General features: G+C 35.3%; 1 non-coding gene across 1 annotated transcript; it reads right to left on the bottom strand.

The window, feature by feature from the left end:
• Window positions 1–184,794: 184,794 nt before the first annotated feature.
• On the bottom strand, window positions 184,795–184,856 carry LOC137220310 (U7 small nuclear RNA). The gene has a single exon (XR_010941614.1). It is a non-coding gene; the product is annotated as a U7 small nuclear RNA (small nuclear RNA).
• Window positions 184,857–576,716: the final 391,860 nt, after the last annotated feature.

Below are 576,716 nucleotides of genomic sequence, written 5' to 3'. Positions count from 1 at the left end.
AAAGAAGAATGGAGCTGGAGGAATTATGCTCCCTGACTTCACGCTATACTACAAAGCTACAGTCATCAAAACAATATGATACTGGCACAAAAACAGAAATAGATCAGTGGAACAGGATAGAAAGCCCAGAAATAAACCCACACACCTATGGTCAATTAATCTATGACAAAGGAGGCAAGAGTATACAATGGAAGAAAGCCAGTCTCTTCAATAAATGGTGCTGGGAAAACTGGACAGTTACATGTAAAAAAAAAATGACCTTAGAACATTCTTTGACACCATACATAAAAATAAACTCAATATGGATTAAAGAACTAAATATAAGACCAGATACTGTAAAACACTTAGAGGAAAATATAGGCAGAACACCCTCTCACATAAATCACAATGATAGATTTTATGACAAGGGTCCCCATCCTCCAGGCCACAGTCTGTGGCCTGTTAGGAACTAGACCACACAGCAGGAAGTGAGCAGCAAAGCTTCATCTGCCTCCCCATTGCTCACATTACTGCCTGAACAATCCACCACCCAACTCTGGTCTGTGGAAAAATTGTCTTCCATGTTACCAGTCCCTGGTGCCAAAAAGCATTGGGGACCACTGTTTTATGAGCCATGTCCTAGTGTAATGGAAGTAAAAATGAGAATAAATAAATGGGACCAAATTAAACTCAAAAGCTTTCAAATAGAAAAGGAAATCATAAACAAAATGAAGAGACAACCCACAGAATGGGAGAAAATATTTGCAAATGATGTGAATGACAAGGGATTTGTCTCCAAAATTTACAAACAGCTCATGTAGCTCAATGTTAAAGAAACAAACAACCCAATCAAACAATGGGCAGATGACCTAAATAGACATTGCTCTAAAGAATACATACAAATGGCCAAGAGTCACATGAAAATATGCTCAACATCGCTAATTATTAGAGAAATGCAAATCAAAACTACAATGGGATATCACCTCACACCTGTCAGAATGGTCATCATCAAAAAAATCTATGAATAATAAATGCTAGAGAGGGTGTGGAGAAAAGGGAACCCTCCTACACTGTTGGTAGGAATGTAAATTGTTACAGCCACTATGGAGAACAGTATGGAGGTTCCTTAAAAATAGAGCTACCATATGATCCAGTAATAAAACATGGTTAGAAAGGAAACATGCACCCCAATGTTCTTTGCAGCACTATTTACAATAGCCAAGACATGGAAGCAATCTAAATGTCCATCGACAGATGAGTGGATAAAGAATATGTGGTACATATACACAATGGAATATCACTCAGCTGTTAAAAAGAATGAAATAATGCCATTTGCAGCAACATGGATGGACCTGGAGATTATCATACTAAGTGAAGTAAGTCACACAGAGAAAGACAAATATATGATATCGCTTATATATGAACCTAAAAAAAATTTATACAAATGAACTTATTTATAAAACAGAAAGAGACTCACAGACTTAGAGAAGGAAATTATGGTTACCAACAGGGAAGGATTGCGGGGAAGGATAGATTGGGATTTTGGGATTGACATATGCACTGTTATATTTAAAATAGATAACCAATGTGGACATATTATATGGCACAGGAAACTCAGCTCAATATTCTGTAACAAGCTAAATGGGAAAAGAATTTGAAAAAGAATAGATATCATGTGTATGTATAATCACCTTGTTGTACACCTGAAACTACATTGTTAATCAACTATACTCCAATACAAAATTAATATTTTAAAAAATAAGTGATGTTATCAATAGTTCTGCTGACATATATAACTCAGCATCTCCCTATGAACACAGTCACTAATTTTACCCTACAGTATGCTTGGAAGATACTTGATCAGAATTAGTGTTTATATCATACTTTTCTACTTACTGTGCCTTTGAAAATTATTTGATCCTCAAAATATAATCACATTACAGATGAAGAATTTGAAGCTTATAGTATCACAGTGACATTCCTATACAAACATAGGTAGAAGATAACAGAATGAAGGCTCATTTCCCATGTCCACTTATTTTGAGTTGCATATTTTTTAACTACCCTATGACTCCTACCCTACATTCAGGTTAGTAGATTGTGTATACCAAAGTACGTGGCGTTTCCCAGACTCCACCCCAGAGCTATTAAACCAAAATCTCCTGGATGGAATACTAGAAACTATATTTATTCTAACAGCCCCCAAGTGAGTCTTTCCCAGTTTGAGAATCAGAGCTTAACCTATATGCCCTAAGAGTCATAAAAGCATAATAGGACAGACAACTGGTATTCTTAGCATCTCGAAGCATCCTGTACCTTAGGCTAATATGCTATAAAAGAGTAATATTTTGTTCCTCTTTTAAAAAAATAAGTTGACAAAACAATTTTAGAACATCTAGAAGTTTAGTTATTTCATACCTCAATTATCATACAATTTCATAAAGCTGTATTGTTTAGACAATTACTTTCCTTAGACACATTCTTATTACAGTAGTAGATTATCTCTTAAAAATTTCTGATAGTTATAGTCAAGAAGAAGTGTTATCTTTGCAGATGTGGAAGTTACCTTAAACCTTCTTCACTAAGACTGGAAGACACTTTCTAGCTGACCCACTCCTTGCCCACAGAATCTATGTAGTTTTATTTTTAAATTTTTACAAAGAACTTATGAAATGGGACACTATAAAAATAATGTCAAGTTGTTTTCTTTTAAAACACAGCCCTTTTTTTCATTGCATAGGTTTTGTGACATTAACATCTGCTCATAGTTTCTATATTTCAAATGCATCTATTGATAGTATAATTCTAAGGCATTAAAAGATAAATATATCCATTTGTTTAAAAATAGAAGCAAGTCTCTTCAGTGTAATTATTTGTTGAAGATGCAATTTTTTTATATCTTCAAGATAATAAGTGAGTACTTAAGTGTAAGTGATTTTTGCCTTCTGGACACAAAAGAATAATATAAGAAATAATGAAGACCAGGAAAAATATAATTTTCTGTGAAAAAATTTATAATATATATGCACTACAGAAATGTCTCCCCTCATATCACAGCAAAATTACATATAAATTAAAAATGTAAGATAGTAATTATCAGAAAGACGCATTAGAGATTCAATAGAGTCTATGTGCTAATATTAGCACTTGGATGTTATAAGATGTACATTTATAGACTTCAGAAAAAAAGTCAGAAACACCATAATGAACTCATTACTCTATACAATATTGCATGTCCTATAGCAGGAAAGAACATTTTAATAAAAGTTTTTAAGATTTAAAATTGCATATAAATGATAATTATTTTCATGGTCACGCTAATCAAGACTAGATTAGCATAGTCATTAGGGTAAAATGTGGCCGGAACAGAAAATTATTCTAAAAGTCATCACATGAACCTATGTACTTTTTTCTTTTCTCTTAGTTCTTGCCATCTCCCAGGTGAAGGATTGTGCTAATTGCATCCTGGAGATCATTTATTCCCAAAGTCTGAGCGTTACTTGTGGGTCTTTTTTTTCTTTTGACCCCACGTACCTCATTTTTAGCAGGGCTAGAAAGATAATAGGAAGGCTTTTCCAAAGTTAGAATCAATGATAGATATAATAAGTTTCAGGAGAGATGGTGTATCATGTATGAAGACCATTTTACTGCCTTATGATAGTTCTCTGGTCTTTAAAAAGAACTCCGTAAATAAAAATATGCAACATTTTGGTTCAGAGATAAACGGTCCTTTAATGATCTGTGATGTTGGGCAAAAGACACATGATTTTGAAGCTTTCTTCTGATTCTGGAAAACTGTGATTCTATGGCTTATTCTTAAACTGTACAAGTAACCCCAGGACATCTCTCAGAGGAAAGCTTTGAGAGTAGGACTGTCCAATAAGATCTTCCAAAAGAGACTAAGATTTTGAAACAGAATGAACAGCCTCTTGGGCCCATACTGACTTTTATAAAATAGAAGTCTCCGTTTGTGATTGCATATCCGTTTCTTCGGACATGAAGCATATTCCACTAGCTAGAATAGTTATAGAATAATCAACTGTTCCTTTACTCCTTCTTCCATCACTCACCCTCCTTCACTTCCTTCTCCTTTCCATCCTTCTTCTCTTTCTTTAATTTCAGTCAGCAGCTATCATTCTGCTTTTTTTAAATTTAATATGTTATTAGAATATATCTTGGGATTTCACAGTATATTTTAAAGTTAATCCTTCACTGAAAAAGAGCATGAATTCTTTCTTAAATGCGGATATAATTTAAAACTGTCCTGTCTCCAGATCCTTAGGTCATTGCTCCTAGTACATGGTCAGTTACTGACATATAGCATTCAATTAAGAAGGCACAGAGCACTTGCCCATAAGACCCAATGTTATTCGTTACTAGGCTGGATGTCAAAGTGAAACTGCCTAATTCACTTTGATATACTGTGCAGCCTGCTTTGGCTATGATAAGCTCTTCTTGATTCTGATGCCTGTTTCTGGCAAATGCCAGACCTACAGGCTTGTGTTTACCTGGCATTTGATCTATTTTCTTCAAAACTGTAGATTTTCCAATCATACTAGGCCAGTGAGAGCTTTGAAAAACTTCTTGGCAGCACTTGCCTATCTCATATTTTGACTTCTTTCATGTTACTAGATGTTTTTGATCCATGCTTGGGATTTATCAGTTTAATTAATCTAACCTCAACAGTAGCATCCATGCTAACTGAAATGATTTCTAACAATGTTTTGTTGATCCCTGTAATTGCAGGATGAGAATAAAGATGCTGTAACATACGGCAGCATTCCTTATCTATGAGGGTTTCATTTTGAGTTTGAGATGGCCCCTCCAACATCTCCTTCCCACTTCAGTTTTAATTGGAGCTGTATTTTACCCCTCTGATAAGGTCAGTTTTACATTTTCCCTCCTTGACAAAGCTATGTTTAAGAGGTTCAGAAAAATCATTCTCTGTCGTTATGGACTGCTGCAGGGTACAGTTTTACCTTTTAAACCATATTATGAGGCTCGTAATGCTTGAAACTGACAAGGTGTGGCTGAACTTGATCCAAGGGAGTCACCCTTTGAAGTTCAGGTGACCTTGTAATTAAGGTGGACAGGCTCACAGACCAAAATGTCCTTGGTGACAGATGCATTTTTCCATATAATACTATGCTATTATGATGTGATACAGTACTGAAGCTCAGGAAACCATCATAACGGTCCCCTTAAAAGCTTCATGCCTTTTGTTTTCTATGCAAGACTTCCAATTATTTAGGCAAGAAAATAAATTTCTCCATGTTTTTTTCCCCCTTTTTCAATAAAAAACTGACCTTCCTTTTGTGTGACTGGCTTGATGTTACTGTAGTGCTTGAAAATATCACGACTTCCTTTCTAAAGAAAAGGTCAATTACTCACAACATCCTCCTTTCTTTAAAATGTCTTTCAGACTACGTTTGTTTATACAGCGAAAAGTCAAGTGGAGATTCAGTTTACCTGGTTTATTGAATTGATATTCAGACAGCAAAAAAAGATAATTCATAACCTAAACTTGCTTATTTTTATTAACTTCGTTTGTTAACTAGCATATATTTATTTGTTTGTTTATTCACGTATTCTTTTACTATTAACATCAATTTTGGGAACTGATCACAAACTATCTTTTAGTCTTTGTCTTTTTCCACTTATGTATCAAGTCTCTGTACATGTGTGGGTATGTTTCTGAGTTAGCTATTTTTTAGCAGCATAATTGTTATCACTGTGCTGGCACTGCAATTTATAATAGCTTTATAATAAACCTTCATAGTTTATACAGAAAGATCCTCCACACTGTCCTTCTTTAGCAGTACCTTGTCTATTCTTGATCTTTTGCTCTTCAATATAAATATTAAAACCAACATACCAAGTTCCTCAAAACTTCTGTTAGGATATCAATTGGTATTATATTTAGTGTGATTGGTATTATATTTTGGAATAATTGAGATATCTATAATATTGAGTTTTTTCATCAATGATGATGTCATGGTTATTCATCTATTTAGGTATTCTTTTAAAATTTTATCTAATTAAAATTTTTTCTCTGTAATGATCTTATATATTTTATATTATTCCTCAGTAACTTATTGTAACTATTAAAAATGATATCTTTATATGGTGATATTTGTTCTATTATTGTATATTGTAATATTTTATTTAGGATTTGGCATCTATAAATGAAATTGGCTTGTAATTTTCCCCTTCTAAAATTATTCTGATTATGTTAACTTTATAACATAAATATTAACATAACAAAAAATATTATGTTAACTTTATAAAATGAAGAAAAGTTTCTTTTTTTCTATTCTTTGGAAAAATTTGTTTATATCAGACTTGTCAGTTCCTTGAATGTTTGGTCAAAATTGCATGTAAAACTGTGTGTGGTAAATTTTCAATGACTATGTCAAGTTCTTTAATTATTATAGATCTCTTCAATTTCTTCTTGAGCCAGGTTTGGGAAGTTATAGTCTTCTAGGTTATTTCTATTTTCTTAAAGTTTCAAATTTACTCTCTGTTTATATTTATTAAGGACATGGCCACACTCATTGTAAACTTGAAGTAAAAGTACAACACATGTACCTAGGTATGGCACGGCAATCAATCCAATTACATGGTAGTAAGTCAGTCCTTAAGCCCTGACTTGGCTATTCCTCCAACCTAATGGTATAAAAGGCAGCTGATTTCTGGATTGGGCTTCTCACACTTGGTGGGCTTCTTATTCACTTCAGGTGAATTGGTCATATTCTGGAGGAATTAGCATAGGTGAGCTGCATCTACTCGTATCTTTATCTCTCTTTCGCACTCTGTTAATGTGGTAATAAAATAAAGGCAACTTGATATAGCTATGAGTTTTCATTCTCATCAGTGTTCATACCTGGAAATAAAAATTGTAGTTTGCCTAAAGTCAATATTATTCTCTTATTACCATATATTTTTTCTCAATCTGTTGGTATTTATTTCTCTTTTCCCTTTTCCCCTGTCTACCAATATTCGTAGAGATTTGACTGTTTTAACAAAACTTTAAGAAACTATATTCTGGCTTTGTTGATTCACTTTTGTGTAGCTTCACTTCCAACTTCATTATTTTCTGCTTATTTTTTTATTATTTTTGTTCTACTCCTTTGGAATTCTTTTGTATTCATTTTCTAACTTCTTAAAATCTTACCAAATTATCTTCAGCCTTTCTTTTTTTTTCCTAATATAAATGTTTTAGATATTAAATTCCCCTCTAAGGATTACATTGATTGTGTGGCCAAGTTTTAATATTTTATTATTATTAGGTTCTAAGTAGTTTTGATTTCTCTTCTGTGATTTAGAGGTCATTAAAATTTAATTACTAAATTTCCCAAGGTTCTATTTTATCTGCTTGTTATTAATTTTTAAGGTAATTGCATGTGGTCATAGAAAATGTTCTGTATGAAAACAATTTTAAAAATTTATTTCAACTTTCTTTAAGGTTTAATACATGGTGTATGTGTGCACGTGTGTGTGTACAGCAGTATTTCAGTCATTTTCAGGCATTCTTTATCAGGAGGAATTTCTTATATTTTTAGATCATTACTATTTCTGTAAACTACCCTCCAAATTTAACTGTTAATACAGGACATCAAAATTTAATGGAAATATGACTTATTTTTTGCTTAAAATTATTTAGGGCTATAAATTCTTTTAGTGATGAAAAAAAGAAAGAAAATTAAAAATTACATCTGGACATTGACTCAGTAAATTTGAACTGAGAATTATTGGGTTTTTTTAATATTAATAACTCAATCTCATCCTTTAACACTGAAAAATATAAGGAAGAAAAAAATTTGCAAGAGAAGGGTAAAATCTGTAGGTAAGTGACAGAGAACAGAACTTTCACTAATATTAGACAACAAGAGATGTTTATGGAAGGTAAAGAACATGTTTCTTAGTTGCCAAGGCAAAAAAACAGAACTTGAAAGAAACGTTAAAAATTCCAAACTTCTAAAAAATATGTACAATAATATGGAGTTCTAATTATGAAACCGCTAGGTGGCATTTTGCAGGGCCCTGAGGACCTCCAGTCCTTTATGTCTTAGTACAGTAAGAATTCAGTTTTCTTGTCCCTACAGGGTCAAGCCAGGACTGTCATGGCACTATGGAAAAATTATTTCAGGTCTCATACAATATGGGTCTTTCACTTTGAAATGCCACCTTTCCATAAATTATTGTTTTTATGTGTGCAGAGAGCATGTCCTAGGGGTCATTAACTTATTGAGCTCACTGGGCAGAATGTGGGTCTCATGCCACCATTTTTTTATTGTTTGGGGGCATGTCTCATGTTTCTGTTGCACGGTTTTGTTGTTAAGCAAGCCTGATGGTTTTGTGGTTAAGCAAACCTGCTTTCTTGAGTGATCATTAAGTTACAGGGGTCTCCCATATTTTTTTCTTTACTTACAATCCTCTAGTGGGATTAACTATTTAATCACTGACTTTGTCCCTTTACTCTGTCCCTATAAATTATACATTTTGTTATCAATGAGTTTTATCAAATGTAGAAAAAAGTGAAAAGCACTCTGAGCATAGTCTAAGAGGTAGATTTACTCACCATTCTGTATCTCTTCCTTCTTTCTCCCTTGCTTTTGCTCATCTTCATCAGGTAACTCATACAGTGTAGTTCTATAAGATTAAACAAATGATTCTTTTGCTTCTAATTGAATATTTTTTCATGAGTGGTTTACACAGGGTTCATTCATGACCCTGAGGCAAGTAGTAGATTGGAAACAGCAGAGGCTCATCTAACAGTTCAATGCTAAGTAGCTTGGGACTTTTCCCAACAACCATGTACTCTGACTGATTCCTAATTATTCCACATTTTCAGCATTTTTAGATAACCAAATGAAATATGAACCAATGAAATATGAACCAAATGAAATATGAACCAATCCATCAAGTCTCAAATAATACCAAAAAAAACAAAAAACAAAAAAAGCAAAAAAGGAACTTACATACAAAAACATGGGTTATAAGCTGGGTGTCAGTACCAGAATGTTTCAGCTCTCCTGATTGGAGAAATACTTATTTTGGGCTTCCAGGAGAGGCATTGTCTTGTAAAGCTCCCAGTAGAAGACAGACCAAAGAGAGAATTCCAGTCATAAATTCTTAACAATGGAAAGTTGGTTCTGCTGACCAACTTCAGGAGCCTCATTGAATAGTTATTGTTTATATGTTACTTAAATGTATCAGGTAGTGAGTACTTTACGCTCATTTCATTACTTTACATTTCATTTAATCTTTAAAACAGCCATTAGGTAGGCACTATTATCTTCTCCATTTTATGATGAGAAAACTGAGGCGTAACAAAGAAAGGGGTTTTCAAGGTCACTCAGCTTGTATGTGATGAAGACAAGACTCTGACCAAGGCGTCTTCCTGGTCTTGGGTTAGACAATAAGAACAATTCCTACCATGCTTGATATAGATTTTTCCTCTGAAATTCACAGGTTATCCATTTAGGTTCAGCTTCCTGAAAACACAAATTCTACTTAAGACTCCAAATCTCTCAGTGGTAATTATCAGTCACACCAGTGTTAACTCTCACTTATGGAAGACAGTTAGTGAGGCAGGGGAGGGAAAAGTTTCTTCTACTCTCTTATGGTCCCTGGGTGGGTCTGAAAATTAAACTGACAAAGACAGATTAGCAGAGTAGAAACATACACATTTAGTTAAGTTTTACATGACACAGGAGGTAAAATAAACAAACACAAAAAATGAAGACCGGAAGAAGTTGTTAAAACTGAATGTTTTCATGCTGGTTTTGATGAAGAGCAGATAGCTGTGGAGAAATACGACAGTCAAGAAGTATGAGGTAAGTGTAGTAAACTGGAAAAAACTTAGGAAGACCTGTTTGTTTGAATCCTTCTCCATGTCCCTTCGTCTTCAGAGATAAAGATGCTCTTTTCCTCTGGGTGTAGGAAGGCACCTTTCACATGAGGGTTTTATGACCTGTTTCAGGGAAGAAGGGCAGGGGGAAGGTTACTCTGAGTGACTTTTCTGCTTCTGCTGTTTTCTCAAACTCTTTCAGCTTACAATATTCAGTATACCAAGTGCCATCTCTTGGGATAGCACGCTCTGAACCCCATCAGGGACATAAAATAAAATGAAAATAAAATTGCCTATTTTTTCTTGAAAATATAAAAATTTACAAAGGGGAAAATATGTATATAAATTTGACTTTAAATGAGAGAAACTTAATTTGTAGTGAGATGTATTGTTTTTTAAATGTTGATTAGGTCCTCAGTATTTTCTTTAAATCCTTCCGCAAGACTTGTTCTTTGACACAGCCATGACTGATCTGTTCTCTAAACTTCATCCTCTCTTTGCAAATTGGTGTTAATAGCAACTAGTGAGCAAGCTTTCAATAACTGTCCCTGGAAATCAAAGCCATTCAACCTAGAAAAACTCCATCTGGAAAAAAGGACCATAACTAGCGCTCGTTGATAGTAAGTTGGCTGTCAGAACTGACATTCTATATATCCACACGGAAGCTCTATAATGCTTGATAGAAAATCACAGGAATAGCTATCTACTCGCTTGCTATTAGATATAAAATGCAAAATATCTACTATCTTAGGAAAAATAGTTCTATTGTCACCTATTTGATGAATTAGTTGTTAATATATCTGTAAAGGCTTTTAAAAGGTATATATATATCTATCCATATATTATATATATACATATTACATATATAATTGTTAATATATTTGTAAAGCCTTTTTAAAAGGGGATATAGACATATGTAGAGATATATATATATATATATATATATATATATATATCTACACACACAACATCTCAAAAGGTGTTCTGTTCTTTTTAATGGTTTCTGACTTCCCAGTACTCTCTTTCAAAACATACCTAGCTCTACCTGACTCTCATATATTTATTATTCTAAGCTTTGAAAGTTGAAGGAAAAAAAGGCCAACTGCAGTTTAAGTACACATGGCACAAGCACTTGTAGAAAATCTGTGGTTGCTTGGCAACCAGAGGGTGCCTATTTGGAGAGTTCAGAGAAGCGCGCAATGAGACTTTAGGATGGATGAAGGGCAGCGGGAGACACTGAGTTGACTGAAACGATTCGGAACATGGAGACAATATTCAAATAACATACATCACTGTATGTAATTATTCCTAAACAGAATGTTGCTGCTCAGCTCACCTCTGTAGATATAAGAACCAGAGGGCTTCAGAGACCTAATAGAATCTTAATTTTTGAATTTTACTTCTATGAATATGCCTCATGCAGTCAGGGTTGTGGTAACAATACTGAAATAGCACGTTAATGACCAGAGTAGTTATCATTGCCTCCTTGGTCACTTGATATGTTAGTCAAAAAGATTAGATTTTTGAAAGTCTCACCATCCTTAATAAAGATCAGCAATCATTAAAAATTAACCACATGCTGATTTAATCAACATATAGCTTTGTTAATTACTAGTTCTTTCTTCATGTCCATCTGTTTTTAAGATTTTAGTGAACCTGTGCCAGATGTTCATGTAAATATAATAAGCTGGTTGCCATGTAAATATAACATTTTCAAGTGTGTTGTGTAACAAACAGCCTTTCAATCTATGCATACTATTGTCTGTGTTTTGTCTTCAGTGGCTTAAATACAAAACTGATAACTTTGTTAAAAGCCCCATTAGGCACAGTTTCTATTTGAAGCTGTGTGTCTCTGTGTGTGTGTCTATGTGTGTGTATGTTTGTTTGCATTGGTTGCTTTTTAGTTATTATATATTGTGCTAGGTGTTCAGACCCTTTTAAGATGTAGCAAAGCATTTGCAGAGTGTTCTGGATATGTCAGCATAAAAGTGAGATAGAACTATTTATTCCATTCTCACTTAGTTCAATAGTGTAATAAAATAACTGCCAAATTCACAGTAAATATGATCCATTTATCTTAAATGGCAAAATTGTGAAGTGATTCATGTATGTAGATGCTTCAGTTTTGGGACTCTCAAGACCATCCCAGCCTCCATGCTATCCGGAAAACTCACTTGATGAATTGGAGGCCAGACACAGGTATTTTCACATTTTTACATAAGGGATTGCTCAAATTGATCAAACTGAAGGATGATGAAAATGGTCAGTAGAAAGATTGTAAGAATCAAATAAGGGCAAATTTGGGCTTTTTGAAGAAGAAAGTGCATTTTAAAATACTGCCCTGTACAAGAAGCTTAAAATATTGCTTCAGTAGCAGTTTAATAGCAATCAAAATGTTTGAACCCAGGTGGTTATGGATATAGCAATCAAGAGGAATCTAAATCACAATGTAACATTGAAAAGGAAATGAATTTAAAGAAGTTCAGATCAAAGGCAAATTGTAAAACAAGTATTAATCCCCAAGACTGTTCACATTTTACCTGAATTTAAGAGGTCAGTAAATTAAATTCACTAACAAAGTTTAGTGGCAGAATATTATCTGTATAGCCAAGAAAAAAAAAAAAGAAAAAAAAAAACCTGTGGTGTTTTTTTTAAAAAAGAAAACCAGTTTGAATAAAGTAAAAAAATCAATTTTAAAGGAAAATAAGGTATACTGTGTAAGAAGAGGAAGCTGTCCCTTTGTGACTTCACAGGAGGGAACAAAGCAGATCTCACTGAGATTCTAACCAGTATCTCTAAAGCAAACTATAAATCAGAATGCTCAGAATGAGAATTTGATAACAGAGACTTAGGAAGAGAGGGTGAAAACTCCTTAATAAATATGTATGTACATAGTTTTCATCATTTTATTGGATCTTCATTTACTTTGCATTTAAATTTTTTTTTTTTTTTTTTTTTTGCGGTACACGGACCTCTCACCGCTGTGGCCTCTCCTGTTGTGGAGCACAGGCTCCGGACGTGCAGGCTCAGTGGCCATGGCCCACGGGCCCAGCCGCTCTGCGGCATGTGGGATCCTCCCAGACCGGGGCATGAACCTGTGTCCCCCTCATCAGCAGGCAGATTCCCAACCACTGTGCCACCAGGGAAGCCCTCATTTAATTTTTAAATGAGTAATATAGTTACATGGTTCTAAGCATATATGAAAAGATACGTAGTATCAATTTGCCCACCACATTTCTCTTTTTATCTCATCTGCTCAGTTCCCAGCAGCTCTTTCCATGTTACCACTGTTCTTGGGTTCCTTAAGTATCTTTCCATAGTTTTGTGGTGCGTGTAATAAACAAATTTGAGTATTTATTTCCTATGGCCCCCCAAAATACCCTGGATCCTGAGAAGAGAAACATTTCCTGCCATATCAATAAACAAAGGATGTCACAGTCATCAAGGATTGCAGCCCTCCAACGGGAGCCAAGGAAACTCAGGGCTGAAAAGAATACCTGCCATCTAGCAGCCATCAGACTGCAGCCACGCCCTGTGGTGAGCCCTGAGGAAACTCAGGATGTGTCAGGATACTGGCCCCAGATAGCTGAGGTGCATATCAAAGGAATGATTTCAGTGAGCCCAGACTCTTGCATCCTCCCATACATAGAAAAGTACTAAATTCCTTAACTTGAGATATGTTTTTCTTTAATTGACAATAACCTTTGACGTTCCTGACTACCTGTCCTTTGTTGCAAAACTCCTATATATCCTGGCTTCTCCCCTCACCTCCTCAGAGCAGTTTCTCAGAGTTATCTGTAACACTGTCTCCCGGGCTGCAGTTCTCATTTTGCCCCAAATAAAACTTTATTCACAGTTCTCACAGTTGTGCATATGTTTTTTTAAGTCAACAGTTATGGCGGCCACGAAGAAGGGACCCACATTGGACTTCTCACCTTCGCCTGAACTCTACAAGGAACCGGAGCCTTGGTACCAGCAGAGGCTGCTTGCACCCATCCGCCTCCTCGGAGAGTCCAGACGAATTTGGGTAAGTCTTTCCTAGTTCTCAGTTATGATCATGAGTTTTATTTGGCGGTGTAGCAGGTACCCACCTCCTCCCAGTTGAAAGATACCAGGGAAATACCCACCCAGTGGACAGATACTGGTGTTGGGGGGGGGGGCTTGATTGAAAGATACCAGGGAAATACCCATCCAGTCGAAAGCTAGTGGGGTGGGGGGCCTGATTGAAGGATACTAGGGTTTGCTCAGTTGCAGGAGACTGAGTGGTCTTGGCTGAGTGGTTAGGTAAGAGGCTGACCTAACGCTTTTCCTCAATCCAACTGGCTTAATAGAATTTGTCAGGATAAAAGTGAAGATATTACGTGAGAGAGTTGCCCCGAAGAAAAGGAACAAGACTCCTCCCAGCCAGTTATGGCTTTCTCTGGCGACTGAGAAACTTATGGGAGTGGTAGAGGCAGTCCTCACACCGTGCAGTGGTCTCATAGGGAAAGCCACTCATTAAAACACTTGCTCGTCCAGGGGTCGTGGATAAGAATTGGCCATTCAGCGATCCAAGCACCCGCCATGGTCTTAGACCACCGAAGGGAGAAACTGAGCCACATAAGAGGGCTGAAACGACTCTGGGGTGACTCCTAGAGGGGTTAAGCTCACAAGCAATAATACCACACAATTTCACTAGTAAATTTCATCCCTGACAAATTCTACTTAAAATGAGAGATAGAATCTCTCAAACACAAAAACGAGGGGCATCAGAAAACCGACCTTCGACTAACACCCAAGCCAGATTCATATAAAACACGTACGGAGCTCATACTTACAAGTACCTAGTTAACTGGGGAGATTATAAAGGAGAACTCAACCTAAATGGCCAAATTGGGGTTCTTCGATATTCCCAAAATTGCTATTTTTGTGTGCACAATTAGAAAAAAAAAGAAAAAAAAAGCCGTCCATTAAGATCAAACAGACTGAATGGAATGCTTACTTTAATTGCTATCTAGAAGCTTCTAAAAGAAGAAATGATAGAGTAAATTTTTGAAACTATGTCAGAACTAAAAAAGGGTGCTAGCACTCTGTCTCTGAATCTGTCTCTCCCTCTGCTCCTCCCACGAATCCTTTTCTATCAGAAGTGCCTGGCCCAGGCGCTCTTCTCTCCAACTCTTCTACCCCCTGCTGTTCCCTCTTTCCCAGTATAGGAGGATAAAAAAAAAATCAGAAGTGATTATAGCTCCCTTTAAGAAGAAATCTATTACAGGGAGAGGTGAACCGTCCTCGGTGCTTACTTACACACCCAAGACCCAAGCAGAACTTAGAGCCTTGGCTAAATTTCCCGATCCGAGTCAGGATCCGTTGGGACTAAGAAATTTGAGTTAACCATCCAGACCTACAAGCCTCTATATCAATTAGTATTTACTTAATTGGAAATTAAAGGAAATCTCACCCTAAAAACGAGGAGGCTCTTTGTATTGCGTACGCGGTTAAGTTAAGGTTGAAAAGCTGGCTTGATAAAAATATCTTTTCAGAATTCTGACTTTAAACAAAGCCCTTCTAGGGGGAAACTTGCATTTCTCTTCCTGTGTCTTTGAGATGTAAATGTTCTACCTGATCTTCCTAGGACGTTCTGTGTGAACACGTATGTGTTTTGGAAACTTGGCCTCTGCCATGCTATTTCTTGAGAGTAAACTCTCCGGATTTTACTAAGGTGACATCCTCCCCGGCACGCTTATGGGGAAGCCTCTTGCGTCTTACTGGTTTGAATCACTATTAACATGTATTTTATTAATGGCCAAATGATGGATCCTTTTAAACTGGAGAAACTAACAAATTGGTGAATCTAGAGCACTCTCATAAATAGCTGTTTTATTGGTACCTATAAAACAAAAATCAAACTGAAGAAAAAAATAGAAAGGATAGATATATCTAATGGTTAACCTAAGAACTTCTTTAGTGTAAAACAAGAAAAGCTGGATTGGGAAGCTTCATTTGTGGTCTTTGCTTCTCCTCAATGGGTCTTAACAGATGCTAATAAAGCTTAGAATAATTAATGTTAACAGGAAAAATCCTGTAAGGGAAGTCTAGATGCTATTTCCAACAAGGTAGAAATTTTAAAGGAATTCTCTCAAATGAATAAAGAAACCTTTAGATGGTTATTTAAAATGGGATAAATCAAATGGACATTTATGTGATTAAAACACAAGGTTTTGATATTACTACACTACCTAAGGTTAAATGGGCCAAAAGGGACCCCCTACTGGTCCCTCATTAAAAGCCAAATAAGTCTGTTCTATTTACCCCAGTTTTAAAATATACATTTAAGGGGCTAGAAAAAAAATTTACACTGAGATACCTGACCAACAATTATTTGGGGCAACAATTAGAACAAAGGGCCTGAGTTCCTCAGCTCAACCCCACTCTGGGGATCCCAGAGCTTTTTATATAAAAATTGATAAAATGGACAAGGAACAAAAAGAAGAACTTCTAGAACTCCTCCTGTAAGATAAAAGCTTGTTGATTAGATCCTAATAAAAGCTAAAGTTAAAGGTATACAAGTTGACAGAATTGAGATGAAAGTGTATAAAATGAGTATATTTAAATGGGTTTTCTATAAGGTGGTGACATCTCTTTTGTTTAATTATATCGTGGGATAGGCATGTTTCACTGGTAAATACTTCCCCTGCGTGGTATTATAAGACAAGGCATATAGATTGCCCCTCAGAAAATATTAAACATACTAAGGAAAAGCAATAGGTTTACCTGAGCCATACAAATAAGTAAAAACTGGGATCTAACATTCAATGGCTAATACAAATAAATATAGTGATTTTGCTCTGAGCTTAACTTGTGAACTCAAAATGAAGGTCTTTGCTGAATGCCTAATACAAACCTTTGAAGGCATAATAAACTCTACAGTTCTAGAATATAGAACTCGTAAAATAAGTTTCAGTTTAGTTAGAACTCTTGTCACTGATAAAATCTTTTAGTATTATTTAGGTGGCAGACCTGTTCTTTGGGGAACTAAAAAACCACTGTCTTCTGAAAATCTCTACGAACCAGAATGTAAATACGGACCACAAGGGCCCAAGACTGAGCCTAATTAGCTCAACCAAACAAGACCTGAAACCAAGGGAAAAAAGTGGCAGTTTTAAAATTCACACCGCTGAAAATGCTGCCTCAGCCAAACTTTACAAATAGTAAAAAGTCTTAGTCATCTGAGCAAGCAACTTTAATGTATTCCAACTGTTTGTTAACTAATAATTTTGTATTGTAATACCTGATTCATAACTAAGTTTCTAAGTAAAGCCATGAGATCTCTAGTTTTGCCTGTTTATATGTCTGTGTACGCATTATACATGCGATATCTCTACCTCTGAAAAGTATTATCAAAACTGAATTTATAAAGAGCTCTATTCAATTTAAAAGTAAGTGCTTACAAATTAAATATAAAAGAAACCAGCCAAAATGACTTTCAGGTTCACCTGAACTGGGAAATAAAATATTCAATATTAAGTTGATACCTAGTATTAAAGTGTGTTTGTTGATCTAATTAATATAGACTTGTCTTCAGAGTCATCAATATTAAGTATAATACTTTATTGTACCTAGGTTTAATAAAAGTCAAATAAGACCTTATTATATCTGTTGCAAGGAAAATAACTTGATATGATGAGACTTTAAATGTAAAAGAGATAAGAACTTTTGGGTAAACTCTTTAAAAATAAGTATATTTTAGAAATCTCTACTTAAGGTGATCTTCACAGATATTTGGTAACTCAAAGTTCTAGAATTGTGCTAGTTTAAGTAATGGAAGTTTACTGAGTAGATAATTTCCAAAAAATTAAGATACTGAGACATTATTTACTAAATAGAGAAACTAAAGGTATTTAGGACTATTAATGAAAATGTCTGATGCCACCCTGAGATGTTCTCTAAAAGAAAACAAATGTTTTTAGAAATTATCACTGATATTTATGTTCACCAAGCTACAAAATGCTAATGTAAAAAACAGTTCATAATTGCTTACTTCTTAATTTTCACTAGAAATCAAGGTTTTTAAGAGTTGAGGATCCAAATTTAAACATGTAATTAAAGCCAATAGAAATAATATGGAAACATATCAGTGTACAGAAGGAAAGTAGAATGTGTGTTTCAGTAAAGAAGATATGAAGAATGGAATTACATTTTATTGAGGGAAAAGAAAGAAAGTATGTCTTAGAACTGGTTGGTTTATTTGCGTGGCAAAAAGAAGGGACTGGAACTAAAATTAACTTGTAAGGAAACAAGTCAGTTTTGTTAGCTAGACTAGGAGAATATTTCCTCATTTTTGTGATTGCATAATTCTCTTTTGATCCTGTGTGGTGACATGGTCACAGGGTGCTCTCACTGGTGCCTTACTCCATCACACCCAGCGGCCTTGTCTGATGACAGTGCTGTTTAACATGGTTTCTGTCCAGGGAAGTCCCCCTGAAATGTATTTTAAAATATGTAACTATTGGAATGTTAGATAATTTTATTTGTTTCTAATTATCATGTTCCAGTCTATAATTCGGATATTCCTGCAAGCTCCAACATGTCCACCCACACCATGGATTTTATACTTTCTTGGACTGATGACCTTCTCTGACATTGTCTCTTTTCTCCAGTTCTTACCATATTTGTGTTGGTCTGATATGTGTAGTGAACATCTTATAATATATCTAGTGACCCTGTGTTTCTGACTCTATCCTTAAAGTTATAATTGTGATGTCAGAAACACGTCGGACTTTATTTCCTGATGCATTTTTGAGTGGTTGCATTTACCCTGTACTTCTTATTTCCAGACAATTCCACATGAGAAATAGGCACCATGAAGATATATGAAGCAGATTGTGTGAGTTTCTGTGCCGTTAAGTGATCCATATTTGTTGTTTTTTTTAAATTGTTTTGCCACTTTGGTTAAATGAATAAGTATTGTTTCACAGTGACCTATGATCCTGTTGCATTTTAAAAACTTTTTGATATTTTTAACAAACTTCTCAAAATCTAACTAAATTTGTTTTGGAAATTTATATGAAATCCCTAACATCTCATATGTCTTGATATACTGTCATAATTCTAGTTATTCTAAAATGCTATATGTCACAGAAACATCCAAGTTTCCTACTAATTGCATTATACTCAAATCTTTAACCATGCTATTTTAAGTTTTGTCCTGATGCTTTTACAAAATGAAGATTTTCAAGAAGACTCATAAAAAGAACTTTTTAAACAAAGATAAGTTTCTGATGGCCTGAACTATGTAACACTGAACTATGTAACAAATGACGGGAAACCTGATTACTTTATCCAAATCAACAGGAATCAATTACATGGGACTGAATTAACTGATGAATATGATTTATAACTTTATTACTTTGGGAAATATACTAGCTTTAATCTTTGTTTTTCAGAAAAACCTTTTCTCTTATGCTATGACCTACAAGTTGATAAAGTATACACTTGTAAATAAAGATAAACATTTATCTTTTTTGTTCTACCTGATCCTACCAGAATTTGGCTTCTCCAGGTGGCTCTCCTATGGACTTGATGGTTTATTGCAACTAGATTATAACTAGTTATACTAATTGTTTTAATTTGTTCTTTGTTTCCAAATTGTTTATGATTGTATCTACTCTCTGCATTATGACTTTGTCAATATTACTAGCTGCATTACTTACCCTGTCTATTTTATAAGATCGTTGTCTCTTACAGCACTCAGTGATAGTAACCAGGCTACTAGCCTACTGAATTCTTAGGTCTCTATGATGAAAAAGCAGTGCTACAAAACCACATGGTCCTTGACATCCTTACCGCATCTCAGGGAGGTACCTGTGCCACAATTCAAACTGAATGCTGTGTTTTCATATCTGGTGAATCTTCTAATATAACACGTTTAATTAACCATATGAAAAATCAGATTTTTTCCTTAAGTGACCCACTCCCAAGTCTTGATGACCTCTTAGAAAAATGGTTTGGCGTGGGAAGCTCTTGGCTTAAACATTTACTTATAACTCTATTAATGTTATTAGCTATATTATTTGTATTTTGCCTGTTTTACAAGATTATTGTTTCTTGTATTACTAAATGTATGACTGAGCCTCCAACAAAAATAATGATGACTAGGCAACTTGAAGCAGTTGATCAAATATACAGTTCTGTATGCAATCAACAATTGTAATAGTGCAACTCTAGATATGGGAAGATGCAACTAGGGAAAACATTTCCTGGATCAGATTAGATTAGTAAAACAGAGGATCCAGAGAATCTTTAATTATCAACAGGGCCTAATCCGAAAATTAGCACCTGGAGTGGCATATCAACAGGAACTTTTGTCTGATCTGGGATGAGCCTCCCAGCACTGTGGGACAAAATTGGCCATGAAATGTTTACCAAATATTGGTCGCATTCCTGACCAAGAGGAGGATATCTGAGAAATGAAATATTTTCTGCCATATCAATAAACAAAGGATGTCACATTCATCAACAATTGCAGCCTTCCAACATGAGCCTAGCCAAGGAAACTCAGGGCTGAAAAGAATACCTGCCATCTAGCAGCCATGAGGCTGCAGCTGGTGAGCCCTGAGGAAACTCAGGATGTGTCAGGATACTGGCCCCAGATGGCTGAGGTGCATATCACAGGAATGATTTCAGTGAGCCAAGACTCTTGCATCTTCCCATACATAGAAAAGCGCTCAATTCCTTAACTTGAGATATCTGGTTTTCTTTAACAATAATATTTTGACGTTCCTGACTACCTGTCCTTTGTTGCAAAACTCCTATATATCCTGGCTTCTCCCCTCACCTCCTCAGAACGGTTTCTCAGAGCTATCTGAAATGCTATCCCCTGGGCTGCAGTCCTCATTTTGCCCCCCAAAAAACTTTACTCACAGCTCTCACGTTGTGCATATATTCTTTTTAAGTCAACAATCCCATGAGTGTATCATTTTACACAGCCAGGCCAAAGGGACTTTGAAGATAGAGCTAAAACTGTAAACTTTAAAATAGGGAGAGTATCCTGGATTATTCTGATGGGCTCAGTATAATTACATGAGCCCTTAGAAACAGAAAGAGGCAGAAGAGCTGTCAGAGAGATGTAACCCCGGAAGAAGAGGCAACAGAGAGAAAGTTGAAGCATGACAGGGACTTGAACTGTCGTTGCTAGCATTGATTATGGAGGAAATGGACTCTGAATCTAGTAATCCAACGGCCTCCAGAATCTGGGAATGGCTCTCAGATGACAACCAGCAAAGAAACAGTCCTATAAATGCAAGGAACTGAATTCTGCCAACAACTTGAATAAGCAAGAAAATGTTTTCATCTAGAGCCTCCAGAGAGGAACAGCCTGCTGACACCGTGATTCTAACCTGTGTCAGATTCGACCTACAACACTATAAGAAAATAAATGTGTGTTGTGTTAAACTGCTAAATTTGTGTTAATTTGTTATAGCACCAATAGAAAACTAAGGCATCCCCCTTTCTTGCACAAATATACCATACTATAAATACTGATCCCGACCTTGCTTTTTTCACTTAAAAATATATCTTGGAGATCTTCCCATATCGGCACATAGACAGCATCCTCATTCTCTATATTTTTTTCTTATCTTACAGCTTCACAGAATGTCATTTTTGGTATCAATCTTACTTTATTTAACTAGCTATCTATTGATGGATATTTATGCAGTTTCCAAGCTTTTGCTTTACAGGTAATGTTGCAAAATCAGCATGTGTGTGTAGGATATCCATAAAGTAAATTTCCAGAGGTGAAATTAGTCAGAGAGAACTCATGTTTACAATTTTGATACATATTCAAATATTACCCTCCATAGAGGCTGTGCCAATTTGGACTTTCACCAATGATGTATAAAAGTGCTAGTTATAAAATTTAGATAATTTTGCCCATATCAAAAATGAATAATGCTCCCTCATGCATTTTAATATGAACTTCTCACAATGAGTGAAATAACACCAAATTTATTCTGGTTTGAGTGATCAATTATATGGTCATTCTAATTTTTGGTGCAATCTTTACATTCTCTACCATGTTCTTCACTTTTCCTCTCTATTTCCTTGTAGCTTTTGGAAGGTCACTGCTGATTTTGGTAGTCCTTGTGGTTACTCTGTAATATATGGATTTATACATCTTCCAGTTTCATGGAAAATGGAAGTTGCAATGTTTTGTTTGGTTCTATTTTGTTTGTGATCTTATTGCTTTCACAACATTTTCAGGAGAAAGGGAAAGATGCTACTTCTCAATTGTGGTAGGCGTCTCAGATAGTACCCACTGATCCCTGCCTCATATTCATGCTCTTGTGGAATGCCCTCCTCTTGAGCACGGGCTAGACTTTACTGACTTGCTTCTAATAAAAGAACACTGCAAAACTGATGGGTTGTCACTTCCAAGATTATATTATAAAATATCATGGCTCAGTCTTGAGCTTTCTCTTTCTCTCTCACTCTCAACTTGATCATTCACTTTTGGGAAGCCAAGAAGTGCTTTATTGTGAAGTAGCACTATGAGAGTCCCACATGAGTGGGCTTGGAAATTGATCTTCTGAGTCTTGCCCATAGCCATGAGAGTGAGCTTGGAAGCAGATCTTTCCCCATTCAAGCCTTAAGATGGAATGCAGCCCTGGTTTGAATACTTAATTACAGCTTCCTGAGAGACTCTAAGCCAGAATTATCCAGCTGCACTGTTACTGAATTGCTGACCTATAGAAACTGTAACATAATAAATGTTCCTGGATTTAAGCTGCTAAATTTTAGGCTAATTTGTTATAAACCAATAGATAACATAAATCAATGCATTTCATATAGCTAATATCCAATTTACCATTATAGAGACCAAGAATAAATTCTAATATGGCTCTAAACTAAAAATGAAAGAAGAAAACATGCAAAACATTACAGAGAAAGAAGCTGCAGTAACTTTATTCTCTCAACTTAAATTTCAGCATTATTTACAAATTACCCAAACACACTAAAAAACTTTTTAAATTGTACAAATCTCTAATACATTTTATAAGAAATGTCATGTCACCAAATTTTGTTAATAAAAATTCCAATTTAGGAAAATTAATGGAGGGGAGAATGATAGGTGTGCATATGCATTATTATTTTCTTTTCATTTTGTATTTGAGGACATTCTTTGTTTATGACAGCTCAGGTGAATGAATTTAGATAGAAAGTCATTTTTTTCTATGTTCATGACCAGAAAATCCTAAGAGCAAACTTAAAGATATGATGTATCTACCCAACATAAATTATGATATATCAAGTTTCCAGTCTCTTAATTGAGATCATAGCTTGGCGAGAGGAGTTACAATTAATTTTTTAAACGTGAATTCTTTGAGTATGTGACATAACAATTCAGAATTTAAATCAGTGTCTACTACTAGGAATAAGCAGAGGTCTAACATGGTACCAAACCAGACAAACAGCCATTTTCAAGTTTTAAAATATATTATTGGTTACACTATAATATTTCTTCTATCATCATAACTATGGTGAAATTAGTTTTCTCTGGGCAACCAAGAAACATTTATTTCCAGTGCCTCTAATTCCTTACCATTAGCTGTAATACTTGGAAGAAATGATCATACTTTTTAAAATAAACTGTTTAACTTTAGAATAATTCTAGATTTACAGAAAAATTGTGAGGATAGTACAGAGTCTCCATATACCCCACACTAGTTTACCTTATTATTAACATCTAACATTACTATGGTACCATTGTAATGATGCACAAATGTTGAAACAAGACTGTTAAAACTGTCACAGGTATGACGGTTTCTCAGACTCAGCTCACTTTTTTAAGACTTTGACAGATTTGAAGAGTATAGGCCAGTTATACTGTAGGATGTTCCTCAACTGAGATTTGCCTGATGTTTTTCTCATGATCATACAGGTGTTGTATTTTCTTGGCCAAAAGACAACAGAGGTAAAATACCATTTTCATCACAAGGAGAACATACTATTACCATAACTTTTCACCACTGATGTTGACCTTGATCACCAGGCTGAGGTAGTGTTTATCAGGTTTCTTCACTGTACACTTACTCTCCCAACCCCCCATACTGCACTCTTTCAAGGGAAGTCACTATGTATAGTTCATGATTAAGGAGTGGGGAGTTAGTTAGGTTTGACTTCCTTGAGGGCAGGGGATCTACATAAATAATTTGGGATTCTTCTGCACAGATTTGTCTCCTATCTCCCATTTATTTATTCAATAATCTGCTGAACTTATGAATACTTATTCCATGAAGTGTTCAGTATTTATGCTCTTTATATTCTGGCACAGAATCTAGGACCTCAATAAAATTATATGCAGTTGAAATACTGTGTTCTTCCTTTCCATCTTATTTATTAGCCATCTCTACTTGACTCATTAAAGAAGACGCCAGGGCATAATCTTCAGGATAGAGTTTATATGTATATATATACACATACACACACATGCATACATATATTTATTTATTTCACTTTTCCTTATATATTAAAATGACTTGCAGTTGTGGTTTATAAGACTTTTCTTTCCAAAGTTCTTAATAAGAAATAGGACACAGTATAAGTCCTTGCCTTACTCTGTAGCTAAGGATAGTGCTTTTAATCTAGTGGCCAATTAAAAATTATTTCCAAATGATTACCATAACTTTTGGGGAAGTGCTATAAATAAAAACGAAGTATTGTCCTATTTACACTCTTGGACTAAGGACACCTAGATTTTTGAGAGCCAAGATGGAAGTAGAGCATCCTAGGAGTCTGAATGAACTCATAATGCCCTTAAGGGGTTTTAGAGATGAAGTTGACAGGGAACAATAAAGGGTCCTGTAAGAGAGGTTTAGAATGGAGAGTGGGGAGGTGAATTTAAGTAGCTCATCTTTGTGTTATGGTATCATTCTATAATGCATGTAAAGTACTTCACCCCCACTCAGTTCAAATCTAGACAAATTTTAAATTCCTTTCCCTTTTGATTACTTTCTTTAAAACCCTTTTCATTTATTCCTGACAACCATCCCTTAAACAACTGGATATCTTAATTAATAAAAACAATAAGAACAGGAAGGCAGGTCCAAGATAGCGGTGTAGAAAGACCCTGAACTCACTTCCTCCCATGGACACACCAAATCTACAACTACATATAGAGCAATTCCTCCTGAAGAAGAACTGAGGAGTGATTGAACCTCTTCTGTACAAAAAATGACAGAGGGACACATAGAGATGAACAGGAGAGACCAAGACACTGTATTGACAGGAACTCCACCTCCAAAGCAGCGACCCACATTACAGAGAGATAACAATGAGGGGCTCCTGTACAGACTCGCCTTCCCTGGGACACAGTGAAAAAACAGTAGGTTAAAGGGCAACAACATTATACATGAAGTAAATCTGTTTACTATAACACTAGAAGGTTTGGCAAACTGGTGGGAAACTTCTAGAACCCTCAGAATTGTAAGTGCCAAAGAATGCCATTTTTTGAGCTCTCCCTCTACCTTGCTAGTGCTGGCAGGAACACAGTCCAGATGCTATAGCCAGCCTACAAGACTGCCCAGTTGCACCTCAGAGACCTAGCCCACACTGGCTTCAGCCACCCCTTCCCAAGGTGTCCCTAGCCCCCTATCCATGCCCACCTCAGCTCCAACTGTCCCACCAGGTGGTGCTGGTGCAGAGCACTCCAGGACACCTCAGGCTAAGCCTGTTCCATCTCTAGTTATACCACCAGAGTGGCCTTGGGTAGCACCCAATCTGGCTCCAGCCATTCAACTAGGGTGGTCCCAGCCCCACACCCAAGACTGTCCCAACTCCAGCCATCCTACCAGGGAGACCTGGGCAAGGAGCAACCTGGGACACCCCTGGATCATGCCTACTTGAGCTCCGTCTAGCCTGCCAAAGCTGCCTGGCACAGAGAGTTTACACAGGGGACCCTCCTATACAAGGCCACACCCTTAAGACTAGGGGAGGTAACTGTTTCATGTGATTCATGGAAATAAACACAGTAAGTCAGAATGAGAAAGCAGAGAAATGTGTTCCACCAAAAGAGCAAGAGAAAACCACAGCAAAAACCTTAATGAAGTGGAGATAAGTAATTTACCTGATGAAGGGTTCAAAGTAATGGTCATAAATACTTGGAAAAGAATAGAAGAGCAAAGTGAGAAATTCAACACAGAGTTAGAAAATATAAGAAATAACCAATCAGAGCTGAAGAATACAATAACTGAAATAAAAACACACAGCAGATTAGATGATATGGAAAAATGAATAAGCTATCTGGAAGGCAGAATAGTGGAAATCACCCAATCAGAACAATATAAAGAAAAAAGAACTTTCAAAAATGAGAATAGTTTTAAGGGACCTCTGAGACAGCATCAAGTATATTAACACTTACATTATAGTTATACCAGAAGGAGAAGAGAGTGAGAAAGGGGCAGAAAAGTTATTTGAAGGAATAATAGCTGAAAACTTTTCCTAACCTGGTGAAGGAAACAGACATTCAGGTCCAGGAATCACAGAGTCCCAAATAAGATGAACACAAAGATATGTATCAAAATATATCATAATTAAGATGGCAAAAATTAAAGATAATTTTAAAGGCAAAAGACAACTAGTCATGTACGAGGGCATCACTATAAAGATATGAGCTGATTTTTCAGCAAAATCTTTGCATGTAAGAAGGAGTAGCATAATATATTTAAAGTATTGAAATAAAAAAATTTACTACCAAGAATACTGTACCTGGCAAGGTTATCATTCAGAATTGAAGGAAAGATAGAATTTCCCAGACAAGCAAACACCAAAGGAGCTCATCACCACTAATATGGCCTTATAAGAAATTTTAAAGAGTCTTCTTTAAGCAGAAAAAAAAGTGCCACAGCTAGAAATAAGAATGTATAAGAAAGTTCAGGGAGAAATTCAAATTCAAAACAATCTTGAAAAGAACAAAATTGGAGGATTCACATTTCCTGACTTAGAAATTTACTACAAAGTTACAGTAATCAAGACTGTGGTACTGGTGTAAAGACAAACATATATAGATCAATGGAATGGAATTGGGAGTCCAGAAATAAACCCTCACATTTACAGTCAGTTGATTTTCAACAAGGGTACCAAAATAATTCAACGGAGAAAAGATAGTCTTTTCAACAAATGTTGCTGAGACAACTAGATACCCACATGCCAAAGAATGATGCTGAACCACAACCTCACATTGTTTACAAAAATTAATTCCAAATGGATCAAAAAACCTAAATGTAAGAGCTAAAACTACAAAATTCTTAGAAGAAAACACAGGTTTAAACCTTAGTTATGTTGAATTAGGCCATGCTTTCTTAGGTATGACACTAAAAGCACAAACAACAAAGAAAAAAGATAAATTGGACTTAAAATCAAAACTTTTGTACTTCAAAGAATACTATCAAAAAAGAGAAATGACAGCCCACAGAATGAGAGAAAATAGTTTCAAATCATGTATGATAAGGTGCTTGTATCTAGAAAATATAAAGAAAACTTACAACTCAAGAGTAAAAAGACAACTCAATTTTAAAATGAGCAAAGTATGTGAACAGAAATTTCTCTAAAGAAGATATACAAATGGCCAGTAAGAACATGAAAAGATGCTCAACATCATTAGCCATTAAGGAAATGCAAATCAAACCCACAATGAAATACCATCTCATACCCACTGGGCTGGCTATAATAAAAAAAAGACAGATAATAACAAATGTTGGTGAAGATGTGGAGAAATTGGAGCCCTCATACACTGCTTGTGAGTTTGTAAAATGGTGTAGTTGCCTTGGAGAATAGGCTGGCAGTTCCTCAATTAGTTAAACATAATGTTACCATATGACCCAGAAGTTACTCTCAAGAGAAATGAAAATATATCCACACATAAAATTTTACACTGATGTTCATAGTAGCATTATTCATTAGCTGCAAGTAGAAACAATTATGAATGAAAAAATAACATGTTATATATCCACACAATGTAATATTATTCATCAGTAAAAAAGAATGAAGTACTGATATATGCTACAACATAGATGAACCTTGAAAACACAATGTTAAGTGAAAGAAGCCAGACACAAAAGACCACGTACTGTATAATTACATTTATATTAAATGTCCAGAATAAGCAAATCTATAGAGAAAAAAATAGACTGGTGGCTGCCTATGGCTGGTTGGGGTGAAATGGGGAATGACTGCTAATCGGTATGGGGTTTCTTTTTGGGTGATGAAATATTCTAAAGTTGATTGTGGTGATGACTGTGTGATGACTACATAATTTTGAATAGGCTAAATACCACTGAATTGTACACTTTAAATGAGTAAATTGTATGATGTGAACTATATCTCATTAAAGCTGTTCAAAAATCATAAAAAACCACAATTTTAGCACATAAATGAGACAAATATAAATATTTAGTCATAAATAATATTTCATACATCAAATGACTATGCATGTAAAAAGTGTTCCAAACAAATCATTCCTTTAAAAAAAAAGACATAAAATGTGACATAAAAAACACAAAACATGGAACAGGGAGAAAAATGTAGTAGTTTTAGAACACGTTTGAACTTAAGTGACTATCACCTTGATATACATGAACCTTGAATTAACCACAAATCAAAAATCTATAATAGATCCACAAAAAATAAAGAGAAAGGAAGCCAAACAACATTAAAGAAAATCATCAAACCACAAGGTAAGAGACTAAGAAGAACAGAGAAGTACTACAAAAAACAACCAGAAAACAATTTTAAAAATGGCAATTAAGTGTGTACATATCAATAATAATTTTAAATGTAAATAGAATGCTCCAATCAAAAGACATAGGATGGCTGAATGGATTAAAATACAAGACCTGTCTATATGCTACTACAAAGGACAATTCAGTTCTAAATAAACACAGACTGAAAGTTAAAAGGTGGAAAAAAATATTTCATGAATATGGAAACTAAAAGAAAGCTGGGTAGTAATACTTATATCAGACAAAATAGACTTTACAACAGACTGTAACAAAAGACAAGGCCATTGAGTAATGATAAAGGAGTCAGTCCAAGAAGAGGATATAACATTTGTAAATATTTATGCATCCAACATAGGAACATCTAAATATATTAAGCAAATATTAACAGATGTGAAGAAACTGACAGTAACATAATAATATTAGGGACATTAATAACCCATTTGTCAATGGAGAGATCATCTAGACAGAAAAACAATATGGAAACATTGGCCTTAAGTGACACATTTGACCAGGTAATCTTAATACACATATATGGAACATTCCATCCAAAAGTTGCAGAATACATATTCTTTTCAAGTGCACATGTAACATTCTCCAGGATAGATCACTTGTTAATCCACAAAACAAGTCTAAATAAATTTAATAAGATTAAAATCATATCAAGCATCTTTTTCTATCACAACAATATGAAACTAGAAACCAAGTACAAGAAAAAAACCTAGAAAAAACACAAACATGTGGAGACTAAACAACACACTATTAAACAACCAATGGGTCAATGAAGAAATAAAAGAAGAAATAAAATTCCTGGAGCAAATGAAAATGGAAGCACAACATTTAATTTTATGGAGTGCGGCAAAAACTGTTCTAGAAGGGAAGTTCTTAGCAAAATAAACCTACCTCAAGAAATAAGAAAATCTCAAATAAACAATCCAACTTTACACCTAAAGGAATGAGACAAAGAAGAAAGAATAAAACCAAAAGTTATAAAATAAAGAAAATAATAAAGATTAGAGTGGAAATAAGTGAAGTAGAAATTTTAAAAAGCAATTGAAAACATCAATGAAACTAAGAGCTTGTTCTTTGAAAAGATAAACAAGATTGATCACCTTTAGCCAGATATATTGAGAAAAAAAAAGAGAGCATCCAAATTAATAAAATCAGAAATGAGAGAGGAAAAATTCCAACCAATACCACAGAATGCAAACTATCATGAGAGTACTACCAACTACTATAAACCAAAACACTGGCCAACCTAGAAGAAATGGACAAATTCTTAGAATCATACAACTTGCTAAACCTGAATCAGGAAGAAATGGAAAATCTGAACAGACTGATTATCAGTAATAAATTCAATCACTAATTAATAAACTCCCAACCAGTAAAAGTCTAGGACAAGACAGCTTCATGGGTGAACTCTACCAAACATTTAAAGAAAATTTAATACCAGTCCTTCTCAAACTATTCCAAAATACCAACAAGGAAGAATGTTTCCAAATTCATTTTACAAGTCCAGCATTAACCTGATATCAAAACCAGAAAAAGCCACTACAAGAAAAGAAAATAACAGGTTAATATCCTTGATGAATATAGATGCAAAAATCCTCAAAAAATATTAACAAATCAAATTCAACAATAGGAGCTTACACCATGATCAAATTGAATTTATGACAGGGATTCAAGATGGCTTAACATGTACAAATGAATCAGTGTGATACACCACATTAACAAAAGGAAGAATAAAAATTATATGATTGTCTCAACAAATGCAGAAAAACGTTTAATGAAATTTAACATCAGTTTATGATAGAAACTGTCAACAAAGTGGACAGAGAGGAAACATACCCAACATAATAAAGGCCATAAGTGGCAAACCTAACATCATACTCAACAGTGAAAAACTTAAAATAGCTTTTCCTCTAAGATCTGGAACAAGACAAGGATGCCCACTCTTGCCACTTTCATTCAACATAGTATTGGAAGTATTAGACACAGCAATCAGATGAGAAAATGAAATGAAAAGGCATCCAAACTGGATGAAAACAAGTAAAACTGTCACTACTTGCACAAGACATGATCTATATATACAAAACCCTAAAGACTCCACAAAAAAAACTGTTAGAACTAATAAATGAATTCAGTAAAGTTGAAGGATACCAAATTAGTATACAGAAATTGGATGTGTTTCGATATACAAATAACAAACTTATCAGAAAGATAATTTAAGAAAACAATCTCATTTATACTTGCATCAAAAAGAATAAAATACTTAGGAATAAATTTAATCAAGGAAGTGAAAACCTATACTCTGAAAACTATAAGAGAATGATAAAAGAAATTGAAAACGCTAAAAATAAATAGAAAGAAAATCCATGCTAAGGGAATGGAAGAATTAATCCTGTTAAGATGTACTTATTACACAAAGTAATCTACAGATTCCCTACAATCCCTATCAAAGTACCCTAGGCATGTTTTACAGAAGTAGAGCAAACAATTCTATAATTTGTATGGAAGCACAAAACCCACCAAATAGCCAAAGAAGAAGAACAAAGCTGGAGGTATCAAGATTTCTGATTTCAAGCTATATTACAAAGCCACACTAATCAAAACAGTATGGTACTGGCACAAAAACAGACACACAAATTAATGGAACACAATAGAGATCCCAGAAATAAATTCATGTTTATGTGGTCAATTAATCTAAGACAAAGTAAACAGGAATATAAAATGGAAAGACAGCCTTTTCAATAAATAATGTTGGGAAAACTGGAAAGCTACATATAAAAGAATGAAACTAGACCACTTTCTCACAACATATATAAAAATAACAACACAACATATACAACAAATATAAAAATAACTCAAAATGTATTAACGACTTAAATGTAAGACCTGAAACCATAAAAATCCTAGAAGAAAATGTAGGCATTATGCTTTTGACAATGATCTTAGCAATATATATATATATATATATATATATATATATATATATATATATATATATATATTGATCTGTCTCCTCAGACAAGGGAAACAAAAGCAAATATAAACAAGAGACATCAAGCTAAAATGCTTTTGTACAGCAAAAATGAAAAGGTAGTCTACTGAATGGGCAAAGATATTTTCAAAAGATATATTTGATAAGGGATAATACCCAATATACATATAGGACACATACAACTCAATATTAAAAAAAATCTAATTAAATAATGGGTGGAGGATCTGAATAAACATTTTTCTAAAGACTTCCACAAGGCCACAGGTACATGACAAGATGCTTAACATCACTAATCATCAGGGAACTGCAAATCAAAACCATAATGATATATCATCTCACACCTGTCAGAATGGCTATCATCAAAAAGACAACAAATAACAAGTGTTGCTGAGGATGTGGAGAAAAGGGAACTCTGTGCACTGTTAGTGGAACTGTAAGTTTCTGCAGCCACTATGGAAAACAGTGGGGAGGTTCCCCCAAAATTAAGAATAAAACTTCTGTATGATTCAGCAGCTCAATTCTGGGTATTTATCTGAAGAAAACCAAAACACTAATTTGAAAATGTATCTGCTCCCCAATGTTCATTGCATAATTATTTGCAATAACAAAGATATGAAAGCAACCCAAATATCCATCAGTAGATGAATGCATAAAAAGTTATGGTATATATGTACAATCAAATATTACTCAACAATAAAAAATAATGAAATCTTGACATTTGCAACAACACAAATGAACCTAGAAGGCATTATGCTAAGTGAAATAAGTCAGAAAGAGAAAGATAATACCATATAATTTCTCTTGTATATGGAACCTAAATGAAGGAAGAAACAAAACAAAAGACTCATAGATACAGAGAACATGACTGGTGGGTGCCAGAAGGGAAAGACATGGAGGGGATGGGCAAAATGGGTAAAGAGGATAAGAGGAACAAACTTCCAATCATAATATAAGCCATATGATATAATGTACAACATAGGGATTATAGTCAATAATATAAAATTATAATAACTTTGTATGGTGACAAATGATAGCTAACTTTATGGTAATAATTTCATAATGTATAAAAATATTGAATCAATGTGTTATACACCTGAATCTAGTATAATATTGTTAAGTCAATTATACTTCAATAAAAGCATGAACAATAAAACAAAAAAGGACAATAAGAAAATTAAAAATAACAAAAGAGTGCCTTAAAAAGAGATCAGGGTTGGGAATTCCCTGGTGGTCCAGAGGTTAGGACTCCACGCTTTCACTGCTGAGATCTGGGGTTTGATCTCTGGTTGGGGAATGAAGATCCCGCAAGCCACTCAGTGTGGGAAAAAAAAAAAAAAGTACCAGGGTTAAGAAAAAAAAAACTTTAGGATGCTGCAGTTAGGCAAGATCAGGACCTTGCCCTGAAGCCAGATGGCGATGCACACCCCTTTTCCTGGACTGAGGAGCTGTCGTTTGTGGTGGGTTCATGTTCGTGTGGAGGTAACTGGGGGCCACACTGTTCGATACCACAGAGGGAATTAAGATGACGGAGTAGAAGGATGTGGAGTTCATCTCTCTCCACGGATGCATTAGGAATACACCTATAGATGCAACAATTCTCACAGAACACTGGCTGAACACTAGCAGAAGACCTTAGACACCAGAAAAGACTATAAAGATCCCTGCATAACTGGGTAGGATAAAAAAAGAAGGGAGAAGGAGGAGAGGAAGTGGAACAGGACCTGCACCCAGGGGTGGGGGAGCTGAAGCAGAGGAGAGATTCTCGAATTCGGGGAAACCCGTCTCTGATGGGGAAATCTATTGGAACAGAAGGGAAGCATTTGAGGCTGTTGGAAGAGGATGAAGCGGCTGATCTGTGGCAGATGGGACAGGGCGAGAAATACACAGACAGTCCGTACCGTGGCCCTCTGTGCTCCATACTGGGATGTGTGTTCACAGGTGTGCAAGGGGTCTAGGAGCTGGAGCATGGGGATTGGAGAACAGGCCCAGAGTGAGAACTGCTGTTGGCTGTGGGGAGACATATTAAGGAGACTGCGGGGTGGGGGTGGAAATCAGCAGCAGGGAATGCCTGTGGAGGAAGATGAGACTGCCATGGAAGCAGAGTACTACTGCTGAGTTACAAGCAGATGAAGGAGTCACTATTGTAGCCTCTCTCTCCCCACACGCTGGCACCTGCTGATGGACAATAAAAGAAGCCCTCTCAGGGCTGGCTCTCTCATGCCTGCTTCAGGGTGTCAGGAAAAGCCCGGATAGGGCTTGCCCTCACATTCCTTATGCCAGATGACAGAAAAGGCCCTCACTAGGGTCATATCTCTTGCGCCTGTGGCTGCCAGCTTTCCTGTGTATTTGGTGCCACTGGGGCTCCTGCGATCCAAGCAGTCACCACCTCTGTGCCCTGTCCTTACTCGGGCAGACCTGAAAGCTCCAAAGCAGCCTCAGGACCAGACTCCTGTGGGTGGACCACATGCAGATGTGGGGATAAAACCAAAGCTGAACCCCAGGAACAGGGCGACTAAAGAAGATAGAAAATCTTTCCAACAGCTGTATAAGCTGCAGATTACATCCCTGCAGTCAGCTAGGTAGACCCTGTGTTTATGGAATATCTAAGTAGACAATGAGTGTTCCCACAAATGAAAACAGTCTAGCTCTGGCAGCTGTGGACATTGGGGTCAAGCACACACAGGAATTGGGCCAAATAAAGTCTGAGTGGTCCCCACGGGGCCCACAGCAGGTACAGAGACCAACCCAGAGGCAGAAGAGAGCCTCTTAGGGAGGCGGAGGTTGGCTGTGGCTCACAGCTTGTGCAAGGACACTTATAGCTGAGATCCCAGGGAAACATAATTATTACTATTAATTTTATTATGTTTTGATTCATTCTGTTGTTGATTCTGGCTTTCTTTTTTCCTTTCTTTTTGTTTGTTTCTTGTCTTAGTATTTTTCTTTTTTTTTTTTTTAGTCTTGGGATCTTCATGTTTTATAACATATTTTTTATATACTTCTATTTTTAATTTGCTTTTATGTTGTTCTTTTCCCTTATTTTTTTCTTCTGTCTTTCATATATTTTTTATTTGCTTTTTATGTTTCCATTTTTACTTTGTTTTTCTGTTGTCCTGTATTTTTTTTCTTTTTATTATTATTTTTATCAGTTTGTTCTGTTTCCTTGTTTTATTCTTCAGTTGGCACACTGATTTGGTTTAGTTTTTAGGTTTGTGTTTTTGTTAGCTTTGATCCAAATTGGTTTCAATTTTGAGTTCTTCTATTTGGTTGTTCTCTTGCTTTTTGTTTTATTTGGTTCTGTTTTTGTTTCTTTTCCATGTATGTGTTTCCATTTCTGTTTGTTTGATTTTGTTTTTTAGCATTTGTCTGGGGTTTTGTCTTATTTTTTTTCTTTAATATATTTTCTATTTTATTTTTTATATTTCTGTTTCTATGGTGCATTTCTGTTGTTCTGTCTTCTTTTTCCTTTGTTTTATTTTTTATCATTTTTGTTTGTTTGTTTCTTTGCTTCCTTCTTCAGTTGGCACTCTGCTTTGGTTTTGTTTTGTGATTTTCTGTTTTTGTCAGTTTTCTTTTTAATTGTTTGATTTCATTCTTGGGTTCTTTTGTTTGTCTTGCTGTTCTCTTGCTTTTTGATGTTTGGTTCTGTTTTTGTTTTTTTGTGTGTGCATGTCTCTTTGTTTCTATTTGATTTTACTTTTTACCATTTTTGGGAGGTTTTGTTAGTCTTTTTTATAAAATCCCCTTTATTGTGGAATGAGCAACTTTTGGAGTCTTGGTCCCTCCACAAGAAGTCATGTCGGAGGCTCTGGGGTGGGAGCAATGAGTCCAGGACACTGGACCACTAAGAATTCCCAGCCCCAGGGAAAATTAATCACCAAGAGCTCTCACGGAGACCTCTATCTGAATCCAAGAGCCATCTCCACGCAACTGCCAGCAACGCCCAGGGCTGGATGCCTCACACCAAACAACAAACAAAACAGGAACACAAACCCACCCACCACACACAGACTACCTAAAATCATACTAAGCTCACAGACACCCCAAAACATACCATCTGACATGGCCCTGCTCATCAGAAATAAAAGACTCAGCTCCACCTACCAGAACACAGGCACCAGTCCCTCCCATTAGGAAGCCTATGCAAGCCACTGGACTAACCTCACCACCGGGGGCAGACAACAGAAGCAAAAGGAAATATGACCCTGCAGCCTTGGGAAAGGAGACCTCAAATACTGTAATCAGACAAAATGAGAGGACACAGAAATATCTTGCAGGCAAAGGAGCAAGATAAAAACCCACAAGACCAAATAAATGATGAGGAAATAGGAAAACTACCTGTAAAAGAATTCAGAGTAATGATAGTAAAGATGACCCAAAATCTCGGAAACAGACAAAATACAAGAAACATTTAACAAGGACAGAGAAGAACTAAAGAGGAAACAAATAGTAATGAACAATGCAATAACTGAAATTAAAAATACTCTAGAAGGAATCAATAGCAGAATAACTGAGGCAAGAGAATGGATAAGTGAGCTGGAAGACAGAATGGTGGAAATAACTGTGACAGAGCAGAATAAAGAAAAAGAATGAAAAGAATGGAGGACAGGCTCAGAGACCTCTGGGACAACATTAAGTGTACCACCATTTGAATTATAGAAAAAGCAAAAAAAAAAAAGAAAGGGTCTGAGAAAATATCTGAAGAGATTATAGTTGAAAACTTCCCCAATATGGGAAAGGAAATAGTCAATCAAGTCCAGGAAGCCCAGAGAGTCCCATACAGGATAAACACAAGGAGAAACATGCAGAGACACATATTAATCAAACTACTGAAAATTAAACACACAAAAAAATATTAAAAGCAAGGGAAAATCAACAAATAACATACAAGGGAATCCCCATAAGGTTAACAGCTGATCTTTCAGAAGAAACTCTACAGCCCAGAAGGGAGTTGCACGATCTATTTAAGGTGATGAAAGGGAAAAACCTACAACCAAGATTACTCTACCCAGCAAAGATCTCATTCCGATTCGATGGAGAAATCAAAAGCTTTACAGACAAGCAAAAGTTAAGAGAATTCAGCACCACCAAACCAGCTTTACAACAAATGATAAAGGAACTTCTCTAGGTAGGAAACACAAGAAAAGACCTACAAAAACAAACCCAAAACAATTAAGAAAATGGATTAAATGCTCCAAACAAAAGACACAGACTGGCTGAATGGATACAAAAACAAGACCTGTATAGATGCTGTCTACAAGAGACCCACTTCAGCCCTAAGGACACATACAGACTGAATGTGAGGAGATGGAAAAAGATATTCCATGCAAATGAAAATCAAAAGAAAGCTAGAGTATCAGACAAAATAGACTTTAAAATAAAAACTATTACAAGAGACAAGAAAAGACACTACATAATGATCAAGTGGTCAATCCAAGAAGAAGATATAACAATTGTAAATATTGATGCACCCAGCATAGGAGCACCTCAATACATAAGGCAAATGTTAACAACCATAAAAGGGGAAATCAACAGTAACACAATAATAGTAGGGGACTTTAACACCCCACTTAAATGAATGGACAGATCATCCCAACAGAAAATAAATAAGGAAACACAAGCTTTAAATGACACATTAGAGCAGATAGACTTAATTGATATTTATAGGACATTCCATCCCAAAACAACAGAATATACTTTATTCTCAAGTGCACATGGAACATTCTCCAGGACAGATCACAGCTTGAGTCAAAACTCAAGCTACGGTAAATTTAAGAAAATAGAAATCATATCAAGCAAGCATCTTTTCTGACCACAATGCTATGAGACTAGAAAGCAATTACAGGAAAAAAAGTGTAAAAAATACAAACACATGAAGGCTACACAATACACTACTAAGCAAACAAGACATCAGTAAAAAAATCAAAGAGAAAGTGGAAAAATACCTGGAAACAAATGACAATGAAAATACAATGACCCAAAACCTGTCAGATGAAGCAAAAGCAGTTCTAAAAGGGAAGTTTATAGTAATACAATCCTACCTCAAGAAACAAGAAAAATCTCAAATAAACCACCTAACATCATAAAGAATTAAAGAAAGAAGAATGAAAAAAACCCAAAGTTAGCAGAAGGAAAGAAATCATAAAGACCAGATCAGAAATAAATGAAAAAGCAATGAAGTAAACAATAGCAAAAATCAGTAAAACTAAGAGCTGGTTCTTTTTTTTTTTTTTTTTTTTTTTTTTTTTTTGTGGTACGTGGGCCTCTCACTGTTGTGGCCTCTCCCATTGCAGAGCACAGGCTCTGGACGTGCAGGTTCAGAGGCCATGGCTCACAGGCCCAGCTGCTCCGCAGCATGTGGGATCCTCCCGGACCGGGGCACAAACACATGTCCCCTGCATCGGCAGGCGGACTCTCAACCACTGCACCACCAGGGAAGCCCCAAGAGCTGGTTCTTTGAGAAGATAAACAAAATCGATACCATTAGCCAGACTAATCAGGAAAAAAAAGGGAGAAGACACAAGTCAACAGAATTATAAATGAAAGTAGAAATCACAACTGACACTGCAGAAATACAGGATTATAAGAGACTACTACAAACAACTATATGCCGATAAAATGGACAATCACTAAGAAATGAACAAATTCTTGGAAAGGTACAATTTTCCAAGACTGAACCAGGAAGAATTAGAAAATATGAACAAAACTATCATAAGAAATTGAAACTGTAATTAAAAATCTTCCAGCAAACAAAAGGCTAGGACCAGATGGCTTCACAGGCGAATTCTATCAAACAATTAGAAGAGCTAACACTGATCCTTCTCAAACTCTTCCAAAAAATTGCAGAGGGAGGAACACTTCCAAACTCATTCTATGAGGCCATCATCACCCTGATACAAAAACCAGACAAAGGTGTCACAAAATAAGAAAATTACTGGCAATATCACTGATGAACACAGACGCAAAAATCCCCAACAAAATGCTAGCAAACAGAATCCAACAACACATTCAAAGGATCATACACCATGATCAGATGGGGTTTATCCCAGTAATGCAAAGATACTTCAATATATGCAAATCAGTCAATGCGATACACCATAGTAATGAACTGAAAGATAAAAACCATATAATTCCAATAGATGTAGAAAAAGGTTTTGACAAAATATAACAATGATTTATGATAAAAACTCTCCAGAAAGTGTACATAGAGGGAACCTACCTCAACATAATAAAAGCCATATATGACAAACCCACAGCCAACATCATTCTCAATGGTGAAAAACTGAAACCGTTTCCTCTAAGATCAAGAATGAGAGTAGGGTGCCCACTCTGATGACTATTATTCAACATAGTTTTGGAAGTTTTACCACAGCAATCAGAGAAGAAAAAGAAATAAAAGTAATACAAATTGGAAAAGAAGAAGTAAAACTGTCCCTGTTTGCAGATGACATGATACTATACATAGAAAATTCTAAAGATGGCACCAGAAAACTACTAGAGCTAACCAATGAATTTGGTAAAGTAGCAGGATACAAAATTAATGCACAGAAATTTCTTGCATTCCTATACACTAGCAATGAAAAATCACAGAGAAATTAAGGAAACACTACCAATTACCATTGCAACAAAAAGAATAAAATACCTAGGAATAAACCTACCTAAGGAGGCAAAAGACCTGTATGCAGAAAGCTATAAGAAACTGATGAAAGAAATCAAAGACAATACAAACAGATGGAGAGGTATACCATGTTCTTGGGTTGGAATAATCAGCATTGTGAAAATGAGTATACTAACCAAAGAAATCTACATTTTCAGTGCAATCCCTATCAAATTACCAGTGGCATTTTTCACAGAACTATAACAAGAAATTCTACAATTAGTATGGAAACACAAAAGACCCTGAATAGCCAAAGCAATCTTGAGAAAGAAAAATGGAGCTAAAGGAATGAAGCGCTGTGACTTCAGACTATACTACAAAGCTACAGTAATCAAGACAGTATGGTAATGGCACAAAAACAGAAATATAGGTGAATGGAACAGGATAGAAACCCCAGAGATAAACCCATGCACATATGGTCACCTTATCTTTGACAAAGGAGTCAAGAATATACCATGGAGAAAAGACAGTCTCTTCACTAAGTGGTGCTGGGAAAACTGAACAGCTACATATAAAAGAATGAAATTAGAACACTCCCTAACACCATACACAAAAATAAACTCAAAGTTGATCAAAGACCTAAAGGTAAGGCCGGACACTATAAAACTCTTAGAGGAGAACGTAGGCAGAACACTCTATGACATAAATCACAGCAAGATCCTTTTTGACCCACCTCCTACAAAAATGGAAATAAAAACAGACAAATGGGACCTAATGAAACTTAAAAGCTTTTGCACAGAAAAGGAAACCATAAATAATATGAAAAGATAACCTTCAGAATGGGAGAAAATATTTGTAGATGAAGAAACTGACAAAGATTAATCTCCAAAATATAACAGCAGCTCATGCAGCCCAATAACCAAAAAACAACAACCCAATCCAAAAATGGGCAAAAGACCTAAATAGACATTTCTTCAAAGAAGATATACAGATTGCCAACAAACATATGAAAAGGTGCTCAATATCACTAATCATTAGAGAAATGCAAATCAAAACCACAATGAGGTATCACCTCACACCAGTCAGAACAGCCATCATCAAAAAATCTAAAACAATAAGTGCTGAAGAGGGTGTGGAGAAAAGGGAACCCTCCTGCACTGTTGGCAGGAATGTAAATTGATACAGCTTCACTATGGAGAACAGTATGGAGGTTCCTTAAAAGACCAAAAATAAAACTACCATATGACCCAGCAATTCAACTACTGAGCATATACCCTGAGAAAACCATCATTCATAAAGATACTTGTACCACAGTGTTCAGTGGAGCACTATTTACAATAGCCAGGACATGGAAACAACCTAAGTGTCCATCATCAGATGAATGGATAAAGATGTGGTACATTTATACAATGGGATATTACTCAACTATAAAAAGAAACAAAATTGAGTTATTTGTAGTGAGGTGGATGGACCTAGAGTCTGTCATACAGAGTGAAGTAAGTCCAAAAGAGAAAAACAAATACTGTATGCTAACACATATATATGGAATCTAAGAAAAAAAATGGTTCTGTAAATCTAGGGGCAGGGCAGGAATAAAGTTGCAGACGTAGAGAACGGACTTGAGGACATGGGGGTGGGGAAGGGGAAACTGGGATGAAGTAAGAGTAGCAATGATGTATATACACTACCAAATGTAAAATGGATGGCTAGTGGAAAGCTTCTGCATAGCACAGGGAGATCAGCTCGATGCTTTGTGACTGCGTAGAGGGGTGGGATAGGGAGGGTGGAAGGGAGGCTCAAGAGGGAGGGGACATGGGGATATATGTATACATATAGCTGATTCACTTTGTTGTACAGCAGAAACTAACACAACATTGCAAAGCAATTATACTACAATAAGGATGTAAAAAAAAATAAAGATACAAACTATGATTTGGAGTATTGTCAACCAAAAGAAATATAATGTATTTTAAATGACTATAAAAGTATCCACATGCTAATCTTGGCATAAGACCTTGAATGATATATTTCAGAAAATTTGTGATTTGTTTTATAAAAATAGATGTTAATGTGTCAAGGAGAGAAAACTTTAATAGAGGAGGTCATGCTGGTTAATTTTTCTCAAGTTTTTTTACAAAACAGTTATAGTATATAATTCTACAAATTCTACACATATTTTCATTGAAGTATTTGCTTAATAAACTATGCCAAACTATCTTGATGGTAGAACAAGCATAGCAGAGAGATACTGGATTGTAGTGATGGCATTGCTTTCAATAGGAAGAAAGTGGTTTATTTTATGGAATCAAGTAAAAGTGAAATACTGAGGTCTCTGGAACTTAACATCTTTGATGTAAAGGGATAGAGCACCAAAAATTGAAAAACTTACTGACCTTATGTTAGTTTTTAAAAAAATATCTGATTTGAGATTGTTGTTTTAACTTGCACCACTTCTCATACCAAATAAGAGTGTTTTCTTTTCCCTCCTAACACTAAATACATCTGTCTTTTCTAACATCTTCAATTCTCTGATGCCTGCTGGGTGTCAAACAATTGAATTCAATTCTGATAAATTCTGCCTGGAGTTAGAATCAGATCCCATAACTTACAGACTCAGTGCTATAAGACTGCCCCCACTTCAGATTTCAATTACAAGTACTAGGCCACCTGTGCTTCTGATTGATGGATTATAGATTGGGGGTTCCCCCATCACTCCCCTCAGGTTAGATAATTCACTAGAGTGACTCAAAGAACTCAGAAAAACACTCTTACATCTTCTGATTTATTATAAGTATACAACTCAGCAACAGCAAAATAGCAGAGATGCATAGAAAGGTATGGGGGCGTGTATTGGCATACAAAGCTTCCATGCCCCTTCCAGGAGAAGCACCCTCCCAGCACCTCAATGTGTGTACCTGTCAGCCCCATCTCACAAGCCTGGAGGCAGGGAGGTGGAGTTGAAAGTTCCAAACTTCTAATCAAGGCTTGGTCTTTTTGGTGACCAGGCTCCATCCTGAAGCAATTTAGGGGCACTGTCAAGAGTTACATCATTTAAACAAAAGAGAACAAAGACACTCATCACCTTTATCACTCATGGAATTCCCAGGGTCTTAAAAATTCTGTGCCAGGAACCAGGGTCAAAGACCAAATATATTCCTATGATACCACAGATGGTTTTAAGCATTTTTAATTGAATTACATGAGAAAATATCAGAAGTCTATTTCTCTGCCTTGTTTTCATATTTAGAATCTTATATTTTCTTGATGTTTTTCTCCTTTTAGGGAGAAATGTTTGCATAATTACCTCTTATCTAACTACTTAGAGCATACACATTTTCAAAAAATTGATTCTATTCCACTTAAGTTGAGTTGAGCTGGCCAGACATGAAGCAGCAATCTAGTAAACAAATGGATGTCTATTTCTGGTCACGTTCATAGTAAACACAGAGATCAATTTTTGTTTTTTATTTTCAAAGTTTATGCTTTAAGAAAGGTGTGCTTTGGGGCTTCCCTGGTGGCGCAGTGGTTGAGAGTCCGCCTGCTGATGCAGGGGACATGGGTTCGTGCCCCAGTCTGGGAAGATCCCACATGCCGCGGAGCAGCTAGGCCCGTGAGCCATGGCTGCTGAGCCTGCGCGTCCGGAGCCTGTGCTCTGCAATGGGAGAGGCCACAACAGTGAGAGGTCTGCGTACCGCAAAAAAAAAAAAAAAAAAGGTGTGCTTTGGGTGAGATGTGCCGTCTATAGAACTTGGAAGCAACCCTAAATTAGTCAGATTGCTGTGTGTCACAGCAGAGCATGACAAGCTCACATGGGTAAAGCAGGCCAACCTGTTTACATGGTATGAAAACAGAGTTGAAACCAAGAATTATTCTTTTAAAATTCAATTAATCATATTGCAATCCTTGAAAAGAAATTTATTTAACCTTACCTAACTTGTTGTAAGAACATAACCTGCTGTACCAAGGTCTACAGCCTCTTTCCAGCTGCTTGATAATTTATGAACAAGCACTATAAGGAAACTTACACAAATCAGTGAACAAGTTAGGGAGATTTCAACACCCTGGAAAGGAACTTGCAAGTATAAGTATATGAGTTGACATTAGGCTCAGATCACTTTAAAATGATGAATGTCATGAATTTTACTTGCTTCTAGAAATGTTAAAGCAGGCCTGCTTGAAGTACTGTGTCCTATGTAAGCAAATTTTAATATTTGAATATCCATGTGTGGCATTTGTATTTATCCAAAATGAGTTAAGCTAGGATTTATTTAGCAGTTTTGGAGGACTTATAAGTATTCCTGAAACACCCATCTTAAGGAAGCTATGAACTCCAGGAACTCTTGAAGCCGCAGAAGTAATCTGTGGGAACTTAGTTATAATAAAAAAATATGACTGCCACACCTATTCAGAGGTAAATACTGTCATTCTATTTAAGGTGAGGAATGCCTTATGTCTTTACAGATCTGTATTTTCGTTACCATTTGTCAAAACTGGCGTTGCATATGCAATTTAAGTCTTACCCAACCGTAAGAAATGACCAGTAGCCAATTCCAATGGCTATAGTTGACCTTTCATGCTCTTTGCCAGTTATAATTACTCCTGAATGTGATGCTCATTCTATGCTTTCATGGTAGAGAATAAAACTTAAAATAGGGCTTCCCTGGTGGTGCAGTGGTTGAGAGTCTGCCTGCCGAGGCAGGGGACACGGGTTCGTGCCCCGGTCCGGGAAGATCCCACATGCCGTGGAGCAGCTGGGCCCGTGAGCCATGGCCGCTGAGCCTGCGCGTCCGGAGCCTGTGCTCCGCAACGGGAGAGGCCACAACAGTGAGAGGCCCGCGTACCGCAAAAAAACAAAAACAAAACCAAAATAACTTAGAATAATGTTGCCTAGGGGTCAAAAACTGGTGACTAAATGAGATTTATCTCTTGGAATAGTGTTTAATACAGTTTTTAATTTGAATACTTTTTCAAAGTTCATGCCCTCTTCAATTCCTAATAGTGTCCACTGTTCTGAATCCTAGATTTACATTTTCTGTCTGGCACCTGAAATTATTTGATTTTGCTCTTCCTTCATTAGACATATGGAAACCAAAGCTTATGTGATGTTTATAATAATCACCAATTAAAATAATACATGCACAGCTTTCAGGGTTTCTCTACCCTGATTTAGCAAAGATTATTATGGGGGTATGTCTGTATTTAACAGTTGTGTACAAAGGTACATCTTTAGAAAGTCTGACAGATGCCAAAGGAAGTGAAATATGGATTCTCTCTCTTATACTTTTCCTCCTTGACTTCAACTTTATTTCCATTTGTTTGTGTAGACAAAGTTTTTATATTTGGGCTAGAGGAAGATGTATCAATGAAAGCTGAATGCAAATTAGTATCCTGGATTTGCTTTTGTAGTTCTTAGGCTTCTCTCCCTCACTTGTCAGTATGTACTAAGGTGCAGACTAGATGTGCTAAATTTTTTAAAAGACAGGATCATTCACTGTCATTTACCATTAACTTTCAACTTCTATCAATAGGATGATAAATATTTGGTATTTCCAATTATATATTTATTTGTGCTTTTAGTGAAGTAAGAGGGACACTGAGGTCAGCTTCAATCATAGCCATTTTAGCAATGGTAAATTATCTGGAATTGAAATATTAAATACTAATCATAGATAATAGAGGATTTTATCTGAAGCAGGCTTCTTTGATTATCTATATATAGCTGTATCTTAACATTATCTAGGAATCTGGGCTTGCTTTTTATTAACATTTATTCTGAATAAATTCTTCTCTCAAATGTGAATGTTGAGCACCAGCAAAGATTTTTTTTTTTTTTTTTTTTTTTTGCTGTCACATTGAGATGAAGCCTACTGTGATGAATTATTAGGACAATGAAAATTAAGCAAGAGTGAAGGCTGTAATTTGAGAAGGAAATAAATCTGCAACTTGCAGAAAGAATAGTAGCTTGGAAGATTTATTCTCTCTTTTAAAGTTGCCTGTCACAATATGGTAACGCTAGGCATCAGGATTTGAAAGATGGTTTCAAAATCTCCTTATTGACAACATTGCTAAGTGGCCAACTTTTCGTGTGTCACTGTGGGGGGCCTTTGTGCCTATCTTTTATCTTTGCCATGATTTGTTGGAGACATTCATAGTAATTACTAACTGAGAAGGTAGGCTGCTTTGCAAAGCATATAACTATACAGTTAAGTCAGAACAGTGAAATAAACTCTAGGCACAAATTATTGTAAGCTGGTGTTGGCATTTGGAGCAATGACAGGCAATGATAAGGAAGAAATTACAGGCTCCCCATAATGGGGCACTTGGTCCACTATTCTTTACCTCCATGTCCTATAAAATGAACTATTTTACAGTTTATACTCATATCTTAGATTGGAGTTAAGATAGTAATACCCAGTAACATGTAAAATTTCAAAATGCAATGAAGTGAACACAAATATGCATGTTTTAGTCAATACTTCTCTGCTTATTTTGGTTTTCTGACATAGAATTTCTGCCATACATTTTACTGTGGAAAATATAAATCAGTTATGATACTAAGTCTCAGCCTCTGTATCGATGGAAGAGGAAAACACTAAAATTTATGGGTAACTACTAAAATCTCAATAACATACAAACAATTAGTTGTAACATAGGTATTATTATCCCCATTTTGTGGATGAGAAAACACAGGCCTTGAGACATTAGGTAATATGAGAAAAGTCTTGCAACTAGTAAAAGATATTGTCATAATTTGAACCCAAGCTCGTCTAATTTTTCTTCTAATGCTATATATCGTTCTGCCATCCAATCAAATAAACATCTATTTTGGGAATTTATGGGCATCAGGATGCCTAAGTTCAAATGCTAGCCCCTTCATATGGGCATGTTTCTAAGCCTTTCTGAGCCTAATTTTTCTCCTATTATAGGCCATAGGTAGGGGTACAGATAGTTCATCCAGTGTAACAGAGGGGCATGCAGAGGGTAAAATCAAGGTTATTTGGTAAATTTGGGGGAGTAGCAAGTACAAAATCTCAGTGAAATATGAAGCCAGCTCATCTGTTGAGAATAATAGACCCGGGTAGCTCAGTGTGGCTCTATGGCTCCACTAGTGATTCATCATAACAGTGATTTAAAATGAAGGAGCTCAGTGCAGAGGACTGTTTTTCTGCAGCCACTTCCACCTGCTCAGAAACAGGGGTAGAAAATGAGAATAGCTGGGTTTAATCAAGGTTGAGATTTAGCCCACCTTGTAAGATGGAGTGAGTTGAGGATGTAAGCAAGGGAGAAATACAATGATGAATCATAGAACCTAAACAGAATGGGGAGGGAAATGCAAACATGCAGCGTGTGTGTGTGTGTGTGTGTGTGTGTGTGTGTGTGTGTGTGTGTGTGTTGGGGGGAGCAAGTTGAATAAGTGGTAGTGTCAGTAATTGAAGATTTCACTGGTGTCTAAGAAATGTTGGAGTAGGGGACAGAGGAGTGAGTAGAAGAACACCATCTACTGTGATTTTGTATCTGCATTCCAGGAAAAAAAAAATTTGTTTCAGAGCTTTTGTGTCCCTTTTAGGCAATCTCAAATAAAAGGAAAGTTCATTAGCAAATATTTATTAAGCACCCATATTCATAAATAGTACCTCAGAATTCATTTACTGCTGGGAGTAATTGTGAAGCTAGGGAGGAATATATTTTAATAATAAGAGCAAAACAAGTATTTTAATCTCTTTCTGTGCATTTCATGCAGAACATTAAGAATTAAATTAATTCAGCCAATGTTTACTAAGGTGTTATGCTTGACCTAAATGATTTTACAATCTAGTGGGGAAGGAAAATATGTTCCAGAATTATCATAACAGAATGCATGAAGTGACAGGTGTCAAAATTTAAGTATAAACACAATGCTAGGGAGCCCCAAGGAAGGTGTGATTAATTCCTGCTTGTAGTGACTGAGGATTTCAGGGGGAACTACAATTTTAGCTATATTTTGAAGAATGAGCAGCATCTATAAAGGTCAGATAGGGATGCAAGAAAAGAGGGTATTTGGAAAATATTCTAGGCTGAGTAGAGATGAAAGCCAAAGACAAACGTTATAGGTTACATTCAAGAACTAGCAAATAGGATCTGTGTTTGGACCATAGTTACGTTTGGAAGAAGAGTAAGATTGTAAAGCAGTGCCTGGGACATAGATTATTACTTAATATATACACTCCTGAAAGAGGAGAGATATGGCTAACATAAAAGGTAAGATTTTTGCATCACTGAAGCAATGTGATAATGTTCTTTTCTTAAGGAAAATGTACACTGGGCATTTTGAGTCACTGAAATTAGAAAGCCTTGTTTTCACATAAACATGGGTATAACTCAGTGGCAGACTGTATTTTTTTTGCTGTAAAGCTCTCACTACATCCTACTCTTGGTTGATAATTTTGGAGAATGTTGTGAGAAATCCAAGATGCCTACTAAAACCATAGGTGGCTTTAAGAAACTATGATCAACTGTTTCAACAATTATCAATCATTGAAGTCCTTGTGAATTTGCTATGAATGAACAAAGTAGTCTTTGAATCTTTTTCTTGTAAACATGAACAATATAAATGTAATTATAAATGTCTATATATTAATTTCAGAAATCTTTAGCATCTGTCAAAAGTAGCTAATATTTTAATATCTAATACTTTTAAGCTATGAAAAAATACATGATATTCTTGATTTTATTCTAAAGATCTTTATGTATGTAATGATATTTATCATGCTTGTAAAACGTATTCTTACGATTTTTAATTTGGTGACTTATTACAGTTTTAATTAGGAAGTACATCAAATTGTGTGACTGTGATTTATAATTATGGGAATATAGCTAGAAATAAGATCTTCAGGTTTATCCAATAAAATAAATGTACCATTGATTCCATTAATACATATTTTGAATTCCTCACTAATATTAACTTAGAACAGTTGCAGAATAATTTTTCACTGAAAGTATACAAAGCATTTGACCCTCAGTAAATCTCAGTAAGGAGAATAACTAAGAGTATTTTCATTGTTTTCATAGTGGGACTGAGGCCTTAAAGATTCAGAATGTTAATATTTGCATTGGTGTTTGCTCTTGAAAAGTTCTCTGCAGCCCAATAATATTTTCACCTTCTGATGTAAAACTAAATATATGGATATCTGTTCTTTCTGGTTTTTCTAGTTGTCCTATAGTTTTCAGAATTACTAAGAGTGCACAAAGGGAATTAATACATAGAGCTTATAACTTCTTTTGCCTCCAGAGGCTGTTTCCCTTGATAAAAGTATTTGGCATATATTTAGAGGAGAAAACTAGTGATATGGAAGTCAAAGATTATGTCCTCTAGTAATATGCTGTGATGTGTTACTGCATGTTTTCAGTCTAGACGAATCAACTGAATACACACACACACACAAACACACACACACACACACACATATATATATAATATTGGCTGAAATTACAGTATACTAAACTCCTGCTTTCATTCTCTTATGTGGCTATTAAAAAATTATTTTTTCCCTGAGTCAGAGCTTTTATATTTGTCCCACCCTGTCCTCTGTACTGAACAATTCCAGCTGAGGAAGAATTGTGATTTTATTAGTCCCACATGGAGACATTCTCTCCAGGGAATACCTTGTTCTTTGTGACGTGTATTATTGTAGAGTAATCCTCTTTTGACTTTGCCAATAGTGAGTGCCCATTCTAGTGGTTAAAACCCAACCACTCTCTTGAACTAAGCCAAATGGAAACAGATACAGAGAACTGAAAGAAGATACAACAGTAAAATCAAAGTATTTATACAGTTTTACTCTCCTTTGGTTAAAGTTTCCCAGAAACCTATTTATATGAGAGAGACTAAATTACTGGAATTAATGCTGAGATCTGCTGAGTGATTTTACCTAAGAACTTTAAGCCCTTAAGTGATTATAATTTTCATACCTGTGGAAAAAATAAATTACCAGCTACAAAATTCTCTTTTTATATATATGACCAGATATAAATATTTATAATATAATTTATATATAATTTATACTATTTTTATTTGTATAATTTTATATGTATACATGTTATAATTATCCACACACACAAATATACATATAATGTAATGATGGGAGTGACATCTCATCACCTTTGCCATATTTTACTGGTTGGAAGTGAGTTGTGAGTCATGAGTCATAGTCCCATCCATACTCAAACGGGGCAAATTATTTAAAGGCATGGGCCATTGGGATCACCCTAGGGCTGTCTGGATTACCACATGTTCCTGTAAGAGTAAAGCACAGCTGTTAAGATATTCTTCCATACTTTCATCCTTTTCTATTCCTCAGGGGTTTTTTTAAAGACAATTTATTATTTCTATTTCATCTGAATATTCCTGAAGGCTTTGCCTTTTGTACAAGACATTAAGAAAATTAAGAGCGATGTCGGTGCTCCTACCTTTATCTCAATGTTCTGAATAATTTATTTCCAAAGTGTAAGTTATTCAAGTTCATTTGTATATGGTTGTTTGTGTAAAATATTGAAAAAACAAATGGTATTTCAGCACAAAATCATTCAAGAGCATTGAAATAAATGTTAAAGAGGGATTGAAATAAATGTTAAAGAGGGATTGAGGATAATGAGCACTCTGACCATGGAAATTTTAGCTGTTTATGTTTTGCCTTAGTAACACAAGAAAATAAGTTTTATTCCAAAAGTTTATGCTCAGAATTTTCACTTCTCTCCTCTTCTCTCCTCTTCTTCATTCTTTCTATTTCTCTTATTTATATTATTATATAATTGAAAAGAACAAATCTGAGAGATTGCTGCTTTATTTCTAACTCTACTACTACTACTGTTAATGTCTTTATATGCATTTGTTTTATATTCTTCATCTATAAGATGAGAAAGTTAGTTGAACTAAGATACTGCTGTAAAGAAACATGTACTGACAGGGAGGATCAAGATGGTGAAGCAGGAGGATGTGGAGCTCACTTCTCCCCACAAAACATCAAAAATAAACCTACACATGGAAAAATTCTCATGGAAAACCAACTGTAAACTGTTTGAGTGGTGCATAGTTTCACTGTGATCACACGGGCCTCGCTTGCTTTGGCTGTCACCTCTTTTGGGGCAGAGCATGCACTCAAGAAATGGAGCCTTATCAAACCCAACCCTCAGGGCTTCTACTCCAACAACTGGGGTTGTGATAGCCACAGAACAGAGAGGTGTTCCCACCCAACTTCTAGAACAGGTTCTGGACACCACAATACCAATCACACCCCCTATCAAGAGGATAACAGCCAGCACACTCTGAGGAAAGATGTGGTACACATCCATACCAAAAACAGCCCTCACACCAAAAATATTGGACTCACACATCTACACAGGGATGCTTCACATAAAAACATCTGATCAAGACCACAGTAGGTAACAGTTTCTCCTAAATTCATAGAGACAGAGAAAGTTAAGTAAAATGAAAAAGCAGAGGAACTACTCCCAGTTAAAAGAACAAGAAAACTCCCAAATAATGAAAGAGAGCTCACCAGTCCTTTGGATCCCAAGTGTGAAAAGGAGATAATAAAAATGCTATAGGAATTAAGAAAGATTATCAATAGAAATGCAGATCACTCTAACAAGAAACTAGAAGCTACAAAGATGAACCAATCAAAATTAGAAAATTGCCAAGATAAAAACCAATCTAGAAGCAATGAACAGCAGATTAAATAATGCAGAATAAATGATAAGAAAGGTAGAATGATGGAAACCACCCAATCAGAACAGCAGACAGAAAGAAATGAAAGCACCATATGAGACCTATGGGATAATACAAAGCATACTGATCTACGCATAATAGAGGTTCCAGAAGGAGAAGGAAAGAAAAGGGGATCAAAAATGTATTTGAGGGCTTCCCTGGTGGTGCAGTGATTGAGAGTCTGCCTGCCGATGCAGGGGACATGGGTTCGTGCCCCGGTCCGGGAAGATCCCACATGCCACGGAGTGGCTGGGCCCATGAGCCATGGCTGCTGAGCCTGCGTGTCTGGAGCCTGTGCTCCGCAATGGGAGAGGCCACAATGGTGAGAGGCCTGTGTACCGCAAAAGACAAACAAACAAAAAATGTATGTGAAGAAATTATGGCTAAAAACTCCCCAACTGAAAGAAGGAGACAGATATCCAAGTACAGGAAGCACAGAGGGTCTCAAACAAGATGAACCTAAACAGACCCACAACAAGACATATCATAATTAAAATGGCAAAAGTTAAAGAGATAATTCTAATGGCAACAAGAGAAAAACAAAAGAGTCAATTACAAGGGAACCACTTAAAGGCTATCAACTGATCTCTCTGCAGAAACTTTGCAGGCCAGAAGGGAGTGGCATGAAGTCCTGAAGGGAAAGACCTGAAACCTAGGATAGACAACCTAGCAAGACTATCATTTAGAAAAGAAGGAGAGATGAAGAATTTCTCACACAAGCAAAAACTAAAAGAATACAGCAATACTAAACCTACCCCCAAAAAAATCTTAAAAGGTACTGTTTAAATAGAAAGGAAAAATCTATAGGAAAGGGAAAATCACAATAGGAAAGGCAGATATATAAAAGAATTGAAGATCACTTAAATAAGCCAGTATATAGATTAAAAAACAATAAGAACTTTTGTAAAAGTGATTACAATCTCAATTAATAGGAAAAGGATAAACATGGAGATGTAAAATAGGACACCAAAATCACAAAATATAGGGAAGGGGAGTAAAAAATGTAGATCTTTTAGAATGTTTTCAAACTTGTATTACTATCAGTTTAAAGCAAGTAGATATAGTTAATGGTGAACACTCTGGAAAACCAGGGTAAACACAAATCAAAGATAATAGATTCACAAAAAACAAAAGAAATGAATCCAAGCATAACACAAAAGAAAACCGTCAAACCACAAAAGTAAAAACAAAAAGAAGAAATAACAAAGAAGAACTATAAAATCAACTGGAAAACAAGATTTAAAATGGCAATAAATACATTAATATCAAAATTACTTTAAAAGTCAATGGACTAAATGCTCTGATCAAAACACAGAATGGCAGATTGGATTAAAAAAATCTAAGAAACTACCATATGCTGCCTACAAGAGACTTCACGGTGAAAGACACAGATAGAAAGTGAGGGAATGGAGAAAGATATGTCATGCAAATGGAAATGACAAGAAAGGGAGGGTAGCAATACTCATATCAAACAAAATAGACTTTAAAATAGTCAGTAAGGAAAGACAAAGACAGACATTATATAATAAAGGGATCAATACAAGAAGAGGACATTACAGTCATTAAAATATATGCACCCATTACAGGAGCACATAAATATATAAAACAAATACTAACATACATAAAGGGAGAAACTGACAGGAATACAATACTAGTAGGAGACTTTTACACCCCTCTGACATCAATGGACAGATCTTCCAGACAGAAAATTAATAAGGCAACAGTGGCCCTTAATGACACAATAGACCAGTTAAACTTAATTGATATTTACAGGACATTACATCCAAAAAAAACCAGAATACATATTCTTGTCAAGCGCACGTGGAACAGTTTCTAAGGTTGACCACAGACTAGAACACAAAATAAGCCTCAACAAATTCAAGAGGATGGAAATCATTTTAATCATTTGTTCTGACTGCAGTGGTCTGAAACTAGAAATCAACTAGAGAAAGAAAAAAGGGAAAATAACACATGGAGACTAAACAACATGCTACTAAAAGACAAATGGGTCAATGACGAAATCAGAAAATATCTCAAGACAAATGACAATAAAAACACAACCTTACAAAAATCTATGGAATACAGCAAAATCACTTCTAAGGGGGAAGTTCACAGTGATACAGGTCTTCCTCAAGAAAAAAACAAACAAACAAAATCTGAAACAACCTAACCTACCACCTAAAAGAGCTAAAAAAAAAGAACAATCAAAACTCAAAGTCAACAGAAGGAAATAATAAAGATTAAAGAGGATATAAGTAAAATAGAGATCAATAAGACAATAGAAAAGATCAATAAAACAAAGAGCTAGTTCTTTGAAAGATAAACATAATCGACAAACCTCTAGCCATGCTCATCAAGAAGAGAGAGGATCCAAATAAACAATAAGAAATGAAAGAGGAGTTTATTTTTGTGTATGGTGTTAGGGAGTGTTCTAATTTCATTCTTTTACATGTAGCTGTCAAGGTTTCCCAGCACCACTTATTGAAGACACTGTCTTTTCTCTATTGTATACTCTTGCCTCCTTTGTCATATATTAGTGGACCATAGGTGCATGGGTTTATCTCTGGGCTTTCTATCCTGTTCTATTGATCTATATTTCTGTTTCTGTGCCAGTACCATACTGTCTTGATTACTGTAGCTTTGTAGTATAGTCTGAAGTCAGGGAGCCTGATTCCTCCAGCTCCATTTTTCTTTCTCAAGATTGCTTTGGCTATTTGGGGTCTTTTCTGTCTCCATACAAATTTTAAGATTTTTTTTGTTCCAGTTCTGTGAAAAATGCCATTGGTAATTTGATAGGGATTGCACTGAATCTGTAGATTGCTTTGGGTAGTATAGTCACAATATATTCACAATACTGATTCTTCCAATCAAAGAACATTGTATATCTCTCTATCTATTTGTGTCATCTTTGATTTCTTTCATCAGTTTCTTATAACTTTCTGCATACAGGTTTTTGCCTCCTCAGGCAGGTTTATTCCTGGGTATTTTATTCTATTTGTTGCAATTGTGAGTGGGATAATTTCCTTAATTTCTCTTTCTGATCTTTTGTTGTTAGTGTATAGGAATGCAAGAGATTTCTGTGCATTAATTTTGTATACTGAGACTTTACTAAATTTGTTGATTAGCTCTAGTAGTTTTCTGGTAGTATCGTTAGGATTTTCTATATATAGTATCATGTCATCTGCAAACAGAGACAGTTTTACTTCTTCTTTTCCAATTTGTGTTTCTTTAATTTCTTTTTCTTCTCTGATTTTTGTGGCTAGGACTTCCAAAACTATGTTGAATAACAGTGGTGAGAGTGGGCACCCTACCCTTGTTCCTGATCTTAGAGGAAATGCTTTCAGTTTCTCACCATTGAGAATGATGTTTGCTGTGGGTTTGTCTTATATGGCCTTTATTATATTGAGGTATGTTCCCTCTATGCCCACTTTCTGGAGAGTTTTTATCATAAATGGGTGTTGAACTCTGTCAAAAACTTTTTCTGAATCAATTATCATACGGTTTTTATTCTTCAGTGTGTTAATATAGTGTATCACATTGATTGATTTGCATACATTGAAGAATCCTTGCATCCCTGGGATAAATCCCACTTGATCACGGTGTATGAATCTTTTAATGTGTTGTTGGATTCTGTTAGCTAATATTTTGTTGAGGAATTTGACATCTATATTCATCAGTGATATTAATGTGTCATTTTCTTTTCTTGTGATATCTCTGTCTGGTTTTGGTATCAGGGTGATGGTGGCCTCATAGAATGAGCTTGGGAGTGTTCCTTCCTCTGTAATTTTTTGGAAGAATTTGAGAAGGATGGGTGATAGCTCTTCTCTAAATGTCTGATAGAATTCACCTGTGAAGCCATCTGGCCCTGGAGTTTTGTTTGTTGGAAGATTTTTAATCACAGTTTCAATTTCATTACACATGATTTGTCTGTTTATATTTTCTATTTCTTCCTGGTTCAGTCTTGTAAGATAATACCTTTCTAAGAATTGGTCCATTTCTTCCAGGTTGTTCATTTTATTGGCATATAGTTGATTGGAGTAATCTCTCATGATGCTTTGCATTTCTGTGGTGTCCATTGTACCTTCTCCTTTTTCATTTCTAATTTTATTGATTTGAGTCTTCTCTCTCTTTTTCTTGATCAGTCTGGCTAAAGGTTTATCAATTTTGTTTATTTTCTCAAAGAATGAGCTTTTTGTTATTGATCATTGCTATTGTTTTCTTTGTTTCTATTTCATTTATTTCTCTCCGGTCTTTATGTTTTAAATGGATTAAAGACATAATGTAAGACCAGACACTATAAAACTCTTAGAGGAAAACATAGAACACTCTTTGACATAAATCACAGCAAGATCTTTTTTGACCCACCTCCTAGAGTAATGAAAAAACAAACAAACAAACAAATGGGACCTAATGAAATTTGAGGGCTTTTGCACAGCAAAGGAAACCATAAATAAGATGAAAAGACAACCCTCACAATGGGAGAAAATATTTTCAAACAAAGCAACAGACAAGAGATTAATCTCCAAAACATACAAGCAGGTCATGCAGCCCAATATCAAAAAAACAAACAACCCAATCCAAAAATGGGCAGAAGGCCTAAATAGACATTTCTCCAAAGAAGGCATACAGATGGCCAAGAGGCACATGAAAAAATGCTCAATATCACTAATTATTAGAGAAATGCAAATCAAAACTACAATGAGGTATCATCTCACACTGGTCAGAATGACCATCATCAAAAAATCTACAAACAATAAATGCTGGAGAGGGTGTGGAGAAAAGGGAACCCTCTTGCACTGTTGGAAGGAATGTAAATTCATATAGCCACTATGGAGAATGACATGGAGGTTCCTTTAAAAACTAGAAATAGAATTATTGTATAACCCAGCCATCACACTACCAGGCATGTACCCTGAGAAAACCATAATTCAAAAAGACACATGCACCCCAATGTTCTTTGCAGTACTATTTACAATAGCCAGGTCATGGAAGCAATCTAAATGCCCATTAGCAGATGAATGGATAAAGAAGATGCGGTACATATATACAATGGAATATTGCTCATCCATAAAAAGGAATGAAATTGGGTCATTTATAGAGACATGGATGGACCTAGAGATTGTCATAGAGAGTGAAGTAAGTTAGAAAGAGAAAAACAAATATCGAATATTAAAGAATATATGAGGAATCTAGAAAAATGATACAGATGAACCTGTTTGCAAGGCAGAAAGAGAGACACAGATGTAGAGAACAGACGTATGGACACCAAGGGGGGAAAAGGGGAGTGGATGAATTGGGAGATTGGGATTGACATATATACACCAATATGTATAAAATAGATAACTAATGAGAACCTGCTGTATAGCACAGGGATCTCTACTCAGTGCTCTGTGGTGACCTAAATGGGAAGGAAATAAAAAAAAAGAGGGGATATATGTCTACATATAGTTGATTCATTTCGTTGTATAGTGGAAACTAACACAACATTGTAAAACTACTATAACCCAATTTAAAAAAAAAACAAATGAAAGAGGAGAAATAACAACTGATACCACTGAAATTCAAAAAATCATAAGAGAATACTATGAAGAGTTATATGCCGACAAATTGGACAACCAAGAAGAAATGAATACATTTCTAGAAACATACAGCCTGCCAAAATTGAGTCAAGAAGAAACAGATAATTTGAACAGAACTATCACTAGAAGTTAAATATAATGTGTAATTAAACAAAAAATCTCCTTGGAAACAAAAGTCCAGGACCAAATAGCTTCACTGGGGAATTCTACCAAACATACAAAGAATAACTTATATCTATCCTTCTCACACTATTTCAAAAGATTGAAGAGGAGGGAATACCCAAATTCATTCTATGAAGCCACCATTACCCTGATACCAAAAGCAGACAAAGACACTACAGAAAAATAAAATTACAAGCCAATATCTTTGATGAATATAGATGCAAAAATCCTCAACAAAATATTAGATAACTGACTCCAATAATACATGAAAATAATCATATACCATGATCAAGGTGGATTCATTCCAGTGTTTCACAAATGGTTCAATATATGCAAACAATCAATGTGAGTGATTAACAAAAGTAAAGACAAAAACCACATGATCATCTCAGTAGATACAGGGAAAGCATTTGATAAAACTTAACATCCATTCATGATAAAAACTCTCACCAAAGTGGTTATAGAGGGAACATATCTCCACAGAATAAAACCATTTAATACAAATCCACAGCCAACATACTATTCAATGGTAAATAGCTGATAGCCTCTCCTATAATTCAGGAGCAAGACAAGGATGGCCACTCTTACCTCTTCTATTCAACGTTTTATTGGGAATCCTAGCCACAGCAACAAGACAAGGAAAATAATTAAAAGTATTCAAATTGGAAGGGAAGAGATAAAACTATCACAGTTTGCCAATGACATGATGCTCTCTATACAGAGAACTCCACACAAAAACTATTAGAACTAATAAATTAATTCAGCAAGGTAGCAGGGTACAAGATTAATATACAGAAATCTGTTGTATTTCTTTACACTAACAATGAAATATCAGAAAGTTAAAAAAGGAAATCTCACTTAAAATCACATCAAAAAAATAAAATATCCAGGAATAAACTTAGCTGAGGAGGTGAAAGACCTATACAATGAAAACTATAAAACACTGATAAAGGAAACTGAAGATGATTCAAAGAAATAGAAAGATATCCCATGCTCTTGGATTGAAAGAATTAATATTGTTAGAATGGCCATACTACCTAAAGCAATCTACAGATTTAATACAATCTCAATCAAAATACCCATAACATTTTTCACAGAACTAGAATAATACTAAAATTTATATGGAACCATAAAAGACCCAGAATTGCCAAAGGAATCCTGGGGAAAAACTACAAAGCTAGAGGCTTTACCATTCCAGACCTCTGATAATACTAAAAAGCTACAGTAATCAAAACAGCATGATGTTGACAAAGAAATAGACACATACGTCAATAGCACAGAATAGAGAGCCCAGAAATTAAACCCATACACCTATGGTCACTTAATTTACAAACAAAGGAGGCAAGAATATACAATGGAGAAGATACAGTCTCTTCAACAAGTGGTGTTGGGAAACCTGGACAGCTACATGCAAATCAATTAAATTAGAATACTCCCTCACACCATATACAAAAATAAAAATTGTTTAAAGACCTAAATATAAGACATGACCCCATAATACTCCTAGAAGAGAATATAGGCAAAACATTCTCAAACATAAATTATAGTAATATTTTCTTAGATCAGTCTCCCAAGGCAAATAAATAAAAGCAAAAATAAGCAAATGGGACTGAATCAAACTTAAAAGCTTTAGCACATTGAAGGAAACCATAAATAAAATGAAAAAGACAACTTATGGAATGGGAGAAAATATTTGCAATTGATGGGACTGAAAATGGGTTAACATCCGAAACATAAAATCAGCTTATACAACTCAATACTAAAAAATAAACCTGATCAAACAATGGGCAGAAGACCTAAATAAATGTTTAATAAAGACATGTAAATCGCCAACAGGAACATAAAAATTTGCTCAACATCACTAATTTTTGAGAGAAATACAAATCAAAATTACAATGAGGTATCCTTTCACACTTGTCAGAATGGCTATCATCAAAAAGTCCACAAATAATAAATGCTGGAGAGGGTGTGGAGAAAAGGCAACCCTCCTACACTGTTGGTGGGAGTGTAAATTGGTGCAGCCACTGTGAAAAACAGTATGGAGTTTCCTTAAAGAAGTAGAAATAGAGCTACCATATGATCCAGCAATCTCACTCCTGGGCATATATCTGGAAAAGATGAAAACTCTAATTTGAAGAGATAAATGCACCCCAATGTTCATAGCACCACTTTTTACAATAGCCAAGACATGGAAGCAATCTAAGTGTCCATCAACAAATGATTGGTTTAAGAAGAAGTGATATATGTATATATACAATGGATCATTACTCACCCATAAAAAAGAATGAAATATTGACACTTGCAGCAATATGGATGTACCTAGAGAATATTGTACTAATTGAAGTCAAACAGAGAAAGACAAATATTATATAATACCATTTAGGTGTGGAATCTAAAATGTGATACAAATGAACTTATTTACAAAACAGAAACAGACTCACAGACATAGAAAACAAACTTATGGTTACCAAAGGGGAAAGGGGAGGAGGGAGAAATTAGGAGAATGAGGTTAACAGATACAAACTACTATACATAAAATAGATAAGCAACAATATACTGTATAGCACAGAGAAGAATATTCAATATCTTATAATAAACTATAATGAAAAATAATCTGAAAATTATAAATATATAACTGGGAGAAAAAGAAACATACTGAAAGGGGTGACCCAGCTGCTTCAGGTAGCATCTTACAGGTGTGTCATTTGTTAATCACAATAAAATGTGTGTTTTAATCTCACAGAGTTTATCACTAATAAACTGACTAAGGCTACCTATACTCACTTAAGAATGCCAACAGATTCACCTGACACTTAAGCAATATCTGACTGATCAAAACTCTGCTGATTAACTTCTGGTGTGTAAATATATTCAGTTAGTTTGAAAGAGTCAGAGTTAAAAAAGAATGAGCTAGTGTGAAGGTCTCTTTTCATCAGCTTAGGGAAGCTTGATGTAGCAACTGTCCATAGGCCAGGGGTATAGTCACCATGTATTAGGGTTGGATTGACACCAGCTGATCCTTATCTTTCGGCATCCACTTTTTATCCTCCAGGTAGACGACAGCCCTTCGGTTAGAATGTCATATTAATTACGTATTAAATTGTTATATTGTATAAACATTTTGTTTTGTTTTGAGAAACACCCCATTCTTCCTTGGATTCAGAAGACACACTCTGTATATCATGATATGTATCACTGTAATGTAATGTACTCAGAACATATATAGTTTCATAGCTTCAGGCTTTTCTAAAAAAGGCTGATTTGACTTTTGATCATTTCAATTGTTGAAAAGAGGGAGCTTTTACCTGAGTTTGCTTCCAAACTTTTAAAATACTGTCTCCCTTATATGTGTCCTCGACTTCTTATTCTGAAAAGGGTATGATTCACTTTACGAATCACACTAGTCTGATTTGGTGAGAGTTCAGACTCAGTAGGTAACATGTACAGTGAATCCCATTTTACACATTTTGGTGTGTATTACATTTTCTGTCTGTTACAGAGGACATAATATAGGTAAGATCAGGGTTCAGTGTCTTTGTTTATTTTTAAGTCTTTATTATAATAATCACAAAATACTGTTCTTTAAATGCTGCTTCATATTTATAAAAAGTTTTGCATGTATTATCTCATTTGATTCCAATAGCACTCTGGTAATGAAAGCATGGATTATTATTTGTGGTTTATGGACAAAACCATTACCCGAGACAAGTTTAGCAACTTATAAAAACTAATATTTTGTGAATGCTTACTATGTTTCAGACATTACGCTAAGTATTTTATAAGCATAACATACTTTATCACACATATCCCCCTAATCTATGAAATCAGTTCTCATTTCATGGGTGAGGAAACTGAGGTTTAGGGAAATTAAATGGCATAACCAGGGTCACATGGATATGACTGGCAGAGCTGGGATGGAAGCCCATTCATCTGACTCCAGAGAGCATGCTCTCCTGGACACTGTGTTTCCTGATGGTCAGTAAGCAGGGATCCTATGACTCAAACCAATACTTTTAGTGAATCTGTGCCCTATATTGATTTTAAAGTATGGTCTTCATTAAGAAAAACTCTCAACAAACTTTTTGTGAAAAGAAACTTGACATTTCTTTTAACAGTCATATAAGCCCCTTTTGAACTCTGTCATTTAAAGCTATGTCTTCAGTTGGGAACAATGTGCTATTTCCTTATGCCTCATTTTACTCCTGGCCAGTGTTCCCTTATTAGTGAGAAGATGGACATATGATTCAGCAGTAAGAGTACTCTGCTAGGAGTAAACTGTTGGCCTCTGGGAATGGCAATAACCGTAGCATTGCTTAGTATACTCAAAAAATTTTGGGGCTTCCCTGGTGGCGCAGTGGTTGAGAGTCCGCCTGCCGATGCAGGGGACACGGGTTCGTGCCCCGGTCCGGGAGGATCCCACGTGCCGCGGAGCGGCTGGGCCCGCAAGACATGGCCGCTGGGCCTGCGTGTCTGGAGCCTGTGCTCCGCAGCGGGAGAGGCCATAACGGTGAGAGGCCCGCGTACAGAAAAAAAAAAAAAAAAAAAAAAAAACAGAAATCTCAATTAAATAGAGTTGGGAGACAAGCAGGGGGAGCTTCCATACCCTGTGACAACAGCAGTCCAATGACAAGCAGAAAGTCTCCTCTTCTTTCCTGGCAAGAACTCAGCCAATGAAAAGCCATGGACTCTTTGCTAACTACAGCCCTTCCTACATCCTTTTCCCCTCCATTAAAGCCTTCTCCTTCCGTTGCCTGGGAGGCCTTGCATGAATCTCACCATGGTTGCAGACACCAAATTGTGATTCTCTGCTGATCCTGAATAAACTCATCTTTGCCAGAGAAATATCTGGCAGTTTCAGGTCAACATTTTGGTGGCCTATATGGGGACCAGAGGAGACCCCTGATGACTCTGGAGCTGATGAGCAACCAGGTGCAATACTCAGAACTGAGTCCACTGTGGTTCACTGCTTTTCTCACTGATCCTAGGGTTTGAACGCACATCTTTCTCCTGGATCTGAGTTCATGCCCTCTTTGTGTTTGAAGCTTTCCAGGCTTTATTCGGGATCTATTTAAAGGTTTTGTTTTTCTAGTTAAGGCCTTGTTCTGTATGTGAGTACTCGTTTGGCACTTCAGTCTTATCCTGAGATCAGACTGTTTCAATGAAAGCTGGCTGAAAATGTCTTCAGCTCACTTCCTTCAGGAAGGTGCTGCTTCAAATAAAACTGCCAGTTTTTCAGCCTTTGGCCTGTTCCTTTGAAAAATCTATTGTCTGGAAACTGGCTGAAAAAAACAAACAAAAAAAAATGGTTTCAGCCTGGCTTCTCCAGGACCAAATAGTCTTCTTAGAACTGGCTGAGATTGGCTTGCAAGCTGTTTGAAAATTGTTGTTTGCTCTAGAGGAAAACCCCCTAGTAAATGGGATCCCAGTTATCTAAGATTTTGAGGGATCCCCCCCGACACAGAGACTCTGGCCAGTTTTATGTTTAAAAACCTTGTCCTTCCTCACGGGCATTTCTAACCTAAATGGACCAACTTGACCAAAGGCAATTTAGAATATCAATAGCCATTATGGGGAACTTCTGAAATCCTCAAACTTCATTTTCTTCTAACTGAATTGGACTGTAATAGCACAAAAATTTCCAGAACTGATTGGAAAGCTTATTTTGATTGGTATTTTGAGACTTCCCAATATTATCAGGAGTCTAAAATTTCCTCTCTGCAAAATAAGAAATTAAGACTGAGGTCAACAAACAATTAAAGAAAGAAAATGGCTCTTGAAGCCTCAGGCTCTACTTCATTGGCTTCTTTGTCTCAGCCTCTGTCTTCAGTTCCACCTTCTTCCTTTTCTTCTGTAACTCCTATGCCTCCACTATACCCTCAAATCCCCCAAACAAATTCTCGCTCCAAACTTCCCTTTTCTCTGCTACTCTTCCCGCTCCCTTTTCCTCTGAACTTATCAGGATCTGTCCCTTTAAAATTAAGCATCTGAGGATCCAGAAACTAAACCCTTAATTTCTTATTTTCCCTGGACTAAAGCTGAATTGCATGCCACAAAGATTTTCCCAAGGTAATTCCTCACAGATTTGCTGAGGAATTTAATATAGTCATTCAAACTTATCAACCTGATTTCTCTGCCTCTTATCAGCTAGTCCATATGCTTGTTGAAGTCCAGGACAAGCACTGGATAAAAACTTCACAACTGGGAAACTCCTGAAAAGGTCTCTAGAACTACAATTTGGAGACCAGTTCACTAACTTATATGATCAGACTTGGGCAATCACTAGGCGACTTTATGGAGTAATTCCTAGGGCTTTTCCAAAGCCTGCTGATTGGAACAAAATTCAAGCTTGCACACAAAAAAAATCTGATGAACTTCTTCATGATTATTATAATCCAATTCAGAATGTTTTTAAAGGAAATTCTGGTCTTCTTTCAGATGTTGATTCCACCCAGGTTGCTCTTAACTCTATGTTTATTAATAGGTTGAACCAGGATCTTTCCCTTCTAGTAAAAAGGACTAGAATGGAATGGGAAACTATGTCTCCTTCAGATTTAGTTAATCTGGCAAACCAGCTCTCTCACACTCTAGATGAGTTACCTAAAAGGAAGACAGCCATAATTCTTAATCTTCAAATCCAGCAAATGAAGGCTCCAAAACCAAAACAAACCCTCCTAGTTTCTGCTGTTATTGAAAAAAAACAGGACAGTGGACAAGAGACTGTTACAAATTTAAGCACTTTGGTTACCTTCCTACCTCTAACCAGCCTTTCCAACATCCTTCCAATTCTCAAAGAGTTCTGAGGATCTATGGTTGGGGGTGGGGAGGGTGTCTTCCCAATCCTCCCTCTTAATCAGCTTGGAGAAACATTTCTCCAGATTGGGGATGAATCTCTTCCAGTTCTGACATCAGAGCCACATTCTTGGTGCTCAACCCCACTACTGTAAAGCAGCCAGCCCCTGCCTTGGAGTACTAAAACAGTTCATAGAGTGGTGATCTCTAGTGATCTTCAAGAGGGTCTTTTCTCTGAACCTATTTCCCTTTGTTTAGACCCTTTGAGAGATACACACCCTTTTCTCCTCTACCTATATCCATTTAGTAGCACAAGACTTCTTAGAGAAGTATCATGCCAGTTTCTTTCTCCCAGAAGGGGGAAAGCATTCTAGAATTTGACAGTAGTAGTCAAACTAACCAACCAGGTGAATTACATAATTCTTTGACATCTTTTAGTTGCTTCATCTCTGAAAGTACTAGAGCAGATTCTGGAAACACTGATCATTTCCCTATTGAATCAGCTATCACCTTCCCTACGGGAAAAATCTTCAACTGATTTTTGCAAAATGTACAGAGCATTGTCTGTCAAGATTCAAATAGATCCCTCAAAGCCTCTTCCCTGAATGAATGCCCTATAAGTAAAGAAGGTTTTCAAGGCATAAAACTCATAATAGAAGATTACAAGGCTCAAGGCCTCATTATTCCTGTACTATCCCCTGTATAACACTCCCATTTCACCAGTGAGAAAACCTAAGGGCAGAGGGTAAAGATTTGTCCAGGAGCCCTGAGCAATAAACAACATTGTTATCCCTCAACACCCTGTAGCTCCTAACCCTCATACATTACTAAATTCCATTCTCGCTGGAAGTAAATTCTTTACTATAATTGACTTATGTGAGGCATTCTTTAGTAATCGAGTTGATCTAGCCAATACATTTCTGCCTTCACTTGGGGAGAAAAACCCTAATTCACCTGAATAGTAATGACTCAGGGTTATACTGTGAGTCCTTCTTATTTCTTACAAATCCTGAAGACTGATCTGGATGACAAAGTCCCCCAGAGGTTCTACTTTGTTGCATTACAGGGAAAATTTGCTTCTTTGCTCTCCTTCTCAAGCCTCTCAAGAAGACGGTATTCACTTGCTAATGCTTTCAACCTTAAAGGGACATAAGTTTGCCAAAGAAAAATTGCAGTTTGCTCAAACCCATGTTTAATATTTAGGGCATCTGTTATTGGAACAAGGGCTACACCTAGATCCAGATAGGCTTCATGGTGTCCTAAATTTCCCAAAACCCCAAACTGAGCTCCAACTGTGAGGTCTTCTCAGGCTAGTTGGTTATTGTTGAAATTGGATTCCAAATTTCTCTCTTATGGCCAAACCTCTATGTGTTTTACTCAACAATAACAACCCTGACACAATTTTATTGAAAGAACCTGAAAACATAGTCTTCTGGGCCTTAAAGAAAGAATTTGATGAACCCACCTGCCCTTGGACATCCCAATAATCAGATTTCCTTTTTCCTTTTGGTATATGAAAAGGAAGGGAATGCCCTTAGTATTCACCCAGAAACATGGGAACCACCGTGGTTGCATATGGTATTATAGCCAGCAACTGCATTCTGTGGCATAGGTATTACTCCTTCCCCCTGCCTTACCATAGAGTCATTATAGCCATTGCCATTTCAGTTAGGACCACTGAGAAAATCATTGTGGGATCCCCTTTAAATATTTTTGTTCCCCATGCAGAAGAATCTCTCCTAAATTCTCATTATACTCAACATTTCTCAGCCAGCCCTGCCTCACCTCCTATGAAGTCCTTTTTTTAAAAATAAGTTGTCACTCACATAACTCTTTTATATTGTAATCACCTTAACCCAGCTACTCTTCTCGCCTCCATCAGTGATGAAGTCCCTTACTACTGCTTAACACTGAAGGACCACGTCCTGTCTCCTCCTGCTGATCTACAAAAAATTCCATTGGATAATGTTGACTTCTCATGGTTCATTGATGGTTCTTATTTAAAAGATGACAATGGCAAATATTGTACTGGGTATGCTATTGCAACTCTTTTTGGTGTTGCTGAGGCAGCATCTTTACCTATGGCTACTTCAGCCCAACAGGCTGAAATATATGGTATTAAACACACATGTACTTTAACCAAGGATTGCCAATATTTATACTGATAGTAGATATGCTTTCAGAGCAGCACATGATTTTGGAGTGTTGTGGAAGCAATGTGTCTTCCTTACTTCCAGCAGAAATAAAATTTAAAAATGGCCTTATGTTTGGGAATTATTGAATACAACACTTTTGCCTGTTGTTTTAGCTATTAAGATTCTGAGGCATTCTAAACTCGACTCTCTGGAAGCTAAGGGAAATTACTCTGCTGATATTTCTGCAAAAAAAGTGCTGTCCTTAAAGGGACCAATAGCAACCAAACCACTTTTATGGTGCAATGGGATATTTCTACAAATGATAATTTAGAAAAACTGGCTAGAGAGACCAAATGATTAGCCTCAGAAAAAGAAAATCAGGATTGGCAATTCAACAGTTGTTGGCCTGATAAAACGAAAAAGCTCTGGTTTGGACCAAATAACAACACAGTCCTACTAAAATTCCCATTGCTCACTACTGTATATGCACTAAATCATCAGTCTACTGACAAAATGATAGCCTTCATGAACCAATATCGGTGGAGGAACATTAACAAGGCTGCAATAAGTGTCCACCTCACTTGTCCCACTCGTTTAAATTACAATGCAGGGAAGTCTGTTCGTAGTGCTTTCAGACATTTTAAACTGCCGAATGGACCATTCGAGTTCTGGCAAATGAATTTCATACAACTTCCTCTGTGTAATGGATATAAATATGTTTTAGTCACTGTCTATGTTTTCACACTGGACTGAAGCCTTTCCTTGCAGACAGACTATTGCCTCTTCTGTGACTAAGGTCCTTTTGGAAAAGATTATCCTCTATCTGGAGAACTCTTCTCAAACTTTGAGGAACCCATTTTACTAGGCCAGCTGCTTCAACAAGTTTGTTTGACCGATTTTACAACACTTTCACTGTGCTGACCACCCTCAACCCTCTGGTATAGTCAAATCAACTTAGCAGCATTATTAAGACTCAATTGGCAAATTTGTAGAGGCTCTCTAAATCCCTTGGCTAAAAGCATTGCCATTGGTCTTTCTAAATCTCAGATCCACTCTCTTTTGGAACTCAAACTCCCACCCTTTGAGATAGTCACAGGATTCCCAATGACTTGGTTCCTGCTTCTTTTGACCTACAACTAGAAAAGGAGAGATACTCCAATACTGCAAAGGCCCAATTTTTTCTACTAAAAATAACCATGTTTTGGCAGAACAATCTTTTCACAGTGCACTCTTGGGAGACAAAGGCCTTAAGCATCACACTTAGCAACTTGGATATTTTGTCTATTGGAAAAGACACCTTTAGTAAAGCTCTCTTCAACCTCGATGGAAAGGCCACTATCAAGTACTACTAACCACTAACCAGTGCTTGTGCTGCCAGACTCCAAGGAATAGACTCTTGGACTCATGTGACACAGCTAAAGAAGACACTGGACTCTGACTGGAACTGCACATCATTTGGTGACCTGAAAGTTAAGATTTCCCAGAATTGAAGCAGATGACACCTGATGAAACAGATTTTCAAAGATATCTGGACCAGGCCAGTTGGAATTTTGTTTTCAAACCTTTGATGATGGTAGAACCCTTCAGATGATCTTCAGCATCTGATTTGATAATATATGTACATTAGATAAAAAGTGCCTACAAGTTCTCCCTCCTAACACTCCTTGTTACTTGAATGTGACCCTCATAGTTTTCAATCTGTGTACTTTCGCTCTGATGTGAGACATTATACCCAGGAAAGATCCTTTCTAACAGTGAGGGACAAAAAGCCACTGAAACTGGAAAACCTGACTCTTGATCAGTGATGCTTTCAGAGAAAGATTTTGATCAAAAGGGAAAAATTTAAAAATAAGTAAACAGAAACCTCAAACAAATTTGGGAGACTAGAAGGGATAATAGCAGAGCCCAACAAGAAAAACTGCTCTTCTTTCCTGGCAAGGACTCAGCAAATGAAAAGCCATGGACTTTTTTTTTTTTTTTTTTTTTAGCTATATCCCTCTCAACTTCCTCTCTATGAAAGTATTCTCCTTCCCCTTGCCTTTTGGGGCTGCACACAGTTGCAAATCCCTAATTGCAATTCTCTGCTGATCCTGAATAAACTCATCTTTGCTGGAAAATATCTGGCTTTCTATTAGTTTCAGGTCAACATTCTTACTAAGGAATTAGTGAAATTGTTTATCCCCCCACCCCCATTTTTGTCCAAGACGATTTTTTGACTCCAGTTCAGACTATGTTTCTTAAATTATCCAGGTTTAAATTTTTTCTACCTGTCTAACTTGCACAGAATTATATAGTGGACATTTGTTGGTTTGCATGTTCAACATGTATCCCTCCTCCTATAGATGAGTACAGTGATTTTGCTTTGGGGGACTTATCCCATTGAATATGATACAATGAAACTATTTATAAAAGGGACTTCCCTTCTCCAGGGCAATGACCCATGATTTAAGATCAACAAACTGGATTCTGTCTTTCTAAAATTTGATTCCTAAGCTGAGAATCACAAAGAAAAGATATGGTTGGAGCTGATTGGTCCTGTTGGTAGTGGCCCAAAGAGACTTCTCACTAGTTCTTGACTCCAGATTCCTATAGCTGCTGTTCCTGAACTATCTGAACTATTTTTTTAAAAAAATTATTTCCTTTAATTCTATGTTCTACCCCATATCCTCTAAATACCTTTAGCAAGCACTGATTTCAGTTCCCTGCCAAAGATTCTAGCTGATATAAGAATACAATTTAACTGTTCACACACATTTTACCTACAATTGGTTAGGGGACAAGTGTACCTAACAGAATTGTCTTTTCTTTTATGTCTTTCTGTCCCTGTCTCACTGTCTCACTGTTCTGTTTTTGTTCTGTCCCTACTTCTGTTTTTGGAAAGAAGGGTATATCAAACTGTCCTTGGGCTTGTGTTTAAACTAATTCTTACACTGAACAGAAAGAATAGATACAATTTATTTTCTGTTAATTATCTTGCCTTACAACTCATCCAGGCTGATTTTCTACTTGTTTCTCTCCTGTAGCTGTGTAGGTTCCAAAATACTTAGCACAGTACTAGTCGAGCCGCCTTAATTGTTCATTAACTCTCAATCACTTTGAGAGTTCTGATAAATTATTAAGGTATTTAAGCCAAGCCTAAAGACAATAAAGAGTTCTCTAAAGAGGTGGCAGAGTTGACTGTGTGACCTTAAACTGTTAGATGCTTTTAGCACCTGAGGCCATTTTATTCTTGTTAGACAAATAGCATTAGATGGAAATATGAGCTTACAACTATAGCAGGGTCCTGCACAGACTGTCCAAATATAGTACACTGAAATGATGAGATTCTACTCAGAAAAAATGAGATATTGATGTACTGAATAATGTAAAAAATAGTTCTTTTTATGAAAATATGTCAGTTTATCATTACATCAGAGATCAAAAGAGAAAGCTTCCAATTGCACACCGAGTGCTAGAACATAAGTGGAAAGGGTATAGAAATGACTATTATTAAAACATTTCCTATTAGCCATAGTCACTTACCCAGAAAGCCTCAGCAGTCTTAGGCTAACACTTGAGCATGAATAACATGGATTTAAGCTTATATATATATACACACACACGCAATGATTTCCATGAGTGTGCTTGAATAGTTATTATTTAAACAGTCTAATGTTAATACTCTAAACCTCAGGAATTGCCATATCTTCTCCACGAACTCCAAAATTTACCTTATCATTGGTATATCAGGTAATAAAGGTAATGACACTACTTTTGTTTCTGGGTGTTCTTTACACATTTGGAGAATTAGGGCAGAAAATTATGTTTTAGAAACACATTTCTTTAATACAGCTTTATTACAGAAGAGCTCTTTGTTCTGATGTGAGATGCATGGGCTTTCTTTGTGTTTTCCTATTTTAAATCATTATTGTATTCTCTGGAAAGGTGAATACTAAGTAATCTCTAGTTGGCTGAATTTCTGAATCCCTCTAGCACCTTGCAGAAAAATCCTCTTACATTCAGAATTAAATGTAACAAGTTATCAGGAAGGTAAAGTCAGTACTATAACCATAATTCTTAGACACACACAGAGTACTTGTTATACAAGGAAACAGCATAAAATAATAGACAAAAGTAAATCTCCTAAAATAAGGCCAAAATAATTCTGAAGGAGGTGGGGTGTGACTAAAGTTTTCTGAAAAATAAAAATAATAAGTAATTTTATTCTAATTTAGTAAAATCTAGGCTACAATTAAAATGAGTAATTCTTAAAATGTAGACTTGCTTAACAATTGTTTTGTTTTTTACATTTAGACAAAACAGTTGTGTGATATTACCATAATATATTAAATTCAACTTCGATGTTTGCAGCAGCATCTTAAAAAGGATCAATTTTACAAAATATACTAGAGTGTCATAATCTTTTCCAAAAGCCACTTTTTATGCCTTGAAACTCAAAGCATTATTGTTTGAAGGACCTTGTTGATTTTCTCTTCAATTGTTTACTGGTTTAAATCAGCCTGATTTCCATGTCAGGGGCTTTGCCTGTGATTCCAGCAGTTGCTCCAAGATCCTTTACACCACTGTTATAAAATTTTCTTTTTGTAATATTTGGAATTTTGCATATATTTGTGACTTATACTTAAGTGTTTTGCATTTTTACAATGAACCAGGAGATAAAGTTAACCTGAAATAAGCCTTGTGCTAATGTTCAGAAGAATAAATGGCTGAATGTTTTTCCTTCCTGTGGAACTAGAAACTGTAGAAACTCAGGTAATAAATAGACAATACTCTACTTAATACATTGAAAAGTCACTAAGGACTTAATTTGGAACTACCTTGAATTATTGATTGACGCTTGAAATTGGTCAAAAGAATTAACAGATCATGAACTGAAGCTTCTAACCATTCTTTGCCATCGTCGATAAATCTCAGTATTAGTAAAAGCACAAATATCTAGAATAGACTTACCACACTGTGGAACTTAAAAATGAAATAGCAAAATTCTTTCTAATTTCTGCTTCTGACTTCCAGTAGTATCTCTACTGTATGATTTTTCTTTGGATACCCCAGCTGTCACTGATGACCTCTGGCTGTAGTACCTCATGATCTGGCTTTTCACTCTGTGGATTTTTATGCCATGGACGGATTTCTAACTACTACTTGAGTAGGATGAAAGAAGAAAATAAATGAGTAATCTTTCAAAATGTGTGACACAGTTCAGAAACAATAGCTTCCCTTTATATTGGTTTTTGGCAAATCTTACGTCTAGTAATAACCACTAAACAGTCCACTTGAGTGCTGGAGGAAAGAATGATTTATCTTATACTTTCAATATTAGTGGTCAGCTACACAATTAATTCTATTATGCATTTAGTTCAATAGCTATACTGAATTTTTGCTTAATTGGAGCTTTGTGTCTGAAATGTTAGGTAGTCATTTAGGTGGTATATAAATCCTAATGAAAAAGACTGGAGAATGGGGTGAGTGTTAAATGTCCATGATGTTGCCATGACTTTTTTTTCTTCCCTAGAAAGGACAATATCTTTTTCTTTTTTCCTCATTCCACCCAAATTCACCATAAAGTCTACCTTCTTCATTTTCCCTTCTCCTTTCTGCATTCTCCCTTTCTATCATCTGCTCCCCTCTCTGTCTCCTTTACATTTGAATGCCTATTTCTTCAGTTATTATTGTTATGTTAATGATCATCAATACTCTCTCCAGAGCTGAGCCAAGTATGAATTAGTCACATGTAGTAAGGTCTAACACTACCAGGCACTGTGCTAAGTATTTTGACATTACTCCTTCTAAAAACCATAGGACATGGGTACTATAATTATAGTCCTGATTTTGTATCAATATATGAGAAATTGAGGCACAGAGAACTAGATCATAAAGCTGGTAAGTGGCAGCACTAGAATCTGAACACAGGCAACTTGGCTGCAGGGTATAAAACATTAATGAGTATGCTGTGGAGTCTTTCATAGAATAACGGAAAAAATTACTTTTCCCAAAGATCATGCAATTTAACAAAGCATTTTATCAGATGGGAGCACAGTCTTGGAAAATGTCACTTCCCATAAATTTAGAAGATTAGGAAAGATTGTCAATGGCTTTCCTGGCTTCCTTTGCTCATTGAGAATAGCAGCAAAGGTGTTTATATTTATTTATTTATTTAATATTCAGAATCTATATAAACTCTATGGGAATCATCAAACTAGTCATCTCATTTATGCAGACAAAAAGTACAGCTGAGAAATCTAAATGTGTATTTAAATGTAGTGAAAATTATTATTTTTTCCCTAAGTAAGCCTTCCATTATTCTTCTGGAATTTCTCAAATCTTTGTCATGGCTCTTTTGTTAGTAAGACTTTCCTGAGTTATTCATTGACAGATGCAAAACTGCTTTGCCAAGTTAAAAATAAAATCTGTATTTTGAAAGATACTTATTTGTTAAACATGAGATGATTTATTTAGTTGCCTGTTTATAACAGTTCTACAGAGATGTAACTTTAGGAATATATTTTTATCTGAAATTGCTATTAAGAGTTCATTATATTTCTCAATGTTTAGGATTTTGTTCTTTCATTCTTATAATATTCTCTGCAATTAAACACTGATGAAATGAACTCACTTTTTACTTTTTTGTTTTCTTCTCCCTATATCCTTTATTATCAACGTCCTTCATAATTCTCCACTGTCACCTAGATGATCAAATGAAAATTATCTATTAAACACCAATTAAGAGCTCAAAACAGCAGTTATACCCTTCAATCTAGTGTTCACCTAGCTCTATAGTACTGCTATATCTTTCCTGACTCACCCCGTTTCCTATTTCTTCTGAAATAAGTCATCTTACTATCGTATTCATTATTACCTTCTCAGGGCTTACTTACATGGGAAGAGCAAAAAGAAATTTAGAAGTAGTTATTCAATATAGGTTGATTGTGAATGAACAAATTAATGAATGAAATGCTCAGCTGTTGGCCTCACTGCTTTCTACAAAGGCATTTATCCTTTAAAAAGTCATTTTTGTTTGTTTAAGCTACTTCCAAGACTTCTTTCCTATTGCTCTCTCATTCTTCAGGTTGTAGCTTGAATGGTCTTTTCAGAGTATAATATATGCAAATTGAGCATGTTTAATAGTTACTACTAAAATATTAGTTCATTTTGTTCATTTTCTAGATTTAAAAATTTTCAGATATAACAATTAGTATAATGATGACATTCTTGAGAGAGCATCATATATTTTATATAAGTAAAAACAGATTAGAGACTAAGAAGATTTAGTTCAATGTCTGTCTCTGTGGCAGGCTCAGAGGTCTATACAACTGTAAATAGTGTATAGAAACTCAAAAATAGCTAAAACTTCCTTATCACATGTCCTTGTCAAGATTTAGAGTAGTTTTCACAAAATACATTTGTGTTTGTTTAGAAAATGCATTCCTGGATAAACTACATCAAACTGAAATTTAGGGAAGGTTTGGCCCTGAAGCAGAGTCTGAGCAATCCCAGCCTTCTCTGGGCTCTACTTACTCTCAAAGGCAGCCAACACAGTATAGGCAGATGGCTTCCTGGATGCTGCTGGGGAAGGGAATAGGGGTCAGCAGGTTCAAGATGGTGGTATAATTATTTTATCTGTCTGTTTTGAGTCACTGATCTTAGCTGGTCAGATCTGAGGTGATCAGTGACTCTACACTGTACTATGTGTGTATATTAAGATTTGTTGAGCCAGTCCGTGTTCTGGAACATTCTGAGTATCTAGGCCATCGTTGTAACCATAATGGTTAACTCTTTGGGGCTTCAATAGTCTGAGACTGTCAGTGTGTCTTTGCTAACTGTGTGTCTATACACAGAGTATGATTGGATTTGCTTCTCTATCTGTAAAGGTTATTAGCCTGGACAGTCTTTCTGGATTAATTGGATTATTGACCATACCAAAATTTCCCTTACATTCTTCTGAATACCTGGCTGAAATCCTGCTCTTCCGGTTAGGATAACCATGGCTTAGGTAGAGACAGAGGCCTTCATGCATGAGAAACTCAGGCAGTTTTCATGTTGGATCAAAGCTTCTGGGCTTCTGGTCTACCCTCCTGCAGAGACACTTGACCTTTTCAATTAGCCCTTCCAGAAATGCAGTAGGGGGCAATCAGACCCTCATCCATCTAACTCCTCAACCTAAGGTTGGGGGCAGGAAACAGGTCAAATTAAAAGTGAAATCACAGCATGTCTCAGGGTAACTGTGTGGTAGTGTCACTGGCAAAGCCCATTGACGATTCCTAGAAAATAAAAATGAAATCTGGGTAATAAAATAAAGTCTAATTAAAAAAAAAATTCCTTTGTGCTTAGTTTAGTTTCATTTGCTCATAGGGTGCTGTGTGTAGAGGCCTTACACCTGGCACTTCAGACCAGAGTTCCTAGTACAAAATGGCTGTACCTGACACTTCCATGTGCAGAGATGCTGCACACAACACCTCAATTCAAGATGGTGGCAGTGGGCTGTGTGTAGAGACAGTGTGTCCTGCACTTCTAACTGGAGCCCTGAATAGCACAGTTATGCCTGAACTGCAAGAACTCCATGCCCTTCCCTGCTGACAAGAACCCTATAAAGCAGCCCTACCAATGGCCTGTTGGGGAGAGCATATACTCTAGAGTGTGAGCTTGCACCTCTCCATTGCTTCTGAACCAAATGTGGTCTTGTTCTATAGCCTTGAATGACATTGGGCAGGGGGACCCTTGCTGGGGCCCAACTTGAAAGGGTAGGTAACAAATTTCAGTGACTCAGATGAGCTGGACCATGCACCTATCCACTAGGCTCCAGGATCACCCCACTCCAGTGGGAGGAAGGTGAAGGCTTTGGGAGGTTTCAGTGAGGATGACTGACTCTGATCTTTGAGTTCACTCTGATGGGGTAGAATGACAGCAGCCTTCAAATGAGTTCAGAGCAACTCTGCCCAGCAACTGCATACTGTTGTGTGGTGCACACAGAGTATAGTTCCCAGAGTAATCTGGACTGAATTGTCTTGAGGGGATCATACTATGGCATTGTTGGGGACCTGAAACTAAAACTCATGCAGCATGTCTGCCTGCTGTCTCTGGCTAGCCTTCCCGTGGTACCAGGTGCTGGGGGACAGTGGGGACCTATGGACAAGAGGGAGCCATAGCAGTCTTGCCTACTGTGTCGCCAGCAGTGCTATCCTCTTGACCCCTGTACCAGGCAGTAGTGGCTGAACCAGGGATTTTTACCCTCCTTGCTGACCTCTGGGGTGAACAGTAGTATTCTCCATAGTCACTTTTGGTTTGGTAAAGGAAAGTGGCCAGCCTTGTGAGCCGAGGCAAGACCAGGAAAAGGTCCAGGTAATGAGGACCGCCTGACAAAGTGGAATGATGATGTTCCATCCGAGTTCAGGAAATGCACAGGGGATGCCCGAGTGCAAAATTGTCCCAAGGTAAGTACATGATCGCTGACCTGACCTCTTCAGGTTGGCACTAGTTTCTCTGAAGTGGGCTGAGGAACCCTGTGAACTGCTTGCAAGACCAGGAATACAATCATCAGATGATCAGGAAGCCCTGTGAGCTGCTGGTAAGAACAGGAAACACCCACCACTGGACCTCTCCTCCCTCCTCTGCTTGTGAGGGTGACCTTGAGTGATTCTTTATCAGTGGAGGTTCCATGGGCTCTCCTCCTGGTATCAGCACAGAATACCAGCTGCCCCAGTGATCTGGTGAGTACACTATGGGAATCCCTCATGATTTTAGTTGTCACCCAGTGGAAAGTCTAAAAACTCCTCCCTTTCAGCCAAAAGGAGGAAAGAGAAGACCCCGGCCTCAGACAGCTGTGCCACCCCCTAATGGCCCAAGTTGGTCAGGAACTAACGTGGCCAAGCTGCTCTGGCCCAGAGGTAGCCCCGTCGAAACTCCTGTGGGAAATTTTGACCGAGAAGAGACTAATTATCTTAGGCACAGACTGTACCAATTCAAGGGGGACCCCAGTTATATCAGAGTCCACACCATTTGGATGCCTCCTCTTTTGGTCTTTCAAGGAATCCATTAACAGTTTGGTGCTGGTTCCAAATTTCCCAAACCAGACAGATAAAGAGAACAAAGACAATGCAGGTCATGCTATTTGTAGACTGGGGAATCAAGCAGTCCCAGATAACAAGCCCAACTGGGACCACAGAGACAATGGAGAAGGGGATGGAAAGCAGAGGCTGACCCGTTATAAAAATATGATCCTAAAGGGAATCCAGGCAGCAGGAAATAAACCTGTCAATTGGAATATGAAATCAATCAGGAGCCAATGGAAAACCCTTCGGCATTCTTCGAGTGCCTCAGGGAATGTCTCTGAATCTATACTTCCAATGACCCTGAGTCACTGGAAGGTAGTACAATCCTGATGAGTATTTTATTTCCCAAAGTGCCCCCCACATTAGGAATAAACTTCAGAAACTGGAAATAGATCGAGATACCCCAAGCTCTCGCCTGGTAGAAGTTGCCTACTGGGTTTTTAATAACTCAGATATAGAGGAGGGAAATTCAGAGGATGAAAGGGCCTGGAGCCCTTTCAAGCCCACCTACTGGCTGTTGCCCTCCAACGTCAACTGATTGGTATGAGAACCTGGACTAACTGCTCACGGAGATTCTCAACTCTGGTGAGTCCATCCTCCACTGAGAGATAGCAAGCCAGGAAAATTAGAACCCAATCTGTGTGCCATATGTAAAAAAGTGGGACACAGGAAGAGAGAATGTCATTGTCACCCCTGAAGGGGGGATGGAAGTGGCAGATCCTGACCACTACCCTCGAAGGAATATGGTCCAAGTAGATGAAGAACAATAGGGCCAAAAGTGTCCTAAACTGGCACTCCAATTGACCCACAAGGAGCTCCAGCTGACATTGGACATAGGGGGAAAGCCTGTCAAATTCTTAGCTGACTCTGGTGCCGCTTACTGAATTATGAACACTAGATCACAAGAATTGTAAAATTATGGGAGTATCAGGGAAAATCCAAGAATGGGCATTCACAGAGCCATTAGAACGTAAATTGGATGAACACACACTCACCCATTCCTTCCTGTATGTCCCCAAATGCTCTATAACCTGCTAGAAAGAGATATAAATTGGAGGCTACTATCCACCTAAAGGGAGAAAAACTGGAGAGTAGCGTCCCCTTAGACAAAGGGCACAATACAATAATGTTAATGTCTGGGGACAAACCTCCTCAGATAGAGCAAGTCAGTCTCCCTGGAGTAAATCCCGAGGTCTGAGCCCAGGGATAGGTAGCAAGAGCTGTAGGAGCCAATCCCTTGATAATCCATCTAAAACCCGGACATTCATGGTCCAATAGAACACAGTACCGTCTCCATCAGGAGGCCTTACTGGGCAGCCTTATTGGGCACATTGCCCCTGTTATACAGTGCCTAATTGACTAGGGCCTTGTTAGAACATGCCAATCAGCCTGTAATATCCCCATTCTCCCTGTAAAGAAACCCAGTGGGGAATACTGGATGGTACAGGACCTCAGGGCAGTCGAGGAAGCCACCTGAGATATACATCCAGTATTCCATAATCCTTACACCCTGCTGGCCACACTACCATCCACAGGACCTGGTATTCTGTATTAGATTTAAAAGATGCCTTCCTCTGTATTCCATTAGCCCCAGAGTCACAGGAAAGTTTTGCTCTTAGGTGGTAGGACCCAAACACGCAACAAAAGCAACAATACTGGTGGACAGTCCTGCCCCAAGGGTACAAAAATTCCACCACCATCTTTGGGGAAACTTTAGCTAAAGATCTAAAAGATTCACATCTGGAGGAGGGAACCCTCCTCCAGTACACAGACAACATTCTGATCACCAGCCCTAACTTAGAAGGCTTCTGACTAAAATACTGTAACCACCCTGAACCACCTAACTGATAAAGGATATAAGGTACCCAAGAAGAAGACACAAATATCACAAACTAGGGTGACTTACCTACTCTTCATTCTCACAGGCCAGAGAAGCCTACCCCAGGAAAGTAAAAAAGCCCTTTTCAGCCTTGCCCTTCCTAAAAACAGAAGACAGCTTAGGGGGTTCCTTGGGATGGCTGGGTTTTGCTGCATCTAGATCCCTAACCCTGATCTAATAGCTAGGCCACTATATGAAAAGTTGAAAGGAAAGGATGATTAGCCTTTTGAATGGAATTCAGAATGCAAAGGGGCCTTTTAAGAATTGAAAAAGCAGTTACTCCAGGCCTTTGCCCTGCCCTCCCAGATTTAGCTGAACTGTTTGACCTTTACATTCATGAGAGAAGGGAAACCACCCTTGGGGTATTAGCTCAAAAACTAGGACCCCTTACTCAGGTACTTATTTATTTCTCTAACACTTAGATCAAACCACTAAAGGATGGTCTCCTTGCAGTTACTACATCCTTGCTAAAGGAGGCTGAAAAGTTAACATTTGGTCAGCCAATCACTGTGTGGTTCAGGCTTTATTAAGTTCTAAGGGAACAGAATGACTATCCCCCAGAAGGTCGATTAAAATTCAGATTTTGCTTTTAGACAACCCAGTGGTTACCATAAAAACCTGTCACACACTAAATCCTGCTGCCCACAGAAATGGGGCCCCCTGGAGCATGATTGTATAGAAATCATAGACTCCATCTAGTCTAGTTGACCCGACCTAGGAAGAAAGCCTCTCCCAAAGGCAGAAGAGGAACGGCTCACATATGGCAGCAGTTTTATCAGAGAGGGAAAAAAGCTGGTGGGATACATAGTGACCTCCCAGACCTAAGTCACAGAGGCGCAAAGCCTACCCCTGGGAAGTCTGCCCAAGAGGCAGAGCTGATAACCCTCACCTGAGCCTTAGAACTTGGGACAGGGAAGATATTAAATGTTTACACAGATTCCTGGTATGCATATGCCATTCTACAGGCACTTAGGGCTATTTGGAAGGAAAGAGGTGTGTTTACTGCAGAGAGTAAACAGGTGAAACATGGATTGAGTATATTGAAGCCCTTAGAAACAGTACAGCTTCCAAAAAAGGTGGCAGTGATTCATTGTAGGGGTCACCAAAAGGGGGATGCAGAGGTAATAAAGGGAAAAAACAAGGTGGATGCAACTGCCAAAAGAACAGCCTTAGAACGAGTAGCTTGGCAACTACCCCTCATACCTCCAAGGCCAGATCCATCCAATTATTCCCCAACCTACACAAAGGAAGAAATAGACAAAGCCTGAAAATGGGGCTGCAGTAGAGACCTAGGAGGCCACCTGTGGCTAGTTAATGAATATGGGCAATAATTCTTTCCCCAACCGCAGCTTGTCAAGCCATCAGTGAGGCTCATCAAGAAACTCACTACAGGAGGGAAGCCCTATATAACTGGGTTGAGGTCATGGTAATTCCTGGCATGAAAAATATAATCAGTCAGGTCGTTGAGATATGCCCCATACACACAATGAACAACTCCAACACCAGACCCCTCAGAGGTCACCAGATAAGACCCATTCAGACCAGAGGGACATATCCTGGCCAAAATTGATTTTCCTGTCCTGCCGAGAGTACTGGGTAATTTCAGGTATCTCTTGATGTTAGTAGACACATTTTCTGGATAGAAGCATCATTCCCTGCTAGAACGGAAACAGCAGCTGAAGTGGCTAAGGTGTTACTAAAATAAATAATACCAAGGTTTGGGCTCCCAGGATCCTTACAAAGTGATAATGGTCCAGCATTTGTATCTCAGGTGACAAATGGGATAACAAGTGCCCTGGGCATAAAATGAAACTTGCACTCAGCCTGGGATCCCAATTGTCAGGGAAAGTAGAGAGATCCTATCAGACCTTGAAATAGGCTTTAGCCAAGCTATGTCAGCAAATTCAAGAAAATTGGATTAAGTTGCTTCCATTGCCTTCCTCCACGTAAATTTAGCCACAAGGGGTAAGTTAAAGTTAAGTGCACTTGAACTCAGGTATAGTAGACCCATTCCTCATGCCCAAGAGAAGGGACACCTTAACCCCCTTGAAATGGAACAACTCAAGTATGCCCTCGAGATAGGAGAAACCTTGAAAGCTCTCACTGAATATGGTAACCAGGTGCTGCCTGCATCCGCTGACCTGGCCCTCCACCCCTTTCAGCCAGGAGACTGGGTGAACTAAAAACTTGGAAAACCAGCAAGATCAGCTCACTCCTAAGTGGAATGGGCCCCACTTGGTAATCCTAACCACCCAGTGTGCATTGAAGTTGCAGGGATGACTCTGTAGGCACATCACACTCAAATGAAGAGGACCCTGAGCCCCAACCTCCAGAGAGACAACCTGGGGCAATGGACCCCCTTGACTACTCCTGTGAATCCTTCTCTGACCTGAAGCTTCTCTTCTGGAAAACAACAAAAGTGTGACCAGGGAGATTCAGGCCGCGGCAGTGAGCCTCAACATCAGGGCACACTTTTGCCTACAGAAGACCTAGATACCTTAATTTTCAGGAAAAAATTGACATGTGACCATTATTCTCTTTTAATATTTATGCCATGCATCTTAAATTGTCTGGTACCCTTTGTCTCCTAAAAGTTAGACAAATGGTTGTTGCTCAGGGCAAACAGGGCTAAGGTCTGGGGACAATCAAACACATCTATAGACAGCTAGGAAGTACCGCTCCTCAACCTGGGTTTTGACGACGCCTCAAATCAGCAGGAAATAGTTACAAAAGACAGACCTGCGCACCTCAGCACCCCTCGAGAATTAGGAGCAGGACAGATGACAGAGGAGGGATTTGTTACCAGCAAAGCCCATTAACAATTCCCAGGAAATAAAATTAGAATCTGGGTAATAAAATAAAGTCTGACCTTTTTTGTTTTCTTTCCCTTTGTGCTGGGTCTAGCTTCATTTGCCTGTAGGGTACAGAGGCCTAGCACCCCACACTTCAGACCAGAGCTCCTAGTGCAAAACGGAGGCACCCGACTCTTCAATTCAAGATGGTGGTGGCAGGCTGTGTGTAGACGCTGTGCCGGGCACTGTGATCGAGAGCAAAAGCTGTGAGCAGCACGGCTACACCAAACCTGGGAGAACTCCTCCCCGTCCCTGCTGACTAGAACCTTATAAAGCAGCCCCACCACAGCTGTGCCTAAGGGGCATGGACTCCACCCCCTCCCTGCTGACAAGACCCTATAAGGCAGACCTGCTCATGGCCTTTCAGAGAGAGCTTGTACTCTTGAGTGCAAACTTGTACCTTTCCATTCTTTGATCAAAGAATACAGTTTCCTTTACTTCTGAACCAAACTTGGCCTTGTTCTGTTGGCTCAAAGGACACCAGGCAGAAGGATCTTTGCTGAGGCCTCACTCAAAAGAGTCGATAACAGTAGGGCCTCCCTTCATCCTTCGCAACGCCCCCTTTCCCATCTCTGACTCTGTGGCAATCATATCTACAGGTGTGCTCCTCTTGCTTTTGTGATCCCAGCATAAACCCTCTTCTACCCTCCTGCTCTTGATAATGAAGCTGATGTGAGTAAATAGGACCTATTAGATACAAATAGCTTGGAAACTGGAGACAGTTAACCTTGGTTTTAATCTCTGCATTTTACTGCCTAATTGACCTAGTGCAAAGAATATAAAATATCTTAAGCTGAGTTTGTTTGTTTCCTGTAAGATGGGGAGAGTAGAAGTTCTGGGTAAATTATAGTTTAGGTGCCCCTGAGTTCCCCTGCATTCTTATGTATCTTTATGGTGCTAAGCGTCTGGCAGCAAGGCTTAAGAGGCAGGTAATTCTAGTGAGTCCATTCTGTCTTGTTGCTGAAAGTAAGAGCTGGCTTGAGAGTTTATGTCCTCGTGAAAGAAGATAGCATCCAAGAATCCTGGGAGTGAGCATTGGTACATAGAAGATTCTACAGATAGCTTGGTCTACAGAGATCTCAAATTATCTGGGATGGTGATGGGAGGTTGAATTTAATGTGTTTGTGTCATTATGGTACATGAAGAACTAAGAACAAACCGCAAAGATGGGCTGGGTTCAGTTTTCCTCTGAGTTTGGGGGGCTGGGTGGAACTGAGAGATTTCTGCTTGGCGACAACTGGAGACTGATATCCTGATGCCTTAGACCTGTCAGCTCCAAGGGTAGAGACATCTGCACTTTCATAATTCACTGGAGACCACTTACTTATGGTATCCCAGAAGCTGGACTGGAGCTCTAATATGCAGATAAATAAAAATAACATATATTCTAACAAGACCCATTAGTCAGAGGGAAAATAAGAAGAATAGGCAAAATAGATGGCCTTTAATGATGTGAACTGCTATAGAAGGAACATGAAAATGTGAATCAAATTTTTTAAATGATAATTATGAAAGCATATAGGGAGATTGAAGCAGCAGTCACTAAATATTCATGAACTTCACTATTTAACCAGTTCTGCCCAGTGGATCATAAACAGGACTGATATTTGTCATTCCTAGGCTAAGGTAAAAAAGAGCTAGTGAACCACTTTCATCTTTTCCTGCCACAGTGACCTTGGAAACCATTTGTTCCAGATGACAACCCTATAAAATAGATTACCATACCTATATTGAGTTGCAACACATGTGATAAAAAACAAAAATCCCCCAAACTTCTACTGTATTAAGCCATTGAGATTTCTGTGTTTGTCTAATACCATGCATAAACTAGTGCTACCCTGGCAAATGTTGACATTTCTTTGCATTTGGGCGGTGTTACTATGCAGTCTATTCTCTCTCTCCAAGTCACTTGAGCACCAGGTAACCAAATATGTACATGATCAAGGGACTTTAAGATTTAGGATAATATGCAGGTTCTTTTGCTCTGAAAGGAAAATTTTAAAGCATTGTTTCTCAAACTTTAATGTGTATATGAAATAACTAAGGACCTTGTTAACATCCAGATTCTGATTTAATACATCTGAGTACTCTAGAGATTCTGCATTTCTAGCAACATCCCAGTGATGCTAATGCTGCTGATCAATGGGCAACACCTTGAGTAGCAAAGTTTTGAGAGGCGTATGGAAAGGTGCTCTCACCTGACCTCTCAAAAGCTTGACAAATAGTTAAGACTTTCTGCTGCTATAAGTCTTCAGGTGGAAAGGCTTGGGCTGGTTCCACTGAAATTGATCTGCGTCTGATTAGCCTCATTGTGGAGGCAATCAATCAACTTCTTTTTCTCATATTCTTCTCTCTCCTTTCTTTTTTTCCCCCAGCAGCTTTAGTAGTTGGGAAAATTTGAGAGCATAATGGAGTACAGTCTGACTGAGCTGGGAGCAGAGCATGCCACTCATCTTGCCCTGCCCACCTATTGGTCTTAAGGTACCAGAGGTACATACTTCTTGAGTATGAAGTTCTCCAGGACAATGCCATTGAATTGAATATTTGACCTGAGGTATAACTGATGTAGATTTTACTAATTCCAGGAGCCTATTCCAATATATTCAGCTGTTCAGCTAGTCAATGAAGTATCGTTAGCTCTGTGAGTATGAATGGCCACAATGTCTGGGAAAATTAGACACTCTATCAGTTGTCACCATTTCCTAGCCCTGAAGAGTCACCATTGCTGCAGCAATGTCATTGTGTGTCCCATTTAATACTTAGCTTACTCTTCTCCAGTGGAAGCCATTTCATTCCTAAAACACATCCTGATTTGGGGAAATTTGTCATTTTTTAAAACAGGCAAAACAACTTTCCCTACCACCTATTCAAAACTTAGTGTTAAGTCCAGAATTAGGGAAACAGGGACATTTTTCTGCTAGACTTAATCAAGACTAAGTATGGTGTACATCTTTATTTTGGCTAGGCGAAAATTCAAATTGGTTAGATCCATAGTCTGAAACAGGAGGGCAAAAAATCACTTTAAGTCTTTGTTATAGGGAATTACACAGAAATTAACATTGTGAAAAAAACTCTAAAAAGGAAGCATTCACACTCTTTGCCTTTCTGAAAAACAATTTCCCCTGTCATCTTGTATTTTCTCAAGGATTTTTAAGCACTTTGATGTATTTTTGCAAACTTAGACTCATGAAAGTCAACTTTTATTCACCAAATCACCAGTGACTTCTGGGAGCTCAATTCACCTTTACACAGTAACTTTCTCTCAGGTAATGGCTATTGTTTTAAATCAGTTAGCTCCAATTCTAGGGTTTTTATTGTCTGCGATGTTGTCATGTGGTACATGAAAATTTTTAATGATCCTAAAAATTGACCCATATATGTGCCAGGTATAAATTTTCAGTCACCATATCTGAGTTCAAGAAATGTTGCATTGGTTTAATTCTTCTAAATCAAGTTAAATCTTACTGCGAAATTCCACCTGTTAGAATGGTGAGAATTTAAAACTGATTTGTGGTTGTCCTTCCTTCTCCCTAGAATTATGTAAGAAGCAAGACGACGTAAGTTGACCAGAAAATGGGGGAAAAATCATTAGTTTTCAGTTCCTCATGTTGTTTCTGAGATGCATGCTTTCTATTTCTCTAAGGAGAAAATGTAAAAATGTCCATGCCAATCTTGGATGTGGACATTCTTGTGGAATTTGGAGACTTAGTACAGCCACTACCAAGAAATTTCTCTCTGAAGTTACATATCCTTTTCAAAGTTCTCTGAGGAATGTTGCTGGTAAACTTTATGTAGGAGTTATGACCCTTGAAAAACATATTTTCTTTCTAGACTTGGGTAATCTTAAGCATCAGCAGCTTCTGTCTCTATCTTACTAAGTAGTTGCCTTTATCTCACTTCTTTCTCATTCAAACAGGAGAAAAGTTAAGAAAGGTGAAAGATGATGGGATATGGTGCAAAAATGGAGGGATTGGTTTTTATAGGAGTCTGGTGCTACATATGGTCTCAGGTGAGAAGGCAGAGTAAATAAGGGAGGATGCTTGTAGGTGGATGCTGTGGTGTACGCATCTGGAAGAACTTTTCTTATTGCTTAAATTTCTTAGTGAAATTGGAAACAAAATCCTTATCTGAGAGTGAAAATGGGAGAGGTATTATTGGAGGATAGAAAAGAAGGTTCTACATAGTCATTTTAAAGAATGCAGAGTAACTGAATTAGCAATATACGGAATATTTCCCTGGCAGCACTGTGGTTTGTGACCATGTGTTCAAAATGAGATTGGTCATTGCAGTGCTATCTTTTACCTTTTTACATTCAAATTCAGAGAAGGAGAGCTAAGAAGCCAGAGAGCTGGATACAGTGTTCAGAGTATGATGGAGAGAGGAACAAGTGACTCAAGGGAGTAATTTTGATAATTGATCATGAAATTTAAGGATACAGTGAAAAGTGTTAGGATTAGTAAATTCAAGGGGATAAAGGATAGTTGGAGTCATGATATTAGAGAGTGTGACCTGGGCAAAAAGGGATGATGGTCAGAATATGATGTGTAACATTGATATATGGAGGGTTGCAATTACTGGTAATAATAAGATTCAGGAATGATAATAGTTTTTAGCTAGGAAAAACTGTGAGCAGAATTAATGATCTAGTGCTATATTGTCTAATATGGTAGCCATTAATGACAGATGGCTATTTCAAATTAAAATTGCATTCATTACAATTAGATAAAATTACACCTACTGCCCAGATTTTGTTCCTAAATATCATTCTCTATTAAAAGGAACTAGAGTTCCTTAAAAACTGTCTGGTTCTAGGGTTGGGGCAGGAAAAACAAAACAAGGTGAAACAAAATGAGCTTTATCAACCAAAATTTCAGAAATAGAGACCTGATTGAAATAAGAGGGTGTTTATTTGGGGTTTGTTAGAACTGCAGTCCAGGAGACATATATTCAAGAAGCACTTGAATTGTGTTCTGCTGGACTACAACGCGGTGGAGGCTCATAAAGGCAAACAGTAAGGATACAGTTAATTACATGAAGTATGGTTGGAGCTGGCAAGAAGTAAAGGTGCTTATTAAGTAGGGATTGGTTGGGCTCAGAAATGTGTATATAGTTACAGGGGGAAAACTTGAGACCATAAGGTTGCAGTTGGCAGGTGTTGTTCTGAATATGGCTGGGCTGGTAGTGTCTTTGGTTCTGGTATAGTTCAAAGAAAGTTCAAGTTCCCAGCGGTGCAGAGACCCGTTTGAGACCAGATCCTCAATGGCCACCTAACTCCATTTTTGTATGCCTGAACTCTATTACTACATAATAATTTCAATCTGTCATTAGTCTAGAACATATTGTGGTTCCAGAAAGTAAGAAAGTGCCCTCTATCTCTCTTTTCCTCTCTTTCTCTCTCTTTCACACACACACACACACACACACACACACACACAGATAGAATATGTCAAAAGGACGTACAAGCTAACTTGAAAAAAGCTCCTTCTGACCAAAGCTAGAAAAATGTAAACAACAAATTAAATAATAATATAGTATAAAAAGAAATAAAATAAATATCCATGAGTCCATATTGTTATAGATAAGTGATTGAATAAATGAATGGATGAATGAATAAATGTGAAGGACAAATCTTTCTTACAGAAGAATTACAGTTAATAAATGTGAAAGGAATAAGGAAATTTAAAAATCACCATTAGTATACCATAGTAATAACTATTGCAGGAAAGAATCACTGATGAATACTAAATTTAGTAGGTGAAACTTTAAGGAGAAACAGGGTAGTTGCATACTCTGAATGTATCACTCACCTCCCCAAATTTATTAATTACTATGGTGGTTTTAACATATGTTCGCAAATTCTTTGATAGTATTCTCTCCAGGAGGTAGGACTTAATTCTCCTCCCTTTGTATTTGGGCTGTATTCTAACACAGAGAGTATGGAAAGGTAAATATAGTAACTTTGCAATGGAGAAAACTGACAGGCACCTCCTTAGCTATGTGATCAGTAATGACATACGTTCCTTTATATGATGAGATGAGGAGGGCATACCACCTCTGTGATAATTTTCCCCCAAATTCATACTCACAATACAATTATGAAAAACATCATACAAATAAATATTGAGTAACCCTCCACAAAATATCTTACCAGTTCTCTTTAAAAGTACCACGGTCATGAAGGACAAGGACATGTAAGAAATCACCGACTGGAGGCATAGTGATTAAATGGAATATGGTATCCTGGATGAATCCTGGAATAGATAAAGGTCATTAGTGAAGAAACTAGTGAAATCCAAGTAAAGACTATACTTTAATTAGTAGTATTTAACCACTACTTAACATCTTAGTTTTGATCAGTGTGTTGTAGTTAACATTAGGGGAAGCCGGCTGAAGGTACTTAGAAATTCTGTGTACCGTCTTTGCAACTCTTCTGTAAAACTAAACTTATTTCAAAATAAAAAATTTATAAAATTATATATAAGAAGAAATTCACCTCTTCTGTTGTACTAGCAACCTTTCAAGTGCTCCACAGCCATATGTGTTTAGCAGCTACTGTACTGAAAAATGCAAATATAGAACATTTCAATAGGTGCAGACAGTTCTATTGCACAAAGCTGCCCAAAAAAGAGGACAGGAAAAGATAAAAAGAAAAAGAAAAAGAAGCTATCCACAATGAATCACAGACACAGATAAAGATGGAAAATACAGAAGAGAAAATCTTACAACAAACAACAAACAAGATCTAGCATAGGTTGGGAGTTCCAGCTGAGAAGAGAGAAAAACTGAATCTATAATCAAAGATACAATGGCTAAGAAATTCCCAGAACTGATTATAGAATTAGGAAACCCAAAGAATTCCTCGCAGAGAGAGTAGACTGAAATCCACATCCATCCACATAACAGTGAAAGTTCAGAATGACAAAGACAAAGAAAAACATCTAAAATGCAGTTAGAGAGCTTCCCTGGTGGCACAGTTGTTGAGAGTCTGCCTGCCGATGCAGGGGACACGGGTTCGTGCCCTGGTCTGGGATGATCCCACATGCCGTGGAGCAGCTGGGCCTGTGAGCCATGGCCACTGAGCCTGTGCGTCCAGAGCCTGTGCTCCGCAGTGGGAGAGGCCACAACAGTGAGAGGCTCACATAACGCAAAAAGCAAAACAAAACAAAATAAAATGCAGTTAGAAGAAAAGAACAATCAACAGATTATTCCACATCAACAAGGAAACCAGAAGCTAGTGGAAAAATATACTTCACACAGTGAAAGAAAATACATATATCCTTAAAAGTCAACAACCAGCAAAAGTATTCAACAAGAATGAAGGCAAAATAAAGACATTTTTAGAATAACAAAAGCAAGAGTTTATCACCAGCATACCCCAACTGGTAACTCCAATGGGGAACTCGAAAATGTGTTTTTCAGTCAGAAGGAAAATTACTCCAGATGGAAAGCTGAAAGAAAGAAAGAAAAGGGAAGGGGAGGGGAGGGGAGGAGAGGAGAGGAGGGGAGGGGAGGGGAGGGGAGGGGAGTGGAGTGGAGGGGAGGGGAGAGGAGTGGAGAGGAGAGGAGAGGAGAGGAGAGGAAAGAAAGAAGGAAAACTAAGGGAGGGAGGGAGGAAGGAAGGAATAAAATGGCAAAAATGGGGACTTCCCTGGCAGTCCAGAGGTTAAGACTCCATGCTTCCACTGCAGGGGGCGTGGGTTTGATCCCTGGTTGAGGAACTAAGATTCCACATGCCATGTGGTTCGGCCAAAGAAAACCCCCCAAAACAAAACAACAATAATAAAAAAGGTAAATATGTGGGTTAAACTGAATGAATGTTGACTGCACAGCGATAGGTACAGTGCCTTTTAGGGTTTAATACATATAGAAAAATAAAATACATAACAGTAAAAGAGCATAAGATGAAAAGGAAATAAGTGGGGTTAAAGAGATATATATTTCTTGAATAGTCAGGGAGAAGCAAAAAAAAAAAAAAAAAAAAACGAAACTACCAATCAATTCCAAATTTTTAAAAGTCAAGGATACATATTGTAGTTTCTGAGGCAATCATGAAAAGATCTTATAGAAGAAAAAAAAAGAAAACAAATTTCAGGAAGTTTGAAAGAAGAAAATAAAGGAAAATGAATACAGAACAGGTGAGATAAAGAGTAAATACATGGTCAGATGCTTATTTATACTAAAATATTATTACATTCCATGTAGATGGACAAACTTTCAGTTAAAGATTGTCAGACCTTTAAAAAGCACAATCAGTTGTATATATATATGTATATATTAATCTCTCTCTCTATATATATATTTTAACAAGAGACACATTAAAAATATAGGATTCCCTAATGTTGAGAGAAAAGATATATACCATGCAAAAACTAATCAAGATAAAGCTGGTTCTTATGTTAGATAAAAAAGCTTTAAGGCAAAAAGCATTATTTAATAAAAGTTGGATCAAATCATAATGGTAGTAGACTCGATTAATCAGGAAGAGGTAACTATTCTAAATTTCAAAGTACATAGAGCAAAAATTGACAGATCCACAGGAGGAAGTAGACAAATCCACAATCACAGCATGAGATATATATATTTTTAAACATCTCTTTCAGTAGTTGATTGACCAGTAGATAAAAAATAAAGATATAGAAATTTGAACAACGGAATTAACACATTTGCTCTAGTGGATAGTTAGAGAATACTCACCCAACATCTGTGGAATATACAACCTATTGAAGCACGTGTGGAACATTTTTTTAAATGACCATATAGAAGTCCATTAAACAAATATCAACACATCTCCAAAGATTAAATTCATACAGAATATGTTCTATGCTAGAAATAAATAACAAAAAGATATCTAGAAAATTCCTAAATGTTGGAGAACTAAAAGCTATATTTCAGATATTAAAAAAATACATTTTGACCTAGATCATTCTTACTTTTAGTTATATATATTTTGAGTTACAGATGAAGAAAATAATGTTTATAGTATTAAAAAATAAGTTAATAAATATTATTCATTATAATTCAGTTAATTAATTATATAATCACTTCTTATTCCAGTGTGGCAGTATACTTTAAAGAGGATTTTGCTTAATCAGCCAGAGTCCATCTTTATAGAATTATTATTAAATTTATATTTAATAGTCATTAGCAAGTTCTGAGGCATACTGGTTTGTTATGGCTTTTACATTGATTAGGAAACACTGACCTGGCATCTCTAAATGGGTAAAGCATAATCAAATTTTAGGAGTGAAAGAAAGTTCAAATGTCTGTGCATGCATGTATTTATGTGTGTATGTATTTAAGGATGACCTCAGAATTCCTAAGATTTATAGTTTAAACTACCAGAATTTTGTATTTAAAAAGTTCTAATAAACTTCTAAAACATATTTAAATTTCTTTTTATCCTTCAAACTTCTGAGATTCATAGCTTAGTATGTAATTTTATTAAACTTAATATTCATATATTTTTGGGGGCCAACAATTTTTTTTTTACTTCTATGATTCGGCAGCATTTTAATCATTATGTTTTGGCATAATCTTAGATTGCATCATATAAATTTACAATATTTGTAGGTAAAATGATATATTTGGAATTTTATATGGTTTAACATAAATGACAGTGACTTGTAATTAATTGTGAGTCTCAGCTCCTTCTGTTAGTCCGTAATCTCTTCAGAACAGCTATCCTTATCTTCACATTTGAAATCACAGCATCAAGCCCCATATCTGATCAGAACCAACTATAAAAAGTTAAAACTTGAAATTCTATGATTATAGTTTTTTCTTTGATAGGGAAAAAGTTGGACTGTAAAATGATGAAGAAATAGAAAGCAGAATGGATACTTTCTGAATTAAAGCTATTAGAGCCTATTCCTACTTTATGTGAATCTCCTAGTTACAGCCCTTATAATCTTTGCCCCACATTTATTGTGCTTCATTGGGAATTTATTTTTTATCTCATGCAACTTTCATTAGAAATAATTTAAAGTGCATATATCACTAAGCATGTAAAACAAACAAGTACGAACATACTATTGCTTTTTTAACCACTTAAATATTTTATTTTTAAATTGTACACTGAGTTAATTTAGAATGGCATCACAATGACAGAATCTATTTATTTTTTCTAAATGAAAACAGATTTTTCTCTGGCTACATCTCAGAGAGAACTTTCCTAACAAGATAACATTGAAAGACTCACAAATTTATAGGTCATTTAAGAGGTTGCCAAAAAAATTTAGCTGAAAAAACTGTACACTCTAGGTAAAGTGTTGTTTGCTATAGCAAATGAAAAATACCAATTTTTCCTTATCACAGCCCATTCATAAATATATTAGTTTTTTTCTTTTTTAAGAAAAATGATATTCACATTATTTCTATAATTTTAGATTGTATCTAAATGGATCAAGTTATTTATGTCCTTGTCAAAATAATTTAATTTTATTGATTTCTGGAAAATTAAAGCAGAAATGTTGATCAACTCAACTTTGTCTTGTCAGTCCTTTTAATTTATTAACTCATAAACTTTAAGCTGCATTTCACTGTGGTTGATCAGTTTGAATATTATTGAAGATAAGTAATGAAAACTTCTTTTAATTTCATATTTAATGATGACAGAGTAAATGATTTGAGGATGGAAATACCTGACCTAGGAATGGATGCAGAATGTTCAAAGAGGCTGGAGATATGAGTGTATTAAAATGTCAGAAGAGAATATTCAGTTTATAGGAAGACAAAAGGTGATTTTTAAAGAGGCAATTAAATCACTTCCTGCTTAAAAACACTAATGTATATTTTATCTTTATAATATATCCATTTAAAATATAGTTTCTCTCATCATCAAAGTCTCTCTTTTACTTATTTATACAGCTTTATTTCTAGAAAATATTGTTAGAAAATAAATACAACCTGCCAATAAGCTTATTTATTCATCTTGATCTCTCTAAAAGATAATGTAAAATAAAATATGCTAGGACTCACATACATGATGTAAGGTATATATAATTTTGCTACTGTTTTCAGAGCATAAATTTATTTATGTAAAACAGCAAGTGCATTATTTAGGACATCACTGCCAGTTAACACTTCTTAGTTTCCTTTCCTTTTGGGTTCAATAGATCTGAGCTTAATTAACTTTACACAGAAAGTGCAGTTACATGAGCATAGACATTACCTATAAAGTTTTTCACATATGAATGATTCTGCCTCAGATTATAAGGTATTGAAATATCATTGATATGGTCAGTCATGCTAAATAAACTAATGCATATTTTATTTTCTATGTTAGATTCTTTAGGCATTATTGCTTTGTCATATTAGACCTGAAGAATTGTGAAAAATAGAAACATGTTTTCCAATTTGGAAAACTTGGGTTCTGTATCATTCTAAGGGCTCAGTGTCTAACTGATAACTTGGCTTTGGTAAGTGAAACCTGAGATATTCCTTATTCTATATTGTTAACTGTTCCAGAGGCAGCAACTCCTGCATCTGTGGCCACCCTCATGGATCATAGGATTTAATATGACTCAGAACAAGACTAGAGTTCAGGGATTTATGATGACCTTTCTATTTGAAAGTTGATAAGGAAAGAAGGTGTATTTAACCTAAGTTGCACATACCTTGGGAAATGTTTAACTTTTCTAAGTTGGGGAGAACAGAAGAAAAAATGAAATCTGAACAGTTAATTCCCCTGCATCAAGTATACTTTCTAACGTGCACAGGTATCACTGTGTGGTCTAGTTTAAGTAGACTTAGCACGTCTATTTTTGGCCATCCTTCGGGTCTTGTTTTTACTTTTTGGTACCAACCAACATTTCTCGGTCCAAGGTCCTGGCGATTCTCCTTGGTACTTGGTATATAATTTCTATTGAACCTCTGTTTTTGGCCAAGAATTTCTCATTCTTCAACAGCCCTTTTCAATAGCGTTAAATGTCTCCTGCCATCTCAGGGATTTCTTACACAGGCAGGGGGCGTGGATTAGAGGTACCTTTAATTTTGTCAGGGAAGGAATAGCGTGGTCTATGAATTTGGAAGGAGTTAGGAATCTAGTTATAATAATCAACTTCCTATTTTATCCTCTCTTTACAAAGACCAAGTACTGATCTTATCAATTCCTTTTCTTTGCAAATCTGGAGTTTAATCTTAAATATGAGCACAAAAACTTGGACTCAGATCTCGGTTTTCCTTATGCTGACCATATGCTTTTTTTTTTTTTTTAACATCTTTATTGGAGTATAATTGCTTTACAGTGTTGTGTTAGTTTCTGCTGTATAACAAAATGAATCAGCTATACATATATATATATATCCCCATATCTCTTCCCTCTTGCATCTCCCTCCCTCCCACCCTCCCTATCTGACCCCTCTAGGTGGTCACAAATCACCGAGCTGATCTCCCTGTGCTATGCAGCTGCTTTCCACTAGCTATCTATTTTACATTTGGTAGTGTGTGACCATATGTTTTTTTACACAATTTTCTTGTCCTGTTTTCCATATCCTTATATGTTGTTGATCTGTGGGGAAATCGGTTACTTTCTGTCCTTTGGAATAACTACTTTCCCACATCACTATGTGGTATATGTCAACTTTTGCTTTTGATGAACTGTTCTGCTTTCACATTGAACTTTCCCAGCTGCTGGCTTTCTCTATTCCCCAGGATCTCTTTCCTGGGGGATTCTAATTCATCCTAAAGAGTGAGAAAGTTATTGGAACCTTCCCTGAGTCTGTATTAAAATAAGACATTGTTTCTAGAAGAATGCAGTATTTTGTAATTAGTGCCTTGATAAATTACTTCCTAAGTCAAAACACTGCAAAGTTAAATAAAACACAATAATGTGATCTTTAATGTGCTCTGCAAAATGCTGCAACATAATCTATTTTCAGTTTCCACTATTTTTAAAGGTGCTTTTTTTAAATTAAGCCTTTAGTTTTTAGAGCAGTTTAAGGATCACAGCAAAATGTAAGGAAAACACAGAGATTTCCGATATATCTCTGCTTACACACACATGGCCTCCCCCATCATCAATATCCAACACCAGAGTGGTATATTTGTTAAAAATCAATGAACCTTCATAGATACTTCATTATAACCCAAAGTCTATAATTTATATTAGGGTTCACTCTTGGTGTTGTACATTTTATGAGTTTGGACAAATGTAAAATGTCATGTAACCATCATTAAGTTATCATACAGAGTATTTTCACAGCTCTAAAAATCCTCTGTGCTCTGACTATTCATGCCTGCTCCCCCAACGTCTGGCAACCACTGATCTTTTTACTGTGTCTACAGTTATGCCTTTCCAGAATGTCACATAGTTAGACTCATACAGCATGTAGCCTTTTCAGCTTGGCTTCTCTCACTTAGCAATATGCATTTAAGTTTCCTCCATGTCTTTTCATAGATTGATAGTTCATTTCTTTCTAGCACTGAATAATATTCCATTGTCTGGATATACCACAGTTTATCCATTCACCTACTGAAGGATATTAGTTGCTTCCAAGTGTTGCAATTGTGAATAAAGCTATGTGTCATATAGTCCTATGGTTAAGTCTCAGTTTTTTAGTGAGCCTTGCTTGGAATGTGAACTTCACAAGAGTTTTTTTTTTCTCCACTCTTAGGTGGGACAAGGTGGGTAGAGTGGGCTGCATTTGGGTTTTTTCTTTCCCCTGTGTGGAAGGATAGAGCTGGCTATGGTTAATTATTTCCTTTCCTCTAAGTAAGGTAGGCTCTGATGATACCCCAGAAGGTTAGGATCTGGTTAACTCATTTCCGGAGAAGGCAGGCTCTGTTAAGTAGAATGGAGTGCTCTGGTGCATTTCAAAATGGTTACTTTTCTCCTCCCTCTGCCTGAAGCAGGATGGAATTTTTCTTAGATACAGTATTTACTTTGAGAAACTGGAGGTAAATTTCCCAATATTGTGGGACCCCTTTATGACTGGCTTTCTCTGGAATTTTTAGCTCTCAGAGTTGTCCGCACTGAGTCTTGAACAATTTGTTAATTACAGTTCAGTTTTTCCTACCCCATCACTGGTTCCCGTGGTTATTTCTGCTCATGAGTCTCTGGGAAACTGTGACGCGCAGGCTCAGCGGCCATAGGTCATGGGCCCAGCCGCTCCGCGGCAAGTGGGATCTTCCCGGACCGGGGCACGAACCCGCGTCCCCTGCATCGGCAGGCGGACTCTCAACCACTGCGCCACCAGGGAAGCCCTGTAACTCTCTTTATTCAACTGTCTGTCTCTCTATAATCTTGGGGTCAGCATTTCCCACTGAGTCCTACCTTCTCTTACACATTCAAGAAGAATTGTTGATCTTTCAGTCTGTTTAGCTCTTTACTTGTTAGGATGGAGTGGGAACTCCAAGCTCCTTATATGCAGTACTGGAAAACTCATCACCATTGTATTTTATGTCCCCTAAACTCTGTACACTATCAAATGTAAAATAGATAGCTAGTGGGAAGCAGCTGCATTGCACAGGGAGATCAGCTCGGTGCTTTAGAGGGGTGAGATAGGGAGGGTAGGAGGGAGATGCAAGAAGGAGGGGATATGTATACATAGAGCTGGTTCACTTTGTTATACAGCAGAAACTAACACAATATTAGAAAGCAATTATACTCCAATAAAGATGTTAAAATAAAATAAAATAAAATAAACCTCTGTATACTCTAATGACTTTATGTGGTATATTCTTTCTTTATATCCTTTTCCTAATCAGTACATGTTCAAACACAAGCAATCACTCAAGGTCTAATTCAAATGATACTTTCTCCTTAAATTTTTTAAATCAAAAATTTTCTTGATCCTGTAATTTGACAAGGTACTTTCTCACCTATAAATTCTAATAAGAATGGCAAATATAACTCTCTGAATTATAATTATTCATGTACACAGTTGAGCCCCTGCTAGTAAATAATCTATATGTAATTCATCAAAATATCCTCCAACTCACTGTACAGAGTAGGTACTCACCACAATGCTTTCAATATAAGCCTGATGGAATCTACATCAGGCTTCACCTTGTGCCTTGTCCAGAACCACTTCGATTAAAAAATATGTTGACATCAAAAGATTTATAATTTTTTACAAATAAACTTTAAATTTTATAATAATTTTTAATTCACAGAAAAGTTTCAAAGATTATACAGAAAATTTCTGTATAAGCTCAACCCAGTTTCAGTTTACATTACTGTTCTGTATTTGTCACACCTAAGAACCCAACATTAGTGTATTACCATGAATTAAGCTTCAGACTTTGTTTAGATTTCACGAATTCTTTCATTTACATCCTTTTGCTGTTCCAGTGTTGGATGAAGGATAATTTGGAATTTTGAGTTTCCGTTGAAACAGGAGGTAACATAGCAAGCTCATCAGGAATATTATGGCTTCAAGCCTGGGAAACATGAGGAAGAAAAGTTGGGTCAGCAATATAGCATATTTAGTCTTCTTGGTTTCTACAGATAGCTTACTTGTCCAATAGGGTGTTGAAACCCTAATAGTAAAGCAATTTTCACTTTATTTTTTGGACTGTGACTCTTCCCTATTCTCCTGCATATGAAGCTTGAGAACTTTGTGTTTTCCTGTCAGGGTACCATAGCTCCTTTAATTTATATTTTTTAAAATTTAGACCAAAAAAGAAAAAACAGATACAATATTTTTTTTATTCAGCACCTACTAAATACTGAGCACTGTGTTAGCCACTCAGATCAAGTTTAAATCTCTGTCCACACCACATGGTGTGCAAGAAACATGGTATGTCTTCAGCTCCTACAAATTAACAGCATGTTGCTTCTGAGTCTGCATTCAGTTGAATTGGCATGGAATTCTAAAACTGTCATTCAAATGCTTCCTCCTTCTGCTCCTAGAATTGTGTCAAAGTTCTGGGAGCTTGCAGACTGTTAGGCCTTTGATCATCACTCATGTGTCTCACTGGTTAACTCTGAGCATCCATTGTCTCTGATTACCTGGCTCTTTCAGACCTAGGGTCTCTCTACTACTTTTCTGCAATGAGTAGGTCAGATGAATCTTTTGTAATGCTGGGTACCCATGAGGTGTATGGGTTTGTTTCCTAAGAAAAGCCACATAGCCTTTTTCTCAGGATATTGCAACCCCCTGAGTTTATCCAGGACTCACAGATCTCTCTCCAATTGCAGCCCAGGGTAACAGTTTTATTGTTTAGTTGAGAGAAAGTTTTCCTCTGGCTTACAGTTTTCCAAGGTCCCTTTTTTCCCCCTCCTCTCGGTTATCCAAGTCCTAGTTCTTAAAAATCCTTAAGAATTACTTACTGCTGCCCCCCACTCCCTGTCCTGCACATCACATACGTCCCCTAGAAAACAAAGCAGCACTCCTGTTGCCCGCTTGAGCAGGGAGCAGTTGATAAATATATTCAAAACAGTACAATGAAGTAGGTAATTTCTCTCATTTTACAAATGACAAAACTGATGAAAAACCTAATATTCTTACCCATTAAATAAATGACATAATGAAAATGGGTAGTCGCAGAAAATCGAGTCACAGAGGGTCAACATACAAAATTATTAGATAAATTAAATTAGACTATGCTTGAAATAATGGATGATATCACATGCAACATACATACTTTAACACTTAAATTTTAGAGAAAAATGAGTTTCCAAAGCACGGGGCTGCAGACTACATTTGATTTTGGAATTCTGTGCAGAACACATGCCTTCACTTGAACAGAATGTGGTAACAGATGCCTTTACTTACTTATAGTGGGAATTGAGAACTTTGATTCATAAATACAAGGCTACTTGCCAGTATACCTAATGAGATTTCATAGTCTCCCACTCTGACACTTGTAGTATCAGACTGTATCATCTTGTGTTATTACCTTGCACATCATGAACCACATATCCACTAAGCTGGGAGTGAGGATATAAGTGAGTGTGTCAGTGGTCATTTCCTTCATAAAACAAAAGTGAAAAGGGTATATATGTATATATATATATATATATATATGTGCATATATATAGTTTTATTGATAAATGAGAAGCAGACAATACAGGTACAGTTAAGGACTGAACTTAGACTCATGTCACAGAAAGGTAAATCAATTTTTAAGTTTAGTTATTGATAACTGTAAATACCATAATTCTTACCTCTGGTAATATTTTAGATCCAAAGCCATCTGCCTCCATTTCAATTATGAGTACTTACAAAGGAATTGGAATTAGTTTGGCTTTTCTCAGAAGCATTAAACTGTATTGGCTAAACACTTTATTTTTGAATTTGTGCACATTTACTCAGATTTGGGCAGACATTTACCTTTGTAAGCCAAAACACAATGAGTTAAAAAAAAAAAGATGATGGAGGAGAAATATTTTGTTATGAAAGGTAGCATTGTTTTTAAACTTCAGGAATTTTCATGAAATTAAAGGTAAGCATTCAAGTTCTGTAGATACAAAATAAAAGTTATTCTTATATAATCATTTCAATCTATTTTTATAAAGATGATTTCTTAGAGCAGTTTTACATTCCCAGAAAAACTGAGAAATTGGAAAATGACCTATATACTCCTTGTCCCCACACGTGCATAGCCTTCTTCATTATCAACCTCCTACATCAGAGTGGTACATATGTTACAATTGATAAACCTACTTTGACAAATCATTATCATCCAAAGTCCATAGTTTATATTACGGTTCACTCTTTCACTCTTACTGTTATATATTCTATAGGTTTGGATAAAATTATAGTGACATATATCCACCATTATAGTATCATACACAGTATTTTCCATTTCTTAAAAAAATTTTTTTTGGCTTAATCCTGATTTCAGCCATCATCTGACTCTGAAATTCACAATATTAAATTATTTTAAAAATCAAATCAAGACATAGTTATGATCCATATGCTATTTCAAAAATAAATTTATTAATTTTTATGGATACTAATTTCATTGTGTAGATTTACGCTAAATTATCCTATAATAGGTTTTCCATATTATTTTTGTTTATTATTTATTTTACTTGATTCCTTAAAAAAGATATGAAGTTACTAAAATAATGTAAGTTTTGGTAAGAATGTCAATGTAGACATTTCAATTTTAATTCTAGTTGTGGAAAGGAATGAAGCAAACTAGAGTTAGGTTTAGGATTAGTGTCAGGACTAAAGTTAGGGATTTTTCAGTTGTTTTAGTTTCAGTATGCTCTGATTTTATCTCTGACCTTCCTGCCATCCAAAGCAGTAAACTAAAAATTCTTATCTGAAGAAAAAAAACATATCTTTTCTGTTTCATTGTGCACAACATTTAGTTTGGAAGTAAAAATATTTTAATTTAGAAAAAACAGAGGTTTTCTCATTGGCATATTAGACGAGACATGGAATAGATAATGCTCACTACAGTAATTATACAAAGAATCAAAAGCATGCCTCATGTAGTAAAGTTTACCATTAATAAATAATGAAGATAGATCTGTATAGGGTACAAGGAAATGTGGAGCTTACTGGAATGGAACAGCTGGGGTAAAGTTGGAGTGTTCTATGTTTACACTTAGGATTTACACTTAAGTATGAACAGTTCTTTCAATTTTGCTATAACGCTTCAAGTGAGGTAAACCTAAAAGAAAAACAATGGTGCAAGAAAACTGATTAGTTCAAAACAGTAAATTGCAGCTCTTTAGTAGTCAAGTATAAAGATCAGTGACAGTTACGGTAAGGACAGGGGGGCCAAAGGAAGGAAATTATATTAATAATATTTTTGATTATGCAAATACAAATGTGTATCAACATGTAGTAATGGCCAATGAGGTGTATTTCCACTCCCAGCATTAAAGGAGTAAGCAAATATGAATAGTGCCATATGAAATTGCCAATATTCAATCATTTTTTACCTACTAAAATAGAAATTTCATATGAGTCAAATGAATAATTCAGCACATGTGGTTGGGAGAAAGTTATCAGAATCACAGTAGGGAAAATGTATAGGACAAAGCTGGTGGTGATGCCAGAATGAAGAGAAATGCTGGAGGAAGATATGTATAGAAAAAAGAACAATGAAGCATATTAGCTGAATTCTTTGGGATTCCTTCAGAGATGATTCTGATTTAGTCAGACTGGGTATGTGTCTAATTTCATTGTTTAATCTTAGACCAAATGTTAATGAACAGTTCTGTGACACACGATTTTATACGTATATATAGTTTCTGGATCACAGGGAAAATGTTCCCCCTCCCCAGGAGTACAGTAATGCATGATGTATATTTGAACAAGTAAGAAAAAAAATATATATATATATATGTGACATGCGTATGGAAGCCTTGTTTGTAAACACAAATGAAACTATGGAACTGAACTAATTGACGTGGAAAGGTTTCCCAATAAAAAAATGCAAAATAGTGTAAAGCATTACATAGAACATTGTATCATTTATCCAAGAAAGAGATAAATAAGTGGATATACTCAGAGAAGATTTACTTTTGGAAAGATACATAAGAATCTCTGTGGTTACACTTGGAGAATGAGTGAGAGATCAAGCTGAGAAAGGCTTTTACTTTTCATCTTATGTTATACTTTTACAGTTAATATTTTTTGCCATATACAGGTTTACTTTTGAAGTGGAATATAAACTTAATTTTTTAGAAAATCTAATAATATGTTGCATTTAAAATTATGTATGAATACACAAAGAACTACATACATGGCAACATCTTAAGTTGTATTGGAGAAATTGTCCATACATATTATGAAACGTTATTGTGAATATTGATGCAGTTACAGCAAGATTATGTCTTAGAATATTTTTATCAAAAATAATAGGTATTTCTCCTAAATATAGATGTGAATATTGGGAAGACAGTGATCTTGGCTGGTCAGCCAAACCCCACAGAAACAATGTAATGACAAAATAACTGGGACTTTCACAGATTAGAAGAGGGTTTAGCTATGAAAATGTTGATCCAGATCCAAAACAACTCTAGCAATTGAGTGATATGCATTGTCTGCTCAGTAGCTGAAATGTAATAATTTCTATTGGCCATTATTGAGATTTATCTACTTACTCCATTACAGAGAATATATGATTGATTTGGGTAATCCTGCTATTAGTAACCATCTTATAGGCCTTTGTATAACATGTAATTTGACATCTTCCCTTCCTCCTCTCCTCCCACCTGTGGTACAAAGTAGTGCCAGGTGGACAGATCACATGACACCAGACCAGCCTGGAGGCACATATTAAAGAACTTTGCAGAAAGGGTTTGTGGGCTTCCCAAGTTCTATGTCTTGATTGTCTATGAAGTATAATCAGGAAAAAATAAAAATTTTCCTGTCTTTGAAGGCCTTCAATGAGTGAAAACCTGACAGTTCTTAATATTTAGTACTGATTATTTGTTCTATGAATTTTGAATGCTGGATCAATGTTTTCCTATGTTCAGAACATATATAAGCAATCTACTTGCTAAAGCTACCAGACTCTATTTTTTTTGTAAAAATGTGGTTATTATGTAATATTTATATATATACATATAGGTATAAGAATTTTATATCTATGTATATAGATAAAAAATAAATGATTATGTAATGATTTATATATATATGAACTTTATATGTAAGTTATGAAGTATAATAATGAAAACAGACATGCTTCTAACTTTCTACTTAAGGCATAGATCAAACCAATATTGTTTTAGCTCCTTATACATTCTTCCTACAATGCATCTCCTTCATTCACAGAGATAATTCTTATTCTGAATTTTTAGCTTATCATACTCTTGCTTATAGATTTTAATCTCATAAATAGGATATCATTAAATAATATATTTTTCAACATTGGCAGTTTTTAAACTTCATCAAAATGATATCACAATATGTGAAGCCTCTTGTAAGTTGCTTTTTATGAACTCAACTTACCACCCTCAAAACTTCATCCATGTTGATGCTGGAACCTATAGCTCATTGATTCTTCATCTACATGGACTACTTTATTGTATGAACCTATCCCAAATTATCCACTCAATTTCCTTTTGAAAGGTATTTGGATTGATTCTAGAATTTTGCTATTTTGAATAATACTATTAAAAACATTCTAGTGATTGTCTACTAATTCAAAATTCAAAAATTTCTCCAGAGTATATGTATAGAAAAGGAATCATTGCTTACAGCATATGTCATAATAAGAAATTATGTCAAATGTTTTTAAAAGTTGTTTAAGGTTTCCCTGGTGGCGCAGTGGTTGGGAGTCCGCCTGGCGATGCAGGGGACACGGGTTCATGCCCTGGTCCGGGAAGATCCCACATGCCGCGGAGAGGCTGGGCCTGTGAGCCATGGCCGCTGAGCCTGCGTGTCTGGAGCCTGTGCTCTGCAACGGGAGAGGCCACAACAGTGAGAGTCCCGCGTACGGCATAAAAAAAAAAAAAAAAAAAAAAAAAGTTGTTTAAATAAATTACACTCTTACCGGCAGTGTTCCCCTTTCTCCATTCTTATAGATACTTGATTTTGTCAAAATTGTTTACCGATCTGCTAAGTATAAAAAGTATCTCATTGCAGTCTTAACATTCATTTTCATGTTTCTCACAAGGTCCTTTTTAAGACTTTTATTGTCCATTAATGTTTCCTTTTATGGTAAATACCTACTTAGGTATTTTCTCTACTTCAGTTGTATTATTTATCATTTTGATGAGTCCTTTATGTATAAAAGATAATAATACTTTACCAAGTTTTGCCTGGTATAAGTACCTCTTCCCAATCTTTGACTTATCTTTTTATGAATAAACGTTAATGCAGTGCTGTTAAAAAATAAGTTGTTCCAATGAAACACCAACCTCTCTGAAGTTGCAATATATCTCTCCATTTGATTTGTGCTATTACATTTTGCATTTTAGATTCTGATTATTGTGCTATTTTTGGATTCATTTGCTTATGATATCATGAGAGTAAGGTAATTCAAAATTTGATTACTAATATAAGCAGCAAAAATTAAAGATTTTCATTAAAGTGGATCTAGTTTTTGTTTGTTTGTTTTTACTTTAGGGTCATGGATAAATATTTTAGACTATAGTGGTTTGGAAGGAATATGTTTTTGTTTATGAATCATTTAATATAGCATTAAAAAATAAATGCTTATCATTATCTTGTTTATATGCACTTTATCACAACTATCAAACCATTTCCACATATTATTTGTAAAATAAAATGGTTTCTGTTATCTGTGGGAATCAACATGTCTATCATTACTATTTAGTGAGCAAAAAAGCAACAGAATTATGCCAAATAGAAATAGTATATCAGTTCATCACCATATGTGATTAAAATAAAAAGTCACCCTGAAAATATCCCATAAACTGATCAAAATATATGTTTACAAGAAAGTGCAAAAGACAGTTTCTCCTCATTGCATAAAATAGGGAAATGAGTATGGTTTTTTAGAGGACGCATTAAAAAATGATATGATATTAAGGGTAAATACATATCTCTATGGAGAGGACAGTAAGGTTTGGTGGGAAAGAGTAGGAAAGTACTTTAAAAATCAATTCATGATGTTTCCCGCAAGTTGAATGTCTGAGAACCCACAAGGCTAGGACAGTTGAAAAATGGCAAATACATTCTTTGAAGCTATGTTCATTCCCTTCACTGCTGAAAAATAGCACAGCAATAGCTTCTTAAGGCTAGTGCTGGCAGAGATGCCCAGCAATGCCTTTGTTTCTTAAGCCTGGAGAAGGGTGCTAGAGGTAGGAATAATCTCCTCTGAGCAATTATGTTGGCCAAAAATGAGTGGCAAACAAAGGCAGCTAGATAGGAAAACAAAAACACAGGACCTTAGCATAACAATACAATCTAACAACCATGAGAACATGTCACTAAAATTGCAAGTTTGCTTCCAAATAAATACAATAAGTGAACACTAAAAGACCATACAATTGTCCCTCAGAATCCCCAGGGGATTTGTTCCAGTATCCCTGCAGATACTGAAATCTGCAGATGCTCAAGTCCCTTATATAAAATGGTGTCGGATTTATATATAACCTATGCACATCCTCCCATATACTTTAAATCATCTCTAGAATACTTATAATACCTAATACAATGTAAATGCTATGTAAATAGTTGTTATACTGTATTGTTTAGGGAATAATGACAAAAAAAAAAGGTCTGTATGTGTTTAGTACAGATGCAAGGATCTCATAGGCCTAATTATACAGTACACGTCAGCAACAATGTAATGCTTTTTTTTTCTTTCAACACCTACAGTTTGCTTTCCTTTAATGATTTGGAAGAGAAATACATGGAATAAAACATGGAATATTTTTATAATATTCATTATATATATTATATATTTATAATTATAAATATTATATATTTATAATATTCATTATCTCTGTCTCTCTCTCACACGCACACACGCGCACACACACACACACACACACACACACACACACATACACACATGCACCGTTAACACCAAAACCCTGGTTCTTCTCTCTTGACAACCCTCAGACGATGGCAAATGATGACTGTCGTATGCTGCCTACAGTGATGATCTGGAGAGGTGGCGAGGTGTGTGGCACTAAATGTAAGTGTGAGACACCAGGCTAACCTGAACCTTCTGACAGGATGTCAGAGAGATCATCTATGTTGGGGACTGGGTTTTGATTGCAGCCATTGATGCTTCGGAGGAGGATCAGTAATACTAATGTCAGGATCTGCAGAGTTTGAGGGCTGAAGATCTTCAAGGTTGAAGGTCGAGGCTTCACAATTGCAGGTGCATTAGTGAGAAACATTGTTATAAGAAGCTCTTTATTCTTTTTCTTTGCATCCTTAAACACATCTTGCAGTGATTGTAGGCATGTTGTTATTCCTTGGGTGACACAGAAGCTTCCTGTCATAGAAGGATCATACTCAAAGATCATGTCCTTTAACTCTTGCACTTATTTAAAAACTGCTGAAAAATTTTCAAGTGTCCACATTGATGGCCCTGCCTCCCCTAAATCTTCACTATCATAATCATCATCATCTGCAGAGGACTTCAGCAGATATTCAAGTTCCTCATTAGGAAGGGTTCCTCTATACTCTTCTATGTGTTCCTCAACATTGTCCTTGATCATGTCAGAGAAACCTTCCTCAGCAACTTCCCTTGCAACCTTCAAGATATTCTTGACTTCTGTATCAATAGTGGGGAAGTTCCTGAAATCAATGACCATCTCACTCCGTAAGGCTTCCAACATGCATTGACTGTCTTGGGCCTGAGGGCCTCTATAGGCTATGCAATAATCAAATTGTAACTACAATTGTGAAGTTCTTTCATAAACCCATGATGCTGCAGCCAAAGTTAGCATCAAGGGCAGCACAAATCCTCCTGAAGATAAGGTGAGTATAAGTTGTCTTAATGTACTTGATGATGCCTTGATCAAGTGGCTGCAGTGTGACAGTGTTAGGAAGCAGGAACATCATTTCCATGTTCTTTTCAGTGAAACCGAGAGATTGGGAATGGGCAGGAACATTGCCAATTATGAGGAGAACCTTGAATGTCAGTCCCTTTTCTTTAATATATTTCTTCACTTCAGGAATGACATACTGATGGAACCATTCTAAGAACAAGGTGATCATCACCCAAGCCTTCTAGTTGTGCTTCCAGAACACAGACAGGCAATTTTTGATTTTGTTCTTAAGGGTCTGGGAATTGTTTGCTCGGCAGAGAGGCCTGGACTGATCATGTGACCTGCTGTGTTCACACACAGCAACAGAGTAAAGCAACATTTCCAGGCCTTGAACTCTGAGGTTGGCTTGGCACTCTTATGAATGTGCAATTTGTACATCTTCTTCTGGAGCAAGCCCATTTCATTACAGTTGAAGACTTGTTCTAGAAGGTAGCCTTTCTCTTCTGTGAGTTTCTTGAGATCTTCTGGGAACACTGGTGCTGCCTCAGCATCAGTCAATGACCACTCCCCTGTGATCTTTAAATTCTTGAGGCTGTAAGGCTTTGCATAGCTAGCCAGCTATCCTTTACAGTACTAGCCTTAAATTCTTTCCTCTGGCTCTCCTCAGCCTTCTCACAACATTGCTCATAGTGCTTTATCATGCATAATTTTGCCATCGACAAGGATATGCTTCTGTGACATGTCCTCTAGCCACACTTTGAATGCTTTCTTAGTCTTTGCAAGCACTTTATCATGAACCAGAAACCATTTTTGACATTCTAGGGGAAGTACTAACACTTCCGTGTGTTTCAGCTTCCTTCTGCTTTATTGCGCAAATGCTCAATGCATTCTTACCTCACAGCCTACTTTGGCAAGATGCGTGCCACTTCCCAAAAGACCTGAGATTTTTATTCTCTAGTCAGGACATAGCACTTTACTGTCCCTCTTAGCCTTTGAGGGATTGCTTTGTTCAGTTCATTGCTTTTTAGGATTCATTTTTTTTTCACAGAAACAAAGGGTACACCCAACACAAGTAGCTCAAATAGCGAATGCTGGAGAGAGACTGAGAATCTGTGGAATGGTAGGAGGCTACAGGCAGGGCACGCCTACCTGTCACATCATTCACATGGACTCATAGTGCTCAACATACAGCAAATTCAAGTTTAGCTTTTTGGAACTTTCTGGAATTTTTTCAAATATTTTTAAATATAAAAATATGGTTGAATTCATAGATACAGAAGGCCAATTGTTACTTTTGCTGGTAAAAATACTCCTCTTCATAACTCAGCAGACCTGGATGCTGAACAAATTTTTCAACAAATGTGTGTAGAAAGAAAACAAATTTAAGCTTTCTCTGCTTCCCCCAGGTGGTTGATGGCAAGGGACTGTCTCATCAGGTTGGGTAAAAGTGGGCAGCAGGAATTCAAAAGTGGTGAGCAGGAGGGTGGTCTGGGTATATTGTATGGAGATGTGTTTTAATGCTTTCTCTGACGATTTTGCAGGGAAGCCTCCTCTCATTCTAGGTCCTTTAAGGACAGCCCCACGTTCCTGTGAGTGCTGTTCTTTTTGATCTATTCTGTATGTTCCCAGCCACTGAGTAAAATCCTTATTGAAACTGGACTTATCATTAACAATCAGATACCAACGCTCAAATTGAGATTTGTGAGAAATCTGTCTTACCTCAGGCATGCAGTTCCTGATACCAAGACACTAATGCCTTCTAGACTCCATATGAGTTTTCCAGCCCTCTTTAGAAAATGTTTGTTTTCTAAATCTTATTCAACAGCTCTGAGTCAGTTTGTTTTCCAAACTTATTATCCCTAACTTCTACCTTCTTTATGAATAAATAATTATAGCTAACAGAGCACTTGCTAATTTTTTGATACTGTCCAAAATACTTTGCATATATTGACTCATGTAATCCTACCAAAAAACCTATTGACAGTCCTTATTGGTGGTTTATTCAAAATAATCTATGTTCATTCCTTTATTTATTTCTTATATCCTCCCTTCATTCATTTATTTAACAAGAATTTACTGAGAATTTTTTATATGCTAAGTGTGTGTGTGATGCTAACATGTATCAGTGACCAAGAGGACCTGATAGCTTCCTTTGGGGAATTTTAGTCTAACTAAAGTCCTGGCATGTCTCACCTGTGTGTGGCAGTATTTCATCAAGTTATGTATGATAGATTGGTGTTGTTTTACCTATTTGAATCATAAACGGCAAAGAATTGTGTATATATACGTATGGGGAAAAGTCTGGGCCAAGCAGAACTCAAGAAGTTTCCCAGGTACAAGACTTCTGAAATCTATTTTCTTGTAGATTGACTGTACTGGGACTCTCTCGAGTAATGACAACCTCAACATATCAACACCCCCTTGATTAAACCAAAATTAAACAAAATCTTATTCATCTAAACATCTCACTCTATGTCCCATATTTCTTTCTATTTTTCAATCAAAATCCAACCCTTTTCTGTTCCCTTCTTTGTGCTGTTATCCTCAATGCATTTGGGTTCCTTTCATTTTTATCTTGCTATTCTTTTAATAGTGCTTTTTCTCCCAGTGCAAAACCATTGAGTTTCTTGGTGGATATTTCCATTGCATACTATTTTAGAGTTTTCTTCATATGCCTATTCTTCTCCCTCAAGTGGTCTTATATGCATTTGATTAAAGTCCCTTCCCTTTGGGGGAATCAACTGACCTAACAGCTTTGTCCTTTACCACTCCCCTCTGTTTATAAACCTGTTCTAAAAGTGTTAGTGTTTTAACTTGATCCCAGTTTTAAAATTCCAAATTTAGTGTCCTTGGGCAAAGTGTAAACTTTCCTCCTTATCAGAAGTTTATACTAGAAGTGAACTGAAAATTTATCACGTTAACATAATATATACATGTAAAATATCTAAAGAAATCTTAGAGTGCATGCACAGACATCAATGAAATGGAGAAAAACAGGGAAACTTGCAGAGGCTTGAACATTTCTTGTGTATAAAAAGAATAATTACTATACTTTTATCTCTCCAGATAAGAGGTAATAAAGAGTGAACTTGAACATTATTTTAGAAAATGTGGTTTGCCTTTGTTTTTATCTTTAAGTACATTGTTACCATCGGGGGTTTTCAGAAACTTCCCCAGAGTGCAAAAAATTATAGATTAAATGGCAACATAATAAATCACAATTGATTCATATGGATTCCTTGCTCCTCAGCACTGTGTGCTTAACAGGGAATGTTCTGCCAAGACGAAAATATGTCTAGAATTGCAGCTGTGCATCTCTGCACTGAACTGCTCTGTCTCTTTGTGTACAAGCCCTTTTGAAATAGGGCCTATGCTTCACCACCCTTTAAGTGTGATCTCATGCTAATTTAAATGCAAGTGAACTGGCAATCTCTGTATTAAATTCCTGTTTAAAACATGAACAAATTTTAAAATTGAGCAAAATAGGAGTATGGAAGTTTACATTTGAAAAGCAAAGTCAAAGTACATGACAAAATGAGTCATAGAACTTTTGCATCATTTTGTAATAATTATACCACCGTAAATTCATAGAATGCTTTTGTCTGGTAAACTCAAAGTGCCCTACATCTATTCATTCATTTCTGTAAAAATAGTTTCTGTTTATTTATTTGATTATATTACCTTAGCATTAGAGAAGGGAAATAACAGGGTATGTCGAGAGTAATTGGTTAGAAAGTGAGATTATTAAATAAAGAGATTTTGACTTATTTATTCACAATACATAGTTAAGTTTTTAGCATTATTAAGTGCTTAAAACTATTTATTTTGTTAAAGAAGATATTTTGAAAAACTATTACTATAAAACTTTACATGGTTTAGTAGAAAGAATATGCATTTTTTGATGCTAGACAGAACTGGGTTTGAACCTTAATCTGACTGCTTATTATGTCTTAGTTGGATTATTTCAACTCTCTGACCTCTAATTTACTTATCTGTAAAGTGAAGGAGTACTTGCTTAGGATGTTTTTGAAGATTACATTAAACAATACAAGGAAAGATCCTAGCTCATTTCCTCATGTAGCAAAGTCACTACTATTTCTTACTGTGAAAATATGCCATTGATTTCAAAATAATAGTCAGCTTCTTTTGCCCAAATATGCTTTGCTCAATTCTTTATGTTACCCTCATTTTGAGATTATTTTATCTCATTCTCAGTAATGTCGGGCTGCTATTTGAGGCACCATAGTCTCCATTTTCCTTCCAGAGATTTGAAACAACTGAGAATTAAGACAAAGCATCAGACTGAGGTAGAATGAGTTATCACTCTTATTACTGATATAACATAAGTTGGGGAACATAAGATACTGTGAGAAAGTAATGAATTGTACCAGTCACAGACTTTTAGTGTGGTGGTGGTGGTGGTGGTGGTGGTGGTGTGTGTGTGTGTGTGTGTGTGTGCGCTCACGTGCGTGTAGGATGTGGTGGTGAGACTCTGAATAGTCTTGCTCCAAGAAGTTTAAGGGAAGTGCTGAGCTAATCATTCTTATTACATAGTCCACCAAATCAGAGCTTGCTTATATTATTGTGTGTATGTTGATGTACTGTCCTCCTTTGTATACCCATTTGTCTTCCTTTTGAGATTCTTTAGGTCAGGAAATCTATTTTACCTTTTATATTTCTGGGACTTACCAACAACTGATAGGAATTGGGAACTCAGCATTTTTCAGTGAAATGAGTAAGTGAATGTTGAGAATTCTAATTGAAAATCAACAGTCCTCTCTCCTGTGAATTCAGGTAGCATATATAATTTATACTTCTTATCCTGTTATTAGCAATGGTTTGCATTGATTTAGCAGTTTAAAATACACTTATTCTTGTCTCTTAATGAGAGCAGCTGCTCTTAAGCACAAAAAAAACATTTCAAACACAACACCATTTGCTACAGTACTAAGTACAGAAAATAGAGCTCAGCATATTCAACATTTGAATGAAAATACACATTCATTTTTTAAAAAAAATGAGAATAGCTTTATAATTTTCTGATTTCAAAGTAGTTTTCTCATCTAGAGATAATGTGATGTTATCATTTTTCCCAGGTTTCTATTCTGTGCAACACACACACACAGGAACACACATATGTGTATGTGTGAATGCATGCATAACTATCACAAAATATAAAATTATGTGACATGTAGTCTTTTGAAACCCCTATTTTCTATTAGTTATGCATCATTAATGTATTTTGATGTCAATATATGTAATTAAGCCATACGATTTATTTTTTTTAATTAATTTTATTGAAGTATATTTGATTTACAAGCCATATAATTTCTAATGGCTGTAGAGTATAATAGTATGAACATTAACAATTTTTGATTTTGAAATTTTATAAATAAAAAATAATGATTCATTGATACTCAAATTTTTATATTTACTAGACATTTGTAATTACTTTATGTGAATTGGCTGCTTATATATCTTTTGCCCATTTGTCAGCTGGTATTTCTATTTCCAAAATAAATTTATAAGAACTTTTTACATAATGGGTTCATTAAACCTGTGTCTTCAACATATATTCCAAATATTTCCCCAGGTCTCATTTGTCTTTGCAAAATGTAATAGATTGGATTATGCCAACTTTCCCAACATAAAATTTTCAATAGCTCATCATTGCTCTAGGCATACAGATTTATACTTTAAAGCATGACCATCTCCTTGGCCCTAGTTCTCACTGCACATATTTCAGGCTTCAGTATTTCAACTGTAGCTTCTCTGACTTTGACTAATCAGTCACTGCTCTTCCATTGGATTTCTGCTTTTGTCTTTTTGCCATTCTCTTTGCTGTTGTGGATATATATTTTTATTATTCTTTTATATCATCATAAAATTGTCACGCTACAGGGAGGAAATCATTCTCTTCTTTAGAGTCAGAAGCCTATAATATATTTTGAAAAGTGTTTTAACAGAGATATAAGGAACATATGACTCAAGAACATGTGAGATCTTATGACATTTCTCTTTTTTTTTCCTTAGTGTAGGTTAAGGATAAAATCATTTATCATACTTATAATGTTTGAGCATCTACTATGTGACAAGGGATTTAAAGGTAAAAAGACATGATCCTTGTTCTCAAAATTTCAATGTCAAGAGAGGAAGGATGTTACCGCCATTTAAGTAACAAAGGGAGGTGGTAGAATTTGGTTTATCTTTAAATATACATAAGATTTCAATGGTGAAATTAGAAGGAAAGGGTATTTCAAGTTGAAGCATCATCAGCAACAGCAAAAAGAATGAGAATCAAGGAGTCTGTTGCCTGGTACAAAGGGATTCAATTATCTATCATCTCTTTTTTTTTTTCTTTTTTTGCGATATGCGGGCCTCTCACTGTTGTGGCCTCTCCCGTTGCGGAGCACAGGCTCCAGACGTTCAGGCTCGGTGGCCATGGCTCACGGGCCCAGCCGCTCCGCGGCATGTGGGATCTTCCCGGACCGGGGCACGAACCCGCGTCCCCTGCATCGGCAGGCGGACTCTCAACCACTGCGCCACCAGGGAAACCCTATCATCTCTTTTTATCATGTAGCTATTAACTCTTTCTTTTTTTTTTCTTTTTTGCCTTAAGTAGCAGGATGAATTTGGACCAAATGATATGGTATACATTTTAATACTTTATAGGAACAATCACAATTTGTATGGCTTCAGATGAATGCAGTTATTATAAGGATATACACATTCCAAAGTACAGAACATGGTCTGCTGGCTTTGAGGTGTCATGATCAACACTTAGTGCCATGCCAGTGACTTGGGTCTCAACCTCATGAAGGTACCGACTGAACCAGCTGCAATAAGAAGGTTGCATCACTTACAAGATTCTTTTTTTTTTTTTTAATTTTTGGCTGCTTTGGGTCTTCATTGCTGCGCATGGGCTTTTCTCTAGTTGCGGCGAGCGGGGGCTACTCTTCATTGTGGTGCGCCGGCTTCTCATTGCGTTGGCTTCTCTTGCTGCTGAGCACCGGCTCTAGGTGCGGGCTTCAGTAGTGGTGGCATGTGGGCTCCGTAGTTGTGGCTCATGGGCTCTAGAGCGCAGGCTCAGTAGTTGTGGCTCACGGGCTTAGTTGTTCCATGGCATGTGGGATCTTCCCAGACCAGGGCTCGAACCCGTGTCCCCTGCATTGGCAGGCGGATTCTCAACCACTGCGTCACCAGGGAAGTCCCTACGAGATTCTTAAAGTGAACATATTTTATAAATGCTGCCTTTGTTATTTATTATATACACGAAAGAAATTTTTAAAAATCTGCTACTTAAAAACAAAAACCTTTGAGTACTTCAAAATGATTTCCACTAGGATATTTTTCTTAAAAAGGGAAATGAATACTGTGACCCCCCTGTAGATTCTAACATAGTATTGTAGAAAAGATATATTTAAACTACCATTTCTTCCCACCTGTGAATTTCCTGATCAGTTATTTCATTTCTCTATTATAATTGCATGACAGAACAAACACAAATTAATGCTACTGGGCCCCCATGGAATCCATTTTGAAGTGTTTATATGCACTACTGAACTAAAAAAAAATAAGGTAGCAAATGCCCCTATCAAAGTAGTGGCAATGCATTGCTCTGTTTCTGTGAGCACACACATAGTGAAAGTGCTTGTCAGTCATGGAAAAGCTTGGACTTCAAAGAGAGAGCTATAAGCCGCGTCTGAAACTACAGATCCAAATAGTACAGCTGGAGAACAAGTGTTTGACGCTTAAAAATATTGTGCCTCTAGGACTAATTATGCTTTTGCAAACTTAGTAAAACATTGCTGTTTATTTCAACTTCGGCTGTACAAGATCTCCCTCAAATGAATGGTAGCTATTCTGAAGCCTGCACATAAACATCTATTTTGTGGAGAAACTGGCAATTAAGGACTTGTAATGAATTCTAGTCTTTTTCAATCTCTTTAAAAGAACACTATCAAATCAAAGAAAACAAGATATGAAGGATTCTTTAAAAATCTGCCCTGTCTTTTTCTGATGACTTAAGATACCAGGAAAATAACTTATTTTTCTATGTTTGTACATTTATATATTTATTTCTTGTTACAAATCCAAAATAAGTTATAATTCATGATTCCTCAGCAGGACTTCACATATAATTTTAAAAATTTAAAGCTCTTTAAGACTACTCTGGGTAGGTGCAATTCAAGATATATTTCCTTGATGCTGTAACTACATGATAGAGATACGTTTTATAGGTTCATTGGTTTTAAGATTACTTTAAATCCTTTACAGTATTCACGGCATATCATAAGAGTGTGTGAAGATATTTCATAAATACTGAATTTATTTTATTATATATAAGTATAAACTCATAAGTATAAACTATATGTCTATGGTTATTAGGAACATAGCAGATGATACAACCTTGTCAAGATTATAGATCTGCTATTTCCCTGTGATAAACTGGGCCAAAGTCAAAGAATATATAATTACTTGGATTTTAATTTTCATATTTTATAAGTAACAAAAATCATAGCCTAATATACACAGTAAAAAGAGTAATATTTTAGACCGATGGCTACTTGATAATTACATCAAAAGTTTTACTTCTAGAGGGCCAGATATTTCAGAGATGTAGACCTTTATGATGATACTGAAACCAGTCCTATAAAATCCTTACTTCCTACATGGAGTGAATGTGCTGGGAAAGGTCAGACTGCTCCCTTGGTCTCCAATGGTGTTCTCCGCATGGATTGCACATGGTGGAGGATCTTTTATGTACTGCAACTGTTGGTGCATTTTGATATTCTGAGTCATAAAGAATTCATAGAGCAAAGAAAAGCAAATGATTACAAAACTAGGAAGGGCTAAAGCCTAAGTATTGCCTCATGCTAGATTCTTCTGCTTTGAATTTCATGGGCGTTTTAAGTTGACTTGGAATGCCATGCAAGTTTCAAGGCAATTATTTGGACTTCATCTGCATCAACTCATGTCCACAGTACTTCTCTTTCTATAAAAAAAAAAAACAAAAAATGAATAAAACAATAAAAGGAAAATATTTATCTCTTGTAGAAAGCAACACTAACAACAACACAACAAACACATGCTGCCTATGTAAGTGCCAACAGTGGAATCACTGCATATAGACAGTGTGTTATTATTAGTGACTACATTAAACTTTCTATATTTGTCTAAGATATCAATGAATTAATGACATTATACTCTGTTCTTCTTACATAAATAAGACACTGGTATTTGTGTTATTTTTCCCATTTGTCATGGTTAAACTCTTAGAAGCTATAGGTTTAATTTATAAGATAACTTTGTTCTCTAACCCATAAAATAGGAGATGGTAGGAATGATTAAATGTCATTTTGAAAATCAGTGTCCTATTACCTGTCACATAGTAAATACTCCATAAATGTTTGTTGAATCCCAAATATGGTTACTTTTGGTATATTTTCAATACTGATAGTCTCTTATCCCATCTCAGCTTTTAGCACTTGGAAGTGATAGCATTCATGCATTAATGAAATAAATATAATGGCTAACAAAATAACACTTAAAAAATTATTTTGCTGGTAGAATTAAGGTTCTGCTGTAATTTAGTGGATGTTAAGATTGTTCCTAGGAGGACCTTCAAGATGGCGGAGGAGTAAGACATGGAGATCAACTTCCTCCCCACAAAAACATCAAAAATACATCTACGTGTGGAACAACTCCTATAGAACACCTACTGAACGCTGGCAGAAGACCTCAGAACTCCCAAAAGGCAAGAAGTTCCCCACGTACCCGGGTAGGGCAATAGAAAAAAGAAAAAGCAGAGACAAAAGAATAGGGATGGGACCTGCACCTCTGGGAGGGAGCTGTGAAGGAGGAAGAGTTTCCATGCATTAGGAATCCCCTTCACTGGCAGAGGTCGGGGGGAACCTTTGGAGCCATGGAAGAAATCGCAGCAACAGGGATACAGAGGGCAAAGTGGAGAGATTCCTGCACAGAGGATCAGTGCCGACCAGCACTCACCAGCCTGAGAGGCTTGCCTGCTCACCCACTGGGGAAGGTGGGGGCAGGGAGCTGAGGCTTGGGCTTCGGAGTTTAGATCCCAGGGAGAGGACTGGGGTTGGCTGCATGAACACAGCCTGAAGGGGGCTAGTGTGCCACAGCTAACCAGGAGGGAGACCGGGAAAAGGTCTGGAATTGCCTAAGAGGCAAGAGACCATTGTTTCTGGGTGTGCAAGGAGAGGAGATTCAGAACACCGCCTAAATGAGCTTCAGGGATGGGCGCGAGAAGCAGCTATCAGTGTGGACAACAGAGAAGGGCATGAAATGCTAATGCTGCTGCTGCAACCACCAAGAAGCCTGTGTGCAAGCACAGGCCACTATCCACACCTCCCCTCCTAGGAGCCTGTGCAGCCTGCCAAAGCCAGGGTCTCATGATCCAGGGGCAACTTCGAGAGAACACGTGGCAGGCCTTAGGCTGTTGCAACTTCACGTTGGCCTCTGCCAGTGCAGGCTCTGGCATTCCATACCCCTCCCTCCCCCCAGCCTGAGTGAGCCAGAGCCCCCTAATCAGCTGCTTCTTTAACTCCCTCCTGTCTGGGCGAAGAACAGACGCCAGAGGGCAACTTACATGCAGAGGTGGGGCCAAATACGAAGCTGAACTCCAGGAGCTGTGCAAACAAAGAGAAAGGAAAATTTCTCCATGCAGCCTCAGGAGCAGCAGATTAAATCTCCACAATCAACTTGATGTACCCTGCATCTGTGGGATACCTGAATAGACAACAAATCACCCCAAAATTGAGGCAGTGGACTTTGAGAGCAACTGTAGACTTGGGGTTTGCTGTATGTGACTGACAAGTTTCTGATTTTTATGTTTATCTTAGTATAGATTTTAGCACTTGTTATCATTGGTGGATGTGTTTATTGGTTTGGTTGCTTTCTTCTTTTTTTTTTTTTTTACTTTTTTTTATTTTGTTAATATTTAAAAAAATATTTTAATAACATTATTTATTTTACTTTTTTCTTTCTTTATTTATTTTTCTCCCTTTTCTTCTGAGCCATGTGGCTGAAAGGGTCTTGGTACGCTGGCCAGATGTCAGGCCTGAGCCTTTGAGGTGGCGAGCCAAGTTCAGGACATTGGACAACTTGAGACCTCCTGGCCCAATGTAATATCTATTGGTGAGAGCTCCCCACAGATCTCCATCTCAATACTAAGAACCAGCTCCACTCAACAACCAGCAGTCTCCAGTGTTGGACACCCAGTGCCAAACAACTAGCAAGACAAGAACACAAACCCATCCATTAGAAGAGAGGCTGCCTAAAATCATAATACACCCCAAACACACCACTGGACGTTGTCCTGCCCACCAGAAAGACAAGATCCAGCCTCATCCACCAGAACACAGGCATAAGTTCCCTCCAGCATGAAGCCTAAACAACTCACTGAACCAACCTTACCCACTGGGGGAAGACAACAAAAACAACAGGAACTATGAACCCGCAGCCTGCGAAAAGGAGAACCCAAACACAGTAAGTTAAGCAAAATGAGAAGACAGAGAAGTACAAGGCAGATGAAGGAGAAAAACAAAAACCCACCAGACCAAATAAATGAAGAAGTAGGCAGTCTACCTGAAAAAGAATTCAGAGTAATGATAGTAAAGATGATCCAAAATCTTGGAAATAGAATGGAGAAAATACAAAAAAAGTTTAACAAGGACCTAGAAGAACTAAAGAGCAAACAAACAATGATGAACAATCAAATAAATCAAATTAAAAAAATTCTCTAGAAGGAATCAATAGCAGAATAACTGAGGCAGAAGAACAGATAAGTGACCTGGAAAATAAAATAGTGGAAATAACTACCGCAGAGCACAATAAAGAAAAAAGAATGAAAAGAATTGAGGAGAGTATCAGAGAACACTGGGAAAACATTAAATGCACCAACATTCGAATTATAGGGGTCCCAGAAGAAGAAGAGAAAAAGAAAGGGACTGAGAAAACATTTGAAGAGATTATAGTTGAAAACTTCCCTAATATGGGAAAAGAAATAGTCAATCAAGTCCTGGAAGTGCAGAGAGTCCCATGCAGGAAAAATCCAAGGAGAAACACTCCAAGGCACATATTAATCAAACTATCAAAAATTAAATATAAAGGAAAAATGTTAAAAGCAACAAGGGAAAAGCAAAACATAACATACAAGGGAATCCCCATAAGGTTAACAGCTGATCTTTCAGCTGAAACTCTGCAAGCCAGAAAGGAGTGGCAGGATATATTTAGAGTTATGAAAGGGAAAAACCTACAACCAAGATTACTCTACCCAGCAAGGATCTCATTCAGATACAATGGAGAAATTAAAACCTTTAAAGACAAGCAAAAGTTAAGAGATTTCAGCACCACAAAATCAGCTTTACAACAAATGCTAAAAGACTGTGTCCAGATCTCTTCTTTTAAAGACCATTGAGATGCTTGCAGATCCTATGGTCAGAGCATTCTTTACTGCAATAGTCCCTTTCCTCCAGTCACAATAATCCTTTAAAATAAGGTCTCCTCTTACCTATGTCCAGCCTTGTTTTTGTTTGACATTTCCTTTTGGCCTATTATGTGTTCAGCAGTGGGCCAATCTAGTAGGAGTTAAGCAAGTAAGTAGCCAATTACAGCTAGTAATGACAATATTATACAGGACCTGCTACATAATTTTTGGGACCCAGTGCACAATGAAAATGCAGGATGCCATGTTCAAAAGAGTAGGGGAAAAGTGCTATTAAAGGTGTGAAAATATGATTCCCTTTTCTTCCATGGACACTTCCAACTTGTTCTGGGGTCTTTTATATTTTTTATTTAATGTCATTCTAAATAAAGAAAAAAATTGAAAATTAAAAAAAAAGGCAGGAAACACAAGAGAAGAAAAAGACCTATATAACAAACCCAAAACAACTAAGAAAATAGTAATAGGAACATACATACCTATGATTACATTAAGTGTAAATGGATTAAATGCTCCAACTAAAAGACATAGACTGGCTGAATGGATACAAAAACAAGACTCATATATATGCTGTCTACAAGAGGTCCACTTCAGACCACTTCAGGGACACATACAGACTGAAAATGAGGGGATGGAAAAAGATATTCCATGCAAATGGAAATCAAAAGAAAGCTGGAGTAGCAGTTCTCATATCAGACAAAATAGACTTTAAAATAAAGACTATTACAAGAGACAAGGAAAGCCACTACATAATGATCAAGGAATCAATCCAAGAAGAAGCTATAACAACTGTAAATATTTATGCACCCAACATAGGAGCATCTCAATATATAAGGCAAATGCTAACAGACATAAAAAGGGAAATTGACAAAACACAATCATAGTAGGGGACTTTAACCCCACTTTTACCAATGGAGAGATCATCCAAACTGAAAATAAGGAAATACAAGCTTTAAATGGCACATTGAACATGATGGACTTAATTGTTATTTATAGGACATTTCATCCAAAAACAACAGAATACACTTTCTTCTCAAGTACTCATGGAACATTCTCGAGGATACATCATATCTTGGGTCACAAATCAAGCCTTGGTAAATTTAAGAAAATTGAAATCATATCAAGTATCTTTTCTAAGCACAAAGCTATTAGACTAGATATCAATTACAGGAAAAAAAACTGTAAAAAATACAAATACATGGAGGCTAAACAATACACTACTAAATAACCAAGAGATTACTGAAGAAATCAAAGAGGAAATCGATAAATACCTAGAACCAAATGACAATGAAAACACAATGACCAAAAACCTACAGGATTCAGCAAAAGCAGTTCTATGAGGGAAGTTTATAACAATACAATCTTACCACAAGAAACAAGAAAAATTCAAATAAACAAGCTAAACTTAAACCTAAAGCAGTTAGAGAAAGAAGAACAAAAAAACTTGAAAGTTAGCAGAAGGGAAGAAAACAGATCAGAAATAAATGAAAAAGAAATGAAGGAAATGATAGCAAAGATCAATAAAACTAAAAGCTTGTTCTTTGAGAAGATAAACAAAGTTGATAAACCATTAGCCAGACTCATCAAGAAAAAAAGGGAGAAGACTCAGATCAACAGAATTGGATATGAAAAAGGAGAAGTAACAACTGACACTGTAGAAATACAAAGGATCATGAGAGATTACTACAAGCAACTCTATGCCAATAAAATGGACAACCTGGAAGAAATGGACAAATTCTTAGAAAAGCATAACCTCCGAGGTTGAACCAGGAAGAAATAGAAAATATAAACATAAAAATCACAAACATCAAAATTGAAACTGTGATTAAAATTTTTCCAACAAAACTCAGGACCAGATGGCTTTACAGGTGAATTCTATCAAACATTTAGAGAAGGGCTAACACCTATCCTTCTCAAACTCTTCCAAAATATAGCAGAGGGAGGAACACTCCCAAACTCATTCTACAAGGCACCATCACCCTTATACCAAAACCACACAAAGATGTCACAAAAAAAGAAAACTACAGGCCAACATCACTGATGAACACAGATACAAAAATCCTCAACAAAATACTAGCAAACAGAATCCAACAGCACGTTAAAAGGATCATAAACCATGATCAAGTGGGGTTTATCCCACTATTGCAAGGATTTTTCAATATACACAAATCAATCAATGTGATACACCATATTAACAAATTGAAGGATAAAAACCATAAGATAATCTCAGTAGATGCAGAAAAAGCTTTCAACAAACTTCAACACCCATTTATGATAAACACCCTCCAGAGAGTAGGCATAGAGTGAACTTACCTCAACATAATAAAGGCCATATATGACAAAACCACAGCCAACATCGTTCTCAATGGTGAAACACTGAAAACATTTCCACTAAGATTAGGAACAAGAGAAGGTTGCCCACTCTCATCACTATTATTCAGCATTCAGAAGAAAAAGAAATACAAGGAATCCAAATGAGAAAAGAAGTAAAGCTGTCACTGTTTGCAGATGACATGACACTATACAAAGAGAATCCTAAAGATGCTACCAGAAAACTACTAGAGATAATCAATGAATTTGGTAAAGTAGCAGGATACAAAATTAATGCACAGAAATCTCTTACATTCCTATACATGAATGATTAAAATGTGAAAGAGAAATTAAGAAAACACTCCCATTTACCATTGCAACAAAAAGAATAAAATACCTAGGAATAAACCTACCTATGGAGACAAAAGACCTGTATGCAGAAAACTATAAAACACTGATGAAAGAAATTAAAGATGATACAAACAGATGGAGAGATATACCATGTTCTTGGATTGGAAGAATCAACATTGTGAAAATGACTCTACTACCCAAAGCAATCTACAGATTCAATGCAATCTCTATCACACTACCAATGGTATTTTCACAGAAGTAGAACAAAAAATTTCACAATTTGTATGGAAACACAAAAGACCCCGAATAGCCAAAGCAATCTGGAGAAAGAAAAATGGAGCTGGAGGAATCAGTTTCCCTGACTTAAGACTATACTACAAAGCTAGAGTAATCAGGACAGTATGGTACTGGCATGAAAACAGAAATATAGACCAATGGAACAGGATAGAAATCCCAGAAATAAACCCACACACATATGGTCACCTTATCTTTGATAAAGGAGGCAGGAATGTACAGTGGAGAAAGGACAGCCTCTTCAATAAGTGGTGCTGGGAAAACTGGACAGCTACATGTAAAAGAATGAAGTTAGAACACTCCCTAACACAATAGACAAACATAAACTCAAAATGGATTAAAGACCTAAATGTAAGGTCAGACACTATAAATCTGTTAGAGGAAAACATAGGCAGAACACTCTACGACATAAATTACAGGAAGATCCTTTTTGACCCACATCCTAGAGAAATGGAAATAAAAACAAAAATAAACAAATGGGACCTAATGAAACTTAAAAGCTTTTGCACAGCAAAGGAAACTATAAACAAGACGAAAAGGCAACCCTCAGAATGGGAGAAAATATTTGCAAATGAAGCAACTGACAAAGGATTAATCTCCATAATATACAAGAAACTCATGCAGCTCAATATCTAAAAAACAAACCACCCAATCCAAAAATGGGCAGAAGACCTAAATTGACATTTCACCAAAGAAGGTATACAGATTGCCAACAAACACATGAAAAGGTGCTCAACATCACTAATCATTAGAGAAATTCAAATTAAAACTACAATGAGGTATCACTTCACACTGGTCAGAATGGCCATCATCAAAAAGTGTACGAACAATAAATGCTGGAGTGGGTGTGGAGAAAAGGGAACCCTCTTGCACTGTTGGTGGGAATGTAAATTGATACAGCCACTATGGAGAACAGTATGGAGGTTCCTTAAAAAAATAAAAATAGAACTACCGTATGACCCAGGAATTCCACTACTGGGCATATGCCCTGAGAAAACCATAATTCAAAAAGAGTCACGTACCACAATGTTCATTGCAGTACTCTTTACAATAGCCAGGAAATGGAAGCAACCTAAGTGTCCATCGACAGATGAATGGATAAAGAAGATGTGACATATATATATATATATATATATATATATATATATATATATACATACAATGGAATATTACTCAGCCATAAAAAGAAATGAAATTGAGTTTTTTGTAGTGAGGTGGATGGACCTAGAGTGTGTCATACAGTGTGAAGTAAGTCAGAAAAAGAAACACCTATACCGTATGCTAACACATATATATGGACTCTCAAAAAAAAAAGAAAGTTCTGAAGAACCTAGGGGCAAGACAGGAATAAAGACACAGACGTAGATAATACATTTGAGGACATGAGGGTGGGGAAGGGGAAGCAGGTCGAAGTGAGAGAGTGGCATGGACATATATACACTACTAAATGTAAAATAGATAGCTAGTGGGAAGCAACCACAAAGCACAGGGAGATCAGCTCCGTGTTTTGTGATGACCTAGAGGGGTGGGATAGGGAGTGTGGGAGGGAGAGACAAGAAGGAGTGTATATGGTGATATATATATATATATATATACATGTAACTGATTCACTTAGTTATACAGCAGAAAGTAACACACCATTGTAAAGCAATTATACTCCAATAAAGGTGTTAAAAAAAAAAGTTTGTTTCTAGTAGAAGCAGACGAGGTAAGTACATGTACTATGACATTTGAGGATTAACAGAAACCAAGTTTACTCACTCTCCTTTGAAACAGTTTTCTTTATTGTAGCACTTACCTTACTGCAATTATGTCCTCATTCTTTGTGTTTCCAAAAAGTACTCTCTAGGTCATGGTGTATTTTCCAGTTATGTTTATCTCTGTTTTGCTAGAACATATTTTAGCATCTGGCACATAAGAGCCACTACATAAATTTCTGTTAGAGGTGTTTACTACTGATTGTAGCTCAGGCCAAGCAATATTCTGAGGTGGTAAAAGAAATAATCCATTGGTACTAATTGAGATGGCGGACAGAGGAAAAAGTTTCATGGAATATTTTCATGTGAGCTAGTCCTAGGGAAAGGTAGTCCAGGCTGAGGAAATTAAAGGAAAAAGAGAAGACAGCTCAACTGAGAATACACGAAGGGAGAGTGATGAAAAGGGAATAAAAGGGTGTCAAAGATAAGTGTCACTTCCTCCACAGTTGTGCCAGGAGCCAGCCTGACTGATGAGCCTTTTCTTGAGTGGGCTGCCAGTATATTAGCGCCAGTCCTCGGGTTTGAGGAGTTCCATGTTCTAACTTCCTTTTTTCAACACCCCTCAAAGGGCATCCCTTTTCTATTACGGCCTCTGTGAAGGCTGGCAAGTGAGGGAAGGAACTGTGATGGAAAGAGCACAAACAAATCCAGGGAACACATCAAACTGAGCACAGAGATCTGGTCATGAGTGACGTGGTTGACAGGGTCAAACCTGAAGAGGCGGCTGGCTATGAAAGCGGGTGTTAGATCATGAATTGTCTTTGAACAAGTTAAAGATATATTTATGCCAGAAGATTATAGTGGAAATAAGTGTTGGGTTCTGAGCAGTAAATTACTAGGGACATAAGAGACAGAAATATGCCAATGAATTTGAGTAAAATTTGTGTAGGCAGTGCTTTAACAGAAAATTATTTATTTGAACTTCTGAAAGCCCTGTACCCATATTTCATTGAATCTCCTCCTGAAGAAGCTCTGTTACATCTATATATTATAGTCCCTAGTAGCAATCTGACCTTTAGCAAGAAACTAACCTAGTGGTAAGCTGGAGACTAGTACTAGATTGCAAGAGCTGATTGCTTAATTTTCAAGAACTTTGCAAGGCAATTGTTAAACACAGCCATTATTAAAAATTAAATGACAACATTAAAATGAAGTACCTTGTATTAAAAACAAAGGTAATTATTATTTTAAAATTATGCACTACACATGGTTGTTTCAGTAATATTCATAAAAATTACGTATATAGTATATATATGTGTATGTGTGTGTGTATATATATATGTGTATGTGTGTGTGTATATATATACAATATATACACACAAAATATTTTTTTAGAGAGGTGGATGTTGATTGTTAACTATTTACCAGCATGCCACTGAACTAAGTCCTATAAATTTTAGTCTCTGATAAATTTATAAAAGTAATGTTGCATACCTTTTAGGGTTATTGAAAAAGAAATTGGAATAATGCAATACTTAGTAAATGGTAGATGTTATCATGATCACTTATTATTATTTTGTAAAACAATATCTTAGTTTTTTGATAAATACATGTAGCTAACTCTTAAGTGTGTAATATTTTAAATATTTAAGCTACATGATTAGTTTTCTAATCAGAAATTATGTTTTTGCATATCTATTAAGAAGAGCTATTGGTACCATTAGGAATCGTGTCTGAAGATTCTCTCTAGAAAAGACAGGTTTTGAGAGTTGCAGCCTATTAAAGAGTTGCTAAGGCAACCATTGCTTGCTAATGATGTAGTGACAGAAAAGAAAAGGTAATTTGAGGAACAATGCTTCTCAAAATTCAGAGGAGAAATACAGCTGAACAAAACCCCCCATTGTAAAAAATGGCCAGGGACAGTTTCTTTCTTGAATTAGTTAACTGAGGGAGAAATTAGATGGTGTTCAGCAAGATGGAGAGACATAGAGGCCAGGACACGGTTTGACCATTTTTAAAATCTCATTGCCTTGATTGCTTATCGTTAGTTTCTCATGATTTTAAAAGTGATGGAATTAGAGACTCACCATAATAATATTAAGTCTAGATCCTGGCATTTTGATAATGATATTAAAGTACCTATTGTCATGTGGTTGCAGTGTACCTCAATGATCAGTTTATTTCTTTTAAGTCAATTAATGTCTTAGAGGGTGGATTTGAAAATCTAAATTGGTAAACTGACAATAGCAAATGTCACATATTCAAGTAATATGGCACCCTCAAAGGCTTTATTCAGTTTACTTCCTTCTGCATTTTATCAATATAACAGAATGATGAATTAATTTGAAAGTTCAGTTGAAACCTTTAGTAAGAATAGGTATTAAATACAGTAACACTTTTCATATATAATTACTTTAAATCCTTCATTAATCTGATGAGTTAGGTAATATTACCACTCTACTAATGATATGACTGAAGTGTCTAGAAGGTAAATCCTACAAAGTGGTAAATGCCAAACCCAAATTTTATTTTAAGCCAATCATAATCTTAAACTTAGATTTTTTATCATTGTATTAAATATTAACGGTTATTCATAGATACAGATTTAAAACAATTTGGTCTTACCATTTTAGGACCAGTTTTATATTATTTTGCTATGCTAGATTTTTTAGCTTTTTAGATCTCTCCCTATATATTGTTTTGTTGACAGAAAAAAATCTCATTATCCAATTTGGATATGGTTAAAAGAGCCATTGCTTTTCATTAAACACAATTATATTAATTTTGACTGTTTACCTCCTACAAATTATCTTGCAAACAAGTAGGAAACAGAAAATCATATGCAGATACTAAGATTTAGATCAAACAGATATACTCCATAAAAATTCCTTAATTGGCAGGGTTGCATCTGGATACGCTGGACACAAAAATGAGCAACAGAAAAGACTTCTATTTATGAATTTGACAGTATCACGTTATGATTTGACACGGACACGGATTGAAGTTGCAAAGAGCATTGAAGCAACAGCTGCAAACAATGCTTAATACATCTTTAAATCAAATCTAGAAAATAATCACCCCAGAGGAAGAAACTTAAAATACTTAAGTAACAGATTGACAATTTAAGACTTCATTTTATCCAGCCTTTATCTTTTCTGTCTTGTTGGCTGTTTATTCTACATTTAATCCTCTCTGAGTCATAATCTTCACATATTATATTTGCAAGTTTGCAATTGCCAAGCTATGTATCTTTTCACAATAAAACTTTTTATAGAAAAACTCTTTAAAAATATATGCACACATAAATGATCAATGTGAAAAATCCATGCTCCTTTGTCATTTCATCAAAAACAAGTAGGAATTAATGGGTACAATGATATCAGTGTTCTTTGGGACTGTTTAAATTAGAAAGATGCTTAAAGGGCAAAGGAAAAAAATTGATTCAAAAAATCCTAATTCCCTGAGACTTCACTGAATAATGAGCTCTAACTAGGCATGGAAATTTGCTCACATATTATGCAGCTAATTTAGGAGAGAATGAAGAATGTACTGTTGTAAAAGACACACATTATTTCCTCTGGAAAAGCTTTAAACAGTTTGCAAAGTCAAATTTAAAATGTTTTTAATTGCAGTCCTTTATTGTTGCCATGTAAAAGTGTGGTTGAAGTCTGTTGAGCAGATTGGATCTTAGAGGAAATGAATGCTAGTTAATATGAAAGGGATCTTTGAACTCACATTTTTAATGCATATATTTCCTCAGTAAATTCTTTGTCTATGGTTGTAAGACAACCTCTTGTAAATGAGTTTGTGCTTCTTCTGTTCCTATCTTATTACATATCAAATAGACATAGACAAATAGTCCCAATGGAAAGTCACCCAACATAGTATTGCTGCCTATTTGTTTTTTGATTTCTGAATACTTATACTATCTCTCAAAATTACCATCCTGCTCACTCATGCAAAACATTAATAGTCACATTTTCTATGTAAGTTTCACATAATAGTAATTAAGTTTCATGTTTCTTCAGGAAGCACACTTTTTCAACATTTTTACTAAGTCAGCATTTTATTTGTATTCAATTTATTTGAAAAGAAGAAGTATGGATCTGTTAGTTAACCAGGGTCTTTGGTTTACATTGTGCAATTTAAAAGCTCTGAACTCTTTCATCTGTGGTGTACAGGGCTCTCCATCTATGTCAAATCCCTGCAAACCGTCTCTGCATTTCTTAGGGATAATCTCCTTTTCAGAAATAAAACATACAAGCCTAATCCATATCACTCAAAAATACATGCACACTCTACCATAAGGCAGAATGTTGCTTTATATCACTTAAATTTGCTAAATTTTGGAGCTGCAATTTAAAAGTTCTTTGGCGTTTCATTAAGTTTTGCAATTTACGTTTGGAGTTTAAACAATTTAGGTGAAGTCATGACATCAAACTTGACACTTAGAATTTATTTTCCCTGCTCATATAGATTTTCCAAGGGAATACTTTATGTATTTGTTTGTTTATGCAACCATATTACTTGTTTTACCAAAATGTGGCACAAATACAGTCAAGTAAATTCTCCCACCTGAAAAATTTGCTATCACAGGCCTTTATTTTCAAAATGTCTAGTGTCTTCATTTTGAGATTCCCCCCTCCCCTTTCCTTTGTTACAGTTTATTGTTGAAAAAGTCTAGATTCAAATCCAGATCTCTTTACTTCAGGTCTTGTTTTCTTTCTGTTATGTCAGTTTTAATTTCCTGGAAACCAGAATGAAGATCTTTGATTCGAAGTACATCAAGATGGAGAGGTGGCATATGCTTTCTCATATACAACATTAGGACTTTAAATCTCTCTTCTTTTGGGAGTTCCTACTTATTATCTGAGCTCTTGTTCCAACTCCTTAAGTATCTACTGAATATCTCCATCAGAATATTTCACAGGAATTTCCAAGTCAGTAAATATATCTCAAACCATACTTAAAATCTTTACTTCTAACCAATTTTTCTCTCAAATTCCCTAACTGGTTAAATGCTCTCACCATTTAAACAGCCACTCAAATAACACATCCTTTTGAGTGTGTCATGTCCCTGGGTTCACATGTCTGATGACTTTTCACATCTGTAGTTATAACTAAAGGTATGTCACTATCATTCCATCCTTCTCCCTTTTCCTGTTGCAAATAATTCAAGCCCTAATCATTTTTCATCTGAAATTCTACCATAATGCTCCACTGTCCACATAACACAATTTAACCTCCACACTGTTGTCAGAATAGCTTACAAAAGACATCTGTGACCAATTTTCTTTTTTTAAAAAAACTCTTGCTCATTCTCTATAACCTATAGAGTGAAGTTCCAGCTCTTTAGCACAATATTCATTTGAGTATATTAGATGCTATAAGTCCTTTACCATAGCCATAGACTTAACCATTTCAGGGTACTCTGCCTGCTAAAATTGGTTTCTCTGTGGCTAAGAAATTTTCCTCTGGTACAATAAAAGGCAGCTTTGCTGGTACATGCAGCAGGTTGCTATAGCTGGAGAACTAACACTCTTGGGAATAGCCTTCAAATAATGACACTTGGGAGCTGGTGAATTAAAACTACAAATCTCACCCATACTTTGGGTGGAATAATTCTGAGGTGAGTGTTTTATGCCGTTTCCCAGTTTCTCCATGAGACTAAGCTCCAGCCACCCTTACTCTATTGTGGTGGCTAGACTAATAGTGAAAATTCATTGACTGCATTCCTTTCCCTGAATCATTTCCCCACTCCTCTACTGGTGCTCCTTCCACGTAAACTACTTGCGTTCAAATTCTTGTCCCAGAATCTGATTCTGGAGGACACATATTATGAAAAATGTCTCTCATAGTGAGCATTACAAGTTCATTCTTGGCCACTTTTATGCATTTACCCACACTCTAGTTTAATCAGAACTACTATACTCTTCCCAAAGTGAAACTTACACTGCCAATCTGTGCATATTCATTCATAAATTCCCTTCTTTCTCTAAGGTCTTACTCGTCTCTTGTTTTGGAAGACCTGTCAATCTTTCAGGGCCTAGTAATAATGCATCCTTTCTTTGAAGTTTTTTACAAATCCTCACACAAAACCATTTTTTTCTTCTCTGCTTCTCTAGTAAGTTATTAGAACTTCATTACTCATCACAGTTAATTGTGTCTGCATCCTGCTCCTCCTGGACTCTTTCTGAGCTCCTTGATGGAATGTTAAATTAAAATTATGAACTTATTTTCCCATAAAGCATTATGACAAACGATTATATTCTAAAGCAGGAATTTAAGAGAAAATATGATGTGCTTATTACCACCTTCTACCTTCTCTAGCCCATGTGTATTAGTCTGCTTGAGCTGCCATAACAAAGTACCATAGACTGAGTGAATTAAACAATAGAAATTTAATTTCTCACAGTTCTGGAGGATGAAAGTCTGAGATCAGGATACCATCATGGTCAAGTTCTGGTAAGGACTCTCTTCCTGGCTTGCTGTATGGTCAAGCCATTCAGGAAGGCTGTTCTCTTGCTCATTGTACATTCCCTACTCAATCAGGCCCTGCTTCACTCACATGGCCCTGCTTCACTCACATGGCTATCCAATTCTCTTAATTATAGGGCTTACTTAGTAACCGCCTATGTACTTGTCTCATACCAGCTGCTGGTTTCCCTGGTAACTGATGAGCCAACCTGAGATCAATTCCCCCTATAAATAATTGCCTCCTTTTCCTCCCAGTAGTGAAGACTGCTGCCATGTCCTGCCTTCTATCTGCCACATATGGTGGTGTGTTGCTCCAGGACCTTGCTTCAGATGTATAAGTTTCCCTGTCACGTAAGCCACTGGTGTCTCTGTCACTGTCTCTGGGCTCTTTCTTCAGTCTCAAGGCTGGGCAACTACAAGGCTTGCAGGCCTGCAGGGTGCAGTACAACACTTGCAGATGGTTTGCTTCTCTCTGTGTCTCACATGGTAGAGTGAAAATTAGCAAGCTTTCACATATCTCTCCTTATAAGGACAATAACCTCATCATAGGGGTCCCACCCTCATGACCTCATCTAACCCTAAGTACCTTTCAAAGTCCCTACCTCCAAAGACTATCACATTAGGGATTGTGGCTTCAACATATGAATTTTGGGGAGCTATAAATATTGAGTCTATAACAACATGACAGACCATTGAAAGACTCAGACAACTTTTCTTGTTGAACCTGGATGGATATGAGGTTGGTAATTTTTCTCTACATAGAAATTCTGTCAATGCATATCAGGGAGTCCATGTACAACTCTGTAAACTGTGCCATTTACAACTCCAGTGGTGCTATTTACATTCACTTGGAATATGAGTGAAGGTTTCTGGAGTTAAGTGAGCCTTAGGCTTTCTCATTCCCTCCCCTACTCCTTCTATGTCTCTTCACAGGCAATCTATACTCTCCTGAACACATACTCTTCAAGACTTGTATAATAGTATATGAGTCTGTATACTCAAATAGATAAATACTATTTTTGAAATTACGCCTTATTTACTCAATTAAACCAGATTATTTACCCATTTCAAATTTTGTTTTGTTTTCTTTTTTAATAACTCCATGATAGTACAGGCTGTTACTGTGCCTTATTTTATTCAGCAATTGATGGTTATTTATTTGGTTTCTAGTTTTGTCCCCACAATCAATGCTTCAGTAAATATATTTCTATCTATATCCTTACTTGGTTTTTGTTTCTTTGGGATATATTCACAGAAATAGAATTGCTAGGTTGAAAGGTATGTCTACCTATAACTTTATGGAAGTTAAAAGACTTCTTCCCCAAAAGGCAAAATAATTCATTTTTCTACCCTCAATGTATGAGAGAATCCCTTTCCCTACATCTCTGCCATCTGTAAATCTTAAAGCTCTTTTCAAATTTTTTTGCCAGCCTAATGAGAATAAAATAATTTCTCATTGCTCATTTAATTTTTGTTTTCATGACTACTAGTGAATTTGAACATCTTTTCATAGTTCTTTTAATGATTTGGATTTACTCTGGTATGAAATGTCTATTCATATCTTTTACCCATTGTTTTCTCTTGGATTATTTTTCTTTATTTCTGGTCATTTAGTATTATAAATATAATCCTTTGTTTATCATCTGAATTAACAAATATTTTTATATACCCAGTTTATTTCTGTTTCTGGTATCTTTCATAAAATATAACGTTTTTAAATCTTCATATTATCATATGTCTGTATTTTATGGATTCTTTATTTTCAATGTTGATTAAGCAAGTATACTATATCCATTCATTTATTCTTTTTCATTTGCTCTAATTCAATTGGAATTGTTTCTGTATTGGATAAGAAAATGATCTATTTAGATTTTCTTCTAGATGGAACATCTATTGTGACAATTCCATTTATTAACTGTTTCACGCTTTCCCCATGTATTGAATTAGCTTTGTCAATACTAAATTCTTATATACAGATATCTCAATATATATATTTCTATTTAATTAATTTTAATATTTTATTAATTCATTATTATTTCCTTGACTTATTCAGTTTTTCCCCTTAATTCCCTAAAAAGAAGGATACTGAATTCATTAATTTTTGTTCTTCTTTAGTAATCATAGCAACTAAGATTATACTTTTATCCTCTAAATGTTGCCTTTGTTTTGTCCTTGGATTTGTTTATAAAGTATTGTCCTTTTCATTTCTTAATAGATGGCTTAGAATTTCCATTTCAATTTTCTCTTTGATTTAAGCATTACCTAAGAACTGTTTATTAATTTTTATAGTTGATGGATTTTTTGCAATAAAAATTTTTTTTTAAGAGGTTGGGGGTAGGAGTTTAGTTTATTTATTTATTTTTGCTGTGTTGGGTCTTCGTTTCTGTGCGAGGGCTTTCTCTAGTTGTGGCAAGCGGGGTCCACTCTTCATCGCGGTGCATGGGTCTCTCATTATTGCGGCCTCTCATTGAGGAGTACAGGCTCCAGACGCGCAGGCTCAGTAGTTGTGGCTCACGGGCCTAGTTGCGCTGCGGCATGTGGGATCCTCCCAGACCAGGGCTCGAACCCATGTCCCCTGCATTAGCAGGCAGATTCTCAACCACTGTGCCACCAGGGAAGCCCACAATAAAAATTATTTTTACTTTTATTGGTTTAACATTAGAAAAAGTAGTCTTAGAAATCTCTACATTTTTACTAACAATGGATTTTCTTAAACTGTGTATCACATTACTCTTCTTTATCCTACTTACTATTTTCAAATTTAAATTTCACCTTGTCTGTTATTAATATTGCCAATCCTGCTTCTTTTATATAGTATGTGTATACTATCTCTTTACCTTTCTTTATTTTCAATATGTATCAATTAGCCATTCATACAAACCACCCCAAAGCTTATTGGCAAATCACCCTGAAGTTAGTGTCTTAAAATATAACAACTATATATTCTTGTTAATGATACAACTAAGTAGTTCTCCTACATTGGCTGAGCTATTCATGTGTCTGCTCTGTGCTGCATGCTGAGTGGGTAGTTCTCCTGAACTCTTATGGGCTTTCTTAAATGTTTGGGAGTTAGGTGGCTGTCGTTTCATCTAGAATGGCCTCAGATGGAAAACTGGGCTTTTCTCATGTGGTCTCTTACCCTCCAGCACGCTAGACTGGACTTAATCTTATGACAATGCCAGGGTTCCCAGAGGTAGGTCAGAAACATGCAAGATTGGTACATTGTCATTTCTGTCAAATTCAATATGCCAAAGCAAGTTTTAAGAACAGCAGGATTCAAGGGGTCAGATAATAGACTCTACTTCTCGGTGGGAAGAGCTGCGAAGTTATATGGAAAAGAGCATGGACATTAGCATCCTTAGAGAAATGGGACCATTTTTACAGTAATCTGTCATTAAGTTATCACTTTGTTTTTTAAGTGTCTTTATTATAAAGAGTACTTATCTTTTTTAGTTTTTAATCCAATTTGATATAATCAATTTTTAAACTAATTTTACATCTTTGGCAATTCCTCAATTTTGGTGGTTTGATCAAACTATTTTTAGTTTTTTTTTCTCTTATTTAAAAGTCATACTACAATTTTTCTTTTTGTTAGTGACACTTTTGCTTCTCTATTCTTTTAATTGAAAATATAACTCTTTACTAAAATTTGCAAATGTAGCATCAATCATTTCCTCTTCTGAGATGCATAGTTTTTCCCACCACGATGTTATAATCCTCCACTCTGCCCTCAATTAAGAGAAGATTAATGAGAATAATTTTACTTCTTTCTTTTCTTCCCTTTCTTTTCTCCTCTGTCCAATTGAATGTATGAGCTGTTGTCCATCCTGTGGTTAAGAATTCTTTGAAATTTTTCTTATAGCAGTGCTTCCATTTTCTTGTCACATTTGACTCACATTAAAAAAAAAATGATTATATCAGGTTGGCATAGTTCAAATTATGCCTTGCACAAGTCCAAGAAGTACACTTACTTCACGTTCATCCTGTATATGTATAGTTATTTCATCAATTTTATGCCATATGTTTGAAAAAGGGGGCACCAATCACAGTGCCATACAGACTAGGGTCAGTGTTGGGAACAGTGCAGTCAAGTAATTAGTGCAACCAGCCTCAGGTGGCATGGTTATTGAGGGACTCGACCACTCCAAGTACTGAGATATACTGAAAGTATGAGGAGAGAGAATGTGTGAAATCATTTTGTAGGATAATGGACAAGTGAATGGATAGTTCGCAGAAGAGATAGCCCAGTTGAAATTAGGAGTTGTAAATTTAAAATGAGATCAATCAGAATGGTCCTGATTTTTCTTTTTCTTTTTTCTTCTGGCTTATTTTAGCTGCCCAAGAGCAGGGCAGGAGTGAAAAGAGAGATCAAATCAGAGCTGAGATTTTCCAGGGTAGAACAAAGAATGAGAGAGAGGCAAAGGACTTGAAGGTATTTGCAAACAAGTGATTAAAATGAACGGACATGACAAACATATTAAAATGGCCATGGGTAAAACTGACAGTAGAATGTTGCATAAATATTTAAATAAAATATGAAGTTTGGGAAAAATTATACAGCCCTTCATATCTATGGATTTAACCAACTGCAGATCAAAAATATATTTTTTTAAATTCCAGAAAGTTCCAAATATCACAACTAGAATTTGACTTGTGCTAGCACCTACTTATATAGTATTTACATTGTATTAGGTATTGTAAGTAATCTAGAAATGATTTAAATTATACAGGAGGATGAACACATGTTATGTGCAAATACTATGCCATTTTATATAAGGGACTTGAGCATGCACAGATTTTGGTATCCATGGTGGTCCTGGAATTGGTTCCCTGCAGATACTGGGGGATGACTGTACTTACTGAAATTGCTTAGCCTGTATCCCCAAACCAACAAAGATATATATTTACTTTAATGGAATGAAAGGTAGTTGTGGGAAAGTTTGAGAAACATTGTATAAGAAAACATTTTTTAAACTATAACTATTGATGGAAATTTAAGTTATTATTATTACTATATGTGACCTTAATAATAATTCAGATTATATGACTTCAAATCTGATCAATTTCAGTGTGTGTGTATGAACATTTTGAGCTAGTAAAAATTAGGAAATATTTTTATAGCTATGAACGTTTGTCACAGAGCAAATATTAGTCAAGGTGTTTCGCTGTTACTAATAAGAAAGTAAGATGCTAATAAAAAATGACAATTGAGATAGGTCTACACTTTAAAATGATGATTATATAGACAAGAAAAATGTTAAATATAGCTATCAATTTTTTCAGCCCATAATTTGAAAACATAATACGTTTTTCCCTTAGAAGATTCTACAGATTTTTAATAGATTTATTTTTTGCTTTGGAAATGGCTTTACAAAGCAAAATTTAAAATATTACATGTATAATTCTTATGTCATAAATAGATACAGTTTGCAATATATTCTGAATTTGTTTCAATTAAATGGAGTCTTACAGTACAGACTTATTCAATGACTACTTGTCCTTGGCTTATGTTCTTTTTCATCATCTGACATTTATAAGGAAAGATGTTGTCTAAAAAAAAATTTGGTTTTCATCATACTAGAAAGGTCTTTTTCTGTTTTTAAGCTTTTTTCAAACACTTAGTGTATTCAACAGAGCTGATTGCTACAAATATTTTATCAACTTAAAATACTAACAGAAATTTAGAAAAATAATTGTGAATCTTAGATAAATGACTAGGAAACACTACCATTTTATGGACATTAATCATTGTGTAATTAACCCATCACTAATATTTAAATAGGGCCTTACAAGTAATTTGATACCAGATCACATTACTGACTTAATAAAGTGCACATTGATACTAGGTATAGGACCACAGTTTATTCCTATAGAAAGTGTTGAAAATGAGATAAGTAGATAAATGATATAAGGTATCCTGCTTTATGCTGAAAAGTTGTCTTTTTGCCATTTAAGGACTTCATACAGTAGCTAGATTTTTTTCTTTCTTCTATAAAGATGATTTTTAAATTCCAAAGAAGTTAAAATTATTAAGTACTATTTCAGGTTTTAATAAATATTTTCTAAAATAGATCCAATTAAAAAGATGTATTCACTATATTTGATAAATAATCATATTCTTAGGATAAGATTCTTCCCACATGCTAAATTCCAAATTATCTTTCTTATAACTTTGGGGAAAAAACAGCTTGTATGTAATTTTGGAAAAATTTACTTTTAAAATTATATTTTATTGTGCTCTGTGCCATTCAGTCAAAAGAAAATGTAAAGAAAGTAGAATGAAGGCAGAACAGAAGTACAGTTGAAGCTTAAAATACACACATACATACATACATATATATATAGTTATACCTTTAGTAGTGGTTTAATCATCAACATATCTAGAATGATAAATTAGTGAAATGATTGTAGAAGGTAATAAAACAGGCTTTCTCATTTTTCTTTTATTTTTATGCACAAGATTACTTATAGAAATTTTGGTACAATGTACATTGAAAAAACATGTAAAATATTGACATTTCTAACAAATAGCATTAAAGTGTCTTAATAAAGTCTCATTTATAAAATGTTAAGTGTGTGTCTGGGGTCATTCTTCTACATACATTAACAAGCATTGCTTCATTCCATTTAATTCCAGAGATTCCTTACAAAGGCAGTCATTCTGCCTTTAATTGCCTTTTTTTTTAGACCAATAGCCACTTTTGATAGTCACTACTCCTTCTGAATCTTAACACTAAAACAACCAACCTAATTCTGACACTTTTTTTTTAACTTCTAAGGTGTGCGTCTGAACTACTATACCATAACAATAACAATAATAGCAACAATGACAACAATAACAGTCAACAAATGCAAAATTTGTCTGGATCTCATTTGATCCTCACAACATTCTTGTAACAAAATGTCATTATGCCCGTTTTACAGATGAAGAAATTTGATTTAGATAGTTTCAATAATCTTCCAAAGGTGCTCAGCAGTTACAGAGTAGAGTGGGAAGTTGTATTTGTCTGTTTCATCAGAGCTGATGTTCACATTTTTGTACACATTTTAACAAATTTTCTCCCCCAGCTTAGCCAGTGGCATATGCATGAATGGGCACAATGTGGTGAATGGTGAATAGGGAATGTCTGGACAGATTCTCATTATTAGGGATTTTAATAGGAAATAAAGAAGGAACAGAGCTCTTAGTGAGCATAAGCTAAAAGATCATGAGATTGAAAATCCCGAAGGACCATAATGACTGTGAGTTAGCAGAAGAAACAAGGAGGCCATTGAATCTAAGAAATAGAAACAAAAAGACTTCAAGTAGAGGATAAAAATGCAGAATAATGGGGATAAAGTGGAAAAAATCATGCAAAGAGTAACCAAAAGTTCAGACAGAAGTAGGGAACTTGTTAAGAAATTTTATTTTTAGAGTGATAGAGAAGTCTCCTGTTGTTCTAACCTAATGGACCTGAAAAGATGATAATTTTGAGAAACAGTGACCCCAGGGCAAGTTTAGACAGTGCAAACTCTATTGTATGATGGGTGGGGGACAACATTTAGTGTCATGTCAAATGGGTTTCTTGATGAAGTAAATAGGGCCACTTCTCCTGGTATCATTCAAACTTCAGGAACAACTACATGAAAATGCCAATAAAATTAGGCTACTCTTTCAGAAAATGTTTCATCATTGCTGTATTGCTTTTATTCATAGTTAATGCTCTTACCTAATATATTTTCTTTGTTATTGTATTAAATTTATACAAAGTATATGAACATATATTTACAATCTAAACAATAATAGTAATAAAATAATTATCTGCATAAAGGTTTGCAAACTAGTCTCTTATCTTTTCAATTTTTTTGTATCAATAGTTATTTTCCCCTGTAATTTTTAATTTTAATAATGAATTCTAATTTCTTTTGTTTGTGTTTTTTCATTTTTCCTTAATTAAAATAGCAAGTGGTTTATCTATTTTGTTGATATTTTTAAGGGCCAGGATTTTGATTTATTAACGTGATTTTTTCACCTTGTTTTCTACATTTATTCTTGTTTTATCCTTCTATGTACTTTTGATTAACTATATTAGCTTCAAGCTTCTTGACTTGAAAATGTCGACAATTATTTGTCATTCTTTAATATCTATTGATATAGATGTTAGGGCTATGAATTTCCCTCTATTCACTGTTTAAATGCATTTGATAAATTCTGATATGTAGTGTTTCACTCATTACTATTTTTAGATTTTCTATAATTTCTGTTTGCATTTATCCTTTCACCAAAAAATTGTTTAATAGAAGATCTCTACACTTCCAGGGGAAGAGATCTGTTTTAGAGGGGAGAGGTGGGAGTAGATATTTTTAATTTTCAGTTTTATTGAACTATAATCATAAAGATTGTTTATAATATTTCTACTTTAAGGTTGGTCATTTTTTTGTAGATGTGCCAGGTGCACTTGAGAAGAAAGTACATTTCTTATTATCTGGGTGTAGAATATGTTTGCATCTGTCTACTTATTTTTTGTCCACTTACCTTATATTGAGACTGGTGTGTTAAAGTCTCCTGTTATTATTGTCTTTCTATCTATTTTCCTTGCTATTTCTTCTTAGTTTTGTTTTATATAGATGATTTTATCATAGATAATCATAACTATTATATTTTCATCGTAGAATGTAACTTTTAATGTTGTAAAGTATCCTTCTTTGACTCATTCAATGCGTTTTGGCAAGACCCTACTTTGTTAGATATCAGGATTCCAACCCTCACTTTCTAAGTTCCATTTGCCCAGTGAATCTTTGTCTTTCCTTTATTTTTAGCCTTCTTGTATCATTATATTTTATTTATTTATTTATTTTTGGCTGTGTTGGGTGTTTGTTGCTGCACGTTGGCTTTCTCTAGTTGTCACGAGTGGGGGCTGATCTTCATTGCAGTGGCAGGTTTCTCATTTCAGTGGCTTCTCTTGTTGTAGAGCACGAGCTTTAGGCATGTGGGCTTCAGTAATTGTGGCACGCAGGCTCAGTAGTTGTGGCTCGCAGGCTTAATTGCTCTGTGGCATATGGGATCTTCCAGGACCAGGGATTGAACCCATGTCCCCTGCGTTAGCAGGTGGTTTCTTAACCACTGTGCCACCAGTGAAGCCCCGAATCATTATATTGTATTTTATTTATTTATTTACTTATTTTTATCACCTTTATTGGAGTATAATTGCCTAACAATGTTGTGTTAGTTTCTGCTGTATAACAAAATGAATCAGCTATACGTATACATATTTCCCCAAATCCCCTCCCTCTTGAGTTTTCCTCCCTATCTCACCCCTTTAGGAGGTCACAAAGCACGGAGCTGATCTCCCTGTGCTATGCAGCTGCTTCCCACTAACTACCTATTTTACATTTGGTAGTGTATATATGTCAATGCCACTATTTTAAATGGATCATTTATACAGAGCATAGAATTGGGTTTTACTTTATTAGACAATTTGAAATTATGTTTGGTATCAATTCTGTCATATTATCTTGTATATATTGTATTTGTTATATTTATGTATTTATTTCTCTATTTTGTTTGTCTACTTTGCTTTTTCAATTTATTTTACTGTTTAGGAAAATTTTATACACAGTGGTTACTTTCATATTAATACTTTTGTGTTAGTTGTAATACAAAAAAAGTTGTAAATGGAATTCTTTGACCCCCCATCAATTTCTTATTCAAGAATCTATGCTCTTCACACTTATGGTCAATTAATCTACACCAAATGAGGCAAGAATATACAATGGAGGAAAAACAGTCCCTTCAATAAGTGGTGCTGGGAAAACTGGACAGCTACATATGAAATAATGAATTTAGAACATTTTCTTACGCCATATACGCAAATACACTCAAAATGGATTAAAGACCAAAATGTAAGATGGGAAAACATAAAACTCTTAGAAAAAAACATAGGCAAAACACTCTTTTACAAATCATAGCAATATTTTTTTCAATCTGTCTCCTAAATAAAAGGAAATAAAAGCAAAAATAAACAAATGAGATCTAATTAGACTTAAAAGTGTTTGTACAGCAAGAGGAATCATTGACAAAATGAAAAGATAACCTACTGAATTGGAGAAAATATTTGATAATAATATGACCAATAAGGGGTTAATATCCGAAATATATAAACAGCACATACAACTCAACATCATAAAAACAAATAATCTGATTAAAAATGGGCAGAATATCTGAATAGACATTTTTCCAAGGAAGACATACAGATGGCCAACAGGCACATGAAAAGGTGCTCAACATCATTAACTGTCAGAGAAATACAAATTCATACCACAATGAGGTATCACCTCACATCTGTCAGAATGACTATCATCAAAAAGACCACAAATAACAAATGTTGGCAAGGAAATAGAGAAAAGGGAAATCTCTTATGCTTTTGGTGGGAATGTAAATCAGTGCAGCCACTGTGGAACTACTGGTGATTTCTCAAAAAATTAAAAATGGAACTTCCATATGACCCAGCAATTCCACTCCTGGGTATGTGTATGTGTGTGTGTGTATATACATATATATATATATATATGTATATACACACACACACACACACACATATGTATGTGTGTGTGTGTGTGTGTATAAACATATCTGAAAAAAACAAAAACACTAATTTGAAAAGATACGTACAACCTTATATTCATATCAGCATTATTTACACTTAATATATGGAAGGAACCTAAGTATCCATCAACAGATGAATGGATAAAATTATGTGGTATATATACACAATGGAATACTACTCAGCCATAAAAAAGAATGAAATTTTGCTATTTTCAATAACATGAATGAACTTGAAGGATATTATGCTAAGTGAAATAAGTCTGGCAGAGCAAGACAAATATTGCATGTACTGCATGATATCACTTATATGTGGAATCTAAAAAAGAAAACAAACTAGTGAATATAACAAAAAGGAAACAGACTCACAGATATAGAGAACAAACTAGTGTTATCAGTGGGGGGGGGGGCAAGATAGGGGTAGGAGATTCAGAGGTACAAACTCTTATGCATAAAATAAATAAGCTATAAGGATATATTATACAACACAGGGAATAAAGCCAATATTTTACAATAACTATAAATGGAGTATAACTTGAAAAATTGTGAACCACTATGGTGTACACCCTGTAACTTATATAATATTATACATCAATTATGTCTCAAAACAAAAGAATCTATGATCTTATTCAACTTTCCCCTTTTTCTCTTTCTTCTCTTTTTTAAAAATTTGAACTCTTTTTACTTCATCAAGTCACGTAGTGTTTGCATATTATATTTTAATCCAAACTCTAACATTGTGCAGCCACTGTGGAAAACAGTATCGTGGTTTCTCAAAAAATTAAAAGGCTGGTTTAGTCTTCTAATTAGCCATGTGAAGAACTCACCATTAGTACTACTGAAAAAGTTTTTCCAGGCACCATTTTGTTGGATAAAACTCATCTTTTGGTATAGGAGGAAAGAATAAGGACCACAGGCCTTATCTGGCCTGCTTCCTTTTTTGTAAATGAAGTTTAATCAGAACACAGTCATGATGATTTCCTTATGTATTGTCTATGGCTATTTTTGTACCACATACACAGAGTTGAATACTTGTGATAGTAAATTGACCTCAAAGCCTAAAATATTTACCATCTAGCACTTCGCAGAAAAACTTTTCCTAATCTATGCTCTAGCAGATTCTTCAGGAAGGACATGTGTCTACAGTGTTCCCTGAGTTCTGGCACCCTTCAACACTGTTTTTCCTATTGCCTGGAGACTTGAAAAAGAGCTTAACCAGTTTGCATAGTTTTAGTTAAATTTTTTTGAAATTGCTTCTCTGCTGTTGCCTTGTACATTTCTTTTGAGAAATTTAATACCAGTGGAATTATTTTGCCTTTATAAGTTTCATTTTTTTGTTTGTAGAACTTTTTCTTTATCTTCAATAGTTTTACTAGGATACATATTACAGCTGATTATTTTGGATCAACTTTTGCCAATGTGTAAGTTCAGGTATTCTGTTTCTTGAAAGTTTTCTTAAAATGTAGTTTTGGGCTTCCCTGGTGGTGCAGTGGTTGAGAGTCCGCCTGCCAACGCAGGGGATACGGGTTCATGCCCCAGTCTGGGAAGATCCCACATGCTGCGGAGCAGCTAAGCCCATGAGCCATGGCCGCTGAGCCTGTGCGTCTGGAGCCTGTGCTCCGCAATGGGAGAGGCCACAACAGTGAGAGGCCCATGTACCGCCAAAAAAAAAAAAAAAAAAAATGTAGTTTTAATGATTAGTTCTGTTACATTGTTTTTATTTTATTCTTTAGGGATATAATTATATAAAAATTATATATATATATGGTATATATATATATATATAAAATTTATCTCCTTTGCTTGTTTTCCATTTCAGCCATTTTCTACTGCTTTTTTAAAAAATATATCTTTATTGGAGTATAATTGCTTCACAATACCATGTTAGTTTCTGTTGTACAACAAAGTGAATCAGCCATATGCATACATATGTCCCCATAAGCCCTCCCTTTTGAGCCTCCCTCCCATCCTCTCTATTCCACCCCTCTAGGTCATTGCAAAACACTGAGCTGATCTCCCTGTGCTATGCTGCTGTTTCCCACTAGCTAACTATTTTACATTCAGTAGTTTATATATGTCGATGCTACTCTCACTTCACCCTAGCTTTTTAGTTCTTGCTTACCTTATTTGATTTCTTATTTATTTATTTTTAAACCAGTTTATTGTGATATAATTGACATACAAAAAGAAGTACATATTTAATGTATACAGCTTAATGAGTTTGGAGAGAAGTATATACCTATGAAAGCATCAGTGTAATCTATGCAATAAGCATATCCATCCACTCCAAAAGTTTCCTCCCATTCTCTTTATTTATTATTATTTTTTTGTTTGTGTATTTGATAAGAACACTTAACATAAGATCTATTCCCTTAGCAAATTTTTAAGTATTTAAAACAGTGTTATTTACTATAGGCACTATGCTATTATAGATAGCATATGTATAATAGATCTCTAGGACTTACTCATCTTGTATAACAGAAACTTTGTACCCTTTAACTACTACCTCCCTTTTCTCCCCTCATTTACTTAAAATTTTAATTATTTATTTTATTAATCATTTATTTTATTGACTAATTATCTTCAGTCTTTTCTTGATTTCTTCTTTGGCCTTTATTAACTTTTGGTTTAAATCTATTCTCCTTTTGGTGCCTTATGACTTAGTCTGCATTTGTAAGATAATTGTGTCTTTTTGTTATATTTCTTTACTGAATTTGACTTGTTTTATTTTTTCCAAGTTTTATTTTTCATTTTTGTTCCTGGTATTTTATTTTCAGGCTTAAAGTGCTTCTTATATCTAAATGATTGCTTGAGGACATTTGATTCAGCTTGAGGTTTTGGCTCTTCCAGTTTTCTTCAAATTTGTGGTTTTTTGGGAGAAAAACTTTTTGTTAGCAGGGAAGTTTTTACACGTGTTTTCTGTTTTTTTGCATTTGTTTTGTATGAATATGGCCTTTTTTTTTTCTTATTTCCTGTAATGGGTTTTTAGTTTGAGAGCTACCACCACCTCTCCCCACCCCTGTGTAGTTTTGATTTGTGGATGGTGATGGTTTTGTGACATGGTCCAGGAAAAAAGTCGATGAATCTTGTTTCTTTTTCATTTCTATATGATTTCATTTCCTTTCTTCCCTTTTTGTGACTTATATTCTCCATATATCTACCTCTTTTCCAGAAGCAATGTGTCTTCAAGGCTACCATTTCTGGTTCTACACACCTTTAAGTTCTTTTTCTGTAACCAAGTCTTGACTTGTGTTCAGTACTTTGTCATTCATTCCAATTTCTCTTTCAGGAGGTGATTTAATCTATGCTTTGTTTAATTTTCCATTCCTCTGAGCTCTTTTTCATGGACTCTCTTAAGCATCCCTCCTCACCCATCCTCCATCCCCAGAGGCAGTGAGATTTCTATTTATAGGCAATTTGAAATTTGAGATGTATTCTGTTAGTAATGCTAAAAATGTACAATCTGTATGGTTCAATTTGCTCTCATTGTTGATTTTAAGTTTTTATTTTGTATTGTTTCAAGACAGGAAGGGGGTAGGGCACAACCTTTAAAAGAATGTCAGCCATTGAGGACATGACATGAACTGGTTAGAACCAACTATGTCCAAGATGGTGGGTGATTGATTTCCACTTGACATTAAGCCTCAGTACACACTCATTGTAACACATCAGCTTGCTAAATGACACACTCACAGGTGCCATGACAGTTCCAAGGAGGACCATAAAAGGTCAAAAGTGGTCAGTGGCCCAATTACTGGAAACCCTTACCCCTCCCCCAAAATACCTGGAATAATCCTCCCCCAAAATAGCTGGAATAATAGTTGGTAATTTCATTAGCCTATGAAATTACCCACCCTTATAAAAACTGACAACCCCTGGGGTTTCTCGCCTTCCAAGTTGGCCCACACTCTGTCCATGGAGTGTGTAACTCCCTGAATAAACTTTCTTTCTCTCTTTACTATGGCTTGCTCTTGAATTCTTTCCTGCGTAAAGCCAAGAACCCACACTTGGCGGCTGTACCAGGGACTTGCCTGAGACCTAGGACATGAGCATCTTCTCATGCTCCACTTTTTTTTCCTGCAACAGTTTTTGAGGCAGTCAGAGTGAATAGAAATTTATTTATTTTCATTTTTCTCCACATCCTGAAGTGTCAGTCTTAAGAAAGCGTTTTTATTATGGATGAATTTTAAATTTTAAGGCTTTTCACCCTTTAGCATCTATTAGAATGATCATATGGCTTTATTTTTTAATTTGTTAATTTACTGTTAAACTCTTTAATTGTGTTTTACAATTAACAGTTTTATATCTTTCTAGGAATTCCATATAGTTCTTAATAAAATTGTCTAGTTCTTTACTACTTTTCATGCTTATCTTATAATTTTGTAACCTACCAAACATACTTATTTTATATTGTATCTGATAATTTCAATACCCCATTGAAACTGATATGCAACTTTTGTCCTTTTTTTTCTTGTGCTATGCTTCTGTGTGTGTGTATGTGTGTGTATGTGTGTTTAAAAAATAATTTTCCTTGAAACTTCATTTGTGGGAATTCTTTGACATGCGTTGGGGAGAAAAAATTTCCCTCTTACCCTCTTGCTCCTTTTGGGTGGTTGAATAATTAAAATGACATAACACAGATTAACAGGAGAAAAATAAACTTAATTACATATGTACAGGGAATCCATGTAACATGAGAGGTTCCAAAAACAGTCAGGTAAAATGAGATATATACGTCATCCTTAATTAACTAAGGAGAAGGGAATAGGTGTCTGGGACTTCAAAGGGAAGAAAGAAAATTCACAGGAATATGAAAAAGCAAATGTTTGATAAACAAATGTTTGCTGGGCTATATAGGAACAATGAGACACAGAGAGGAATTGTAAAAAACAGACCTACCTGGATTCCTCCCTGTCTATTACACCTAGTTCATGTTATACTGTAGTTATCTACAGTGATAGCTCTCTTCCTGGAACAGGTCCTCTATCTAAATCCTTTTAGGCAGGTAAAGGGCAGGTCAAAGTTTCTTCCTGAGTCTTTTGGGTCTTCATTGTTTTCAGCTCAAAATAATCAGTATATACCTTGGGGTGGCCTGTCCTGAACCTCATTACTTGATATGAATAGGGTTTCTCCCAGAGAAAATATGTCTCCGTTTCCTCTCATTTTTCTGGGGAAACTATCAATCGTAGATTTATTTAAATTAAAATTTCACACTGAGGTCCTTTTGATTACTAAGATAAAGAATATTCTGCAAAAAAATGAAATGAGGGCATAAACTTGGAAAGAAAAGTATAACACTGAAACTACCTTTTTCCTTGAAGATATTTGCTACAAGACAAACTTGATCTCTAGTTTACACAATATTACAAGACTGGGCTTTTTAAGAAGACAAAGCCCAGAAACTTGCCAAGGAAGGAAATTTAATATGGCATATCCATGTAAGGTTATAATCCCTGGTGCAAGAGTGAACTAGAAACAACTCCCACATAGGGGACTGACAGGACAACTGGCTAGTTTATAGCCTAACTGAACAAAGAAAAACTCTCATCATTGCTACATGAAATCTGAAATTCATTGCTAACAAGAGTTTTTAGCTGAAATTCCCATTTTGGGGGAAACATTTAGGGTGTTTATTAAAAAGGCAGATCTGCTGAATCAGATGAGATCCATGATTATTAATTTTAATAAACTCTTCTAGAAATTTCATTGAAGTTTGAGAGTCATTTCTGTTTGGACTATTTTGTATCAAAATACTATGACATAGTCTGTGCAGAAATGGATTCCTCTGTGTAGGTGATTATATGTTAATAATAAATTTAAGATAATAAAACTTTCCTATTTTATACTTCACAATTCCCATCATATATTTGAGATCTAAAATATACACATTTACTTCAAGTCAAGAACACAAATTATTTTACTCCAGTTACTACTTGAGCTAAAGCAATTTAGAGTCTAAAGAACAGTAATAAATTAGCAATACCTTCAGAACACTGCCATTGAATCTAATCATTTTTCCTCCTTATGTTACCTTGCTCAAGACTCAGATCTCCAAAAAGAAGATCTAAGTGGTTTATTGTGATTTGTGTGCCCCTCCTTGAAAAAGAGAAGGCAGTGGGGTGTAATGAACAAAGTTTGATTGATAATCACAATAGAAAAACATGAAAATAAAGGCATAGTTCTCCAGTGAGTACTGAAGAGGGAGAACAAATAATGGTTAGGCATAAATAATAGATGGGCAATACGATGATTTACTCTTAAGCAAAGTCAATGTTTTAGGAATGTATGACTTTGCATTGAATAAACCTGGCACCTGAGAATATATGTCAGATTATATCCTATCCTGAACTAACCCAAAAGATTGGATTGTCAAATCAGATTCACAGAAATCAGAGAAATTACTGAGTATCAAACTCTAATAATAATGTCAAGGATACCAGCAATCAAGAGGCTAGAAGAAGCATGCATGGAGTCATCCTAGAGATTGAGGGCTACTCCCAGGCACTTCAATACATGCTCTCTGGCTCAGAGTTAGTAAATTCTCCAAGTTAGGTCCTCATGTTATTAGTCAAATAGCAGGAAGTGTTTAGTCTTAATAACGCAACCTAGATGACATTTTCCAGGGAGCCACAACTTATGAATACATTGATTCTAAGTTTATTTACTATAAGCAGTGGACATCTGGGGTTTCCTAAGAACATTTTTTACATAAGTACACTTTCCTAGTACATACAATTAGTCCATTTGCACAGAGGTCCAGTTATGATATTAAGAGGAAGATAAATTAAGTCACCTACTGTTATAGACTGAATATTTGTATCCTTCTGAAATTCATATATTGAAGCCCTGATCCTCAGTGTGTTGGTATTTGTAGATGTGACCTTCAGGAGGTGAATAGGTTTAGATGAGGTCATGAGGTTGGGATCCCCTTTGATAGGAATTGTGTACTTATAGGAAGAGGAAGAAAACCAGAATATCCTTTGTTTTTCCTATGTGAGGACACAGTGAGAAGACGGCTGTCCATAAGCCATGAAGAGAGTCTCATCAGGAACTGAATCTACCAGCACATTGACCTTGGACTTCCTGGCTTCCAGAAGTGTGAGAAATAAATGTCTGTTGTTTAAGCCATTTAGTCCATGGTATTTTGTTATAGCACCTGGAGCTGACTAATATGTCTGCCTTCTTTTCTTTATCTTGGTGGTGCTCCTTTGGCAAAGGGGAAGAAATTACCTACAAGTCAGATCTTTTAAGTCCTTCTTCCCATTTCTCAAACAGCTTTTGAAAATAAGTAAATAAGACATGTAGAGATCTACTTTTTAATAATAATTCTCACAACCCTTAAATTATATCTTTGTTTAGATTGCCCTTCTGCCACATGGCACCTTGATTTATTTACTACAATTATTGAAATGTTACCTTTTTAGTGAAACCTTTATATCCTACTTTATGTAAAATTGTAAACCCCCAGTTCCTCCATAGCTCCCTTTCCTGTTTTATTTTTTTTCAAAGTATTCATATCATCATTTAGCTTACTACCTATTTTACTAATTTTTTTCTTCTTTCTCTTCTCTAACTCTACCACTAGGCTGTAAATTCCATGAGAACCAATTTTTTTTTAAATACTATTGTAAATCTAGTGCCTGGGCCATGGTTGGGACTCAAAAATTACTTGTTGAATACAATGAATTAAATAAATCTCTTTAAAATCTATTTATTCTTTAATTTTCTGAAAGTAGGTATAAGATGAACATTACATTAAGCTTTAATTATTAATGTTTGTCAGCATTTTAGAGAAATTTGCTTCCAGCTACTGTTTTCTAATAGGCAGAACATACTCCATTTTAAACACTATTACAAAGGAAACTAAAACTTTGAAGACTTAGTTCATATATTTGGAATATGTAGTTCTGCATCAGCCAAGACCATCAGGGTCTTTTCCTCTCCTTTTGTACTAACACAAAATTGCATGAAATCACATGTTTAAACTGCCTAGTCCAGGATCTGGATAACAGTGGAATAAAAAAGAGTTTAGTTCTTTTTGACCATTTCCAGGTCCTTATTTAACTAGTTGTACCATTTTCCAATTTCCATCCAGAATAAGAAATAATTGGATTGAATTTAGATGATGGTTAATTTTATGTGTCAACTTGACTGGGCTAAGAGATGCCCAGATAGCTGGTAAAACACTATTTCTCAGTGTGTCTGTGAGGGTGTTTCTGGAAGAGATAAGCATTTGAATCAGTAGACTGAGTGAAGAAGATTACCCCTCACCAATATAGGCAGGCATCATCCAAACCTTTGAGGACTAAATAGGAGAAAAAGGTGAAGGGAGAATTGTCTCTTTCTTGTCTTGAGCTGGGACATCTATTTTCTGCCCTCAGAGATTGGACCTCTTGGTTCTTGGGCCTTACACCTCTGAGACTCATACCAGTGCTACCCAACCCCTCTTCTCAGACCTTCGGACTCAGACTGAATTATAACACGAGCTTTCCTGGCTCTCCAGCTTGCAGACAGACTGTGGGACTTCTTGACCTCTATAAACATGTTAGCCAATGGCTATAATAAATCTACTTTATATGTCTCCTTCGGGTTCTGTTTTCCTAAAGAACCCTGAGTAGTACAATTAATAAACATCATCAGTCTTATATTTAGATGTTAATGCAATGTTTCAAACTGTGGTTTAACTGACTATGAACTTTATTTACTGAGATGGAAGGAAACCAATATAAAAAAAGGCATAGGCTAGAATAGAATAAAATAGAAAATACTGCACATTTAAGAATAATCGAAGTTTTGAGAAATGGTTATTTCAGATGTGTGCATATTGTGTGCACACAGGGTTGCTTGTAAAATGCGTTCTGTTCTATGGTTGCAGTATAGAAAGTGTAAAGAACACTGGCTTAGTACTGATTAATCAATGCATAGACTACATTTAAATCTTTCTCTTTTTAAGTGTGGTTATTATTATTGAAGACTACCCTTTGCGTTTTTAACTGCTGAGCCCCACAGTGCATTCTAAGGTGCAAACAAGCTTCCTAGGAATCTTTGTTTCCCTTGGTGTAGACCATAGAAGCACAGATGGCATTCTTTGCCTTAATATAATTTGCCTCACTTTCTCAGACTCAAAGTTTTTCTTCAGACTTGATTACTAATAAATCACAAACCTGCTAGTTCCATTCTGTCTCTGAAACTATTCATATGTGCCAGTAGTGCTAATTATGAACAGTAAACAATATTATCACACAAATTCATGATAACATACGTACAATGTTTTCAAAACCACAATTCCTGTTCCTAACTCCCTTTGCAACAATAAAAAGCAGCTGTTTTGGAATTTTCCTTGAGAGTCAACAATCCCACCCCTGCTCAAAACTGAAAGCATAGTAATGGAAACAGAATAGAATATATAGTTATTATCCAATCTCAAGAGGGCAATTAAGGTTTCTAAGAACACTCAGAATTAATGATATTGAATTTCAAGAATTTTCAACTATGTCTATCACTGGACATTTTTTCATAATGATATTTATATCTGAAGCAAACTAGCCCTTGATGTTAGTCTCTTAATAGTTCATTATAAAAATAAATAGACTTGCACAAGAATCAAAAATTCTTCAGGTTTGATAAGCTCTGAAGTGGGAAATATTATAGTGCACGTATATTCTTGGAAGGTCAGAAATTTCTGTGAAAAACATTAAGTTAATAGTTGATTTTGATTTCAAGCTCTTTTTTTTTGTGATAAAATCTGATACCTGTGGTTTAGATTCTATAGTAATTTGAGTAACTGTTTAGTAGCTACTTGGATATCAAAGTGATGATGTATTGTGGGAAACAGATTTATGTTACATTTAAATAAATAGAAGAACAGAAGATTACTCTGACGTCCAAATGCTCTGTGAATGTGATTAACTTATGTTGGAAGCTAAGTGTTTGATTTTTTAAAAATCAACTTTATTAAGGTTTATTTTACTTGCAATAAAATGTTTTATTTTAAGGATATCATTGATGAATTTAATTAAATGCAAACACCCTTGAGAGCACTACCTCAATCAAGGTATAGTATCTTTCCATCACCCCTGAAAGTTCCCTCGTGTGTCTTTTTTTCATGGGCCCAGCCGCTCCACGGTACGTGGGATCTTTCCGGACCGGAGCATGAACCCGTGTCCCCTGCATCAGCAAGCAGACTCTCAACCACTGCACCACCAGAGAAGCCCTCCCTCGTGTGTCTTAATCACCCTCACTTCTGGCTGGAGGCCACCACTGATTTACTTTCTATCCCTATAGATCAGTTTTGCCTCTTCTATAATTTCATACAATTGGAATCGTACAGTAGGACTCTTTTGTGTCTGGTTTCTTTTGCTTGGTTTGTTTCTGAGATGCATTTATGTTGTTGAATGTAACCAGTAGTTTGTTCTTTTTTTACTGTTGAGTGGTGTTCAGTTGTGTGTATAAACTGCAATCAGTTAATCCATCTATCTTCTGAGAGGCAGTTTCATTGTTTCCATTTTGGGGTTTTTATGATATTTACTTATAAATTTTTGTGTAGACATACATTTTTATTTCTGTCAGGTAAACAGAGTTATAGTTCTAGATGATATTAAGTATATGCTTAAATTTATAATAAATTGCCAAAATAATTTCCAAAGTGCTTGTACTATTTTACTAGCAAATATTGAACACTTTAATTGTTCCATAGGCTCATAAATATTTTACATGGCTACCTGTTTTAATTTTGTCATTCTAGTGGATGTGTGTTGCTATGTCACTGTGGATATAATTTGCATTTTTCTGAATGCTAGTGATGTTAAGCATTTATTCATATCTTCATTGATTATTTACATATATTCTTTTGTTAATTTTTTATTCATGTTACTATTTCACTTTTAAATTTAGTTATTTTTCTTATTATTGTGAGTTATTTGTATATCCTATATTATATACAAATTTTTTGTCATGTTGCAAATATTTTCCCCCAGTCAGTGACCTGATTTTTAAGTTTTAAATGTGTCTTTGGAAGATCAGATGTTTTTAATATTGATAAGGTCCAACTTATCAATTTTTTCTTTTACAATTTGTGATTTTGGTGACATTAAAAAGAGATTAGCCTAGCCCAAGTTTGAAAAGATTTTCCCCTTTGTTCCTCTACAGAAGTATTGTAGTTTTATATTAATATTTATGTCCATAATCTATTTTGAGTTAATTTTTGTGATGGGTGAGATCATAATAAAGGCTTATTTTTTCCAAATAGGAGTCTAGTTTTCCAGAATTATTTTCATTACCTTAGAATCTTGATTAACAATCAATTGACTAGAAATGTGTAGGTCTATTTCTGGGTTCTAGACTTTAACACTGATTTTGGAGTTCTCGACTTTAACACTGGTGTGTGATCATCATTATGCAACACTTCACTGCCTTAATTACTGTAGATTTAAAGTAAATTGTTAAATAGTGTTACTATTCCATCTTTTTTTCTTCTTTTTCAAAATTATTTCAGTTATCCCATGTTCTTTTTATTCTCATTTAAATTATAGAATAAATTAATCACTTTCAATTAACAAAGTCTGCTGAGATCTTGATTAGAATTCATTAAATTTATGTATCAATTTAGAAAGACATGAATGAAAGACTTGTGAACTTGAATGTTGGTAGCTTCAAATTAGACACAACCCAAATTCTTGTCAATAAACAAACCATACCATATCTATACAATGGAATACTATTCAGCAGTAATAGAAAGTGAACTGCTGATGTAAATCATACTTATCTCTCTCATTTTATGCTGAACTAAAGAAGCCAGACAACAGAAAGTACCTACTGGATTATTGCATCTACATAATGTTCAGGAATATAATAAAACTAATCATAACGATAGAAATCAGAGTATTGGTTGCCAGTTTTGGGGGAACCGAATGGAAAGAGGCACAGAAAAGTTTCTGGAGTGAGAGGCAAGTTTCTTGATCTGACTGAGGGTTACACAGGACTCTTCATCTGTCAGTATTCATTGAGGTGTGTACTTAAGGTTTGTGTACTTTTTTGTGTGTAAAAAAGTCAATCTTTCCAATGACTTTCATGGTCCTACACAATCTAGCCTCATTTTATGCTTCACTCCCTAATACTTACCTGTATGTTTATTACATCCCAGACACACAGGCCTCTATGGTTTTTATTGAATGTTCAAGTGTGATCAGGCCTTAGAATGTTTTTTATTATTATTACTTTTTTACTTATTCTTTTTCTTTTTTTAAAGATATTCGCTTGGACTGCTCTCATGTCTCCTTCAGGTCTTTGCACAAATACCATCTTCTCAGTGATGACTTCCATAACAATACCATTTAAAATTGCTACCTCTCTCCTCCTTCATTCTTTCCTTCTTTTCTTCTTTATTTTCCTCCAAATCACTTATCAAAATCTGACATTTCATAAATTTTCTATATTTGTTTATATCAAACTAAGCCTCATGAAAGCAGGGACTTTTGTCTTTTTTCTTTTCTCCAGTGCCTAGAATAGTGCCTGATATATATTAGGATCTGATCCATCAATCCTCCCAAACTGGTATAACTGGATATACCAGGGATCCATTGATCCTCTCAAGTTCTTTTCTCTTTCTCTGAAATACTTCAAATATCTAGTTTTGAGCCTCTTTAGGGTACTGTAGGACACACAGATTTATTACTTGGCTGCAGCTTCCTTGTTATATGCTCTAAGATCCAGTGTTTTTTCCCAAGTTTTAATTCAGAAATTCTTTGTGTTTTATTTTCTAATTGTTTGAAAAGTACCATCCTCCTTTCATTTGTTGTTATTACTTTTTTTCTCCATTTATCATGAATTCACTGGAGTCTCAGATGAAACACATGATACCCATGTATGTTTGATCCATCATTTTACACTAAAAGTCTTTTTTAATCAGTTAGAAACCAGTCTGAGGCTAGTCCTTTACAATAATGAAGTCCAAGCAATACTCAGTATCACTTCCCTTTACTCTCCTTTCAGTTAGAAGAATGATTTTGTCATATGCTCAAACTAAAATATGTATGAAAGGAAGTTGTTATTTTGCATGACAATGTTTTGCAAAACTTAAACAATTTTATTTTGGAATAATCTAATCACAGTACTAAACTCTTTGTGTTCTCAATCCAGCAGAGTATTGACCTCTGATTTTTTTCACCTGGTCACACAGCAGAGAATGAGCAGTCTGAATTTGGGATAAATCTATAGCTGTTGATGATTAAGGAATTCTTGGAGATACAGGAAAACTGATGAAAAATTCTGACTATAATTATCATTGAATATCTTCATTTTGATCATACCCTGTTCTGATAAACGAAATGAAGTTTTGTTTTGTTTAGTGGCAAGAATTGAGTTTTTTTTGTTTTGAACACACAAAAGAATGGTAAAGTGGTCCATGAAATCTTAGACGGGAGACTATGTCTTGCAATAGAGATCTTTCAAGTGGGCCATTTACTGGCATAGAAGTTTATTAAGCAATGGGTCAGATTACTTTGATGGGTAAGTCTTCTGAGGAATAGGAGAGATCTCTAACCCCTGTCAAATGCTAGCATCTGAGAGATTTCTGCAAGTGCAGATTGGGCCATTAAAAAACTAGCATCTGAGAGATTTCTGCAAGTGCATGTTGGGCCATTGAAAAACATTATTTACAGGAAGTTATATGGGCTGTTTATATACCTGTTTTAGCTAATGCACCATTAATTTTGCCATCTTTGACCTCAAAATAAGTGGACTTGATTTCAAATCCTGGCTTTATCCTTTATGAGCTTGTGACTGCAGGCAGGATACATCAATATATAGCGTCTTAATTAACTGATGTGTAAAATCATAAGGTATTATTTCAAGGGTAAGTGGTAACTTTTTAAGTGATATGAGGCATGTAAAACAATTATTTGTCACAAAATAAATGTTTTATAAATTATAACATTATTATCATCATTATAATTTCAACAACTGCATCTCACTACATGGATGTAATTGTACTCATTTTATATTAGGTATCTTTTTTTTGCAGAGGAGAGGAGTTTTCCTCTATGCTCCATTTTTTTGGTCCAGGTCAGTGGCTGAAGAAAACTCATAGCTAATCTCTTCAAAAGGAACATGCCAGTTTCAAGTAGGTTATAGCTCTGGGATGTATCTATTTTTCTATACATTGTGATTTCTTTTCCTTTACTTTTCAGGTATCTTTAGGAAGCAAAAATCATGTTCATATTTCTAGTATGAGTGAGTTGACAGGAACAAAGCATTTAGCAAAATAGCATAAAAGGCAAGTTTGCAGCAGCCTAGAATAAGAAAGAGATCAATGCCCCAAAGCATTCTGTAATATATTCTGAGTGATAGAAAATATACTCCCTTTCTGCCAGCTCTGAGAAATCTTGGCACACATGTAAAACCAGCTATACAATGGCAAATGAGTAAGGAATTGTCAACTGTATTTGTACTCTGGGTGGTTCCCATAAACATGCCTGCAGTAGCCATCTCATAAGAGTGTCTTTTCAGAGCATCAGGGAACAAACATGGATAGACAATGCCCAAACCACACATCAAACTGTGGAAGTAAAGTCATCCTCTCTTTCATAGAATAAAGAAGTGGACTGATTAAAAAAGAAAGTTTCAGTATCCTATTCACCAATGCTAAATCCCTGCTTTTACAGAATAGAACTCTCTAAAAGTCTAGTCCCCAAATACTGAATTAAACACTCAAACACTCAGAATTAAAACAAAGAACAAGAAACAAACATAATCTTCAACATGCTCAAAATAGCACTAGCAGAGTATGTTTGCTTTAGTTCAACAAAAGGAGATCAGCATTTTATAACTTAAAAAAAATCATCACAGGGCTTCCCTGGTGGCACAGTGGTTGGGGGTCCATCTGCCGATGCAGGGGACGCGGGTTTGTGCCCCGGTCCAGGAGGATCCCACATGCCGTGGAGCGGCTGGGCCCGTGGGCCATGGCTGCTGGGCCTGCGTGTCTAGAGCCTGTGCTCCACAGTGGGAGAGGCTGCAGTGGTGGGAGGCCTGCGTACCGCAAAAAAAAAAAAAAAAACATCACAGAAACACAAAACCTAGAAATGCAAAGTTTTTTAAAAAAATAATAGACTATTTTTAGCAGTTTTATGTTTATGGAATAACTGAGCAAAAAGGACAGAGTTTTTATTCTCTCCATAGTTTCATATTTTCCAGAATATCATCTAATGGAATTATATGGTATGTAACATTTTCAGATTGGCTTCTTTCACTTAGCATTATGTATTTTTAACATTTCTCTATTATCTTTTCATTGCTTAAGAGCTGATTTCTTTTTATTTTTGAATAACATTTTGTCATATCAATGTACCACATTTTGTTTCTTCATTCACTTATTGGAAGACATGTTAATTGCCTCCGAAGTTTAGTAATTATAAATAAAGATTCTATAATATTCAGGTACAAATCTTTTGTGTGAAAATCAGCTTTCACCTTATTTGGTTAAATGCCAAGGAGCATGATTGCTGGATCTTATGGTAAGAGTATGTTTAACTTTATATGAAACTACCAAACTGTCTTCCAAAGTGGCTATGCTAGTTTGCATTCCCTTTAGCAGTGAATAAGAGTTCTGTTGCTCTGTATCCTCAGTAGCATTTGGCATTGTCTGTGTTTCGGATTTTGACCATTCTAAGTGTATAGTAATGTCTCTTTGTTGTTTTAATTTGCTATTTCTAATAGCATGTGATATTTATCATTTTTTCACATGCTTATTTCCTACCTGCATATCCTCTTTGGTGAGGTGTCTTTTCAGATTTTTGCCCTTTTCTAAATTGGGTTTTTGCTTTATTATTGTTAAGCTTTAAGATATCACTTCTTGCTTACTCGGTCTATACAAGAGACCCAGAATAGAGAACATAATATTGAAGAAGATGAACAAAGACTTACAATAAAGCTAAAATAATCGACCGTGTAGTATTGCTTTGGCAAAAGTAGAAACAGACTACTTCTGTCATTGTCTTATAGTAGACTGTCAATTGAACAGATAAACCTACTGCAAAGCAAATGGCATATGGACTTCTGATAAGCATATAAAAAGCATATCATGGAAAGTTTCTCTCAGAGACAGGTAAAACTGGATAAGAAGCTGTAGAAGCTTCAGGAATTGCAAGTCTCAGCTGCAAGCACTCTATGCTGACCCCCTGGTGGGATATGAGAGCTGTAGAGGATTAGTTATCTCCATTATCCAAGGTCTCATCTAGATCTTATGCATATTTTGTTAGATTTAATTTAAATGGTGTCTTGGTTTTAATTTCAAATTCCAATTGTTCATTTCTTGTGTATAAGAAATAAGTTGACTTTTGTGTATTAATCTTGTATCTGGCAGCCTAACTATAATTGTTTATTAGTTATCAGTTTGTTGTTGTTGTTTTTAACTCTGTGATTTTCTACATAAATAATGATGTCATCTGAGAACAAAGATAGTTTTATTTTCCCCTTCCTAATCTGTTGACCTGTTATTTCATTTTCTTGTCTTATTACATTAATTAAGGCTTTCAGTACAATTTTGAATAAGAATGGTAGAGGGATCATCTTTACTTTGTTCTTAAACTTAGTGGTAAAGCATCTATTTTCTTACCATCAAATATGATGTTAGCTGTAGATTTTTTGAAGGTGTGAGTTTTAGTAGATTGTATCTTTCAAGGAATTGGTCAATTAAATTATGTTATCAAATTTGGGAGCAAAGAGTTGTTCATATTATTCCTTTAATATTCTTTTAATGACCAGTTATCATCCTGTTAATGTCCATTTAGTATAGACATAATATAAATCTTACTAAAATGGAATTTCTAGCCTCTTCTTTCTCTGAGAAGATGAAGAACTTGGCTTTTTAAAAATTCATGTGTTGTGAGGCACCCAGAGTGTAGGTTATATTTTAAGCTGATGTCATTGGAAGAGGAAGTTGGTACAGGCATAGGCTTTGAGTTTTGAAGCATGTCAGTATTTTCTACATTCCAAATAAAGTTGAATAAAGAAGACTATGGAAGTAAACCCTAAAATTAAATACAAAGGTGAACAAATTAACTCTACATGAAATTAATGAACATAAACAAGTAAAATGCTTTTCTCAAGAAAATGTTGAATACTTTGTGTGAAACTATTGATGTATTAATGCAAACTAAAATCAAAAAGAATTTCAAAGTCATCCTGACCTTAACTTAGTAAGTTTTCTTTTGGATATAGTAAGCTTCTTGTATATTTATTTGCCATTTTCATCAATTTTTGAAAGTTTTTAGTCACTAGCATTTCAAACATTTTCTGCCCTGTTTTCTCTTTTGTCTCCTCCTGGTACTAAGATGTATATTTAGAAAACTTGGTAATCCTCACAGTATTATAAGGTTCTGTTCATTTTCCTTCAACTTTATTTTCTTTATTCTGCTTGTGTAATTTCTATTGCTCTACTTTCAAATTCACAGATTTTCTTCTGCCATTTCCAACCTGCTCTGAGACCAATCAAGTGGATTTCTTACTTCAATAATTATTATTTTCAGTTGTAGGATTTCCATTTGTTTCTTATTTATAACATTTACTTCTCTGCTGAGATTCTTTATCTCATTTATTATGCAAATATTTTATGTCTTTTGAAATATCTATAACAATTCTTTTTAAAGTTTTTTTTGATAATTCCAACATCTAGTTCATTTCAGTGTCAGTTCCAGCCCCCCTCCCACCAACTTTATTGAGGTATAATTGACAAATAGAGTTGCATATATATGAGGTATACAACATGATGGTTTTATATCTATACATAATGAAATGATTGCCACAATCAAGCTAATTAACACACCCATCACTGCACATAGTTACCTTTTTTTTTGTGGTGAGAACACTAAAACCTACTCTCTTAAAAATTTGGAGTATATAATATTTAATGTAAAAATATATAACAGTGTTATTAACTATAGTCACCATGCTGTACATTAGATTCCCAGAAATTATTCATCTTATAACTACAAGTCTGTACTCTTTAACCATCATATTTCCCTTTCCTATTCCCCTAACTCCTGCCAACCACCATTGTACTTTCTGTCTCTTCAAGTTTTACTTTTTACTAAACTATTTTATTATCCTCACTTGCATTTTGATATGACGGTATGATTCATTCTATCTAATGGTGTATGAGTAGAAATGATGTGTGCTATTTCCATCAGGCCCTATAATAACCTCCCTTTTTAAAAAAATCTTCTGATTATTTTCTCAATTTATGGTTGAATGCATAGAACTCTGAAAACCTAGAGTTGAATATATCTACAGAGTGGATGGATTCTGAGGAGGATCCAAATAAAAGGCTTTTCACCAATCAGAAGAATCCATATATTTTTATTATGTGAATAAGAATTAAACTGTTATTGAGATAAGCCATAGATATTATGGGATTAATTTTTGAAGAGCTAGCATTACTCTGATACTGGAATTAATACACATATTATTTCCAGATAAAATATGTCAAAGTAAGTGAGAAAGTCAAGAAAGAGGAAGAAAGGGGAATCATAAAGGAGGGGTCCTTTTTAAGATAGACAACAAAGGACAGCAAAGTTGTGGGATGAGTTAAATGTATATATGCTTCTTGTTTTTTTCAAAATATTTATAACAATTAGAAATTGTTTTATGTATTTTTCTCCATTCAACCATGGCGAAATCTCCAAGGAGTCACAGAATTATTGTCACAAAAGAGAGTACGCAACACTTAGTTAAATAAATCACTAAATGTTAAGTTCCACTAAGTCATATTTATCTCTGTAATATTTCTTGAACCTATATTCTCTTTATATTCACTGACATTATTTTTTCAGCTTAGTCACTCAATACTTTTAGCCACAAATTCTGAATAGGGCTTCCACCTCCCACTTTTTCTTTCTCTCTAGTACCCATCTGCTTTTTTTTTTGCAGTACGCGGGCCTCTCACTGTTGGGCCCTCTCCCGTTGCAGAGCACAGGCTCCAGACGTGCAGGTTCAGCAGCCGTGGCTCACGGGCCTAGCGGCTCCGTGGCATGTGGGATCTTCCTGGACCAGGGTGCGAACCCGTGTACCCTGCATCAGCAGGCGGACTCTCAACCACTGCGCTACCAGGGAAGCCCTACCCAACTGCTTTGAGAGTGATATTTCTAAAACTCAGTATGATTTTAGCTGCTCTCCTGCTTAACTTTTAATATGTCATCATTGGCCATAACCTCAAGTCTAAGTTCCATACTAGGTCATTAAGTGTTCTTTTTCTTCCCTATCCACTCATACTTCTCTTTGGAAACACATCTCATACTGTATGCTCTAGGCATAGTTAACTATTTTCAGATAACTGAATGTATCATGCTTTCTCACCACTGAAGCACACTTCACTTTTTTCTTTACTTTGCCCTTAAAGCGTCTCTTCGTTTTTCATTTGTGATATGAGGCACTTCTGACAAACATAGATCACAGAGCTTGAAAATGTAAGTTTCACCTATAAATAAAGGAATAGAGATCAAAAGGTATTAAGTTAGCCCAAATCATAAAGTTCGTTAGGGGAAGATCTATGAATATACCAGATCTTCTGATTGCAAGCTTTATTCTCATTCTAGAATAAAAAAAACAAAACATAACAAAACAGCTTCGTATAAAATCTTCGGTTCTTTATAGTTGATTGTTGTGATTTTGTGCAAATATTTCTAAATTATTCTAAGTCTCAGATTTCTGTAAAATGGAATGCATATAACACCTATGTTACAAAGTTGTTGTGAAGGTTAGATGAAATAATTATACAAAAAATTTTGTTCTAACTTCAAGAGGCTAGAAATATGATAGCAGAAATATCTTTTACAAATCTTTATAAATTTCAAAAGATTTCAAAATTCTGACTTGATAGTTTTAAGAAGGAAGAATTTAAATATTATTTACTGAGGCCATGCCATATGTCCTAAAATAGATTGATTAAATTTAAGTATCACAACAGCACTTTGAGAAAAGCATCATCATTTTCCCTGGGTAATGTAGCATCCAGAATCTCCCCATCTGCTTGGAATGTTGTCCAGAAATAAACCTCATGGCTTCCAGACTCCTTGGGGCACTGCCTCAGCTGAACGGAGTTACTTCACCCAAGGTCACAAGCTCTTCACTGCTCATATCCAACTACTTACTTCACACAGGTCACAAGCTCTTCACTGCTCATATCCAACTACTTCTCAGTTTGGGATTATAAAGAGCTATGCCTCTCAACCCAACTCCATATAACTCTGAAGCATCACCCTATCTTCAGAATCCACTGTAGGGTTAGTTGAGGTGTCTGTTGATATATTACAGCTTAATTTCTTTTTCTGCCCACTCCTGCTTCTTCCCTTTCCTTTCACACATATTGGTGCCAAGAGCAGTCATGAATAAACCTCCTTCATGGTTATAGCTGTCTTGGAGTCTGCTTCTTTGTAACAGCCATGACTCAGATAAGAAAAGTGAAAACATCCTAGAAGATGCAAAATGCGTCACATATTCTCCAAAACCAAGCCTCCTAGTGGTATCCTTTTCTTCTACCCTTTCTGACAATAGTTCCATGGGGCTTCCCAGTCACTACTATAAAGTAACAAATTCTGAGTATATCATGTGATTCACCACTCAGAGAATTGTAGCTCTCTGAATTTAAACCTTTGCTTATGCTCTGTAATTTTTGACACATGCTCACTCCTTTTCTGTGCATCATTATTTGCAAGTATAAGGTTGGATGCTGTCCTAAACCCCAATTTTGGTCACAATCTATCAGAGAGCAGTATTTTTTTCTACTCTCTTAGGGCTAGGACAGAGTCTTTAAAGACAAAACTGGAAGATTTTCAGCTATATTCAAAGATAGCCTTATATGATACCTGTTTTGTTCCTAGGTATCATTTTTCTCCCATATTTTTTTGTCATTTTTTCTTTTTCTTTGTTCTCCCTCCTCCCCCTTGTTTCCACTCCTATGAGCATCTAATCAAATCAGTTTTGTTGACTTTTTAAAGTGTATCTATATCTCCTTTTGCTATAAAATCCTTTTGGTCATTTGCTGCACATTCCCACCCACACTGTCTAATATCTGGTAATGCATCTTCAATGCATGGCCAATAAATATAAATGGATGTACGTTTGAACAAGTTCTGTGGTGATAGAACATTACTCAAAAAAAAATATTCAAAGGATCAGACTAAGTTAATTGCAGGTAAGAGTGTATCATTAGGGGTACAAAGTCATTTGCCCTGCTAGTATAGTATAATAAATGATAGAAAAATCATCCAGCCAGAGGTTCTCTTTATTCCCCATAAAACATTCTTAAATTGTCCTTCAACCAGAACTAATGTAAATAATAAAAAATGCAGTGGCAATGAAGTTGGCAACTGTATCTTAATGAATGTGTACTGGGGCAAAAATATGCTTAATTGACAGCCCTGGAAACACAAGCACCATTGCTCTAGGAACAGATACAGCGTAAAATATTCTTTTACAAGATTCTCTTATTGCGTCCCTCTGGACAGGCTGGTTTTGACATATGAAAAGGCAATTAAATCTGTTTAACTTGTGCATGGCTGAGAACAAGGCATATGCTGAGTCCCCATAAAGACAGGCATTAGGTTTGCTTTGTTTTCTCTTAGTTTTTAAAGCTTTTTAAAAAAATTCTTTCACAGCAATGGAATCTCTGAACTGAGGTATTGGTTTTTCTAAAGGTGTCACTCAACCAAAGAATGTTTCTCAGTTCTGCAAGAAAATTTAAAGTCCTCTTATTGATGGAATAAGTTAGAATATAAGGAAAGTGGTTTCACCCATTTAAATTGGCATAATAGTCTTAGCCTCAAAAATCACAACCACTCTATTTCTCCCCAAAGTTTCTGTGACAAGTCATCTGGTTTGTAGTCCAGACAGGCAGGTGGCTGCTAGAGTGCAAGTCAAATCTTCATTTCTCCAGGAGACGGAAACGAAGTCAAGGGAGTAGGTGTTAAATGGAAGAATTATTCAGCACACTGACCAGGAAGAGGATTTGGGAAGTTATTATGAAGGAATCATTGAAACTATCAGTTCAGTGCAGAGTGGTAGAAAAGGAAAGTAAACAAGATAGTAGGTGATGTTAGTATCAAAAGAAAAAAGAATGACCAGTTATTATTCCTTTATATTGCCGTTGTTTATCCCCTCTATAGTAATCTCATAGATCTGTGATTCTGCGTTGCAGAAAAATAAAATTATTACCATGGGGCAGACAGGTAATATAATGTCTACTGCCAAAATGACTATACCCTATAAGGTTTTGAGAGGAACAAGACAGGTTTTCTTGACAGATGGGAGTCAATTAGAAAAATAGAATAATAATAATAGCTAAGATTATTTATTGTGTCCACACATTAGAAAATACCTTGGCACATGGAGTGGTAAAATATACTGATAAAATTAATCATACAACATCTAAAAAAGATCAACATTATAGGCCCATTTTGGAGATGAGAAAACAGGCTCAAAATGATTAAGTAGCTTAACAAAGTCACAGAGATAGTAATTTCCATCAGCAAATTTTGAGATTTATTTTTTCAATGACTTATAAATCTTATACATAGAGAAAATTGAATAGATATAAATATAAAGAAATATGTATAGATATAGGTATATGTCTAACAGGACTATAATATAGCTATCAAGCCATTATTTTCGTTGCAAGAAGAACTTATGCTTTTTATTCCTTGGAAAAATGGCTGAGACATTAGAGACAAAATGAATACCATATGATCTCACTTATATGTGGAACCAAAAAAAAAAAAGAAAGCTTTCAAAGACTCTTGGGTCTTGTCAAAAGAATCTAGGAGTCAGTTTAAAGAGATCTTACTAGAAAAAAATATAAGAAAATTTACGTATTAAAAAAACCCCTAATACAATGGATTCAAATGCATCAAATATGTTTAAATCCATGATTATATAACAATAACAATATGAAAAAAGAAAACTAATGTATCACTTTGGGAGGATTCTAGTGAAATTGGTCATTTTTTTGAAAACTAGTCAATAAAATGAAAGAATTGATCATTTATTCTGCCTTTTCTATACAATCTCCTTCCCTGAACAGTCCATTAGCTGATGAGAGAAGTTTCTATTAAGAAGTTTTCCAGTTAATAAATTGATGGTGGAATAATAGAATTGAAATATCACCATTTTGCAATGCTTAATGAACTGAAAGATCTAGGCATTGATCATCAACAATGTCTAACATTTCATAAAGAGAGATATCCAGGCATCATGAACCTTTTACTGGAGGGACACAAAGCTCTGTGAAAACCATCTTATCAAAAATTTTTGAACTTAAATGTGATCACACCTCTAGATTCAACTACCAGGAAATACTAATAACAGTAGAATCACCTACACTGTGGGGATACAATTAGCAAATCCCAGTCTTTCGGAAATTCTACAGGAAAAATGAGGTAATTTTTTTACTATAGAACTTACAAGGAAAAATAAGAGATTGATAAATATTAAAGCTAAAGGTTTAAAAAGGCTTAAAATTAATTGTAATATGTTAACCTCATTTGTACTTGAAACTATCCATGCCCATCTATCCATACCCACACACTTTCTTACCCACATGCATATGTGTGCATATGTATGTATTATATAACTATATCTATAAATATATTATCTCTATGTGTGTGTATATGTAGTAGAGTGATATATCACTATATTTATCTATCATCTCTCCATCTAGAGATTGAGAAAGGGAGAGAGGAGACAGAGAGGACAAGAAGAAAAAAACAAAAAGTGTGGCATTTATGAGATAATTGGATTTGAAAAGGGGATTGGCTATATAATGATATTCAGGGATTATTATTCCAGATTTTTAGGATTGGTAATGGTGTTTTGATTATGTTTAAAAGTCATTATCAAATAGATAGCTGATAGATAGCTGATAGATAGATAGATAGATAGTAGATAGACTGGAGAATTCATGGATTAAATAATATGATATCTGGGAAGTGGGAGAGTAGATGGACTTTGTAGTTGTTCTTATCTGGGGTGATTTTGTCCCCCAGTGGATGTAAGGCACAGTCTGTAGGTATTTATGATTGTCATGACCAGGGGCCAGGGACTACTGGCATCTAGAGGCGGAGGCCAGGGATCCTACCGAACATGCTAAAAGGTACAGGATAGTCTGCCTCCCTCCCACACACACATAAAGTATTATTTGGTCTAAACTTTCAATACTACCAAGGTCGAGAAACCACTGATTTTAGATAAAAACTTTTGTTTACTTTTGTATATGCTTAAACTCTAACATAATAAAATGTAAAATAAATGCAAATAAAAGGAGGGAATTTGGGGAGGTTTAATTGTGTCCGATAATGATGATTGAGAAGATGTTCACATATGACCAATAGTTTACCCTACAGAAGAACTCAGTCACAGAAATGTGCCAGTTATGGAATCAATTTAAGATGATATACTAATCAAACTGTAAAAAAAATGTTTTTATTCCTAGGAAAAGATTCAAATCCCCCAAAATATTTTTTAGGCTAGAGAATTTTGACTAAAATAGGAGAAGTAAGGGACCCTATGATAAGTAAACCTAATAAATGAAAATCTGAAATTTAAAATGAAATGTTTTAAGGAGTGATGATTCATTTAATAAAATATGTTTTTAAGAAGGATTCACTGTACAATTTATTTAAATAAAGCTCTCTTCTGCATTAATTTGAATTGATTTACACATATTTGACTAAGATGCAAATTTTCTGGAACTTGCATAGAGTGTGAATAAAGTGTGACAAAAACACTAGGTTTATAATGTGCTCAGTTATGTGCTTAAAAAGTTCAATAAGAAAATGCTTGAACACCTTTAAGAAAATTCTCTAGTTAGAAGATGCTTTATAGTTGAGTCTGTAATACTTTTCATTTACTTATTTATTTATTTATTTATTTATTATTTTGGCCATGCTGCAGCTTATAGGATCTCAGTTCCCTGACCAGGGATGGAACTTGGACCACTGCAGTGAAAGCACTGAATCCTAACCACCGGACCACCAGGGAACTCCCGAGTCTATAATATTTTAAAATGCAAAATTTAGTCAATTAAATTTCTTCTAGGTTAATGAAAAGCTCAGGAAATAGAAGTAACCTAGAAAATTTATTGAGACAGGAGCAGTAAAAAAAAAAAAAAAAAAAAAAAAAAAAAATCAACATTTACTTATTTGCCAGTGTCTTAGGGGAGAAGAAGGTGGCATGATCCACGTTTCTCTATTTTGGTCTGATAAAGAGTGATATGAATGAGAAAAAGGGTGGTTCCTACCTTTTTCCTAAAAGGAACTTTGCCATACTACTGTTTTTTAAGAGTTTTAATGGGTAGAGGGAGATCGCCATGCCAACACTGACTATTAGAATTGCTTTGGTTAGACTTTGCTGTAATAAAATACATAATTCAGCAAAATTAACCACAACCAAGTCTTAGGACAGTATCTTAGGATGCCATGCTATCAGTGAACTCCGTAAATGAAAGTTATTTATCCAGCTAACAAATATTTACTGAGCACTTCTATGTGTCAGGAACAGTTTGTCTTTTCACAACTTATAGTGAAAGAGAGGGAAAATAAACCATTAAAAAACACTAAATGTCAGATAGTGATAATTTTTCTTATGAATATTAAGCTATTAAGACAAATAATCAGTAAAAGGAAATAGGAAGTCACTAAGGATGTTATTTATGATAGGTTGTTAAGGGAATGCCTATCTTAGGAATTGATATTTCAGTTATGAGAGGAAATAGCCATGGAAGGGATGAAGTTTCAGGCAGATGGCAAGAGTGAAGCCCTGAAGTAGCAGTTTCCTTGGTGTGCACTAAGAGAGGAAAGAGGCCTGTGTGGCCAGAGCGCCAGGAGATGGAAGTGGAAATAAAGAGGCTGAGAAATATCCAGGGTTTGAGGATTTATTCTAAGTGTTGTGGGAGCCCTTAAAGGTTTGAGAGCAGGAGAGCAGCATAATCTGATTTGGATTTAAAAGTTCATCTCCCTGTAAGGGATGTACTTTAATGAGGCAAGATTAAGAGCTCCATGCAGTAATCCAAGGAAGATAGGATGGTGCCCTGGATCAGTACGGTAGCAATGGTAGTATCAAGAAATGTTGATTCAGGATATATTTTGAAGGTTAATACGTTAGTATTTGCTTATGGATTGAATAATATGGTAGGAAGAAAAGAATAAAGGAAGACTCTATGTTTTTTGGCCTGACTACCTGAGGGAATAGTGGAATTTGTTGAGGAAAACTGAGAAAGCCTTAAGATGGAGGAAAACAGTTCTGTTTTGGAGCAGAAAAAGTGTGAGATGCCTATAGTTTATGATGTGGAAATGTGAGAAGGCAATGGGATATATGAGTATACAGTTCAAGATAACGATCCAGAGTAGAGATATAAACTTAGGAGTCTTCAGACTATAAATAGTATTTTTAAAAATGGGATTGGGGGCTTCCCTGGTGGCGCAGTGGTTGGGAGTCCGTCTGCCGATGCAGGGGACACGGGTTCGTGCCCCGGTCCGGGAAGATCCCACATGCCGCGGAGCAGCTGGGCCTGTGAGCCATGGCCGCTGAGTCTGCGAGTGCGGAGCCTGTGCTCCGCAACGGGAGAGGCCACAACAGTGAGAGGCCCGTGTACCGTAAAAAATAAATAAATAAATAAAATGGGATTGGATGAGTTTACCTAGGTATATGAGTGTAGATAGAAAAAAGAAGAGGTGACAAAACTGAAACATGATTAGAAGGTTGTCAGAGGAGCAGGAGATGCCAGTGATATTAAGAATATTTGCTCTTGAAGGAAAAATAAAGCCAGGAGTCTGTTGTGTCCTACAAGTCAAGTGATGAAAATATTTTAAAAAGGAAGAAACAGTTCCATCACTTGCATCTGGTATTTCCAGGTGAGATGAGGTGAGACCATCAGATTAAGGATTATGGAAGACATTGGTCATCAACACAAAGTAGTTTTAATGGAGTTATGGAATCACCTCCATTTGGATTGAACTGAATTGGTTTCAAGAAAAAAAAAAAAGTGCAGTAGAAAGAGAGAAAAAGAATGGGTATTCCTTTCTCCAGCAACTTTTTTTGTGGCATGCTGCATATGCTAAATAAATAGAGCTAAACCAATGTATAAAATACAAAATATAAAAAATAGAACATTCTATGAGTTTATATAAAAGGAATTCTTTTAAAAAATAAAGTGAGGAATCTTAAGAAATAGGTGAATATCAAAATTGCTTTTTATTTCCTTGATTATGCTATCATTCAGAAATAAGTGTTTTATGAACACAACTGTTAGTATAATTGTTATTGGGCTAGGTGTCAAGTTTTCCTATAGCTTTGGAAAAATTCTGTAGGGAAACTAACAAAGGTAACTTCAGTCAGTGCCACTTCACTTAGACTATTTGCCATTGGCGCGCCTATCACAAAGAGGTGCTATATTGTTATTTTACTCTTGCCAGGATAAAATAAAGTGTAAATTAAAATATACCTCATCTTTAGAACTTACTCTGAAAACATTACTAATTTTGTTTGTTACTCCTTACTTCAGTCCAAAATAGGTAAAAAATACACATAGGTGTTAGAACAAATGATTCTAAAAGGGCAGCCTGCCTTGGGAAAGATTTCAATGACAAAGCCCTAAGGCAAGATACCAAATGACTTTAAGATGTTGATATCTTCCTTCAACACTTTAAAGGACTGGACTTCAAGGAAGAAGTGAAGACATTTTATCAGTACTTTTATTTTATTACAGAGCTAGATACCATGCAGGCATGTGTGTGGACCTGAGTGATCCAATGCGTGATATTTTCCAGATTCTCTATTCTCCAGATAACTCTATTACACAGTTAATTGATAAACAGCTAAAAAGAAGCCCTGAAGCAGTTGCTCAATGGAGAGTCATGTTACCTCATTTTCTAACACTGTTGCCTGCCTTTGCCACCCCTGGATGAAGGTCAGTTTCTGGCTTGGCTTCTTTTTGCCCCAACTCAATGAGACCTTTAGCAGTGAAAGAGTCCAGGCCAAACATAAACATCCCTGAAGAGACTCCGGCTTCTCCCACCATTCTGGCCTTAGATAAAGGATCATACTGTAGAACATGGGGCCCGACTTCCCTAGTAGCTTTCTGGGATGTCTAGTTGATATTACCTGGAGTTAATATACGTGTGGTCAATTGTGGGCCACTGAGAAACAGGAGACAAAATCAAGAAGCCTGAAGATAAATCCTTCTCCTTTCTTTCCCTTGGCAACTTTTGCAAAGCCCCAAGGCTCCCATGTTCCATATGACCATATCACAGGTAGCTCTCCTACATGTTCCATATGACCATATCACAGGTAGCTTGGAAATGCATACCTTTATTTGATTTATCTTCTTCCCTCCCTTACCCTTGCTGCCCTGGGATTACACCTCCTAATAAATTCTTAGCCTGTAACATAATATCAGATTCTATTTAGTAAGAAATCTGTATTAATACAGAGGCCTTGACAGAGAGGTGAAAATTGGTTTGGCCACACTTGAACAAATGTAAACATTATTTTATTAGGGTAAATTTTTCTCATTGTCAAAGATTTAAAAAATGGAGTAAGGACATTTCATATTATTTTTATTTAAGAAAATATTTATCAGAAGGACCTAGAGATTATCATACTAAGTGAAGTAAGCCAGAGAGAGAAAGATAAATATCATATGATATCACTTATACGTGGAGTCTAAAAAAAAGTGATACAAGTGAAATTGTATTGGAAACAGAAATAGACCCACAGACATAGAAACCAAACTATGGTTACCAAAGGGGAAAGTGGGGGGGGGGGGTGAAAAATTAGGAGTTTGGGATTAACATGTACACACTACTATATATAAAATAGATAAGCAGCAAGAACCTATGCACAGAGAACTCTGTTCAATATTCTGTAATAATCTAAATGGGAAAAGAATCTGAAAAATGTATATATATGTATAACTGAATCACTTTGCTGTATACCTGAAACTAACACAACACTGTAAACCAACTATACTTCAAAGGTCTATGGAGAGAATAATCCACCTTCTTGGGGAAATCACATATTGATGGGGCCATTTGGTAGGGTGAGGAGTTATGACTACAATAACATAAAAATTCTAGATGATGGGAAGGGGCAGTGAAATCACACATCTTCCCCCAACTCTACAAAACTGTGTAGTAAGTAGTGATAGGGTGACAGTAAGGGGCATTTGAACATGCACAGGGGGCAGCTGTCAACCTTAGAAGACACACAGTCTCTGCCTCTAACATAGAGGCAAAGCCATTGGCTTCAGTAAAAGGGTCTGGAGGTGGGTGATTGATCTGAATTCATTATGATCTCTTCCTATAGATTTAAAGGTTATTCAACAGTAGTAGGTAGTAAGCTGGAGAGTCAACCAGAAAGTAGACTGCGTTGGTGAACTTCTGCTTGGCCTTCCAGATCTACTCTTTAGCTTTCTCTGACCTGCTCTGTGCCACAGGAGACATATCTGTAAGAACTACCTGGATGACCTTCTTTGCTCTCTTTCTGGATTCTAGCTCTACTTAGCCACTCCGAAGCACTGACTGGAGACTGAAGGAAGGGAGAGGAGTGAGTAAACCCACTCCCTGTGGACACACTGAGTAGGCTGAATCCTTTGGTGAAAGTCACACAGACTTCTCCTCACATCTCTCTCTCCAAGTTCTGGTAAGCTTACCTTCTTGGTGCCCCACTGTTATATCACCAGGGTACTGCACTAGTCCTACTTTGTGGTTATGACCACTACTTTTGTAAATACTGCATCTTTATTAAGTCCTTCACAAATTACTTATTTTGAGTGTGCCATCTATCTTCTGGGACACTGACTGATACACAAAATTATGAGAGAAGATACTGGCCTCTTCTTTACAATGTGCATTTTCTCTCCCTCTGTTACTTTTGCAAAACTTACACCAAAGTAGAAGAGTTGCTTTTCCCAATAAACTATTTAGCAAACCTTATTTTTTCTCCCTACATATAAAATGGGTTACTAATGACAGTCAGCAGCAGAAAGATATTGCTCCTCCCATCAAGAATGTTGGATGTGGCAGTCCAGAAGATGATTCAGAAATGCCTTCCAAAAGAAGTATATAAGTACTCTATTTTTATAAAATTTGAGTATTCTAATTTCATTAAACAAGAAATTAGCTAAAACTAGGAACAATTTACATAGTTTAAGTTGTATTATAAAGTGGAAGTACATTCACTGAAAGCAATAATATGGGTTTGCCTGAATCTAACCAAGTCATTGTTCCTATTACAATTTCACTCAGGTTCCTTGGAGGCGGCACTTGTCTACATCAAGGACCATAAGCAAGAGAGCTGCAACAGTGCCCTGGACATGAACAGGAATTTAGTAAAAATTCAGAACTAACTAAAGAATAGGGTATGCATTTGTGGGTGATGTGAGGTATGACTAGAGTTAGATAATAATCTAGAGAATTAGCCAGAAGTTGATCATGAAACACTGTATTATCCATAGTAAGGACTTTATGTTTCAGACAATGGGAAGCCACTGAAAGATTTTAGTCAGAAGAAAGTGGCATTACCTTGCTTGTTAAGCTATGCCAGATCTAATTCCTGGGACTGCACAATGAAGGACCACCACCAAATATATACATTTATTAATTTGTTCTTTCACCAACTGGTCTTCATTTTCTGCATCAAATTTGCATCTATGTATGGGCAGAGAATTTGATATGCAGGGTCCACATATTTCGATTCAGCAAGATTTTGGAAGTTGATTTAAAAAATGCAACAGCATCTTCCTTGTTAATGAAAAAGTCATGTAAGAAAGTGTCTTTTTAATGAAAACAATAAAAGATGTCACATGCAAAGTTTGCATTAATTTTGATGATAAAAGATAAGACTTGAAAGAAATGTCTTCCATGTTAGAAGATTAACAACTTTTATCTCAAATTCGTGATTGAGCAGAAAGGCTCTGGAGCCAGGCTTTCTGGATTCACACTTGGCTCTGCCCCTTACTGTCTGTGTATTTGTGGGCCAGTTATTGATCCTCTTAGGGTCTTAGTCTTCAATTCAGATAAGAAAGGATAATAATATACCTATATTATAATAGGTGGGGATAACATGAATTAATACATATACAATACTTGACACAATGCCCAGAAGCAGTTTAACAAATATTAGTAAAGGCTAATGAGTAGAACTTCCTCCTCTTGACCTTGGTCACATGTTTTTTTCTTCTTCTGCCTTTATGGATACTCATTTAGTGGAGATGAAAATCAGAAGAATTTGAAGAGATGTGAAGACCATACCCTGAGGTACAAACATACTCAAGGTTATTATTGTTAATGTCTTACTATAGCAGGATTAAGAGGATTCTCAGGATTTAAATTTTGAAAAACATAAAAACTGGCTGGGGGGGCATGGCTAAAAGGACCTCATGTCTTAGGTCAGCCTTAGAACTAATGGAGAACAAGGATCTTCAGGTTTCTTCCTAAATTGTCATCTCAGATTCCTAGAAGAGTTTCCAGGACAGAGCTGTGTAGAGAAACAATATTGTGTATTTTTACGGAATATGCCTTCTGTTGTATTTCTTGGAAAACTGACTGTGGCATAACTGTTAAAATAAGGTGAGGAACTGGTCAGAATGGCCATCATTAAAAAATCTACAAACAATAATTGCTGGAGAGGGTGTGGAGAAAAGGGAACCTTCTTGCACTGTTGGTGGGAATGTAAATTGATACAGCACTATGGAGAACAGTATGGAGGTTCCTTAAAAAACTAAAAATAGAACTACCATATGACCCAGCAATCCCACTACTGGGCATATACACTGAGAAAACCATAACTCAAAAAGCGTCATGTACCACAATGTTCATTGCAGCTCTATTTACAATAGCCAGGACATGGAAGCAACCTAAGTGTCCATCAACAGACGAATGGATAAAGAAGATGTGGCACATATATACAATGGAATATTACTCAGTCATAAAAAGAAACGAAATTGAGGTATTTGTAGTGAGGTGGATGGACTTAGGGTCTGTCATACAGAGTGAAGTAAGTGAGAAAGAGAAAAACAAATACTGTATGCAAACACATATATATGGAATCTAAAAAAAAAAAAAATGGGCATGAATAACCTAGGGGCAAGACAGGAATAAAGTCATAGACCTACTAGAGAATGGACTTGAGGACACGGGGAGGGGGAAGAGTAAGCTGGGACAAAGTGCAAGAGTAGCATGGACATATATACACTACCAAATGTAAAATAGATAGCTAGTGGGAAGCAGCCGCATAGCACAGGTAGATCAGCTAGGTGCTTTGTGACCACCTAGAGGGTTGGGATAGGGAGGGTGGGAGGGAGGGAGATGCAAGAGGGAAGAAATATGGGGATATAGGTATATGTATAACTGATTCACTTTGTTATAAAGCAGAAACTAACACACCATTGTAAAGCAATTATACTCCAATAAAGATGTTAAAAAAAAAAAAAAAGGTGAGGAATCTCAGTACAAACTATTAGTTCTTTGTGAGTAAACATAATGTTCCCGGGGCGTTGCTGGTGGTCTTCTCCTCATGTCCCTCACATTCCTTATTAGAGAAGCTGAGATTTCTAAGTACCTGGGACCTTTTCCTGAAACTTCTAATATTTACTCTAGGAAAGGGCAGGTTCTCTCAGCATGCCACAATCTGAACACAAAAGATTGTTATTTTATCTTCTGGGCAGAGAGAATGAATAACGAGAAGGTGACTGTGGGGTGTACCAGGCTGGTCTATGAAGAGATGAAAATGTTTCTCTCAAGAGGTTCCAGAGCTTCACTTGAGTTCTCCCACCCGAAGGGGAAAATGCCAATAAATTTAAACCAACATTAAAGTAGCATAAGATTTTTGTGATGATCTCATTATTCAGTATAGATGGAACAAAAAAGAAAACCAATAATCCTGAGAGAAGTAATATCTTTAGTTGTACTGAAAGGTGAGCTGTGTGTCATTAAATATCAATAGATACAGCTGAGAAGATAAAAATAGATTTACCTTTACATTAGCAGAGCAGAGACTAAAAAACACTAATGAAAAAGAGCTGCCTGCTCCAGCCAGTGACTGCACAATGCCATACAAAGTCCAGAGCCAGACAAGCTGCCTTGACAAAATCGCTGACACTGTTAGGCTTGCCAGTGGAGTCTTTTCTTTACATCTAACCTTTAACAGTATGAAAGCATTTACATTCTGTCCTCCCTAAGTTACTCTCTCCACACTGTCTCCTCACAATGTGAGCTGTCTCTTTTAGTTTTCTTTCATTTAACTTAAGATATATATATGAGCATTGCCAAGGGAGATATTTTCCAGTTCTTATTATTTTCCTGAGCAAAGAGGAATTCTCTGGGTCAAGGAAAGTAGTTTCGTACAGTAGAGTCCACCAGTTAAATGTCATGCTTCAGTTCTCAGATGTCAGCTTTCCAGGAACTTGTCATTCTCAGCTATCCTTCCTCCCTCATACCTTTTTCTTTTTCCTCCCTGGTCTCTGTGTTTCTCTCACTTTCCCTTCCTCCTCACCTCCCTTCCCAAGAAGAAAGACTGGAGTCTGATATTTTTCCGTGACTCTGTAAGCAGTGCGGGGCACATGTTGCACGCTACATACATGTGAACAGATGGTCAGGTGGACAGAACATATTGACCCATGATTTACTGAGATAAAAGAAAAGACAAAAATAAAATCATGAGGTTGAGGCACAAGATATTGGCTTTGTCTACCAAAGTAAATATTTCTTACAATAGCATAGTGAATCTTTAACTAAACACCAGAGGTTTTAAAATATTACAAAGATTTCCTAAAGTCTTTGTGTGGTATTCTTGCTATAATTTACACAGCATACACGTTTGTGCATTCAACTAAGTGTAGATGCCTACCTTGGATAAAAGAACATGGAACTTTGGTGGGGTGGTAGATGGAGAGAAAAAGTGATGACTTGATGTCCCATTTATATAAGTAAACCTGAGAAGAATATACAGAATAAAAACTCTTCTCCATTCCACTCCCCAAACTAGAAAAGTTGAATAATTTAAAGATTAAGTACAAATGCACTTAGAGAAATATTTTAGGGGTCAAAAATCTTTATCTGTGATTATTATCTTAGGTCCAGTTACTTAGAAATAGGGTCTGTGGCAGAAACCCTTGTGAAAGTGACTCATTGAAGGAAAAACCTGAGTGATAAGGCAGGGGAAGAAGCTATGCAGAAATGTGCATTTCAGGAGAAATACAACCCAGGCCTGACCTTACTGGGAGTTCTGGCACATGAATTACACCAGACAAAGGTCCTGGGTTGTTATGTTATGTTCTCCATAAGTCAGCCATGGGCTACTGGTGGCCCTTGGGAGGGACTGGGGCAAATCTTCCAGGAACCTCCCTGTAAGGTAGTTCCCATTAGCCAAGGATGAGCCTCCAGGGAAGAGTGTAGGTTTGAACCATTAGTAACCAACACTGAAAAAGCTGAGGCATTAACCAGACCTGCAAAGGTGATCTGGGTGGGCATCAACAGCGTTCGCTTTAGGAACATTTTCCAATTTAGTTTAACCCAACAATTACTGGACATTTGATATGTTCAAGAAATAAGCATAGTGATTCAGAGATTAATAAAAAATATATAATTTCTAGCTTCAAGGAGATCCTAGTCTAGTAAATGAGACACATAGGTACTCAAGTATCCAACTATGAACTGGATTTTCTCCAGATCTTATTTGTTAGTAGATGAAATAGGTCAAGTTAACATTAAGAGTCAAAATTGCTCTGGCTTATGTGGTCTCTCCATAGTCTGATCTAGGTCTGTTCTGAATGGTGTCAAGGGGTGAGTCACAAAGAAGTGAGATTCACTTTTCTTGCCTATCCTTGCTTGAAAGGGTATTTCATCAAATCTCATGGCTTTGAAACCCATCTGATGACTCCCATATCTATATTTCAATTTGAACATCTCTCTTTAACTCTAGAGTCAAATATCCAACTGCCTATTCTATATCTCCTTCTTGGATATCTAATAGGCACCTAAAACTTAACAAGTCCAAAGCAAAACCCATCATAGATTCATCCTTAATTACTCTCTTTTTGTAATACTTGCATCAGCAAACTATGTCCACTCAACCTCTGATATATTTAGAATCAGGGCACTTCTTTCACTTCCAAGGCTATCATCTTGGTCTAAGTGATATCAGCTATCAGCCTGTTCCTGGATTATGGCTAGACTACTAAATGGTTCCTAACTTATTGGTCTGAACCCACCTCTTCCTGACCTGGCTCCCCCACCCCCAACCCCACATATAGTTCCTTGTCACCACAGCAGCCAAAACATAAACTGTATCATATCAGTCCTCTGCTTTCACCATTTCACTTGAAGGAAAAACCAGTGTCTTACAATAGCATATACAACACTCTATGACTCGGTACAATTAGAATATCTGCCAGAATGGGCCATAAAGAATTCTTTGAAAAGTATTCTTTGGAATTTTTTTGTAAGTTAGTCTCTAAGTCATTCTGCAAGTTGCAGCTCAGAAAATGAACAAGTGCTAGAGTAGAAACCTGACAGTTATGGGCCTATGGACTTGTATTTAAAATTATGGGAGTGATTATGATTACCTTTGTAGAAAAATAAGGCAGAAGACAAGAGGTTTGGCACAGAATTCTGAGAAGCTTCAACTTTTCATGGTCATGTGAAGGTTGGAAGGACTAGCTTGGGAGACAGAGAGTAGATGCTAGGGACCAAGGAAAGTAGTCAAGAAGAGTGTAATGTCAGGAAAGCTATGGGTTATATAGAAAAATGGGACATATTCTCTAATCTCAAGAAGCTAGTATTCGACTCTTATCTGTGAACTAATTCAATGACTGAATTTCTTATTTTTTACACTGGTTGTATTCTATAATAATTGACATTTTAAATATAGTAATAAAAGCTAGACTATTACTTCTCCATATGTTCTGTGGTAATTACAAGGTCAAGTATTTGCATTAAAAATAATAACGTTACACATTGAATGTCTTATCACATTGGACATCTATCTCAGCAGTTTTTACTTCCAGGCTTTTTCATGGCCATTTCTGTGAGAAATGCTTTGAACATGCTTAGTTATTTGGCATTTATGCCTATTTGCAAATACTTTTGATAGTCTTAGCATTCTTACATTTTCTATTTAGGGAGGAAAAAATGATCACAATATTTAACCTATATAACTTCTGATTTCTTGACCATTGAATTACAGATTTTTCCAGTTTTCACAATGTAAGAAATCTTAGGAAATTTTCTATATACTTTAAGGTATAAATGAATGAACACTGGAATTTGACTAAGATCTTTAAAATAGAGTTAATTTTATATATCTCACATAGTTGTAATGAAAATTAAAAGAGAATGTATTACAGTATATTTGGTAAAGGATAAAATATTGTATAAGTATAAATTATCCATTCCTCAAATAGATATTGTAATGCATGTTACGTAGAGTACCCTCTGATGAGCAAAGGGGTATCCAAGGATAAATATGACTAAATCTCTTTCCTCAAGATGTTTTCATTCTAGTATTGGAAGACCAGAGTAACTTTAACATAAGTAGGAATACACTAAATTCAAAACTCAGATGGCAAACTCCTTAAAGATGGGGACCTCTTCATGTACACTATGATTTCCTCAGTGCTCAGAAATGGTACTTGCCATATAGAATGCATTCAATGCTTATTGAATAAATTGATGAATATAAATAAATAATAGAGGACTCAAAAGAAATAACAGATGAAAGCAGGTTGTAATAAAGCCGTATTCAAATGTAAATAAAAGACAGTATTATGAATTTTCAAAGGAAAGAAAAATGACTTCTGAATAAGGAGAAATAATTAAGCTCCATGGAGAAATGGTATTTGACTAGACTTTATAGACTGGGGAAAATTTGAAACTACGCATTTGAAAAGGTAGTCATGCTGTGGCAAAAAGGTAATTTGATTAAAAGTTAAGGCATTTAAAATTAGTCATATTGTATAATTAGAAAAATAACATTGACTAAGTATTGACTAAATAGGAGCTCTCACTCCCACTGGAAAACCTATTAAGAAAAAGGCCGTAAACTATGGAGAAATGTTTGCTATTTGTCATCGTGTAAATAACTATCACATTGACTGAAATGTTTAAAGACCTAAATATTTTTCCACAGTTGCAGCCACCCGGTGAGTTGCTAACAGTTAGACAAAGGCAACCTTAAGGAAACATATTTATCACTACACCCCATGCAGTTCTAGCCATAAAGAGTTCAACTCCAAAATGGATATTCCCCTTGAGCTGTAAAATTTTGTTTCAGAAAAAAACTCCCTAGGGGAATTAAACTTCCCTTTTTAAAAACTGATTTGAGTTTTACAGTTATTCAATTATGCTGTGGTTCAATAAACTTTTATTAAACCTATGTGTACCTAACACAAGTCCAGGCACTGTGGGGATAAACAAGATAAGTTTTTATATTATTATAACAGACGCTTAAAATATAAACATTGCATCTACACTTGATGACAGAGAAACTCAGAGGGACAGTTTCTAATTATTTATACAGAAGATATGAAAATTTTCTTTATTACATCCATTTTGACTCCAGTGCTAGAAATATACATAAGTGGCAATTAAACACAAAATTATGACCTGCATCACAATCCATTTACTTTAAAGATAAATGAGGTAGGAGGTATAATTGTACTATACTCAGATCTAGCAATAATCTTCATTGCTTTTCCAGGTTTCACCAAGAAAACTTCTTATAAAATTTTATTTAACGTATAAGCTTATTGTAGAAAAAGTGAAAACTACAGATGACTATAAATCATAAGATAAATTACCACGGGTCCAATTTCACAAAAACAACACTGTTACTATCTCGTCAGATTTTCTCTTAGTTAAGTTTAGCATTTAACCTATTTGAAAAATGGAAATAAGAAAATATACTAGCTTTGTTTTCAATATTTCTTTTTTGCATGGTATAAAGATAAAGGTGAAGCCCTTCCTCACAAGCTCTAGTTCATCTTCAGAAGTCACACCCCTCCACCCCCCACCTTTATAGACGGTTATAGCATTCCTGCCTTTTCCCTGGATTTACCCATCTCTCTCTCCTTCTCATTTTCTGGTCAGGGAACTAAGATCCCACATGCTGTGCAGCGTGGCCTCCCCCAAAAATAAAAGGCTTCTGACATAAAAAAATATTCCTATCAGGCTTGACGTTCCAAGGGTTTAGAGATTATCTCCTAGAAGCAAAGTTTACATTCTTTACTATACAATATCTCATTCTACTCTGTGATTGATTCTTCTCTTCCATATGTTATGACCCAGAAAAATTACTCATCTATAATTGTGAAAACTAGTTATCTAACCAATGTGCAACATGTCTAGTGATAGTAAACTACCTCTAAGGTAGATCCATTTCATTTTTGGGAAAATGTATTATTATTTATATTGAGACTTCATCTAACATATGATGCACATTCTTTTATTAATATCTACCACAGAACTTTGCATGTAATGATTGTTAATTAAAATTATGCTAAATGAATAAGAGCACATATTATATTTTTGCTGTACCATGAACCAAAGTAGAATTTCACATATGACTGCAACTAGACATACATAACAACAGGTGAGATAAAAAGAGATGGCCACTGAAATCAGCAAATGAGGAATGCAAGAGCTTCTCTTATTAAGAAGAGAGAGAGAAATCTTCACAGAAGTAGGATATTTTCCTGGTAGGTGCGTATCACAGCTTATATGAACAGCATACTATAAAACGTGTTCCATTGATAGAAAAGTAATAAATCCAGAGTAAGTCAAGCAAAATAAGATTGTGTGATCTCATGATGTCTTCAAGGCAGAGAAGGATATATGATGGATAGCTGACCTTTCAAATATAAGGGAAAGAGAATGTACTTCTTCTTATTGGTATTTTGGTCTATGATTAAGCTTACTGAATTTTTTTTTTTCTCTGTAAACCCAATACATAGAGGATAAAATTGAGATTGTAAAAACCATCTTTAGCTTAACTAATACATTCACCTCTAACCACAGGCCGGTTGAAAAGCTATAAAGTATTTTGAGCATTGAGATGGTAAGCTTGTCATCAGGCTGCCACAATGCACTTCATTCTCCATATTAGTTCACTTAGTAGATTCAATACTGAAGCTAAGCAGTACATCTACAAAATACTTGCAGAAAGTTACCAATATTAAACTGATTCCTTGTTTTTGAGTTTTCCTCATTTCCATTGTCTTTCAGAAGTTAATTTTTCTCCAAACTTTTAATGTCCTGGAATCTTAGGAATTTTCATGTTTTATTACATTGTCATTTGAGTGAGAGGGTAATTTGGAGCTCAGGCTAAATCAAATCTAAGTGATGATCATATATATCCCACAATTATTTCATCCCCTTATACAACTAAAGAATTATAAACCTACCTGTCCCATGTAAGAGACATATGAATTAGATGGATTATAATCAAGACAAATTTCATGTAGATTAGACATGGATGGTTATATTTATCTGCTTTAACAACCTATGATTTTTAATCATTAATCAATTTAATAGACTATGATCTATTTTATTATTTTTTGTGGCCTCTGTACACAGCTTTAGAGATTAGGTATGATTAAATAAATGGATCATATCTTATGTTACAGATTGACTAAACTAGTTTGTCAGTGCTCTGGATCTCAAAATAAAGCAGGGGTTTAAATTATTTAGTGATTTTGATCCATGTGTATTGACTAAACACAGCTTATGGTCATGACAGGGAAGAACAGTTAATATAATAATGAATTGCATTTAAAAATATGTATTCATTTATTTTAAAAAAATCAAAGATATTTTGTACTTTTTTCATTTTTTTACTGTGGTAAAATATATATAACAAAGTATACAAGCTTAACTCTTTTTAAGTGTATAGTTCAGTAGTATTAAGTACATTCATGTTGTTGTACAACCTCACCATACTTGATCTCCAGAACTCTTCATTTTTCACCACTGAAACTCGATACCCATTAAAAATTAACTCCCCATTCTCCTCTCCCCCCAGCCTGTGGCAACCACCATTCTACTCTCTGTCTGTATGATTCTGACTATTCTAGCTACTTCATATAAGTGGAATCATACAGTATTTGTCTTTTTAGGGCTGGCTTATCTCACTTAGCATAATGTTCCTCAAGATTCATTCATGTTGTAACATATGTTAGAATTTCCTTCACTTTTTTAAAAGTCTGCATAATATTCCTTTGCTTGTATATACCACATTTTACTTACCCATTCTTATGTGGATGGACACTTGTGTTGCTTTCACATTTTATCTATTGTGAAAGATGCTGCTATGAACTTGGGTATATAAATATGTCTTCAAGATTCTGCTTTGAATCTCTTGGATATGTATCCAGAAATGTAATTGCTGGGACATATGGTAATCCTTTTATAATTTTTTGAGGATCACCATATTGTTTTCCACAGTGGCTGTGCCAGTTTACATTCCTACCAGCAATGCACAAGGGTTCTAATTTCTCCATATCCTCACCAAAACTTGTTATTTTCACTTTCTGTTAGTAGTCATCCTAACAGGTGTGTTGCAGTTCATGTAGGCAGTTTAAAAAAAAAATTTTGCGTATGATGTAAAAACAACTCTTTCTTTACTCAACTTCCCCAAATTTCACTTCCTAGAAGAAATTTCTGTCAATATTTATCAAAAAATTTTTTGAATTTTTGCAGTCATGATTTTTCAGTTAGATATCTTTGCTTCCTACAATGAAATAGGAGGATTTGTTTTTTTCCCTATTACAGACACACACACACACACACACACACACACACACACACACACTATATCTTTACTCTTTTTCCAATTAAGTTTATATCCTCAATTTTGTTTACAGCAATAGGTAAAGTTTACATTATTAATACTATGTAAATATTTTCACAGCTGAGTCAGGTAACAGACTAGGATTTTATGTGGCCCCCCCTATCCTCAGGTTCTGCACCTGCAGATATAGAGGGCTGACTAAGAGACCTGAGCATCCGTGGATTTTAGTTTGTGCTAAAACTAAACCAGTCCCCTGTGGACTTGGAGGGACCACTGTATTTTATTTCTCATGCAAACTTTTGATTTCCTTGGAATTAATAACTGGGCCATTTTTGTTTTTTTAATTTCATTAGAATTTATTCTAATTCATTCTCAAACTCTTGCAGAAACATAAATCTCTAAGAAAAATTTCCTGAGTGCCTGCTAGATTGCTAGGGACTGCTCTGAGAATCTGCGATATAACAGATATAACAGTATCCCATAAAAAGCTCCCTGACCATTTGGAGCTTACTTTCTGGCTGGTGAGACAGATAATAAACAATATTATAATAAATAAATGTACTACCAATAATGTTAGAAGGGCTGGAAGCTATGGGGGAAAAAAAAGTAAGTACAGTGGGTAGAATGCAGTTTTCATCATTAACAGGGAGTTGGGACAGACCTCCTTGGAAAGGCAACTTTTGAGAAGACATTAAAGGAGTACGGGCTTGGAAGTAGTGTAGTAAGGAAGCATGCCTGGCATGTTGGAGAGACGTATGTAGCAAGAACTGAGGGAGTGAGGAGGTGAGAGGTAGGAGATGAAGTTAGGAAATGGGGCCCACTTAAGACTTTGTGTTTTATTCTGAGGGAAAGAAGTTTTTAGTGCTTGAGCAGAGAAGTGATAATCTGACCTTTGTTTTAAAATGATCTTCTTGGCTGCTGTGTTGAGAATAATGGGTACTATTTGGAGGGGAGGGCAGAGGAGGAAAGGGTAGAACAGGAAGAAGAGTTAAGAGGCAGTTACAAGGAGTCAGGTGAGATTCTTTGTGGTTCTGTGGCTCACACACATCAGGAACTCTAGGGGTTTTGTGTTTTTCTTTAACCATTATTGCCAGCATTCCTGGCCTTCATTCAGCAGTCTGAATGGATTGCTTAATATATGCGTTCTTACTAGAATCTCTGTTCACCATCATCAGCAGGATGCCCTTTGCCTGCAATGGACGTTCTGGTTTACTATCCAAAATCTTCCTCTTCCTTGATGACTGCTTCATTTCAGTGAAGCAAATATTTTAGTAGGCTTTTGAGAGAGGGGGCAAGGAAAGTCATTTTTTAAGTCCTTGAAAGTCTGAAAATGTTTTTATTGCAGTCTCACATTCGATAGCTACCTTGACTGAGTAAATAATTCTAAGTTGAAAATTAACTCCCTTTAGAATTTTGAAGAAATTATTCATTTGCCTTCTGACTTCCAATGTTGAATTTTTATATCATAACAATGGGACCTTGGTTTGACTCTTTTTCCCCCTCTTCCTCCATACAGTACTTTTCAAGACTGGAAACAAATGTTTAATCTCTGGGACATCTTCTAGTATTATTTATCTTTAATAATTCCCATCTCTATGTTTTCCCATTTCTTTCTGTTTGGAACTTCTATTACTTAGATATTTGACCTCCTCTACCTTTGTAATATTTTTCTTCCTATTTTATAACTATTTATTTGTTTCATATTTTGAGAAATCTCCTCAACTTTCTTTCTAGTCCTTCAATTGAATTTTTCCTTTTTCCTATTATATCATGTTAATTTCTAAGAATTTCCTTTCTCTGAATATTCCTCTTCCATTATATCCTATGTATTACCAGGTCCTTTACACTGCCCTGAAATCACACTAGATACATTGTAATCCATTCACTTTTTCTCATAGATGATGAATGAATTCTTCAATCCCTTATACAAATTTCCAAGATGCTCTCATGCTCATGCTCAGCTGAAGACTTTGTTTCCTTTTTCACTGAGGATAATTTTTTTTTAATTTAAAGATTTTTACAAACTCATACTTAGCACCACATTTACTCAGATACGACAATCTGATCCCATCTGTTTCGCCTCTCATCTGTGCTATGGATGAATTACCCATGCTTCTATCAAAGACTCCAATATTCTCTCACATACTCAAAGATACCATTCTGGCAATTTTCCAGTCTTTTGCCTATATCAACTTTTCATTCTCTACAGGATTATTATTATCAATGTATTATCACACTATAATTTATCCCATCTTAAAATCTCTGGCTTGACCCTACTTTCTCCTCCACCTGACTGCTCATTTTCCCTGCCTTTACAGAAAAACATCTTGGAAAAATTGTCTACACTCATTGCTCCATTTTCCCTTGTCTCATTCTCCCTTAAACCCATGCAAATTTGGTCTTTATTGCTAATAGGTCACTTTGTGCACTTGTTACCACTGCTCTTGTCAATGGCCTACTTTTTGATAATCTCAATGGTCAGTAATTAGTATATTTTAATATTCAATATTAATTATCTTATTTATGGTCTGCCTTGCCCACCAAAATGTAAATTCCATGAGGGAAGAATACTGGTCTATTATGTTCACTGACTTAGAAGAATACTTGTCATCATCTTTCAGTTAATATTTGTTAAAATGATTGCATACAGTACCTTCTCTTATATCTCTGTGGACATTAATCATAAATTTTGGAAATTTTATTCTTATCCCTGCCTTGTTTCATTTTTTTCTAAGCTGTTTACATTTTTTAAAATTAATTAATTAATTAATTAATTAATTTTTGGCTGCCTTGAGTCTTTGTTGCTGCATATGGGCTTTCTCTAATTGTGGAGAACGGGGGCTTCTCTTGTTGCAGAGCAAGGACTCTAGGTGCGTGGGCCTCAGTAGATGTGGCACATAGGCTCAGTAGTTGTGGCTCATGGGATCTAGAGTGCAGGCTCAGTAGTTGTGGTGCACAGGCTTAGTTGCTCCACAGCATGTGGGATCTTCCCAGACTAGGGTTCGAACCTGTGTCCCCTGCATTGGCAGATGGATTCTTAACTACTGTGCCACCAGGGAAGCCCAAAGCTCTTTACCTATTATTTTACTAATTGTTAATTAATTAATTTGTTTATTTATCCATTTGTTTATTGCCTTTTGTGTGGAATTTTTTTTTTCAAAAGTTTCATGATCCCTGATTCTCAATTGGATACAATTAAGAGGCAAATTACTAAAAATCTTACTGGCTTGGAAATGTCCAAATGTTACCAAGTAGCTCTATTTAGACCATTCCTCCCACAGCAAAATCATAGAGAAACTGGAGAGACATTTACATTTGACAGAAAAGAAAGGCTTTGAGTGAAGCAGTTCTCACATTCTTACTGTATTTTTTCTTTTTCTTTTTCTTTTTTCTGGTTGAGCTCTGATCTATGCATGCATAAAAAGGACTCCAAGCAGCCCAGGAAAGGTTAAAATAGGTAAACAGAGACCAAGTTTGTAATATGAGTCTGTCTAAGTTAATTGTATTATAAAAGAAAACAACAACAACAACAACAACATTACTCAGAGGAATAGAAAAGAATCCAGAGCTTCTTCAACACAACATTCACCATGTCCAGGACTTAATCACAAAATTACTAGATTTATTAAGAAATAATAAATACAACCAATCTTCCAAACAAAAGGTAATCAATAAAGACCAACCACTAGATGGCAAATCTAAGAGAAAAGCACTTTAAAGAAGCTATTATTATTGCATTCAGTGTTATAAAGCAAAGCATACTTAAAATCAAGGAACAAATATGAAATCTCTATAGAAACTATAAAGAAACTATAAAGAAGATTCAATTTGAAATTCCACAATTGAAAAGTAAATGAAATAAAAAATACCTGGATAGGCTTAACAGAAGAAATATAAATTAAATAATCTAATTTGAAGAACACAGAGGAAAAGTATTGACCCCATAAATGAATAGAGCATAAAGTATCTGGTAATATCAAAATTTCTAATATATAAGCATTTGAAGCCCCAGAATCAGAGGAAGGAAAAAAGGAACAGAAAAACTATTTGAAAAAACAATTGCCAAAAATTTCCCAAATTTAGTAAAGGTCATAGATTTATAGATTCAAAAGGTCACTGGCTCTAAAGCATAATAAATACAAAGTAAATTACATGTTAGTCAAAGAAAGACAATCAAAGAAAAAGACAAAATCTTGAAAGCAGAGGAAAAGCATACATTAGAATAGGGGACAACAATTTCAAAGCCATGTATTTCTTGTCAGAATCAATGGAAGTCAAGGTAGTGGAACTGATCTTGACAGTGGAACATCTTGAGGGCTAAAAGAAAAAAAAAGTCTATATTTGAAGATAATATTCTTTAACTGTAAAAGCATAATAAGGCATATTTAAATAAACAAAACCTAAGAAAATGAATTTCCAGCAAACTTGCATTAAAAGGGAATTATTGGGCTTCCCTGGTGGCGCAGTGGTTGGGAGTCCGCCTGCCGATGCAGGGGACGCGGGTTCGTGCCCCGGTCCGGGAGGATCCCACGTGCCGCGCAGCGGCTGGGCCCGTGAGCCATGGCCGCTGAGCGTGCGCGTCCGGAGCCTGTGCTCCGCGGCGGGAGAGGCCGCAGCAGTGAGAGGCCCGCGTATCGCAAAAAAAAAAAAAAAAAAAAGGGAATTATTTTATCTAAAAGAATATGATTCCAGATGGAAGTACATACCTTCAGAAAGGAATGAAGTGCTCTAGAAATTATAATTATGGGTATAAAATTATATTTATGAATTTAAAATTATATTTATACTTATAAAATATTTTTCTTAATTTAAAATACATATGACTGTTTAAATAAAGTATATAACTTATATTAAGCAGTTTAAAACATATGTAGATATAAATGAAAACTATAGCATAAATGATGTGGGGAGTGGTAAATGGAACTGTTTGTGAAATTCTTGCAATTTGCATTAAGCAGTGAAATATCAACTCAAGTAGACTGTGAAAAGTTGTATGTTGTAACCCTAGAGCAAACACTAAAGAAAAAATAATGCAAAATGTTTTAACAAAAAAGCCAATAGATAAATTATAATGAAATTCTTTGTTTGTTTTTTTTTTTTAGGAAGTTTTCTGGTGGGAACCGGAAAACCTGCTAGACAAACTCTACAAGAGCCATAACACTTATAATGAAATTCTTAAAAAAAAAAAAAAAGTTATTTATCTTAAAAGAAGACAGGAAAAGAGGAAAAAGTACAGAAGGGGAAAACAGGCAACAAATAATAAACATAAATACAATCATATCACTAATTCCATTAAATGTAAATAGAATAAAAGACAGATATTGACAGAATAAATAAAAATCTAATGGAAAGCTCAGTTTATATGGGCTGGACTCCTTGATTTGTGGGATTCATTACAAAGTGAAATGGCTGTAGGTCTTTACTTTTTTCTTGGGTCCTTATTTTCCTAGGTAAGAACCATCTTTCATCTATATTAGAGGTAGAATGCTAACTTACTGTTTTTTGAATGAGGTCTAATGGTCTCATTATTCAGTAGGTATTCTTTTACTTAATTCTGCTGTTTTCAATATTGCATCTCTCCATCAACTGAGTCTGTTGTTGTCCTTGGTTCCACATTGTCTCTGAAAGAATCTCTTCAAATAGTAAACCTCTGATCTTCTGGAAGAATAGGTGTGGGTATAATGTTCAGCCGGCCAATTTGAAAAATGACTATCTTGAATAGGCTTATCTTTTTTAGAGATAAAGGACATAAAGACATATTTGAGTAATACAGATAGTAGTCTTAATAATAATGCTATGAAATGAGAAGCAACCCTTTTAGGAAAGGGCCAGTGGAAGAAATTTCTGACTTCGTATTGCCATGTGGTGAGACTTTATGTATGATAAACCTCCTAGAACTCCTCAACACTCTCAGCTCATTCCTCTCCCCACTTCTGCAGGGTGGTCTAATTGTTAAACTTGAAGAAAAGGACATGTTCACTTCATTCCTCCCATTTTTTTCTCTTTCAAGACCTCTGAATCTGCAATGTGGGTGTATTTGATTTGTTTCCTTTCATGCAGGCAACATAAGGACAGCTTTGGTCTTAGAGGACAGCTTTGGTCTTAGGGGTATCTGTGTTATCTGTGCCACTGTGTGTAACTGCGTTAATTAAGACGGGGGTGATGGTTGCAGATCTAGAGCCATAGTCTCCAAATAGCTTTAGCAATATAGAAAAGATGGTAATTTCTTCTCCATCTGTCTATATTTGGGTCTTAGCTCTCAAGCTGTTTTGATTAAGAAGGGAAAAAATACTATGTATTGTCCCTTAAAATCCCAACAGGAAACACTCTGTGTCTGCCTCTGAAATGTAAATAATATTATAGTTTATTAATTTGCTGCTTGTTCTAATCAGGCTATTTTTGAAATAGTCATTGTATTAGCAAAACATAAATTGTCATTTTTCTGAGGTGTATCTTATTTACTTATTTTGTATTTATAAAAATACCTGTAAATGGGATATCACTACACTTTTAGTAAAATGACTAAAATTAAGAAGACTGATAATGTCAAGAAATGACATGAGGATGGTGTAAGTGAAATTTTTATATGTTGGTGGTGGGAGCATAAATTGGCAAAACTACTTGGGAAAATTGCCTTCCAATACTTAAAACAGTGAATCATATGTTTATCCTATGGCCCAGAAATTACACTGCCAGACTTATTTCCGGTGCATTTGTCCACCATAAACATGTACAAGAACATTCAAGACTACTTTTTTCTTAGTAGCCGTAAATAAATGGCAAATAACAAATGTCCAATGCCAGCAAAATTGACAAAGTATAGTATATTAATAAAATGGAACACTATGGAGCAATGAAATGAATAAATTACCACCACATGTAACAACAAGGTGAATCTCATAGACATTATACTGAACAAAAGAGACCACATATAAAAGAGTACATATCATATAATTCGATTTGTAGGAGGTTCTAGAATAAGAAAAACTAATCTATTGTAAAAGAAGTCAGTACAGTAGCTTCCTTAGCAGGTGAGTAAGTAATGAGTAGGATACCAGGATACCAGGAAACATTTTGAGGTACTAGAAATATTCTGAGTCTTGATCAAGATAATGATTACTTTAATTTATGCTATACCTCAAAAAATGTCAACATTTTATATATTCATTAAAAAATTATCTTTAAAAACTTGATTCCTAAAAGACAATTAAATGTAGCAAACACAATCATATTTTAATATTTTGATGACCAGATAAAAATTCATATTCTCATAGGTATTCACAACACAAAGATAATAAATATTTATTTATTAAGACTTAATGGATAAACTTGACTTTCAACAATTATTATTTATATTCTACCAATAGTAACAATAATTTCTCAAATCTGAAATTTGATGAGTCAATTTTTTTTTTTTTTTTTTTTTTGCGGTATGCTGGCCTCTCACTGCTATGGCCTCTCCCCTTGTGGAGCACCGTCTCCGGACGTGCAGGCTCAGCGGCCATGGGGTACGGGCCCAGCCTCTCCGCGGCACGTGGGATCCTCGAACGGATCCCCACACGGGATCCACGAACCCGTGTCCCCTGCATCGGCAGGCGGACTCTCAACCACTGCACCACCAGGGAAGCCCGATAAGTTAATATTTAATTAGGAAGTTATATTGTAATTGCCCTTTTCTAAGGACCAAGAAGCATTATTTCTACAGAATTACTTAACTATAGAAGTTAGTGTAAAAACAGTGTAATGAAAAATTTATTTAATCAGCTCTCTTTTAATCATTATTTTAGCCATAGCACGTGCACTTGGTATTAGGTATTAACATAAGCTTATATATGAGAGGGAAATTAGTTTATTGGTTTAATAATTATATACTAATATCTATTATATGCAGTTGAATTATAATCATATGTCTCAAGCTTGCCACATCATGCCTTAGTTCAAAATGATATCACTATAGCCCTTATATGAGAGACAAAGAGAATGTGTAGCTGTTTCCATTTATAACAAACAAGACTAATTCCATCAAATTGTCAGTTGTTATGCAACTTCATTAAAATCTGCCATCATCAATTGTTTGTAATCTACTTAGAGTTTGGTTTTGTCTCAAATTCTTATATAAAACTTTTAGCCATGTCTCATAAATTAATAATTTGAAAACTAGAGGCTTTTTCATTTATCTTTTGTTTGATAGGCCAGGCAGTAAAACCAAAGGAACTGTTACTGAATGAGGCAAAGTCTTCAACTTTGTGAAAAGACATGGCTAGATTAATACTTAGTTCTCTTATTAATCATTTTATTTAGGCTTTTGAATCTAAGGGCTTATAGAATTTAAGAAAATGCAGTCTTCGTGACATTAGTTGATGATAAGAATACCATGTCTTTTTTTTTTTTAAGAAATATACTTACTTAGCCTTTTTCTAACATCTGAAAAAAATAGATTCATCATTTCTTGTGTTTAAAAAAAATGGAAAATTGAATTATCTGGTTAGATTATCATGCCCCTGCACTTTAGAAAAAATGCAACAAGTGTTCCATTTCATGGCAATCATTTCATAAACATGGCTAAACTTTCATTCTCTGTGAAGAAAAAAAAAATATCTGAAATATCTACTACCCTTCTTGGCCATCTGTCAAACTCTCGTTCATACACTTTAGCTTAAAAATTAACTACCAGATGAAAACTTCCCTGATACTGCGAAAAACATTGAAATACCAGTTCTTCTGTTCTCCCATACCCTTTGTATGTACCTGTCATCATATTTTATAGTAATTTAAAGTGTCATCTCTTTAATATGTCTCTGAACTCCTAGAAGTTAGAGACTGAATATATATATTTAGTACCTGGCACATAATAAGTGATAAAAAAGTGTTTTTTTGAAATAAAGATTGACACATAAATGAGGGAAGATGCTAGAGAAATTCACATCAAAGGAGAGGTTTTTTTTTATTCTTATGGTGTTCCTTAGATACAACTTTCCTGTTAATAACTGATTAATTTTTAAGTGTAATGAATATTGCCTTTAAGGTCTCTGAATTTTCTAGACATCTTTATTAGTTTGGTAAGCTAACTTCTCTCAGAAGCAAGCCTCAGATTAGAGTGCTTAACACAATAAATTTTATTTCTTTGTTCATATAAATTCCAATTCCGATGTTCCCATTAGGTACTTTTACAGGGTGACCCTATTCCATGTGGTGTCTCTCACAAATTCAGTCTCCATGCAGCTTATGAATTTGCTAGCTGTAAAATAAGGTTTCTAAATGTGTTGAAAAGGGAAAAAGAGCTCCTCTTCCATTTTCTTTCTGGCTAATGTCTCAGCCAGGAACTGACACATATCAATTCTTCTCATGTTTCATTGGCTAGAATTAGTTGCTTGGCACTATCTAGATACAAAGGGCTGGGAGATATTTCCAGGTACGTCTTATACTATAGAGATTATGGATATTGGTGGTCCATTAGCCCTCTGTGTCACACAAGTGAACTGGCTTAAATACCTGTAAATAGTAGTTATTATCCTGAAGCTAGGATCTGGCTATTGAAGAGAATTTGAACCCACCAAAAATGCAACTGTAGATGACTAAAGAAGAGGCATAATTAACTATGGATTGAATAAACTATTCCTTCCAAAAGTGTTCTCTTTAATTTGGATAGGACTTTAAAATTTATAATAGACCACTTAATAGATCTAGAAAATCCACAATTATGTCTGGTTCCCGGAATTTTATTGTTGTTTTAGAGGAAATATGTTTTAAGTCATGGTCCAGTATAAAAACTATAGGTTTTATTTAAAGTTTAGAAAATTAGTACAAGACATTGGAATTTTGTCTTGCCCTTAATCCAAGACAAAGTGTCTGTGAAAAGCTGATTTCATCTGCAACTGCTCCTCACATGTGATTTCTGTTCTTCTGTGACAAATGTGCTAACAATTCTGGCTCAGTTATAATCAAATACGAGTCTGAGTGTTTTGTTTTTGAACCCAAACATGCACCGACACAGTGTCTAGAGTCTAAGAGAACTAATCCATATTATTATTTTTGCCAAATAATTTATTGATTGATGTCTACATGTCAAGAAATTACAAGGCACTAGACGTTTGCAAAATCTCTGTTAGATGAAATTATATGAGGCTATTTCCTGTAGGATATACCAAAGACCCCTTTTATATGCTAATATTAATCTTTCTTACTACCACTATGTTTGCCTACCACTACAGTTTGAATATATGATAACCATTTTATTTCTTCACTTGACAGATGTTTACGGTGTATTTGTTTCATGTGCTAATCTTAGTACCAGGTATGAAGAATACAAAGATTAATAAAACTTTTTGTAAATTTCCAAGATGTAGTGCTTCCCAAAATTAATTGACACAGTCCCTTTTTAAAAAACCTGTTTTAACTTACCAGCACTTCAAGGAGCATTAGTATTACTCAGAACACACTTTAGGGAATATCACCTTTATATATAATGCAACAGATACAATTGAAGGAATCTTATCCTATATAATAAGATAAGAATGGGTTTCAGAATGTGATACAATTGACTTTGGATTCTCCCTTTGCCATGTTATATCTGCCTAATTTAAAGTGAATTTCCTAATCTCTCTGGACATCATATTCCCAAACCATAAAATAAATTGTTGTTACAATTAGTTAAGGAACATGTAAGAATAATTGTGCAGAACACAAAGTACAGCGGTTCCTTAATAAATGTTAATTTAACTATTTTCATTTCAACTTTTACTTTTTTTCAAATCAAAATAGGAAAGGTTTAAAGACTCTTAAGTCTTGATGTCAGTCACTAGATTACAGACATCTCTAGCTCTCAAGGTACAAAAACATATACCTGTGTCCACCCAGTAAGAACAGTAGGTCACTGGGAAGACATGAACATGTACCTTTGATGCTTCACAATATGAATTATAAGGAAGCAGCCTTCCTAAGTTGTCAAAAACATTTCCATCACTTTCACATATCATTCCAAAAGCTTAATAATGTAAAGGAACATTGTAGGTTACTTCCTGAGAAAATTGCCTGTACCTTGGAACAGTGGAAAATATCATGTTCAGAGATCATACATAATATTTTGTTTACTTAGCCCAACAGTAGAACAATTTACTGGGGAGAAAAATATTGGTTGAATATTCAGTTTTGCATCTTAGAAAAATAATAGCTGGTGAAGTGATGTTTTTTTTTTCCATCTATCCTATATTTCATCTTCTTATTCATACATTCTTCCACTTATTCAATAAATATTTGTTGAGTATCTATTGTTTTCTGGAAATTTTACTAGGCATTAGGAGTCAGTAATAAGCAAAAATATGTATGGTTCTCACCCTTGTGGAACTTAAATTTATTCTACCAAATTTAACTAATAGTGATATCTAACATCGTTGATCTTAATTCTTATAGCAATTCTATAAGATAGGCACTATTATTATCTCCATTTTATGAGTCTACTGAAGTATAAAGGGGTTATGATGAGGTCACAGAGTTACCAAGTGCTGGAACCCAGGCAGTTTGATTCTAGAGTCCTCATGCTTAAGCACCATGATACATTGCAGCTACTGTAGTGGCTTTCATCTGTACAAAGAGACATCAATACAGGGCTCAATGAAAGCAACCTGGAGATTTTTAATCTTATCTGGTAGATGTATATTAACCAATTATTGATGATGATAAATATTTGGGTGAACAGATTTTTTAAAATTCAAGTAATAATAAAGAGTCCTATTTTTAAAGAGCCATCTAATAGAAATATGACAGTGCACTTTTATAGGGTACTGAGTTTTAGGCTTTATGGGCTTTGCTTCAAAGTTAGGAGTATGAATTTCAAGAAATAAACTCATATAAAATAGTTGTAGTTTTACTACGTTAAATATGTTGGGTTGCTCTGTTTCACTTAGCTCCAACTGTGACATTATATTTTCAAAACCATTGCTGTGCCATCATTTTTTACTATCCCCTCTAAAGTTCCTAGAAGTTGATATGTTTCCAATATGACAGATGCAGTAAAATGACTATTTTAGGAGAAAACTATTATAAATACATAGAAAGATGGGCAGTTTATTTTGTATTTTATTTGCTACTTCATACAGGTTCTAACACTAGTGTACATGATATGATTGGTTATTTTCAAGGACAGAGAAAATATTCTCTATTTAATGGGTTTGATTTTTTTACTTCTTTCAATTCCATTGTTTTAACAAAAAAAATTGTATATTTTAGAAAATAAATATACTTCAAGAAACAATTCTTGCTTTCAGAAATGTATTATTTATTTTGAGACTCAAATAATAATAACATAAATCATTACTCTATTGCCAGCATGGAAAACGTTAAAGTCTGATTTACATTTATTTTCATAAAGCTTCCTCCCCTCCCTTTTATGTTTTCAATAACTACTTGTGGAACTCTAAGATGTAATCAAGGGAATTGAAGATAGCATTGAAATATTATTAGATATACAAAAAAATTTTCACCATTCTGAAATTGATAGTTTAACCCTTCCTAATAAATACTCTATTTTTGCCATGTATTTTACCAAACATTTTTTTTGTTGTTGTTTCCATGAAGTAGAACATCACTGTAATAAAATTTCTGGAATTTTTACTCATTGTCACAAAAAATAAGAATAGAGACAACAAAAGCCAAACATGTCTCCTAGTGTATAATTGTCATAGGATTATTTTTCCTTTCTTGACTAAATATTCCAGGGTACTGGTAAGAGAAGATTTGGCATTTCACAGTCAATATTTTATTTTCTGTGTAGATAAACTGTAAATATTAAATTGACTCCAGACAAACATTTATTTGGCCTTTTGGTATTATTTTAATAAATACAGAATATTTTTCTTCAATTTATTTTGCATAGTGTCAGGGAGGAAGAAATTTTCCTCCACACTTCTAGGTTCTTCTGGCTGGTCCAAGAATTAAATTGGCATGAGACAGATTAGCAAGAAAAAATTAAACAAAAAATTAAAAACATTATAAACATGGGAGAGACCCAAGAAAATTGAGTAACTTGTCAAAATGGCTGAAACCCTCACCTTAAATATCATTTTCAGCTAAAGACAAAAGAAGATGTTGGGATTAGTGGTTTGGGACCTCAAAAGGGAGGAAGGCAATAGACATTGAGATGGAAAAGCAAATACTTTGTAAACAAATGTTTTCTGGGCCATGCAGAGACAGTGGGACACAGAGAAAAATTTTAACAAACAGACTTTACTAGGTTCCTCCCTGTCTATACACCTAATTTGTACAGTAGTTACAAATGGTGATAGCTCCCTTCCTGCAACAGGTCTTATCAAAATTCCTTAGGCAGTTAGGGGGAAGGTCAAAGTTTCTTCCTGAGTCTTTTGGACCTTGATTGTTTTCAGTTTGAAATAATCTACCTACCAAAGACACATTTTGAGGTGACAAATTTTGTGCCCTACAATAACATAAATATATTTTATTTAACTTACATGGAGCATTTACAAGTCTTGTAGCCTCTTTCTGTCTTGGTTTGCTTAACTTGAAAAAGGGAAGGTAATGCCTAAATTTTATATGTTAATAATTAAAAATAGTTTGAGGAAAGTGCCTGGAATATAGTAGGCACTCAATAAATAGTAGCTAAATTTAAAATGCCAAAAGTTCTTTGAGTCAGATTTTAGTGAAAAATTATATATATCATAATGGATTCTTAAGACACATGTGGCAATAATTTTTATCCTACTGGATATCCATAGTTATTTAGTTAATTGTGCCCAAATTGCTTTCCCAAGTACATCCTCAGTACTCTTTGAGCTGTTTTTTCTATGAGTATTTAGTCACCATCAAATGATGGTGGTGAGTCTTAATGGCTTAATGGCTTTTAACTTAACTTTGGCAGTTAAGAAGTTTTGTTCTTCCTTTCTTCTTTTCTATTATTCATTTACTTGTTCATTCATTCATCTCATTTTTTCATCCACTCACTCATACTACCTTCACTTAATAAAACTTTACTGAGAAACAGTTATGTACAATAAAAAATGTTAATGTTGTCCTGCCGTTGAAGAGCTCATAGAGAACTCAAATTCCTTTTGGCTTTTATTCAGCAAACATTTATTGGGTGCAAATCTTGTGTCAGGCTCTTTTTAATTTAATTTAATTTAATTTTTTATTGAAGTATAGTTGCTTTACAATGTTGTGTCAGTTTCTGCTATACAACGAAGTGAATCAGCTATATGTATGCATATATCCTCTCCCTCTTGGACCTACCTCCCACCCCACCCATCCCACCCATCTATGTCATCATGGAGCACCGAGTTGAGCTCCCTGTACTATACAGCAGGTTCCCACTAGCTATCTATTTTACACATGGTAGTGTATTTATGTCATACCTAATCTCCCACTGTGTCTACACATCGGTTCTCTAAGTGTTGTGAACATAGGTGAGGAAGAAGAAAAGTACCCTCCTTTCTTGGAGCTTATATTGTCATAGGAAAAAAAAAACAGGTATATAGAATAAATAGAATATAATTTTATACTAGCACTAATACAGTATATAAAAGGCAGCATAGGGGACATAGTTAACTTAACTGAGCAAAACCTTTCCTCATGATCAGAGCTACATACCTTACAGAATCCATTTTTGTAAGCTGTATTTTTTCAATGTCTCTGCTTTGATGGTACTGTTTGCCATTGTCCTGCTGTGCTTTAGTTTGTCCCAAAGCTAAATTGTCCAGGAATCATAATCGATTTTTACCTTCAGCTAATTAATACTCCTCTAATGTAGTTTGTTTTCCCAGTTTGGGAAATGAGAGCAAATATCTCTCTGGTCTTTTGCCTTCCTTCATACTATTAAACGAAAATGGAAACTGGGGCCTTTCTTCTGCTTCCTCTTTGTCCACTTGAGTGTATCTCTAGTGAAGAGAACTTCTCAGTCAGAATCAGATACTTGTACAGTAAAAGAGCTGCTGAATGCCTAAGGCATGTCTGAGCAAGCTTTACTGCCCTATTTATAAGACAACAGGGGGGCTTTGCTTAGAAAACCCAGCTTCTTCTGGGAGCCCACAGGCAAGTCGGTTACCAGGCAACAACAGATTTCTTATGAAAACCAAATATAAAAGCCTACATCATTAATTAAACAGACAAGGATACAGTCTTCCCATAGTTACTAACCTGAAAGCAATGAAGTTATGCATCTAATATGTATGAATCACCATTTTGGTTTTACAAAGATGCTCTTATTTTAGTCATATACCGTAGGTAACTGCTGTGAGGATAAGAAGAAAAGAAGGTCACTTATCGGTTAGAGCAGGTGAATCATTTTTATCTATCAGAAATGAGATTACAGCCAGGAGGTTTATATGTAAATTTCAGGAAAGGTGCGTACATTGATGCTGTCAGTTTAGCTTAAGCAGTGCCATTTCAGTCTTAAGGCGATAGAAAAAGGATAGACAGAAAATAAGCATGTTACGGTAGGCCCTAAGGAAGCGAAAGCAGAAGAAACAAAATAAATTACAGTGTCCAAAGTCTTATTAAGCAGATCATTGTCAGTATTTAGATCCCCAAAATTAAATCAGAGGGAGATATACAACTGAGCAGCTCTTTATCAGAACCATAATGTGGTGATTACCTCTGTAAATGTTAGTCAGAAGCTAGCTGCTCGCTGTTCTACTCTTAAGCTCTACTAGGCCTCGACAAGTAAGTGGGACAGATACAGAAAGGAAGAAACACCCAGAACCTTACATTACTTCTACCAAGAGATGAGTGGTAGGTACAGGGAGGTAGGAAGACCCAGGGCTAAACTTGCTCCCAGGGATAAGAATAAGCTGTTTGCAGGCAGATGTTAGTCTGTCAATCTCAGAGGATATGAACTGGCTTGAATATCTCAGAGCATTTTGGTGGGAGCTGACTCTCTGCTCTCATTAATAATTCCTATAATTGGCTAAATTTTGAGGTCAGAGAAGTTTGTTGTCCTCTGATAGGTAGGTAAGTGTCCAATAAATCCCCCAAAATGTTGATTTTGAAAGATGTAGTTATATTTTTAAATTAATTTTAGTGATATTCTCTTTTCAAGTGGATAAGACTATGACGTGCTTGAAGGAGAGAATATAGTCGACCACTCCTTGTGTTTTTTGTTTGTTTTTTAAATTCACATGATGGATTGTTGTTTTACTCATGAACTTGACAGGCAGACTGAATCATATACCCAACCATATACCCTTCTCCACATACCCAACATTGAACAAATGTTGACTGAAATTTTCGTCTCTGAAGCAATTGTTAATAAGAAAATGGTTATGAATATATGTCATTTTTTTAGGGACAACTATATTCTTACTCCCTAGTTTGGATTTTCCAAGTTGGGGAAAAGGCCTATAATAAGTCATATAGCTTGAGTATTATAAGCAACTGCCACCCTGAATACTTGAGTAATTCTTCCAGAATACAGTCATAATCTGCACCCAGTGTGATGTCAAATGCTTGTCTGTCAGGGACAAGAGAAAAGCCAGATTCTGCTCTGGGAAGTGTCTCTGGTGATAAGACTGGAAAATACAATGATAAGAGTTGAACTGACATTACTACAAATTTCTTTGAAAAGTTGAACAGTTCAATGTCTTTTTGTGGTTAGATTCAAGTTATGCTTCTCCAGTGGATATACTACAAAAGCTTTGTTGTGACCTGTTTAGGGTGACACATTCAGATGCAAATGTGGCAAAATAAAAAACTGATTAATTGGAATACATGGCACGTGAAATTTCCCTTTACTATTTTAAAAACTTTTCAGTAAGTTCAATATTATTTCAAAATAAAAGTTAAAAAATAATTATGATTGACTTTTGGACATATTTCAGAATAAATTCCCAGTGGTATTTTTTTTTTTTTTTTTGCGGTACGCGGGCCTCTCACTGTTGTGGCCTCTCCCATTGTGGAGCACAGGCTCCGGAGGCGCAAGCCCAGCGGCCGTGGCTCACGGGGCCCAGCCGCTCCACGGCATGTGGGATCCTCCCTGACCGGGGCACGAACCCACGTCCCCTAGAATTGGCAGGCGGACTCCCAACCACTGCGCCACCAGGGAAGCCCCCCAGCGGTATCCTTATTAGAGAAGCTTGAAATATGTTTTTGAGACTATTAAAACTACTGAGGTGGTCATTTTGTGTGTGTGTGCTGCTGTATTGTTTGTCTATTTTTCTTTATGTCTTCATGTTTGTCTTAAACATGATCATGTGCGTGATTAATTCTGATTATTTTAACTGTAAATATCTAGTATTAATGACTACATTATTGACAAGTTCTAATTCTGATCCACCTTTTGTAATGTTTTGCTTTAATTTAAAAGATACATAAGGTAGGTATTTAGTGATTGCTTACTAGATCCAGATTTTTGCTAGTGTTTTCATTTGTATTATCTAATTTAATCTTTCTAATAACACAATGATTTCAGTGGTATTGTCTCAATATTTTAAATGAAGAAAACGGCTTTCAGTACATATTTTTTTCAGGGTCAAGCAATTCTAGTAAATGAGTCAACACTGGAATCCAAAGCTATCTGACTTAAAATCAATGGTCTTTCAGTACAGTTTCATCTCAGGATTAAATTTCTTACTTACAATTTTTAATTTTAATACATATGCTATATGCTCTATGTCAAAAATAAGTATGACTGTGATAAGGGAACATATCACAAAAAGAGGTTTTCAATTTCATTTTAAATAAACGTTTCTGAAGTGCCTAAGTTGTGTAGAGCAATATATTGAGTACCAATTAATCAGCAAATTAATAGTCAGATCTTTTCTATCTTCACCACATGTTTTTAATTCACAAATTGACTAGATCATTAAAATACATGTTCAGACTTGTACTTGGCATGATTAATACACATCCTATGTTTCATTTTCTATGGTTCTAGCATGGTGTTTCCCAACAGGAATGAGAAGGGGAAATATACATAAATACCACCACTCATTGCCTCTCCCACCTCACACTTACCTCTTAGGGTACAACAGAATCTGGACATGATTTAGAAATTGACTGTATATTTTTTAAAAAGCTTCTCATATAAATCTTGACAAATACCCTACAAAATTCTCCCATAATCACATTTTGTAGTTTAGGAATAAAGCTATATTCTGAGAATATTATATTACAATTCAAGAGGGCAAATCAGAGAAAGCATTTATGCTCTTGTGACGTTGTTTACTACTTTTGGCTTTGATCTAGTCTACATAAAAACCTAAGATTCTTCAAAAGAAATTGTGTGTTGTTCATTAATATACTTTATTTATAACAACAAATACCAGTCAGGCAAATTAGGATGTCCAGAGTCATCTCTCTCCCCTCTTAACATTCATATCCATTCTATAACCAATTTTCACTTCTGCTTTGAAATTATTAAATAATATATCCTCTCCTTTCAATTCTCATGACTATGCTCTAGTTCAGGCTATATACTTGGATTGTTGCAGTAGAACAAATTGTCATCTCCAAATACAAATTTGTGTGTATGGATTTATGTGTGTCCACCAAAACCTGCAGAGTTCCTCTGTCTCATCTAAGATCAAATTTAACCTCCTGACCCCTGTGGGGATTTTTTCAGCCTTATATCCATTTATAGCTTTCTCTGGAGCATTCATATATGCTATACTTATTGCCTTGGGATGCAAAACCTCTATTCTAAAATGTTTTTATTATCATATTTCCCAGGCACAAATACTCTTTCATATTTCTAGATTCGGCTTCAAATCTTTTCAAAAAGTTATGTTCAGTTATAAACTGTTTAGCAGAATGCCTGATATTTAATAAGAGCTTGCAACAGCTGCCATATATTATTTTATTTTTAATGAGTGATTATCTGGATATCAGAAGATTATTTTTAAATTATCATTTCTCATTGTCTATTTTTGTAAAGCTATCCTGTCCTTTCTCTTTGGTTAAGAGGAATAGGGAAACTTTCTAAATTAAAAAAAAAAGTGTTTTATTTAGAAATAATTATATAGAATTTATTTAGCATTGAACATATAGCATAGGACAAAGACAGAGGAATGGTTTCTATCTGATGTTTTGAGTAAACAATTTTAAATCCATTACTTGTCTTTCCATGATTAACAAATTAGAAAACACATCATTTTATATTAATTTATGAAAAAGCTTGCATTGCCAAGTCTCAAACATCGAATAGTTAACTTTGCTTATGCTTATTTTTTTCCTTTTTATTCCTTTTTTATTCCTTTTATTATTATTAATTTTTATTGTTTTTTCTTATTCCTTTTCACAATGTTCAAGTCACTGAATAAAATAGCACACCTAGGATAAACAACTCATGACTTAAAATCATCAAATGTATAAATAATAAAAGAAGATAAAGGAAAGGGTACCAAAGCCGTCTTTTTCATGCATATACTTCTTATTAAAGCATATATCAAAAAAAAAAAACTGTACAAGAGCCCATAAAAAGACATACATACACCACTTTTTCATAAAAAACATCTCCTTTCAATACAGATAATAGTTTTAGAGTTAAATTCTCCAGAGCAGAGTAGCCCATTTAAAAATGTTGACAAAACCTATTATATACAGTTTACTTTCTTCAGAAACTAAATTTTCAAAATAACAGTAGAAGAAACAACCCACCATTCTGTTTTAAGATGCCAGTTGTTTCCACCCCTCATATACCTGGTGGAGTTTGGGAGATTAGGAATATAATTTATTATTGATTAAGAAGCTAGATTATTTCAGGAGAGAATAGAGGATTCAGGAATACTACTAAGACTCAAATAAAAATTACTTACTCATGTGTACCTTCCAAGGAATGCAATTTTACACGCAGTATCTATTACAATGCCAAGAAGAAAGATGGTCTATTTTATGGGGAAAAAAAGAACATTGTTCCAGACCATGAGACTATAGACTTTCTTCTTGGGGGGTGAGCTGAGTAAGAATAGGTAAGTGGCTTTTCCAAGAACAAGTAGCTCATTACAACAAAGAAAGGAAGGGCTGGACCTAGGTCTTCTAAATGACGGTGCAGGACTCTCTTTACACCAGTTTATTTACCATAGCTATCTTCAAGTAGAAATAATTAAAGTGTAAGTGTAATTTCTATTAACATAAAATGTTACAGTCCATATTCACATTAATTTTTTATATTACTTAGACATTGATTAATCTCTAAGCCTAGTCAACTACCTCAAAAATAAGGTGCAAGGCTCTTAACTGAGAGAAAACAGGACATCTGTTTTACTAATATTGACAAAGTGGTCACAAAATTTTAACTCCCATACCCCATTGATGATGAGTCTGGAGTATTGTCTTTTCTATGAAGGAAAGCCCATTGCTATTGCAAAGACTATTTAGAATGGGTGACATAGTACTGGCAAGTGCTTTATTCCACTTAAATGACTTGTATTAAACTCAGTGTATATAAAGAGGCAAAAGATCCAGAATAGCCAACACAATAATGAAGGAGGACAAAGACACTACCCAGCATCGACTTGCTATAAATCTACAGTAATCAAGACTGTATGATATTGGTGAAAGAACAGACAAGTAGATCAATGGAACAGAATAAGAAGCCCAGAAACAGACACACATAAATATAGTCAAGTGATGTTTGACAAAGGAGCAAAGACAATACAATAGCAGAAAGACGTTCTTTTCAACAAATGGTGCTGGAAAAACTGGACATCCACATGCAAAAAAGAAAAAAAATAAATCTAAGCACAGATCTTACACCCTTAACAAAAATTAATTCAAAATGGATCATAGGCTTAAATGTAAAATGCAAAAGTATAAAATTTCTAGAAGACAACAGGAGAAAATCTACATGACCTTGGATATGGTGATAACATTTTAGATAGAACACCAAAGACGTGGTCCATGAAAGAAATAATTGATAAGCTAGATTTCCTTAAAATTAAAAACTTGTGTTCTGTGAAAGAGAGTGAGAAGTGACAAACTGGGAGAAAATCTTTGCAAAAGATATATTTAACAAGGGACTGCTACCCAAAATATATAAAATCTCTTAAAACAGCAATAAGAAAACAAACAACTTAATTTAAAAATGGGCCAAAGACCTTAAACAAACACCTCATTAAAGAAGAAATACAGATGGCAAACAGGCATATGAAAAAGTCCTCCACATGGTGTGTCATCAGGGAAATGAAAATTAAAGCAAGATACCACTACCTATTTACTAGAATGACCAAAATCCAAAACACTTACAACATCAAATGCTGAGCAGGACGTAGAGCAAAAGGACCTCCTATTCATTGCTGGTTGGAATGCAAAATAGTACAGGCTAAACAAAAGTTTGGCCAATTCTTACAAAACGAAACATGATTTTACCTTATGTTCTAGGAATTACACTCCTTAGTATTTATCCAAATTAGTTAAAAGTTATATCCACACAAGGACTTGCACATGATGTTTTTACAGGAGTTTTATTCATAATTGCCAAAACTTGGAAGTAACCAAGATGTCCTTCAGTTGGTGAATGGATCAATAAACTGTGATAACCCAGACAATGGAATATTATTTTGTGCTAAAAAGAAATGAGCTATAAAGTCATGAAAAGACATGGAGGAAACTTAACTATACATTAATAAGTGAAAGAAACCAATCTGAAAATGCTATATATTGTATGATTCTAACTATGTGACATTCTGGAAAAGGCAAAACTATGGAGACAGGAAAAAATATCAATCTCGGGTTTGGGGAGGGGAGAGGGGTATAAATAGGCAGAGCACAGGGGATTTTAAGGGCAATGAGAATACTCTGTATGATACCAGAATGATAGATACATGTCATTACACATTTGTCAAAACCCATAGAATGTACAACAACAAGAGTGAATGCTGTTGTAAACTATGGACTTTGGGTGATAATAATGAATCAGCTTAGGTTCATTGACTATAAAAAGGTGTACCACTTTGGTCCATGAAACTGATAGCAGGGAGGCTGTGTGAGTGTGGGTGCAAGGGGTATATGGGAACTCTGTACTTCCTGCTCAATTTTGCTGTGAAACTAAAGCTGTTCTAAAAATTAAAAACATACATTGAACTCCTGCTATGTGCCAGGCACTGTTATTGGCCTTGGAGTGTAAAGATGTATTAAGCACATGATAGTGATAGAGATAGATAATTAAACAGATACTTTCAACATAATTTTTTGAGTGATAAGATAGTTGTACACATAAAGCCCAGAAAAGGGAAGATAACTAAGCAGAGAAATCTTCTTGGAGGAGAATTTGCTTTCTGCTTGAGCTAAAGTTTTAGAACTGTGTGATATAGCACAATAGTATAGAATTTTCACTAATAGAAAAATGGAAGATTGTTTCCATTTATAAGTTTAGTAAAAATACTCTTTCAATATCTCAAGTTTATATAAGGTAGACTGGGAGTGTCATTGCTGAAAATATTTTTTAATACCCATGAAAAAAATTCCAAAATACTGCATATTTGGAATAAATGTTCAGAGGGTAAACATTTAGTATTACCCTATTATATTTTAGAGTTATAAAAAATTACCAACAAATGAATTATTTTCTCACTTGTATATTTCCCTGTATTGTTTTGCATCAGTCAAATCATGAAAGGAATGTATTGGCTTATATAGCTAAAAAGTCTAGAGATAAATGAGTTTAAATAGGGCTGGATACAAGGCTCAGGGAAGGTAATTAAAATCTTGTCTATCTCTATTCTTTGATTTGGCTTTACTCTGTATTGTCTTCATTCTCAGGCTCCATGTGGTACTTAAATGACTGCCAAGAGCTCTAAGACAATTGTGCCTTGTGTTCACATCAAATGGAAAAGAGAATGTAGTTCCTGCTCAGGACCAAGGATTATTTATTTGTATCTAGGTAGACTTAACATCCATCCCAGAACCAATCACCGGGCCAGCAAGAAAAAGTTATTCTAATTAATATGACCTGGGTAAAATGCCCCACTCCTGGAGTCAGGGAATAGAAATCAAATTAAATTTTAAAGAGAGAGAGTAGAAAAGGCAAGATTCCACACAGAAAATTCATTATGCTGAAGAAAGGAGTTAGATGCCTGACAGCCAAAAAACTTCAAATGTCCATGAGGTATAAACTACGCACTAAGCCTCAGTAGTCAATATCCCATCTTTTCTCAGGTAATAGAACCTCTGAATATCAGCCATACATATAATCCCCTGGGTGTAGACAGTATCTCCTAGTCTCTCTTGAAGCTATATGAGTTACTCTGAGCCTAGGGAGTAAGAGCAGATGTTATGTTTGAAACTTCTGGGTAATCTCTTTAAAATGGTTACTCTGAACTCTGCCTTTAACCCATTCTATAAACAGTGAAAAGGCAGTGGTTTATTGGCAACATTGGAAGTGTCAGGGAGGGGAAAATTTCCTCCTATCCCGCTTGGTTCTTTTGGCTAGTAAATAATTAAATTCATACAAGACAGATTAACAGAAAAAAACAATTTTGTACATATGGCAGTCTCATAGATATAAGACCCAAAAAAGTGATGAGAGCAGGCAGCTTTTTTACCTTTTAGACAAAGAAACAATAAATTTGTGAAGACTGACAAGAGAGATAAGTTTGGGCTTGCGGTAGTAAATTAGTAACAAGGTTTGTTTATACAGCCTTCTTGGTTTTAAATTCTCTATCTCTGGTGATAAGGATGCCTCTCTACTTCCTAGTATAGGGAGAGGACCTTTCATATGGGAGATTTATTTCCTGCTTTCAGGGTGGTCAGAGTGTTTTTCTTGCACCAGTTATTTCTTAAGTAACTTTAATTCAAAGTAATCAGTTTGCCCATGTGACATATTTGGGGGTGGTCCCCTAAGCCCCATCAGAGGCCAAGCCTAGAACCAACTACTCCTTCAGTACTACAGGAAAAATCCCTAATATCTTGAAGGAAAAAGTGTATATCTGCGTGTTTCCAAATAACTAGTTTATTTTTTATTTACCACCTTCATTTTAATACATTAATATTATAGTTACTTAGAGTTATGCTGGGATCAGCAATGTGGTTTGTCTAGAGAAAGAAAGACTTTTTTCAATTCTATGCATATTACTCTAAAATTACTCACGATATTCTAAAAATATTTCTTTTAATAGATAAAATATACACTTAATAGGAAATAAATGATTCCGAATTGGACACTTGCCCAAAGCAATAAATGAATTCTACATTCAGCATTGTTTAGGTTCATGTCTATTTTATTGATGACATAATGACATACAGCAACACTTCTCTGGCCACATAAATTGTCTTTAGACCTGTCCCTGAGGAGAAAGTTATTAGTATCTGTCAAGTGTGCCATCAAAATTATCACAAAATAAGCAGATATATTCTACTTCAGGAGGGATTGTTTTAAACACAAAGTATGATTAATTTTGACACAAACCATATTATGGCTCTAATTAAGTGTCCTGGTGGGTTAGTCTATGTTGAGAAGATTTCCTTACCCTTAATGACAAGTATAAATGAGAAGAGTTGCTCATTCAAACAGATGTGAAGGCTTCCAAGGAAGCCCATTTTCTTGCAGAAAATCATAACATTCAGAGCAGCAAAAATTAAATGGGGTTAAAAAAAATCCTTTTTAAATTAAGTGCAAATTGTCAATATACTCAAATTGCTATTGTTTCATAGGTCAGTTGGTCAAATGGTTTGATTTCGTAATACTTCTCCCAGATGCTTATCCTTTCACACATCTCTCGTTATACTGTAAGTTTGTGCTAAAATAAGTATGCACAGTCCAGGACTGAGAAATTCCATAATATCCAGGCCCTCAGAACTTAAAGACCATAAAATAATGCATTTTTATAATAATTTAAAAAACAAAGTCACAGACTTTGCAAAGCTAGTTGATTTCCTGGAAGCTTATTAGCTAGCAATTATTTATAATTTAATCTAATTTCAAACATATTTCTGAGCATTTTTTTTTTTTTTTTTGTACAGGGGAGGTAGCCACGTGAAGAGAGAGGAGGGACTGGAGTTATGCTGCCACAAACCAAGGAACACCAGGGGGTTACCAGGAACTGGGGGAGGTGAGGACGGCTACTCCCTGAGCGACTTCAGGGGGATCGTGGCCCTGCCAACATCTTGATTTCAGACTTCTAGCCTCCAGAACCATGAGACAATACATTTCTGTTTAGCCCTGGTTTGTGGGTACTTTGTTCTGGCAGTCCTAGGAAACTAATAACCCTCCCCTCTTCTCCTCTCCCCTCTCGTCCTTCCTCCTCTTTTCCCTTCTTTTCTCTTTTCTTCCCTAATCCCTGGATAACAACATCCACCCCATGACTTCCATTATCACCTATATTCTGACAACTCTCAGGTCTCCTGAACTCCAAAACCAAATTTCTAATTTCCTATTTATCTTCTTCATCTGCGTGTTCTGCCGATATTTGAAAGTCAACACATTTAAAACGGGACTCATATTTGCTCTTTATTCTATGTTCTTGTGGCAGGTTGTATTTTCCTAAGATGACTGCACAATGTATCTCACTGTGACAGCGTAATGTGACATTGTAACTCTGTTCATCCAGAGTTGAGGGTCTCTGTTCCCTCCCTGAACCTGGGTGGACCTTTGTGACAACCTTGACCAGTGAAGTGACTAGTAGCAGAAGTGACTTCATGTAACTTCTAAGGCCAAGTCATAAAAATTCCATTCACTTCCACCTGTTTTTTTTTTTCCTTTTCTTTTTTTTTTTTTTACATCTTTATTGGAGTATAATTGCTTTACAATTGTGTTTTAGATTCTGCTTTATAACAAAGTGAATCAGTTATACATATACATATGTTCCTATATCTCTTCCTTCTTGAGTCTCCCTCCCTCCCGCCCGCCATATCCCATCCCTCCAGGCGGTCACAAAGCAAGAGCTGATCTCCCTGTGCTATGCGGCTGCTTCCCACTAGCTATCTACCCTACATTTGGTAGTGTATATATGTCCACGCCTTTCCCGTGCTTTGTCACAGCTTACCCTTCCCCCTTCCCATATCCTCAAGTCCATTCTGCAGAAGGTCTGTGTCTTTATCCCTGTCTTACTCCTAGGTTCTTCATGACATTTTTTTTCTTAAATTCCATATATATGTGTTAGCATATGGTATTTGTCTTTCTCTTCCTCACTTACTTCACTCTGTATGACAGAGTCTAGGTCTATCCACCTCATTACAAATAGTTCAATTTCGTTTCTTTTTATGGCTGAGTAATATTCCATTGTATATATGTGTCACATCTTCTTTATCCATTCATCTGGTGATGGACACTTAGGATGTTTCCATCCCTGGGCTATTGTAAATAGAGCTGCAATGAATATTTTGGTACATGACTCTTTTTGAATTATGGTTTTCTCAGGGTATATGACCAGTAGAGGGATTGCTGGGTCATATGGTAGTTCTATTTGTAGTTTTTAAGGAACTTCCATACTGTTCTCCACAGTGGCTGTATCAATTTACATTCACACCAACAGTGCAAGAAGGTTCCCTTTTCTCCACACTCTCTCCAGCATTTATTGTTTCTAGATTTTTTGATCATGGCCATTCTGACTGGTGTGAGATGATATTTCATTGTAGTTTTGATGTGCATTTCTCTAATGGTTAATGATGTTGAGCATTCTTTCATGTGTTTGTTGGCAGTCTGTATATCTTCTTTGGAGAAATGTCTATTGAGGTTTTCTGCCCATTTTTGGATTGGGTTATTTGTTTTTTTGTTATTGAGCTGCATGAGCTGCTTATAAATTTTGGAGATTAATCCTTTGTCAGTTGCTTCATTTGCAAATATTTTCTCCCATTCTGAGGGTTGTCTTTTGGTCTTGTTTATGGTTTCCTTTGCTAAGCAAAAGCTTTGAAGTTTCATTAGGTCTCATTTGTTTATTTTTATTTCCATTTCTCTAGGAGGTGGGTCAAAAGGATCCTGCTGTGATTTATGTCATAGAGTGTTCTGCCTATGTTTTCCTCTAAGAGTTTGATAGTTTCTGGCCTTACAATTAGGTCTTTAATCCATTTTGAGCTTATTTTTGTGTATGGTGTTAGGGAGTGATCTAATCTCATACATTTACATGTACATGTCCAGTTTTCCCAGCACCACTTATTGAAGAGGCTGTCCTTTCTCCACTGTACATTCCTGCCTCTTTTATCAAAGATAAGGTGACCATATGTGCGTGGGTTTATCTCTGCGCTTTCTATCCAGTTCCATTGATCTATCTTTCTGTTTTTGTGCCAGTACCATACTGTCTTGATTACTGTAGCTTTGTAGTATAGTCTGAAGTCAGGGAGCCTGATTCCTCCACCTCCGTTTTTCGTTCTCAAGATTGTTTTGGCTATTCGGGGTCTTTTGTGTTTCCATACAAATTGTGAAATTTTTTGCTCTAGTTCTGTGAAAAATGCCAGTGGTAGTTTGATAGGGATTGCATTGAATCTGTAGATTGCTTTGGGTAGTAGAGTCATTTTCACAATGTTGATTCTTCCAATCCAAGAACATGGTATATATTTCCATCAATTTCTATCATCTTTAATTTCTATCATCAGTGTCTTATAATTTTCTGCATACAGGTCTTTTGTCTCTTTCAGTAGGTTTATTCCTAGATATTTTATTCTTTTTGTTGCAATGGTAAATGGGAGTGTTTTCTTGATTTCACTTTCAGATTTTTCATCATTAGTGTATAGGAATGCCAGAGATTTCTGTGCATTAATTTTGTATCCTGCAACTTTACCAAACTCATTGATTAGCTCTAGGAGTTTTCAGGTAGCATCTTTAGGATTCTCGATGTATAGTATCATGTCATCTGCAAAGAGTGACAACCTTACTTCTTTTCTGATTTGGTTTCCTTTTATTTCCTTTTCTTCTCTGATTGCTGTGGCTAAGACTTCCAAAACTATGTTGAATAAGAGTGGTGAGAGTGGGCAACCTTGTCTTGTTCCTGATCTTAGTGGAAATGGTTTCAATTTTTAACCATTTAGGATGATGTTTGCTGTGGGTTTGTCATATATGGCCTTTATTATGTTGAGGAAAATTCCCTCTATGCCTACTTTCTGCAGGGTTTTTATCATAAATGGGTGTTGAATTTTGTTGAAAGCTTTCTCTGCATCTATTGAGAAGATCACATGGTTTTTCTCCTTCAATTTGTTAATATGGTGTATCACGTTGATTGATTTGTGTATATTGAAGAATCCTTGCATTCCTGGAATAAACCCCACTTGATCATGGTGTATGATCCTTTTAATGTGCTGTTGGATTCTGTTTGCTAATATTTTGTTGAGGATTTTTGCATCTATGTTCAACAGCGATATTGGCCTGTAGTTTTCTTTCTTTGTGAAATCCTTGTCTGGTTTTTGTATCAGCGTGATGGTGGCCTCATAGAAGGAGTTTGGGAGTGTTCCTCCCTCTGCTATATTTTGGAAGAGTTTGAGAAGGATAGGTGTTAGCTCTTCTCTAAATGTTTGATAGAATTCCCCTGTGAAGCCATCTGGTCCTGGGCTTCTGTTTGTTGGAAGATTTTTAATCACAGTTTCAATTTCAGTGCTTGTGATTGTCTGTTCATATTTTCTATTTCTTCCTGATTCAGTCTTGGCAGGTTGTGCATTTCTAAGAATTTGTCCATTTCTTCCAAGTTGTCCATTTTATTGGCATAGAGTTGCTTGTAGTAATCTCTCATGATCCTTTGTATTTCTGCAGTGTCAGTTGCTACTTCTCCTTTTTCATTTCTAATTGTATCGATTTGAGTGTTCTCCATTTTTTTGTTGATGAGTCTGGCTAATGGTTTATCTATTTTGTTTATCTTCTCAAAGAACCAGCTTTTAGTTTTATTGATCTTTGCTATCGTTTCCTTCCTATCTTTTTCCTTTATTTCTGATCTGATTTTTATGATCTTTCCTTCCGCTAACTTTGGGGTTTTTTTGTTCCTCTTTCTCTTATTGCTTTACGTGCAAGGTTAGGTTGTTTATTCAAGATGTTTCCTGTTTCTTAAGGTAGGATTGTATTGCTATAAACTTCCCTCTTAGAACTGCTTTTGCTGCATCCCATAGATTTTGGGTCATCATGTCTCCATTGTCATTTGTTTCAAGGGATTTATTTATTTCCTCTTTGATTTTTTCAGTGATCACTTCGTTATTAAGTAGTGTATTGTTTAGCTTCCATGTGTTTGTATTTTTTACAGGTCATATCCTGTAATTGATATCTAGTCTCATAGTGTTGGGGTCGGAAAAGATACTTGAAACAATTTCAATTTTCTTAAATTTACCAAGGCTTGATTTGTGACCCAAGATATGATCTATCCAAGAGAATTTTGCATGAGCACTTGAGAAAAATGTGTATTCTGTTGTTTCTGGATGGAATGTCCTATAAATATCAATTAAGTCCATCTTGTTTAATGTATCATTTAAAGCTTGTGTTTCCTTATTTATTTTCATGTTGGATGATCTGTCCATTGTTGAAAGTGGGGTGTTAAAGTCCCCTACTATGAATGTGTTACTGTTGATTTCCCCTTTTTATGCATTTCTTTTTTTTTTTTTTTCTTTTTTTTTTTGCGGTACGTTGGCCTCTCAGTGCTGTGGCCTCTCCCATTAAGGAGCACAGGCTCTGGACGCGCAGGCTCAGTGGCCATGGCTCACGGGCCCAGCTGCTTCACGCCATGTGGGATCTTCCAGGACCGGGACATGAACCCATGTCCCCTGCATCAGCAGGCAGACTCTCAACCACTGTGCCACCAGGGAAGCCCTCGATTTCCCCTTTTATGGCTGTTAGTATTTGCCTTATGTATTGAGGTGCTCCTATGTTGGGTGCATAAATATTTACAATTGTTATATCTTCTTCTTGGTTCGATCCCTTGATCATTATGTAGTGTCCTTCTTTGTCTCTTCTAATAGTTTTTATTTTAAAGTCTATTTTGTCTGATATGAGATTTGCTACTCCAGCTTTCTTTTGGTTTCCATTTGCATGAAATATCTTTTTCCATCCCTTCACTTTCAGTTTGTATGTGTCTGTAGGTCTGAATTGGGTCTCTTGTAGACAGCAAATATATGGGTCTTGTTTTTGTATCCATTCAGCCAATCTGTGTCTTTTGGTGGGAGCATTTAGTCCATTTACATTTGAGGTAATTGTCGATATGTATGTCCCTATTCCCATTTTCTTAATTGTTTTGGGTTGTTATTGTAGGTCTTTTCCTTCTCTTGTGTTTCTTGTCTAGAGAAGTTCCTTTAGCATTTGTTGTAAAGATGATTTGGTGGTGCTGAACTCTCTCAGCTTTTGCTTGTCTCTAAAGGTTTTAATTTCTCCATAAAATCTGAATGAGATCCTCGCTGGGTAGAGTAATCTTGGTTGCAGGTTTTTCTCCTTCATCACTTTAAATATGTCCTGCCAGTCCCTTCTGGCTTGCAGAGTTTCTGCTGAGAGATCAGCTGTTAACCTTATGGGGATTCCCTTGTGTGTTATTTGTTGTTTTTCCCTTGCTGCTTTTAATATGTTTTCTTTGTATTTAATTTTTGACAGTTTGATTTATATGTGTCTTGGCATATTTCTCCTTGGATTTATCCTGTATGGGACTCTCTGTGCTTCCTGGACTTGATTAACTATTTCCTTTCCCATATTAGGGAAGTTTTCAACTATAATCTCTTCAAATATTTTCTCAGTCCCTTTCTTTTTCTCTTCTTCTGGAACCCCGATAATTCGAACGTAGGTGTGTTTAATGTTGTCCCAGAGGTCTCTGAGATGGTCCTGAGTTCTTTTCATTCTTTTTTCTTTATTCTGCTCTGCAGTTGTTATTTCCAGTATTTTATCTTCCAGGTAACTTATCTGTTCTTCTGCCTTAGTTATTCTGCTATTGATCCCATCTAGAGTATTTTTTATTTCATTTATTGTGTTGTTCATCATTGTTTGTTTCATCTTTAGTTCTTCTAGGTCCCTGTTAAATGTTTCTTGCATTTTGTCTATTCTATTTCCAAGATTTTGGATCATCTTTACTATCATTATTCTGAATTCTTTTTCAGGTAGACTGCCTATTTCCTCTTCATTTGTTAGGTCTGGTGGGTTTTTATCTTGCTCCTTCATCTGCTCTGTGTTTTTCTGTCTTCGCATTTTGCTTATCTTACTGTGTTTGGGGTCTCCTTTTTGCAGGCAGCAGGTTTTTAGTTCCTGTTGCTTTTGGTGTCTATCCCCAGTGGCTAAGGTTGTTTCAGTGGGTTGTGTAGGCGTCCTCGTGGAAGGGACTAGTGCCTGTGTTCTGGTGGATGAGGCTGGATCTTGTCTTTTTGGTGGGCAGGTCCACATCTGGAGGTGTGTTTTGGGGTGTCTGTGGACTTATTATGATTTTATGCAGCCTCTCTGCTAATTGGTGGTGTTGTGTTCCTGTCTTGCTAGTTGTTTGGCATAGGATGTCCAGCACTGTAGCTTGCTGGTTGTTCAGTGAAGCTGGGTGCTGGTGTTAAGATGGAGATCTCTGGGAGATTTTTGCCATTTGATATTATGTGGAGCTGGGAGGCCTCTTGTGGACCAGTGTCCTGAAGTTGGCTCTCTCACCTCAGAGGCACAGCACTGACTCCTGGCTGCAACACCAAGAGCCTTTCATCCACACGTCTCAGAATAAAAGGGAGAAAAATTAGAAAGAAAGAGGTAGTAGAAGTAGAAAGAAAGAAAGAAAGAAAGAAAGGAGGGAGGGAGGGAGGAAGGAAGGAAGGAGGGAAGGAAGGAAAAAAGAAAGAAAGAAGGTAATGTAAAATAAAATAAAGTAAGATAAAATATAATAAAGTTATTAAAATAAAAAAAATTATTAGGAGAAAAAAAAGAAACTAAATTAAACAACAACAACAACAACAACAACAAAAAACGGACGGATAGAACCCTAGGACAAATGGTGGAAGCAAAGCTATACAGGCAAAATCTCACACAGAGGCATACACGTACACACTCACAAAAAGAGGAAAAGGGGAAAAAATCATAAATCTTGCTCTCAGAGTCCACCTCCTCAATTTGGGATGATTCGTTGTTTAAAGGAGGGAAAGAAGGAAAGAAAGCAAGAAAGAAGATAAAGTAAAATAAAATAAGGTTATTAAAAAAATAATAATTATTAAGAAAAAAAATTAAACAAACAAAAAAGAACGGACGGATAGAACCCTAGGACAAATGGTGGAAGCAAAGCTATACAGACGAAATCACACACAGAAGCATTCACATACACACTCACAAAAAGAGGAAAAAGGGAATAAATCTTGCTCTCAAAGTCCACCTTCTTAATTTGGGATGTTTCGTTGTCTATTCATGTATTCCACAGATGTAAGGTACATCAAGTTGATTGTGGCGCTTTAATCCGCTGCTTCTGAGTCTTCTGGGAGAGATTTCCCTTTCTCTTCTTTGTTCTCACAGCTCACAGGGGCTCAGCTTTGGATTTGTCCCCGTCTCTGCGTGTAGGTCGCTGGAGGGCATCTGTTCTTCGCTCAGACAGGACGGGGTTAAAGAAGCCGCTGATTCCGGGGCTCTGGCTCACTCAGGCCGGGGAGAGGGAGGGGCACGGAGTGTGGGGCTAGCCTGCGGCAGCAGAGGCTGGCGTGACATTGCACCAGCTTGAAGCGTGCCGTGTGTTCACCCGGGGGAGTTGTCCCTGGATCCCGGGACCCTGGCAGTGGCGGGCTGCACAGGCTCCCCGGAAGGGTGGTGTGAATAGTGACCTGTGCTCGCACACAGGCTTCTTGGTGGCGGCAGCAGCAGCCTTAGCGTCTCCTGCCTGTCTCTGGGGTCCGTGCTTTTAGCTGCGGCTCGCACCCGTCTCTGGAGCTCCTTTAAGCAGCGCTCTTAATCCCCTCTCCTAGTGCACCAGGAAACAAAGAGGGAAGAAAAAGTCTCTTGCCTCTTCGGCAGGTCCAGACTTTTCCCCGGAATCCCTCCCGGCTAGCCGTGGTGCACTAAGCCCCTGCAGGATGTGTTCACGCCGCCAACGCCAGTCCTCTTCTGGCGGTCCGACCCAAGCCCGAACCTCAGCTCCCAGCCCCGCCCGCCCCGGCGGGGGAACAGACAAGCCTCTCGGGCTGGTGAGTGCTGGTCGGCCCTGATCATCTGTGTGGGAATCTCTCCGCTTTTCCCTCCTCACCCCTGTTGCTGTGCTCTCCTCCGCGGCTCCGAAGCTTCCCCCCTCTGCCACCCGCAGTCTCCGCCCGCGAAGGGGCTTCCTAGTGTATGGAAACCTTTCCTCCTTCACAGCTCCCTCCCACTGGTGGAGGTCCCGTCCCTATCCTTTTGTCTCTGTTTATTCTTTTTTCTTTTGCCCTACCCAGGTACGTGGGGAGTTTCTTGCCTTTTGGGAGGTCTGAGGTCTTCTGCCAGCGTTCAGTAGGTGTTCTGTAGGAGTTGTTCCACGTGTAGATGCATTTCTGATGTATCTGTGGGGAGGAAGGTGATCTCCGCGTCTTAGTCTTCTGCCATCTTCCCGGAAGCCTCAACCAAGTATTCTGAGAATTTTAAACGTATTAACTCAATGAATTCTCCCAACAACTCCATAAAAATAGTAATATAGTACCTCCATTTTACAGATAAAGAAACTGAAGCATATAAAGTTTACAAAACTTGTTCAAAGTCAGGCAGCTAATAAGTGACAGGGGTAGCTTTCATACCCAAGTAGTGTGATTTCATACCTTATACTCTACTCTTGTTCAAGGAGATAAAATCTATTGTATGGAAAATATCTATGTTTGAAAGAAAAGGTGTTGAGGAACTTTAAAAAATGTGTATGTTCATATATATATATATATATATATATATATATATATATATGAATGATGATAACAAGCATATACGTAATGGTTACCATAGTTCTAACACCTGCTTATTTGGTCTTTAATAAGCCCAAGTCTTATAGTGGTACTTTTTCCAGACGGCTTACTAGGTCTGACCCTGAGTTTGTGGACACTGAAATCCTAAATTTTGATACTTTTAATGCACAGTGGAAAAGAGAGATTGAGATGGAAAGTGGGTGGATGCCTGGGAAGTGTTATAGATGCCTGCAGCTAGAATAAAGCAAGAATATAGCAACGGACTCTGGTTTGCTCTGGGAATGGGAGCCTTAACAGCAACAGAAGAGTTAGTGAGCAGAAGAAGTGGTGTTGGAAGCTACTCTCAATGTGGTCCTCTCATTTCTAAAGTGATTTTTAATAGGTTGTCTATGTCTATTTAGTACGTTGTTGCTCACTGGATGTGGTCTATTACCCATACTTCATTCATAAATATTAAAACAAAGTTTGAAGACATTCTTGCTTTCTCTTCATGCTGTTTTGCTCTTCTGTTCTCCCCATTTACATAACCTATATTCCAATTACCTGCTGGAATTTTACATCCTTGTGTTGCTCCTTTGCTTAGCCTACTGAAAAAAATAAGCAGCTTTAACTCAGTTAATATTAGTGAGCTTAGGGTGTGCCATATTTGTTTTCCAGATTTAGATACTTTTCACTGTACAGGGAAGATACTGTAACCTTTTATCCTGAGGCTCTGTCTGTATGAAGCAAGGCAACAGTAAATTGATTCTTTCAAAAACTGGTTAATTTAAGAAAGATAATACCTGCCATATAATTTTAGACTGAGTTTGCTTAAGCTTTTTCCACTTCATGCCAGTGGGCAGACTCTGTAGCTTTATAAATTCAGAAATATTAACAACATTCATTAAATGTTATTAATGAACATTATTATATAATGTTCATTATATAATAATTAAATAATATATTTAATTAATTTAATATATGTATTAATATATTGATTAAATGATATTTATTAGTGGTTTGCAATTTATCAGATACCATATTATGCTGAGATACGTTTCCCTTAAGGAGGTCCCAGGTTAATAGGAAATAAAGGTAATGCTCACTAGAATTTGTTTAGAGTGCATGTGCCATGCAAACTGCTGGGGACTTTACATGCATTATTTCATTTGGTCCTCTTAGCGAGGAAAAAATAATTTCCTCTACCCTTCCAGGTGCTTTTGGTTAGTTTAGTAATTAAATTGACATAAGAAAGATTAAAAGGAGAAAATCAGATTTTAATTGTGTATGTACAATATACACATTTATGTGTATATTGTACATTTATGCCTTTTAGTCAAAGATATAATAAATTTGTGAAGAACTGACAAGACAAATAAACTTAGGCTTGGGTACTAATTAGTGAAGAAATTTAGCAGAGTTTATTTACATAGTTTTCTCAACCCTGAATTCCCTATCTCTGGGAATAAGGTTGCCTCTCTACCTCCTCATGCAGAAAGGGTACCTTTCACATAAGAGACTTATTTCTTGCTTTCAGGGGGACAAAGGAGTGTCAGAGTGTCATTCTTGCACCAGCTTTTTCTCAAGTAACTTTAATTCAAAATAATCAATATGTGGCATATTTATGGGCAGCCTGCTTTAAACCCCATCTGTCCTCACAACAATTCTAGAGTTTGGGTATTATAATTAAAGATGGCTGACATCTATCTTGTGCCTCCCTGTGCATGCATGTAACTCCTGAATGAAAAATTGAGTCTTTTTTCCTCCAACCCCTTGAATCTGCCCTCATTTGTGACTGCTCTGCCAGTTCCAAGTCTAGCCTCTAAGAGCCTTGGCAGGTTTTGCTCCCTGCCTCTGGGAGACTTGAACACCATGTAAGCAGTCCAGGCTACACTACTGGAGATAGAAGCTGCTGGAGGGGTGTGTGGAACCAGACATGTGCAGGAAGAGGTCAACTTGGAATCCTGCTCAGTCTAGCCTTCAAATGATTCCAGTTTATTCCAGCCATTATCTAACCACAATCTCAGAAGAGACCCAAACAAGAACCATGCTACTGAGCCAGTCAATTCCCAGACTATAAGAGATAAATTATTTGAAAACCACTAAGTTTTGGATTGGTGGGCTACTTCATGGTAGATAACTGGGACCCACAGTTACTAACAGAAACTCCTCTCATAGGACTTTAAACTGTCACACGTCATCATTAAAAGTTTTGCATGCCCCCCCATTTATATTTAATTTGTGTCATAAGCAGTATTTTAGGGGATAAATGCAACAGCCCTCTATATACACTCCTCAGCCCTTAGAATTTATCTTCAGTGAAGCAGTTAGAGTAGTGTTTTTAAAACATAACTTTCCGCTGAAAGCCCTACAATTGCTCCCCTTTTGACTCAAAGTGAAGGTTCGTCTTTACCACACTCTTCCTCTTGTCATTCTCACATATTCCTCTTTACCTTCCTCATGCTGTTTCAGCCACTCTGACCTTGCTCTTCCTTGATCCCACCAGGTTCCTGACGTAGAGCCTCTGACTGACTGCTGCTTGTACCAGGAAAGCTTTGCCTGTGTATCACCGTGGCTGTCTCCCTCACCTTCTTCAATGGGGTCTATCTACCCTAATCACTGTGTTACACACCACTGCCATCCTTTACCCGGATCTGCATTTTCTTTGTGTCAAAGCAATTATGGCATTGTAAAATACTATATGTAATGATGTATTTATGTGTCATATGCTTGTTTTCCCCCTCTCTTTTCCAATATTACCACCATGAGGACAGGGATATTTTTGATTATCCCTCTACCTTAGGTACCTTAAAGATGCCTGATTCATATGATGCACTTGGTTATATTTGTCAAATGAAGGGCTAAATGAGTGGTTCAAGGGGAAAGTATGGATGATTTAAAGTGCTGTTTAAAATAAAAAATAAAAAGTCACCTAATAGAATGATGTCATCAGCTTTAAACTTCTCCTAAACAAATCAATGTACCCAAAGCTTTTCTAAATTTTACAAGAAGTAAAGATAGAATAAGTTGAATCTTCACTTAATCTTTGTGATAGCCTGCCAAATAGTTTGCAATCAAATATTTGGGTATATTGCATATTATATTCTGTATGTTCATCATAAAATATAATGAAACCGTCAATCTGAAATACAATGTTAAACATTTACATCTATTTTATGACACTTGAAATATTTTTAGTAATTGAAGATTATAAATATTGTATATTTGTATTTTTATCATACATTGCTGGCCATTTCTCTGGTTTATTTTATGATTACTAATCAGAAAGTAATTCCTTGCTCCTGATAGATTGGTTATAAAGTATGGGAGAAAAGAGAGTAATCCTGGGTGAACCCCAGGTTTTTGGCCAGAGCAACTGGGCAGATGAAATGGCCATCAGCTAAAATGCAGAAAAGCTATGGATGGGGAAATTTGAGGAGGTGGGTCATTAGGAACTTTGGGATATACTGATTTTGATATATCTACTTAACATCTAAATTTATCTATTCAGACACTCCTGTTGCAGCGTCTAAATTCCTGAAGTCATCATTAGAAAAGCTAGCTGTGGATTGCTGGCAAATGCTGTTTGCAAAACTGTTTATCTTTTTTTTACTTCTAATATGGGAAGACAAATATCAACCTTATAGGTTTGTTGTGAGGATTAAATATGCTATGAATATTAATAAAGTATTCTATGCAAGGTACTTCACAAAGTACCTTGTGTAGAATAATATGTTAGTTTTTATTACATCATATGTAAAATGGACTTCTCCTAATAATTAAGTTATTTCCTCATTATTCCAAAGTGCAGAGAATGGTAATTTTAACTAGATGTGATAATAAAATATCAGATGTCTTTGTTCAAGTGCATATACTCTAATAATTTTAGATAGCACAGACATATTAAATCACAAACCAAGGAGACTCAAATGAGGATCATTTCCTTTATGCACGCATAAGCATTTCTTTCACCTTTCCAAAGCTTAGGAATGAGAGATAACTTTAGAAATTTGTGGAAAAATGGAAAGATTTAGGTCTGGTCACATACTGATCACACACTTCTAGAAAACACAGTGTAAGGAATGGCCTTCTCTCGTTATGGGGACCTAGTAATTGTGCAGACTTTTCTTCCATAACTTCTGTGAATACAAATGAAGTGTTCAGGTGAAATTTCCATAATAGGTAACTGCAGCTATCTTACCATGAACTTGACTTTTTTTTTGCATAACTACACATTGCAAATTCCTTCAGTGCATAATATATATAAACTGGTAGATTTTATAATTTAGGTTTTGAAACGGCTTTCGACTAATTTCATCTAAAAACTGTCCTGACGGGCTTCCCTGGTGGCGCAGTGGTTGAGGGTGCGCCTGCCGATGCAGGGGACATGGGTTCGTGCCCCGGTCCGGGAAGATCCCACATGCCGCGGAGCGCATGGGCCTGTGAGCCATGGCCGCTGAGCCTGCGCGTCCGGAGCCTGTGCTCCACAGCGGGAGAGGCCACAACAGTGAGAGGCCCGCATACCGCAAAAAACGAAAACAAAAACAAAAAAACAACAAAGAAAAAAACTGTCCTGACACATTAAAAGTAAATTTGTTTCATTTTTCTTCCCGTTGGTTGCTGCAGAACAGATGAATACTTTCAAATGATGGAGAATGCCAGTGCTTTTAAATTTTATACTTAGAAAACTAATTTTTTTGTGTCCAAATGTAGTATTACTATAAGGTAGAAGTCACAAATATATTTTTAGCAAAATATGGACAATGTGTTCTAAATATTTGCTTTACCTCAACTCCAAGTATGTAACGGAGTCTGTAAGACTGCTCACTTAGTCAAAGAGTAAAAGTTAAAGAAAATTTGTTGCTCTGTTAATTTCTCTAATTCAAGAGGAAAACCAACCTACTATGTTAATTATTTGCATTTGGGGCACAATATTCTACTTGCCCATTACAGTATCCCCTCTTATCAGTATTTGTCCATTCGCTGCATTGATAGCCAAGATAAGGGCCCATGACATAGGCTTAGGACAATCTGAAATCCTGTACAGGAGTTTTGGCTTGGAGTGACAGATGTGGGTATGAAGGAGTGGTTAGGATTCACGTGTGTCATGGTGGTGGTATGCTGATACCACATGAGCTGAAGCAGACTGTGGTGTCAGTAACAGCTGGTGGTGATATTAGAACCTTGGCTATATTGTTCTTACATCCAGAAAAAAATTAGAATAAAAGCAAATAAGCAGAATAATTTTATGTAAGAATAAGTACTCTAAACAGAATTAAGTGATAAAAAGCCATGTGTATGTGATGGGAGTGTGATTTAAATAGAATGGTCAAAGAATAATTCCCTGAGAAAGTGTCTTTTGAGGTGATATTTGAATCACAAGATGATACAAGCCATGAGAATAATTTGGGGTCAAGTGAATCAGATGGAAGATATGCCAAGTGCAAAGAGTCTAAGAAGGAAATGAGGTTGGTGTGATCCAGAGAAGAAAAAAAAGACCAATGCATAGTAAGAGTGAAGCTGAATGGCATGAAATAAGTTTTACTTGCTGTATAGTGTAAGAAAAATTATTGTATTAACAACAGTCATCAGAATTGTTCCTAAAGAAAAGAAAATTCTCTTGATCTATTAAAATATCCATCAATCTTCTTGGAAAGGTTAGGTTAGAAGTTGAGAGTATATTTGGAGGAAGGCAAAGAAGAAACGACCAAAAATCTCGTCATGAGGAATAAACGTAAATTTGGAAGAAAAGGGAATAATAATAATATTATTATTATCATTATTAGTTTATTAGGGCATAATTGACATACAACATATTAATTTCAGGTGTAGGACATAATCATTTGATATTTGCATATATTGCAAAATGGTCACCACTAATCATTTATTATTAAAGAAATTCTACTAAACTGTAGAGTCCAGAATCAGAAGGATAGAGCGTTGAATGGGGCTATTTGCTTTCACCTAACCATTACATCTTAGTTTCCATTAAAATTCTACTACATACAGCTGCCTGTGTGGGCATGGAGATAAGAAAAACAGCTGTAGGATATAAAATGGAGACTAAGAATTCCACAAAAGCCAGAAATGGAAGTGAGGTAGAGTAAGGAAACACTGGCATTCACAGAAATCTTAGTTCCAGAAAATCTTGCAGATACCTTAAGAAGCAGGGGGGCGAAAAGACTCTCTCTGCTATTACACAATCTCCCCCTCCACCCCCATAAAATACCTCCTTTTATCCTAGAAACAATGAGAATTAAACTTTGTAAAATCAGACCCTCCCTACACTGATGATGTATTGGTATTGGCCAATCATTGACGATGACTGCTATTGGCATAGTTCACATGGGGCAATCCTAAAACAAACAAACAAACAAAAAGCTCTCCAAATCAAATTGAAGATCAGAAAAACATATTAAAAGGAATAATCTTGAAGAGATACTAAAGCCCTGTGAAATTACATGAGAATCAAAATTGCTGAGAACTCTGTTTACATATCTTTGCATTCGGGTGACTGCTAAAGATAAAATCAACTTTATGGTTATAAAAAATAATATCATTGCATGCACTGGCCTCTGGATAAAAAAAAAAAATACAGAGTCAAGACTTGACTGGTATTTTTCATGAAAATGAATATATTGGTTCCTAATCTTAAAATCAGTTTGCTTGTTCTTAGGAGGTGGGAGCAGATAAAAACAAAGCTGTCAACTCCACACTATGTTGAAGATGACATCTGCAAATTCAGGTTTCATTCTTCCATTGTCTGTCACTTTAATCGTTCATATTTGTAGCTGTTTGAGAGGATGCTTTATTCCCATCCTTTTCCTGGGGGCAGAGAAATGGAACTGTCTATTCATTTAGTCCACTTAGAAAAACCCCAAACCATGTATTCTGAGATACTGAGCCTATCTTTTTGGAGTTGCAGCTGTTTTCTAGCACCGGTTCTTTTATCCTTCCAAGAAGGAAAAGAAATGGCTTTATTTATTGCTTAGACAAAATGAATCTTCTTGAATTTGCTGCAATTAGATTTCTAAAATTGAATGCATTGAACTTGTATCACTATGGGGTTAAGAAATAATAAGGCATGTGTTTGATTACGGAAAAGGCTTTTTTTCCCCATATCTCATATATTTAAAATTTATTCAAGAATCATCATTATTATTTTCATCACTTTCATTCCCATTTGGTATTCCAGACACTGTAAGGTCAGCACAGTGGTTGTGGAGAGACTGTACTGTGCTCCCTGGGACCTGGCCATATTGTCTTGATTTCTCTGTTTTTAGTATGGAGCAAGTTGTGGATAGAAATATCCAATAAATGCTGTGGTGATTTCAAAATGTATGAAGAACAAAAAAAATATTATACAGATGTTGTAGACAGATTTGTGACTTAATAGAGGGAAAGGCTATAGAACTGATTATAGAATTACCAAGAAGTCAGAGGCATTAGGTAAGCATCTGCATATATAATAAGGGGAACAATGGCAAACTGTCTTGCAGGCTCATTGGCTTCAGGAACTCTATGTGACAAAGTTATATCATATTTCTTGTGTCCTTGACATTCTTAGGACAGAAGATTGACAGGAAGAGTATGAAGGGATTTAAAGCAAACTTGTTGGGTGTGGGTAGCATGAGAGCACCCTTTCATTCGCTCCCGAAAAGAGGTGGCTTACAATTTACTAAACAATCATGAATATTTCACTGTAATCTTATATTCCCTGACTATCAATTCATTCATTTATTCATTCATTCATTCATTCATATTAAATGTTCACTACTAGCAGAACATCTAAGAAAGAGCAGAAATTACCAGAAGAAGCAAACATTGTAAGGAAAAGTACCATGCCAATGTAATTAAGAATATGAAACACGGTTATTTTTCATAATCAACATCCTAAGTGGCTTCTAATGTTAGAAGAATTAGATATTAAAAATCATTAATTAACAATTTTGTTGAATAATTGCTAAATGCCACTCTAACCAGTGTACTTGAACAGATTGAATTCAGTAAAGATATAAGTGTGAAATGTTTTTATGTTTTGCCAATCAATGCTTTCATCCATATACTGCCAGACCTGTCTTTCTAGGCCATTAATGATACCTCAGGCAGATCTCATAGCTTCCCAGTCATTTTTAGTCATGTTTACTTTACTCTGGTTGGAAACTTCAATCTTATATACAGTTTAGTGGTAACTTCATCCCATTCCCCAGACCAGCCCAGGTTTCCACTTGCGGGACTGGATGTAGTAAGCTAGTAAGAAAGCCTCAGTGAAGAAAATTTTCAGGGCTTCCAGCAAGGGTGAGCTTGCACTGCTGTGCAAAACACTTGAGACTAGGTACCTTCATGGACCACTGAACCCCAGTAATTAGTAGGAGTTTCTTCACCTCTCTTCTGTTATCATGGGAAGTGAGCTATGACTTTAGCTTTTCTCCCTTCCCTCTGGGCTCTTTTGCCCTCTGGTGCTTTGGGATGTGCTTCATCAGAGCTGTTTTTGTCCTCAGTTTGTTTTGCTGACATCTCCCAGACCTCTTTATAGCAAGCAACCAAATCCTCTGGGACACATGTGTGAGCTCTTTAAAATTTCGGGGGTCTCTGTACAACGTCTCAACTCAATGTCTTCAAGAGCCCACCCCAGTCAATCCACTCCACTTTCTCTAGCTGCCATGGTCTTCTTTTTCAGGGGTGAAGTATTGACAAGATGGCTGAGTACTTTGCATGGTGTTTACTTGATGCATGTGAAACTCATGTGTCCATGTCATGCCAAACTGTGGGAGTGCAAGCTTCTCCACTGAGGACTCCCTCCATCCACCTCCATATTATCTGCATTCTCATCTACCATTATTTATATAAATACAAAAGGTAGATCAGAGAGGATGCTACATAATCACACCTTTATTCAGTGTTTGAGATACCAGTCTTGCCATCTTATAGTCAACAGTCTTTATATGGAATTCTCCTGGAGCTCCCTTCACTTGGTTTGGCACTTCCCCACTGGACTGAAAATTTCCCCTGATCGCTTGTCCTCATGCATTTATATAGCCTAGGGGTTAGATAGGGTCTGGGATGATGGTTGGGGTAATGTAGCCACACAAGACTTGAAACAATTTTCTTCCCAGCTTTAAGTTCAGGTAGCCATTTGCAGAACAACACAAAAAGTGCCACAGAACTTTCAAGGGTTTCAAAAAATAGTTTGTGTTATTTCTATAATTAATCCAGCAGATAAAGTAAGTAAGACCATATTTGGCTCTATGCAGAGGTAGTGTAAAGTGTTAATCATACGGATGCTGTGTCAGAAATTTCTGTTGGAAGAATTCCTTTGCGTTCACAAACTTTCTCCTTAACCTCTTGACCCAATATATACCCACTCTGACATAGTTTGCCAAGAGTGAGATTATGGGAGGTCACAGGTCACAGCCAAGGTTTTCCTTTGGTGGACATCAAAGTTAAACATGAAGAAATTCACAAGTAATAAGCTAGCAGCAAAATTTGCCCTGGAAGAAGGCAGCACAACATCTTTATTTTTACCATTATTTCTTCATTTATCAAATAGTTACTGAGCACTTACTTTGTGTCATGCACTGAGACACAACATTTATTTCGGGATATACATTTTCTACCCTCATGGAACAACATAAAACATATGTGTAGTCATAGTCTAAGGTTTTAAGTGCTATGGTAAAAATATGTTTCAATGAATTCCATGTTACAAAATTACTGTAAAAAGACAAAGAAGGACTTGAAGGTGGGGGCAGAAACATGGAGGCATTTGTGTGTTTGAGCAAGGGAGCAAGATGATTGTGTTTATGTTCTGCCATTTATAATTTGGAGAGCAATATGAAGGATGGGCAAGATGAGGTTTGAGAGTGAAATAAAAATCAGTTGGGAGGTTATGGCAAAGATTTGTTTTTTAAACTCTTAGCATACCCCAAGGTAGTACTTTACTAACATATGGTTTTGGAGATATCAAGGTATAAGACAGGATTCCTAACATGAAGGAGCCTGTACTCTTATGGTAAATAAGACCTGCGCGTGTGTGTGTCTGTGTGTGTGTGTGCCTGTAAAGGAAATAGATGTCAAATGAAATGATTGACAATTTCTGGCTACTTAGCTGCATGGCCTGTAAATTCTTAATGTCATAGTGAGCTATGGGGAACAGTAGTTCTGGAGTATTTTCTACTTATTTTCATTCACTTAGCACTGAATTACATTTTTCCATCCATTATATGGCAGAAATAGTGTGAGGTAATACAATATAATAAATTATATTATATTGTGTATTTAAATTATAATTAAAAATTCAATATAGTGTCTAGAATAAATTAATATAAATTAAAATGCCCTATTTGGGGACTTAAATTTTGCCTCACTCTATTGCCCTGAGGAAACAAACCACTTAACCTCAACCTTGGTTTCCTCAAACTTAGAGCTTACAATAATTTACTTACCTCATAAGAGTGTGAGGATTAATTAGTTAATGTTTATAAAGTGCTTTAAAGTGGAAGGAGCTGAATAAGTAGTGCTATTAATAGTACAGCCACTTAATTTGATTTTAGTGTTTGAGAACAATGCATGTCTAATTCAGCAGTTGCTACATACCCATGGTTGCTATGCCTTTAGAATGAATTCATCATACGTTCTTGATTTCTGAAAGAATAGTACCTTATAAAGCAACTACTATAATACTAAAATAATATGTCAAATATAATTTCAGAAGACTACTGGTTACATGGACCTAGAGACATGGAACTAAAGCCCAGAGAGCCTTCATTTAACAAAAATTGCATGGAGGATGGAAAGCATGGTACACAATTTCTACGTAAATGATAGCTAGCATTTATTCAGCTCTTGCCTCTTTGCAAGCACAGTTCTAACTGCCTTATATAGATTATCTCATGTAATCCTGACAACAACCCTATAAGGTAGGTACTCTATTTATTCCATTTTACATGTGGGGTATTGAGTTAAGTAATGATCTAAAATTCAAAGCTGTTTATTGATAGAGACAGGATTTAATCAAAGTCTGACATCTTTGTGGTTAACTATTGAGGTTGATTGCCTCCTAAGAATGAACATAGAAATTTAAAGAACTTTATGGTTAGTCACATGCCCCAAACCCCCATAACAGGAATCTTATAGTTCCCCACTGTGGTGTCTCTTCATGTCCACATTTACCAGTAGAGCCTCTGTATTTATGACTATCTCTTTCATCTTTAAGCATTGACCTCATTTCTCTCTCTTAAGGTAACTACAAACAGGTTGTAGAGACTCAGGTACCTTGATAATGTAGGGATTAACCTACCACTAAGGTTCATAGTAGAGACTCCACACACTATGGCCAGACTTTAATACTTCTATGCCATCTCCTACCTTCTACACATCTGCCTTCTGTGCTCTATTTTGGGTTAGTGTATGGATTTACGAATTCAGTTTTCACTAACTCCAAGACCCTTCCAACTTCTCTCTCTGAGTCCTTTAATTCAACGTCTTTGCTCTCTGGTAGTACTACATTTATTGTTTATCACCTCTTCTTCATCCAAAGTCTTGACCTCCTAATTTTCCAACCCAACAATTTCTGGTGTATTAAAAGTAATCAGTAAATATTTTCAGAAGTGAACAAAATTCTGTCTAGGAAACTTGACAACAACTCACAACTGCTTCCCTGGAGGAGTCACCTTCATGATCTCAACTAAGAACTTTAAGGGCTCTTTCCCTAATCCATCCAAAAGTACTTATGAAGAAGGGTCCAAGAATCGTGACTAACCATGCTTATGGGATCATTGTCACTCTACTAGATGAAAGTAACTCATTTAATTTGTAATGGAGTACTTTCAAGGCAGTAGCCGGAACTCTGAGGAGGGAATTTCAGATACCTCTATCTTTGGGATCCATGAGATTGGCATGTGACCATGGCCAACTGCAGAAACCAAGAGAATATATCCTAAATATATATAACAGATTTTTTTCAAATTAGAGACTGAAGTGATGATTTATTAAAAATATGCAAAGAATATTATGTAACATATAATTAAACTAGATGACATCTACTCCCTTCTAGTTTTAAAATTCTATGATTCTGTTTTCTATTGTTATAACAATGTTAAGCCCATACACATTTCAGGATTGCTTAATAGCTTAGGGTCATTGTGCCATGTGTTTTGTCATCCTTTAGATATGCTGTAAAACATTGATGTGGTAGTTATGTATTGCTCATTAACAACTTGTGGTAGACAAATGACATGTGAACTGAAGTGTTGTAAGCCTCTTAACTAGAGCACTTTCATATTTTACAGTGAAGGAAACCAGTGACAACAGAGCTTAAAATATCTATTTCAGGTTTTACAGTTATGACAATAGTACATTACAATTAGCAACAAAGTCGCTTACCACCATAATCACACATTTCTTTTCCTGTGTGCCTTTACCCTTTTTTACATCACCATCCTCTTCATAAAACAGCTCAAATGACTTATATGCAGATTTGCCACATAACGTTACAGGATGCTAGAACTGGAAGGGAACCTAAGGGTACTTTAATTTTACAGATGAGGAAATTGAAGATGAAATTTACACCAGTTTGAGCCCAGATGCCAGAATCTGAGTCCAGTGATCTTTCACCACACCATCAAAGTAGTATTCTGGAGGAGAAAACTCAAACGTTTGAAAAAAATCTGATTTTATTAATGTTATAAAATGCAGTCGGTGTCTCGGTCTGCTAGAGTGTGTTTTTTAAGAGCTGCTGATCATGCTGCCTCATTTGGCTATATGATAACCAAACAGACAATTACAAAATAGGAAGCTAGAAAGTATCTTAAAGTAGAGTATGCCATGGCTTTGTACATTCTACATAAAGAAACCCAATGAGTAACTAACAGAAAACAAATATAGGCCAGAAGACTTAAAGCTAAAATTCACCTTTCTTCATTCTCACTGCTAAATACTTCTGGCAAGATAAGGAGTACAGGCTCATCTTTAGATTATATGAATTCCATTAAAAAGCTAATAATCACAGACATGCTTTAAACAATGAATTAGACAAGCATTTTAGACAAAAAATGCATAAGCTTTTTTCACTCACTTTCACAGATATCGAGTCATTAAAAATTCCAGCATCATACTTGATGGTTGATATTGCAATTTCTTGATTTTGTAATAATCTTTGTAACTTGATAATGAATCTTTTGCATGTTCTATATGTAACCTTGTCTTTTGAATGCTAATATAAATGTTTCCATCCCATTATTATCATTACCCTGCATTATGGGAGAATTTGCCTTGTAGATTGTTGTTTCCCATGTCCATTTCAATGAAGGTCTGTCAATGAACTTGGAATCAGGTGTTTATGTCTATCAGCTCACTGTCAAAGAGAAAATGCTAGGGGAAATGTAAAAGCACCGGCTGAAGAATTTGGCTAAGGTCACTTAGTTTTGTGTGCTACAAGCAGCTTACCAAAAAACCTACAATTTCCTTTGGGAGTATGCTTGCTTAGAGTAGCTCACCTTCACATTTTCTCCTTCTTTTTCTGAAGATTTACATTTAAGTATTTTTCCTTCCTGTTTTGTAGAAGTCACTCTCTGAATTAGGAAATGACTGATGAAGCCTTCATCACTGACTCTCTTTTGTCCTGCTGAGAGCATTTCTCTATTGCTCCCTTCTTCTGACCCTGTTATACTCTTCTTTTAAAAGTAGCTGTCATTTTTTTTTGATAGGGAGGGTGGGAGGGAGGCTCAAGAGGGAGGGGATAAGGGGATATATGTATGCACATGGCTGATTCACTTTGTTGTACAACAGAAACTAACACAGCATTGTGAAGCAATTATACTCCAATAAAGATGTATCAAAACAAAACAAAAAACAAACAGAAAAACAAACAAACAAACAAAAAGTAGCTGTCATTTCTAATCATCTCATTGTATTTGGGATAATATTATGCAAAAAATTACATTGGTTGAAGTAATGCAGCTCCAGGTGGGCTGTCAATTTGGGACGATTATCAGAATGGTAGCTTTATCTATAGACTATATTATCATTATGATTTATTGGCTGCTTATATAAAGGTTAAAAAATACACTGGAAAGATGAAAGAAGGTTTTCCCAGGGGATTTACAATTTATATCATATAAAAGGGCTAGATGCTAACTATTTGATGTTGTATTTTTATTTTTCCTGGCTTCTGTTGCGTACCATCCCAAGAAACTTTCTTCTAATGGGTGTCTTTAGGTGTGCGGAAAGGAAAGTAAAGATTATGCCTTCTGTTTATGCATGCTGATTGAACTTTAAGAATCAGAAGTCAGGACCTTTAAATAAATTATGTAACAGTACAACAACTGACAAATATTATCAATGGCCATAGCTGCCCAAGCGATGAAAAACAATAGAATGCTAGGTACAGAATAGGAGACAAAGGACAGTTATGTCAAGATGAGTACACTGTGTCACTGCCTTTATCTTAAGGAAGATTAAGCCAAAATAAATCCGAAATGAAAATGTTTTTAAATGAAAAGCCTTGCCTCATTAGTCAAATCAGACATCTCAATTGGGAAAGGGTAAACCCTGTCACATTTTGGACTTGTTAAATGTCTGGAAATCTTTTCAAATGAAAGATCTTTCTAAAATTCAATGCAACAATATGTCAGTCACTTTTATCTTTAATTTTAAAATACTGAGTAATGTAGACATAAAACTTCTTCTTATGTTTTCAGATTATTTTAAAGTCATCTGATTAAAACTTTGTTTCTGGGACACTTTCAAGTGGCTTTAAAAGGTTTCAAAATCAATTAAATAAACTTAGTGAATTTAGCTGTTCTATTTTGAAAATTTTCTACCCAAGGCTACATCGGTCATCATGTATCCAACTGTTTCATTTTTCTTATGAATATTTATCTGAAGCTACCAATGACATGTGATGCAAACATTTTAACATATGTTACAAAGTCAAATGAAGGATGTTATAGGACATACTCTTTTGTGATAATAAAAATTAAACAATCTGGTAACTGATAATGATCTTGCTAAAATACCAGGTATTTTATTTTTAATAATCTTGCTTGATGTAGTCTAATTGGGAAGGCACTTATTGATATTATCCATTGGAATATGTGATAAGGAAGATAGAGAAATTGATTAAGCATTTTTACATGCTAACAGCATTCCAATTCTTTTAACATATTATAGCCCATTGATTGTTTTATTGAATGAAGCTTTATAATCCGTGTTTGTTCTTCTGGTGTATTGTGTTTAATTTTTATGTTTAAAATAGATTTTAATGATTACAAGCAAGCTTTTTTGAGCCATATTTAGAATCTGGGTCTGCCTTTTAATGTAGTTATGTTGGTGGACATTCTTCCAGCGCTCTGGTATTTTTCATTCTGTCTTAGTTTCTATAATTTCTTTTTAGCTATTTATGATTTTTTTTTTTTTTTGTATATGAGTGAGAAATTGGTAGTGCTTCAATAAGAGCTGCTAGATAACCTCATACTGTACCAGTAGTGTTGGAATATTCTTCTGGGACTTACTTGGGTACATTTGCAAGAACATGAAGAACTGAGAACTAATGCTGGGGAATGGCATGTGGCTTAGTATAATTAGAACAACATGTCTATACTCTGTAGAACTTATTTTTAATTTCAATATTTATGTTTTTAAACAGGAAAATTCACACAGTTGAACAATTAATATTTACACAGTTCAAAAACTGAGTTATGTAGTGAAGCATTCCCCCTTCACCATTGCCTCATCAACCCATTTTGTCACCTGATCATACAGGTAGCTCTTTGTTTTGATATCCTGAATATTCTTCCAAAGTTTTTAAAACATATATACAAGAAAATACAAAGATGCCTTTTTTACTCTTGCTTTCTTAACACAAACAGTTATATACCTCTGTTTTACAATTGGTTTCTCTACTTGGCAATTTTTGCATATTATATGTAAAGAACTTTCTTATTCTTCATTTACTTTCATGAAACTTATTTAACCCACTTTATCTGATCAATGTCCATTTAAAAAGTTGTAAATATTTTTCTATTACAGACAATGCTTTAATGAATATACTTTACACTTGAATATGCGTAAGTTTGTGCACTTACTAGAATATCTGAAGTATATATTCCTAGAAATGGAGTCACTGAGGCAAAGGGCACACAAATTTATAATTTGTATAGATCTTGCTAAACTTTCCTCTATAAGGATTGTATTTATATGTGTTCTTACTGGCCTTTAATGGGACTGTTTTCCCACACCCTTGACAATAAAGTTGCTACCAAACTGTCAGATCTTTACTGAACCCCTATATATTTGGATTTTGCTGTTCAGTTATTGTGCATATTTTCACATTTAAAAACCCTTTGTTTCTCCTTTACAGTGAATTATTTATATCATTTGCCCATAATTTCTACTGGTCATATTCATACCCACTTACAGGCACACATATTAGGGAGATTAATCATTTTTTCTACTCAGTGAATTGTAAAATTTTTCCCACTTTGTCTTTTGCCTTTTGAGTTTATTTACCATAGTTTTTGCACTATGATTAGAGTTTAGATTATGTGATATGATTTATAAATCTTTTATTCCAAATCTTTTGGAATTTGTGTCATGGTTAAAAACTTCCTCACTCTGAAATATAAAATAATATCCCTAAATTTTCTTCTAGTATTCTATGTTTTTTTTTAACATCTTTATTGGAGTATAATTGCTTTACAATGGTGTGCTAATTTCTGCTTTATAAAAAAGTGAATCAGCTATACATATACATATATCCCCATATCTCCTCCCCCTTTCGTTTCCCTCCCACATTCCCTATCCTACCACTCTAGGTGGTCACAAAGCTGATTTCCCTGTGCTATGTGGTTGCTTCCCACTAGCTATCTATTTTACATTTGGTAAAGTATATATGTCCATGCCACCCTCTCACGTCATCCCAGATTACCCTTCCCACTCCCTGAGTCCTCAAGTCCATTCTCTACATCTGTGTCTTTATTCCTGTCTTGCCCCTGGGTTTTTCAGAACCATTCTCTCTTTTTCTTTTTAGATTCCATATATATGTGTCAACATACAGTATTTGTTTTTCTCTTTCTGACTTACTTCACTCTGTATGACAGACTGTAGGTCCATCCACCTAACTACAAGAACACAATTTTGTTTCTTTTTATAACTGAGTAATATTCCATTGTATATATGTGCCACATCTTCTTTATCCATTCATCTGTTGATGGACACTTAGGTTGCTTCCATGTCCTGGCTATTGTAAATAGAGCTGCAGTGAACATTGTGGTACATGATTCTTTTTGTTTTTGTTTTTTTTGTTTTTGTTTTGTTTGCGGTACGCGGACCTCTCTTCCCTGCTGTGGCCTCTCCCGTCGCGGAGCACAGGCTCCGGACGTGCAGGCTCAGCGGCCATGGCTCACGGGCCCAGCCGCTCTGCGGCATGTGGGATCTTCCCGGACTGGGGCACGAACCCGCGTCCCCTGCATCGGCAGGCGGACTCTCAACCACTGCGCCACCAGGGAAGCCCTCATGATTCTTTTTGAATTATGATTTTCTCAGGGTATATGCCCAGTAGTGGGATTGCTGGGTCATATGGTAGTTTTATTTTTAGTTTTTAAATGAACCTCCATACTGTTCTTCATAGTGGCTATATCATTTTACATTCCCACCAACAGTGCAAAAGTGTTCCCTTTACTCCACACCCTCTCCAGCATTTATGGTTTCTAGATTTTTTGATGATGGGCATTCTGACTGGTGCAAGGCGATACCTCACTGTAGTTTTGATGTACATTTCTTTAATGATTAGTGACGTTGACCATCCTTTCATGTGTTTGTTGGCGATCTGTATATCTTCTTTGGTGAAATGTCTATTTAGGTCTTCTGCCCATTTTTGGATTGGGTTGTTTGTTGTTTTCTGATATTGAGCTGAATAAGCTGCTTGTAAATTTTGGAGATTAATCCTTTGTCACTTGCATCATTTGCAAATATTTTCTCCCATTCTGAGGGTTCTATTTTCGTCGTTTATGGTTTCCTTTGTCATGCAAAAGCTTTTAAGTTTCATCAGGTCCCATTTGTTTATTTTTGTTTTTCTTTCCATTTCTCTAGGAGGTGGGTCAAAAAGGATCTTGCTCTGATTTATGTCATAGAGTGTTCTGCCTATGTTTTCCTCTAAGAGTTTTTGAGTGTCTGGTCTTACATTTAGACTTTAATCCATTCTGAGTTTATTTTTGTCTATGGTGTTAGGAAGTGTTCTGATTTCATTCTTTTACATGTAGCTGTCCAGTTTTCTCAGCACCATTTATTGAAGAGGCTGTCTTTTCTCCATTGTATATTCTTGCTGCCTTTGTCAAAGATAAGGTGACCAGAGGTGCGTGGGTTTATCTCTGGGCTTTCTATTCTGTTCCATTGATCTGTATTTCTATTTCTGCGCCAGTATCATACTATCTTGATTACTGTAGCTTTATAGTATAGTCTTAAGTCTGGGAGCCTGATTCCTCCAGTTCCGTTTTTCTTTCTCAAGGTTGCTTTGGCTATTCAGGGTCTTTTGTGTTTCCATAGAAATTGTGAAAATTTTTGTTGTAGTCCTGTGAAAAATGCCAGTGGTAGTTTGATAGGGATTGCATTGAATTTGTAGATTGCTTTGGGTAGTATAGTCAGTTTCACAATGTTGATTCTTCCAATCCAAGAACATGGTATATCTCTCCATCTGTTTGTAACGTCTTTAATTTGTTTCATCAGTGTCTTATAGTTTTCTGCATACAGGTCTTTCATCTCCTTGGTAGGTTTATTCCCAGGTATTTTATTCTTTTTATTGCAATGGTAAATGGGAGTGTTTCCTTAATTTCTCTTTCAGATATTTCATCATTAGTGTATAGGAATGCCAGAGATTTCTGTGCATTAATTTTGTATCCTGCTACTTTACCGAATGCATTGATTAGCTCTAGTAGTTTTCTGGTAGCATCTTGAGGATTCTCTATTTGTAGTATAATGTCATCTTCAAACAGTGGCAGCTTTACTTCTTCTTTTCTGATTTGGAATCCTTGTATTTGTTTTTCTTCTCTGATTGCTGTGGCTAAAACTTCCAAAACTATGTTGAATAATAGTGGTGAGAGTGGACAACCTTGTCTTCTTCCAGATCTTAGAGGAAATGGTTTCAGTTTTTCACCATTAAGAACAATGTTGGCTGTGGGTTTCTTATATATGGCCTTTATTATGTTGAGGTAAGTTTCTTCTATGCCTATTTTCTGGAGTGTTTTTATCATAAAGGGGTGTTGAAATTTGTCAAAAGTTTTTTTTTTTCTCATTTATTGAGATGATCATATTGTATTTTCTACTTCAAGTGGTTAATATGTTTTATCACACTGATTGATTTGTATATATTGAAGAATCCTTGCATTCCTGGGATAAACCCCACTTGATCATGGTGTATGATCCTTTTAATGTGCTGTTGGATTCTGTTTGCTAGTATTTTGTTGAGGATTTTTAAATCTATGTTCATCAGTGATATTGGCCTGTAGTTTTCTTTCTTTGTGACATCTTTGTCTGGTTTTGGTATCAGGGTGATGGTGGCCTCGTAGAATCAGTTTGGAAGAGTTCCTCCCTCTGCTAAATTTTGGAAGAGTTTGAGAAGAATAGGTGTTAGCTCTTCTCTAAATGTTTGATAGAATTCATCTGTGAAGCCATCTGGTCCAGGGCTTTTGTTTTTTGGAAGATTTTTAATCGCAGTCTCAATTTCAGTGCTTATGATTGGTCTGTTCATAATTTTCTGTTTCTTCGTCGTTCAGTCTCAGAAGGTTGTGCTTTTCTAAGAATTTGTCCATTCCTTCCAGGTTGTCCATTTTATTGGCATACAGTTACTTGTAGTAATCTCTCATGATCCTTTGTATTTCTGCAGTGTCAGTTGTTACTTCTCCTTTTTCATTTCTAATTCCACTGATTTGAATCTTCTCCCTATTTTTCTTGATGAGTCTGGCTAATGGTTTATCAATTTTGTTTATCTTCTCAAAGAACAGGCTTTTAGTTTTATTGATTTTTGCTTTCATTTCTTTAACTTCTTTTTCGTTTATATCTGATCTGACATTTATGACCTCTTTCCTTTTGCTAACTTTGGGGTTTTTTTGTTCGTCTTTCTCTAATTGCTTTAGGTGTAAGTGTAGATTTTTTATTTGAGATGTTTCTAGCTTCTTGAAGTAGGATTGTATTGCTATAAACTTCCCTCTTAGAACTGCTTTCACTGCATCCCATAGGTTTTGGATCATCGTGTTTTCATTGTCATTTGTTTCTACATATTTATTGATTTCCTCTTTGATTTCTTCAGTGATATCTTGGTTATTTAGTAGTGTATTGTTTAGCCTCCATGTGTTTGTATTTTTTACATATTTTTTTCCTGTAGTTGATAGCTAGTCTCCTAGCACTGTGGTCAGAAAAGATACTTGATATGATTTCAATTTTCTTAAATTTACCAAGGCTTGATTTGTACTCAAGATATGATCTATCCTGGAGAATGTTCCATGAGCACTTGAGAAGAAAGTGTATTCTGTTGTTTTTGGGTGGAATGTCATATAAATATCAATTAAGTCCATCTTATTTAATGTATCATTTAAAGCTTGTGTTTCCTTATTTATTTTCATTTTGGATTATCTGTCCATTGGTAAAACTGGGGTGTTAAAGTCCCCTACTATGATTGTTTAACTGTCTATCTCCCCTTTTATGGCTGTTAGCATTTGCCTTATGTATTGAGGTGCTCCTATGTTGGGTGCATAAATATATATAATTGTTATATCTTATTCTTGGATTGATCCCTTGATCATTATGTAGTGTCCTTCTTTTCCTCTTGTAAGAGTCTTTATTTTAAAGTCTACTTTGCCTGATATAAGAATTGCTACTCCAGCTTTCTTTTGATTTCCATTTGCATGGAATATCTTTTTTCCACCTACTTGCTTTCAGTCTGTATGTGTCCCTAGGTCTGAAGTGGTCTCTTGTAGACAGCATACATATGGGTCCTGTTTTTGTATCCATTCAGCCAGTCTATGTCTTTTGGTTGGAGCATTTAATCCATTTATGTTTAATGTAATTATCAATATGTATGTTCCTAATACCATTTTCTTAATTGTTTTGGGTTTGTTTTGTAGGTCTTTTTCTTGTCTTGTGTTTCCTGCCTAGAGCAGTCTTCTTTTTTTTTTTTAATTTTCAAATTTTTCTTTATTTAGAATGACATTAAATAAAAAATAAAAGACACCAGAACAAGTTGAAAGAGACCATGGAAGAAAAGGGCACCCATATTTTCATACCTTTAATAACACTTTTCCCCTACTCTTTTGAACAAGGCATCCTGCATTTTCATTTTGCACTGGGTTCCAAAATTTATGTACCCGGACCTGCATAATACTTTCATTACTAGCTTGTAATTGGCTACTTACTAGCTTAGTTCCTACTAGATTGACCCACTGATGAACATATAGTAGGCCAGAAGGAAATGTCAAACAAAAAGAGATCTGGACATAGGTAAGAAGAGACATTATTTAAAAGGATTCTTGTGACTGGAGGAAGGGCACTCTTGCAGTAGAGAATGCTCTGACCATAGGATCTGTAAGCATCTCAGTGGTCTTTATAAGAAGAGGAGATCTGGACACAAGCTTTTAGCATTTGTTGTAAAGCTGGTTTGGTAGTGCTGAATTCTCTTAGCTTTTGCTTGTCTGTAAAGCTTTGATTTCTCCATCAAATCTGAATGAGATCCTTGCTGGTAGAGTAATCTTGGTTGTAGGTTTTCCCTTTCATCACTTTAAGTATACCCTGCCACTCCTTTCTGGCTTGCAGAGTTTCTGCTGAAAGATCAGCTGTTAACCTAATGAGGATTCCCTTGTATGTTACTTTTTGTTTTTCCTTTGCTGCTTTTAATTTTTTCCTTTGTATTTAATTTTTGATAGTTTGATTAATATGTGTCTTGGCGTGTTTCTCCTTGGATTTATCCTGTATGCGACTCTCTGCACTTCCAGGACTTGATTGACTATTTCCTTTCCATATTAGGGAAGTTTTCAACTATAATCTCTTCAAATATTTTCTCAGTCCCTTTTGTTTTCTCTTCTTCTTCTGGGACCCCTATAATTCGAATGATGGTGTGTTTAATATTGCCCCAGAAGTCTCTGAGACTGTCCTCCATTCTTTTCATTCTTTTTTCTTTATTCTGCTCTGTGGTAGTTATTTCCACTATTGAATCTTCCAGGTCACTTTTCTGTTCTTCTACCTCAGTTATTGTGCTATTGATTCCTTCTAGAGAATTTTTAATTTCACTTATTGTGTTGTTCATCACTGTTTGCTCTTTAGTTCTTCTAGGTCCTTGTTAAACTTTTATTGTATTTTCTCCATTGTATTTCCAAGATTTTAGATCATATCTACTATCATTACTCTTAATTCTTTTTCAGGTAGACTGCCTATTTTCTCTTTGTTTGTTTGGTCGGGTGGGTTTTTACCTTGCTCCATCATCTGCTCTGTGTTTCTCTGTCTTCTCATTTTGCTTAACTTACTGTTTTTGGGGTCTCCTTTTCCCAGGCTTCAGGTTTGTAGTTCCTGTTGTTTTTGGTGTCTCCCCCCACCAGTGGCTAAGGTTGGTTCAGTGGGTTCTGTAGGCTTCCTTGTGGAGGGTACTGGTGCCTGTGTTCTGGTGGATGAGACTGGCTCTTGTCTTTCTGGTGGGCAGAACCATGTCCGGTGGTGTGTTTTGGGGTGTCTGTGACTTTATTATGATTTTAGGCAGCCTCTCTGCTAATGGGTGGGTTTGTGTTCCTGTCTTGCTAGTTGTTTGTCATAGGGTGTTCAGCATTGTAGCTTGCTGGTCATTAATTGGAGGTGGGTCTTAGCGTTGAGATGGCGATCTCTGGGAGAGTTTTGCTTTTGATATTACGTGGACCCAGGAGGTCTCTGGTGGACCTATGTCCTGAACTCAGCTCTCCCACCTCAGAGACACAGGCCTGACACCCAGCCAGAACACCAAGACCCTGTCAGCCACACAGCCTCAGAAGAAAAGGGAGAAAAAAGGAAAGAAAGAAAAAATAAATAAAATAAAATAAATTTATTAAAATAAAAAGTAAAAAAAAAATTATTAAAAAGAAAATTAAAACATAATTAAAAGAAATGGACAGACAGAACCCGAGGACAAATAGTAAAAGCAAAGCTATACTGACAAAGTCACACAAAGAAGCATACACATACACACTCACAAAAAGAGAAAAAGGAAACAAAAATGTTTATATATAAAAAAACAAAAGAAAGAGAGCAACCAAATCAATAAACAAATCAACCAATGATAATAAACTCTAAATAGTAAACTAATATAAACATAAAACCAGAAACAAATTAGATGCAGAAAGCAAACCCCATGTCTACAGTTGCTCCCAAAGCCCACTACCTCAATTTTGGGATGATTTGTTGTCTATTCAGGTATTCCAGAGATGCAAGATACATCAAGGTGATTGTGGAGATTTAATCCACTGCTCCTGAGGCTGCTGGGAGAGATTTCACTTTCTCTTCTTTGTTAGCAGAGCTCCTGGGATTCAGCTTTGGATTTGGCCCTGCCTCTGTGTGTAAGTCTACTGAAGGCATCTGTTCCCTGCTCAGACAAGACTAAGTTAAAGTAGCAGCTGATTAGGGGGCTCTGGCTCACTCAGGCTGGGCAGAGGGAAGGGTATGGAGGGCAGGGCGAGCCTGCGGCGGCAGAGGCACACATGACTTTGCATCAGCCTGAGGCAAGCTGTGTGTTCTCCCAGGGCAGTTGTCCCTGGATCACAGGACCCTGGCCATGCGGGCTGCACAGGCTCCCAGGAGGGGAGGTGTGGAGAGTGACCTGTGCTTGCACACAGGCTTCTTGGTGGCTGCAACAGCAGCCTTAGTGTTTCATGCCTGTCTCTGGTGTCCATGCTGATAGCCACGGCTAGCTCCCATCTCTGGAGCTCTTTTAGGTGGTGCTCTGAATCCCATCTCCTTGCACACCCCGAAACAATGGTCTCTTGCCTCTTCAGCCGCTCCAGACTTTTTTCTGGACTCCCTCCTGGCTAGCTGTGGTGCACTAGCCCCCTTCAGGCTCCGTTCAAGCAGCCAACCCCAGTCTTCTCCCTGGGATCTGACCTCTGAAGCCCGAGCCTCAGCTCCCAGCCCCCGCCTGCCCTGGCAGGTGAGCAGTCAAGCCTCTCGGGCTGGTGAGTGCTGGTCAACACCGATCCTCTGTGCGGGAATCTCTCCACTTTGCCCTCTGCAGCCCTGTTGCTGCGCTATCCTCTGTGGCTCTGAAGCTTCCCCTCCGCCACCACTCCCTCTCTGTCTCCACCAGTGAAGGGGCTTCCTACTATGTGGATACTTTTCTTCCTTCACAGCTCCCTGCCAGAGGTGCAGGTCCCATCCCTATTCTTTTGTCTCTGTTTTTTTCTTTTTTCTTTTGCCTTACCCAGGTACGTGGGGAGTTTCTTTTCTTTTGGAAAGTCTGAGATCTTCTGCCAGAGTTCAGTAGGTGTTCTGTAGGAGTTGTTCCACATGTAGATGTATTTCTGATGTATTTGTGGGGAGGAAGGTGATCTCCAAGTCTTACTCCTCCGCCATCTTGAAGGTCTCCCTTGTAATGATTTTTTTTTGTTCCATATTTATATCTTTGACTTTTAGATATTGTCATGTTATAAGGTGTAAAGTATAGATACAATTTTATTTTTCTGAAACAGCTGTGGTGCTGTTCCAATATCATTTATTGGGCAGGCAATTAGATTTCTCTGTGATTTGAGATGCTGCCTTTTGTTTATTAACTCAGTTAATTCAACAAATAATTAACAAGCTCTGTGTCAGATATGGCTCTAGAAACTGGTAATTCATCAGGGCATAAAACATGCAAAACTCTGCCCTCAGAGAGCTTATATTTTAAAGGAGGAGATAGACCCCAAAATTGGAAAGTAACACATAATGTGAATTCTCAAACACTAAGGAGAAAATAAAACAAGAAAATAGGATAGATTTCTGAGGGAGAAGTGCTGGTGCCTTTTAAAATAGAGTGAAATATTTTGTGGCAAAATGGAATTTGAGAAACAAAAAACCTCAAGGAGTAAGAAAGTGAGGTTTGGGAGTTTAAGAGATAAGAGGAAACCCAGGAGGAAGAAACAGCAGAAAGCTCTGAACCTGGAGCTCACAAGGTACATTCTGCTCATTCTCTTTAATATAAGAAGACTTATATGACTGAAGCAGAATAAACAAAGGGAGAACAGCAGGAAATAACGTCTGACACTTGATTAGGTACCAGGTTGTGAGATCTCTGTGTAAGAATCTTGCATTTTACTGAGTGAGATGGGAAGTCAGAGAGGGTTTTGAGCAGATAAGTGAGATGATCAGACTTATATTTTAAAAGATCACACTGGATGCTGAATGGAGAATAGGTTGTAAGAAAGCAAGGCAAAGCAGGGAGACAATTTAGGAAAATATTGCAATAATTTGGGTGAGAACTAATTTGGAATAGAGTTGTAGTTAGCTCTGAGTTCAGTGTTAAGAAATAACAGAGAAGATTCCAGGACTGAACTTATTTTGTTACCGTCTGTACTGCTTTCAAAGTTTCTTGCTGTAAGGACTTCCATGTAAAATTGACCATATGTCTGTTGACTTGACATAGAGGTTGTTATAGAATTCCAAGGAGTAAGATGTGTTGTCTGTAATACCCAAAGTGACTAATCAGGAGTTGGACCTCCTGAGTAGCTTTAACAGGTTGCCTTTAATATTCTTGGGTTATAGTTTAGTTAGCTCCCAAGGCAAACACTTGGGTGGTGGTGTCCTAGATTATGTCCTCCAACAAGGTCCGTTCATCTTTATTTAGTTGTATTTAGATAGCATTCAATGCAATGTAAGCAGTTTTCTCAGCAGAGGCTGTTGTCATAAAATCATCTTCATACGGATTGTACATCCACCTACAGTTCACATTTGTACTAGAATTTATCTAACTCATTGATACCCTGTAATAAAGGAAAATTGATTTTGTTTTTCTCTCCATAAGCATGTAAAAAAGTCCAAGCCTCAGTGCTAAGTGTCAGTAGTGGTAGCACATTTAGTCACTGTTAACATGCCAGGTGAAAGAGAACAACAGAACTATTTTCTTATTTAAGTCTCTATGGCCCACAGTAAGGCTCCAAGCACCAATGTCTTCCACTAGTCAGTCAGGATATTAAATTTAGAAATGACTTTGAGTAACACAACTGCCTGAACTAGCTATCCTCTGAGAAAACCAAGTAGTTTTTTATCTCTTAGTCTGAGTTATTGTTTCAACTGTACAATCTGGGTAACATACACACCACTTTTGACCATGCATTCCATTGAATCCAAAGAATAACCATATCTAATCAACTTGTTCATGCATGTGGTAAACAGAATCCTAAGATGCCCTGAAGATTCCCAAATCTTAGGAATCTAAGAGGAGTACTAACACCACCTCTCAGTTACTCAGTCAAACATTAATCTAGGTACCTCTCTGGAGGGATTTTGAAGATGTAATTAAGGTGACAAACCAGTTGACCTTAAGATAGAGAGGTAATATCTGGGTGGGACTGACCTAACCACATTTGCCTTTTTTTTTTTTTTTTTGAAGATGTTGGGGGTAGGAGTTTATTAATTAATTTATTTATTTTTGCTGTGTTGGGTCTTTGTTTCTGTGCGAAGGCTTTCTCCAGTTGTGGCAAGCGGGGGCCACTCTTCATCACGGCGTGCGGGCCTCTCACTATCGCAGCCTCTCTTGTTGCAGAGCACAGGCTCCAGACGCGCAGGCTCAGTAGTTGTGGCTCATGGGCCTAGTTGCTCTGCGGCATGTGGGATCTTCCGAGACCAGGGCTGGAACCTGTGTCCCCTGAATTAGCAGGCAGATTCTCAACCACTGAGCCACCAGGGAAGCCCACCACATGAGCCTTTTAAAAGTAGAGAGTTTTTTCCTATCTGGTGGTAGAAGAAGTCAGAGATTTGAAACATGAAAAAAATTCTAAATAGGGGAATTCTCTTTGCTCACTTGGAAGTTGGAAGGGGCCATGTGGATAGGGACTGAGAATGCCCTCTAAGAACTTGCTTGACGGTAAATAAGAGAACAGGGATTTGATCCTACATCTGCAAAGAACTGATGTCTGTCCACAGCCTGAATGAGCTTGGAAGAGGGCTCAGAGCTCCATATGAGAACATAACTTGCAGACACCTTGATTTCAGTCTTGTGAGACACTCAGAGGAGAATCCAGCCAGGCTGTGCCTGAACTTCTGACTTATAGAACTTGGAGCTAATAAATGAGTGTTGTTTTAAGCTTCTATGTTTGTAGTAACTTTTATCCAACATTAGAAAACTAATATAGCACTCAAGTACTCAGAGCATCCTTATCAAAATGAAAGATCAGGGTGGCAAAAAGCTAGCAAGTATATTTCATACAGAAAAATAAAACATAATACTAGCCATGTAAACCAGTATCCAGCAAGTTCAAGAATGTTTGGAATGTTCACCGGGGAGAGGAGTGCAAGCTCAGGCCCCAGACCTGGTCCTTGTCCCTATTCTTCTCATCTTCTTAATGTTTTGAAATTCAGTGTAAGTTTTAGTATTGGCCCATCTTCTCTATTGCTATTAAGAGCATATCAGCTAGTCTCACTGGTCTTTGTAATTTTATCAGTTTCCCAGCCTTCAGAAATAATGCATATACGTTTTAGCATCTCCTCAAACAACTTGGCCTCTTATTTTCCACCTATCAAAAGTATCACCATCTTGGTTTTTTATTTTGTGGTATATCCTCACGTCTTTTAGATAGTCTGCTTGTGTGGGGGTTTTAGTCCCTTTCAGTTTCCAGCTATGGCTCCATCTCCTCTGGGTTGTGAAGCAGGTATCTCCAACATCTTGCTGCATCCTGGACCAATGAACAATCATGGCTGCTCATTCCTCTTCCGAGATCGAAACAAATGATGCCCCAGGAGCCACTCTAGAACATTCTGGGCTAATGGACACTATGGCCACTCTTGGGTCATTAGGCTTACTGATGAACATTTGTTTGTTGTCCCTAGGTAGAAAAGCTTTCAAACTCTGGGGTGGCCCAATTAAATTCTATAACTCCATAAACATGAAACCCCACATTGTCCACAAACTCTCATGCAGATATAACAAAGGTCTTGTCAGGGAAAAACATAGCTAGAGAAGTAGCAGAGTGCAGAATGTTCCTGAATTCTTGTTATTCCTCACCATAAATGTTCTTCATGCACCATGGCCAACTTAGCTACAGAGCAGAGTTTGCCTTTGCTAGTAGACAGGACTGGAATCAGAAGCCCACGTGAGCAAGAACATGCCCTGCATCTCTGCTGTGATTCATATTTATGGGTGAGCATAAGAGGGGCTAGGGAACACCATCATCATCATCCTCTTCTAAATAACAAGAAATTGATCAAGAGATCTCTGCATCCAGGGGCTTCATTAGAAAGAATGCAAACCAAGCACCAAGGGCAGCATACAGGGGGCCCTGAGAGCTGCCTTGTTTGTTAGGATTGATGACTTCACAGAAAGATGATGGTGCCTCTGCAGATGAACTCATTTCAGCTGTGCCAGTTCTTTGCTGAGCTATCGCCCAAACAGAAGTAAGAAGTATATTTCAGGGATAATTTGTCTTACTGAATTTCAGAGTTTGTGTATCCAGATATGTCTTTCATCACATTGATGCTCATGTGTAGTACGTGTATTCACATTATTTTCTAGATATTCTGTAACTTGTATTTGGTTTCACTCTTCTTAAAAAAGAGATGTTTAAAAAAGAGTTTTAAATTCCTGTTGGTAAAACTTTTTGTTTTATGTTTTAACCATTAATCTCTAGTTTTACTCCATTCTGTTTAGAGACTATTTTGTGTGTGTGTGTGTGTGTGTGTGTGCGTGCTAGTTCTACTTTGGAAGATTTTCTTTGATTAGTAAATGAAAATTTTTAATATCTTTTACATAGAAAATTGAAAAGAAGGCCCATTTTATTTCAGGATATAGATTTCCTTTACTTGATTTTTCAGCTGAAAATGACTTAAATACTTAGTTTTATCAGGTAATGCAACCAGTTATCTTATTCTATCTCCCACCTTCTCTTCCCTTATCTTATCCATTTTTACTTATATAATTTCTACATTATTTCTACATTGTTAGGGCATATAACATTTACATTCTATCACTCTGATAAATTTGTTTACTCTTGAATTCAAGCGTTGAATACAGTGTTTACCACTAGTCGTTTTGCCTGTTTCTTATTTTAGATATTATATATGTGTTTGATCCTTCTTTATTAATCATCATTGAATGAATTGAGTTTTCATGACAGGAAATGAATTGGTAATAAATTTATGATGAGATTCGGGGAGGGGTGACGGGATAAGAAAGAGCCAGAATAGTATTCCAGACTAGTTGTCTCTTTTAACTCAAAGGTCCCTTCTGCTCTGCTGCCAGAGAAGCAGACTATTTCTTGCAAATATTTTTTGTATGTGTGATTCTGAATTTACCTCCCCTGCTTCATTGAACCAAAGTGAACTGAAGAAAACTTCTGAAGCCAGCTGGTTCATCCACTTCCTAAAGTTGCCTTGAAAAGATTTAAAGGTATGCTTTGCTCTTCAAGTGTGGTCCTCATCTTTAGGGGCTGTGAACCCTATAATTAGGTCTTTCTTATTATTATTTAGAACTGCATCCTAATGTACTACATCCTAATTAATGTTTTGCCTATGTAACCTGTACTAGATTATGAGAACTTAGCTGTGACTTAAAATCTCCCATTTCAAGTTTGTTTTGTTTATTTCTTCTCTAGTTTTCTGTGTTTTCAGCTTTGCAAATGTTGCTATATTATAAAAAAGTCATATATGTTGTTAACTCTTATGTCTTCATTTTGAGTTGTATCTTTCAGCATTTTAAGGTTCTCTACTTTTCCCATGATGCTCTTTTGCACCGATTTCCACCATGTCCAAAAGTAATAATTGCCCTCGCTTTTCTCTGTGTTTGTGTATACTTTTGCCCATCTGTTTGTTTTCAAAACTTCTTGAACATTTTGACATAACATTTATTTATTACAAAGCTGTGGTGTACTTTGTGATATAATCAGATATGTTTTTTTAAATGTGAGCTAAACTCATTTATATTTATTAATTTGAAAATGAATCAAGGCTTCCCTGGTGGCACAGTGGTTGAGAGTCCGCCTGCCAGTGCAGGGGACACGGGTTTGTGCCCCGGTCCGGGAAGATCCCACATGCCTCGGGGTGGCTGGGCCCGTGATCCATGGCCGCTGAGCCTGCGCGTCCTGAGCCTGTGCTCCGCAACAGGAGAGGCCACAACAGTGAGAGGCCCGCGTACCGCAAAAAAAAAAAAAAAAAAAAAAAAAAATCAATTGTTTCCCTTACCTTTATGAAGCATCCTGGTTGGTACTCTGAAATCTGCTGTTTTTGCCACTTGTGAAACCTCTTCCAAGGAGATGTCTGTCCTCTTCCTCTCACTTTGCTCCTGCCCCATTGGTAGCCCTTAACAATATATAGCAATTATAATTAGCTCCTAGTTTAATCAAAATGAAGTTTGTGTTTTGTTTTTACACAGGTTTGAACCTATTTTCTTTTATCTTAAAATAAGTGATATATGCATGTGATGGAAAATTCAAAAGTTTTACAACTTTTCACATTATTCCTTTTAGTCCTAATAGTACAGAGATTCCATATATCTTTTATCTAGTTTCTCCCAATGATAATGTTTTCAAAACTATAGTATATCACAACCAGGATATTGACATGCATACAGTTCATATACAGAACATTTCCATCAATATATTTAACCCTTGAATTGCAATTTTATAGTCACACCTACTTCCCTCCCACCCCCCATCCCTGCTTAACCCCTGGAAATCACTAATCTGCTTTCCATTTCTAAAATTTTTTCAGTTCGAAAAGTCATCTAAATGGCATTATACAGTAATTGACCTGTTGAGATTGGCTTTTCTTAACTCAGCCAGTTCTTGCAGCATATATCTCTGGAGATCTATCCCAGTTTTGCCTGTATCAATATTTTGTTGCTGAGTAATGTTCCTTGGTATGGGCGTACCAAAGTTTGTTTGTTTGTTTTTTTTTTTTCAGGCAAGGACTTGGGGCTCAGCCGCACGTTTCATGCTTTTAGGGAAATGTGAGCTGTTTCCAGTTTGGGGCTGTTACAAATAAAGCTGCTATAAACATTTGTGTGCAACTTTTTGTCTGAACATGTCTTTATTTCTTTGGAATAAATGCCCAGGAGTGTAATCATTGGGTTGGACAGTAGTTACTTGTTTAATTCTTGATGAAACTGTCCAACTGTTTCCCAGAATTGGCTGTACCACTTTATATTCTCACCAGCATTTCATGATTATCCAGTTTCTCTGCATCCTCCAGTATTGGTATTGCCACATTTTTTTTTTTTTTTTAGTCATTCTGATAAGGGTATAGTGACATCTTATGTCTCTACTTACACCTCAGGGAGGAGGGTTTATTACTGGTTGATGAGAAAGAAAATTTTGGCTTCCTACTTGGAGTTCTCTGTTACCACCCAAGTGGAGATGTTGGATCATCTTGTTACAGCCTCTTGAAGTGCAAGTATAGGCTCTCTACTTTCCCTTGGCTAACAAGAGATGGGCTGGACCACAGTTTGTTTGTTTTCTGTGTGTTTTTTTTCTTGGGGGGGCGCTACACTTTAATGGTTATTGTCTAAAATATCTCTATCTTTCTGGGCTGCTCCTTAATGAGTTCTCTGCTATAGAGAATAATTTTGGTTGTGTATTTTCTCTTCTGTTCCTATATGACTTTCAAGGATGCCACCTTATTCAGCTCCTAGTCTAAGATCTATGAGGCAAAAAGAAAACCCAGGAAAATCACCACCACGTCATTCCTTGGGTCCCAAGTTCATAGCCTGTCTATCTTCTCTTTGCCTTTCAGAGATTTTTTTTGTTTGTTTTATAAATTTTATTCAATGTTTTATTTGTTTTTAATGGGAGAAATGAGGAGAAGTATGTCTATTACATCTTCTGGTAGCACATCGATTTTTTAAATCGTTAAAATAACAAATTATATTTTATTATTTTTTTTATTAAATTATATTTGATGTATAATATCACGTTAGTTTCAGGTGTACAACATAGTGATTCAACATTTAAATACATTAAAAAAATCACCATGATAAGTCTAGTTACCACTTGTCCTCATAGAAAGTTACTACAATATTATTGACCATATTCCTTATGTTGTATATTACATCTCCATGACTTATTTATTTTATAACTCCCTCTGTACTGGGACCCAGAGTGTGTGAGATATTGCATTCACTTTTTAGAGCAGAGGCTCTATTTCCTATAGCCCTCTTGTTCTCCTGAAATTAAACCCCACTGTTTTTCAAAGTCAGACGTCACGGTGGCTCATTTCCTGGTACAGAACCCCAGGGCTGGGAAGCCCAATGTGGGGCTCAGACTCCTTGCTCCTTGGGGAGGACCTCTACTGTTGTGATATTCCTCCCATTTGTGAGTTGCCGACCTGAGGGGTATGCATTCTGACTAGACTGTGTCTTCACCCCTCCTACTGTTCTCACTGTGGCTCTTTCTTTATACCTTCTGTTGTGTAAAATCTTTTCTGCTAGTCTTCAAGTCATTCTCACAGACAGTTGCTCTGTAAGTAGTTGTAATTTTGGTGTCCCCGTGGGAGGAGATGTGTTCAGGTGCCATCTTGATTCCACCCCCCTATATATGTTTATTATTTCTGAAACAGATTCCTTTATGTATTTCTAGGTTTTACAGTTATCTATCTGGTATCATATCCCTAAGGAACTTTGTTATACATTTCTTGTTGTGCTGTTTTGATAGTGACAAATTCTCTTACCTTTTTATTTATCTGAAAATGTCTTTATTTTGCCTTTATATTTGAAAAGTAGTGTTACTGGATAAGGAATATTAAGTTAACTTCCCCCCCACAGCAATGTGAAGGACTCGTTCATTTGTTTTAGGGTTTGTGTTGTCTTTGATAAGAAGTTAATGGGCATTCTTATTACTCTCTTCAATATGCAATGTTTCTTTTCATTCTTTGTCTCTTTTTAAAATTTTCTTTTTAAATTTAGTTTGAGCAATTGACTACATTACGCTTATGTGTGTTGTTCATTGTGTTGACCCCAGTTTTGTTTCATTCAAATTCTTAAGTATTTAGATTTATGGCTTCCATCAAATTTGTAAAATTTGGGGCTGTTATATATGTTTAAATATTTGTTTTGCCAAAATGTCTCTCTCTCGTTCCTATCTTTCTAGAACTTCAGTCGTTTGTTATGCTGTTTGATATTATCCCTCAGATTACTGAGGTTCTTTCCAATTTATTTTCAGTCTTTATTTCTCTTTATGCCTCAGTTTGGATAATTTTTTTTTGCTTTGCCTTCTGTTAATTTATTTTTTGTTCTTTAGTGCTTATTCTTCTGTAAGCCCTTCCATTAATTTTTATTAAATATCAGATTTTATATCTTTCAAATGTAGAATTTCCATTTCGTTACCTTTTTTGTATTGTTTTTCCATCTCTCTATTGAGATTAACTATCCATTCACTCATTATTTGAATGTATTGATAGCCCACAACTTAATGACTTTGTTTGATAATTTCCAACTTTTGTGTTAGCTAGGAATGTTTTTATTTTCTGAAGGAAAGAGTAAGATATAACTAGAACAGAGAAGTAAGCCTATGACATCAAGATTAGTATTTAGCCAGAGTTAATTGAAGCTATACATATTTCTGTGTCTCCTTTTCTAAGTATCTCCCTGTTTTCTGTACTCTGCCTTGAAAATTCATGCCACCTCCACAGCACTGAGATCTAACCATTGTTTTTTCTAAATAGCAAGATCCATAATCCCTGAGCTCCATTTCTCTGTGCTTAGCTTGGAAAGTGCTGCCAGGCAGAAAGTCATTACACTTGTGGGGCAAAACTCATGTGTTTTCTTCTTGCAAGGTTTATGGGATAAAAACTGTGCACAGTCTGTTATTAATTTCCTGAACACAATAGTTTCATATATTTTGTCCTGTGTTTAGTTGCTTATGAAAGAAGATAAATCAGATATCTATTAATTCACCATGACCAGAACAAAAAGGTGACCCCACTCTGGAGGTTGTAATTTAACTTTAAATCCATTTTAATCCATTTTATTTTATGATGATTTCCTGAAAGGGAATAAGGAAAATACAGATCTTTGCAAAAATATTTGTTCCAGAAGTCTTAGTAATTTCTTAATTTTTTAATTTAAAAATATTTATTGGAGCTTCCCTGGCGGCACAATGGTTGAGAGTCCACCTGCCGATGCAGGGGACACGGGTTCATGCCCCGGTCCAGGAAGATCCCACGTGCCGTGGAGCGGCTGTGCCCGTGAGCCATGGCCGCTGAGCCTGCGCGTCTGGAGACTGTGCTCCGCAACGGGAGAGGCCACAACAGTGAGAGGCCCATGTACCGCAAAAAATAAAATAAAATAAAAAATAAAATAAAAATTGGGTACTTGGCATGTTCCATCAATATCTCATGTGATGGAGAAGTAATGAAGAATAACCCAGTTACGTTCATCTCCCCATTGAGTTTTGGAAAATATCAAGAGATGTTGCTAGAAATATAGGCAAAAAATGTAATAATCTGTATGCTTTGGAAAGGCTATACTTAATAATCTTAAAGTTATAGATAGGCAATGGAGACATTTGAGACCATATTCACATGGGAGGGTGGGGGTTGCCTGGAAAGTTCTATGGTCAATAGAAGACTGTATTGACACACATAAGTAGCAGGTATCATGTGTTTTCTTCCTTTTATCCTTTTTTGAAGAAATGGTTGGGCCTTGGGCAAAGCTAAAGGAACAGAGGGTAATTGGATAGTACCAAGGGAGTCCAGGTTCTGTGTATTGACATGGGATAGGACTGAGAGTATCTGTGCTATGGATAAAAATAAGAAATATAAATCAAGATCAGCTAAATTTAGAATGGGGGCCTGGACCTAGTAAATATGTGATCCTTATGCTGAGTCATTGATGCCAAGAAAGCTCCAGGGCTATGCGTATGCATATGGGGGACCTGGAAATAAATTGGTAGGGAATCATACTAACTTAATTTAGTCATCACTCACTTAAGATATTTTCCCCCATCTCTCTGCTCCTTACTCTTCTGTGAAGGTTGGGGCATGGCATAGCATGCTTATTTCAAGACTGTGCATACTGTGGAATGGACTTTGACAATGGAATTATTAGTTGGACCTCCAGGGGTGGTACCATGGGAGTTAGGGGAAGGCTATGCAAGTGGCAGTGAAAGTATGATCATCTCATCCTGCTTACTCTTTTTTGCAAGATACCCAGGGATTATGTTCAAATCCAGAAAGGAGTGCCTGGGCAGGAAACCTTTGATAGTAGTACAGATGAAAGATGTGCAGAAGCAAGTAGTCATTTTCAAACTGGTGCAGAATTCCAAACAAACTATTGTGAAAGCTAAAGTAGGAATGGGGCAGAAGGGATATGGAAAACAAGAATGGTTTGGAGTATAAACTGAAAAGATGTGTTGAACGATTGAATTTGGAGAGTGATAAAGGAGTAGACACTCAAACTTGAACGTCTGATTGATGTAATTTATTAAAATTAACGTATATAGGCAAAAGTCAAAGTTTGGTACTAATATATTGAGTTCCATTTAGAACGTGTTTAGTGCAGTTGTGAGATAGTTAAATGAAAATGTTCAGAAAATGACATTGAAGAGAATCTTTTGATTTAGCAATAAAGATTTGAATGTCATCAGCATGTGTATATCACAGACTTTAAGGAGAGGACCATGAATGAAATCCTGCAGGAAACTGATTTTCAAAAGTTAGGTGGAGGAAAATAACACTACATAGGAAATTTAGAGTAAGGTAATAAAGTGAGGCAAATATTTTAAGAACAAGAAAACAAAAGCTGAGGGAGTTCATCAACACTAAACCTGTCTTACAGAAATGTTGAAAGGAGCTCTTCTACCAGAAACAAAAAGGCCAAAATATACAAAACTATGAGTGAGGTGATAAGTAGACACAAACAGAAAATTGCAAATTTATATCAGAAAATGTTTTTAAACACTCTATTACAGAATATATGTTAAAGGGATAAATAAAAGAAAACAAAGTTACAGAATCAGAGAACAAACAGGTGGCTGCCAGAGGGAAGGGGGTCAGAAGAGGAAAGAAATAGGTGAAGGAGATAAGAGCTACAAGCTTCCAGTTGCAAAATCAATGAGTCACGGGTATAAAATGTACAGTGTGGGGAATGTAGTCAATAACTCTGTAATATCTCTGTATGGTGACATATTATAACTAGACTTACGGTGGTGATCGTTTAAAACTGTACAGAAGTATCAAGTCACTATATTGTATAACACGAACTAGCATAGTGTTGTAGGTCAATTATACTTCAAAAACAAAGAGAAAGAAAACAGTTAACAATGTCAATATTGCAGAGGAATCAAATATGATCAGAACTTAAAAGTTTCCGTTATAATTTTTAATTAGTGTGTCACGTTTAACCCTGCTACAGCAGTTTCACTGATGGGTGGGAAAAAACATCCAGATTACAGTGAATTGAAGACTAAATGAATGGTAATAAAAAGGGTAAAGATGACTATAGACACTTTTGTCATCTCACTTCATTATTAATTAGGTAATGGTTCTTTGCTGCTTTTTTAACTGGTGTTAATTTTTAACTGGTGTTAGGATCAAAGATACTTAAATGTGTTTATATCTTCAAGAATCAGTAGAGGGGAAGAATGCAAGGAAATAGGAAGACAGGTCTCTGAAAAGGTACATCAGAGTGAAGAATAACACCTCTTTTACTGAAATAGGAGGAAAAATAAAATAAAGTGATTTTTTTTTTTTTTTGCGGTACGCGGACCTCTCACTGTCGCGGCCTCTCCCGTTGCGGAGCACAGGCTCCGGACATGCAGGCTCAGCGACCATGGCTCACGGTCCCAGCCGCTCCGCGGCATGTGGGATCTTCCTGGACCAGGGCGTGAACCCGTGTCCCCTGCATCGGCAGGCGGACTCTCAACCACTGCGCCACCAGGGAAGCCCTAGAGTGATTTTTGATGTATATCAAAAAATATGTATATATATGTATGTATGCATGTATATATGTATGTGTGTGTGTATATATATATATATATATGGCAGAAAAAAAGGTTGATGGGATTCTTGTCATCTTAGATGACAGAAAACTCACCTTTTTTTCTGAAGTAAAAGTTAAAGGTATCTGCTGAAAGTGAAACTGAGGTGTGAGTGTCTTAAGGAGACTGGGGAAAGTTTGGTACGGCTTCAGCAGGAATTAAAGAGGAAGCAGAACAGAGGTGCATGGACAGGATTGATGGTCATAACCAAGGTCCCAACTGAAGCTGGGGACTACAATCCTACAGAAGTTTTAATCCACTCAGTTGTCTTTTATTTTTTTCTCAATGTTCCTTATACTAGGTAAAGAAGGAAATAGGTAGGCAGTTGGTATGATAAAGGGTTTCGATTTTTGTTGTGGAAATTTGGGAAGGGATTAAAATGTGAAAAGATAATTTATGGAAATTCTTAATGATGTCAAATGCTACAGAAACATCATGGCACACGAGAGTTTGCAACAGCCTTTCTACTGACCCAACACATGAGATTTTAAAACGTTCATGTTCCCCAAAATGACAGCAGAATCTTTATTATAGCATGTTGCTTACTGCCTGTCTTCCCAATAGCAATAACACAGTGTCTTTTTTTATATCTTTTTATTGATATTCATACCTAAAAATGGGAAATTACTTTCATTTAGACATTTTAGTCTGAAAATGAAAGAGAAATATTTTATATACTGTTATTAATCTTATCTTAGCTCTGGTTCTGATAATTTAAATTTAATCTTCATTTCTCTTTATATTTGTAAGTAACACTTACTTTATTATCTTGTTATTTTCACCTCAGCTGAATATGCTCACAAGGCTGTCTTAAAAACTATAAGATTTATGTTTTGATGGTCCACACACTATATTGAAATTTTCACTTATGTTACTTAGTATGCTCATTACAACAGCTCTTAGAAGTATTTATTACTTTATGGATGGATAAGCAGTCTCACAGGCTTAATAACTTGTCTAGGATTGCAGCATTTTTAAATAATAATGGCAGTAATCAAGCCCAATCTTTTCGTTGCTGAAGTCAATGATCTTTCAACTGTATCCTACCCACTGCCCTTCATTTTGCATTGTCATCATGTATTATCTTTTAATAACAATAAGTGGTTTGGAAAATCCTTACCACATATTTCTCTCCAAGATTCTTCTTAACATTTGGTTTCTGTGTTGAGTGCTTCAGCCCTCCTGCATATGAATCACCCCCTTCCTAATTCCTGTTCCCCAATTCCTGGTGGCAGGTATTGAGGCAACACCATTGAGACCCATAACTCTACAAACAAAAGTTTTAGAATACACTTTAGAATAAAAGTGATAATTTTTCACAAACATGTCAAAATTTGGGATTATAAACATTTACGACCATTTCACCTTAAAAATGCAATACATTTGAATTTTAAAGATTAAGTCATTTTAAAAAACAATTTGGATCTCCTTATTTGAAATTCTCTTCTAAGCCTCCAATACATAGTTTTAATTCCCTTCAGTGGTGGCATATCAGTATTTTTCTTTTAGGGGAGGGGTTATTTTTGAAAGGGTCACTCTTTCAGATATAATAGCTTATATTTATTGAGGTCATACTATTTGTCAAACAGAATGCTCAGCACTTGACATTTTTTGAACTTCAAAAAATTTAATCCTCACCACAATCTAGATATCAACACTATTACTGTGAACTTCCTTTTATAGTTCGACAACAGACAGAGAGATTAAGTAATTTTTCACAAAGCTACTGACACAATGAAGCTAGAACTTAAACTCAGGCCTCTCCAGTTAAAAACCCTAGACTTTTTGTTCATTCTGCATGCCATCTCTCAGAATGGAAATCTTTTAGAGCAGTCCCAAAATGTTTTCAGACTGATAACACTTTGAGATAAGTGCAGGTTCTGAAGGTAACTACTCCAGAGAAGGATATATTCTTGTATGCAAATATTTCAGTGGATTTTAAAAAAAATATTGACATAGATCCTTTACAAAGATATTCATTTTGCTTTTAGTATTTACCAGCTATGAGAAGGCTTACAATTCCAAAGTTAATAAATCAAGAGTTAAGGAAATGAGTTGGATTTGATGGGTTTGGGGGATTGTGAGGGAGGTATTTATTTCTCCCCTTATTAGGTTACTAGCTGTGATAGGTTTATAACGGTACTACAATAGAAAAAAAATACTTTATAAGAAATAATTGCCATTATTGAGGGATTAATCTATTTTAAAATATAAATTAGAATGTTTTCCAGAAAGACCTGCCTTCTTTTGTTAAAAGGTTGAAAGGCTAACAAATATTTAGAAAATATCTATATTTGCAAATAATGTATTTGGTAAGCTTCACTCTTAAGCAATGGGAAGAAAAAAGTACCTGATGTAAGCTAAATAAGAATGTCCTATTACAGACAATTAATTATTTTCTCTAATCTTTAAGGTCAAAGGAAACAAAATTTAGATGGAAGGCTATTAAGTAAATTGCTTATAGTTAATTGATACAGCTGTCAAGGTAAATCATTTTAGTCTTTGTGTTATCATATTTTAAAAAGTTAGCTGTAATGGTTACATATTTTTATTTTAAAACAATACAATAAATCTTGATAATGTAAAAGTATAAGCAAAGGGACTCCATTAAAATTCTTTTCCGATTGGAGAATACTTAATTGGGCACTGTCTTTGCCTAAAAGCTTTGTGATAATTCTAAACACAAGATTTTATTATGATTATTTTTATTCTATAAGTGCCTGAAAGTGTAGTGGTTTGCCAATGCAGAAACAGAGCTCTAAGATTACAAAGGAAAGCCATTTTTTAAAAAAAATTGTGCTGGGGGAGGTAAATTTCGAATAGAAGAAAAATTACTGAATATGTCAATAAACGTCATTCTACAGTGAGCTCAAATGATAGCTTTAGCCATGCAGAAGGCAACCTGATGCCAAACTCAGTGTGCGATTTTTATTTGCAGTGTGCAATTATCTGGATTTTCCATCTCTGTCTTAACTGGAAATGATTGTATGTATAAAATATGTCACAGATTATGATGATTTGATTTTGTTTTTAAATTTTGTTAGAATAAATACTGTGTACTTTAGCTAATATAGAGTCATTCAAACTCCTTGAGGCATATAATACACATACCCTTAATGAAACAAAAAATGAAATTATAGGGCAACGTTTTCTTAAACATTTATGAAGGCTGTTTAAACAAAAATAACAAGTTGGTCTACCATGGAGCTGTAGTTTGTATCTCCACATCTTAAACCATGAACAATCATTGTTAGATAGCAGTATTTGAAAGTTAGGGAAAAATTCTTATTTGTTTCTTTTGAATTTCTTTTCTTTAATGAGTTAGTAGTGTCTTCAGTACCCATGGCTGATGTAAACCTGACAGAATTCTCAACTCATTTAGATACTGTCTCAATAGGCAAACAATGCCTGCTGGGAGTGATGATTAAAAAGTAACAACAGAAGTGCAACAGACATGGACAAACCAAATTTATAATGGGAACTGTCCTGATGTTGGGCTCTTCTGTCCTTTCAGAGAACATAGTACTTTAATTATACTGTATCTTTGTTTGAGTGATAGCCTTACTAGAGAGGCAGCACAGATGAAGGAGTGGTGAACAAATCTCCCTCTCATCATGTGCCCACAGCAGCAACTGTAAGAGATACAGTCCTGAGAATGAATAGTATGAACCATGCCTCTCAAGCTGTTAGGTGTTATTTATAAGGAAAGAAGGAGGTGATTACCTCATATACACTGATAGGAAGTGGTACAGTGAAGGAGGAGAGTTATCCCTATAATACACAATTATTTTATGACTTTCAGATACCTAATTCCATGGATTTTGTAATCAATGAGAAAATTAAACCTGGGGTTGCCCCTGAGATAGAGTCTGTATTTTAGAATTCATCTCAGAAACAAAGAATTACTGATTTTATTTTTACTTCCCAAGATACATTGACATCAGAGCCATGATTTAAAAAATATATTACAGATAGAAAAAATAAATTTTCAGTTTGGGGCTGATTCCGTTATTCCAGAAGTGGACTGTCTGGAGTAACCAGCATTTCTGTTGAAAATCATCGAAGAATATATGGGTGCTTTTCCCAAGAAGAAAAAGAAAAATGAAGTTTTAGGATCAAAAACATGATTTACAAAGAGATCCTCACAATACATAGAAGACAAATAATAACTTTTGACTAAATGCACTTGAAGTGTGTGAATGTCAACATCTTTTCCTGAACATTGAGAAATACAAATTTATGAACATTTTAGAAAAAGCACTTTTCTTTTTTCTGTGAAGCTTAGAATAACTACCTCTTTATTAAGATACTATATCAATAAACTTTAACACAATTATACTATTATGTTTACCTTCCTGACCTTAGTAAATTCATAGTGATTTATATTAAGAAACATGTAAAATTTTTATAATATCAAAGGTTATCTGTAATCTATTCAGCTCAAATTCAAACCCTCTCACTGAGTAAAGGATACACAGAGAAAATATGTAAAATAATGTCACTTCGACATGATTGAATTAGGTTTACAATTATAATCTGAGGATCAAAAAGCAAAATAAAACATGTACACCATTTTTCATATGACAGAAACAGGTCTGTTCTTGCACAAACAAGACAAAAATGGTTTCCGTAGGAACAAGACATCATGTGAAAGCTCTCAAAACAGATCCCCCTTCCAGAGAGTTTCTTTCTGAGCCTCTGCTTGTAGATAAGCTTTCATGGAAAATCAGCCATTGCCTCTCTCAAAGCTGACAGGTAAACTCAAGCAGGTAGAGAAAGATGCCAACAGGTAACAGCATATGCATCACTCAGGGATGCTTCTATGTCAGAAATGATTTGTGTCAATCTGTTCCCAAACTCAACAACCTTTAAGTACAATTGTACTTTAAAAAGAAAAAAAAATGATGAAAAGAAAATATCTTTGAGCTTTGTCTTCAGCAATACATGTAAGACATGGGGTGGGGGAGGATTCTGAGACAAACACTCCTGAGTACTTATTTGAAAGGTTTTCACTAAAACAAAAGTAGGAAGGCTCTGCATGGTGGCTGACGACCATTGTGGGTGGCAGGAGTCTTTTGAGTGAAATAAAATCTAGCTGGTGGGATAAATGGGGATTTTATAGTTCCTTAACTGTAGGGAAGTTAGTGGACATTCGTCAAGCTAGGTTAATGGTTGGTGACTGGAAAATGGTTTAAGGTAATTTCCTAAATGGCAAGCTAAAGTAGGTGTAGATTTGTATAAATTACAAAATGAATTAAGGGGCTCCTTTTTGGGGCCATGTGCATATTTTCTCACGATTTGTTTCAAATCCCTTAGAAAATCAGTAGCTGCAAAATTATATCCATTCAGTGTGGATCCTGGGAAATACTTGGGAAGAGCAGTAGAATTAAATGGACTTCTGTAGTTAAGCTAGATTGGGCAGTGCCTTTATTTTCTCGTGTCTAATTTGTCTGTTTGCCATAAGGTCAAAAGCACAATACATTTGGGAAAAAAATATACCAGAAATGACAGTAGAAGAGAAACAGTTTAAGGTAAAGTAAGGTGATGTGGTGTGGATTTAGATTAGATATACAGCATCCTATTTTATACTTGACATTAACTGATCTAAGAGAGCTATGAGGGTGGGGCTGGGGGTGGTAGAGTGCCAGGCAGTAAGAGAGGGTTTGATTGACATGCAGTCCCACATGCATGTACACTGCTGGATTTCAAATCAACAGCTCAACACAGTAGAAATAGGTATTATTTTGCTATCTACCAGAGAAAAATTATGACATTCAAACTAGCTAGGAGATATAACAATCATTAATATCCAATGTTAAATATTTTAAAAATCAATAGATCTGAAGAGTGAATAATAGTTATTTATAAAATCACATATTCTTTTATCTTTCTATGTATGCCTGAAATCAATAGCAAGTGTCTTCTATTTATATATCAATTAGACTAATAGTGCTTCTACTGATAAAGATAATACTATAAATATAATTGAGACTTTATCAAATGTGAACTCCATTGGGATAGGTGATTTTTTTTTCTCTGTTTTCTTTACTTGCAGTTTCCTAAGCACCTACAAAAGGCCTGGTACAGGATGTTTCATTGAGTGTTTACTAATTAATTACCTAGACATATAACATGACTCTACACATTCCTGAAATAAGTGCTACTATCATTTCGATCTTGCATTTAGTATTGTTTCTTTCCTATTTCTACCACATGTAGAAATTTGTATGACATGTGGCTGTGTAAGTATAGGCAGCCTTCTATGATTGGGTTTGGTTGTTGCTACTGTTATGTTCTCAAAGGCAGAGACAGGCATGGATTAACTTTTCTTTGGATCTCCAGTTTCTAATAAAGTATATCCTATAGTCAGCACTTAATAAATGAATGCATTGAGTATTACAAGTATGTATTTCTTTTTTTTTAAAAATAAATTTATTTATTTATTTATTTTTGGCTGCGTTGGGTCTTCGTTGCTGAGTGCGGGCTTTCCCTAGTTGCGGTGAGCGGGGGCTGCTCTTCACTGCAGTGTGCGGGTTTCTCATTGCAGTGGCTTCTCTTGTTGCGGAGCACGGGCTCTAGGTGGGCGAGCTTCAGTAGCTGTGGCACGTGGGCTCAGTAGTTGTGGCGCATGGGCTTAGTTGCTCCATGGCATGTGGGATCTTTCTGGACCAGGGCTTGAACCATGTCCCCTGCGCTGGCAGGCGGATTCCCAAAAACTGTGCCACCAGGGAAGCCCCTACAAGTATGTATTTCTGATTCCAAAGTAGAATATAATCTTTTAGAATTCAGATGGTGTATATTAAAAAAAAATAGTGGCTAAGAATATAGACTTTGAGGTCAAATGAGAGTATTCACAGTCAGGTTTTTGCCACTTAGTAGATGGGTAGCATTGAGCAAGTTAATTACACTATTAAGTCTTCATTTTTTAATCTAAATAATTGGATTATAATAATATCTATATAAAAATCTTGTAGAGGAATAAATAAGGTAATATATGTAAAATGCATAGGCTACTGCCTGGTAAGTAGTAAGTGTTCAATTCCTATTAGCTTACATAATACCTGTGCTCAGATGGATCTGGCATCAAATCTACAACATTAATTCTTATTAGTTGCATGAATTTAGAGAGGTTACTGAGCCCCTCTGAGCCTGTTTTCCCCTTTGTAAAATAATCAATAGCAAAGAAAAATTATCAGTAGTGAAGAAAATATTCTATTATATTTTAGGTCTGCAATGCATTGTAGCTGTCATGCTGAGTGCCTGTATCTCCTTTACTTTTCTCTTTGACCGTAGAGCATGCCAGTATTTTTTCCTGTTTGTTCTTGCTGCCTTCTTAGGATGAGATAACCTCAGAGAGCATTTCAGATTCTCAACTCAAAGGTCACCTTTGTGTTAGAGGTGTAACATGTTTGTCATTCAAGCTTCTACAGCTTTGTTGAATGCTGGGTTTATTGTTTTTTCCTATTCTTTTCCTTCTTTCGTTAAAGTCGAGAGTGTTGGTCATGTTTAGGATCAAACAAGGGAAGCCAAGTGAGGACTGCTAATTTAGTGTACACTGAACTGAGTACCTCAAACTACAGTTACTGCCCCAGCCAAAGAAACAAACAACAACAGTGCAGGTATTACTGAACTATATCAATGGTTAACAAATACACTATATATCAGAATATTTAAATAAATATTTTCATGTGGTTGATTAGTTCATGTGTTTGCATACCGCATAGGCCTAGAATACGTTAAAGGAACAAAGTACTCTCATGAATTTTCCTGCTTAATTAATTGATGGATGGATATGGTGGTATATGGTTGAGAGTCTATTCCTTACAGTTATCATGCCTTCTCTTAGAGCCAAAACTACTACTAGGATCATGATAGGACTCATTTCTTCATGATACCGGTGCCTGATATATTTTCATTATAAACCAAGTATTTCAAACATACTTGACCAGGAGTCAAGGTGTTGCCTGCTTGAGAAGATCATGGAGGATGTGCCTTCTCCCTTCCCCCAGTTATGTCTGGTTCCAGCAAGCATTCAAAGATCCATACTGTTATTTTCATGGGTATAATTATTGAACACAGCTATACCAGGTTTCCAAAATCTCAAGTCACCCCTTGGTACAAAGATTTAGACTGGTTAACCTTTCAGAAACTTAAAGCATCAAAGAATCTTCTTAATGCAGCAATGGATGCTCAAAAGCAAACAGAGGGGGAAAATGTAGCAATGAGCAGCCCTTTAGGAAATTCACAGAGTGGAACATAAGCAATATTAGACATTGGTGACTCAAAGTAGAAGCATTCAGTCTCAAGTCATATCCTGAAAACAAACAAACCAGTAAAAACTACCTTTAGCACATACATGAGGAGCACTTCAGAGAAGAAGGATTATTCGAAAATAAAATTAACATAAAACTTGGAAGAATCTGACTTCCCCATTTTACAGATCAAGTAACAGAGTTACCACTTCATGATTTTGTCAAAGGTTCAGATCTAATTTACCAGTGAGGATTTAACTAGATTTCAGTTCTTTTGTTACCTATATTCTTAGTGAATTAGGAAAAGGGAAAGAAACGGACAAGAGATTAACAGAATCATCACAAGGCCTGACTGCATTCAATAAGCTCTATCCCTTCTTAAATGTGTCAGTTCTTCCTTTTGACCATGGCCAGCTTGCAGAAACCCAGTTCACAGAAACTGTCTTTGAAGCAATTCATTCCACCTCACAGCTGGGGCACTAAACTGTTTTTCTTTAAGCAAAGTTTATTGATATAATTTATAATTGAGTGCCCTATTTCTCTAACTGCTTTGAAGTCAAAGACATAAAGGGACAAACAGATTCAGATTGCTTCTTAAGGACTGCTACTCAAATTTCTAGTTTATTCTTTGGCTCCCTTCTAGTGGATGACCACTTTTATGTATATATAGTCTTGTTAGGAAGAATCATTTGACTCTATTTTGTGGGAAAAGTATTTGCCTGCCTCATTTTTTATTGCTAGATTTTTATGTCCATTAAAGAGAAGCACAGTTTTGCTATAACCACAACCTCTTAAACAATACTTCAATTTAAATGTGCCAAGCTTAATTTTTAATGTTGTCTTTTAACATTCAGGAAAAGAAAAATTATGCTCTCACACATGCTTGTTTAAAAAATCATGATATTGTCTTAATTTTCAATTTTCTTCAGCGTTATTCATTTTCTGGTAAGACTGCTAATATTGCATCACTTTTGCATTCTGCTCTACATCTTATGAAGTTCCTTCATATAATATATGATTTAAGTTTTATAATGGTATGCCAAGGTAAACAGGCAGCTGCCATCATCCACATTGTAGTTAAAGAAACCAAATTTAAGAGTTGGGGATTTCTAAAAGTCACATAGCCAATGAAAAGGATAAAGTGTTGAAAATTAGGTCTTTGGATTTTATGCCTTATTTATTTTAAGCACATAGTTCTAAAATAACAAAGGAGATGACACAGATGCCTTTTAAAAAAATCCTCCAATGATTTATTTTTTAACCCTGTAGTTACCATCTTAAGAAAACAGACATCATAACTGGTTATGTGTGATGTATCTTTGCTAAAGCTTGTCTTTTGATGTTATGGGGTTTCTTCCTCTAAAAGGAGAGGAGAGACTCATAAAATGTGGGTAATGCTCATTGTGGTTGAAAGGCAAAGTTTATAAATCAAATAAAAATAGCATGCAAAATCATCTTACATTGAGAATAATAAGGGATGAGCTTAATTGTTGCAGAATTACCACATCAGCAATAAATTGGAAAGATTATAGGAAGAACCAGTTTCCTGTTCTTATGAATAAATTGCTTTTTTGAATAGTTTGTTTGGTGCCTAGAAAGGAGTGTGGAAGCATCCAGTTAGTTTCATGATGTGTAATATTGAGTAATGGATGATAGCATGGTAGTTTTCACTGTGATTATGAAAGAAGAGATTTCTTCCACAGTGGAGTGCTATTCCATGAGGGAGGTGGATGAGTCATTTTCTTATACCTAGTGATGAACAATGGACTTAAAAATGAGACTCTTTGCACTTAGAGAAATAATTAACAACAATATGAAGTACAGTTGAAACAACTTTGGAAAAGAGAGTCAGCCTCAGGTTATTCAACAACAGTGGATTAGAAGGTTTATATGCTATATTTATTAATGATTTGGAAGAGGGAGTAGATATTAAGTTGGTAAAATTTGCCCATTATACTAAGTTGTCTCTGAGAGTAAACACTTTGAATGATTGTGAGAAACTTCAGATGGAGTATTAGATAGCATGCTCCCAGAAAATATTAGATGGGCCTAAAATAATGTGTGTCATTAAAAAAATAGCCTCATTTATATATGCAGACACTTTCAACCTTCTGACTGTTCAATCAGTCCCTGTGGGAGCTAGAGTCAAGTAGGTGTTTAAAGTGTGACAATAACGAAAAACAACAATACTTTGTAAGAAATTCATAATTCAGATGACAGCTGCCATAATTCTGTGATCTCACCTCTCAAAAGGAGTGCCCTTTTTTATATGTGATTATTTCATCTGAGAAAAACCAGAGAGAGTAGGTGTTTCAAGTTAAGAGAAACACATAATGTTAAAAGGTGGTTGCAAGCCAATTATAAACCATTTGTAAATATCATACTCATTTGGTGATAGCAAATATTCTTGATTGAGATATTGTGTTCAATACTATAAAAAAACAATGTGAGCAAATTCTTATCATATTGTCCTTAATATTTAATCAAAGGACTACTTAATTCAAACTAAAATTAAATTATTAGACTAAAAAAACTGTCTCCTCTTACCATGAAATAAAATTTTGAGAGGGAATTGGCACCCCACGATGATGAACTACATTTATTTTTTAAACATTTAATCAGATGACCAACTGTTTGAAAGTATCAGTCAAAAGTGAGTTTAAGAAAGGTCTCTCTCATACACACAGAATTACAATTAGTACATTGACTCATTATATTTTCACTTGCCTGCCCTCTCTTAGGTTTTTAAACAATCTCGTCTGGATAGATTACCATTTAACTGTGTACACAGGTTTAGGTAAGGATGAATTCTACGAGCAGTATTGGGAATATGGTGTGTGTCAGAAACTGCTTTGTTCTGGGAATACAAGACTATGTCTTGCTCTCTGAGAAATCTTCAGACCATAAGATGCTAATCATATTTCAAGGTAATACAGTAAGGGCTCCAAGATACACAGATGTTTTAGGATACTTTGGAAACCCAGGGACGATACTACTTAACTCATTCTAAAGGAAGGTATGGGAAGATATTTGGAGAGAGTAAAAGTGAAGTTAAAATTTGAAATATGGGTTGGATATTTCAAGTTAAATGTGGGTAAATATATTCTATGTGAACTTCATGAGGTGAAGAACAATGCAATGTATTATATAACTCCAAATGGAATTTATATTTATTTATATATTATATTTATTATATTATGAGTGTATGTAATGTACATCTGTGTATGCATGTGTGCGTATTTTTAGATTTGTAGAGGTGTGTGTGGGTGTGTGATATATGAACTTAAGTGGGGATTGAGAGAGGCTTCTAAGATACACTTTTGTCATTTGTGAAGGGGAAAACACTTAAAATACTTTGGACCCTTCATGATAAATGTTCTCTCCTCTCAACACACTCTTGTAAATTTGAATCCAGAGAGACTTTTTTTTTTTTTTAACATCTATTGGAGTATAATTGCTTTACAATTGTGTGTTAGTTTCTGCTTTATAACAAAGTGAATCAGTTATACATATGTTCCCATATCTCTTCCCTCTTGCGTCTCCCTCCCCCCCACCTCCCCTATCCCACCCGTCTAGGTGGTCACAAAGCACCGAGCTGACCTCCTTGTGCTATGCTGCTGCTTCCCACTAGCTATCTACCTTACGTTTGGTAGTGTATATAAGTCCATGCCTCTCTCTCGCTTTGTCACAGCTCACCCTTCCCCCTCCCCATATCCTCAAGTCCGTTCTCTAGTAGGTCTGTGTCTTTATTCCTGTCTTACCACTAGGTTCTTCACGACATTTTTTTTTCTTAAATTCTATATATATGTGTTAGCATACAGTATTTGTCATTCTCTTTCTGACTTACTTCACTCTGTATGACAGACTCTAGGTCTATCCACCTCATTATAACAGCTCAATTTCATTTCTTTTTATGGCTGAGTAATATTCCACTGTATATATGTGCCACATCTTCTTTATCCATTCATCCGATGATGGACACTTAGGTTCTTTCCATCTCCGGGCTATTATAAATAGAGCTGCAATGAACACTTTGGTACATGACTCTTTTTGAATTATGGTTTTCTCAGGGTATATGCCCAGTAGTGGGATTGTTGGGTCATATGGTAGTTCTATTTGTAGTTTTTTAAGGAACCTCCATAATGTTCTCCATAGTGGCTGTACCAATTCACATTCCCACCAGCAGTGCAAGAGGATTCCCTTTTCTCCACACCCTCTTCAGCATTTATTGTTTCTAGATTTTTTGATGATGGCCATTCTGACTGGTGTGAGATGATATTTCATTGTAGTTTTGATGTGCATTTCTCTAATGATTAATGATGTTGAGCATTCTTTCATGTGTTTGTTGGCAGTCTGTATATCTTCTTTGGAGAAATGTCTATTTAGGTCTTCTGCCCATTTTTGGATTGGGTTGTTTGTTTTTTTCTTACTGAGCTGCATGAGCTGCTTGTAAATTTTAGAAATTAATCCTCTGGCAGTTGCTTCATTTGCAAATATTTTCTCCCATTCTGAGGGTTGTCTTTTGGTCTTGTTTATGGTTTCCTTTGCCAAGCAAAAGCTTTGAAGTTTCATTAGGTCCCATTTGTTTATCTTTGTTTTTATTTCCATTTCTCTAGGAGGTGGGTCAAAAAGGATCTTGCTGTGATTTATGTCATAGAGTGTTCTGCCTATGTTTTCCTCTAAGAGTTTGATAGTTTCTGGTCTTACATTTAGGTCTTTAATCCATTTTGAGCTTATTTTTGTGTATGGTGTTAGGGAGTGATCTAATCTCATACTTTTGCATGTAGCTGTCCAGTTTTCCCAGCACCATTTATTGAAGAGGCTGTCCTTTCTCCACTGTACATTCTTGCCTCCTTTATCAAAGATAAGGTGACCATATGTGCGTGGGTTTATCTCTGGGCTTTCTATCCTGTTCCATTGATCTATCTTTCTGTTTTTGTGCCAGTACCATACTGTCTTGATTACTGTAGCTTTGTAGTATAGTCTGAAGTCAGGGAGCCTGATTCTTCCAGCTCTGTTTTTCGTTCTCAAGATTGCTTTGGCTATTCGGGGTCTTTTGTGTATCCATACAAATTGTGAAACTTTTTGTTCTAGTTCTGTGAAAAATGCCAGTGGTAGTTTGATAGGGATTGCACTGAATCTGTAAATTGCTTTGGGTAGTATATTTATTTTCACAATATTGATTCTTCCAATCAAAGAACATGGTATATCTCTCCATCTCTTTATATCATCTTTAATTTCTTTCATCAGTGTCTTATAATTTTCTGCATACAGGTTTTTGTCTCCTTAGGTAGGTTTATTCCTAGATATTTTACTTTTTTTTGTTGCAATGGTAAATGGGAGTGTTTTCTTGATTTCACTTTCAGCTTTTTCATCATTAGTGTACAGGAATGCCAGAGATTTCTGTGCATTAATTTTGTATCCTGCTACTTTACCGAATTCATTGATTAGCTCTAGTAGTTTTCTGGTAGCATCTTTAGGATTCTCTATGTAGAGTATCATGTCATCTGCAAACAGTGACAGCTTTGCTTCTTCTTTTCCGATTTGGATTCCTTTTATTTCCTTTTCTTCTCTGATTGCTGTGGCTAAAACTTCCAAAACTATGTTGAATAAGAGTGGTGAGAGTGGGCAACCTTGTCTTGTTCCTGAACTTAGTGGAAATGCTTTCAGTTTGTCACCATTGAGGATAATGTTGACTGTGGGTTTGTCATATATGGCCTTTATTATGTTGAGGAAGTTCCCTCTATGCCTACTTTCTGCAGGGTTTCTATCATGAATGGGTGTTGAATTTTGTCAAAAGCTCCCTCTGCATCTATTGAGATGATCTTATGGTTTTTCTCCTTCAATTTGTTAATATGGTTTAACATATTGATTGATTTGCATATATTGAAGAATCCTTGCATTCCTGGAATAAACCCCACTTGATCATGGTGTATGATTTTTTTTATGTGCTGTTGGTTTCTGTTTGCTAGTATTTTGTTGAGGATTTTTACATCTATGTTCAACAGTGATATTGGCCTGTAGTTTTTCTTTCTTTGTGACATCCTTGTCTGGTTTTGGTATCAAGGTGGTGGTGGCCTCATAGAATGAGTTTGGGAGTGTTCCTCCCTCTGATATATTTTGGAAGCGTTTGAGAAGGATAGGTGTTAGCTCTTCTCTAAATATTTGATACAATTCACCTGTGAAACCATCTGGTCCTGGGCTTTTGTTTGTTGGAAGATTTTTAATCACAGTTTCAATTTCAGTGCTTGTGATTGGTCTGTTCATATTTTCTATTTCTTCCTGATTCAGTCTTGGCAGGTTGTGCATTTCTAAGAGTTTGTCCATTTCTTCCAGGTTGTCCATTTTATTGGCATAGTGTTGCTTGTAGTAATTTCTCATGATCTTTTGTATTTCTGCACTGTCAGTTGTTACCTCTCCTTTTTCATTTCTAATTCTATTGATTTGAATCTTCTCCTTTTTTTTCTTGATGAGTCTGGCTAATGGTTTATCAATTTTGTTTATCTTCTCAAAGAACCAGCTTTTAGATTTATTGATCTTTGCTATCGTTTCCTTCATTTCTTTTTCCTTTATTTCTTATCTGATTTTTATGATTTCTTTCCTTCTGCTAACTTTGGGTATTTTTGTTCTTCTTTCTCTAATTGCTTGAGGTGCAAGGTTAGGTTGTCTATTCGAGATGTTTCCTGTTTCTTAAGGTAGGATTGTATTGCTATAAATTTCCCTCTTAGAACTGCTTTTGCTGCATCCCATAGATTTTGGGTCATCGTGTCTCCATTGTCATATGTTTCTAGGTATTTTTTAATTTCCTCTTTGATTTCTTCAGTGATCACTTCGTTGTTAAGTATTGTATTGTTTAGCCTCCATGTGTTTGTATTTTTTACAGATGTTTTCCTGTAATTGATGTCTAGTTTCATAGCATTGTGGTTGGAAAAGGTACTTGATACAATTTCAATTTTCTTAAATTTACCAAGGCTTGATTTGTGACCCAAGATATGATCTATCCTGCAGAATGTTCCATGAGCACTTGAGAAAAATGTGTATTGTGCTGTTTTTGGATGGAGTGTCCTATAAATATCAATCAAGTCCATCTTGTTTAATGTATCATTTAAAATTTGTGTTTCCTTATTTATTTTCATGTTGGATGATCTGTCCATTGTTGAAAGTGGGGTGTTAAAGTCCCCTACTATGAATATGTTACTGTCAATTTCCCCTTTTATGGATGTTAGTATTTGCCTTATGTATTGAGGTGCTTCTATGTTGGGTGCATTAATATTTACAATTGTTATATCTCCTTCTTGTATCAATCTCTTGATCATTATGTACTGTCCTTCTTTGTCTCTTCTAATAGTCTTTATTTTAAAGCCTATTTTGTCTGATATGAGAATTGCTACTCCAGCTTTCTTTTGGTTTCCATTTGCATGGAATATCTTTTTCCATCCCCTTATTTTCAGTCTGTATTTGTCTCTAGTTCTGAAGTGGGTCTCTTGTAGACAGCATATATATGGGTCTTGTTTTTGTATCCATTCAGCCAATCTGTGTCTTTTGGTGGAAGCATTTAGTCCATTTACATTTGTTTTATCCGATTTGACTGCTGTGAAATAGTCTCAGACCTGAAACATGGAATATATCAAAAAGCCTCTTTTGTTCATTTCAGGATGAACGTCACATCCATATTAATTGTCCTTATAGTGAAGCCTTCCTAGAGGCCACCTGTCAGAACATCTGGAGCTTGTGTTGCTGCTGCTTCCAAAACGGCACCATTTCCATCTCTACCCTGACTTCAAAGACCCATCAAGGTTGATGGTAAGGATCTGGGAAGGGACATGGCAGAGATTTACTGACCCAGGCTCAGTTCTCTCCTAGAATTCTAAAGTTATTTTTTCTGTTTCCGGACCTAGCAAAAGACAGGTCATTTAAATTTGATATTTTCCAAAATACCACAGATACTTACTAAAAAAAAGAATATTAATAGATTTTCCAGGTTTCCCTTTAGGTTTTAGATTGAACATGAATCCAAATGATCTATTTTACATATAAGTGAAGTAAACAGCATCACTTCAAGGATATCAATGTACATTTGGGTTAAGTTTGAATATTGTGACCTTCATCTTTTTTTGAATTAAAGGGAAGAAAAGAAATATTACATATAGGATGTCATTGGGCATTATAGGTCCCCATCCAGAATCCAAACTCAGACCTAGCAAGTGGAAGTATCTGGTGATATACCTGTGAGACTGAATCTCTCAGGGTTGGGTCACATTTTTATAGCTTTAATTTGTGGGGAACAACAGCTTAAGTTACTGACAAAGAAAAGGGCTTCAAAGTCACTACTGATATATTTTTCATTGGAGTTCCCCCAAAAGATTTAATTCCTTTCCTACTTGGTTAAACCTGCTGTATTCTTAATTCTCCTTGTTTACTTATTTCAAACTTGTTGTGAGCGCATGTGGTGTAAGGAAGAAGAATTAGTCATTGATGAAATAAGTGTGGAAAACAAGGGGTATTCAGGTTAAGAGGTTTCTTTGCACAAAGATTTCTCATAGTGTTTGATGTGTTAATACTCAAAGAAAACCTTAAAGAGAGGTGTGGTTTGGAGGAATAGTTACTGATCATATTTTCTTACCCTATCTGATTTTTTATTTGTATTTTTTCTTTGTTTTTGTTTTCCAAAGCATTTCATAGAACATGCTTTAGGAAATGCTGGCCTAGGCTATGATATTCAAATAGATTCTTTTCATATGGCTCTCAGTACCTGTTAGCATCCTGCTGGAGACAGCCTCATCAATGAGTCTACCTCCACACAAGACCAGTCCTGACCCCTCTTTGTGAACCCTATCTTGGTCCATATTTTTTCTTTCTTACAGTCTTGCCTAAACCCTGGACCAGCAGTCTGCCTGTGGTCTAAGTTTCTCACTGACTCAGGTATTCTACTTGTATTACATTGGGTGAGGAGACAGATAATAAATGGATAGAATAGTATGCTGAATGGTGATCACTGCTATAGAGAAAAAATAAAGAAGAGTAAGTAGTAAAAGAAATGAGGGACGAGTTATTATTTTATGTAAGGAGGCCAGAAATGGCTTCTCTATTTAGGTGATATTTGGACAGAGACCAACTAGGGGTACATAAGTGAACTGATGATAACAGATGAAAGTAGATTAGATGGGACTGATGGTAACTTTGAGTGCAACGTGTTTTTTTTGTTTGTTTGTTTTGTTTTTTCCAGAACCACCATTACTCTCCATTTGAAAATCCCTAGCAGTAAGGTATATCATTATTTTCATAGTTCAAGTTCATTTATTTGAAAAGGTATGGATATATTTTTCCCTCTTTAAAAATGCATCAAGCCATTAAAAAAATGCTAGTTGGTATCATTCTGATTTTTTTCAATAGAGCTTTAAGTCTAACCTTAAGCTATTCATAAAAGGAAGAATTTCTTAGCTCAGTGTATGCTTTTCTAAGCACTCATAACTCTAAGAATAGTTGCAGTCCAATTGCATAGTTTCTATTACATAACAGGTTTCTTCTCTGAATCAGCATCACCTTTATATCTTGCTGAACTGACATATGTATTCTTGAAGAAAATTTGATCTTCCCCTAGTTTTCCTCTTAAGAAAACCAGAGTCCACCTATTATTACTAATTTCTCCTATTTTGAACATTCTCATATTTTAAAATAATAATAATAACAGCTCAGTTTACAGGTCTCATTATGATTTTATGTAACGTTTCATAAAATTAACTTCTACAACAAGCTTATAATTAATATATTTTTGAACAATTACTCTGAGCTGGTGCTGTCCAAGGTGCTGAGTATACAGAGTAATGCAGATAGGACTTTCAAGGTGTTTGCATCCTAGAGTAGAAAATAAGCAAACCACATGAGGTACTATTGATTTTTCTGTTCTATAGGTGAAGAGACTAAGGCAGGTTGAACTTAGGTTTACCTCACTTTAGATCCTGTGCTTTCCATAGTTGTCATTTCTGCATTTTATCAAGGGAAATAGGGAAACTCATCAATAAAGAGAGTTCAATGAAGTATTGGTCCATATTTTGTGGCTGAAAGCATGATGCCAAATTCTGGAATCAACATTTCTCATTTCTCATAAGTTTACTCTCCAGCATTAGCTTGGGAAAAAAAAAAAAAACACTTTGGGTACTGTTTAAAACAAAGATTTTTCAACTCTGTCTTCAGACAGTAGGTCTGTGATAATCTGCATTTTTAACAATTTCTTGAGTGAGTCTATGCAGATGACTTGTGAGCCCAGCTTTGTGAAATGTATTTGATAGTAGTAAGGTCTGCAAAATGTTAAGGGAGACAGTCAGTAATTAAGCTAATGGGTCCATCAGACGAGACAGGAATGAACAGGGCCAAGAAAGTGCAGCATCAAAGAGAGCTCTTGATGAGTTAGAACACTGAAAAGGTAAGGATGCAACCTTGACCTTGACATTTTTTAAATCTCAGACAGTGCTAGTTGATTTGTATCTGTTTATCTATGTCCAAAGTCCAGTTACTGGGCTCAGGACTCCATTGGATTTCATCACTCAGGGGAGCCTCAGTTCCCTGATCATCAGAGGCACACTCATCATAAGCCTCGAACAAACCTCTTCCTAAACCTGGAGAAGAGGTCATGACCACATTACTTTTAATGTCAATGACCACAGACTAATTTTAAATAAAGTGTAAGCATCCTGTTTTTATCCAATTCTAAGGGTTAGAAATTTTCAAGCATCACAGGATTTGAAGAAGATGGAATACACAAAAATAAGAGAAACATTCAGGATTAAAAAAAAAAAAGCATTATAATGATCTCTTTGAATTCACTTGAGACATAATCCATAAACCTAAATATAGTATTTAGTATATTACATTGAATGAAAATACTGTTTTTGCTTATCTTTGTTGACTTCATTCTAAATGGAAAAAGTCAGAAGAAAAAAGTATTAAAAACAATTTGAAAGATTTGTGCTGCTCTAAAGTCTCTTTTGTAGATAAGTAGTAACTTATTCATAACTTCAAGGTTTTATATCAGGCCAGAGCAAATTCTTTGTGTAAATTTTAAATGACATTTAATTACACTGTTTTTTAGAGGCAAGTGGATTTTTAAATTCAAGTAGTTTACTTTATTGGTCTTTTGTCTTTGTATAGTTTGAGGAAAAGGAGAGGTCCATTGTTTTTATTTTTTTTTTCCTGTCTCTTGAGAGGGAATGATTTCTAGAAACTATTCATTTCAAAGATCTTTCGTCATGCTTCTACTGCAGCTAAGTCTTGAGAACTCCTTTTAAAGACACCAGGGAAGAGTGTTGAAGAGGAATCTACTGACAATCCAAAAGCTCACTGAAGTCACCTTTTCTAGCATCAATGTCTGAAGGGTCTGATCTAGCAACAAGTTAATCGAAATAAATGAATCCTGCTAGTGAATTAATGTGTTTTTACTGGGATTCACTCGTTTTAAATAATGTTGCTTCTTCTGTGGCCTAATAACTTAAGTCAAATTATGAGAATTACAAATTTTGGCAGACCAGCAGGTGTTTTAGGGAAACCCCCAAATCTCATCCCATAGTTGAAATCTCATTTAACTTATGGCAAGATTAAGAAGTGATTTTGAATATGTCAGTGTGTCCACTGGTGTTTCTTAAGTTTTAGAAAAACTTAAGCGTATATTTTCAGTGATTTATAGGGGAGGAATAAGTGCTGATAATTTCATTTCATCTCATCTATGATTCTCTTATTCTTTGAAAAAACAAAAAACAAGTATTTCTCCTATATTCTGGTAGTTATATGCTTAGTATTTTTCTCTCCTACTCTGTCTATCAATTATGAATTTCTTGGGGCTTTTGTCACAGTACTTACTTCATAGATGCTTAACAGATATTTGCTGAAGGGATTGATGGATGAATTAATAGGAAATTTAGTTTGTGATTGAATAGAAATAATTTGTCTATGGAAGGAAGGAGGCAAAGAGGAGAAATGCACAGTAAAGGACTTCTTGGGGGCTTCCCTGGTGGCGCAGTGGTTGGGAATCTGCCTGCCAATGCAGGGGACATGGTTTGAGCTCTGGTCTGGGAAGATCCCACATGCCACGGGGCAACTGGGCCCGTGAGCCAAAATTACTGAGCCTGCGCGTCTGGAGCCTGTGCTCCGCAACAAGAGAGGCCACGATAGTGAGAGGCCCATGCACCACGATGAAGAGTGGCCCCCACTTGCCACAACTAGAGAAAGTCCTCGCACAGAAATGAAGACCCAACACAGCCATAAATAAATAAATAAATAAATAAATAAATAAATAAATAAATAAATAAAAAGACTTCTTGGGACACATAATCTGGAAACAGGGTGAAAGCATGCGTAATCACCAGCCCCTGCTTTCATCGCATGTGGAGTGGCCAGGTAGAAAAATCCACCACTTGTGCTATCATGAGGCCAGGGGTGCAGTTTGCAGGTCTTACACTTACTAACTGTTTGACCTTGGAAAAGACACTTTAATTCCTATTCCTCATTTTAAATATAGGTCTTTGTATAAAGCTACTTTCACAGACTCATGATAATGAAAGGCACGTACAATTCTGTTTGAACCTTTTAGCCCTTCTTCCCAAATAGCCAGCTGCCCTATATCCTGTGCTTTGGGAGGAGGGTAATGATTTTATTTTAAAACTTTGCAGACATATTTCCTGAGTATCTGTCTGGAAGCCCTGTGATTCACTCAGGCTTAACTTACAAAGTGGCAGATCTCTCCCTTCAGGGCAAACACATCCACTGGCTGCTGTGTTTACAAAAACAGTGAAGACATATTCCTCTTTCTCCTTTAAAGTTTATTCATGCCTCCACGTGCTCAAGGAGGCATGACTAAGCTGCATGGCATGAGGAAGTCTCAGGAAGTAGAAGTCTTTTAATAGCTATAGAGCCTAGATCTAGCAATACAGATTGATTAAAGTAGCACAGCTCTTATCATTTACTTTGTGCATATAAAGGTAATTTTTACATATAAAAATGGAACCTCCCTCTATCAGGCAGCATCCAGGCACATTTTCACATTATTTAGCTGCATAAGTACTGAACTGAGAATCAGGAACTGTGGGTTGGGTTTATGTCTCTGATTTGTTTTTTTGACTTTGACTTAGCCCGTGACTGACTATGAGGGAAAAAAAGCATAACAAAAACTCTGTATGCTTAAAAATGATCAAGTATGTACCACTTCCACTTCCATCAAAAATAAAAGAAAAAAAAATCCCACAATCGCTGAATTCATTTTACTCCTTTAGCAGCTTTTACTCAATTTAAAACTTCAAAAGCCAAAAGAGTAATATTTTTTAAACATAAATTTGACCATGCTTATAAGTCTCTGATAATTCTGACACTGCATTGCCTATCGGAATAACTCCTAAACCCCATAGAATGGCATTCAAAGCCCTTCACAAATTTTGCCTCAGCCTACCTCAGACAGAGCAGGGTCATTCTCTTTCTTCCCTCATCTCTTAACCCCCTGCCTTTCTCTCCTCTACCCTCTGTACTTGTTACGTTGAACTACTCCCTGTCCAGGAAACATTTCAAGCATTTCCTTCATACTTTCTTTGCTGATGCTGTTCCTTCAGCTTAGAATGTCCTTCCTTTTTATACCCCCTTTTTTACAGATGACCCAGAAAAACTCTTCCCTATAGCTTTCTCTTACATTTCTCTCCTTCCCCAGAAATACATTCTCCCTCAGTCATTTGTAAGCTGCCATAATAGTGTGTATATAACTACATTGTTGTATTTAACGCACTTTAATGTAATTTTTACCTGTGTGTTTCCCTTGCTAGACTTTGAGATCTCTAAGATCAAGGAATATTTCTTGTTTATTTTTAATTTTCTTGTGCCTTCTAGAGTTCTTATTTGTACTAAGTGACCACTCAATATTTGATGGATGGTACTGAATTTCTGGTAATTATTTTAATGTTGTTTTTGTTTGTTTTTAGCAGAATTGAGACAATGGAACTGATTTGAGACAATCATGATTCCAGCAAAAAATCACAATTTAATTGGTACTTTTCAGTATGAGGTAAGCATGGTATTAATATTAAAAACTACCTTTCTTGAATGCTCACTATGTACTTGGCACTATGCTAATGATTTTAGTATTATTTAACTCAATCCATTTATTATATCTGAAAGTGAGTATTGTCTCAATTTATGGTTGAGGAAAATGAAACTAAGAGGGGACAAATTGGTTGATCAAGATATCGGAGTTAATTAATGGTACAGCCTGGGTTGGAATTCAAGCTTTTTTTGGTTCCAATCTGTATGAGTCCTCCTCAATTCCTCTCTGTTCTTTACTCTTCACATCCAATGCATTGCCAAGTCTTGTTGATACTACCTCTCTGGATAGAGTCCCAAGTCCATGTGTTTTTCCCCATCTCTATTTTAGTCCTAACTACCATCATTTCTTACCTGGACTATGGTAGTAACCTCATCACTCATCTACCTGTACTTACTCTTGCGCCTTACTCCACACCTTATTCTTTACTCATTCCTACAGTCTTTAAAACACACACACACACACACACACACACACACACACACACACATTCCCATGTTACCTTCTGCTTAAAGCCTTCCAGTGGTTTTCTACTGAGATTACAATAAAATAAAAGGCCTATGTAAACTGGCCTTTGTCCCTGACGTCATGTTTTGCTCTTACACAGAATTCTCCAGTTGCATGGGCCTCCTGCTCAAATCTTTGTTTCTCAGATATTTCAGCCGTGTTCTTATCTCAGGGCATTTGTATTTGCTGTGCCCTCTGCTTGCAAAGTTCTTCCTCTAGGAAACTCCATGGTTGGATTTTACTAATCATTTAGGTGTCAGAGAGGCTTCTCAGATAACGATTCTACAACCTCCATTACTTTCTGTCATGTTACTGTGTTTTCATCTTTTGGGCACTTATTGCTTTTTGAAATCATCTAATTTATTTACTCTTTCTTCCCATAAGAATCAAATCTCAGGATGGTAGAGATTTTGCTAGTACTCTTCACTGCTCTAACCCCAAACCTAATCAACAAACATATTTCAAATTATTTCATGCCATTGATAGGTAGAGTTATAGAAAAACACACATGATTTCCAGTTGCAGTTTTCAAGCTGATTTGGATGTCTGAATCATTTTCTTCTATCCATGCTATATTGGAAAAGGAAGTTAAACAGGCCTGATCTAAAATTCTAGTTCCATCATTTACTGAGTTTGTGATGTTGGGCTCTTTTACTCAATTTCTTTATCAGAAGACTTCCTAAAACACAGTATGACAATCTGACAAATGACTGGCATACTGCCTGGCACTCAATATTTCAGAGCTATTTTTATGTGTAATATCACAAAAGAGATTCAAAGAAGTACCAAAGCCTAGTCCTGGAAAGATAGCCAAGGAAGGCTCAGTGGTGAAGTAAAGGTACAAACTGGGTTGAAAGGATTTCTATAGAGAATAGAATAATAAATTTTAAGCAGTGAGAACTGTGCTATTAAGGATACACGTGTGGAAAATGAAAGACTTCTTTGGTGTATTAAGGGTAAAAAAGTTTTACTAGATTAGAAGACTTTATTTAGAGTAGTGACTTAAAAGATATTTATGGGAAATATGGCAAAAAAAGAGACAGAAATCATGGAGATTTTTAATTCTTATGCTAATCTACCTACAACTTGGAGTTTGCTAATGTGCTTTATTTTATAAAAAATAATAATAACCTGAATTTTTCAAATTACTATATCCATATATTAATTTAGTTTCTGTATTCACCTGAATATACTATATTGTATTATCATTGCCATGGTAGTAAATAACTAATTTTGTTATAAGTATTATAAATAAATTCTAATCACTAAAAAATATTATATATATATCATATATAAAATATGTATTATGTGGTTGTTTGTATACATATACATGTATACTAGCCATGAATAAATGATGAGTTATAGTTGTTGGGGGAACATAAATCTTGAATCTGCAAATTCAAGACTGAATCTCTTGAATAAATATTCAGATTCAATTGTACTTAATTCATTGTTAACTGGAATATCAGTTCATACAGTTTCCATGGCTACTGTTTCATTTTTTGACTCAAATCAGGTACTGTTAAACACAATTTATGAATTGTTTATATTTTAAGGAAAAATATTAATTAATAAGATCTGTTGCTTTATATTTTTTATGTCTTTTTCCCCTCCTTAAGAAATAGAATAGATACAATAATTTTAGTTGCAGTATTTTTAAAGAAAATATTTGATTAAATTTTTGGTGATCAGGTTGGGGAGTAGAGAAAGGGAAAAAAGGGATTAACTAGATTATAGGGTCTCCCTAGGTGCCAGATACTGTGCCAGGTATTTTCACACATTATTTTAATTCAGTTTTATAGCTCTGATGACATGAACACAATTATAAGCTTAAAAAGATAATGAGTGTCTGAATTCAGAGGCAAGGATCCATATAAGGCTTTCAGGCTGTGCTGTGTTGTTTTGTTTTGTTTTCCTGAATGATCAGTTCAGGCAACGTAATAGTACTGTTCCATACAGTCTTAGAAAAAGACTTAGAAAACATTAGAAATTGATACTGAGACAGGTGGTTATTCCAAATGTATCAGAGACATAAAAATATCTGGGTTTAAATACCCCTAGGAAAAAGACATTGAGGAGTGCTGAGGAATATAATCAGGATACCTGGAGATAACTGCTGATTCTGCCTCTGATGTTAGTCAAGTCACTGCATCGGAGGCTCAGTATCTTGATTTAGAATAAAGGTTTATTAGGTAGGATAATGGCTAAATTGCTGCAAAAGCACCTGTAAATATAGTGGTTGCAGTGCAATAGAAATTTATTTCTCATCCTAAAAATTTTGCCAGGGACCTGCATTTCTTACACACTTTTGCTCCACTATCACCTAAGGGATTTTTCACACCTTCTTGGTTGTAGTTATGTTCTTATGTTGATACCATGTCTGAGCTCCAGCCTGTGAAACAAAAAGGGGGTGGGGGGAATGGAGTCAAGGGCAAACCATTTCCCTTTCAAGCATCTGAGGTGTCCTTTGCATTCATAATTTCTTTTTTCATTCCATTGGTGAGAACTTAGTCATTTGACCATACTGAGTTACTAAAGAGACTAGGAATTGTTAGACTAATTGGATGGTCATATGTCTCAATAAAACTTAATAGTTATAGAAGAAGGGACTAATTGACTTGGGGTGACAATATGCAGTCTACCACTACAGAGCTGATATTTCTCTCATTGACTTGTAAAGGCAAGGAATTTCTAGCAGGCACCAAGAACAAATGCCTAACTATTTCTTGCTTTTTAGGAGGCAAGACACTTCTGTCTCAAGACATTTCTGGGATATATATATATATATATATATATATATATATACTATTTTAAAATCTCTTTTATTTTAGAAAAATCATTTCACTAAAAAGGATTTGTCCTCTTCGCCCTCTCTACATCCAAGATCATATTTTACAGTTGTATGACTCCTGGTAGGCAGTGTACTGCAATGGTTCTGTAGTATTTGCAGAGCTGTGGCAAATTTCCCCAACATTATCTGATATGTGTTGGCAACTGTCCTCATTCCTACCCCCAATTTCTTACACAGTGAAGTTACAGTTGGTTAATTACTTTCATTTAGCCAATTGTTTTTGTAAAGGCTGAGTTAGAGACATAAAACCTGTAGGATTCCTCCTGATGGATAAAATTTTGCTTTTGATAATGGTTATTAACTATAGTGAAAAACAATCTCACATATTAAATATGACTTTATTCCAATTTCTGAAATTTTCTACTTATATAATAATTCTATCTAAGTAATCATACATAACACTAGTACATGTATTAGGCATGTACTGTGCAGTTTTTCAGCTTTCATAGTCATTTTATATGTGGTCAACTCTAAATTTTAGTGTAATCAAGTTTTCTTCTAAAATATATATTAAAATAAATGTGACACATGAAATTTACCCAATACAAATATAATGCAATGGAAAAGACTTTTGTTACCCCAGACTTCAGCAGTACAGCTCAAAGATAGATAATTTTAATAGTTTGGTGGTTTCCAATACAGAAATGTTTCATGCTTAGATATGCATTTCAGTCATCTTTAAGGAACATGGAGGAATATACCACTGGCATTGTTCCATACCTTGTCTTTTTTTCATTTAATCACACATATTCTAGTGCAACAAGATCTAATCCAGTTTACCTGAAGGGCTACATTATTTCATTGTATAGATGTACCATCATCTATGTAATTAGTCTGTATTAATGCGCTTCTAGATTGTTTCCAGATGTTTGCTATTATGCATAGACCTACCATTTACATCCCTGTGCATAAATATTTTCTACATGTACAAATATACTTGTAGGAGAGATTCTTAGAAGATTTATTGTTACAAAGTTTCATTTTACTCTCTGAATTTTTGTTTTGTTTTGTTTTCATTGTTTGCTTAAAATTTGAGAGGAGTTGTAAAAATACAAAGTAATATAATAAGATATAATACAACATTGCATGTGTGTGCATATTTCATAATTTTTATCCCTTTGTCTTTATCTACCTGCTGTAAATTCTAGTACAGAGTGTTTCTACCACCACCTCACCCCTAACTTGGTAAACCATTGCTTATGGCTGATTGCTCCCAGGTGGATAGTTTCCATCTAGGAATTCCTTTATGCAGTCACCCATTCCTGAAACACTCAACTGTTTACATTTTTCTCTGCCTGCCCCAGGACCTAGCCTCACTCTTCAAGTTTGGCTGGGTTAGCAACCTTTTAACGGTCCTCTTCATTCTCCAAGATATTCTTCTCTTTTAAATAAGAGAGAGAATGAGAATAAGTCCTTTATAGTTCTTCAGTATGATCCTATTTTTACCTTAAAAAAATTATTGCATTCTTTCTTAGTTTTCAGCAAGTATTCAGATTTTTCATCTTTTTTTATATATATTTGCTGGTCACTTCCTTGGGAACCAGAAAATGAATCACATTCTATAGTGATTTTGAAGACAGAAACCAGTTTCTAACTCTCCTGGTGACTGCCTTTAATTTTGAAGTGAATGTGTCCAATGTATATCAAATAATCACGTTGTACACTTTAAATATCATATTATACCTCAATAAATCTGGAAAAAAAAAAAGTGAATGTGTCCAATTCAACATAGTTCCCTAGTTACCAAAGCAAAAAAAAAAATACTTTTTACTCATATTCATGTAGAATAGTTTATTTGATATACTCTTCTGTGGCTCTCCACAAAATTCTCAGATTTTTAACCTATAAATCCAAATTATTCTATTTTTTTAACATCTTTATTGGAGTATACTTACTTTAAAATGGTGTGTTTCTGCTGTGTCACAAAGTGAATCAGCTATACATATACATACATCCCCAATATCCCCTCCATCTTGCCTCTCTTTCCACCACCCACCCCATCCCACCCATCTAGGTGGTCACAAAGCACTGAGCTGATCTCCTCATGCTATTTTATATTTGGTAGTGTGTATATGTCCATGCCACTCCCTCACTTCATCCCAGCTTACCCATCCCCCTCCCCATGTCCACAAGTCCATTCTCTACATCTGCGTCTTTATTCCTGTCCTGCCCCTAGGTTCTTCAGAACCATTTTTTTTTGATTCCATATACATATGTGTTAGCATATGGTATTTGTTTTTCTTTTTCTGACTTACTTCACTCTATGTGACAGACTCTAGGTCCATCCACCTCACTACAAATAACTCAATTTTGTTTCTTTTTATGGCTGAGTAATATTCCATTGCATATATGTGCTACAACTTCTTTATCCATTCATCTGTTGATGGACACTTAGGTTGCTTCCATTTACTGGCTATTGTAAATAGAGCTGCAATGAACACTTTGGTACATGACTCTTTTTGAATTATGGTCTTCTCAGGGGATATGCCCAGTAGTGGATTGCTGGGTCTTAAGGTAGTTTTATTTTTAGTTTTTTAAGGAACCTCCATACTGTTCTCCATAGTGGTTGTATCAATTTACCTTCCCACCAACAGTGCAAAAGGGTTCCCTTTTCTCCACACCCTCTCCAGCATTTATTGTTTGTAGATTTTTTCATGATGGCCATTCTGACCGGTGTGAGATGATATGTCATTGTAGTTTTGATTTGCATTTCTCTAATGATTAATGATGTTGAGCATTCTTTCATGTGTTTCTTGGCAATCTGTATATCTTCTTTGGAGAAATGTCTATTTAGGTCTACAGCCCATTTTTGGATTGGGTTCTTTGTTTTTCAGACATTGAGCTGCATGAGCTGCTTGTAAATTTTAGAGATTAATCCTTTGTCAGTTGCTTCACTTGCAAATATTTTCTCCCATTCTGAGGGTTGTCTTTTGGTCTTGTTTATGGTTTCCTTTGCTAAGCAAAAGCCTTAAAGTTTCATTAGGTCTCATTTGTTTATTTCTGTTTTTATTTCCATTTCTCTAGGAGGTGGGTCAAAAAGGATCTTGCTGTTATTTATGTCATAGAGTGCTCTGCCTATGTTTTCCTCTAAAAGTTTGATAATGTCTGGCCTTACATTTAGGTCTTTAATCCATTTTGAGTTTATTTTTGTGTATGGTGTTAGGAAGTGTTCTAATTTCATACTTTTACATGTACCTGTCCAGTTTTCCCAGCACCACTTATTGAAGAGGCTATCTTTTCTCCACTGTATATTCTTGCCTCCTTTATCAAAGATAAGGTGACCATATGTGCGTGGGTTTATCTCTGGGCTTTCTATCCTGTTCCATTGATCAATCTTTCTGTTTTTGTGCCAGTACCATACTGTCTTGATTACTGTAGCTTTGTAGTATAGTCTGAAGGCAGGGAGCCTGATTCCTCCAGCTCCATTTTTCTTTCTCAAGATTGCTTTGGTTATTCAGGGTCTTTTGTGTTTCCATACAAATTGTGAAATTTTTTGTTCTAGCTCTGTGAAAAATGCCAGTGGTAGTTTGATAGGGATTGCATTGAATCTGTGGATTGCTTTGGGTAGTAGAGTCATTTTCACAATGTTGATTCTTCTAATCCAAGGACATTGTATATCTTTCCATCTATTTGTATCATCTTTAATTTCTTTCATCAATGTCTTATAATTTTCTGCATACAGGTCTTTTGTCTCCTTCAGTAGGTTTATTCCTAGATATTATTTTCTTATTGTTGCAATGGTAAATGGGAGTGTTTTCTTGATTTCACTTTCAGTTTTTTCATCATTAGTGTATAGGAATGTAAGAGATTTATGTGCATTAATTTTATATCCTGCTACTTTACTAAAGTCATTGATTAGCTGTAGTAGTTTTCTGGTAGCATCTTTAGGATTCTCCATGTATAGTATCATTTCATCTGCAAACAGTGACAGCTTTACTTCTTCTTTTCCAATTTGCATCCATTTTATTTCTTTTTCTTCTCTGATTGCTGTCACTAAAACTTCCAAAACGTTGTTGAAGAATAGTCGTGAGAGTGGGCAACCTTGTCTTTTTCCTGATCTTAGTGCAAATGGTTTCAGTTTTCACCTTTGAGGATGATATTGGCTGTGAGTTTGTCCTAATGGCCTTTATTATGTTGAGGAAAATTCCCTCTATGCCTACTTTCTGCAAGGATTTTATCATAAATAGGTGTGGATTTTTGTCAAAAACTTTCTCTGCATTGATTGAGATGATCATATGTTTTTTTCTCCTTCAACTTGTTAATATTGTGCATCACATTGATTGATTTGTGTATATTGAAGAATCTTTACATTCCTGGGATAAACCCGGTTGATCATGGTGTATGCTCCTTTTAATGTGCTGTTGGTTTCTGTTTGGTAGTACTTTGTTGAGAATTTTTGCATCTATATTTATCAGTGTTATTGGCCTGTAGTTTTCTTTCTTTGTGTCATCTTTGGTTTTGGTATCATGCTGATGGTGGCCTCATAGAATGAGTTTGGGAGTGTTCCTCCCTCTGCCATATTTTCGAAGAGTTTGAGAAGGAGAGGTGTTAGGTCTTCTCTAAATGTTTGATAGAATTCCCCTGTGAAGACATCTAGCCCTGGGCTTTAGTTTCTTGGAAGATTTTTAATCACAGTTTCAATTTCAGTGCTTGTGATTGGTCTGTTCATATTTTCTATTTCTTCCTGTCTCAGTCTCAGAAGGTTGTGCATTGCTAAGAATTTTTTCATTTCTTCCAGGTTGTCCATTTTATTGGCATAGAGTTGCTTGTAGTAATCTCTCGTGATCCTTCGTATTTCTGCAGTGTCAGTTGTCATTTCTCCTTTTCATTTCTAATTCTATTGATTTGAGTCTTCTCCCTTTTTCTCTTGATAAGTCTGGCTAATGGTTTATCCATTTTGTTTATCTTCTCAAAGAACCAGCTTTTAGTTTTATTGATCTTTGCTATTGTTTGCTTCATTTCTTTTTCATTTATTACTGATCTGAACTTTATGATTTCTTTCCTTCTGTTAACTTTGGGGGGTTTTGTTCTTCTTTCTCTAATTGCTTTAAGTGTAAGGTTAGGTTGTTTATTTGAGTTGTTTCTTGTTTCTTAAGGTAGGATTGTATTGCTATAAACTTCCCTCTTAAAACTGCTTTTGCTGCATCCCATAGGTTTTGGGTCGTTGTGTTTTCATTGTCATTTGTTTCTAGGTATTTTTAAATTTCCTCTTTGATTTCTTCAGCAATCTCTTGGTTATTAAGTAGTGTATTGTTTAGTCTCCATGTGCTTGTATTTTTTACAGATGTTTTCCTGTAATTGATATCTAGTCTCATAGTGTTGTGGTTAGAAAAGATACTTGATACGATTTCAAATTTCTTAAATTTACCAAGGCTTCATTTGTGACCTAAGATATGATCTATCCTGGAGAATGTTCCATGAGCACTTGAGAAGAATGTGTATTCTGTTGTTTTTGGATGGAAGTTCCTATAAATATCAATTAAGTCCATTTTGTTTAATGTATCATTTAAAGCTTGTGTTTCCTTATTTATTTTCATTTTGGATTATCTGTCCATTGGTAAAAGTGTGGTGTTAAAGTCTCCTACTATGATTGTGTTACTGTTGATTTCCCCTTTTATGGCTGTTAGTATTTGCCTATGTATTGAGGTGCTCCTATGTTGGGTGCATAAATATTTACAATTGTTATATCTTCTTCTTAGATCGATCCCTTGATCATTATGTAGTGTCCTTCTTTGTCTCTCGCAATAGTCTATTTTAAAGTCTATTTTGTCTGATATGAGAATTGCTACTCCAGCTTTCTTTTGGTTTCCATTTGCATGGAATATCTTTTTCCATCCCCTCACTTTCAGTCTGTATGTGTCTCTAGGTCTGAAGTGGGTCTCTTGTAGACAGCATATATATGGGTCTTGTGTTTTTATCCATTCAGCCACTCTATGTCTTACAGTGGGAGCATTTAATCCATTTACAGTTAAGGTAGTTATCAATATGTATGTTCCTATTCCCATTTTCTTAATTGCTTTGGGTTTGTTATTGTAGGTCTTTTCCTTCTCTTGTGTTTCCTGCCTAGATAAGTTCCTTTAGCATTTGTTGTAAAGTTGGTTTGGTGGTGCTGACCTCTCTCAGCTTTTGCTTGTCTGTAATGTTTTAAATTTCTCCATCAAATCTGAATGAGATCCTTGCTGGGTAGAGTAATCTTGGTTGTAGGTTTTTCTCCTTCATCACTTTAAATATGTCCTGCCTGTCCCTTCTGGCTTGCAGAGTTTCTGCTGAGAGATCAGCTGTTAACCTTATGGGGATTCACTTGTGTGTTATTTGTTGTTTTTCCCTTGCTGCTTTTAATATTTTTTCTTTGTATTTTATTTTTGATAGTTTGATTAATACGTCTTGGTGTGTTTCTCCCTGGATTTATCCTGTACGGGACTCTCTGTGTTTCCTGGACTTGATTAACTATTCCTTTTCCCATATTAGGGAAGTTTTCAACTATAACCTCTTCAAATATATTCTCAGTCCATTTCTTTTACTCTTCTTCTTTTTGGATACCTATAATTTGAATGTTGGTGCATTTAATGTTGTCCCAGAGGTCTCTGAGACTGTCCTCGTTGTTTTCATTCTTTTACCTTTTTTCTGCTCTGCAGTAGTTATTTCCATTATTTTATCTTCCAGGTCACTTATGCATTCTTCTGCCTCAGTTATTCTGCTATTGATCACTTTTAGAGAATTTTTAATTTCATTTATTTGGTTGTTCATCATTGTTTGTTTGCTCTTTAGTTCTTCTAGGTGTTTGTTAAATGTTTCTTGTATTTTCTCTATTCTATTTCCAAGATTTTGGATCATCTTTACTATCATTATTCTGAATTATTTTTCACGTAGCCTTCTTATTTCCTCTTCATTTTTTAAGTCTGGTGGGTTTTTACCTTGCTCCTTCATCTGCTGTGTGTTTCTCTGCCTTCTCATTTTGCATAACTTACTGTGTTTGTGTTCTCCTTTTCACATGCTGCAGGTTTTAGTTCCCATTGTTTTTGGTGTCTGCCCCCAGTGGCTAAGGTTGGTTCATTGGGTTGTGTAGGTTTCCTGGTGGAGGGAACTAAGTGCCTGTGTTCTTGTGGATGAGACTGGATCTTGTCTTTCTGTTGGGCAGGTCCACGTCTGGTGGTGTGTTTTGGAGCGTCTGTGGCTTTATAATGATTTTAGGCAGCCTCTCTGCTAATGGATGGGGTTGTGGTCCTGTCTTTCTAGTTGTTTGGCATAGGGTGTCCAGCACTGTAGCTGGCTTGTCATTGAATGAAGCTGGGCTTTAGCGTTGAGATGGAGATCTCTGGGAGATTTTTGCTGTTTGATATTATGTGGAGATGGGAGGTCTCTGGTGGACTAATGTCCTGAACTTGGTTCTCCCACCTCAGAGGAACAGCCCTGATGCCTGGGTGGAGCACCAAGAGCCTTTCATCCACATGGCTAGAAATAAAATGGAGAAAAATTAAAGAAAGAAAGAAAGAAAGAAAGAAAGAAAGAAAGAAAGAAAGAAAGAAAGAAAGAAAGAAAGAAAGAAAGAAAGAAAGAAAAAGGAAGGAAGGAAGGAAGAAAGAAAAGAAAGAAAGAAAGAAAAAGGAAGGAAGGAAGGAAGGAAAGAAGTGAAAGAAAGAAAGATAAATAAATAAATAAATAAAATAAAAAGTTATTAAAATAAAAAATAAATATTAAGAAAAAAATTTAAAAAACAAATAACGGATGGACAGAACCCTAGGACAAATGGTAAAAGCAAAGCTATATAGACAAAATCACACACAGAAGCATACACATACACACTCACAAAAAGAGAAAAAGGGAAAAAAAAATATATATATCTTTGTTCCCAAAGTCCATCTCCTCAATTTGGGATGATTCATTGTCTATTCAGGTATTCCACAGATGCAGGGTACATCAAGTTGATTGTGGAGATTTAATCTGCTACTCTTGAGGCTGCTGGGAGAGATTTCCCTTTCTCTTCTCTGTTCACACAGCTCCTGGGGTTCAGCTTTGGACTTGGCCCCACCACTGTGTGTAGGTCACCTGAGGGTGTCTGTTCTTCACTCAGACAGGATGTGGTTAAAGGAGCAGCTGATTCAGGGGCTCTGGCTCACTCAGGCTGGGAGGAGGGAAGGGTATGGAATGCAGGGTGAGCCTGTGGTGGCAGAGGCCAGCATGATGATGCACCAGCCTGAGGCGCACCGTGCGTTCTCCCGGGGACGTTGTTCCTGGATCACGGGACCCTGGCAGTTGCGGGCTGCACAGGCTCCCGGGAGGGGAGGTTTGGAGAGTGACCTGTGCTTGCACAAAGGCTTCTTGGTGGTGGCAGCAGCAGCTTAGCATCCCATGACCGTTTCTGGAGCTCCTTTAAGAGGAGCTCTTAATCCCCTCTCCTCAGACACCAGGAAACAAAGAGGGAAGAAAAAGTCTCTTGCCTCTTGGCCAGGTCCAGACTTTTCCCAGACGCCCTCCAGGCTAGCTGTGGCGCACTAGCCCCCTTCAGGCTGTGTTCACGCAGCCAACCCCCATCCTGTCCCTGGGATCCGACCGAAGCCCGAGCCTCAGCTCCCAGCCCCCGCCCGCCCCAGTGGGTGAGCAGACTCACCCTCTTGGGCTGGTGAGTGCTGGTCGGCACCGATCCTCTGTGCGGGGATCTCTCCACTTTGCCCTCTGCACCCCTGTTGCTGCACTCTCCTCCATGGCTCCAAAGCTTCTCCCCTGCCTATCCCCCATCTCCACCAGTGAAGGGGCTTCCTAGTGTTTGGAAACCTTTCCTCCTTCACAGCTCCCACACAGATATGCAGATCCCATCCCTATTCTTTTGTCTCTGTTTTTTTTATTTTTTGACCTACCCAGGTATGTGGGGAGTTTCTTGCCTTTTGGGAAGTCTGAGGTCTTCTGCCAGCATTCAGTAGGTGTTCTTTAGGAGCTGTTCCACATGTAGATGTATTTCTGATGTATTTGTGGAGAGGAAGGTGATCTCTGTGTCTTCCGGCATCTTGAAGCTCCTCCCTTTCCCTTATATTTTGTAATGCATCATACGTTTTTTCCTCTCTCTGCTGAGAGCTTTCCATTGGAAATATCAATTAGATGTACCATATTTTCTTCTTTCAATTTATTTTATTTTTTTTCAGCGATTCTCTTATAAGCCATTTCTGGGCAAGACACAAAATAGGGTATGGGATTATACTCCTCTGGTTAACTTGGTGGATGGAAAGAGCATTTTTTTTTTATATTCCAAGAGTGCTTCTACTACTGTTACTCTAGGCTAAACCACTCACTATTTGTTGTAGATAAACTCCCTTACCCACACTCCAGCAATAGCCTTGCTCAGTATTTTTAAAATTTCAGGCATTGTACTCATACAGGGAGAGTCATGTTACAGCTGCTGAAACTACATGATTTGGGCCATGAGTAATGGCTAGACACTAGCCAACTGGTCTGCACCTATTGGTGTTTCCTGACCACTCTTCCCATGCACCCCCTCTTGTTTGCCTACTGCCTGTTTTGCTGTTACTGCTTTATTCCTATATCAGGTAAAGTGGACATCTATTGTGTCGAGGGTTGAGGAGAGCTGCTAGTGCTTCTGATTCATGGTTATGACCTTTTGGGTAGCTATTTAATAATGCTCCCCAACACTACCACCATTTGGAGAGCTCTAGTCTGGAAAATATGAGCTGAATGCTTACCTTTAATGGCAAGGATGCCCACTAAAGAATCTTTCCAAATTACATTGCTACGCCCTGGACAACCTAAAGCAGTGAGAGAATAAGGAAAAGAGATGGTTAAAATTCGCAACTGCTACCAGTCAATCATCTTTGGCCCTTTTTTGTGCCTGGTTGGGTACCTGCTAACGTTCCTTCTTAAGCTTCCTAAACTTTCTAAGCTTAGATTTCTCAGTTTTTATGGCCATATCTGAGTATGAATATGCATTAACTAAACTTGCTATATTATTTTTGAACTCAGTGGTTTGTTGAAGTTAGAAGACTGCAGCTGATACTCAGTGCATTATTTTTCCTTGATGCCAATAAATCTCAGATAGTGCCCTGTCTGGGTATCTTTTTCTGGTTCTACCTGCCCTACCCAACCTAGGACAGAGTTTCCTGTTTTCGCCATATACACTATGCTTATCTCAAAATTAACATTTAAAACACTGAATGTTTCTGTCTCTTGAAATGGGTAGTACGGTTCTTGATGGAACAAAACAGTACTTCTCAAGTGCATACATAGCATCAACCAAATTTCCCAACAAAAGTTGGCTAAATGATTTCCCTACCAAACATCTCCAGGAAGATAAATGACAAATTATCGCAGGAAAAATAGATGTCAACCATTTTATGAAAAACCCTGAAACAGAGAATTTATTTTTTTTCAAATCTATGATTTTGAGAGCTGGAAAATATTCTCTTTTCTTAATTTTCAAGTTGCATAACTTATATCTGCTTAAGGAAGTAGCACAGCATATACTTACTTATCTTTGCTTCTAAAGGCTTATCTGAAAATCATGCTGCTAAGAATGGGAAGTGTGGTTAATGGCTGCTTCCAACAGGGATAAACTAAACCTAGTTGGAAGAAACAGGATAAAAATAAACAGATTTAACAGATACTGTTCCTGAGAGGAAAATTTAAAGTAAACTTTATTAAAATCAACTCTTGTTGTTAAAACTGGAGAATTATTATATATAAAGTTGAGAAGGAATAGAAAGCTATGAAAAGGAAACAAAACCATGCAATGTTCAGGGATGTATTTACTCACCTCAGTATAAATTGCCAAGGAAGGAGAGGAAATAAGAATTTTAAAATTGCAATCTTCAACTTGGCAAGTCTCCATGTGAATTTTGACTAAATTTGTTCTGAAAGTAGAACAAACTGATTTTTCCAGGTGTATTTGATTTTTGTCTGTGTAATACAGATCCCATCCTTGTCCAGCTTCATAAGATATAAGGGAAATAAAGCTATTAAAAAGTGTTAGGTATCTAAAGCCTATAGCATTAGCTTATACATGGTTCAATAAATTATGTAAAATAAATACTTTTCTAAACAATATTATCTGACAATGACAATAATGATCTCTAACATGAATGGAAAGTCAATTTTTCAGAAGCTAATCGATTGCTTTCAAATCCATGAATAAACTGCAACCACTTTTTTTCTGTGATAAAGTAAGTAAATCAGCCAGATGTAGCTTTAGTTGTTGAACTAATGCTTTGATTTTGTTTGAATAAAATACTGCTGAAATTTTTAAGAGAAAGAAAATTATATAAATGAATGTAATATCTAGCCTGCAGCAGCAATGTATATTAATGGAGATGATTATACAATTCACACTTCTCATTTCAGAGCATTGGTGCCTTAACAAAGCCCATCTAAAATGCTTACTGAAAAGGTAAAGCTGCAGATTTCTCTATTTGCTATATTCTTCTATTGCCAGCACAAGTTTTGTTCTCTTTATTCTGCCCTCTCTGTTTATATTCAGAAGTGATAAATTTTCCCTGTTTTATATTTTATATTTGGTTTATCTATTTATTTGTATTCATTTTGCATGTACAAGGGGATAAGTCTATAGAATAATGCAGCTGATATTGATTTTATATTGCTATTGGGCATATACTGCATATGAAGATTGTCTGATCTCTAACTAAATCACAGGGAACTATTGTTAAAGGGAAAACTTTCTTCATAACAAGGAGAGACCTATGTCTTTGTGAAATTTATTTAACTATAAACCCATTATATAGCATTAATATATAATTTTCTTATTTTCTGCCAAAGTTAGATGAGATTTATTGTATATAGCTATTGAATTTGAGCAAAAGTGAATATATAAGTAAAGAAGTTTTTATGTGATATGACTTAAGCATATCTAGGTAAGCTATCAATGTCTTGATAATGTTGTGGATACACAGAAAATAAAGAAACCATATTTCAGAGGAATAAATTTTTATGCTATTTAAAATTAAAGTTATGGAAATAAAATAGCATTATGTGTTAGTTCCACCACCTGATGTAGTAGTTTGTTGAAGGCAGATGGAAAAACTCTATGTTGAAAGCTCACAAGAAAACTTCCTGCAACATTCCATGAATCTATGGCTATATTTATCTTCTTTTGTGCTTAATCTAGGCCTATAAAAAGAGATATATCATTTTCTCATTATAACGCCATATTCGAAGTACTCCATTTATATTTGTAACGTCTTTCATATCTATTTCTGTATGTAGTTTAATTGCATACTTGGGCTTTGTAGGCCAAGAAAAAGAAATAATTAAGGACAATAGAGTGCCCTACTGCTGACTGTCTGTGTTTGAAATAGGCCAGTTAGCATAGAAAACAATAGGTTTTTATGAAAAGACCTACAAGTGTAGTATATTCCTTTCCTTATTATTTAAACTAAACTTAAGATGGTATTTGCTCCTACTAATTGAGTTAAATAGATCTACTCCAAATCGACTTTAAGATAAGTGATCAACTTTATTTTCCTTCTGGGATCACTTCTTGCCCATCTTTTATATAAAAAGTTGCCATGGCATATTTTAATATTACCTGCTTTAAATAGCCAAAAAATCTGGGATCTTGTTTTACTCATCTTGCTACATTTTCACAACTTAACTGAAGTTGCAGCATAGTCATGTATCAAAAAATGCTATGCATTCACCTTTGCACATAAAGATGCCACTTATTGCAAAAATTTGACCACATTTTTTTTACATTCACTGAAATATTAACCAAGAAAGAATTTACTGAAGAGAAAAAATATTGAAGCAGCACTTTGTAATTATTGCCTCTTATGAAACTTTTCCAAAAAATGGTAATTTATCATCATATATTTTGTTTTTTTAAAAATTAAGCATAGTAATTTCTCTGGTAAGCCAATTAAGTCATTTTATTTCCCCCCACAAAACTGTAAATGAATATTTTCTAGTTTAAAAAAAGGAGTTTTGTCAGTAAATACAGAAGAAAGACCAACTATAGAAGAATCATTCAAAGTTGCACTCCACATATAGCATTAATTGACATGATATAAATTACTGCCAAGAGTCTTAGAAAACTAGACAAATATGCTCAGAGAGAAAACAGAATTAGCAGTTGGCAGAATTCCTCTATCAAATGTCACTTTGTCATCACGCACTATCAGTGGCATATAATATAGAAGAAAAATTAATAGCCCATATGTGTCTTAATAGATATATTAAATTAGGGTCGTCTAAAACAACTAATATCAAAAATATGAATCAGCCCTAGGCATATGTTTGGGACCTATATAAGGTTTACTTTTTAACTTTTTATTTTGAAAGAATTTTAGATGTATAGAAGGTTTGCAAAGATTGTACAGGGAGCTCCCCTATATCTCAGTTTCCATCTCATATAACTGTAATAAATTTATCAAAATTAGGAAAATCTTATTAGAAAGTGATATTAACTAAATTATACTTTATTCATATTTCAGCCTTTTTTTTTCACTCCTGTCCCTTTTTATGTCCCAGCATACAATCCAGTTTACCATGTTGCTTTAAATCATAATTTCATCTTAGTTTCCTTGAATCTGTGAAAGTTTCTCGGTCTTTACTTGTCCTTCACAACATTGACAGCTTTGAAGATTATTGGTCAGGTATTTTGTAGAACGTCTCTCAGTTTGGGTCTGGTTGATGTTTTCCCATAATTAAACTGAGGTTAAAATTTGGGGGAAGATTACAATAGAGGAGAAATGTCCTTCTCATTGCATGAGTATATGATTTCAACATGACTTTTGCTGGTCATTTTAACCTTGTGGATAAGGTTAAGGTGATGTCTGCCAAATTTCTCCACTGTAATGTTATTACTTTTTCCTTTCCATATTCTATTTCTTAGAAGCCAGTCACTCATTCTATTCCACATTTAATGAGAGGGGAATTAAGCTCCACCTCTTGGAGGGAGAAATATCAAAAATTTATGGATACAGGTTAAACAACCATAGTAATTAAGAAATATTTGCAGGGAGATACTCTGAGGTTATGAAACTATTCTGTTTTTCCTTAAAGTTTACTTGCTATTTATATCATTCATTTTCGGAATTTGCCTGAAGCAATTATTACTGTGGTATTTTAATGGTGATTTTTCTATTTCTCTCATTTCTTCTACATTTATTACTTGGAACTCATCTGTAAAGAAGATTTTTCCCTTTCCTCTATTTTTTATTCAATAATTTATTTATATCAGTATGCACTCATGTACAATTGACCTTTGAACAAAATGAGTTCGAATTGTGCAGGTCCATTTACAGGAAGATTTTTTTCAGTAATAAATACTATAGTAGTACTACACTATCCCTGGTTGGTTGAATCTGCAGACGTGGAACCTCAGATACCAAGAAACCATGAATATGTAGGGCCAACTATAAATTATATGCAGATTTTCAATTTAGAGCTGGTGTCCCTAAGCCCCTAGTTGTTCTAGGGTAATTGTATATTTATTTTATTCTTTGAATTATAATGCAATACTATAATGAGTTATTTTGCTCATTAGATATTCCAGCTTTGGACATTGGGAGCCATTTTAGGTTGACTGCTACAACATTTTGAAATGTACTCAGTTTTTTTTTTTTTCTTTTTCAGTATTTTCTTATTCTTGGCACTACAGGACAGGAGGCTGTGTTCATCTTGTATATTGCAAGTCACTGCCTTAGAATCAGCCATTGCTCTAAAGAGCTCTGCTCCTTTTATTGGCAATTGGAATTTTAGAATCCAAGGTCTTGGCACTAAGTGCACTCACTTCACTTGGGGAGTCACAGGTTCTAGATCTCTCAGATAGAGCTAAGAAATATATGCATGTATTCTAACCTATGTATACACTTAGATATATATGTATATGTATATACATATATATTTAATTCTGCATCTGTTTATCTCTTAGTGTATTAAAATAAACATGAGTTCATACTGATATATCCAACTCTAGTCCATTACCAAAGATAGGGTTCATTCATGCTTTCCACCTTGCTTATATATGTATTTATATAACTTTTTTCTCTGATTATGAGAAACCTAGTCCCCATCATTTACAATTTATTTATCTATTTGTTCAACCCTAGTATATATGTAAATTAATTTCAGAATTGGTAAATGAATCCCTGTAACAAATTTACCAACTAAAGTATACTGTTATTATAGAGTTTTATTTCTTTTTACTCTTCAGCCTTTATCTTATCAAAACACTGTTTTCTAAAGTTACTTAGGTCATCCATTTCCCCCTTACCTTCTTGGAAGCTATGGACAAATTTGTAATGGAGTTAGATTCCTTTGTCACATCTTACATTCCATACAGTGATTGATATATCATGTTTGATTTTCCTTATAATTTACATAAATTTCATTGTTTGTGTTGTACTGCTCTATCAGTTTTAAAATGCATAGAGTCATGTATCCAGAACTAAAGTATCATACAAAACAGTTCCATCATCTAAAAATTCTCTGGTGTGGCCCTCTTTTACTCAGTTACTCCCCAGTAAACCTCTGACAATCACTGATCAGTCTTCCATCCCTATTGTTTTGCCTTTTATAGAATGCCATGTAAGTGGAATGATACATTATGTAGCCTTGGAGTCTAGCTTCTTTCAAATAGCAAAATGCATTTAAGGTTAATTCATGTTGTTGTATGAACCAGTAGATCATTTTCTTAAGCCTGAGTAGTAATCCATTTTATAAATGTACAACAGTTTATTCATTCACCTCATTCACCTGTTGAAAGACACCTTGTGATTCTCAGGCTTTGGGCATTATCAATAAAACTGCTATAAATATTCACATGCAGGTTTTATATTAACAGAAGGATTCAATTCACTTAGGTAAATATCTAGGAGTGAGATTGCCAGACTGTTTGGTAAGTGTATGCTTAACATCACAGTGTAAAACTGTGAAGCCATTTTCTAAAGCGCCTGTATCAGTTTGCAATGCCACCAGCAATGAATAAAAATTCCTGATACTCTGCACTGTATTTTACCCAGAATTTCATATTGGTAGTTTTCTCCTTAAAATTTTTTTTGTCCTTTTAAAGGTATGCTGTGATATATCATCATGGCTTTAATTTGCATTTCCTAATGAGCAATAACATTGAGCATTTTTTCGTATGCTTATTGTTCATCTGTGTATCTCTTAGAGCAGTGTTTATTCAGATATTTTGCCTATTATTTCCCTTGAGGTGTGTGTGTGTGTGTGTGTGTGTGTGTGTGTGTGTGTTTCATTTTTATTGTTGAGTTGTATGTTCTTTTGGACTTCTGGATATAAGTCCTTTAGAATACAGGTGATTGGCAAATACATTCTCACAATATGTGAGCTGTAGTTTTATTTGCTTACAAGTTTATTTTGCAAAACAAAAGATTAGTCCAAGCTATTGATATTTTCTCTGTGGATTGTGCTTTTTCTGGTATACCTAAACACTAATTATCAAATCCAGAGTCATGGCAGATTTTCTTCTATCTTTTCTTCTAGAAGTTGTATAGTTTTACATTTTATATTGAGGGCTAATGATCTATTTTGAGTTAACATTTGTATAAAGTATGAGACATGTATTGAGGTTCACTACTTTGCATATGAACATTTGTTGGCTCACAACATTTGTTGAAAAGACTATCCTTCCTCCATCAAATTGCTTGTGTATTTTGGTCAAAAATCAGTTGCCTATCTAAAAATATTGTCTTACTAACAAACATTTTAAAAATACATCAAACAAGGCTCATCTGAGGAGAAGTCTGAAAAATATATGACCAGTACTCCTCCAAATTGTTAATGTCGTTATAAACAAGGAAAATTTGAGGAATTTTTACAGCCAAGAGAATCCTAAGAAGACATGACAACTAAATATACTTGGGATCCTGGAACAGAAATAGGACATATGGTAAGAACTATGGAAAACTGAATAAACTATGGACTGCAGATAATAATATCTAACAATACTGGTTCATGAATTGTGACAAATGTACCATTTAAGATGTTAATAACCGAGGAAACTGTGTGGGAGATAAATGGGAACTTTTAAATTATCTTTGTGATATTAAAATTGTTCTAAAATTAAAAGCTTATTTTAAATATGTAAAAGCAAATCAGTTGCCAATTTTTTTTCTTCTCTTGAAAAATGATTTTTTAGAGAAGTTTTAGGTTTACAAAAAAATTGAGAGGAATGTTACCGAGATTTCCGAAATACCCCTTGCTCCCTCACATGGTTAGCCTCACCTATTATCAACATCACTCACCAGAATGGTACACTTTTTTACAAAGGATGAACCTACCCTGACATCCCATAATAAGCCAGAGTTTAAGTTTACCTGAGGGCTCACTCTTGGTGATATGAATTCTATGGGTTTGGATAAATGTTTAAATATATATATATAATATCATAGAGTATTTTTATAGCCCTAAAAATACTCTGTTCTCTGCCTATTCATTTCTTCCTGTCCCAACCCTGGTAACCACTGGTCTTTTTATTGTTTCTGTAGTTTTGCCTTTTCCAGAATATCATAGAGTTGGAATCACAGAGTATGTAGCTTTTTCAGATTGGCTTCTTTCTCTTAGTCATACGTATTTAAGTATCTTCTATGTCTTTTCATGGTTTGATAGATCATTTCTTTCTAGCACTGAATAATATTTCATTGTATGGCTGTAAGACTATTTATGCATTCATCAGAAGTGAATGAAGAATATCTTGGATGTTTCCAAGTTTGGAAATTATGAATAAAGCTGCTGTAAACATTCATGTGCAGGATTTTGTGTGGACATAAGTTTTCAATTCCTTAGGGTCAATACCAAGAAGCACAAACACTGGATGCTATGGTAAAATTATGTCTGGTTTTGTAAGAAAACACCAAACTGTATTCCAAAGTGGCTGCACCATTATGCATACATTCCCACCAGCCATGTATGAGAATTCTTGTTGCTCTACATTCTCGTAAGCATTTGCCATTGTCAGTGTTCTTGATCTGGACATTCTAATAGCTGTGTAGTAGTATCTCATTGTTCCTTTAATTTGCATTGCCCTGATGACTTACAATGCAGAATACCTTTTCATATCCTTATTTGCCATATGCATTACTTTTTTCTTGAGGTGTATATTAAGGTTATTGAACCATTTTCAGTAGAGTTGTTTGTCTTCTTATTGTTGAGCTTTAAGAGTTCTTTGTATATTTTTGAATAACAGTCTTTTATCCCAGGAGTCTTCTGCAAATATTTTCTCCCAGTCTGTGCCTTGTTTTCTATTTATCTCGATATTGTCTTTTGCAGACCAGAAGTTTTAATTTTAATGAAGTCCAGATTATCAATTATTTCTTTCATGGATCCTACCTTTTGTGTTGTATCTAAAAAGGCATTTTTAGTAAGCCTATGCTTCTGGACTGTAAATATTACAAATGTTTCTCAGTATTTTTCTCTCCCCTTAAGTGGGACAGAGTGGCTAGAATGGGCTGGAGTTGGGTGTTTCTCTTCCTCCAAGTCAGTTATGCTCTGATAATACCCCAGAAGATTAGGTTCTGCTTAACTAGTTACCCCTGAGGGTTGGCCTTGTTACAAAGAACAGAGTGCTCTCTGATCAAAATGGTTCCTTTTCCCTTTCTCCTGCCAGAAGCCCAAGCTCCTAGATGTAAATTCCACAATATTGTCCTGCTGGAGTTTTTAACTCTCAACATTATTCACACTGAGCTTCCAGCAATTCATCAATTCCAGTTCAGATTTTCCTATCCCAACACTTGTTCCTGTGGTGGTTCCAGCTCATGAATCTGATCCAGTGAGCCATGACTCATTCTATTCCCCTGTCTGTTTCTCAATTCTTGCGGACAGCAGTTTGTCAGGTGTTCTTCTCTCTTGTGGATCCAGGAACAGTTGTTACTTTTTTAGTCTGTTCAGCTTTTTACTTGTCTTTCAGATGGAGTGGCAGCTTCCAAATATTTTACACGTGGAGCCAGAAAATGGCAGTTCTGCCTATGTTTTCATGAGTCTATTCGTGACTTTTTTATTCTGTTCCATTGATCTATGTATCTATACTTTCACCAAGACCATATCTTGATTACTTGATTACTGTAGCTTTATATTACATATTGAAATCAGATCATGTGAATCCTCCAAAATGTTCCTCACTGTCAAAATTGTTTTAGTTTTTCTACTTCTTTCACATTTCCATATAAATTTTAGAATCCTCCTGTACATAACTAACAAACTTCTAGCAAGGATTTTGTTTGGGATTGTGTTGAATATATGGATCAAAGTGAGGGAGAATTGGAATCTTAATAACACTAAGTTTTCTGATCCATGAACATTGTATGAATCTCCATTTATTTAGCTTTCCTTTGATTTCTTTCAGTAGTGTTTTGTTATTTTCAACACACTGATCTACCACATGTTGTGTTAGTTATATCTAACTCCTTCATTCTTTGGTGCTATTATAAATGGAGTTTTAAAAATATCAAACTCCATTTGTTCATTGCTGTCATCTAGAAATACAATTGTTCTTTGTATATTGACTTTATATCTTATGGCCTTGCTAAACTCATAGGAGATTTTTTATAAGAGTCTTTGGGATTTTTCTACATAGGCAGTCAAGTCCTTTGTAAGTAGAGACAATATTAAATCTTCATTTTTAACCTGTATACCTTTTTATTCTTGGCTAATTTCATAGATAGAACTTCCATTATGATGTTGAATATGAGTGAAGAGAAAGGAAATCTTTAATTTGGAGGGAAAGCATTCAGTATATTACCATTAAATATGCTGTTACCTGTAGGTTTGTGGATGTCTTTTACCAAGTTAAAGAAGTTCCCTTGATTCTTAGAATTTGGAGAATTAAATTTTTTTGTCATAAATAAGCATGGATTTTCCTAATGGCTTTTCTGTCCCTAATGAGATGATCATAAGCACTTAATTTTTTAATTTAGTCTGCTAATATGGTGAATTACATGGTGTATAAGTTTGCTAAGTCTGCCATAACAAAATACCACAGGTTTAAACAACATAATTTTATTTTCTTACAGTTCCAGAGGCTGCAAGATCAAGATCAAGGTACTGACAAAGTTGGTTTCTCCTGATGCCTCTTTCCTTAATTTTCTTTTTTTAAATTTTTTTTTATACTGCAGGTTCTTATTAGTCATCAATTTTATATATATCAGTGTATACATGTCAATCCCAATCCCCCACTTCAGCACACCACCATACCCACTCCATCGTGGTATTCCCCCCTTGGTGTGCATATGTTTGTTCTCTACATCTGTGTATCAACTTCTGCCCTGCAAACCCGTTCATCTGTACCATTTTTCTAGGTGCCACATACATGTATTAATATATGATATTTGTTTTTCTCTTTCTGACTTACTTCACTCTGTATGACAGTCTTTAGATCCATCCATGTCTCAACAAATGACTCAATTTCGTTCCTTTTTGTGGCTGAGTAATATTCCATTGTATATATTTACCATATCTTCTTTATCCATTCATCTGTCAATGGGTATTTAGGTAGCTTCCATGACCTGGCTATTGTAAATAGTGCCGCAGTGAATATTGGGGTACATGTGTCTTTTTGAATTGTGGTTTTCTCTGAGTATATGCCCAGTAGTGGGATTGCTGGATCATATGGAAATTCTATTTTTAGTTTTTTAAGGAACATCCATACTGTTCTCCATAGTGGCTGTATCAATTTACATTCCCACCAACAGTGCAAGAGGGTTTCCTTTTCTCCACACCCTCTCCAGCATTTATTGTTTGTAGATTTTCTGATGATGCCCATTCTAAATGGTGTGAGGTGATACCTCGTTGTAGTTTTGATTTGCATTTCTCTAATAATTAGTGATGCTGAGCAGCTTTTCATGTACTTCTTGGCCATCTGTATATCTTCTTTGGAGAAATGTCTATTTAGGTCTTCTGCCCATTTTTGGATTGGGTTGTTTGTTTCTTTAATATTGAGCTGCATGAGCTGTTTATATATTTTGGAGATTAATCCTTTGTCCGTTGATTCATTTGCAAATATTTTCTCCCAATCTGAGGGTTGTCTTTTGGTCTTGTTTATGGTTTTCTTTGCTGTGCAAAAGCTTTGAAGTTTCATTAGGTCCCATTTGTTTATTTTAATTTTTATTTCCATTACTCTAGGAGGTGGATCAAAAAAGATCTTGCTGTGATTTATGTCAAAGAGTGTTCTTCCAATGTTTTCCTCTAAAAGTTTTATAGTGTCTGGTCTTACATTTAGGTCTCTAATCCATTTTGAGTTTATTTTTGTGTATGGTGTTAGGGAATGTTCTAATTTCATTCTTTTACATGTAACTGTCCAGTTTTGCCAGCACAACTTATTGAAGAGATTGTCTTTTCTCCATTGTATATCTTTGCCTCCTTTGTCATAGATTAGTTGACCATAGGTGTGTGGGTTTATCTCTGGGCTTTCTATCTTGTTCCATTGACCTATGTTTCTGATTTTGTGCCAGTACCATATTGTTTTGATTACTGTAGCTTTGTAGTATAGTTTGAAGTCGGGTAACCTTATTCCTCCAGCACTGTTTTTTTCCTTCAAGAGTGCTTCAGCTATTCTGGATCTTTTGTGTCTCCATACAAATTTTAAGATGATTTGTTCTAGTTCCGTAAAAAATGCCATTGGTAATTTGATAGGGATTGCAATGAATCTGCACATTGCTTTGGGTAGTATAGTCATTTTCACAATATTGATTCTTCCAATCCAAGAACATGGTATATATCTCCATCTGTTGGTATCATCTTTAATTTCTTTCACCAGTGTCTTATAGTTTTAATTTTTAATTTCTGCATGCAGGTCTTTTGTCTCCCGAGGTAGGTTTATTCCTAGGTGTTTTATTCTTTTTGTTGCAATGGTAAATGGGAGTGCTTTCTTAATTTCACTTTCAGATTTTTCATCATTAGTGTATAGGAATTCAAGAGATTTCTGTGCATTAATTTTGTATCCTGGAACTTTACCAAATTCACTGATTAGCTCTAGTAGTTTTCTGGTGGCATTTTTAGGATTCTCTATGTATAGTACCATGTCATCTGCAAACAGTGACAGTTTTATTTCTTCTTTTGAAATTTGTATTCCTTTTATTTCTTTTTCTTCTCTGATTGTTGTGGCTAGGACTTCCAAAACTATGTTGAATAATAGTGGTGAGAGTGGACATCCTTGTCTTGTTCCTGATCTTAGAGGAAATGCTTTCAGTTTTTCACCATTGAGAATAATGTTTGCTGTTGGTTTGTAATATATGGCCTTTACTATGTTGAGGTAGGTTCCCTCTATGCCCACTTTCTGGAGAGTTTTTATCATAAATCGGTGTTGAATTTTGTCAAAAACTTTTTCTGTACCTTTTGAGATGATCATATGTTTCTTTATTCTTCAATTTGTTAATATGGTGTATCACAATGATTGATTTGCATATATTGAAGAATCCTTGTATCCCTGGGATAAATCCCACTTGACCATGGTGTATGATCCTTTTAATGTGTTGTTGGATTCTATTTGCTAGTATTTTGTTGAGGATTTTTGCAACTACATCCATCAGTGATATTGGTCTGTAATTTTCTCTTTTTATAGTATCTTTGTCTGTTTTTTTTTGCAAGAGTTTGAGAATGATGGGTGTTAGCTCTTCTCTAAATGTTTGATAGAATTCACCTGTGAAGCATCTTGTCCTGGACTTTTGTTTGTTGGAAGACTTTTAATCACAGTTTCAATTTCATTACTTGTGATTGTTCTGTTCATATTTTCTGTTTCTTTCTGGTTCAGTCTTGGAAGGTTATACCTTTCTAAGAATTTGTCCATTTCTTCCAGGTTGTCCATTTTATTGGCATAGAGTTGTTTTTAGTAGTCTCTTAGGATGCTTTGTATTTCTGCAGTGTCTGTTGTAACTTCTCCTTTTTCATTTCTAATTTTATTGTTTTGAGTCCTCTCCCTCTTTTTCTTGATAAGGCTGGCTAATGGTTTACCAATTTTGTTTATCTTCTCAAAGAACCAGATTTTAGTTTTATTGATCTTTGCTATTGTTTTCTTTGTTTCTATTTCATTTATTTCTGCTCTGATCTTTATGATTTATTTCCTTCTGCTAACTTTGGGTTTTGTTTGTTCTTCTTTCTCTAGTTCCTTTAGGTGTAAGGTTGGATTGTTTACCTGAGATTTTTCTTGTTTATTGAGGTAGGCTTGTATAGGTATAAAGTTTCCTCTTAAAATTGATTTTGCTGCATCCCATAGGTTTTGGATCATCGTATTTTCATTGTTATTTGTCTCTAAGTATTTTTTGATTTCCTCTTTGATTTATTCTGTGATCTCTTGGTTATTTAGTAATGTATTGTTTCACATCCATGTGTTTGTGTTTTTTACGGTTTTTTTCCCTGTAATTGATTTCTAATCTCATAACGTTGTAGTCAGAAAATATACTTGTTATGATTTCAATTTTCTTAAATTTACTGAGGCTTGATTTGTGACCCAAGATGTGATCTATCCTGGAGAATGTTCCGTGAGCACTTGAGAAGAAAGTGTAATCTGCTGTTTTTGGATGGAATGTCCTATAAATATCAATTAAATCTATCTGGTATATTGTGTCATTTAAAGCTTCTGTTTCCTTATTAATTTTCTGTTTGGATGATCTGTCCATTGGTGTAGTGAGGTGTTAAAGTCCCCCACTATTACTGTGTTACTTTTGATTTCCTCTTTTATCGCTGTTAGCAGTTGCCTTATGTATTGAGGTGTTCCTATATTGGGTTCATATATATTTATAATTCTTATTTCTTCTTCTTGGATTGATCCATTGATCATTATGCAGTGTCATTCCTTGTCTCTTATAACATTCTTTATTTTAAAGTCTATTTTATCTGATATGAGTATAGCTACTCCAGCTTTCTTCTGATTTCCATTTGCATGGAATATCTTTTTCCATCCCCTCACTTCAGTCTGTATGTGTCCCTAGGTCTGAAGTGAGTCTATTGTAGACAGCATATATATGGGTCTTGTTTTTTTTTTTTTTTTTTTTGTGGTACACGGACCTCTCACTGTTGTGGACTATCCTATTGCAGAGCACAGGTTCTGGACATGCAGGCTCAGTGGCCATGACTCATGGGCCCAGCCGCTCCGTGGCTTGTGGGATCCTCCCGGACTGGGGCTGAACCCATGTCCCCTGCATCAGCAGGTGGATTCTCAACCACTGCACCACCACGGAAGCCCCATGGGTCTTGTTTTTGTATCCATTCAGCAAGCTTGTGTCTTTGGTTGGAGCATTTAATCCATTCACGTTTAAGGTAATTATTGATATGTATGCTCCTGTGACCATTTTCTTAGTTGTTTGTGTTTGTTTTTGTATGTCCTTTACTCCTCTTGTATTTCCCACTTAGAGAAGTTCCTTTAGCATTTGTTGTAGAGCTGGTTTGGTGGTGCTGAATTTTCTTAGCTTTTCCTTGTCTGTAAAGCTTTTGATTTCTCTATCAAACCTGACTGAGATCTATCCCGGGTAGAGTAATGTTGGTTGTAGGTTCTTCCCTTTCATCACTTTAAGTATATTGTGCCTCTCCCTTCTGGGTTGTAGAGTTTCTGCTGAGAAATCAGCTGTTAACCTTATAGGAGTTCCTTTGTATGTTGTCATTTTTCCCTTGCTGTCTTTAATTTTTGCCAATTTGATTACTATGTGTCTCGGCATGTTTCTCCTTTGGTTTATCCTGTATGGGACTCCCTGCATTTCCTGGACTTGGGTGGCTATTTCCTTTCCCATGTTAGGGAAGTTTTCGACTACAGTCTCTTCAAATATTTTCTTGGGTCCTTTCTCTCTCCCTTCTCCTTCTGGGACCCCTATAATGCAAATGTTGTTGCGTTTAATGTTGCCCCAGAGGTCTCTTAGGCTGTCTTCATTTCTTTTCATTCTGTTTTCTTTATTCTGTTCCACAGCAGTGAATTCCACCATTCTCTCTTCCAGGTCACTTATCTGTTCTTCTGCCTCAGTTATTCTGCTATTGATTCCTTCTAGTGTAGTGTTCATTTCAGTTACTGTATTGTTCATCTCTGTTTGTTTGTTCTTTAATTCTTCTAGGTCTTTGCTAAACATTTCTTGCATCTTCTCGATCTTTGCCTCCATTCTTTTTCCGAGGTCCTGGATCATCTTCACTGTCATTATTCTGAATTATTTTTCTGGAAGGTTGCCTATCTCCACTTCATTTAGTTGTTTTTCTGGGGTTTTATCTTGTTCCTTCATCTGTACATAGCCCTCTGCCTTTTCATCTTGTCTATCTTTCTGTAAATGTGTTTTTTCCCCACAGGCTGCAGAATTGTAGTTCTTGCTTCTGCTCTCTTCCCTCTGGTGGATGAGGCTATCTAAGAGGCTTGATGAGAGCAACTGGTGGTGGGTAGAGCTCTTTCCTTAATTTTCAAATAGGCAACTTCTCTCTGTGTCCTCACATACCCTTCTCTCTGTACATGCACATCTCTGATGTGTCTTCCTTTTCTTTTAAGGAAACCAGTCATATTGAATTAGGGATCCATCATTATGACCTCATTTAACCTTAATTACTTCTTAAAGGTCCTATCTCCAAATACAGTTACATAGAGGACTAAGACTTCAATACATTAATTGTGGGGACACCCAATTCAGTCCACAACCCATGACTTGGTTTCTAAATATCAAATTAGCCTTGCTTTCCTGTGCTGAACTCCACTGAATTGTAATTTCTTTTACCTTTCTTAATATATTGCTGAATTGGATTTGCTTATATATTGTTGTGAATTTTTGTATCTATGTACATGAGAGTTATTGTTCTATAGTTCTTGTCTTTGTCTGGTTTAGGTAGTAGGGTGAATCTGACCTTATAAAATGAGTTGGCAAGTATTCCCACCTCTTTTTCATTCAGGAAGAGACTTGTATAATTGGTATTATTTATTATGTAAACGTTGAGTAGAATTCACCAGTGAAAGTATATGGTTCTTAATTTTCTTTTTCTTTTTCTTTTTTTTGGAAAGTGTTTAATTAAATGGCTTCTTTATATATGACTGTTCAGATGATCTATTTCTTCTGGAATTTCTGGTAATTTGTATTTTTCATGTAAATTGTTGATTTCACAGTGCTAGAGTCATCTATAATATCCACTTACTATGCCTTTAATGTTTGTGGGATCAGTAGTAAAGTCTCATCTTTTCTTCCTGGTATTGGTAATTTGAATCTACTTGTTCTTTTCTGGGTTAACCTGGCCAGAAGTTTATTAACTTTATTGATCTTCTCAAATAGTCAGCCTTTGGTTTTATTGAGTTACTCTATTGTTTCTCTGTTTTATTTTTATTAAGATATAATTGACATATAACATTGCATTAGTTTCAAGTGTACAACATAATGATTCAATATATGTAAATATTGTGACACAACAAACACAGTAAGTCTTGTTAACATCTGTTGCCACATGTAGTTACAATATTTTTTTCTTGTGGTAAGGATTTTTAAGATCCCCCTTAGCAACTTTCAAATATATAATACAGTATGATTAACTATAATCACCATGTTGTACATAATATCCCCAGGACCTACTTATTTTATAATTGGAAGTTTGTACCTTTTGACAACCTTCACCTATTTCATGCCCCTCCCATCCCCCACCTCTGGCAATCACCAATCTGTTCTTTCTCTCTATCTATGAGTACAGGGTTTGGTTTAGTTTCTTTTTGTTGTTGTTGTTTTTTTTTTAGATTCCACAAATAAGTGAGATCATACAGTGTTTGTTTAATTTATTTGACTTAGCATAATACACTTAGAGTCATTTCATGTTGTCACAAATGGCAGGATTCCCTTACTTTTTATGGCTAAATAATATTCCATTGTGTATATTATATATAGAATTTTGCATAGTATTTCCTTATCTATTCATCTATTGATGTACCTTTATGTTGTTTCCATGTCCATGCCTTGGCTATTGTAAATAATACAGCAATAAACACAGTTGTAGATATCATTTTGAGTTAGTGTTTTCATTTCCTTTGGATAAATACCCAAAAGTGGAATTTTGAGATCATATGCTAGTCTATTTTTAATTTTTTTAGAGACTAAATAGCTTTGGTTATTTGGAGTCTTTTATGGTTCCATACAAATTTTAGGATTGTTTGTGAAAAATACCATGGGAATTTCTGTGAAAAATGACATTGGAAATTTGATAGAGCTCGAATTGAATCTCTAGATTTCCTTGGGTAGTATGGATATTTTAAAAGTATTAATTCTTCCAGTCCATGAGCATGGACTATTTTTTCATTCATTTGTGTTTTCTTGTAGTATCTTCTTATTATGCCAAATTTCTTGCATTAACATCTTTTAGTTTTCAGTGTGATGAGTTTTCAACTCCTTGGTTCAGCTTATTCCTAGATATTTTATTCTCTTTGATGCAGCTGTAAATGTGATTGTTTTCTTAACTTCTCTCTGATAGTTCATTATTAGAGTATAGAAATGCAACAGATTTCTGTATATTGATTTTGTGTCCTGCAAATTTACTGAATTTGTTAATCCATTCTTACAGTTTTTTGGTGGAGTCTTTAGGATTTTCTATATATAATGTCGTGTTATCCACAAACAGAGGCAGTTTTACTTCTTCCTTTTTGATTTGGTTGTCTTTTATTTCTTTGTTTTGCCTAATTGTTCTGGCTAGCACTTCCAGTACTATGTTGAGTAAAAGTGGCAAGAGTGGGTACTCTTGTCTTGTTCCTGATCTTCACCACTGAGTATGATATAAGCTGTGAACTTGTCATATATGGCCTTTATTATGTTGATATACATTCCCTGTACACATAATTTGTTGTTTTTATCATAAATGTATGTTGAATACTGTCAAATGATTTTTCTCATCTATTGAGATCATATGATTTTTAGCTTTCATTTTGTTAACATGGTAATTTTTAGGGGGAAAATTATAGATTCCCAGGATGTTTTATTATTAGTATGGTGATGTTCATTCATCCAATTTCCAACATGGTCACATCTCATGTAACTATAATAAATATTAAAACCAGGAAATTGACTTTGATATAATGTATATAGTACATACAGTGCATGCTATGTCATTTTTATCACAAGTATAGATTCATATAGCCATTATAGCAATAGATAGAAAATAGTCAATGACCACCACAGAAATCTCTTTTGTGCAACTCCTTCCTGTATACTCAAATCTGCACCCTGTCCTGCAACATCCCTAACCCCTGACAACTGTTAATCTGTTCTCCATCTGTATAATTTTGTCATTTTCAGAATGTTATACAAATAAAAGCATACAGTATATAACCTTTGAGATTTTTCTTTCACTCAACATAATATGCATGAGAACATTATATTTGAGGTGAGTTTCTTGTAAACAGCATTTGGTTGGATCACTCATTTTTGAAAAATCTACTTTCACAATCTCTCTCTCTCTCTCTCTTTTTTTTTTTTTTTTTTTTTTGATGTGGACCATTTTTAAAGTGTATATTGAATTTGTTACAATATTGTTTTTTATGTTTTGTTTTTCTGGCCCTGAGGCATGTGGGATCTTAGCTCCCCAACAAGTGATTGAACTCTCACCCCCTGCATTGGAAGGTGAAGTCTTAACCACTGGACTGCCAGGGAAGTCCCCACAATCTCTTTTAATTTGTGCACTTAAACCATGTATATTTAATGTAATTATTGACATGTTAGAACTTAATTTAGCCATTTATGTTTGTTTGTTTGTTTTTCCTATCTTCTGTTGGTTACTTAAATATATTCTAGTACTTTATTTTTACTTATCTATAGTGTTTTTCAGTTTATCTCCTTGTATAGATTATTTAATAGTTGCTCTAATCGTTGCTCTATTTGATCTATATCAAATTTCCCATATAATATATATCACAGTCTACTGGTGTCAAAATTTTACCAGTTCAAATTAAGTTTGGAAATCTTACCTCCTTTCTGCCTCTTGACTTTCTCTTATTTATAATTGTCTTATTATATTTCCTCTACATACTTAGACAGCCATAACACAGAGTACTGGAATTTTGTTTTAAATGCCAAACATTTTAGTAAACTAAAGCAGAGAAGAATAGTCCATATGTTTTCTCTTTACACTGGTCTTCCTTCCTGACATGCCAAGATGTCTTTCTTTATTTCCTTTGGGTTTAGAGAAATTATTTTATTTATCATTTTAGGTTAGGCCTGCTGGCAACAAATTCTTTTTATTTTTCCTTCATTTGAAGTGTATTGATTCCCCCTTCTTTCCTGGAGGATATTTTAGTAAATATAGAATTCTAGATTGACAGCTATTTTCTTTTAGCACTTGAGAGATGTTGTGTTCTTCCTTCTGACCTTTATGGATTCTGATGAGAACTGAGCTGTCATTTGAATTGCTTTTCCCCTCTAGGTAATACTTTTTTTCTCTCTAGCTGCTTTCAAGATTTTTCTTTGTAGTTTTAAAAAAATTGATAAAGACATGCCTTGGTATATATTTCTTTGGGTTTTTCTTTTTAGGAACTCAATCAGCTTTTTTAAACTCTAGGTTATACTCTTTGCCAAATTTGGGAAATTTTTAACATTAGTTTTAAAAATAATTTTTCAGTAACACCTACTCCTACTCTTCAACACTTACCCCTACTCATCTTCTCCTCTGAGACTTTTATGACATGTATGTTAAATTGCTTGCTGTCATTGATTCCCTCTAGAGAATTTTTAATTTTATTTATTGTGTTGTTCATCACTCTTTGTACCTCTTTAGATCTTCTAGGTCCTTGTTAAATGTTTCTTATATTTTTTCCATTCTATTTCCAAGATTTTGGATCATCTCTACTATCATTACTCTGAATTCTTTTTCAGATAGACTGCCTATTTCCTCTTCATTTGTTTGGTCAGTTGGGTTTTTAGTTTACTCCTTCATCTGCTGTGTGTTTCTCTGTCTTTTCATTTCGCTAAACTTACTGTGTGTGGAGTCTCTTTTCATAGGCTGCAGGTTTGTAGTTCCCATAGTTTTTCGTGTCTGCCCCTAGTGGCTAAGGTTCATTCAGTGGGTTGTGTAGGTTTCCTGGTAGAGGGGAATGATCTGGTGATCTGTTGGATGAAGCTGGATCTTGTCTTTATGGTGGGCAGGAACACATGCGGTGTTGTATTTTGGGGTGTCTGTGACCTTATTATGATTTTAGGCAGCCTCTCTGCTAATGGTTGGGGTTGTGTTCCTGTCTTGCTAGTTGTTTGGCATAAGGTCTCCAGCACTGTAGCTTGCTGGTTGTTGAGTGGAGCTAGGTCTAAGCGTGGAGATGGAGATCTCTGGGAGAGCTTTTGCCATTTGATATTATGTGGAGCCAGGAGGTCTCTGGTGGACCAATGTCTTGAACTTGTCTCTCCCACATCAGAGGCACAGGCCTGACACCGGACTGGAGCACCAAGACCCTGTCAACCACACGGCTCAACCAAAAGCAGTGAGGCAGAAGAACAGATAAGTGACCTGGGAGAAAAAATAGTGGAAATAACTACCACAGAGCAGAATAAAGAAAAAATAATGAAAAGAATTGGGGACAGTCTCAGAGACCTCTGGGACAACATTAAACGCACCAACATTCAAATTATAGGGGTCCTAGAAGAAGAACAGATTTAAAAAAAGGGACTGAGAAAATATTTGAAGAGGTTATAGTGGAAAACTTGCCTAATATGGGAAAGGAAATAGTCAAACAAGTCCAGGAAGTGCAGAGAGTCCCATACAGGAAAAATCCAAGGAGAAACACACAAAGACCCATATTAATCAAACTATCAAAAATTAAATACAAACAAAAAATATGAAAAGCAGCAAGGGGAAAACAATAAATAACATAAAAAGGAACCCCCCCATAAGGTTAAAAGCTGAACTTTCAGCAGAAACTCTACAAGCCGGAAGGGAGTGGCAGGATGTATTTAAAGTGGTGAAAGGAAAAAACTACAACCAAGATTATTCTACCCAGCAAGGATCTCATTCAGATTCTATGGAGAAATTAAAACACTTAGGGACAAGCAAAAGCTAAGAGACTTCAGCACCACCAAACCAGCTTTACAACAAATGCTACAGGAACTAGTCTAGACAGAAAACACCAGAGAAGGAACAGACCTACAATGAGAAAAGCAAAACAATTAAGAAAATGGTAATAACAACATACATATAGATAATTAACTTATATATAAATGGATTAAATGCTCCAACCAAAAGACATAGACTAGCTGAATGGATACAAAAACAAGAATGGTATATACACTATCTATCAGAGACCCACTTGAGACCCACGGACACATACAGAGTGAAAGTGAGGGGATGTAAAAAGATATTCCATGCAAATGGAAACCAAAAGAAAGCTGAAGTAGCAATTGTCATATCAGATAAAATAAACTTTAAAATAAAGACTATTACAAGAGACAAAGAAGGACACAACATAATGATCAAGGGATCAATCCAAGAAGAAAATATAACAATTGTAAATATTTATGCACCCAACATAGGAGCACCTCAATACATAGGGCAAATGCTAACATCCATAAAAGGGGAAATCAAAAGTAACATCATCATAGTAGGGGACTTTAACACCCCACTTTCACCAATGGACAGATCATCTAAAATGAAAATAAGTAAGGAAACACAAGCTTTAAATGATGTATTAAACAAGATGGACTTAATTGTTATTTATAGGACATTCCATCCAAAAACAGCAGATTACACTTTCTTCTCAAGGGCTCATGGAACGTTCTCCAGGATAGATCATATCTTGGGTCACAAATCAAGCTGTGGTAAATTTATGAAAATTGAAATCATATCAAGCACCTTTTCCGACAACAACACTATGAGACTGGATATCAATAAGAGGAAAAAAATCTGTAAAAAATACAAACACATGGAGGCAAAACAATACACTGCTAAATAACCAAGAGTTCACTGAAGAAATCAAAGAGAAAATCAATAAATACCTAGAAACAAATGACAATGAAAACATGACAACCCAAAACATATGGGATGCATCAAAAGTTGTTCTAAGACGGAAGTTTATAGCAATACAATCCTACCTAAAGAAACAAGAAACATCTCAGATAAACAACCTATAGTTACACCTAAAGCAATTAGAGAAAGAACAAAAAAAACCCCAAAGTTAGCAGAAGGAAAGAAATCATAAAGATCAGATCAGAAATAAAAAAGGAATGAAGGAAACGATAGCAAATATCAATAAAACTAAAAGCTTGTTCTTTGAGAAGATAAAAAAAAATAATAAACCATTATCCAGACTCATTGAGAAAAAAAGGGAGAAGACTCAAATCAATAGAATTAGAAATGAAAAAGGACAAGTAACAACTGACAGTGAAGAAATACAAAGGATCATGAGAGATAACTACAAGCAACTATATGCCAATAAAATGGACAACCTGGAAGAAATGTACAAATTCTTAGAAAAACACAACCTTCCAAGACTGAACCAGGAAGAAATAGAAAATATAAACAGACCAATCGAAGCACTGAAATAGAGACTGTGATTAAAAGTCCTCCAACAAACAAAAGTCCCAGAGCATATGGCTTCACATGTGAATTCTATCAAACACTTAAAGAAGTGCTAACACCTACTGTTCTCAAACTGTTTCAAAATAGAGCAGAGGGAGGAACACTCCCAAACTCATTTGACAAGGCCACCATCACCCTGATAACAAAACCAGACAAAGATGTCACAAAGAAAGAAAACTACAGGCCAATATCACTGATGAACATAGATGCAAAAATCCTCAACAAAATAAAAGCAAAGAGAATCCAACAGCACATTAAAAGTATCATACACCATGATCAAGTTAGGTTTATCTCAGGAGTGCAAGGATTCTTCAATATACACAAATCAATCAATGTGATAAACCATATTAACAAATTGAAAGAGAAAAACCATAGATCATCTCAATAGATGCAGAAAAAGCTTTCAACAAAATGCACCACCCATTTATGATAAAACCCCTCCAGAAAGTAGGCATAGAGGGAACTTAACAACATAATAAAGTCCATATATAACAAACCCAGAGCCAACATTGTTCTCAATGGTGAAACACTGAAACCATTTCCTCTAAGATCAGGAACAAGACAATGTTGTCCACTCTCACCAGTATTATTCAACATAGTTTTGGCAATTTGAGCTACAGCAGTCAGAGAAAAAAAAAGAAATACAAGGAATCTAAATCAGAAAAGAAGAATTAAAGCTGTCACTGTTTGCATATGACATGATACTATATGTAGAGAACCTAAAGATGCTACCAGAAAATGACTAAAGCTAATCAATGCATTTGGTAAAATAGCAGGATAGAAAATTAATGCACAGAAATCTCTTATATTCCTATACACTAATGATGAAAAATCTTAAAATAAATTAAGGAAACACTCCCATTTACCATTGCAACAAAAAGAATAAAATACCTAGGAATAGACCCACCTAAGGAGACAAAATACCTGTATGCAGAAAACTATGACACTGATGAAAGAAATTAAAGATGTTACAAACAGATATACCATGGAGAGATATGTTCTTTGATTGGAAGAATCAACATTGTGAAAATGACTATACTACTCAAAGCAATCTACAGATTCAATTCAATCCCTATCAAACTACCAATGGTATTTTTCACAGAACTAGAACAAAAAATTTCACAATTTATATGGAAACACAAAAGACCATGAAGAGTCAAAGCAATCTTGAAAAAGAAAAATGGAGCTGGAGGAATCAAGCTACTGGACTTCAGACTCTACTACAAAGCTACAGTAATTAAGACAGTATGGTGGCACAAAAACAGAAACATAGATCAATGGAACAGAATAGAAAGCCCAGAGATAAACCCATGCACCTATGGTCACCTTATCTTTGATAAAGGTGGCAAAAATATACAATGGAGAAAAGACAGCCTCTTCAATAAGTGGTGCTGGGAATACTGGACAGCTACATTTAAAAGAATGAAATTAGAACACTCCCTAACACCATATTCAAAAATAAACTCAAAATGGATTAAAGACCTAAATATAAGGCCAGACACTATAAAACTCTTAGAGGAAAACATAGGCAGAACACTCTATGATATAAATCACAGCAAGATCCTTTTTCACCCACCTCCTAGAGAAATGGAAATAAAAACAAAAATAAACAAATGGGACCTAATGAAACTTAAAAGCTTTGGCACAGCAAAGGAAAACATAAACAAGACAAAAAGACAACCCTCATAATGAGAGAAAATATTTGCCAACAAAGCAACTGACAAAGGATTAATCTACAAGCAAAATCTACAAGCAAAATTTACAAGCAGCTCAATATCAAAAAAACAAGCAACCCAATCCAAAATTGGGCAGAAGACCTAAATAGACATTTCTCCAAAGAAGATATACAGAGTACCAAGAAACATGTGAAGGAATGCTCAACATCATTAATTAGAGAAATGGAAATCAAACTACAATGAGATATCATCTCACAGCGGTCAGAAGGGCCATCATCAAAAAATCTAGAAACAATAAATGCTGGAGAGAGTGCGGAGAAAAGGGAACCCTCTTGTCCTGTTGTTTGGAATGTAAATTGATATAGCCACTATGGAGAACAGTATGGAGGTTCCTTAAAAATCTAAAAATAGAACTACCATACAACCCAGCAATCCAACTACTGGGCATACACCCTAAGAAAACCATAATTCAAAAAGAGTCATGTACCAAAATGTCCATTACAGCTCTATTTCCAAAAACCAGGACATGGAAGCAACCTAAGTATCCATCAACAGATGAATGGATAAAGAAGATGTGGCAAATATATATAATGGAATATTACTCAGTCATAAAAAGAAACAAAATTGAGTTATTTGTAGTGAGGTGGATGGACCTAGAGTCTGTCATACAGAGTAAAGTAAGTCAGAAAGAGAAAAACAAATACCATATGCTAACAAATATATATGGTATCAAACACAATAATAATGGTTCTGAAGAACCTAGGGGCACGACAGGAATAAAGATGCAGACGTAGAGAATGGACTTGAGGACATGGGGAGGGGGAAGGGTAAGCTGGGAGAAAGATAATGGCATGTACATATATACACTACCAAATGTAAAATATATAGCTAGTGGGAAGCAGCTGCATAGCACAGGGAGATCAGCTTGGTGCTTTGTGACCACCTAGAGGGGTGGGACCACCTAGAGGGAGGGAGGGAGGGAGATGCAAGAAGGAGGAAATATGGGGATATATGTTTATGTATAGCTCATTCACTTTGTTATAAAGCAGAAACTAACTCACCATTGTAAAGCAATTATACTCCAGTAAAAATGTTAAAAAATATATTGTTTGCTGTCAAACCATATGCTCTTAAGAGTTATTTCTTGCAGTTTCTTTTTCCCTGTCATTCAGAAAGAGTGTAATATTGGTATTGGCATCTATTAATTGTCCTTTCTCATTCAAGTTGAGATTTTCCTTGTTTTGGTATGATAAGCAATTTTTTATTGAAACCTGAACATTTGAATAGTATGTTATGATGTTCTAGATCTTATTTGAATCTTTGGTTTTGGCAGGATTCCTCTCACAATTCTGGCAAAGGAAACATCTCTACCTCATAACTGCTAGGAGACCATGTTCCCAATACAGCTTCCATTGTCATTGGGAGGCGGTCTTCTTACCACTGGGTGGTGAAAGTTCTGATTCTTCACTAGGCCTCTTCTGACATTATCCCAGCAGGGAGAGGGAGAAGTACCTTATTCCTGCCAAATGATGGAAATCCACACTTCCCAAATAGTTTCTGTGGATATCATGTAAGGTGGGGAGTTTCATCATCACTAGATAGGGATGAAAATTCTGGCTCTCCACTCAGTCTTCTTTGACACTATGCTGGCTGAAGCTTGGCATACTTCCTTAGAGTCTAGCAAGAATGGAAGTCTAAGTTTCCCACTTGACCTTTGATGATGTGGCTGTAAATGAGGCCACAGTTTTCTCTGAGGTATATGGCTAGAGTAGAGTGGTTATTTTCTAAAACTTTTATATTTTGTTAGGCAACTTCCTTTCAGGGCCTTTATTTAGCATAGTAGGTTTTTCTTGTGGCTTTTTATTGTCTAGACTCTTTGGCATTTCCAGATGCCTACTTTTCCTGCACTCAGTCTGAATATGTGAGGCAAAAAGAAAATCCAGGGAAAACATTGCCATTTTGTTTCTTGTGTCCTGAGGTTGCTAGCCAGTCTTCCTTCTTATCTCCACATTTCTGAATCTTATTTATGTTTGTTTTATACAGAATATCCATAGTTTTTAGCCATATTTAACAAGAGGAATAGGGAAAAGTAGTCTGCACCATCATTTTAAAGCCCAGTGTTCATGTTTTTAATCTGCCTTTTATCCTCACAGTGAAGTTATGTACATAAAGTTTTTGCTCAATAAATGATAATATAAGAATTTGCTAAATCTCCTTACCTACATTTGTAAAATTGGTATAATAATATTTACAGCCCAAGATTGCTATGAATAATAAATCACATGCATTACATAAAGATTTTGACACAGTGCCTGGAGTTTAATAAGTATTCAGTAAACTGTAGCTCTACATATAGGAATTGCAACGTCAAAAGATTTCAGTAGAAAAAACTGGAAGAAAGCAAGAGCAGAAACTAATGTCAAGAATAAAACTAGATGGGAATCCAACCAATAATAATGATCCTTATTCTTTTCAACTACCAGTTTATGTTCCAGTGTTTAAAATTGTTTATGTTAAATTCTGAATATCATCTTATGAAGCAGGTAATATTATCGTGTTATTTCATACATGAAAACACTCAGGAAAAGAGAGGTAAGTCTAACTACCCAGCTTTCAAAGAAGACAATATGTGGACAGAGGTTGTAAATTTGTCTAGGCAATATCCCTCCAGAGGGATCTGAATCTGCAATGTCTCAAAAATTCATACTGAACTCTTTAAATTATACCATGTTAAGTATATACTCATGACTTTTGGAATTGCATGAACAAAATGACATAGAGCCTTTTGAATTCATCCAAATAAAAGTGTAAATATAAAATCCATATCCTATGCACTGAAATTAAATTAGCTCTTTACATTTGTTCCACAGAAAATATGATACAGGAGAATAAATTGAATTATTTAAAACACAGTAGAACAAAAAATAATGGCTATAATCCTTAAAATGAAAAACAAAAACAACATTATTTGAAAAGCAGAAAAATAATCACTACTCTATGACAAATTAGATAATTGCAGTATCTTGCAAAAAAAAAAGTTGTAGATTTATCATTGCTATAGATATTCAAGTTGAGGCATAAACTATGCTAATGCTTTGAGACTACAAATTCCCTCCCACAGTAATTCTAAAGGAAAGATAAATTGAGACCAAAAATACCCTCCTACTCTAATTCCTCTCAGCTGTGGACCGTATGATTCACTGTTGATGTTACCTCTCTAACCTCAAAGTAAAACTCCCTGTTAGTGTCTTAAACCTTATTCTATTTGTTTTCTTCCTTACTTAAGATGTTGGGGAAGGAAGGCAGGGAAAGAGAGATTAGAGAATGCATGCAATTCTACTGAAACCTCATGTCCAGTAAAGAACAGTGTTTGCCAAAGTGTGGTCTCTAGATAAGCAGCAACTGCACAACCTAGAAAATTGCTTAAAATTCCAGTTCTCAGCTTCACCTCAAACCTGGCTGAATCAGAGACTCTGGGAGTGGAGCCTCCAAATCTGTTTCAACAAATCTATGTAATCTTATATATGCTAAAATTTGAAAACCCCTGGTGTAAAAAGTATGCACCAGCTTCCTGTCCTCAATTTCTATCAGGTGATGCCATTAATTTCAACATGTCAGTTCAAACCTGTGCAATTTTAAAACCAGTTCTATCAAGGAAGAGACAAAATAGGTGTGTCCTGTAGTAAGTCTTATTGCGTGGACCTGAAATATGATTTCCCTTCCATGAGCACTGGACATTCCCTTTCCCACTACCTCATTCCTTGTCAGTGACCTTCACCACCACCTTCATCAGTGCTTTCGCTTAGCCCACTACTGAGATATATCTCAATTTCCTCCACTGACAATCAATTCTTCTTTTGAACTTTACTTCTTTCTTGAAACACTATTTCTTCCTTGAATCTCAGCCATATTGACTGCTACTCTACTTGATATTCTGTCAAGACCCAACCAATCTTGGAAACAGGGTAGACTCCTGCCTTTTATTGATTGTCCATTACATGCCAGTCATTGAGATTACAAAGATAAACAAAATATTCAAATTTTATATGTTCCTAGTGTTTGTAATTTAGAGTTGATGACAAATATTGATGGAGAAATTTTAAGTGTGAACTTTTATAAAGAAGAAGTTTATGAAATAGGAAGATGTCCTAGGAGAATAACACGTTCCAGATTGGAGAGTCACGGAAGGTTACTCTGATAAAGTGCATTTATGTATCACCCTAGAGCAGGAGGAGCAAAAATTATCTAGATAAAGGGTATACGAGGAGGAACAAGTGTGAATTTCCTAATGGAGTAGGATGGGGTATTTAAGCATTTGAAATAAGTGTAGTTGGAAGAGAGTAACATGGGGAGGAGGTGGGGAAGAATATGTAGTTGTACTGTACTCAGCTTGAGAGTTAGGTCCTCAAGACCTTGTATGCAAGCTAAAAGCTACTGAACTGAATTCTAAAGGCAATTAAAACAACAACAACAACAAAACATTGAATATGAGTGGTATTAGGGCATTTGACATTAAGAAATATTTCTCAGAAGACTGCAGATAATGAATTTAAGGAGAATAAGAGCAGATGTGAGGAAAGGAGCCAAAAATCTATTGGGGTTGGGTGAGGGAGAGATGAGGATGCCTTGGACTAGAGTAATGGTATTGGAGATAGAGTGTTGCAGATGGATTTGAGAGATGATTAATTGTTGGCAGGGGGGAGCCAAGAATAAACTCTGGTTTCTATTATATGTGAATTGACAATATCAGTATTCTTTCTTCAATTTTTTTGTCATCCATTTATTTCTGGATGTATTTTTCAAACTCATTTGCAACATTTCAAATTCATATATATATATTCTCAGTATACCTCATTTAATCAAGGAGTGAGAAAAGCACAAATTCTTAGGAAAGAATTAAACTCTTTCTGATTGTCATTTGCATCAGAATCAGTATTCTTTAGAAACACAGATATTCTCAGCAGTATGCATAACAATATTTTGGACTTGAAGTGAAAGGTTTAGATTCTTTAAACTATGAATGTATCAGGGCTGAATAATGCATTCTTATTTTAAACATTATTCAGTCATGGGGAAGAAGAAAATCATGCCATTTGTGACAACATGGATGGACCTTGAGGGAATTTTACTAAATGAAGTCAGACAGGGAAAGACAAACACCATATGATATCACTTATATGTGGAATCTAAAAAATTGAACTTGTAAAAACAGAGAGTAGGATAGTGGCTATCAGAGGCTGGGGCTGGGGGAATCGGGAATATGCTGTTTAAGGGTACAAAGTTAGAACTAGTAGATAAATAAGTTCTGGAGAGCTAAAGCACAACATAGTAATTATAGCTAATAATACAGTATTATTCAAAGATGCCAAGAGACTAGATCTTAATTGTTTCCAGTGCAAAAAAGAAATGATAATTATGTGATGTGACAGAGGTGTTATTTCAGCTACGATGGTAATCATTTTGCAATATATGTATCAGATCAACTTAGTGTACACCTTAAACTTATACAATGTTGTGTATCAATTATATTTCAATAAAAATAATAAAATAAAAAACAAATCAGCATATATCACATTGGAAAAGTATTTCTTCATTTTTGTTGCCTATTTCCTCACACAGCACACTGAGAAGTAACCCTAGTGGCCACTGTTTATATTTTACAACTACACAATAATATAGTTAAAACTGACTCAACTCAGGAGGTATGGTTTTGACCACCAATTGTTTTCCATAACTAACTTTAACTCATAAGATCAATTATCCTCATTGCTGCTGTATAAATGTTATTCCATAAGTACCAGTGCCTATGAATTTTTTGCATTCTATTCACAAACAACCAACTAAATGGAAATCTCTTGTTTTATGGCAAGGATTTTGAGTATTAAACTGAACAAGAAATCGATTGTTCTGTTTCAGTTTCAGCTTTGAGACGTAGATAGCTGAAAGAGCATTGCTTCCACACTTATTACGAGAATGTGAGTGAACAAACCGTAATTTAACATTTTCTTGATCCTATTAGGGAATTGAGATTTCAGAGCAAATGAATAATCCCAGAATATGGTGAGAGACAGGAACCTGCAGGGAGAAACAAGACTTAAACATGTGCTTACCTAAATCAGAAGACACAGACCATCACAGGACCTAGAAAAAAGTTTCAGCTAGGAATCTGAAGAAACTGTTAAGGTTGAGTGGGCTAGCATGAGAATGTGAAAAGCTTACAAGTTTCAGACAGGAAATTTACATCCTCTTTCAGGCTTTTTTCTTTAGTAATCCTCTAAGAGGTCACAGGCTCACATGAGAGAGAAAAGAGAATCCAGAGAAAGCTTTCTTTGAGGTGTTAATGGGAGGAAGTGGAAGAAAACTTTGTTGAAACTTCACCCATGACCATCTTCCTATGTTTCCTAAGGAATAAGAGCTTTAATATGTAGTGGAAGAACCAAAAAACCTCAAACAAACAAAACCCCAAACCCCAAATCTCTAGCGTGGGTGCACTGGTGGAAACCTACTGCAGCTTGGAGATGGCAACAGGGAAAAAGAAAAAGTTCTATCTTTAGGAAATTGACAGGAATATATGCCAGTATTACATCTGGAAGAAGATAGAAACATTTGTGAAGGCCAAAACTAAGAATCAGGTTTACAGTGCCTGCCTAAAACTGTGGCCTAATCAAAGAATGTCATTCCATGCCCACCCACCCCCAGCACAATAAAAAGTATTATACAAAACTAAAGTGGAATACAGGAGAGCTACAAAAGAATTTTCTCTGGGAAGCAGTACAAAGGGAAGATCCAAAGTCAAGTGAGCAGCAAATTCATCAAAGGAATCTGAGGCCTCAGGTGCACTGAGGATAACCATAGCAACAATAAGCTTCAAACCCAAAGCAACTTCTCAGTTGGAGAAAACAAACCCCTACACTAAAGGCCTAGTAGAAAGAAAGGTACAGTCAACTCCAAGTATAAAAATATTTCCCTTAGTATCTACTATCCTACATAACATGTACAGCTTTCAACAAAGAACAGAAAATACAAATTTGAGGCATAAAAAAGCACAGTCTGAAAGGATAAAGCAATCATCAGAATGAGATTCAAATATGGTACAAATGTAGGAACTGTCAGGCAAATGTATAAAATAATGACAAATATGTTAAAGGCTCTAGAGACAAGGTAGACAATATGATAGATAAGTAATTTCAGCAGAGAGAAGGAAGCTATAAGAAAAGTCAACTGGAAATATTAGAAATATAAAACACAGTAAGAGAGATAAAGAATGCCTTCAATAGGCTCATCTTGACTTGACCCAAGCAAGGAAAGAATCAGTGAATCTGAAGATAGGTCAGTAAAAATCAGCCAACTGAAATGCAAGAAGAAAAAGAGGAGAAACAAGCAAGCAAAAAAAGAGAACAAAACAGCCAAGAAAAAAAAAAAAAAGCTAGAGGCATCACACTTACTGATTTCAAACTATTTACAAAGCTATAGTAATAAAACAGTATAGTATTGGCATAAAAACAGACACACAGATCAATGGAACAGAATAGAGAGCTTAGAAATAAGCCCATACATATATGTTCAATTAATTAATGGCAAAGGATCCAAGACTATACAATGAGGAAAAGATAGTTCTTCAATAAATTGTATTGGGAAAACTGTACAGACACATGCAAAAGAATGAAACTTGACCACTATCTTACACTATATAAAAAAATCAACTCAAAATGAATTAAAGACTTGAATGTAAGACTTGAAACCATAAAACTAGAAGAAAACATAAGGGTTAAGCTTCTTGACATCACTCTTGGTGATGATTTGAGGCAACAAAAGCAAGTGGGACCACAATAAACTAAAAGGCTTCTGCACAGCAAAGGAAACCATCAGCAAAAAGAAAAAGCAACCTATGGAATGGGAGAAAATATTTGCACATCATGTATCTGGCAAGGGGTTAATATCTAAAATATATAAAAATATCATACAACTCAATAGCAAACAAACTAAAAACAACAACAAAAAAATGTGTAAACGGTTCAGTTGAAAAATGGGCAGAGGAACTGAAGAGACAATTTTCCAAAGAAGATATACTTATGGCCAACAGGCACATGAAAAAGTGCTCAACATCACTCACAACTATTAGGATGGCTATCATCAAAAGGAGAAGGGATGACAAGTGTTGATAAGGATGTGGCATAAAGGGAGCCTTTGTACACAGTTGATGGTAATGTAAGTTGGTACAGCCCCTGTGGAAAACAGCATGGAGATTCCTTAAAAAGTTAAAAATTAAACTATAATATAATCTAACAAGTCCACCTCTGGGTATTTATTCAAAGGAAATAAAATCACTATCTTGAAGAGAAATCAGCACTCCCATGTTTATTGCAGCATTATTCACAATAGCTCAGATAGGGAAACAACTCAAATGTCTACCCGCAGATGAAAGGATAGAGAGAATGTTGTATATATGTATAATGGAATATTATTCTGCCTTAAAAAGAAAGGGAATCTTACTTTTTTGACAACATGGATGAGCCTGGAAGACATTATTGTAAGTAAAATAAGCCAGTCACAGAAGGACAAATGCTACATGATCCCACTTATATAAGTTATACAAAATAGTCTAACTTATGAAAAAAGAAAATAGAATAATAGTTTTCAGGGACTGGAGGAAGGGGAAAATGCAGAGTCATTTGTCAATGTATAAATTTCCAGTTATGCAGAATGAATAAGTTCTAGAGATTTACTGTACAAACTAGTGCCTATAGTTAACAATATGGTATTGTGCACTTAAAATTTATGAGGCTGTTTATCTCACATTAAGTGTTCTTACACACACATACACACACACACACACACACACACACACAAAGGGATACAAAAAAACTTTTGGAGACGTTTGATACATTTATTATCTTGATTTGGGGGATGGTATCACAGTGTATGTGTATATCCAAACTCATCAAATTATATGCATTAAATATGTACAGTTTTCATATATCAGTTATACCTTAGTAAAGCTATAAAAAAATAGAAATCATCCGTGATGAAAGAAGATAAATGATATAACCAAAAAAACTTAATTACAAAAAATGCAAATGGACTAAATGCTCTAGTTAAAAAAGGAAAGATTTTTCAGAATAAAAAGTATTGTTAGAGTGGTTGAAAGAAAAATAATGGGAAAGGTCATATTAAGCCAATCCTAACAAACATTAGTTAATTCTGTGCTATTAACATTAGAGAAAATAGATTTAGAGCCAAATGCATTACTATAGAAAATTAGCATCTTATTCTAAAGTAAAAACAACATTCACCACAAGGTTATAATAATTTTACTTTAGTATGCAAGTAATAACATATCCTCCTTGAAACAGAGTAAATGAAAATAAATTTTAAAAAGTGGATCATAAGAGGAAGAAAAAGCCTGCATTTATTTGAATATAATATTATTAAAATATTAAATGTGATAAATTGCAAGTTTACAAACTACAAGACGAGTGAAGAAAAAATCTATGTCTTTCTGTATACCATTTAAAAAGAGTTGGGAAACAAAATTTTATAAAATATATCATGTTAACACCATCAGAATATGAATTCAATAAGAAAAATTCTAATATGTGTGCAAGTCTTTTACAGCAAAGATAGTGAAGCCTTTGGAAAACACTAAAGAAAACCTAAATCAATGTTAGTGTGTCCAATGTTCATAACTTGGATGACTAATGTTGTAAAGACATCAATACTCCCCAAATTGACACACAGATGCAATGTAATCCCAATTAAAAGCTAACATTCATGTACAAAAATTGACAAACTGATTACAATATATATTTTAAATGTCTAGGACCAAAATAGACAAAATATCTGTAGAACAAAGTAAGTTTACATACTTATTAGAAATCATAACTCTTTTTAGAACTTATTAATCCTGTTGATGTATTACTCCTTCAGTAATAGGCAAATAATGCAATGCAACAGAATATAGAGCCTAGTAAAAAGCCTACACATTTTTTAATATCTGCTATCCATTTCTTAATGGTGCTGGGAAAATTTAGAATCCATATTTATAATGAAAAAAAATTAGAATCTTACCTCCTTCTTCACACAAACATCAGCTGTAAGTAAAGGAAAACATCCCAAATGTGAAAGGCAAAACTATAAAGCGTTAACAATATAATATAGGATAATATCTTCTTAAGAAAGACAGCATAAGCATAGACAAATAATATGTTAATAAATAATGGTATATTAAAAATAAGAACTTACATTTACTAATAGATAGCATAAGAGTGGAAAACAGAAACAAAATCCAGAGTGAAAGGAATTATTTGTAACACAAATAAATGGCAGAGGATTGGTACCTATATTGCATTTGTAAAATTTATGTGATTCAAAAAACCTAACAGACAAATGAGAAAATCATTTTGAGTGATTAGATATTTCACAAATAAGAAAATCTAAATGGGCCATAAATATATAAAATATGGGACATAAATACATAAAAACACCCTCCACCAAATTAGTAATCAAGGAAATTGATAACAAAAATTTTTTAAATGTCACATCCATCAGACTGGCAAACATTAAAAATTCTAATGGTTTCAGGTCTTACTATGAGTGTGCAATAATGGAAACTCCCATACATCATCAGAGTTCGTATAAACTGGAGCAACAAATTTGAAAGAAAACTTGATATAATCTAATAAAAGTGAACATGTACAAATTTTTTGGCCAGCAATTTCACTTAGGTTTTTACCTTAGAAAAATGCTTGCTGTTATGCCCCAGAAAAAAGTGCATATATATTCATAACAGCTGAGTTCATAATAGTGAAATACATTTAATAATCCAAATGCCCATTAACTGTAGATAGGATAAATGAATTTTAGTAGATTCCTAGAGTGTAATACAACACAGCAATGAAAACTAGTAAACTACAGTCACATGTGGCAATATTATGACTCTCATACTCATTAAGAAAAACGAATAAGATAGAGCAATTAATATGGTACATTTTTTTGCTTAAATTTCAAAAACCAGAATATATTAGGCAATATATTAAGTGACCTACAAAAATAACAATTTTATATGATTTGTCTTAATATGAATGGCAGTAAATCTATAAAAAGACTGAAGAAATTATTATTATAAATATTAGCATAGTGTTACCTCTGGGATGGAGAAAGAGGGATGTAGGGCCAGCTGGGTGTGCAGCCTGACAACTTCACAGGGTCCTGTGTTCAGAAGAGCCTTTTTAGTTTAGTGATCTGCTATTGATATCTTGAAAGTCACAGTAATTTTTAAATGAGAGACCCCAAATTTTCATTTTAAACTGGGCCCCAAAAATTATGTAGCCACTCCTGGGGAGATCCCATCATGGAAAAGCACGGCAGAAGTTTCTGACATATTGACATTATTCATTTTGATCTTTGAGTAATGGACTCTCAAGTACTTATCATTTATTTTTGTCTACATGCTACATATAATTATCTTGGGTATACTATTATTTGTAAATAAAAAGAGACAAAGATAGTATTTTATTACACACTGTTCAAATATTTATTTATAGTAAAGCTCCACATACATCACATTCAAGTTTGACTACTTCACTAAAAGTAAGACACTATCATTATGAAACAATTTCTAACAGCAATGATAAATTTTTTTCTTGTTTAAAATTTAATTTATCTTTTAGCCATGTATTTAATGTTTGTTACATAATTACTTTACAAAAAAAGTATTAACTACGACCTGACAAATATTTATGTACTCTTTGTTTTTCTCCCTGATTCCCAACTGAAATATAAGCATCATGAGATCATAGACTTAATCTGTTTGGTTTACTTCCACACTCTCAGAGCACAGATTAGTCATCGGCATGTACTACAAATACTGTGGATCTTTGCGGAAAATGTAAAACATAAATCAAGAAGATACACACACACACACACACACACACACACACACACACACACATATATATAAAGGAGTTTTGACATAAAGAGAAGCAGAGAAAAAAGATGGTAGCTAAAAGGGGATGGGGGTGTGAGAAGATTTGATTAGAAATGGGTGTAAAAAGGTATTTGTTTGCTAATGTATGATTCTGTAGAGAGGGAAAATTTGAGAATTAAGAGGCTGGATAAGTACAGAAACAAATCTTTGAGAGACAGAGATGGGATTAATTATGGTACTGTCAGGGGGGAGACGTGGTCTTAGAGATGCATGCAGAAAACTTTCTCCATCGAAACAGGAAGTAAATTAGATACAGGTACCCATAAACTTCAAGTTATTTTCATTTTGTGAATAAATTAATAAATGGCTCCCATGTCTAAATAACGCTACCCCGTGCTCACCCTCTTGTCGAGTCCTGTTTTCCTATCCAAATTAAGTACTGTGGTACTAAATAAAATGCTTTCTGTTGCTGCTAGCTATTCCACACCTTGCCCTCCCATTTTACCTACTCTGTAGACTCTCATCCTGGATCAAACTATTTGACTTTTCTCCTACATCCTGGCTTCTAAAGATTGTTGAAGAAAATATATCATGGTAGAAGATCACCAGTGGTAGCTTAATTGGGAACATTTCTAATCTACTATTTGGTTTCTTTACTTTTAGCTTGTTAGCTATTCATGACATTCACCTCTCTCCTCAAACACCTGATCTACAGTGTTTTCTTTTGATCTTACTAGAAAACTGCCCTTTATTTCTCTAGATAATTAAGGATTTTAGTGAAGAAGTAACATGACTTCTTTTTGTGATGCACACACATACACTTTTATTTGCATTTATTCTTTTCTTCTTCTTCAGCATCAGAGGTGTTACTTCCTCCAACTATGCTTTAGATTCTAATAATGATATCTCTAAACTCTGCTGCTCCTGTTAAATATTCAGGAATTTTTAAGAGGTGAAAACCTCCATAGTGGGAATATTCATATTACCAAAATCAGCAAATGGTAAAGATTGGGGTCTTTATTTATTTATTTTAGAGCCATCAATGGCTATTTATTTTTAGTATGTAAACATGTTAAATATCTACCATGCTTAAGAAATAACTCTTTCTTACACTCCGTATCTCTTTTCAGCTACAGATCTCTCTCCTTTCCATTATAGCCAAATTTCCTTTAATTCTCACCTATTTCTTACACATCAATGAATTTATTATACTTTGCCCTTTTTCTCCCCTTTTTCTTATTTTCGTTCTTCATATTTTATCATTCATTTACATAGTTCTCTTCTAGCCCCTTTGCAAGCACTGCTTTAATCTACAATTAATCTATAGGTAAATATGTTAAATGCTCACCCACAGTCATTTTGCTAAAGTCTTCTGCATATATCCCTTAGTTGGATGAAGTTCATTCTCCAACAGATTTTTCAGGAAAGATTCTGCAGTTCAGGATGTCTTGAATTTTTGCATGCTTAAACTGCAGTCTTGAAATAGTCTTCTATAGTCTTGAAATATACTGAATATATAAAAGGTTGGTCTTACACTTTCCTTGAGTTTCTTGAAAATTCTGTTTACCTTCTAACTTTTTGAATTGTTGGTTTTGAGTTATTATTCTAGTCTTATTTATGTACTATTACTAAAAAATTATCTTTTCTCTTTAGAGGCTCTGAAGAATTTTTTCCCTGTCTTTAAAGTCTAAGTTGATTATGGGATGTGTTTGTAGTGACTGTTCTGGTCAATTATCTCAGATACACAATGGATCATTTAAATATTTAGATTTGATTTTTCTCTTATTTTGGGGTAATCTTTAAAAATTGTAGCTTAAATATTATTTCTGGGTTTTTTGTTTGTTTTCTCCTCTGCTTTAGTGACTCCAATTTTATGTCTTTTTTTTTTTTTTTTTTTGCGGTATGTGGGCCTCTCAGTGCTGTGGCCTCTCCCGTTGCAGAGCACAGGCCCCGGACACGCAGGCTCAGCGGCCATGGCTCACGGGCCCAGCCGCTCCGCGGCATGTGGGATCCTCCCAGACCGGGGCATGAACCCGTGTCCCCTGCATTGGCAGGCGGACTCTCAACCACTGCGCCACCAGGGAAGCCCTTATGTTTGTTTGATCTTCTTTGTTTGACTTATTCAATTATTTTCTTTCTAATTCTTTCAACTTATGTTTACCACTCTTTATTCAATGACCTTATTAAATTTTTAGTCAAATATATTCTGGTTTGGATATCTTGTATTTTATCCTTTGGCATTAATGTTGTTTTGCATTTACAAAAATTTCTATCTTACTTTGAGATGATCACGTTTCATCTATTTCTTTTTTTATCCATTCCTGTTCTTATTCTTGGAATATCTAATTCAACATTTTTTCCTAGCATTTATAATTTTTAAATTTGTGTTCAATTTTGTTTGGAGAGCTATGTTACAGTTTCTTACCTTTATATTTGGTTTTGTGGAATGGATTGTTTATCAGCTGAAAATGATACTTCCTCCTTTCAGTTTTATTCTACCCCAAAACTGATGCCTCTCTGAGACTGCTGTTTAGTCCTTTGCATATTTTTATTATCTCCCTGTAGTCAATGTTGTATATTACCAAATTCCAGAACTGTATTCAGTATTTTAGCACTTTGATAAACTTTATCTTCCTGGAAGTTTTATCTTTGCTTAGCTGTCCTTCAGTTCCATGATCCTATTTTCCATGGCAAAGTCTTTCATACACACTCTCTTTCCATCTCCTGCTGTACATTCATGTAGTGACTGCACAAGCTCTATAGATAGAAGTGTTGGTGTGTTTATTTCTCAACTTTTTGTGTATTGAAATTCATGTGTTCTTTCTCCTTGGAATAGGGAAAGTGTGGATTATGTGTGATTTTATTTGCATACTTCATTGATAGTATAGATTTGGGGGGAGAAGGTGAGAAAAAGATTTACATTTAGGCAACCACCATTATCCTAAGGCCAAGTGGGAGCTCCTACAATTAAAATTGTAAATCTAGAATGTGGAAAATTTTTCATTAGCAAAAAATAACCAACTGCTCTTATATACCAAGATTTGCTTCATCATTTATGTAAATTCCTCATGTGTTTAAAATTTATCACTATGTGTCAATAACTGCATTGGACCTGGGAGATAAATTCATAAATTATTAATCCAGTTTGGTTAAAATATAGGCTATAAGTATAGGGGTATGAAAATAAAAATGAAATAGAAGTTTGAGGTAAGTAAATGCATGGCCTTGAATTTTAGAACCAAGCTTTATCTACTTAAATATAATAGACAAGGCAGAGCCTTTCAAGACACTTTAACTTTTGAGACCTAAATAAGTTAGGGTAGACAATTTAATATAAATGATGAAAGTGGGATACTTTAAAACCAGTTTGGCCTCTTTTGATATTCTTTATTCTCATAAATATTTCCTGATCTTTTTACACATAGTTTGCTCCAAATTTCTAGATAAATTAAAGTAACATGAACTGTATATACTTTATAATAATTAAGGACATGAGACTGTTATAAAGACATATACAGACCAAAAAAGTGTCTTGAAAAAATAAAATGTTTGGGTTTTTTAAATAAATTTATTTATTTATTTTTGGCTGTGTTCGGTCTTCATTGCTGCACGCAGGCTTTCTCTAGTTGTGGCGAGTGGGGACTACTCTTCATTGTGGTGCATGGGCTTCTCATTATGGTGTCCTCTCTTGATATGGAGCAGCGGCTCCAGGTGCGTGGGCTTCAGTAGTTGTGGCTCACGGGCTTAGCTGCTCTACAGCATGTGAGATCTTCCCAGATCAGGGCTTGAACCCATGTCCCCTGCATTGGCAGGTGGATTCTTAACCACTGTGCCAACAGGGAAGTCTACAATGGTTTTATTATAAGGAAAAGGAGAACAAGTAGGCATTACCTAGCCTCAAACTTACCAATAAAATTAGCCAGAATTAGACTACATCAGCTAAATATGGAGCATATATTACTAGTAACGGAATGAGAATTGTGAAAACAGCTAAGGCAAAGAAAGTTTTGGTTATTTTTCAAAGTGTTAGTGTAATTCAAATTCATTCCCCCATGTTTCCCCTCCTTAGGAGCAGGTCAAGAGCTTAACACTTATAGTTTGTTTGTTTGTTTTTTTTTTTTGACAATCTATTCAAGACATTTTTTCCCTCTGACTTCCTCCTCCTCCCTCAAAAACATAAAAAAACAAAATAAATAAAATAAAGCTCCCAAAGTCACTTCCCCTAAAATGAAACTGAAAGCAAAAAATAGAAAAATTGGATACTAGCCAATGTCATTCTTGGGGTTGAAAATTCCTAGTGCTTTTTGTCAAGTAAATCATAAACAAATTCAGCAACCCATAATGCATTGTCATTTACACATTCATAAATTCTATCTTAGTAACTACATGTCATTTTTTACAAAGAATATCTACATAATGCTAAGAGTATCTTATTCACATACCCATGTATCTTACTGGTTTGGTTTGGTTGGATACATACTTTTTGTTTGTTTGAGAGATCTATAAAATGTGTGTGCATTTTAATTCCTGCTTGCCATATCTGCAGTGATTTTACAGGTATTTTACAGTAGTAAATAAAATTAAGCAACTATACAATTTATGATGAAAGGATAAATGCATTTACTTGCATGAGTTTTAATAAATCAGTCCTTATTGACATTTAAAATACAAGAAACTGAACATTATATTATTCAAGGAGGAATATAGTTTACAAGACTCTGTCTTTGCCTTGTAAGATTATATTACATAGAGTGTAGGAAATCATCAAACTTTGGAAAAAAAAATAAAATAGGACACCATACCTATTTAAAAATAATATTCATTCCTCTCAAGAGGGAGTGTTTTTATTGTAAAAATTCAACAATATATGTATTTTACCCTCAAAATATTCAAAGTCTTATTCTCACACTCATTCTCTTTCTGTTTCCCATGTGTCATAATAACATCATCTTTATGTGTTAGTAGATGTCATGAAAAACTATATATTACAATCTGCAAGTGCTAAAAGAGCAAAGCTTAAAGCTAGGACTATATTTTTCCTATCTAAAAGTCACTGACACAAAAGAAGAGGATGAACAAAGAGCAATGAATATATGCATTGGATGGGAGCTTCTGGAAGTTATATGTTATTTTGTTCAAAAGCACAAACCACAAAAAATTCTTAATGTCACCCCTATTGAGAGGTCAGTGCTGGTTTGGCAGTCACTCAGCCTTGATTTAAACCTATATAGGTACAGAGAGAAAGTTCAAGCTAGAGTAACTTGGCATTGATGTGCACTATTTCTGAAAGAAAAGAATCTTTTGAGAATATGGTCTTATTCTGCCATTATCTGTTGCTCAGTTTGCACAAGCTAACAGGTTTAATAATTTAAGCTAAGAAAACTAAAATATGGAGTAAGCTAAGTACACTAAAATATATCATACACCTGTAGAGGTACTTGATAATATGCATTTATTATTTGCATTCAATTAACACTTCTATTTAACATATGGCATGGCAATATTCAGCATGTCTTCTTGAAAGTAATGATGCAATGGTGTGAAATGTTTTTAATCCATAGTTTATCATTCTGTATCCAGACATCAATTCTGTATTTCTTTATATTAAAAGGAGAACTATTAAGAGGATCCATGTACAGAAATGAATAAGCATGATAAAGAAATATTTGTTAAGGCTCTACTATCTTAATGGACATGGAAATTTAGTTTTTCTTATAAAAATAAATAAAATGAATTGTGTAAATATCAAACTTGTTAGAAAAGTTCACTGCTGATTTGATAATATGAAGTTTCACGTTCTTTGAGGAGTCTTGCTGATTATAAAAAACTTACCTCCGTTTTAATGAAAATTATTTAGGGACAAGTTTTCACCCTTCATAAACATGAGCTTATTCGGTGAATAGCTTAACCATTTGGAGAATTAAGAAACCCATTTAGAAAGACAGTATTTACTGCAGTATTTGTCCTGTGAATAGCTAGTGATTAAACACTAGATGTGGGTCTCTGAATATATTCTAAGAAATATATTTTTATACATATATTTTATATAAAAATTATATTTTTCTGAAGCCCCATGGTTATGCGAGCTATAGGAGGTGTGGGATGCCTTCTCATTCTATATGAAACAGTAACGCTTTAGGCTCTATAATGTTTATAGCTTAAGAAGGGTGTTTTCTAACACTATCAGGAACAAGCTTCATTTAGGGAGAAGAGGAAAGGTAAAATAATGTTCTTAAAAGTTCTGTCTTCAAATCAGCTAATACCTAAAACTGGAACCCATACCACTGTCCATTTTTTGTTTCTCATTGGAAAATGTGACAAATTTTCATGCAAACTTTATAACTTAGCTTAATTAAAACTAAAACTTTAACTAAAAAATAAATTAATTAAAACCTATTCTCATGCACTTTTTTTATTTTGGCCACTCCTCGCGCCTTTCGAGATTATAGTTCCCGACCAGCGACTGAATCCAGGCCCCCTCAGTGAAAGCACCAAGTCCTAACTACTGGACCACCAGGGAATTCCCCTCATTCACTTCTTATTAATAGATTTTAAACAACTACAAAAATCTTAGCAATACAAGTGTATGAAAACTTAACATATCACGTTCTGAACGTATGGTTCTTAGATGATGGTGAGATGTGGCTGTGAAAGAAACCTACCAAAGAAAAAGTCAAGTCATAACTAGATGCATTCAGAAAGTACCATGATATTTAAAAATCAAATTGTTTTCATTAAAGTAAACCTCATATATTAATAAATGAAATTTAGTTAGTCCAGACGATATCAAACCTATCATAATCTTAACTACTGGCAACATCTGTTTCAATGACAACTGTTTCACTGAATGCATTTAAATGCAAATAAGTACAATTTTTATGAAAGCAAAGTTTAGAGGTTTCCAATAGAATCCCTATATTGGATAACCCTTTTGGAACATGAAAGTAGTTAAAAAAAAAAAAAAAAGAAAAGAAAAGGAAGATAGATATTCTCAAGATATTTATTAAAATAATTTTTAAATGTTGATGAAACAATAGCTCAAAAGTGGTCCTCACAAAACTTAATGTAAAATCCCTCAGGAAAATAAATAAATAAATAAATAATAATTCATGTTCTATTTTTCACATTGTGAGGAAACAGATTGAAAACACCCAATCAAGAATTAAACACACACACACACACACACACACACACACACACACACACACACACATACACACACTAAAGCTGTAGAGAGAATATTAAAATTATTTTTGTTAAAGAATCATTGACCTGGCACAAGATAAGAGAATATTTCAGGGCTTCCCCGGTGGCGCAGTGGTTGAGAGTCCGCCTGCCGATGCAGGGAACACGGGTTCGTGCCCCGGTCCGGGAAGATCCCACATGCTGCAGAGCGGCTGGGCCCGTAAGCCATGGCTGCTGAGCCTGCACGTCCAGAGCCTGTGCTCTGCAACGGGAGAGGCCACAACAGTGAGAGGCCCGCGTACCGGTAAGGAAAAAAAAAAGACAGAATATTTCAATCCTCAAAACCATGGGAAAGCAAGGGATCTGAGAGTGAGATTCACAGCTTGCCTTCAACCTGAAATTTTGTGATGAATCCAGGTTACCAGAGGTTCCACACTGGAAACTTCATGATATGCGAAGAACTGAGGATAAAGTCAAAGGTCAGTTCAAGGTGAAGAATCTAAAAGTAGAATCCCCACATAAAGCTGAAAATTAAAAATGATACACATATTACAAAATTCAATGTGAAATAAGCCCTAGTATTTAGGAAATGACATTGGGAAACTTGCTTGTCTTAACTCTGACATGGAAAGAAGCAGAAAATATGTCCTTTGACGTTTGAAACCACAAATCCTCACTGGTAGTTGGAGTTTGAATTCATAACTCTCTTTTGATCTAGACAAACAATCAAATAAAGATCAAGCAGGCAATTTTTTTTTTTGAAAATTTCTTAGGTTGCCTGCAGGCCAGAAAGGAGCAGAAAAAAATTCCACAAATCCTCTCTGGAGGAGCTCAACTTCAAATCCAGATCTGAAAAAAAATTATCACATTAAGTTTGAGAAAAATGAGTAGTTTTCAATCAAAAATCACCAAAGACATAAAAAAAAAGAGCCATATATGAGAACCAAAACCAAAAACAGACAAAGAATAAGCATATGAAGCCTTCATATGTTGGAAATCTATATATGGACTCTTTGTACTGATAGTATAGAACACCAAAGACAAATATATTTTAAAGTTAGCTAAAGAAAAAAAGACAAATCACATTTGAAAGAAAAAGTAATTTAGCTGAAAGCTAAATCCTCAGCTGTAATAAAGAGAATCCAGAAGAACTAAAATAATAGATTAAAATGTTTAGGAAGAAATAAAAATGATCAAACTAGAGTTTTATATCTGGATAATACGTCTATCAAGAATGATGAAAAGACATTTTCAGATTTAAAAGAAACTAATATATTTTATCATGAAAAAATTTAGAAAAATTAACCTCAGAAAAAATGCAGATATCAAAAAATGCAGATATCTTTTTGTAGAAAGCCCTACAAAATCTTAACAAATTATCACCATAACTGTTTTATCACATCTCTTATGAATGGGTACATAAAAGTGACCAATAAAAAAAGCAATGAGAACATAGAAATTTTCACCTCCTCAAATAATACAAATTGCTTGCTGCACAATTCTATAAATGTATCTAAAATTGCATCTAATAGTTAGAGAATACACATTCTTTTAAAAAAATATTTTAAAATATTTATAAAAATAGACCACATATTAGCCCACAAACCTATCTTCAAAATATTAAGAATTGGTTCACACAAGCCACGATAATAAAAGTAATTAGAAAAAACCCATGTTCAAATTACAAAGGTCTAAACGACCCCTGGGACAAAATACCCACCATAATACAAATTAGAAAACAATTAATATTTGAAAAATATGAAAAAAAAAAACAGCAAATCAAATTTGTGGCATACAAATAAATCAATATAGAGAAGAATATTTTAAAATATATGTTCTTAGATTAGAAAAGAATAAAAGCCCAAAGTTAGTCAAGCCACCACTTTAAGTAGTAATAGAAAGTTCCCCTATGGTATCCCTTTTGTTAATTCATTTGTTTTCCATTCCAGAGGAGCATAGAAACTGGACTTGGTTAATAATACAAACAGTGAACATCTATTGAGTTCGTGGAATGTTCCAAGCAATATTATAAGATTTAGATTATTCACAGCATCACATTTTTCTAACCACCTGTAAATGATCATAAGCAGCTGTCTCAAATCAAGCCTAACAGGATTATCTCAAGAAGAGGTGCTTTATCTTTTGATTGACTTAAACTTGGTAGGAAACAAAGAAAGAAAACAAACAAACAAACCTCTTTCTCGATGATAAGGAGTCTCCACATGGATCCTGAGAATGCGGCAAACATAAAGGAATGCAAAGGCTAGGGTTGAGAAATAGGTGCTGATAATATTATTTGAGCTTCTAAATCAGATGGTTAGTTAGCCTTTACTGTACATAAGCCAACGCATTACTTTTTTTTAAAAAAAAGATTTTATTGAATTTGTTACAATATTGCTTCTGCTTTATGTTTTGGTTTTTTGGCCCTGAGGCATGTGGGATCTTAACTCCCTGACCAGGGATCGAACCCTCACCCCTGCACTGGAAGGTGAAGCCTCAACCACTGGACTGCCAGGGAAGTCCCCAATGCATTACTTTTTAATTTAAATCAGCTTAAGTTGAATTTTCTCTCTTTGTAAAGAAATGTCATAATAGATAAAACTTATTGTAAATGGCATCAAGTCTCTTGGTTAGTTGAGTTCTACTGTAGAACACTAGGAAATTTTGTGATATTTCTGGATACTAGTTATCTTTAATTAGGAAAAAGATTCATTTCTTTTTCAAGCTATTGAGAGGTGGGCCTAGAATTTAATATAGAAAAAGTGATATATTTTATGGTTATAGTTTTATATTAAATATCTTTTTCAAATATATATGGTTTTAAAAGTGAGAACTAAGCCAAGTGAGTATAGTGTAATGGAATCCTTTTAAATAGCCAAAGAGGTATGAAGGTAGAAAATATTGCCTTTATTGAGGCATTAAAGGAAAGGCTAAAGAGCCATTTTGCAGGAATATTGCTCAGGTTATGCAAGTATAAGTTGAATGATTGGAACTTATGTCCTTTAAATTCCTTCTGTCCCTGTAATTTTAAGAATTTACTGAAAAAAAATTTATTACAGTTCTAAACAACATTTGGGTAAATCACATTTTATTTGAAATTAATATTTTCTACAATTTAAAGAGGTTATATATGTAATAATAATTATGAACATATGTCAATATGCAATTATGTGAAAGGACAAAAATACTAACCATGAAACAAAACAAGCAAATGTTCCTCACTGATATTTTGAAAGACTCTATTAAGGGAGGAGGTGTAAGCAATGTAAAAAACCCATGTTTTAAAGAGAAATCATCAATAACTCAATAATGACACTTCTAATGTAACATGCAGAGCATCTGATTACTCTAGAAAAACAGCATATTAAACATACTACTTTGATAAAAGGTCAATCAAATGTAGTACAATTGAGAGTGTAAATAGCTGACATTTTAAGCCAATGTTATCATATCTTGTAGGAGATAACGAATCTAGCACTTTAGGAGCCTTGTATCTATAGAATCTTGATAGTTATATGTATGGAAATTATATTATGGTATCATATATCATTCAGAATGTCAACAAATCTATCAAAACCTTAAGTGAATGTTTATCACTAATCTTACACTTTTGTCTATTGCCCTATAAGACTTAAATTCAATGAATAACTATACATATATATTTTATGATATGTTCTATTTAAAAAACTCCAGGATTAAAGAAAAAATACTTAATATGTTACTCTGTTATATATGATCCAATAAACATTCTAATAAAAATGTATTTGAGTGAATATGTACAGATCATAAAGTGTACATATCACAAAGTGAGGGCAGTGGTACAAATGGAAAGATTTCAGTTTAAGAGTCAAATTTGGAAAGTCTTTTCCTTTGAGTGAACATTGAAGAATTTGCTTTTTGCTTAGAACATCAGGCAGAATACAGTACCAATTAAGATTACAAAAGTGGAATGAGACAGCATGGTTTAACCTATACTAGTGGTGCTATACTGGTCAAGTTACTTATACCTCTGTGTTTGGTTTACTTATCCATAAAATGGGACTAAAGCCTACTTCATAGTAACAGGAAATAGCAGCTATTATCATTTATTATTGAAGCTAATCTTTCCTTAGGCAACGAAGATAAAAGACCATTAAAGTATGTATTCCTCAGTGACTTTACCTAAAATAAACATTATAAGTAAAATTCCATAATATTTTAAATAAAAATCTATGTTTTGGGGAAGGCCACCTTCACTAACACATTTCAAAGAAAGATCAAAACCTCAGTAAATCCAAATATTTAACAGAAACCTATACCATCTCTCCTCTTAGCATATACAGAATAGTGAATGCAATTCTCTTTAAATTGTGGGTACATCAACAAGCTAGTTTCATAAGTAATTTTACATTCATTGTAATCATTGATAATTGATTAGGGTTTTATAAAATATCTAGTGTCGAGATCACAACTAACATGACCTGATTTTGGCAATTCATGTTTCAGCAACTTCAGGTTTCAGTAATGTATGTGCAAAACTTGAATAAAAAAGCACACAACTTATAAGCTTTGTGATATTACAATTTTTATGATGTAATAGTTTTGACCTTTGGAGTATATAAAAAATTCAGAGATAACATGATATTTATCTTCTCAGCATGGCACATGTTGTTTTAGTGTCTCATAATTAGAATATTATTTGGTGATCATTTTGGAGTTGGCACATTAATTTTATGTGTACAATAACTACACTTCCATATGCAAACAAATTCTTCTTTATTAAATATAACATACCATTATTTAGCTTTGGTTTGGGGAATGTCATTGATACTGGAATGTCATTGATACTATGTGTTATTAATAGCTCTGTGTTTTAGCTTATTCTGTAGAGAAGGAATCCTTCACTGACTTTTACCAACGTTTATTTTAAAATGTTGAAATCTGGGCTTCCCTGGTGTCGCCGTGGTTGAGAGTCCGCCTGCCGATGCAGGGGACACGGGTTCGTGCCCCGGTCCGGGAAGATCATACATGCCGCGGAGCAGCTAGACCCGTGAGCCATGGCCGCTGAGCCTGCGCGTCCGGAGCCTGTGCTCCACAACGGGAGAGGCCACAACAGTGAGAGGCCCGCGTACCACACACAAAAAAATAAAATAAAATGTTGAAATCTATGCCTTAATTTTTTTTAATTAATATCAAATTTAGATCTTAATCCTATACTTTTGCTTTTCTCAGATTGTCATATAAATGGAATCATATAGTAATTAGACTTTTGTGTATGGTTTCTTTCACTTAGCATAATGTTTTCAAGATGCATCCACCTTATTGAATGTATCAACTGGTACATTATTTTCACTGCTAAGTAGTATCCCAACGTGTGGATATGCCATAATTTATCCATTTATCAGATAATGAACATGTGAGTTGTTCTAGTTTTGGCAGTGATAGATAAAACTGCTATAAATATCATGCTTAGATTTTTGTGTGGATATATATCTTTTTTCTCTTGGGCAAATACTAGATATGAGATTTCTGGTCATATTGTAAGATATTTTTATTTTAAATTATTTTAAATGACATTTTTATTATATTCAAGCTTTGCAATAATGATATTTGCACATTTTTAAAATTTTTCTATGGAATTTTGAAAAGGTACCAAAACCTGGAAAAATATCCTTTATTCCTGCAATGATTTTTACATTCTCTATTCTACAAAATGAGGAGGTAATTTACTTTCCCCTAAATCCACTGTTTCATTTGTTTACAAATAACTCTGAGACAGTTCATTAAAATATCCTGGCATTTTATGACATAGATTCCCAATGTTATTCTGAACTATGCAGAAAATCTGTATTATTGTGCCACTCTATGAGATAGCCATGATCTTTTGTTGGAATACTATGTCAGAGAGATGTCCAATAGGATGGCATCATTTCTCCTCTTTTATGGATATCTGTCAAATTTGGTAGCCAAAAAAATTCCTTTCTCTTCAATGTAGAACATTGATCTTCACTTTGGAGTCATACCTTATCCTTGTAGCCAGGGAATTGTACTCTAGCCCTAAACTAATCATTTTTATGAGTCGTTTCTTGCAGAAGCCCCAAGTTGAATTGAATTTTAAAATGTATTTAAGTCCCAAATGGTTTTAACCTAATTCTTGTAGACTTACATCTTTTGGAAAAATACTGAGATATAATGAAATCAAATAGTTTCTTCAAGATAATATGTTAGCCAGCTTCAGTTACTTCTTTGATGGATTTTGTTATTTTTCTTTGAATATCTTATGGCCAATGTATATTTTCCACCGATATAGCAAAGAATTTTCCCTTTCTTAGTTTCTTCAGGAACTTATTACTGGCCACGAAGCTAATTTACCTAATTGTGGAAGTGAGGAGTATTCTTCCTGGAAAGTCTGAGAGGCATTGTGTGTTGTCTGTGGGGTGACAGTGTGGTGCTGGTGGTAATGGTGATGGTTGTAAAGCTCAGTGATGGAGGGTAGAGGAGCTTAGCCCAGTGTTTTCACACAGTTTTATTGGAAATGATGAAACAAGGTGAATGTAGCAGAGTCTCAATAGCTTTAATTTCTTTACGTACATTCCAGAAGTCTGAGGGAGGAACAAACTATCTGAAAACAATGTAGATGGCCTCCTGCTAAACATTATGAACAGTGTAACTCCTAAAAAAATGTTCCAGACTATGGGAGAACATTTTATTAAAAGGACAGCATAGTGATTGTAGAATACCACAGAAGTGAAACTGTATTAAAGGTTATGCCAACATGGAGGAAAAACATATATTCACTAGAGAGAATTTAGAGAAATATAAACATCATTAAAGGGTGAATGATGACTTAAAAAGGAAAGGATAACATAACCAAATTTTGCTCATTAAAGTTTGTAGAGGAAAAGGTAGAGAGAACTTTGGTCTTTTAAATGCCCTTTTTTGTGTCCATTGATCAGGATGAACTTGTCTTCAATTCTTCATAACATGCTGCTTTAAAATATATGATCTAGAAACATATTGGCTCTCATCCCCACCAAAACATGTTGCCAAATGACTTAAGTTGTTTTCCAGATCTCAAGAAGTATATGTGAACTTGATTTGCTCATGCCAAAACTTGTTACAACTACTGAGAAACCACAATAGTAAAGCTAAAGATTTCAAACACTTTTAACTGGAATGTTACACTTGGTTTTTAGAGTTAAGTATTATTTTCCCTGGTCAGTCGTTGTCCACAAATGACAAGCAAGCATATAACATTTGGAGAGATGCCACTAACATAGAAGGCACTTCCTGATTGTACATTCAGGAGAATCTCTAAGCTCCAGTTTCCAATTGCAATGAATGTCCTGTAATACACTCTTACGGTCCCCGTGTCAGTTATGCAATTGACTTTGAATGTAGAAGAAGAATTTGCCTACTGACAAATGTTGCTTAAAAGGAACAGTTAGTTTCAACTCCTCAATGTGGCATTAGAGGAAAAGATTCAACTCTAGGTTTAAAAAAATCAAGATTTTAGGCAACATTTATTGGCAGGAAACAGTGAGACTATATTTGATCTCTTTCTGTCACTAAAAATGCTGTCTGAGAACTAATATTCATGTGTTCAAATACTGAAAATTCAACTAACAATTGAACAAGTATATGATGACTTTGTTCTCATATTTAGTTCAAAACTTCAAGATTTTTATCTCCCAAATACCCAGTAAAAGTGATTCTTCTTCTTTTTACCCATCTCTTACAAATAAAAGCACCATGCAGCTGAAGTTCTGGATACAATTATTTGTCAGACTATGCAATATTAAGGTTGTTCAACAAAATTTATAATGAACTTAATTTAAGTTTTATTCCCTCCTCAATGTTTTTCTCAATTAATGAAGGGTTTACCAACTTATGAGAACATATATTCTATTTCAGAATAGATGAAATCTAATTTCTTATGTGACTGTTGTTTGCAATGAAGATAAATCCACAAACGACTATGACAAGGTATCAGATTATGCAAAATTCTGCTAAATATATTTACAGCAATTTTATGTGGCCTACTTCAATTATATTCTTCAGCTCATAAACTAGCAATTTATTTTGTTTTATAACTAAAAGAGAAAATTATGAAAGAAGAGTAGAAAAGGTTATCTTTTTATCATAGATTTAAGAAAAACTAACTTAGAATATGAATGTTATTGTACTTAATAGTTTAGCTTAGTACCACTTGAAAATCACTTTTATTAATAGAGTTCACCGCACTTATCAATATATATATCTGAATCACTTTGCTGTTCACCTGAAGCTAACATAACATTGTAAATCAACTATACTTCAATAAAAAAAATAAATCACTTTTAATTCAAAAATTAAAAAAAGAATAAATGACTATGTGTTCTTCAATCTTATAAAATTGGGTCTCAAGTTTTCTGACTTTCAAGATTCTCTATCACTTCTTTCTTTCTTTCTTCTATTTTTTCAAAGTCATTTCTTATTGTTTCTGAAGAATAACTGTTTTTCTCCCATAAACTGCAAGATTTTTCCATTTCTCTTGCTTTGTTTAGTTGCAGTTATCATTTTGTTTTTTTCCTATTTAATGTGTCTTTAATGTTTAAGAACTTACACCAGGGATGGTCAAACATTTTTTCTGTTAAGGAGCAGAGAGTAAATATTCTAGGCTTTGTGCTCAATACCGTCTCAGTTACAGTTACTCAGTTCTGCTATAGACAAGCCAAGTTTTTTAAATTTTAATTTTTAATGCAATTATTTTTGTTTATGTGTTATAGCAGGTAGCATTAGCCCACTTACTATAGTATAGGCACCTAACCCAGTATTGCAGGCTTCTTTGAGAAGGTGACATCTTTGATGAATTATCATGCAAAGTGGTTGTTACATAAATAAACGTGACTGTAAGTATCTCTTGCATGGGTTCTTGCTGGAAGCTGTAGATCAAAACCAGGACCAACCCAGTGGAGGCCAGTCTAAGAACATCTTCTTGGTGGGCTCCTCCTGCTAGCCTGGTCTTGTGACTCACATCTTTCTTATTATTATAGAGACTCAGCAACAAACAGCACCACCTTCTAACATGGGGTTAGAACCTGAATAAAAAAGCAATAGAATGTAAACTATAAGAATGCAAGCCTTTTTGATATCTCCCCACCATATTGCTATCATTCTTTACCAACATAAAGTTCAGAGAAGATAAACATATGCTTTGTTTCAAATACTTTTGATCTCTTCCTATTTCCCTCCTTTTTTCTTCTTGTTCTTCATCTTTCTAAATCAGTTTTGAAAACTCCTACAACATATATTCAAGGTATATGTGCCTTCTCCCTTCAGTCAAATTGTAAGAAATTCTATACAGGAAACCAGTTTCTGTCTTACCTAGAACCGGTAACTAACTATCTTCTTTCTAGACTCCATAAGCTTTCCCTTACACTAAATTGACCTTTTGCACTACACAAATCAAAATGAGGTACATAGTATTTGTTGTTATTGAGTAAAGTGTGTCTGGATCTTGACTTTTTATGCCAGATGAGTTTCATTTTGTTCTCCAAATCTCACATATCAGGGTACAAGACAAATTCCAAATCACAAGAAAATATTAAGAAACTTTACTGGGAATTTACAGGGGTCAAAGGTCAGCAGGAGAAGGCATGGGTGATCTTGATTTTCTCATCACCTCCTAGAGAGTATATAGTTAGGGACAGGGACCAGCAGAGTTTATGTTCCAGGGGAAGGACTTTACTGCATTGGGTTGTCTAATCTTTAATACGGATTGCTGTATGGTATATACATAGGAGTGTAATTTCTAGGTTGTAGGGTCTGTGCATCTTCAACTATTATTCTAAGTGTCTGTAATAATTTGTCTCCCCACAAGCAGAGTATTAATTAGAGTTCCTATTTCTTCATATTTTTGCTAATGTTTGGTATTTCCCTCACTTTTACTTTAGAGTCATTTGGTGGATATTTTTTTTAAACCAATCTCTTAATAATTTTGTAGCATTAAATTAAGTCCATAGTAACCTGAGAAAGAAAACAACAGGCACTAAGAGAATGCACAACAATTTATGATATTTTTAAAACCTTTACACAATTATAAATACTTACATAAAAATATTCTTAACAGTTGATGCAATGCGATACAGATTTTGAGGATAGGAACCTTAATTCGTCTTTGTTATTTCAAAGTTGATGGTTGTCGCATCCACCACAATAGATTATCGGCATATGTTTCCACTCCTGTTGAGTTTGATTTGTGTTAACTAAGGCAACAGAAAACTGTATGTACTCCTTCTTGACCAGCTCTTTCCACATCTGTTTGTTACCTTTGAGAAAGACACATTAACAACTTGCCCTGAGCAGCAGATTTTGTCAGTGACTTGCTGCCAATTGGGTATTAAAGGGAATTGGGAACACATGTTTTGTTTTAAAAATTCCTAACATTTTGGACTGGTTGCCTTTGGACTGGACTAATTGACAGTCATTGTCATGCTGCCTCGCCCATGTGTGATAGTCATTTGGGGAACAATGGTTTGCAAGTTGCACTTCATGGCTTTGGATCTGAATGGCAGTATTAAAGTAAGTGCTGCCATCTGACCTATTTCACAATGGAGTAGGAAATGCAGCACTTATTGAAAATCTCCTAACTGTACTAATTTATATTCATCTGATAACCCATTGAGGGGAAAATGGGAATAAGCTGTCAGGTGGCCTTTCAGATATAAAGGGCACATGGCAAACTGGTTGTTTGTTGCTTACTCACACTGGAATACTAAAGATATCACAGAGTATGCATATTTCTAGAATTTTGTTTTTTTAAATTCTGATCAGCACTCTATTCACCATCTAAAAATTATAATTTAGAAATTGCCTTACATAAGTGAGACTCATTTGTGTGTATTTAATACATTTATGAACATAACATATGGTTTGTTCTTAACAGCTCATGTTAAAATTAGAGCTAGGATTACCATATTATCAGTTATGCAGTTTTAATGCATACAAAATTTTGTGGGATTTTATTCCCAGCTTAATGAATGAAGTCTAAGCCACTTATTTTTCTTTAGGCACTAGTTCTAATGTTTTCTCATAATGCTGGCACAAAATGACTGAAAAAATATCCTTTTGAAGCAAGAATTTGGAAAGATATTCTTGAGAACACATTTAGATCAAAGTGAGAAAATATTTTTTTAAATCTGAAAATTCGAATGACCCAGTGTCTCTCTTTTATTATATGTTCATACACACACACACACACACACACACACACACACACACACCCCTTAGTCAAATAGTTCCAAATAAAAATAGTACTCTATTAGGCCTTTAATCTTTAGAGATTATTGTTGGATTACAACCAAAGTTTGAGATATTTCCTTTGTTTTTATTTTTTAGAATTATAGTGATCTGATAAAATAGAAATAATCTTTATTGACTCTTCAAGGTGTACTTTCTTCAATTTCTACAAGTCAGTCTGTGAAGAAACTCTGTTTAATTGATGAGTTGTTTTCCTAATTAATTTAAACCAATTCTATACTTAAAGTAACCATTGAAAGTGTCAACATCTTAATTTTTAAAAATTCGTACTTATTCATCTGCTTCTAATACATACCTAATAATTTGATTGATCTTTTAAAAATACAATATGACTTTCTATGGGCCAATATTTATATACTCAATTGATATACTCAATATTGATATACTATCTTAGAGAAATTGCAATTTTATTTTTAAATATTAAAAGATTCAAGGTTAATAATTAATGCAAAATACAAAAAGAGAAAAAAAGGAAAAACAACTTCAAATCTCTCACTCAGAGGTATAATATGTTCTAGTAGTGCTGGAGAAATGACATTAAACAGGAAGAAGCATATAAAGTAACAAATTAGATTAGGAGAATTTGAAAATTAAGCATAGCAATAAGGGCAATTGTTTAAATTTTACTGTGTCCCTGGAACTCTACTAATCCTCTTACATGCTTATCTCATTCAGTCCTTGGAAGAACTCTGCAAAGTAAGTTTTATTATTTATGTTTTATGTATATTTGTATAACTACATTACTCAGGTATATAGAAATAGTTCTATACATAAATATTTATATTTTACAGATACAACTGTGGGCAACTAACTTGCCTACAGTCACACAGTTGACGAAGAACTGGGGTTTGTCTAACTTCAAAGCCCAGATTCCATCTTGCTTCATTGTCAATGATCTGACTGCTACTGAGGGGAAGTTTGTTGTGAATATAGACTGAAAGACCCTAAAATGGTTGTAGAAATGAGAATTTCTGGACTGCTCAGAACTGTTTGGACAACAAAAAGGATATTTATAAATAAAATAAGACTAAATTTATGCTTATTTTCCTGAAATAAAAATCTCAGAGTAAGAAACAGCACGAGCTTACTTTTTGTAATAATCTAAGGCTATTCTAGGAAACGACATAAAATTGATCATCTCATAATATTAAAGTCATTTTGAACTTATTAGTAAGTCCATTATTTTAACCTTACTCTAACTACTTTGGTCACTTTAAGAAATTGCATTGCTTGTGGTTGGAAAGAAAGACTATATATGAACCATAAAGTTTTCAGGTAACAGGTGTTCAACTCACGTTTGTTGAAAATTGAATGAATGAATGAATGAAGATAACTGAATCAGTTATTTAGTAATGCATTTTACAAAACAATCATAAAGTCATTCATGATCCATTTTCCTTCTATTATCTGACCCTGATATTATCTTTGCCAGTTGTTTTAATTACTATGTGTATTCATGTTTCATGCATATAAAATATTTGAATTTCCATACTTCTGTGCTGCAAGACAATTTTGCATTGGACACAGATTTTTAAATTGTAAAAAACAGAAGTACATTTCACACAGTATCACTTGGACACTATGATTACTGAATACAAATTTCCTGAGGAAGAATGCAACATAGCAACAGATTAAATAGAATTACTTACATTTTTAGTATATGTTTATGAATATATATAACTTTAGTGCAAATAACTTTAGTGCAAATGTTTGGTACAAGGAATATTTTAAGACTTACATTTATTTTCTACTTCTTAAAAGAAACTGATCTATAAAACTGATTACCATTTAAAATACACAATTAACATCCTTGTATCACACTCCTCAACTCTTCCCTTACCCTCTCCCCAACCTTGAACCTTTCCTTTTGCCCAGAACTTTTCCTTAAATTAAAAATGTAATAAGAAATTAGAAAAAATGAATATTCCTGAAATTGAAAAGACCATATTAAAAAGTCCTATTATGACAGTAAGTGGTCTGGCTAAAGTAAAAGCTATAGATAGAAGAGAATTGAAAAAAATAAGATGCAATAACTAGAATAGACTTTATCGGTGTAGATTTTGGAACAGTAATATGATTAAAATAATATTTCAGGGTAAGAACTATGGCAATAACAGTAGAATGAATTTGGAATGTAGTCCATTGCTGATGTGGATATCTCTTGGGAGGTCCTGGTAGAATCCACAAATAATTAAACCTGGACAGAGTGGTGGATGTTAAAATTGAGAAAGGACACATGTGAAATATATTTCATGAAGACAGTAGAAGAGGAAGAAAAAAAGAAAGAAGATCATTTGAATTACAAATATTAAAACTATTAATAAAAATAGTGAAGTTAAGAAAAACAATTATTTTTTAATGAAGATAATGATTTTAGTTTTTTTCTTTTTTTTTTTTTTGCGGTACGCAGGCCTTTCACTGTTGTGGCCTCTCCCATTGTGGAGCACAGGCTCCGGACACGCAGGCTCAGCGGCCATGGTTCACGGGCCCAGCCGCTCCGCGGCTTGTGGGATCTTCCTGGACCGGGGCACGGGCCCGTGTCCCCTGCACCGGCAGGCGGACTCTCAACCACTGCGCCACCAGGGAAGCCCCATGATTTTAGTTTTGAATGTTTGAAGTTTATGTTAGGAGAGCTGTGTACTGATTTTTCATGTGTATTGTCATTGTTAAAATTTATGACAGCTATTCTTCAAAAAAAAGGATTTAATTTTTTAAAAATACCTCAAAATAAATCAGTTAAAATATTACCAACTGGGGCTTCCCTGGTGGCGCAGTGGTTGAGAGTCCGCCTGCCGATGCAGGGGATGCGGGTTTGTGCCCCGGTCCGGGAAGAGCCCACGTGCTGCGGAGCGGCTGGGCCCGTGAGCCATGGCCGCTGAGCCTGCGCGTCCGGAGCCTGTGCTCCGCAACAGGAGAGGCCACAACAGTGAGAGGTCCGCGTACCTCAAAAAAAAAAAAAAAAAAAAAAAAAAAAAAATATATATATATATATATATATATATAACCAACTACAAAAAGTAAAAACAGATATGAAATGTTTGACTTTATCTAGGAGGAGGGAGAATTACAGCTGGAAGGTATTACTTTTAGTAATTAAAAATTGACTAAATTTGGTCCTAAAATAAAATATTTTATTAATCAATATAATACCTAAAATATATTCTAGTTTTAAAAATTCTGTCTTCAAACTTTGTTTTCCAAGAATATACTTAGAGAAGTGACCATATTACCATTATGCAAGTTGCATAATGCATGCCCTCTCCAGCCATGATTTTTTGATAGATAAGCAAACACATTACAAATTATTATTTTACCCTTTATAAATATAATTTAAATTACCCTTCTTTAAAAAATATAAAGCTGAGGCCATATCATCAAATTACAATTCAGGGATAGGAAAGGTAAGATAACGTACCTAAAATACATTGCATATGTGATTTAATTTAATACAAGGATAGGGTTTACTGAATATGCCCTTCTCTAAAAGCTATTGGGGTCTCAGCTGAGCTTTTGGCAAGTGTTATATCAATTTAATTGCAAATACATTGGCAAGAGACTAGAGCAGTGGTATTCTTCACTGTTGGTTGAAGAGTTACCCATATGTTTTAGATTCTAAACATGCAGGTAGAAAAGCTAACTTTCTATTATGGCATTTAGGAAGCCTTAGCTGTATTCTTATCCTGATTATGGACTTATTTTTAAGCGAGTTGGTGGTACAGAAATAAAATGTAGGTAAGAGTTCGAACCAGCAAAAACAGACTTGAGAGTGGGATGGATAAGGAACACAAAGCAAATAGGCGACGTGATTATTTTTAACGTGTCAGAAGGTGGTATAAATGAAGGATGAGAGAGGCACTACTGGAGACAGAGAAAAGACTATTGCATTGTGATAATAGAGGGAATGCGCCGTCTGAGTATATATGAGAGGGAGAAATATTTTGGAGATCTTAGGAGAGATAATCAAGAGATTTAATGATTATCTAAATGGATATGATGGAGAAGGAAGGATCTGAGATAACTCCAAAGATCCCAGCTTGGCAACATACTATCGGTTTGTTATTAATAAGAAGAGAATTGGAAAAATAGACACATCAAAGTTATGGAAAATGTCTTTAACAAGAAATCAGCAAGAGTCAGTGGATGGGCAAACGATTCAAAGAAAAAAATATATATATAGTGTCTAGATAGAAAGATATGTCTATCAAATAATTTTAGATAACATATGATGATTAAGGGATAAACAAGTTATTGTATAGCCACAAAAGTAGGAATAGTCATTTTTACATAGGCAATTAGAATGGTTTAGCTGAGGCATTTGAGGTAAGATTGCGGTGAAAATAAGGAACGTTTTACACAGGAAGTTGCTCTGCGCGTGCACGCACGCGCACGCGCGTGTGTGTGTGTGTATGTGTAAGAATGTAGCATTACAAATGTTAAATGGTTAAATGCTATAAAATATATGAGTAGGATATTCATTACATGTAAGGATCTTTGAAATTTAAACCTCTAAAAATATTTTTCTTAAAATTACATTATATTTTCCTTCTGTCTCATGAATATATTCTCATGGTTTCAAGTGCTGAATCAGTATTATCATAGCTCACAAGAAGCTGAACTTATAACTGTGCTTAAGAAACTAGACCAATGCTAAATGAAAATAATAAAAAAAAAGTAGTCAAATGTAGTGAAATCTTGCTGGTCCAAGGATAAGAGATATAGAGTATGTACATTTGTAATTAAATGAGAATTTGTCAGAATAATGTATTTAGACTAGATGTTCATTTTAGCTTCTATTTTTTCTATTCCTACTTTAAAATGTGTATAGTGTAGGAAGGAATTTTTTTTTTTCTTGACTTGAAGAGTTCTGTGTAGAGAAATATATAAGATTCAAAACTGGTCTTTATGGCATATAGTAGGAGACAGGAAATTCCAGGTTCAGCAGCAAATACTTCTTTCCAGATGGTATTAGGGACTTGACTGTGCTTTCTGCACCCTTTACCTCTACCCTAACCCCCTGGAGAACTTTGTTCATTAAACATATTATTTACTAAAAGAGGATCTTATTTAACTCTTAAGGAGGAGATGCTTCTATGAAGGTACTGCTGCCCATTGGAATTATCATTTACTTTTTTATTGCAAAGTTTAATCTGGGATCCCCTGGATCAGTATATTCCAGAGTTCTTATTAAAATGAGAGTCCCTGATGTCTATCTCAGTCCTACTGATTTAGACTCTCTGATGGTCAAACTCTGGGATCTGATTTCACAAACCATCCAGGTGATTCTTATACACATGAAAGTTTGCAAGTCACTGTTCTAGGGTAGAAAAATTTAGTTGCTTTCCTTTTTATCACGTGTAGGAAACTCCTTTTAATAAGTAACAAATTATTTCAAGGTAGGCATTGTTATGAAATAAATCCTATTCAATTTAATCATATGTATTGATTAGGGCTGTGCAAAGTACTTGAACTGTGGAGGCACAGAGATGCATAAAACGTGGTACCACCTAAAGCACTCTGTGAGTTCAGGGGTGGGAGTGATTAACGTCACTCCCACCCCTGAGGTAAATTTCTCAGGGAGGTAATTTACCTGGAGGTAAATTTCTCAGAGTGCCTTTGAGCTGAGAATTGAAATATGAGGCAGAATTTAATAAACAGAGAAAAGGAGAAGGATTCTGAGTGAGAGTATGGCTTAAGTCAAAGAAGAGAAGTATTAATGAGACATAATTTGTTCTGGAAACTGAGATAGGTGTTTCATGGGACTAGAACTTAGCAAGGAGTGTAAGGGTCTTTCTTCATCAGTCCTTGGCAGCTTTCTCCTAGTGCATGACTCCTGTTCCTCCTTAACTGAATACTTGTTGAGTGGAACTGAATAAAATCGTACATGTCTAACTGTATGTTCACTTTTTACACAACTGTAACCTACTAACTTAATTGACTGCTGTGGAGCTCACAAGTTCAAGGGTATGCATTCAAGCCTCATTTCAGCCAGTGAGCCATGTTCTGTGCATGGTTGCAGATCATTCCTATCAGAAGAAGGACCTGCTGAAAAGCTGCAGCTGACACACATGTCTACCTAATTCCACAGATGAAGGGGGGTTTAAAGTATATATGCCATTTAAAATTGTTTGGCAGCATCCCTTTCATATCTAAAGGACACCTAAATGTATTTTGTGAACATCATTATCATAGGTATGTCGAGTCCTTTTCAGTTTTTCTTTTTGTCTCTTCTTTATCTCCTGTCTTTTTTGATGTCCTTGAAACTGAATTCCTCCCTTCTCTGTAGCGATATACATACATAAGACTATTTAACATATAGTTTGTGGTAGACAGAATGTCTACCCCCATCCCTCTGTCAAAGGTTTACTCATCCTAATTACTGGAACCTTTGAATATGTTACCTTATGGCAAAAATGACTTAAGGATCATGAGATGGGAAGATCATTCTGAATAATCTAGGTGGTCCAATGTAATCAGAAGGAACCTTATAAGAGAAGGCAGGAGGGTCACAGAGAGATTGTAACAATGGGAGGACAAGTTGGAGTGATGCACTTTGAAGGTGGAGGAAGGAGCTAGGAGGCAAGGACTTCAGAAAGCCTCTAGCAGCTGGAAAAGGCAAGAAAGTTCATTCCCCTAGAGCCTCAGAAAGGAATACAGCTCTGCTGTCACCTCGAATTTAGCACATAAAATCCATGTCACACTTCTGACCTCCAGAACTATAACAAATGTGTGTTGTTTTAGCCACTAAATTTGTGATGATACTTTTTACATTAGCAATAGAAAACGAATACATCGTTCAAGTCAAGTAAGCATTTTGGGAGGGAGGGATCTCAAAGTAGCATTCATCCCATCCAAAATATGGCTATCTTCTTCCCTTAGGTGAAGTTGCTTGGATGCAGACCTGTTCAAGAGTGCACTTAGGGCTGAGTGATTGAGATCCACTGATTTTGCTTGCTTTGGCTGCCAGACTGGCCTGGAAGCTGTCTCACCCAAAATGGCCTGGAAGACTGTGGAGGGTCAAGATCCTGGTATCTCTTTTGCAAAGTCAATTGCAAATTTTCTTGTTTCTTGGAAAGATCAGTGTAGTACAGATGGCCTATCTATGCAGAAGCTGTTCTCTTTGTCCCACAGCATCTAATTCATTTTGCTGAGGATAGCTTGCCCTTAGGGTTTCCAGCAATTAAAATTGCCATTCTCTCTTTTGAATACTCTCTTCTGTCTGGATTGTAACAGCAGCTGTTTTCTAACTCCTGACTGGGCAGCAATGTTTATAAGTGCTGGGTGCCTGTATCTTTTTTTATTGAAGGTGTATTTTAAAAAGTAAACTATGTGATTGAGTTCTCATACTACGCATCCTAGCTGATTAATAGTCTCTCATTCTCTCCCCAGTACCCTACAGAAATGTTTCCTCATGGCTAACCATGTATTCACGAGGCACTTTGGATTTGTTTCTACTAACTCTCCACTGGTAGCCTCAAAGCTTTTTTATGTTCCTGTTGGCACACACATTATGATTCACCAACCATAGGAAAAGACCTGATTGTGGATTTGTAGCTCATAGTTCTCATTAAGCCAATGCCATCTCTCTTCACAACAGTGACAATTAGAAACAGAAGAGTCCCTTAAGTTCACCCGGCCTGCAAGCCCAGACAGGCTTAATTACAAGTCAATGTCAATCTTCAAGTTGAGAAGCAGAAATTGTAGCAACACAGAATTGATGGTAAGACTAAATTTGAAAGCCATCTCTAGGAAATCATAGGGTCTCACTGCCTTGTTAGAGAGGACTTTTTTTCATTGAATTTACTTGCTATATGTCATGTATAGCTGCTCTACTAGAAAAATTGATAACTGATTTATAGAATAATTATTTCATAAAGAAATAACCATGCTGTAACCTGGAACAATCCCATACTGTGAGCTTTCTAATAAATTACAGAGGAACAATAGTTGAACGTGGAACTCTTGTTTTGGATTGTAGGATGGGTATTTGGTTTGCTCTATTGTTATTTGTGTGGCAGGGTGAGATATTATATCCACTTAATCCTTTTCTTTCTTCTTCTTCTCAGTCTTGGCTGAAGACAAGGGAGATGGTCTTTGGAAAGAAAAAGTAAGGAATTTGTTAGCCATAATGGCTCATCAGGTGTATTTAACATTCAGTAAATATTAGTGGAGGTTGGTAGGTGGGGCACGTGGTAGGCTTTGTTAGTCTTATAGATTATGTTCTGAAAAATCTGAAAGATTCTTCCTTAAAATTACACAGTAAGGACTGACTATTGTTTAGTCAATAGGACTTTAAGAAACCCAGGAAGAACCATAAGAATAGGTGACAGGACTAGGAAGATAAAAGAGAAAGAGCAGGAAGAAGATGCCCATAAAAGGCTGGCTGTAGGTGAACCGCAAAATGACCATGATCAGAGAGCTGAACTATTTTGCACCAACTCTTTTTTAAAAAAGTTAACTATCACTGAGTGAGCTACATGAAATAGACTTTGCTCTAGTGCTATCAGATTTGTGGCACTGATCAACTTAGTAAATACACTACAATTCATCCCATTCACTCAAACTTCTATAGAAAAGACTTCTATAAAGCTAAAATATGGACTTTTAAAAAGGTAATAATAAATAGAACTCTTAGAGAAGATATTAAGGAGAAGAAGAGGTATATTATAATGACCTGAAGAACCTTGTCTTGTCTCACTCTTACCTTCCCTACCATCCCTTCTGATATACCCTATGGAAACATGTGAACTAGTCAGTTTGAGAACACTATACGAGTGAAGGTTATTCCTCTCTTCCACCTCTCTTGAGAACCCCTGTATCTGAAACATTAAACAATTATAAAGCAGTGGAATAGTATTTTTCTATGGGTTTAGTCTTGGTCTCTTCATCCTTGCTCTCTCCCTGGAGTACGAGATAACGCGACGGCAAAGGAGTAACAATTATAAAGGAGTCTGTAAATTCTAATTTTTGATATCTAGTAGCTAGTTTCAGAGCTAACAGCTGCACATAAGTATCTTAAAGGAATACATTTACTAATCTCAGAATTAATTTACTAAAATTAATTTACTTATTGAGGATCTGTTATACAGTAAGTTCTTTGCTAGATTACTTATGTGTACCACTTTATTTAACCCTCAAAATAGTCATTTGCTTTAGGTGGTGTAACTACTTAAAATGATGTTCCCTTTATTCTTAATGTAAAAGTAATTCATAATCATACTAAAATTTTGGAAAATACAGAAGAATGTAACAAAGAATATAAAAATAATCCATAACGTTATCATCCTGTAATAACTACCAATAACATCTGGCTTATTTTTATATGTGTGTGTATATTTGTATTTTAACACATATAAAAGTGTAAATACAATGCAAGTACAATAATTATGAACCGTAAATGTAACAGAAAGCACTTAACAAAATACAACCAAATGTTTCCACATATAAAGACAATGGATTATTGTACCAGTATCACATTTTCTTCCGGAATTTTCCTTTAATGATTATGGAAACTGGACTCTAGTTGGAACGTTTTGTTTATAGAGTCACCCCCTCTCTCTTTCAACCTTTTCCTAACATTTTCATTTCTGCAAACAGTATGCTGCAAAACTGAGCATAGTACAGTTTACCCTAATTTTTACCAGGTGTTTTTAAATAATTTGACTTAATATTAGTTGGAGGGCAGGGATTTACATACTATTATATATTCATGAGGTATGGTTTGTAGCACTTGCAAAGTATCTCATTTTCAAGACATCTGATCATTTATTTACCTACTCCCACATTGTTAGTCTGTTTCCAATTTTTCAACATCGTTAATAGTACTATTATATACATACTTTTGCAAAAATCTTCATCTGCATATCAGATTTTATCTTAGGATAGATTTCTGGACTTATTTCTCTTAGCATAATTCTAAGTATATTCTAATTCTTAGCATATTTTATGGCTCTTAATGTAGATTTGATCATTGTTTATAGAAGTGTATCAGTGCATAAATCCACCAAGAATTAATGACAGAGATTATTTTATTGCACTAGTTAACACACAACGTCAGTAAAAAAGTGCTCATTTTCTGGGGACTTCCCTGCTGGTCCAGTGGTAAAGAATTCGCCTTCCAATGCAGGGTATCTAGGCTTGATCCCTGGTCCAAGAACTAAGGTCTCACATGCCATGTGCCGCAAACTACAGAGCCCAAGCAGCCTGGAGCCCGTGTGTGCACATGCCACAACTAGAAAAAAGCCTGTGCACCACAACAAAAGATCCCGCATGCTTCAACAAAGGTCCCGAGTGCTGCAACTAAGACCTGACACAGCCAAATAAATAAATAAAATATTTTAAAAAGTGCTCATATTCTAATTAGTCAACAAAGAGTAAATGCTTTAAGAGGTTTAGTGGTTATTGCTAGACTCTGAAATTAACCACATTTGGAGTTGGGAAGACTTGGAAAATTCTAGGTATCATTTCTTCTTTAAATAGGGAAATATACTTACCTCATAATGCTGATGCATGGAAACCATGGATTTGTTTATGTAAATAATCTCATTTAATAGATAAAAGTATGAGCTTCATAAGTGATAATTGTTATAATGAACTTATTATATTATTGAATTATGTATATAAATTTTTGCATTACATGAATTACCAGTGAGTTTTAACTGCACTTATTAGTAATAAGGTTGAACATTCTCGATAAGCTTAGCAGGTATGACATGGAAATTGCCTGCTTTCTTTCACAATCTTTATTTTTTAATTCCAATTTTAACAAAGTCTTTATATATCAAGGTTGTAAACTCATTGTTAATCTGGAAATAGTTTACCATTTTTATTACCTTTTTGCATTATTGATATACAGAGTTTTGAATTTTATGTAATCAAATATTCTAATTTTTTCTTTGAAGTTTATTCTATTGCTTTTATGTTAAAGAGACCAGTATCTCTTTTACAAGATTAGATGAACCTTAACGTTTTGTTTTGTTTTGTTTTGTTTTTTGCGGTACACGGGCCTCTCATTGTTGTGGCCTCTCCCGTTGCAGAGCACAGGCTCCGGACGCGCAGGCTCAGCGGCCATGGCTCACGGGCCTAGCCGCTCCGCGGCATGTGGGATCTTCCCGGACCAGGGCACGAACCCATGTCCCCTGCATCGGCAGGCGGACTCTCAACTACTGCGCCACCAGGGAAGCCCTGTTTTGTCTTTTTTTTAAGTTAACATCTGTGGATTTATTCTGTAGAAACCCTTCTACAGAAGTGAGGGTTCAGTGAGGCAGAACTTGGTATTAATTTGTCTCTTTCCCATCTTTCTTTCTGAGAGTGGGTATCACTGAAAAATGTGCTGTGCATATCCTTATCCCAAAATGGAGACATCAGAGTAGTTTTGTACGTATCTGTACTTTAGGAAAGAATCACTTAATAGGCTTTCTTAGTGTTATAAATGGAAGGACACCAATTGTCCTTGGAGAATACAACAACAAGATATTTTTTGACTAGACAATGGAGTATATAAGCAAGTTTACATAGAATTTTTGAGGTGTAATATTGTTAGAGCCTCTGTTAGGAATCAACATGTACTTCTGAGATCAAATAATGGAAAGAATACCAAGTTTTCCCATAAGGAAACTCTTAATTGAGGAAGAGAGTTCTCTAAAGGTGATCAGGCTCGTTGCCAGAGACTCGTGCCCAGAGACTCGTGCCCAGGGTGGAGAAGTTGGCCATTTGAGGTTCAGAATGTGCTGAAGCTTGGGTCAGCTCTTGAGAAAGCTACCTTAGCATTATGAATACACATTGGGAACAATGACTATGAATATAGGGGAAAAAAAGGAAAGAAAAGATTGAAGGACATGGGAAACATTATTATCAATAAAGAAGAGTTTGTTGGTACAAAGCCAAGCACACACAAAATTTCAGATAATGGAATTACTATATTCAGATGATAACGTATGTATGTTTCCTGTGTTTAAAGAAATAAAATAGGTTTTACAAAATTATGATTTTATATATATGTATATAACTTTTAAATAACTTCTAGAACCAGAAATAATTTTAAAAATTAATAAGTGTATACAACAAAAACTACTAAAATATTTCATAGCAAACATTTGAATTATGGTATAGGTGATACTTATATCAATTTAACATTTTAATTACTATCACTTCATAACATATTTTTATTATATTGTGAAGCAAATTTTATTTTACAAATCTTTATTTTTAGAGTGGCTATGCTTTATTTTTCTTGAAAAGTATTTGTCTTTTTATTCTAAAAAACTGAGGAGTCAAACACAAAATTGTTAAAAAATTATGAGCAGGAGAAGAGAAAAATAAGTAAAGTAACAAAAATAAAAGTAAAATTACCACTGTAGATAAGTATGGAGATTAAAATTTCATAGCACATAAGGAAAGCTACCTTGGTGAATTCTAGCCATCACACATGTGTGCATGTACACACACATTATTCAGAGAATTTACTTAACAGATAATGGAAACAATAGATATCTTCAAAAGATAAACTAAATTATAGGCTCCTTCATTCTTCTCTTTTTATTTCAAAATACTTTCGGTTGGAGCCAAATAATATGCTGGGATGTCCAGAGATAGTTTGGTTGATTTGAAGAAATGGTCCACATAGCCAGGAGGTTAACTATATATATAGGAGGAACTCTCAAATAAGTAAATATATTGAAGACAAGGTGGGGGGGGACAGCTTTCTTAATATTGGAAATTTCAAGTAAAAAAGAGAAAAGCTAGAATAAAACATGGTGTTGAATTGGGATTGAAAATACTAGTGAAAATGTGAGGTTTTTACAGTATGTAGATAGATGTCTGTAGAAATAGGTGTTTGTGTGTGTGTGTGTGTGTGCATGAGAGAGAGAGAGAGAGAGAGAGAGAGAGAGAGAGACATGTACATATTTTTCCTAGCTTTCTCCATTGAGAGGTTACAAAAACAATCATAACTCTCTATCACTATGTAGAACTTTGTTGTTTTGAGATACTATTTCCTCTAAAATCAAAAATCAATCAGCATCTCTTGGAGAAATAGCTTAGTCCAGGGCTGAAAACAGGGAAATCCATCAATCCTCATTTATATAAATTAATGAATGAATAAATGAATCAATCAGTTAATCAAGGAGAAGGGAAAGCTCTGCATTATAGCAGTGTACTATCTCATGAATGGAAAAGGAATGATGGAATTAAGTAAAATACTATTTAGTGACCATCAAAAGAATGATTGATTCAAGCAAAAATCTTTAACGGATGTTAAAACTGATGGCTGGAAGTTTGATAGGGGACGGAATATTTTTAAAACTGCTATTTTAAAAAAGTCTCTCCCTACAAAGTACTTATGAATTGTATAAATAAAATTATACTTATTAATGAGCTATTAATTAAGACTTATTAATAAGCATTTATTAATATGTTAAAATATTATTAAATTTCACTAGAAAAACCTGACAGAAATGACACCATTTTAAGGAATTGCTAAAAGTTAACGTTACTGGCAATGGGACAAATTGATGATATATGTTTCCTGTTGGGAATTCACTGAGAATAACTCAACATAACTTTTTGGTATTTCTCCTGAAAATATAAAACTTGTGAGGAAACATCAGACAAACTGAAGTTGATAAACAATGTACAAAGCAATTTCCTTTTTACTGCAAAATACTAAGATTATGAAAGATGAGAAAAGACTTAGGAACAATTTCAGAATATGTAAAAAGAGGTGAAGATACATAGCAACTAAATATGTGTGATCTTGGATTGGATCTTGGATCTACAAAGAAAATTACTGGGGAAGTGCACGATTTGAATAAATGTCTGGATTGGGGGTAATGTATCAATGTTAATTTCTTGTTTCTTATATTTTACTCTGGTAAAGTAGGGGAATATTCTTGTTTTAAAGAGACAGGTGGTTAGGACAACTGGGACATCATGTCTGCAATTTAGTCTCAAACAAATCAGACATTTGAAAGAGATAGAGTGAGAAAGATAGGAAACGTGCTAAAATTTTATAATTGGGAAACATAGTTGAAGGACATATAATAGCTCTTTGTGTTATTTGAGAAAATTTTCTTTAAAGTTGAAATTATTTCAAAGAGGCTGACAAGAATGACAAGCCTGTGAAGGATCTGGTGATCCTGCTGTACGAAACGGCTCTCCTGTCTTCCGGCTTCAGTCTGGAGGATCCCCAGACACATGCTAACAGGATCTATAGGATGATCAAACTTGGTCTTGATATTGATGAAGATGACCCCACTGCTGACAGCAGCAGTGCTGCTGTAACTGAGGAGATGCCTCACCTCAAAGGAGATGATGATACGTCCCGCATGGAAGAAGCAGACTGAGCTCTGCCTGAGGATTACATGGCTGCGTGTTCAACACTCTACCTTCATTTCCTCTAATAATGTTTTCAAGCATTTCTTTATTTTTGTTAACATTTAAAAACCTGTATAGCATGACAACTACTTATGGGGAAGATAAGATTTCTTTCTACTAAGTGCGATACTGTGATACTTTAGGCACTAAAAGCAGATCTAGTTTTTCTTTTCTAGTTTCATGTTGGCTTACTTTAACAGACAGAAGTAGTGTTTGTTGTAAGGTGTATGTAACCTATGTTAACTTCATGGTCTGAAGTGTTTAGCTATCAAGTGGATTTTTTAGTAGAACAAATCTTCTGTCACTGAAGTGTTCTGAAGTATATACCTTGATGTTTCAAATAAAAATACTTGTTAAAGCAACTTTCATCCTCTGGGATTTACTTTTTAAACCTTCCATCGCCTGTAGTTATTGACTGCATGTGCCAGGCCTCTAGAAATTAGTATATTCAACTGAACCAAATTGATGGGAGTCACTGTCCATACATAGGGCTTGTTTTCCAAAGAAAAGTATTGTTGAGAGCAGCAAAATTATAAAATTATATCTAGACATGTTTTAAAGCCATTTGAAAAGTTACTCGGAGCAAGTTTTGTGAATGGAGATGTAGTGCTCAAGTCACATTCTGCTTTAAAAAAGTTGTAACAAATACAGATGAATTAAAAAGAAAAAAAAGATTTTTAAAAAGCACAATACAGTATCACCATACACCTCCTTGAACTGTTAAAATTAAAAAGACTGAAAACACCAAATGTGGATTAACATGAGAAGCAAAAGGAACACTCAGAGTTTGTTTATGAAAATATAAAATTATGTAACAACTCTGGGAATTGATAGCTTTTAAATAAAGTTAAACATAGATATTTGCCTAAGAGAAATAAAAACATATTTACAAAAAGACAAGAGTACAAGAATGTTTGTACTAGCTTTATACATAAAAATCAATGCTAACTTGTCAATCCAGAACTGTGAAGGGTTTTGGATTTTTCACTATCTGTTAGCTAAATAGTTAGTCTTCTACAGTTTCATTGGTACTGGAAAGAAGACATGAGGTCCCTTGATTAGAGACAAAGGATAGTTCATTACTTATAGTAATAGCATTAGTCAGAATAATATCTTGGCACATATTTGACAATCAGTTCCCTCAGGGTGACATGGTGATGGGGTCAGATGTTGCCTACACATGCAATGGAATGTATTACAAGGGAAATCCCTTGAGATTAGGAGTCCCTGATCTTATATAGAGGCTGCTAGCAAACCTCTCCACCTTCCTCTCTGAAAAAGACATTATCTTCATTATCCTTCAATGTAAGCAAGACTGCCCCAAGAAAAAAGTGAGATATCTCCATATTTGTTACTCTGGAAAGTAAATGAATCTGTTCCAAAGGAAATCAATGTCTCTTTTCCCCAATGTCTGTTTAACTATACAAACATTTTTGAAAGTCCAAAGTAAATTGACCATTAATGACTAGGTATATGAAAAGGAGAGTGATTCATGGATAATTACACCCCAATATCTCAAACCTTGAAATAAGTTAAATGCCCATCAATGGGAGAATGGATTAAAAATATATTTATACCATGCATGATATTAATACATTAGACAGCTACTCAACAATAGAAAGGAACAAATTTATGATACATATAAAAATGAATGGGTCTCAAACACAGTATTCTAAGTGAAATATGTTAGACATAAATAACTCTATTTACATGAAGTTATAGAACGGGAAAAATTCCATGATACAAATCAAAGCATTGGTTACCTCTTTAGGATCAGGAATGAGAAAAGTTTCTGGGATAGTGGAAATATTCTGAATCATGGTAGGCATGTGTATGAATTTTAGTGTATGTATTTGTCAAAACACCCCAAATAGTAGTTCTTAAGATCTGTGCATTTTATACTATGAAAATTATGTCAGTAAGAATAAAAGTGTGTTTTACTCAATTAAAATAGCATTCATATAAAATAGGCATCTATGAAACAAAAATAATCAATTGTAAATCATGAAAAAGCAAATTATGGTCACAAATTTATAAATTCAATAGTTGAAATAAATGCCAAAGTGAACACATTAGAGAATAGAATTAGGAAACTGGAAGATGGTGCTATAGAAACCTTCTTAAGTAGAGCATAGAGAGATGAACAGAATATTTTAAAGATAAGTTATGAAACATAAAGAATTAGTTGAAAAGCACAGCCTTAAACTCAGATATCTCCAAGTTAGAAAAATTAGAGAAAAGTACAAAATAAATATTTAATGAAATAATGATTGTGAAATTCCCATAATTGCAGAAAGACACAGTATTTAAACTGAATGAAAACAAAACAGTAAATGAACTATATAAAAGGCAGGAAAGAAGCAAGCAAGAAAGAAAGGTATGAAAGAAGGGATCTTATGCTTTTGTACATCACGATAAAACTTCAGAAAAATGAGTTTACAGAAATATCCCTTATATTTCACTTAAAAGTAAAAAAATAGCCTTATAAAGGTTTCTATTCAGCAGTAATAGATGTCAAAGATAATGGAATCTTATCTTCGAAGTGCTAAGGGGAAATAACTGTCAACAAAGAATTCTCCGTATAGATGAATTACTATTTAATAGTGAGAATAAAGTTAATAATTTTTCAATTGTACAAAAACTAAGAAAATAACCACTCATACATTCTCACTGCAATAATTTAAAAAGTGGGTACTTTACATGTAGGGAAAATAAAATCTCAGGTAAGGAGAAGGAAATAAGAAGGGATAAGGCACATAGGAAAATGACTCAAATAAATTAGTAGAGCTAATTAACACTTATATGTATATATGCATGTTTTAAAATTGAAACAAAAAGTTTAGATTGTAATATAGAAAATGGGGGAAGGATTTTGGAAATGGTCATATATTCAAAGGTTATTATTTTGTTCATAAAAGACGAGATGGTGAATAACTTTAGAATGTGTTAGAAAAAAGATAAAATTAGCTATATACGCAAAAAAAAATTATAACAAACAAACAAAAAAACTAGAATGTAAACCTTTTAGGTCATCAGGAAAGTTTTTCAGGCAAACATAAGACAACATTGGGGGAGACTGAAGGGTAGATGGGACCTATCATATTTTTTTTTTTGCAATTTCTCATAACTCTATGTTCAAAAAAGTTAATATAATTTGTATATAAGTAACTACATATCTAATGTCCTTGTCAAATACAATGAGAAAAGATTAAAATAAATCAGAGAATTAATATGGAAAGGATGATATAAAATTATATTATTTACACCATGGGAATGTCTACTATGTCAGCTACTAGAAATATATTGAAACCACTGTATACCAAAAAGACAAGGAAAGGATATAAACATCAACTACAAACAATAGATTACTTGTGTAGGCATAATAATTAGACTGATTGCTTACATAGTTATTATAATTAGACTAAATGTTGATTTCAACAGTCACAATGGAAGCCCGAAGAAAATGGAATAATACCTTCACTGTGATGAAAGAAAATACCTATTAATGAAGAATCCTGTACCCAGTAAAACTGTTAGGAGGAAAAGAGTAATAAAGACAATTTCAGATAAACAAAACAGAGGAAGTCTAACAAAAACAGATTTAAAAAAAAAAATCCAAGGAATATATTTTAGACAGAAAGAAAATAAGACAATGAAACAAGATGGGAGAACTGAAATTTGATGAAAAATATAAGTCCAAAGATTGGTTAAAAACAACAAAAAAAGGTAAAATAAAATGAATATTGGTGATATAAAATAATAATGACACTGTTTTACAATAAGAATTAAAAATATATCTATCTATACTGTAAAATAGTGCATAATTTGGGTAGGTCTTTATGGGTTCAATTATTGTTTTGTGTGAATAAAAACCAGCATGAGAAAAAGAAGTATTTCATTTCTATGGTCTTCCTTCTCACAGATAGCTTTAGTTTCATCACTGCCTACAAAGTATGAAGGGGCCTTTTACTATGTTACACTGCACATGTGCATTAACTGACCGTTCATTTGTTGGAATGAATACATGCACTCCACACACACCACACATACACACACGAATATCAGAGGCAATGATGCAAGAACTACTTATCATTTAAAATTACACACCAATCCCTCATCTGCTGAATGACAGTCTCTTTTTAAGTATATTTCTTTCTTATTAATCTCACATTTAACATAGAGCCACTTATCATGGATTGACAAACACTTAAAAAAAACTGTATTCTTAAGCCTGATCAAAAATACACCTTAAGAAATTAAGTGTAACCAAAGCAGCCAATGATAATGTATTTTCTAACCTGCTTCCATTGTTAGTAAAAATCACTGTAAACAAGTTCTCTAAGTACCTAAGTACCTAAGTATCTAAGTTCTCTAAGTACCTCTCTAAGTGTATTTGCTACACTTTGATTAGCATTTAGAGGCCTTTAAAGTTGCATACTTTTTGAAAGATTCAAACTGCATTTACTTTCATTATCACATTTGGGCCTAATAATAAGACATGTGAAAACCAAAAGTAAAGTTTTTAGTCCCATTATGTTGTTGAGGATGAGTTAAGGAGAGTTTTAGGGACCTACTTGAAGTCACCGAACAAGAATGCAGCCAATCTGCATCTGGAGTCCATATGATCTAAATCTTGACTAAGAAATAGACTGCATTGTTTTTACCTTGGTTTGCTTTCCTTTACACATTGCTGCTTTGACAATACTACTTCAAATAGTCTGTAAAATTGGCAAATGATATACTTCTCAGAGACACTATCAAAAAAAACACTTATTTCTAAAATTACATATATAATTATTTTTGCTAACTTTCTATAATGTTTATAGCATACCCATTAGAAGAAAGATACTAGCTCTAAAGTTAATACATTTATCTTTTTTGATAATATGCTATATAATCTTGTTCAAGGTTCTTCAAAAACAAAACACATCAGTCTTTAGAATGAATGTTAAGAAAAATTATTTACTAGTAGTCAGTGAGAATAAACATAAAATCCGTACTTTGAGATACTGTGTCTTTGTGTAATGAATTAAATATATTTTGCAGCCTGTTATGACAATATCCCCCAAATTTCTGTGCCTCACCACATGGTTGTAGCAATCACAATTAATTCACTATCCAATAACTTTTATTGAGAACTGTGATGTCCCAGTTCTATGTCAAGTGCTGGAAAACAGAGACACATAAGGCAGAGTCACTGTTCTCTACGAGCTTGCATATCAATGGGAAATAAAGGAACAGGGACAAATACATGCTGCATTCTTATTAAATGCCTTACTATATCACATGTTCTGAGACAAATTATTGCATCAAATTAATGATTTCATAATTAATCCCATTATCCAGATGAAGAAATGAAAGCTGAGATAGTGTATATAATTTGCTCAAAAATTCACATCTAATAGTTAGAGGAATTACATTTCATAACTGTCTGTTTTTCTCAAAAATCCACCATAGTACAGTGCTTCTCCAAGGAAGCCTACCAACAATTAAACTGAAATGTGATCAGTTCAGTATGCTACAGTAATCACTGAGGGGAAGGCATGCTAAAGTGTTGGGTGAGGGTGAAGGTAGAGATATTACTCTAGGAATACATAGGAGATGGTCACATGTATTACAAGAAAAAAAAAAGACATACTAGCATTTCAAGAAATAAGAACATATGTGAAAAGTTTCAGAGACATGAATGCATGGTTTATTTCAAACAAGGTAAGCAGTGTACCATGCCTAGTATATAAGACGCATGCTGGGAGGAAGGGTGGATAAAGCTGAGAAAGAAGAAAAGAGCCAGGCTAAGAAGAGCCTTGGGGGGGCACTCTAGATTGATCCTGGTGAATCAATGACGTGTTTTAGGCAGTGAAGGGTGGAGATCAATTTGTTACTGATTCAACTTTTATTTTAGAAGAAAATCAACTCTCCTTTACATCCTCCATTCCATTGCATCTTTGGTTTTGATATAACAATCATGGTATAGGGGATTTGTATATAATAGCACATATATATGTATATAATTCATGTTTTTTACTACCCCTTGTCAATGCTTAGCACAGTTAATGAAGTAGGGTGAGAGATAAATAAGTGTTTCTTGAAGAAATCTTGGGGTCATTTTGCGATTTTTAAGAAATACAGTTTAGCTATAGTATAGTCAAGAGGCTGTTGAAAATGTTCTGATGAGAGAGGTACAGAAAGTCAAAACAAGAAATATACCTATGTCTTTTTTTAGCTCTTGTAAATTGGAGGAATAATTTTCTCTGGAGTTCCTGTGGTATTGCCTTAATCCCATTTGCCTCATGCTGAATGACGTATATTAGTGCCAGTGAAGGATTCTGAAATTGTCTTCTTTATTGACCTCATTTTCAAGCACTGGTTTTTCTTGAGTTCTTTTCCTCCCAAGAAAAGTATATTTCAAAAACACAATTGTTGTCTTGAAATTGTTACCACAGGGCTTGAAAAATTATCATCTTAAAGCAAGTATGAGTAGCTTATATGAAATAGAAAGTGTAGGTTACTGTAGAGAATAGTGTTGTGTTTTAAATTTTCCCTGGATTTTATTCTGTCAATTTTCCTTTCTCTCTTTTATATATTCAGCCTATCCTCATATATATAGGCTGCTTCCCAACAGCAATGAAAATGCAAAACTCTCTTATTTTACAAAAAAATACAAACCAACAAAAATCCTTCATCCACAACCCCATCGGGCACTGCTCTCATTCATCCATTAATTCATTTATTCAATAAAAAATTTGTAAACGCCAGCACTGTGCAATATACTCAGATTATAACAGTAAATAAAACAAAGTCCCTGCCCTTATGGAACTTCATTCTGGTGGGGAGACCAACAACCAAGAGATAATTAGAATAGTGGAATAAAAACTCTAAGAAGAATAAACAGGGTAGCATTTGAAGAAGTGTCTTTTGAGCTGAGATGGGAATGACCAAGAAGAAGTTAGTAGGGAACATTAAGTTCAAAGACAAAAACAGAAACAAGCTTGAGGTATTTTTGGAACTGAGAGAAGGTCATTGTGGCTGGAGTGGAGCAAACAAAAGGAAGCCTGGTACAGGTGAGTTGGGAGAGTTAGGGAGGGGCTAGATTATCAGGCCCTTTTTTAGCCTGCAGGATTTTCTTCCAACTATGGTGGAAACCCACTGGGAAGTTTTAAGCTGACTTTTTTTAAGATATCATTTATATATTTAAAAGACAATACTTTGCCCTTAGCAAATGAGCTTTTGTGGATTGGGAGGATATTTTTTTTTTTCTCATTTTTCTATTGGTGGCTGAAAGGCTTAGGAATATGTTTGCATTTTGAAAATTTAATGTAAACAGTAGAAAAATCCATGGAACATTTATTACAGATATATAATTAAGATATATTAGGTATAAAGAGCTGTTTAAATCAATAAGGAGATAAACCCTCTAAAACAGAAATGTGAAAACCTTTTCTTTTAAAGAGGAAAAAGCAATATTAAAGACCTAGCATAGTAAAGAGTTTCTTGTTTTATAGAGATGCAGAGATCAGTTAGAAGCACTCTAAGTACAAGGCAGTAGTTTAGGATGAGTTTGGGGAGACCGTAATAAAGAGAGAATATTTTATTTCATGTGTAATGGAAATCTACCAAATTTTTAAGAAGAAAAATGATTAATATGTGCCTTTAAATTTAAAAAATCAATCTGGTTGTTATCACCTACTCTGCAATCTAGAGCAACCCTACTTCTACTTTCATCACTTTACTGAAACAACCTTTCCCTATGTCAACAATATTTTCCCCTTTATCATTTCTAATGGACAGAATTCACTCCCTATCTCATTTTCCTTTCACTGACATTTGAGAAGAGTGACAGTCTTCTCTTCCTAGAACACAGTAATTTCTGGACTTCCAGGAAGCCAGTGTCTCTTAGTGCATCTCCAATCTCCTGTGAAGCCTCCTTTCCTCTGCACTCAAGAATTTTACCTTTTTCTGAGATTATCTCATTCTGTACACTCTCCTTGAGTGAAGTCATCCACTCTCATGGTTCCCATTTCCATAATGGCAGCTTCAAAATTCTATCTGCAGTCCAGAATATCTCATATACTTCAGTTCTGAATACACAGAGATCTTCCAGTTATCTCAATTCTGAATACCCACCCCAGACACACCTCAGGTATCTCAGACACAACAGGTACAAATGTGGAGTTATAACATTTGTCACCATATTTTCTCCTCAGCCTGTGTTCTCCTAGTGACAACTCCCTATGTTTCTCCCTCCTGCTCTGTGTCCATTTTAAAAATGTGTATTCAAATTTGTCAGTTCTATTTTCTAACTATATCTCAAATCTCTCCTCTGTCTACTTTTCTCTAATCTCACTGCTGCTACTATTCTGGTTCTAGGAAAATGCCATTTATATTCTCTCATGATATTCTGTGGCTATTTCTCATATTGCTGATTAAAATTTTAACTATTGCATAAATATATGAATGTATGACTATACTTTAAGCTTTGTAAGGCTACAAACATATCTCTTTGGTTTCTATCATTACAGAGTTTGACACATCCTGTGGACTTAATAAATATTTGTTGAATAAATTGAATAAATATGAATACATGAAGAAATAGAGTTGTGAATTATTCCTAGACCAAGATGAAAAATGACAAAGAACCTGGAAAGAGATTTTTGCTTAGGTGATGATTTCCAAAGCTGTACCTGAATCCAGCCTATGTGCCCATGCTACATAGTTATTTTACCTGTGCAATCCTTACTTCTTAAGATAAGGGTTTATTATTAAAACCAAGTATTTAGCCTGGTAACTCAGAGTATGGAGGGATAGAGAAAAGGGCAGTATTATCCTTAAAGTTATTATTACCAGGAAATTATTTTTAGTAATAGCAAGAAGTCAGTGATCAGTAGGGACATAACAAAACAGTCCTCTCTAGAAGATTTATTGTAGACATTCTTTGAATACAACCCCTTCTTAAGCATACACTTTTTATGAAAATATTTTGTGTATCAGTTGCTAATTGTAATTAGTTTATAATTAAAGATACATTTTAGGAATATTTTATTAAAGGTATATTTTAAATTGCAATGACAGTTAAATAAAAAGGCAAAAGCTTTAGTAAAATATTGGCTTGGAAATATACCCTTCTGACACTAAAATAGAAAAATAATTTGTAGGTGCTTAGAATATAATTCATACTTAGTGAGTGAGGGCTCTCTCTGCACCATCTTGCAAGAAAAAAGTAATTGAAATGCCTGTACCCATTAAGTAACTCATTCAGGATTCAAGAATTCATTATAAATATCAAAGCTTTATTACTTTTTTAGTAGCTAAGGTGGAATTTATTTGAAAGTACTGGGTGATATAAAGTGTACTTGTATAATGTGACACCCTTAGTCAGAAAATATGGAGCCTTGCTATGGCACCATTATGTTCAGATTATAGTTTGTCTGCTCTTCCTATTAGAAAAAAAAAAAACACCTGAATTTTGACTGTAATTTTCACCAAGGGGTCACCTTGATATTTTTATCCTTTAAAAAAGGTTAAATCTGTAATTTAGAATGCATTGTGCACAATTACTAAACAGTTTACACATGTATTAAAAATTTTAAGTTCTGGTACAAAGGCTAGCTAGTTCAATAACAACAACAATAAATATATGTCTCTGTTAACATTTTAATTACTTGACTCTGTGTTAGGAAATGTGTACGTTTTTAAAAATATGTTTCATTTAACTTCACTATAATACTAAACAACTTATTCAACTATGACTCAGAGAAATTGACTCTCTAGTCCTGTCTAACTCTTTTCTTTGTTTGTTTTGGTTCTCAGTTCCTAACAATTGTCTTTGTGTACACGATAGTCTAAGTCTTAAGCTGGTCTGAATACAGACACAGAAAAATCTTACTTTGCTAATATATTCATTTCAAAGAACTATAAGGTTCTTGCTGCAACTGTCAGATGTCTAGACTTAAAATGCAGAAACATCAACTATGGAAATATTTCTAACTAGTTTGTTTCTACCAGCTATTCTACAAATGTAGGAAGACTATATTTTTGTATCAGAAATGGTACAGAATCCTGTACCAAAATTTTAAATGGCTTTTTTTGTTGTTGTTTTTTGGTTTTAGCCGTTGTGTGTTTATTTTACCACCAAACACTTTACAAGCTACCCAGGAAAGTACCTTTCCTATTTACATTCTTTCTCCTCACTGTGGTTCAATTGTTGTGCTGTCTCTAATTTTTGTTTTTACAGTTTATTGAGATATATTTCACATAAGATTCATCCATGTAAAATGTACAGTTCATTCTCTCTTAGTATATTCACAGAGTTGTAAAACCACCCCCATAATAGAACTTTAGAATATTTTCTCTTTTTTTTTCAGAGTTTCATACATTTCTTTCTTTTTTTTTTTTAACATCTTTATTGGAGTATAATTGCTTTACAATGGTGTGTTAGTTTCTGCTTTATAACAAAGTGAATCAGCTATACATATACATATATCCCCATAACCCCTCCCTCTTGTGTCTCCCTCCCACCCTCCCTATCCCACCCCTCTATGTGGTCACAAAGCATCGAGCTGATCTCCCTGTGCTATGCGGCTTCTTCCCACTAGCTATTTTATATTTGGTAGTATATATTAGTTCATGCTACTCTCTCACACATCCCAGCCTACCCTTCCCCCTCCCAGTGTCCTCAAGTCCATTCTCTACATCTGTGTCTTTATTTCTGTCCTGCCCCTAGGTTCTTCAGAACCATTTCTTTTTTACTCCATATATATGTTTTAGCATATGGTATTTGTTTTTCTCTTTCTGACTTACTTCACTCTATATGACAGACTCTAGGTCCATCCACCTCACTACAAATAACGCAATTTCGTTTCTTTTTATGGCTGAGTAATATTCCATTGTATATATGTGCCACATCTTCTTTATCCATTCATCTGTTGATGGACACTTAGGTTGCTTCCATGCCTTGGCTGTTGTAAATACAGTTGCAATGAACATTGTGGTACATGACTCATTTTGAATTATAGTTTTCTCAGAGTATATGCCCAGTAGTGGGATTGCTGGGCTGTATGGGAGTTATATTTTTAGATTTTTAAGGAACCTCCATAGAGTTCTCCATAGTGGCTGTATCAATTTACATTCCCACCAACAGTGCAAGAGTGTTCCCTTTTCTCCACACCCTCTCCAGCATTTATTGTTTGTAGATTTTTTGATGATGGCCCTTCTGACTGGTGCAAGGTGATACCTCATTGTAGTTTTGATGTGCATTTCTCTAATGATTAGTGATGTTGAGCATTCTTTCATGTGTTTGCTGGCTATCGGTATATCATCTTTGGAGAAATGTCTATTTAGGTCTTCTGCCCATTTTTTGACTGGGTTGTTTGTTTTTTTAGATATTGAGCTGCATGAGCTGCTTGTATATTTTGGACATTGATCCTTTGTCAGTTGATTCATTTGGAAATATTTTCTCCCATTCTGAGGGCTGTCTTTTGCTCTTGTTTATGGTTTCCTTTGTTGTGCAAAAGCTTTTAACTTTCATCAGGTCCCATTTGTTTATTTTTGTTTTTATTTCCATTTCTCTAGGAGGTGGATCAAAAAGGATCTCACTGTGATTTATGTCATAGAATGTTCTGCCTATGTTTTCCTCTAAGACTTTTGTAGTGTCTGGCCTTCAGTTTAGTACTTTAATCCATTTTGGATTTATTTTTGTGTTTGGTGTTAGGGAGTGTTCAAATTTCATTCTTTTACATGTAGCTACACAGTTTTCCCAGCACCACTTATTGAAAAAGTTGTCTTTTCTCCATTGTATATTCTTGCCTCCTTTCTCAAAAATAAGGTGACCATAGGTGCATGGGTTTATCCCTGGGTTTCTATCCTCTTCCATTGAACTATATTTCTATTTTTGTGCCGGGATCATACTGTCTTAATTACCGTAGCTATGTAGTGTAGTCTGAAGTCCGGGAGCCTGATTCCTCTACTTCCATTTTTCTTTCTCAAGATTGCTTTTGCTATTCGGGGTCTTTTGTGTTTCTGTACAAATTATGATTTTTTTTTCTAGTTCTGTGAAAGACTGCCATTGGTAGTTTGATAGGGATTGCATTGAATCTGTAGATTGCTTTGGGTAGTAGAATCATTTTCACAATGTTGATTCTTCCAATCCAAGAACATGGTATATCTCTCTATCTGTTTGTATCATATTTTATTTCATTCATCTGTGTCTTATAGTTTTCTGCATACAGGTCTTTTGTCTCCTTAGGTAGGTTTATTCCTAGATATTTTATTCTTTTTGTTACAATGGTAAATTGGAATGTTTCTTTAATTTGTCTTTCAGATTTTTCATCATTAGTGTATAGGAATATTAGAGATTTCTGTGCATTAATGTTGTATCCTGCTACTTTACCAAATACATTAATTAGGTGTAGTAGTTTTCTGGTAGCATCTTTAGGATTCTCTATGTGTAGTATCATGTGATCTGCAAACAGTGACAGCTTTACTTCTTCTTTTCCAATTTGGATTCCTTTTATTTCTTTTTCTTCTCTGATTGCTGTGGCTAAAACTTCCAAAACTACCTTGAATAAGACTGGTGAGAGTGGGCAACCTTGTCTTGTTCCCGATCTTAGTGGAACTGGTTTCAGTTTTCCACAATTGAGAACAATGTTGGCTGTGGGTTTGTCATATATAACCTTTATTATGTTGAGGTAACTTCCCTCTATGTCTACTTTCTTGAGGTTTTTTTAATCATAAATGGGTGTTGAATTTTGCCAAAAGCTTTTTCTGCATCTATTGTGATGATCATATGGTTTTTCTTCTTCAATTTGTTAATATGGTGTATTACATTGATTGATTGGCATATATTGAAGAATCCTTGCATTCCTGAGACAAACCCCACTTGATCATCGTGTATGATCCTTTTAATGTGCTGTTGGATTCTGTTTGCTAGTATTTTGCTAAGGATTTTTTCATCTATGTTCAACAGTGATATTGGCCTGTAGTGTTCTTTGTTTGTGACATCTGTTTCAGGTTTTGGTATCAGGGTGATGGTGGCCTCGTACAATGAGTTTGGGAGTGTTCCTCCCTCTGCTATATTTTGGAAGAGTTTGAGAAGGATAGGTGTTAGCTCTTCTCTAAATTTTTGAGGAATTCGCCTTTGTAGTCATCTGGTCCTGGGTTTTTGTCTGTTGGAAGATTTTTAATCACAGTCTCAGTTTCACTGCTTCTGATTTGTCTGTTTATATTTTCTATTTCTTCCTGGTTCAGGCTTGGAAGGTTGTGCTTTTCTAAGAATTTGTCCATTTCTTCCAGGTTGTCCATTTTATTGGCATAGAATTGCTTATAGTAATCTCTCATGATCCTTTTTATTTCTGCAATGTCAGTTGTTACATCTCATTTTTATTTCTAATTCTATTGATTTGAATATTCTCCCTTTTTTTCTTGATGAGTCTGGCTACTGATTTATCAATTTTGTTTATCTTGTCAAAGAATGAGCTTTTAGATTTATTGATCTTTGCTATTGTTTCCTTCATTTCTTTTTCATTTATTTCTGATTTTATCTTTATGATTTCTTTCCTGCTGCTGACTTAGGGTTTCTTTTGTTCTTCTTTCTCTAATTGCTGTAGGTTTAAGGTTAGGTTGTTTATTTGAGATGTTTCTTGTTTCTTGAGGTAGGATTGTATTGCTATAAACTTCCTTCTTAAAACTGCTTTTGCTGTATCCCAAAGGTTTTGGGTCATCATGTTTTCATTGCCATTTGTTCCTAAGTATTTTTTTTATTTCCTCTTTGATTTCTTCAGTGATCTCTTGGTTATTAAGTAGTGTATTGTTTAGCCTCCATATATTTATATATTTTACAGATTTTTTTCCTGTAATGGATATCTAGTCTCATAGCATTGTGGTCAGAAAAGATACTTGATATGATTTCAATTTTCGTAGATTTACCAAGGCTTGATTTGTGACTCAAGATATAATCTATCTTGGAGAATGTTCCATGAGCACTTGAGAAGTAAGTGTAATCTCTTGTTTTTGGATGGAATGTCCTATAAATGTCAATTGAGTCCATCTTGTTTAATATGTTATTTAAAGCTTGCGTTTCCTTATTTATATTCATTTTGGATGATCTGTCCATTGGTGAAAGTGGGGTGTTAAAGTCCCCTACTATGAATGTGTTACTGTCGATTTCCCCTTTTATGGTTGTTAGTATTTGCCTTATGTATTGAGGTGCTCCTATGTTGGGTGCATAAATATTTACCATTGTTATATCTTCTTCTTAGTTTGATCCCCTGATCATTATGTAGTGTCCTTCTTTGTCTCTTGTAATAATCTTTATTTTAAAGTCTATGTTGTCTGATATGAGACTTCCTACTCCAGCTTTCTTTTGGTTTCCATTTGCATGGAATATCTTTTTCCATACCTTCACTTTCAGTCTTTTTTGTCCCTATGTCTGAAGTGGGTCTCCTGTAGACAGCATATATATAGGTCTTGTTTCTGTATCCATTCAGCCAGTCTATGTCTTCTGGTGGGAGCATTTAACCCATTTACATTTAAGGTAATTAACAAGGTGTATGTTCCTACTACCATTTTCTTAATTGTTTTCGGTCTGTTATTGTAGGTCTTTTGCTTCACTTGTGTTTCCTATCCAGAGAAGTTCCTTTAGCATTTGTTGTAAAGCTGGTTTGGTGGTGCTGAATTCTCTTAGCTTTTGCTTGTCTGTAAAGGATTTAATTTCTCCCTCGAGTCTGAATGAGATCCTTGCTGGGTAGAGCAATCTTGTTTGTAAGTTATTCCCTTTCATCACTTTAAATATGTCCTGCCAGTCCCTTCTGGCTGGCAGAGTTTCTGCTGAAAGATCACCTGTTAACCTTATGGGGATTCCTTTGTATGTTATTTGTTGTTTTTCCCTTGCTGCTTTTAATATTTTTTATTTGTATTTAATTTTTGATAGTTTGATTAATATTTGTCTTGGCATGTTTCTTCTTGGAATTATATTATATGGGACTCTGCGCTTCCTGGACTTGATTAACTCCTTCCTCTCCCATATTAGGGAAGTTTTCAAGTATAATCTTTTCAAATGTTTTCTCAGTCCCTTTCTTTTTCTCTTCTTCTTCTGAGACCCCTATAATTAGAATGTTGGTGCATTTAATATTGTCCCAGAGGTCTCTGAGTCTGTCCTCAGTTCTTTTCATTCTTTTTTCTTTATTCACCTCTGCAGTAGTTATTTTCACTATTTTATCTTCCAGGTCACTTATCCATTCTTATGCCTCAGTTATTCTGTAGCTGATTACTTCTAGAGTTTTAAAATTTCATTTATTGTGTTGTTTATCATTGTTTGTTTGCTCTTTAGTTCTTCTAGGTCTTTGTTAAATGTAGCTTGTATTTCCTCCATTCTACTTCCAGGATTTTGGATCATCTTTACTATCATTATTCTGAATTCTTTGTCAGGTAGACTGTCTATTTCCTCTTCATTTGTTTGGTCTGGTAGGCTTTTACCTTGTTCCTTCATCTCCTGTGTGTTTCTCTGTCTTCTCATTTTGCTTAACTTACTGTGTTTGGGGTCTCCTTTGCGCAGGCTGCACTTTCGTAGTTCCCGTTGTTTTTGATGTCTACCCCTAGTGGCTAAGTTTGGTTCAGTGGTTTGTGTAGGCTTCCTGGTGGAGGGGACTAGTGCCTGTGTTCTGGTGCCTGAGGCTGGGTCTTGTCTTTCTGGTGTACTGGTCTGAGTGCGGTGTTGTGTTTAGTGGTGTCTGTGACCTTATTATGATTTTAGGCAGTCTCTCTGCTAATAGGTGGGGTTGTGTTCCTGTCTTGCTAGTTGTTTGGCATAGGGTGTCCAACACTGTAGCTTGCTGGTCGTTTAGTGGAGCTGGGTCTTAGCATTGAGATGGAGATCTCTGCGAGAGCTTTCGCCGTTTAATATTATGTGGAGCCAGGAGGTCTCTGGTGGACCAATATCCTGAACTCAGCTCTCCCACCCCAGAGGTACAGGCCTGACACCCGGCCATAGCACCAAGACCCCGTCAGCCACGCGGCTCAGAAGAAAAGGGAGAAAAAAAGAAAGAAAGAAAAAAGTTATTAAAATAAAAATAAAACATAGTTATTAAAAATTTAAAAAAAATAAAAAGTAATAAAAAAAAAGAGAGCAACCAAACCAAAAAACAAATCCACCAATGATAACAAGCATTAAAATCTATACTAAAGAGCTTCGCTGGTAGCACAGTGATTGAGAGTCCGCCTGCTGACGCAGGGGACACGGGTTCATGCCCCGGTCCAGGAAGATCCCATATGCCGCGGAGCGGTTGCGCCTGTGAGCCATGGCCGCTGAGCCTGCACATCCGGAGCCTGGGGTCTGCAACGGGATAGGCCACAACAGTGAGAGGCCCGCGTACCGCAAAATTAAAAAAAATAAAAAAAACACCCTATACTGAAATATCCAAAAACAAAAACAAAACAAACAAACAAACAAAAAAAAAAACAGAGAGACAGAACCCTAGGACAAATGGTAAAAGCAGAGCTCTACAGACAAAATCACACAAAGAAGCATACACATATGCACTCACAAAAAGTGAAAGAGGAAAAAATATATATATATATCTTTTCTCCCTAAGTCCACTCCCTCAATTTTGGGATGATTCTGTTGTCTATTCAGGTATTCCACAGATTCTGGGTACATCAAATTGATTGTGGAGGTTTAATTCACTGCTCCTGAGGCTGCTGGGAGAGATTTCCCTTTGTCTTCTTTTTTTGTACAGCTCCTGGGGTTCAGCTTTGGATTTGGCCCTGCCTCTGTGTATAGGTTCCCTGAGGCTGTCTGTTCTTCGCTCTGACAGGGCGGGGTTAAAGTAGCAGCTGATTAGGGGGCTCTGGGTCACTCAGGCCACGGGGAGGGAGAGGTATGGAATGCAGGGTTGAGCCTGTGTTGGGAGAGGCCGGTGTGATGTTTCAATAGCTGGAGGAGCGCGTGTGTTCTCCCTGGGAAGTTGTCCCTAGATCACGGGACTCTGGCAGTGGCAGGCTGCGCAGGCTCCCAGGAAGGGAGGTGTGGATAGTGACCTGTGCTTGCACACAGGCTTCTTGGTGGCTGCAGCAGCAACCTTAGCATCTCATACCTGTCTCTGGGGTCCACACTGATAGTCGCAGCTCGCACCTGTCTCTGGAGCTCGTTTAGGTGGTGCTTTACATCCCCTCTTCCTGCACACCCCAAATAAATGGTCTCTTGCCTCTTAAGCAGGTCCAGAATTTTTCCCGGACACCCTCTCAGCTAGCTGTAGTGCACTAGCCCCCTTCAGGCTGTGTTCATGCAGCCAACCCCAGTCCTCTTCCTGGGATCCGACCTCCGAAGCCGGAGCCGCAGCTCCCAGCCCACACCCGTCCTGGCGGGTGAGCAGACAAGCCTCTCAGGCTGGTGAGTGCTGGTTGGCACCGATCCTCTGTGCGGGAATCTCTCCGCTTTGCCCTCCACACCCTTGTTGCTGCGCTCTCCTCCGTGGCTCCAGAGCTTCCCCCCTCTGCCACCCACAGTCTCCGCCCACGAAGGGCCTTCCTAGTGTGTGGAAACCTTTCCTCTTTCACAGCTCCCTCCCAGTGGTGCAGGTCCTGTCCCTATTCTTTTGTCTCTGTTTTATCATTTTCTTTTGCCCTACCCAGGTACGTGGGGAGTTTCTTGCCTTTTGGGAAGTCTGAGGTCTTCTACCAAAACACTCAGTAGGTGTTTTATAGGAGTTGTTCCACATGTAGATGTATTTCTGATATATCTGTGGGGAGGAAGGTGATCTGCACGTCTCACTCCTCTGCCATCTTGAAGGTCTCCCCTTTCAATTCTTGAAGATATTCAAGAATTTTAGAATATTTTCAACAGCCAACAAGAAACATTGAACTATAAGCAATCACTCTCCATTACTCCCAATCCTGCCAGCAAATGGCGACCACTATTCTACTATCTGTCTCTATTGATCTGCCTATTCTAGATTTTTCATATAAATGGAATTATACAGTATTGTGGTATTTTCTTATCTGACTTCTTTCAATATGCATGATGTTTTCAAGCTTCAATTATATTGTAGTATGTGTCAGCATTTTATTTTTTTATTGCTAAATAATATTCTTCTGCATGGATAGACCACATTTCATTCACCCATTAATTGTTAGATCTTTAGACCCTTTCCAATTTTGGATATTATGAATAGTACTCTTATGAACATTCATGTCTAAGTTCTTTTTTTGGATATGTCTTCATTTCACTTAACCCTATACTAAGAAGTAAAATTACTAGGTCATATTGTGAAACTTTATTTAGTATTTTTAGAAGTTCTTAACTTTTTAAATAAAATGATAATACATTTTCCATTCCACCAGTAATGTGTGGGATTCAAACTTCTCCACATCTAGCCAATGCTCATTATTGTCTGCCTTTTTGTTTTTAGCCATTCTAATAGGTGTGCAGGGGTCAAATGCTTTTCCTGTCTATTGAAATTATAAAGTGTTTTTTAAATTTTTTTATTTGATTAATAGGGTGTATTTCTTTGATTAATTTTTATATGTTTGTCCAACTGTGCATTTCTGGGATGAATCCCGCTTAGCCATGATGTGTAGCCATTTTTATATGTTGCTGAATTCAATTTGCTGGTATTTTGTAGAGGATTTTTAGGCTATATGCATAAGAGATATTGGTTTGTAGTTTTCTTTCCTTGTGATGTCTTTGTCTGTTTTTTGCTTTTGTTTTGTAATAGAGGTAATACTGGGCTTATAGAAGAGGTTGGGAAGAGTTAGCTTCTCTTCTGCTTTTTGGAAACATTTATAAAGGATTGACATTATTTATTTATTTATTTTTAATGTTTGCTAGAAATCATCAGTGAAGCCATCTGGAGTTAGAATTTCTTTGTGGGAAGCTTTAAAATTAGGATTTCAATGCTTTTGCTAGTCAGAGACCTATTTAGATTATCTGTTCTTAGTTTCAGAAATTTGTGTTTTTCTAAGAATTTATCTGTACAACTAAGCTAATTTAAGCACATAGTTTTCTATAGCATTCACTTATAATCTTTTTCATTTTTATAGTAATAGTAGTGATACCTGTATTTCCCTCCTGATTTTACTAATTTGAGTTTACTTTTGGAGAGGAAGAAGTAGAGTAGCCTAAGATTCCTAATTTTGTTGATCTTTTAAAAGCATCAACTTTTGGTTTCATTGATTTTTCCCTATTGTTTTAATATTCTCTATTTCTTTTACTTCTGCTCTATTCTTGATTATTTTCTTTCTTCTGTTTTGGGATTAGTTTGCTCTTGTTTTCATTGTTTATTAAGGTGTAATATTAACTTATTGGTTTGTCATCTTTCTTCTTTTTTAATATAGGAAATTATATATTTTAAATTTGTCTCTAAGGTTCAGCTACATCCTACAACTTTTTGTGTCTTTGCTTTCTTTCCTCTTAAAGAATTTTCTAATATTTTTGTGATATCTTTTTGATGCTTTGTTTACTTAGTAGTGCATTAATTTCCACATATTTGCGAATTTAGGTATTTATGACTTTTCCACATTTTCTTCTGTTGTTGACTTCTAATTAACTTCCATTCCACCCACAAAAGAGCATACTTTAACACATTTTGTATGATTCCAAGAAATATTTTAGAGCAGTTTTAGGCTCACAGCAAGTTGAGAGGAAGGTACAAAGATTTACAATGTACGTCTTGTACCCATACATATGCATAACTTCTCCCATTATCAACATCCTCCACCAGTGGTACATTGTTACATTGATAAACCTACTTTGACACATCACAGTCAACCAAAGCCAATAGTTTACCTAAGGTCTCACTTCTGGTGTTGTATACTCTATGGACTTAGACAAATGTATAATGACACATATCCATTATAATGTCATACAGAGTATTTTCACCGCCCTAAAAATCCTTTGCATGATTTCCAGTTTCTGTGTCAGAATATAAGGAGCTTGGAAGTTGCCACTAAATTCTAACAACTGGTAAAATGCTTAAGGGACTGAAAAATCAATCTTCTAGGGTCCATAAGAGAAGTAAGGACACAGAGCAAACCACTGCCCCCAAGATTGGAGAGATTGACAGGAGAACACAGAGAATAATAACTTACCAGAGCAGTGACTCAAGAGCAGAAACCATCTCAGGAACCAGAGCAGGGGTAGGAAAACCAGAACTATAATTGACACATTGCTGGAGGCTAAGTATGGACAACTCTGAGAGTTAAAAAATCCAAGGGGTCTTAATCATAGGGATTCCCAATTTTGTGTGATTTACCTCCAGGAGGTTGAGCAGGTTCCCACAGCAAATGTCAGAGAAAAATCCACTCTTGCCTCTGTCTGGGGGAGAGGTGGAGAAAAATCAGTTGAAATATACAGAGCTTTAGTTAAAACTAGTTAACCAGAATCTAACCTGCTTGGGCATTATCAGAGCCTAACTGACCTAGGGGAAGGGAAATACTCAATTTTAGCCCATTCTAGCCATCTTCTTTCTCATAAAGAGTGACTGAAAAAAAAAATTGAAACAATTGTGAAGTTCATTGTCCAGAGACAAAGGCTCACTAAAAGACTGAGACCTAATCATAGGACCATAGAACTCTTCCCTTCCTCAACACTTCGTCACCACATTACTAAAGGCCTATTTACAGCAATTCCTTTTACCTGGTATATCACATCTGGCTATCAAAAAATTACCAAAAGACAAGAAACACAATTTGAAGAGACAGAGATAACATGAGAATCATACATGGCAGGGATGTTGAAATTATCACACCAGGAATTTAAAACAACTATCATTAATATGCTAAAGGCTCTAGTAAATAAAGTAGACAGTAAGCAAGAGCAAATGGGCAATCTAAACAGAGATGGAGATCCTAAGAAAGAACCAAAACGAAATGCTATAGATCAGAAATATTGTAACAGAAATGAAGAATGCCTCTGATGGGCTGAGGAAAGAATCTCTGAGTTGGAGGTATCTCAATAGAATCCTCCAAAAATAGAATCTCCGAAGACAGCTAAGACTGAAAAAAACAGGACTGACTATCCAAAGACTGTGAGGCTATCCAAGGTATAATATATGTGTAATAGGAATAACAGAAGAGGAAAAACAGAAAGGAACAGAAGAAATATTTGATATAATAATGACTGAGCATTTCTCCAAATTAATGTCAGGCACTAAACCACAGATCCAGGAAGCTCAGAGAACACCAAGCAGTATAAATACCCCCAAAAAACTATACATTGCCATATTATTTTTAACTGTAGAAAATCAAAAATAAAGAAAAAATCCTGGAAAAATCCAGAGGATAAGGGGAGGGGGACACCTCACCTATAGAGGAACAAAGATAGGAATTACATCTGACTTCTCAGAAAAGAGTTCTAAGGAACAGAGTATCGATTAATCATTAAGGAATATAAAGAGAGTGAAGGCAAATATGAGAAGGGATCTCAATTATCTCCTTTTGTGAAACCCTGAAATTTTAATTAAAGTAGACTTTATTTTATCTCAGTGGCCAAAGATCCATATTAATCCATCTGATGCAGCACATTTTGACCATTAGCTCTTTCTCTCTCTGTGACCCAGGTGTGTTAGTCAAATTGCTGTTTTCATATCAAGTCAGAAGTTTACGTAGTGATTTTATATTTGCACAATATTTCCTTTTGCCACTTCTAAGACTTAATTGTACAGTGACTAAAAATGGTGCTATATTTTACAATATGCCTGGGAAAGACACTTCATACTGACACAGAAAAATCATGATAGATCCTGTTCAGCAAGCACTGAAACAAGAAACACACGTGATTCGGTCATGCCACACTATTCTTAGGGTGTTGGATCCACTGTCACCAATTGCCAGACTAGAACAAAGACCTTGGAAAGTAAGGCATTCATTGATCTGTTTCTGAAGCTTTGATTACATGTCATGAGCCTGGGTGAGTTTGGTGAAAGGAAAGATGCAAAATGCAGCATGTTCTGGGCAAGTTGCTGACAGGAGCTGAGGTGGATGCTTTGGGAAAGATTGCTCAGTGAGCTGTGACTTGTGAGCTCAAGCATTTGTCCACATGCTTTTTGTTATGTGACTGTTTATCTTCTGTCTCAGAGGTTGATTTATGAAGTTTGACATGCACTATATAAATGCAACACTATGCTACTTGGAAAACAAGAGAAAATGATATATTAAATCACAGTGGCCCAATTGTTTTGAGATCTTAAATCTCATGCCATAGCAAGACAAATGAAAACTCATTAGAATATCACTGTCCTTCGTACTTGAAAATGGCCTTTTGAGCAACTGCCAGGAAGATTTCTGCAGACTCTGAGAAGTCCTGATATACTGTGCATAAGTATTCCCTACTTATGCTAACTGACACTCTAATGCTATATTGTATTTTATTTTCTGATAATCCAATCAATCCATCTAAAAAATAGATTGAAACTTAACATGGATTTTCATAAAGTTACACATGGAAGTAAGTGAGAGCATTCAATTTAGCACATTCCCAATTATATGTACAAGCTAGTTTATCTAACAATGAGAATAACTCTTTAAACTGATCTTGTGGTAGGCTGTGATAAGGGTTTCCAAATCTGATATCAGAACTATGACTTGATCTGTTGAAAAAATGTGGAAAAATTTTGTAATTACATTGATTTTGGATGCATATTCTCCTGATACAAATCTAAGCAAGAAACTCAGATAGAAAAAAATGTTACATTCTTTCCAGTATTAAATGAAAATTATTTTTTGAAGTCTTATTCCAATAAGAGAAAGACTTTTAATATTCAATTTAGTATCTTACCTAACCACTCTCTTTCCTAGGATTGTGTCTTTGGTCCTATGGAACTCAAGGAATGGTGCATGATGGGTAGAAGAGTGTCTCCAGCCTCCAATCACACAGCCATGTTGTCATCTGCTAAAATATGCTCTTTCAGATGTGAGTATTTTTGCAATGCTTGAAACAAGATGCAAGTTGTCTCCTGGTCCAGTTTGTTCTCTCAGCTATGTCCTTACCCCACTCTGGCACATGGGAAACATTTGCTATTTCCACATGCTAGGGGACAGAAAAATTGGGCATCTTCAATTTTCCATGGATCTAGTTAAGAATATAACAGATTTTTCTGCTTTCCATTATCACTGAGGTTATCTAGGATTTCCTCATTCACCCCTCACTCTTAAACTCTGCCTTAAGGAAAGGTGGGAAGGGCATAAATTTATTGAAATTGTCTTGCATCCTGCCACCCTTGTAGGATGGAGACTTGAAATAGAATTCAAATTCCATTATAGAGAAAATAAATTTGTATTTTCTGTTCCCGAAGTTTATAGTCCAAAATGTATAGTCCATATTTGCTACATTTAATTGTTCTCTGGATATAAGTGGAGTAGTTACCATATATTTAACAAATTATACCTTCCAGCCTTCATACTAAGCATTCTAAATGCACTATATATTTAAACCTCAAGCCAGCAATAAATAGCTTCTTCATAACCACTTATGAAGCAGTAAAATGATTATTCTATTTTACTAACAAGTATATTGAAGCTCTGTAACATTATCCATTACTATGTCAAAGTTATACAGCTAGTAATTGGTGGAGTCAGGATTTTAACAGAGGTAAATTAACATTGAAATTTATACTCTTAACCTCTATTTTAGATATAAGGAGTTTACAACATGGGGATGCATATACACGCAAATAGATCCTTACTTTAGATTCCTATAACCTATCATATCGCCAGAGTGTTCTAGGGATATAGTATACAAAGAGAAATAATTCTGCTACAGTGAGTTATTATTTGTTTTCTCATCTTATATTTACCAACTATAGTTTGAAATAATTGGAGTAGAAACTATTACATGAAAATACTTTGACGCAGTGGGTTTATAGTCAATGTAGTAGCTAGTCTACAATTCCCCCCAGTTAACCCCATCTCTAAGTATTCATGCCCTTATGTATATCTCCTCCACACAATATCTGGGCTGGTCCTCTATAACCATAAAATATAGTGGAAGTGACAGTGCTTAAGTTCCAAGGCTGGATCACAAATGAACTTGTAGTGTCCTCCTTGGTCTTTTGGAACTCTTGCTTTTGGGAATCTTTCTCTTGGAAAACAATTATCATATTATGTGAAGCCCAAGCAATGTGGAGGAACAGTGTGTAGACATCCTATTTAACAGTCTAAATTGAATGACCAGTCAATACACAACATTAGCTCTGCTATGTAGGAGAGCCACCTTTGATATTCCAGCCCAAGCATCCACCAGATAATGGTAGCACTAGCTGATTTGAAGTGGAACATCTGATGTCAGTCAATGTACCAACTCATGAAAAATGAAACAGTTGTTCTTTTAAGTAATGGAATTCTGTTGTTTAAGTCAGGTTGTTAGGCAGAGATAAATAACCAGAATAGACAATCTGATTCTGTCTCTAACTCTCTATGTGTCCTTAAAAAAATCACTAAACCTATGTAAGCTTCTTTATTTTAAATCTTTAAAATAGAGAAAATAATAGTATTCGAACAAGAGTGGAATAAGATATCATGTGAGTGTATTTTTGAAAACTCTACAGCAAACTCTAAGTACATATTAACTATTTTTTTGTTTTTTATGTGGTTTTCCTGATAAGGCGCCATATACAGAAAGATTAAATGACTTTTCCAAGACCACCAGCTAGTAAGTAAGCAAAATGGAACTTAAATCCAATGGCTTCTAGAGCAATACTCTTTCTATTTCTTTATGTGTCCAGTAATAACTTCTATTTGTAAATAGATGTTTTCTAAATTTTATGATGCCCTTCATACACAGTGCATTTCTTCATAGATAATGGAAAGTCATTTTCTTTCTCAAGGAAGAGATAAGTATTTCATTTTGAAATGCATGCCTTTTGGCACATTACACTGATGGTCATTGAATATAATTTTGTCTAAAGCAAAAGCAAAATATCTCTTTGTCAGTGTACAACAATAATATTGATCATAATATTTTCAGTCAAAACTTCACACCATCACTGCATATTTATATTATGTTTTCACATATTAGTGTATAGATAAAAATTTATTTCTTGGCTTAGAATTACATGGTCAAGTTATCATAGATAGTCTTTAGGAAAAAAATAATAAATTTAAAAGGGCTTTGAAGAATATGTTTATCTTGCATATTTAAAAACAAAATGAAGCAATTATGTTAAAGTATGATTTTTTCATATAACACATGGAACTCTGCTTTTTGTTTTTACTTTTAGTGAATTTTACCCTTTTGTAATAGTTTAAGGAGCATTATGAACTTTTTGTAAATGCAGAGCTGATCATCAGGCTTGGTACTTTTGTGGTTTTTATAGCTAAAATCAAGTATAACCATTATATTGAAAGTATAGGTTTCTATGGTGCTCAAAGAGAGCATTTTTTTCATTTAAAATCTAAATCTGTAGACTCCGTCTCTGCATCTTGGGTGAAATATCAGTCTGTTATAAATTTTTAGTCATTCTTATATATCAAAACTTATTCTGATCACTTTAGCCAAATGAACAGCCACAGTTTAGCTATTACAATACCCACCAGTAAGGAAACTCTGAACATCATGTGAAGTTGTATCTTCTCACTTCCCCGAACTTGGAAGAGCTTGGGTCTGGGGAACCTGCAATGGAGAGTAAGATGATTCCTCTGGCTCCCTACAAAGTGGCCCACATCTTGTTCATGTGTCTTGCCTATGTTCGCCATGCATTGCTTCTGCCCAGTGTAGCCACCTCTCCTCCCTCTGCCACTACACTGGCCTTTCCAGTCCCAGGTTGTTATCTTAGTCTTTTGGATGTGGACCAATTACCATTCTTTTCAGTTCTTTCATCCTATCACCTTTCCCCAAAAAACACTGCAGGTGATAAATATAAAATTTTCATGTGGCCCTCGAAAGTTTCTTTCACTAGACTTGAGAAGAACTGAAAGACTCCCTTCACACAACCCTGAGACCCTCACGTTCTTCATGGCAGGGTCATGGGAGGGTCAAAGGGAAAATTCATCTAGAAAATTATTTTGTCCAGGTTTCAACTTTTTTAAATATTCAAGTTCAGAGTTGTGTTAAGTGTCACAAATTTTTCTTACATTCTCAGTAGATCCAGCAGCAGTGGTCTGGCACCTCCCTTTGTATTGAAAGAATACTTGCCACTTGGTATTTAGTTCTCTAGCTACTGTGCCTTGGCCAAAGCTGACAGATAATGTTCATAATAACATCCTGTGACACAAACATTTGTAAAAACAGAATGTAAACAATTCTTCCAATCCCTTTTCAAGAATCGTCACCAAAAAGAGTAAGGAACATGAAAGGTAAGGATCCTACAGCCTGAAAAATTTATCAAAATCAACATTACAAAGTATTCATGATGGTAATAAATATTTATAAGTAAGGTTGTTCATCACAATGTTAAAATTGAAAAGGTAAGAATCAACTAAATATATGTCACGTATGACATAGTTTAACATATTGTGGTACATCTGTATAATTAAATACTGTACTGACACTATCAGAATTCAGGGGATAAAAACAGGTCTTATATTCATATTATAGAAATAATGAATTTATTACAAGAATTTGACATAATATGGGAATATTATGGGAATAATATGGGAACACTGAGGCAGTGAAGATCTGGAAGTTGGGAGTGGGAGATCAGAGAAACAGTCAATAACCAGTGCGCCTAAAGCAACAAGCCAAGTACATTTGGACACCAGAGAAGGACTATGAAGGGGGACCTTCCACAAAGTTCTGTTGAAACTGTCACGTCTGAGGAATTGATCCCTGTGTTTAGCTATCACTTCTGCAGATTCTCAGCCAAGCCCTTAATGATTAGTCACTCTTGACTGATGACTCTGTCTGTCACTTTGGCTGGTTGTGACAATTTTTTGAGAATAATGATTTCTGATTTCCTTCTGTCAAATCTCATGCACTGTCCTCCTTTGGCCAACTCTTACCCATTAGTGTACAGGGAAAATGACTGGAAAACAGTGTTCAGCCTTATCCAGTTTGACATAACATGATCCAGTACCCTCTATTTATTTATTCATTTATTTATTTATTTATTTATTTATTTATTTATTAAAATTCTTTTGGCCAAGACACACTCCATGTGGGATCTTAGTTCCCTAGCCAGGGATCAAACCCATGACCCCTGCAGTGAAAGCTCGGAGTCTTAACCACTGGACCACCAGGCAAATCCGAAGTACATTCTCTTTAAACCTAACTTCAAATACAACTCAACAATAAGAATAAGTTTATAACTAAGCAGCTTAACTTTTCAAAAGTTAATTGATTACCTACTATGTGCTAATCACTGTGTTTATGTGTTCAGATATGTGTAAAAAATGGATTCTATCCTCACAGGATCTATAATCTAGTAGAGGGGAGGAACAAAAATAAAGATGAAATCCCAATGTAAAAAGCACAGTGATAGGAGAAATATGAGTAGATCTCAAAGTACATAAAAACTGCATCTAATCCAGACATAGGGATCAGAGAATGCTTTCCAGATGCAGTGACTTTTATACTTGGAATTGAGTAATAAATAGAATGTATCAAAAGCATTTGTGAGAGTCTATATCAGGGGACTATTTCAGGGATAGTATATGGAGCAAATGACACAGTGTTTCATAAAGAACAAATATTTTAACAGTTGCAAATACCTGTACCAGATGCTATAATATCCTATTTTATGCACCCATGAGTGTCAGCCTGAAGGTTTTCTGCCTGTAAGAGCATGTTTATCTTAATGCCATATTATGACTTTGGTGGGCCCTAGACTAATTGGTTCTCATAGTCCTCCAGAAAATGTATTAAATATTATAGTTAATGACTGTGTTGACATAAAGACAAGTATAATTTGTACTGTATTATATTTATTTTTTCTTAGAAGTTTAAAAGAAATTAAAACTTCTTTGAAGGCCTCTAAAATTATCATTGGTTATAGGTATTACTTAATGTATAAGTCAGCTTGGTTTGGCCCACAATCAGGCCAGGCCAGAGTTAGTTGCCCAGGAGCCTGTTGCTTCTAAAGCCCAGAAGCTTCCCTGGTATAATCTGACACCTACCTGTATATGCAAAGGGCAAGAAGAGACCAGAGAAAGAGGCAGACCACTCCAGATGTAGGTAGGAGGTTTAACAAGCAAGGGAACTTACTAGACTTGTCTTAGGAGGCTGAAAGCCAAATAGATCTCTGCATCTGCCTGCCAAACCTAAAAGTTTATATAGAAGCCTTAACTGGGTTCAGTCACATATACCATCCAGATAGTCTCAACACCACATTGCTATCTCAAGGCAGTATCCTTAGGGCAGTTTCTGGGAACAAGGAAGGCAAGTGAAATATACATTCCAAGGATGGGGAGTGGGTAGGGAGCCCAAGTCCAGATCATGGATCAACCAATGCTCACATCTTCTCAGTGACTCCCTCAATACTCTACCTCTCTTGACTGACTCTTACAATATCACACATGCCCCCTTCTGCAATGTTCCCTGAGCAGTCCGCAAGGGGTTTCAGTAGCATGAGGTGGCTCATTTAGCAGATATCTGGTGGTATCTGAGGCAGATGTTACAGCAAAAATACAGGAACATGCAAGAGAAAACATAGGTTAGGACAATAATTTCCAAAATCAGTGACAACTTTTTCCACCAAAGTCCCATAGTCCAAACCACTGATTTACTAAGTCACCTAGGCTAGGGTATTCACTCAGGCTATTCACGTGTATCTTTATGTTATTTAATGAAGATGACACATTAACAGACTCATCAAGTATAAGCACACAACATTTTGTTTGCATAGTGGCACAGATGCCTTCTTGTGGGGCAATAATAATGTCTAAGGCTATACTATTTTGGAGGATAGCTTTTCTTATTAGGGACATTCCTGTGTTCAGTAAGGGCAAAGTTTGTTGGTTCTCATGTGGGGCTTGCTGGGCGAATTTAGTATGGGTTATAATGTCTTCTAAGCCAATGGAAGAAACACAGATGGCAGCAAGTGATTGTATCAGCAGGAGACAGAATGTGCCCACTTGGCCTTAAGAAGAGGGAGATTGACAGCTTTAGGAAACTGACCTGGTTGTACATACAATATATGTTGTCCAGGGGAGGCAACCCTGTCAGGTGTGAGGAGATGGACTGGGCGCAGGATGTGCCAGACCAGAACCCCAGCTTCCTCCTCTCTTTTGATGCTGTGTTCCATTCCAGGTGTGATGCATTTCAACAGGTCTGGCTCACAGCAGGATAATGGGATGCCAGTGGCTATTGAGTAGTTCCTCCTTAACCAGGAAAGTGAAGTAACTCACCCATCTTGGATCAACATCCCATTGCAAATTCCAGTAGATAACTCCTTTCCTGTTGTGATGGGGCTTGGTGTTCTGAGCAGCATAGCACGTTGATACATGGTGATGGTCATAACAATAGCCATTTCCTGCGACTTCCATAACTGTGTCTCAGCAGAGATCTCCAGTCTGGCTTGTGAGGTGATAGACCCTACTGGTTGATTAGTCAAATGTATTAAAGCCTGAGTCAATACTTTACTCCCCCTGGCCAACCTGGATTTACCTTTAATAACTTAATCTGCTGCTTTCATATTTCTTTTTTTTTTTTCTGTCTACCAACATTGCAGCCTGCAGGTTATGGGGGAGATGGAACTTCCACTCAATGCCAGGGTCTTTTGCCCCGTCTTGCACATCATGACCTTAGAAATGTGACCCCAAATTGCTATCTATTCATTGAGGGTATCCGTACATGATACTCAGTTTCTCTAGTCCCTTAATAATAACAGACTGTTTTGCACAGTGACAGGAGAGAAAACTTGGATGAAACCAGACTCAGTGTCCACACAAACCAGGAAAAATTTAGAACCCTCACTCGCAGGGAGGAGGCCAATATAGTCAATTTGTCAATCTTTCACCAGTTAGGAACTCCAGTTAGTGGGCCTAGACTGCTTTGGCAGTTGCCTTGGACGTTGCTTAGAACACACAGGACATACTGTTAGTGCATTAACCAAGTCAATATATTTCAAGGACAATCTGACATTCTTGGCAATATTCCATCTCATCTGGATACTTCAGTGTCCACTCTTTCTATACACTCAATATGCTATATCTACTGAATCATTGGTTGCTAGGGCTCATATCTGAGCCAGGGCATCAGCTTCCTGATTGTCCGGGGGTATCAGGGCCTTATGAACAAGACCATGGAAAACAGTGAGGACTGGCCCAGGATCTTGCAGCTAAACCCAAATATCTTCACATACCCTGACCCCACAGGGCTCATTCATGGTCATCTACCTCTCAGCTTTCCATTGTCCAAGTCATAGGGTTAATCTCTTTAGAACAGCCCAACTATCAGTGCAAAGGTTTAAAGACCAAGGTTCATGAGTGATCGTCTGCCAAAGTGCTCTGAGTTCAGCCCATTGGCTGCTGCTGTTTTTTACTTTCTGAGAAGCTTCACTAGGAGGATTGCTGTGCACTGCTAGAAAGTTGCTCTATGGGGGTATATTGGGATTCTGTCCCCTTCCAGGACTGGAAGTGACATCCTAGGGTCACTTCCCCTTTCTGTTGTCTCTGCTATAGGCCCTGACCCATACCTTCTGGAGTCACAGACACATCTAACTCAAACGGTAGCTGTGCTTGGGAGATGTCCAGAGCTTTATTCTGCTTCACTAGTATTTCTTTTTTTTTCCTTTGCAAAGGTGGCTTGCTGCTCTGACACCCAGTCCCACACCTGCCCTTTCTTTACCAGGGGACATAAGGAGTTGAAAGCACTGTGCCAAATGGGGAATAAAAATGCTCTAAAATCCCCAAATCCCTACGAAGGCTTGTAACTCCTTTACATTCTTAGGGGTTAGATAGGTTTGCATCTTATGAAACACAAATTCTGGGACAACACACATCTTACCTGACCAAATGACTCCCCAGAACTTACAGCAGTACCTGGACCTTGAATTTACTCTTGTTTCACACTCAGTCTTCTCCCTCAAAGATGTTCCAGCAAAGCCTTGTACAGCATCCTGAAGGCAAGTCATCCAGAGGCAAGTCATCACATGTTAACATATCATCAATGTAATGGGCCCATTCTATTGATGTGGGGAAGGAGAACAGGGACAAGTCTCAGGCTACCATCTTTATTGTGGGGCTATGAAGGTAGCCTTGGAGAAGCACTTGAAAGATTCATTGTTTTCCCTCCCAAACAAAGGCAAATTGATCTTATCAGAAACCTCTACTTGTCAAAGTACAGTAAGTCCCCTACATACGAACCTTCAAGTTGCGAACTTTCAAAGACGTGAATGTGCATTCACCTGTCCAATCAAGTAAATTAGTTCACGCGTCTGGCATACATTGTCATGTTTGTGCATCCTCTACAAGTGGTTGTGCTTTTGTGTAATTTACTGTACAGCACTGTATAGAGTACAGTAGTACAGTATCTATTTGAAGCCCAGGATGTCTGGAAGCAAGAGTAAAAGCAGTAGTGATGTAGGTGGTACTGCTAAGAAGCTCCAGGAATTGGAGGCCCAGAGAAAGGACTAAGAGAGACAAAAGGAAAAAGAAGTAACTGAAGAACCGAAGATTCACGATGCAGGAAATAGCAGAGGATTTTCTTTATTTGAGGAGGCACTGTTAGTTTTTGAGGCACAGGACCTGAACATAAAACGGTACACGAAGGATGCAGCAGCCATTCAGAATGCAATCCAGTGCTACCATGTCATCTATGACAAGAAAAAAAGAGCTACTACCCACATGTCACTGGATTGTTTTTTTCAAGAGGGTAGGTAGAATTGAATCCAGCAAGGAACTAGAACGTGTGCCATCAACGTCAGCCATGAGTGAAGTGGCAGCTTGCCCTCCGTTTCCTATTGCTGATGACCCTTCAGCTCTACCATCTTCCACCTCCTCTCCCTCCTCCAGTCAGTAACTCTTCTTGCCTGTTCACTCGATGCCAACCCCTGTATGCCAGCTCTTGTACAGTACTACTGTACTTTTCAAGGTACTGTACTTCAAGATTAAAAGTGTTTTCTTTATTTTTTGTGTTTGTTTTTTATGCATTATTTGTGCAAAAAGTATTATAAACCTATTACAGTACAGTACTATATAGCCAATTGTGTTAGTTGTGTCCAACTTTGTTGGACCCTACAAACAAAATGGACTTATGAACACATTCTCAAAATAGAACTCATTTGTATGTAGGGGACTTACTGTATTTTCTATGCATCTCCTTGAAGATGAAGCACTTTTTCAAGAACACATTTTGCCAAAGCACATGAGTAAAACAATAATTATCTGTAAATGACAAAAGACTTAAAAAAGCCATTGTTAAAGATTTGATAAGAGTTTGTTATAATGCAATTGAAAGGGAATTTGATTATTTCTGTGACATATATTTTAAAATTATACCAGGTATATAACATATACCAGGACATATCAAATTTCTAGGATTTTCATACAAATACACCCTAAAGAAAGTTTAGTATCATTTCTTAGACAATGAAATTTAACAAATAGAAAAAGTTACATAGTTGTAAAAAACTTAGCTCTTTTATTGGAGAAGACTCAGTTTTCTTAAATAATTGCTAACAACAGCAAAAAACAACCTGATAAAGGCAAAACATGGAATTTTTGTTCTTAGCAGATTACATTAAAAGTAAAGAAAAAACTTTGTCTACAATTTCCTTTTAAGAGCACACCAATAATCTAAGAAAACTAAGAGAGAAAACCAAATTCTAATATTGCACCGGAGTACTTTTTGATATTAAGATTCTCCTCTTTTTTCTTTTTAATTTCAATAAGCCCATTCCAATTTTAGTTTGACTACACATAAAATTCCTTTCTCAATATTCTTTATTCACAAACCTTGTCTTTTTTAAATCTGCTTTACATATATAGTCATTTTCTTTCAGCTTTAGTATTTCTAGTAGTTTTGTAAAATGCTTACCTTTTTTACAAATTTTGGTAATACACACTGAATGTAGAAAAACATCACATATATACACCATACATCTGCAGACATACGTAAACAGGTATCGACAGACACAAACAGAAGCCGCATAGCTTTTATTCCAAAACTTTAGCCATGAATCAGCCACTCACCTGGCTAAAGCTTTTTACTGATATTTGTGATTTCATGGAGGTTATGGACTAGATTTCTGGGCAAGGGAACTTCTATAGCAATCTATATTTTAAAAAGCCTCTCCCTCCTGCCTTTTTTTTTTCTTTAATCTCTTTGGGCAATGTTTTGGTTATTTCCTGGGGCGTGTACATTTTAAAGACATGGTAAGATTTACCACTTCAAGAGACAGAGAAAGAATACAAATTTTCTTGTAGGCATTTTGAAGTAATCACTATTTAAAGTTTTCCCTTGTATTAGGGGTGGGACTGCAAGGGACGTGTCCTCTGTTTTCTCAACAATCATCACAACATCCTCTTCTGCATTCTCATCACTTTCCCAGAGATCTCACCTCTTAGCATACTAATCAGGTTTTGTCACAAGTGCCTGGATCTTAATCCACAGCATTTTGTGACCCCCAGCTTTGCAAAAGATCCCACTAAAGTCTCAAATTTATAATCCTGCTCTTCCACCTTGTCTGCTAGCTCAGAAGCTAGCAGAGTAGTGGACAATTGCATGTCTTTCTCTAATCTCAGGTCTCTTAACTTTCTAACTTGAGTTTCAACCTCTAGTTGGGTGTGTGTCCAGTCAAACTGCCTGTGGTAGAGGTCAGCTCACTGCAGCAATCACTTGTTTCACTTCTTTATCACAGGGTGCAATGCACAGTTCCTCAAACAGATGCATTATAGCAGTTGGCATCTTCAAAACATGCCTATACTCACAAAACAGTTCACAAGCACTAACATAAGATCCACCCCTCTCCATACAGAAGTCAATGGCCAACTCAGGATTTCCCCCAAGGATGCCTCTATCCCATATCTCATGTTTTTGGTCTCTTGGTTGGCTCACCAATTGTTGCTTTGCAACCCCGGGAGCTCCCTAGGTGTAATTTGAAACCAGCCCCCATACTCAGAAGGCAAAGAAAGGCCAAAAAAAGAGGAAGATCACTCCAAATGGTAGGTGGCAGATTTAATTAGCAAGGGAACTTACTTATGAGCTTGTCTTGGGTGGCCACAAGATGAGTAGATCTCTGCAACCACCTGCCAAATCATAAAAATGTATATACAGGACTTAACTGGGTTCTGCCATATATACCATCCAGATAGTATCAACATCATATTTCTATCTTAAGGCTGTATCCTTGGGGAAACTTCTGGAAGTGGGTAGTAAAGTTGCAATGCAAATTCCAAGGAGAGGGAAAGGGGTAGGAAGCTTCCAATTGTCCAGGACTAGCCCTTGGGTCACTGGTGGTCATGTCTTCTTGATGACTTCCCCCAACAGAGCCCTATAAGCAGTTCACAAAAATAAGGATGGGAAATGGCAGATAAATACCCCAGCTCCTCCCCACTCAGGTGAGAATACTTAGAGCATATATTACACAGTCATCCAGAAGTCCTGGTCTGTTGCTCATCATAGTAACCTACTCATTAACTCAACTGAATTGGCTGCCTGGGATCACTTCAAAAATAAACCATTTATATTCAAATTATTTTCTCAAGATCTTTTATTTTTTTTTCTGGAAGAATACAGATGATAAAAATAATGGCACATTTGAGGAAATGAAAGATACCCTGTGGGTTTGGGATGTAAAGCAGAAGGGAGAATATTGGGCAAAATTATCCTGGTGAAAGCAGGGCAAGATCTCGAGGGTCTTATAACCACTTTGAAATGTTTGGATTTTATTCTAAGGACAAGAGAAAACCACATGAAGTTTTTATAAAAGAGGTCAGCCTGATCGGAATTGTTTGAAGAAGCTAATACTTAATGTAAGGTGGTATAATTGAGAACACTGAAACCAGAAGGAGGGAGTCACGTTTGGAAGTTGTTGAATTAATCCAGGCAGAAATGGGGACCTGGACTCAGTTCATGAAAATAAGCTTGAGAGAAATTAAATAAAAATTGGAAAATGTTTTAGAAGATAGAGATGGCATGATTTGATAACAAGCAGGGAAAATAGAGTAAGGAGGACATATAAGGGTGGCATTAAAGTTTCCAACCTATTAATCAGAAAGTAAGGATGGGGGAAAATAATAAAATATTGCAACAGTATAATTACAAGTTTATATATATTTGTTTGTTTACTTTCTTTTTTTTCGATTTTTATACAGGTTCATACCTATAAACTTTTTAATTAGAGTTTTATTTTTTGATAAATGTGCATGGAATAGTAAAGAAAGCCTAATGTTAATTGAAATGAGGTCATTTAAGGTGAAGAGTTTTGTCTGAGGATAATTAACAATCCAAACCCGCAAGTGACTCATTTATTTTGGATTCATATGTCAAATGTAATGTGTAATTTGTAATATCTACTTCACATTTTTACTGTTTAACCATATTTTGAAATCTGGTTCCAAATTAGTGATTGAGACATAAATATTTTCTTTGAGTATTCTTCTTTAGTTATATAGCCACTTTTCAGATAGGACTATGGAAGCTTGTGTAATGGAGACTAGTAATCATTTAGCTAATTTGATCACCGATAATAACTAATTTGATTCCTATGCCCCAAACAGAGAAATCTATGGTATTTTGACCTTATGGATAAGCTATCCACAATGGACTAGTTACCCAAATAATGAAAAACAGTCACTGTTTGAATCATTCCTTAGGAATTTGCCATTTCATTTATCCAGCTGAAATTCAATATTTTAAAGTATATCTTAAGAAAATGATAAACTAAGATTGTGTTTGTAACAAATTAATCAAATATTTAATGTTCTTAGTAAATACCTTATAAATCAATAACATATATACATACACACAATGACAACAGCAATAACAACTAACTTGATTTAAAAATGTGCATGGGTAAGTCATTTGTGAAACATTAGATATAAATTGCCAATAAACATGGCACAATATAAATCTCAGCAGTGAAAATATACTGTACATTAAAATAAAAATCTACTTTTCTTCAATCAGCCAAAACCTATTTTTTAGAAAGGTAGTAGCTAATGAAGTTATTCATGTATAATAGTTTAAAGAACGTTCTTCCACTTGACTCTTGCCTTTAGCCAGGAACTCAGCTAATCAGGATTCTTTGCCCAGGAAGTTTTTCAGTGTTTCATTCTTGAATGGTCCAGGATGCTAGTGTTTCATCTTTCATGGTGTTCTTTAATACATAATAACCTTGAGCTTTAAAAAAAGAACATTCTTCCATTCCACTGTTTTTAGTATATCCTTTCTGAAAGCAATTTGGCAAAGTATATCAATAAACTTACCATACATATCCTTTGAGACTCTAGGATTTCTAGGAAAATAATCATAAACTTGTTAACTTTTTATATAAAGGATACTCAATTATTTTTTTCAGTAAAGAATTAAAAAAAACAAAAAAGCAAAAAAGAAACAACCTAATATTCAACAATATTTGTTTGGTTAAAATTTATTGGTATATGCATATTATATAATATTAGGTGGCCATGAATATTTTCAAAGAACATTTGACAATATAAAAGAATCTGTAAAACAGTTGTATGTTTCAGTCACATTACTATGATTTGTATAATATTAAAGTAAATATGATCTTCTAAATTATGGGAGTGGAGAGGTACCAGGACTCCTGTAGCATATATTGTAGATGAATTTGGCTTCGAACGACCTTCTATAAATAACTACTCAGATGCCCATATCTGGTTATCAGTTTTAGTATGCCCCTGTGCTTTCCTTTATAAGGTATAAGCTGACTAACTTATGGGAAGGGCCAGTTCGCAGGGTACTTTTTGACCTTTTTTTTTGCGGTATGCGGGCCTCTCACTGTTGGAGCCTCCCCCGTTGGGGAGCACAGGCTCCGGACACGCAGGCTCAGCAGCCATGGCTCACGGGCCCAGCCATTCCGTGGCATGTGGGATCCTCCCAGACCGGGGCAAGAACCCGTGTCCCCTGCAACAGCAGGCGGACTCTCAACCACTGCGCCACCAGGGAAGCCCTTTTTTGTTTTTTTGTTTTTTTTGCTTTTTGATCTTTATTCACAGAACTTATCCACAATAAAGGTTCCAAGAAAGTCTGAGGTATTTAATATTGTTGAAGATTTTCCAAGAGAATCAGCCAAATGTATTGCAAATTTGTCGTTCCACCACCCAAAGCAACTAGATTATTTATTTCTACTCAAATTCTGAAGTTAGTTAATAGAAATGATCACTGAGTAATTTACAGCTCCTGATCTTTTAGTGCCACTTGATACTCCAGATAATTTATCTGACATTGCTTGAAAGGGGTAGTTCATTTAGAAGGACATATATACAAATAATTTTTGCCATCTATTTTATGTAACTATAATTCTCTGGCATTCTATTTCTTTCTTTTATATTTATATATTTATTTATTTTTGGCTTGTTTTATTGATTTATTTTATTGAGGTATAGTTAATTTATAATATTATATTAGTTTCAGGTGTCCAACATGGTGATTTAGTAACTTTATAGGTTTTACTCCATTAAAAGTTATTACAAAATAATGGCTATAATTCCCTCTGCTGTACAATATATCCTTGTTGCTTACATTTTATACAAGGTGGTTTGTGTCTCTCTTTTTTTTTTTTTTTAAATTGGAGTATAGTTGCTTTACACTGTTGGGTCAATTTCTGCTGTACAGCAAAGTGAATAAGTTATATGTATACATATATCCACTCATTTTTGGATTTCCTTTATATTTGTGTCACCACAGAGCACCAACTATAGTTCCCTGTGCTATACAGTAGGTTCTCATTAGTTCTCTATTTTATACATAGTAGTGTATATATGTCAATCCCAATCTCCCAGTTCATCCCTCCCCCTCTTTGGTATCCATATGTTTGTTCTCTACGTCTGTGTCTCTATTACTGCTTTGCAAATAAGTTCATCTATACCATTTTTCTAGATTACACATATATGTGTTAATACATGATATTTGTTTTTCTCTTTCTGACTTACTTCATTCTGTATGACAGTCTCTAGGTCAATCCATGTCTCTGCAAATGATGCAATTTCGTTTTTTTTTATGGCTGAGTAATATTCCATTGTATATAGGTACCCCTTCTTTTTTATCCATTCCTCTGTTGATGGACGCTTAGGTTGCGTCCATGTCTTGGCTATTGTAAATAGTGCTGCAATGAACATTGGGGTGCATGTGTCTTTTTGAATTATGGTTTTCTCAGAGTATATGCCTAGTAGTGGGAATGCTGGGTTGTATGGTAGTTCTATTTTTAGTTTTCTTAAGGAACTGCCATACTGTTATCCAAAGTGGCAGTATCAATTTACATTCCCACCAACAGTGCAAGAGGATTCCCTTTTCTCCATACCCTCTATAGCATTTATTGTTTGCCGATTTTTAATGATGGCCATTCCCACTGGTGTGAGGTGATACCTCATTGTAGTTTTGATTTGCATTTCTCTAATAATTGGTGATGTTGAACAACTTTTCATATGCCTCTTGGCCATCTGTACATCTTCTTTGGTGAAATGTCTATTTAGGTCTTCCCCCCATTTTTGGATGGGATTGTTTTTTTCTTTTTTTTTTTTTTTTGATATTGAGCTGCATGAGCTCTTTGTATATTTTGGAGATTAATGCTTTGTCTGATGTTTCATTTGCAAATATCTTCTCCCATCTGTGGGCTGTCTTTTCATCTTGTTTATGGTTTCCTTTGCTGTACAAAAGCTTTGAAGTTTAATTAGGTCCCATTTGCTTATGGGACCTAATTAAACTTATTTGCATATGACCCACCATGAGGTGGGTCATAAAAGATCTTTCTATGATTTATGTAAAAGAGTGTTTTTTCCTATGTTTTCCTCTAAGAGTTTTGTAATGTCCGGTCTTACATTTAGGTCTTTAATCCAGTTGGAGTTTAGTTTTGTGTATGGTGTTAAGTAGTGTTCTAATTTCATTCTTCTACATGTAGCTGTCCAGTTTTCCCAGCACCACTTATTGAAGAGGCTGTCTTTTCTCCACTGTATAATCTTGAATCCTTTGTCATAGATTAGGTGACCATAGGTGCATGGGTTTATCTCTGGGCTTTCCATCCTGATATGTTTATCTATATTTCTGTTTTTGTGCCAGTACCATACTGTCTTGATTACTGTAGCTTTGTAGTATAGTCTGAAATCTGGGAGCCTGATTCCTGCAGTTCCGTTTTTCTTTCTCAAGATTGCTTTGGCTATTAGGGATCTTTTGTGTTTCCATACAAATTGTAAAACTTTTTGTTCTAATTCTGTGAAAAATGCCATTGGTAATTTGATAGGGATTGCATTGAAAATGTAGATTGCTTTGGGTAGTATGGTCATTTTCACAATATTGATTCTTTCAATCCAGGAGCATGGCATATCTCTCTATCAGTTTGTGTCATCTTTAAATTATTTCATCAGTGTTTTATAGCTTTCCAAGTACAGGTCTTTTGCCTCCTTAGGTAAGTTTATTCCTAGGGATTTTATTCTCTTTGTTACAATGGTAAATGGGATAGTTTCCTTAATTTCTCTTTCTGATCTTTCTTTGTTAGTGCATAGGAATGCAAGAAATTTCTGTGCATTAATTTTGTATCCTGCAACCTTACCAAATTCATTGATTAGTTCTAGTAGATTTCTGGTGGCATTTTTAGGATTTTCTATGCATAGAATCGTATCATCTGTAAACTGTGACAGTTTTACCTCTTCTTTTCCAATTTAGCTTCCCTTTATTTCTTTTTCTTCTCTGATTGCCATGGCTACAACTTCCAATACTATGTTGAATAATAGTGTTGAGAGTGGACATCCTTGCCTTGTTCCTGATGTTAGAGGAAATGCTTTCAATTTTTCAACATTGAGAATGATGTTTGCTGTGGGTTTGTCATATATGGCCTTTATTATCTTAAGGTAGGTTCCCTCTATACCCACTTCCTGAAGAGTTTTTATCATAAATGGGTGTTTTTTCTCCATCTATTGAGAAGACCATATAATTTTTAATTTTCAATTTGTTAGTGTGGTGTATCACATTGATTGATTTGCATATATTGAAGAATCCTTGCATCCTTAGGGTAAATCTCAGTCCTCGTGGTGTATAATCCTTTTAATGTGTTGCTGGATTCTGTTTGTTCATATTTTGTTGAGGATTTTTCGTCTATGTTCATCAGTGATATTGGTCTGTAATTTCCTTTGTTTATGATACCTTTGTCTGATTTTGGCATGACGTTGATGGTGGACTCATAGAACAAATCTGGGAGTGTTCTTCCCTCTGCAATTTTTGGAAGAGTTTGAGAAGGATAGGTGTTAACTTCTCTGAATGTTTGATAGAATTTGCCTGTGAAGTTATCTGGTCCTGGATTTTTGTTTGTTGGAAGACTTTTAATTACAGTTTCACTTACATTACCTTTGATTGGAAAGTTGTACCTTTCCAAGAATTTGTCCATTTCTTCCAGGTTGTCCATTTTATTGGCATATAGTTTCTTGTAGTAGTCTCTTATGATCCTTTGTATTTCTGTGGTGTCAGTCATAACTTCTCCTTTTTCATTTCTAATTTTATTGATTTGAGCCCTCTCCCTTTTTTTCTTGATGAGTCTAGATAAAGTTCATCAATTTTGTTTATATTCTCAAATAACAAGCTTTTAGTTTCATTGATATTTGCTATAGTTTTCTTCATTTCTATTTCATCTATTTCTGATTTGATCATTATGATTTCTTTCCTTCTACTAACTTTGGGTTATCCTTGTTCTTCTTTCTCTAGTTGTTTTAGGTGTAATGTTACATTGTTTATTTGAGATTTTTCTAATTTCTTGAGGTAGGATTGTATTGCTATAAACTTCCCTCTTATAACTACTTTTGCTGCATCACATAGGTTTTGGGTCATCGTGTTTTTGTTGTCATTTTTTTCCAGGTATTTTTTGATTTCCTCTTTGATTTCTTCAGTGATCTCTTGGTTATTTAGTACCATATTGTTTAGTCTGCATGTGTTTTTTACATTTTTCTCTTGTAATTCATTTCTAATCTCATAACATTGTAGTCAGAAAAGCTGCTTGATATGATCTCAATTTTCTTAAATTTACCAAGGCTTGATTTGTGACCCAAGATGTGATTTATCCTCAAGAATGTTCCACGTGCACTTGAGAAGAAATTGTATTCATCTGCTTTCGGAGGGAATGTCCTATAAATATCAGGTCTCTCTTGTTTAATGCATCATTAAAGGCTTGTGTTTCCTTACTAATTTTCTGTCTGGATAATCTATCCATTCATGTAAGTGGAGTGTTAAAGCCCCCCACTGTTATTGTGTTACTGTTCATTTCCCCTTTTATGGCTGTTAGCATTTGCTTTATTTATTGAAGTGCTCCTCTGTTAGGGGTATAAATATTTACAATTGTTATATCTTTTTCTTGGATTGATCCCTTGATCATTACGTAGTGTTGTTCTTTGTCTCTTACAATAGTCTTTATTGTAAAGTGTATTTTGTCTGGTATGAGAATTGCTACTCCAGCTTTCTTTTGATTTCCATTTGCATGGAATATCTTTTTCCATTCCCTCACTTGCTATCTGTGTGTGTCCCTAGGTCTGAAGTGTGTCTCTTGTAGGCAATATATATACGGGTCTTGTTTTTGTATCCATTTAGCCAGTCTGTGTCTTTTGGTTGGAGCATTTAATCCATTTACATTCAAGATTATTATAGACATGTATGTTCCCATTACCATTTTCTTATATGTTTTGTGTTTGTTTTTGTAGGTTTTTTCTCTCTTGTGTTTTCCATCTAGAAGAGTTCCTTTAGCATTTGTTGTAAAGCTGGTTTGGTGGTGCTGAATTCTCTTAGCTTTTGTTTGTCTGTAAAGCTTTTTATTTCTCCATCGAATCTGTATGAGATACTTGCTGAGTAGAATAATCTTGGTTATAGGTTTTCCCTTTCATCACTTTAAATATATCCTGCACTCCCTTCTGGCCTGCAGATTTTCTGCTGAAGAATCAGCTGATAACCTTATGTGGAGTCCCTTGTATGTTATTTGTTGCTTTTCCCTTGCTGCTTTTAATATTTTTTCTTTAAATTTAATTTTTAGTTTGATTTAGTTTGATTTTAGTTTGATTGATATGTGTCTTGGTGTGTTTCTCCTTGGGCTTATCTTGTATGGGACTCTGCATTTCTTGAACTTGATTGACTATTTCCTTTCCCATGTTAAGGAAGTTTTTGACTATAATCTCTTCTAATATTTTCTCAGACATTTTCTCTTTCCTTCTTCTTCTGGGACCTCTATAATTGGAATGTTGGTGTGTTTAGTGTTGTCCCAGAGGTCTCTGTTCTCATTTCTTTTCATTCCTTTCATTCTTTTTTCTTTATTGTGTTCTGTGGCAGTTATTTCCACCATTCTATCTTCTAGCTCACTTATCTGCTCTTCTGCCTCTGTTATTCTGCTACTGATTCCTTCTACTGTATTCTTCATTTCAGTTATTGTGTTGTTCATTACAGATTGTTTGTTCTTTAGTTCTTCTAAGTCCTTGTTAAACATTTTTTTATCTTCTTGATTTATGCCATCATTCTACTTCCAAAATCTTGGATCATCTTTACTATCATTTCTCTAAATTATTTTTCAGGTAGATTACCCATTTCCTCTTCATTTATTTGGTCTTGTGGTTTTTACCTTGCTCCTTCATCTGCACCATATTTCTCTGTCATCTCATTTTGTCTAACTTACTGTGTTTAATGTTCTCCTTTCTACAGACTGCAGGGTTGTAGTTCCTCTTGTCTGCCTCCTCGTGGGTAAGCTTGGTGCATGGGTTTGTGTAGGCTTCCTGGTGTGAGGGACTGGTGCCTGTGCTCTGGTGGGTGGAGCTGAGTCTTTTCCCTCTGGTGGGCAGGGCTGTGCTCTGCTGGTGTGTTTTGGGGTGTCTGTGAGCTTAGTATGACATTAGGCAGCTTGTCTGCTGATGGGTGAGACTGTGTTCCTGTCTTACTGGTTGTTTGGTGTGAGGTGTCTAGCATTGGAGCCTGCAGACAGTTGGCTGGAGCCAGGTCTTGGTATCGAGATGGATACCTCCAAGAAAACACACACTGATTAATATTCCCTGTGCCCAAGAATTCTCTGGCAGTCCAGTGTCCTGGACTCAGGACTCCCACCTGGAGGCCCAGGCCCAACACTTTGCTGGGAGACAAAGAGCCCACAGACTTCTCAGTGCAGCCAGAGGAAAGAAAAAAGCTCTGGCAGGCAGTTGCAACAGACTAGGGTGTACTCGCTCTGGTGGGAGTCCCTCCCAGTGCCCTTGGAGGCAGGTGCTGGCATGTGGGTGTGGCGGTGGCCCCACCCCTTGTGCGCCACTCAACAATGGTGCCTCATTTCCTAGGCAGACCCAAGGAGATTCCCAAGGAGGATTTGTGATGGTCTGTGCTCAGGACCCTAGGGCTTACATGGGCAGAGGAGACCTTAGCTTGAGGGGCAGGTGAGATTGCTCAGATGGGTGCCTCTTCCAGTGCCCACGGAGGCTGAAGTAGGCAGGTGGGGAAGGGGCTGCAATGGTGGCCCTGCTTCTTGCACACCACTCAACAGTGACAGCTTGCTTCTAGGTGTCCCAGGCTTTTTCCACAAATTTTTCCATTTGTGGAGCTCCTTACTCCTGTCTCTTCAGGCTGTTTATTTTCACAGCAAACAGCTGTCCCCTCCCTGGTGCCAAACCCACTTTCCAGCACCCAGCCTCACTCTGCAACAGGAGACACACAACTCAGGCTGGGGTATGCAAGCCTGTGGCACAGAAAGTGCAAGCAGTTCTGATGTTGTCCTGCCTTCCACAGACCATTGGCTGCATTCTCCTTCAATCTTCCAAAGTTCTTTTTCTGTCCCAGTTGATTTCCCCACCATGAAGGGTTTTTCTGAGTTCAGGAACCTCTCCTCACCTTCAGCTTCCCACTAGGGTTGCTGTTTCCTTTTTTGATTCCCTTTTTTCTTCCTTTTGTCCTACCCAGTTGTGAGGGGATTTTTCATGTAATTTAGGTGTCCAAATTCTTCTGCTAATATTCAACAGGTACTCTGTGAGAATTGTTCCATTTGTAAATGTGTACTTGTGAGGAGAGATGAATTCCATGTCCTCCTATTCCGCCATTTTGACCCCTCTCTGCCATTCTTAATCTCTTTGTGATAAACTTTATTTTACCCTGGTTTTTGTTTTTTTGTTTGTTTTTGCTTATGTTCAAGGGATAGAATCAATTTCCATGAACATATAACATTTTTATGGAAAAAATACACCCTCCTCATAAAGATACTCAAAGTTCTGAAATAGTTCTTATTAATTGGAATTATTGGGTTGGCCAAAATTTTCCTTTGTTTTTTAAGTAAAAATAAAAGACACATTTTTCATTTTCACCAAGAACTTTATGTTCCAGGTGTCTTTTACAGTCTTTCAGGGAATTGAAATTTTTCCATTAAGAGAATTTTGTAAAGACCGAAAATAAATGGAAATCCAAAAGTACAATGTCTGGTGAATATGGCAGATGAATCAGAACTTCCCAGACAAGCTGTCACAGTTTTTGCCTGGTCATCAAAGAAACATGCAGTCTTGTTTTATCCTGATGGAAAATTATGCATTTTCTGTTGACTAATTCCTGATGTTTTTCACTGAGTGCTGCTTTCATTTGGTCTAACTGGGAGCAGTACTTGTTAGAATTAATCATTTGATTTTCCAGAAGGAGCTCATAATAGAGGACTCCCTTCGAATCCCACCGTATACACATCATCTTCTTTGGATGAAGACTGGCCTTTGGTGTGGTTGGTGGTGGTTTATTTTGCTTGCCCAACAATCTCTTCCATTCCACATTATTGTACTGTATCCATTTTCATTGTCTGTCACAATTTGTTTTAAAAATGGAATGTTTTCTTTACATTTAAGTAGAGAATCACATGTGGAAATACAGTTAAGAAGGTTTTTTTCGCTTAACTTATGTGGAACCCAAACATCAAAGCGATTAACATAACCAAGCTGGTGCAAATGATTTTCAACACTTGATTTGGATATTTTGAGTATTGTCAGCTATCTCCTGCATGGTATAACATTGATTGTTCTCAATTAATGTCTCAATTTCATCGCTGTCAACTTCAACTGGTCTACCCAACAGTGGAGCCTCGTCCAGTGAGAAACCTCCAGCAAGAAATTTCTCAAACCACTTTTGACACGTCTGATCAGTCATAGTACCTTCTCCATACAATGCACAAATCTTTTCTTGCGTTTCTGTTGCGTTTTTACCTTTCTTGAAATAATAAAGCATAATATGCCAAAAATGTTGCCTTTTTTCTTCCATCTTCAGTATTAAAATGGCTATTCAAAAATTCACCAATTTTGATAAGCTTTTTAATGCATTATGATATGAAAGCTGTCACAATACAATCCAGCAAAATTGTTTCGAATGAAGTTAAAGACAACTAAGAGCTACTAGAGCCATCCTATGGAAAAACCGAATGAAATTTTTGGCCAACCCAGTATCTCAGTCACTTTTAAATCGCAATGATCACCTTCCTTTTCAAGTTCTCCAAAGACTTTTATATGCTAAATCAACTTCCCAATCAATATTCAATGGAGGAAAAAATGGCTCATTCACTCATTCATTCATCCAACAAGTATTTATGGCTTACTTTTCATGATATACTCCAATGAAAAAGAGTACTTGTTTTCATGTAGTTGAATAACTAAAAGGAAAACTAAACATTTCAATAATTTTTAAAGTATTCATTAATTACTATTAATATATAATCATAATTATATTGATATCAGTTATGTATCAATAGCAATTAATTCAAAATTATCTGATGTATTAATTAACATAATCTCTGAACTTCTGTTCTGTGACTACACAGACAAATTCACTCTTCACTTATCTTTCTATTTAAGAAAGAAAGAAAATGAATTGTGTAAATACTTCTTAAAAGGGTTCTTAGTAAGGCAAAGTCATTCCAACTTTTCAGGTTGTATTTAATCAAATCTTAACTGCTTTTAAAGGAAGGCCCAGCACAAACACTATGTGTCTTATGACTCCCTAATTGACTTCCTATCCAGAAGTGTTTCTCTTTCTCAAACTAGCAATAGCACTTCATTTGGAAATTTATTCTAAGGAGTATAAACATTTTTTTTTTTAAAGATACAGTTGTATGCATCTATTCCACTTATTAGAGGGTAATATTTTGAAATTTTAGACCATAATATTTAAATTTTAATGTTCAATATTTTGCTGTAACATGTACCCAGTAAATGTTGTTAAATTAACAGATGCATTAAAATGCATAATATTAAGATGAGTATTTGTGTGTGTATGTGTATGTGTGACAGCAAGAGATAGGCAGAAATTTTATACTGACCCAGAAACATCTTGTTTCTATCAAGTCTCTAACTCAACATACCCCTTGATAGAAAAGAATATTGAAATAAGACTCTTTTCTCTGACTCTCATATTTGTCACTCTGAATGTTAATTCTCTCTAGCCCTGTTTTCATGAGTCTTCAGGTTTTTTAATCTAGTAATCCAGTTTTCCACCCTGGAGACAAGGGACTTACTAGCAACCTGAACTCTGGAATATCTTATTCAGAGACCATAGTATTACTAAAGCCCTAGGGAAAGCAAATTCAGAGCATCACAGATGAAAAGTTCTAAGTTTTTTCTAACTTAGGGTCATCGTGGTATAGTTCAAAGAACTTGAACTTTAGCATTGATATAGGGAAGGTTGAGAAGACAATATTGAAGCAACTCTTGAGGATGTATAAGATTTAACAAGGTGAATAAAATGAGAAATATATTCCAGGCAGAGTCAGTGTTGCATGCAAAAATAAAGAAATGGGAAAAACTCTAGTGATTACAAAAAACTACAGTTATTTAGTATTGCTAGAACTTAAAGTGCAAAGGAGGTAGTGGTAGAAGTTGAATTTGGAGAGGAATAGATGAATGAAGTCATGAAGGGTCAACTATAGCACATCTAAAAATTTGGACTTTATTCTGTTAGTGACATGGAGGCACTGAGGGTTTGGTAACGTGAAATATCACTCTAGGTATATAATAGTATAATTGTGAAGTGAACTAAGAGGCTAGAGCAATAGATAAGGCATCTATATCAATGTAGAAGTTATTCAAGATCACTCAGGTCTTATCATAGAAAGATACTGTGATCACACGTCAAAACAATAAATAAGGAAATTGACTCTAAGTTTGGCAACAGAGAAGGGGAGAAGATGGTTTCAAAAGAAGTCATAAACCTTAAAAAATAAGATTGTTTACTTGTTTGTGTGTTTGTTCTGAAAAATGTGTGTCTGTAATGATCTGGCAGCATCCATGAAGAATGAGAAGTTCAGCAAGTACCAGCCATGCTCTTGGTGAATGGAATTTTTCTGGTCAAAGATAAAGAGTTCTTGAAACTAACATGGTTGAGGATTTGGGGAAGGGAAAGTGGAGTCTGTACTTACTTAAAAGATAAAATTGGAAGCATTTAGGTATTATTTGGTTGTGGGTAGTAGAGAAAAGGAGAAGTTGAAGGCACTATCCCATTTATGGGCTTGGTTTTGGATGACTATTTGATCATAATAAGACTGAAATATTTAGAGGTTAACTGAACTGGTTTTTGATCCTGGGCTCATTACCTATCATCTACATTCTCCAAGATACATTACCTAATTTTGAAACTTAATTTTCTCGACTGCAAAATGAAAATGTTACCTACTTAATATGGTTGTGTATTAAATAACAGTATACCTGTAAAACACCTACCACAGATCCTAATAGACAGCATCAGACACTGTAAACATTAGTTCTTATCCAATTTCTACCCTTACTTTTCCCAGGCCATTTATAGAGAGACAGTATGGCTTAGTGGATAAGAGTTTGGACTTTGAATTAGACAAAATGAGCTTAAATCTTGGTTCTGCCAAGCACTATTTGATAATGGTGAGTTAGTTAATTTTTCTAAGCTTCAGTATCCTAATCTGTAACATAGGGATAGAAATACCAACATATCAGTGTTGTCCCAGGGGTTAAGTGGGAAAATATATTTAATTTGTATTGACAAGTGCAAGTCATATTGTACTTAAACTTCATAAAAAATAATTATTCTTAAATTGCTCTGAGAGGACATTTTAAGAGAGTCCCCATACTGGATCCAAAGCTTTCCTCTTTGATGCCTGTAATTATTTGTTGTGCCTTCCTATTGAGTAGACATATTTACTTTCCAAGAGCAATACATTTCAAGTATCAATGACCAGGATGTTGTATAGCCCCACTCATGATGCATAATGCAAGGGAAATGCCATTCCATTGAATTATTATTATTAGATTTTGGCTTAAAAGTCAGAACCGAGAGCAATTAGTCTCGAACCATGTTCCTCCCTGTGTTTGAATTGTGATATGCCAGTTTGAAGCACATATGCAGTTCATGTGACTGCTAGTTCACCTGTCACTTGCACTATAAAAAGTATTCTATTTGCTTCAAGTTCTGAGTAACACTTTTAAATTTTTGGAAAGCTTGATTAGCTAAAACAAGCCTGCCTGACATGGAATATGGCAGGGTTGCACAAATTCTGTCAGGATATATTTTTTTAAAGATTGTGGGAAAAACCTGCCAAATCTGATCCATCTGTTCACATATGAGTTCTTCAATATTAATAGGCTGGGCAATTGGGAGAATTATTTAATTAATCTCCATGGCTAGTACATCAGGTAACAACAATTATCTTTACTCTTATCACAGCAGTGTTGCTGTTTAAAATGAGTTCAGTTTGTGTTCAGAACATGATTTTAACTGATATTGGTACCCTGACAAATAAACAGTATCATGATGTTTCCACTCACCGTGAAGCAACCAAATCAATAAAAGAGAAAGTCAGAAATAGTCTGAGTGAGAACTGTCTGACCAACAAACATTTCTGCCAACCTTGGTCTTGGAGTCATTTCTATAGGATTGGATTTATGTAGATTGCTTTAGTTCCTGGAAGTTACATGGTAAGAAATGAGGTCAGTGAGAGTAAAAAGTCATGAGTTCTGATCGTCCTTACTATTTCCTACCTGTCTGACATGGATAAAATATTTAATTTTTTTGTAAAATGAGAATAAAAACTACTATAAAAGGCCATTGAACATGGACATATAATTGGCCTAGCACATAGTATATACTCAATAAATATTTGTTGAATTGTCAAATAAAATGATGTATATTATTTATGCCTTCCCTGCACAGTGCTTCATACATGGAATCAGTACTATATGAATATAGTTTTATTTCTCTTTTTTAGGTAGATGACAGTAGGAAAATTGATAAATAGATACACAGATAAATGGAGGGAAAGTACTGAAAAAGCAGATCCCTCTTTCTTCAAGGTATTTCCTCCAGTTACTAACATTAAAAATTCACCAATAGAAATTGTTTCACTTGAGTTTTGAAATAATTTTGGCAATTGTATATGCTTCAAGGGAAAAAGAATTAGCATTTATTGGGTACCTATTTGTATGGCACATACTGAAAAGGGCACATTGCCTAACTTTTTGCACTTCAGTTTTAAAACTTTTTTTTATGAAGTAGTTATTATTACACTACTTTACAGATTAAAAAAAAAAAATAGGACACTGAAATTTACTGTCTTGCCCATGGTTATCCAGATATGCCACAAGAATTGTGAGAACCTAAAGTAGAAATAAGAACTGACTCCAAATATGTATGTACCTTCTTATTCTATCATGCTATTCCATGATGACAACAAAATCATTTTGAAATGATGAGTCTTCATCTATTGTCAGTGGACACTTTGGTAGCACTAACTCAAGAAGAGAAGATAAAAATAATAGACTAGAAGAGTGGATTGTGGAAAAGAAATAGAACACTTCACAAATTTTTCTTTGGGCTAAATAGTTTTCCTTGTCACTATTTCTTCACTCCTCTTCTCAACTGGAGCTTTTTAAAGTTTCAGTGAGCACTGTTTGGATTTATACTCTCACTTTACTATTTAGATACACTGGTTCAATTTATATGTCAACTTGGTAAGCCACAGTACTTCAGTGTTGCTGAATAGGTAGGTATTTTTTAGATGAGATTAATATTTAAATTGGTAGACTTTGAGTAAAGCAAATTACCCTCCTTCGTGTGGGTGGAATTCATCCAATTAGCGGAAGGTCTTAAGAGAAAATGACTGAGGTCCTCCAAGGAAGAGTGAATTCTGCCTCCAGACTGCATTGGACTCAATCTGTAACATCAGCTCTTCCCCGAGTCTCCAGTTTCTCAACCTGCCCTGCAGGTTTTGGACTTGCCAGTACCCACATTTGCATAGCAATTGTATGACACATACTGCATATATGTACACATATCCTGTTGGTTCTGTTTCTCTGGAGAACCATGAATAATATACTAGGTCCATGACGTTGGGCAAGTTATTAAACCATTCTTTGCCTCAGTTCACTCATCTATCAAATAGAATAATCATATGGACTTTATTGGTATTAAATAAGCTTGTATATCTTCAGCATATCGAGAACAGAGGAAGGCACATTTTAAGTGTTTGCTATTATTTCAAAGTGTTTGGGACATGCTTTCTGTTCCACACTGCTTGCTTAACAGTTTCCTCCAGAGAAATCCTACCACATTAAAACATGAGTCATTGCTTTGCTGAAGATATGGATCTTGAAATCAGAAGTCCCTGGTGCTAAATAAGGACTGACAAATTGCATTCATTTTTTTTTTTTTTTGTATATCCCAATCCCTGTAAGCATTGTCTTGTTTGTTCCCCTTCCTGAGATGTTCTATATGCCAGGTAGGTATTTGTACACTGATATGTGGGCAAGGGCATGGAGAAAGGGGAGTTCTCTGAGGTCCAAGAGGACGTGGCCACCCTGGAGAAGGATTATGAAGAAGTGGGCACAGAGTATATGGATAGCAAAGATGAGAGTGAGGAGTTCTAGGGGGTTCTGTCACCTGCAATGCCTGGTCTTTTTCCCTAGTTTTTTATTTCTCATTCCATTTTTCCTTAATCCCCTACAAATACAATCCAGATTGCATGTGAAAATCAAACAACCAATCAAGTTATAGATTCTCAACACAAACAGGCTACCTGATTCTTGAAAACCTGAAATTTCTTATCTTCCCTAGCTGTGCACAGGGCCACAGGTCAGGGTAAACACCATATTAAAATTAGATGCACACACTGATTTTATTTCCAGATGAAAAAGTATGACACAGTTTGAAGCACTTTGAAGTAAATAATGGTTTACTAGAGCACTTAGTAAAGAGACTAAGATCCCTGAGTTAATTCTCTAACACTTTCGAAAAGTCTATTAAAGGTCAAGAAATGAAAAAATGTCTTGGGTTACATTTAGCCCCAAGTGAGTCATACTACCTACTTCTTTTAAAATCAGAAAATTGATTTCATCGTGGCTAAACAGTCCTTTATTGTAGTCTTTCAAATCATCCATTTTATAGATCATCTATTGGCATGATTCTTTGCTTATTCTGGAAACTTGGATATAAAAAAGTTGTTTCTGACCATACTTTTCCACTTTTTCTGAACTTATGCCAAAGTTATATGAGTTCAAAAAATTTTAATATATAAAGTGAGTTTGTATATATTTTCTTTTAAATAAAAATTGTATGTGTTTCAGATGTACAGCATGACCATTTAATATACATAGTGAAATGATTATGTAGTCAAGCTAATTAACATATTATCTTCTTAAATAGTTACCATTTTTTGTGTGTGATGAGAGCACCTGAAGTCTACTCTCTAGCATATTTCCAATATTCTATATAATATTATTAACCATAGTCATCATGCTGTACATTAGATTTCTAGCCTTATTTTCTCTACAGAACTGCAACTTTATACCTATTAACTAACATCTCCCCGCTTCCCCCACCATCTCAGACTCTGGTAACTATTATTCTAATCTGTTTCTATAAGCTCAAGATTTTTAGATTCGACATATCAGTAGGATAATGCAGTATTTGTATTTCTGTGCCTTTTTTTTCACTTAGCATAATGTTTTCATATTGTTGGTTAGCATCCTTTCATTCCAACTTGAAGAACTCCTTTTAGTATTTCTTCTAAGGCAGGTATAGTGGTGATGAACTACCACAGCTTGCTTTTCTGGGAAATTTTAAAAATCTCCTTCCTTTCTAAATAACAGCCTTGCCAAGTGTAGTATTCTTGAAGGTCAGGATTTTTTTTCTCTCAGAACTGTAAATATATTATCCTAATCTCTCCTGACTATGAGGTTTCTGCTGACAAATCCAATATGTACTTATGGGGATCCCTTTATATCTGAAGAGTTGTTTTTCTTTTTCTGCTTTCAGAATTCTCTGTTTTTGAATTTTGAAAATTTATTAAAATGTGTCCCATTTAAGATCTCTTTATATTTATTGTATTTGAAATTCTTTAGCCTACTTGGATCTGGATGTTTAGTTCTTTCTCCAGATTAGGGAAGTTTTCTCTAATTATTTCTTTAAGTATGGTTTCTGCTCCTTTTTCTTTCTCTGCTTCTTCTAGGACTATATAATGCATATATTGCTTTGTTTAGTGGTATCTCATAAGTCCTGTAGACTTTCTTCACTCTAGTTCACTCTTATTTCTTTGTGTCTTCTGACTGGGTAATATCAAATGCCCTATTCAAGCTCACTGATCCTTTCTTCTGCTTTATTGAGTATGCTGTTGAAGTTCTCAATGGAAGTTTCTAGTTCAGTCATTGTGTTCTTCAGCTCTTTAGAATTCTATAATTCTACAGAATCAGTTCTGTTTGATTCTTTTTATGCTGTTTATATCTCTGTTGAAATTCTCATGATGTTCATGTATTGTTTTACTGATTTTTTTTAGTTGTCTGTCTTCTCTTGCAGTTCGCTATGCTTCAAGGTAATTATTTTGAATTTTTTATCAGGCAATTCATAAATCTCTGTTGTTTTGTGATTGGTTTTTGGTGCTTAATTTTGTATCCATGATGGTATTATGTTTCCGTGATTATTCATAATTCTTGGGGCCTTGTATTGGTGTCTACAAATTTGAAGAAGTAGGCACCTCTTTAAGTCTTTACTAACTGGGTTTAGCAGCTAAAGCCTTTCACCAATCATTTTGAGCAGAGATTCTGGAAGGGTCATTTTGTTGGGTCTGTGGGAAGACTCATCTGGTGCCTGGGTCAGCAGGTGGGCAGGCCTGGTGTCTGAGTTCATGGGAATGGGCCTGAAGCCTGGGTCCACATGGACAGATATGATACTTGGGTCCAAAATACAGGCTTGTAGCTGAGTCCACAGTGACAGTCCTAGGACATATGTTCATGTGATAGGCCCTGGATCCTGGGTCTGTGGGTGCCTACCTGGCACCAGGGATCACCAGTGTAAATTATGACTGGCTCCACTCTATCAAGCCTGGAGACTGGATTTGCAGGGGCCAACCCGGTACTGGGAAGGGCCTTGAGTCTGAGTCTATGTAAATTGCCCTGGCACTTGGGTGGGCCTGTTGCCTTGGTCCATCATGATGAGCTGCATCCTGAGTGCACAGGTGCTGACCTGCTACTGAGGTTCACTGAGGCAGGTTTAGTGCTGGAGTTCATGGTGAAGTCTGGTGCTCACTTCATTCTCCTTCCCCATGGAGAGGGTATCTTTCTTGGAACTGGACTACCCAGGTTTGAGGAAGGGGTGAGATTGTCCATCATACCCTCTTCCATGCATCTTTTCTTATTTCTGTGCTCTACTCAGTTGCTATAATCTCTCACCTGGAATCCTTAGCTCTTGTAAAGGTATTTTTTTGGTGTGGATAGTTGCTCAAATTGATGTTTCTTTGAGGGGACAAACACTGAAACCTCTTATTCCACCACTTTACTGATGTTCTCCTCTGATATGAGGCTTTAATGGAGCTAATATACCATGTCTAAGATAGAAAGAAATTACTTTGGGCTTTCCTGGTGGTGCAGTGGTTGAGAGTCCGCCTGCTGATGCAGGGGACACGGGTTCGTGCCCCGGTCCGGGAAGATCCCACATGCCGCGGAGTGGCTGGACCCGTGAGCCATGGCTGCTGAGCCTGCGCATCTGGAGCCTGTGCTCTGCAACAGGAGAGGCCACAGCAGTGAGAGGCCCGCATACCGCAAAAAAAAAAAAGAAAGTACTTAAATATATGCCTAGTTTCTAAGTATGGTCAAACTTTATGTGTTCTTTCTGATTTAGGAGTGATGTCAAAATCAAGTTCTGCTTAAATGAGAGAGAAATGTGAAGGTATAGGTTTCTAAAGATTAAAAAAAAAATGCAGTTCTCTTAGCCTTTGTTAACAGCTATATTTTCCAGTTGTCTAGGTTACACTTCCAGACATCTCATCTACATGTCCTATATAAAACCTCAAAATTCATATGTTCACAAGTGAAATCATCATTGTCTCCCCAGATTCACATGGAAATGTATTGTTTTATCATATCCCAATCTCTTTTTTTTTCTAAAATTTTTATTGGAATATAGTTGATTTAAAATATTGTGGTAGTTTCAGGTGTACAGCAAAGTGAATCAGTTATACCTATACACATATCCACTCTTTTTTAGATATTTTTTCCCTTACAGGTCATTACAGAGTATTGAGAAACATTCCCTGTGCTATACAATAAGTCCTTATTAATTATCTATTTTATATATAGTAGTGTGTATATGTCAAGCCCAATCTCCCAATTTATCCCTTTCCCCCTACCAAATTTCTCAAGCTATAAATTCCCATACCTCTTTCTTTTCTCAAACCTGATAGCTTTCAAATCATGTTAATTCTAATTTTAAAGATGTTTTCCCAAACTAGTCACTGTTGTACATCTTTATTGCAGCTGCCTTAATAGATGATAGTAAATAGGTGCAAAAAATGTCTGGTACAATGGCTAGTGGAAACTTGCCATCCACATCATGAAAATTTATTAATCTATCCTATATTCTTTCTCATTAAGAAAATTGTTCCCCAGATATCTACTTCTAATTACTGAGATTCTGAACAGGATGACGGAGGAGCAGTAATTAACTCTATTTACCCTGCTCAAATTCTGGATGAATTGAGAAATGGGCAGACTCAGAAAATGGAAATCAATTTATAACTTTATTAATAATGTAGGTGGGAGAAACTGGCTTAGATGTGTGGGAACAATGAATTTCCTAGTACTAAATCTCAGAAGCAGACACATTACCACATTAGAAATCTGTTAAGTTATCCTCCCCATTGCAGCCAGCCCAATACAATTTAAGTGGAGAGCACTAAACCAGCATGCTTGTTTCCTGCAAGAAGCTGTCTCTGAAGAAAAAGAGGGAAGAGAAAGTAGGTTGAGTTACAGGCCTTGTTTCTCTCCCAAGGTATTTAGATTACCTTATTCCACTCCCTGGGCAGTAATAAGGCATAATATAAAGAAGTCAATATTATTTAGAAGAGTAGGGAGGAAGTGTTCCACTAACATCCCTAGAGATAACTCAAAAGACCAAATTTATTTCCCATCCCTAATCCAGACTACCTGGAGTTAGCCAAACTATGAAGTTAAGTTCACAATCCTCCATACTGTCACATTTACCCAAGACTTCTAACCCCAAATGCAAACAGTTAGGGTCCAATTACAAAGTTAGAAAGAAGCATCCACATAAGACGATCCTAATTTCTGACATCAACTGCAAGTTTGAGAATTTCTCAAAACCATCCTCAGGTTTAATAATTCAATAAAAAGGCTCACAGAACTTACTGAAACCTATTATACTCGTGGTTATAATTTTTACTGAAGAGGATACAGAAAACTAGTCAGAGGAAGAGACACACTGGGTGGAATCTGGGAACATTCCAAATGAAAGACTTCTGTTGTCCTCAGGATGGATTGCCCTACCAACATCAATGTATGATAATATACACAGAGTGTTGCCAATTCTGGGAGTTTACCCAAGCTTTAGTGATCACAGTTTTCATTGAAACTTTATTGTGTAGACATGATTGATTGATCCATTGCCCATGTTGAACTTAAAAAGATGCTTGTTTTATTAAATATTTTTTTACTGTGGTAAAATCACATAATATAAAATGTACTATTTTAACCATACTTAACTGTACAGTTCAGTGTCACTAAGTACATTGACATTGTTATGCAACTCTCACCATCATCCATCTCCCGAATTTTTCACCTTCCTAAACTGAAACTCTGTCCCCTTTAAACAGTAACTCCCCATTCCCCCTTCCCAGCCTCCCACCCCTGGCCCCTGGCATCTACCAATGTACTTTCTGACTCTATGAATTTGACTATTCTTGGTAACATGTATAAGTGGAATTTAAATTGGACTCAGTCTCTACATTGACTGATGTTGCATCATCCAAAGCCCCTACCCTATATTATATGGTTGGAGTTTATGATATAGCCAGCCCCTACCTAAGACTATAAAGTGTGTGGCTTCTCTCACCCTGAATCATTTCTTTAGAGTAAACAAACAAAAGATGTCCAAGTGGTCTACAATGAAAAACAAATATACTCATATCACACAGAAAATTTCAAGGATTTAGAGATTACCATCCAGGAGCTGGGGTCAAAGTCCAGACTTCTCTTTGGACAAGGCCCTAATCATATACACAAGCCCTATCATATCACTTCTGAACTGCACTGGTGGTGTTCTAATTGACTTCACAGCCACCCACCCAGTGTTTCTCACTTTAAGACCATTAAACTATCAAGAGTAATCTCCCTTCAAAAAAGGAAAAAGAAAAAGAGAAAGAAAGGGGTGGTGGAAGGAAACTAGACTTACTCATGTCATTTATGTTTTTTTCTCTTTAAAAAAACTTTTTTTTTTTTTTTTTGCTGATTTTCATTTCCTTTGTGGTATATAAAGCCCTCTAAAATCTAAGTTACTGTTCCATTTTCTGACATTCACCTAAGGCCTCACAGTGCACTCCTGCGGGATGACATAAAATTCTTCACTGATGGCCACTGTTCTCTGAATATTCTACTATTTTTTATGACTTAATCTGTTGGTGTTGTTTGTTTCTATAATTTCCTTCAACCCTTCTTTGTCTTAACTGTTGAATCTCCAATATATGGACTGTATATAGTAATGGTAGTGTATGAGGGTAGACCAATTGTTATAATAAATAGCCCCAAAAGCTCAGTGGTTAAACATAATACAAAAGATATATTTCACACCAGTGGGTATTTGGCCAGCTGCCTTCCACACAGTAATTCAGGGACCCAGGCTCCTTTTAGTTCAACAATGTGATTTTCTAAGGTATGCTTTCAGAGTCCTCCACTGGATCCGCTATATTCAATTAAGTGTTGAAAGAATAAAGATCTTTAGAGAGGTTTCTAAAGGCTACTACTGGTAATGGTCTATGTCGTTTCTGTTTCCACTAGTGAGAAGTAATCACATGGTCTCATCTAGATGCAAAGGCCCAGGAAATGCAGCCTAGCAGGAAAATTCAATGGAGAAACTACGGAAAAATTGGTAAACACCTAGAGAATTTCTGCCAAAACAGTTTAAATGTTACCACCTCAATGTTTCCTTCAAAATGTCTGTCAGAAATATTTATTCTGTTCTTGATAATGGCACAGTTTTTGTTCCTGTAGTGCCATATGCCACATTGATTGCAATGTATTTATTTGCATATCTACTTCCTTCAGGGAACTATGAGCTCTTAGAGAGAAGTGGCTATGTTTCATTTATCTTTTTATCTCCAGAAATTATTATAAATATCTGACATATAGTAGGTATATGATAAATACTTGTGAGTGGTATAATTAATGAATGTCATTCAAATATATTGTATTTAATTATAGGAAATTTATCTGGCTACTATCAGAATCATTAAGTAGAATTTGAAACAAGTTTTGTGACTTAGAACTTTAGAAATGGGGGAGGCTGCACTATCAAAGGAGGAGAAAGAAAGGGAGAAAAAGAAATGGTAATGAAATATTAAAGGAAGTAAAATGGAATTTTAAAAAATCGTTTTATTTCTCTTACAATGTATATAAGTACTACTGCACCACAGGGGTTGACTTTGGTTAATAGAAGGAAGGAAGATCACCTGTGATTATAGAAAGCTGAAAAATTTGCACTCTGATGAAGACAGGGAAGAATCTAAATTTTAAAACCAACCAACAATAATCTTGAATGTAGTGTCTGGCCAGAAGTCCTTTATTGGTGGTCACTGGGCAGAAATACACTTTTTTATCCAAGAGTTACTACTAACAAACATTTAAAATACTGAAATATGGCCATATAGTGTTTCTATGTATAATCTAGAGATCTACTCATTGCCATATTATTTTTATCACAGCATGTAACTATTAATGTAAATGTGCATCCATGTAAGGAATGTACTTGTAAAGTAGTTCAATTAAAAAAAAAAAAAAACTTGGATACACAAGGTTAGGGCAATTAACTGAAAAAGAAAGAAAGAAAGAAAGAAACCAAAATGGTGACCTGGGTTTTTGGGTAACCTGATTATCCCTGTAGATAATTGGAATGAAGATTATGGGTGTAATTTTCGATGGATATATACATAGCATTCTAAGTAAAAATAATCTTGTATTAATTTCCTAGGGCTGCCGTAACAAAGTACTACAAACTGAGTGGCTTAAAACGAACAAACAAACAAACTGAAATTTATTCTGTCACAATTCTGAAGGCTAGAAGACTGAAATCATGGTGTTGGAGCTGCTATCCTCTTTCCAAAGGCCTCTAGGGGAGGACCCATCCTTGCCTCTTCTAGTTTCTGACTGTTCCCATCTATTCTTGGTGCTCCTTAGCTTGTAGAAGCATCACTCCAATCTCTGCCTCTGTTGTCACATGGCATCTATATGGATGTCTGTGTGTTTGTCCTAGTTCCCCTCTTCTTCACAAGTCATATGGGATTAAGGTTCATCCTAATGCCCTCATCTTAACTTGATTAAATCTGTGGAGACCCTGTTTACAAATAAGATTATATTTACAGGTACTTGGTGTTAAGACTTCAGTATATCCTTTGGGGGAAGACACAATTTAACCCATAACTAATCTATAGGGGAAACCAAATCCAGGTGCTTAGTTTATCTCTTTTTTGCTTTCTATGCTTTCCAGTTCTAGATTTTATAGTTGTTTATTGTGATTTATATGGATAAGAAAATAACATTTTACATTTCTTCAACTTCTTGAAAGGCACTAGCAACCCATCCTGGAAGATGTCAGCAGTTTTACTTCTTCTCTTTGTGCCTAATGAGACCAGCTGGTGTTCACACACTAAGTTCCCAAACAAAGCTATGATTCCAAAAAGTGCTAGTAATTTCCATAGTCCCATTGGCTACTGAGCTTCTTGAAGTTAGTCTCTCAGGCTCAATTTTAGCACAGTCATTGGCAAGTTGTTGAGATTTCTCTTCTATCTCTAGCCTACTAGGCATATTTAGTAGATAAAATTTTGACCTGAAATTTAAAAACTGCCAGGTATTCCTCCAGGAAAGATGGGTTTATTTAGGATCAGCAGAGAATTGCTGTTCCACCTCTACAGCAATGGCAAGCCACATGCAAGTCCCCACACAACAAGGGAAAGAGAATGCTTTTGTGGAGAGGAAAAGGGAGTTGGGAGGACTAGAGTGAAAAACGAGTCCATGGTTTCTGAAATAAAAATAGGGTTGCGGTTGTTACGGTTGACTAAAATATAAAGTGATTTGTCCATAAGAAATTTGGAATCCAATTTCGGCAATAACCATCTAGCCCAAGAAAACCTCACAGTTGACACTTAGTGTGGGGTTTTGGGAAAGGACACCACGAAGTTTATCTGGATCTAGGTGTAGTGCTTATTCCAATATCAGATGCCCTAAATATTGAATTTAGGTTTGGCAAACTGCAATTTTTCTTGAGTGACCTTATGGCCCTTTAAGGCTAAAAGCTTTAGCAAATTGATGTGGTCTTCCTGTGAGGAGGTTTGAGAAGAGCAAAGAAGAAAATCACCCATATATTGCAACAAAGTAGAACCTCTAGGGAACTTTATATCATCCAGATCAGCCTTCAGTATTTGCAAGAAATAAGGACTCTCAGTAAAACCCCGAAGCATTACTGTCAAGGTAAATTGTTTTTCTTCCCAAGTGAAGGTAAAAAGGTATTGGCTAGATTCATCAGGTGAATACTAAAGAATGCACTGCATAAGTCTACTGCAGTAAAGAATTTATCAATACTTCCAATGGGAGTGAATTTCATGATGTATTAGGGTTAGGAAAAACAGGGTGTTGAGGGATAGCAATGTTGTTTATTGCTCAGAAATTCTGGAAAAACCTCTACCCTTAGCCCTTAGATTTTCTTACCAGTAACATGGGTGTGTTGCAGAGGCCAGTACAAGGGATAATAAGGCACTGAGCCTTGTAATCTTCTATTATGGGCTCTATGCTTTGAAGGTCTTCTCTACTTACAAGGTATTGATTAATTCTAGGAAGAGATTTTGAGAGGTCTGTTTGAATTTTGATTCAACGGATCTCTAACATCCATTGGAGATTTTGCCCATAAGGAAAGTGGTAGCTGATTCAACAGGGAAAAATTGAACTGTGTTTCTAGAATCTACTCAAGTACTGTCAGAGATGGCTCAAATAAAAGATGTCAAAGACTCATTTAGTTTACCTGGTAGTTTACTTTGATGACTACTGTCAATGTCTTTAATTATGTCCCCATATTAGGAGAGAGAAATACCAGCATGATACTTCTCTAAGAAGTCTTGGCCCAATAAATGGATGGGAGGAGAAGTTAAGGAGAAAAGTGTGTGTATCTCACATAGGGCCTAAACGAAGGAGAAAACGTTCAGAGAAAGAAACATCTTGTGGTTCATTAGAGATCCCCACTATTTGAAATGTTTTAATACTCCGCCCTAGGGAGGAATTGTTTTATAATAGTGGGTTGAGCACCGACAGTGTGGCTCTGGTATCAGTTAGGACTGGAAGAGATTAATCCTCAATCTGGAGAAATATTTCCTCAAGCTGATTAAGAGGGAGGATTGGGAAGACCCCCCCCAAAAAAAATCCTCAGAACTCTGTCTTTGAGAATTGGGAGGATGCTGGAAAGGCTGCTTAGAGGTCTGAAGGTAACCAGAGTGCTTAAATTTGTAATAGTCTCTTCTCCTGTGCCCCAAATCTTTGTAATAACAGCAGAAACTAGGAGGGTTTTGGTTTCATTTAGGAGCCTTCATTTAATGGAGTTATCAAGAATTTTGGCAGTATTCCTTTAAGTTAACTCATCTAGAGTGTGTGAGAGCTGGTTTGCCAATGTAACTAAATCTGGAGTGGGCATAGTTTCCCATTCCATCCTGGTCCTTTTTACTAGAAGGGAAAGGTTCTGGTTCAACCCATTAGTAAACAGAATTAAAAGTTACCTGAGTGGAATCAACATCTGAAGTAAGACCAAAATTTTCTTTAAAAACATTCTGAAGTGGATTGTAAAAATCATGAAGAGGTTCAGCAGACTTTTGTGTGTAAGCCTGAATTTTGTTCCAATCAACAGTCTTTGGAAAACCAAGAAGATTTGCTTAATGAAATTGCCTAGTGATTGCTGGAGCCTGACCATATAACAAGTTAGCAGGCTAGTCTCCCAGTTGTAATTTTGGAGATTTTTCAGGATTTTCCAATTTAGTACTTTTTGTTCATTGCTGGACCTGGCCTTCACTGACAAGCATGTGAATTTAGCTGATAAAAGTCAGAGAAACCAAGTTGATAAGTTTGAGTGACTAAATTCCTCAGCAAAATTCTGAGGATCATTGGTTACTTTGGGGAAATATTTAGCTGAAAAAATAAAAACAAAAAACTACCTGGCCCCCTGGCCCCCACTTCACCTTTAATCCAGGGAATATAAGAATTAAAAGTTTAGCCTCTGGATCCTCAGAAGCCTTAATTTTAAAGAGACAGGTTCTGACAAGAATAGAGAGTGGGGAGAGTTTCAGAGGAAAGGAGAAGTTTGGCAAGAGAATTAGCATGGGAGAAATCAAGGTATAGAGGTAGATGGTATAGAAAGGAAGGAGAAAGATTACAGCAGAGGTGGAATCTGATATTGAGGATCCAAGGGAGAGACAAGATGGCATCAGGGGCAGAGCCTGAGACAAAGAAGTCAGGAAGACTAGATTGAGGCTTCAGGAGTCATTTTATCTCTCTTTCTTTCTTTGCCTCAGTTAACCTTAAAATCTTATTTGGTAGAGAGGCAATTTTAGACTCCTAATAACGTTGGGAAGCCTCAAAATACCAATCAAAATAAGCATTCCATTCAGTTCTAGAACTTTTTGAGCTATTATAGTCCAATTCAGTTTTATGGAAAGTAAGCCTGGAGATTTCAAAAGTTACTTGTAATGGTCATGGGTATTCTAAATTACTTTTGGTAAAGATGGTCTATTTAAGTTAGAAATGCACATGCAGAAGGACTGAAGTTCTTAAACATAAAATAGGTGAGCGTCCCTGTTAGGTATGGGCTCCCTCAAGACACTTAGATAACAGATCTCATTTCTCAGAGGTTTTTCCTCTAGAGTAAAAAAACAACTTTCAAACAGCTCAAAGAGCTTATGGAACAAAGAGTTCAATTCGAACAGATTGCAAGCTAATACCAGCTAGTCCTAAGGAGACATCTTGGCCCTGGAGGAGTCAGCCTGAAGACTTTTTTAGCCAATCTCCAGAGGACAGACCCTTCCAAAGGAACAGGACAAAGTCTGAAAAGCTGGCACAGTTTCAGAGAAACAACCCTTGTTCCTGAAGGAATGGGTTGAAAGCTAGCTAGTTTCAGGAGAAACAGTCCCTGTTCTTAAGAGAATAAGCCAAAGCCTTCTCAGCAAGTTTCAATGAAACAGTCTGATCTCAGAATCAGACTGAATGGCGAACACATTTGCAAACGAATCAGTGGACAAAGGATTAATCTCCAAAGTATATAAACAGCTCATGCAACTCAATATTAAAAAAAAAAATCATAAAATGGGCAGAAGACCTAAATAGACATTTCTCCAAAGAAGACATACAGATGGCCAAGAAGCACATGAAAATCTCCTCAACATCACTAATTATTAGAGAAATGCAAATCAAAACTACAATGAGGTATCACCTCACACTGGTAAGAATGGCCATCATCAAAAAATCTATAAACAGTAGATGCTGGAGAGAGTGTGGAGAAAGGGGAACCCTCTTACACTGTTGGTGGGAATGTAAATTGATACTGCCACTATGGAGAACAGTATGGAGGTTCCTTAAGAAACTAAAAATAGAACTAGCATATGACCCAGCAATCTCACTGCTGGGCATATACCCAGAGAAAACCATAATTCAAAAAGTGTCATGTACCAAATATTCATTGCAGCACTATTTACAATAGCCAGGTTATGGAAGCAACCTAAATGCCCATCGACAGACGAATGGATAAAGAAGATGTGGTACATATATACAATGGAATATTACTCAGCCGTAAAAAGAAATGAAATTGGGTCATTTGTAGCAACGTGGATGGATCTAGAGACTGTCACACAGAGTGAAGTAAGTCAGAAAGAGAAAAACAAACATTGTTTATTAACGCATATATGTGGAACCTAAAAAATGGTACAGATGAACAGGTTTGCAAGGCAGAAATAGAGACACAGATACAGAGAACAAATGTCTGGACACCAAGGGTAGAAAGTGGCAGGGGGTGGTCATGGTGGGATGAATTGGGAGATTGGGATTGACATATATACATTAATATGTATAAAATAGATAACTAATAAGAACCTGCTGTATAAAAATAAAAAATTCAGACTGAAGAGCCAAAAGAGTACTGACATACAGAACAAGGTCCTAACCAGAGAGATAAAATCTTTGAATAGATCTTGAATAAAGTCTGGAGAGCTTCAAATACAAGGAGGATTTGAGCTCAGATCCAGGAGAAAGTTGTACCTTCCAACTTCAGTCTTGGTGAATGACAATGGAGTCAATTGCGGGTATGGGACTCATTTGCTCATCAGCCCTGGAGCCATCTTAGGTTTTCTGTGGTCCCTGTATGTACCACCAAAGTGGTAGTCTGAAATAAATAGACTACCAGATATTTCTCTAGCAAAGATGGGTTTATTCAGGTTCAGCAGAGAACTGCAATTCATGGCCTGAAACCATAGGGAGCCATGTGTAAGTCCCTGCACAGCAATGAAAGGAAAACACTTTTTTTTTTTTTTTTTTTTTTCAGTACACAGGCCTCTCACTGTTGTGGCCTCTCCCGTTGCGGAGCACGGGCTCCGGACGCGCAGGCTCAGTGGCCATGGCTCACGGGCCCAGCCGCTCCGCGGCATGCGGGATCTACCCAGACTGGGGCACCAACCCGGCAGGCGCACTCTCAACCACTGCGCCACCAGGGAAGCCCAGGATAACACTTTTTTAAAGAGTAAAAGGAAGTTGGGAGGGCTATCTTAAACAAAGAGTATACGGCTTTTCATTGGCTGAGTCCGCACGGGAAAGAAGAGGAGTCTTTTTTCTTGTTGGACTCTGCTGTTATCACAGGGCATGAGAGCTTCCCCTGCTGGTCTCCCAACTCTATTTAATTTGTTTCTATTATTATTATTATTATTATTATTATTATTTTTACAGAATCCACTGGACATAGAGTTGAAGAAGGTAAACCATAACTCATAAACCTAACTATACCCAAATACAGCAGATGTAACACAATCAAAGTCACCTCCCAAATACATTGGTATTAAAATCAAACATCAGAGTAGAATTTTCCCTGCAAACTTTCTGTTTCAAAGACAAGTTAAATGTGAATTTTGTCTTTTTTCTGCTGAAATGTTGAGGAAGACATTTAAAGTTTTCTCTTGACTCTTTGTTTCCTGCAGTAAAAAGAATCAAATAGTTCAATAAAAAATCTTAACAACAAAAAGAGGAAAGAAGAAAGCTGTATATTGCCAGGAAATGAAACAATACTATACCTGGAAGGGATTACACTAGGATAGCTAATTAAACATTTGAAATCTTGGATGTATGAACTTATAATATTTGCTTCAAGCTTGGTTGCTTTTCTGGCTCTCTTTAATGTAATTCACCAGAATTAAGGTAATATGAAGTTAATACATTAAACACACATGCATGAACACACACCATGGTTCCACAAAGATAACAACATAGGCTGTATTGAATTTGGAGAACAAGTGTTGAAGAGGTGTAGATTTTAAACTCTTGCAGACAAGAGGTTTTTTTAAAAAAAAAAAAAAAATACACAGACTCCGGGAAAATATACTTTCTATGTAAGATATGTTCCCCGATGACAATCTATTCAACAAAATTTTTTAGCACTTACTACATGCAAAACTCCATGTTAAGTGCTCTCAGGGACAGAAGTGTGGCATTAGAGGGGAAAAATTATAATGTTTGAAAATGTGATGAAGACATTAAAAGTAAATAAAATTAGCTATGTAAATTGTGAAACACTAGTTTCATCACTCCATAGCTTCAGTGAAAGTATAAAAATTCTACCATTTCACAAGATAGAAAATAAACAAAAAGAAATACACTTATCTTGTCCAAATAATCTATCCTACTAAGTCTACTATCTGTTCTATTGCCAATATATACAGTATTATCATCATACTATACTGTTATGAAGAATCTAAAGGCAAATTAGACATAGACTGATCTTTAGCTCCCGCGCAAGTTTGGGAGTTCACAGAAACCTTTAGTTTCAAAGTTTTGTTTTTGTTTGTTCTTGTTTTGGTTTGTTTGTTTTTGTAAATTTCAACAAAGGAGTTTCCACCTTCTAAAAGCATTAGTGTTAAATCTGGAATAATATTCCATCTGAACATTTATGGTAAGAAATTGATTATTGAAAATGAAGACTGAAAGGTATATATGTTAGTTATAAATATTTTTCTGGAACATCAAACTAAAATTCTGTAAATGTTTCAAAATCCCACTGAACTACAATACATTTGCTTCTGTAACCCTTTTCCTCATCTTCCTATCCTAAATAAACAAGAAATTCTTGATCTTGATAACCCCTTGATCTTCTATAGAACTCAGGACTTAGCTACTCCTTTTAGTAATATGCTCTATTGCCTTTCTCCTCTGCCCCTCCATTTGAGGTGCCAAAGACAGGGAAAATATCCTTCCATTTTGTTATGCAAAGATTGCATAAAAATAAGAATGTTTATTTGCTTTGGTGTTAACAGTTAAAAGTTTTTTTTTTTTTTTTTTTTTTTAGATACTGGCATTGCTTGCTTATATATCTATTTTGGATATAGTTTTAACAGCTTGATCAAATATGGCTCATTGCAACTTTGATCTGTGTTCTTTCACCTTAGATTTATATATGCTTTAATAGGGTGATGGTGTCAGTTGCTGCATGCCTCACTACTTATATGCAGGAAAAAGGAAAGCAGTAGTTGTTATAGAGTAACAAAGATCAAGAAAAATGTTTGTCATATTTCCAAGAAGGAATAGAATAGCTCTGTACTTGTGAGTCCCCAAACCAATTTTAGAAAATTCAGGATATTTAACAATACGTGGCATAAAAAGATTAAAAAAGATAAAGCAGGACCAGCAATAGTCAGTAACAAAATATTCAGGATCATAGGACATGAGGAAAGGGCAGTATGAAGAAGACCTATATGCTCAACTAAGAGAGATAACAGTGAGAAAAGATGTATGAGGAAGTTCACACAGTATCTCATGGACGATAAACCAGGTTGGAGATGGGGGGAAAAGAGAATTGAAATTCACACAAATCTTCACAACTGAAATATATGGATAAGGTTGGAGTTAAACATCTGAAAATGAACATTAAAATTTATTTTTGTTTGAAGTTAAAGAGAATTGCTCAGGAGTAATGTGATAAACACATACACGGGAAGATTTTGTTTGTTTAGTGGCAATACTCAAAGTTCTCCCATAGGCTACAAGATAGAAGGAGGGCATGCTTAATGTCATTATGCTTATTCTAAATACAATCTTACTAAAGCTACTTAGAAAAACGTCTTGCATTTGCACGAATTGAATTAATGGCTCACTTTCTTGTTCATCATTCTTGTGGAAGAAAATAACTGAAGATTACATTATAGCAGAAAAACATGATCTCAGGATGCTCTTCCCAGGAGAACTGTGTACAAGACCAAATAGAAGAGGGGGTTTGAACAGGAAGGCAGGTTTTAATTACAAGATCACAAGTGGCTATAAATTGCTTTCTTCAGAATGAGACATTTAGTGTATACATTTGAAGGGTAACATATCAAGTAAAAGAATATTAGAAAAATGTAAATTAATCTGAATGCTCTCTAGTGGGAGAGAACATTTTAAACAGGACAGGAAACCCAGAAACCACAAAAAGACTGACAGATTAGACTATACACAAGTTAAAATGCCTGAATGACAAATAAACCCAAACAAAATAAAAAGACAAACAATTTATTGAGAAAATATAGTTGATTGATATGATAAATGGACACTTTGTGTGTGTGTTTTTTTAACATCTTTATTGGGGTATAATTGCTTTACAATGGTGTGTTAGTTTCTGCTTTATAACAAAGTGAATCAGTTATACATATACATATGTTCACATATCTCTTAGCTTTTGCATCCCTCTCTCCCACCCTCCCTATCCCATCCCTCCAGGGAGTCACAAAGCACCTAGCTGATCTCCCTGTGCTATGTGGCTGCTTCCCACTAGCTATCTACCTTATGTTTGGTCGTGTATATATGTCCATGCCTTGCTCTCGCTTTGTCACAGCTCACCCTTCCCCCTCTCATTTCCTCAAGTCCGTTCTCCAGTAGGTTTGTGTCTTTATACGTGTCTTACCCCTAGGTTCTTCATGACATTTTTTTTTCTTAAATTCCATATATATGTGTTAGCATACGGTATTTGTCATTCTCTTTCTGACTTACTTCACTCTGTATGACAGACTCTAGGCCTATCCACCTCATTACAAATAGCTCAATTTCATTTCTTTTTATGACTGAGTAATATTGCATTGTATATATGTGCCACTTCTTCTTTATCCATTCATCCAATGATGAGCACTTAGGTTGCTTCCATCTCCAGGCTATTGTAAATAGAGCTGTAATGAACATTTTGGTACATGACTCTTTTTGAATTATGGTTTTCTCAGGGTATATGCCCAGTAGTGGGATTGCTCGGTCATATGATAGTTCTATCTGTAGTTTCTTAAGGAACCTCCATACTGTTCTCCATAGTAGCTGTACCAATTCACATTCACACCAGAAGTGCAAGAGTGTTCCCTTTTCTCCACACCCTCTCCAGCATTTATTGTTTCTAGATTTTTTGATGATGGCCATTCTGACTGGTGTGAGATGATATCTCATTGTAGTTTTGATTTGCATTTCTCTAATGATTAATGATGTTGAGCATTCTTTCATGTGTTTGTTGGCAGACAAACATCTTCTTTGGAGAAATGTCTATTTAGATCTTCTGCCCATTTTTGGATTGGGTTGTTTGTTTTTTTCTTATTGAGCTGCATGAGCTGCTTGTAAATTTTGGAGATTAATCCTTTGTCAGTTGCTTAATTTGCAAATATTTTCTCCCATTCTGAGGGTTGTCTTTTGGTCTTGTTTATGGTTTCCATTGCTGAGCAAAAGCTTTGAAGTTTCATTAGGTCCCATGTGTTTATTTTTGTTTTTATTTCCATTTCTCTAGGAGGTGGGTCAGAAAGGATCTTGCTGTGATTTATGTCATAGAGTGGTCTGCCTATGTTTTCCTCTAAGAGTTTTATAGTGTCTGGCCTTACATTTAGGTCTTTAATCCATTTTGAGCTTATTTTTGTGTATGGTGTTAGGGAGTGATCTAATCTCATACTTTTACATGTACCTGTCCAGTTTTCCCAGCATCTCTTATTGAAGAGGCTGTGCTTTCTCCACTGTATATTCCTGCCTCCTTTATCAAAGACAAGGTGACCATATGTGCATGGGTTTATCTCTGGGCTTTCTATCCTGTTCCATTGATCTATATTTCTGTTTTGGTGCCAGTACTATACTGTCTTGATTACTGTAGCTTTGTAGTATAGTCTGAAGTCAGGGAGCCTGATTCCTCCAGCTCCATGTTTCATTCTCAAGATTGCTTTGGTTACTCGGGGTCTTTTGTGTTTCCATACAAATTGTGAAATTTTTTGTTCTAGTTCTGTGAAAGATGCCAGTGGTAGTTTGATAGGGATTGCATTGAATCTGTAGATTGCTTTGGGTAGTGGAGTCATTTTCACAATGTTGATTCTTCCAATCAAAGACCATGGTATATCTCTCCATCTATTTGTATCATCTTTAACTACTTTCATCACTGTCTTAAAATTTTCTGCATACAGATCTTTTGTTTTCTTAGGTAGGTTTATTCCTATATATTGTATTCTTTTAGTTTCAATGGTTAATGGGAGTGTTTTCTTGATTTCACTTTCAGATTTTTCATCATTAGTGTATAGGAATGCCAGAGATTTCTGTGCATTAATTTTGTATCCTGCTACTTTACCAAATTCATTGATTAGCTCTAGTAGTTTTCTGGTAGCATCTTTAGGATTCTCTAGGTAGAGTATCATGTCATCTGCAAACAGTGACAGCTTTGCTTCTTCTTTTCCGATTTGGATTCCTTTTATTTCCTTTTCTTCTCTGATTGCTGTGGCTAAAACTTCCAAAACTATGTTGAATAAGTGTGTTGAGAGTGGGCAACCCTGTCTTGTTCCTGATCTTAGTGGAAATGCTTTCAGTTTTTCACCATTGAGGATGATTTTGGCTGTGGCTCTTTCATATATGGCCTTTATTATGTTGAGGAAAGTTCCCTCTATGCCTACTTTCTGCAGGGTTTTTATCATAAATGGGTGTTGAATTTTGTAGAAAGCTTTCTCTGCATCTATTGAGATGATCATATGGATTTTCTCCTTCAATTTGTTAATATGGTTCATCACATTGATTTGCATATATTGAAGAATCCTTGCATTCCTGGAATAAATCCCCCTTGATCATGGTGTATGATCCGTTTAATGTGCTGTTGAATTCTCTTCCTAGTATTTTGCTGATGATTTTTGCATGTATGTTCAACAGTGACATTGGCCTGAGTTTTCTTTCTTTGTTACATCCTTCTCTGGTTTTGGTATCAAGGTGATGGTGGCCTCATAGAATGAATTTGGGAGTGTTCCTCCCTCTGCTATATTTTGGAAGAGTTTGAGAAGGATAGGTGTTAGCTCTTCTCTAAATGTTTGATAGAATTCCCCTGTGAAGCCATCTGGTCCTGGGCTCTTGTTTGTTGGAAGATTTTTAATCACAGTTTCAATTTCAGTGCTTGTAATTGGTCTGTTCATATTTTCTATTTCTTCCTGATTCAGTCTTGGCAGTTTGTGCATTTCTAAGAATTTGTCCATTTCCTCCAAGTTGTCCATTTTATTGGCATAGAGTTGCTTGTAGTAATCTCTCATGATCTTTTGTATTTCTGCAGTGTCAGTTGTTATTTCTCCTTTTTCATTTCTAATTCTATTGATTTGAGTCTTCTCTCTTTTTTTCTTGATGAGTCTGGCTAATGGTTTATCTATTTTGTTTATCTTCTCAAAGAATCAGCTTTTAGTTTTATTGATCTTTGCTATCGTTTCCTTCATTTCTTTTTTATTTATTTCTGATCTGATTTTTATCATCTCTTTCCTTCTGCTAACTTTGGGGTTTTTTTGTTCTTCTTTCTCTAATTGCTTTAGGTGCAAGGTTAGTTTGTTTATTCGAGATGTTTCCTGTTTCTTAAGGTAGGATTGTATTGCTATAAACTTCCCTATTAGAACTGCTTTTGCTGCATCCCATAGGTTTTGGGTCATCGTGCCTCCATTGTCATTTTTTTCTAGGTATTTTTAAATTTCCTCTTTGATTTCTTCAGTGATCACTTCGTTATTAAGTAGTGTATTGTTTAGCCTCCATGTGTTTGTATTTTTTACAGATCTTTTCCTGTAATTGATATCTAGTCTCATAGCAATATGGTCGGAAAAGATACTTGACACAATTTCAATTTTCTTAAATTTACCAAGGCTTGATTTGTGACCCAAGACATGATCTATCCTGGAGAATGCTCCATGAGAACTTGAGAAAAATGTGTATCCTGTTGTTTTTGGATGGAGTGTCCTATAAATATCAATTAAGTCCATCTTGTTTAATGTATCATTTAAAGCTTGTGTTTCCTTATTTATTTTCATTTTGGATGATCTGTCCATTGGTAAAAGTGAGGTGTTAAAGTCCCCTACTATGAATGTGTTACTGTCGATTTCCCTTTTTATGACTGTTAGTATTTGCCTTGTGTATTGAGGTGCTCTTATGTTGGGTGCATAAATATTTACAATTGTTATATCTTCTTCTTGGATCGATCCCTTGATCATTATGTACTGTCCTTCTTTCTCTTCTAATAGTATTTATTTTAAATTCTATTTTGTCTGATATGAGAATTGCTACTCCAGCTTTCTTTCGGTTTCCATTTGCATGGAATATCTTTTTCCATCCCCTTACTTTCAGTCTGTATGTGTCTCTAGGTCTGAAGTGGGTCTCTTGTAGACAGCAAATATATGGGTCTTGTTTTTGTATCCATGCAGCCAATCTGTGTCTTTTGGTGGGAGCATTTAGTCCATTTACATTTAAGGTAATTATCAATATGTATTTTCCTATTCCCATTTCTTAATTGTTTTGGGTTCGTTATTGTAGGTGTTTTCCTTCTCTTGTGTTTATTGCCTAGAGAAATTCCTTTAGCAGTTGTTGTAAAGCTGGTTTGGTGGTGCTGAACTCTCTCAGCTTTTGCTTCTCTGTAAAGGTTTTAATTTCTCCATCAAATCTGAATGAGATTCTTGCTGGGTAGAGTAATCTTGGTTGCAGGTTTTTCTCCTTCATCACTTTAGATATGTCCTGCCAGTCCCTTCTGGCTTGCAGAGTTTCTGCTGAAAGATCAGCTGTTAACCTTATCGGGAGTCCCTTGTGTGTTATTTGTTGTTTTTCCCTTGCTGCTTTTAATATGCTTTCTTTGTGTTTAATTTTTGACAGTTTGATTAACATGTGTCCTAGTGTATTTCTCCTTGGATATTTCCTGTATGGGACTCTGTGCTTCTTGGACTTGATTAACTATTTCCTTTCCCATATTATGGAATTTTTCAACTATGATTTCTTCAAATATTTTCTCAGTCCCTTTCTTTTTCTCTTCTTCTTCTGGAACCCCTATAATTTGAATGTTGGTACGTTTAATGTTGTCCCAGAGGTCTCTGAGACTGTCCTTAGCTCTTTTCATTCTTTTTTCTTTATTCTGCTCTGCAGTAGTTATTTTCATTATTTTATCTTCCAGGTCACTTATCCGTTCTTCTGCCTCAGTTATTCTGCTATTGATCCCATCTAGAGTATTTTTCATTTCATTTATTGTGTTGTTCATCGTTGTTTGTTTCATCTTTAGTTCTTCTAGGTCTTTATTAAATGTTTCTTGCATTTTTGTCTATTCTATTTCCAAGATTTTGGATCATCTTTACTATCATTATTCTGAATTCTTTTTCAGGTAGACTGCCTATTTCCTCTTCATTTGTTAGGTCTGGTGGGTTTTTCTCTTGCTCCATCATCTGTGGTGTGTTTTTCTGTCTTCTCATTTTGCTTATCTTATTGTGTTTGGGGTCTCCTTTTTCCAGGCTGCAGGTTCATAGTTCCCATTGTTTTTGGTGTCTGTCCCCAGTGGCTAAGGTTGGTTCTGTGGGTTGTGTAGTCTTCCTGGTGGAGGGGAATAGTGCCTGTGTTCTGGTGGATGAGGCTGGATCTTGTCTCTCTGGTGGGCAGGTCCACGTCTGGTGGTGCGTTTTGGGGTGTCTGTGGACTTATTATGAATTTTGGCATCCTCTCTGCTAATGGGTGGGGTTGTGTTTCTGTTTTGCTAGTTGTTTGGCATAGGTTGTCCAGCACTGTAGCTTGCTGGTCATTGAGTGAAGCTGGGTGCTGGCATTGAGATGGAGATCTCTGGGAGATTTTCGCTGTTTGATATTATGTGGAGCTGGGAGGTCTCTTGTGGACCAGTGTCCTGAAGTTGGCTCTCCCACCTCAGAGGCACAGCACTGATTCCTGGCTGCAGAACCAAGAGCTTTTCATCCACACGGCTCAGAATAAAAGGGAGAAAAAGTAGAGAGAAAGAATTAGTAGAAGTAGGAAGAAAGAAAGTAAGAAAGAAAGAAAGAAAGAAAGAAAGAAAGAAAGAAAGAAAGAAAGAAAGAAGATAAAGTAAAATAAAATAAGATATAATAAAGTTATTAAATTAAAAAAGTAATTATTAAAAAAATTTTTAAAAAAACGGATGGATAGAACATTAAGACAAATGGTGGAAGCAAAGTTATACAGACAAAATCTCATACGGAAGCATACACATACACACAAAAAGAGGAAAAGGGGAAAAAATCATAAATCTTGCACTCAAAGTCTGCCTCCTCAATTTGGGATGATTCGTTGTCTATTCATGTATTCCACAGATGCAGGGTACATCACGTTGATTGTGGAGCTTTAATCCACTGCTTCTGAGGCTGCTGAGAGAGATTTCCCTTTCTCTTCTTTGTTCTCAGCTCCCAGGGCCTCAGCTTTGGATTTGGCCCCGCCTTTGGGTGTAGGTCGCTGGATGGCATCTGTTTTTCGCTCAGACAGGACGGAGGGAGCCGCTGTTTCAGGAGCTCTGGCTCACTCAGGCCGGGGGGAGGGAGGGACACGGAGTGCGGGGCGAGCCTGCGGTGGCAGAGGCCGGCGTGACGTTGCACCAGCCTGAGGCTCACCGTGCGTTCTCCTGGGAAAGTTGTTCCTGGATCCCGGGAGCCTGGCAGTGGCGGGCTGCACAGGCTCCCCGGAGGGAGGTGTGGATAATGACCTGTGCTCGCACACAGGCTTCTTTGTGGCAGCAGCAGCAGCCTTAGCGTCTTCTGCCTGTCTCTGGGGTCCACGCTTTTAGCCGCAGCTTGCGCCCGTCTCTGGAGCTCCTTTAAGCAGCGCTCTTAATCCCCTCTCCTCGTGCACCAGGAAACAAAGAGGGAAGAAAAAGTCTCTTGCCTTTTCAGCAGGTCCAGACCTTTTCCCGGACTCCCTCCCGGCTAGCCGTGGTGCACTAACCCCTGCAGGCTGTGTTCACGCCACCAACCCCAGTCCTCTCCCTGAGCTCCAACCAAAGCCCGAGTCTCAGCTCGCAGCCCCGCCCACCCCGGTGGGTGAGCAGACAAGCGGGCTGGTGAGTGCTGGTTGGCTCTGATCCTCTGTGCAGGAATCTCCCCGCTTTGCCCTCTGCACCCCTGTTGCTGCGCTCTCCTCTGTGGCTCCAAAGCTCCCCCCCTCCACCACCCACAGTCTCCGCCCGCAAAGGGGCTTCCTAGTGTGTGGAAACGTTTCCTCCTTCACAGCTCCCTCCCACTGGTGCAGGTCCCATCCCTATTCTTTTGTCTCTGTTTTTTCTTTTTTTCTTTTGCCCTGCCCAGATATGTGGGAGTTCCTTGCCTTTTGGGAGGTCTGAGGTCTTCTGCCAGCGTTCAGTAGGTGTTCTGTAGGAATTGTTCCACGTGTAGATGTATTTCTGGTGTATCTGTGGGGAGGAAGGTGATCTCTGTGCCTTACTCTTCCGCCATCTTCCCCTTGTCCTCCGACACTTTGTGTTTTTCACATTTGATAGCCTTCTGTAAATTGATTTTAAAAAAGATAAAACCAAGAGGAAACAATATCAAATATTATAACTAGGCTATTCACAAAGAGGAAGTTCAATTGGCCAGCAACCAAATGTAAAGAAGCCTCTGTTTAATTATGTGACAGGAAAGTACAATAAAAAAACAAGGAAATAGAGTCCTTACTCATCAAATTTGAAATTAAAAAAACAAGATCAAAGTCATCTATTCTGTCAACAATGTACAGAACTGGGCTATCTCATAGGTCACTCTGGGAAGGTGAGTTTCTACAAGCTTGCTAGAAAATAATGTGGTAATAGAATCTTTATCACATATACAAAGCATCTCTATGTAAGGACACTCAAACAGGAAATTTTTCATTACAATAATTGTTTATAATAGGGAAAAACTATAAAAACCTGAATATCAGTTTGCTGCAAATAATATATTGTTTTTGGTATAAGAGGAAAATTTAATATGTATAAAGATTAAAGATAGAGGATCAGGACAGGGGAACAAAGGTTGGTACCCAAGCCAGCTAAGGCATGTTGTGGCATTGTGCTCAACCGAGGAATGTATTATGTGAGATACAAAAACTTTGTCTAGGACCAATTTAAAGAAGAAAATGAGACACAGTAAGCTAAAACGGAAATTGGGGGATTTCGAGTTTAAGATACTAGGTTTCAAAATCTAGCTCATCTCTCTGATCCTCTTTTTTCTCATCTGAACAATGGAGCTAAAATACTTAAATCACAGGGCTGTTGTGAAAATGAAAACAGATAATTTTAAATCACTCAGTGTAGCTCCTGTTAGAGTATAAGTACTCGATTTAGGGAAAGAACGCTGTAGGTATCTAAAGGTTCCACCAGTACCAGCTTCACTAGGGCCCATCTGCATATTGAGACCAGAGATTGGCACAGCATAAGGAGAAAAAGCCTGACTCATTGCTCATGCCAAACATGTAGATGAAGAAAAGTGTTATTTTGAGTTTAGTTGCTTTGAAATATTATTGTTTTTCAGACACTTCCTGAGCACATAAATATTCATGAGTGCAAATCAAATATTGTAGTTATCATCCAAATTAAAAGATGTGACACCCCTTAAGAGGAAAAGATGCTTTAAAAAAGTACTTTTTAAAGTTTAGTACCTCCAGTGTAAAGTATAAAGCTTCAAAAGGGTATTGAAATTTATGGAGCTTAATTTTTTTTCAACAGAGAACAAAGAACTTAAGACTGGTTCTAAATGTCCCTATTTCCTACAAAGGAATAATAAAAGTTGCTTCTGTCATCATTTTAGGAAAGCCTTTTTGCAAATACCCATTCCCACCCCAAAAACCACAACCATTAAAAAACCTGTAGTTGAAATTTATGCAAAGAGTGTATGAGACAAAATCACAAAAGAAATACTGACTCACACACATATTCTTGCTTTACATAGGAAGGGAGGTAAGTCCGTGCAACTTCCGTGAGTTCTTCTCCATGATTTTCCTATGAAAGTTAATGGATATATAGAGTTGAGTGATGGTTGGTACATGGCAAATGTAGGAATATTCTTTATCCATTTTAACTGTTCTTTGGCCCTCTTTAAAAAAAATTCCAGGTAAACATCTATAATACCTTTTAGGTGCAGATTTAGAATGGTTTTTATAGTAGAGTTTCATTTTACAGCTTAAATATGATACTCTACAAGTTTATAAAGGTGCATTACATTTGAGGGAGCAATCCCTAAAGTCAATCCTAAAGCATGAGTTAACCATATAAGAGTTAAACTATAAAGATATTCATCATAGTCTTTTTTGTATATGTGAAAATAAGGAATCAACATGTGTTCTGTAATAGATTAGCTTAATAAATCATCAGAAACCTATTAAACATAGTGCTATTGTCATAAAAAATGTAAACTAAATTTATTACTTTGAGATGATATTTACAGTAACTTGATAAGTGAAAAAACGTTCCTTAATGTATGAAATAAGTCATATATGTTTTAAACATATGCATATACAGACCCAAGCAAAAACACACTGGATAATTATCTACAAGAATCTAAGTAAAAATATTGTTCACAGTAATTATTTTGGGGGATATTTTATATTTTAACAAATATTTTGCTTATCAACATGCTCTCATTGTTTCTAAAATCAATAAATATTTCTTTTTAGTCACACAAAATAGGATCATAAAAGTTATAGCTGCTAACATTTATTGATTGCTTACTATGGGCCAGGACATATTCAAAGCATGTGCTGTATGTCTTTTCATTAATATTTTCAACAACATTGTTACATTAGTACTAGTTTTTTAAAGATTACTTTATAGGTGAAATAACTTGGGTATAGAGCGTGGCCATAGCAGAGGTAAGAGTGTTTACCCAGGCAGCCTGACTTCAGAGATAATTTAGAAATTTAGCTTAATTAAATACATAATGTACACCACTTTAATGATCATGTGAAGTGTGCGTGTGTGTGTGTGTGTGTGTGTGTGTGTGTGTGTATGGTAGCCTCTTGTTTAGCTACTCCAAGGCTGGTTTAGATGTTCCCTCCCATCCTCTATGTTCCTATGGTATACACAGCAAACCTTTGTCATTGTAATCAACATTCTTTATGCTGTTGATTTACTTATATGTTTTGCCTTTAGACTTTGTAAGTTACTTAATATGAGATTGCATTTTTATATCCCCAGCATACAGGAAAATGCTCATCAAATGGAAGATCCTAAATAAATATTTGTTGAATGAATGAATGAATGAATGAGTGAATGAATATAATTCAAACCTGTCCCTAAGATGTATAAAATTACATTATTCGACATGATTCACACATCTCTGTGAGTACGGTATTTCAAAATAATTAATGGCAAGCCTTTCAAATGAGAGGAGAAGAAAGCATGTCTTTGCTTCTCTGTATTCTATCCCCACTCAAGACAATTGTAAAATAAAATCAGCAGGCACACACATATTAATTTTAAGAGAGGAAGTCTTTCAAATGAAGCACAAAAATACAAGTCTGTCTGAGAGGAAAATTCAGGGGGATGAAGAAAGAAATATATCTCTTATATTTTTACCAAAGAGAAATGACTCCATTCAAAACTTTATTTTAATTTTAAAGAAGGGGAAATATATATGAAGTGAGAATGAATTGTGCCAATTCAATGAACACTTTCATGGCAAAGTCTTTGGTAGATTTCAATCAGGTGATGCTTCAATCATGATGAATTTCTGTTTTCATTGTTTTGTTATTGTAGTCCCACTTCATAATGTAATTAACAAGTAAGGAAAGATACAAGGTCAAAGTAACAAGAAAATTGAAAATTTAGACAATGTTTTGATCATGTTTTAATAGCACCTCTCACCCCCAATTTGACTTTCTCTAACAAATCTCAGTTGAGAAGTTGCGAGCACAGAAAAGCAAACATTTTCATTCATCTAGGATAAGAAGTACAAGACAATTGTTTAAATTTTTTATTGAAGTTATATAAACTAATGTGAATAAAGATGAAGAATCATATAATGATCAAATTTCAGATGACAATCAAATTTCTCTTTAAACAGTGGGGAGGTTTACCATTGGTGGTAATGTTTTGATTCCGGTTTGAATGAACATATGGATGTAATGAATAACTGTTCATCTGCTTTATAACAGGGAAGGAAGTTGAAAATTAACCATCTTTAGTTTTGTCATTTTAATTCTTAAAACAGCATAATATGACAGGCATAGATGGGTTTATTCAGGATCAGCATAGAAAGATAAAAGGTTGCATTCACAGAATATAAATTCTAATATAGGGATTAAGAAATGTCAAATAGATTTTGGCCATCAAGGCAAATAAGTGTAGAGAACCTTCAATATTGGCTGGTATATCAGTTTAGTACAAGTTACTTTTAGATATTCTTAAAGTTCTTTGTGTCCTCTTCTTCAAAAATTGGTTTATAACTATACTTTTCTTTTAATTATGATGTGTGTGATGCCTTTGTTTAGTAGACTCTTTTGCTGAATGTCAAACTGACCTGTCTACAAACTTTGTTTCCAGAAATTTCAGGGACTGTTCTTGGATCCCTTTCAGTATCAATCAAGTGATGACTCATCCCACCCAGACTGTAGTTCCTCTGCTTAGGAACCACAGCATGGGAATCCATGGCATTCATTGGTGGCCTTCATGTTCCCTACAAGGTGTAGAGACAACTTAATTCTGGTATGTAAGGGAAATATGATCACTCTCTTTGTTTTAATGCTAGCAGCTTGAAGCAGTCATTTCATATGCTCTGAAGCAAAAGCTATCTGAACTCTTATGTTAAATAAGGATCATAAAAATAGTACTAGTAAATGTCACAAAGAGGGCCATTTTGTTAAATTTCATGGGTTTGCTTTAATCAATTCTACAGTGTAATAAGATTTATTAGTGGGCTGTGAGTTCCACTAAAACTGGCCAATTCAGGAGAGGTTCATGATGAGTCATTTCAGAAGCTTATTGTATGCTCTCATTCACCCTTGGAAGGAGATCAAGGAACATGCCATTTGAGATGCATGACTTGCTGTCCTAAAAGAAAATCTTTATGGCAGGAGTAAGATGGAAAATGGAAGTGTTTAGGCAGTGCCCCAAAGATCTATCTAGCAAAGGCCAACATCAAAGTTTTACATTTCCCAGCCCACTGTAAGACTTTAATGTCTAAAGGAAGTACAGGTCTGTATAGACTGTAAGTGAAAGCAAAAAGTTGGATATGTAGGCATACCCACACATTCAATATGAGAACAAAACAAACTAACAAGCTCTGGCAATGGTGTCCAAGTATGTCATTTTCTCATGAAAAAAATGTACATTGGTATTCCTTGGTCGACTGGAACATCAGTGTAAGTTTTCCAACTTCAGCAGGAATTTTTGAACATAGTGTGCATCAGTTATATACCCTTAAAATGTTGGCCACAAATGCAAACCAAAAGACAGACACATATTTGTATTTAATCTACATAATGGGCTGTTGGATGTTCATTATTTTAGCCATGCCTGGACATTGAGATTCCTTCCATTCACCTTGGATACTAAAGTTTTCTAAAGTAAAAAGGTTTAAGAAAAGTGTTTGCATAACTCAAAACTTAATCATATTATAGAGTCTAGCTAAATTTCCATGCTATAAATAACATCTAAGTGGGATAAATCAAGTAGTTTAATATCTTGGGCTTCTTTTGTATCCCATACCCAATGTTTTCTTCCCCAATTATGACTGTTCCAGTATGAAAATAAAATAGATGAAAACAAAACATTTTTGTTGTTAGCTGAAAGATGTCCGTGATTTTTAAAGAGCATTTAAGTCTTAAATAAAACATCAAAATTTCTCTGAATTTAACTATGAAAATGCTTTATATATATATATATATATATATATATATATATATATATATATATATATATATATATATATATATATATATACTATAATCTCAGTTATCTTTAGTAGTATTTCAGGCCATAATCTTTACTATTTATGTTTAGAGAATTGCCTTATTTACAGTGACTATTCAGGAGAAGAAGTGGGAGATTTATAATATAGATAGTAATTTTTTCCTTTTTTGAATTTTCTACGAACATGTGATTTTTTATACAACATGGCTTGCTGAGTCTGAGAATTGAGGGATTTAATTTTATTGGTAGAAGAAGAGAGAATAGAGTGTTTTATGTGGATAATTTATTTGATTTTACCATGCTGCATGTTTTTATAAGAAAAACTTTAAAGAAAATTAAACTCAGTAAAAAAGCACATAAAATGTTTTTGCAAAAAAACAAGTAAGGAAGTTTGCCTCTCCAAAGTGATGGGTAATGTTCTAGGACAAAAAGGGTTAAATTGCCTTCTGTTTGGAAATTGCGTGCTGTCTCTTGAGGTTTAATAAGAAACAGATGTTTGGGATTAATATGAATATTCGGAGTCCTCTGTTACTTATGAATTACTAAGAATTTACTACAAATTTTAAAGTTAGAACTAATTCAAGTAAATTGCTCTATCAATAATTTTTCTGTAGTCTGTCCCTGAAATTAAGCAAAAATATTTAAAACTAAAGCATAACAATTAAAACTCAGAGATTACCTTCTATTACTTATGAAGATGCAACCAGGGTAGAAGGTATATATTAACTAACTTTAATTAAGAGTATTCACCAAAAATTAAACATAAATGGTTTCAGAAAGTTCTTTTAATGTCTCCATACTATTCTCCAAACTGTATTAAGCACATATAGTTTATGTCTATTTAATCAGAAATAATATTAATATTCATGGAGAAAAGAACAGAATCAAGACAGAGCATGGCATGTGTGAGCAATTACATGAAGGTTTTTATTGCTGAAATTTAAATGGTGAAGAATGAAGGGGTAATACAGATGAAGCTGATGACAAACACAGAGGCCAGGAAATGAAACTTTGACCAGTTATGCTAAAGATTTTATACATCATCTCATAGGAAACATCATTCCAATGAAGAAATTTAATCCTAAAATAGATATGGTCAAATTAGCATGGATTATTTTAATACATTTTTACAGAATGGATTTGAGGAAAACAAGAGCTAGACTATAGCTAAGGAGACTAGTTATGAGACTATTACAGTGATATAGAATTGTAATGAGTATAGCCTGAACTAAGACCATAGTAATAAGAATAAAAGGGAGACTGAATTAAAAATATACATAAAAAGTAAAATTGGAAGGATGTGATCATGGGATAAGGGAAGCAGAAGATTCCAAATTTCTATTTTGGTGGAGAAGAGAATTCTGGAAATATCAGTTGAGAAAATGAGGGTAAATTAAAAATGATACTTAAGAAAATAAGATATATTAAAATACTTTATAAATAAATATTTTCTTAAATTTTTCATTTATTTTTTTCAAAAAATCTTGGTTGGTGAGGTTGAGGATCAACATCTCACCTCTCCTTGAGGATTGCTTTGGCTCAAGACAGAAGGCTCACCAAAGGTCAGGCCTCTTTCCATCAGAGCCTGCATTTAATGCTTAATCAGCTCTAATGTATGAAAGTGCAGAGTCTTCACCTCAACTTGGGAACTCTGAAAAGGCTATTTCATTTCCAAAGCTACCTATGGGTCAGAAGATGCATTCATGTTCCTGCATTGAAGCCCAATTTCACCCTGTGTCCAATCCTGTCATAGATATGAATATACCTCATATTATCAATGAACTACTGGAAACTCCTTCCTTCTGATACTTTGTTATATAGACAAATTAAATTTTATAAAGGTAAAGCCACTGTCTTTAGGTTCTTTTCTACTTGTAGCCAAAATTATACTACATTACATTGTGGTGAGAATGTATATGTATGTTGATACTGAAGGTGTAGTATGGGAATTGATTTTCCTCTGTGGTTTTTTTTTTTTTTTTTTTTTCTGCGGTACGCGGGCCTCTCACTGTTGTGGCCTCTCCCGTTGCGGAGCCCAGACTCCGGACGCGCAGGCTCAGCGGCCATGGCTCACGGGCCCAACCTCTCCGCGGCATGTGGGATCTTCCCGGACCGGGGCACGAACCCGTGTCCCCTGCATCGGCAGGCAGACTCTCAACCACTGCGCCACCAGGGAAGCCCGCCCTCTGTGTTTTGAATGTAGTGTTTAATGAACCACCTTGATAAGGGCCTCAGAGACTTAATCTTAGTATTCGTTGATTGTTATCATGGTGTATCACTAATATATTTTTTTAAATCTTGGCAATAGTTTTTTTTTTTTTTTTTCCATATTTGTATGCTGTGACTTATTTCAGTCTTCTGTGATAGTTAAATTTATGTGTCAATTGGCCAGACCATGAGATGCCCAGGTATATCTATCTATATAAACATTACTCCTGTGGATCTGTGAGGGCATTTCCAGAAGAGATTAGCATATGAATTGGTGGATTGAGCAAAGCAGTTGCCCTCCAAAATGTGGCTGGGCATTATCTTATTCTCTTGAGGACTAGAATATAACAAAAAGGCAAAGGAAAGTTGAATTTGTTCTCTGCCTGACTGTTGAGCTGGAACATCAATCTTCACCTGCCCTTGGCATTTTTGGTTCTCAGGCCTTCAAACTGGGCTGGAATTTATAACATTGACTCTTCAGCTCTCAGACCTTCTAACTATACTGCTGACTTTCCTGGGTCTCCTGCTTGCAGACGACAGATTGGACTACTCATATTCCATAATCATGTAAGCCAGTTCCTTACAATGAATCTCATTATATATAGAAAGAATTATTATATACAATGTATATTATAATTGTAACATATTTAGTTATATGTAAGTTAATGTGTTATATATAAATCTATAAATATACAAATACATATATCTATATATGTCAGATTTAGTTCTCTCTCTATATGTATATATATATTTTATATATAAATATCTATCTCTTCATATATATATATATATTCTTTTGATTCTGTTTCTCTGGAGAACAATGAATAATAAGCTTTTTAAAAAAATCCATTAATATTATGTTTAATATATATATATATTACGTCTTAATTGGAGTATAATTGCTTTACAATAGTGTGTTAGTTTCTGCTTCATAACAAAGTAAATCAGTTATACATATATATATGTTCCCATATCTCTTCCCTCTTGCGTCTCCCTCCTTCCCTCCCTCCCTATCCCACCCCTCTAGGTGGTCACAAAGCACCGAGTTGATCTCCCTGTGCTATGCGGCTGCTTCCCACTAGCTATCTACCTTATGTTTGGTAGTATATATATGTCCATGCCACTCTCTCGCTTTGTCACAGCTTACCCTTCCTGCTCCCCATATCCTCAAGTCCATTCTCTAGTTGGTCTGTATCTTTAATCCTGTCTTACCCCTAGGTTCTTCATGACATTTTTTTCCCTGAAATTCCATATATATGTGTTAGCATACGGTATTTGTCTTTCTCTTTCTGACTTACTTCACTCTGTATGACAGACTCTAGGTCTATCCACCTCATTACAAATAGCTCAATTCCGTTTCTATTTATGACTTAGTAATATTCCACTGTATATATGTGCCACATCTTCTTTATCCATTCATCTGATGATGGACACTTAGGTTGTTTCCATCTCCAGGCTACAGTAAATAGAGCTGCCATGAACATTTTGGTACATGACTCTTTTTGAATTATGGTTTTCTCAGGGTATATGCCCAGTAGTGGGATTGTTGGGTCATATGGTAGTTCTATTTGTAGTTTTTTAAGGGACCTCCATACTGTTCTCCATAGTGACTGTAGCAATTCACATTCCCACAAACAGTGCAAGAGTGTTCCTTTTCTCCACACCCTCTCCAGCATTTATTGTTTCTAGATATTTTGATGATGGCCATTCTGACTGGTGTGAGATGATATCTCATTGTAGTTCTGATTTGCATTTCTCTAATGATTAATGATGTTGAGCATTCTTTCATGTGTTTGTTGGCAGACGGTATATCTTCTTTGGAGAAATGTCTATTTAGGTCTTCTGCCCATTTTTGGATTGGGTTTTTTGTTTTTTTGTTACTGAGCTGCATAAGCTGCTTATAAATTTTGGAGATTAATCCTATGTCAGTTGCTTCATTTGCAAATATTTTCTCCCATTCTGAGTCTAGTCTTTTGGTCTTGTTTATGGTTTCCTTTGCTGTGCGAAAGCTTTGAAGTTTCATGAGGTCCCATTTGTTTATTTTTGTTTTTATTTACATTTCTCTAGGAGGTGGGTCAGAAAGGATCTTGCTGTGGTTTATGTCATAGAGTGTTCTGCCTATGTTTTCCTCTAAGAGTTTGATAGTTTCTGGCCTTACATTTAGTTCTTTAATCCATTTTGAGCTTATTTTTGTGTATGGTGTTAGGGAGTGATCTAATCTCATACTTTTACATATACCTGTCCAGTTTTCCCAGCACCATTTATTGAAGAGGCTGTCCTTTCTCCACTGTATATTCTATCAAAGATAAGGTGACCATATGTGCGTGGGTTTATCTTTGGGCTTTCTTCCTGTTCTATTGGTCTATCTTTCTGTTTTTGTGCCAGTACCATACTGTCTTGATTACTGTAGCTTTGTAGTATAGTCTGAAGTCAGGGAGCCTGATTCCTCCAGCTCCGTTTTTCATTCTCAAGATTGCTTTGGCTATTTGGGGTCTTTTGTGTTTCCATACAAATTGTGAAATTTTTTGTTCTAGTTCTGTGAAAAATGCCAGTGGTAATTTGATAGGGATTGCACTGAATCCATAGATTGCTTTGGGTTATAGAGTCATTTTCACAATGTTGATTCTTCCAATTTAAGAACATGGTATCTCTCTCCATCTATTTGTATCATCTTTAATTTCTTTCATCAGTGTCTTATAATTTTCTGCATACAGGTCTTTTGTCTCCTTAGGTAGTTTTATTCCTAGATAGTCTATTCTTTTTGTTGCAATGGCAAATGGGAGTGTTTTCTTGATTTCACTTTCAGATTTTTCATCATTAGTGTACAGGAATGCCAGAGATTTCTGTGCATTAATTTTTTATCCTGCTACTTTATCAAATTCATTGATTAGTTCTAGTAGTTTTCTGGTAGCATCTTTAGGATTTTCTATGTATAGTATCATGTCATCTGCAAACAGTGACAGATTTACTTCTTCTTTTCTGATTTGGATACCTTTTATTTCCTTTTCTTCTCTGATTGCTGTGGCTAAAACTTCCAAAACTATGTTGAATAAGAGTGGTGAGAGTGGGCAACCTTGTCTTTTTCCTGATCTTAGTGACAATGCTTTCAGTTTTTCACCATTGAGGATGATGTTTGCTGTGGGTTTGTCATATATGGCCTTTATTATGTTGAGGAAAGTCCCCTCTTTGCCTACTTTCTGCAGGGTTTTTATCATAAATGGGTGTTGAATTTTGTCAAAAGCTTTCTCTGCATCTATTGAGATGATCATATGGTTTTTCTCCTGCAATTGGTTAATATAGTGTATCACATTGATTGATTTGCATATATTGAAGACTCCTTGCATTCCTGGAATAAACCCCACTTGATCATGGTGTATGATCCGTTTAATGTGCTGTTGGATTCTGTTTGCTAGTATTTTGTTGATGATTTTTGCATCTATGTTCATCAGTGATATTGGCCTGTAGTTTTCTTTCTTTGTGACATCCTTCTCTGGTTTTGGTATCAAGGTGATGGTGGCCTCGTAGAATGAGTTTGGGAGTGGTCCTCCCTCTGCTATAGTTTGGAAGTGTTTGAGAAGGATAGGTGTTAGCTCTTCTCTAAATGTTTGATAGAATTCGCCTGTGAAGCCATCTGGTCCTGGGCTTTTGTTTGTTGGAAGATTTTTAATCACAGTTTCAATTTCAGTGCTTGTGATTGGTCTGTTCATATTTTCTGTTTCTTCCTGATTCAGTCTCAGCAGGTTGTGCATTTCTAAGAATTTGTCCATTTCTTCCAGGTTGTCCAGTTTATTGGCATAGTGTTGCTTGTAGTAATCTCTCATCATCTTTTGTATTTCTACAGTATCCGTTGTTGCTTCTCTTTTTTCATTTCTAATTCTATTGATTTGAGTCTTCTCCCTTTTTTTCTTGATGTGTCTGGCTAATGGTTTATAAACTTTGTTTACCTTCTCAAAGAACCAGGTTTTAGTTTTATTGATCTTTGCTATCATTTCCTTCATTTCTTTATCATTTATTTCTGCTCTGATATTTATGATTTCTTACCTTCTGCTAACCTTGGGTTTTTTTTGTTCTTCTTTCTCTAATTGCTTTTGGTGCAAGGTTAGGTTGTTTATTTGAGATGTTTCCTGTTCTTAAGTTAGGATTGTATTGTTATAAACTTCCCTCTTAGAACTGCTTTTGCTGCATCCCATAGGTTTTGGGTTGTCCTGTCTCCATTGTCATTTATTTCTAAGTATTTCTTTTTAATTTCCTCTTTGATTTCTTCAGTGGTCACTTCGTTATAAAGTAGTGTATTGTTTAGCCTCCTTGTGTTTGCATTTGTTATAGATCTTTTCCTGTAATTGATATCTAGTCTCACAGCATTGTGGTGGTAAAAGATACTTGGTACAATTTCAATTTTCTTAAATTTACCAAGGCTTGATCTGTGACCCAAGACATGATCTATCCTGGAGAATGTACCATGAGCACTTGAGAAAAATGTGTGTTCTGTTGTTTTTGGATGGAGTGTCCAATAAATATCAATTAAGTCCATCTTGCTTAATGTATCATTTAAAGCTTGTGTTTCCTTATTTATTTCCATTTTGAATGATCTGTCCATTGGTGAAAGTGGGGTGTTAAAGTCCCCTACTATGAATGTGTGACTGTCGATTTCCCCTTTTATGGCTGTTAGTATTTGTCTTATGTATTGAGGTGCTCCTGTGTTGGGTGCATAAATATTTACAACTGTTATATCTTCTTCTTGGATCTATCCCTTGATCATTATGTACTGTCCTTCTTTGTCTCTTCTAATAGTATTTATTTTAAATTCTATTTTGTCTGATATGAGAATTGCTACTCCAGCTTTCTTTCAGTTTCCATTTGCATGGAATATCTGTTTCCATCCCCTTACTTTCAGTCTGTATGTGTCTCTAGTTCTGAAGTGGGTCTCTTGTAGACAGCATATATATGGGTCTTGTTTTCGTATCCATTCAGCCAATCTGTGTCTTTTGGCGGGAGCATTTAGTCCATTTACATTTAAGGTAATTATCAATATGTATGTTCTTATTCCCATTTTCTTAATTGTTTTGGGTTCGTTATTGTAGGTGTTTTCCTTCTCTTATGTTTATTGCCTAGAGAAGTTCCTTTAGCAGTTGTTGTAAAGCTGGCTTGGTGGTGCTGAACTCTCTCAGCTTTTGCTTGTCTGTAAAGGTTTTAATTTCTCCATCAAATCTGAATGAGATCCTTGCTGGGTAGATTAATCTTTGTTGCAATGTTTTCTCCTTCATCACTTTAAATATGTCCTGCCAGTCCCTTCTGGCTTGCAGAGTTTCTGCTGAAAGATCAGCTGTTAACCTTACGGGGATTCCCTTGTGTGCTATTTGTTGTTTTTCCCTTGCTGCTTTTAATATGTTTTCTTTGTATTTAATTTTGACAGTTTGATTAATATGTGTCTTGGCATATTTCTCCTTGGATTTATCCTGTATGGGACTCTCTGTGCTTCCTGGACTTGACTAACTATTTCCTTTCTCATATTAGGGAGATTTTCATCTATAATCTCTTCAAATATTTTCTCAGTCCGTTTCTTTTTCTCTTCCTCTTCTGGAACCCCTCTAATTCGAATGTTGGTGCATTTAATGTTGTCCCAGAGGTCTCTGAGACTGTCCTCAGTTCTTTTCATTCATTTTTCTTTATTCTGCTCTGCAGTAGTTATTTCCACTATTTTATCTTCCAGGTCACTTATCCGTTCTTCTGCCTCAGTTATTCTGCTATTGATCCCATCTAGAGTACTTTTAATTTCATTTATTGTGTTGTTCATCGTTGCTTGTTACACCTTTAGTTCTTCTAGGTCCTTGTTAACTGATTCTTGCATTTTGTCCATTCTATTGTCCATTCTATCTCCAAGATTTCGGATCAACCTTACTATCATTATTCTGAATTCTTTTTCAGGTAGACTGCCTATTTCCTCTTCATTTGTTAGGTCTGGTGGATTTTTATCTTGCTCCTTCAACTGCTGTTTGTTTTTCTGTCTTCTCATTTTGCTTATCTTACTGTGTTTGGGGTCTCCTTTTTGCAGGCTGCAGGTTCGTAGTTCCTGTTGTTTTTGGTGTCTTTCCCTAGTGGCTAAGGTTGGTTCAGTGGGTTGTGTAGGCTTCCTGGTGGAGGCGACTAGTTCCTGTGTTCTGGTGGATGAGGCTGGATCTTCCCTTTCTGGTGAGTAAGTCCATGCCTGTTGGTGTGTTTTGGGGTGTCTGTGGACTTATTATGATTTTAGGCATTCTCTCTGCTAATAGGTGGGGTTGTGTTCCTGTCTTGCTAGCTGTTTGGCATAGGTTGTCCAGCACTGTAGCTTGCTGGTCGTTGAGTGAAGCTGGCTGCTGGCGTTGAGATCAAGATCTCTGGGAGATTTTCGCCATTTGATATTATGTGGAGCTTGGAGGTCTCTTGTGGACCAGTGTCCTGAAGTTGGCAATCCCACCTCAGAGGCACAGCAGTGACACCTGACTGCAGCACCAAGAGCCTTTCATCCACACTGCTCAGAATAAAAGGGAGAAAAATTAGAAAGAAAGAATTAGTAGAAGTAGAAAGAAAGAAAGAAAGGAGGGAAGGAGGGAGGGAGGGAGAGAGGGAGGGAGGGAGGAAGGAAGAAAGGAGGGAAGGAAGGATAAAAAGAAAGAAAGAAGATAAAGTAAAATAAAATAAGATAAAATAAAGTTATTAAAATGAAAAATAATTATTAAGAAAAAAATAGAAACAAAATAAAAAAAAAAGGACGGATGGAACCCTAGGACAAATGGTGTAAGCAAAGCTATACAGACAAAATCTCACACAGAAGCATACACATGCACACTCACAAAAAGAGGAAAAGGGGAAAAAAATCATAAATCTTGCTGTCAAAGTTCACCTCCTCAATTTGGGATGATTCGTTGTCTAAAGGAAGGAAGGAAGGAAGGAAGGAAGGAAGGAAGGAAGGAAGGAAGGAAGGAAGGAAGGAAGGAAGGAAGGAAGGAAGGAAGGAAGGAAGGAAGGAAGGAAGGAAGGAAGGAAGGAAGGAAGGAAGGAAGGAAGGAAAGAAAGAAAGAAAGAAAGAAGATAAAGTAAAATAAAATAAAGTAAGATAAAATAAAATAAAGGTATTAACATAAAAAATAATTATTAAGAAAAAAAACCAAAAACAAACAAACAAAAATGGACAGATAGAACTCTAGGACAAATGGTGGAAGCAAAGCTCTACAGACAAAATCTCACACAGAAGAATATACATACACACTCACAAAAAGAGGAAAAGGGGAAAAAATAATAAATCTTGCACTCAAAGTCCACCTCCTCAATTTGGGATGATTCGTTGTCTATTCATGTATTCCACAGATGCAGGGTACATCACGTTGATTGTGGAGCTTTAATCCTCTGCTTCTGAGGCTGCTGAGAGAGATTTCCCTTTCTCTTCTTTGTTCTCATAGCTCCGAGGGGTTCAGCTTTGGATTTGGCCGTGCCTCTGCGTGTAGGTCGCTGGAGGGCGTCTGTTCTTCACTCAGAGAGGACGGTGTTAAAGGAGCAGCTGCTTCAGGGACTCTGGCTCACTCAGGCCTGGGGGAGGGAGTGGCACTAGTGCGGAGCGAGCCTGCAACAGCAGAGGCCAGCAGGACATTGCACCAGCCTGAGGCGCGCCATGCTTTCTCCCGGGGAAGTTGTTCCTGAATCCCAGGACCCTGGCAGTGGCGGGCTGCACAGGCTCCCTGGAAGCGGGTGTGTGGATAGTGACCTGTGCTCGCACACAGGTTTCTTGGTGGTGGCCGCAACAGCCTTAGAGTCTTATGGCCGTCTCTGGGGTCCGCACTTTTAGCCGTGGCTGGCGCCCGTCTCTGGCGCTCCTTTAAGCAGCTCTCTTAATCCCCTCTCCCCGCGCACCAGGAAACAAAGAGGGAAGAAAATGTCTCTTGCCTCTTCAGCAGGTCCAGACTTTTCCCCGGACTCCCTCCCGGCTAGCCGTGGTGCACTAACACCCTGCAGGCTGTGTTCACGCTGCCAGCCTCAGTCCTCTCCCTGGGCTCCGACAGAAGCCCGAGCCTCAGCTCGCAGCCCTGCTCACTCCAGCGGGTGAGCAGACAAGCCTCTCAGGCTGGTGAGTGCCGGTTGGCACAGATCCTCTGTGCGGGAATCTCTCCGCTTTGCCCTCCGAACCCCTGTAGTTTAGCTCTCCTCCACGGTTCCGAAGCTTCCCCCCTCTGCCACCCACAGTATCTGCCTGTGAAGGGGCTTCCTAGTGTGTGGAACTCTTTCCTCCTTCACAGCTCCCTCCCACTGGTGCAGGTCCAATCCCTATTCTTTTGTCTCTGTGTTTTTCTTTTTTCTTTTGCCCTACGCAGGTACATGGGGGAGTTTCTTGCCTTTTGGGAGGTCTGAGGTCTTCTCCCAGCGTTCAGTAGGTATTCTGTAGGAGTTGTTCCACGTGTAGAGGTATTTCTGGGGTATCTGTGGGGAGGAAGGTGATCTCCGCATCTTACTCTTCTGCCATCTTCCCGGAACTCCCCTGTTTATTATATTCTTAATTATTCCTTCAATGGTTTTATACAGCTGATGGTACTCTTTCTGTTTTTTCTTTTTCTTTTCAGTGCTGTCATGGATTTATAATATTTTAAGTATATTGTTCTGCTATTTAAGATGATACATACAAAGATTAAAGAGAGAACTCATGATTTTGGAACTATTGTAAATGCATAGAGGTCAAGGCTGCATGGTTTTGATTTATAGTTACAAAAATATAACAAAGCAACAGAATAGAAAGCTCATAACTAGACACACACATAATATGGTTAATTTATTTTCAATAAAAGTGGTCATGTAATTTGATGAGGAAAGTCTTTTCATCATATGATGGAAAAATTGCACATAAACTGACAAAAGAAAATAATGAATCTCAACCCTTACCTTAAATAATATACAGTACAATAATTAACTGAAGAGGGATTATAGTTTTGAATGGAAGAGCTAAAACTACACAATGTCAAGAATAAGCCTTAAGTTAAATGTTTGGGAACTTAGGTTAAACAATAATTTATCAGTTAAGACACAAAAGCATATACTGCATTAGAAAAAAATTATAGGTTGGATGGACTTGGTCAAAATTAAAATCTTCTGCTCTTTGAGATATATTGCTAACAAATAAGGTAAGCCATACACTTTAGTTTACAGAATACTTTTCTGATAAAGACCTTGGTTCCAGATTATATGAAGAATTATTACAAAACAATAAGAAGTCAAGACACTCAGTAACAATAAGCAAAAATAATTGAACAAAAACTTCTCCAAATAAGATATAGAGCTAACGAATAACAATGTGAAAAGATGCTTAATATCATTAATCATTAAGGAAATGCAAATTAACGAAACAATGCAATATCACTAAATCTTTTTTAGAATGATTTAAAATTAAAAATACTGACGATACCAAATGCTGTTGAGGATGTGCAATAATTGAAACTCCCATCCATTTCTAGTAGCAATGCAAAATGGCATAGCAACTTTGGAAAATAGTATGGAAGTTTCTTATGAAGTTAAATGTATCACTTACCATTCAATCCAGCATGCCCACTTCTGGTTTTTATTCAAAAAATGAAAAAATATGCCTACAAAAAGACCTCTGTACTAATGCTCACAGCAGCTTTATTAATTATAGCCAAAACTGGAAGCAATTCAAATGAATATCAATTGGATATTTGAGAAACAAAATATTACATATCTATATATCTCAAAAACATTATGTTAAGGCTACACATTGTATAATTCTATTTATATGCCTCTATAGAATAGGCAAAAAGAAAAAAAAAACTATTGGCAGAAAATGAATGGTTACTAGAGATTGTGGAGATAGAGAAGGGACTGACTGTACAAAGAGTCACAAGGTAACTTTTGGGGGTGATAAAAATATTTCATATTTTAATGTAATATTAACTTACAACTGGATACATTTTTCAAAACTTATCAAACTGTACATTTTAGGATCACACTCACCATGCGATAAATTCATATATATGATAGTTTTAAAATAAATTGCATATTTTTCATAAGTTATCAGTTGCTTTTAAAACATATCTATTTAATAAGTACCTAATACTTTTTTCAAGAATCAAGGAGAAAGATTAAATTCTTTTTTTCTTCAAAAAGTCTTTTGTTAGAAGAAAATTACATGGTAATTAGTCAATCTTAAAAATAATAACTGTTTATACAATGATTCTACTTTCTGCTTTTAGAATGTATTTCTATTGAACAATTCCAAAGTGTGGGAAGCTAAGAACAATGCATATACATATTTACTTTGGTAACATCTATGAAGTTTGGTCTTGTATCAGTTTTAATATGCTCATGAGGTATGTCTGGTTGTAGGCCTATGTATTCCTAAAAACTCAGGCAAAGTAAAGAAGCCTCTGCACCCAGCAAAGGGATCAAATGCACTTCAATTCCCCTCTGACTCCTGACAGAATTTTCAGAGTGCAAGTCTGAAACTTCATGTCTTCATTTCCTAATTAAGTGGAAATCACCTATTATGGGATCCCTGTAATGAAGGGAAACAAAGCATAACAGCAAAACAAAACAAAAAATGTTCATTTTGTTAAACAAATTTAAGAAATGACAATGCCTAAATAAATGTAAAGAAATTAAAATGCTAAATAAATATGAAAAGCATTTTGGGAGACATAACTTCGTTTTTATTTTGGATTTACAACTGATTTTCCTGCATCATTTCCTAAAACGTATGCAACTGTTTACCTCCTCCACAGATACTTATATTTCCATATGGATTATTTTTAAACAACCCAGTTTCTAGATCATTGGAAAGGACTAGTTCTACAAAAAATATTATATTGCAAACACAATGAAGTTTAATCAAATAGAAGGAATTTTTACTTATGGAATTATATTCCTGTTCCATCTATTAAAGTTAATTTATAAAATAATGTGAATACTGGGGATACTGGTTTAAAAGAATTTATCAAATAAAGAATATTTACAAAATATTTTCTTCAGAGTGTTTCAATGTGCATATACATTATCTCATATTTGATAATGCAGAGCAAACAATATCATATTAAAATTAAGGCTGGGATTAAAAAGGAGCACCATTGGGAAGTTAAGGAGGCTGTAGAATATGATAAAACCATATTTTTAAAGACTTCTCATTTTACCAAATATTAGCTTGGAATCCTCATCAGTTTGCTCAGAGGAAAAAATTACTCCATAGCTCTGAGATTAAAAAGAGGTCTGCTGAATAAGAAATAATATATTTATTCTCTACATTCATTTTGCGATACAGAAGACACATTACATTATGCTTATATTAGACTTAAATAAATTTCATTATAAAAACAAGATTAGAAGAGGGCTTTGTAATTTAAAATCATACATTACTTATATGAATTTTTACAATAAAACACTTTCTGGGTGACAATGTTTCTATGCTTCTAGATAATTAAATATCAAAGTGCATAGAAATAGATTTTAGTCTGGTTTTGTAAGTTTAAATCAGGAGAATTTAGAATTAAATCCCCAAAACATCTGTAATCTATTCTGCTATCTACAATGCTTGTCACTAATTACCTCTATTTATAGTAGGTGTGCAAATGTTTGTTAAACATGAAAATGAGAGTGGCAAGTGTGCAGCTTGATAGTAGTGAGTGCTCTAATTTCACCATAACTAGTAGGGTAAAGCTGTATAAAATCAAAGTGCATCAGAAAAATATTAAAAGAAATATTCATATTGTAGTCACTTTTCATCCAGTATATAAAAAATTATTTATTTAAGTGTAGTAGTTTTACTGCAATTATTATTATTTTTTGCCAACCACTACACTAATTCATCATTTCATAAAGCAAAAATCTGAATAGTCAAACCAATATGGATATTCCCCTTCCTGTACATGACTGCTTATTACTCTTTGAATGCATAATTACTTTGATGTAAATTTAGTAAAACTTTTCATTTTTCTTGTAGCCCTTCAGACTAAAATGAATATCTCATGCTAAATCCAACTCTAATTTAATACCAAGGTAGAATTATTTCCATTTTAACAGTGCTACCCTCAATCCTATGAGCCCACTAATTTCCTAAGTAATTCCATGAAATAAATTTTTATTGACTATTAGATAATATTAATACAGATGGATAATTAAGAGATACTTTAAAATGGTTTTGTAGCACTCTAAACTATTGAGATGCTATTTGGAAAGATTGCATGGTAAAATATATTACCCTCCTGACTATTCACTGGAAGCTCCAGAACATTATGCTTAATTTTGTTTGATCCGGGATTTCTAAAAGTCAAAAAAATAATTACTGAAATGTATAGAACACACTGAGAAAACTTTTTTTTTTCAAGTTTTTTAAAAAAAATATATTGGAGTATAGTTAATTTACAATGTGTTAGTTTCAGGTGTACAGCAAATTGATTCAGTTATACATTACATATATTTATTCTTTTCTAGATTTTTTTTTCTCATATAGGTTATCACAGAATACTGGGTTGAGTCCCCTGTGCTATACAGTAGGTCCTTGTTGGTTATCTATCTTATGTATAGTAGTGTGTATATGTTCATTACAAGATCCTGATTTATCCCTCTTCCCCATGTTTCTCCTTTGATAACCACAGGTTGTTGTTGCTTTCTTTTAATTTATTTATTTTTATTTTTATTTATTTTTGGCTGCGTCGGGTCTTTGTTGCTCTGTGCGTGCCTTCTCTAGTTGCGGCAAGCGGGGGCTTCTCTTCGTCGCGGTGCACTGGCTTCTCATTGTCATGGCTTTTCTTGTTGCAGAGCATGGGCTCTAGGCACGCGGGCTTCAGTAGTTGTGGCATACGGGCTCAGTAGGTGTGGCTTGTGGGCTCTAGAGCACAGGCTCAGTAGTTGTGGCACAGGCGCTTAGTTGCTCTGCGTCATGTGGGATCTTCCCGGACCAGGGCTCAAATCCGTATCTCCTGCATTGGCAGGCGAATTCTTAACCTGTGTCTCCTGAATTAGCAGGTGAATTATTAACCTCTGTGCCAACAGGGAAGCCCACAAGTTTTTTTTTTTGATATCTGTAAGTCTGTTTCTGTTTTGTAAATAAGTTCACTTGTATCATTTTTAAAATTAGATTCCCCATATGAGCGATATCATATGATATTTGTCTTTCTCTGTCTGACTTTCTTCACTTAGTATGATAATCTCTAGGTCCATCCATGTTGCTGCAAATGGCATTATTCATTCCTTTTATGTCTGAGTAATATTCCATTGTATATATGTACCACATTTTCTTTATCTATTCTTCTGTCAATGGACATTTAGATTGCTTTCATGTCTTGGCTATTGTAAATAGTCCTGCAATGAACATTGGGGTACATGTATCTTTTTGAATTATGGTTTTCTCCAGATATATGCCCAGAAGTGGAATTGCTGGATCATATGGTAGTTCTATTTTTAGTTTTTTAAGGAAGCTCCACACTGTTCTCCATAATAGTAGTACCAATTTACATTTTCACCAACAGTGTAGAAGGGTTCCCTTTTCTCTACACCCTCTCCAGCACTTATTGTTTGTGAACTTTTTGATGATCGTCATTCTGACCAGTGTGAGGTGATACCTTATTGTAGTTTTGATTTGCATTTCTCTGATAATTAGTGATGTTAAGCATATTTTCATGTGATTTTTAGCCATCTGCATGTGTTGAGAAAACTTGTTTTGAAGGATAACTTATTATGTCTAGAAAATTTATAAATAAATCTAATGCATAGGACAAATACACATCTTTTTTATTTCCTGTACATAATACATTTGATAATAGTAGTGATGGGATGAACAATATAATTTATATTTATTTGTATAGTGATATTAAATTTCTATTTTTGAAAATGGTTTGGCATAAAATCAAATTAGATTAACTATTTGTATTTATTTCAATCAAAGTTACACACTCATGCATTTTAAGCAACAATTTAAATGATTCTAGCTAAAATTAAATAAGTCTACTATAGCCTATCTCTCCTGCTGATTAAACAGAAAACTCTGAACAAAATACAAAAAGCAATTACCCAACAGAGAAGATTCTGTTGGAGAAGAACATGGTGTTGTAGGAAGCATTGGAATCTGTCTCCCCACCTAGACAACAATCACATTGGCAGAATCTGAAAAAGGCCTATTGACAGATCTATGACAAAAATACTTTAAAGCAACTGTCTTAATGATGTTTAAAGAACTAAAAGATGTGAAAGAAGTTAGAGAATGATTAATAAGCAAAATGGAAATATCAATAAAGACAGAAAATATTTTTTAAAAATATTCTGGACGTGAAAAATACAATTTCTGAAATGAAAATTTTACTGGAGGGATTTGGAGACAGATTTATCAATGCAGAAGAAATAATCAGTGAACTTGAAGATAGGACAATAATTATTCATTATAAAGAACATAAAGAAAAAAGACTGAAAAAAGTAATCAGAGCCTTAGGAATTCATGGGGCACAATCAAACAGATCCAGATATTCACTGTGGGAGTTTCAGAAAGTAAAGAGAGAGAGAAAAATTAATGGCTGTAAACTTCCCAGATTTAATCAAAGACATAAATAAAAGCACCAAAGAAGTTCAACAAACTCCAAATAAGATTAACCCCAAAAGGCACATGCCTAGACATTTTAATCAAGCTTTAGAAACTGAAAGAAAAAGAAAGAATCTTGTAATCAGCCAGAGAGAATTGACTTTTTACATGCAAGGAATCCTCAAAAGATTATTAGCAGATTTTTCATCAAAAAAAGTGGAGGCTAGAGAGCAGTGGACCAGTATATTCAAAGAGCTAAAAAAAAAAAAAAAAAAAAAGTTAACCCAGAATCCTATATCCACCAAAAATGTTCTTCAAGAATGAGGGAGAATATATGATTATCCCGTTAAATAAAAGTTGAAGGTTTCTTACCACCAGACCTGACCTATAAAAATGGTCGTGAGAGTCCTTCAGGATGATATAAAATGACACTAGACACTAACTTGAAGTCATGTGAATAAATAAAGAACTTGATAATTTAAAAAACATGGACAGTACTTTAAATTCATAAAATACATAAAGCTAGTAATATTGTAATAATGGTTTTTAACTCCACTATGTTTTGCATGTGATTTCAGAGACTAATACAATTTTTTAAAAATTATCTAAATGCTAATAATCCATATTTTGTTTTCTGCATAATTTAAGAGATTAACAAAAAAAATTATAAGTTTATGTTTTGGGACACATAATGTATAAAGACATAATATTGTGACATCAAAAACCAAAAGGGGTGTGGGTAGAGCTGTAAAGGAGTAAAGGTTTTGTATGTTATTGAAGTTAAGATAGTAATAATTCAAATTAATGTGTTATAAATTTAGGATGTTAGATATAGTCTCCATGGAAACCCCAAAAGAGCTGTAGAATATATACAGAAGGAAATAAAGAAATTTAAACATTTTCCTACAAAAAAATTAATTAAACTCAAAAAAGTCAATAATGCAGGAAATGGGGAACAAAATGTATAAGGCATACAAAAAATAAATAGCAAAATGACAGAAGTAAGTCTCTCCTTACTGGTGATCACTTTAAATGTTAAAGGATTAAACTCTCCAATGAAAGACAGAGAATGGTAAAATGGATGAAAACCTGATCCAATTTTATGCTATCTACAAGAGACTCTAGATCCAAATACAAATATATTGAAAATAAAGAGATGGTAAATGATATTCTATGCAATAGTTCCATGCAAAAGAGAACAGCAGTGGCTATACCAGTATCAGAAAAAAAAGGCTTTAAATCAAAATTAAAAGAGACAAAGACAATAGATATTAATAAAAGGTTTAATACAGCCAGAAGATTTAATAATTATAAATATTTATGCATCTAATAACACACCATCAAAATATATAAAGCAAAAAAAAAATATGAGAGAACTTAAAGGACAAGTAGAAAATTCAACGAAAATGGTTGAAAATTTCAATACCCCACTCTCAATAACGTATGCAACAACAATACAGAAGATAAGTAAGGAAACAGAGGAATTAAACAATAGAAGAAACCAACTAGATCTAACAAACATATAGAGAACACTCTACCCAATAACAAAAGCATACAAATTCTTCTCAAGAGAACATGAGACATTTTTCAGGACAGACATATGTCAGGCTACAAATTAGAATCTCAATAGACCTCAAAAAGATATTGAACAAAGTAACTTCCAAACTACAATTGGAGAAAGCTAGAAATCAATAATAGCAATAAAACCGGAAAATTCACAAATTGTTGGAAATTAAGCAACACACTATTAAACAATCAATGGATGAAAGAAAAAGTCACAAGGGAAATTAGAAGATACAAGGAGATTAGTGAAAATGAAAACACAGCATACCAAAACATAGGAAGCACGGTGAACAAGTATAAGGGGAAATTTTAGAGTTATAAATGCTTACATTAAAAAAGAAAAAAGATATCAAATCAACAACCTAAATTTACAATTTAAAGAACTAGCAAAAAAAGTATAAACTAAATCCAGGGCTTCCCTGGTGGCACAGTGGTTGAGAGTCCGCCTGCCGATACAGGGGACACGGGTTCGTGCCCCGGTCTGGGAAGATCCCACATGCCGCGGAGTGGTTGGGCCTGTAAGCCATGGCTGCTGAGCCTGCGTGTCTGGAGCCTGTGCTCCACAACGGGAGAGACCACAACAGTAAGCAGCCCGCATACTGCAAAAAAAAAAAAAAAAAAAAAGTATAAACTAAATCCAAAAGTAGCAGAAGGAAGGAATAATAAAAATTAGACCTGAAATAGAGAATAAAAAACAGTAGAGAATCAATAAAACTAATAGTTGATTCTTTGAAAAGATCAACATATTTACAAATATTTAGTTAGTGAGAACAAGGGAAAAAGAGAAGATTCAAATTACTAAAATTAGAAATTGAAGTGGGCCATTAATACTGATTATGTAGAAAGAAAAATGATTACAAGAGTGTACTATGATTAATTGTACACAAACATTGGACAACCTACATAAAATAGAGAAATTTGTAACAACACCAACCCACAAAAATTAAATCATGAAGAAATTGAAAATTTGAATAGACCTATAACAAGTAAGAAGATTGAATCAATAATCAAAAATCTCCCAAAATGAAAAACCCTGGACCTGATAGTTTTATTGGTGAATTCTACCAAACATATAAAGAAGAACTACCACGAATCCCTCTCAAACTTTTCCAAAATATTGAAGAGGAGAAAACACTTCCAAACTTATTCTATGAGGCCAGCATTATTCTGATAACAAATCTAGGCCAAAATACTGAAAAAAAACGAATACTATAGGTCAATATCCCTGATAAGCATTGATACAAAATTCCTTAATAAAATACCAAAAAAACAAATTCAGCAGCATATTAAAGGAATTAGATAACAAGACCAAGTACAAACTATTCCTGGAAAGCAACAGTTGTTCAACATGCAAAACCAATCAGTAATACACTACAATTACTAAATGAAAGGAAAAAAACACATAATCATATTATTTGATGGAGAAAAAGCATTTGACAAAATTCAACACATCTTTATGATAAAAAAACACTTAAAATAGGAATAGAAGGAAACTACCTCAACATAATGAAAGCCATATATGAAATATCCACAGTGAACTATACTCAATGGTGGAAAACTGAAAGGTTTTCCTTTAAGATCAGGAAAAAGGTAAGGATGCTTACTTTCATCACTTTTATTCAACACAGTACTGGAAGTTCTAACAAGAGAAATTAGGCAAGACAAATAAATAAAAGTCATCCAAATTAGAAGGGAAGTAAAATTGTCTCTGTTTAAAATTTATACAATTTTATATGTATAATCTCTAAAGAGTGCACACACACAAAAATGGTTAGAACAAATAAATTAGGCTAATAAATTTTGTCAAATAGTTTTTCTCCATCAAATGAGATGATCATGGTTTTTTTCTCCCTTTATTTGGTTAGAACTAATAAAAGTTAGAACTAGTAAAGTAGAAGGATACAAAGTCAAAAGACAAAGGCAGTTGCATTTCTGTACACTAAAAATAAACAATCTGAAAAGGAAATTAAGAAAACTATCCCATTTATAATAACATCCAAAAGAATAAATACTTAGGAAGAATAAATACTTAAGTGTAAGTCTTGTACCATGATACAAAACATTGCTTAAAGAAATTAAAGGAGACATAAATAAATAAAACATCACATGTTCATGTATAGGAAGACTTAATGCTGTTAACATGCCAATACTATGTGAAGTGATCCACAGATTCAATGTAATCTATCAAAATTCCAGTGATTTTTTGTAGAAATAGAAGATCCTATTCAAAAATTTATATGGACTCTCTAGGCATGCTGACTAGCCAAAACAATCTTAGAAAACAAAGCGGGATGACTCTCATTTCCTGATTTAAAAACCTGTTACAAAATTAATCAAGAGTGTGGTACTGGTATAAAGATAGACATATAGACCATTAGAATAGAAAAATGAGAAATAAACCTTTACATATATGTTCAAATGATTTTCAACAAGGGTGCCAATACCATTTAATGGGGAAAGGACAATATTTTCAATAAATGCTGCTGGGAAAACATTATATCCACATGCAAAAGAATGAATTTGGACTCTTGTCTAGCACCGTATATAAAAATTAACCCAAAATGGACCAAAGACCTAAATATAAGAGCTAAAACAGCAAAACTCTTAGAAGAAAACATAGAGGAAAAGCTTCACAACATTACATTTGGCAATAATTTCTTGGATATATCACTAAAGGCACAGGTAACAAAAGAAAAAAATGGACAAATCAGACTTCATGAAAATTTTGTTTTTAATTTGTTCATCAAAAGTTACTATTGACAGTAAAAATACAGTCCATAGGATGAGAGAAAATATTTGCAAATTGTATATCTGGTAAGGGATTAATATCTAGAATATATAACTAACTCAAACTAAACAACAAGAAAACAAACAACCCAGTTTAAAAATGGGCAAAGGACTGGAATAGACATTTTTTCCAAAGATGAAAAGCAAATGGTCGATAAGGATCTGAAATGATACTCAACATCATTAATTCCTGGGAAAATGCAAATCAAAATTATGAGATACCACCTCACACTCACTGAGATGGCTAGCATAACAAAAAACAAAACAAAGACAAAACTAAAATAACAAGTGTTAGTAAAGATGGGAATCCTCCATGGGAACACACACTTCTTTACTTTTGTCTAGCTGTAGCCACCCCCTTGTGGAACATTTGTGCATTGTTGGTGGGAATGTAAAGTTGTGCAGCTGCTATGGAAAATAATATGGCAGTTCCTTAAAAAAAATTATAGAATTATCATATGATCCATCAATTCCTCTTCTGGTTATACACCAAAACATATTGAAAGCAGGTCTTGAAGAGATGTTTGTACACTCATGATCATAGTAACATTATTCAAAATAGCTGAAATGTGAAAGCAACAAAATAGTCTATCAACAGATAAATGGATAAGTAGAATATGGTACATATGTGCAATGGAATATTATTCTGTCCTAAAAAGGAAGGAAATTCTGACATATGCTACAACATGGATGAACACTGAGGATATTATTCTAGGTGAAATAATTTAGTCACAAAAATACAAATACTTTATTATTTTACTTATTTGAAGTACTTAGAGTAGTCAAAATCATAAAGACAGAAAGAGGAGCCATGGTTGCCCTTGGCTGGGTATTGGGGGAAAGAGAAAGTTATTAATTAATTGGTATAGAGTTTTAGTTTTACAAACTGAAAAATTCCAGAGATTGGTTCAGCCACTATGGAGAACATTATGGAGGTTCCTTAAAAAACTACAAATAGAACTACCATATGACCCAGCAATCTCACTACTGGGCATATACCCTGAGAAAACCATAATTCAAAAAGAGTCATGTACCAAAATGTTCATTGCAGCTCTATTTACAATAGCCCGGAGATGGAAACAACCTAAGTGCCCATCATCGGATGAATGGATAAAGAAGATGTGGCACATATATACAACGGAATATTACTCAGCCATAAAAAGAAAGGAAATTGAGCTATTTGTAATGAGGTGGATAGACCTAGAGTCGGTCATACAGAGTGAAGTAAGTCAGAAAGAGAAAGACAAATACCGTATGCTAACACATATATATGGAATTTAAGAAGAAAAAAAAAATGTCATGAAGAACCTAGGGGTAAGACAGGAATAAAGCCACAGACCTACTGGAGAATGGACTTGAGGATATGGGGAGGGGGAAGGGTGAGCTGTGCCAGGGCGAGAGAGAGTCATGGACATATACACACTAACAAACGTAAGGTAGATAGCTAGTGGGAAGCAGCCGCATGGCACAGGGATATCGGCTAGGTGCTTTGTGATCGCCTGGAGGGGTGGGATAGGGAGGGTGGGAGGGAGGGAGACGCAAGAGGGGAGAGATATGGGAAAATATGTATATGTATAACTGATTCACTTTGTTATAAAGCAGAAACTAACACACCATTGTAAAGCAATTATACCCCAATAAAGATGTTAAAAAAAAACAAAAAAACAAAAACAAAACAAAAAAGTAATCAAAAACATATGAATCATGAAGGCATTGTCAAAACTTGGAGAAACAATTACCGTAGAATCAAAATTCCTCTGTTGCCCCTACCCTTCTTTTTCTCTTGTGGCTTTGACCCAAGGCCAGGCCCCAGTCATGTTGCTTCTTGGTGAAGCAGTAGTTTGAGTGGCTAACACTCTAACGTAGAACAAATTTTCTAGCCAGAGAGAGTGAAAAGACAGTCCCTTCAAAGCAAAGAATGTGCGGGAAACTCTAAGAGAAAGAGAGGTGAAAAAGATCTTTTAATTCTGTATATAAATCTATACATCTTTTCTTGGCTTATATCAGAGCTATTTCTTATAAAAAATGATGAAGACCAGAAATTAAGGCTTAATAAAGTCTAGAATAAAGGAAAACTAAGAAAATTTTCTTCCATTGAGATTGTTCTAAAGAAACACTAAAGAAAGTACTTTAGTATGAAGGGAAAAATACCAGAGGTTAATTTGGAAATCTGAGAGTGATGGAAGAGCAACAGAAACAGTAAGTCTCTGGGTACATATAAAATAATATTTTAAAATACTTTAAAATAAATATGACTCTGAATATTAAAGTTATAGCATTATTTATTGGGGTTTTGAGGATATGTAATACAAATTATCACAACATCATAAAGTTCAATGAGGAAGGATATGGGAACTACCTATATGATTGCAAGACTTCCGTATTTTATATGAATTACAGTATTTAAGTAGGCTATGAAATGTTAGATATGCATATTGTAATCCCTAAAAATACCTCCAAAAATAATGAGTACTTGTAGCCAAAGTCCAATGGGTAAATAAAATTCAGTACCTAAAAAAAATTCATATAATCAAAAATAAGCTACAAATTCAGGACCAAAGGAAAAACACAACAGAGTGGACAAACAGAAAAGGTAAAATGGTAGCACTATATCCAACCATATCAAAAACTAAACTAAATCTAAATGATCTAAAAAAAATTGAAAGACAAAAATTGTCAGATTGTGTTTTAGAAAACATCACCCAACCACCTGATGTCTATAAGAAATTCACTTTAAATAAAAAGTTTAAATAAAATGATAAAAAACTACACACACCAACGCCAAGAGAAAGCTGGAGTAGTTGTGTTAATATAAGGTAATGTATATTTCAGTAAAAAGAATATAACCAAGAACAAAGATGATATAATAATTCTAAATGTGTGTACAACAAAGCTCCAAAATACATGAAACAAACACTGACAATACTGAAAGGTGAAGTAGATAAACCCACAAATATAGTTGGAGACTTCAACTGTCTCTCTCAGTAATAAACAAAACAAATAATTAGAAAACGAGTAAAGATATCCAAGACCTGAAAAACACTTTCAACAAAATTTATCTAATTGACAATTAGAGAGACTACTTCACCCACCTATAAAAGAATACACATTCTTTTCTTTTGTAGAGCACATGAAACACACACACACACACACACAAACCCTAGACAATAAAACAAACCTCAACAGATTGAACATAATTAAAATAATAAATAAAAAAAGAATATTATCTGACCACAATGGAATTAAAATGGCATGTAGAAAAAGACATATTTGTTGGGATAAACAGTGAGTGGGAAGGAAGAAAAAAGAGGCAGTAGTTTCCTAGATTTCTTTCTCAATACATTTTTCTGCTGGTGTGAGAAAGAAATAGGGAACACCCAGTGTGATATTAAGAGAAGATACTTCCTTACTTCCTTATTTCCTTCCTTCTTTCCTTACTCATTTACTTATTTATTTACTCTGTGCTTACTTACTTTTAAAAATGAGAGATACTAGGCCCCTTCCTGTCTCCCAATCCAACTCTGTATACAGAGCATAATAATTATTCAAGCTGAGAAGGGATGGCAAAAGTAAACAAACATATGACATTTTATGTGTAATTTCTTGGGAAGGCTTTTACCAGAATGTAGAGCATCTGGTTTAATCAAGCTTTGATTTTTTTAAGATTAGATGCATATGATTTTCTCAATTTTTAGGTGTACTGTTCTATGAATTTTGAAAAGTGAACACAGTTATGCAAGCACCACCACACTCAAGATACAGAACAGTTTGATAAACCAAAAATGTTTGTTGTGTTCCATTGCAGTCAGTTCTTCCCATCACAGCCCCTGGCAAACACTGATCTGTTTTACATATGGGGACAGATAGCTTTGTTTTTATTTATTTATTCATTTATTTATTTTTTAATTTATTCACTTTTTATTTTATATTGGAGCATAGTTGATTAACAATGTTGTGATAGTTTCTGATGTAGAGCAAAATGATTCCGTTATACATATACATGTATCTATTCATTTTTCAAGTTCTTTTTCTATTTAGGTTATTACAGAATATTGAACAGAGTGTCCTGTGCTAAACAGTAGGTCCTTGTTATCTATTTTAAATATAGTAGTGTGTACATGTCAACCCAAACTACCAATCAACACTTCCCCCCACTCTTCCCCCCTTGGTAACCATAAGTTCATTCTCTAAGTCATGAGTCTGTTTCTGTCTTGTAAATAAGTTCTTTGCATATATGTTTTTTGCTTTTTTAGATTACACATATAAGAAATATCATATTTGTCTTTCTCTGTCTGACTTACTTCACTTAGTATGATAATCTCCAGGTCCATCCATGTTTCTGCAAATGTCATTATTTCATTATTTTAATGGCTGAATAATATTCCATTGTATATATGTACCATATCTTCTTTATCCATTCATCTGATCAGAGCAGAAATAAATAAAATAGAAATGAAGAAAGCAATAGAAAATATCATGAAACTAAAAGACTTTTCTTTGAAAAATATAGGCAAAATTGATAAATCTTTAGCCAGGCTCACCAAGAAAAAAAAGAGGGCTCAAATCAATAAAATTAGAAATGAAAAAGGAGAAGTTACAGTGGACACCACAGAAATACAAAGGATCATAAGAGACCATATGCTAATAAAATGGACAACCTGGAAGAAATGGAAAAATTCTTAGAAAGGTACAACCTCTTAAGACTGAACCATGAAGAAATAGAAAATATGAACAGAATAATCACAAGTACTAAATTGAAACGGTTGTTAAAAACTCCCAACAAACAGAAGTCCAGGACCAGATGGCTTCACAGGCAAATTCTATCAAACATTTAGAGAGGAGTTAACATCTATCCTTCTGAAACTCTTCCAAAATATTGCAGAGGAAGGAACACTCCCAAACTCACTCTATGAGGCCATCATCACCCTGAAACCAAAACAAGACAAAGGTACCACAAAAATATAAAATAAAATAAAATTACAGGCCAATATCACTGATGAACATAGACGCTAAAATCCTCAACAAAATACTAGCAATCCAAATCCAAAAATACATTAAAATGATCATATACCATGATCAAGTGGGATTTACCCCAAGGATGCAAGAATTTTTCAATATCAGCAAATCAACCAGTGTGATACACCACATCAACTAATTGAAGAGTAAAAAACATATGATCATTTCAATAGATGCAGAGAAAACTTGTGACAAATTTCAACACCCATTTATGATAAAATCTCTCCAGAAAGTGGACATAGAGGGAACTTACCTCAACATAATAAAGGCCATATACGACAAACCTACAGTTAACATCATACTCAATGGTGGTGAAAAGCTGAAAGCATTTCCTCTAAATCAGGAACAAGACAAAGGAGTCCGCTCTCACCACTTTTATTCAACATAGTTTTGGAAGTCTTAGACACAGCAATCAGAGAAGAAAAAGAAATGAAATGATTTCAAATAGGAAAAGAAGAAGTAAAGCTGTCACTGTTTGCAGATGACATGATACTAAACATAGAAAATCCTACAGATGCTACCAGAAAACTACTAGAGCTCATCAATGAATTTGGTAACGTTTCAGGATACAAAATTTATACACAGAGATCTCTTGTATTCCTATATACTAACAATGAAAGATCAGAAAGAGAAATTAAAGAACAATCCCATTTACCATCACATCAAAAAGAATAAAATACCTAGGAATAAACCTACTTAAAGAGAGAAATGACCTGTTTTTAAAACTAGAATTCACTATTCAAAGATAATCTCTTAAGAAGCCCCAATGAGGTCTTTTGCTGAATATTGTAATCAATCAATGTAAAGAATGAACATTCACACTATATGATCAGCTTTGTAGAAATATATCTCTGTGCCTTATTCCATACTTTGGTTGAGTGCTCCTGGTTTGCAAACTCTCTTTCTTTGTGTGCACAATCAACTTTTACTAATTACTACTTAAGTGGATCATTGGCTTTACTTTTTTTTAACTTTTGACACTGTTAATGATTTTGACAATTTTGTGCATCTTCTCTTGTGTCATGGATCATTTATATATCTTCTTTTTGAAGTTTTCCCATTACATTACTTCGAACCTTATAAAATCTATTAGATGTATAATTTTGAATCTATTTCTAGACTGTCTCTTTCTTTCCATTTGTCTATATGCTCATTCTTGTGAAAACATCACCCTGTCTTGATTAGTGTAACTTTATAGTAAGACATAACTTTGGATAGAGTTCTTTTTCAAGATCGCTTTGGCTATTCTAGATGTGTTGAATTTCTATATGAATATTAGAATCAGTTTGTCAATTTCTAGCAAAAGGTGTACTGGATATTGATTGGCACTAAATTGAATTTATAGATTAATTTGAGCATAATGACTCTCTTAATATTGAATTTCCCAATCCATAATCATGTTATGGCTTTCTATTCATTTATATATTCTTAGATTATTGACTTTAAGCCTGTCTTCTTTTCTAAAATAAGCATTTAAATGTATAGATTTACTCTTAAGCATTATTTTCACTAAATTCCACAAATACTGATAGATTTTTAAATTACTGTTCCTATGAATCTTACACACATATGCACATACACAAATATCCGTTTCTTTGTGATTTTTATTTGATACTTGAATTATTTAGAATTGGGTTGGTTACTTTCTAAGTATTTAGGACTTTTCTAGCTATGCTAATGGTATTTATTTCTACTTTAGTTCTATTGTGGTTAGAGAGCATATTCAGTAAAGTTTCAAACTGTTAAAGTATTTTGCAAATGGTTTCGTGGCTTAAAATAAGATTTATATGAATGTTATATGTACATTGTCTTGTTAAGAGGTGTAGTGTTCTGTTAACTTCTATTAGATCTCATTGGATAATAGTGTCATTCAAATCTGCCTTTTGGCTTATTTGTCTATCACCTACTAAAAGATATGTTAACATTTGCAACTATGAATGTGAATTTTTCTATTTATATTTGTATTTCTGAAAATTTTTCTTCCATGTATCTGAATTTCAATTATAGTTGCTACACATTTAATAAGACTGTTGAATTTTCTTTATTAATATGTTCTTTCATCATTATAAAATGTCTCACAACTACTGGCAATACTCCTTTTCTTGAAGCCTATATTACACCAGCTTGCTTGTGCTTAGTGTTTGAATCTTTTAATATCCTTTGACTTTCCATCATTTATCTGCCTTTTATTTTTCCCTAGTTTGAAAGTATCTGCCTTTAAATGTTGAGTGTTTAATCCATTTACATTTATAGCATTTGTGGGGGGTATGTTTTAGTTAGAATCTTTTTGTCCCCTCTGTTCTTTCCTTTTTTCTGTCTTCATTTGTGTCATTCCAGTCCTTTTTTATGCCTATTTCTCTGTTCTGTAGGTTTATTATCCATAACTCTTTTTGTCGTCATTGATTTTTTTCATGGACATAACCAATTTGTTTAGTAACTGTTTACTTTTCATATATTCACAAGGATGATATGTGTCAAAAATCAGTCTGAAGGATAATTTTTTAATAATTATGAAATACAAACTTGCAGTGATATCATTGTGTTAATTTTAATTGTTGCCCTTGAGGTTACAGTATGCATTTTTAAATTATCATAGACTACTTAAAATTAAAATTGTGTCCATGTATGATTGTCATTATAATGTCCATTTCTTGGTATATGCTGAGATTTCTAGATCTGTGGGTTGGTTACTGTGTTCAAATTTCAGTTATGCCTGTATTTATAGGGTAAATTCCTTAGTTCATGCACATGGTCTTTTCTTATTACATGTGATCTTCTGGGGATTATAATGGAAAGTCTCTGGTGTTAGCAAACCTCGTTAATTTGGTGGGACTTAAACTCCAACCTCTCTCTGTTATAATAGGCAGCTGCAGTTAGCTGTGCTTGAATTTTTAGCCTTCTACCTGTGGTTTCCCCTTGATTTCTTGGATTCTTGCCTAAAATAAGCATAATTTAGTGGTCTGTGAAGAATTTTAGGAGATTTTCTATGCACATTTTGGAGATCTTACTCTGTGGTTCCTATAATTCTGATATTTTCTCTCTCAATTTCCAGCCCCTGTTGGAGCCCCAAATTATATCTCTTGACTCCTAAAGAAATAAGTCTTTAGCTTTCTATTTGAGTTCTATCTGGTGGCCACGTGATTGAGGAGTGTTTTCAGGGGAAAACTATATAACTGTGGACTTACTCTCTCTATTGTCCTGCTTTCAAGGATTAAATCTCATCCAGGGTCTGCCTGCTTTTGTTCATTCTACAATGCCTTCAATTAATTGTTTTCCATATTTTTTCCAGAGATTTCAATGTTTATCAGCAGGAGGGTTAATCTGATATAACCTACTTTGCCATTAGTGGATGCCAGAAATTTGTTTGTAGGTTTGTTTTGAAAACCTACATGGAAGTAATAGTCATTTACAATATTTTTGAAAATACACAAAGTGATAATGGAGAACATAAAAATAACTGTCATTATACTAAGTAGAAATAAATACTGTTGGTATTTATGCATTTTCCATATTTTTCTATGCACACAAATACCTACATTTATAGTTAAAATCTGAAATACTATAGGTATCTTGTTATGCACTTAAAACCAAATTTTGTAAAGACATATTTTACTTAGCATAATATCATTTTTTATAAATAGCTTCTTAAAACATAGTTTGAATACCTTTTTATTGCATCACAAAATTAGCCATAATTTATTTAACTATTCTAATAAGTCATTTATAAGTATCTCATAAATAACTGCATATGTATCTTTGCATACAAATCTTTGTGTGCAAATTTCTCATTATTTCTTTAGGTTAGAATCCTAAAAATAGAGTACTAAGATGAAGGGTATAAATATTTTGAAAATTCTTGATATTTTTCCCCAAAATATTTTTCCACCAGCACTGTGTGAGGACATCTCTTTTACAACCCATTCAATCAGCAGTTTTTGATACTTGACTTTGCAATTTACCTAATTGATAAGGTTTACGTGATTTTTATATGATATTGACCACTCATTATCTCACTTTATAATTATCTAGCCATATTCTTTACCCATTTTGTTGATTTGTATCAGCTCATTTTGTTATCTATATTACAATATAAACTTTCCAATATGATTGTTCTTAATTCAATTTTGAGTATAAATATTTGACTCCACTGTAGTGGCCTCTCTTGTTTGCTTTGTTTGTTTTGGTTTGTTTGGAGGTAAAACTCACATAGCATACAATTAACTATTTTGAAATGTACAATTCAGAAGCCTTGCATTCACATTGTTGCACCATCACCACTTCTATCTAGTTTCAAAAATATTTTATCATCCCAAAAGAACCTCTGAAACCCTTTAGCTCTTTGAGCATTTATAAGACAGTTAATTTAAAATCTTTCTCTAGGAGGCCAGTGTCTGGGCTTCTTCAAGGATGTTTCCTGTCATTTATATTCCTCCTATGAAATAGTCACACTCTTCTGTTTCTTTGTATGCATTGTGATTTTTGTTGATAACTGGACATTTAAAATATGGTAATGTGTGAACTCTAGGTAGAAGAATTCTCACAGGCTCCCAGGGATTATTGTTTTTTCATGTTGAGTGCTGCAGTTGTCCATTTGTTTAGTAACTTTTCCAAACTACTTTCATAACGATTATATTCCTTGTCATCTGTAGACACAAAGTCTTTCTTCCTCTGTCACCATAATTACCAGTGACCTGAGAGAGGTTTCTCTGAGTATCTGAATACAATTTAAAAAAAAAAAGAAAGAAAGAAAAAAGAAGTTCTGTCTCCTTAAATTCCATTGAGAATTGCCCCTTGGGAGACTGCTTCAGTCAAATAATGTCCAAAAAATATTCAGCCTCTGTGCCAGTCCCTCAGTGACCTATTGGTCAGATCAAAATACACCAGAATTTTTGGAGGATAGTGTCCTTATTGCAAGCTGCAAGATGAAACCAGGCCTTTTCCTTGGCTACCTGCTGTGAGGCTGAAGGATAATAGCTGCCATGCTAAACATTGAAATTCACTGAAAGTTACCAGCCTCTTTCTTCACCAGGTATTCTCCTGGATGTTGTAGGCTTACAAAGTTCCATAGTTCTTGCCAGCTCAATAGTTGGGGGGACTGATTCCTGGAGCTTCATACTCTCACATCTTCCATGATACCACTTGGATACTAGGTTTTTGACTGTGGTCCAAAATAATGTTTATTTTTGCCACCGAATTTTCCAGTGAAAGCCTAAGCAAGCTTATCCCAAATTGCCTACTCAGAGCTGTCTCCTTGATATAACAATAATTCCTAAGTATATACTTTTTAAATTTATTAACACAATTTTCACAGAATTATCTCACTGGAAGCAGTATTACATTATAGAAAATTGAAGTTTGCAAAGTTTGGGAACATTGCCCCAAGAATGAAATCTACATGCTTTGACATCTTGTTTATTCTTTCTTTATGGTACCCCACAAAGTTAGCTAATGTCAGGAGTGGGGTGTGGAAAGGGCTGGAAAAATTGCCAGGAAGATCACAGGAAAAACTTAATCCGCATTTGATTCATTCAAGAAGAATGAAGAAGGATTGAAAAGGGACTGTGAAAGATTGGTATATTCTTTAAAATATGACATATAACTTTTTAATATAAGCATTTTCACTTTGACATTTTTAATTTGATAGTATTTAAATGTAACCAAATGAAAGAACATAAAACTACTCCTAAAATTTAACTTAGAAAATTATTCTTTTCATAAATACTACAACCACATTCTTTATTTCCTAAAGGTCTCTCTATGCAATATTAATACACATTCTTTTTATGCAAACTCATTTTGACAGCAATGGTGCAAGCATATTTTCCATTTAGATTCCTTACTTATTAAAAATAATTCAAGAAAAGAGTTCAACTAGCATAATTTATTAGGCAGTACATAGACATTCATATGATGCTTATAGTTCAAACTTGATTTAACATTTTAAAATAATTTATAAAGGAAAAGGAAAAAATACATTCATACTGACACATGTCTGGAAATTCAAAATATATGCTAGATATGAATAAATATCATACACTTTTCTCTATAATGATTTGCTCTGCATTGGAGACAGCACATTTTAAGAAATTTTCATTTGAATAAGAATGAAAAATTCTGAGCATTAAAACATGCTAAATTGATTTCAGTTAAAGGGTATTAATGCTATTGTAGCCCCCCATCCCTTCCATATCCATTGTCTAAGAATTGAAGTGATTTCAATGCATTATCGTGACTTTTACTTCTAAGTGGATGTATAATATATATGTGAGATTGATATGAGCTAAAAGGAATTGCTAGGCCAAAGCATTGTATAAGGCAATACTGTGAAATCAATAGCAAATGGTAAGAATAACATTGGCACTGAGATAGTAAAGTCATATAAAAAATGAATTATTTAGTTGTTTCATACCATACATAGCAGATTCGTCTCAGTTACCGTGATAATCTAAGGAAAAGTTATTTGGAAAATTATCTCTCTCCTCTATTTTACTTTGGATTAATCTGAATAACACTAACATTGGAAAAATGAGATAACTTATTAGTTCATTAATCTATGCAATCTTTATTGAGAGTCTCTGTGAAGCTGGTATTCTGTGCTCGAGTTTCAAAAAAAGATTCATATGTGTATTTTAAGCATCTCACAGTCTAGTGACAGAGTCAGACAAAGTAACAAATACTTAAAGAACGGTGTGATTGGGGCTATGATACAGGAATACACAAAATGAGTTGGGGATATGGAAAGTCACTTAACAGACAGAAAGGTAAGATTCTCACCTGGGTATAAAAGGAATTCTTTTTGATGAAAACTCCCTCATTCATTTCATTCGATAACTCTCTTCAACTTTTACAGAACTCTGATGTTTTTGGTATTAAATAAAATTAAACTTAAATGACATTCTCACTGAGTAATCTCATATGCTTCCCTGGTATTAGTAATCATTTGTTCATTTAGGGTAGGTATGACTCAAACTTATATTGGAATAAATAATGTAACATGAATTTCTGTCTCATATATAAGTTCAGATAGGTAGGCAGCCCTTAGGCTGTCTATAATAGTTCTGCCCCAGAGCTACTCTGTTTTCTTCAATGTATGGCCTTAATTGCTATGGTCACTTTACTGTCTGAGATGGCTACTTCAGCCACAACTACTACATCTACATTTCAGAGGAGGAAGCACAAAAGGAGAAAGGGCAATGAGTACATCTCAGTATATTTTTTTAAGGTAGGTTTCCAGAAGCTGATGCAGGACACTTCACTTTATATAACATTTGCAACTACTTAATCGTATACCTACAACTAGCTGCCTGGGGAATGTAGTCATTCTAAGTTATCATTATTTTCATGGAAAGGTGACAGATATGTTTAGGAAACATCTCCTAAATTTAACCCTACTATCCATGTACTAATGACTATTAAATATATATCTCCTCTTCTTTACTGAGATTTCAGTGTATTTGTCCAACCATTTACTGGATTATCAATTTCAACAAATATATATTTAGCATATACTGTGTGTTAGACATTGTGTAAAGTACCATGGATTAAATGGTAAATATAATAGTCTTTATCACAATCCTCAAATAGCTTATATATTGGTTTAGGGAGTCAATTAACATGTATTTCTTTCACAGTTTAATTAGTGGTAAGGTAGGGAAAATTTAGGGTGCTATAGGAAAAAACAGGAGGGCACTTAACTCGGGTTTAGGAGTTCCAAAAAATATCGTAGGTTGGCTGAGATCTAAGCTAATTTATCATAACTAAGAATGATCAAATGAACTCTAAGTGGAAGGTGGTTTCCACAAATTTCCAGTGATATGAATATATTAAAGTAAGGCAAATTTAAAGAGCAGAAAGAGATTTCAGTATCACTATAACATTGTGGGAGTGTAGGATGCTGATGAAACAGAGATGATACTTTAAATGTCTTCAGTAGAGAGCTCACGATGAGCATTTTGCCAATTAAAGAAAGAATTTTGGATTTTTAGAGAAAGCAGCAAACCATTAAAGGGTTTAAAAGCATTTCTGCTACCAAAGAGCAGATAGGAGGTTATGAGACATAGATCTCCCCATAATAATTTTTAAAAATAATGAGATAGTCTAAAACTCATTTTTTTTAAAGTTGTAGAAGATCTATGGTTGCACAGAAGTCTAAATAAACCTAAATTTCTGGGAAGAATGTGTTTTTCCTAAGTAAGCAGAGACTGGTGCAGGGAATATATATTTAGAAATTCATTATAAGTGTGGGGAGGTGGGGTGGGGGAGGGATGGACTGGCAGTTTGGGGTTAGTAGATACAAACTATTACATATAGAACTGATAAACAACAAGATATAGCACAGGGAACTATATTCAATATTCTGGGATAAACCATAATGGAAAATAATATAAAAAAGAATGTATATATGTGTATAACTGAGTCCCTTTGTTGTTTGCCAGAAATTAATACAACATTGTAAATCAAATATACTTCAATAAAAAAATAAATTAAAAAAAAAACAAAGTCTGAACATTTTAGCAGAGATCTGAAGCTACACAAACAGACATAGCACAATTGGAAAAGGACCAAACAGAAATTTTAGTTAGAAAAATATAATAAATGAAGTTAAGGTGTCAATAGTTGGGTTTAATAGCAGATTAGACATAGCTGAGGAGAAAATTGGTGGATTATAGAAACAGAATGAACCTTGGAAAAATAAGAGGATGGAAAATACAGAAAAGACAGTAAATTAGGCTAAATTATGTTTAATTGGATTCCTAGGAGAGGAGAGAAAGGGGAAACAGCAATCTGAAGAAATAATGTCAGAATTATCTATAATTGATGAAAACCATCAATTCACAGATTCAGGAAGCCCAATGCCCAAGCCCAACTTGTACTCTGCTCAAAGGCAAATGCAAAATGAAAATATTTTAAAGCAACAAAGGAATAAAGATGTTTTATCCTCAAAGGAGCAACAGACTGCTACTTACATCTCAACAGCAAACCTGGAAGCCAAAAAAGTAGAATGCCATATTCCTTATGCTTAAAGAAGATAGCTGCCAATCTAGAATACAATGCCCTGTGAAAATATCTTTCAAAAATGAAAATAAAATAAAGACATTTTCAGACAAACGGAAACCGTCCCCCACCAGCAATCTCACATTAAGGGAAATTCCAAAGGATAATAATGTTCAATCATAATGAAAAGGAAAACAAAATAAAAGGAAGGAATGAAGAACAATAAAAGTGGTAAATGTGTATGTAAATAAATATTGACTATAAAACAAAAATGATAATGTTGCATGGTATTAAAATGTATACACAGGGAATTAAAATGCGTGACACACCAACACAAGAGTCAGAAAAACAGTGGTAAATGGAGTTGGAGTATACTAAGGTCTTTGCATTGTGCTGGTATAAGGTAAAGTATCAGTTAATGTTAGACATTGGTACGGCAAGGTTGAATGTTTTTGCTAAACTACTTAATAGAAAAACAATGTATAATTACCAAACTAATATAGGGGAAAAATAAAGTAAAAATTACCTTTCAAAAACAAGATAAGGGAATAAAATGTCAAGAAGTAAAAAGAAAAAAATAACTAGGGAGATAATTATTTTTTAATATGTCTCCAGTGATTTTTTTTTTTTTTTTACCCAAAACAAGCTGAGGTATTTCTTTGATGAAAGAGTATAAGGTGGAGATAGTATACGATGAACTCAGCACCTGAAGATGAGTACAGCCTCCTGCTGAAGAGCAAGGCCAATTCTGTCTCTTGCTGACTGTGTGACCCTGGGCAAGTCTCTTCAAACAGCTAATCCTCAATTACATTTATAAAATGTAGATAATAAAATATAGGACTGGAACTAGGGTTGACTTGTGTGCAAGTTTTAAGGGGGCACCTCCCCCTTAAATGCATTAATCTAGATACCTAACATTTTAATACAATATTTTTTAAAAATCAAAATTATTGCAAAATATGAATGATGGGGCTTCCCTGGTGGCGCAGTGGTTGAGAGTCTGCCTGCCAATGCAGGGGACACGGGTTCGTGCCCCAGTCCGGGAAGATCCCACATGCCGTGGAGTGGCTGGGCCCGTGAGCCATGGCCACTGAGCCTGTGTGTCCAGAGCCTGTGCTCCGCAATGAGAGAGGCCACAACAGTAAGAGGCCCGTGTACCACAAAAAAAAAAAAAAATATATATATATATATATATATATATGAATGATGAACAAAATATGAAACTTCTACATAAACTTAAGATCTGACCCTATAATTACATGACTCAACTCAAGTACCTTACTTTAATCCTGGCCCTGATAAAATACCTACCTCACAAAGTTATTATAAGACTCAAAAAGTACACATAAAACAGTTAAGTAAGAGCTCAATAAAACAAGATTATATCAATTATCTCATTTCAATTTCAATTGTACATTACTTTCTTAAGAGAAGCACTAACACTTGGCTCTAAATGTTTAATTCATTATCTTATTTCAGAAGTGGAAACATCACAATACAAAACTAACAATAAAATCGGTGATACTAAGCAGAATTTCTACTGCATGAAATGGAACTGAAATTTGACATGAAAATGCAAGTGCTCAATTATGATCTTGTTACATACCAATTCAGCATTCCACTGCTATTTACTTTTTGGCATAGCTGCTCTAACAGATTAATGGTGCTTTCTCGCTTTTATTGTTTATTAAGAACAACAAATTAGCATATGAATGCTAATATAGAAGTTGGTGAAAGGTATGGTATAAGTGGAGAGAAGAAAGGGGCTTTTTAATCATTAAATAAAATATTATTTTGATTTCTTTCAACAATAATTTGATATAGTTTTCAAATTAAAACTAACAGCTGTATACAAAAGAACGGCCTGGAGATTAGCACTGGGGAAGAACTTCTCTTCCACATGCCAAACATAGAAAGGGTTTTAGAATTTCTTTAGAAACAAAGTTAATTTTTAGAGAAAATTTTCGACAAGACCTATGATGCCTAAAATTGTCATACTAGCACACGTTTTCACAAGTAGATACAGAAATACTAATAATTCCATATTTGACAAAGCCTTTATTCGAAAACAAGTTATTGTTTAATTGAGGACAGATAGATTGAAAAAATATCTATATAATACCCAATATTAGTAGCTCTTATATAGGAAAAGTTCATAAATGTTAATTAAGGAGACTGGTTGAAAATTGGCTACCTGTATTTAAGTCTCTACTCTGAAACTTAATTGCTGTGTAATGTTGTGTAATCTGCTTAAACTCTGTATGCTCAATATTTTCCATCTGTACAATGGAAATAAAAATATAACAGAGCTACTATATGTATAGCACTTATTAAAATGCATGTCACAAAGTGTGAAATAAATGTTAACTTTGATAATTATTAATCATTACCTCATTCATATACCCGGCAAACATTTTTTTGAGAGTATAGCATGTGCCAGACACAGACACAGGAACCCTCTTATTCTACAATATTGTCTTTGTTGCTGTTATTTTGCTCATTAATTTTTGATTACTAATATGTCAGATGCATATTGCATAACTTGGAATACTCCCTTTTGCCCTCAACAATAGAAAATTAACACTCGTGTTAAAATATCACCTGCTTTATGAGGGATATACTAAACTACATTTGGCCTCTGTGCACCCATAACTTTATTTAAAAGAACTGTGTTATTATAAGTTGTGTATATTATTTTGTCTCCTCTCTACTGTTGCTTAAGGAAAGTGGATGTATCTTCATCTTTTTATGCAGGGTCTAGAGAGTACAGTTTTGAGAACACAGATCCACAGAAATCGTCATTTGAATTGAGGGCTCAATAAGCACCTTCATTAGCTTGAACTATTTGGCAACTGCAATCTGTTCTCTCAAAATGGAGGAAAGATGGAAGGTCTATTACAAATTGTTTGGATTATCTTGTAAGTGTAACTGTCATATGCAGAAGGGTGGGAATTATAATAATGAAGATTTCAAAGTTCATCATGGATCAGATATTCCTAATGATAAGCACTCATTAATATCTAACATTAGAAAAGAACCATTAGGCAAGAATTAAAGTTCTATTTGGGAGGTTAATAATTTAAGTGACAGAATATTATTCTCTATTTTAATAAGATGTTAGGATTTGCATTATGTGTTTCATCAGCTATAAATTTTGACAACTTCCATCTAACTCTTTGTAATGTAACAAAAGTATTTTATCTTATTTTTTTAACTAGGCTATTGTTACTATGCTGGAAAAAAATCAGAGTTGGTGAACTATTACCTGTATGGATTTTAAACAGAACTTGTTCATATTTCTTTCTTTCTGTGGACATTAGCTACTATTTTTTTTTTAGCCCTGGCTGAGACATATCGGTATATTTTGTAACAAAAATAATTATAATAGTCTTGACTTCCCCTCTCTCATTGTCACTTTAATTTTCAATTCCCTTACAAATAGGTCAGGTGACAGCTCTATCACTCAAATACTTCAGCTGAGACAATACTTTTCTTATATCAGCACCACTTGCCTGTGGCCATGGTGATCTGGGACAGATTTATTATTTATTTCTGACAGATTATGTGTGACACCTTATTATATTTAAATATGATACTAGGGCTAGGTCTTTCACTGCTACGTTATCTTCTCCCCTCTCCCACCTCCATGTTTAAAAAAAAGGTAAAATGGATGATGAGGTCTATTTTCTGATAAACAATGAGTGATATTTGAAAGATGTTTTGTATTGAAACAGGTGGTAACAAATTAACTAAATGAGGAGAGTATTTGTTAAAGAGAGATTGAGAGAGTGAGAAACACAGAATTGTCATTGTTGCTTTTACTCTGGACAGAGGGGGTACATAGTGTGGCCCAGATTCCAGATGCTTTTTATACAAGTTCATGTGCCCTGCAGCTGTTACTTCTGTTGTGATTGCTGCATCACCTCCTGTCATTGCCCACTTGAAAGTGAAGAAATGGATCTAACAAAATGAACAAAACAGCACTCCCTGTGATTTACTTTGTTTGTGTTCTTTGGTTGAAATAACACAAATCACAGATCCTTTTTTTTCCACCCAGAAATGTGCCTCTCTTTGATATCTAATTATATGAGATTATAATTTCATCCAGAAGCTTTAAAATGCATTGCATATTATGAAAAGCAAGTACAGTTCATATTCAATTTGACTTCTTCATACATTTTTAAATATCAAAATGATTAGGTTAGATTTAGGACCAATTCCCTGAGAAAGTTCATGATTAAAAGGCTCAGTTAGTCCCTGGCCATGAGATTATCAAGCAGTCAACACACCTTTAGAATTTTTTGAAGAAAGAGGAAAGAGGTCACTGCTCTCTGCCTTCTATATTGCCAAACTGATGTGTACATGGAGTTTGGGTAATATAATACATATTCATGCTGACAGCTAATTTTCAGGCTAATGCAATTCAAAGCAGAAAAGATAATGAACCCTAAAAAAACAGAATTTGTAAATGGAAATGCTGACAGACTCTTAACTCTAATAGCTGTGCTATTGGGCACCACAAAAATAACAAAGCTAATTTTAATGAAGAGTTGAAAGTAGATGAGGCATTTATCTTTGGTAATTATGGTGCTTCTTTAGGACTAATATCTAAATGGAATTTAAACCATTTAAATGACCCAAGGGAAGGGACAATCGTAGGAATAATTCTCACTCAGTGTGATTCCATAAGGGTTATATGTATGGGTATATTTCAAGAACATTTTATCCCATATGGAACTAGGCACATTCCAATCATAAATACACTATTCCTTTCTAACTTTGATTTGAGGAAGTCTGTTTCCAAAACAAGTCTAGTTGAAATTTTCTTAAATGATACTTTTTAAGATTAATTTATTTAAAACATTGTTGATAAGGGGGAAGATGTGTTACAAGCCTTGCTACCTACATACTTAAGCTTTCGGTATGTTTTGCTAAACCTAGATCCAGCATCTTGGTTGACATCCTTATGAGACCTGCCCTCCTACTCTGGGGGTCAGTTATATTCACGTGTGCTATAAATATCTGTTAAGAGCGGTTCATATACTAGAAAATATATTTAAATCTCTGGGAATGTCTGTAACATATTCAAATCCAAATACAGGTTTCCTCCTGTAGGAATTTTCAACCTAATCACAGAGGTGGAATACTACACAAAAGGAGAAAGAATCTCTATTACAAGCAAAGGCTACACTCTCTGTAAATGCTCTAGATCACTCGTGCTTATTTTTAAATAAAACTTTTATAAGTACTCTATTTGTGTGTGTGTGTGTGTGTGTGTGTGTGTGTACATGTATATCTAACAGACAGCATTTAGTGAACACTCTGGGTTCCAGGTTTTATGCTATTGGCTTTACATGAATTATTCCCTGTTGTCTTCTCAATAGTCTTAAAAAGAGTAGGTATTATTTTTATTTATTCAAAACACTGCTGAACATTTACACATTCCTTTTTCCCATTAATGAGAGAATTAGTGAAAGTAGAAATTCACCTACTTAATAAAGTCTTCACCACTTTAAGAATAGGAATTTCAGACTTTTGTGTAGACATAGCATCATTAATACCATCTTGTAGATTACAGAATATCTCATTAAGAATTATTTCCTTCGAAGCACTCAAAAATCTGAGTTACTCAACTGAGTTCTTATTTTTTACTTAAATATATATGAGGAAAATGAAGCATAGAGAATAAGTGAATTTCTAAATCATTCGATGGCTAAGAAGTAGAAATGGGAATTGAACTTTATCGTCTATCTTTTTAAATGAAAATTTTTATTTTAGAGCTATTACAAATTTATAGAAAAATTGTGAAGATAGCACATAGAGTTCCCATATGCCCTGTCCCCAATTTTCCTTATGATCAGCATCTTATATCACTATGGTACATTTGTGACAACAATGAAGTAGTATTTATGCACTATTATTAACTAAAGTCTATGTTCATATTTCCTTAGTATTTACCAGATGTGCTTTTTCTGTTCCAGGATCTCATTAAGGATACAACACTACATTATTTGTCATGTGTACCTAGGCTATGGCAACTTCTTATATTTTCTTTGTTTTTGATGAACTTGACAACCAAAGATTACTACTTAGATATTTTGTAGATCATCTTTTTTTTAAAATTTAATTTAATTAATTTACTTTTTATACAGCAGGTTCTTATTAATTATCTATTTTGTACATATTAGTATATATATGTCAATCTCAATCTCCCAATTCATCCCACCACCACCCACTCCCCATTTCCCCCCCTTGGTGTCCATACATTTGTTCTCTACATCTGTGTCTCTAATTTCTGCCTTGCAAACAAGTTCATCTGTACCATTTTTCTAGATTCCACATGTATGCATTAATATACGATATTTTTTTTTCTAATTCTGGCTTGCTTCACTCTGTATGACAGTCTCTGTATCCATCCACATCTCTACAAATGACCCAGTTTCGTTCCTTTTTATGGCTGAGTAATATTCCATTGTATATATGTACCACATCTTCTTTATCCATTCATCTGTCGATAGGCATTTAGGTTGTTTCCATGACCTGGCTATTGTAAATAGTGCTGCAATGAACATTGGGGTGCATGTGTCTTTTTGATAGATCATCTTTCAATTGAAATTTGCCTAATGATTTTCATAATTAGATTGGGTTTATGGATTTTGGAGGAGGAACATCAAAGAGGTCAAATGCCATTTTCATCATATCATATCAAGGGTACATACTATGGAGATGGCATATTATCATTGACATTGACCTTAATCACCTGGCTCATGTAGTGTTTGGCAGGTGTCTCCACTGTAATTTCTTCTTTTTCCTCTGTTCCATACTATACTCTTTGAAACAAACTCACTATGTAAAGGTTACACATAGGGAGTGGGGAGTGAGATTCTACATCCTTGAGAGTAGAGTACCTATATCCTATATAAATTATTTGGAATTCTTCTGCATGAGAGAATAATTCGTCTACTCCATATGTTTATTCAATCACTTATTTTTATCAGTACAGATTTAGGGATATTTGTTATATATTTTAGGTTATAATCCAGTACTACTTTATTTTGCTGCTCAAATTATTCCAAGTTTGGCCATTAAGAGCAATTTCACTTGCCTCTGGCATCCCTTTGACATACCTCTATCAATGTAGTGTTGTTTTGTTTTATTGTTTTTGATTTGTTTAATTTGTTTGAGTAGACCCTCACTTTCTGGCACTACAGGATTTTCTAGGCTTATCTTGTATATGTTCTGCTCCAGTCATTGAATTAATCATTTTTTCAAGGACCCTTGGTTTTAGAAACCAACATCTGGGAGCTAGGTGTGCTTTTTGCTATCTTCTTATTTTTCATGTAGTCCAATTTCCATCAAACTGCATTTTGTGTAGCATATGAAGAGAGAGAACTATTCTATTATTACTGAGTTCCTCTGAAGAATGAGTCCATTATTCTGGCTTTTGAAACTTACTACTGCTGCATGCTATCTTTGCCTGCTATTGCTGATGCAATTTTGCACTATTACTTGATTGAACAATGCATTTGCATTTTGTGTCTCTACTTTACACATGAAAAAAAAAGTTCTTAATAATCTTAATAAATAATGTTTCTGAGGTCATATATATAGCTAATGGTTGAACATGAATTCAAACACAACACTATAGTACTATAGTACTACAATAGGTACTTCCTTGTTTGCAATTGAACTCATGCCACTATGGCTGCAATTAGTTTAAGAAATAAGTCTGGTTATAATCTGCCTTAGTTTCTGGTCTTAGTCAAAATGCTAGTCCTGCTTAGTCACAAGGCCAGTGAAAGCACTCCAGAGGAATGAGTTTATATTCCTAAATGAAAGTTAAATGAGAATAGTCTAAATTCTTCATGTTTGCTGATAACATTAAAAGACTCAGCTTGGTCAATAAGTAGCTTAGTGGGATAATGCATTGCATATGTTCGTTAAATAGATACTAAATCCTACTATGTGCTAGCAATGCAGTAAGTAATGTTGATCAATGACTTTAGTATTTTCTTCTATGTCTAAGGGGATTTATCTTTAGAAAGGAAAGAAATACATTTGAGCAAATAAATGAAAGTGAAGAAAAAATTAAATGTATATACAATTGAGTAATTCTTCTTAGACTTTAATGTGTCTAAGAATCATTATGGAACTTCATTAAAATATATATTTTGTTTCAGTAAATTGGAATCTATAAAAGCATCACTCAACTACACTGAGAAGCAATGGTGTGGAGAATAGAAGGGCACAAAGGAATGGTTAATTTTATGAGGAGAGGAGTCAGAAAGGTTACATAAGTGGAAAAGTGCATATTAGAGATAAAAAGAGTATCTAGATCAATGGAAAAAGAGGACCAGAATTAGGAAAATAAAACATTTAAAAGTAAAGTATTAATTACAAAAGAGTTCCACCTTTCATTTTGTGATATGAGATTTGGTTGGAGGATGTATATTTTTATTATATTATCTATCAAATTTGATATTCTAGATTATATTTTTTTCTTATTTTCTGACCAGATTTTTTTTAAAAAACACCAATTTCTTAAAATTCAAATGTCAAATCTTTTTTTCCCATGCCCTCACCAAAAGGTGAAGGGGTGTGTGTGTGTGTGTGTTGGTGTGTGCGTGTGAGTGCATGAGTGAGATGGGCTGTAGAAATCTCAAATGCACCTCTTCTGAGATAGGTTATGCCTCAATTCTTCAAGTTTATTTGATTGTATATAGATGAGTAGAGATTTGAAAGATCAAATTACTTTTTTTTTTTTTTTTTTGTGGTACGGGGGCCTCTCACTGTTGTGGCCTCTCCCGTTGCGAAGCACAGGCTCCGGACGCGCAGGCTCAGCAGCCATGGCTCACGGGCCCAGCCACTCCATGGCATGTGGGATCTTCCCGGACCGGGGCACGAACCCGTGTCCCCTGCATCGGCAGGCAGACTCTCAACCACTGCACCATGAGGGAAGCCCCCAAATTACTTTTTGACGACAGATATTCTGTCTTTCTACAGCATGATATTATTACTTTTAATTATATTTTTAATTTCCTGAATTCTAGAAATAGTTTCCCAACTTATTTCCACAGCTCATTAATTAAAAATGTGCGAGGATTGGGCAGGAGTTTTTCTTTCTTTTTTGTTTTTTTTAAGGAGAGAAATGTTCTCTTTTCTTGGCAGCCAGATTTCATTAACCTTTTATCTTTTAACTGTTCTTTGATATGTGTTCTATAAAACAAGCCGAATATTCCTTTTGAGATGAATTATTCAGTCAAAACAGTTTTGTTACCATATAATGTAATAAAACAGCAAGGTATTGATTTGGCATTGCAAATGAACTAGCTTTATTTCTTTTTTCATATTGTAATTTACCATATTCTATTTGTATCTACGCATGGATCTTGCAAGCCAATAACAATTTAACTCACTTGAGCTAGAGTTCAGTTGAAATATATTAACTCAGAAAATTGAAAAGAAATATATCAGATAGGTTTAAATACATGTGGTCATTAGAGTTCCATAACATACAGATGAAGTATATCTAGGAGAGACTCCAGTCTTCCAGCTGTGATAGAAGATGAACAAGATACCTATAAACATAAAAAAGTCCAAAGTTAATTAAATGAAAACTCATGCAGCACTACGCTGGATGAATATCTTCAAAACCAAAAGAATGGTGAGCTGGATAAAGGTGGCTTCATTGTTCAATCACCTATACATACCTATTGATACTTGAAAAGAGATTGGAACTGATTCTCACTGCATGAAAACCTTTGCAGAATTCACCTGGATAAAAATCCATCTGATTTTTTAAAAGTTTTTAAAATAAAATAACCCTGAAAAAAAAGTATATCATAATGAAGCCTCCCAATAATACTGTTTCATGGTCACTATTCACATTTACTAGAATCACACAAAAGAATGTCTTTTGTAACTTACTAAGGTTCACATAATACTTAAAGTATGAGATCCCAGACTCTAGAATCATAATTTGTTAGTTCAAAAATCAACTCCATTAATATTATTGGACAAAGTATTTAATTTCTACAAGCCTTGGCTTCTTCATTAAGTTAAGGAAATGAACACCTACTACACAGGGCTATTTTATGAGGAGACTGCATAGGATAAGTGAATATTGAGTTCTTAGCACAGTGCCTGGAATGTACAGTTTTATTATTATCATTATTGTGTTAATCCAATTGCTAGATGCCTTTGCTCAATTTTTGGAGTAAATGTTATCTGTTGATATTTCAGTTCTGGCCTAAAGCTATTTCAGAAGGAATGAAAAATGTGGCTTCCAGTATCACAGAACATTTTATGTTTTCCATCTTGACCACTTCATAAAATCCCAAAGTTTCCTCTTGTTCATTTGCAAATCCTCCTTTGCTCCCCTCCCCACACTTCACCATCCCTGTCTCCATTATCACATAACCATGGATTTTATTTTTTGGTCACTCTACATTAGTTTGCATTTCTAAGAAACTTACATACATGGAAGCATACATAATATACTTCACTTTTCTGACTTCTTTCACACAGCATAATTATTTTGAGGATCCCCCATGATGTAGCATGTATTTTATTGCTAAACAGTATTTCAGTGTATAGATATACCACTGTTTGTATGTCCATTCAACTGTTGATGGACATTTGGGTGGTTTTCAGTTTGGGGCTATTATAAAAAAGATGCTATGAACATTCATGTTCAAGTCTTTGTACAGACATATCTTTCATTTCTCTTTGGGAAACACACAAAAGTTAAATAGCTGGCTCTTATTGTAGATGTGTGTTTAAATTGTTAATAAACTGCCAAATTGTTTTCCAGTGTAGTTCTTAGGTTGATGAAGTTCCCATCTATTTCTACTTTCCTGAGAGTTTGTACCAGGAATGGATGGTGAATTTTGTCAATTCTGAAAAACAGAAGAGCTAACTTAAGAAGGCAAGGAGTGAAATTCTGGGAGTGAAGTCCTAGGATGGCAGGCACTATGCAACAGACCTAGAGATTAATCCATTTAACCTGGTGTAGGAGGATGGAAGACCCTGCAAAAAAGTTATGTAGAAATATTTTTTATATGTGAGAAGTTACATACATATTTTCATACACACACATATATGTGTGTATACATCTCAAATAATATAAAATAAGGCAGTTACAATCCAAGATAAATAAGTGGTATAAGAAAAAAATGTAATATCTTTGCTGTCTCTGCAGTGAACAATGTTTTCATATTCACCATGATATAAGCAATACCTACATTAAATTTGGTAAATGACCTACAGAAAACACACAGCAAATTTAAATTTAAATTTATGACTTAAGAAATATGTAAGAGTATTAGCCTTCACAATGCAAAAAATGAAAGTGCAGTCGAATTTGGGAGGGAAAGTTAGGTAGAATTGCTGAAAAGAAGGAACGTATGAAAAGTGGGAGTGGTAAGAGATACTAACTATGGCTATTGAAACAGGAAGAAACATGTTCCTATACCCCTCAAAATTACAAAGATAAGCAATATTAGAAATGAAGTTTGAAAGATATGACTGGGGTGATATATATTTTATGTATATATTATATATATACTTATATACCATATAATTTCATTACATTCCTTATTAAACAGAACCTCATACAAGGATTAAATGCTAATAACACTTAATAGCAGCAGAGACAGAGAAAAATGGCAGTGAATTCTAAGGATGGAAAGGAATTCAAGATAATGTATCTACATTATGTCCACTTTTTCACAATGATACAAAGAAATAGGAGAGATTGCTGAGAAAATAAAATCGCAGGAAGAATTGCAGGAAGAATTCTCTAGGCCTACTGACACTCAAACTCTTAACTTGGAACAGTCCATCTAAGAAATAAAGGGCGAGGAAGTTTATCCTCCTTTAACTGCCTCTCAAGTTTCACCCCATGGGAAGTTAACTTTCATTATTACAGGTTTAGTAACCGGATCCCCATGGTAGCTCCTCCATGAGCCAGATAATACATTATCTGGTGTGGCATTTTCTGATATCAGATGTGGTGAAGGAGTTGGAGCTGGGTCTTGTGACTAGTCACATTCATGTGGCAAAACTCCAGAGGCCCACACAACATAGTTGGCTATGGTGGTGGTGACAGAGGGTTAAGCAGTTGATGATCTAGGAGACATGGAAAACAGAGAATCTCTGTAGTCAGCCTTTGGAGATCTAGCAGAAACAGAGAGGGGAGAGTGTATACCTTGACACTGTTTTCTGTGGTGGCTCCCCTTGGACTCACTCAATTGGAAGTCGAAGATGAAGGAAGCCCACCGATGCAGTCCTGTGGCATCAGAGTGAAGGGCAGGGAAAGCCTCTTGGGTCACAGAGCTGGGTGGGGGAGGAGGGAAAAAGGTGGATAGTGCATCTGATGGGGCAAATGGAAGATATCAAGAGCCGTTCTCATCATTTACTCATCACTGCTCTTTGATTCTTATACTATATTCATTGTATAATGAAGGTACCTGTAAAGGTTTTGTCGTTAACACTGACACCCTCAGAAATTGTCATTTGTTCTTCCTCTAACCTTCTTCTTTTCAGAAAAAACAACATTACACTGACTTTGCCTAACCTATAAAGAGCTTCTTTTTCTCCTTCACTATAATAATCCAACTTATTTTTTTAGCTAAGCATCAACAAGTTTTAAATGCATTTCCTTGATGAATACAAAATTATTTTAAGAAAAGACAATGAATAACAATATAATGTAGTATCCTGAGGTAGAGAATTCTGCAATTAAAATAATGAAAATAATATTTTCCTATGGGTTAGGACAATTTTGATGGTGGGGAAATCATGAAGGAGTATGTAAGGACCATTGTTTGGACTGAAATGAGTTTTACGATTTGTAATTGTTTTCTATATATATATATTTTATCATAATATTTTAAATAATAAACTAAATAGTTAATTTTAGATCCCATTGATGTTAAACTATAACTTCAGTTAATGCATTTTATTAATATTGGCAGGAATAATATCATTGTAGATGTTGTTACTTAATAGACAGATGGTTTATATTCTGAACTACTTGTATGACTTTGGGCAAACAATTGATCTTTCTGAATCTTGTCTTCTATAATGGGTAATATCTACCTCACACAGCTGTAGGATGAACATATTTTCTGCTAGTCACTACCCCAAGAACTAAAAATACAAAATTGAATGGTAAACACATCATTCAAATACAATATGATAAGTGTGATATTATTCAACATAGAGGATAATATGTGTAAGAACAGAAAAAAAAGGAAGGCATGGATAATATACCTGAGTGATCAGTCCTCCTAATATAGGATACATTCCTATTTGTACATAAAACGCTAAAAATTACGAGTATGTGGGATATAAATTTAGGCAGCCATATAATTTTTGCATACTTTTCTCTTATATAAGCATGTAGCATAATACGACCTCTGAAAAATTTATTTCATTTTTTCAGTCTCATGCTGCTAAAACAGTTCTTAACTATATATGGTTTCTGCATATTTCTTTATAATAACCTCATGGGAGCATTTTCTGCGTATTTCATTATAATAATCTCATGGAAACATTTAATTGGTAAGAAAACAGTTGCAAGAAAAACAAAGATGCATGATAGAGCTATTGACCTACATCAGAAACTAGTTATTAAAATATGTGAGTCATGGGCAAAGATTTTACATGAACCTGACTTTTGATTTCTACAGTGAATTCTACTAAAAAATAAATGCGACATATATGATTTCTTTTTTAATTGGAGTTAAAATTGCTTTACAATGATGTGTTAGTTTCTGTTCTACAATGAAGTGAATCAGCTATATGTATAACTATATTCCTCACTCTTGGACGCCCCCCATCTCACCCATCTAGGTCATCACAGAGAACAGAGCTGAGCTCCCTGTGCTTTACAGCAGGTTCCCACTAGCTATCTATTTTACATATGGCAGTTTATTTATGTCAAAACTAATTTCCCAATTAGTCTCACCCTACCCTTCCTTACCCCATATCCACATGTCTGTTCGCTACATCTATCTTTCTATTCCTGCCCTACAAATAGGTTCACTTGTATCATTTTTCTAGATTCCACACATATGCATTAATATATGATATTTGTTTTCCTCTTTCTGGTTTACTTCACGCTGTATGATAGACTCTAGGTCCGTCTACCTCACTACAAATAACTCAGTTTCATTTCTTTTTATGGCTGAGTAATATTCCATTATATATATGTACCACATCTCTTTTATTCATTCATCTATCACTGGACATTTAGGTTCTTTCCATGTCTTAGCTATTGTAAATAGTGCTACAATGAACACTGGGATACATATGTCCTTTTGGATTATGATTTTCTCAGGGTATATGCCCAACAGTGTGATTGCTGTGTCATATGGTAGTACTATTTTGTTTTCTAAGGAACCTCCATACTGTTCTCCATAGTGACTGTATCAATTTACATTCCCATCAACAGTGCAGGAGGGTTCCCTTTTCTCCACATCCTCTCCAGCATTTACTGTTTGTAGATTTTTTGATGATGGCCATTCTGACCAATGTGAGGTGACACCTTATTGTAGTTTTGATTTGCATTTCTCTAATAATTAGTGATGTTGAGAATCTTTTCATGTGTCTCTTGACCATCTGTATGTCAGATCCAATGCAATCTCTATCAAACTACCAAATGACATTCTTCACAGAATTAAAACAAAAGATTTTACAATTGGTATGGAAACACAAAAGGCCCCAAATAGCCAAAGCCATCTTGAGAAAGAAAAATGGAGCTGGAAGAATCAGGCTCCCTGACTTCAAACGATACTACAAAGCTACAGTAATCAAGACAGTATGGTACTGACACAAAAACAGACATATAGATCAATTGAACAGAATAGAAAGCCCAGAGATAAACCCACACACATATGGTCACCTTATATTTGATAAAGGAGGCAGGAATGGAGAAAATACAACCTCTTCAATGAGTGGTGCTGGGAAAACTGGACAACTACATGTAAAAGAATGAAATTAGAACACTCCCTAACATCATACACAAAAATAAACTAAAAATGGATTAAAGAGTAAATGTAAGACCCGACACTATAAAACTCCTAGAGGAAAACATAGGCAGAACTCTCCATGACATAAATCACAGCAAGATCCTTTTTGACCCACCTCCTAGAGAAATGGAAATAAAAACAAAAATAAACAAATGGGACCTAATGGAACTTAAAAGCTTTTGCACAGCAAAGAAAACCATAAACAAGATGAAAAGGCAACCCTCAGAATGGGAGAAAATATTTGCAAATGAAGTAACTGGCAAAGGTTTAATCTCCAAAATTTACAAGCAACTCAATATAAAAAAACCCAAATAACCCAATCCAAAAATAGGAAGAAGGCCTAAAAAGACATTTCTCCAAAGAAGATATACTGATTGCTGACAAATACATGAAAGGATGCTCAACATCACTAATCAAATCAAAACTACAATGAGGTATCACCTCACACCAGTCAGAATGGCCATCATCAAAAAATCTACAAACAGGGCTTCCCTGGTGGTGCAGTGGTTGAGAGTCCGCCTGCTGATGCAGGGGACATGGGTTCGTGCCCCAGTCCGGGAAGATCCCACATACCATGGAGTGGCTGGGCCCGTGAGCCATGGCTGCTGAGCCTGCACGTCCGGAGCCTGTGCTTCGCAACGGGAGAGGCCACAACAGTGAGAGGCCCCCGTACCACAAAAAAAAAAAAAAGAAAAAAGAAAAATCTACAAACAGTAAATGCTGGAGAGGGTGTGGAGAAAAGGGAACCCTCTTGCACTCTTGGTGGGAATGTAAATTGATACATCCACTATGGAGAACAGTAAGGAGATTCCTTAAAAAACTAAAAATAGAACTACCATATGACCCAGCAATCCCATTACTGGGCATATACCCTGAGAAAACCATAATTCAAAAAGACACATATACCCCAATTTTCATTGCAGCTCTATTTACAATAGTCAGGACATGGAAGCAACCGAAGTGTCCACCAACAGATGAATGGATAAAGAAGATATGGCACATATATACAATGGAATAGTACTCAGCCATAAAAAGAAATGAAATTGAGTTATTTGCAGTGAGGTAGATGGATCTAGAGTCTGTCATACAGAGTCAAGTAAGTCAGGAAGAAAAACAAATACCATATGCTAACACATGTGTATGGAATATAAAAAAAAATAAATAAAAATAAGTGTTTCTGAAGGACTTAGGGGCAGGACAGGAATAAAGATGCAAACGTAGAGAATGGACTTGAGGACACGGGGATGGGGAAATGTAAGCTGGGATGAAGTGAGAGAGTGGCATGGACATATATACACTACCAAACGTAAAATAGCTGGTGGGAAGCAGCCACATAGCACAGGGAGTTCAGCTCGGTGCTTTGTGACCACCTAGAGGGGTGGGATAGGGAGGGTGGGAGGGAGATGTGAAAGGGAGGAGATATGAGGATATATGTATATGTATAGCTGATTCACTTTGTTATAAAGCAGAAACTAACACACCACTGTAAAGAAATTATACTCCAATAAAGATGTTAAAACATAAAAGAAAGCCTAGAGATAAACCCAATGACATGGTCACCTTATCTTCGAAAAAGGTGGCAAGAATATACAATGGAGAAAAGACAGCCTCTTCAATATGTGGTGCTGGGAAAACTGGACAGCTACATGTAAACGAATGAAATTTGAACACTCCTTAACACCATACAGAAAAGTAAACTCCAAATGGATTAAAGACCTAAATATAAGACCGGACACTATAAAACTCTCAGAGGAAAACAGGGAGAACACTATTTGACATAAACCACAGCCAAGATCTTTTTTGACCCACCTCCTAGAGTAATGAAAATAAAAACAACAGCAACAAAAAACAAATGAGACTTAATTAAACTTAAAAGCTTTTGTACAGCCAGGGAAGCCATAAACAAGATGAAAAGATAACCCTCAGAATGGGAGAAACTATTTGCAAATGAATCAATGGACAAAAGATTAATCTCCAAAATATACAAACAGCTCATGGAGCTTAATATCAAAAGAACAAACAACGCAATTAAAAAATGTGCAGAAGACCTAAAAAGACTTTTCACCAAAGTGACCTAGGTGATTTTAATAATATGTACTTGCTACAGAGGTCAGGGCATCTGTCTTCCTTTAGAGATCTAAATTTAGATCAAAACATAACATTCATACTTCTTAGATGGTTATATTGGAAAAATTCAAACATTTTTAAATAAAAAAGACAAGAGGACACTTTATTTGTCAGTAGTGAGACTACTCTCATTGATCTGAGAAAAAGCTTACCTTCTGATGTTGTTTTGAATTGAGTCCTGGCACAGAGAAACCAAGAACTTTTCAAAAGTAGTATCTTCTGGGCTTCCCTGGTGGCACAGTGGTTGGGAGTCCGCCTGCTGGTGCAGGGGACGCGGGTTCGTGTCCCAGTCCAGGAGGATCCCGCATGCTGTGGAGCGGTTGGGCCCGTGAGCCATGATCGCTGAGCCTGCACGTCCGGAACCTGTGCTCCAAGTCTTCTGTAAGTAAAAAGAGGGCAAAGGAAGCTGGACAAAGTTTTGATGTGGCTGAGAGAAGTTTATACTGAAACTAACAATAACAATAATAACAACTATTAAAACAGTTAGGAAATGTTTAATAAAGAAAAATTAATTCTATTTTCAAGGCATTTAAGAAACAGCTAAACTTAGTAGTAATTTTTCTATCAAATTGTTTTATTTGTCATAGAAAATGAAAAGGAAAAACATACATTGAGAAAAAATATTAACAATACAGATATCTGACTAAGGACTTATATTCAGAATATATAAAGAACTCCTATAACTCCATTTAAAAAACAATAAAAATGGGCAAAAATTAAAGACACTTTACAAAATAATATATAAGCATGACAAATACACACATGAAAAAGTGACAAACACCCTCTAATCATCAGGAAAATGCAAACTACAATCACGATAATAGCACAGTAGATCCACTAAGATTGTTAAATATAAAGACTAATCATTGTTGGCAAGGATGTGGAGCAATAGACTCTCCTAGACTGCTGGTAGTAGCAAAACGGCACACAGACTTTGCAAGACTGACAATTTCTTAAAGAGTGAAAAATAAATTACCCTATCACTCAGCACTTCTATTCCTAGATATCTAACCAAGAGAAAAAAGAAAAATAAATCTACAAAGTGACTTTAACTCAATTGCTTATAGCAAGTTTATTAATAATGGACAAAAAGTGAAAAAACAGGCAAACTATATCCTTTAACAGGAGAGTGGATATACAATTTAGAGCATACTTATACAGCAGTGTATTTATTACTCAGAAGACAAATAACAAACTACTGATTATTAAGATAAAGTAGATGCTGATTTTTTCAAACACTTTGTTGTCACCTATAATTTAAATTACATTTTTTCTTTGATCTTTTAATATGATATGTCAACACATGAAATTGTTATTTTTATAAGTTAAAAATGATCACACATTGGCAATTTCATGTTTCAACCTCTATGTCATTTTGGTAATTTTCAAACTATTGCAATATCCTTTTCTCCCTGAAATTAACTTTCTATGATAAAGCTTTATTTTCCTTCTAATATTTTGGAAATTTTTCTTCTTTCTCTACAGTATGAATAGTTTAGTAGTCTATGAACTCCCTGTTTATTAAAAGTTTTATATAACTCATCTGGGAAAGTGCCTAGTTTTACTGCTAGTTTTGTGTTAGTATTTCTTACTTTTTGCAGTTTCTTTATTTTCTTCTGTAAATTTTTGTTACTATATTTTATCATAACACCATTCATTTTATCCAGATCTTTAAATTTAATAATCACACACATACAAAAAGTCTCAAATATCCAATGTCTTTGTTATCCCACAAGTAAACTTTCATTTAAAAGCATTGCTTTATTTCAATCAGTAGTAACAAGTGACATTTGTCAATTAAGCACAACGTCTACATTTTTAGATTATTCAGTCTTTTTTTGACTAACTACTCAGTCAGTTTACAGTCTTACTTCTTTCCACCTAATTTCTCCACGAGTTAGCATTCCTGATACAGGAATCTTATGTGGTATAATGCCATTAAGGTAAGTGTCAGATCAGTTGTCATTCTGCAATGCCATCTGATATGGCATATACTGTGTCTGGTGTCTTCTGGGGCCTGGTAACTGCTCTATTCACCACGCAAACCTGCCCTTCTATCACTGGTGAAGCTTCTACCAGTGAGCTTCACTGGTCAGGTAGGTCATTGCTAATAACCATGTACAGCTCTGCCTCCAGGGTCTGAGTGGCTTTAAAATTCCGTTGATGACATTCTTGCTCCTCTTGAGAACTACAGGAACGTTTTTTATCCTCTCTTATGCAGTGTGGGATCTTAAGAAAACTGAATGACTGGGGGTTGGTCTCCCTCTTTAATATGCACTCTTCCTCATTTAACAACTACCTAATTTTTATTTAGCTTTCAAAACTGATCTCAGGAAGCCTTTGATTATCAACTGTTTCTTCTGTCTGACAGTTAATCACTGTGATTTCATAGTGACTTGTGAATACTTTGGCAATGTTTTTCTAATAATTTTCATCATTATCTTAAGAAAATAGTGTGTTTCTTATTTATAATTGTTTATTATCAGTTTCATCTGATTAGAATGTAGTCTCCACCACAAGCGTAAACGTATTTTTTACATTTTTTCTGCTGCTCTACTCCAAGCCTGGAACATGTAGTAAGGATTGAACTAGTACTTGTTGAATGTATTTGTCTCTTGTCTAACTTCCTTACTAGACTGTGTTTTTTGAGCCATGGACTATCTTTTTCTTTGTTATACTCCTCATGATTAACAGAATGTCTAATGGTGGATACTCAGTCAAGTATTATTGAATAAATGCTACAACACAGTCTTACCTCATTAAATTAATTACAAATTAGCAGTGGAAAAGAATGAACAGAAAAGCCTATTTGAAACCTTAGTCTAGAAGTAGGCCTTATATGTCTATGGCTATACCACCCTGAACACGCCCAATCTCATCTGATCTCAGAAGCTAAAAAGGGTTGGGCCTGGTTAGTACTTGGATGGGAGAAGTAGGTCTTATTCTATGCAAGGCCTTTCTTGAATTTTCCTACAGAATTTAGCCCTCCTAAGCTTATGTGATTGCATGTATCACATTTAATTGAAATTATGCATTACATTTATCTTCCTTATTAGATTTTGAATCATTTGGGACAAGAATCATATGTTATTAATCTTTGTTATTAACATCTTTCAGTGTCTTTCAGAAAAAAAATAAGGAATGTTGAAAAGAAAAATTGTCCACAAACAGGTGTGTTTTGAGGTTTTCCAATTCATTGAAGGGAAGGTATATTTTTCATTAAAGAAAATGATCTCCTAATGGATAGAGAAAACTATGTAATCATATTATCTTAATGGTGGAAGAAACTTAAATTAGCTGGCTAGAATGACTAGGTTTAATGCATACTCTTAATGAGACTGAGGGCTTCTGTATGTGAGCTTTCTTTTCTGGTTTTCTGTTGTTTCAGGATCTCAGTTGTTTCCTTAATATGAGATAGTTGTAGTTTGAGACAGCATTGCTATTTTCTTGGATTATTTAACCTCCCTGAAAACATGGGACATGTTTTGTTCATCATTGTAATATTTGTGTTTAATAAATGCTTGATGGGTGGATGGATGCATGGATGAATAATAGATGAATTAATGAATAGCATGTGACCTCAGGCAAGTTAATTTTCATTCTATGATTCTTTGATTTCCTCTGTAAATCATTTCCTTATCCATGGTTCATTCTTCTAACCCTTGATATTTTACCGCTAATTAATACCTCAACCTCGGATCACCAAAAATATCTTTTCTAAATCATATAGTATGTGGTCATTTAATTATTAGAGTTGTGTAAATAGTTAAATATTACCACCCATCAATGGATAATACATTTAACATTGTAATACATATTTTTATTTTTTATAAAGCAATTTCTCCTATATTATTTTACTTAGCCTTTAAAAATATTATAAGCTAAATATTGTATCCATTATATATATAAAGATAGAGTCAGACAGGTCAATTTCCTAGAGAGAAGTTCTGTGCACATTGTTTAAGCTTGTTAAAATACAAAGATTTCTTGTGAAGAGTAAAAGATAAATCTTGAGACATGAATAATTAGAAAAAAAGGAAGGGGATTGTTATTGGAGTCTCTAACTCAATGAAAATATTCAATTGAGGGTAAATGTCAAATTGAAGATGAATTTACCATAACAATACTTGAATTTCTCTCATTCTGCTTGTCAAGTGATCAGATCCACTCCCAGAGGATGCAGAATCAGTCAAGAAGCTAATCCAAATCAAAAGAAGTCAAATTAAGTGGAAATATACATAAATAATTTGGATCATGGGGTCATAATAATAGAATTTAAAACAAGACACCTTCTACTTCAGATTCAACACTTTTAAAATTTTTATTTAGGCAGAGGAACTAAGCTCTCTGTTATTTACATCAAACTTTGAATGCCCTTATAAGTTTGTGATAACTTTATGTGCTAATTGATGTGTGTCAATAATTTTACAGTAATTAGTTTGGACTCACATAGCCTTGGTGATTCTGGAGTCGGTAGCATCTAAAATTAAAGAAGATTCTTACAATCCAATGTTTTTGTCCTCATTGGTAAGAATATCGGTGCAAATGGGACCAAGACTTGCTTTGATTTCTGTGTGGATCAGTCAACTTTTGTCTGTTCTATCCCACTACCACATGATCCTAAAAGCACCCTGCAAAATATCTGACATATATTAGAAAAATAATAAGTACTTTTGATTCGAATTAAGTTTAATTCAATTTGAGATCTTGTATATATTCAACGCCCTCTGTAACAGAATCATCAAGAACCTACTTGTATTACCAAATCAATTTAAAGCCTTGTCCTTATATAGCTATAAAATACATGATCTCAGCATCTAAAGAGGATCACAATTTCTATTTTCATTTTATAAGCATCTTGTAGTCAACCACAACTACAAAGGTAATTAGTGTAGAAATTGGGTCCAGCCCTAATCTCAGGATTATTAATTCTCTTATTTTAGGAAAAAAATCAATGTACCTAGAAATTGGTTATACAGAGAGAAGAGTGATAATCTCCAAAGCATGTGATTTAAATTTTGAATAATTTCTTTTAGAGTTCTTGTCTAATAATAATTATATTTCTGAGATAGTTCCCACTGATTTCAACACTATTCAAGTTGACTAATTCATTCAAAGGGAATGTTAATGGAAGGGAAGAACTCATTACAAATAAGCCTCAATACCTACTGTACTGCTATAAGAGCAAATTTTGAGGTTGAGGCCTAAAAACCCGGAGCAAAATGTTTTCATATCTGCAATGTATTATTATCCCAATATTGCAAAGAATTAAATCATAGACATATCATTTTCCTTTGAATTTCAAAGATTTTATCTTCTTCTACTATGGTGTAAGTTTCAAGATCCTTAGCCATAAGATGTCTCCTTTATGTCAATGACAAATACAGCCCAGAAGCTAACATTAAATTAGATTGTAAAATTATCAGAAAATTGGTAAACTCTTTGCATTCAATTAATATCTCAGTGTGATATAAAGAAAAGGATTTGGGCTTTGGGAAAAAAAAGATTGTGGTGTGAAGCTCAAACCTGCTATAAATATATGTATTATATTTATATAATATTATACTATATTATATATGCTATATATATATTTAGTATAGCTTTGAGCAAGGTCTTTAAATTCTTCACTTCTCAATTTCATTTTCTTTAACACTAATCTAGTAATATTTTGCAGAGTTGTTCTAAGTACTAGAGGAAAGCATAGTGCAGTAAAAGCATTGGCTACATGGTAGATGTGATATTCAGAATTCACTCATTCATATCTTCAACAAATATTTACCAAGCAATTAGATATTCCAAACATTAAGTTTGGAATTTATATTAATGAAAAAAAGACAATGGCCTTATGCTGAGGAAGCTTATATTCTTGTTTGGAGAACACCAAAATGACAAATAAATATGTACAATATTAAGTGGGTTTTGAGGACTAAAGAAGAAATAAAGTAGCAAAGAGGTCGAGGAATGCCAGTTTGAAGAGAAGGAAGACCTCTCAGACAAGGTGATATTGGAACAGAGACGAGAAGGATTTGAGGGCATGAGAGAATAGGATGTTTTCTGGCAGAGGGAATAGCAAATGCCAGACCCCTGAGACAGAAGCATACTTAGTGTGTTTAAGCAACAGTGCGGAGGCCACTGTGAGTGAGCCAGAGCAGCAACATGCAGTGAAGGAAGAGGTAAGAGACTAGCTATATAATATCTTGTAAACCACTTTAAGGGGTTTGGGTTTTACTCTGAGATGGAAAGTTATTGGAAGGTGTAAGGAGAGGAGTGACATGATCATTTTGAAATTTTAAAAGGATAATTCTGTCTGCTGAATTGAGAACTGATATAGAGAGGCAAAGGCAAAGGCAGAAGCAGTTAGACTTGTCAGGGAATCAATATCCCTTATCTTGATTAAAACATTCATTGTGTTGGAAATTCATTATTATTTCACTAAACTGAATATAATAGGGATGGTGCAGCGTGGCAGAAACCCATGTGCATATATCACATCCCCTTCTGTATTGCAACAACACGAGTCCAATTCTTAGAACATTTAATTCAGCAATTGTTTATTGACTGTCAGCTTTTGAACTGTATTACTATATTGAGTAGCATTGCAGAAAGAACTCTCCAAGAAAGCTTTTCTACTTAAAATGCCTGTACTCTCATTCAAGTTAACAAACATTACTGAATGTCTAATATGAGTAGATATCTGTGTTCACAGCAGGGGAGATGCAAAGGGCATGTTCTCTGCCATCAAACAGCCATCTGAAATAATGTTTATGAAAAGGAGGTAGCATGAACAATATTCCTGAATCAATATTAATTTAGAAATTGTACATGGAACATAACAACTGTGAAAAAAATTCTCTAGGAACCAAAAAAAAAGGAAGGGGAAAATAAGCCAAAATGATAATGCCATATTTGAGTAATGGGAAAATAAAACTGTTGCTGGATTTAGTTTTTCCTTTATTTTTATTTATATTTGGAAATATCTTTTTAAAAATGTCACTGTCCAAATGTCTTAAAATGAAGATGCATCTACCTAATCCATCCAATATGGTAGATTAGGTTATTCAGACCAAATTTTCTGACAGAAAAAAAGTAAAGTTTAGTACACATTATAAAAGGTACCCCCTAAGAGCTTTTAAATGTCCTACCAGGAAAAATCTGATGGAAAGTAGAAAACCAAAAGTGTTACTTAGCCTTAAAAGTGAACTACTTTTCTGACCTAAGAAAATTTTCTAATTCTGGAAATCTTTGAAGACCTATCAGGAAAAGAAGTGTAGATTCAAAGGCCAGCAGCTTTTAAGTTAATGGATTTAACAAGAGACCCTCCCCACATTTACTTAGAATTTCAAAGTCAAATACACTGGATAAAGATGCCCTCAACTCATTCCAAGAGGAGGGTAATGAAGGTTGTTTTGGCAATAGACAGCAAAGGGAAAAAAGGCACAAGCATCTCAGATATTAGAATTACCTGAAATAAAAAAACTTTTCAGACATAAAAATGCTGAAGACATTCAAGACAAGAATACCTGCATTATAAAAAATGATAAAGTAAGTCCCTGAGGCAGAAGAAAAAGGCTACAGGCTAGAAATCTGGATATAAATAAGGAAATGAAGAGCACTCTAGAATGGAATATTACTTAGCACTAAAAAGAAATGAGCTATCAAGCCATGAAAAGACACGAAGAAACTGTAAATGGATATTACTAAGTAAAAGAAGCCAACCTGAAAAGGCTACATGCTGTATGATCCCAACAATATGACGTTCTGGAGAAGGCAAAACTATGGTGACAATAAGCATATTAGCTGCTGCTGGGGTTGTGGGTGGGGAAGGATGGTTTTGCAGAGGAGAAAGGATTTTGAAGGCAGTTAAACTATTCTCTATGATACTACAACGGTGGTAACATCATACATTATAACTTTATCAAATTGTACATTTGTCAAAACCCATCAGATGTACAACACCAAGAGTGTACCATAATATAAATTACAGAATCTGGGTGTTAATGATGCATCAATGCAGGTTCATCAATTGGAACAAAGGTACTACTGTGGTGCAGGGTGTTGGTAAGGGAGCGTGTGCCAAAAAAAAAAAAAAAAATATATATATATATATGTATGTATATATGCATATATATAATTTATTTTCATTATTTATTTTTATATTTTAAATAAAATATATTTTATAATGTTATATATTTTATTATATAGCATATATAATACATACATAGTATATAGATCCATTTTCTAGGGATGACCTTTTATAATGTTTTATAATGCCAACTCCATGGACAATTGTGGATCAAGTTAAAATGTGACTATTTTTAAGTATAGTATGTAAATCTTATTATGGAAATCTTTCTGCTTGCAATGTCTCCTTGTGGACTATACTCAAATTATATTCACAGATATAAAATCTTTTTTCCTGTACCGACATCATCAGTGAAGCAATGGTATCAAAATTATTTTCTATAGCCACCTGTAGCTGTGGCCAGCATTATTTCAGGGATTTGGGAATTCTAAACAAGATAAACTCAGATAAAGGGTACACAATGTGAATTCATAACCATATGTCTACGTTTGGATAAAATATTGAATAATGGAATATAAAACAATACATATTTTAAAGTAGTTTTGACTGTCAAAGTAAAGACTTAGAAGTACTTTTGTTAAAGACAGATGTAACAAGTTTGCTGGGAGACGTTTTATCCCTCAATAGAAGGCTATACCAGTATTACTAAGCAAATACATTAAAAACGACAATAAATACGATGCTATATGCTGACAATATGGAAGTCTTTCAAACGCACATTCTAGAGGAAAAAGAACACCCTTGAAAATAATTCAGTGAAATATAATCAATGAAGTATGCCACCATTAAGAAAAGAATAAGGCAATATAAACAACTTTATGCCAATACATTTAAGCCTTAAAAGAAATAAATATACTCCTTGAGAACACAAAGTAATCAAGCTTACTCAAGAAGAACAAGACAATCTTAATAGTCTTATGCCTATTAAAAACTGAATATGCAATTAGAAAACTTTATTAAAGAAAACTTCATAAATTTTACCATATATTAAAGAAATATCATGAATTCCACACAAACTCTTTAAGAAAACTAAAGGGGCAGGAATTTTTAAAAACCCTATGAGTCAAACTTCCCCCAGATACCAAATCTAGAAAATAACAGTATAAGAAAACAAACAAAACTAGACTAATGTTCTTCTTTTCATAACAAAATTTTAGTAAATTGTATCCAAAAATATATAACAATGTAATATATTATGACTAAGTGTGGTATACCCAGGAAATGCAAGGTTGGTTTAATATTTTATAAATAGTCAACATAATTCATCAAATAAAAATATTTAAAGAATGAAAAATCACATTATCATCTTGATAGAGGAAAACATTTGATAATATCCTACATGCAAAAGTTTGAGATTAGAAAATATTCTCTAACCACAATGAAATTAAGCTATAATTACCAGCAAAATTATTACCAAAAATTCCCAATTATTTGAAATTAGGAAACAAATTTCTTACTAACTCAGGGAGAAGAAAATATAGAAACCAGAAAAGTTTTCAATTTTAGCACACCGAAAATACTACATTTAGAATTATGAGATACATTTAAAGAACTATTTGAAGGAATAGGGAGGAAATGTCCTGAAAATACCCTGTGCTGGCAGACATGTGACATAAAAGGAAATAGCCAAACTGCTGGGGGTTATGTAATTTGGTACAACTGCTTTTGAAAATTGTTTAGTAATGTTTATTAAAGGTGAACATATACTTAGCCTATGGCCCAGTCTGTTCACACTTAATTATAAACCCAGCAGGAATGCATGCATATAGGCACAAAGGGCATATATAAGAAAGTTTATAGAAATATGGTTTTTAATAATCCCAAAATGAAAACAGTTACAATGTTCATCATCAGTAGAATAAATACTATATTGTGGTATGAAATACTATTTAGTATAGAAAAAATTGTAGGACTGGTACCACAACATGGGTGAATCTCACAGATATAATGTTAAGATAAGCTATACACACAAGAACACATAAAATATGGCTCAATTTATATAAAGTTCAAAAACAGGGAAAACTTTTATGGCAAAGGAAGTCAGAATAATTGTTATCTTTATTGGAAGGTAATGACCGAAGGGGCACATGAGAGTTGCTCTTATGTTCTGTAATATCCCATATCTTGACCATGCTGATCCTTATACGAATGTGTTCACTTTGTGAAACTTTTTAAACTATATAATTAAGATCTGTACCTTTTAGTATGTATGTTATTCCTAATAAAACACTTTACAATAAAAGTTAAAAGAAAATAAACTAAAGTGTTTTTATATAAAGTCTAAAAAAAAGTAAAAAGCAAGCTATGTTGTTTCAATATGTGTCCATAATTGGTAAATATATGAAGAAAAACAAGGTTGTGATTATCCCAAATGTCAGTATAATGCTTAAACTTGAAGATAGCCTTTTTCAAGTAGGCGCACAGAAGGGGCTCCAACGTCCTAACAATACTGTATTCCTACATATAGATGATAATGACCTAGGTATTCTTTTATAATTATTTTAAAACTCAAACCCAAACATGTATGTGTTAGTGTGTTTTAGTACATGTGGGAAAGAACACAGAGACAGAAAAGTACATACATATACACACAAACACACAATGGCAATACCATTACATACCCACCAGTATAAATAAGCTGAAAGACATCAGGGAAAAATTAAAATTATGGGTGAGAATATTGCTCCTGTAATTTTTTCAGCATAGCATATTGCTTTACAATTTAGCAGCTTAAATTAATAAGTACAGAGCAATCTCTCATGAACAAAGGTATAAAAATATTCAACAAAACTGTAGAAAATCAAATCTAACAATGTATAAAAATAATTATACACCAAGACTTAGTGGGATTTAATGCAGATATGTAAGACTGGTTCAATGTTAGAAAATCAGTGAATAAAATCTAACTAATCCACCATATCAATAAGGTAAAGAAGAAATAGCAAATGATTATATCAGTTAACATGGAAAAGTTTTTGACAAAACCCAACCTCCATCTATGATAAAAAATTTTTAGCAAACTATGACTAGAAGGAAAATTTCTCAACTTGATAAAGCACATCTATAAAAAATGTACAGGAAATATCATACTTGATTATGAGAGACTGGATGGACACCTTCTCCCTAAGATAAGGAACAGTGTGTTTTCTCTCACTGTTTTATTTACAAGAATATTACTGAAATCCTTGCTGGTGCAACAAGACTAAATAAATAAATATATAAATAAAATGTATACAGAATGTAAATAAAGAAATAAAGTTATTTTATTCACAGGTTTCATGACTGCCTATGGAGTAAATCACAAAGATTTTATAAAAATTTCCTGGAAATAATAAGTGAGTGAAGCAAGGCTGCAGAATATAAGGTAAATACCTTCATGCACTCCTTCTTGAAAAAGGCTATCTTCAAGTTTAAGCATTATTCTGACCTTTGGGATAATCACAACCTTGTTTTTCTTCATATATTTACCAACTATGGACACATTAAAGCAACGTAGCTTGCTTTTTACTTTTTTTAGCCTTTATATAAAGACACTCTAGTGTTTTTTTCTTTTAATTTTTATTGTAAAGTGTTTTATTAGGAGTAACATACATACTAAAAGGTACAATTATATAGTTTAAAAAGAAAAAAACTATAATTATATAGTTTAAAAAACTATAATTATATAGTTTAAAAAGTTTCACAAAGTGAATACATTCATATAAGGATCAGCATGGTCAAGATATGGGATATTACAGAACATAAGACCATCCCTCATGTGCCCCTTCAGTCATTACCTTCCAATAAAGACCTAGAGATTGTCATACTGAGTGAAGTCAGACAGAGAAAGAGAAATATAGTATGATATCACTTATATGCGGAATCTAAAAAGAAATGATACAAAATGAACGTATTTGCAGAACAGAAACGGACTCACAGACTTAGAGAATGAACTTAAGGTTACCAGGGCAGGAAGGGTAGAGTGAAGGAATAGTTAGGGAGTTTTGGATTGACGCATACACACTACTATCTTTTAAAAGGATAACCAACAAGGACCTACTGCATAGCACAGGGAACTCTGCTCAATGTTATGTGGCAGCCTGGATGGGAGGGGAGTCTGGGGGAGAATGGATACATGTATATGTATGGCTGAGTCACTTTGCTGTGCACCTGAAACAATCAGAACATTGTTAATCGGCTATACTCCAATATAAAATAAAAACTTAAAAAAAAATGAGTGAAGCAAGATGCAGAATATAAGGTAGATACACAAAAGTCAATCCCATCTTTTATACAAGCAACAAAAAATTAACATTTGAAATATAATTTAAGAATTATTATTTTACAGTATCAAATGTGAAAATGAAATACTCAAGTATTAAAAAAAAAAGTGTACACTCTTTCCTAGTGGTGCAGTGGAATCCACCTGCCAATGCAGGGAACACGGGTTCGATCCCTGGTCTGGGAAGATCCCACATGATGCGTAGCAACTAAACTCATGAGCCACAACTACTGAGTCCATGAGCCACAACTACTGAAGCCCACGTGTCTAGAGTCCATGCTCCACAACAAGAGAAAACATCACAATGAAAAGCCTGCGCACTACAACGAAGAGTAGCCCACGCTCGCTGCAACTAGAGAAAGCCTACACACAGCAACGAAGACCCAATGCAGCCAAAAATAAAATGAATTAAATAAAATAAATAAATTTATTTTTAAAAAGTGCACAAGAGTCAATATTGTTAGGATGTCATTTTTAAAAACTTGATCAATAGATTCAACACAATCCTTATCAAAATTCTAGCAAGCTATTGTGTAGATATAAACAAATCAATTCTAAAATTTATGTGGAAAGGAAAAAGACCTAGAATCCCTATTTCTTTTTTTGTGGTAGTACATTTGATATGTCTCTTAACAAGTTTCAAGTGTATAAAACAATATTGTTAACTATTTCCACAATACTGTGTATTAGATTCCCAGAATTTGTCCATCTTCTATCTGGAAGTTTGTACACTTTGATCAACCTCTCCCTATTTTCCCCATGCCCACCCTGCCCCTGGTAACCACCATTCTACTCTCTGTTTATATGAGTTTGGGTTTTTTAGATTCCACATATAAGTGACATCACACAATATTTGGCTTTCCCTGTCTGACATCTCACTTAGGCTCTCAAGGTTCATCCATGTTGTCCCAATAGAAGAATTCCCTTCTTTCTCATGGCTGAATAATATTCCGTTGTGTGTTTGTGTGTGTGTGTGTGTGTGTGTGTGTGTATCATATCTTTATCCATTATTCCTTAAAGGACACTTAGGTTGTTTATATATTTTGGCTATTCTGAGTAATGCTGTAAATAAACACGGGAGTGTAGATATATTTTCAAAATCATATTTTCATTTTCTTTGGACTAGGATTCCTTTTTCTCCACATCCTCACCAACACTTGTTAATTGTGGTCATTTTGAATACAGCCATTCTGCCAGGTGTGAGGTGTTAGCTCATTGTTGTTTTGATTTGCATTTCCCAGATAATTAGTGATGTTGAGCACCTTTTCATGTGCTTGTTGGCTATCTGTTTGTCTTCATTGGAAATATGTGTTTTCAGTTCTTCCACCTTTTTTTTTTTGGCAGTACACGGGCCTCTCACTGTTGTGGCCTCTCCCGTTGCGGACCACAGGCTCTGGACACGCAGGCTCAGCAGCCATGGCTCACAGGCCTAGCTGCTCCGCGGCATGTGGGATCTTCCCAGACCGGGGCACGAACCCGTGTGCCCTGCATCGGCAGGCGGACTCTCTCAACCACTGCGCCACCAGGGAAGCCCCTTCCACCCATTTTTTAATGAGGTTGTTTTTTTGGTATTGAGTTGTATGGATTATTTATATAATTTTGATATTAACCCCTTATCAGACATATCATTTGCAAATATCTTCCCCCACTCACTAGGTTGCCTTTTTTGGTTGTTGATGGTTTTCTTCACTACACAAAAGGTTTGAAGTTTGATTAGGTACAATTTTTTTTTTTTTTTTTTGGTTTTTGTTCCCCTTGCCTGAGGACACTGATTTAAAAAAAAAAAAATAGTGCTAAGACCTATGTCAAGAATTTACTGCTTAGGATTTTTCTAGGAGTTTTATGGGCTCTTGTCTTACATTTAGGCCTTTGACCCATTTTGAATTCATTTTTGTACATGTTGTGAGAAAATGGTCTAATTTCATTTTTTCACATGAAGCTGTTGAATTTTCCCAACTCCACTTATTGAAAAGACTATCATTTCTCCATTGTGTATTCTTGTCCTTTTTGTCATAGATGAATTGAACATGGTGTGCGTGGGTTGATTTCTGGGCTCTCTATTCTGTTCCACTGACCTATGTGTTTGTTTTTGTGCCAGTACCTTTTGTTTTGATAACTGCATCTTTGTAGTATAGTTTGAAATTAAGGAGCAGGATACCTCCAGCATTTTTCTTTTTTCTCTCAAAATTGCTTTGGCTATTCAGAGTCTTTTGTGTTTCCATACCACTTTTAGGAATATTTGTTCTAGTTCTGTAAAAAATATAATTGGTATTTTGATAGGGATTACATTAAATTTGTATATTGCTTTGGGTAGTATGGACATTTTAACAATATTAATTCTTCAAATCCATGAACACAGGATATCTTTCTATTTCTTTTTATCATCTTCAAGTTCCTTCATAAATATCTTATAGTTTTTAGAGAAAGGTCTTTCACCTCTTTGGTTAAATTTATTCCTAGGAATTTTACCCTTCTTGATGTGATTGTAAATTAGGTTGTTTTCTAGCTTTCTCTTTCTGATACTTCATTTCTGGTGTACAGAAAAGCAAGAGATCTCTGTATATTAATCTTGTATCATTCAACTTTACTGAATTCATTTATTAGTTCTAACAGTTTTTGGGTGGAGACTATAGAGTTTTCTGTACATAGTATCAGGTCATCTGGAGATAGTGACAGTTTTACTTCTTCCATTCCAATTTGGATGCTTTTTATTTGCTTTTTTTACCTGATTGCTGTGGGTAGGATCTCCAGTACTATGATAAATAGAAATGGCAAAAGAGGGCATCCTTGTCTTGTTCCGGATCTTAGAGCAAAAGATTTCAGCTTTTCAACATTGAGTATGATGTCAGCTATGGGTTTGTTATAAGCAGCACTGGTGCAGGAGGTGCTGGAGCAGGAGCCCAGTGTGAGCTGGGGACCAAGTTGGAGGGATCCTGGCAAGCCAGCCAGAGCACTCACCAGTTTTTAATCTACTTCCTCCATGCTGAGGTTAGAAACAAGGAAATCTGTATATGTGTTATTCAAGAGCAGAGTCTTGGTTTTTTACAGTACTCGGGTAAGCCCCACTGGTTTTCAAACAAGCTAAGGGGACTCATCTTCCTCATTTCAGACCCTAAAGCTGGAGTACCGGCCAAGTGGCTACACCTCCTTGATCCCCAAGCAAGATCCCTGAGACTGTGATGGTCCCCTCCTCTTCTGGGTCACCCACTAGGGTTGGGAATCCTGATTAGATCACTTCTTCTCCCTTCCTATCAGATTTCATGTGGCTCCTTCTTTAAATCCTCGGTTGTAGAGGAATTCAGGTCATTCTTAGCAAGAGTTATTCTATATGCAGTTGAGTTTAGATGTGTTCAAGAGGAGAGGTGAGCTCAGGGTCCTTCTATTCTGTCATCTTGATCCCACCTCCCTTTTATCATTTCCTTAAGATGGATATAGTGGTAATATATTCTCTCAGTTTTTGATTGTCAAGAAATGTCTTTATTTCTCCTTTATTTCTGAAAAATAACTATTCTGGATAAAGTATTCTTGGTTGGCATTATTTTTCTTTCATCACTTTGAATATATCATCTCACTCTTGCCTATCCTGTAAGGATTCTGCTGAAAAATATGCTGATAGCCTAATGAAGATTCCTTTGTAAGTTATAATCTTTCTCTTGCTACTTTTAGCATTCTCCATTTGTCTTTGATTTTTGACAGTTTTAATATAACGTGTATTGAAAAAGACAATTTTTGATTGAAATAATGGGGTAATTTATTACCTTCATGAACATGGATGTCCAAATCTCTTCTTAGGTTTGGAAAGTTCTCAGCCATTATTTCTTTAAATAAGCTTTATCCCCCCTTCTGTTTATCTTCCTCTGGAATGTCAATGATTTGTATATCGGCTTTTTTTTTTTTTTTTTGGTGGGGAGACGATAGTGTCATATAGACCAGATAAGCTTTCTTACTCTTTTTCATTCCCTTCCCATTGTGCTTCTCTGACTGGATTATTTCAAAGTTCCTGTCTTCTAAATCATTGATTCTTTCCTATGCCTGATCTATACTAATTTTTAAAGAACATCTTCTGTTTGATGTTCTCTATTGTAGTTTTCATTTCCTTCATTGAATTTTTTTTTACATAATTAATTAATTAATTAACATCTTTATTGGAGTATAATTGCTTTAAAATGGTGGGGTAGTTTCTGCTTTATAACAAAGTGAATCAGCTATACATATACATATATCCCATATCTCCCCCCTCTTGTGTCTCCCTCCCAACCTCCCTATCCCACCCCTTTAAGTGGTCACAAAGCACTGAGCTGATCTCCCTGTTCTATGCAGCTGCTTCCCACTAGCTATCTATTCTACATTTGGTAGTGTATATATGTCCATGCTGCTATAACACTTTGTACCAGCTTATCCTTCCCATTCCTGTGTCCTCAAATCCATTCTCTACAACTGCATCTTTATTCCTGTCCTGCCCCTAGGTTCTTCATAACCATTTCTTTTTTTTTTAGATTCCATATATATGTGTTAGCATACAGTATTTATTTTTCTCTTTCTGACTTACTTCACTCTGTATGACAGTCTCCAGGTCCATCCACCTCACTACAAATAACTGAATTTTGTTTCTACTTATGGCTAGTATTCCATTGTATATATGTGCCACATCTTCTTTATCCATTCATCTATTGATGGACACTTAGGTTGTTTCTATGTCCTGGCTATTGTAAATAGAGCTGCAATAAACACTGGGGTATATGTGTCTTTTTGAATTATGGTTTTCTCAGGGTATAGTATCCAGTAGTGGGATTGCTGAGTCATATGGTAGTTCTATTTTTAGTTTTTTAAGGAACTTCCATACTTTTTTCCATAGTGGCTGTATCAATTTATATTCCCACCAACAGTGCAAAAGAGTTCCTTTCCTCCACACCCTCTCCAGCATTTACTGTTTGTAGATTTTTTGATGATGGCCATCCTGACTGGTGTGAGGTGATACCTCGTTGTAGTTTTGATTTGATTTCTCTAATGATTAGTAATGTTGAGCATCCTTTCATGTCTTTGTTGGCAATCAGTATATCTTCTTTGGAGAAGTGTCTATTTAGGCCTTCTGCCCATTTTTGGATTGGGTTGTTTGTTTTTTTGATATTGAGATGCATGAGCTGCTTGTAAATTTTGGAGATTAATCCTTTGTCAGCTGTTTCATTTGGAAATATTTTCTCCCATTCTGAGGGTTGTATTTTCATCCTGTTTATGGTTTCCTTTGCTGTGCAAAAGCTTTTAAGTTTCATTAGGTCCCATTTGTTTATTTTGGTTTCTATTTTCATTTCTCTAGGAGGAGTGTCAAAAAGTGTCTTGCTGTGATTTATGTCATAGAGAGTTCTGCCTATGTTTTCCTCTAAGAGTTTTATACTGTGTGGCCTTACATTTAGGTCTTTAATCCATTTTGTGTTTATTTTTGTGTATGGTGTTATAAAGGGTTCTAATTCCATTCTTTTACATGTAGCTGTCCGGTTTTCCCAGCACCAGTTAGTGGAGAGACTGTATTTTATCCATTGCATATTCTTGCTTCCTTTATCACAGATTAGGTAACCATAGGTGTGTGAGTTTATCTCTGGGCTTTCTATCCTGTTCCATTGATCTATATTGATGTTTTTGTGCCATTACCATACTGTCTTGATGACTGTAGCTTTGTAGTATAGTCTGAAGTCGAGGAGCCTGATTCTTCCTGCTCGCTTTTCTTTCTCAAGATTGTTTTGGCTATTGAGGGGTCTCTGGTGTTTCCATACAAATTGTGAATTCTTTTGTTCTAGTTCTGTGAAAAATGACATTGGTAGTTTGATAGGGATTGCATTGAATCTGTAGATTGATTTGGGTAGTATAGCCATTTTCACAATATTGATTCTTCCAATCCAAGAATATGGTGTACCTGTCTCTCTGTTTGTATTATCTTTAATTTCTTTCATCAGTGTCTTATAGTTTTCTGCATACAGATCTTTTGTCTGCTTAAGTAGGTTTATTCTTAGGTATTTTATTCTTTTTGTTGCAATGGTAAATGGGGGTGTTTCCTTAATTTCTCTTTCAGATTTTTCATGCATAGTGTACAGGAATGCAAGAGATTTCTGTGCATTAATTTTGTATCCTGTTACTTTACCATATTCATTGATTTGCTCTAGTAGTTTTCTGGTGGCATCTTTAGGATTTTCTATGTATTGTATCATGCCATCTGTAAACAGTGACAGCTTTAATTCTTCTTTTCTGATTTGGATAACTTTTATTTCTTTTTCTTCTGACTGCTGTGGCAAATCTTCCAAAACTATGTTGAATAATAGTGGTGAGAATGGAAAACCTTGTCTTGTTCCTGATCTTAGAGGAAATGGTCTCTGTTTTCCACCATGGAGAATGATGTTGGCTGTGGGTTTGTCATATATGGCCTTTATTATGTTGAGGAAAGTTCCCTCTTTGCCTACTTTCTGGAAGGCTTTTTACTATAAATTGGTGTTGAATTTTGTTGAAAGCTTTTTCTGCATCTATTGAGATGATCATATGGTTTTTATATGTCAATTGGTTAATATGGTGTGTCACATTGATTGATTTGAATATATTGAAGAATCCTGCATTCCTGGGATTAACCTCACTTGATCATGATGTATTTTCCTTTTAATGTGCTGTTGGATTCTGTTTGCTAGTATTTTGTTGACGATTTTTTCTTCTATATTCATCAGTGTCATTGACCTGTAGTTTTTTTTCTTTGTGACATCTTTGCCTGGTTTTGGTATCAGAGTGATGGTGTACTCGTAGAATGAGTTTGGGAGTGTTCCTCCATCTGGTCTATTTTAGAGGAGTTTGAGAAGGATAGGTGTTAGCTCTTCTCTAAGTGTTTGATAGAATTCTCCTGTGAAGCTATCTGGTCCTGGGCTTTTGTTTGATGCAAGATTTTAAATCACAGTTTCAATTTCAGTGCTTGTGATTGGTCTGTTCATATTTTCTATTTCTTCCTGCTTCAGTCTCGGAAGGTTTTGCTTTTCTAAGAATTTATCCATTTCTTCAAGGTTGTCCATTTTATTGGTATAGAGTTGCTTGTAGTAATCGCTCATGATCCGTTGTATTTCTGAAGTGTCAGTTGTTACTTCTTTTTCATTTCTAATTCTATTGATTTGAGGCTTCTCCCCTTTTTCTTGATGAGTCTGGCTAATGGTTTATCAATTTTGTTTATCTTCTCAAAGAATCAGCTTTTAATTTTATTGATCTTTGCTATTGTTTCCTTCATTTCTTTTTCATTTATTTCTGACCGGGTTTTTATGATCTCTTTCCTTCTGGTAACTTTGGGCACTTTTTGTTCTTCTTTCTTTAATTGCTTTAGGTGTAAGTTTAGGTTGTTTATTTGAGATGTTTCTTGTTTCTTTAGGTAGGATTGTACTGCTATAAACATCTGTCTTAAAACTGCTTTTGCTGAATCCTATAGGTTTTGGTTTGTCATGTTTTCATTGTCATTTGTTTCCAGGTATTTTTTTATTTCCTCTTTCATTTCTTCAGTGATCTCTTGGTTATTTAGTAGTGTATTGTTTAGCTTCCTTGTATTTGTATTTTATACAGATTTTTTCCTGTAATTGATATCTAGTCTCATAGTGTTCTTGTTGGAAAAGATACTTGATACAATTTCAATTTTCTTAAGTTTACCAAGGCTTGATTTGTGACCCAAGATATGATCTATTCTGGGGAATATTCCATGAGCACTTGGTAAGAAAGTGTATTTTGTTTTTGGATGGAATGTCATATAAATATCAATTAAATTCATCTTATCTAATGTATTATTTAAAGCTTGTGTTTCCTTATTTATTTTCATTTTAAATGATCTGTCCATTAGTTAAACTGGGGTGTTAACGTCCCATACTATGATATTGTTACTGCCAATTTCCCTTTTTATGCCTGTTAGCATTTGCCATATGTATTGAGGTGCTCCTATGTTGGGTGCAAAATGTTTACAATTGTTATATCTTCTTCTTGGATTGATCCCTTGTTCATTATGTAGTGTCTTTCTTTGTCTCTTACTATAGTCTTTATTTTAAACTCTATTTTGTCTGATATGAGAATTGCTATGCCAGCTTTCTTTTGATTTCTATTTGCATCAAATATCATTTTCCATTTCCTCACTTTCACTCTGTATGTGTCCCTACATCTGAAGTGGGTCTCTTGTAGACAGCATATATATGGGTCTTGTTTTTGTAGTCATTCAGCTAGTCTATGTCTTTTGGTTGGAGCATTTAATCCATTTACATTTAAGGTAATTATCAATAAGTTTGTTCCTATTCCCGTTTTCTTAATTGTTTGGGGTTTGTTATTGTAGGTCTTTCCTTCTCTTGTGTTTCCTGCCTAGAGAAGTTCCTTTAGCATTTGTTGTAAATCTGGTTTGGTGGTGCTGAATTCTCTTAGCTTTTGGTAAGAGAAATTAAAGGTTTTAATGTCTCCATTGAATCTGAATGAGATCCTTGCTTGGTAGAGTAATCTTTGTTGTAGCTTTTTCCTTTCCATCACTTTAAATATGTTCTGCCACTCCCTTCTGGCCTGAAGATTTTCTGCTGAAAGATCAGCTGGAAACCTTATGGGGATTCCTTTTCGTGTTATTTGTTGTTTTACCCGTGCTGCTTTTAATATTTTTTCTTTGTATTTAATTTTTGATTGTTTGAATAATACGTGTCTTGGCGTGTTTCTCCTTGGATTTACCCTGTATGGGACCCTCTGCACTTCCTGGACTTGATTATTTCCTTTCCCATATTTGGGCAATTTTCCACTATAATCTCTTCAAATATTTTCTCATTCCCTTTCTTTTTCTCTTCTTCTTCTGGGACCCCTATCATTTGAATGTTAGTGTGTTTAATGTTGTCCCAGAAGTCTCTGACACTGTCCTCAATTCTTTTCATTCTTTTTTCTTTATTCTGCTCTGTGGTAGTTATTTCCACTATTTTATCTTCCAGGACATTTATCCGTTCTTTTGCCTCCATTATTCTGCTATTGCTTCCTTCTGGAGAATTTTTAAATTTATTTATTGTGTTGTTCATCACTGTTTGTTTGCTCTTTAGTTCTCCTATATCCTTGTTAACGTTTCTTGTGTTTCCTCCCTTCTAGTCCCAAGATTTTGGATCTTCTTTACTATCATTACTCTGAATTCTTTTTCAGGTAGACTGCCTATTTCCTCTTCATTTTTTTGGTCTGGTGGGTTTTTACCTTGCTCCTTCATTTGCTGTGTGTTTCTGTGTCTTCTCATTTTGCTTAACTTCATGTGTTTGGAGTCTCCTTTTTGCAGGCTGCAGGTTCGTAGTTCCCATTGTTTTTGGTGTCTGTCCCCAGCGGCTAAGGTTGGTTCAGTGTGTTGTGTAAGCTTCCTGGTGGAGAGGACTGGTGCCTGTGTTCTGGTGGATGAGGCTAAATCTTGTCTTTCTGGTGGCAGGACAACTTCCGGCAGTGTGTTCTGGAGTGTCTGTAACATTATTATGATTTTAGACAGCCTCTCTGCTAATGGGTGGATTGGTGTTCCTGTCTTGGTAGTTGTTTGGCATAGGGTGTCCAGCACTGTAGCTTTCTGGTCATTGAGTTGAGCTGGGTCTTAGCTTTGAGACAGAGATATCTGGGAGAGCTTTTGCCATTTTATATATGTGGGGCCAGGAGGTCTCTGGTGGACCAATGTCCTGAACTTGGCTCTCCCACCTTGGAGGCAAAGGTGTGACACCTGGCTGGAGCACTAACAACCTGTCAGCCCCATGGCTCAGAAGAAAAGGAAGGAAGAAAAAAAGAAAGAAAGAAAGAAAGAAAGAAAGAAAGAAAGAAAGAAAGAAAGAAAGAAAGAAAGAAAGAAAGAAAGAAAGAAAGACTTATTAAAATAAAAAAAGTAATTATTAAAAAAATTAAAAATAATTTAAAAAAGACAAAAAAAGAGAAAGAAAGTAAGAAGAGAACAACCAAACCAAAAAACAAATCCAACAATGATAACAAGCACTAAAAACTATACTTAAAAAAATAAATAAATAAAAGACAGACAGACCCCTAGGACAAATGGTAAAAACAAAGCTATACTGTCAAAATCACACCCAGAAGCATACACATACACACACAAAAAGAGAAAAAGGAAAATAATTTATATATATATATATATATATATATATATATATATATATATATATATATCTATATCTCATTACTCGCAAAGTCTACCGCCTCAATTTTGGGATGATTCATTGTCTATTCAGTTATTCCACAGATGCAGGTTACGTCAAGTTGATTGTGGAGTTTTAATCCACTGCTCCTGAGGCTGCTGGGAGAGATTTCCCTTTCTCTTCTTCGTTCACACAGCTACCAGGGTTCAGCTTTGGATTTGGCCCCGCCTCTGCTTGTAGGTCGCCTGAGGGTGTCTGTTCTTCACTCTGACAGCATGGGGTTAAAGGAGCAGCTGATTCGGGGGATCTGGCTCACTCAGGCCGGGGGGAGGGAGGGGTACGGATGCGGGGTGAGCCTGCAGCAGCAGAGGCCAATGTGACGTTGCACCAGCCTGAGGTGCGCCGTGCGTTCTCCCGGGGAAGTTGTCCCTGGGTTATGAGACCCTGGCAGTGGTGGGCTGCACAGGCTCCCAGGAGAGGAGGTGGGGATAGTGACCTGTGCTGGCACACAGGCTTCTTGGTGGTGGCAGCAGCAGCCTTAGCATCCCATGCCCATCTCTGGGGTCCGCGCTGATAGCCGCGGCTCACGTCCGTCTGGAGCTCGTTTAGGCGGTGCTCTGAATCCCCTCTCCTTGCACACCCCGAAACAATTGTCTCTTGCCTCTTCGGCAGTTCCAGACCTTTTCCCGGACTCCCTCGGGGCTAGCTGTGGTGCACTATCCCCTTCAGGCTGTGTTCACGCAGCCAACCTCAGTGCTCTCCCTGGGATCCGACCTAAGCCCGAGCCTCAGCTCCCAGACCCGCCCGCCCCGGCGGGTGAGCAGACAAGCCTCTCAGGCTGGTGAGTGCCAGTCGGCACCGATCCTCTGTGTGGGAATCTCTCTGCTTTGCCCTCTGCACCCCTGTTGCTGTGCTCTCCTCCGCGGCTCCGAAGATTCTCCCTGCCACCCCCTGTCTCTGCCAGTGAAGGGAATTCCTAGTGTGTGGAAACCTTTCCTCCTTCACAGCTCCCTCTCAGAGGTGCAGGTTCTGTGTCTATTCTTTTGTCTGTTTTTTTTTCTTTTTTCTTTTGCCCTACCCAGGTACGTGGGGAATTCCTTGCCTTTTGGGAAGTCTGAGGTCTTCTGCCAGTGTTCAGTAGGAGTTGTTCCACATGTAGATGTATTTTTGATGTATTTGTGGGGAGGAAGGTGATCTCCACATCTTAACTCCTCTGTCATCTTGAAGGTCTCCCACTCAGTCACTGAATTCTTCAGCTCCAGAATTTTTGTTTGGTTCTCTGAGAACCTGGGTTTCCATAAAGACTCTCTTTCCTGGATGACTTCCCATGTCAGTGTTCTCCAGGTACACCAAGACTATGGCTGAGAGGGGCTAGAGTGAGTTCATAAGCTACTACAGGATCCACTGCTGGTATTGGGGTCTGTCTGCCTATTTCCTGATGCACATGTGGGTGAGACTACTCCTGGGTCCTTTTGTGTTTCATGCTAGATTCCACAACTACTACAGAGGCATTTTGTTTATGGATGCATGCCAAATCTTTGTTATTGAGGGTGGGGATAAACAAGAAATTTCTTATGCTGCTATGATGCTGTCACAGTTTTTTAAATTTTATATGTAAATGTATATTAACCATAAAAATTTCTTAGTTTTCAAACAGAATTTTTAATTAAATTCAATTTATATATTTTTTACTATATGAATTTTATTTCAAAATATTGACTTAAGTTCTAATGCTATTATTCTGTTTCTCAAAAATAAACGTGGTAGGGTAAAAAGAGTACAGTTTTTAGAGTCATAGAGATGATGGTTCAAATCTTGATTCATTTGATTACTATTTGCTGTAAGTTCAGCATAAAGCTAATTATTATGTTTGAGAACATACACAAGTTAAATTTAGCATTATTAAATACCTGGTTCAAGTATGTTAATCAGAAGAGGCAACTAAGAAAACCAGCAACCACTTATTGCTTACTACATAAACATTCAATCTCTTTAACAATTAAATCCAACAAATATTTAGGCTAATTATCAATGGGTGGTCCTGAAAAATCAATATCAGATTCACCTGGAAATTTAGAAATGTAAATTCTCTAGCTCCACCAGACCTACCATATCAATAACTGTGGAATTGGGACCCAGAGATGGTGTTTAAACAAACTATCCAAACAATAATGAACACACTCAAGTTTAAGAACTAATGAATCAGGGTATTAAGTGACTGTGTGAGCTAACAAAAGGAAGTCAATCATTAACTTACTCTGAGGATTCGATTAGTCAGTTTCTCTATTTGCCTTCAATCACCATTTACTTCAAGCCAAAATATTCATTGATCTTTTACTCATAGATGTTCTTTATTCTAAGGAGAGCAAGGAGATTGGAGTAATTTTATGACATATTATTAAATGATTTGTAGACATCTTAGTACACTCAAAAAAGACTCAGGCAGACAGATATTCTTTGCAGGTATTTGATGGCAGGCTAACTGGAATTTTAGGCTAACTGGAATTCTGGGCATCTTAGACACATCTTTCATTCTTTTGGTTTAGTATTCCATCACCCTCATTAATACATTAACCCAAAAGATGTTACTTGTTTGCAAATTATATTTTACACAAACACGTTTAAAAATTCAGGTTATTTACATCAAGGTGACATACACAATGTAGGCTTATTGAGCAAAGCATTCTGTCTTTGGGCAAGATAGCACAGTGGTACAATAAGCATGTTTAGAAATTTAAGGGTAAAATATGGTTAACAGGCCACCTAACATATTACAGCAAATACCTGAAAGGAGGCATCCTCTACATGACTTATGAATTTCACATTTTTATTGTATCTTTGCAAAATGGGCAGATTACTGTTGCTAATATCTCTGTCTCTTCGTCTGCCAAATGGAAATATTAATGGCCAGGCTCTTTTACAGGGTTGATGTAGGGATTAAATCAGATAAGAGACACAAAGTGCTAGACTTATGGTATATTAGAAATGATTGAAAACTAATATCAGGCCCAACTCTGCCAACAAAATTTAAAGTGATTTTTGAAGTTAGTTAAACTCTGTGCCTTTTGATTTTAAAAATGAGTGGTTTGGGGACTTCCCTGGTGGCACAGTGGTTAAGAATCTACCTGCCCATGCAGGGGACTCAGGTTCGATCCCTGGTCTAGGAAAATCCCACATGCAGTGGAGAAACTAAGCCCATGCACCACAATTACTGAGCCGGCACTCTAGAGCCCGCAAGCCACAACTACTGAGCCCACACACCACAACTACTGAAGCCCAGGTGCTCTAGAGCCTGCATGCTGCAACTACTGAAGCCCATGCACCTAGAGCCCATGCTCCACAACAAGAGAAGCCACTGCAATGAGAAGCCTGCACACCGCAAGAAGAGTAGCCCCCGCTCGTCGCAACTAGAGAAAGCCTATGCGCAGCAGCGAGGACCCAATGAAGCCAAAAAAATAAAAAAAATGAGTGGTTTGGATTTTATAATACTTATTGTCACTTTTATATAACTTTCTTCATGATAATCCAATTAAATTGGTAAAATCATTCTTCTTATATTGCCTTATATATCCTAGTAACATGTTTATAGGTACTATGTTAAAAAATATTTCTAATTAATACACTCAGATTTCAAAGGATAATTAGTGACATCTTAGTGAATGAAGGTGGTGTAATGGACAATAAGTCCCAAAATACAGACCATAAAACTTTGTAAATGTGCAAATTCTCGACCATTCAAAAGTGATAGATTGTACAGTTCACCAAGACATTAAAAATAAGAAAAAAATTTTTGACATTTTCTATTTAAAGGATAAAGACATCCATTTCTTCTTTTCCTGTTTTTATGGCATGAGTCATGATTAGGAAGTCTTCAGAACATTTGCCATTGAATAGTACACTTAAGAATTTATGAGGTTTCAGTTCAGAATGCACCAGTCATGCCATTGTTTTGGAGTTCAAAACGTTTAAGATTTTATAAAATCTTCACTGTGACATTGACATCTGAGAGTTATGTTTATTTTACTTTTGGAATGGGGATGAGAAACAAAGAGGGCATTGGGTTAAGTGTGGGCAGATTGGAAGAAAATAAGTTGAATGGGTCATATTTACCATATTTTTATTTAATATTTTTTTCATTCCAGAGCAATCATAGTAGAGACATCTTATTAAATTATTCATGCTGCTGTCCCAAGAATTTTTTTAATTCATGTTCTGTTCTATTTGTTTATTTTGACATAGCAAAGCAGTATCATTCCCCCAAGTTGACAATTGCACTTTAATGAAGTGTAGTCCTCATTATATTTCAAGAGATAGAATATTGCCTTTACCCTGGGAACTCAACACTTCATCATGTTAAATTCTGTTTCTCAGATAGATTTCACAAGCAAATCTTACATGTTATCACAGTATGCTAGTATTCAAGACACAGGGCATGTTATTGCTTAAAGGATCTATTACTAAATCTTCACTTGCTTTAGCATATCATTTTAAAACATTTTTATAAACTAAAATTATACTCTGCAAGAGAGTTTATGACAGCACTAAGGGACTGTAAGGGACTTTAAAGGGATATATATTAATTTTTTTTGCCTTCAGGCAGCAAAGTGCCTCATTTGTCTTCCTCCTTTTAGAAATACTTTTATTGTATATTTAAATTTTCCTCCAATATGTTCTTAAAATATTCACTGTGTCTTGGAACATCTGGCTGTGTTTTCTAATCTGCATATGAATTTGTTCAAAGCTATATTATCTAGGATCAAAAAAATCCCAAACTTGCTATTTTTGATAAAATTTTGATGAAATTGTTTTAATTTTTTTTTTTTTTTTTTTTTTGCGGTACACGGGCCTTCACTGTTGTGGCCTCTCCCGTTGCGGCAGAGGCTCCGGACACACAGGCTCAGCGGCCTTGGCTCACAGGCCCAGCCGCTCCGCGGCATGTGAGATCTTCCCAGACCAGGGCACAAACCCGTGTCCCCTGCATCGGCAGGCAGACTCTCAACCACTGCGCCACCAGGGAAGCCCCTAAATAATTATTTTTAAATATGTCTAGAAAATATTTAAAAAATAGTCACATCATTCTGGATTGCCAAAGGTGTTAAGCATTTTCTATGAACTAGGTACAGTAAATATGTTAATGATATCTACAATAAAACATTATAATGTTGCCGTATTCATCTCCTTTTTATATATTAAAAGCAACAATTACAAAAATCTTCTGCAGTTGTCTAAGAGCATTGTAGCAGAACATAAAATGATCATATAATCTATCATTCAAATCAGGACTCTTTTGAGAAAAGCAACACTATAAAAGTGTCCTGAATTGCATGATAATAATTAAGCTTAAACAGGACAACAGATATAATCTAGAACAGGTATAAACTAGAACTATGGTATGGTTACCCTAAAGACATAGCTAGCACTTTACTGCAAACTTTGTGGAGCTATTAGTTAGGAATTCCACTTCCCAGACCTTATTCTGGGTCTCTTGAAATCATCTGACTGCCTTTCAGTAATGGAATGTGAATGTAAGTAATTAGTGTCACATTTGCTAGAATAGGTAAGAAGATGAGCTTTTCTGTCTCTCTTCCTCTTTCTGTCAGCTGTAAGCACAGGACCAAAGTCCCTAGAGAATGGCAGAGCATATGATAGAAGGGGCCAATGAACCTTAATCCCCAGGTGGAAGGCTATTGGTATTTGTCAGTTTAGGTGAACAACAAACCAACCTTAACTGTGATGATCCATAGAGCTTGTGAGCTGACTTGTGATAATGGCATGCAATATCTTAAACTGATCCAATCATAGAATGGAAACAGGTGCCTTAATTTAAATGACTAGAATTGGACATCAGCTTATATGGGTTCTGATCCAAACTTTGAATAATAAGTAGGACTAGGACAAAACACTTTAATATCCTAAATTCACAGCGGTTTTGTTGTTGATGTTAAATGTGGCAATTGTCCTTTATTAAGGCTTCCTAAATACAGATTCTTGAACCTCATCCTAGTTTTACATATATTCATAGATAACATTTTTCTTTTTTACACAATACCAGTTAGGTGTTTGCATCAATGTTAGCCTCATAAAAAAAAAGGCAGAAAAACCTTCTTTTCCTATTATCTGGAAAAGCTTGTGTATGATTATAATTAATTTTTTCACTTAATATTTGCTAAAACTTACAGTAGAAGTAATCTGGCTCTGGACTTTTGATACCATAAAGAAAAGGTGAGCTCACAGTGTTGAATTTATGTTTTACATAGAAGATTTTAATTTGCATGTGGAACAGAGTAAAGAACAAGTGTCTCTTGATGATCTAACCTTATCTTTCATATGACTATTTGGATACATTAACAAAAATAACTCGTATAAGTAAATATTTACATCCATAAAATATTGATCCAGTCTAACTTTACAGCATGCATGATAAATTAGCACTTTTTTGCATCATAGAAATAAAGTGAGCTAAAACAAAGATCTTTTGAATATGCAAGAGGATGGCCTTTATTCCCCCTATCAGTGAACACAGGCATACCTTTTCTTTGTAGGAAATAAATACCCCTTTGTTGATGGCTTCAGTGGTAGGGTAAGAAATCAATTGAAGCAGGGCTGCATTACTCTCCACAGTTTCTAAACTGATCAGCAGCATGGGAATACTTTGCGTTATGTTAGATTTCAACTGGTCATAGTAATGAATCCCATTATTCATCTCCTGAGCAATTCAGTTCTACCCTTGAGGGCACTCCAAAGTTAAAATGTACTTTAGGTTAAATTTTCCAGGTTTTAAAATATATCTGTGTGTATTCAGGTTCATTCATATAACTACCACTGCTGCTGACAGGAGAAACCCTTGAGATGACAAACAGAGGCAAACTTTAAAAATAAAATAAAAAGAAGTGTTTTTCCCCTTTGATGATATCAACACTTTTAGAAATAAAAGATTCTTTCTTTAAACTTCTTCATGATTCTTTAAGACTGTCTTGTTTCAATATAACCCTTATCTTCAACATATTCCATTTTCCCTTTTACTGACAAGGTTCCAGGTTACTGTACCCTCACCCACCAGGTCTTGTTCTTCCCTAGAGACTATGCCTGCCCCAGACTCTGGTTCCAGGCACTTTCTAGTTTCCTCTTTCACAAATCCTCATTCACCTGAGCTCTGATCCATAAGGTTTCATATCTGTTCTCACTATTACCCCACTGAGAGTGAGCCCTGGTTGATGTTTCCATGTTCCTTCATCACTGGCACCCCTCAGTCCTCTCCTTTTTTTGTGAAATCCCTCCTTGATTCTAGGGTCTGTTGTGGACTCCAGAGCCTACTCTGCAGGTCTTGGGTGTTTATTTCCCCATTTCTACATCTCTTTTTATGTCTGGGTTCCATATTATTTGTATTACCTTCCTTGTTTTCCTGTATGGTTTTTGGAGTCTGTGTAGAGACGTTCATATTTCAACAATTAACATTATCTTATGGGAACTTTTGTGGGTTGGCAGTAGAGGGGCTTCAAGTACTATAAACTATGGCCAGTTTATAGTGTGGAAAGAATCACACTATTAGTGGGTTGCAATCTTGGCTTAGCTTGATCGCTGTTCATGTGGCATCCCCAAGGGTTTTATGCATATAAGCAAGTGAGAAATAAGAGAAAATATTAGCCTGAATAGTCCTTTTATCCTACTACAAGATTTTTTATAATGTTCCATAAGAACATGTGAATTTAATTCAAGGCTCAAACAAAGCCCCTTCTTCCCCATTTTCTTCCAGTCTTGCTACAGGTTTGTCACTTGAAGGAAGTGTGTCACAGCACATACAAATGGAAAAGGAAAAATTAATACAATGCAGTGATTATCTAGAAGACATAAGGCATGGAAGATAGAATTAGGAGAGAGAGAACTATGTGCATCAACAATATTTTTAGAACAGAATGATGCATGTGGCACACTCAGTGCCCTAAAATCTGAGTAACAGTGTTAATTACTCCTCTAATCTGAGTAGGAGAACATAAAAGTGGATGAGACATTGGGTCAAGAACATTCTTTGGCTAGTATATGTAGTGTCCAGCATAGAATTTGTCATGCTGGAATTTCTCAATACTACTGTGATAAACAAATTATCAAAGAAATTAATAAATAGGAAATAAACATTACTAACTTTGGACTTCACTTTAGCTCTTTTATCAAACATGTATTGAATATTTTGAACAGTAATTATCATCCAGGGTTACTATAACCTACTAAGGAAAAAGTTGAAATGTGTGGAGTTGTTTTAGGTTGTCAAGTTACTGGGCTCAGGAGACATTTATTGTGTAGTGATTGAGGACAATACATATCTTGCAATGCATAGAACAGTCTTGCACAATAAAAAACTTTCCCATCTAAAATGCCCAAAGTGCCCTGACTAAAGGCTACTGACATATAGGGTCAGGTCTGGTAGAGGCATAGTATTCCTAAGACAATAAAATGTGTTCTACTCTCAGAGACCAATAGTTTAGAGTTAAAATGTAATATGTAATATAGTCCTGACTATAGCACTGGGACAACACAAATAACAAATGGATTAATTGTGGAAAGTAGAAAAGCTGTAGAAAAGAAAAGAGCACTGCTACCACTGCTCCCCAGGAACTAAATTTCCTACAAATCTCATCCTTGCCAGAGACGGTGCTGCAAAATTCCTGCTTGTTTATGTCACTGGATACCCATTTCAAATCTGGCCCATGCATTGGATTGGAATGACCCAGGTCATAGACCAATATTCTGTCTGTAATGATCAAAACTAACAAAATGCAATTATCCCTTCTATGGGAGGCACAATGAAGGTCTTCCAAATATATCCATAGAAACTAATTCCTCAAACCAATGAATATATTACCCAACATAGCAAAAGAGACTTTGCAGATATGATTAAGGTTAAAGTCCTTGGGCTGGGGGATTATCCCAAATTTACTAGATGGACACAATCTAAATACCTGAATTTTTAAAAGCAGAACTATTTCCAGGCTCTGATCAGAGAGAGAGGTGACATGAGAAGGATGTGACCTGCCATTTCTGACTTTGAAGATGAGAGAGAGAAGATCACTGCCTACAGAATAGAGTGGGTCTAACAACTGGAAACTTCTCTCAGATATCAGCCAGGAAGAAAATCTGTCTTGGTACTCTATCTACAAAGAACTGAATTGCACTAACAAGCCAAATGAGCAGAAAAGGGATTTTCCCCTAAAAACTCTATAAATGAAGGCAGTCTACTAACATCTTTAGTCTGCTGAGACTTGTTCCAATTCTGACCTAAAAAACTGTAAAAAATAAATTAATTAATTAATTTGTGCTTTTGTAAGGAAATAAGCTTGATGATTTGTTATAGCATCAATAAAAAAATAACACAACCACATAAGAAATAAAAGTGCTCACCTGTGTAACAACCCAAGTTCTCTGGAGGTATGTGTATTCAGGTATTAAGAAGAAAAACTTTGGGTGGTGTCCATTCCTCCTTTAGATTGACACATAAACTCATTTTATAAATTTTTAATTAAAATGGGTTAAATTGTCAAGTTCACCACCATACCATGTCTAAAAAGAGAAGAAGGAGGGAGAAGAAAACAGAGGAGATCATTTAAATGTGGAAACACATGCAACACAAAATGGAAGAAAATATAAATGCTACACTTTTCATTTCCACAACTGGTCATGGAGACATGGCTGTATTTTTGTTTTGCTTTGTTTTTTTCAATTTTTTCAGCTTTATTTAGGTATAATTGAAAATATAATATATTAAAGTGTACATCATGGTGATTTAATATATATACACATTGTGAAAGGATTCCCACTATGTAGTTAATTAACACATATATAACCGTACTTTTTTTTCTTTTGGTGAGAACATTTAAGTTCTATTCTCTTAGCAAATTTTAATTATATAATGTAGTGTTATCAGTTGCAGTAACAATGTTTTACATTAGATCCATTTTCATATTTCTCAAGACTATTTTTCTGGATTTCTGTATTGATTTCTTCTTTGTCCCATTGTTTGTTCTAGTAACACGTTTAATCTCCACATATTTATGAATTTTTCAGTTTTTGCCTTGTAATTGATTTCTAGTTTCATACCATTGTGGTCAGAAATGGTGCTTCATATGATTTCAATGTTCTTAAATTTACTAAGACTTGCTTTGTGGCCCAGTCTGTGACCTATCCTGGAGAACGTTCCATGATTGCTTGAGAAGAATCTATATTCTGCTATTGTTGGATGGAATAGTCTGTAAATATTTGATGGGGCCTTTTGAAGACAATTAGATCATAAGGGTAGAACCTGTATAAGGAGAGACTGGAAAGACATAATGTTCTCTTTGCCATGTGAGGATGCCACAATAAGGAAGCTGTCTGCAAACCAGGAAAATGATTTCATCAGGAACCAAATTGACTGGTACCTTGATCTCGTACTTCTTAGCCTCCAGAACTGTGAGAAATAAATATTTGTTGTTTAAGCCTCTCAGTGTGTGGTGTTTCATTATAACAGCCTAAACTGACTCAGACAAACAATTTAAAAAAATTGGCATATACTTTGCAAGACAATAAGCAAAAACTGACTTTAAAAGTGATATAAAAGTTTGAATAATCTCTAGTTATTAAAAATATTGAGTTTGTAAAATAAATTTTTAACCAAAAACATTTCCAGAAGAGAAAAATCTAGGTTCAAGGGAGTAAACTGGTGTTTAGTATAGTTTGTATTCCATAAACTATTTCAGAAAACAGAGAAGGAGAAAATGGAAATACTACCCAGTTGAGTACATAGGGCCTCCACTACCATGATACCAAAACCAGAAAAAGACATTACAAGTTATAAAAACTGAGAACTAATATCCCTCATAAATATCAATGCTAGAAACCCTTAACCAAATATTAGCAGATTAAGTATAACTATCTATATATAAAGAAGATATTACACAATAATCATGACTGGGATTTATCTCAATAATGCAAAGTTGGTTTGATATTTGTAAACTAATCAATGTAATTTATTATATCAACAGACCAAAAAAAATAATATGACAATCTCATGTAAAAAATGTATTTGGCTTTGACAAAATTCAACACCCATAATGATAAAAAAATTTTATCTAACTAAAATTAGAAATAAATTTCATCAACTTGATAAAAAAGATCTATGAGAAACTTATAGCTAATATTTTACTTAATGGTGAGAGACTGAAGACTTTTTTCCTTTAAAATTAGTAACATGTAAAATTAGTAAAATTAGTAAAATTAGTAACATAATTGTACATGATGCCTTTAAGATCGCAGTAAGGTGAAATGTACAAAAAAATATTGGAGGAAGAAAATAGAACTGTCTTTATTTGCAGACTACATGAATAGGTGCATAGAAAATCTTACATAATCTACAAAATAAAACTACTAGAACCAACAAATAAATCTTGTAATGTCACAAGATATAAGGTCAACATGAAAATCAATTATATATATATATCAATTATATATATATGCAATAAAATATTGGAAAATAAAATAAAGCACCACTTATAATACCATCTAAAAACAAAATAATTTGAAATAGTCATATCAAAAATTGTGTAAGACTCTAAATTAAAAATAAATTTCTGAGAGAAATTAAGATCTTAAAAAAATGAAGAGATATGTCTCCAACCTTTAAGTGTTGATGTTAGTTCTTTTGATGTTTATATCTTTTTTTTTTTTGGCTGCACCACAAGGCTTGCAGGATCTTCATTTCCCAGCCAGAGAGATTGAACCCAGCCTCAGCAGTGAAAGCACTGAGTCCTAACAACTGGATTGTCTTGATAAACTTGATGCATTTTGGCCTACTGTAATTGTGAGAAACTATAGACTGCAGTATGCATCCTATTTCAGAGACGCATACTAAAATGTAAGAAAAAATGCACCTTAGAATCAATTTACTATGGCAATAGCTAATATTTATTGAGCATTTATGAAATGTCAAGAATTATCTGTTTCAGACATATCATGTTTTCTCATTTAATCTTCTCAAGATACCTGTCTTCCCTATCTTACACATAATGAAATTGAGATCTGTGATCATATAATTGGAAATGGACAACTTTGCATATAAGCAATCTGTCTCCAGAGCTAGAAATGTAAGAACTGTTATATTCCCTCAATCTAACAATCTAGATTTTCAGGAAGAAGGAATTCTTGTTTCCATTAAAATATTTCTAAGAACATGGTCCCAGTTTCAAAGCCAGATGTAAATTACTCAGTGCATCATGGCATCCTCAAGTCTGAAGAAACACTGAGCTTATGAGTTATTTGCATTCCTTAAAACTTCTATTCTTCCAATTACATATAATTCTCCAAATCATAAAGTGGTTGTTAGGAGCCTACACACATTCATACTTAGACTTGGATTATGTATCATATTGATTGTAGAGTATAGCAATTCCTATTGAATTTATTTGTATATAAATGAGAAATAAATGTTAATAATAATAAACAGAAAACACTCATGAGCAGAAATGAATCTTAAAAGCATATGATTCTTATTCAGAGAGCTTTGGTTATTTATAATTTCAGCTGAGCAAATACATGTTGTATATTTAGTGCCTATTAAAACCAAGTATTAGCATCATCCACCAAATACTGTGAGAAAATTCCTACCTCTTACAGCTATATCTACTGATAAAACTGGAGACAATATATTTTGAGGAAGTTTTTCAGCACAGATTGCAGCAGCAGGAGTGTTTTGTTCATTGTCATTTTGTGTAACAGGATATAGTGATAATATCATAAATTATAAGAAATGGAAAGTTATTTGCATTTTACCATAAAAATTTAATCCAAAGGAAACAAGCTGTTCTTTAATACATAGTACAGGACAATCTATTTCTCATCAAAAGATATTTATCAAAATGAATCTCAATTAATCTCATAAAATTGACAGTTTAAAAACTTGTAATTGAGATAATTCTTTTCTGATGTTATCTTAAAAAGTTAAGTGATCTGGAATTTGTCTAGCATGAACACCAAGAGAAAGGGTGTATTTCAGCTCTGCTACACAAGAATGATTTTCAAATATTACAAAATACATTCAGATTAATATCTTAGCTAGATAAACTTTGAGATATGTGGAAGATGATAAAATAATATGAAAGAAATATATTCTCTAGTGAGAATGCTGCATAAATTGTAGTTACTCCAACTAATATGTCATTAATGCCCACTTATGCTAGCAAAAGCCAAAGTATTTGGCAGCAGAAAGTATCGAGTCCAAAATGTTATGAATTTAAACCTGGAGCTTAGTATTTCTGTCATTATTAGTGACAGCCTACTTACCATCTGATTGATTTTAGACTGAACTCAATTTCTTTCACACCCAGAGGCTGTAGGTCTTTACTAATCTGCATTGCTGATTATCAGCCCTTTCAGTTTCAATACAGTATTATTAATGCTTAACATGTATTACTCTTTAAAAGAGCTTTAACTTAGATCTGCAACAATTTCCCTATTAAACAGTTATTGTGCAAATGCCACTACGTGAGTAGGGATGAGAGAGAGAGAATGAGCAAGAAGGTGTGCGAGACAGGGAAATCGAAGAGAAAGAGAAGAATGAGGGGAAGAAGGATCAGAAGAAAAGGATATAAGAAAGGCAATATTACTTGGGATAAAGTCCATTAACTTATTACAATAGAAAGATGAAAATTATGCCATGTCCTATAGAAGAGGTTGCTGAATTCATCAGTAGATGTTTCCTCAATAAAAATAACTTTTATTAATTTAACACTTAATATGTTCCAAATACTCGACTATTATGAATGGATTATTTATTTCTCTTGCAAGGAAATTTGGACTTTATCCTACAGGTAATGGAAAGTCATTGCAAATATCAGAGCAGTCAGATGACCTCAGATTTGTCTTTTTTTTTTTTTGGCTGCACCGCAAGGCTTGCAGGATCTTATTTCCTCGACCAAGGATTGAACTCGGGGCCACGGCAATGAAAGAGACAAGTCCTAACTGTTGGACTGCCAGGGAACTCCCAGATTTGTCATTTTAAGATCACTTTGCAATATTGATATTAGATGATTGGAAATCAGTTGTGACATGAAGAGACAAGGAAGATTGCTGTCACTAAGACAGAGCTAACAGTAGTTTAGGAATGCATTCAAAAGAATGAGGATAGTGTAACTGGAGTGGGGTTAAAGAATAGAAAATGGTAAGAAATATTGTCAGTTGGTCATCAAGGGAAATGTAGACCATTATAAGGACTCTAGTCTTGATTGTGACAATGTGATTGATGATTTTGTCTAGAGGAATGTTATGATCAGACATACATTTAAAAAGGATTACTTTTGATGATATGTGGATAAAATAGAGTAGGGTTTTGGTTTGCAAACTGGTCCCATATAGAGGATAGGGAAAGACTGAAGAAAGAGGCAGACCACTCCACAGTGGTAGATGGCAGGTTTAGTAAGCAAGGGAACTTATGAGGCTTGTCATGGGCAGCCACAAGATGAACAGATTTCTGCACCCACCTACCAAGTCTTAAAAGTTTATATAGGTGCCTTAACTGTGTTCAGTCATATATACTATCCAGAGTCTCAACATCACATTTCTATCTCAAGGCTCTATCCTTGGGGCAGCTTCTTGGAATGAGGAAGGCAGGCAGAATATACATTCCAAAGTTAAGGGAGGGAGTGGAGAGGCTTGTTGCTTGGGTCCTGTTCTTGGATCAATGGGCTCTCACATTTTCTTGATTATCTTCCCCAACAAAGTGTTAGAAAGAGAAACCTATTATCCTTAAACTGGAAGAGGAACTCCTGCCTTGTGCATTATTCTTGTCCTTTTCTCATTGAAGAATCCATGGAGCAAAGACAATGTCCCCAGCTCTCACAGCAGAGCACAAGTCTCCCCTTCCCATTCTCTGAACATCTGGAACCCTGGAAATCTTGATTTGTCATGACAATTTTCCCTGTTTGCCTTTCCAAGGGCAGAACACGTCACTGCTATAGACAAGGCTGGCTTCATGGGTGTACAACCTGTGTGGCTGTATAAGGCCCCATATCTAGAAGGGTCCCTCATTTGGATTAATTTATTGCTGTAGCCATTTTGAAATTCTTAATAATTTTACCTCCATACTTGTGCTTTGTAAGTGAAGTCCAGTGGGATAATGGAGCTTGTGTATAAGCAGAGGAGATACATGCAAACTGCATGTAAGTCATTCCTTGTAACTTATTCATGTGTAGAGTCTATGATGCTTCAGGAACACAGATTTCCAGTAGACCCATGATGTTTGCAAATTCAACAAGCTGCAAAGTGAGAATAAAGAGTATCTTACATTAATGACTGAGGAAGTGAGGTGGATGTTGACGGCCACAGAGATTATGTTCTCAGTTTGAATCAGCCCTTTGCTTGTGAAAAGAAGGAAATGGTATTCTAAGAAATGGAACAACCAAGGACCTTTATCATTTCCTTTCTTACTCCTGTTACTTTCTGTATCAGCCAACAACTTACATGGAAAAATGGTAACATAGAGGGGAATAGAAAGAAAGAGCAGCCTATAGTTCATTTTTCCTTTCAGTCCTCTCTTACTTAACAGTAGCTGAAGGTAGAAAGTGTTGGTAGAATGTGCACATGTCAGGAAGTGAGATAAAAACAGTTGAGTTGGTACATGCAACATTTTCACTGTTTTGGGAAGAACAAAATGCATATGTATATACAAGCTAAAATAGGAGCTATGTAATTCCGATGATTCTGCATATGAGTTAAATGTTCTTGTATCTGGATTTAAAACTGGCATTGCATAATATAAGATGAATGGTAAAATGGATGATGATATACAACATTATTTTTTCTTTATTTAGAATGACATTAAATAGCAAATAAACCACCACAACAAGAGAGAGACTGCAGAAAAAAATAAAAAAAATAAAAACTTTATATTTATTAACTTTAACAGTGTCTCATTTTTTTCCCACTTTTTGAATGAGGTGTTCTGTATTTTAATTTTGCACCAGAGAGCATTCCTTGGTATATGCACCCCAAGTCTGAGAGATGCCTAAGAAACAATTGTTTTTAGAAGTTGTAGATTAAATTTGAATATGCAAGCTTGATTGCCAATGTATTTTTATGAGAACTCTCATGTATAGGATACTGCAGGGTGAGGGGTGGGTAAGAAGAAATGAAGGCAGGCCTAAGAACTGGAAGCCAGGGGCAAAGGGTAACAACTTGGTTTTTCCTTAGCTGCCATATTTTATTTAAACTTTTTAAGAATGTTTTAAACTTTAATATACTTAGGTATATGTTATATGGGCTTCTTGTACTCTCACTTACTCTGAGCCCACAGATGTTCAAGATGGGATCATTGCTATAGTCCAGGTAAGAGATGGTGTTGGCATAGATTAGAGATGATGAGAAGGGCCTGGATGTATTAATATTTGGAAAGTAAAACAACAGTATCTGTTGTAGGAGTTGAAAGCACAGTGTCCAAGAAAAACAGGTGTCAACGAAGGCTCCAGGGATTATAGCCTGAGACATGGAAGTATAGAAGTTTGTGGCTATACCAATTTACTTATAGACATCTAAGCTTTTTCCAATTTTTTGTGATTATGAATAAACCTGTTATAAATATTCATTTACAGGATTCTGTGTGAACAAAAATTCTTATTTTTCATAGTTAAATAACCAAGGAGTGAGGTTGCTGGGTTATAAGCATACTTTTAACTTTATAAGAAATTGACAACTTTTCAAAAGAGCTGTGCCATTTCACATTCCCATCAGCAAGTTGTAAGGGTTCTAGTTGTTCAAGAATCTTGCCATCATTTGGTAATGCCATTTTATTTTATTTTATTTTTTTGTTATCATTGTAATAGGTGTGTAGTGGTATCTCAATGATTTTTGTATGCTTTTCCTTAATGACTAATGAAATTGAGTATCTTTTTGTGTGCTTATTATCCATCCATCTTCTTTGGTGAAATGTATGCTTACATCTTTTGCTTTGTTTTGTTTATTTGTTTGTTTTCTAGTATGAGTTTTATTTCAGAGTTCTTTATATGTTTAGGATACAAATTCATCATCAGATGTGTGATTTTGAAATACCTCCCAATCTGTGGCTTGTCTTTTCATTCTTCTAAAAGTGCTATCACAGAGCAAAAGTTTTAAATTTTGATAAAGTCCATTTATCAATTTATGTATGAAGGCATTTGGATTTTGTATTTAAAATCAGAACTAAAGACATTATTTTGGAATAATCTGTATAAAGATTTCTGTAAAGCTATAATACTGAATGAAATTATCTAGGAGAATGATAAGAACAAAGAGGAGTATAGACCTGAGTATTGTGCTGTAGAGAAGTACAAATTTTACACATGAGAAAAAATGAGAGATATCCAGCAAAGAGATAAAGGTGGATCAACCTGAGATAAGAACACAGAGAACGGGATGAAAGTCAATTAGTGGAATTGTTTCAGAGAAGAGAGAATGATTAGCTATTTCAAATCTTGTCAGAACTCCAGTGAGGTAAAGTCTAAGTGCTGATGTTAGAATAACAATGAGGTGACCAGTGGTGACTTTCAACAAAAGTAGGTTTGTGGAATGTTGGAAACAAAAGTCTGGTTAAGTGTTAATTCAAGAAGACACCCAGGAGAAGACAGGTATACTCAACACTTTTGAAGATTTCTTTTTCTCTTGTAAAATTGAGCAAAATGGGTAAGATAGAGATTATAGGCATGAGATCAAGGGATTTTTTTTTTAATTTGATATGGAAGATATATTCTCATGCCCTTATGCTGCTGATGATAATGTAGTAGAAAGGGAGAAAGTTACTGATGTAGGGAAGAGAAAGGAAATGAGGTGTTTCTCCAAAAAAGTGACAGGAAATAGAATCTGTACACACATAGAGGGTTTGATCTTAGAAATGAGGAGACTAGTTCCTTCACTGAATTATGAGGAAAAGCAGAGAATGTGGGTGCAGATCTGTAGATGGGATGGTGGATTTGTTTGTAGAAACATGTGGACCTGTTCAATTAATTTCTGGTTTGTTTCACTTGTTTGTTTTGTTTTGTTTTTCTGTTTTTGTTTTTGTTTTTTTTTTAGTAACATAACTAATGTATTGAATCAAATTATCTCCTTTCATTGTGATTTTTATGTGACTATTATTGTCACATCATTATGGATTCATATAGACAAGTTCTCTCATTTTTCTGTATTCTTTCTTGAAAGCTTCAAATAGTTGAGTGTTTTATTTTCAAATATTTTGAAGTTTAGAAAAGTGCCTGTCATTTCTACACACACTTTTGAGTCCTAAAACATACATGATGCCAGCTCAGGTATTACCTGTTCCTAAATGTGTTTAGTTAAGAATAAAATATCTTAATTTTTCCAGTTCCTCCTCACCCCTCTAGTAACTTTATCACATGGAACTAATCAAATTTATCTTCCCGAGTTATATCACTGTTCCAGTTCTGACAACAAAATTGCCAGTTTCCATGAGTTGTAAGCAATAGAAAATAATGGTGCCAATCTTCAATGCCATCACTCTGGACTAGCTCTGTCATTGTTCTGACATTGCAATGTACAGAAATAAATCACTGCCACTAGGATACTTGTAAACTAAATCTGGAACTTCCAGATTGGATTAACTTTATATCTATTCCCTAGACCACATTTTTTTCAGTTGTCTTGGAACACTAGTGACTAATACAGAGGTACTTCTTTTTACCTGAATATAACCAGGTTAAGGAAAATTTTTTTTTATAAGAGTTTGTCAGAAAGACAAAAATGTGACTCTAAGAATAAGATAATAGTACTAAAGAACTTGAGATATTTATCATTCAAATTATTTGATAACTGCTTGAAATATTATTGGTACTTAAATATAGTTAACTAAAATGAGTTTATCAATATAGAATATGAATTATTAATATGAAAATGCAAATTTTGACCCAAAATCCTTGTACATGAAAATTTCCTGTTTTGTATCTGTTCTATCAAAGACCATATTATCAGAATGAATTCTATAAGAGATATAGAAAACATAAAAGATGTTTCAAATTTTTTTCCTGGTTATTTCAGATTTGCTTCATACTATTTCCCTATCTTGGAAATTTGCAAGTCTGAAAAATGTATTAAAGATCCTGATAAGCAATTTAGTAAAGAAATACATTTGACTTTGTTAACAAAATGTTCAAATTTATTCAACTTTCATTTTTCATAATATCTCTATCTCTATCTATCTATCCATTTTCTGAAGAACAGGAGTTCCTTGGCACACATATTACAGTTTCTGATCCAAAGGTATTTTAAATTTTATAGGACAAAAATATTTAAGATCAGAATTTTCTATCTGTCTTAATATTTCTTTGAATTTAAATGGTCCATAATGGAAGTAGAGCAGAGAATTGGCATTTAAACATAATCCACAGAAGGAAATTTGTTTGTTTGACTAACTTAAAATTCTGTCTAAATATTGATACACAGTTAGAAAATAAAGAATTCGAAAGTACTTGCTTTTGAGGATGTTATAGCAAAAGGTTAAATGGATTGAGCCTTAAAGCTAAAAAAAAAAAAGAAAGAAAGAAACAAAGATGGGTTTATCATTTGTGGATGAACATAAAACTAACACATTGAGTAGCCCAATCTAGAATTTATCAAATATAAAACATGGAGTAGGAGTTGTGAGAATATAGAGGATATTTTGGGTGTTTTCATAATATATGGTATCACATGGCATATTCAGAAAATGCAAAGAGAAGAAGGCTCATCTCCCACCCCACCCCAAAAAGTTTCCTAGGAAACAGGGAATGTTTTTATGCACCTACACAATGTTGTCTTGCCCTCCTTCTGTTTTTAACTTCTAAGATCCTGATTCTTTGACATTATGAGGGAGTAAATGCATTCATATGAGATGAAATTCTGACATATTTTCCAGGGAAAATGAATACACATACATACACTATAATATTGAAATGGTAATAAGAAAATTACATATATTAAGGGGTTCCTTATGAAATAAAGCTAAAAGTAATCAAGAAATTTGGAATTCTGAAATTACAAGACCAAAATGGGAACATCGATTGATTCTCTATGTTGAGTAAGTAGAGGGCACTTAATAAGATAGAGGACTGAAATAAGGTAAAGCAGCTGAGACAACAAACTTTTCTTATTCACAATGTCATCTGGGCCCGATAGGTTCCTATATCTCTTCCATTAAATATGAAATTGTATTCAATCTGGAATACAATCATAACCTAATAAAACTAAAGGTATCTAAAATACAGTAGAGAAATGGAGACTATCTCAAGACTTTTGAAGATCCTTTCTGATTTAAACTGAATTTTATTCACATTGACCCTGGATCTGGCATACCCAAAAGAACAATATTAAGGGAAAAAAAGAAATATTGACTTATGTAATCAGAAAAGTAACATTCCAATCTATGTAAAAGTAATATAGAACATGATAAAGTCTTTTTTTTTTCCCACTCAAACTATATTGTTATGAGCATGAAAAATCTTTTAAGTTAACATCCAAAGGTCCCAACACAGCTTTCAGATATAATTCCTCTAATTACGGAATGTATATTTTTTGCAAAATTAGATGAATGGATTCAATACACTTTTTGGGTTACAGTTTCTTACTTCTTTGTAAAGATAAAAGATATATTAACAGGCACTACTGAAAAGTGTAGTATCTGTAGAAAACCCAACTTCGCAACAGTGAGTCTTCTACAACAAAAGGTAGTGCCTTCAAACAGATGTTAGATCTCTCCTGGCAATGAGATCTTCAAAGCTGAATAAACTCACAAAGAGTGGAATGTGGCATCCTCAAACTCATTCCACTGCTAGGCATACCATATATTTACTCACAAAATAGAGATTATGTATCAGGCGGTATAGCACAAAACCTTGAAGGCTTCATTATTGCTTTTGATTTTGCTGATTGCTTATTAACTGACTCTCTTCAGCCACCTGGTTGTTCTAAATAAAAAGAATCCACTTGTATTCTAAGTGATTATTGGCACAGTGATTGAAAGAGGGAATCATTCCAAGAACATGTTTAGTATGCCCTTGACCATGTGAAAAGCAACCATTAAGAAGGACAGCTTACTGAATAGAACCCATCACACTTGATACATGTCAAATAATTGCAAATTGAAAGATTGCAAACTAATACAGTGACTACAAGGACACTCTAATGAAGCATTTTTTATATTTAACTTCTCAGTGGGTACAAATACAGAGATCAGGCTATGAGTATTTGACACCTGTACGTCTCCTAGAATCTCCTAAAATAATTTCAACTCTAAGAGAATACACAGTTTACTAACCACCAGAAAATAAATTACTTTTACTTTAGCTACCCTACCTAAACTTTACCTAATAAGCCTAAACTAAGACATTTTAAAATATCCTAGTGATTCTGATAAACTTTGTCCTTTGATGTCTAAATACTTTTCAAACAAAAACTTGGATATAGTGAATAATAGCCCTTAGCGAATTCTTGTATATCCTTATTCTAATTGTGTCTTTATTATGTGCTCTTGCCATTTAGTTAAATGCCTGAGTTGTTAAAATTTTCTCATGTCCATACCTAACATGTTTTCTATAAGGAAATATAGTCATATTATTATTGGAGCACTACTAAGTCCCTGTATCTTAATCCAACACCATTCCCATCACTTCCTAGCAATGTTTTTCATGTAGTGTGACAAAGGAGGAGACAAGTGTTAAGGTAGGAGTTCTGTAGTGTAGTTAATTGCATGGTAATCTCCACGTAGCCCATTTTTAATGGTCCTAACCTCCTCTTAGTAAAACAGGAGCCTTATTTATGTATACATCCTCAATTCTCTTTTCTACGTCCATATTCCCTGATAATTGTTAAAAGCTAATAATCTGGTTATAGGAAATTATCTCAATGAATCATCTCAGTTCCAATAAGTCAACTAAATACTGTTACATTATCTACAAATGCAGACTTAATGTTGCAAAAATGCCAGTCTTCCCAAAAGAGCACCCTCTGTAGCAGAGGAGCATGACCAAATTATCATTGACCAAATTATCATTCTTATATAACTTTTACATTTAAGCTTTAGTCATCCTGCTTTCTAGTGAGAAATGTGTGTTTTTTAAAAAGGAACAAATGGGTTTTACCTCCTTATTTTGTGTTTCTCTGTATTGTAGAGGCTTGCAGTTTTTCAAAAATTGTCAGAGCTAGCACATAAGTTTTAGTGTAAAATAAAATCTCCTTAAGAGAAAAATATAAGGAACATTTTAACCATATGTCTTTCAAAGAGCACAGTGTTTAAAATACAGATAGCATTCTAAAAGTATAGTAATTTTATAGGCTTGGGAATAAAAGCTATGAGAGAATGATTATTCCTATCAGGATATTAGAATCTATATTCCTTATTTTAGTGAATGTGTATTCTTGAAGTCCAGCAACCAGGCTGCCATAAGCTTCTTCAGTGTTTAAAGGTGGACACAGTTCAGCTGAGAGCAAAAAATTTGCATCATCTGACTTTAGATACAACAAACTTAATATCTATTCTTTGGTTAACTGACTGTACAACTGTAAGGGAGATAGCCTTGAAACTAGATATTAGATAAATCTTCAAAGAGTTTTGCTAATGTTATAACTAGTTTGTTAGGGGAGGTTTGGTCATATTATATTTTAGTTTTCTTCCAGCGGTTCTCATTTCTCACTGAAAATTGTAGTTATAATGCTATATAGCTTTCGTAATTTTATTTTTTCAAAGTTGGTATAAAACAAATGGTTGATTTTTCTTCCATATTTCCATAATTACTGTCTTAAAGCTACAGTGGAAGAAAAATCAATTGCATATGAGTGTTCTACACAAAATAATGGATTCAGAAGGTGGGCCAAGGAATCAATTTGCTTTTGAAAGTGTTTGAATAAGGAAAGGGAGAAAAAGAGTTCTGTATACATAAATTCAAATTTTTATAGCCAGGGAATTAACATTCAACTTATTTTACTATTGAAATTTATCTGTGTTCTCTCTCTACCATTAATTTACCTACAGTGTTCATTCATTCATTCATTCAAAATTCAGCAAATGTTTATTAAGTGACCATTACATGACAGGAACTTCTAGGAACAAGGGATACATTAGTGAACAGATCAGTCAGTACTCTTGCCATAATAGACCTTAAAATTGAAGATTCAAGTTCATTTTAGGAGGGAAGGCTTTTCGTACACCCTTCACTCCTAATATCAGTTGCATCATAGCTCTTTCCTTACCTCAAAGAAATGTTTGAAAATTCAGCACAATAGAACCAAATCTATTTTTCAATTACCAATGTTTGGGACTCTGGTTTTTAAAGCACATATTTCTATTGTAAAAGAAAATAAAAATAGGGTCTCTGAGGTACAAGGAAGAAACCTGGGATGGTACAATGTAAGGAAGAATAACATATAATGCTTAGCATATGAGGTCTAAGAAATCAGGTTCAGTGGAGGCTCCAGCATATGACCTTGGATCCAGGATCTCAACAGTTAACTTTTAGATGGAGTGGCATTCATCTGTGTCCAGGACTTTGCAACACTCCTCTGAGAATGCTGGTAGGAGCAGTCTTAAAATACTCTCTGTAGTTTAAATATGTCCCTCTCTGTAATTAGAGAGAGCAGGCAGAGCAGGTTTAAGAGCCCTGAGTTGTAACAATGTTTAGTAACAACCCCTTGTGTTTTCAGTAGAGATAGCTGCTAAGTTGTATTGTTCTATCTATGGCTCCAAAACTTATCAGCTAGCTGTGAGATGTTTTGCAAGTTACTTAACATCTCAGTTCTTCAGTTCCCTCAAATGTAAAGTGGAGATAATAATAATATCTTGCTAGTAGTGTTGTTGCAAAGAAAATATGAATTGTTATATATATATATATATATATATATATATATATATATATATATAGCACTTACAATGGAGCCTATGACATGGCTAGTCTTAATAGATATTATAATATCTTCTTGCTCCAAAATATGTGTATAGATAATAACATTAATTTCAAAGAGTTGACATTTTGTAAGAAATGTTACTTACCTTCATTATGCTTTTCTTCCCTCCTTCACAGCTCCTGCATCTAATCCATTTTTGAGACTTTTGAGTTCTCTTAACGTTTCTAGCTCCATAACTGATAACATATCAATGGAATGAGCCATCCAGCAATACCTTGAAAGTATGAGAGAAGGGACAAAATTATAATTGACCATTCACAGAGATCAATGGTAATTCTACTCTAAACCTGCGGTAATTGTGTCTCCTTAAAATCTTTCCAGGATTTTTTTCAAATAACAACATAACAGCACTGATATTTGCAACATCCAGTTTCTGGGTGGATTTGAGGATTCTTGCACAATGTTTTATCGTTCAACCATATTTTAAGGAAAAAAGACATATCATCATATGCTATTTTATATATATCAGGCACATTTTCCAGAATTCTATAAAATAAATCTCTTAATTGGTGATAATAGATAGGTGATGCAGATGCCATGTAAAATTACTTACATTTTAACTTCCCTTATTATTATTTACAATTAAAATCAAAAGTTAAAATGGTAAAATTTGAAACCTTCATTATATCTCAGTTTTGTGTCCAGTATTGTTATTCCTGTATCTTGGCTTCAGAAGGTATGCATAAATGGATCCACATGATTATATGTGTTCAGTGTTAGCAGAAGATATGTTTACAAAGTTAATTGCCATTTAATTGTTTTATTGATATATTGAAGAAAATGTATTCCTCCAATTAATGTTTAATCAGTCTCTTGAAATAAACTGAGAGAGAAAATTTGTTATTTTAAAAAAGCAAAAAAAACCCAGTTGGTTATTTATTAAGTGTTATATATGATGAAAGCTACAGTAGTTAGAAATTATGATTTCTTCATTAGATTTATTTTATCTATAAAGATTAATTCTTTCTTTAAAAAAAACCCTAATTTATTTAAAAATTGCATTTGAAATACCTCTTCCACCCATGAAGAAGTAATATAGTCCAGAATTACCTCCCATTATAAACAAATGGACAAATGGACAAGATATATAAAACAAGTGTTTTCAAATATTAGACAAAGGCAGAACAGGATTCTGATTTCTGAAACAAAGGAAACTAAGGTGGAAAGCTCTTCAATCTCCTCAGCTTTCTTCCTAAAGGCAATCTCTGGACCACAGTGAAGGCAAGAGAACCCAACAAAACATGGCAATTTGGGTGGGTTGAGGAGACACAGATTAGAGTTTGGAAAAAAGGAGGTATCTAGGTTTTGCTGGTCAGACTACCAAGGATCATACCAAGACAGAGAAAGAATGCTAGAAATCTGCTTAGTATTTCCCTAGAGTATTTGGCTGAATATCGGTCTACATACACAAAGAGTAAAAATTTAGGAGGCCAAACAAAAACAGCTCAACAGGGCCTTGAATCATTCAAGTAAGTTCCCAATGGCCAGAGAGAAGAGACCTCAGTAAACTGGAAGATATTCAGTAGTGAAAACAGAAGAATTCCTTGAGATTCTTGCATGTGTGGGTGTATATTTTCAAACAAACTTGGAACGTTTTTAGTCATTATTTAAAAAAAAAATTGTTTCTACTTCTCTCCTCTCTTCCTAGGATTCTAAATATACATATATATAAACAGTATGATATTTTCTTTCAGTTGACTGAGGCTATGCTTTTTTATTTCTTCTTTTTCAGTCTTCTTTCCCTCTGTGCTTTAACTTGCATAATTTTATTTCTGTGTAAAATATCAGTTAAAAAGGAAAATAATAAGAGCTTCCCTGGTGGCTCAGTGGTTGAGAGTCTGCCTGCCGATTCAGGGGACACAGGTTTGTGCCCCGGTCCAGGAAGATCCCACATGCTGCAGAGCAGCTAGGCCCGTGAGCCACAGCTGCTGAGCCTGTGCATACGGAGCCTGTGCTCTGCAACGGGAAAGCCCACAACAGTGAGAGGTCTGCGTACCGCAAAAAAAAAAAAAAAAAAAAGGAAAATAATAATACAGCTGGTCAAATTAGAATTTTTCCCTGAAATATAAGTTGACAACAGCATAATTTATTAGCATAAATTTAAGTATTAATTAATCAAAATAAACTATATAATGATCACAATTGAAACATAAACATGATTTGATATTTTTTGACAATCACCCACAATTTAAATCTTAGCAAACTAGATAACTATGGAGCATTTAATATGAGCTAGGTGTTCATGTGGCCACTAATAAACAGAATTGAAAAAGAGAGAGAGAGAGAAAGAAAGGAAGAGAGAGAGGGAAAGGAACGGAAGGAAAATAAAGGAAAGGAAAGGAGAAGGAAAAGGAGGAGAAGAAGAAGGAGGAGAAAGAAAGAGAGGAAACATGAGAGGAGGAGATGGGAAAGAAGAGGCTAGAAGATGGGAAAACTGCATTAATAGCCTTTCCTCATTATCAACATCATTCACCAGAATTTTTTAAGGATGAACCTACATTAACACATCATAATCATGCAAAGGCCATAGTTTATCTTAGGGTTCACTCCTGGTGTAGTAGATTCTGTGGGTTTTGACTAATGTATAATACATTTCCATCATTTTATTGAACAGAGTATTTTAATGGCCTTAAAAATCCTCTGTGCTCCGCCTATTATCTCTCCCCCACTCCACACACCCCTGGCAACCACTGAACTTTTTAGTAACTCCATATTTTTTCCTTTTACAGAATGTCATATAGTTGGAATCATGCATTATGTAGCCTTCCAGAATTGGCTTCTTTTACTTAGGAGTATATTTAAATTTAAGGTTCCTCCATGTCTTTACATGGCTTGCTAGCTTATTTATTTTTATCGCTGAATAATATTCCATTGTCCGGATGTATCACAGTTTATTTTTCCATTCACCTACTGAAGGATATTTCAGTGGCTTCCAAGCCTTGGCAATTAGGAAAAAAGCTGCTATAAACATCTGTGTGTAAGCTTGTGTATGCAAATAAGTTTTCAATCCTTGGGTAAATACCAAAGAGTGTTACTGCTGGATCTTATGATAAAAGTATGTTTAGTTTTATAAGAAACTGCTGAACTCGCTCCCAAAGTGGCTGTACCATTTTGCACTCCCACCAGCAATGTATGAGTGTTCTTGTTGTTCCACATCTTCACCACCATTTAGTGTTGTCAGTGTTCTGGATTTTGGCCATTCTAGTAAGTGTGTAGTTGTATCTCATCATTATTTTATTGTACATTTCTCTGATGACATATGATGTGGAGCATCTTTTCATATGCTTATTTGCCATCTGTATATCTTCTCTGGTCAGGTGTCTGCAAAGGTTTTTGGTCCTTTTTTTTTAACTATGTCTTTTGTTTTCTTATTGTTGAGTTTTAAGACTTCTTTTTTTATATTTTGGATAATAGTCCTTTATCAGATGTATCTTTTGCAAATATTTTCTCCCAATATGGCTAGTCTTTTCATTCCCTTGATAGTCTTTCACAGAGCAGATGTTTTTAATTTTAATTTAGCCCAGCTTATTAATTATTTATTTTATGAATCATGCCTTTGGTATTACATCTAAAAAAGCATCACCATACCCAAGCACATCTAAGTTTTCTCCTATATTATCATTTGGGAGTTTTATAGTTTTGTATTTTAATTTAGGTCTATGATTCATTTTGAATTAATTTTTGTGAAGGGTGTTAAGTCTGTGTCTAAATTATTATTTTTTTAATGTGGATGTATAGTTGTTTCAGCACTACTTGTTAAAGAGGCTGTCTTTGCTCCATTGTATTGCCTTTGTTCCTTTGTCAAATATCAATTACCTATATTTTTTAGACCATCTTCTGGGCTCTTTATTCTGTTCCATTGATCTATTTGTCTATTCTTTCATCACAACACCAAGATATCTTGTTTACTGTAGCTTTATTTTAAGTCTTTACTTTGGGTAGTGTCAGTCCTTCAACTTTTTCTTCTTCAATATTGTGTTGGCTGTCTTGGGAGTCTTTCCTGTCCCTGCAAACTTTAGAATTAGTTTGTTAATATACATATAAATAACTTGATGGGATTTTTAGTGTGATTGACTTAAATTTATAGATCAAATTGGGAAAAACTGATATCTTGACAATATTTAGTCTTCTCATTTATGATCATAGAATATATTTCCATTTTAGTTCTTTTATTTCATTCAGCAGAGTTTTGTAGTTTTTCTAAAATAGATCTTGCATACACTTTATCAGATTTATAATTAAGTATTTTAGTTTGGGGGGTGCTAAAGTAAATTTTATTGTTTTTAATATCAAATTCTAATTGTTCTTTGATTGTATATAGAAAAGCTATCGATTTTGGTATATTAATCTTTCTTTTTTAACACCTTTATTGGAGTATAATTGCTTTACAATGGTGTGTTAGTTTCTGCTTTGTATATTAATCTTGTATCCTGAAACCTGGCTATAATTGCTTATTTGTTCCAGGAATTCTTTTGTCATTTCTTTAGGACTTTCTACAAATATAATGATATCATATGTAAACAAAGACACTTCTCTTCTGTATGCCTTTCATTTCTTTTTCTTGTCTTACTGCATTATCAAAGACTTCCAGTACGATACTGAAAAGGAGTGAGAGTGGCTTCCTTGACTTATAACTTTTTTAGTGGGAAAACTTCAAATTTCTCATCAGTAGTTATAGAGTTTACAGTAGGGGTTTGTTCGACGGTCTTCATCAAGTTGACGAAGTTCTCCTATATTTCTAGTTTATTGAGAGTTTTTAATCATGAATGGGAATTGCATTTTGTCAAATGTTTTTTCCACATCTACTGTTATGATCATGTGATATTTCTTTTTAGCCTATTCATGCAATGGATTAAGTTAATTGATTTTCAAAGCTTAAACATTTTAAGGGATAAATTCCACTTGGTCATAGTGTATAATTCATTTTATACATTGTTGGATTCAACTTAGTAATATTTTGTTGAGGATTTTTGCATTTATGTTCTTGAGAGATATTGGTCTGTAGTTTTCTTGTAATGCCTGGCTTAAGTATTCGGATAATGCCAGCCTCATAGAATAAATTAGGCAGTATTCCCCCTGCTTTTATCTTCTGAAAGAGGGTGTAGAGAATTATTATTATCTCTTCCTTAAATGTTTGGTAGAAATCACCGATGAACCCATCTGGATATGGTGCTGAAGTTATTACTTAGTTATTCAATTTTTTTAATAAACATAGGCCTATTCAGATTATCTGTTTCTTCATGTGTGAGTTTTGACAGATTGTGTCTTTCAAGGAATTGGTCCATTTCTTCAAAGGTATCAAATCTGTGGGCTTAGAGTTGTTCAAAGTATTACTTTGTTATCCTTTTAATTTCTAGGGGGTCTAATTAATAATTTACTTCCTCTCTGTCTCTCTCTCTCTCTCTCACTCTCCCTTCTTTTTTCCTCTTAGTTAACCTAGTCTGGTTCTAACACTTGTTGATTTTATTGATCTTTTCAGAGAACTAACTTCTGGTTTAAGTAATTTTCTCTATTGATTTCCTATTTTTAGTTTTCATTGATTTCTGCCCTAATTTTGATTTTTTTAAACGGTCCTCTGATTACTTTAGATTTAATTTTCACTTCCTTTTAGAGGTTTCTTCTTTTCTAATATATGCACTTGATACTATAAATTTCCCTTTATGCACTTTTTGTTGCATCCCACACATTTTTGAAGATTCTATTGATATACCCTATAGCCCAGAGTTTCTTTCCTCAGCTATGTCCAGTCAATTAGCAGGCCCATCAACTGCATTCTGCTTTTCTGTTGCGGTATTTTTTTATCTCTAGCATTTACTTTTCTTCTTTCTTAAGATTTTCAACCCTCTGCTTACACTGGTCATCTACTTTTGCATGTTGTCTACTTTATTCTTTAGAATTCTTAACATAGTAATGATATACTTTGTTTTAAATCACTAGTCTGATGATTCCAAAATTCCTGCCCTGTCTGGTTCTGGTGCTTGCTTTGTTGCTTAAAATTGTGGGTTTTTTACCTTTTGGTATGACTTGTAACTTTTTCTTTGTAGCCATACATGAGGTAATGGTAAAAGGAACTGATGAAAAAAGGCTTTTAATAATGTGGTGGTGAGGTGCCAGGGAGGTGAAGTGTACCATAGTCCTATGATTATGTCTCAATCATTTAGTGAGCTTATGCTTCTGGACTATAAACTTTACAAATATGTCTCATCTTTTTTCTCCCCTGGCTTAGGGGTGCAGGATGGCTAGAGTTGATTAGAGTTGGATATTTCCCTTCCCCACTTTAGTTAGATTCTGATAATACTCCAGGTTAGATTCTGGTTAATAATTTTTTCTGATACCGGGGGTTGTTAAAAAGGACAGTCTATTTAAAATATACTCTGGTATATTTTAAAACGGTTTGTTTTCCCTCCTCCTGTCAGAGGCCCAAGAGATTTTCTCCAACATTTGCTATGGGAACCTGATGGAGCACTTGGAGGTAAATATCACAGTATTTTGTAGGCTTCCAAAAACTTCCCCTGATGTTTTTAACTCTCGGACTTGTCCATACTGAACCTCCAGCAATTTGTCTATTACACTTCAGACTTTCCTACCCCAGCACTGGTTTCCAGAACAGTTTCTGCTTGTGAGTCTTTGCTCTGGTAAGACTTAATGACCTGTATTCACCTGCCTCTCTCTCCAGTCTTGGGGGCAGCAATTTGCCCTTTGTCTTCCCCTCTTTATGGATGCAGGAAGTGTTAATTTTATAGTCTGTTTAGCTTTTTACTTGTTTAGATGGAGTGGTAACAACCAAGCTCCTTATGTGTGAAACTGCAGTATGCATATTTTAAGCTCTCTCTCTCCCTCCCTCCCTCTCTTTCTCTCTTTCCATCCCTTTCTTTCTCTCTTCACATCCTTCTCTCATTCCCTTTCTTGTACGCAAAAAATACTTTTCACAGAAAGACTTTTAAAACTGCTTAGTTTGGAACACGATATCCAAGGAATATAATTACTCACCATCAAATATTTTTTGAATCCATCATCCTTTAAATAAAGTGTATATATAATAGATATTATACACACACACACACATATATATATATATATATATTAAATTCAGGTGGCAGGACAGAAGGCCCCTGGTTTCAGCTCAGTTTCTTTACTACATTTAAATAAACAACAGAACCAAAAAATAGTGTAATTATCTGTCTAGCAGACCTACCAAGGTGATTATCTTTAGACTCTATTTCACTATAGAGACATTTTACTCAAAGTGTTGCTAATGGACTGGTGGCCTCAGGATCAACTGGTTGTAGGACAAATAATTATGCTCCAAAGATATCCAAGTATAATCCCCAGAATCCATGAGTAAGATATATGACATGGCAAAAGAGATTTTGCAAATGCTATTATACTAAATTAACATCCTGGATTATCCTGGTATGCTCAAAGTAATCACAGGGATCCTTACAAGTGGGAGGCAAGATTGTAAGAGTCAGAGAAGGGAATATGACTATGGAAGCAGAGGTAGATGCGATGCAAGGTGAAAGATGCAAAGTGAAAGAACACAAACAAAAGCTGAAAAAGGTAAGCGAACAAATATACACCTAAAGCCTTCAGAAGGGATGCAGACCTGCAAAAAATTTGTTTTTAATTCTCTGAGACTGATTTTGGGCTTCTGATCTCTACAACTATAAAATAAAAGTATATTGTTTTAACCCAGAAGTGTATTGTTTTAATCCATTATGTTTGTGGGAGTTTGGTATAGCAGCAATAGGAAACTAATATACCCAATTTGGAACTGATTAAAAATGTTGTGTTTCAAGCCCCACTTCAGACTTACCAAATAAGAATCTGCATTTCAACAGACTATCTAGCAAATTTATATGAACATTAGAGTTTGAGAAGCAATTCTTAGCATTGTGATTTTTCTTAAACTTGGATCAAATGATTCATTTACCCAAATGAAAGACTCCTTTAATCATATTGATCAGCCACTTGTCAATTTATTAAAACTTTAGAAATGATAACGTAAAGCCATTTAAAATCAATGAGAATATTATTGACCCAAATGTTTCTTCTGTATGCAGATCTAAAGTACTTATTTTAATTTCCTTACTACCTTGGATACACTGAACTTTTTAACAGAATTGAATAACAGGGAGCTATAGAAAAAAAAAAAAAGCACCTTTCAAACATTTAGATGTTTCATCTGCATGGACAGATCCCTAATTAGCTAGATATTTTTTCCCTTTTGATTCAGATGTTTTGTCATTGTAGTTACAGTCTAACTTAATAGGTAGCTCTTGTTATTTTTTAGGTTTCAAACTAAGGGAAGAATTACATCATTGTAATAGAAAATAATCTCTAGTTTCAATTTTATTGCAAGACAAGCAGTTAATTCTCAATAACTATCTGTTGACAATAACAATGCCATATTTGAACTGCAACCACCTTTGACTATGTATGTGCTTGGACTAAATGGTTATCTAGACATTTTTTCTATCTGACCCTTACATTTGGCATTCAGCACTATGAAATAACATGGTGATAAATATTGACTTCAAATAATTATGTTAGGCAACCATTGACTGAAACCACCTGCCTTGGCCAGGCACGATAATAACTGCTTACATGAGTTGTCTCACAACAGGAGGTTCTGATAAGGAACACTGTACTCCTGCCAAAAACTAACCGGGAGAATCCAAAAGGGACCAAAAGGAGGGAGGAGACATCAGCCCATAATATGTTCTTCCAGCCTCCCAGAAAACTTAATGCTGGAATCCATCTTGGTTGGGAGATGCATGTGCCACTAGGAAGAACCTTGAGTCAGACCAAATACAGGCACAAACAAGATGATTGGCCAGAGAAACCCAGAAACTTAACCCTATTACCATGAAACCTGAGAATGTGAACCACGTGGCAGAGCAGTTCTCCTGCGTTCCCTTAACCTATTGCTCTCCACCCGGGTGCCCCTTCCTAATAAAGTCTTTTGCTTTGTCAGTACTTGTGTCTCCTTAGACAATTCATTTCGAAGTGTTAGACAAGAGCCCAATCTGAGGCCCTGGAAGGGTTTCCCCCCTCTGGTAACAACTACTTTGACATAAGAATTGTGTTTGGAGTATCAAATTACCTGTCAAAACATGTTAGTTCTTCTATCCAGTAAAAAACATTTGTGTCTTTTTTTTCTTTTCTTCACAGATTATTCAGGTATAATTGATAAACTGTACATATTTAAAGTATAAGATAGTTATGTTTTGAATGGTATACACTCATGAAACTATCACCAGAATCCAAAATTAAGATAATAAACATATATCCATTACTCTCAAAAGTTTTCTTGTGTCTCTTTGATACCCCCTGCCCAACACCCTCAACTCCAAGTTGTCCATTTTACTGGCATAAAGTTGCTTGTAGTAGTCTCTTATGATGCTTTGTATTTCTGCGGTGTCCATTGTAAATTCTCCTTTTTCATTTCTAATTTTATTGATTTGAGTCCTCTCCTTTTCATTCTATGTTAAGTTTTATTAATTTTGTTTAATCTTTTCAAAGAACTACCTTTTAGTTTCATTGATCTTTGCTATTGTTTTCTTTGTTTCTATTTCATTTATTTCTGCTCTGATCTTTATGATTTCTTTCCTTCTACTAACTTTGGGTTTTCTTTGTTCTTTTTCTAGTTGCTTTAGGTGTAAGGTTAAATTGTTTATTTGAGATTTCTCTTGTTTCTTGAAGTGAGATTAAGTTGCTTTAATCTTCCCTCTTAGAACTGCTTTTGCTGAGTCCCATAAGTTTTGGGTTGTTGTGTTTTTGTTATTTTTTTCTAGGTATTTTTTGATTTCCTCTTTAATTTCTTCAGTGATCTCTTGGTTATATTGTTTAGCCTCCATGTGTTTGTGTTTTTTACAGTTTTTTTTTTCCTGTAATTGATTTCTAATCTCATAGCATTGTGGTTGGAAAAGATGCTTGACACAATTTCAGTTTTCTTAGATTTACTGAGGCTTGATTTGTGACCCAGGATGTGATCTATCCTGGAGAATGTTGTGTGTGCACTTGAGAAGAAAATGTATTCTGCTGCTTTCGGATGGGATGTCCTAAAAATATCAATTAAGTCTATCTTGTCTAATGTGTCATTTAAGGTTTGTGTTTCCTTATTAATTTTCTGTCTGGATGATCTGTCTATTTGTGTAAGTGGGGTGTTAAAGTCCCCCACTATTATTGTGTTACTGTCGATTTCCCCTTTCATGGCTGTTAGCATTTGCCTTAGGTATTGGGGTGCTTCTATGTTGGATGGATATATATTTAAAATTGTTATATCTTTCTCTTAGATTGATCCCTTGATCATTATGTAGTGTCCTTCCTTGTCTCTTGTAACAGTCTTTAAAGTCTATTTTGTCTGATATGAGTATTGCTACACTAGCTTTCTTCTGATTTCAATTTGCATAGAATATATTTTTCCATTCCATCACTTTCAGCCTGTTTGTGTCCCTAGGTCTGAAGTGGGTCTCTTGTAGACAGAATATATACAGGTCCTGTTTTTGTATCCATTTAGCCAGTCTGTGTCTTTTGGTTGTAGCATTTAATCCATTTACGTTTAAGGTGATTATTGATATGTATATTCCTATTGCCATTTTCTTAATTGTTTTGAGTTTGCTTTGAAAGTCTTTTTTCTTCACTCCCTTTTTTGTTCTCTTCTTTTCTGTTTTCTGCCTAGAGGATTTCTTTAACATTTGTTGTAATTCTAGTTTGGTGGTGCTGAATTCTCTTAGCTTTTGCTTGTTTGTAAAGCTTTTGATTTATCTGTCTAACCTGAATGAGAGCCTTGCTGGATAGAGTATTCATGGTTTAAAATTTTTTCCCTTTCATCACTTTAAATATATCATGTCACTCCCTTCTTGCCTGTAGAGTTTCTGCTGAAAAATCAGCTGATAACCTTATGGGGATTCCCTTGTATGTTATTTGTTGATTTTCCCTTGCTGCTTTTAATATTTTTTATTATTATTTAATTTTTGTTTGTTTGGTATGTGTCTCAGTGTGTTCCTCCTTGATTTATCCTGTATGGGTTCTCTGTACTTCCTGACTTGGGTGACTATTTCCTTTCCCATGTTAGGGAAGTTTTTTGACTTTAATCTCTTCAAATATTTTTCTCAGGCCTTTTCTCTTTTTCTTCTTCTTCTGGAACCCCTATAATTAGAATTTTGGTGCTTTTAATGTTGTCCCAGACGTCTCTGAGCCTGTCCTAATTTCTTTTCATTCTTTTTTCCTTATTCTGTTCCATGGCAGAGATTTCTACCATCCTGTCTTCCATGTCACTTATCCATTCTTCTACCTCTGTTATTCTGCTACTGATTCCTTCTAGTGTATTTTTCATTTCAGTTATTTTATTGTTCATCTCTGTTTGTTTGTTCTTTAGTTCTTCCAGGTCTTTGTTGAACTTTTCTTGTGTCTTCTTGATCTGTACCTCCATTCTTTCTCTGAAATCTTAGATCAACTTTACTATCATTACTCTTAATTCTCTTTCAGATAGATTGCCTATCTCATCTTCATTTAGTTGTTCTTGTACATTTTTAACTTGCTCCTTTGCTGCAACATATTTCTTTGTCGTCTCATTCTGTCTAACATACTGTGTTTGTGGTCTCCTTTCTGCAAGCTGCAGGATCATAGTTCCTCTTGCTTTTGGTGTCTGCTCCTTGGTGAGAGGTTTGTCCAGAGGCTTGTGCCATTATCCCCTTGATAGAGGGTTTGACTAGTATTGTGGTGACCAGAGCCTGCCCTAGATGTTGATTAGGGTCTTCCCTTTGCTCTGTGGTTGTCACTGCCCAGTCAGATGTGGGGGTCTGCTCCTTAGTTGTTGGAGTAGAGGCCTCCAGATCTGTTTCTTAGCTGTGATTCTGATCTGTGTTGTGAAATAGGCAGGATTGGAGCAATCTCACTGAGAGAGAAGCCACTGAGTATTCCTCCTCTGGAGATGTTCACCTGTGAATGTGCTTTGATGTGTTCCCTTTAGCCTGTTGTGTGGTCTCACAAAGTACACTGTTGTTGGCACTGCTCTCAGGTCCACCTTAACTCTGGGTATGCTGGCAATTGACCCCAGTGACTCTCACACATTGTTTTCCCCAGCCACTGGCACAGATCCACTGAAGTCAGGTTCTAGGACTGCAGTAGTCAAGCACCTGGACCCATTGTGGGAGGTATGGAGGTATTTCAGACTCTGGCCTGGCCCAACCCCTGTGTGTACATGTCCATTAACGCCCCAGATGCTAAAGCCAGACCTGTCTCAGCTACAGGAGCACTTGTTGTCATTTCAGATGTTTCACAGGTGCTGAATTTAGGAAGCTGTCAGTGGAAGTGTAACTCTGCATTTCATGCAGCCATGAAGAGAGATTTCAGCTCTTCTTCCTTAGTCACACAGTGCCTGGAGCTCAGCTGTGGTTTCAGCCTCTCTTCTGGGGGAATTTCCTAGTGGGGAAACTATCTGTGCTATCCTGGGACAGCAGGGTGGTTTCTGGCACCCACTGATGGATTTCCTAGTCACTGAAGCTATCCTCACCCTCCTGGGACAAAATGGGTAGGTCCTGGAGCCTGCTGGCTGAGTTTCTAGTGGCTGGAGCTGTCCACGCCTTTCTGGGTCAGCAGGGATGGGGTGTGACATCTACCCACAAGTCTGGAAGAGAGGTGGCCAATGCCCACCTCTGGAGCCCAAGATGGCAGCTGTGACCCACACCCACCCCTGAAGCTCCTTTGGGCAGTGTCCTGTTGCCTGGGAGTGCTCACAGGGAAGGAAGTTCTTATGGTGGTCTCGTCTCTCTCCCTGTGTGCCTCCCAATAATGGTGACTTGCCTCTCTGGCAGACACAGGCTTCTTCCTAGTACATCCTCAGTTGCCACAGACTAACTGCTTCAGGCTGTTTCCACACTTAACCCTGGTCCTTTCCCTGGGACTGAGCTCCAGAGTCTGAGTTTCAGCGTCTGACCCCCCACCCTCACTGACAGAAGAATGTCTCAGGTTGGGGATCACAGGGTTGTGGTGCCAACCTTCTGGGCAGGTTACTCTCTGTTTTGCCTTCCAGAAAGCAGTTGTTGCTCTCTTCTCTTAGGCTCTGAAACTCCCCCTCTGTCCAGGCTGATCTCCCCACTGGTGAGGAGATTTCCCAAGGTACACGAAAATTTCCTTCTTCACAGTTCTCTCCCTGGGGCACAGGCCCCATCCTGATTCCTTCTTTTTCTTTTTCCTTTAGTCCTACCCAGTTATATGGACGTTTTCTTGTCTTTTCGGATGACTGAGGTCTTCTGTTGGTGCTCAGTAGCTGTTCTGTGTGAGTTGTTCCACATGTAGATGTATTTTCAATGTTTCTGTGGAAGGAGGTGAACTCTGCTTCCTAGTCCTCTGCCATCTTGATCTCTCAGGAAACCAGGATCTTAATATCATCTGTCTCTGTCATTCTTAGAATAAAGAGTTGGTATTGAGATGACCACTTCATTTCCATGGTTTTCAGTTCATGTTATAAGCATGAAACAGGAGGAAAATGAATAGTTGACAACAGCAGTTTTCTGCTAAATAACATAGGCTAGAATTATGTAATATGTACACCATTATCTACATGAGAAATTAGTGAATTCAATTTTACAGGCTTTATGTTTCACATAGGAAAATAAGAATGGAATTGTGAATGACTTTTGTATAGCCATCTCAGTAATTTCCATAGTGATAAATAATTGATATCTATTCTCTGAATCTTATGTATCCCCAACAAATGTCTTTATTCCACTCTAGCAAAAGGATGATGTCTTGACTAGGATTCTTGTGTTGCAATTCATTCCTTTTAGTGTTCTTGGGATGACATTCCACCATCTATTTTCCAGTGGCACAGATGAAAAGTCCAATTCCAATTTTATTATAATCCAAAAGATAACTTGTTCTTTTACTTTTCTGGGAATGCATAAGAAATTTTTTGCTTATCCAAAGAGTTCAAGAATTCACCAGTATTTGAGTGAATGAGTTTTCTCATGCAACTTGGTTTATTTTTTTTTCCTATCTGCACACTTTGCTCTTTTCCAGCTCAAAAAAATATTTTCTATCATTTGTTTAAATATTACCTCTTTTTTGTCTGTTTTCTTTTTCTTTAGAATACCCAATTTTATATAATATATTTTTTAATCTCTTTTTCAATTATCTTTTGCCTTTTGATTCTGTTGTCTTTATATGTTGCTATGTGTTTCAAGATAATTCTCTCTTGTGCTTTTCCAAACCTCAGCAGTGACTGTATTTTTCTTTAAATTCCTCTACTATTATTATTTTTCTGATTTTTTTTTCCTGAACACTTGAAAGTGCTTATATTATTATCCTTTGCTGAAAATGTTATTTCTCTCCCTCTGCAGCTTTATTTCACAGTCGTATTCCTCTCTCTCTCTCTCTCATTTCCTTTTTCTTCTCTGTGATTGCTAAGCCCTCTTTCTTTTTGAGTTAGGATTTGTTCTTAAAATATATTAAATTATGGCAGCAAAGTAGTATCTGCTGTCATAAGTCAGAGCATAGTAGCAGGTACCTGAGGCAAGCATCCCAGTTCCAAATTTGTTTTATATTTTTCAAGCTTCAGTAGCAGAAAAGCCTCATCTAGCCTTCCAGCTCTTTCTTAGAGTAGAATACAAGGGAATGCAGATCATTTAATGTCACCTCAGTGCTCCAAACACCTCTGAGGTGCCAAATCTCCCTAGGATATGATGTATGATACTTTCTGATCTTCCCCCAGGCTTGTATTTCACTAAGCTGACATCTAATCTCCCTCTGCAGTGGGGGAGGGGAGACCTGGAGGAAACAAATCTTCCTTAGATATCTCTACTGGAAACCCTTTGGAAGCCAACAACTCTCTTCAATTTAGATTACCATTGTTTTGTATGCTTCCTAGCTCACAGAGACTGTTAACTTGGAGTTCAGATTGGAAGAACTGAGTGCTTTGTATGGATTGCTCTGTTCCCAGAACACCATTCTTTCACAATATCTTCATTTTAAGGTAATTTCTTACTTTTCTATTGTTTTTATTTGGTTGGGATAAGTTTACATCTGGTATTCTTTATTCTTCTTAGTTTTACTTTTTCTCTTGAATTTTAGTTTATTGGTTAATTGTGAATGGGAGTTTGTCTTACATTTGTTATTTTTATCTATTTCCTCTTGTTCTCTTTTTCTACACACCCCCATCCTACTCTTATGGTGAATATTCTGTCCTTAAGGGTTCCAGTCCAAAACCTGGTATATGAAGGCAACTAGGATGACATTTTATCCTAATAAAATTCTAATGATAATTTTGATATCATAGATATCTCTACTAAGAAGGAAGTTGGGCTTTCCAGACTTGTTGGAATTTTTTCCTACTAACTCAAGTTCACTACCTTTCAAGATTTTTTGACAGAAAACAAGACAAATTCAATTTACATTCTAACCTGGTGCACAATTGTATATGTGTATATGTGCATATCAGGAAAATAAACTCCACAAAACAAAACATATGCAAGGTTACATGTTATGTACTCTAATATTCCTTATTATATACTGTTTTATTTTTTAAATACTGATTATGCCATTCTAAATTGATTTCAACTCCAATAATGGGTTACATCTTGCTGTTTGAAAAATACTAATCCAGCTTTGCTGAGTAAGAAACTTTATTAAAACCTCTCTCCTGAGAGTGCTTCCACATAGTTTTTATCATGTCATTTTTGTAGACAGTGAAATTTCCTACATTTTCTGGTGTTACGCAATGGATCTGGTTCAAATTCTTTGCTTCTTAAATAGTATGTATGCAGCAGACAGTTCTGGAGTCTAGAAAGCTTGAAGCACCTGTTTCACCTAGTGCTACATTTTTTTATTCTATAATGACCCACAAAAATCGTTGTCTTGTTTTTTAATGTGAATATCTTATTATTATTTCCATTTTTGGTAAGTGCTTATAGATTAAAGCAATATTCAATATTCGTAGTTTAAACTTAAGACATCAATCTTGAATAGAATTAATGAATTTGATCAATTTATAGAGATGAGAGTTTCAAATATCAGTAATTGTGGTATGAAATGTATATAAGGACATACAATGCAAAATACAATTTATCATAAATAAGAGCAATTTATTTGTGGAAAATATATATTTAATAGGGCAAGTGATGCATGAACAAAAATTAAGCACGTAGGTTCAAATAGCTGTTAGGAAAAATAAGACAAATACTTGCCATCTTTAATTTATAAAATATTTTCTGTGCATCTCTTCATGTGTTTCTAAAGTAAGACAACTATTAAGTTAGCACTTTTGTGTGTGTGCTAGTAAATACTTTTCTCCTGTTATGATTATCTCCACTGTTTTCCAGTCTATATTTTAGATCTATTTCTGAGCTACATGTACTCTTACCTCACAAGAATATCATCAAAAGAAAAATGATATCAATGTTGTGAAAGTACTCCCAGCACAGCAAAATAAATATATTATGTAAATGTAGAATATGATAGCCATTAACATTAGTATTATCCATTAGAAGGCTAAGTATGCTCTACCTAAGAGCATACATATGTAAATGAATGGCTCTAAAAAACATTGTTTAATGTTTACTTAGGCAAGCATTAAAGTTTCCAGTACATACTTTTTGTTAATTATGAAATATGAGAGCACCTCAGAATTTTGCTTGCCTTTTCTTGTCATATGATGTATACATCTTCATTTTCTCTTTCTATATAATGATTTTAATATGTGTTTACATAGTGATTTCTATTTACTAAGTGCTTTACAAGCATTTATTAGTCAATATTTTTTAATATACACAATAATTTACTTAATAATTGTCAATAAACTTTAAATATAAGACAATAGGACAAAGGAATCCTTAGCTTACTTACAAATATTAAAAAAAGAAAGATAATAAATCTAAAATAATTAGTTATTTCAGATTGCACAGTAAATGACAGAAATGAAATTAATATTCAGATTTCTAGCTTTCATCATCTGCATCAATGCTTCTTAAACTTTTGGAATTTGGAAACCCTGCTGGGCAATTTCTTATGCTTTAGAAGCTCAGCTTCTGTGGTGATATTGAGATATATTCTGAGGTGACAGATCAGATATAAATTAAACACAAACATAGTGATCATACTTTCGTCCTTGGAAACCAAAGAAATGTCTCATAGAATCCTAGGGTTCTTTGGAACATGGTTCGAAAATTAATAGCATAAATCATTGTACTCAAAAGTGTGTTATGGGTGACACTTGAGTCCACTTAAAACAGAATTTTATTGGTATGCTAGGAAAAAAATAAGTCCAAACAGCATTTTTAAAGGTTTTTTTTGTTTGTTTGTTTTAACTGAAGGAAGTCACAGAGCCTATAATATTTGCAATGGAACTAGTTCAAAGATGAATTTAATTTGTGATATTTCCCCAAAAATATTTGCCCATAGAATTCTCTCATTAAAAATAGTAATAATAATAATAACACCAATGGTCCTCTGGTGTGACTGAATGTTTGTGCCCACCCCTATTGCCCCAAATTCATCTGTTGAAACCTAATCCCCAATATGATTGTATTTGGAGGTAAGGCCATTGGAAGGTAATTAGATTGTGAAGGTAGAATTCTTATGAATGGGATTAGTGCCATATAAAAATAGACACAAGAGAGGTGATCCCTCTCTTGGCCATATGAGGATATAATGAGTAGGTAGCTACTTACAAGCTAGGACGTGGGCTCTCACAAGAACTTAACCATGCTGGAACTCTGATCTCAGATTTCCAGCTTCCAGAACTGTGAGAAATAGATGATTGCTGTTTAAGCCACTCAATCTAGGGTATCTTGGTATAGCAGCCTGAACTAAGACATCTTCACAATATAATTTAAAATAAATATTTATATTTAGATTGTGTGATCTATTTATAAGGTATCAAGATAACATATTCCATTTAGACCACGTTATTATAAAGTAACAAGTACTAAGTTTGAAGTGTAAGATTGAAATTTGCATTTGTTAATCTTTGCATTTATTATTCAAAATGTTGAATGTTCAAATTCTCTCTTTTTTTTTTTAGGTAAAACAATGGTGATATGGTTAGAAGTATGATGCCTTCTGATATTCATGTCCATAATTCATTTAAGTGACACTGATTAGCAAAGATCCAAAGAGAGTGATCCATTTAAACAACATTTACTATTTTAATTGACCATTTGTTCCCAAACATAAACAGTGTACTGGAATAATTGATAGAACAATTAAAGATAAATTCTGGGCTAATATGTTAAGGATAGAACCTAGAAACCTTTAAAAAAAAAAAAAGTCCAAGTATTTCTGTTGAATTTAGAAGCCACAAAATCTAAAATTTTGTTAATGTTATTTGGCAAATATTATCAAATGGGAAGCCAAGCAACATGGTCTCTGCTTTGTATACATGTCTCTCCTGGATATCATCCTTCAGGATTTTAAGTTTTAATGTAAAATCAAGTCAAATGAGATTTGGATTACTTTGTTTCCCCAAGCATCTCTTCTTCCTAAAATTTCTCATCAATCAAAAAGTGTTTCTTTAACTGTCTGGAAAAACTCTGTTTATGTCATTTTCTTTTTTGTGAGATAATGTTTGACTTCCTGTCTCTTCCTTGAGCAGTAATATTAGAATGGTTGCCAGGAATATGATTTACACTGGAGAAATGAAAACCTGTAAGTTTAGTATTTTCAAAGTATCATTTACTTTGAACTTTCATTCTTTCACAAATATTCATTGAACACCTACCAGGTACCAAGAACAATTCTAGGTACAGCAAGAACAATGGTATCTTGCCTTAAGCAAAATAAGTTCCATGAAAATAGCAATAAACACATTCTAAATTCTAAAAAATATTCACTTATTATGGCATCTTGACTTGTTCCAGTGAACACAATGTAATTGTCTGTGTATCACCACTAAAATAGAAAGAACTTTATTTTAAAAAAAAATATTTTAAAGGAACTACCAATATTTTGTTCTATTTTTTGGGTATTCTTGTGTAGTATGACTACTAAGAAAATTTGTTTATATGAAGACATTGATTTGTGTCACAATGGCATCTTCGATTATTTTATTTTATTTCTTGAAAGAAGGAAGTCAAAAACTGATATTCAGTACTTATAGGTATTAGTGATTCAAAATTTGGTTTTATATGTTTCAACCCTAACTTTACCATTTTGAAGAGGATTTAGAATTGTTTCCTCTTAAATCTTTGCTTACATTATGTGCTACCCATGTTACACTTTTAGCAAGAAATATTAGTACCCAAATAATTAAGAGTACAAACATTAAGCAATACAATGATATGAAATGATAAATAGGCTTTTTCTCCTGATATAACAAGAAAAATAGCATAAACTTACATTTATTAATTGTTTACCATGTGCCGGGTGCTGCATTACATCATTAACTCATTTAACACTTAAAACAATCCCATGTTACAGATGAGAAAACTGATATACACAGAGATTACATAACTAATAAAATGTTTCATATCTAGTAAGCGATAGAGCCTGGACTCAAACTAGTTCTGTCAGCTCACAGACCTACATCTTAACCAATGAAACAAACTGCCTCTCAAAATATTCTCAGTTGAGTGGATTTGTTTTGTTTTTAACTTTTAACAAACTACAACATTTTTGTTTTGCAGAATGATCATGAGAAAAGGTTTTTTTTTTTCCTACAAGTTATAATCATTTCCAAACTATGCTGTGAATAAAAGGTTTCTAGAAGGAACCAACAAATAAACGGCTCTTTCTTTGAAAATAGAATCAGGAAAAGAGACTGCTCTTGATTTCACCTTATCTTTCCAAAAAGTAACCATTCCTCAGAATCAAATAAATACAACCTTCCTTACAATCTTCCATAACCACTCTGTATTCTAATACGTCTTAATTTTCTTTGGATCCTGGTAGAAAGCTGTGATTTTTATTACCCCACATTTCACCTCCTATGACTACTCACTAAATAAAATTTGAGGTTTTAACCTGAGCTGTACTTATTTTATACCTAGTTCCTATTATGTGTAGTTGGCTTCTAAAATATACTGACCATTGGAATACATGCATATTTGTTGTACTTTTAAGTGATATTGAATAAGATGCAAATATTTATTTAAGCTGGTCTCTATTTATATCTCTCATTTAACTTCAAATAATTAAATACAAGTTTTGTAAATCTTCATGAACACTTTCTTCATACCCAATGCTTCTAACATTTGGTGTTCTGTGTCTTCACTGGATAACACCCTGAGCAAAGGAAATCAAACAATTTTTGTTATGTTTATTACCATAATTTCTGTTATTGAGTTCTAGTTGGTTTTGCAACCTAAATATTTTTTTTTTCTGTAACCGTCAAAGGACCATGCAGTGTTACATGGTTAGATAGGTGGCACATTGAGACTAGGACATACTTAGCTTAATATGTGATTAATATTAGTCTTAGCACTCAAACTCGACTATAAAATTCAAATACAAAATAGTCTTATGCAGTTTTTATGTACATGAAGCATCAGGGTTTGAAAATGTTGAACCAAAGGGTGTGCAAGTAACATGCTATGAGGAAATTCAATGTGATTTTTTTTCTTTATAACAATTTGGTAGTATATTAAACCTATTTGATTCAATCCATATTCTATGCAAACAATCAGTATAAGTTCTTTAAATACAAGACTTAATATCACTATATACAGGGCTTTAACAAGTGCACAAAGAACCTGAGATTAATGAGAGTTTGCTTTATGGGAATACTAAAATATATTTGACTAGAGAGAAGTGGGAATTTCTTCAATTAATCTGCTTAGTAGTCATATTTTAAAATTATCTCTTAAAATAAGCTAATTTTCTATGAAGGAAAAAAAGCCAGTATAAATATTTACTAGGTGCTAAGTAAAAATAACAATACTTCTATCATATTTATATATATCAATATATAATATGTATATACATTTTTTCCATGTAGTACCTTGTGAAATAATGCTATTACCTTACTTTACAGATGAGAAGCTGAGGCTGATAAATCTGCTCAATTCAGACAACTGATCAGAGATTACAAACCAGGCCAGCCTACAAGACCTAAAAAGGTTTTCATTGTACCATTCAGTGCATGTTCAAGCTCACCCCAAAAAGATTTATGTAATATTCTGAAATGCTCTTTCTCATGGATTTATATATCATTTACCTGGTCATCCATTCTGCAATTATACTATGACTACAATAACACAATGTAGCGGATTTCCTCCCTGCTTATGAATCAGTAAATCGTGCACTGATATATCCTTCTGTCTTTCCCAAGCCAAGGTTAAAGCAAGTTTGTTCATCTTGCAAATGATCATACTAACTTGCTTTAGGATATTAGAAAAGGCTTATACTACATCTTGCAAATGATCATACCAACTTGCTTTAGGATATTAGAAAAGGCTTATATTACATTACATGTAAGACAGGTGAGATCTCTAAGATGGAACTCACCAACCACAAATACCCACTTGCACATTGTTGTCAGTGAGGTGATTGAGTAGAAGAAGTAATGAATAAAGCTGCAAATATTTACACATTTTTTTCTCACATAACAAACAATTTTAAGGAGATTAAACCAGGGGTGTAGCAATTCAACTGTGTCATCAAAGATCAAGCCTCCTTGGTCTCTGTTCTATACCCTTGGGTGTTGTCTTTGCCTGATAATCTCAAAATGGTGTGGAGCTTCGCATACTGAAACTGCAAGGCAAGAAGAAGGAGCAGAAGACACCAGCCATATCAACAGTAATCATGGACTTATATAAAGAGAGTCTAAGTAGCTTCACAAATATTTGGTGCAAAAGAATTCATAAAATAAGAAAGTAGCAAGCTTTCAGTGTATCCTTAAGCACAATACACCTATGATTTGGGGAAATTTTCCCTCTAGGTTTTATTATAAATGACTTTCACTGGTATACAAAAGTCAACAGTTTCTTTAATTGGATATCTGATACTTCCACTGAAATCTGCCGTTTTCTACATGATCACCAAAAATTGTAACTTTAAAGGCTTTTGTTAAATTGACAGTTTACCTTAAATTCCCCTTAATGGTAGCTTCCTCCCTGAGCCATGAACCAATGGTCAGTCTTTCTTTGTTATATTCTCTCCAACCACCAAAATTGAAATTTGATCATTTTTCCTTTTCTTTATTTCTTTTAAAGTAATATGAAATATAGAAAAATATATAATCTGTATATCTAATCTACACACACACACACACACACACACACACACACACACACACACACATATATATATATATATATATATATATGCATTTTTCACCAGCTGAGCTAACAGGCCAAGCCTATATATATACATTTTAGCATGTTCCCACTATACAGATGTAACAACTGCTAAATTTTAATTGTGTTCACCTCTCAGCTCTTTTATAAGAAATGAAGCATTATTAATATATCTAAGGTACCCTTTAACAATTCCCAACCCCCACATTCCCATCTGCCTATAGGCAATCTCTTTCATTATTGTGGCATGTATAATATATTCTATTATTTTACTTTTTTATGTAGGTATCCGTAAGTGATATCTCTTAGTATGATGTCTTTTAAAATATTTTAATTAATTAATAAAAATGGAAGCTATTTATATACCACTTGTCTAGCTTATTCCATGTGGATTTTGAGAAATTCTCATTTATTTTTAAATTGTGGTATAGCAGCCAATTTTGCAAATATATCACATTAGTTTGGCATATATAAGTACCTGCTAAATATTCCCCACTCTTACTTTTACCAAAAAATAAAATGATAAGCACCCTTGTAAAAGTCACATTGCCTGAATGGAGGTTAATTTTCCTAAGTTGTGTATTCATAAGTGGAATTCCTGAGTTGTAATGTATGCAAATTTTAAATTTATAGTTTTGGGTTGAATTATATGAAATTTTTAAATGGTCAGTTTCATACAATCTGACCTGAATATTCCAAATTACACTTCAGAGTGACTATACAAAGTGGCTGTATGAGAATGTTATTTTTTGACACTCTTGAATATTTTATATTATCAAAATCTTAATTTTTCCAAATTAATGTTATTCCTCACTTTTGTTATATATATTTTATTATGTATATATTATTTATTTTGTTATGTATATTACATATATACATATATATTCATTAAATTGTACAGAATATATTCTATTTTACTTGGTTTCTTTTAACTCAACATCATCTTTGTGAGTTTTAATAATTTGGTGTTTAGGGCTTCCCTGGTGGTGCAGTGGTTGAGAGTCTGCCTGCCAATGCAGGGGACACAAGTTCGTGCCCCGGCCCAGGAGGATCCCACATACCGTGGAGCGGCTGGGCCCGTGAGCCATGGACGCTGAGCCTGCACGTCCAGAGCGTGTTGCTCCGCAACGGGAGAGGCCACAACAGTGAGAGGCCCACGTACTGCAAAAAAAAGAATTTGGTGTTTAATGTCCTTTGCCACACAGATGTTATTTTGTGGTGTAGTAATTTAATCTTTTGTTTTTCCTTTAATAATATGTAAGTATGAGGACAGGTACTTGGTTTATATTTTTCCATACTTTATTCTCAGTATCTAGTTCTGTGCCTATCTCTTAGTAGGACCTTAATAAATATTAATTGAATATTGATCAAATTTTCTTTTTGATTTTTCTTCATATATTTTTAAAGAAAACAAATTGTATCCAGAAACCAAGATGGTTTCCTATATTATATTTAATTTGCACTTATAAATAAAATATAATTGTTTCCTATCAATCTTATTAATATTTTTGAAAACTCACATTTGGGATTTATTTCTGCAATGTTGAGAGGTGTGTCGTTAAATTTCTCCTCCTTTTACAATGAAATGCCAGGTGTACCATTACCATACATTAATATTCATAATGTTACTAATAGTATAATAACAATAATGTACACTGCTACTTTTGTTACAGGATAACATAAATCTATCTACAGGACTGTTCCTCTTGTCTCTTTTCTGGCCCATTGATTTGTCCCAAATGGCAAAACCATGTCAAACGGCTTTGTTAGTGACAGTTTGTGAAATAGGTTTCTCTCATCGGCTTTTTTTTCAAAACCTGTTTCAAACAAAAGTTTCTAATCTCAGTTATTTGATTGCTTTTACCTAATCCCATGGATCAGGGCAGGTGGCTCATTTCAAACAATAATTCTGGTCATTATCTATTCATTTTTTATTTGTTCACTAATTAGAGTAGGACTTTACATATTCTTAGATTCAAATAATTTGGACTCCCTGATGTGCAAGTGGTCTTTTGCCATAACTCCTCTCCTATGCATACCAAACCATGACACCAAAATATGTGTTTGGTCATAATCCACTGACAGCCACCAAGCTTTAACTCCCACCCTAGACTATAACATTCCTGATGCTTCAGGTTTTCTTTTCCTTGATTTCAAGCTCATCTTAGAATTTTTAAAACATGTTTAAATATTTTATAAATTTTTTCTGGCTTTTTGGAAATAAAGGGAGGATTATGAACCTATGTGTTTAATCTTCCATTTTTATTAAACCCCTTGTTCTAATATCCTTAGGATTCAAGACATCATTGGTAATATGATAAACTAAAATCTGCTAATATGCATATCTAAATTTGTCCTTTCCTTCAAAATTTTCCTCTATCTTCATGCCAAATATGTTAGCAAAAACTGGTGAAATATGCAAATCAGTGAGTGAGGGAGGATATTTTTAGCCAGCTTCCCTACCATTGCTTTGATCTCAATTGTGTTGTAACCAAAGTGGTCCAAGTAGACATCTGATTGCTAATGTGCATTATTGCCTTAAAAGGTCAAAGGCTAAAAGGTGTCTATTCAAATTTTAGATATGTGATCATCTTGGACCTTAAGATAGTATAAAAATATCACCTACCAGAACATAGAACACTTTTTGAAATACAAGAAAGCCGAAGGGATAAACACCAATATTAGAAACTTAACACTAGCACTGAATGTGTCATATCTTATATAAAAAAACAAAATTTAGTGCATTTAATAGAAAAAATATGAGGCTAGGTGGTGAGATGTGAAAAATGGAGAATCTATGTCTTATTAATGAAGCATTCAAAAGGGGGTTGAGCAAATGTATTCAGAGCCAAGAATATAAAGCAACTCTCTTTCATGTAAAGCTTCCTTGAGCTATTTCAAACAGCATCAATACAGCTGGCAAAGTTGACATGGAAATGCATTAGTGTTAATTTGTGCTTACAAAAAAAAATACCCAATGTATTTTAAAACATAAAAATGTTAATATTCTATTCCAAAATTTAGTTATAGTTCTTTTATTTATTTTATTCCCTTCATATTGTGGTGGGGGAGGGAAGGAATATAAATTAAGAACTGAAAAAAGAGAAAAAATGTGACAAGATTGAAATAAAAAGAAAAGGAAAAGATTAAGAGAAATATAACCATGTTAGGAACCCTTAAGAATAAATTTCAGGAATTATTGAATAGGCATTAAATTTAATTTGCATATAAAATAACACCATTCATACAAATAGCTATGTCCATTTTGCTTTTGTTTTTATTTTTTGCATAAAATTTGTTTTGAAGTGAAACATACCTTATAGATTGTATACGTCATGTGCCTTGCTTGATGGATTTTTGCAAAGTCAACATCCATTTATATTACACCCAGATCATGAAATAGAACATTACCAGCATTCCAGAAGCTCCACTAGATTCAATTTCCAGTCATTACCTCCCACTCATCAAAGGAAACCATTGTCCTGGATGTTTGTATTCGTTGTTTCATTTGCTTGCTTCTTTTCAAATTTCTGCATAGCTAGTTACCATAGATATATTGGTGTTGAATAAAACAAATTTATTATCTCAGGGTCTCCATGGGTCAGGGATTTGGGTATAGTTAGCTCAGAATCTCAGCAGGCTACACTCAAGTTGTGGGTATGACTGTTATCTCATCTGTGGCTCAGGGTCCACTTTCATGTGGTTGTAGGATTCATGTCACTATTTACTGGCTTTCAGCTAGGGATAATTCTCACCTTCTAGAGAACTCTCTTGGATCCTTGGACCATGATCCCCTCCACAGGCAGTTCACAAACTGGTTACTTGCTACTTTAAGGCCAGCAATGAATCTTTCTACTTTCAAAGCTACAAGAGCCTAGAATCCTTTTTTAAAAGTCTCACCTGATTAGGTCAAGTTCCCCCAGTATAAGCTTCCATTTGATAAATTCAAACTCAACTAATTAAGACCCTTAATTAAATCCAAAGAATGCTTTCACATTTACCATATAATGTAAGCTAGTCAGAAAAGAGAATTCAAGTAGATAGCCTCACCCATCAGAGGACAGACAACAGAAGCAAGAAGAACTACAATTCTGCAGCCCATGGAAGGAAAACCAAATTCACAGAAACATAGAGAAAATGAAAAGGCAGAGCACTTTGTACCAGATGAAGGAACAACATAAAACCTCAGAAAAAAAAAAAAAAAAACTAAATGAAGTGGAGATAGGCAACCTTCCAGAAAAGTAATTAAGAATAATTATAGTGAAGATGAGCCAGGACCTCAGAAAAAGAAGAGAGGCAAAGATCAAGAAGATGCAAGAAATGTTTAACAAACATCTAGAAGAATTAAAGAACAAACACACAGAGATGAACAATAAAATAACTGAAATGAAAAATACAATAGAAGGAATCAATAGCAGAATAACTGAGGCAGAAGAATGGATAAGTGACCTGGAAGACAGAATGGTGGAATTCACTACTGCAGAACAGAATAAAGAAAAAAGAATGAAAAGAAACAAAAACAGCCTAGGAGACCTCTGGGACAACATTAAATGCAACAACATTCACATTATAGGGGTCCCAGAAGGAGAAGAGAGAAGGGACTGGAGAAAATATTTGAAGAGATTATAGTCAAAAACTTCCCTAATGAGAAAGGAAATAGCTATCGAATTCCAGGAAGTGCAGAGAGTCCCAGGCAGGATAAACCCAAGGAGAAACACGCTGAGACACATAGTAATCAAATTGACAAAAATTAAAGACAAAGAAAAATTATTGAAAGCAACAAGGGAAAAATGAAAAATAATGTACAAGGGAACTCCCATAAGGTTAACAGCAGATTTCTCAGCAGAAACTCTACAAGCCAGAAGGGATTGGCATAATATATTTAAAGAGATGAAAAGGAAGACCCTACAACCAATATTACTCTACTCAAAAGGATCTCATTCAGATTTGACAGATAAATCAAAAGTTTTACAGAAAGCAAAAGCTAAGAGAATGTGGCACCACCAAACCAGCTCTAGAACAAATGCTAAAGGAACTTCTCTAAGTGGGAAACACAAGAGAAGAAAAGAACTTACAAAAACCTATAACAATTAAGAAAATGGTAATAGGAACATGCATATAGATAATTACCTTAAACGTGAATGGATTAAATCCTCAAGCCAAAATACACAGGCTCCCTGAGTGGATACAAAAATAAGACCAATATATATGCTCTCTATAAGAGACCCACTTCAGACCTAGGGACACATACAGACTGAAAGTGTGGAGATGGAAAAAGCTATTCCATGCCAATGGAAATCAAAAGAAAGCTGGAGTAGCAATACTCATATCAGATAAAATAGACTTTAAAATAAAGTCTGTTACAAGAGACAAGGAAGGACACTACATAATGATGAAGGAATCAATCCAAGAAGAAGATATAACAATTATAAATATATATGAACCCAACATAGGAGCACCTCAATACATAAGGCAACTGCTAACAGCTATGAAAGAGGAAATCAGCAGTAACACAATAGTAGTGAGGGACTTTAACACCTCACTTACATGAATGGATAGATCATCCAGAAAAAAATTAATAAGGAAACACAAGCTTTAAATGACAAAATACACCAAATAGATTTAATTGATATTTATAGGACACTCCATCCCCAAAGAGCAGATTACATGTTCTTCTCAAGTGCACATGGAATATTCTTCAGAATAGATCACATCTTGGGTCACAAATTAAGCCTCAGTAAATTTAAGAAAATTGAAATCATATTAAGCATCTTTTCTGACAACAATGCTATGAGTTTAGAAATGAATTACAGGGAAAAAAAAACGTAAAAAACACAAACACATGGAGGCTAAACAATACATTACTAAATAACCAAGAGATCACTGAAGAAATTAAAGATGAAATCAAAAAATACCTAGAGACAAATGACAATGAAAACACGATGATCCAAAACCTATGGGATGCAGCAAAAGCAGTTCTAAGAGGGAAGTTTATAGCAATACAAGCCTACCTCAAGAAACAAGAGACATCTCAAATAAACAATCTAACCTTACACCTAAAGGAACTAGAGAAAGAAGAACAAACAAAACCCAAAGTTAGTAGAATGAAAGAAATCATAAAGATCAGAGCAGAACTAAATGAAATGAAAACAAAGAAAACAATAGCAAAGATCAACAAAACTAAAACCTGGGTCTTTGAGAAGATAAACAAAATTGATAAAACTTTATACAGACTCATCAAAAAAAAAAGAGGGAGAGGACTCAAATCAATAAAATTAGAAATGAAAAAGGAGAAGTTACAATGAACACCGCAGAAATACAAAGCATCCTAAGAGACTACTACAAGCAACTCTATGCCAATAAAATGGACAACCTGGAAGAAATGGACAAATTCTTAGAAAGGTATAATCTTCCAAGACGGAACCAGGAAGAAACAGAAAATATGAACAGACCAATCACAAGTAATGAAATTGAAACTGTGATTAAAAATCTTTCAACAAACAAAAGTGCAGGACCAGATGGCTTCACAGGTGAATTCTATTAAACATTTATAGAATAGCTAACACCCATCTTTCTCAGACTCTTCCAAAAAATTTCAGAGGAAGTAACAATCTCAAACTCATTCTATAAGGCCACCATCACCCTGACATCAAAACCAGACAAAGGTACTACAAAAAAAGAAAATTGCAGACGAGTATCACTGATGAAAATAGATGCAAAAATCCTCAACAAAACACTAGCAAACAGAATCCAACAACACATTAAAAGGATCATACACCGTGATCAAGTGGGATTTATCCCAAGGATGCAAGGATTTTTCCATATATGCAAGTCAATCAAAGTGATACACCATATTAACAAATTGAAGAATAAAAACCCTATGATCATCTCAATAGATGCAGAAAAATGTTTCAACAAAATTCAACACCCATTTATGATAAAAACTCTCCAAAAAGTGGGCATAGAGGGAAACTACCTCAACATAAAAGGCCATATATGACAAACCCACAACAAACATCATTCCCAATGGTCTAAAAACTGAAAGCATTTCCTCTAACATCAGGAACAAGACAAGGATGCCCTCTCTTGCCACTATTATTCAACTTAGTTTTGGAAGTCCTAGCCACAGCAATCAGAGAAGAAAAAGAAATAAAAGGAATCCAAATTGGAAAAGAAGTAAGACTTTCACTGTTTGGGGATGACATGGTACTAATATAGAGAGTTTCCTAAAGATGCCACCAGAAAACTACTAGAGCTAATCAATGAATTTGGTAAAGTTGCAGGATACAAAACTAATTCACAAAAATCTCTTGCATTCCTATACACTAACAATGAAAGATCAGAAAGAGAAATTAAGGAAACAATTGCACTCACCATTGCAACAAAAAGAATAAAATACCTAGGAATAAACCTACCTAAGGAGGTAAAAGACCTGTACTCAGAAAACTATAAGACACTGATGAAAGAAATCAAAGATGACACAAACAGATGGAGAGATATACCATGTTCTTGGATTGGAAGAATCAATATTGTGAAAATAAATATACTACCCAAAGCAATCTACAGATTTAATGCAATCCCTGTCAAACTACCAATGGCATTTTTTACAGAACTAGAACAAAATATTTTAAAATTTGTATGGAGACAAAAAAGACCCTGAATAGCCAAAGCAGTCTTGAGGGAAAAAAAATGGAGCTGAAGGAATCAGACTCCCTGACTTCAGACTATACTACAAAGCTACAGTATTATAGACAATATGGTACTGGCACAAAAACAGAAATATAGATCAGTGGAACAGGATAGAAAGCCCAGAGATAAACCCATGCACCTATGGTAAACTAATCTATTACCAAGGAGGCAAGGATATACAATGGAGAAAAGACAGTCTCTTCAATAAGTGGTGCTGGGAAATCTGAACAGCTACATGAAAAAGAATGAAATTAGAACCCTCCATAACACCATACACAAAAATAAACTCAAAATGGATGAGAGACCTAAATGTAAGACCGGACTCTATAAATGTCATAGATGAAAACATAGGAAGAACACTCTTTGACATAAGTCACAGCAAGATCTTTTTTGATCCATCTCCTAGAGTAACGCAGATAAAACCAACAATAAACAAATGGGACCTAATGAAACTTAAAAGCTTTTGCAAAGCAAACTACAAAGAAGACGAGAAGACAACCCTCAAAGTGGAAGAAAATATTTGCAAATGAATCACTGGACAAAAGATTAATCTCCAAAATATATAAACAGCTCATGCAGCTCAATATTGAAAAAACAAATAACCCAATCCAAAAATGGGTAGAAAACTTAAATAGACATTTCTCTAAAAAAGACATACAGATGGCCAAGAGGCACATGAAAAGCTGCTTAGCATCACTAATTGTTAGAGAAATGCAGATCAAAAGTACAATGAGGTATCACCTCACACCAGTTAGAGTGGGCATCATCAGAAAATCTACAAATCACAAATGCTGGAGAGGATGTGGAAAAAAGGGAACTCTCTTGCACTGTTGATGGGAATGTAAATTGGTACAGCCACTATGCTGAACTGTATGGAGATTCCTTAAAAAACTAAAAATAGAATTACCATATGACCCAGCAATCCCAATACTGGGCATATATCCAGAGAAAACCATAATTCAAAAAGACATATGCACCCCTATGCTCATGCAGCACTACTTACAATAGCCAGGTCATGGAAGCAATCTGTGTCCATTGACAGATAAATAGATAAAGATGTGGTACATATATACAATGGAATGTTACTCAGCCATAAAAAGGAATGAAGTTGGTTCATTTGTAGAGATGTGGATGGATCTAGAGACTGTCATACAGAGTGAAGTAAGTCGGAAAGAGAAAAAACAAATATCATATTTTAAAGCATATATGTGGAACCTAGAAAAATGGTATAGATGAACTGGTTTGCAGGGCAGAAATAGATACACAGATGTAAAGAAGAAACATATGGACACACAAGAGGGAAATGGTGGGGCGGGAGTATGGTGGTAGTGATGTGACGAATCGGGAGATTGGGATTGACATTTATACGCTAATATGTATAAAATGGATAACTAATAAGAACCTTCTGTATAAAAAAATAAATTTAATTTAATTTAAAAATTCAAAATAAAAAAGAGAAATCAAATTATTTTCACAAATTGCACCCACAATCAAGGATGCATATTCACCAGTGGGAGTGAACCTTGCAGGTCATCTTAGAATTCCACATATCACATTCTGTATAGTATAGATTGGGTCTTCCTATGTTTGAGACTTATATTAATGAATCATATAATACAAACTCTTTTGTGCCTGGCTTCTTTTATTCATTAATGTTATAATGAGATTCTTCCATCCAGTTGTGTATGGCAATGATTTATTCATTTTAATTTTTGTATATTCATTCTCATTATTTCCATTTTATGAACATATCAAAATTTATCTATTCTAATGCTGTTTAACATTTGGGTTGCTTCAAGTTTCATACCATTATGATAACATTTGTTTCTTTCAATGAACATGCATATGAATTTCTGGTAAGCATATACCTAGGAGTTATTATCTTCAGCTTTAATAAAAACAATGAGTTTTCCCTAAAGTTATATAAAAAAAAAATTTCTATCTCAACCAACATCTTATGTGAGCTCTAGTTTCTCAATGTTCCCACAAAAGCTTTGTTATAACCACCTTCTTTTTCATTTTTGTCACTGACTGCGTATATGTCAATACTGGGTTGTGATTTTCCATGATGGCTAGTTAATTAATGCATGTTTTCAAGCACCACCCCCTTCTATGGGCTTTTTAAAATGTCCTTGTTATAAAATTGAAAATTAAATCACTACATTTTTCTATTTGTCCATCTTTTTCTCACGTTTGCAGTTCTTCATATGTTTTCAATACAATTCCTTTATCAGATGTATACATTGCAAATATCTTCTACTATTTATGTGGCTTTATTTTTGTTCTCTTAATACATATTTAGGTGAATAGGAATCATAATCTTAATGTAGTCTGGCTTGTTTTTTCTTTTATTATTACTTCTGGTGTCAAAAAAAAGAAATTGGTTTTCTAAAGTGGATTACCTATTTTACATTCTACATGTAGTGTATGAGAGTTTCAGTTTATTCATGTCCTCATCAGTAATTGATAGCATAAGTCATTTAAATTGTACCTATTTTAATATGTGTTCAGAGTATTTCCTTCAGAATTAGTGTGTATTTCTATAATGACTAATAATGTCGAACATCTTTTAATGGCTTATTTGTCATCCGTATGTCTATATGGTAAAGTGTCATTCAAATATTTTGCTTATTTTTAATTAATTTCCTTGTTTTATTTCTCTTTATTTCTTTTTATTAATTACATTTTTAAATCCTTTTTAGTGAGTTTTGATAGTTCTTTTTAACTTTAAATATGTTTTATATAAGATACGTATTTTGAAATATTTTCTCCCAATGTGTGGCTTTCTTTTACATTTTCTTAACGGTATCTTCCAAAGAGCAGAAGTTTTTAATTTTGATGAAGTACGTTTATCCATATGTACTTTTGTAGATCACACTTTTAGCATTGTAACTAAGATATTTTTGCCTAAACAAAGGTCATATATATTTTCTCCCATATTTTCTTTTAGATAATTTATAGTTTAGGGTTTTACTTTTATATATAGGAGACATTTTGCATTAAAGATAGATATGAATATCCCATCAATTCAGGGTAATTTATTGAAAAACTTTTTTTCTCCACTGGGTGACCTTTGCAACTTATCAGAAGTCAGCCTTCTTAGAAGAAATGCAATTTTATGTCAGATTTGTTTCCCTCTCTCCTTAGTTTGTCCCCTCAAGTGTCTACTTTTTGTCTCTCCAGTCCCACAGAACCACAAAATATGCTGATCCCCAACAACATTTCTCTGCCTGGACAAGGTGTACATTCTCAGTCTTCTGTGTACACAGAATCTGAATATAACCTAATAAAAAGAACCCCATTAGTTAAACATTTTAATTTATATTTCATCTCTTAAAATTTAACAGTCCTAGTCCTTATTGCTTCAGCAGATAGCTGATGATTTTAGAGAGCTAGCTTTTAGAATTTGTGTAGATTTTCCAGTAGTTCTCAGTGAAATTATTGGTCTGCCTTTAGCAACTTCATATGACTTCAAAGAGATTACATTATTTAAAAAAACAATCCCTGAGAGAGAATTTTTCACAATTCTGTATTTTAGTTTTAATTTAATTCAATTTAGGAATGTTTCTTTTTTAAAAAAAAATAATTTTAAAATATGTTGGATAAAATTCTATATTTAGTATAGATATTAAAAAATAGGTTGAAGAAGATTCTACCTCTGGAATGGTTGCCTGAAAGTCTTCATGGACCTGTTGCCTAGTGAAACAGCCATACCTGGTAAAAATTATTTAAGACAGCCATTTAAAACCTCTGAAAATTGTTCTAAGGCCATAAGGCAAATTAAGAATATTTATCCAATAAAATATTCTAAGTCTTGTCAAGAACAGAGAAAATCTGTGTCACTTGAGCCACAAAAGGTCCCTTCCACAAAAGGTCCCAGTGTGGCAGAAACTCCATTCCAGCCAGGTGGGTGGCCAAGAATCAACCCTGGAAGGGGTAGACTACCATTTATCTTCTCACTCAGCTCTGATCTTCAGAGGAATTAAGTTCCAGGAAAGCATAAGCAAGAGGTCGGAAGTCCCCTTCCTTCTTAATCCCAAATCGTATGGCAGAGGCTCTGTTCTAGTTCTGAGAAGCAGAGAAACTTGAGACACTGATTTCCTTTTTTATGAACTTACTCATTTACTGGAGGATCCACCCTGAGAGAGGCAAACTAAGAATACCAGAGACTACCACTTTCCCAGCACCCCTGTTTATAAAGAAGATGCATCACTCCAAGAGATGGGTGTTACTGTCCTTGCCCCAGCCCTAGATCAGTAGCTCAGAGATTTTTTATTTTTCCATGAAAAGAGTCAAGTCATTAGAACAGAGAGCCACAAAGTTAAGGAACTGACTTTGTGTGGAGCAGATGGTGGGGATGACAAAGGCTGAGAGCACTCTTTTAAACAGTGGAGATTTTGTTGGTAAGAAATTAAAAGAAAGCTGGAAAGCTCCATGAGAGGTACAAACTAAGTAGTAAGCCAGCTTATTAGAGAGAACCAGGGAGAGACACAGCTAAGAAGAGGTCTCCTACGTTCAAAACAAACCTCACAGATAGGTCTCAGAAACTATCCATACAAAAAGTATCAAATTTAATTGGATCAGACTGTGGAACAATTTATGCCTCAAGGCACTATCAAAAACAATAGAGCAATGATCCATAAAATAGTAGAGCCTAACAGACGGATATAATACCAACAAAGGCCTACAGTTAAAAGGTGAGATCAGAAGAAGAGTCAGTCAAGGAGAAGATTGCTAAAATCACTGTCATCTTGGAGTAATAGCACAAGCCCAAGACTGTATACTATTAGGAAGGACATCACAGGCTTCACATAGTGGAGGAAATAGACTTTACTAAAGTATTTCAGACAAGTCATTAAACAAATAAACAAACAAACAACAGCTGCAGCAAGCTCCAGGAAGAGGAGATTGTGGGCTCCCTCATATATATATATATATATATATATATACATATATATATATATATATATACAAAAGAAAATGCCTGTGAGAGTGCCCAGATGTTGAACTTAACAAATACTTGAAAATAAGTTTTATAAATATTTTCAAGCAATTAAAGTAAACATCCTTACAGAAATAAAGGAAAGTATGAGGACAAATAAAATCTGGGTAAAGAAAATCAGAGATAAACACAAAATAAATAAATAAATAAAAGGTAAAATAATTTATTTCTAGCAGACCCATTTTATAGAAATAATAAAGAATGTTCTTCAGAGTGAAAGCAACTGACTATAGACAGTATTTTGAACATATATGAAACATATTGGTATAGGTAATTATGAATGTATATCTTTTCTCATTTGTTCTCTTAACTGATTTGAAAAATAATTGTAGAAAATGATATGTATGTAGTTACATTGTTGGAGTCATAATGTATAAAACTTTAATATAATGACAATAATGGTGCAAAAGAATTGAAGAGGGAGCAAAATTTTATTGGAGTAAAGAAATGATACTGGATAGTAACTATAACCCACAGGAATAAATGAAGAGAATCAGAATTATTAAGGTTAATAAAATAAACTTGATACATATATTGTTATTGGTTTTTTTATCTCAGCTTCTTTAAATGACAAAATTATATAAATTAATAATTACAAAAATGTACAGTTGGGCTCATATATTTTTATATAAAATAGCATAAGAAGGAAGAATGGGGAAGAGAAATATACAGGAAACATTCTGTTCTTACTATTTCTGTTCAATATTTTACCAGAAATTCTAGCCTTGGCAATTAAACATGGAAATAAAAGAAAAGAAAGAGGTGACACTATCTCTGATCACTTACAGATGACATAAATTTATAGATAAAAGTCTTAAAATAAAATATTTAGTAATAAATTAAAGAAGAGTAAGACTTGTACAGAGAAAGCTATCAAATATAATTGAAAGAAATTGAAGACTAACGGTTATGGTTACTTTTTGCTTAATAGTTCCTTCATCAATTTCTTTCTTTGCTATCATATTTTACTATAAGCAGCAAAGAGAAACCAGGCTATGCTTTCCACACTTTGCTTGGAAATCTCCTCAGCTAAATATCCAAGTTCTTGACTTAAAAATTCTACTTTCCACCACTGAACAGCAGAACATAATTTGGCCAAGTTTTATTCAATTTATAAGGATAGTCATTCTTACAGTTTCTAATAATATGTTCCTCATTTCATCTGAATCTTCTCCAGAAACACCTTTGACATCCATATTTCTAACAACAGTCTGTTCCTGTATTCTCCAAGATGATAGAAGCTTTCTCTACAGCTTTCCTCATTTCTTTCTGAGCCATTGCCAGAATTACTTTTAACATCCGTATTTCTACCAAAAATCTCTGCAAGAAATCTCTGCAAAAACCTACAATCTAGGTTTCTGCTATCATGTGCTTCAAAATTCTTCCAAACTCTATCCATTACCCAATTCCAAAGTCACTTCCACATTACAGTAGCACATCAATTCCTGATACTAAAATCTGTAATAGTTTTCTAGGGCTTTTGTAACAAAGCACCACAAACTGGTTAGCTTAAAACAACAGAAATGTGTTTTCTCAATTCTGGAGGCAAGAAATCTGAAATTGAGGTGTTGGCAGGAGCATGCTTCCACTGAGATCCTGAGTAGAATTCTTCCTTGCTTCTTCTCAGCTTCCTGTGATGGCAAAGAATCCTTGGTGTTTTTTAGCTTGAAGCTGCGTCACTTCAATCTCTGTCTCTGTCATCATATATTGTTCTCCCCGTGTATTTCGGTGTTCAAGTGAGGTTATTTTCATCTTATAAGGATTCCAGTCATACTAAATTAGGGACCCACTCTACTCCAGTTTAATTTCATCTTAAGTAACTGCATCTGAAATAGCCCTAATTCTGAATGAGATCACATTCTGAAGTGTTGAGTGTTAGGACAGTTTTCTGGAAGACAAAGTTCAATCCATAACAGACCTCTTCTTCACACCATACACAAAAATGAACTAAAACAGATCATAAGCTTATAAGTATGAGCTGAAACTATAAACATAAAACGTTTAGAGAGAATGTAGAAGAAATCATTTTAACCTTGGCTTAAGGAAAGCCTACCTGGATACGACACCAAAAGCAAAAGTGACAAAAGAAAAATAATGATAAATTTACCTCATCAAACCTAAACCATTTGTGCTTCAAGGGATACCATCAAGAATGTGGAAATACTGAGATTTAATTTAAAAAAACAAAAGAGCGCTACAAAACTATGTAAATAAAAGCATCTGACAGTTTGCTCTCAAAAAAAAAAAAAAAAAAAGAATGTGGAAACACAACACAAACAGAAAATATTTGCAAATCATGTATTTCATAAGAAACTTTTATCTAGTATATATAAAGAACAAGTATGACAATAATAAAAAGACAAGCCAATTAAAAATGGTCAAAGAATCTGAATAGACATTTCTCCACATAAAAATTACAAACAGCAATTAGGCATGTGAAATGATTTTCAAAGTCATTAGCCATCAAGGAAATGCAAATCAAAACCACTATCAGATACCATTTCACACACACTCGACTACCTATAATCAAAAAGACAGACAATAAAAAGGTTTGATAAGGATGTGGAGAGAGCAAAAATCTCATATACATCTGGTGGGAACATAAAATGATGCAGTTGCTTTGGAAAATAATCTGGAAATTTCTCAGAAAGTTAAATGTAGGATTACCAAATGACCCAGCAATTCCACACCAAGGTATACATCTAAAGGAAATGAAAACATATCCACACGAAACTTGTTCATAGCAGCATTGTTCATAACAACAAAGAGTAGGAAAAGACAAATCTCCATCAACTGATGAATGGGTTTAAATGCACTGTATCTGTGCAGCAACGGAATACTATTCAGCCTTAAGAAGAGATGGTATATTGATATATGCAACAACAAGAATAAACCTTGAAAACATACATAAAAGAAGCCAGTCCCAAAATACCACATATTGTATTACTCCATTTATATGAAATGTCTATAATAGGTAAATGCATAGAGACAGAAAGTAGATTATTGGTTGCCTAGGGCTGGGGAGGTTGAGGGGAAATAGGGAATGACCAATTCTGGATACTGAGTTTCTTTGCAGTGTGCTTTAAATGTTCTAAAATTGATTGTGGTGATGGTTGCACAACTCTGTGAATGTACTAAAAACCATGAACTATACACCTTAAACTGGAGAGTTGCATAGTATGCAAATTATATCTCAATAAAGTTGTTATATTAGAAAACATGGGGTTGAAATATATGTGATTACATATAAATATATAGTATAAAATGTATCATATAAACAAATATAAGTTGTGTAAGCAAGTCATGTAATAGTATAGGCAAAAACCCATTATATTTATTATTTAAACACTCTTAAACACGTACTATTAACTGATTTGTTTTATGTACAACTTTACTGGACCCTCCTAAGTCTATAGAATGGTCATGTATAATAATTATCTTCATTTTATAGGTAAGGAAACTAAGATTTTTATTTTTTAATTTTAAAGATCTGTTCTAAAGCACAATAATTTGTAAAGGACTTTAAGTTAAAAAGGCTGCTTTAATTTAAAATATCAACTAAAATTGCATTAGCCTGAGAAACACAATGAATAAATAAAATGACAGACAAAACAGAAGTCAGCTAAACAGGAAGTGGAATGACGTTTATCTGCCTATTCCCTTTATCACTGTTGATTGGAACCCAAGTAGATTAGTAAAAAGAACACTTGCCACAGATTCAGGAAACCCAGTTCTTAGTCTGGTTTACTAATCAGATATCCTTAGACATTAAATTAAATGTTCCTTTGTCACAGTTTCATCAAGATCTTTAGTTTACCCCTATAAATTGATACTAAATATCATGTTATTCACCTTCAAAATCTTCTTGAACTGATGTGAGCACTCATCATGCCTCAAGATATGGGTTAAATTGTGTCCCCCCAAAATATATGCTGAAATCCTAAATGCAGCATGTCAGAATGTGACCTATTTGGAAATAAAGTCATTATAGATTTAGTTAGTTAAGATAAGGTGATACTGGAGTAGGGTAAACCCATAATCCACTATGACTGGTGTTCTTATAAGAAGAGGAAAAAAAGATACAGAGCCACAGACACTTAAGAGGAGAATACCATGTCATGACGGAGACAGAGATTGAAGTTTTACAGTGGCAAGCCAAGGAATGCCAAAGGATTTCTTGCAAAGCATCAGATGCTAGGAAGAGGCAAGAAAAGATTGTGCTCTACAGATTTCAGAGGGATCATTGCCCTGTCAATATTTTGATTTTTGAGTTCTAGCTTCCAGAGCTTCAAGAGATAATAAAGTTCTATTGCTTCAGCCACCTAGTTTGTGGTATTTTGTTATGGCAGCCCTAGGGAACTAATACATTCTCAAACCTACTTTGCCTAAATAAGCCTTTTTTAAAAATGGCTTGCATTTATTATATGCTTACTAACTGCTATGTACAGTGCTAAACACATTATATACATTCTAAACTACAAAGAATTCAATAAAAATAACAAACCAAAGAAACAAATAAAACTCTTAGAAGTATGAGTCAATATTTATCACTATTGTCAGATTGTGAAAAAAACTGTGGCTAAGAAATTTGTCTTGAATCAAAAATATTTTAAGAGTGGTAAGTCTGTTCCAACGTGGCCTGACCCTAGACCTGTGTAATTAATCACTACACAGGTTAATCTGTAATGCTTGGAAAGTTTTTTGTTTTTTAAAAATGAAAATCATAATTTTTCTCCATTTCTACTTAATCACCATTAAATAAAATGCTAGCAGTTGAAATAGCCTGTGCAGTAATGAAACGCTTTTCAAATTGTCTAGTAGTAAATACTTTTATTGGAATAAAAAAATCACTAAAGTATACAATGAAGTTAAATAGTTAAATCCAGTCTTCTTTCATTTGATGGAAAAGATTTTTCTCTCTTTTTGTGTGTTCCAATAAAGATAAATCAATGAAGAAGTTTTCTATTGAGGTTAATGCTTTCCATAAATAAAAAATGCCAAGATCTTGGGAAATAATGTTTTTTTTTTCTTTTTTTTAATCTGCTTTATCATGAAACTTTCAAATCCAAGGTTATTTACTGTATGATGTCATATGGTGATTTTTATTCTTTTTGCATTTTCTGAAAATAATATTTAGTAATAATAAAAATATAAGGCATCTTATATAATTACAACAGTATACCTAAATTAGTGTGTGCCTCAAGTTTACAATTATTACCACAAAATGAATGTTAGATCAAAGTCTTATAGCAAAAGTAATGGAAAGCTTAATTATAACTTCTTAATTATTTAATATAAACATGTTGCAATCTTTTTTATGGATTTCACTTTTTGTGTGTTTTTTCTGGTTGAACTAAACAATCACACATAGTATTTTTTTACTATACTATTTTTTAAATATTCTTTTCCATTATTGTTTATCACAGGATGTTCAATATAGTTCTCTGTGCTATACTTTAGGACCTTGTTGTTTAACCGTTATAAATGTAATAGTTTGCATCTACCAGCCCCAAACTCCCAGTCCAGAGGGATGGACTGGGAATGACACATAGTATTCATTTACTTATTTTGTACTAACCTGAAAAGATGTGTCCCAAGAAAGATGGAGTAGTAGTTTTTATCTTATTTCCTATGTTTAATAGTTTTCTTTTTTACAGTCTCAATAACTAATTTTGACACGTCATAGTTTACTATATATAATCAATCACCGAATCAAATATTATGGCACAGGATAGCGTTTGGTGACCCATTTAGTTGGTGGTCACAGACAAAATAGTTCAGGAAAAAAGTGATTCTTATTTTACAAGTTGAATTTATAAGTCGGTTCGATTTGTCAGAGCATTTTTTTTTTAACATCTTTATTGGGGTATAATTGCTTTACAATGGTGTGTTAGTTTCTGCTCTATAACAAAGTGAATCAGTCACACATAAACACATGCTCCCATATGTCTTCCCTCTTGCGTCTCCCTCCCTCCCCCCCTCCCTATCCCACCCCTCCAGGCGCACCGAGCCAATATCCCTGTGCCATGCGGCTGCTTCCCACTAGCTATCTACCTTACTACGTTTGTTAGTGTGTATATGCCCATGACTCTCTCTCGCCCTGTCACAGCTCACCCTTCCCCCTCCCCATAACCTCAAGTCCGTTCTCTAGGAGGTCTGCGTCTTTATTCCTGCTTTACCCCTAGGTTCTTCATGACATTTTTTTTCTTAAATTCCATATATATGTGTTAGCATACGGTATTTGTCTTTTTCTTTCTGACTTACTTCACTCTGTATGACAGACTCCAGGTCTATCCACCTCATTACAAATAGATCAATTTCGTTTCTTTCTATGGCTGAGTAATATTCCATTGTATATATGTGCCACATCTTCCTTATCCATCCATCCGATGATGGGCACCTAGGTTGTTTCCATCTCCGGGCTATCGCAAATAGAGCTGCAATGAACATCTTGGTACATGACTCTTTTTGAATTTTGGTTTTCTCAGGGTATATGCCCAGTAGTGGGACCACTGGGTCACATGGTAGTTCTATTTGTAGTTTCCTAAGGAACCTCCATACTGTTCTCCATAGTGGCTGAACCAATTCACATTCCCACCAGCAGTGCAAGAGTGTTCCCTTTTCTCCACACCCTCTCCAGCATTCATTGTTTCCAGATTTTTTGATGACGGCCATTCTGACTGGTGTGAGATGATATCTCATTGTAGTTTTGATCCGCATTTCTCTAATGATTAATGATGTTGAGCATTCCCTCATGTGCCTGCTGGCAGTCCGTATATCTTCTTTGGAGAAATGTCTATTTAGGTCTTCTGGCCATTCTTGGATTGGGTTGTTTGTTTTCTTGTTATTGAGCTGCATGAGCTGCTCGTAAACTCTGGAGATTAATCCTTTGTCGGCTGCCTCATTTGCAAACATTTTCTCCCATTCTGAGGGTTGTCCCCTGGTCTTGTCCATGGTTTCATTTGCTGTGCAAAAGCTCTGAAGTTTCACTAGGTCCCACCTGTTTATTCCTGCCCTCATTTCCATTACTCTGGGAGGTGGGTCAGAAAGGATCTTGCTGTGATTTATGTCATAGAGTGCTCTGCCTATGTTTTCCTCTAAGAGTTTGACAGTTTCTGGCCCCACACTTAGGTCTTTAATCCATTTTGAGCTTATTTCTGTGTATGGTGTTAGGGAGTGATCTAATCTCATACCTTCACATGTACCTGTCCAGTTCTCCCAGCACCACCCACTGAAGAGGCCGTCCCTTCTCCACTGTACATTACTGCCACCTTTATCAAAGATAAGGCGTCCATATGTGCATGGGTTTATCTCTGGGCTTTCTATCCTGTTCCATTGATCTATCTTTCTGTTTTTGTGCCAGTACCATACCGTCTTGATAACTGTAGCTTTGTAGTATAGTCTGAAGTCAGGGAGCCTGATTCCTCCAGTTCCTTCTTTCGTTCTCAAGATTGCTTTGGCTATTCGGGGTCTTTTGTGTTTCCATACAAATTGCAAAATTTTTTGTTCTAGTTCTGTGAAAAATGCCAGTGGTAGTTTGATAGGGATTGCATTGAATCTATAGATTGCTTTGGGTAGTAGAGTCATTTTCACAATGTTGATTCTTCCAATCCAAGAACATGGTATATCTCTCCATCTATATGTGTCATCTTTAATTTCTTTCATCAGTGTCTTATAATTTTCTGCATACAGGTCTTTTGTCTCCTTAGGTAGGTTTATTCTTAGATATTTTATTCTTTTTGTTGCAATGGTAAATGGGAGTGTTTTCTTGATTTCAATTTCAGATTTTTCATCATTAGTATATAGGAATGCCAGAGATTTCTGTGCATTAACTTTGTATCCTGCCACTTTACCAAATTCATTGATTAGCTCTAATAGTTTTCTGGTAGCATCTTTAGGGTTCTCTATGTATAGGATCATGTCATCTGCAAACAGTGACGGCTTTACTTCTTCTTTTCCGATTTGGATTCCTTTTATTTCCTTTTCTTCTCTGATTGCTGTGGCTAAAACTTCCAAAACTATGTTGAATAAGAGTGGTGAGAGTGGGCAACCTTGTCTTGTTCCTGATCTTAGTGGAAATGCTTTTAGTTTTTCACCATTGAGGATGATGTTTGCT

The sequence above is a fragment of the Pseudorca crassidens genome, chromosome 2 (assembly GCF_039906515.1).
Source record: "Pseudorca crassidens isolate mPseCra1 chromosome 2, mPseCra1.hap1, whole genome shotgun sequence".
NCBI lineage: Eukaryota > Metazoa > Chordata > Mammalia > Artiodactyla > Delphinidae > Pseudorca > Pseudorca crassidens.
Note: the sequence above shows the minus strand (reverse complement) of the source record. Positions and strands in the feature narration are given on the sequence as shown.